Source organism: Columba livia, chromosome 8 (genome assembly GCF_036013475.1).
Source record: "Columba livia isolate bColLiv1 breed racing homer chromosome 8, bColLiv1.pat.W.v2, whole genome shotgun sequence".
Taxonomy (NCBI): domain Eukaryota; kingdom Metazoa; phylum Chordata; class Aves; order Columbiformes; family Columbidae; genus Columba; species Columba livia.
The window spans coordinates 32,768,228-33,344,943 of NC_088609.1; the positions used below are offsets into that span (position 1 = coordinate 32,768,228).

At 38.2% G+C, this 576,716-nt stretch overlaps 1 protein-coding gene and 1 long non-coding RNA gene across 21 annotated transcripts; one reads left to right on the forward strand and one right to left on the reverse strand.

Moving 5' to 3' along the window:
- Window positions 1-89,172: 89,172 nt before the first annotated feature.
- BRINP3 (BMP/retinoic acid inducible neural specific 3) lies at window positions 89,173-320,356 on the reverse strand. Of its 3 annotated transcripts, none has more exons than XM_005508054.3 (8): window positions 320,028-320,356; window positions 301,185-301,470; window positions 188,460-188,650; window positions 177,471-177,661; window positions 151,316-151,421; window positions 148,057-148,293; window positions 126,178-126,400; window positions 89,173-90,650 (listed from the first exon to the last, which is right to left on the reverse strand). In XM_005508054.3, the coding sequence occupies exons 2-8, from the start codon at window positions 301,418-301,420 to the stop codon at window positions 89,534-89,536; spliced, it is 2,301 nt and encodes a 766-aa protein (XP_005508111.1). In that variant the 5' UTR covers window positions 301,421-301,470; window positions 320,028-320,356; the 3' UTR covers window positions 89,173-89,533. The 3 variants fall into 3 exon arrangements, with proteins under 3 accessions (XP_005508111.1, XP_064928882.1, XP_064928883.1); XM_065072810.1 differs by lacking the exon at window positions 320,028-320,356 and adding an exon at window positions 316,657-317,662; XM_065072811.1 differs by lacking the exon at window positions 301,185-301,470.
- A 436-nt stretch (window positions 320,357-320,792) lies between these two features.
- On the forward strand, window positions 320,793-356,051 carry LOC110363014 (uncharacterized). Of its 18 annotated transcripts, none has more exons than XR_010474423.1 (4): window positions 320,793-320,927; window positions 321,545-321,639; window positions 322,084-326,940; window positions 327,751-341,116. It is a non-coding gene; the product is annotated as an uncharacterized LOC110363014 (long non-coding RNA). The 18 variants fall into 18 exon arrangements; XR_010474426.1 differs by lacking the exon at window positions 320,793-320,927 and having other exon boundaries at window positions 320,954-321,639; window positions 322,084-322,145; window positions 322,279-326,940; XR_010474424.1 differs by lacking the exon at window positions 320,793-320,927 and adding an exon at window positions 320,954-321,267.
- The last annotated feature ends 220,665 nt before the right edge of the window (window positions 356,052-576,716 follow it).

Here is a 576,716-nt window from a genome sequence, read left to right on the forward strand (position 1 = left end):
TTTTGATTCACTTAACAGTATAGTTAGGTCAAGTTATTTTGAATTTTCAATAAAATCTATCTACTGTATTAATCTGACTTTAATGGTAAAAGAATAAACATACAGTACATAAATCCTTAAAATACAGAACACTTTTATTCGTATTTAGATATTCCTCCATCTGATCTAGCATTTCAAGGTTTTTCTGGTCTTCAAGAAATCACTTCCAGTTGCATTTGTGTCCAATGGAACAAGAATTCAATAAACTGATACACTATACATCTTCTTGTTATCCATATTTCTTGAGAATCCCTCCTTCTAGTTATATAGGTTCTTTAATTGAAATAAAATCTTTACAAAGATATATATCAAACATGACCCAAATTGTGACTGAATTTCCTTGCTGAAGAAACCATCTATGACAAATTAAGAGTATTTGATTCCAAATTGTAGACCTGTGTTTCTATGAAATGTAATAAGATTTGCAAAGGCATTCCAGTGCCCCCAAAATAGTATTCCATACACCAGTCAGATCTGGTGTGTTTTATTTTTTTCTCCCCTTCTTTTTTTTCCCCAAAATATCTTTTGCTTGAAAAAGTATCTAATTCTATGACTGCAATAACCTCTTTAGAAAACTTTTTTTAGAGAATGCCATTAACTTTCATTTTAACTGTTTATTACTGATTCTTCATCTGATATTGTTGCAGTAATGTATTTAATAACTGTCCCCAAAATAAATCAAACTTGGGAAATGTTTTCTATGACATTCTACAAACATAGAAAAGTAAACAGTGCATTTAATTCTATTTGTAAAATCTCTGTTCAGCAATTAATGATGGTGAATTTGGAAAGAATGTGCTTAATCATAGTCTTCATATTTGCATTCTGGAGTTGTACATATAGAAGACTACAGGCATTCACATGTAAGTTCCAGCCTAAGAGGCAGGTCTTGCAACACAAGGAAATTAGGCTAGAAAATAAAATCTTATAAAAAGGATTATGAAAGAAAGCAGAAATTGCTGATATTTTTCCTTGTGTTTTGTTGTTGTTGTTTTGGTTTTTTGTTTGTTTGTTTGTTTGTTTTTTGAGGAATAGAAATTATTCTGGGGATCACTTCTCTGGGAATCTAATTATTGCTGACAGAGGCCAGAAAAAGAGACTTGACTTTGAAGACCATTCACTGAGAACTCAGGTTAACATCAGAAATGAAATAAAACAAAAACAGAAATGAAAAAAATTATCTGAAAATCACAATATCTTTGTGATGGTATTGTTCACAAAGTTCTATCTTATCAAGAAGTTATTCTGCACAGTACCAATTATTATGTAAAAGTGCAAATTTTGGTATTTCTTGAATCACTCTTAACCTTCTGGAAGAAAATTTAAAACCAGGCAAATTCGGTCCTCTGTATAGTGTATATGTATATGACGTAATTATGTGTTCCCTTTTGAAGTTACTTCAGTTATAGCATGTATAATACTATTGATGATTTTTATATATATATATCCAGCATCTTAAAATTTCTGTTTTGACAACTAAAATTTCATTATTTGGAGTCGTTAAGTCCATTCATTTATTCATTCATAGAATATCTATCCTTGTTCAAATCTGCAATAACGACTTGCAAGAAAAATCACTTGTATGTAAAGTTAGTAAAGACCACGACCTTGCCACCTGGGAAACAAGATATTAACAGTGATGAGTTTATTAAAATGTGTTCATTTTTCTACATATTGACATCAGCAAGAAAGAAAGCTGAAGACTTGGGGGTATTAATGCTCTTCATATCCTGTGAAATGTACTGTATGATCTAGCTCTGTGTTTGTTCATATCTTCTTTGCAGTATTTGTTATGAACATTTATTGTCAGTAGCTGAATTTCAATATTTGTAATCCCATCTGTTACTCACTTTCATTGTTTCTGCAATTATTTCCCAGGAATAAAGGGTCTTAGGGTAAGCACCCACCTTCACAGTTTCAATTTCTACTGGCTGTAGACAGTATTTTTTCTCTCTGTCACTTTTACTTTACAGATACTGCAAAGAAATTGGCATTTGCAGGGGTTAAAAGAGCCTCAGCAACAGAAAATAAGGTCCAGCGCTCATGCAGAAGGCAGACACGGTTCAAGATGTCCTACCAATAAACCAGTCCACAACCATAGCCTTCAGCAGAACAGCTCTTGAAGGGGTGAAAATTAATGTGTCCTTCTATGCTTTATTAAGACTTTGGCTATTTTTTCTACAGATAAGTCATCCAGATGAAATTTTCTCCAGCTACGTGTTAGTTTCCACTTGATGTTGACAAGATATGAAATCAAATGTTAATGTACAGGTAATGACTGAGAAATTATATGTTTACACTAATGGATTGCTGTTCATTAGCACGCGCTAAGCACACATCCTCATCAATCACCGCGTTTGCATCACTTCTGCAAGTGCTCTGCTGATTCTCAAATGTATTTCTTATCAGAGCAAAGCATCATTTTTTACGCCATGGTCATGTTCCTGTGTTTAAAAGTTATCTGGTAGTTTCCTGAACGTTCATGGCTTTAGAGTGGCGGGGGGGGGGAGTTATTCATTTTACTTGTGTTTCTGGTAAGTTGCTTGCAGGGTTGGAACTGATATAAAATTGTGATATCACCTTGATGAACTCTTTCAAGCTGAGTACCAATACAAATTGCTATTTGTTTCCAACAGATTATTCTAAAACTAAGCATTCTAACCAAGATTTCTAAAATAGAATTTTTTAAAAAATCTATTTTAAATGATTTGCTTTAAAGATTTATTTATATTTTTTCTTCATTTATTTCTGCACTAGTAGCGTGTTTGTACCCAGCGCTTCTTTTTCCAAGAATCAGATAGCTGCTGAGCTCTACCATCACATGGTTATTTTAAAATACTGGTTTTTAAATACTAAGTTCTGTGTTGACTCATGATGAAATAACTAAAGATTGGAGGTGGGTGACTGTCTGATAGCCAGGGGAAATTCAACCTCATTATGGTGCAGGCAAATGAATCAGAAATGCTGAAGTGCAGTTTGAACTGGGGCCACAATTTTAGTAAGATACTAACCAAGCAATTAAAGACATTTGTGAGTATTCTTGTTAAGGACTGGCAAATTCTACATGCATCTTGCAGAAATATTATGCTGGAAAAATTACTTCACAATTTACAACTCATATATAAATATTTGTGTGTGTGTTTCTCTGTGTGTTTATACACGCATACTTTTTATTTCTTTGTATTCTAGCATCCATAATGGTTATTTTGCATTGCCGCCTAAGAAGAGAGTAATTAAAGAGTAATTTCAGATCTTAAACTACCATTGTTTTTGTTGCTGTGCGTACTTGAGCTTACAAACCCTGATGAATCTAAAGGATGAATTCGTATCATCTTCATTTTGCTACTAGCAAAAAGAATGTATTGATAAACCAGATAAAACAAAATACTTAAAATATCCATCATCTTTTTCTGTTGAACCCTTCCTGACCAGTGTTTTTACCTAGGAAAAAATATCAATACTAGAAGACAAACATGGCTTTATTTTTTTAGCAATGTGATTAAAGCCAACGAAGATGCAAGATGTGTTCTTAGTCACTTTGAATGCTTGAATTAGTATGACATTCTAAAATTATCTATTCTAATTTAGCTGGGCAACACAAGCTTGATGGTTTAGAGTGCACTACGAGTTTTAATATTTATATGATGCAAGACATCTTACTAGGCAGTGGAACGTTTGGTTGTTGGTTTTTTTTAACCTAGAAACTATAAATTTATTATTTGTTTCACTTAATTTCTTAAGTTGCTTATGCAAACATGGCATCTCTCCTACATTATTCAGCTAATTCTTACTCAGATCAGTATCTGCTGTGCCTACATCTTGCTTTTATGTGTTTGGAACATTTTTATGCCCTTGCAAGAACTTGCAGTAGTTGTTTTACGGATGTTATTAAAGGACCTATGAAAAGGAGGAAGCCCAAGATAGCTTTGAAAAGATGTATCCTTGACAGCAGGATGACCAAATAAATGGAAAAAGCATAAAACCATGGGTGGGTTTTTTGGCTGATTTTTGGTTTTTATTTTGGGATTTTCTGGGTAGGGTTTTGTTTATTTCTTTCTTTCTTTTTCCTCCTCCTGTAGTAAGCAGGAATTGGATGAAATGAAAATGAAGACTTTTCACGTACCAGTTAGTAAACTATTTGACAGGAGATGCAATCTGGTGTTTGAGTTATATTTAGTCTGTGTCATTACTGATGGTATACATCACCAAAGTTTCTGATTTCATGCAAAAGAAGCTTACTCAGGGGACAGGAGGCAGAAGGTGGACATTGTTTGCTGAATCAAGGATATCTGCATTCCTTATGCTTACTTTCTCTCTTTCTTCAATAAGTAAATAGCGTGACTCCTGACAGCAAAACGAATGAGTGAAGAGAGAAGAAGACAGATGGTAAAACATTTTTAGTACTAATGACAAGAGCTTCTAGAAAATGCCACTTGCAACATGAATCAAAAACTTCTTACATATATTAGCTTTATTTTAAGGGAAAATAAAGAAAGCCTGAATTTCATAAAGGAGCTTAAATCTAAATAATTGTTACGTGGAGATTAATTTATAAGACAAGTAGCTATACCCTTTAGTTCTTTACAATCCCACACATTTATAGTATCTACTGTTAGAAACCATGACTGACTTCAGTGGGCCACATCCCTCCCTCTCCTCCAGTTCCAACATCCACATTCCTCCTTCTCTACCAGTTCTTGAACCATAGCCCACCCTCTCCCTCACTGCTCACAGCCACATCTCCCCCACTCCCCAGTTCTACAGCAACCAGCAAACAACATGTCAGAAAGCAGGCCTGGTCCCTCTCAGTGCCCCAGTGTTTTTATTGCAGAGGGGCCCCGGGAGGCACGGCCACCCCGCTCAGACACGCAGCCAGGGGAGACGCTGTGCATGGTCCCCTGAGCCCGGCTCTTCCTCCTGGACCCTGTGCAGCCATGACGGGTCTTCGTCGGTCTCTGGAAGGTAGAGGAGCTGGCCATGTGTGTCTCTGTCCCTCTGCCTGGGTGGGCTCTGGTCACGCTGGTGGGGACCGCGGTGGCAGCGTTCTCCCCTCTCAGCAGAGAGGCTGCCGTGCCTGGAACGGCTGCGGCTCCGCTGCTGCTGCTGCCTCTGCCACCACAGCCCCTGCCTTGCGTAGGGATGGAAGCGGCTGTGGCGACCGTCATCCTCCAGCCGCAGGAGGCGGATGGCCATGATGGGGCCCCGGCAGAGCAGGCAAGTGGCATCCTTGGTGCTGGCAGCCCAGCGCCGGATGCAGGCATGGCAGAACACATGCCAGCACGGGTCGACTCCAGCTGGGGCTGCCAGGGGAGCCAAGCAGATGGGGCATGTGTCCCCCCACCGGCACCTCCTGGCAGCTGGTGGCACCACTGGCTCATTCCTGGACACCTCCATTGCTGCTGGTGGAACTTAGTGTCCTGTAAGGTGCTGGGACTTGGTTTCCTCTCAGCTTCTGGTGGGACTTGCTGTCCTCAGCTGCTAGTGGGACTAGATGTTCTCTTGGCCACCGCTGGGACTCGATGTCCTCTTGGAGCTGGAGGCACCTGGTGTCTCTGCTGCTGGCAGGACTTGATGTCTATCACTGGTGCAACGCGAGGGCTCGGGTTTCGCTGGCAGGACTCGTTGGCCGCTCGGCTGCTGGCAGGTCACAGCGTCTGGTGCCGCTGGCAGGACTCGATGGCTCAGGTGCTGCCCACAGGACTCAACATCTCGTGTGCCGCTGGCAGCACATGACTCTGGCTTTTATTGCTGCCTGCTGCTAGTGACGTCATGGGCTGACTGTGACTCTGGTGACATCACAAGGCTCTCGGGGGTGCACCCAGAAATGCACCCAGGAGCTCCCCAGCCTCCTACATGCCCTGTGATGCAAAGCCCACCTGGCAGGGGACTCCAGGGCTGGCCTCACCAGTGCTGGTCATGGTTTAACCCCAACTAGCAATATAAGCATGATAGCCACTCATTCAGTCTCCCACCCACTCTCCCAGGGGAGAGAATTGAAAGGAAAGGGAGAAACTTGGAATGAGATAAACACAGTTCAATATAATTACAAAATACTAATGCACTACTAGTTTATATATATATATGTATATATACATATATCAAATAGGAATGGAATAAAAAGTAAAAGACACTCAACGCAACTCCTCACCAACTCCATCTGCACAGAGCAGCAGTCCTTTTATTAGGTGGTGGAGACATGGTTGCAATTTTGTTGATCACATCACATCACATCCATTGGGATCTGACGACGTCCATCTTGCCATTTGATTAGTGAAAAGTGGTTCTCTCCTGCAGGTGCCTTGACCTTGCTTCTTTTTTTATGGCAAAATCAGCATTCCAAAGAATCTGAATAACGCTCACACCTTTCTAGAAAACTTATTTTGCTGTTTTGTCCCATACAATGATGTCATCTATAGATTGCATGTGGAGCTGGAGCTTTTCCTTGTTCCAGCATGGTTTGAATCAGTCCATGGCACATGGGAGGGTTGTGTTTGCACCCCTGGGGCAAGTGATTCCACATGTGCTAGATGCCCCTCCAGGTGAAAGCAAACTGCGCTCTGCACTCTGCTGCTAAAGGAATAGAGAAAAACACATTAGCAATGTGGGTTGTGGCTCACCACTGAGCTGCCTTTGACTCCAGTCTAAGTTGCAGCTCTAGAGTGTCTGGCATAGCAGCACTCAAGGATGGTGTAACTTAATGCAGGTCACTAAACTTATGCACTGGCCTAATGAGGCTGTTAAGAGGTAAGTCTTGCCCCGGGTGCAAGCGATTCCATGTGTACTGGATGCCCCTCCAGTTGAAAGCAAACTGTGGTCTGCACTCTGCTGCTAAAGGAATAATAAAAATAATAATAAACCAATAAAAATAATAACCCACTCTTTTATTCTCTGATTCATAAGCACATTCTATGCATATACTTACATAAATTCATCTACTACATACATTACCAAGTTTTGCAATAAATAATTGCAATAATTTCACTAAGAATCTTGATCTAGGTTTCATTACGTATTTCTATCACTCCTACAAACAGAATCACATTTTTACTGTCTGCACAGAGTTGCTAGGAAATCTGAGTTGGGTAAATTGAATATGGGCATACTTTCAAATCTTATGGTTATTAAACTCAATACTTCTATTTTTCCATACATTCAGGTAGCAAAAAAAAAAAAATCCTCGTTCTTAAAGAAATCACCAAAGTTTCGTAACTACATATAAATAAACTATCTCAAAATCTGATCAAGAGTATCCAACTCATTATCATAAAAAGATGTTACAACTAATTTATTAAACTGTCTACTTAGATATTCTCAGACCATTGGAAATACTGGGGCTGTTTAGTAAAGATTAAAGGAGTCAGTTTAATTTTAAACAAGCTTTTTTCCTCAACTGTAATGTAATCCTTAGAGAATTGTGCTTTTCTGTTTGATGGCTGCTTCAACTCAAGCATCCCAATTACAGCATTGATTGACTATACCTATTTTACACAAGAAGAATCAACTTCTGAGCTAATCCCTATGAGCTTGCTAAATCATAAACTGGAGTTTGCTTGATTCTCTGCACTTTGTGCAAATCTAGTTTCGTCTGAAGATAGAGGGTACCGTGAGCTATTTGGTATCAAGTGCTATGTCAAGCTCTTTGACGTCATCTCTACACTGAGTCTGCAGTCACACATGGAGATAGCTAAATTGTCTCCAATACAGGCAGTAGTCTAAAGGGAGTCACATCATGTAAGTTAATTTACATTGGTTCCTAAATACTAGGTAGATTTAGTGGTGGAGGGTATAGACTTCTATTGTTACTTTATTTTCTCTGACAGTTATGATCATTTCTAAGCATGGGCTAAAGCACAAGCCTAGGTCTATGTAATATAGAAGAACCTCCTTTGCCATTCAGTAAATAAAATATGCAATAATTTTTTACTAGGAAAAATGTAATTGGGTGAAAAACATGAGCCTGCTGAAGACAGTAACCAAATTCTCCTTGACAGCAGTGAGGGAAGGATTTTACTCACTGTCTTTTGGTTCTTCTTTATAATCACAGAATCACAGAATCACAGAATCGACTGGGTTGGAAAAGACCTCAGAGATCATCGAGTCCAACCCTTGGTCCAACTCTAGTCCGTTTACTAGATCATGGCACTAAGTGCCATGTCCAATCTCAGTTTAAAAACCTCTAGGGACGGCGAGTCCACTACCTCCCTGGGCAGCCATTCCAATGCCTGACCACTCTCTCTGTAAAGAATTTCTTTCTAATATCCAGCCTAAATTTCCCCTGGTAGAGTTGAAGCCCATGCCCCCTTGTCCTGTTGCTAACTGCCTGGGAGAAGAGACCAATCCCCACCTGGCTATAACTTCCCTTCAGGTAGTTATAGAGAGTGATGAGGTCACCTCTAAGCCTCCTCTTCTCCAGACTAAACAACCCCAGCTCCCTCAGCCTCTCCTCATAGGTCTTATGTTCAAGTCCCTTCCCCAGTCTTGTTGCTCTTCTCTGGACCCGCTCCAGCACTTCCATCTCTTTCCTGAACTGAGGGGCCCAGAACTGAACACAACACTCCAGGTGTGGCCTCACCAATGCAGAGTACAGGGGAAGGATCACTTCCCTTGTCCTGCTGACCACGCTGTTTTTGATACAGGACAGGATACCGTTGGCCTTCTTGGCCACCTGGGCACACTGATGGCTCATGTTGAGCTTCCTGTCAATTAGTACCCCCAGGTCCCTTTCTGCCTGACTGCTCTCCAGCCACTCTGCGCCCAGCCTGGAGCGCTGCAGGGGGTTGTTGTGACCAAAGTGCAGCACCCGGCATTTGGCCTTATTGAACTTCATCCCATTGGAATCAGCCCATTTTTCCAGTCTACCCAGATCCCTCTGCAGAGCCCTCCTGCCTTCCAGCAGGTCGACACTCCCTCCCAACTTGGTGTCATCAGCAAATTTGCTGATGATGGTCTCAATCCCCTCATCTAAATCGTCAGTAAAGATGTTAAACAGGACTGGAGCCAACACTGACCCCTGGGGAACACCACTAGTGACTGGCCACCAGCTGGATGCAGCCCCATTCACCAGCACTCTCTGGGCTCGGCCCTCCAGCCAGTTCTTAACCCAATGTAGAGTACACTTGTCCAAGCCATGGGCTACCAGCTTTTGCAAGAGTATATTATGGGAGACAGTGTCAAAGGCCTTGCTGAAGTCCAGATAGACCACATCCACGGCTCTTTATTACACCTGTTACCAAACATGTTCACAGAAGACAATGCCTGGTGATCTCATAGGTTTTGGAACCGTGTAAATCCTTGCTAGTTTTGAAGTCCAGAATTAAAAGCATTTTCCACTGAATCTCAATGACATGGTAATAGTAGAAAGTGATATTCTGTATAGATAGAACCTTCTGAGGCAAAAAGACCTTTTAGAAAGTTAAGGATATCCACTTTATAGATAGTTCTTTATTTTTTGCAGAAAAATTGGAAAGGACGAAGTTGTACAGGAAAGAAAAAAAGATTCAACAAACCAATTTCTCAGAAATCCCTCACATAAATCACTCCTTAATGAGTTCAAAGGCAACATTCCTCACTTTGATGAAGCTTTAAAATATACCCATACTTGTTCCCATATTCCCTGCACACTCAATACTCCAAGGTTCAGAGCTGTGGCAAACAATGACAACAAAAAAACAGCAGAAGGCCTTTATATATGGTTTTCTGACATGAAGCAAATGCACTTCAACACTGACAAATGCACGGTGTAGGAGCTTGGTTGCCAATAGAATATCAAATAGAAAATGAATTAAGTGTACCAGACTGAGAAGAGTGAAAGTCATCTTAGCATGTATAGACATGCTGGCTTTGCGAACCCTTTGCCCTCTTCTTTCAGTGTCTAGTGTCAATCTTTTTTATTATTATTTGGCTTTCTCCTCTTAAAAATCCTTTGACTTTATTTGTTTGTTTGTTTCTTTCTTCAATGTGCCCTTTCCCTTCCATTGAATAGGTGACCACAGGGTACATAATATATAGTCTGTCTCAGAGGCTGGTATAACCTGCCATAGTATGTTTGATAACCCACACATCACTGAAATTGAATATATTTTTAATGCAGTTTTACTCTAAAGGTTGGATTTAAAGATGGCCTTATAGTACTATGTGCTTCTATTTTTTACAGTGATAAAATGCAGAATGTGGTCCATTTACAAATAACAATACATATGCATTTCTATCAAATTGATCCTGTGTTCTCAAAGTCAAACTGCTTTTCTTCCTTCTCACGTATTAGGGCAAGCATTACATTTCCTCAAGCCACATTACACCCTGTGTGGCACTTCTGCTTTTGCGATCTTTATTCAGACATGATTCAACATCAAACTATGTTATCTACCAAACAAGGTCTATACAAACTTTTATATGTCATTCTGCTAGTAGCTGATTTTAACTAACTCTAAAATGATGAATCATTATAAAAAGTAAGAATAAACTTTAAAAGATGTACACATCTCTACTAACTATACTACTGTCTGGTGAAATCTTGATTTTTATAAAATTGTGTTTCAAATACCGCAATCCTTGTATGAAAAGTTACCTTTAATAGAGATATTGCAACCAAATATATCACCATATTAGGACATTCAGTTTTTGACAGTGTCATGAGAGTGCTTTGGCTTACATGTATTTTTAAGAGGTAAGGTTTGCCTTCCTGATATGTAGCTTATCTACAAATAATTTGCATGCCTGCAGTAATAATTCTTTAATAATTCTGCAGATAATCCTTCCTTCATTAAAGTTATTTGTCAAACTCTGTTTTGTAAAGGTAAATTATAAACTTGTTTAGTACTTCTTAATTTTCTTTCTCCCTCAGTTTATTTATTTTTTTTCTGAGATGATTTTCATCCATCAGACTATGTTTTAAAAATAAGAAAACTGCAGGTAGTTTATTTTTGTGGTATGTCATTGAGTATCTTAATAGTGATGCAGTCGGCATTTTGTATAAAAACATTAAAGTGCAGGTTTTTTTTCTTTAATTCTGTGCCTTAGTCTCCAAGTGTGAAACTGTGACTTTGATAGCAGTTTTGAACCATCATGATAATATGACATTTGATAGTAATGAACTCTGTCAGATTAAATGGCTATAGAATTAATGCTTGATGATACTAATAGTACAGCATGTCTGTAAACAGGGAGAATGTTTTAGAAGGAACAAGCCATTTCAGGAGTAAAATAGTTGGTTTAGTGGAGATGTCCAAGATACTGAAACGTGATAGGTCATTACATGGTTCAACTGGAAGCCTGAAGAATGTATTAATTTATTTTGAAATAACATTAAAGAAGAGAGGTTGTCATGTTTTTGTAATGCTTTCACTTTGTTTTCCTCACAATTTAATTTGTAATTACAAATTTAAGATTTTCTTTGAAAAAAATGTGCCAAAACTATCCAATGCTCCTTTAAGTTCTTGCTTTAGTTCTTTGAAGTAAATCATTATGATCCTCAGTTGATATATATAGGTATAATATGCCACCAAAAACTGCATTGCACTTGTGGAAACTGATCTAGGACTAGGGGTTTTTTTAGCCTTTAAATGCTTAGTTTTCTATGGGAACAGCATAAAAATTTGGGGAAAAAATTGTAGCAAAACTTACTTTTTGCTGAAAAGAAGTCTAACAATAAAGCTGAATCTTGAATATTCTGCCATATGACATCTTGATGGGTAAAAATTAGAGTGGCATGTAGACAAAAAAAAATATTATAGTGTGTTTGTTGTGATATATAAAACCTTTCGGTCATGAGAAAAACAAAATTATAAATTCAATTTTTGCTAAGAAGAATGACATGAGAAATAATAAATCATTCTGAAACTGATCCCAAGATATAATGGGCAGAACATCGTAAATAACACAGACAAATTCAAAGTTATTTTCTAAAAAAACCCCAAACATAATCAAAACTAATCAAGCACATAGATAGGCAAATGGATATCTGAATTTTGGGAAGTTACTATTGCATTTACTAACAATGACTCGACCTTAATTTCTGCATATATGTTTTTATTTTTACATGTAAATATATAGTTTTATATACAAAGAATTTCAGTCTAAAAATCCTAATCATACTCAGTCTCTTTAATATTTGAAAATAATTTAATATTAATCAAATGACATTTCAACCCCTAGTCAGACTTAAATCCAAAATGTTATTACTGATATTCAGAAAAGTCTAAATAATAACTGAAAATGCCACACTGTAAAACACCATACATCTTGAAAAAACAGCTATATTGACAGTTCAGTTTTATAAAAGAGAAACAGTAGTGAAGAGTTTCAGTAACCAAAACCAAAAAAGTTAATTCTTAAAACTAACAGAATTTTTAATTGTTGCTTTTTCATTACTTATAACTAAACTAGCATTTTGATTGCCCCATAAAATACAAGCTTCAATGGTCTTATTTTGAAGGGTTTTGAAGGTTTTTTTCTGATGCTGGATGAAAACCACATCTGTACTTGACATTTCCCATGGAACCAGTATTTCAGATGTTGTCAAGCTTTTAACATTACAGTCATCAAATGTAATGTCATTTGTGACACTCATGTAAAAGTGACACTAAGTAAACACTGCACAGTGACAAATAGCATTCTTTATTAAGAAAGGTGTTCTATTAGTCTGGAGAGATGGAAAACTTTGCCTTCCACAAATAAGTTCCTTGCTTACTTTTTCCTGTAGTTTATCTCCTATAAAGAGACTTGATACATCTCATTTTAACACCCACCTAATTAATATTTGCAAGTCTTTCTTCCCAATTTCAAATAATCCAGTTGTATATTTTATGAATCATATTTATAGAACATGAAATAGCTACTTTATAACCATTTGTAAACTAAACGACATAGCTTGGGTTTCTTAAAACTTATGTCATGTTCTTCAGGAATTTTATGTCCAGTTCTCCAGGCTTTGGAATCGCTCTCACATGAGCCACTATTCATCATAATTTCAGAAGGGTGGGAATCTAAATTAGAGATATTATTCTGATAAGAATCTGACTGGTTTATCAAGGTAATACCACTTCCCTGTGGATATTGAATACCATTTGTACTCATAGTAATCAATATTTGCATTAGCTTTTTTCTTTTTCTTTCTGTGATTGTGTGAAGCTTGTATTCAGGAGCAAGTGATTGGACCAACTGGCCTTGAGAAATCCCCTCCAAGCTGAATTATTCTAAAATTTTACGTTTTTCTTCACCATTAAAAATGTACTGAATATCTTTGGCACAACTCAGACCCATACGTGATCCCACTGCTCAGACAAGAGCTCTATTTTTTTTCACTTGATATGGCACCTGGTACAAAGTGCACTTCTTATACACTGGGCTTGGCACTGCCATTTCCCCAACAATTTCCCCTACTTGTCCATCTACTTGCTGATGTTTCTGCTTAGCAAAAGATAGAAGGACTTGACCAAGGTGACCCTTTAAGAAATGCTATTGGGAGTGGATCCTGCTGTCCCCACTGTAAAGACTACCCTTACCACTAGTAATTCCCAGATGATGATTTGCCATCCTCAGCTAGTTTCTGAAACATACCTCTTGACTTCTTCTTATGCTTTTCTGTGGGCATCAAACTGATCTTGATATTTAAACAAATTAAAGAAACTAATTTATAATCTAAAGCATAAAGCTTAGGTATGCATACACTAACACACATTAAGTATGATTATATGTATATTAGGTAGGAGCTGTGTTAAAACCATATGATTGACATTCATGATAAAACTATTCATTATTTTTTTTTTTTCAGTGAATTCCATATTATTTGACTTTTTTTTTTTTTTTTTTTTTTTTTTTTTTTTTCCCTGTGATTACCACCAAAGTAACTGACTTAAAACTGACAGACACATTGTTTCTCTCCCATCCTTTTGAAATGCTGGGCAACATTAGCTTCCTACCCCTTCAGTTTCCTGAGTTTTCCAAGACTTCATAGTTACAAAGGTGAATGATAGAAATTTCTCCTTGGTTGAGCTTTTAATACCTGTAGTTGCAAATCATTGACAGATTTTAACGTTTTCTTTGGTTTCCTGGAAAGTAGGATCTTGATATATTTGCAATAATAAGGACCAGCATTTTTGTTTTGTTTGGTTTGGTTTTGTTTTGTGGTAAGGTAGGACAGCACTTTTTTTTCCCCAGCTTTCTTATTAAACATATCTACAAGTAGGGTTGAATAAAATCTTTAGAGCTGAACAGCCTTCAGCTTTCTGCAAGCTAATCAATAACAATGCCTGATAGAAATCTGGACTACTTACTACTTCCACAATCATATCAACAGGCATACACTGTTTATTAATTCTAACTGCAAGCTGATTTTAAAATAAAAGGAAAAAAAATCCCACACAACATCTGTTTATCAGTATATTTCTATTTTCCCCATTTTGGTTCCTATTTATTTTCAATCTACTTTGTCTATGTCTGAATCCAGAAAGGCAGAACTGAAAACACTGTTGCAAGCACAGAGTGACGTTTACTGAGATAAGTAGCCCTCCTCAGGTGGCATCACAAAACGTTTTTCAGCTCCCTGGTGGCTTGACAAATGGAGTCCAGGTCTCCATTCCACTCTCTTTCACCTTTCTTTATTCCCTATTTCCCTAAAACTGAACATATGCATTAAATGCACTGCTGAGGCCTGGTCTGAGAAATGACATTAAAACAAAATGTATGGGAAAATTCAATTCTATGTCTTTCTGAGATACAATTAATGTTCTTGGGCCATTCCCATTTTGAACCAAAATATATACAGAAATTGTGTGGAAAGAGGAAAAATTGTCAGCTCAAAGAAGGCAGGAGGAAAAATACCAAGTTTAACTCAAATATTTTAAAGTTTGGAACTCAAACAGATAACTATCTGGCATATCCTTTTATCTTACACTGATCATTAAGGGAACCACTCAGTGTGGTTTTGTCATTTTGAAGAACTCTCTCCTAAGTACATTTGAAGTTGATCTCAATTTACAAATTGGATTTGAAAAAAAGACCCTGATCTTACTTGTAGCACTAGGTAAAGCTTTGAACCACTTCTTATGTTGTTCATTTGTGGACTTACAGAGTTAGGAAGATGAAAAAAAAAAGTAAAGAAAAAGGATAGTATTGTTAAATGTAATTAAAGTACTAAGTAGTATGGGTACTCTGCACTATTCAGGATGAATCTTTGAATCATTGTCTGTCATAGTCAATCCTGACAAAATCTATGCAAAGTTGAAATTAAAGGCTTGAACTAAACTATTATCCATTTTGAATAAATGATGTTAACATGCACATTTTAGAACTTGTTCCTCATGTGCCACTGAGTAACCTTAATTTTAATTACTTACTTAATTACTTAATTTTAATAACTCTTTTGTTATAGTAAGAACTTCAGATGATGCTGTGTTGCTTGTAAATATTACTCAATGAAAATAAATTTGACACATCGACAGAGGACAGTAAGATGCTTGGAACTTCAATTGAATTAGTTCATTCAGAGACCTTTGAAAGTTTAGGTTATATTAGGAGAGTGAAGTTGAATGGCAATGCAGGAATAAAAATGCTGGTTCTGAAAAATAGAAAGCACAGGCTCTCAAATTATTGGTTAGTCTAACTTTATGAGAGGCCATGGACCTATGGAAAATTACACTCATCTACAGCTTGGAGCAATCTTCATGATTCCCTATATTTGAATGAAAAATATGACATTTGGTAGCTGCCAAATTGGAACACTAACTACAAAGTAATTTTTAGGGGTGTATGTTGTGGTGGTGAGTTGCAGTAATTAGACTGATCTTATATCAAAACGCAACAGCATAAAGGGCTTCCTAGAAAAGTACATGTTAATCCAACTGAAAGTTAAAAGAATCTCAGAAAGTTTGAGTTTTTTTTTTTAGTGTTTCAGCATACTTTTGATGTGATATTTAATGTCATACGCATGTGAAGTTTTTAAAATGATGAGTTAATACTGAAAGGTATCTTCTATGTCAGAATCCTACAAGAGCCAAATTTGAAAGACACCTCTGGATCTCAGCTAGACCAACCCCTCCTCTGAACAGAGACTCCACAACCTCTCTGGGCAACCTCTTCCCATGTCCAAACACTTTCATAGATTTAAAAAACCCAACCCAAACTAAACCTTTTTCTTATGTTTAAATTGAATTTCCCGTGCTCCAGCTTGTGCTGGTTGCCTCTTATCCTGACTCTGGGAGCCACCAGGAAGAGCTGCCGCCCTCCATCGGGTTGCCTTCCATCAGGTATTTACACAAGTGGATAAGATCCTTCAGAGCATTCTCTTCTCTGGGCTGAACAGCCCCAGCTTTCTCAGCTTCTTCTATACACAGAGATGCTCCAAATCCTTAAACACCTTCCTGGGCCTTTGCCAGACTGTCTCCAGTATGTCCGTGCCTCTCTCATACTGTGGAGGTCAGATCTGGACACCATTCCAGGTGTGAACTCACCAGTGCTGAGCAGAGAGGAAGGATCACCTCCCTCAACATGCCAGAAAAGCTCTGCCTAATGCAGACCCAGAGATTTTTGGCTATCTTTGCCATGAGAAAACAGGAAACATTGCTGTCTCAGAGTCACCTTAATGTCAATGAGGTGACATCTTTTCTGCCAAGCAGACTTCCAGCTGCTCACCCTTCAGCCTGTACTGATGCCTGGGGTTATTTCTCTCCAGGTTGGGGATTCTGCATCTCCATAGTCAGAACTGTGTAAGTTCATTATTGTCCCATTTATCTAGCCTGTTGTGATCCCTGAGAATGACAGAACACTCATCTGGTCTGTCAGCCACTTGACCAGGTTTTGTGTTATCTTTGAACTTGCTGTGAACTTTTCCATTACCTAGGTCATAAATGAAGACATTGAACAGCATTGGCCCCAGGACTGATCCCTAGTGTACTCCACCAATGACTGGCCTCCAATGGGACTTAATGTAACTGATCAGAACTCTTTGAGACTGACAGTTTGAGCACTTCTCAGTCCGTATCATTTCTAGTTATCTAGTCTCTACTTCATACATTTGTCAGTGAGACCCAAAGACTCACTAAATTTGAAATAACACAGCATCTCCCATTCTGCCCTCATCCACCAAACAAGGCATCTCATGGTAGCAGGTTTCTTCCAGCACTTTGAAACCTTCTCTGAACACCATGACTTTTCAAATATAACTAAGAGTAGCCTTGCAATGATGTCAACCACCTCCTCCAGCACTCCTGGCTGTATCCCATCAGGACTCATGGACTTGCTCATGTCCAGTTTGTTTAAACTGATCTTTCTCCACCAAGGGTAAGTCTTCCTTAGCCCAGACATTCCCTTTTGTTTCAGGGGTCTGGGATTATGACAATCATCCTTCAATACAATATTTAACTTTTTTTAAAAAACAAGCTGAAGTATAATAGACCCCAGTAATACAAACTAAGAATAAATCATAAATCAAATAGCCTTATATGTTATTTTAGTAGCTGTTACAGACCCAGTAAATTTCTGAAAGAAGAAATCTAATCAGAAGCTATAATACATGACTATTTGCTGGTAAAAACAATAATGAAAATGACTGAAATGACTGCAATGAAACAGTGTGTGAAATTGCTTCTGGTATTTCATCATTGAAATATATAATTTGAAATTATGAATGTCCAAACAAAAGGAAGAGTTACATGCTACAGGAGTCAGGGGAGAAGAGAAGAGTTGTGGGAATGAGTAATAGATAAAGTTCTAAATATAGAGTTATCTTAGAAGCTGCAATTAGACTTACCCTGCTGAGAGAACATGTATTACAGCTTCATGCAAGATGTTAATCTAAACTTGGGCATAGATGGTAGATGTGGGTACAGACAATGATTGAGTTTGAATACACTGTGATCTCAGGATCTCACCTTAAACCAAAGCAAATCTGAAGCTTAAACCTTGAAGCTGAAGGTTATGATGTGCTATACGGTCAAATTCAGTAAGGTTATGACTTGACTTTCAAATGTGTTAGCAATGCACAGCTCCCACTAAAGGAAAAGGCATTTGCTTTTCCTGTGGTTAGAATAATTACTCATTTGCAGTGTAATATAATTTCCAAATACTGAGTTTGTCTGGAGAATAATGTGATGTGTGAAACAATACAGACTTTTCTCCCTTTATTTATTTTAACTCTAACTTTGCATGGACAGAAGTATCTTCTAGAACTGGATTGTGCCTTGATCAGATAAAATTTTTTCATTTGTTTAATTTAAACTGCAGCCTTACATTGATCCTGTTAATTCCAGAGACCGTTTTCCACATCAGGCTTTCTTCAACATATACATAATTTTATTTGCACTTCTGAAAACATGTGGTGCTCATAAAAAGCACAAGAGAAAGAAAATAATCATTCTATATAATAGTAGATAGCTAACTACATGGAGTTTGTACTTAGTCATTAGAGGGATAAGTTATCAAAGACTCAGAATTAAGGTAAAAAGAAAAAAAAAAAAAGGATCAGAAAGATTTCATTAAGTAAAACACAAAAGTTAAACACAAAACCCTAGTGGTTATCTGTGATCAGTTCTTTTGCTTTCAGTCTTCTTTACTCAGTCCAGATCTGTGCAAAAACTTCTGGGAGAAAAAGAAAATAAACCATCCAAAATTGATTTATTCTCCATTTTTTTTCAGAATAGGAAAAACAATCTGTAATTTTTATGCTGGACGTCAAACAGTAAATTATGATATTTTACCTGTCTCTTTTTCCTCAGACATATTTAAAAAATTGAAACACAAATTACTTTTCATTATATCATGCAGTTTATCATTTGAACATAAAGGTTTTATCATTAACAGTCCTGAAATTACATACGAAACACTAACGAAGGCAGTTTGTCAATTGTATACAATTTTCCTGTTTCCACTGTGTGTATTGCTTGATTTCTGGGCTTTTAGAACTGCTGTACTAAAAGTTTCAAGCAACCAAACATGTCATTCACATTTACTGTGTAACAAGTTGAAATTATTCTTATAAGCAGATAAAACCTACAGAAAGTAGTCTCCTAAAGTTGATTTTATTTTAGATAAACAAAAACATAAAGAAGGAAACTATAAATAAGTTACTTAAAATTATTTCACCAGATTAATGTTATCTTTGCAATCAAGTTATCACAAACCTTAGTGATGTAGCTACCGAGATGGATTTATAGATGGAAACCATAATATATCTAGAGCCCAGCATTCAGGAGCAGGAAAGAGACAAGATGGAAACAACAATCAGTACTAACGTTTATCATGTTAACCATTTATCATCTGATAATAGTAGCAGTTGTGCCCAGTGCCCAGTGACTGAATTATTGTATTACCAGCCAAATGTCCATGAGTACAATACTAGTAAGTTTAGCAAGACATAAATATGGACTGCTAGAAAATAAAATTAATCATTATGTTTCCCAGATTATCTGTTGAAATTTGTATTATTCAGAGTTATAAATAAACATAATTGCATTCTCATTTTCATTTAAGCAAATCGAAGTCTTTTACTATAAAGGAAAGCTATTGTGAACCAATAATGGAAACATTATGATGTTTATTGAGAGATGGCAATCAGGTGTGCAAAAACAAGCTCCTTTCTTGAATATGCATGAAAGTCATCTGAACATAGCACAAATATCAGAAATTAACATTTGCATGGTAGAGGATTAATCATCAGAATAGCAATTCTGTCAACCACAGAGATGTCGAGACAGTAAGAACTTCTATGAGAGTCTTTTAAGTGAAACAAAATGTTCTGCTCTTGTGTATGTTCACAAAGATACACAGAAATGCAAGACATTGGAAAAGCACCCTACACATCTAAGTACAGTCCCTGTGGGAATTAATGAATCTGGAAACAGTTTTGCCCACCTGCTGTAAATGCAGCTCTCCTTCTGAAAACAACTTGGTGAAGATTCCACTCCTTCATGCAGAAACTTCAGAAAGACAACCTAATTAAATTTAATTAAGGAAAAAGAAGCCTCAGGCTTATCTGATTCTTGGCTAAATGTTGTCTTGAGACCTGATGATGTTTAGGTTACCATGTGTTGATGCTGTTTTCTGATAGGCTATTATTGTATCTCCAACTGTTTTGAGATAATGTACTAACATCAAAGTTGACTTTTCCTTTGGGGGTAGCAATCTTTAAAATTAGCGGCACTTTCAGAGTAATCAGGATCCCAATACAAAATTTCCAGGGCATCCAAAGGCTATGTTCTTCCAATTAGCTGCATGATCCGGTTTGCAAACAAGTAATTCAGGAATACGTCAGAGGCCTTTGCACATGTCTGGCACCATCCATGGAATAGGAAACAACGTGCTTAAAGAGTTCACATGGCACAACTGAGTCAGAGGTTGTAGCAGTTTAGCAGTCCATAGATTATCGCAAAGAGGGATAAAATTTGTAGGTCAATAGGGTTGATTTTTTAAACTAATTTGGGTAGAGAAATTCAGGAAAATAAATTTTTATATACACGTGCACAAATATATATATATATATATATATATATATATGTATGCATATGCCAGAAACACTCCTTTTGAATGCAAAATGTCTATTCAATAGAAAGAACTGTCCTCAGGAATGCATTGCTTTTCCTATGGAGGCAGTATGGGACACTGTAGGATTGCAAACATTGAAAAGCAACTGAATGCTTATGGAAAGATGTAAAGAAAGCATTAATGATCCAGTCTGGAGCAAACACTGAGTTTTACAGACCTGAGTGTAAAAAGTTTTGCTTTGAGAGAGGCATGTGACACTGGGAGAATTCAGAGCACTGCTAAAACAGCATCACTATTAAAAGATTACTGGGTATTTAATTATCTCCAGCCAGAAGTCCATTTCCCTTTTGCAACAGTCAATTTGAACACTTTTGGTCCTTAGACACAGCCTGGTGAAATGCAGCTAGTCTGTCAGAAGAATGCTAGTTTGATTAAAAAATAAAACAAATAAATTGAAATAAAGCCACAGCAGATGAGAAAGAACAAGAAGACACACTGAAATTACAAGGCAGCATTAGAAATGGGAGTCGCAATGAGCTCATGAGTGAGCTCAAAGTGACCTTGACTAACATTTTAGGACTCTGTCATTGTGACAGGTTCTGGATTGGGCACCTTCCCACCTTCAGTTGTACAGTATCTGTACACAGAGCTGCAGTAGCCTTCAAGATTTGCCTTTGCACCTCAAGCTGGACAGTGGAGTCTTGCTAGTTCTCAGCTTAGGGAAAGAGAGACGTACTTAAGCGAGGCTTTTCTTAGAAAGTTCTGACTCACTCCAGAAGAGAAGAGACAGAAGTTCCACTGCAAGAATTAGTCCATGAATAATGCAGGACTCTGATCAAAGCCTCTGCCTAAACCTCCTGACTGTGCTAGTAAATGGATAAAAGGACATCAGAAATAAGAGAAGATACACTTGCTCATTTTGTGATGCTGTGCAATTCTAAATTGTGAGAAGGTAACAGAAGAAGTTCTTTGCAGTAAAGTTCTCTCAAACCTTAGGGATGTAGCTACTGAGATGGATTTACAGATGGAAACCATAATGTATTTAAAGCCCAGCATTCAGGAGCAGGAAAAAGACATGACGGAAATCTAAGTAAGAACATAAGAACAGCCATAAAAACAGTCTGATTCAAGTTTCTAAGCAGTGGCCAAAATCTAGAAGCTTCAGAAACTGCATGAGCCCAGGCAAAGCACATACTGAACATCAAGTACTGTCTGAAACTACAGTACTCCAGTGGTTTCCTGAACAACTGGAAGAGACGTCTTCCAGTTCTCTTCAAAAGATTTCTTTTTCATTTACTTCTTTAGAATTCCCCATATAAATTCTTAGCATCTATAAAAACCGTGGACAAGGAATTATGCAGCTTAATCTTGGTGCTGGACTGAAGAACCTTCTCTTTTTATATATTTATATATCTCCTAGCACCACTTCCTGCTCCTCAATTTTTGTTTTAACAAAGACATTGAATAATTCATTTCTGTTTATCCTTTCTGTGACACTTGTCAACTTGCAGACCTTCAGTATGTCTTCAGTAACGTTTTTTTCCTTGCTGAAGTATCCTGGTCTACTCAGTGGTTCTTCTTAGGGAGGTCATCCTTATCTTAATTTTTCTCACTTCTGTTGCATCCTCTTTGAGATAAGAGAATTAGAACTACAGACAAGATGCAAGACTTGAGTATGTAATTTCACTATTTCCTATATGATGTTGATGATTTTGTTCTCTATGTCAAAAGGATGATAAATAAAAAAATGTTGGTCTAAGAAGGAAATGTATGGATTTTTCTTTGTTTGTTATAGGCCAGCTTGAGTGCTAGCCCATGCTAGACAAATGAGGGAAATTATTCCTAAGGACTCTCAAGGAATACTGCCGGAAAATTTGTTACCAAAGGCACACAAATCTACAGCAGTGTTATGGTTTATCCCAGCAGGCAGCTAAAGATCACACAGCTGTTCACTCATTCCTCCTCAGTGGGGTGGGGGAGAGAATCAGAAAAAAGGTAAAACTCCTAGGTTAAGATAAAGACAGTTTAATAGGACAGAAAAGGAAGATAGAATAATAATGATGATAAAAGAATATACAAAACAAGAGATGTACAATGCAATTGCTCACCGCCCACTGACCGATACCCAGCCAATCTCCAGGCAGTGGGCAACAGACACAGACTGAAGGACAGGAGGGTCCATCTGAACATGAGGAGAAACTTGTTTGCTGGGAGGTGCCAGAGCCTGGCCCAGGCTGCCCAGAGCGGGTGTGGAGTCTCCTTCTCTGAGACATTCAAACCTGCCTGGACCCACCTGTGTGATCTGCTCTGTGACCCTGCGTGAGCAGGGCGGTTGCACTGGGGATCTACAGAGGTCCCAAAACCCAACCAGCCTTGGATTCTGTGATTCTGTGATTCTGTGTTATCAACATTATTCTCATCCTAAATCAAATACACAGCACTCCACCAGCTACTAAGAAGAAAATTAACTCTATCCCAGTCAAAAGCAGGAAAAGTAGGTAACTATTATGGAAATCTATACAAGCTGACCCATAACTAACCTGGATGAGCCAACAGCTGAAGACAACTTCTGAAAACCTCAACAAAGATTTCTTCTTGACTAGCATGTAAATTGCATTAAGGGACTGTTTTGCTTTTGAGAGCAAGGTCTCAAAGTTCTCTGTTTTAACTGATATACTCAAAGAAAAGCAACATAAACCTTCTATTACCTGCAGGGACTGCTTTGAGAGTTGGTAACTGCAAAAGGCTTTGCAGTTTTTCTCTGCCTTCCTGGACATTTAGCTGTCTGTGCTCGTGCTCAGCTGTGTAACCTTGGATCTATGGGTCTATTCAAGTTCTATGGGTCTTGGGTCTACACAAGAATGACCTGGAGAGTCCCCAGTCCCTGACAGTGACACAAGTTCTGGTGAACAGAACTCATCAGATGGGGTGTCAGTACAAAGCAGGAGGGGTGTGGATCAATAAATCTGAGAAGTTTATCAGGAATTTTAAATAACTTTTATAAAATGTGGGTTTTTTACAAATTTGAGCACTTTCTGCCACAGCCCTGAATACATCAGTCTATGTTTTTCTCCAAATGTGTTTGAAGCATAATTTTTCCTGGGTCATCTCCAATTAATCTTAAAAATAATAATAAATAGAGATTACTTTCCTCAATCTAATATATTGTGTTGACTTAAGAAGTATTTTTTTTAAGATTAGATTTTGAAGAAATCCAAGAAAATGAGGATAGTTATGGTACTTAAGGATGAATAACAGGTGACAAAATCTTATTAGAAAAACCCGCTCAACATGTCTTTGTATTCTGCTGATCTTATTCATTCAAACTCAAAAAGTATGGTGATGCATGAGAGATAACAAGAAGGAAATTAATTCATGTGTAAATTTTCAATAACATCTTTCTGTTTACAAGATATTCTTTTTCTAAAAGTGGCGTACCAATTTAAGCCTCTTTAATATTTAAATTGAAGTTATGTTCCAAGGTGATTCTTCCCCTAGTAATATTCTGATGCTCTTGTAGTGGAATAATGGAGATATACAACAGTATGCATATTGAATGGATTTCATCTCTTCTTAAATATACTGACTGAATATATTTCCATCTCAATTTTCTTATAGAACAATCAAATAATTATTTGATAAAGCTTAATGAGTGCTGTTATTTCCTCTCTGAAAGCCACACTTATTGAACTTCCATTGAGTTCACAGGAGATGGAGAAAGGAATGAGCAATCATTCCAAACCTTAGTTTAAAAGATACTTCCAGCCTTGCCCCCAGTGAACATCTAGATTTATCAAGGCAATAGAAAACTTTTATTTTGTGTCAGTATGCAATAACATTGTGTTCTGTTGTCTGGTGACCATTTACAGCACTGGTAATGACATTGCTATAGCTAATTAAGAAAAAATAAAACAAAACATCAATTAATTAAAAAATTCAAGGTTCGCTTGGATTTCCATGATTAATTTCCTTGTTCAATGAGTAAAAAAAAATATTTATGTTTCTTAAATAGGTTAAACAACTAAAATCAGCATCAGAAAGGCTAAGCCTTTCTCATTAAATTAATTGTGTTGTGTGAGGACAGCGTAGGGTCCTTACATATTGATTAGTTTACATGAAGTTTATCCTGCTGACGGTGCTGCTTCAAGAATTGAAAATATGCCAGATCAGTTTTGTGGGGTTGCTATTAATCATACAGCTCATTGCCAATATTGTTATCGAGAATGTGGCACATCCCAGAATCCCAGAATCCCAGAATGTCAGGGATTGGAAGGGACCTGGAAAGCTCATCCAGTGCAATCCCCCCACTGGAGCAGGAACATCCAGATGAGGTTACACAGGAAGGTGTCCAGGCGGGTTGGAATGTCTGCACAGAAGGAGACTCCACAATCTCCCTGTTCAGCCTGGTCCGGTGTTCTGTTACCCTCACCATGAAGAAGTTTCTTCTCATATTTGAGTGGAATCTCCTGTGTTCTAGTTTATACCCATTATCCCTTGTCCTATCACTGGTTGTCACCGAGAAGAGCCCGGCTCCGTTCTCCTGACACTCACCCTTTATATGTCTGTAAACATGAATGAGTCACCCCTCAGTCTCCTCTTCTCCAGCTCCAGAGCCCCAGCTCCCTCAGCCTTTCCTCACATGGGAGATTCTCCACTCCCTTCAGCATCTTGGTGGCTGCGCTGGACTCTCTCCAGCAGTTCCCTGTCCTGCTGGAACTGAGGGGACACAACTGGACACAATATTCCAGGTGTGGTCTTCCCAGGGCAGAGTAGAGGGACAGGAGAACCTCTCTGACCTACTGACCACCCCCTTCTAATCCACCCCAGGTACCATTGGCCTTCCTGGCCACAAGGGCCCAGTGCTGGCTCATGGTCATCCTGCTGTTCCCAGGACCCCCAGGTCCCTTTCCCCTATGCTGCTCTCCAACAGGTCTTTCCCCAATTTATACTGGAACCTGGGGTTGCTCCTGCCCAGATTCAAGACTCTACACTTGCCCTTGTTATATTTCATTAAATTTTTCCCTGCCCAACTCACCATCCTGTCCAGGTCTCTGGACGGCAGCACAACTTCCAGTGTCAGCCACTCCTCTTATCTTGGTGTCATGTTCATTGAAAGATTTAGAAGACATCATGAACATATATAATCATAGAATCATTTAGGTGGGAAAAGACCTTTAAGATCATCTAGTCCTTTGACCATTGACTCAACACTACCAAGCCCACCACTAAATCACGTCCCTAAGAACCTCATCTACGCATCTTTGAATATGACCGTTTCTGCATGACATTGAGACTTTTTTTCTTGGAGAGTGGAAGTCAGAAATATGCAAGCTTCTGCATGTCTTGAGGCTGTTTTGCCTTAAAGAGACATACTGGCTGCCATATTTACCATGTCACTTCTGTTCAGCTTAGCTATAGCTGCTAAAGTGCCAGTTTTCAACTGAGGTTGCATTCGGTGTCAGAAAATTACATAAGAGGCATAAATATTCTTGTTGTATATTTATTACACTTCTTGAAATGTCCATGTCCTGTATTTAAGTCCTATATGTTTGAAAAACATCTTCAGATTGACAGCAGCTTTTCAAAGAATGATGGCGCATTAACAACTTCCTTGCAGTGATTTGTTGACGTGTAGTTATCACACCTAAAGTCTCCTCTCTTTTGAGAAAGCAAAATTTTGGACATTTTATTTCCCATTCCATAAAAGAAGAAACTTAATGCAATAGCAATGTCTGTCCTTTATGATTTTTTGAAATTATTATTTCTACAAGCCACAATATAGAAATATGTAAGCGACATAAATACTAGTTTTGTCTCATTCTTACCTTCATTTACCCTTGTTATAATGTCCATATAGTACTCTCAATACTGAGCTAAATATAAATATGTCATATTCATCCTTATTTTAATAATGTATCTGTTGAGTGCGTCTGATTCTGGGTTCCCAAGGATGTTATACTCAGTACAGAATATAATGCCAATAAAATTAATCTTCTGTGTAATGTTAAGAACAACATGTCTCTACTGTTTAACAGTTCACCCATGGAGTTCCTTCTGGCATTGCTGCCTAGCAAAGTACTAATATTTTCTCTTCAAGTTCTTCTAAAAAAAAAAATATTATATTCATTTATGGACGTCCTAATGCTCTATCTCCTGTGGAATGAAAAAGACGGGAGAAAAATTCTCAAGTTTTTTAGTATGCTAACCGTATTTCTGAAAATACAAAGAGTACAGACTACATTCAAACTTGATGTCCTTGTTAAATACATTGTTAAGTGGAATCATTTTCTTAACAAATATAGCTTGTGTATTGACTCATTGAAACAATGTTCTAGACAAACCTACATATGACATTTAAATCATTTAAAGGTTGATTGTTTTCCATTTCAGTCATACAGAAACTGTTAAAAAAATCATATACATTGATATCGCAGCTCAGGAAAGAAATCAAACACTTTCTTTAATCTATTTATGTGCAAAGTGGATACATAATTCATATGTATTTCAAAAGAATTCAAAAGATGCCAAAGTTAAGCACATGCTTAAATTATGAATAGACATGCTACATCTATTCTACATAAGCACAATTTATTGAATCAAAGACTCAAGTAACGTGCATGTAAATGAAGAAATCTCTTATTCTTTTTAATGACAGTAAAAACCCCCAACTTTTAAAATCAGATAAACATTAATTAATATTGATGTTGTCAGTGTTAGTTGTTTTGTTTTGGTGACTAGTTACACTCAATGAGCAAGGGAACAGGTTTGAATTAGACACATTATTTCCAATAAACCTTAGGAAATAATTTTAGCAGTTGAAAAACATTTTGAGGATGTAATTTAGGTCAAATTTTCTTTAGGCAAATGATGTTTTAAGTTAGTTATTTTTCGTCATTGCTTCAAAGGTTTTTTTCAATATGAATAGCAAAATAGCATTCAGATAAAACATTGCTAGAATAACTCCAATTTATTCCAGTTGATCATATTTCTAGTCTTTAGGTGGGAAGCATGGCCTTTGCTTGTGGTTGTATACCATCAAAAGCAATCCTAAGAAAGAAGTCCAACTGATGTAATGCTTTGTTTCTGCAGAAGGCTGTAGCTATCCTCTTCTTTTCTTGCCCATTGTAGTCCTGTAAATATGACTTTCGTTTTATTTAGCAAAAGGCTGTGGGGCTGTCTTGAGCTGATTTTGCAGGATCTCAAGATTTGCTGGGCTTGCCTTGAACTTCATTGATTTTGTTTATTGTAACAATTGTCTAGTGATTGAATGACTTTATAATTCTGTAAGCATAAGCACAGCAAATGCCATCTTGGGAAACAGTCTGACAAATGCAAGGAGTCAGTCTAACAGACAACAACCCTTGATGTCAACTAAAGCTGAGGGAAGCTAGTGTACAGCTCGTGAATCGCAAGAAGGAAGAGACCCTTAAGATTGTCAAGCCCAACCATAACCTAAATCTGGCACTATCTCATGTCCCTGAGAACCTCATCTCCATGTCTTTTAAAACCCTCCAGGGATGGTGACTCCACCACTGCCCTAGGCAGCCTGTTCCAATGCCCAACAACACTTTCCAGGAAGAAATTTTTCCTAATATCCAATTTGAACCTCCCCTGGTGCAACTTGAGGCCGTTTCCTCTTGTCCTGTCTCTTGCTACTTGGGAGGAGAGACCAACACCCTCCATGCTACAACCTCCTTTGGGATAGTTACAGAACGGTACAGTCTGATGAGGATAAGGAATTTAGGATATATCAAAGTAATCCAAATGGACCCAGGTCTGAAGAAGAAAGCACTCCCACCAGCACAAACATCACATTCCTCTTGGCAAAGATATGAAGCTGCAGACAACTTATTATGCTTCCCTGCTCCTCTCTTCTTCTGGAGGATATCTGAAGTTTCAGCCTCAGGAACCAGGACACTGAAGGAATGAGTACAACATCAGAATAAAGATGTAGATGTTGGCAGATTCACATGTATGATAATTATAGTTGTATAACTAATGAGGACTCTCTGTCTTGAGTTGGGCTAAGGATATTTTTAGTATTATACTGGACAAACAATAACTATTTGTATTTAATTAGACTGTTCAAACATTATCTGAACTAACACTCGTTCCTTAGCTCCTAATGTTCCCTTTTGCCCATCACAAGATTGTGACACTGTGCAGCTAGATTAGCGAAGTCAGCAACATTCGGGCACATACATATAATTTAGTGGGCAGAGTAATTGTGCAGAGAGTGTCTGGGAGAAATGACAGTGGCTCGATTCACACATCATCACAAACACACGCCCCATCCTTTCCCAAAGTCGCTTTCTATCACATACCTAGTGATCAGTCCTGACAGTAGGACCTCTTTTTAGAAAAATTTAATGTCAATAGTCCAAATGTGAGTAACGACAGAAGTCTATCGGTTCAGTTTATTAGAAAATAAATAGAAAATTGAAAAGCATTCTGAGAAGTAAAGTTCGCCTGTTGACGAGTATAACACTGTACAACTTAACATCATTTTGTGATCATTAATGAGACTGAGGGCCACTATCCATCTTTATCTCTCCTGAGTTTCAGGGCTGAATATCAGATGATCATTCTTCAATTCCTTTGCTTTTTTCCTAAATCATGGCATTTTGCAAAAACTAAAGGAAATTCAGATAAAATACTTAGATATAAGTCAGATTGAATAAATGTTTTTCCAAGTAATAGTTCTAGTGCAATAGTTCAAGTTCAAGCAATTCCTATCAATACAAGTGAAATATTTCTGAGGAAATTAAATAAACTAAGCAACTCTTCAAAATAAGTAAATTAATATTCCAGGAAATAATAGGGAATTCTGGAGAATTCATACAGAGAAACACTGGAAATTCACACAAAATTTGCTCATTAAAAAAATTATCCAAGCTTCCATAAAGAATCTGCTTTAGGTACTTAGATGGCATCAGCTACTTTCTAAACAAGCAAATTTCTGAGCAGCATAATTTCTAAACTTGAACAGGCATCTCAGAATTCTTTTGATGGACAGTCAACATACTCCTCAGATATTCTTTTGTAGCTGATTTCTAGCAAATGCTGTAGGTGTTGAATTCTATACAGCTGAAGTGTTTACAACAAGCTACTAGGAAAAGTCTGCAAACAATGAATTATAGCATTGCAACCTTGATGTGGTAGGATATAAATCAAAGCTGTAGATCCTGCTGAAACAGCAACGTCCTTAACCTTGCTAAATTCCTGACGTGTAAATATGAAGACTTAACAATGTGGCTCTCAGAACAAGTTTCAGGGTCAAATATAACACCAAAATTATTCAGTGAGAAGGTAATTTTATATTCCCAACAAATGGTACCATAAATGAGGCACTGCTCTTTAGCAGGCAATGGGCCAAATAAAATCAATTCTGTTTTAAGCACCAAATGTTAGCAGACACTCCACACTTAACATCTAATAAGTATCCTTTCAGACTAGAGACAGATTTATCTAAGCCATCATGAACTGTTTGATATACCTATTATATTTGGATGTCATCAGCATAAAGATAGTAATTAAGATCCTGCTTATAGAATAAATGACCCTACCGAGAGCACATACTGTGCATGTTAAATAGGATAATCGTGCTTTATAAAGACTATAGTGGGATTTCCAGATTTTATCAGTAAAGCACCGCAACACATGTAAAACAGAATTTTAAGAAATAAAGAAGTATTACTGAACAAAATTAACCATAATTTCATTTTGTTGCATCCCACTAAAATAATTAATGTTGAAATATTCAAAATTCCTAATGATGGCATGGAAAGACGAAGGCATTGGAAAGGAATATGCACTATTAGGATTTATAAACTGCTTGTTTTGCAGATCTGCTTAGTTATTACCATGTAATTAATTATCCACTATATGAAAGAGGAGAGTAAGCAGATACATTTCCTCTCAAAAAAAAGAAAAAAGTCTGTTTGGAACTTTAAATTCATCTTTCATTGACACGTTGAAATTTATATTGCTGATTATTTCACATGGACAAACTATTCAGCACTTGTTTATGTATCCCTAAGCTTTAAAATTAGAATGTTTTAAAAATCAGAGGAATACATAGATTCATTTATTCTACTACCTTTGTAGGTTACAGGCATTTTTTGTGGTTTGCAGGAATTTGCATTCTTTTAATTAATTGCACTGGGAGCTGTGTGCAGAGGAGAAGGGATTTGGGGAAAAGCTCATAAACAAGCAAGTAAAGCAGAAGACTCAAAATATAGCATTAAAATACTGGATTCTGTTTTGTTTTGTTTTTTTTTCTGTAGGAAATATAACTGAGTATGTAATACATTCATCACTCATTCTAACCTTTATATACTCACATGAATAAAAAGGCATTAAGGCTTAAAGCTTTTTTAGTGGTTTAAAAAAAATATAAATATTTTAAAACTTTCATTGCAGCAGAGCAGAAATGTTCTTCCTGAGTGTTTCTTCCTTCTTAGTGGTGTCCATATAGGAATCTGATAGAAAAATAGATTGTAGCTAGTTTTGCACAAAATACAAAATTAATCAGATCTTTCACAGGTTTTTTTAAATAATTTTCAATTTTGATGGGGCTGCTTTTATCACAAATATGATAGTTCTTTAAAATTATGCTACAAATACCAAAATATAACACCCACCCCCCTAAAAAAAAAAGAAAAAAAAAGAAAAAAAGAGAACATAAATGGTCTCAGGCCAAAATTAAAAGAACTTCTGAGATGAGGTTCTTAAAGACATGTTTTGGTGCCAGTGTTGGGTTAATGGTTGGACTCAATTATCTTTATGGTCTTTTCCAAGCAAAACAATTCTATGATTCTATGAAAGCAGGATGACACTTTTAACTATCCTAACTTCATAGGAAAATTATTATCTAATACTTTAAAGCCTTGTTTGTTTGTTTGTTTTTTCCAGAGAACAGTCAAGATCTGTTGTTGTTTTTATTTGGATTTCTTCTTTTTTTTTTCCTTTAAGTCTATTGCAATTCAAGACCTCAGCCAGAGTCATTGCCTTCACAGATCTCAGTCTGAAAACCAGACAGATTCAAAGTTTTCATATGACACATCAAGGAAGTCTGTTTGTTACTGTGGTTTTCTGATGTACCAGTAAGAGTGCACTAGCAAAAGTCCATTGTAGAGGGCTTTTGCAAGTTTTTTTCTTTTTTTCTGATGTGTCAAAGAATAATTCTGGTGAGAATTTGTTTTGTTTTTTTTTTAAGGGAAGAATTTAACTGAATTTGTTAATCTTAGTCTATTTCAGTAGTGGAATTCTCAAGCATTAAAAATGAAACCATTACAAGGCAGATAGAGAATGGAGTTTATGTCTCCTTTATACAGGGAAATCCAAGTTAGGAAGTCAACAGTCAAGATAACTATTAAGAAAGTCCAGTTTTGACAATAGTTTTTAATCAAACTGACTTTGTTAAATACTTTTAATTCAGAATGGAAGAGCAGCTCTGATTAGAGAGTACCATTTCCCTACATCCAATATAAATAAGACGTTGTTGTTACATTTTTAACAAATTTTGAATAGTTGTTGAATATTTTCAGGTAAGTTTCAGAAATGGCAACATAAACGATACATGCATAAAATGAGATAATTTAATAACGCATGAATATATGAGAATTATTCATAACCCTTACAGAAAACTGTCTTACGACTCAGCGGACACAGGACAAGTACATTTTTACTTCATCTTTATTCTACAATTCAAAGGACAAATGAGGATTTATTTTAAAAAGTACATAAGGAAATACCTTAAACTAGCCTGATTCAAAAAGTATTTATATAAATATAAATACATACAAGATAATTTACATTGTCTTTGATTATAAAGACTAATTTCTACCAAACCATAATAAATGTTTCCTCAGGCTTCAATATTGACAATGCAATTTGTATATGAACTCTAGTCCAATACTTGCGTTTTAGAGAAAGAATTAGAAGGGTAGGAATCATGATTCTGTAATTCTGTGAAAAATCTGCCTAATAATGGTTATGAACACTTCACAGGTTGTATGAAATAACAAGTTTTAACCATAGTTTCTATGTTGTTGATCTCCCAGCTGAGAAACTAAATACCAAGGCTCATGGATTATTCAATATTCATGTATCACAAAAAAATCACATTATTGCTGATACCAATCATTAGTTACACCGATCTGACAAAAGTGCAAGGTGTTTCTCAGGTATAACTACAGAATTAAACTGCTTCCACTTTTCAGCATATGGCTAAATAATAAAGTCTCAGGAGAATAACATTATGGCTGCTGTGATATATTTTTCAGAACAACAATAAAAAAATTACAATCCAGCCTCCTTCATGAAGTTCTTATGAGATACACTTTGTTCTGAATTACCTATATGATAAGTTATTTTATTCCTTTATGACTTTGCCAAAGAATATTTACAAATCTTGTCATAGTTTGAGAGATGAAAACATTCTCATCTTATTATTTTAATACATTCATTGTTATTTCATCTTGGGGTAAAAATGAGCTGAGTTATGGAAATGTTGTACTAAACTGAGAGTTTTACTGTCCAATAATATTCATACAAGGCTTGATATTTTGTTTTTTAATACATGATCATACAAGAAAAGTGCTATCAGAATTAATGCATCATTCTGTTTTCAACTGATTTTAAATTAAGAGAATATTTAAATGGAAATAAAGTAAGCTAGATTTTTTCCACAAATAAATAATTATGTGGCTAAAATTGCCTCTAGTATGCTAATTCTTTACGGTTCAGGAGTTTCCATGTTTTAAATATTAAAACAGTTTTTTGATTGGCCTATTCAAACATAAAGACTCCTAGTAACAGTTCAAAATGGCCATTACCTCATTAATATTTATACAGTAAAGAGCAATTTTCACCTTGGTATTTATGATTTCATTATTGTCAATGTTTCATCAATTTTATAACACTTTTAAGAGACAATAACAAACTCTGTTCAGTTTTAAGCTATCTTGGCATTGTATCAAGTTGACAGATAAATCAATATAATTGATAATCTGCTTTCTGGTGCAACTAAGTATCAAGTGGACCTTAAGACATCTCAGGAAAACTGATAGCTTTTTTATAATGTGAATTGCTTTAACTGCGTCACTACTGCACAGCAGAACTACGCTCTTCGAAAAGATATGAGTCATAAAAATTATCATTTGCACTCCAGTTATAATAGTGACAGCACCACTAGAGCATCAAGATAGGATAAAATATTTAGGCCCTCCCCTTCAATTTATATATATATATATATATATATAATTTTTTTAAAAAAATTATTTTCTGTAAAGAAAAATCCATAAATTTCATGCAGTCCCCAGCAAATGACAATATGGAGATGAGGGTAAAAAAATTATGTGTTCAGCTTTGCTGAGCAGCATTCCAATTGCAAATCCATTTCCACTAAAACAAGATCTTGTGCAATGGTCTCCCAATATCCTATCCCCCTTGCTGTCATCTCCTATCATTAGTGCCTAAACACAACAAAAAGGCACCTTCTCCTCCTAAATCTCCCTCCCCCAAATAAATACTTAACCCAAGCCTCTCAGAAATACACCAGAGATTACTCTTGCTTGAATAACGTGGTCAGAATAGGTCCACTTACTACACTATTGTATAAGTACTTAGACTTCTTACTCTGGAGCTGGTGGATCTGGGGTAAATTATTCACTGCCCAAAGAGTTTCAGGAACACGACTGCCATAGGAGTTCACCAGCCATTAGGCTGCAGCTGATTTCATTGTGTACATGAGACTTAGACAGAGCTCCTCCTGTTCTGAGGAAGGAATTATATTTTACCTAGAAGTAGATTAACAGACATAAAAATACAAATGGGAAAACAAAACCCAAAAACCTATAACAGAAAAAAAAAACCAAACAAACAAACAAACAAAAAAAAAACCCAAACAAACACACAAACAAAAAAAAACTGACAAAAACAATCAAAGAAAACAAAACCAAAATGACAACAAAAAAAGACACAAAAACCCAACCCAAAGCATAGAACAAAAACCGAAACAAAACAAACATCATAAAAAAAAACACAAAAAAAGAGCAACCAAACCAAAACCAAACACCAACAGGCCAGGAATGACTGAGAAAAAATATATTTTGGAGCACTAAATCCTGAGATTTAGTTTTTGCTTGAAGTGCTTTGTGTATGAGGTTATTCTGACCTAGTTCAATATTATCGCATGTCTAAAGCACAGCAAACACACTTTTATAGACAATTCTAGCTCTATATCTCTATAACTCTACCCGTTCAAGCCAACACGTCGAAGATTTTGAAGATTTGTGTCCTTGGCTGTGTTCAGATTTATGTCACAGGTATATGTACATGTGAAATATACATTTTGGATTTATGGTCTTCCATTCTGCACAACGCTCTCCTCAGGTGCTTAAACTTCTTTTGTAGATATTTTGGAATGTTTTTGAAATTTTCCACTGGCCACCTACTACATCATTATGTACATAAATATCTGCAGTATTCAAGGTTTCAGAAGATTGAGTCATGCCTAATAATAGAACCTTTTTTAAGTGCTTGGGCTTGTGGTGCATTTTTAATAAAGCCAAATTCTCCTGGCTACTGCATGTCCTTATAAAATGTTTTATAAAGTTTATTTAGGAATTTTCTACAGCAGCCACTTTTTCAGCTTTTCTAAGTTTTCTCAAGTTTGCACTTATCAATAAACGATTTCTTTTGTGTCAAGTAAAATTCCCTTCAAATCTTATATTATATGTTCTTTCTAAGAACTTTAACAGTCTGCATAATTATATCATTGTAATATTTTTCTGGTTAAATTACAAAAAATGAATACTCTCCTCCATGTAAACAGTGTTGTTATATGGTGTTTTCCTTCAAACTGATAGGATCAGGTTTATTGAAATAATCTCTAGGGTTCTTGCTAGATTTGCACTGTATTTCACAAGCAGATTCAATATTTTCCAACTCTTACAATGTAAGCCATATTTTGCCTTGTGTTTTCAAACTGATGGAATATGTATATACAGTTTAATGAGAAGAATCACCAGCTTGCACAGAGCAAAAACATTTCCCACAAACAGGCCTGTAAAGATCAATTCATGTTCTTTTCACAAAGAGCACACAAAGAGCTGTTGGTTGGTTGTTTTTTTTTGTTTGTTTGTTTGTTTTAAGGACAGTAAAGCCATCACACAAAATCAAAGTACAGGGTGTTGCAAAAAGATGGACCCAATTTGAAATCACTGTGCTTTGAAATTGTGTCCATCTTTTTGACAACCCTGCGTTTTATGGCTTTGGGTAGAGAAAAAGCAAAGAAGTATTCAAAGAAAGACATATAGGTGAGAAATATCTTACATTACTCATTCTTTTATAGTGAGCACTGGGCAAAATGAGTAAACAATAACCCGCTGAGAATGTTGGGGTTTTGAGCTTGGTAACTTATGAGGTGCTTCAAACGCTTTTGAAAAACGAAAAGGTTGAGGTTTTGAAAAGACCCCAAAAAGACTATGTACTGAACTTCATTTTAAGAGAATATATGTTTCAAACAATATTATTTTTTCGTAAATTAAGTAAAATGTGTTCTAGCAAGACCATACCTAAAATATTTATGAACAATCTTATTTAAGCAAATTATGTCTTTTTGATGTTTTCAGTGTTCTTTGAATCTGCCATGAAAGCTGACGGTCATTTACCTAGCAGGCACATTAAATGCTTGATTTATTGAGATATTCAAAGTTCTTTTGGAAAGTATTGAAATAAATAGCGTAAAACTCTGACATTATATGTAACTATGAGTAGTTAACAGGTCACTGAAGCCCACTTAACAGTTTTCTCAACAAAAGGCTATTATCATGCCTGATTGCCTTCAATGTAGAACAGGTCTTTGCTTATAAGTAAGGTTTTGCCTATAGCAAAACAGTACATTCCATTAGCTGTATGTTATTGCTTTATTTATTCTCTTAACTACCAGATGCAAAACGTAAACATCTTTATTAGGAAGTCAAAGATGAAACCTCTTGTTTTTTAGTGTGATGTTTCTTACCTGTAATCTAGCTCATTCATATCATTCAGATGTTAAGGGTCACAAGAGGAAGAAGTGTATCTCCATGTGACAATAATTACTGCAGTCCTTGAAAACTCCAAGGACAGACTATAAATTTTTAATAGGCAAGATTTTAATGGGTAACATGGCCTTGCCGAAGGATCTAGATAGGTTGGAGCATTAGGCAGTTATCAATGGCAAAAAAATTAAAAACAAATGGGGAAGCAGAGAGGGAGGTGCTGATCTCTTCTCCCTGGTATCCAGTGACAGGATGCATGGGAATGGCTCAGAGCTGTGTCAGGGACCCACAATCCTCTACATCTGAACTACTGCATTTCACAGTATCACAGTATCACAGTGTCACAGTATCACAGTATGTTTGGGATTGGAAGGGACCTCAAAAGATCATCTAGTCCAATCCCCCTGCTGGAGCAGGAACGCCCAGGTGAGGTCGCACAGGAACATGTCCAGGCGGGTTTTGAATGTCTCCAGAGAAGGAGACTCCACAACCTCCCTGGGCAGCCTGTTCCAGTGCTCTATCACCCTCACTGAGAAGTTTCTTCTCAAATTTAAGTGGAACCTCTTGTGTTCCAGCTTGATCCCATTACCCCTTGTCCTATCATTGTTTGCCACCGAGAAGAGCCTGGCTCCATCCTCACGGCACTCACCCTTTATATATTTATAAACATTAATGAGGTCCCCCCTTAATCTCCTCTTCTCCAAACTAAAGAGACCCAGCTCCCTCAGCCTTTCTTCATAAGGGAGGTGCTCCACTCCCTTCATCATCTTCGTTGCCCTACACTGGACCCTCTCCAGTAGTTCACTGTCCTTCTTGAACTGAGGGGCCCAGAACTGGACACAATATTCCAGATGTGGTCTCACCAGGGCGGAGTAGAGGGGAAGGAGGACCTCTCTCGATCTACTAACTAACCCCCTTGTAATACACCCCAGGATGCCATTGGCCTTCCTGGCCACAAGGGCACAGTGCTGGCTCATGGTCATTTCACTCGTGCTGAATCATAAATTCAAAATCATAACTCTAGCAACTCTGAAGCCAGCCCCGAATAGTTACGTCATCTGGACATAATGACAGGGTCATGCATGCAACATCAAAACTGTGAGATGCAGCATGTTTTCTGGTCCTAATCCCTTAACTGTCCAGATTAAATTCCCAGAAATAGTGTGCAGATATTGTTTGGATCGTATGCTTCTTTGGTGAAAGCCAGGATGCTCTTTCAGCCATGAGAACAGAGTTTAGGCGAAGCTTCAACATAAAATATTTTATCTCTGAGCCAACAGTGCTAAGTCCTAAAAAGCTAAATAATTAAAGGAAATCACTCTTGGTTTGTCAATAATGTGGACTACGCAACTGTGCAGATCCTTGCAAGCATTTCTGACTATATGCATTTAATGATGACAGATGCCCTTCTCTAAATAAAGATTTCAGTTTCACACAGTTTAAATATCTAGTCTGCAAAAGCAAATCTTTGCTGACATGAAAGTCAAGTTTCATAGGACTTGGTACCAGTGTTGTTTTGCCTTTCAGTATACTTGTATTCATAGCTTGCTGTATATTCAGATTCTGCAGGATGTATTCCTCGTCTTAACCAGCAAATGTGGAAAGGTAGTTATAAATTTATGACTCTGACACAATACTCTCTGAATATTCCATGATTCAATGGCACTGTGCCTATCATAGAGATAAGACATACTGTCTAACCTCCTAATGAGTATTCTTGAAGTGCGAATCAAAAGCGTCAGAAAACTAGAAGTGAATCATGTCTTGTAATGCTTTTCTCTCCTGAACTCCAAATAGTGCATTAAACTTGGTTCTTCAGCTTTTTGAAGTTTTTTCTTAGTATTATAAGAGTCACATATAACTATATCAAATTAATTTTGGCAGTATCTGTGAATAAAATCATCATGACTGTTTTTTTGTCATGAAAAAATGTACTTATTTCTGCAGCCTGTAACATTTACAGAATCCTAAAGGATGTCTGTTGCTAAATAAACAAATTGGACTCAAATGTCTGATTGGAGTATAAAGAAATCACAGAGAACACCTCATGTCCAAAACATCATGAGTACTACACAATCAGAGCACTGTCAAAGCCAGATATTGGCAATCAATTTATGCAATATTTTCGATTTCTTGTTAGTCAGCATCACAAAGATTCTAATTTTCTCCTCTAAATTTCACATACTCTCATGCTATGATTTTTTTTTTTAAGTTTTATATTAAACTTGAATAAAACTGGTTTAAATTTGACAGTTTCTCTTAATTTATCTAAATTTATCCTTTTTGTCATCTGTTTTGGGACAAAAATGTAAATCCTGTTGATCATTACAGCAGCTGCTTCATTTCACTTGCTGTGCTTAGTATCCTGGCAGCATCTTTCTTGCTACTGTGTTTTTACACTGCACTCAGTTCAAGAATAATGGAGAACAATGTGTCTTTCTCTAAAAAAATATAAAGGAAAAACTCAGTTTGTGTGTCCTTATGAAATCCTCTTCTTACCAATTTAAATAAGTATCATGTATTCACAGGAAAATAATTTCTCTCAAACTCTTCATAAAAAGTATCTTCCACTGCTTGAATTTACATTTTGTTCCAAATTTGTGTTTTATTCCAAAGATTCGAGATCTTTGTTTTAAGGGCTTACAGCATCTCAATAATATTATTTCTACTATGGGATATCATTCTGCAGACAATAATATTGTCACATCAACACATCACTTTTCTCATTAACTCTCGGGAAATTTAAGCGCTCGTAAAATGTTAATCACTTTTACAGTTTATGTAGCCCTCCGATATTCCTCTTCTGCATTTATTTGAAGTCTTCCATTGCTTTCCAGACTCCTGAAATCCCACTTCAGCCAGATGACAAAGCAATCCTAGGAAGCCAGGACCAGAAGTCAAGACTCATTTGTCCTAACTGCAGTAATGACTAAACTATTGTCCTTGTCACACTCGTGGTGGCACAGGGGTTTAGTTTCTCTCTACAGAGATCACTTGATAGTTTGGTGACCATGTTATTTTTCTGAAGGGTAAGGTGTGCACAGGTTCCAAAGCATCCAGATTATCTAGGGCTTCCAGACAGAAGATTTTCAGGAAAGTGTAAACCATTACGGGCCATTTTCAGCAAAAGGGACAGAGACTTTTTGTTGGACATGCCTTGAACGTTGTCCTTAGGGATACAAGGAGATGATGGACGCAAATCTTCCTGATGCTTGATTTGCAAATGAATTTAGATCAGGGCTAACATGTATAGACATCTGAATATAGGTAAACAGATAACACTGTGATACAAAACAAAGGCACCAGATTTATTTAGGCATGAGGTAGATTTTGTTACAGTTGGAGGAGGAAGACTGGATCTCAGTTTCAAATACAGGTGCTAACAATCTACCTAAGCCATCTTAAACCTACAGTAATTCCACCCTATGACCCTATTCCTGCTTCTACTTTATATTGAACGTCCAGTACACATAGTGCCCAAAATGATATGTGAAATTAAGGAGGAAGTGATATCTGGCTTTAGTCTTAATTACTCAAGTTGTTTGCCAAGAGAATACTAGAGCAAAGTCAGCAGAATACTATTCAATGGATATTAAAGCTGTTTATTTTAATTAATATATCCAAATTTTTTCTGAGGTTATCATTTTCCTTGTAGGCATTTGGAATCAGAAAATTATTTCTATTAAATTAATCACTGGGGTTTGTTTTATTTCAGATTTTCTTCCTCCATTTCCATAAGGGATGTTATTTCTGCCTGAATTTCAGAGAGTATATTAAGAAAATATTTAGCAGTCGACATGTTCTTCATGGCAAGCCATTAGGGAACTATTTTTCCCTTTCGAAGATGTAATATTTGGGGGGAAAAAAATCTGTTATCTCTCTTTTGCTTTGGTATTTACTTTCTTCAAAGAGTTGAACAGGTTCTTGATGTCATCCTGGAGGACTGGTGTTTCCTTAAATGAACACCACCTTGGTATACTGAGCCATTTCTACCAGCATTTACCTTAAGAAATCTTTCTATTTAGTATTTCCAATCATCATTCTCTCTCAAAGATTCTGTAGTTGTGTAACTATCTGAAGCTTTTTATGCCACACTGAAATGAACTGTTTTCTTGTTTGAAACATGTAATCTCTGAAATACATGATTATTTGCAACATCACTGTTCTGTGGAGGCAGAGTTGCTGTTGGGTCCAATGAAATACCACCTGATAAACAAATTCCTTGCTGTCTTAGTACACTAAATGTCTTAGGGTCAGATCTTGAATCTGCCTATACAATCTAGCTCTACTAATGTATTCACCAGCTTAATGTTCAATAGGACTACAAAAATCAGTTGTCACCAGTTAACTGCTGTCAGGGAAATACAATTCAATCTTCATCTTCTGGTACATTTAGGAGGTTCAATGTTGACTGTTGTAAAAAAGAAGTATTTATCAACAGGACAATGTGTCAGTGGTTTAATGTCCATTTCTAATAACGCAAATGTAGGATTTTTTTTTTTTTTCAAATGGGTTCCTAATTATGTATTCTGTGCAAAACACATCTCTTTTAATAAGGTACATAGGAAACCCTCTGTCCTTGTACACATTCTCATTTATAGCAATAGGAGAGAAGCTGGCTAGTATAGTTATGAAAACAGAAAAGTTTTTATTGCACCCTTCTGGTTTGAGTTATTTATAACATATGACCCTGCTCTTTATAGCTGCCTTCCTACAGAAAAATTCTATCCCATTTAGGACATGTGCAAAATCTTCAGCAATGAACATTTTCAAGACCTCAGCTGAGAAAAAGCATCATGTTAGAACTGGAAAGATGAACTGGCCAGTTGGTATTAGACAAGGAGGAGGAGATACATTTAATTAATTTCTATATACTAATGCTGCATTTAAGAGCCAGCAAAGCCACTGAATACTCTCAAGCGTTCTTGCAGGTATTAATCATCCCAAGAGCACCTTAAAATTCAACTTTGGCATTAAAATTTATCAAGTAGCTTTTATTTGTGACCTGAATTAACATCTAATGTTTGCTTCATTATACAGGCAGCTATATATCAAGATTTTTATATAGTTTGTTAAAAACTCAGCCAGGTATCTGCCTTCATTGATATTACAATGATTTGCATTGGAAGTTTTTCAGTAACAAGTATTTCTCAGATAAGAAGCCAGTATTAAGGCTCTCAGTTTGCTCTGGTTTGCTAGTAAAATTAACTGTATAGATCACCACATAATATATTTAATTATATTTCATTGTTTGATTCTGCAAAATTACATGAATAATATTATTCTGAAAGTAATTTAAAAACAGTAGAACTCAGAACATACATTTATGAAATTCATTTGTGTATGTCTAACTTTAAATTTAAAATAAAACTTGTATTATGAGCTTTAATTAAAGGAATATATAGACCTGTTAGAGGGGATGCAGAAAGGAACCATTAAAATGAAGAAGGCAAGAGCACCTTTCCTATGCAGAAAGGCTGGGAGAGTGGAGGTTCCATAGCTTGGAGAAGAGAAAACTCCAGGGAGAACCTATTGTGGCCTTTCAATGTATAAAGGGAACTACAAGAAGGATGGAGAAAGACTTTTTACCAGGGCCTGCAGTGACAGGGCAAGGGACAATGATTTTAAACCAAAAAAAGGTAGATTAGATTGGATGTAAGGAAGAAGAGGGTGATCAGACAATGGGGTTTCCCAGAGAAGTTGTGAATGTCCCAACACTGGAAATGTTCAATGTCAGGTTGTTTCGGGCTCTGAGCAACCTGATCTAGTGGAAGATCTCCCTGCTCATGGCAGGGGGTTGGACTAGATGAGCTTTAAAGATCCCTTCCATCCCAAACCATGCTATGAATTATGTTTTCCATGGTAGCATCCACTGATTCCATCCAAAATTGGTTGTTCTGTAAACATTACAGATAAAAGGTGTCCCAAATAATTAGTAACCTAATTAAATACGAAAACCAGAAATATTAGAAAGGAAGATTTCTAATTTAATATTTTACAGGTGATGAACTGAGACAAGCAAGAATTTCCTCCCTGTTGAGATCTGACATTACATTAGCTTCCCTGAAGCAGAATATTGCTTGTTACAATTTCAGTGCACACAGTCCATGAACCTCATTTCTCTTATGTAATGCAGGCAATAAATCTGCCATTTGAGTACTGTTGCATATGTATTATACATCTGTAATTTAGATTCTTAAATGGTCATATTCAATAAAGATGAATTAATAATTCATATGCAGTAACAACAGCCTAGACTACAGAAGCTAATGTCCAGAGAAATACCTTCTAAATAATGTAATGAAAATCAGTTGTTAGTGTCACCTCTTATTTTTCCTGTTGAATATGCTCTGTCCAATTAAAAAAACCAAACCAAACCCAAACCAAAAACTGTTCCTCTCTGTACTCATTACAGATTTTATTTATATATATATATATATATATATATATATATATTTTTTTTTTAGAACTGCATTTCTTGAGTCTTAATATTTGTCACTCTGCAAATCATTATAGCACACTGGGAAGCTCCAAACTATCACTGATGATGTACTGACAGTTATCATCCTAATCTGGGTGTAATAAACCCCAGATTTACTAAACACATACAAGACCAACCAACATATTGCCTTGATTTTTCAGGGATCTAGTAATCTTTCAGTTTCTCCAGCATTGTGGATACAGAAGAAATGCAAGGCCTGCACAGAAATAAAATGCAACTAAGACATTTTCCTCATAGTTTCTTGATAAGCAGTATTATCTTTTGTAGACAGCAAAGTGCTTTACAGAGGAATTAAATGTTATCCCAGTTTACCAGAGGGTGAAAACTAAGGCATGGAAAGCAACTCATCACATATGTTATAAGCAGAGACAGGACTAAACCAAAGCCTTTTAGCCTTACCTGTGTTTCCTGCATAATTGTACCTGGCAAATATGTCTTTCCTACTAAGAATAAAACTTGTATACTTGATGTCCACTGATGCTTCATGGCGTACCTGCTGCACCACGGACTTATCTACAGCCACAAATGCTTCGAGATCAAGGGTTTTCTGCTCCTCACACCACCCCACCAGTGAGTGGGCTGGGGGTGCTCAAGGATTTGGGAGGCGACACGGGTGGGACAGGTGACCCCAACTGACCAATGGGATATTCCACACCATATGATGTCATAATCAACGTATAAAGCTGAGAGAAGAAGAAGGAAGAGGAGGAGAGGCTTGTAGTTATGGCTTTTGTCTTCCCAAATCACCATTATGCATGATGGAACCCAGCTTTCCTGGGGATGGCTGAATATCTGCCTGCTGATAGGAAGAGGTGAACCACAACATCACCTCATGCTTTCTCAGTGGTCTTAGGTGTTGCACTGTAAGAGCCTTTCTCAGAGAGATATTCCCATCTCTCATGGTTGAACACATCCAGTACCAAAGTTTTCCTGTGAGAAGTTATATGCTCTCACTCTTCCAGGTTGCAATTAAGATTAAAGGAAGAGGGGAGCTGTTCAGCATCAAAGTCATAGCTGCCTCAGCTTGCTTTTCATAACCTTTTAAGAATAAAGACTCAGTAGTTTCTTCAAAAATCTTTAAATACCCATACTTAAATCTGCTCTGCAAATAGACTCCAGAGTCTAAGAATGCTTTTTTTCTATACCAGTGAGAAAAGATAGGACAATGGAATTTCAAAAGGCTTTTTCAAATTTTTAACACACCTTTTTTGTTGGAGGTAAATAATAACAGAATAAACATGGAAATCTTTTCTTAATTCTCTTTGAGTAGTCAAATTTATACTTTCATCAATTCCTTTTCAGTTCTTTCCATATTTTGTATACTTGATTTAATTTTTCAGATACTAGTGTTTATTTTTACATATTTACATACAAATCATATGTAAAGTATACAAACATGACAGGTCAGTATAAGCAGCTCTTGTAACTGAGTCAGTTAATCAGAGCAGATGGCTATTGCCATTATCTCATTAAAGCTAATTAAGGAATGTATGAAAGTTTGTCTTGCCCAAAATGGAAAGTAACGAGTATGAACAGGATGGTGGATGTGTAGCTAGCTGTGAGATCAGGAAGATTCACAAATATAGTAATAATATTTTGAAACAGTAAGTCAAAGAAACTCTGAAGCTGCTTTTTTTTTATCTTATACAAGCAGAAAAGTAAAAAAAAAAAAAAGGTTAGTCTCAGTGTTTGAAATATTCTTTACTTGTTTTCAGAGTGAAGTGCTTAATCCACTTTTCTTATACTTTTAAGTTTGTGCTTATGCTCTTCGTCTTGTATAAGAGAAAACTGCATGTACTTTGCTTCTGTGTTTGTATTGATCTTTATTGTAGTAGATAATTGAGCTTTCATATTGTTTTTCCCATTCATTCTATTTGTTTGGGGAATTGATTTTTTAGCAGTTTTAATCTTCTCAATCTAAAGTTTTAGCTGGTATATTAAAGCCAAAAAATTGAAAGTGTTTGGTTTTTCATGACTGCTATAAAACAAACAAACAAAAACAAACAAAAAAAATCTTCTCTTAACTACAATTGTTAATTGCTGCAAACTGATGTTTGGAATCTTTATCTCCTTTAACATGTGATATCATATTAGAGTAAATTTCATTTGCCAATAGATCTTTCTTGTGCGAAACAGAGGTGTACAGCTGCGCTTTAGGCTTTTTTTTTTTGACAAATACACAGGAGATAAAGTTCAGCAAAACGTTTGACTGAGAAAGTTTTTGAAACTATCTTTTGAATTTCAGTGTGTGGAAGAAAAAATAAAAATTCTGAAGAAAAACTTTACAGCTTGGCTTTCTGGTTAAAATGTTTTCTGAGTATACAGATCAAAAGGAGCCAAGGGGCAAAATTGTTGGGTTTACTAGTAATCTTGTTCTAGCAATGTGCTGTTTTCTACCAGTCTACATGTTTCTAAAGTCTCCACCAAATGGGTAATGTATTTTTCTCTCTCATTGTATTTAGTAGCAAATAAATTTTAACTAGTTACAAATGGGCAGTTTTATGCTTACTGACTACCAAAGCTAACTTTTCTAAAAACAGATGAAAAATATCCTCTCAAAGACTGGTAGAAGATTAATTTTGTTTTTGAAAGTACTCTGTGTTTATCCAGTCCTAAAATGACATTCAACCCTTTGAAGGCAACCGTGAGGCTGATGTGGGCCCCGGTGAAAATGAGTTTGACACACATGCCTGAAGGTGAAAACCTTGACTGTATTGAAAAGGCTGCTTTAATATGAATAAAAAAAATAACTTCAAAAAGGATTGATGATTTTAAAACATCTCTATAGACTAAATTTCATTATTAGATTTGTTATTTTTTTTTTACTTAATTTGAAGAAAGCAAGAAAATGCTTGCTCTCCATTTTGTTCTGAGCTCTCATTTCTGTTTTATGTTCTCCTGAAATAGTGCTGTATTGTAGACTGAGTCATCTTGCTTATTCATTGTACTATTCTTCTCCAGACTACCCCTGTTATGGTATTGGTTCCAAATGTAAGGGCATATGCCTGAAAATTCCTACTGCTGTGTGTCGGCTTATCATTGTGCTTGTAAGAAACAAAGTTTCACATGTCACTTAAAAAGAGTTGAGGAAAAAATATGGCAAAGTTTTAGAATATTAGTACACAGGTGTTGCTTTGGAGAAAAAAAGTTCACCTTGTTATATAGATTAAATATAAATTCATGTAACTGAACATAGAAATATGCACCCAAAAATATTCCTGCAGTAAATGAGATTCTATAAAGCAGTTATTCATGTGTTTGCATTAAGATCTACATTTTTACTTTAAAATAATTTCATTTCTAACAAAAAATATTTTTAAATGTCTAATTCCTGTTATAATATTATAGTTCACTTCTACAGTTCAGATAAAACAGACCATCCAAATGACTCATTTTTAAGAACATGGTCATAGTGTACTCTAAAATAATGAGAGTTGGTTTCCAGCCAAGGAAAAGGAAAGTGGAGAACCATTTTAAACACAATTCAACATCACTTTCCTGATTGCAGGACAGGGAAAAAAAGTATCCTCTTTAGTTTGTGTCAGCATCAATTTAAATTGACACTGCAAATCTAAGAATCCATCTGGGAAGATGGAAAAATAAGTGTCAGCAGTCCCTTTTGAACTGGACAAAAGCATGAAGTGCAATTCAGAGAAATAGCTGATCATGACACATCCATTGTAATACCATTTTATGAAAGGATGGAAAGTCCCACTTTCATGATTAACTTTTTGATGTTTTTCTCTGGGTGGAGGGACAGCTATTCTACGATATCCTTGTATTCAGGTAAAAAAGGAAAGTAAAAATACATTTCTCTCAGCAACAAGCAGATCTAGCCATGTCTGGTTTATACTGAAAAGTATTAAATAAGAACAACCTCTACGACAAGAATATTTTGCCGTGTGTATGTTGGTTGTATAAACAAGCTCTATTTATAATCAGCAGTTCACTGATGAATAGAGGTATTTCATTCTGCTTACAATTTATAATTAACATTTTATCATCTTCTATCAGCTTCTTATGCTCAAAGGTACTATCATGGGTATTTAAATGATGAGGTTAGTTTGTCATACCCCTGTAGCCGTCAACCATTTTAATTGTCAAACCATGTGGAGAGATGATTGATGCGAGAAGGAAATCATAGTGGTAAACTATTGCACCTTAAACAGCTCCTTCCCATGTATCACTCTGTACACAAAAGCCCTCCAGATTAGTCTTGTTTAAATATTATTTGCATTTAAATTGCAGGATAGGCTATAGACTGTGTATTTTATGAACAAGGCTAAATGCTAAAATCAGCAGTTACATATTCTTTTAAATAGTGAAATTCACTTGTGCACTTTGAGGGAATGGTTATCAGCAGACAGCAGAGTCAAGGACATAAGAGGAAAATCTCTTTTGAAATTTGTAAGGTTAGGGGCTAAGAGACAGAGCAGAAATGCACTGACTGGCTTCTGAATTGTGAATAAAAGAAAGTATTTCCACGTTCTGTATAGCACCTTTGTAAACACATCTTCATTCCAGTATTGTACAGCCTTAATGGATTTTCTATAGACTGAATTATTTTGTTATTTTGCAGTTAAACTTCAAAATGTTCTGCAGAACTGTTGTATGGTAATAGAGTGTTACAATGTCAGTTCTACTCATAGCTCAAGTAATGAAGACTCTAACTGTATATTGATGCTAAATGCTATTGTTAGGAAGCCCAATTATGTTTTTTTTCATGCTCAGTTTGAGTAAGTGCAGCAGGTCAGTCATTCTGAATAACAAATCAGCTTCTTAGCCTTTGCCAGAGAGAATTCATTATTCAAAAAATCCATTGTTGATTTTAATTTTCCAAAAGACATTTGAAAGTTTTATAGAAGGAAACTTTTCCTCTCCAGGGCCTTTCAAAATTCAGGACTATTCAGGACTATCTATTTAACAGAATGCCAAGAATCTAAGATGTGTATTTCCCTTACAAAAAAAGTCCCCCAAAAAACCAAACCTCATGCAAAAGGTTATAAAATGGAAACTATAATTAAAATTTCTCTATAGAGGTTAAAATCTTTGGTGTTTCACTTCGTTGTGCAACAAGCTAACAAAATTCCTATTGAAATTTGTTAGACAAAGTGTAAGGCAATGTTCTTAGGAGAGTAATAGTGTCAAAGACCTCATTTGGTATCAAAGAAGTCTGCCAATTCTGAGTATTACAGATGAGATCCTGGAAAACATTGGCTGACAGAGAATCTGGTCCTAATCCAGAAAATAATGACAGAATGGAGTATCTGTGGGGGGAGGAAAAAAATCTAGTGGTAAAGGTGATTATTGAAAGACTTCATCAAAAGAATGAAGCTGTGTCACTGGTTTGCTTGCTCTGACTTCCAGGACACTGGTAAATCGTTCATAATGAATGAAGAGCTCATTTGAGACATATGAGATCTCCTGTTCATGAAGTTAGAGAATCACTTATTTGAAATGTTCAGCTACAAAACTGTAATAACTCACAAGCAGCTCAGTGGAAATATTTCTACTCCATCAGACACTTTAAGGGTAGAGATTACATTTTACAATGTGTTTGCATAGGGCATTGGGATGCTGCTCTTGATTACAGCCTCTAAGACAAACTGCTAAACAAAGAAACGAAGAACAGCATAAATCACATCTCTCTATGCAACATACAGAGTAGCTGTGGCACAACTAATAGTGAAATATAATCAGGTTCTCGTATTTTCCCTTGTAGTTTCTGTATCTGTTAGTGTTCAACTTATTTACGACCTGAACCTTTTACTGTTACAAACTATAGCTTCTATTCACTGCCATAATTAAATCTAATTGATTCTGAATACTTTGAAAATGTGGGCATAGCACATCAAAGAACAGGGGAAGAGACCAGAGCTGGACTGCAGACCTGCTGGGATTACTGCACCGTAAAGCTGTTCTCCCCAGCTTCTTCTGGTGATTATTAATCCTGGTGGTAATTCCAAAAAGTGTCTGCTTTCTGTTTGTATCTCAGAACAGCATCCCCAAATTATGGGTTATTTATAAAGTCAAGAGCACTGGGTTCACAGTTGTATCAGCTCCTGTCCCAAGTGGAATTCTTTACAAATGGCCAATATTCTGCTCTGGAGTAAGAAACATACAGCATATTTTTTAAAATAGAAGCACTAGAATTGTATATAAAACATATCTTCTGGTATTTCATTAAGGTTATGGACCTTGCGTCCAGGGGAATAATAAGATGCCAGAAGGCTGCAAGAAATGCAAATAAAAATGATACATTGTTCTGGGACTGTTGTTTGTAACACCACAACGTTTTTAATTCCATAATGCTATAATTGGCTTGAGAATTGTAGGCTAAAGCTGAGAGTTACTGATACATATCCTCAGTCACAGAGAGTGTTTTAATGTACTTTTTTAACCATTTATCTATATGGTCTATATCAAGATGGTATGGATTAGACCTTCATATTGTCAAGTTTTAGACTCCTAGCATAGACACCTCTGCTGAGAGGGTAGCATATTAAAATTCCTAAGTTAACTTCCTGCTCTGGTTTACACTATGGGGAAGCCTGTCTTTTTGCTGTTCCTACAAAAAGAACACACAATTCCTGTATATTTAAAACTGGAAATAATTTAATTCTTCTCTAATTATTTTAGATCTGCAGAACTTTAGACTTCGTCTTTCGTGGTATATATTTAAATGGGAACTTCTGCATACCTGTAGTCGAAAGATATAATGGCTCTTCTAAGTTCATTCCAGCACAGCATGCATTTGGGAGCTGGCCCACTCTACAGCACTGGTAAGGGAAAAACAATTATGTTAATCCATAGTAATCATCAAGAACTTTTGTGGACTGTGCCAGTAGGTAAAGAACTAGCGATATTCCAAAGGTACCTACTGTGGTGCCTTCACTTCCCAGATCATAATCTTCAGAGGAATTTCTCTTCTATGAATCTTCACTCCAGACATCTGCGGGACAGAACGCTGTGTGGTCCCTGTGTCAGACAGCAGAACTCTTCTCCAAATGGGACTTTGTCTTAACACTCAGTATTGTTTAAAAAATACTCTGTACCTGGTTTTGAGCTAGTAAGATGATGAAGCAACAAAAACATTTCAGATATCTTCTAGGGAGACCGTGTAAGCTGCAATCTATGCAAGAAAATCTTTTTCTTCACCTATATCATTTTAAGAGAGATGTCATGCTGTTTAAGTGTTCTTAAGAGCTGTGTTTGTTACAGTAGAGTATATGAAAACTGTGCATGAGATCAATCACTAGGAAGCACACTAATTATTAGAGAAACCCTTCTAAGGATTTTCAGGTGGGGTATTCTTGGCATCAAAACTAGTTTCACTCTCAAACAGCAGTACTATGTTTGACTCGATAAAGGATCTAGATAATCAGCAGAGAGGAAACTTTAAAGAAAACCCCAGAAATCCTCTTCTACATTTTCAAAGCATCCACTGCAAATGATTGCTGCCCTAATGTGAAGCCTTTGGACTTCACCATGGTTGAAATATTAATGACAGTAATAAGGCTTGTAGGAATTGATGTAGGCAATGTAGTGCTAGATCAAAAGGAAACATTAAGTAGGAAAATAGTATTCTGATTAGTATTTTAATGAAAAAGAGAAAGATAATTTCATAAACTACTGAGATGTAGTGCAATTAGCAGAATGAACTGAAATTTCTATTTTATTTGTGTTTGGGAATGGCAAAGACCTTGAAGATGAAAAAGACCATCAGGCTGAGAATGAAGGGTAAACCTGCCAGGGAGGGATGTTTTGTTCTGATGACTGCTCCATTCAGCGTTTTATTTCTCTTTTCTCCGATTAATGGAAGAAATAGATTCCTGCATTGAAAAGCCATTTTCATGGACCAGAGAGGCCTCAATAGCTCTGATCAGCCCCACTTGTGCCCCCTAAAACACCATCCTGGACCAAAGACCCCATGTCAGCCTCTCTGGACTGTTCAGCAATGTTGTTGGTCTCCAGCCACGTCCCTGCCCTGCCCTCCCTGGCCATGGGTCCTGAAAAGCCAGGTCTAAACTGCAGGTTGATGTCCCGCCTTGGCCATGTCCGCCTGTGTCTGACCCTGGGGCTCCTCACTGGGTTGCATCCAGGCCCCGACCCACAGGCTGACATCCCCGCCTGCCCACAGCTCATCCCCTTTCATAAGTACCAATGAGACGCAGACATAAAGACCAGTTTATTTTGAAAGTTGAAGTTGACAGGAATATCCCATATTTGGAAACGGTAACCGAATGCTTAATTTGCAGCTATTCCCATGGCCTAGCTGGACAACAGTCTGTATGTCCATCTGTGCACTCCTCTGAGCAGCTTGTGAGCATGCAACTCAAAACCCCTTTGAAGGTTACAGATTTTAGTCTCAGCACCTAATTAAAGTATGTTCAGTGGGTTTGATATCAAAGGCCACCCCTATTTTATGTAGCCAGCTTTTTCTCTGTGTTGCTCCAATCACTCTCTTTCCAAATGTCTTAGTTCTTGCTTGTATATTTTGTAAATAGAATTACAACCTTGCAAGTTCTTACGCAAATTCTCTCACTAATGGCATGACTATAATACACTTTATTTGGTTATTGCACACTAACAGCATTATGCAGCTCAGCAGCTTACAACTCAGAAATATCTTAGCATATCTCCTGCTATGTGTCAGTGAATGCCATTAAAATGTGTATGCCTGTAATGGTTCACTGGGACAATTGTTTTGCACACATTTACACAGGGACCATCTGTTCAAGAAATGAAAATAGATTCTTTTAGATGTCTGTTTACAGAAACAGTGGGGGAATAAAAGGTCACAAACTGTTATGTAAAACGCTATCTGTGGTATGCATCAGCTAGTTAAAAACAAAGGTTGTGATTGAAGATGCATCAAATATTTATATTAGCTGCAAGCCTTCTAGTTTAAGATAATCCTTTGCATTTCTAATTTGTATTGAATTAAATAAGAAAAACTTATTAGATTAATTTTATGGCAGCCCATGACCAAACAGCCAAAACCTCCCCCACCAGCACACACAGAAGGGAGTGGGATCGAGTGCACCCTTGGTGGTTTTGCTGATGACACCAAGCTGAGTGACGCGGTCCACACGCTGGAGGGAAGGGGTGCCATCCAGAGGGACCTTGACAGGATTGAAACACAGAATCATTTCAAGAAATATCTAGGATATTTTTTAAAGACACTTGTCCTGCTTCCTTATTATACCCTTCACTGACTACTCTGATGAGTTCTTCTTTAGACACAGGAAAACATAGTAAAATAGCATCATTTATTATCATTATGAGCCATTATTTTTGAGATCGGGGAAAAAAAAATAAAGACAATTATCTGAATAGCACTCAGAAATTTTAATTTGTAATGAAAGAAAAAAAAAAAACATCCTGTATGCCAGGAAAGAATTAAAATATCAAAAGCTTACAATGCTTCACTTTCCTTCATAAACTAAAAAGAACAAGAGAATAATTGCTACAGCGATATAGGCACCTCTTTTTTCTGTCTACATTGTTATCTCCAAGACAAGAGCAAAGACACTGATAATGGCAACATTCATGTAAGAAGTGAACATACGGCAGGGGCAGTATGTGCCATGCATCAGTTTTTCTTTGCCTCCTTTTGTATTTAAAACAAGAGAGTCAGGTAACTGGTTTCTCTCAGTTGTATTACATCAACATATCGCTATCTTCCCACTCCCCAAAATTATCAGCAGTCTGACAGTTTTTCAGCTGCTGCTGTACACGAGTGTACTGCAAAAAGGAGAGGATAAAATTATCAAACCTCCTAAGATATTCCAATTTTTGTAGCGTTTTGCATAGTTTCTGAGACCAGCACTTCATGAGAAAAGGAAATGTACTGATGATGGGAAGAAAGGCAGCAGCAAGGAAGCAAATGCTTAATATTCCCTGTTAATATTTTCTACTTTTTGTGTGTGTTTGATGACTTTGCAGGACTCCTCATCTCCTCTATGGGCTTGACAAACTCGCATGACACTACTTCCTTGACGCAGAATTTACTTGCCTGTGATTTCTTTGGTCAGCATAACTAAGTGTTGGGTTACCCTTAAGTGCTTATATGACTAAAAGCTATAGACAGTTCCATTCTTTTGCCCAGAATACCTAATTTTGCAAAGTCTGAAAACAGGCACTGCTATCAGTGGTGCTAGTAGTGGTGCTTAAACTTAGGCCATGGAATGTTTCAACAAACTAAGGGTTTTTGGTTTTTTTTGAAAAGTTGATGTAAGTGAATCCAAGACCTACAGCCAGACGATGGTCTGTGCGAGACTGAGCATTTTCTTCCACTTGATTATGGTGATGACAGCATGCCGCTGTACTGCAGACCTGCTGATGAGGAGATGCACATGCTCTGCTTTGGAGTATCTTGCAAATTCTACCCAGCTCCCCTTGTCTCATGTGTAATATTAGAGGAGCTTGGAGGGAATGAGCACATTTCCTGGATCCCTGCAGAGGAACTGAAGTGGTGGGTTAGTAAAAAAGACCAAAATCCTTAGAGTTTCCTTCCTCCATACAGTAAATAAACAGTTGGGACAGAGGTAAACCCGCTATTCCTCTTTCATACATAGGGAACTGAAGCGTGAAGGGGTAAAGTGACTTGATTCAGGTAAGTTATGAGTATGATTGTGGGAGGGATGGGAAGTGAAATATGAGTATTCTTGGGTTTTGTTTATTTTTGTTTGTTTGTTTTTGTTTTTGTTTCGTGTGTGTGTTTGTTTTGTTTGTATTTGTGTGTGTTTGCTTGTTTGTTTGTTTGTTTTTCCTGTAAAGGGAAAATCCTATCCTCTTTTCACATATATTCCCTTCCTGCTTCTTATTTTTATCTTTATAGTGTAAAGATCCTAGGATATGGACAGTTTAAAACTTCTGCATTGTTTTACACAGCATGGCTCTAGTCTAGCAGCATCTTCTAGAAGGATGTTTCTAGATGGTATAGAATAAATAATGAATAACTAAAATACAATAGAAATGCAATAGAGAGCCTAAACAAAGTAATAAATTGCTGTCCAACCAGATTCTGTAATGCTGCAAACCTTCCCACCGAGACAAATCTTTAAGATCTAAAATAAAGCATTATTGTTTACAGAGTTGTGGAATCCTTCTGTGTTCAGCATTCTTTTAAAAAGTAAGCCAAACTACATCATAAATTTTTCAAGGAGACAATGGAAACATGGAATTTGTGACCATTGACTCTTGCTGAAGGCTGATCCTGTAGATCTGTATTTGTCATTTCAGCAGCACAAAGTCATTTTTCAGGTTTTCATGGCTGGCTGAGGTTTAGAGTGGCAATGGAAACATCACATTGAAATGTCACAAATATTGCACAAGGAACTGGGAGCTGCTTTAACAGACCTTGTAAAATATTGCTCCTTCTTATAACAAACATTGGAGTGAGAGTATTTCTTATTTGTCTTTTAAGTCAATTGGCACTTTGTCTGAACTGGAACCATAGGGTTAAGCTCTGCGGGAATTCCAGTTTCTGTCAGCGCATGTAAAGATTTTCACAGAATCCCAGAACGTCAGGGGTTGGAAGGGACTTGGAAAGCTCATTCATTGCAATCCCCCCATGGAGCAGGAACACCCAGATGAGGTTACACAGGAAGGTGTCCAGGCGGGTTGGAATGTCTGCAGAGGAGACTCCACAACCTCCCTGGGCAGCCTGGGCCAGGCTCTGACACCCTCACCGGGAACAAGTTTCTTCTCAAATTTAAGTGGATGCAAGACTCTAGACTTGCTCTTGTTATATTTCATTAAATTTCTTGCTGCCCAGCTCTCCAGCCTGTCCAGGTCTCTGGATGACAGCACAGCTTCCAGTGTCAGCCACTCCTCCCAGTTTGATGTCAGCAGCAAACTTGCTGACAGTCACTCTGTTCCCTCATCCAAGTAATTGATGAATGTACTGAACAATACTGGCCCCAGTACTGACCCCTGAGGCACTGCACTACATACAGGCCTCCAACTGGACTCTGCCCCATTGACCACAACTCTCTGGCTTCTTCCCTTCAGCCAGTTCACAGTTCACCTCACTACCTGATCATCCAGACGGCACTCCCTCAGTTTAGCAGTGAGGATGCTGTGGGAGACTGTGTGAAATGCTTTGCTGAAATCAAAATAGACCACAACCACTGCTTTGCCATTGTCTATCCACCATTTTCTTAAAAGACAGGGAGCTACTTGCATTGGCTTTTACTAAACAATAAATATATTGGCTATTTTAAATATCCTTGAATAGTATCAAAGTGTTGAATCACTTGTTTAGCTGTTCCACTGAAAAATGTTTAATTCTTGCCCTCTGTTGAATTTGTCTAAAGAAAGGTTATTAATTTTCTTTTTGGTTAAGCTTTGCTCAGGGAATACTCTCCAGTGTTTTTCTGGCTTGAGCTACGCTTGAAGGTTTTGCCAGTGCAAGTATGTCAAACAAGAGTGTGAAAAATCATTTCCCTGTCAAGTGCAGTTTTGCTAGAAAATAACAGTGTAAGTTAAGAATGTGACTGGAAAAGGAGTAAATATTTAGTAGTTAAAAAAATTATGCAAATGTTTGAGTAGTTCCCTGACACAGGGAACTGGTATGAGATATGTTAACAAATACCTCCCTTTGATGATCAGGTTTGCCGGTATGGCAGTTAACAATCACTCTCTAATTAGAGTAATGTATCATTTCTATGTTTCTTAGGTCTCCTAACCAGTTGCTTGCATGTTATTTTGGCATTTTTTTGTGGAAATAAATTCAACTTGGGTTTTGTTATTCATTTCAATGTGAAGCGAGAGGATTGTGTTTACCAGAGAAGGTATGCAGTTGTGAATAATGCTCTTGATTTTCACAGAATCCCAGAATGTCAGGGGTTGGAAGGGCCCTGGAAAGCTCATCCAGTGCAATCCCCCCATGGAGCAGGAACACCCAGATGAGGTTACACAGGAAGGTGTCCAGGCGGGTTGGAATGTCTGCACAGAAGGAGACTCCACAATCTCCCTGGGCAGCCTGGTCCAGGCTCTGCCACCCTCACCATGAAGAAGTTTCTTCTCATATTTAAGTAGAACCTCTTGTGTTCCAGTTTGAACCCATTACCTCTGGTTGTCACTGAGAAGAGCCTGGCTCCATCCTCCTGACACTCCCTCTTTCCATATTGATCACCATGAATGAGTCCCCCCTCAGTCTCCTCTTGTCCAGCTCCAGAGCCCCAGCTCCCTCAGCCTTTCCTCACATGGGAGATGCTCCACTCCCTTCAGCATCTGGGTGGCTGCGCTGGACTCTCTCCAGCAGTTCCCTGGCCTTCTGGAACTGAGGGACCCAGGGACCCAGAACTGGACACAATATTCCAGGTGTGGTCTCACCAGGGCAGAGTAGAGGGGCAGGAGAACCTCTCTGACCACCCCCTTCTAACCCACCCCAGGTACCATTGGCCTTCCTGGTCACAAGGGCACAGTGCTGGTTCATGGTCATCCTGCTGTCCCCAGGACCCCCAGGTCCCTTTCCCCTACACTGCTCTCCAACAGGTTGTTCCCAACTTATACTGGAACCTGGGGTTGTTCCTGCCCAGATACAAGACTCTACACTTGCTCTTGTTATATTTCATTAAATTTCTTGCCACCCAACTCTCCAGCCTGTCCATCTCCTAGCCAGTTCTCCACACCTTTTCTGATATTGGCTTTAGATTTGGTTTGTTACACTACAGGTGCCTGGAAAAATGAGGTATGGATTTCTGATTCGCCCCTGGGCCTGAAGCACATTGCCAAATACCTGTCGAATCAGTTGTGATCCAGATGATACTCAGACTAAAGTGAGCAATATGACACAGGAGGCAATATTCAAGTTCAAATACAAGCACTGGAGCTAATAGGAAGTGTGTGCATAGTCCATGAGAGCAGGATGAGTTTCTGACTCAAGGGCTGATTTACCTGAAGTAGAAAAAAAAAAAAAAAAGGTCCTTCACAGAAGTGGTATGTGTTGGCGTTGAGATGTGGTCAGATGTTGAGGTACTGTGGTAGAGTCCACACATATTTTCAAAGTCCTGAATGAAGGAGAGACTAAATTAAGGCATCAGGATGAGGCATCAGTCGTGTTGGTGATGGTGATGAAAGCACACGTATGCAGTCTCTGAAAGGAGAAAAGTTCTCTATCGATGGAACCTGGAAATGGCTCCTATTGCAGCCATCATGGATTATTGGAAGTCCATTTTCTTAAAAATAGTCTAATGAAGTCAGAGACTTACTACGGTGCTACTGTGTTATTTTATGTATGTTCTGCTCAATGAAAATTTAATTGGATTTTATTTACAGTGAGAGATCCATGTTTGCCTGGTACTGCATTAGAAAATGCAGTTGTCCATACATATTAAGAAAAGTGCTGTCACTGTTGAACAGTGCTTCAGGCAAGCAAATGTTCCATATTTTTACCTGTAAGAGGAATTTCATCTAGAGTTTGTTCGGTATGGATTTTCTAAATATCCTGATTTTGAGAAACAGCAGACTGGTACTACAATGAGAAAAACTGAGAAACAGAAATTAAAATGCTTTATAGACAGGTAACTTCTTTATAGACAGGTAACTTCAAGTTCCTCTTCTGCAGAAGAAGTACAAAATCGAGAATGTAACTCAAATGGTTAGGTTCAAAAACTTCTTGGCACTTTAAACATCCTTATTTATGGACCATTTTTAATAAAATCTATGTAGTTTTTTTATTCAAAGGTTAAATATTGTAACAGCAAGCAAAAGCATTATTCCTATAAGAAATAAGAATTCCTCAGCTAAAAAGGGCAGTAGATAGAAGGTCTGTGTTAAATTGAAAATAAGCAGGAGAGTCTAAATCAAGCAAAAAGCTTATTCTCTATCAGAAAGAGAACACTGCAAAACCTGTGTCTGGACTCTCAAGGGGAATCTAGAACCTCTTATAAATTTTATAATATTTGGACACTGTTAGGACAAGCATTCACTAATTTTTAATACATCCAGCAAGAGTCAAGTGATAACCTTGATCATAGGAATGGGTAATTTCTGGATTCTAATTAGTCTTAACATCAACTGTTTCTTCCTTGCCAGCAAGCAGGAAAGTTTAGTCTCTGGGTCTCCCCACTTTCCTTGCTGTGAGCTGGTCACACAGCGACTCCAGTCAAAATTGTAAACCACCTGTTCAGTGCACAAGGCAATCAATACCAATGAGTGTCCTGGTAATTCTACACTCTGATCATACAAACATTTACCAGGAGGCACAGATGAATGAGAAAAACAGAAGCATTTGCACAGTTATAATTTATTAACTACTGCATCTATTGTTCCTCTCATTACCTAAGATTGACTAATGAACATATGAAATTAAAAGGCGATCAATATTTGACATCTGAGTGCTAGGAAGCCTCAGTGTGTTCAGACTTACTTTTGCAAAGACTTCGTAGATTCTTAGGTGTCACCGTAATGCTGTGGCATAACCATTAGTGTAGGAATTTATTTTTTGTTTTGCTTTTTCATTTAGAATTTCATTTAAACACATTAATAGTGTCAAAAATTTCTGTAGAATAAAACTAAAGAAAACAAAACAAAAAGAAATTTTAAAAGCCCTGCTTCTACCGATTAGAAGGGAAAATGATAGGTTGTGTTTTGTTTTGTTTCAATATTTTTACAACTTATGTTCTATATTGTCTGCATTGATTGCTTAAAGAAATAGTGCACTAAGAAATATATATAATTACTGAAAAATACCTCCACCAAGATGAGCGTGAGCAAACCTAAGAACAGAGACTAGAGCTGTTTCAAAGATGTTTCCACACTAGTTGAAATTAATATTAAACATTTCAGTAGCTACAACTTTGTGTTTTGATCCTGAGTTGTGCTCCTGAAATCCTATACACACATCAAATTCCAGAAATAATTGCTTTTCACTGTTTATTCAAGTTGCTTTTTTCTCATGTCTCTGGTTTTATAGGAATTTATATACCATACTAAAATATCATTAAACGGATCTGATATATTAAAAAAAAAAAAAAAAATTAATGAACTTAACCTGTATTTACATTAAGTGTAATTCACCCTGCAAATCTGACACTCAAGGAAAAACCCGAGTATATGGTATGTATCAGATCATTTGCATGTTTAAATTTTGAGCCTTTACAGTGAATCGTGGCTAATACACGTACATTTTGTATTACTCTGAAAAATCATTACCCCAAGTGCAACATTTATAACAGTGAATGGAATTCTAATTTCTTTTTTTTCCTGAAGAGATTATTTTTGTTTCTTTAAAGAGAGAAGAATGAGACAAAATATTTGAAGCATGAATTAAGTGAGGCAGAGGAGTCAACTGGGAGGCAGAAGACTGTCTCAGGTGAAAGCAGAGTATTTTGAATTATTTTTTACATGTTTGTGAGGAGAAATTTTTAAGCTACAAGGAGGAGAAGATATTACATATTTTATTTGCTGTTAATTTTACTATTTCTAAAGGTAACAAGAGTCTCTGCATATGTTGTTGGAGGATTTTTATTGTACCCCTGGAGGTGAATTAAATACACATTTGTGTTTTAAAAATAAATTTTAAAAAAGTAGAACCCCCTCATATTTCTTACTGAAGAAACTTAACATTTTTTTCTGCAATTAAAAATTTTTTTCATTTGTCTCCTTTAACAACAAAATAACTTTACATTGTGTCAGTTAATAAATAACTATATATTACAGATAGTCTAATTTAATGGTATTTGTTTTGTAATCATGCACACATGATTTTCAATTCACAGCATATTTCTGTTGCCTATTATGGACCATCCATAATTCTCTCTATATCCTTATCAGTGTTCTAAACCACAAAATACAGAGTGCGAAATTTCCATAAAATGCTGTTTTCTTTATTTAAATACTTTCCCTTGAGTTTTTCAAAAATCATAGGACATTAATTACAACAAGAAAGAAAACTTTTTAAAACTATTCACAGCTTTTCAATTATAAATTGCTATGACTGAAAACAAAACAATAAAAAAGGCAAGTCATGCGTCAGTACATGAAACCTTGAAGAATGGAAGCCAAACAAAAGAGTTAATATACACTCAGAGAACACAGGGAAATGACTAAGTCAATACTCTGTCTTTTCAGCACACATAACCTGATGCATAGTAAGTGAAAATTATCTAAAGATAAACATAAAAAAAATGACCATACTGAATTTAAGGCCCATTGATTTTGCCCAGTGTGTGATCCAATCCCACTTAAAGTCGATGAAATTACTCCTATTGGCTTCAAAATATTTTCAATCAAGCTTAAAGCATATTGCCTTTTTAATATAGAAGTGCATGATTTAATAAAGTTGAAAGGTTCTCTCTTTATCAAGAAACCTAAAAATTATGAGTGCATTCTTATATACTTCAGGATATGTCTAAACCAAAACATATAGCAGCAGCTCTGCAAGGCCATGCCCTGAGGTATATTGAACCATACCATCCAAAACTCAACAGCTACTGGACATCTCTTGTGCATAGGAATGAGAGATGCTTCTCAGAATGGCATTTCCCTCAGTTTCTGGCTGGAAATTTAACTGTTTGGGACCAGATGAAAGATCTTGCTAAAGTAGCTTTTTGGAAAATGAAATTACCATGGTTAGGTAGATATGAAGAAAGTGCGGTTAAAAATAGGGTATTTTTTTAGTATTCTGTAATTTAATGCTTCTCCAATTATGTGGTAAAATAGTAATGGTGCATACCATGACTTAATAGCCTGGTACTATATGAATCAAAATATATATTTTTAAAATAGCAAACAGCTTCCCTTGCACTAGCAAGAATATATTTTTGTATAAAGTTTTATCTGAAATACATTATATATTAAGTATTAAAAAGTCTAATTTATTATGTTATTCTGATATGTCATTTTTAGTATATTCTCAATTGCTGAACAATCACGAAAGAATATAAAGTGTGTATGCAAGATCACAATACTTTTCTAAACATTTTTTCTGAAGCCATTTCTTAAACCAGTTGAAAATGAAATATCAATGGTTAAAACAACATTTTCCTTCAGTTACAACTTTTGAAAATTTGGTTGCACATAAAAAACTACACCTTTCTTTCAGTTCTCTTGAAAAGTCTTTTAATAGTTCTCATATAATTTTTTATCATTTTCTCCTTAGAGGAGGAGAGAGATTTTTAGATAATATACATTCTCTTTCATGGGTATTTTTTTAAATATTATTTTCTTTTTGCAACTGAGGCATATTTAAATAGAAATATTGTGGTCAGCAAAGAGCCTCTCCTTCCAAAATACAATAATTCCTTATTTCTATAGTAAACAAGGAATTTCTGTTCACTCATAACCAGGCAAGCTTTTGAATAGAGCTGGTAACCAACAACTCTTGAGGAAGTCACAACCTATTTTAATTTGGCAGTTAGTTCAACCAAATCTGACAGCATGTCTTAAATGGAAATAATTCAGGAAGAATTTGAACCATCAAACACAGGTTTACATAACTGTGTAGTTACTACTTGTAGTTCTTTTACTAACACTACTCCAATAGCTGAATTGTTTTTAGTAGTGTAACATTGGAGACTGGGACCTTATGCTCTGTTTTCATCTAAGCTATTAATAAACACATTTAAGATACATACAAAGAATTTACAGAAAAAAAAAAAAAAGATTCCTCATGCTGTTGTTAAATGTTGATACTCTTGGATCAAATAATTTGTGTGAAGAAAACAAACATTTTTTGCAGAGGGAAGAATCAGCTAAATGGAATAACAGGAAGAACTTACCTTTGTGCTAATAATGCTCTTGCAATCCTGTGTTCAGTCACCAAGGTTTTCTCTAGTTGATACAGGTAGTAAGCCTAAATTTTGATTTATTCAGTCAGGACAATGCTCATGAGTATCTAAATAGTAACTGTACCTCATTGCTTCAGGACATTTGGCAAACAGGTTCACAAGCTTCTCCCCAAAGGAGACTAGAGGGTTTATAATATAAAAGATGGGATTTCTGATGTGAACGGTTTCAATCTTTTTCTCTTGAAGATATGGATAATAAACCAAAAGAATGATTTATACAGTGCATTGAAGCCATTGCTGCCTGAGGTTTCCATTCATCGTATACACAGAGAGACTGGAGCACCACTAAGAAAGAATTGATGCTAAGACAGCACTAGCTGTGCTGCTTAGGAATAAAATCACTGCTGAATTTTAGAGCCCTGCTTCAGGAGAAATTACATTTTAAGGTTCTGTACAAGAAATTCAGCTTAGAAAGTAGGCATGAATATTCTGGTACTTGCTATTTTTTTTTCCATTAATTTTTGGCTGCTTTTCAGCATTCTTACATCCACTGATATATATCCCATCACTAGTATTAACCTGAAAGATGTCAGTCTTAGACATCCAGAAAAATTGTAGTAGTCCTAAAATTGAAGAAGAAATGCAATTATTTAACCATTTGACTCTTTTGCTCTCCTATTAGGCACCTTTTGCAGTGTGTTAGAGAAGTAATTGCATAGCTGAAGCAATAAAATGTCAATTAGTTGTCAGTTACACAGCACTTATAATCCAAGTAGCCAAACCAACTCTAAACAGTGGATAACTGAAAGTGTTCTTCATGTAAATTATTCCTACATAATTTTTTTCACATGTTAAGGGTAGGGACATCTTATTTTTAAGAAGAGACTGTGTGCCCTTTCAATTTGAATAAACGTGTCTGTTGTGGCTGCTGGAAGGAAACTACCAACCTCCATTCAGGTTATCTGTATCTTTAATCTTTTCTTGCTATAAGTACGAAGTTAAAATAGTGAAACATACACAGTAGTCCTCCCTAAATAAGAATTGTCAACCACCTCGCTACTCTTTTTATATACAGGTAGTGGTGTTCTTTACAACACTTCAAAGCACTGACTTGCAACTTATACCCAATCACCATTGTTCAGCAGAAGCCTTCTCTTGATTTCCCAGTGCATCAATGTACTATAGCATTAGTCAAATTACTCTTGAGGACAGGAACTCTACGTTATGTTATTGTCTATGTTGCTTAATAGCTAAATTAGTTCTCAATAATTTACAACTCAACATTTTCTTTCTTCTCTGAGTCTGTGCAACCAGTTTGGTTCTGGTTGTAGTTGTACCAGTAATGACAAAAAATAAAATTTTACTGCTCTCACTATGGTAGTGCCTAAGGAAAGTGTTGGTTCCATTTCCAGAGCTGGATTACTCTAGCCTTGTTTAAGGTTGGACAATAATTTTGAGAGTGGATTCTTATTTCTGTTGGGAGCTGAGCCTTCGTGCTGCCCATAGCAGTGGGGAAAGACATGTTTTTAACCACTACGTGGGGAAATCCATCTTGAAATCACTGCAATCGATAAATAGCACTGTATTGTATCTGCAGAGAAACTTTGTTTTTGGCTTTTGTGAGGCCTTTAAAATATTCATCTAACTTTACTTTGTTAAACAAACACTGAATGTGCAAGCGCAGTTTTTCACCAGGCATGTCAAGCTTCCCTTGTGTAGTTAGGAAGCATTTCTTATGAACAATTTTTAATTAGAGAAAGTTCAATAATTAATTTAGTGAGAGCTACCTAAGTTATTTCGAAGTCCTTAGAGGGACTATGAGATCATTAATTCTCTGTAACTTTCTTCTGCATATTCACTCTGAAAAGAAAACAATGGTCTTTATAACAAACTTCCAAGGGAAAGGAAATTATCCACTTTTCCTGTCCATTATGAAGAAAGTTGAAACATATGGCTTCAACCATAATATTTTATTGCTACAATTTGATATTAAAAACACGTTCTGTTAGATAACGCAAGAGTTGTGAAGCACTGGAATAAATTGTATGGCAGGGCTGAGGAGCTTCAGTTGCTGAAGTTCTGTGAGAACAAAGCAGGCCACCATCTGCCAGGAACTGCATTTGGACGGTTAGTGCTGCCATACTGTAAGAAAATGGACTAAATGGTGTTCCAGCCAGCCCCATTTTCTGTGATTCTGTATGTGCTAGTCATTTTTTATGATATTGTACAGTGCACAAAATTGTGCAAGCAAGGAGACAAGAGACGAGGAGCCAAAAAAATAATTGTTTATCCCTTGATGCATTTCATTAGGACAGCGATATGCCCTGTTTGCAATGTCAGACTCAATGGAAGAGTTAATACATGTTCTCTTGCTGATTTTGGATAATCCTTAACCCTCACAAGAGATAAGTCTCAATATTTTTTTCAGGGGGCTGAAGGGAGGGTAGGGCATGTTACACTGGTCTTGGTTTAACATAGCATGAGGAGCTGTGTATACTTAGAGCTTTTGAATAATCAAACGATATTTAAAACTTTCAAACTACCAAATCTTTCTTTCTCACCATATGATTTTGTGTCTTTCATACTTAGCTGTCAATATTTTTCCTCTATCAAGCGTTTTCATGTGTATGATGAGATCTGATGGGAGTTTCTGTTCCCACAAAGGGGAGATAGCTTGTTGGTTCTTGGACGATTGCAGTAACCCAGATTTTAAAATACTGCGCCGTACTGGTTTTATGCTTCTTAATGTTTCATGGTTTTCATTCCAGCTCTGTTGAAACAGTTCACTCACTTGGGTTTTAGGGCATTCTTTGGTTATTGTTAAAATTTATTAGCCTTCCCTCATCAAACAGTGATAACATTGTTACTTGTGAGAGTTAGAATTTATAAACAGTTCTGGAAGAGGCATTTATTGCCCTACGGGCTGCAAACTAGGGTGGCGCTATATCCTATCTGAGTATTCTATGAGTTCTCATGGCCAGATTGTAGTATCAGTAGCAACATCATAAATGTAAGGAAATGCTACTGGCCTTTTGCTAATTCTGAGTGTGAAGCTCTTTTAGGACTGAGCTGAATTCCAGTTTAGGTCGTATGTACAGTTGCTATTGAGTGAGGAACACACAGACCATTTTCTCCTTCCTCATTGGATGCTGAAACTTAATGAGTGTCAAATGCTGATTTATTGATTTAATTTCCAAGTCTTCCATGTGATAGAGGTGCTTTTCAACAAATTATTCATTAGATCCTTTTATCTGTTGTATATACGAAAAGAGAAAAAAATCTGTGTCCTGTGAGGACTCAGAGGAAAAGTTCTTGAATGACTATTTAACATACTAGTAAGTTCTAAATATATTTTGAGCCAATGTCTGTCTTCTATTGTATTTTTTTTCTACTGATCATTTGTAGGCTTAGTATTTCATTCCACCCTGATTAATGGAAATAGCAAGGGAAACTGTAATCTAGATGTAGTAGCATTGCCACTCCTAAAATTATTTTTCTGTTTATATATAATTTGTCAAATTTTGTTAAGATATATTAAGAAAAATACATCAGACAATCTTACAGTTACATATAACGCTCAATGTGGGCCATAAGTAATGAGTGAATTGTTCTGTGGTTTAAATACTGTTCTTTATCAATGAGCAAATATCTGAGCCTACTCCTAATCCTGCTCAGATTCCTGTTAAAATGAATCTGAGACAGAATACTTTATTTACAGAGTGTTCACAAATGTCAATGTCTTGAACCGAGGTTGTTAGTATAATAATTGCACAGAGCCTTAGAAAAAACATACACTAAAGTTCCACAGATTAAAAAAAAAAAAAAAGCCTAAACCAACCAAACAAAAGCAACCTAACCAACCAAAACTTTAAAAAAAAAGTTTTCATGAGTTATTTCCAAAAGGCTTTCTATTCTATAAGAATGTCAGCACCTAAAATACAGTTACTTCTGACAGACACCCTGAGATTATCAGGTAGAAAATATAAGGCCCAAAGTTGTTCCTCTAGAAGTACATGGTCTTGAAAGGAAACCCTGATGTAGATTTGGTCCTTAGTAAAGGTTTCAGTGCCCATTAAAATGTTCCACACAAAATAATCCTCTTAATCCTCCTGTGTGCATTCTGCAAGCTCCCCATCAGTCATCAGCATGCTGGACTTTGGCTTCTTTTCCATACAGCTTTGTAGGAGAAATTATTTTAAGAATATAGTGCCTCTGTACATATTCTAACAGCATCAAGTGGTAAGACCCTAGTAGTCTCTGAATGCACTTTTCACATTACATCAAATAATTTCACTGCCTTTTTATTTCAATATAAAAAGCTGAGAAAGGAATAATTTTGCACTGTTTGTACTGTTTATAGGCCTCAAGCAATGAGATGCTGAGAGACTTTAATTCTTTGTGACTTCTCTAGAAATACACAGGACCTCAAAGAATAAAGCTCTAAATAGTTTAAGAAATACACACTTTTCTAATCTTGATAGGTAGTTTTCATTATGGATCAATAAGAAATTGCAGAGAAGTTCTTACATTTCTGATTCGTTTGGCTCTCGCCTTTGTGGCAACTTTACAATGAGTTGTGTTGAATTACTGAGATCTGACAGCTGATGGAACTAAATTACACAGTGATAGTCTTAGCATGCTGCTCACAGGCAACATATACATATATTTTGCTATGACAAGGTGCAAAAGGTGCTGTGCTGGAACAACATGGCAGTGTTTCTGCCACTCAGCCATTCATTTGAACTCCTATAGCTGCTTTGTTACTAAACAATGAATGAATCAATGAGGAGCCCTCCTGCTAGCTGGCTTTGCAGGAGAGCAGAGAGACTCAAATATGTTTAACAGTTCAGAAAAAAAGAGTTAATCAGATACTTTCTTGGTTGTTGGCAAGTGAGAGCTCAGTATTGACAAAATCACAATCAAGCATCAGGCAAACAATCATTGCATTCCCGTGTTCACAATGGAAGAAATTACCAAGTAATAACAGCATTATCGGCATCAGTGTTAGAAAGCTTCATCACTGTTATATACAGCCAGATTATAGTGGCTTGACGAGTATAAAAGAGCCTGAGGAGGGAAAGGCAGCAGGCGCCTGTGCACTGTGTTTGGAGAACAGAGCACAAGTCCATCATTCTCCCTGAGGCGAATATAAAGCTCATGGGGTCCAGGCTCTTGCAATCACCGTCATGAACTTGCCCATGTCCAGCAGTTTTGAGTAACTTTCAGTCTCTCCAATAGATTTTGATGCTAGATGGAGGCTTCAAATATTCCAGGACCTCAAGAGGAGCTCAGGTGGAGAGGTCTTTCCACAATGACACAAATGCACCAGTCACCAGGGCCAGTAATTTCTTTTAGGCTGAATTGGCAGCAAATTTGTGTTCTCCTGCTGGTAGTACAGTACAGGAGCAATATTCCTCTTTTCTACCTGGTTGCAAAAGAGAATAAAAAGGGACTTTTTTTGTTTGGCTTTTGTTTTTCCCCAGAATCAAAGTTGTTACCCTCCTGCCCAATTCCTCCTGCTGGTCTGTAATCCAAATTAGAGAAGCAACATTTTTCTCATAGTATTTTAATAGTGCAAAATGGGTCGATTACGTATGCCTCCGGACTTCCTGGAAATGAAGCAGACATTAATTCAGAGAGATTAATTGTAACATTACCTCTGGCACCATTGCAGGTACTCCAGCTCTTTATTGATTTGAGTTTGGCATTGACACCTACATTTCCTTGCAGGTGATGATGTAGAGCCTGGTGAGAGAATAAGAAAGATCTTGTTACTACAAGAACAAGAAGTTACTGAGGTGAATGTACATATGACACAGACACTCTCTTAAATCTTCCCATGTAAGCGAGATCTGTCAGAGCTGGTATCACTCACCAAGGCTGGTCATAAGGTTTTTCAGCAGAAAATTCAATTTCATTGAAAGCTAAATGTCTCATGGAGTTGTGTATATTTTCACAGCCTTTCTCACTGAAGGTTTTATGAGGTCCAGGTAAATCCACTGGTTGAAGGGAAATTAAAATGAAAGCCAAACCTCCCTGAGCTAAAAGTAAATATTTACAAAATTATGGTTTTTTGAAAGCCTTTTAAGGTTTGACATTTTCAACAAAGTAGAATGAAACAAAAACAAAAACAAAACAAAAACAAAAACAAACAAACAAAAATCACAAAACTGCATTTCTGGTCTCTGTTAACCATCCCTGTTATTCACATATCTGTTGTATAGCATCTTCCTGCTACTTTTGAGAGGTGAAAGTAAAGAGTAATACAGATGATTTTATGTCAAACATTCAAGGAAGAAAAAAGTACCAGGAAGAAGAGAGGAGGAGAAATTGGACATTTACCTAAAGGAAGAGCAGTAGAACAGCTGCGTAAGGCTGGGATGGATACTGCACCTCAGCTGAAGGCTAATGCGGTCTAATTCATAGAATGACAGAATGTTTGGGTTGGAAGGGACCTGAAAGCTCATCTTGTTCCAGCCCCCCTGCAATGGGCAGGGACACCTGCCACCAGAAGGCCCCATCCAACCTGGCCTTGAACACTCCCAGGAATGGGTCATCCACAGCCTGTTCCAGGGCCTCACCACCCTCAAGGGGAAGAATTTCTTCATTATATCTACATCTATCCTCTTTCAGCTTAAAACCATTGTTCTGTCACGACATGCCCTTGTAAAAAGTCCCTCTCCAACTTTCTTGCAGGCCCCCTTTAGGTACTGGAAAGCTACTCTAAGGTTTCCCTGGAGCCTTTTCTTTCCTAGGCTGGACAACCCCAACTCTCTTGGCCTTTCCTCATAGAAATGCTCCATCCCTCTGATCACCTCCATGGCCTCCTCTGGACTCGCTCCAACAGGTCCATGTCCTTCTAATGTTGGGGGTCTCAAAGCTGAACACTGTTCCCTAGATGGGCCCTCATGAGAGTGGAATGGAGGGCAGAATCACCTCCGTCGACTTTCTGGTCACACTGTTTTTGAGGCACCTCAACATATGATTGGCAAGATTTAACAATTAATCCAGGGAAATGGAAAAGCTCTAGAGGTGCCTGAAAGTTAATGGTGCAGCATTGTAGTAAAGCCCCAATTAAATTCTCAGTTCTCATTTCAAGAACACATTAAAACTAAAACACTGCATGTTAAGGCTGTCTCATGCTGCTCGGTGCATCACTCCTCCTGAGTTTGCTTTTTTTGTTTTTTCTGCCAAGGAATGACAAGATGTTGGGTTTTTTTTCCTGCTCATACTGCTAACTGGAATTTTTCTTAGGAGAAAGACAAAGAATAGAGTTCTGAGTGATGGAAAATAGGAAGTAGGTGTAGGAACTTCAATGCAAATAATGAGGAAACTTGTATACAGAAGAATATGTCCAATTATATTCTATAAGTCCCTGAAATCATAGAGAGAAAAAAATAAAATAAATTTTTTAAAAAATCCACACCACTGAAAAACCAAACAACCCACAGTTTCTCAAGCTCCTGTTTTTTGCAAGATTCTCTTTGGTTTTCAAGATCAACTTTTATTGCTGGACTTCTCTGTAGAAATGTTTTCTTTCCTTTGACCCATCCTAGGGTGATGAGGGAGCTAGCAGAAGAGCTTGCCAAGCCGCTCTCCATCATCTTCCAACAGTCCTGGCTCACTGAGGAGGTCCCATATGATTGGAAACTGGCCAATGTTACCCCAGTCCACAAAAAGGGCTGCAGAGCTGACCGTGGCAACTACAGGCCTGTCAGCCTGACCTCGGTGCCTGGCAGGGTTATGGAGCAGATCATCCTGAATGGAATCACACAGCACCTTCAGGATGGACAAGGGATCAGACCCAGCCAGCATGGGTTTAGGAGGGGCAGGTCCTGTCTGACCAACCTGATCTCCTTTTATGATCAGGTGACTCACCTGGTGGATGAGGGGAAAGCCGTGGATGTGGTCTATCTGGACTTCAGCAAGGCCTTTGACACTGTCCCCCGTAATATACTCCTGCAAAAGCTGGTAGCCCATGGCTTGGACAAGTGTACTCTACACTGGGTTAAGAACTGGCTGGAGGGCTGGGCCCAGAGAGTGCTGGTCAATGGGGCTTCATCTAGCTGGTGGCCAGTCACTAGTGGTGTTCCCCAGGGGTCAGTGTTGGGTCCAGTCCTGTTTAACATCTTTATTGACGATTTAGATGAGGGGATTGAGACCATCACCAGCACATTTGCTGATGACACCAAGTTGGGAGGGAGTGTCAACCTGCTGGAAGGCAGGAGGGCTCTGCAGAGGGATCTGGATAGACTGGAAAAATGGGCTGATTCCAATGGGATGAAGTTCAATAAGGCCAAATACCGGGTGCTGCACTTTGGTCACAACAACCCCCTGCAGCGCTACAGGCTGGGCGCAGAGTGGCTGGAGAGCAGTCAGACAGAAAGGGACCTGGGGGTACTAATTGACAGGAAGCTCAACATGAGCCATCAGTGTGCCCAGGTGGCCAAGAAGGCCAGTGGTGTCCTGTCCTGTATCAAAAATAGAGTGGTCAGCAGCACAAGGGAAGTGATCCTTCCCCTTTACTCTGCATTGGTGAGGCCACACTTGGAGCATTGTGTTCAGTTCTGGGCCCCTCAGTTCAGGAAAGAGATGGAAGTGCTGGAGCGGGTCCAGAGAAGAGCAACAAGACTGGGGAAGGGACTTGGACACAAGCCCTATGGGGAGAGGCTGAGGGAGCTGGGCTTGTTTAATCTGGAGAAGAGGAGGCTTAGGGGTGAGCTCAGCACTCTCTATAACTACCTGAAGGGAAGTTCTAGCCAGGTGAGGATTGGTCTCTTCTCCCAGGCAGTCAGCAATAGGACAAGGGGCCATGGGCTTCAACTCTGCCAGGGGAAATTTAGGCTGGATATTAGAAAGAAATTCTTTACAGAGAGAGTGGTCAGGCATTGGAATGGCTGCCCAGGGGGGTGGTGGACTCACTGTCCCTAGAGGTTTTTAAACTGAGATTGGACATGGCACTTAGTGCCATGATCTAGTAAACGGACTAGAGTTGGACCAAGGGTTGGACTCGATGGTCTCTGAGGTCTTTTCCAACCCAGTCGATTCTGTGATTCTGTGATCTAATTTAGAGTTCCACTTAGGGTAGTTAGAAAACCCAAAAATTTGTGATTATTCATTTCTGAAATCAGCTAATGTAAAAGTTTTCCCCACACAATCCAGATCCTTGAGGACAGGATTTGTGATCTTCTTTTGCGAAGAGATGCTTGCAGCCAACAACATTAATATTTTTCCATTGAATGTTGCAAAAGTTAAATATTTGAAGTTCTTTCTTCCTTCGTGCAAGGAGTACACATAGAAAACTGGAAACTTCCAACAAATTAAAATAAAACCTTATTACAACTCAACTGATTTGAGTAACAACAACATTTTTATAACATCAATCTCTCAAGACATCAAAAAATGCATGTAGTTTACTGTTCTATCTCAGATATTTAATCATACGTTCTTTAGTAGTGTCTCAAGACAGTAGTATTAACTCAAACAAATCAGAAGACAGAGCAATAAACCTGTCTTGAACTTTCTAGGGAATGAAAAAAAGAAAGTGAAGAGTAGAAATAAATGTGCTAAGTACAAAATATACTTGAGAAAACTCAAGAAAAAGTATCTTACAAGGATTAATAAGTTTCTTGGCATAAATATAGTATGTAATTCTTTATATCAAACCACTCATTAAAATGTATCACATAATTGCCTTTGATATAAAAGCTCTTACTCATTCTATAGATATAATATCTCATACTTTATTTTTGTGTAGCATAAAGTAAGGACAAACGTATCATAGGCAAGGATGATACAATTTTTTTAGTGCCATGCTCATTGCTGCTGTGAAAAACACCTGAAACAGTTGTGCTTATACAGTCATTGAGTTTGTACTGTTCATTAACATTGATATAAGAATCTTTTAAGTCATTTAAGTGAGTGTGCTGCAGCCACACAGATGTATAAACTTGGTATTTCTCTCTTCCTCCCAACTTGCAATAAAAACTTTAATCCAGCTAACTTACTAGCAGCAAAGATTTCATAAATCATTTTTTCAGAGGAATCCAGATCTCCCTGTGTGCTGAGACGAGTCTGTGCTCAGGCTGCTCCTGTTCACTGCAACAGCTTAATAGAATTTGCTGTTTACAGCCTCACCCGAAACTTCTTGCCACTGAAAGAAAAGCCTTTTAAAGACTTATAACATCCATAATACCACATAGAACATATTCTTTTCATATCCATTGCGATAAAAAATACTAGTTGCCAACCACCAGCTACTTAGTATTTTCAGGACTGGAAAGTCCTATTGACTAGTACACTGTATTGAGTTTTAAAAAATTCCAGCAACGATTACCTTATATTTTTCATCTTGATTATTTATGTTATAAAGTCTTTTTTAAAATACATAATACAAGTTTTATTTTCAGCTTAACAACTATTAACCTTCAACAGGCTCATTCAATCTCATGTTCTTGAGAGTCCTTTCCCTTAGAGTTGAAATATGTTTTAACTGCTGGGTTTCTTTTCTTTTTAGACACAATCTATATTATAAATCTGATGTCCCGATATGAGAAGGTAATTGGTCTTATATAAAGTCTTATATAAGGGACTGGATTTTTTTCCTTAGACAATAATTACCCTAGGTTATATTTAGGATTAAGCCTTTTTGTGGATCTCAGACCAGGAGAAAGAGCTACACTAGGAACAACAGGTGTCCCAATGAACTGAGTTTACTCTTCCTGGACAAACGTTGACCAGTTGAAAGTGTCCTGAACTGCTGTCATCCACAACCATATTTTAAGTGCTAGGAGTGGTTTTGTTCAAAAAGTAATGCTAAGAAAGTTCTAATACAAAAACTTTTATATTTAGAAGTTCTTCTTAGAAGAACTTCTAGAAGAGTTCTTCCTTAAGTAATATTTGTAATGTTATTTACAGTTCTTCGGTTAATATTGGTAGTTTTTTTATGTGAATATTTGAAAATTGGAGGAGGTTGGAGTTTTTTTCCTTTTCTTTTTTTTTTTTTTATTTATTTTTAAATTAAGACTATGAAGAAAAGGATGTTAATGTTCTGTTTTATAGACTTTCAGGCACTATTTTTCCAGACTCAGTTTACTGAAGAACTATTAAGCAAATACTGAATAGCAACTCCATCAGAAAGAATTTTTGCATTGAGCAAGTTCATTGAGAGTGTTCCAAACAAATCTTTACAACACAAAATATTTCTGTAGAGAGTGAAACCACAGACAGTAAAAGAAAACTGGAACATTTTGACTATTGGATCACAATATTATCAAGAGCTTACAGAGGATTTAGGCAGCAACATACGATATGTCATGGCTTAACACTGACATGAAACACAAGTGTAGTTTTCCCTGCAGGAGATGAGCTAGTGAAATGTTTCAAGAACTTCCCTTGCAGCAGGGCAGGTGGTCTGTAGACTGCTGTAAGCTCTCCTGTGCCTGTGGTTGGTAGTAACCTGTTGTAAATCTGATGGTATTACATGAGTAACTTGAGATTTGAATGTTAGGCAGAAATTGAGGCCATTCCCTGAACTTCTGTTTAGATTTCTGTTTACTTATTAAAATCAAATTAATACCAGTTTCTCCTGTGGGGATGCTCTTTTACTGTGACATATACCTACAAACTGTTTTTAGCCAAGCCTTGTTTAGCTTTGCTAAAAAAATATAGTGCTTAATTGCCAGTGTTGTTGCCTGCCAACTTCCTGGACAGCCTGTAGGAGAAGGCAGATACTAGATTGCAGGCAGAGAGATACCTACAGATGAGACAGAATAGAACCATAGAATGGTTCAGGTTGGAAGGGACTTTAAAGATAATCTAGTTCCAACTCCTGTGCCACAGGAGAGACACCTTCCACTTAGACCAGTTACTCCAAGCCCCGACCAGCCTGGCCTTGCACACTTCCAGGAATGGGGCATCCACAGCTTCTCTGGGCATCCTGTGTCAGGGCCTCACCACCCTCTTACACTGAGAGAAAGTAAATTGATCCAGAGAAGACATAATTGCAGGAGGTGAGAGCACTGGACAATCAAGCTCTTTTCATTAAGCAAGGCTTAAAACATACAGGTATCTTAAAAAGAGAGCTGAAGTGTGTATGTTCTTGTGAGCACTGAATATATCTAACAGGAATAATTGTAAATAAAGCACACTGTTGTTCTGGAAGACCTAGCTGAGTTTAGCTTCTGTCTTACGTACCATCAAGGAGTTTTGATTTCAGGAGAATTTCTCTTGGTCTTATATCAGCTGATAAGTAGTATATAGCTCCTCTCCTTTGAGGAGCCTAAAACTGTATGTACAACTTCAGACTGGCCCTTATCTGTAATGGTAAAATTTCATTGGCAAGGATATGAGGATGGCAAATCCTGAACTGTAAAGGAGAGGGATGGGAGATTTGTTCTCACCATCTGGTCACAGAGGAAGGTTGTTTTCTTGGGAACAAGAACAAAATCTCCATTTTACAGCAGAGCTGAAAAGGTGGCCACAAAATAAACAGTGCTACTAACGGGAGTTGTCACCATATTTAAGGCTGATGAGTAGTAATTAATGTGGATTCTTTCAAGCAAGACTTTCAGGCTCAAGTGGTGCTTAGTGATTGATAGAGGAAGAGGAAAGAGAGAGAGACACTCTCACTCTGAATTTGAATTTACTCTCTGTGAAAGTCTGAAAGTGATGGTGAACGGGTCTCACAGCTTTCAGCAGCAATGAAGGGGTGACTCTTTTGTGTATTTTCTCAAATTGCAGGATGCTTTAAACACAAGAGCATTTGCAATTAGAAGTGAACGTGACATATTCTTTTTTTCTTACACACCTTCAGGTCTGAGAGTAATTTAGAACCTGATGGAAACTTCCAGTTCTTTGGCTCATTTCTCAGTATTCATCGTCCTCATAAGTTCCCTGCAGGGCTTTATGAGTCAAAAATATGCTCATCTGAGAATGAATGACTGAGAAAAAGTTGACATGGGTGACAATGATTGAAAAGTACTAATTTAATACCTTCCATCTACCTCAAGTGCCAACTACCTGGAGAAATATATCTTAATAAAATGTAAGGTGTAAGATGTAAGACACAGGATATGGTAGATATATTTTATGTATGAGAACTATGTATCTTCTATCTTTTGTAATTTGCAAATTATGTAATTCTCAAATTTTAGATGAAGGAACCCTATGTAAGGCTGCGGCTCATTGTTTTCAAACAATCTGTCATGTTGCAGAAATGTTTGCAAGCACAATGCAAAAGAACACAAATGCCTTTATTTCTGGTTGTAGTGTTGATCCTTTCAACATATGGATACTGTAATTATAACAATCTAAAAATGAAAAAACATATATATACACATGTATTATATTACAGGTGGACTTTACAGTCTTGATACATGAATGTATGTATCACATAGGTGGTTAAAACGTAGTCTCACTGATGTCATGGGAGGTAACACCTGAGCTCTGCCCAGATTCTTATTTAGCTCTTGTCAAGCTACAGCTATTCTGAGTGTAACTTCTTACCCATTCTCATAATACTTAAAAGCAATCCCAATGTACTGCTTCACCACACAGTTCAGCTGGATGAAAAGTGCACAGGTGTGTCCTGCCTCAGATTCTTTGAACTTTTATCAATCTGGAAGATGAAAACCATGTCTCATGAGGAAGTTCTGAATGGGCTACAGAGTTATTTTGTGTGATTCACCCTTCGCTTTGCTCAGACACATTTTTCCTGTCACAAAATACTTTCACGCTGAACTGTCATACGTTGCAGTAAATAGTAGCCATGTCTGTGCCATCTATAGGCTATGTGTGATTAGACACTAAGATTTAAGAAAAAATTACTGGGATTAAGTTTTCTCACAAAGTGACCTCCTGGTGAATTATCCCTTGATTTAGTGAACACAGATAATCCCAGTTCTCTGTTATCTGTGTTGAAGTTAGATAGCATATTTCCTCATTTTAAAACTCTTTGAGTACCATTATTTATCACCAATTAAAAAGAGGGATGGGTAGCACAAAAAAAGGATAAATTAAAACAGCACTTTCCAGCCTGCTTCACCTCCCCTTTGTTCCCAGGTTTGACGTCACTCCTTCATTCCTGGCTCCTACATCTCCTCCCTACTGGAGTGCTGAAAGGGGAAAGAGGAATGGGAGGCTGCAGTCAATGCATGACATCTCCCCTCTGCAGCGCTTTCTTCCTACCATTTTTCCTCTGCTTCAATGTGGGTCCTGTCCATGGGCTACAGACCTTCAGGGTAAACCTGTGCTGGTGTGGGGTCCTCTGGGGTACACATCTGCCACACTGTGATCCTTCCATGCCTGGAGCACCTCCTCCTCCTCTTTCTAGTCTCACCTGGGTGTAGGCAAGTGTAGGGTCCTGCACCTGGGTAGGAACAACCCCAGACACCAGTACAGGTTGGGGTGACCTGCTGGAAAGCAGCTCTGCAGAGAAGGACTTAGGAGTTCTGGTGGACAACAGGGTGACCATGAGTCACCAACGTGTCCTTGTGGCCAAGAGGCCAAAGGTACCTGGGGTGCATGAGGAACAGTGTGAGCAGCAGGTCAGGGAGGTTGTTCCTCCCCCTCTGCTCTGCCCTGGGGAGGCCCCATCTGCAGTTCTGGGTCCAGTTCTGGGCTCCCCAGTTGAAGAAGGACAAGGAATTACTGGAGAGAGTCCAGCACAGGGACACAAAGATGCCGAGGGGTCTGGAGCATCTTTGTGCTGAGGAGAGACTAGGAGAGCTGGGGCTGTTGAGATGGAGAAGAGAAGCTGAGAGGGATCTGATCAATGGGATCAATAGCTCAGGGTGGGTGTCAGAGGATGGACCAGACTCTGTTCAGTGGTGCCCAATGCCAGGGTGAGGGGCAACGGGCACAGACTGAAACACAGGAGGCTGCATCTGAACATGAGCAGAAACTTGTTTGCTGGGAGGTGCCAGAGCCTGGCCCAGGCTGCCCAGAGCGGGTGTGGAGTCTCCTTTTCTGAGACATTCAAACCACCTGGACCGACCTGTGTGATCTGCTCTGTGACCCTGTGTGAGCAGCGGGGTTGCACTGGGGATCTACAGAGGCTACTTCAACCACAAACAGCCTGGGATTCTTGGATTCTTCCTCACACTTTCTTCCTCACTTCCAGTTTATTTTCAAAACAGTAGTATGGTAGAGTTACAGCAAACAAATGAAATTTTTTTGCTGTGTGGTGTAGATTAGATGCTCCATTGATATAATTAATTCTATTTAAAGTTCTGTCTTAGTTAGCACAAAGTATACACTAACTGAGACAAAAAGCATTGGATATGTTGAATGAAGACTTTACTCTTCTCCAAAACCAGTATCTTCTTCTCAAGGACTCAAGAACATTATAGCATGTAAAAACTTTGGAATATAAAAACTAAAGTTCAACCAAGGATAGAAATAGTTTTTTGATTAGTTGTGAGCTTTCAAGTAAAACAAAAACAAACGTAAAACCTCCAGTAATCAGAGAGATATATTAGCATAAATTACATATACTTAACATAATTATAAAAACAAGCAGCATTTGAACATCAGAATCAGGCTTAAAAACATGTGACTATGTTGTAAAATTGAAGACTTGGACTTTTTTAGTGTTTTGGTTTTGTTTTTTCACATCATGGGGTTTCAGCCACAGATGTCAGTTGCACTCAAAGCAAGAAGGACAGCAAGAACATTTTCATCTGCCACAGAAATGGGAGATGTTACATATCAGAAACTTTAACGGCTTTGGCAGTTTGTAAAACTTCAGATTTTTCTTTTAGCTTGAGCCTAGTACGGAACATGCCACCTGGAAGCCTATTCCTCAATATATTCCCGTTATATTGCTGATTGTTTCTAGACAAGCTTAAGGACTAGAATTTTTTTGTGTTAGCACAATGAAGATTCAGTTAATGACAACTTTCCAAGACCTGGACTTTAAAACATAAATCAGGTACCACCAGACTTACAGTAAAGTCCATGATTTGGCAAAAGATCAGTATTTCCTAAATGAGTCAGTTCAGCCTGCTTGCTAACACGAAGAATATACATTTGCTCCAGATAAATTAAAAAAAAAACAAACAAAAAAAACCCAGAAAACAGTTAATCAAAACAGTGATTTATTTTGGGGGATTTATTTTATTTGTATTAACTGTTTGGCAAAATGTTAATTCATTCCCTTAAATAAACAGCAAGTAAAAATCACTCTCCCTCAAACCACAAATTAGCCAAAGCGTTCATAGATCACTCTTGATCACTCTTGATAATAGGCTTTTTCTGTGGAGTCCATTTCACCCAGTGTGCAAAGTGCAGCTCCTCACTCTCAGCTTAATGCATTTAATAAAACTTAATGAAACATTTGTAAACTTAATGAAGCACTCTGGAAATGAAAACAAAGGCAAGCCAATATCATTCTAAATGGAAACTAGGCCATCACACTAGTACCGCTGGAGTGCCTGAAATTGTGCTAAGCTTTTAGTGTGTCCTCGGGGGTTAATAGGGTAGACCAGAATATCATAGAAAATCCTGTTACAATAAATAATTTTTATTTTTATTAGCATGTCCAAAAGCTTCAGTCAGATACAGGTTTTTACATTGCACTGTGCATTCTTACTGATTCCCTGTACAAGCAGGAAAGGCAACTCTGTAATAAAGTATTGCCATTGGTTGTATGGTTGAGTTTGTAAAGCCTTAGCACCGAGCCTCATTAGGCTTTCTCTGTCTGAACTTTTCTTGACTTGCTGGTAGCAGCTTTGATTTTACTCAGTTTAGCTGTAACAATTTTTTCTTTTTTTTTTTTTTTTTTCTGGAAACTAGATAGCTATGGATAATTTGTTTTTCTTTTCTTATGCTTATGGTACAACCAGAGTTTTTATATAGATAGAATTAAGAAAGAGTTGTTTTGTGTAGCAAAACACAACTTGAACATAACGCTGTAGCATGGAAAACTACGGACTCAGTGTGGCGGCGGAGCCCTAGAGACACAGGGACACAGGCTGCACGGTATAGGAACACAGCACAGGATAATAAGAGACAGGGCACAGGCTTGGCACTGAACAAGTAACCTATAGTCAATTAAAAAAATGAAGACCTCAGGTTGGACAAAATTGTTTTAGAGGTAACAAAGAGAGCAAACCCCAAATATCTAACCTATGCAAAATGCACCATGTGCAGTGAACTCACATATAGTGTGAACTTTCACACCAGTGAAGGAAGAGCAAGGTCTAGAAGCTTGTTAGAAAACATTTGAAAATACCAAGCATATTCATGAGATGGGGGTGGTGGAAAATCACACCCTATTCTTCCCAGTAAAGGAACTGAGATGCTGATAGCTTTCTCTACGTGTATTTGCCTGAAGCCAAATAATATGTTTAGCTATTATTATTATGGTTGTTATTATTACTTTCTAGTGTGTAGGAGTATTTTACTCTTGCCTTTTTTGTTTTTATTCTAATAATGTGACCTGAACCAATATTAATTCTTTGATTATTCTGTTAAGGTTTTACATATGCTGATAAAAATAATTTGTTTTACATTAAATATTTGTCTGGAGAAGCCGTATTTTTAGCACAATTTTTTTTCTGATGTTAGGAGAAATAATATAAAGATCTGTCTTTGTATACATGTTTGTGCATGTGTCTTTACAACACCAAGGCCTTCGAGACACATGTGTAAAGACGGAGTGCTGATTCTTTGGAAGACAGATTCATAATGATGTTGACTGAATCCTTGAAGAGTTGGAAGTCAGTTTTCCTAAAAGTCAGGGTCCTGACTTAAGTTTTCATCCATCCCACATCCCTCAGGACTGTGAACTCCATGAGCGTGTGATCACTACATCCCAGGCTGCTTCCAATCTTGATGTCACCAACCAACTCGCTTGGGTGACCAACACATCCAGTATTGTATTCCCCCATTATATGCTCCACCAGACACTTGCTACAACCCATCACCTGAATGACCATCTAGCACTGGAACAGGCTCCCCAGGGAGCTGTCAAGGCCCCAAGATGACAGTGTTCAAGAAGAGACTGGACAATGTCCTCAGACACATGGGGTGACCTGTGGGGTGTCCTGTGCAGGGATAGGAGTTGGACGTGGTGAACCTTGTGGGTTCCTTCCAACTCAGGACATTCTGTGATTCTATGATCTCCCCTGAGCAGCAATGTCAGGGTCAGTGTCTCTGGGATACTCAGAACAGCACAAGGGGTTGCTCCAGGAGCAGCATCCTGTGCTGTATCATCTGAAATGATCACCAGTTTTCCTGCCAGAACACCAGCATAGACCTCACTATCTCAAAGCAGCTCAAGCAGCACATCTCTGTTGGCAGCCCTTATTTGAAGCACTCCAGGTCACTGTGCTCCCTAATTGCCATTTAAATACTGATTAGGAGCCAGGCACAGGTGCTTTCCCCACCAGCAGATCCTTTCTTGCAGGACTATGAACCCCACCAAAGACCTTCCCAGTGAGGTTCAGTCACCTGATGAGTGTCATTGCTGCTTTCCTGGTAAATGGAAGCTGGCCACAGATGCTTTCCACTGTGTCTAATTCACTGTAAATGCAGTATTGCATAGTCATATAGGGAAATGTGAATTTCTGATACTTTGATACTTTTTTGAGGAGAAATAAGACCTCATTCTTACCCTAGTGTCAGTCTTCTTAAGATGAAGAGGCTTCATTCGTAGCATTTTGCCTGTTCTCTAGTTGCCTCCTGCCTGTTGGCACAGACATTGGAGAAGCAGATATCCAGGACCTGATACTTATTTGTGCATTTTCAGATTCAAGTTTTGGAGTAACCTGTAAAATTGTTTGAGCAGAAAGGTTTTTCATTGCTGTGAATATGCAATAAGCTCTTGAATAAGAAGAAGTGGAACTGTAGCAGCGTAGCTTGCATGTATGGACGCTTGATCCCATATTTTACAAAAACAGGCCTCATTTGCACTGGGTAAGATATAAAAACTGCCTATTCACAGGTTTATCCAGGTCTAACAGGCTCATTTCATGTCATCAAATTTATCCTCATACTTCCTGATTTGGATGTGCATCACCTGAAGCATGCCTGGTTGAGACTTGTGATTTATGAGGCAGGTTTTGCTCCCTGAGTTTAATTTGATTAAGGGATGTTTCCCAGAACTTACTAGGAGAAACCAGGTTATAAATTCAAACATCATATTTCATAAGGAGATTTTACATTTTCTCCTAATGTTTTAAAAATATTTCCTTAAGGCCTGATTCTGCAGTAGTCTTTGCATTAAGCTACATCAAACCTTGCTGAGTTTCAGTGCATTGACTAAGGAAGCTTCCTGCATGATTATGCATAGCTAAATGTGGCCCTCAACGACCTTTTTTTTTATAACTGCTTTTAAAATTAGTCTTCTCTTCTTTCTCCTCTCCTCTCCTCTCCTCTCCTCTCCTCTCCTCTCCTCTCCTCTCCTCTCCTCTCCTCTCCTCTCCTCTCCTCTCCTCTCCTCTCCTCTCCTCTCCTCTCCTCTCCTCTCCTCTCCTCTCCTCTCCTCTCCTCTCCTCTCCTCTCCTCTCCTCTCCTCTCCTCTCCTCTCCTCTCCTCTCCTCTCCTCTCCTCTCCCCCTAATCTCTCACATTTCAGAATTTCCTAGGGAATATCCTTAAACTTAACAAAGTTAGTATAAATAACAGTCTTAGGACTTCTCCTTATTTTTGTGTGTGCCTTGATTATTCATGCTGTACAACATTATACATCTAATCCAGGTTAGGAACCTGGGATCTTTGGATAGTTGATGGACAGCTGATGGACAGGCTATTGAGATGTTTGAATTTCCCTTCAGAGCTTTATAGCAAATAGAAGAAGCCTATGCTTCTATCCTAAAACATGGATTTCAAATGTCTTAAGTTTTACCAGACAGATGCCTTCATGCAAGCATGGATGGCTTCAGCTATCTGAAATGTGTTACCTTACATCAGTGTGATCAGAGCTTGATACAAACCAGCTTCAGCTTCTTGTGAATTGCTCATTCCTAGAGTGCTTAGGTGGAAATGACATCTATTAACCTTAAAGTCAAATAGCTGGACTTTCAGGGGGATTACTGTTCAGTGAATTGCTCTTTATATAACAGCTTTTCCCCACTTTGTTAAAGACACTAGAACTTAACTCAAAGAAAAAAGCAACTAGGCAAGTTCAATGAGTAACTCTGTATGTGTGTGTATAAATTATTCTAATAAATAATCACATTAAAAAAATCAAATATATCTGGGATGAACTGAAGTGATACAATTACTCCCATGTATTCTAATAAAATAATATGTCTGGGATCACATTGCTTTTCCTGAAGAAGGGAAATATTTGTCGTCAATATATTCAATTTAACCTAAGATATATTGGAAATAACACTGGTATGTTCAATCTAAATCAGTTGCATATGGTCATTTGAAAATAAACACTTGGTAGTTTTCTATGTTTATAAATAAATTCTGGTTGGCTACAGACCTTCATGTTTTCATTGGTCCAGATAAAATTTTTAACTATGAATTTCCATTTTCTGTTTTGTGTTGACAAGTCAGTATATTTAAACACTTAGCAACTCAGTCCTCTTCTTAAATTTATAGATCCAAATAGAAAAAGCTGTGATACTATCTGGTAACCTTCTGTGAAACAAGAACTTAGATATTTAATGTTGTTAAGCTGTTTCCCTGAAGAAATGCTGATTTTGGTAGTAAAATCTTGGGTATTGGACAGCAATAGATTAATTAAATTCATAGAATGTCAGTGGAACAAAACCAGTTGGTTTTTTGTTTTTTGTTTTTTTTAAATAATTTTCAGATCACTGATACACTGACTACTGTCTAACCTATGGCATCTCTTTTTAAAACATACTTATATGCACCAAGGCCATTATGTTAACAACATAATGATGGGATAAATTTGTTACACTGTAAGAATATGAAATGCTTTCAGCTTCTCCAGATAAAACTGGCTGACACAATTGTATTCATTGAGCAAGATGAACATCATATATCACCCTTCATTTCTTTCTGGAAATTGTCTTAACTACATTTTTTTAGTGTGGGTGTTTTGTAGTTGTTTGTTTGGTTTTGTGTATGTGTTTTTTGGGGGCTTTTTTTGTTTGTTTGTTTGTATAGTGGTGAGGAATTACTTACTTGGAAAAATTTCTAATTATATGCAAGACATATAGTTATTTTAAATTATTTGGAAATCTAACTCATATGACAATAATTTTTTCTCATGTTATGATGACTTAATTTTACAGGCAAAGGAGTTTTGTCCTGATACCCAACTGATACGCTGAATAACTAAAGTGGAAGTGAGAACTCAATAAAAAAAGACACATAAAAGATCTACACATTGGTAATATTAGTTATCTTTTGTAGTTCTCTTATTAACTTTTAATACTTCAAGTTTCTTCCTTGCTGAGAGAGAGTGAGAGATGTAAGATAAAATTTTGTGTGTTCAAAACTAATTATGGTCAATTTTATTGTGTCTTATTCATGCTAGGAGATTGTACCTAATCCTAGTATTTCTGGTTTTCTATTGTATCTATCCTTATTGTGTCTAAATGCTCTGAGAGTGAGTTATGACCTCTGATGAGTTCCCAAAGGGACTGCAAAGATTCTTTGTTCTTCCCCCGTTTCCTACAGAAGAACAGTGTTGATTTGCACACACCTACCTTTGTTTTAATCCTCTTCTTCTCTCCCGCCTTTCACGTCAGCTAAGAAATGACAAAAAGCCTTTTTTTTAAAAAACGTGGAAACTCTCGTGTTCTGCAAGATAGGTGGTCATGCTCTGGATCAGGCCCTCTCAGGGGGGTGTTGTTTTCAGAGCAAAACCATCTCTGTCTCCCGGGCGGTTTTACACTCTTTTGTGTTTGCTGTACATTGAAGAGGAGATCATAGGCAAACATACAATAACTGGTGTAGCTGTGGTGCAGCTGTGTCCAGAAAGCAGACATTCCGCATCAGCTATTGTTACTAGTGTTGTCATTTAGATGTATTTCTCTTTCATATATGCATATGCTGGGCTAAAATGTAACATAAAATAAAGAGCAATATATAGGTGTGATGACAAGAGACATTGATAGTTTCAGATGTATGTTACCATCCAATAAATAATCTATAGGGAAGGAAAAATTTGCACCATATCTGGGAGGTAAAACTGTTTTATTTTCATAATTCACACCTTAATGTTGTTGCTTTGACAAGGAGAGAAAGAAATTATGACTCCTGCTCCTCCACACTCACTCACGCACTCCTAAACCAGTGTAGTCTGTGGTGTTGTGAACTTTAGCTCCTCTGTCATGTGGGTAAGTTGATGTTATATACACTGTGTCCCAGTGTTGTAGGTTGCTTCATAAGTGATATCTGTACGCAGAGCATTCAACTACTATACTACGTCTAAAATAGATTTCTTACTTACCATATGAACACAATCACAGGCAGTGCTACAGGATCAGGGAAGAGTGGCTGGAAAGTGGAAAAGGACCTGGAGGTGTTGGTGACAGCAGCTGAACACAAGACAGAGTGTGCCCAGGTGGCCAAGAGGCCACCAGCATCCTGTTGTTCATCAAGAATAGTATGGTCAGCAAGACTAGGTAAGTGATTGGCCCATTGTACTCTGCACTGGGGAGGCCAAACCTCGAATCTTGGGGTCAGTTCTGGGCCCCTCATGGCAAGAAAGGCCTTGAGGTGCTGGAGCGAGTTGAGAGAAGGGAACGGAGTTGGTAAGGGGCTGGAGCACAAGTGTGATGGGAGCGGCTGAGGGACCTGGGGGGTTCAGCTGCAGAACAGGAGCTGAGGGGAGACCTTCTGATCTCTGAACTGCCTGAAAGGAGCTTGGAGCCAGTGGGGGTCGGGCTCTGCTCCCCAGGAACAACACCAGGACCAGAGGAAAGGGCCTCAAGTTGCGCCAGGGGAGGTTGAGGTTGGATGTGGAGAACAATTTCTTCTCCAAAGGGCTGCTGTGCATTGGAACAGGCTGCCCAGGGCAGTGGTGGAGTCACCATCCTTGGAGGGGTTGAACAGACTGAGGTTCTCAGGGACATCAGGTAGTGCCAGGGCTGGGTTATGGTTGGATTCAATGATCTTGAGGGTCACTTCCAATCGAAATGATTCTGTGAAGCTGAGTGAATAGACCTAAACTCAGTCACACAGCCCTATAAACTGCCTGTGGTATTTTGATCAACTGTATATGCCAGTAAGGACACTACTAATTGCGGTGTCAAGATGTCTCACGTCATTGATCCTGATGAAAAAAGAATCGTGGCATTTCTTGTTGCTGAGCTCCTACCACATCCAAAGTGATCTTGATCTCTTGTTTTACCTAGAATGGGACATAAGGCCTCTCTTCTGTTTATTTAAAAGCCTAAACAAATAAGACCCTAGTTCCTTCCCTCTTTCCACTTTTTCCTGATGATCTTGCCAGGAGCCCCAGTTGCACCATCCAGAGGAGCTAGAGGTAACTGCAATCACAAGCTGTATTTTAGGTTCTGTCATCTACGTGTCAAAGAAACAATAGCTGCTGGATCTGATCCTTCACCATATCACATTTGCCTATTTGCTGTCACAGCTCTATTGCCAGGCAAGTCTCAAAGTTCAGATGTAGCTCAGTACAGCAGTCATGTGGGTGTTGATCCCTTTTCTTCCTTGGTTATCTGCTATGTTCTGCTTTGTATGCAGAATATGTCCAAGCATATGACCTCTGGACAGCTGTAGCACCTCCCATCATGTCTCCGTCCTCTCTCCAGCTCAATCTGCTTGCTTAGCCTGGGAAAAACTGGCTGCTCTTCACTTTTGCCTCTTTATTGACTTTAAGTATCTGTTGAATAAGCACTTTCACAGAATCAAAGAATCCCAGCCTCAAGGGACCTCTGTAGATCCCCAGTCCGACCCCTGCTTACGCAGGGTCACAGAGCAGATCACACAGGTGGGTCCAGGTGGTTTGAATGTCTCAGAGAAGGAGACTCCACACCCGCTCTGGGCAGCCTGGGCCAGGCTCTGGCACCTCCCAGCAAACAAGTTTCTGCTCAGGTTCAGATGCAGCCTCCTGTATTTCAGTCTGTGCCCGTTGCCCCTCACCCTGGCGTTGGGCACCACTGAACAGAGTCTGGTCCATCCTCTGACACCCACCCTGAGATACTGATCCATTGATCAGATCCCTCTCAGCTTCTGTTCTCCAGCACAACAGCCCCAGCTCTCTCAGTGTCTCCTAAGCACAAAGATGCTCCAGACCCCTCGGCATCTTTGTGTCCCTGTGCTGGACTCTCTCCAGCAAATCCTTGTCCTTCTTAAATCTGCTCTTCTTAAACTTCTTAAACTTTCACAGCAAATGCAGTCTCCATATGCATACTTTTGGAAACAAAGGCTTTTCCTCCAAATATTTGTCCAGGCATAACCGTTGTGTGGCAACGGAAGAAACACTCTGAAATGCAACTACACCTCTCCCCACCTTCAGCCACTAGAATTTGAACACATTTTCTTTCTTCCTGTGTCTTTTCAGTAAGAAATGAGAGAAATGAAAGTTTATTCATCTTCACAATATTTTTAAAATAATTCAATTCAGACTCTGTATTCTGAATTGTGTCACCCAGGGGTTTATATTGCTCTGGCAAACTGAATTCTCATTTCTAGGCAGTGATAAGCTATTCTTATTACAGTTCTTTTTTTTCCTGCAACAGAAGTTCTAGATGTTAGTTTGACTCCCAGCTTTTAGGCATGATCTGAACTGTATTTGCTTGGAAAACAGTATTATAAGATTTTTGTATCAGATAATTATTGCCTTCACATAAAGAGGAAAGTTACTATAATGCTTATTCTGATTGCTGGTTTAGATTGTCATGGTATCACTGGTGATTGCAAAGGGAAACGGACAGAAAACAAAACAAAAAACACCAGAACAGGTGTACATCAGGATCTGATATTATCTGCCATGTCCAGCTGCATCCATAGATGCAGCCACAGTTGTTTCTTCCCCAGAATTGCATTAATATCTTATTACAAAATTTTCTTATGGATCAGGTGATTGCCTCTTTCAACTTACTCGTCTTTTTCTTACACATGCTGGAGTTCTTTTGGAGAACATAGAAAGATTTCAACTGGAAAAGTATCAAAAGGGAAATATTGTTGGCTCCTGTTTGTAACCTGAGAACCAGATAAATCCTGTGACTTTTTTTCACTGCTCACTTTTTTTTTGTTTGTTTGTTTGTTTTTCTTTTTCTCCCCATTTATATTTAACTTTATGGAATCCAGTTTGGGTAAACCAGAGATCTTCACTATTCCAATATCCCACAGTTTTCAAAATCTGAATCTAGTTCACGACTAGTAGGCTAAGAAAATTGTATCATACTTTTAATTTGGCACAAAGATACAGCAATGAGAGGCTATTTCCAGTAGCCCAATCATATACACTTAATGTGTTGTATAATTAATAGTTGGCTCATGGAAATCTCTTTTGGCTTCTTCTTATTTGTACATTCTATTGTGTACGGATTTGGGCATAAAGAAGAACTTTCTATCTTGGCAAAGAAACATATTAAAATAAAATCAACTCAATAAAAATAATCATTGAGGAACTGTTTAAGGAAGAAGCATGAAAGAAGGGGGAAAAATCCCTTAGATTATTTACCATGATTTTTTTTTTTTTTTTTGCCTTTTGTTCATTTTATGACACCATAGTATTTTGTTTATTTAGAAAGACTACACAAGGTACTGAGTAGTAAAATCAAACTATCTAATTCTACAGTTTATTATATCTGCTAAAGACATACCAAAGGAAAGGCTTGGAAATGAAAACAAGAATAGAAAGAATCTAAACTGAGAAGGTCTTACCAATGCAAGAGCAAGCCAAAATTTTGACACATAGAAGAAGGGCTGAGTTACATAATTAACCAACAAAAGAAAACTCTAAGTAGAAAATGACCAGGAATTCATCTAGAGGTTGATTACCAGAAAAAATATGTTAATTTTAGTTCTGAGGGTCTTCCCAGTATAGGAGGTCTGAGGAATTATCTGAATGTCTGGTGGTGAAATAGTAATCTTTATAAATGTTTGGTGACATCAGGAGAGAGAGTTATCACCAAAGAAAAGATTTTTCTTGGCAGTAGGCTTCCCGTTTCTTGCCTTGTGTTTTGTTTTGATTACATGTGTTTACGAAGCACTGCATTTCTTGTGCTGCTGTTGTCTAGCTAGAAACAAAGTGAGGAGTGTAACTTTATTTCAGATTAGGATACCAGAATTAAATTGCAATATAACTAAATTGAAATTAATAAAATTGAATTTAATTGAAATTAATTGAAGTCTGGTTGTATCAAAATTATATCTTAATTAAATATGGTACTTTTTCTTTCTTTGCTTGGTCATAAAATGGTGGTTTTATACTTAAGTCTTTCCCATTTGAAAAAACAAATTGGCTTTTACATCGACACAGATTCAGACCTAACTTAAGGAGGTACTACTAAAAGATGTGTATCAATTTCTTTAACTTTACCCTATATTTAATAACAATGATTTCTGATAGCCCAGCCATTTATACTATTATCTTGCAAGGTGTACCAAAACTTCCTGAGAGTCCCAGCTTCTGCCGTCTTAGATGTATTTGTTTCTGCTTGAATGTGTAAAATAACGAAGAACCTAATTTTAATCCACATGAATTAATTTCATTAATTGATAATGACATATTTATTTGCACTTTCAGCATTATGAACGAGATTTCAATAACTGTCATCATCTGTAAAAGGACACCAAAAGGTTATTATCTTTACTAAGGAAAAAAATATCCACATACTAAACAGTTGATTTTTAGGGAAAATTTTTTAGTGACTTTGAATCTAATCAGTGTGTTTGGTATTTAAGTAACTAGTTCAAAACAGATAATTCTAGATAAATATTATAATGTGTGTATTTGGGAGGAGTTAATGTATACATGTGCTGAATTCTTTCTATAAATATGCAAAGCAAAGGATTATGGAGACTTTCAAAAAGCACTTTGGCTGGAAAAGGTCGTTCCTTTTGTAACATGAGTAACATCAGTTGCAAAGACAGCCTCTGACCAAACTCCTATTGAGCCAATGCGACCTCTCATTACTGCGCATCTCACAATACTAACCTCCTGTCCGTCCTAAAACACTCAATATTACCACTCTAGGAGTCTGCATGTCATAGTAAGCACCCTGAAAAGGGCATGCCTTCGGAAAGTCTCAGGTGTAGCAAGTAAAGCATCACTACAGTTGTCAGTTCAGCTCAGCATGAACATTTACATCCATGTCCTAAGAATATGGCTTTGGTTTTTCTACAGTTTCTGTTAAAATCTTGAATCACTATCTTCTCTTTAACTACACCTCCTGTATTCAACACACACAAAAGTGTATCAAGGTTACTACTTTTGTGTAAGAAAAAAGAATCCCACAGCATTTCTTTTTAATAACTGTTCTGCTACAAAATTTTATTGGTATCCTTCTATGTTCCCTCTAGAGGATGTAATGCACAAAAGCATTGCCACGGAACATATAAAATTACAAATGAAATTTATTGTAAAAAGTACAATGTCTTCTAGACTGGTGTCAGTATTTATTTCATTCATAAACCAAAACTGCAGGTATAATATATTCATTGTCAGCAAGTTCATGTGTGTAAATTGCCATCCAACAGTATTGACTGATATAAGACAGATATTGAAAAGACAATTTAAATTTACTCTTCCAAACATAAACTGTTCCACAAAAGCACTGTAAAAACTCCTTCAAGGTTTTGTGTTGTGCTTCACATTTATGGTTAACTACATAATTTGGTTGTGTCATAATCCACTGTGTTTGGCAATTTGGCATTAAAGGCCTGCAAAGCAGATTGGATCCTCACCACTTCACTGGTAGACAGTTTGAGTCTATGACGGAGCAAGCAAGAGAAGAGGTCTAGACGACGTTGACCAGGTGGAGAGAGTTTATTTACACGATCCCGTATCTCTAACAACTGCAAAAGTGCTGAATCCTGTGATCCCTGAGTATAGGGGTAGTCCAGCTGCAAAATCAAGTCCCGAATTGCTTCTGGGTCAAAGTGCATGCTGTAGCCAAACACTTGAATGTTGTTGATTTTCATGTAGCCCAGATTTCTTGAGGGATCAATAAATTCCAGGGGTTCGTAGTAGATGCTCTCATTGCCATTTGGACCATTTGACTTTATTCGACTCCTCAAATAAATGTGTACAGTTTCAAAAAATGTCTTCCACTTGTTGCCCAGAGTCAGCGTCCAGTTATAACACTGAAGGGGCAAGTCCAGTTTAGTCCGCTCCCAGTCTGGGAAATTATTTTCATTCACAGGCATAAACCAGCTCTCAGAGTGGCTGCCCCCAAAAGGGTTAACATAAACAGCAAGAACGGGCTCTAAGGTGCTGTTTTTAGTTAGGCAAATTTGAAGAGAGAGGCCCAGTATCATATGGACCAGGCTGGACTTGTACTTGTTACTCTTAAGAGTAAGGAGCATTCGCTTGCGCCAAGAAGGATCAAACCAGCTGTTGAGGCGCATGTCATTGCTGATGAAAATGGCATGGACCTCAATCCTCCGGTCTGTCTTCTGCAATAAATACTTCATTTCCATATCCTGAAGGTCAGTCTCGAACCCAATGTAGTGCTCTGTCGATTCGGCCACCTCGGGCTTGCAAAGCCCTTGGCTCAGCATGTAGCCGACGTTGCAGCTCCCGCAGCGGGTGCGATTGTCAGGAGCGCAGCTCAGGCACGCGGAGCCGTCCCCAACCGTGCAGGGGAGGAACCCGTGGCAGGCGACCTGGTCGTTAGGGCAGGTGCACGTGTGAGTCTCTTCGGAAAAGCTTCCCAGGAGGCCGTTTTCGTTGCAGTAGAGAAAGGACTGGATGCGGTTGAGCCAATAGTTGGAAGATCTGCAACGTGAAAATAATGTATTTTAACACAAAGAGAGACCTGCACACAATAAATACAACCTTGTTATTTTATATGGGAAAGAGGAAAATAAAGCTGGTTTTAGTAGCAGATTAAGGCACTAAAGTCAGATGACAGCATCTGCTGTCACATAAATACATGTATAAATTGCCTTTTAACAATGCAAAATCACAAAAGTAAAGATTCCTTATAAACTCATAGGCACAACGGGAACATTTGGTTCATGTATTTGTTCTCATTGCACCTCTGTCAAGGAAGACTGACAAAGAACCGTTTTTCCCTAATTGTCTTCAAATTAACATCTTGAAATTCCATGCAGTTGAGATTATTTTTCCTCGTACTATTTGATCAGGGAGGTGCTTTGTATGTATCTAAGCCTGTGTAACTCTGTACCACCTACTTCATCATGAAGACTTTTGTAAGCTTGTAAGCTTTCTTGTTACTGGCTGAAACTGCTTTGATTTATAGACTGTGAGCCAAAATGCTTTCCTGGAATAGCAAACAGGACCCCGCACACCAGTAAGACAGGTTCAGTCTTAATTCTTTAAAGGACTTCCAGTAGGACAATATCCCTACAGGAAGCCATGCATGAGAATGTTGTGTTTGCTTTTCATCTTTGGAGGTGAAATTAAAAGTTCACTTTAATGTTCTTGCCATCTCATTTTGGTTTCACTAGAAACATCAGTTTATGTCCTGCATCACACTGGGAAAACTGGTGCTGAAACCGGCAGTTCAGGCTGATGAAGCACAGTCACTAGAAGGACAATGGGAACAACCAGGTTGTATGGAAATAGTCAAGAGAAAAATTATCTTATTTCTTTGTCTGTATTTTTCAGTTCTTAATAATCCTAGCAATGCGCAGTTTCAAGAACTTGTTTTGGCTGCTGCAGACTCAGATGTATTATTGCCACATGAATGACTGTTTATACGGTTTCTTCCCTTTTCATTAATTGTTTAAAAGACAAAAATGCGAGAGTCTCTTTTACTGCTAAATTATTTTTTTGACATATTTGAATTTCTCTTAAGCATTGAATAATTCAGAAATCTTTTTTTTTTTTTTTCTGAACTATATATATGTTAAGTAAAATGTTAAAACTAAAAATCTATGGCATCTCGAAGTCTGATTCTTCAGAAACATGAAAATAAAGACTAGTAAAATTACACAATTAATTCAGTGTATACTCTGGTTACTTTGTTTATTTTTTTTTTCTCTCTTTTTTTGGTTAGGGGAGGGAATAATGTTTGTTTGTTTGTTTTTAATACACATATTGTCTATTAATATTTTCTAGAAGTATAAGCAAACATGATAACATTCATTACAAGAATACCTAAACAACTTTCTTCTCTATGCTTATTTGAAAGTCAGCATTAAGCAAAAATTTTGGAGAAAGTTTATTCCTTCATTTCCTGATTAAAAATCATAATGTCCATTCTACAAGCAAGGTCAATGTCACCATATAAAAGTCACTCCAAAACTGAGTAGAACATTAAAGCTGTTGCTCTCCCAGGTGGAATGGGAAGTTCCTGTGTACTTTCTCTTTTTTAGGAGTAGTTACATTTATACAGTCCTAAAATTACATTTGGTTCTTCGAAGGCAACCGCAAGGCTGATGTGACCTCCAGTGAAATGAGTTTGATGTCCCTGCTTTAGATCTTTGTATTATGTGATTTGCTTCACAATAACCTTCATGAAGTTTTCACTTTATTTTGATTTGTCACCTTGGACAGATAATGAGGAAGATTTCAATAACATGTCATTTGCTTTTTAATCTCCAAGTTTTCTGCTTGCACTGTTACTACCAGTTGGTACCACACAACTGCTGTGTCAACATTAAGTGTGTTCAACAGCTGATATTAATCAGGTTTGTAAATGTGAATTTTAGCATCCACTTCTCTTGTGAACAGAAGTCCTTGCTTTTGAGAAGTTTTGTCATCTATTAGGAGCACATTTCCAGAAAACCTCATTTTGAGTAGACCAACTCTGATCTTACAGTTGTGGTTTTGAATTCATCTTAGTAGAGGATAAATATTTGAAGACTTTCTGTAAAGATTTTTCATGTATCACAAAATGTCATCCATAAAGATTAAATCTGCTTGGCTCACTCAGACAAAACATCAACTGTGTTCATAGCATAAAGGATGCATGATGTATTCCAGTCAGAAGAAAGCTAATGGTACCTGAGCTCCAAAGTGGAAGAGATTCACATGACTACATTAGTATTTCAGCAGAGATTACTAGCCTGGATTTGATATTGTGCTAGTATGGACAAGAAGTTTCTGTACAGTTTGAAGGTTAAGCTCCGGGCTATGAATTTTTGGAGGTATTTTTAGATATTTTCTGATAGATTTTAGAAGTGAATATTTGAATATTTCTTTACTGATGTGTATTGGGTGACACTGGAAAGATTTTGGCAGTGGGGGACAGGCACAGGAATACCTTCTGTGAGAAGAGGCCAGGGGTCACCCCATACCAAACACAGCTGTTTCCAGATAGATCCAGCTGTTTCCAGACAGATGTTCTTACCTTGACACACAGAATTTTTTATTTTATTTTCTTCTCCTTTCCTATTAAAGAGGGTGGATGAGTGAGCAGCTGGGTGGGTGGGCATCTGTCAGCCAGCCTGGCTTAACCCACCACATAAGGTAAGGGAGATAGTTTACAGTTTCAATTTGATCTCTGTTACATTTCATCTGCCCTTTCTTCCTCTTAGGTACAGGGGGTAGGATATATAATATTACTGCTTATTATTCCGCCTTGTTTGGCATTGAAATAAGTGAAAGAGTGTTCTGCACATCCGTTTTTTCATATAGAAGAGGTTTTGGGAAAAGCATGGTTAGATGGGACAAGTATCTGGAATGGAGAGGATGCCAAGCAAAAGAAAAAAGGGACATCATGGCTTTACTGTAGACTGATGAAGAGAAGGGAGTTTGGAAAACAGGGCAGGAATTCTCTCGGTCCATGGAAGTGACTGAAAGGCAGATACCTGATAAGAAAGATGGCACTGCTGGAAGAGGAGAATTTTCTATTGTTAGAATAAGCCTACCTAAACCAGCAAAATTAATTTACTGACAAGGGTTGATTAGGTTTGGGTTACTCACTTCTCCAGCCACAAGTTCTTTAAAACATTTTTCTTCCTTATTAATGATCTATTCTACTGTTTCTATTACTATAAGAAGCAAAATCTTTAATGTCACATTTTGTTCTTTTTGTTTTAATGAGTCTACCTTCTTTTTTTTTTTTTTTTTTTTGTTAAGAGACAGAAGCGGCAGTCTGAAAGCCTGCATGAAATGACATAGCTGCACAATTATGTACGTTTCCATTCTAAAACTTAGCTATCAGTTTATTCAGCTTATTAAAAGAACTATATCTCTGTCCATGGGTGGTTGCAAGGAGACCAAGAACTTTAGAGGGAAGGAGGTGGAAGGAGGTTTTCTCCTTATTCCAAATAAAGTTCAAAACAATAACCTTCTAATATTTTTAACTTATTTTGATTTTTTTTAACTTGATTTTACCCAGAGAGATATGAAGAAGTTCTACTTGTCTTTGATCAGTTTGCAAACATAAATTCTTTTTTTAAAAATAAAATCAACTGCCTTAGCTGTTTTTTTTAAAAATAAAGTTGTCAATAACAAATACTGTTATTCTTTGTAAATTTATTGCTTTTGCTCGGGTAAATTAACTAAATTAAGTGAAAGTACATAAAACATCAGCAATATCTACTTTATTTAAGCCGCTCATCCGTAATTAGACAAATTCACCCTGGAGTATCATTCTGAAAGCTTTCTTATTCTCTTAGAAATATAAGATAATTTAAAATTGTGGATCCTGCAGTGAAGGGAAAGGCGTGGTCAGAAGCAGATGCCTCCCATGGGTCAAAGCCTGGCTGAACAGTGGTTGAAAGCTTCCTTAACCAAGTGGAGGAAGCAACATGACCACAGGTTCGGACCTTCATGGGGGACTTCAACCATTCCAGCAGTGATGTGACAGGTGGGGTTAACATTGAAGGACATGAAGAATCTAGGAGAGCAAAGAAATGCATTGTGGATAGATTTTTTCTGCAGGTATTGAACAAGCTGAGTAGGGGAGATGGTCTTTTGGAGCTACTACTCATAAATAGGGAAGAACTGTTTGAGGGTGTGAAAGCTGATGGCAGCCTTGGCTGCACTGGATGCAAGACAGTCAAGTCAAAAGCTGCCCAGAGGAAAAGGCCCTGGGGGTGTTGGTGCCAGCGGCTGAACATGAGCCAGCGTGTGCCCAGGTGGCCAAGAGGCCACCAGCATCCTGGCTGGTCCCAGCACTGGTGTGGCCAGCAGGCCCAGGGCAGTGACCGTCCCTGTGCTGGGACCTGGGGAGGACAAACCACCAATCCTGGGGGCAGTTCTGGGCCCCTCACACCAAGAAAGGCCTTGAGATGCTGGAGCGAGTTGAGAGAAGGGAACGGAGCTGGTGAGGGGCTGGAGCACAAGTGTGATGGGAGTGGCTGAGGGACCTGGGGGGTTCAGCTGGAGAACAGGAGCTGAGGGGAGACCTTCTGATCTCTGAACTGCCTGAAAGGAGCTTGGAGCCAGGGGGGGCGGGCTGTGCTCCCCAGGAACAAGCGCCAGGAGCAGAGGAAACAGCCTTGAGTTGCGTCAGGGGAGGTTGAGGTTGGATCTGGGGAACAATTTCTTCCCCAAAGGGCTGTGGGGCGTTGGAACAGGTTGCCCAGGGTAGTGGTGGATTCACCATCCCTGGAGATATTTAGAAGTTGTGTAGACAAGGCTCTCAGGGACATGGTTTAAAGCTGAACTTGGCAGTGTTAGGTTAAAGGTTGGACTTGATTATTTTAAAGGTCTTTTCCATTCTAAATGATTCTATAATTCTATGATTAGGTTTCATTTTTCTACTATTTTAGGTCCAATTATTCTTTATTTGTCTAAGTTATTTGTCTCAACTAGTGTTTGTTTGTCTAAGTACTCTATGCAAACTTGAGTATACCACTCCAAATTCCTCTTTTTCATTATTCACCATTTGAGATATTCAAGATCTACTCCTTGCTGTGATACCAGAAAGAACAATGCTCATCACTCTGTTATGGGACTTCATTGTATCCTCCCATTGTTTCATTGTTTTTCAAAGTTGGGTTGATATGTGGGGGTCTATTGAAGTCACTAAGAAAAACTCCTGTTTACTTTGATAGGGACCGAATCTGAATCTCTGACTTTAAGATCCTCAAGTCCACGTTTAAATTAATAAGAGGCTTTTTTCAAAATTTTGTACACTTTTATTGTTTTCTTCAGGCATAATTAATTCTTCTTACTTTATTTCCCACCACATTGTTCTGTATATATTCCCACTGTTATTCTACCTTTAATCAGTTTTATTTAATCATTTATATTCTCATTGTGTTAATGGGGGACTAGTGACAAAGGCTGCTTATCTTGAGCAGCTGCTTCTTGTTTATAGAAGTTAATAAATAAATTAAGACAATTAACTTCTACGGGAGAGTTGAAAAAGCTATCCAATTATTCTTTTAATGATACTGCAAACACTATTATTTGATTTAGAAAATTATATTTACTGGCCTGATATGTCAGTTTTCCAAACACTGAGATACAGAACTTCTGCCTTCCAAACCTAGTGAAACCAGCAAAGATCTTCCTAGTTACTTCAATGAACATCAAATCGAGATAAGCTGTAATCAAAAGCTATTTTGTGAATCATACACTTGAAATCACAACTTTACTTTAGAAATAAAATAATATTTCATTTAATGAAATAAAATGTCTGATAAGTAGAGGATACTTCTTATCAAATTATATAATGAATTACAGCTCCATGGAAATTCTCTAGATTTTTAAAAAAAAACTTTTTACTAATATTAAGCCATTGAAATCAACCTTTCAAAAGCAGCACAAAATTACAAGGTAAGTGCTAAGTCCAGGATGGCAGTTCCATTAAAATTTAAATATTATTGATTTTCTTGTTCCACAAATTTTATCAATTCTTAAAATTTACTGGGAACCAGATTGTTAACTAATTATGGTTTAATAACAGCTCCACATTCCTACATTCAGTCCTTTTCTTAATATACTACAAGACAACCAGGCTGCTGTTGCTGGATGATGAGACTCTTTCATGGCTGAACATTATGTTGCATAGGATGCACTAATTAGTTGGCTACCATGCTTTCAGCTGGAATACTTACAGGGTAAAGAAAGCCTGGCATATAATCTCACATTTACATAAACATGATTAAAAATAGGATAATCCTGTGAAAGTTAATGTATCAGTTAACATCAGCCAGGTTTCTGATGAGAACTGCCTCAATGAGAAATATAAATCTGAAGTGTTTTGTTAGTTGAAATAATTCTATATGAAGTTGTACTGCATTACCTCTTGACGAAAGGCTCTTCACTTCTTAATTCTAAAGAGTATTTCAAGTATTTCACCCCCTTTGGGGCGAAGGGGGAGGGGGACTATGAAATGTTTACTTAAAAAAAAAAAGTATTTGAACAATAGCAGTTGCAAGTTTAATCCAAAACATGCGCTTATGTTTGTTCAATACACTGTAACATCAAATATAAGATCAAAGCAGTATGGTCACCTTATGTAATAGCTGCAGCAGGTATTTAATCATGATACGACACTTTTACCTCTTTCTCTGCATCACTAAGTGCTTAACATCTGTTGTACATCAGATGGTTCAGTAGCAGATGATGAGTACTCAGTGAGGCAGACGCTAAGTAAAAAAATGAAGACAATTTAACAAGAAGTGTATAGGCAATAAAATACCCATTACCTATTTTTCCCTCCTTTGGAGGCTGAGTCCAGTATAAATCTGTAAGGTGGCAACACCAAAGCCAAATGCACTTAAAGGCACCTCTGAAATGTCCTACTCTCGTTCTTGTGGGATCACCTCTTGGGAAGGGCAAGTAAGACTCCAAGCACTTTGTTTCTGTGCTGTGATTCATAACAAGAATATTAGTTGCTACTAAATTTGATAATGGTCTTCATGTGAATGCGCTTTTCTTCTGGAAATCAGGGTAAAACTACCAGCCACACAGTCACCAGAAGGGCAGTGAGGGATTAAAAGAGTGATCGGTTTTAGTTTATTTAGCCTCACAAAATTAAAGCAGTACTGCAAGCACCGCTGAAATAAACATGCCTGAAATAATTTCACTGCGGCTCATGTTACAGGTACCTCAGTGAGACTCTCAATGACAGCTGCAAATCCTGCTCACAAAGATGGTATACAGGAGTGGTGCAGCTGTTCTGAGTTCACAACTTAAAATTTCACAGCTGACTCCACCTGAGCCAGATACTTTAAACCGATCTAAACATCTGGGCTGGCTTGGTGGCCTATGGTGAAAACCAGGCAAGTGACTGTGAGGTAAAGAAGGAGTATGATACCTTTATAAATGCATATAAAGGAAAGCCTCTGCTTAGAGGGATGCCTTTCCTAGAAATACCACATCAGCATGCAGAGGAAGGACATTAATTAGCTATGAAATCATTACGGAAGTGTTAGTTGTTTATCCTCTGGCGCTCATGACAACGTTCCCTACCCTTCTTAAGGTTTGTACTGTATATTTTGAAGCCAATACTGCATATCACTTTTAAATTACAGATAGACTTTGTATTATGAGAAGTAGAGGAGTTAAGCCCCTATATTAAATCATATAAACCTGTGGCACCACATAGAACAAAACCGCCATGAGTTAGCTGATATTCCTGACAAATAATATTTTTACATTACAATATTTAATGTTTCAGAAGATAATTCTGCTTAGCCTGTTATGAATTTATTTACAAACATTTGTAGCTTTAACTATGCTAAAGTTGCACCCTTTTCATTCTTATAGCAAAGTTTTTCTACTATGAGACATTTCTGCCTCATACACCTAAGAATTTTTATGGAAAAAAACATTTTAAGATAACATACCCACATTTTTTTTGGACACAGCTATAATCATAATGACCATTGTGCTATATTGAAAAAGGAATAAAATTGCTTTGTAGTACCAGCTATTTGTTTAAAGAGGTTCAAATCAAATACAGGTTTTGAGAGCTTTACTAGATAATAACCCACAGTGCAGCAGTGATAAAGGAAATACCACTCAAATTAATGAATGGTGTCAAAAGCAGAATGAAAGAAATCAGAGGCATCAGGAAAAATAAGAGTATTCATGTATAGGAGGAAGAAAGATGCCACACACACAAAATTAAAAAAAAAATAAATAACCAAGTAAAAAAACCCCAAACAAACTAACCCATACATTCATATGTTATGTATCTATGTATGTGTGTAGTTGTGTTACTGGTGCTAGATGAATGCAAAACTCAGCTTGAGCCACAAATTATCCATTAATTCAGTGGAATTTTAAGTAGACTTTTCCAGAAGTATACTGAAGGATAATTATAGGAAAAAACTAAACTAAACCAAAATTTATCTAGATGTTTTGGTGACAGTCAGATTAATATGCTCCTTTACAGCGTTAGAAAAATAACAACCTATCTTACTGTAACATAATCAGCTTTTTGTGTGTGAACAAAAACTGAGGAAGTGTTATAAATTTGGGTAAACTGAAAGTAGACCCCCCCTCTACTTTTACAGAGATAGGTAAAATGAGGGCATGATAATGCCACATACACAACTGTACACAGTCACAGAATCACAGAACAGTTTGGGTTGAACGGACCGTCCCAGCTCCCCCAGTGCCCGCCCTGCCATGAGCAGGGACATCTTCACCAGCTCAGATTGCTCAGAGCCCCGTCCAGCCTGGCCTGGGATGTCTCCAGGGATGGGGCCTCCACAACTTTCCTGGGGACCATGTTCCACTGTCTCACCACCATCACCCTAAAAAAAATTATTCTTTATGTCCAGTCTAAATCTACTCTCTTTCCCTGTAAAACTATTGCCCTCTGTTCTATCTACAAGCCTCAGTAAAAAATGTCTCTCCATCTTTCTTATAAGCCCCGTTTACATATTGAAAGGCTGCAATAAGGCCACAATAAGGTCTTCTCGGAGCCTTCTCTTCTCCAGGCTGAACACCCCAACTCTCTCAGCTTGAACAATGGCCACTTGAAGCTCTTTGTGCTCACCTTTGGCCTTGAGTTGCGTCAGGGGAGGTTGAGGTTGGATCTGGGGAACAATTTCTTCCCCAAAGGGCTGTGGGGCATTGGAACAGGCTGCCCAGGGCAGTGCTGGAGTCACCATCCCTGGAGGGTTGGACAGATGAAGATGAGGTTCTCAGGACATGGGGCAGGGACAGGGGTGGGGTATCATTGGACTCGATGATCTTGAGGGTGTGGGAAACTGCAGCGGGTCTGTGGAATCCTTGACAGAAAATATGGGAGTAGAGATCAGCCTTGAGGATATTAAGATTTACCCTTGAGAAGGATGGGAGTAAAGGAGTATCCGGAGATATGGAGTTGTACCCGTGAGAGAGAAGGGGATAGAAGAATAACATGGATGACAGAAAAATTAACCAATGAGATGTTAGTGCCGTAACTTGTAACCAATAGTGAAAAGACACATGAACTGGTAGAATTGTATAAAAATACACTTGTAGCAATAAATGGCACCTATTACTTTCATCTTGAAAGAATTTGGTCCATGTCGTTTGTCCGTCTCAGCCGTGACATGAGGGTCTCTTCCAACCAAAATTATTCTCTAACTGCCCATAAGATATAACAATGAATGGACTGAAGGGAAGGAACACTCTGGCTTTGGAGACTGGAGATAATTTCTGAGCTGGAAGCTTTCAAATATTTTGTAGGATAATAAAAAATCATGTGAAAGTGTAATTCTTAGGGTAGCTCTAAACCTTACTAAAAATGCAAAAAACCCTGTGCTGATGAAAGCATCCCAAGTTTTAATTGTGATGAGGGGCAAATTTGGATATGGAAATAGATTAAGTGCCAGAAAAAAAAGCTATAAATTGTATGTTTTTCTGAAAGTAAACCTTACTACTACAGGTAAAATCACAGCCTCATTAACAGCCAGTAGCCTAAAGGCAAGTCCATTATCATATGTCAAACCAGCACAAGACCATTATAGTTTCCTATTTTCTTACTGGTTTTGAGATAAGACCTCTGTTCCTATTTTAGGCATCCTTATTCCCAGATACAAATAACTGAAATTAAAAATAAATAAATAAATAAATAAATAAATAAATAAATAAATAAATAAATAAATAAATAAAATAAATCTGATTCTGTTACTGCAAAATTTGTTACAGCTCTAATTATGGAGGTAGAGAAAAACTGCATTCTGTTCCTGGCTTCTTCATGATCTTTATGTATGATCATGACTACAGACACATCACTTACTCTTTTCCTTTTATAGTGATATAATTTTTTTCCTACTCTTTGCCTATTTGGGTTATAAATTAAGTTGCCTTTAGACACTACTGTACTATAAACAGCAACACTCTGTCATTTTCTTCCATTATGTAGAATCAAAAGAATTGCACCAAAACAAGAATCTCCCAGTAAAGAGTAATGGTTTTAATTAAAGAATACAAAGCTCAGTTCTTTATTCATACCTCGCTTATCATGATATTAAATAAAATAAGACTCTGAGCTCAGTGGGCTATTTTTGTACTTTTTTGTGCTTTTTTTTCTCATGTTAGAACAACTGAAAAAAAATTAAAATAACTATAACTTTGAGCAGTTTTACTATAGGCACAAAATATGTTACAGAAGAGAAGTTTGTTTTTTTTTTCTGCCATGATATGTAAGGACGTTCTTAAATTTCTGAAGGAAAATTATAGGCTGTCTAGAAAAGTTGTATCATGCTGTATTTTCAAAAACAGCATGTATTTCACTTAATAATGTTTGTCTTGTAATAAGATGCCACTTGTGTGATGGTCATAAATAGGAAAAGATTAATATAAATGACCAGATGTTGCATGTAAATAATATTAATTAAGAGACAGTATAGTAACAATGCTTATAAGCAAGGTACTAAGCAAATATAATTGTTCTTCTGATATTTTTGCCTTCCTAAAACAAACAATCCAACAGCCTGAACTACAATGTGTAATATTTCTGTACACTGATCTCCAAAAAAAGGAAAATTAGTAGAGACAGCTGAGGGTGAAGAACCAAAGTCCCACCTTAGGAAGGTGTACAAATTTATTTTGGAATATATACAATGCTACAAAGATAAATTGATTTACCTTATAAAACTATTTTCAGTGCCCCACCAGGTGTTGAATGATTGCTGAGAGAAAAAGATCTACATATGGAATTCAGAATAGTCTTTCTTGCAGATTGCTGAAACCTTTTTACTTCCCACTTGTCAGTAAAACTCACTTACTTTGGTTAGAAAAAACCACAGGAGCCACAAGTGCTTGTGGTGTTGGTGGCAGAAGCCAGGACACATAACACCTCTTGGTAACCTCTCCAAATTTCTTCTGACAGAACCACATGAAAAGGTGGAATTGTGATATGTACCACCACTGAAATGGTTTCAGAGGCCATTAACTCCTGTATAATACTTTGTAACTCTGTCAAAAAATCAAAGTTGTTAGGATATCTCACTAATATATAATTGAACTTTACTTTTTATTTTTATTCTATTTTTTTCTGGACATTTTGTTTTGAAAACATAGTTGGGGCAACCCATTTTGTCCATAGTTCTATTTTCTGCATCAGCATGGTAGCTGTTAAAGTAAATCACAGATGCTGGAGTGTAACAGTGGGACTGCGTGCAAATCCCCTCCCCTTGAGAAAAGTATATAAGAATAAACAACTACAAATCATATCCTGAAGAAATGGCAAGTCTTGTTGCAAAGAAAGAACATAGTACTTTTGATACACTATTTATCGAGGTATCTAATCTCATTCTGTTGAGTTGATCTCCTCCTCATTATTGCATGCTTTTATGTACCATAATACTAAAAGGGAGAAAGAAAATCTCCCCATGCTGAACAGCTTCCTTAATACCATGCAATTATTATTTAAGGGAGTATAGTTGAAAAACAAAACAAAAGAAAATAAAATCAAACCCACAAATATTTTAATCTCTTAAGTTCCTCCTTAGGGAAACTACCATGCTGCTATTGGAAAATATTTCTGAAAATTAACGTTAATAACCAAAAGTGGATTGGAACAGACGCGATTTCCTTGTAGGAAAAAAAAAAAAAATCTGTTAAAGAATATATTCTCAAGTGACAAGTGCATAGTGACATATAACATTTCAGAGCCGACAATAACATATGTTTCAAGAGAAATTCAGCATCCTTAACACATAGCTTTGTTTAGAAGCACTGTGGGATTCTGAAGAATCTGGAGGAAATCTATCGTTAACAAGGTGTCTAGTCTGCTTTCTACATATATTTATGTGTATGTATATACATAAATAAGCACAAACTCCTCCTTAATACACTACAGTGTCTCTGAAAGATTTATCTATCCCCCTCAGAAAGCTAGATGATTTCACCTAGGGAAAAAAAAAAAAAACAAAAACAAACATAAAAGAAAAAGCACTACATAAATCCTCTGAAAAAGTCCTCCCAAACCCAGTCTCTAGGGCAGCAACCGAAGCAAGTGAAAAGGGTCACAATGGCATTAGGGGAATGATGATTCTAATTAATGGAGAAGAATGGTAAAGTGAGATAAATTTGAATCTTTTACTGGGGACAGAGAAATTATAAAGGGTGTCCTGCATACAAGAAGCAGAGTGAGAATGACTTAAAAAAAAATAAAAAGGCACTATGCTGAATCATTGTAGTGTAACTTGCTGGTCACAGCCCAAATCTCGAGAGAAAACATGAGTACTGTGTGCTTATGTTACTGTTAAAATGCATTTCCATTAAATGGGGTTTCTGATATGAAATTTGTGTTGAAATGCAAGCAGCGTGCTGATTTCTGGGGAGTTACCTGGAGGGAAATTGCTGCACAAGCTGCAGAAATGTGCAATGCTGTCTTCAGTTATTACAGAATGAAATGCCATGTGCAACAACTTGCTGTGTTTTGCTTGATGTATTTGCATGTCATATATATTCGTCTTGGAACCTCTACGCATATATTGTACATTTACCTTGTACAATGTTGTACAGCTCCTGTAGTTCAATACCTTTGTACTTTTAATGAGTTAAGCTCAGAAAGGACAGTTAAACCTTAAGACTGTGAAGCAAGTCATGAAGCATGAAGAATTCCATAGTGATACTTTTTAACTAGTTAACTACTAGGGTAACAGCACTACCAAGATGTCCCCAAATGAATTCCATCCATTCTTCTCAACACTCTACAAATAATACTCTACTTGCTATGGTATTTACAATAAAAGTGACAACAGAAAAAGCCTGAAGACATCGTCCATATGGAAAATACCAACCTGCCTCAAGAGCCTTTGCCTTGAAGAGTTTCCAATCTAAGTGCAAAACAGACAAAAAAGAATAGAAATAGAATGTAAGATGTGCTCACAGAGTTTTTAGAGATGACGAGGACAGAGGGCCGATAACTGCAGAGCCACGAGATAAAGTACAAGCTTGGATCTTTAATATTCCCCCTGTCCTGCAGAGGATTTCCTACTGTGTACAGTGAATACCACTGAATAACAAGGACTAGCCATAAAAATAGCCCTAATGTCCTCAGGCAAACACATTATCCACTATTTCTCCTGTTTATCTAATGCACAGTCTGTCTGCATGGGTTTTGGAGGTGTCTCTTACATGCATTTTGGTGGGTAAGGTGACTTAGCATTTCTATTAAAGGAGCATTTACAGGGGCAGAGAGATCTGGAGGGGATCTTTTTCAGCCTGCTTGCTATGGCACTTTCCCTCAGTGTATTAATGCTTTTTCCTTCGTCTCTAGCTGCTACCATTCTGTGGCGCTTTTGATTGACAGCAAAGGCAAGCGGGCTTGTCACCAGGAAAGTAAGCAGGGCTCCGACACAAACACTCTCACCTTGGTGAGTAATTGCATTGCCTCTGCAGCACAATCAGTCTCTGCTGGCAAGCGGATTGAGGAGCCCAAATCCACACATAATCCAGTGTTTTTCACAAGGCCGCTTGCAGCTCGAATTGACATTACCGGAATGTTAAAGAAAAATTGACCCTGCTCAAATGCTTCTTGTTGGTTTGATTTTGGAGTTAACTCTTAACAACCAAGCACTCATTCACAGAAAGAGAAACTGTATGTGATATAAGGAGTGCAAACTGCTGTTATTGCACTATACTTCTGTCAAACATTCCTATTACCTGAATGCTTATTACTGTCTTCATCTGTTTAATTTACCTTGTTATGGACAAAAAAATTATAGCATCAGTTGAATGGATCCCTTTAACTTCAGAGCATTCACAATCAGCCACTTACATAGCACTAATACTTGTAATATCAGCCTGTAGCCCTGTTAGAAACCGCATGCTCAACTAAAAGCTGCAGTTCAATGATACAATTTTAAAAATATTTACGAAAAATATTTATTACTATCTAGCAGTTTCCACTGGATATTTTTGGTTTCTATGGAAACCATTTCAATTCTCATTTTTCACGTGGGATTGAATTGCTACTTAGACTACCAGTCCATGTGTGGATATTTGAACTCTTAAATGAACTATCTATACCCTTAGGTCCAGAAATGAAGGATTTGTTGGGTACTAGTAAAACCACATAATTTCCCAGGATTAAATAATTGAGATAGGTGAGAAAATGTGAAACCTGAAGTGCCATGGAATGATCTCTGATCCCACTATATGCTGCAACTTGTGGATCTCAACAGTTTCCCAAATTCTATATGAAGAAGATGTTAGGATAAAAGTAACCATTACAAGAAGGGGAAGAAAGGGTTATTAATCTCGGTTGCTGTGGGAGAAAGCCTTGTTTGCTTGCCAAGGGGGTTATGGCTTTTGGTACCACTGATCTGCAATTTGATTGATTCTTTCTACTGACATTCTTTAAAATTTCCTGCTGAAGTAAAGCATGGTTGTCAAGGAAGTTGTTTTACAGACTTTTTAGATTTTGAACTGTTAAACATAGTTTATATTTTGGTCTTTTACAATGTGCACCAGGAAACAATGTCTATGCTTTTTAGACAGCTGCTATTCAGCTAATGCTATTAAGCATGTAAAGCACAAACCCATTAATGTGAGTTTAAAAGCAACGTCCATAATGCCAAGACATAATCTGCCACCTGAAAATCACGGTACTTATCGTTCAGGTAATCCTAAAGTCAAGTATGGTTCTCAGGCAGCAAGTAGCAGCACTGAATTCTGAGGGGATACCTTGGGTAGGTAATTCCCACGCCCTTTGCTAAAGCACGAATTAAGACTTAGAGTCAGGGAGCTCCACTTGAGGAACAGAACCACCGGACCTCAAACAAAATGGAATCAAAGCTAAGAACAGATGAACAAAAAAGTAAAAGCCCTCTGCGGAAGCCTAGCTTTAGCACTACTGCATCCAGAAGAAAAATAATCTTTTCCCAAATCTCATCCTGTTCTGCCGAAAATTACCATCTTCGTAATGTTGGAAAGCATTTTTTTTTTACTTTCTTCTTGACTACCTTTTAATTTCTAAATGTTTTTCATTTATGTATGACTCCCTTGGAATACAGAGTTACAATATCTTAAATAAACACAGCGCTAATTATGAAGACCTTACACATAACAGTGACCAGATTTTTCTCTAAATATCACTGGGACATTTATTATTCATAAACAAAAGATGCTCTACAAACTTTTTTTCTTGGGAAACTTGGCAAACAGTGGGGAAAATATATCACTTATGTTGTGATACCCAGAACGATTATGAAAGAGCTTACTTATTTTTGGGAAAGGTGGAAGCAGCATGTTGTCCTCACATCAGATAGAAGGGGAGGGATAAAAGGTGATTTTTTTTTTTTTTTTTAATTTTTATTTATTTATTTGCCGATGCCTAGTTCAGATATTGGACATAGCGGCAATTCTTTTTCTCCTTGAGCAGATGTCTTTCTCAGAAATGATTGATGGATAAGACCTTCTGCCCCCAAAACATGCTCTACCCAGAACAAAGAAACCCAAAGCTGATTCTAAGGGTCGTATGCAGTCACATCACAGAGAACTCAGAACTATCACTGCATTACATCTTTCATCCTCTTTCCTCGTCAAACACCAACCTTAAAACAAAACAGCAGCAACAACAACAAACACAAACAAACAAGAAAACAAATCCTCCAAAATTTGGAAATGCAAGCATTTGGGATCCCTAAATCTCAGATTTCCCTGTACTGTATGCATCCACTGGGAGTCATCTTTTATTTATTTGCCTTTTCCTGAAATCAGTTCTTCACTCATTTGCAGTGGAAACAACTCATAAATTTACCATGCCTCACTCCCTTTTAGAGAGAATTTCAGACCATTCTAGTCAGTGTCAAGCCATGTTGAATATATTAGTCATCTGCATAATAAGTTTTCAAAACATTTGATACAACAGTGATTGAGTTCAGCTGTAGAAATATGCAGCTCCTCTACTCAGGATCCACTACAGTGGAAGTGATTTGTGAAGATGTTTCAGACACCACTCATGATTCTCCTGGTTTGCGGCTGGAGTCCTGTAGGCTCTAAACAGTGAATATAATTTAGTGCATGAGCACCACTTGTTTTCAGCATGACAATGACTTGCAAATACTTTTTTTAGATGAGCATGTGTGCTACATTTACAGGCTAAGGAAGCCCTCTCCAATTAAAAACAGATTGTCCTTAATAGAATCTATAAATGTGGACTAGAGTATCTGTCCTATTTTCTTCTGCAAGTTTTTTTTTTTTTTTTTCCTTTGTAACAAGTTTACTCCAACTGTTTTCTGCTTTATTGTCCTGATAAGACAGCAAATTCCATTTCCTGCCATCTGTTGCTACATTTGCAATTTTCCACTAGATCACTATAGTGGTTTTTTTTTTCCTCTTTGTCACTTTAGAGAGTTTAGGCAAACTGATTGTTCCATTTTTGACTTAGCTAACACTACCCTGATGGTTTGATTTTAAAAAAAAAAAAAGGCAAACAAAAAACTAAGATTCTACATTATCTACATTGTGAGGGGATTTGTTGGTTTCCCAATTTCGTGCATCTCTTCGAACTTACAGTCTATTTCTTCTGAGATGTCATCATTTTGAAAGCTTGCTTTTTATTCACCTTTAATGTGGTCTGTTGCATTCCCTATTAACTTCTTGTTTGTCTTAGATGGGTCAATCCTTTACATATCCAAGAACCGGTAGAGGCGAAAGTAATTTTGCTGTAGCAAATCCCGTTATAGTATAGTTATAGTTACTATGTAACTATAGTATAGTTATAGTTACTATGTACCCATGTGGAGTTACGTTTGCTGTTTCTGTTTTCTTTTATTGCTAAATCTCCACATAAATGTTTGTCAAGCTTAAACCTCCTTGATGCTCTTTGGGTGATGAAAAACATCATGTGAAAATCTGTCCAAGAGGATGCTACTGTTAATTACAGGACATCTCACAAGAAAAGGAAGAAGCAATGAATAGAGGTTCTGCTTCATAAATTATTTCAAACTGAGGGAGTTTTAGTGAAAAAGTGTGGTCATATGTAAACACAGAGAATTTCTCAAATATGTAAGCACAAATCAAACTAGGAGATGTGATACTTGCTAAGGATAAATCCCCATAATTTTGTTTCTGGTGCTGGGACTTTCAAAAACCTCGTTGCCATTTAAGCTTTCTCATTTGGGACTCTAAAGAAACCACTCTTCTTGGTTTTGTTTTCGTGTTGCATGTTTTCCCACTTGGAATCTGAAACAAAGCAAACTTATTTAGCAGTATTGTCTACCAGTACTGTCTGCAATTCCTTCATTATTCCTGCCAACAAGTTATAGAAGTGTTCAGCTAATATCTACAAAAGTTGTCAGAGGATTAGAAGTATCAAAAACATTGAGTTCCTCTAAGTTTTATGAAAGCAAGAAGATAGTCCATAGGATGGAGATCCTTTTAAGTTGTGTGAGCCCAAACATTCTGTAAATTCACATGGGAATTCAACAAAGAGAGTCTAATATTTTGGGAAAGAGCACTTACTAGTTTTTGCCCATACAGAACTGTTTTCTTTTAGAATCATGTGTTTTTTAGGCAAGAACTTCTTAAAAGAAAATAAAAACAAAAAAACAAAACAAAACAAAAAACCACAAAGATTTTGGGGAAAACATTCTGATAGATGCCTGAGGTATTTTAAATTGTGTTTTTGTAGAAGTCACATCTTTAACAGATCTTCTATGAACACTGAAGTCGGTCAAAAGCCAAAGCCAGTGTCTCTGAAGTCATTAAGACATGTCACCTTTCTTCTGGGTTAATGTGCTTATGACAAATGAAAAATTACCACAGGACAACACTACTCATTGCTCATGTCAATAGCTTACTTGTTCTTTAATGTAGCGTAACCAGCTTTTGGGATGTCCAGAAACCCACCAGCACTGTGCACATCCATTTATCACAGGTTGCCAAAGAAGAGTTACAGTGGATATGCAAAGCTGAGCCATTTCAAGGGGGATTTTCTTTAAAAATATCCTTGTTTTCACAGTCAAAAATAGTTCTCTAAAGCAGTGTGTAGGGTTTGAACAACTGGACTGAAAACTATTAGTTTGATGTATTTATAAAGCATGAAGAACAAGGGTATTTTTAGCCATAGAACATGGCTTTTGAGTATCTGTTTACATTATTTATCATTAAGATGGCTTTGCTAAGGTTAATGTATTTGTATTATTCCTTCTCATTGTCAGGTAAAGCAATACATCACCTATTATTATTTATTTCATTCCGACCTGTTAAAGTATTTCTTGTCAAACTTAAGTTTCTCCTAGCAGAATCTATCCTTGTAAGAACTCGAGGAACACAGTCGTGACACTGCACTAATATATTGATATTACTAACAGTCTTCAGTGTTTAGCTTTAGTTTAAACACACAGTTGTTGCCTCACAAAGATATACAATACCATATACTAAAAAATAGGCAGCTGAATAAAGTTAATTTTCTATAGAAAATTACAGGTTTTGAAATACGTTCAAAATTTCTTTATATTCACTAAAAGCTTAATGTAGCCATGAAAAATCTGAAATTATTACAAGAAAGTATTATCTGAGGTCATGTCAATATCTTCTTTGATCCTTAACACACGTACTGAAGAACACAGTGTTCAGAAATGTGGATTTAATTAGTACTACCCTTCACTTAAAAAGGAGGAAAAAAAAAGGACTGAAATCCTACTCAGGGAATTTTATTTGTGTAAAGGAAATTCAGAAAACTTTCATTTCTGTATTCTTAATTTTCTTTGTACCTGTATCTTTTTGATACCTGCCAGACCGAGAGCAAGTTGTTCTGTAGATAGATATCATTGCTGCTGCAGAAATCAAACTGAATCCTTTTCACTATAGGTACAGTTAAAATTCATTCAATTGTTCATATTTCACTAGTGATAAACTTATACTGCCTGACAAACAACAGAAAAAAAGAATGGGAGAGCAACTAGACAATAAGAAATTTCTCTTCTTGTGACTCAACTGGTCATAAGTAATAAAATCTTTGAAAAAATTGATATTAATATAGGAAAATTTCATTTGTTATAAGAAGTATATTAATTTGGGTAGTCTCTATAAAGAACTCTTATTCATATGTTGTGAGACCAGTGGGTATCTCCCAGCTGATGCCAACAACCCCTTAAATGAACTTTCTTTGTGAGTGAGGTTCCACGCAACACATAGCAGCAATTCTAATTCCAGGTGAAGTTCAGAAGAATTTAGATGGTTGCAAATTGTTGTCTTCTGATTAGTGGGGAATAAAAACCAGAAGTCGAATGCCTATTGTTGTTGCGATTATTGAGGTGTTAGTGTACAGGTCCCACCACAGGTGCTGTCAGCACCACAGAAGCTCTGGGGCATCTCTTCAGGCTCAGACATGACACTGAAGGAATTTGCGCTTGATCCTTGGAAGAACATAGTCACTGTCTTCACACTATAGTAATGGTTTTGTGACTAATCCCTTCACCATGAAGTACAGTAACAACTATAATGCTGATACTCAGAGGAGGCCACAAAGTTGGTGAAGGTTTGAAGGGGAAGCCGTATGAGGAGTGGCTGAAGTCCCTGGGTTTGTTCAGCTGGAGCAGACCAGACTGAGGGCAGAGCTCATGGGCTGCAAGTTCCTCAGCAGGAGCAGGAGGGGCAGGGCTCAGCTCTTCTCTGTGACAGTGACAGAGCCCAGGGAATGGCAGAAGGTGTGCCGGGGGGGGTCAGTGGGTCATGAGGAAAAGGTTCTTCACCCAGAGGTGCTGGACACTGAACAGGCTCCCCAGGGAGGTGTCACAGCTCCAACCTGACAGTGTTCAAGAAGAGACTGGACAATGTCCTCAGACACACAGGGTGACCTGTGGGGTGTCCTGTGCAGGGACAGGAGTTGGACTCCATGATCCTGTGGGTCCTTCCAGCTCGGGACATTCCAGGAGAGCAGCAGTGCTCAGCCATCAGCTGCCTAGCCCCAGTTGGGTCCTCAACCTCTCCTCAGCCTACCTGGGCCACAGAAGTCAAGCAAATATTCTGTTCATGTACTTTCTCATGCCCAGCCAAATATTCACTTCTCTTCTGATATTTTCATAATGACCGCAATGTCCCCTAAACAGCCTTCCAGTGCTTTATAGTCCTCTTCCTCCTTGAAAGGTGAATTCCACAGAGGAAGACTGAGTTTTTATGCAGTATATTTCCTTTTGTAAGAACATAGGAGCTGTTAGGAGTCCAATCATCATGTAACTATTCAGAAGTGCTATGCTACAATAATCTACTTTTATGGGAGTTTGGAAGATGAATATAAAATAACATAATCCCCAGCTGTGCTGTTATGTGTAAAGCCATCCCATTAATCATACTCAGTTTTACTTTACAGCTTAAAAGTGTGCAAAGTGTTACTGCCATCCAGGTGCCTTAGTACTGGCAGTTGCACACGTTAACTGCACTTTAAAAGCTATCTTCTCCAGAAATTAAGCGCTCAATCTTTTCCTTTCCTCCAGTGGAAATGTTAATTCAGCACCTTCTGATGTCAACAACATATGCAGAACAGCCTAGAAATCTAGGTAAGCAAATGAAACCTCGGAAGTACAGCAGTTTCCATACCTGAATATAAAGTGTTGACCACATTAAAAAAAAAAAAAAAAAAAAAAAAAATCAGTGATTCTGGTTTTTTACAGATTAGCTGAACTGATTTAGCATCTGTATTTTTCCATGAGGATACTGGGCACAAATAACGGTAAGCGGTCAACTTACATCGTTGGGGGGAGAAGGATTAGACTATTTGGGGTTCAAAAGAATGAATCCATACTAGACTGATGTTGCCAATAAATAAATGAAAATTATTGAATGAAATGAAATTAAAATTATTGAAGTCTGGGAGAGCTTGCAGACATAAGAGTGCAAACAAATAAAACTCAGATCCGCTCACTTTTCTCCTGAATAACATTGATGTGATGTTTGGTTTGAACTGTGATCAAGCAACTGAGTTCAGATCTAAAAAGAAACATGTAATAAGGTCAGGAAGAGAAGAAACTACTGTAACTAACTAGTACTTTTTATCTGATAGTCAGAAACTCTGGTTTTCTACTTAATCATGACAGCAATACCTTAGATCAGAACCAAAGAATTGTTGTGAAATAGAGTTTTTTGTTCCAAAGCATGGAAAGTGCTATGACTCAGAGGGATTAATCTGTGATGTACCCTCCTAAAACAAAGCTTCTCAGAGTGCAAAAGCAGAATCCACAAGTCAGCACAGTTATATATGTATATATATATATATAAAATTAAGAATAAAGATTTGTGCCTTTAAACTTGTGTGCACAAGAAATTTCTACTTGACAATTCTGAAGGAAAGTTGTACAGTTTTGGTTGAAGAGAGAGTTCTGAAAATTTTCTCCTTATTTTCATTCATGAAATTTCTGTAAATGTGTGGAAATGATTTTGTGTGTGTAGAGTCATACATTTTAACTATTTTAGCTATAACTAGGGATTATGATCTGCAAATATTGCAAGGTATTTCTACTTATGTTTACTATCAAAGCTAGACATTTAAACTAGGAATTAATAAAAATTGTGTGTGTTTCACACACGCAAAGTATCGGTTCCATTTCACTATCATCTTCACACAAAGGATGTAAGGGATGTAGTGAAAGCTCTTGAAAACTTCAAAGACAAAATAGATTAAAAGAGTTATTTTTTTGTGAAATATATTTGCAAGTTTGGGTGAGATGTGTGATCCCATGGACTGTGAGACTTGCAATGTCATCGACTTCACAACTGTGTGCCACCATTCATCTGAATTTGTCTATAGAGCTCTATAACCAGATGACTGTCTGCTATTCAGCAAAAAGCAGAAACAGGCTCTGGAATCATCATTTGCCAAGATTCACAGGTGCCTCCCGTAGAAAACTTCTTTATGAAGCTTCAGTCCTCTGTGTCAGGACACTAATCTCTATTCAGTACAGAGAAATGTTGCCTTTCATAGACAGAGGGTCTATTTTTATCTTTGAAGTTAATCCAGCCCCAAGTTGCAGCAACACTTAGAAGCACAGATGCAGATATTCTGTGTAGACTTCCTTTTAAATATTCATGGGTAGAAACCTGTTTCTCTACTTCTATCATTCAAAGCTGAGGATTCTGGCTTTTATGAACTTTTGCTCATCTCTTAAACCACAAGTAAAAGGTTTCCTCTCCAATGCAATTGACATTATATCCAAATGTGGATATACAAAAATAAATAGCCTACATATGCAGCAGATGGTCAGCAGAAGAAATAAAAAATCACTTAATGTTGAACAACCTCACACCAGTGGCAAGATTCATTAAACCGTGGACTGGACTCAGCAGTATAGAAAATGCTACTCAGGCGTTTTGCGCTGTATTGAGGGCTAAATTGATTGAACAGAAAGTCTACATGCTGTCTCGGGATTTGCTACATTTGTCTCTACTCAGAGCTTCTTTAACTGAAGTTTTGTAGAGAAACATTAGGGACAACACAGTCAGCAGCTCAGGATCCATTTCACAGCACCCTGCTCACATCTTGGACTTATTTGCCAACTATCTCATTTATATTTATACTGTACCTTAGCCATCACTCCAGGAATTATCTAAACGAGTAGTGCTTTCTGCAGACAATACACTGATGAAGCAATCTACACAGATGGTAAGCTTTCAACTTACATTAAAAAAATCATCAGTTATTGTTTCCATTTTTTTCCAAAATTAAGGCAACTTTGTGCAAAAATGTGTGGAATAATATATGCACAGTTTCAAGGGCATGATGCCCTTGGGTTCTTCTAAGATCAATTAAACAACTTTTTTTAGGATTTCTTCTTAGCTATCAACCAGAAGTTTCTTAAATTTTGAAGGAAAAAAAAAAAAAAAAGAAACAAACCCTAAACGAAAACTAAAATTAATGAATGTTTAAAATAATGATCTTGATTTCAGCTTCTATTGGAAATATTGTTTAAGATAAAGAAGGCGAGTCTTAGGAAATATAATGAACACAGTCCAAGCAACGTTGAGAGAGATTTCTAATTGCTGTTTCTCAGAAGGATATGCACTTTGAAAAGCTAATTTCTTTCAAAATTTCTTTTTTTGAAAAACAAAGACTTACACATTAATTTTAATTGATTAAACAAATCCTGACATTTGGTGCACTTTCATATAATGAGGAGAGGTCTGAATGCATATTGAAGTCATTCCTGTCATATGGGTAGAACAGGAACTATTTTTTTAAGAATCTGATCAAAAAGCCAGATAATCAAAGGAAAATAAAAATAAGAAGCTTCTGGGTTTGTTTTGTTTTGTTTTTTTTAACTAAAACCTGGAGAAAATAAATGTTGTGGTAGATATGACAGAAGCTTCACAATGGGGATAAAAGCTTGATTCTCTGCAGAGATTGCATTTATTTTTAGTGTTTCTTCAGTTTTGAACAAATGCATTCATTTATTATTGAAAAGTAGGCAAAGAAAAGTTGATTCTGGGTAGAATTCAGAGAAGATTTCAGTTTGGTTTGATTTGGGTCACCTTCTTACTTTAATAACTTGACAATTGAGACAAGTCAGTCATTAAAGATAATAAAATAAAACTACATTATAAAATTAACAAGTGTCACCTTCTGTCCGGAGTGCCAACAATTTTTATTACTTCTGCTCCTTGCAATGCATAAGTCTTTTGTTTTATGCTTATCATCTGTGCCTCCATATATGGCTTTTTAGAAAACTGGTAATACTATGATTGAGATAATTTCCTAACAAATTAATTGGAATTAATGCCTTCTGCAGCTGCGCTGTGTTATCTGCTACTTGAGGGATTTTTTTTTTCTAATGATGTGGTCATCAATTTTAAACTACGCTATTAATTGTATCTCTTTAATATGCCTTAGAGTCCACCAGAGCAAGCACTAGATGGGTAAACAGATTATTTGTTCTTAATCAGCACTTGCCCTCCAGCCACTTGGGACAGATCACGTGGGATTCCAGGGTGTGATTTCTGTGTTGTTTCCTCTTATGAATCCTGACACAATCCCGTGGAAAAAATCCTTCCCACCATTTCCTCCACTGGGTGTGGGTTGAAGGCCACAGATGTCTTAGATGTTTGACTTTGTCATTTTTTTTTCTGCAGTTGTAGGATGTGGAGACAACTATTGAACTCCAAAATACTGGTTGAAGTATGAACATGGAAGGAAGGAAACTGGATAGAAAGGCAACCTTGTTCTCATTTCAGATGTTGTTTTAAGGCCCTGACCTCCTTCACTTATTGATGAAATAAAACTCTATTTGCATTCTCTCAGCCTGAAGCTTTTTTATTCCCTGCCTAAAAAGACTTTAAAAATTGATTTCTTTAAAGAATCATACTGATACCACAGTGTTTTGTATTTGTTCTCTGTGGTATATTTATGGTACTTCTGCAAAACAATGCAAGTATCTGGAAATATCTGGGAAGAAATTGCACAAATGCAGCTCTATGCCTTTTGTACATTAATATCTTATGGAAAGTCTCAATGACAAAGAAATATATAAATTTTTTCTTTCCAGAACTATACAAAACATATGACCCAAGTTTGCACATCAATAAAATAAGGGGTTATTCACAGACTATAAACATCCATGGCAGTTAATTATTGTATTGAAAATTAACATTTGTAATGGGCAACTTCTCTCATGTCGTCTGCTCTCATGTTTTCCTCTCTCTTGTTTGGTAAGTTGTCTGAAAGCACATGTTCCTATTCCAGGTACAAATAATTTGGTCAACCTGAATAAGGAAAGCAGAAATCACTCTTGAAATTATTCTAATTCTGATATTACACAGAGTAAGAGATGACAACCTGCTCCTTGTTAATACTTGGAATATTTTTTGAGATACAAAAATATCCAAGTGGTATATAGTCATATCGGAAGCAAGGTAATACCTTGCTAGATATTGTCACATACCAGACAGAAAGTGAACTGAAAACTCTGGGGTTTGTGTTATCTAGGGTCTTCGAATGTAGCCCTTGAGCTTATAAGAAATCTGTCAGGAATGTAAATATTCTGACAAAACAAACTATGAGGTAAATACCTCAGCGATAAAGCTTTTCTTTCAGAAATTGGGGAAGGCAGGAAAGGAGAAACATGAGGGGAGAGGGCAAAGACAGTTTCTAGCTCATGTCATTTCATTGCTGACAGCAGAGACATTCATGTTTTCAAAAATGAACTGCTGTTGTATATAAGTTTTTCCTGCTCTTTCTGTCCATAAACTACTGTGCCCTTGACAATATCCATAGCAATTATGCACGAACTGAATTCTTATCTAGCAGTTCAATTTCAGAAATATCAAATGTCTCCCTACCCTTTACCTTTCAATATGCACCTTATTCTTTCTATTAATTTCTTTTGGTCTTATCAAGAGCACATAAGAAAATACAGACAACATATTACACCAAAATTAATGTATTTTTGGTTTATAAAAGACATAATGAACTGTAAATAAGAAAGAATTACTAACTTTGAATGACCTGGAAGCTGATATATTAGAATTATTTCTTTTTTTGTCTTGCAAATGGAAAAATGACATAGTATGAAACAGCCATTTCAAAATTTGAAAAAGTCTTTTCATGATCATATCTGTATGCACTGGCCAGGTAGGAAACTTGTTGCCAGAACCATGTCATTTAGAAGCACTTAAGACACAATGGGTTTGGTGCATTTTGCATGTTGGAAGCAAAGGACTTATTTTTTAAAAAAATGGAACAAGACAGTAGACATGAGACAATACGAACAACTCGGATGCAGGCTTATAGTGCCTTTCAAAGCATTTTTAAAAATCAGAGGTTTGAAATCCCACTCTCCGCAGGCCTGAAACCATCCAACCTTCAAATGTGTCTAAAGACAAAGCTGTCATATGTCTTTAGCTGAGATGACCTGAGGCACAACCCTGAAGGTTAAAGTCTGGCCTCTGATGTCCCCTTGGCGAATCAGTATCTCACCTTCCGAGTGAGTGAGCAGAGTCAATCGCATGTGGCTTAACAAAGGCGAGAAATATGACACTTGTTTGTATGTGTCTGCTTCTACGTCAATGCATATCTCAGGTTTTTTTAACTTGTTTAATTGAGAAGTTCTTAGAATTCAGAACCTGAAAAACTTGTTTTCAGAGTGCTGACTGGCATGACCTGACAAGCAGAGACCTCTTTGTCAGTGAGGCATCAGAGCGATGAAAAGGTTTTGCCTGAAATATGGATCTGTATAGCAACATCCCCCACCCCCCACAAGTCCAGTCTTCATCTTTCCTTTTATTCTGCACTCATGTCAAATCTTTCTTACGCTTTGCATTAATATCACCTTCCCACAGAGGAGACACATTTTTACTTCAAATAGCACAGATGAGAAAAGCATTTATGTTACAGCAATTCATCCCAGCCTGAGCTGAGGTTGGGGCCCCGCTGTGAGATGTACAAACGCTGAGCATGAGACAGTCTGTGTATCGCTCTAAAGACCCCGAATAGACAAAAGAGAGCAAGGAAGATGTGATATTGTCAGCCCTGTTGTGCTGTGGTGGGTACAGACAGAGGGACTTTGGTGACTCCACAGAGGAAGCCTGATGCTGGAGACTGACCATCAAAGGTCACCCTTTCTTATTTTTCTCATATCTTACTTTAACTTATAGGTGATAAAAGACGTGCCCTTGTGGCAGATTTTATATTCTTCTGGATCAGATGAAGCAACATTGAAATTATACAGTGGAATCTGGAAGACACAGCAACTTTCTGGACTTGGAGATAGCCTGAAGGCCAAGGTGGTCCAAGATCAAGTATCTCACCCTGGTGTCCATGTCTGACCACCAGTTGCATTTGTGGTGTATATTACCATGAAGCTTGATGGTAGGGGGGTGTTATCTAGATAGATTCATTCCATCACGTCACATGTCATGACTCCAAAGACAGGTGGTCATCAGGATGGCAGCAAACAGAAGCTGCCAAGCCCAGAAATGTGTGCCAGGACCTATCTACAAGTCAAATAATTATTTTTAAGTGTAGGTTTGCAAGCCTTGTGAGTCACCACAGTGTTGGTGCCGATGTTGTTTCTACAAGTGATTCATGTGGGTAGGTGATTAAGATATCTTTAAATTTGGCCTGAGGGAAGGTTCTTTACAGCAGTTTGGTCACAGAAAAAAAAAAAAAAAAGGCCAAAAGCAAGGCCCTCAGTATTGTCATCTACACTGGGGTTAATCTGCTGAATACTGTGTCTTTGTAGCAGAAATTCTGCAGCAGCTTTTTCTTGATCTGTGCTTTTCTTTTTTAATACCACATATATGTGAATTAAAATGTTATTTTAAGCTGTTTGTGTTTTATTGTCTTCAAATTTTCAGGCTCCAGTACTGAGAGCACCAATTGCACTACAAAATTAGTCTGCAGAAAAAAAGGGGCGGGGAAGTTTGGACATTTGGGTTAGAAATAACAAAAAGGTAGGTGGAAGGGCCTGAGGCAACTTGTAGTGGAATGCATGTTAACAGATCTGCAAAAAATGAATGCTCTAGATTCTGTTTCGTGAGGAAGCAGGGGAAATTAGGCCCAACTTTCCCTTCTCAGGACTGGATTATATATAGGAAATGAGTCTTATGAAGGAATATGGGTTTTCTGGTCCTTTCACTCTGTTACTCTTAGAAGAAAGCCCACAAGAAAGAGATGTACACCAAAGCAGCCACTCTTCTTGAGTGAAATGTTTTCCTTGAGTCACCTTCTGCTGTTACACTTTTTGAGACTGTCTCCTTTGAGATCTTGTCAGAATGTTCAGCAGTGCTATATAATATATGGGTGATACATGGAATGGAGTCACATCTCTCATGTCAGTGTTTTGTGCTTTTAAAGTATAGACTGCCAGTGCAGCAGCACTCCAATAGTGGTTAGTGATTCAGTAATCATATTTTAGTATTGCAAGTCTTAGAAGAAAGTGTCATACAACATCCTGCAATATTAAATTAATATCATATATCATACTATATCGGTATACTCCTTTCGTGTCAACTGGTTCCTGCTAAGACTATTTTATCTTTTTAACAGTTTGTATCATGTGACAAAATGTGAAATATGATTGCTAGTGCACTTGCACTCGTAGGTAGTCTGTACAAAACATAGAGAGATGTGACTTCATTCTATATATTACACATATGGTATGTCCAGAGCATGGAAGCAGGCGTACTCCTGATCTATGACATTTATATAACCTGTCTACTATTTCCACAGCACTTTATAATACAGTGAAATTACTTCATTCTAATGTTGCTATTCATCAAAAAAATCAAAAATGGAGTTGTGGGGAGATAGAAAAAAATTTTCATGTGTAGCATGTGATCAAGAACAGCTTCTATGAGTATGTAATGAAGTGCTGCAACAGAAAAACAGATCTCCTTGAGAGAAAACATATTACAAGGACAGATGCTAAGAGCAATACACAGTTATTAAAATATGTGTGAAAAAACACATATACACAAGAGTTTATCTTACTTTGTCATTGTCATCAGACCTGTTATTTGCAGTCCTGTATATCATATTTTTAATCTCTTGTCACGTTAGCTTTAAATAACTCTAATCCTCAACCCAATTAAAGGTATCACCTCAAAGCAGATAATTTTATTTCCTCTGAGAAATCATCATTCGTTTTAGTAAAGCAACCACTGCCAAACTGACCTTGATTTTATCTCACACACTTTCATCTTATCACCTTCTTTTTCTCTGACATGCAAGGTTCAGATGTGCACCTGATGTGTTAGATCAAATCAAAGTTTCCACTGGAGAGACATTGCTTTACATTGAAACTTGCAAACCTATTTCTAACTCCTACATGCAATGTCTTAATTGAAGGAGATCAAACAATTTTCTGGTATTTTTTATAGTACAAATTGATGTGCAATCTAAGTACATTTTTCTCTGTTTGTTCTTAGAATTATTTTTGTTTAAGAAAGTCTCTATCACACATTGTACCTCTTAAAAGGAGATTTTCTAAAACCAGAGTATTGCTTGTTTAGCACCTCTTGTTCAGAAACATCATATACATTAGACTCAGTCCATTCAGCTGACGTTTTGTTGTCTTTACACGATCTTTCTGTAACACAATTTTATCCAGACTCATGGCTCACCCTCATTCTAGCAGTCTGCTAAGTGATGTATAATTAGATTTTTTCCTTCACATCCAATGACACAAATGTGCTTTGAAAAGATAAATCTCTTTGTGATGTACTGTGAAACTTCCATATATTGAATTTTGTGACTTCCTTGGTGGAAGAATTTATTCCTCAGTAATTTTGTGCCCATGAATCAATTATACTTGTAGCAAAACAATTTAAAGTAGCTGATAACCAGTTTTGGGTTGTAAGGAACTAATCCTATGTAACATCCTGAGAGCACTGGATCAATCTACAATATATTTTTTTTGCCTGTATTGCATTTCTGAAAAATTCTGAAGAAAACAGGTTTCAAGGCCTCAGTATTTTGATGTAGTCTATTATGGATGCTATAAAAAAGTCAAATATCTCAATTTTTTTTTCTGCATATGGACTGAAAAGAAGTCTAAGATACAAGTCCCTTCTCTGAAGTGTTGCCATAGTGTTCATGCCCTGTTGTGAGTCTAGGGCATGTGAATTTTCTGCTCTGTGAAATTCAGAAAAAAGAGAAAAAAAGAAAAAAAAAAGTGGGAAATTCCAAAATAAATTGCCGTTTTGAAAACCAGAATCCTTTCTTCAGTTCTTCTGTTTGATGCAGCCATTCACTGCCCCTGTTGATTGACTCCTTCTAAGTCTACACTGGCTTCAGAGTACATTTGCTAAAATGAAGTCCTTTATGAAGATGAAGATGTGCTTCAAACATAAAGCCTCCGAGAATGGCTTTCCTTTCAGAAATAAGGGTTTTTTAATGTTAATTAAAATATTTGTTAAAGTTATTAAGTACTTTTGTCTGTATTTACTTTCAGTTTACATTACCAGAATGAGATCCTTGAAAAAAATGGCTAGGCTGTTGGGATAACAGACACCTTCCCTGTAAATTAAATGGTAATATTAAGCATCCAGTCATTTCAAAAATTCAAATACTGACACTTTGTTCAAGATTACGTGCTTTTGTGTGAAAGCGTTCTACCTTCATCTTTTAAAATTAAAATTCTTATTTACTTGAGTTGCTCATAATCTTCAGTTGCAGTTTGTTGCAGCAGATTTCCATTTTGTTATTATGCCAAGGAAGATTTAATATTTTCCACTGCTTTATTGTTACATTTACACTGTTTCTCCTTTTGTTATTTTTGTTTATGTCTTTATTAAATCATATATTGTGTGGTTGAATTTGTCCTCAAGTGAACCTTTTTCATTATGAAGTTATTTAAACTACATAAAACCAAGGTTCGTACATACAGCAATAGACTGTATGGAGCACGTTCACTCAAATGGGTAATATTAGCCAAGGAACCAATTTGAATGACACAGAAAAGAATGAAATCAAGTACTAAACTGTCACTTCTGAAGGAAGAAATGAAAGGTTTTCCCTGTCTTCAGTGTCTTTCACTGGTGTTTGAATATTAAATCCAATTACAGGGAATCATCGCTGTTCTTATATAAAAATATTTGGGAAAGTGAAGATTCTCCTTCTCTTCCAACAGAGTTTACATTTCTTTTATGCTCTTAGGCATAGATATTCCTGTTTTGTCATTTTAGTTCCACGATTTGGGTGGATGTAAGTTCCTTCTTACCCCTGGCTCTGCTTCACGGCAGGGGTTTCACTAGCAGCAACACGGGTAGGATCAGATCTCTGTTCCTGTGATTTCAGCTTCTCAGCATAGAATCATTACGTTTGAAAATAAATCTTGCTGCCATGTTAACCAAATCAGAAACAAAACCAGCTTTCCCTGCCCATAACACAGTGATGAATATATAACCACATCTTTACTTGCTGCTTTACCTCTTCCCATTGCCATATGTGAGCTACCGTGTCCTACGTGGACATCCCCATTGAGTAAATATGATACTTGTTTTTTCCCTCCACTTATTTTGCCTTTGAAAAACAAGAAGACTCAATCCAAAGGTGATGCTAACATGAGATTATATGTGCAGTGACAACGCTCAGCCTGCCTTTTGCTGCCTGTGACAGGGCATCACCTTTCTCACCTCATCCAAGAAAGATGAAATCAAGAGCCTGAACTAACTTCATGACTATGTCAGTCCTCTTCTCAGAGTACATATACTGGACTACAGATACCATATGCAAACTGTTCCCAAAGATTAACAACTGTTCCTTACACCTCATGGTCCTAATGCAGAAATAAGCATGAGGAGCTGAGGGCAGACAGATGGTTTTACCCCTCATCTTGATGCCTACGAAGCAAAACATCTTGTGCTTCCAGCACTGTTTCGACAACTCTGCTGTATACATTGTACAACACCTACTGGTTCCTGCAAAGCAAAATGTATTGTGCCACTGGCTACGTTTCAACAACCTTACCCTGGAAAAACCGCAGCAAGAGCTGGCCATCTAGTGGAATAACAATTGCTGCACGCGGTGGGCTCTGGCCAAGCAAACCTGACGAGCGAGCATATGATGTGTTGACACGATGAGAACGCACCAGTAATAATCACTTGAGCCTTTTGAATCAGCAGAGCCTCAAATTCATGGAGGCAGTAGCTCACCTGGTAGCACTGTTCCACAGAACATCAAGTTGCTTTTTCAGAGTGCATTCTTTTTAATCTTGTTTTTCTCTTTATTTCTTGAAATGGAATGTTTTATCGTTCTACCCCTATATACAACATAGGAACAGATTATCTACACACCAATTTCTGTGCTCCTTGTTGGTTTTGAATTTCTAGTTGGTATTTTTCTTTGAATTCAGACAACCAGTAAATACCTCACTGATTACAGAAAGTGTATTAATTAATTCAGGTGAATTTTGAAAGTTACACTTAGTAGCACCATAACAGTTTATAATGGAAATCTACAGACTTTTGATGTGTCTTGGCATGATTTAACTTTCATAAAAAGGAACAATGGTCTGTTTCATGTTAATGAAAGAAAGCTTAAAATCTGGGAAGAACATCTGGAACTTGAAAAGATTTGCAATGAACAGAATAGAATAAAAATAGTAATCCTGTTCCCATCCTCAGCATACACCAAAATGCAGTAAATAAGACATTGTTCTGATTGCTAGTGCAGACTGAAAGAAAACTATTTATATATTATTCTAGCTGAAGAATATAAACTGTGTTTAAAAAGGAGACATGGGAATGTATTTTCTTCAACTTTGAGGTTAATTGACTCTTTTCTGCTACGAACAATGATGTTAGGAGAGGATTCAATGGTATTTTGGTTCAAGGATTAGAAAGTTAAAATACAAATCTCATTTGGTCTTATGAAGAGGCTTGGTTCTTCAGGAAATATGGAAAAAGTTGCAGGCATTTCCGTCTAATTAAAAAAAAAAAAAATAAAATCAAGCAACAATTTCTTTCATTTTCAGTAACAAAATATTGAGGCCAGAGAAAAGAGGTACTTTCAGTAAAGAATTATAACCTTGACCGTATGTAGGAGCTCCTTCAAGTGTGATAAAATGATTTCTGGCAGACTACATAGATAAATCTCTATAAAACTCAGTCTCATAGAAAGTCTTCATGAATTATATTAAACTTTTAGGACATACCTCCCAGTTTCATGAAAGAGAAAACCAAGTCTCAATATATCTTCTATTGACTTGTGAAATACAGTGTAAAATTAAACCTTAGCACAGTTATTTTGTTTTTACTCACTGCAAGCATCATGACCTTTATTAAAAACTGATGCATTGTCTCTTTAATCTGTATCTGAAAAGGCAAGTGCCCATAAAATGCAATTTAAAATACTATTTATATCTCCATTAACTCTATCTAATTTCTCTGTCCATAATAAAATTCACCCTTATCTATCAATAGCAGAACCCAAACACTAATCTAAAGGAGTTATTCAGAAAGTCTTTGGAATGGATTACATTTTGTTCCAATTCCCTCTTCTTGTTTCTTTGGAGCCTAGAATATCAATTGGCCCATGAAGCTGCATTGTTTTATTTTGTTTAGTTATTATTTTATTTCTGTCTTCCCTTACACAAAAGAAATTATAGCACTTGGTTTTGTTTCTGTTAGTCCACTCATTTTGTGCTGAAATGTCTGTTTTTGCAGCCTGAGCAATAATTCATTTTGTCCATTGCATTATTCAGGTATTCATTGTCCACTGCCTTACCCATGATCACCTGTTAGCAGTTCTGTATCAAAAATTCAGCATCTTCTTTGTCTTAGGCATACTCTCATCATGAGAAGTACCTGAATACTACTCTATCAATACCTGTATTTTCTTTCTTCTCACTTTCTTCTCTGCTTTTTTTTTTTTTTTCTTCTCTGCTCACAGATATTCCTTTATCCTTTCCTTTATCTTAGTCCATCAGATTTTTTCTAACAAGGTGTGGAAATTAAACCAGTTTCTTTTGACCTTTTTCCATTACTTCTCCATTTAAAGCTCTGATTATCAGCCATAAAAGCCTCGATGTCAGAAGGCAATTTTCCCAGATAGTCAGATGGAATCCAGCCTTGGAAAATGCTCTCTTTTAGCAAATGCATCCCACTGGCTAAGTATTCCCCTTGCCAGTCAAATTCATTATTAACAAATAAACCATGAACTCACAAGTTTTGCATTTGAAAAAAAAAAATCCTTCATATAACAAGAAAGGTGTTTTGATTAATAATTTCAACTGATTTTTGCTTTTTTCTGTCTCAGTTTATCTGTGCTCTATCATTGTCATTACCCATGTCGACTCAAAATTGTCCCAGAACCCTGCAGTGGCTATTTTGGAAGACCTGGTTATTTTAAATTTTGATAGAGAAAGAGAAAGGGAGGTTGGATTCTATTTCTTGTGTTTTAAAAAGGTCTGGGTTCCTGCTGAAGTCTTTCATGTCGAATGATCTCTATTTCAGAATGCTCATTCAGGTCATGCCCAAGAAACACAGGAGACGATGTTGAAGTGCTGCAGTGACTATACAACCTTTCTTAGAGGAATGTTTTCTAATTACGAAATGACCCCACAAGTGAAAAATACATTTTTTTAGTTTCAACTAACAGATCACAAAGCAAAGCACAAGATGTAGAAAAAGGGGGACACGAGAGCCTTAACAGCTGTCACCTTCGGAAAGCAAAAGCAGGTTAGCTAAGTGTCACCGAAACGTGAAGTGAAGTTGATGAAACCTTAGCTTGGAACGCTAGAGCTGAAAGAGGGGATGAGTAGAGCACCCCTGGCAGTTCTGCAACACTGAACCTAAACTAGATTTCTTTAAAACGGACAGAGATACATGCTGTATGCAGGAGTCTCTGAATTAGGCCCACGATGCTTGCACTCAGAAGAGTAGTGTCCTTAAAAGCTCATTCATTTCAGATTTACTATAGTGTCATTCCACTAATTTCAATGAACCAATTTTTGATCAGCAATAAACTATAGCCACTTTATGTTAATACAGATTTGACTAACTGGCTTTCAGGATCTCTCTGTTTCTACGAAGGACTAAAACACTTCTATTTTCTTTCCTTAGGCATCCTTTCAAATCTAATTCACATCTGACAAATGAGATGAGAAATCAATAGTATGTAGTATCTACTGTATAACGACCTGGGAAGTTCTTAAAATAGCTGTGCTTGCTTCAGAATAGGTATTCAGTGTTCAGTATACAATTATTTGGCACTGTTACACCTGGCCAAGTTCCACTGAAAATATGGTTCTCTAAAACAGCAGACCAAATGGAAAGAATCTGTACTCTCATGTTACTTTTGAGTTGCCTCACGTAATACGCAGTCAGCCACGAATCAGGTTTTATTTTGACTTTTCCCATCATATTTAGGAAAACACAAATGGAGCGATATTGAAAGCTGGAGTTATTCAAGTCCTCCAAATACAAGGATTATATACTGTGCATGTACTGTATGCTGCGCTCTTTTCCCACATCGATGCCCTTAAGGGGATTTTAGTGTCAAGACAGCAGTTTGTGTTTCTCAGGTTTTCATGGGCTTTCTTACCTTTGCCTTGGCATGCGGATCAGTGGCTGTTTATGGCATCTCTTACTGAGACCAAAGAGCTTGTGAACAGTTTTCTGTGCCTTGAGGAAGAGTTGCTTCATGCTGTTTTCTAGTTGCTCATAGCGACGCTGAAAATTAGAATCCATTGTCCACAAATGCATTACAGTAGATGTGTTCAGGAAATAATTCATGGGCAGCCTTTTCATAAATAATTTGAATTCATCTGAAAAAAAAAATAGGCTTTAATTATGTAATTATGGCTATTGTTACAGGAAAAATTAACTTTTAATTTGTTTTTTCTTGATCTTCTGATTTTTTAAAACTTGAACTTTTGTCGTTTTTGAATTGAAGATTTTAACTCTTTCAAAGTAGAAAAGCAACTAGTGGTAATATTAGAATAAAACCAGTAAAAGTCAGTATTTATATATTTATTAAACTGATGTTAAAAAGAAATACAAGTGCTCTTATTATTTCTCAACCTGGAGAATCTACAGATTAAATAAGAACCAGAGTTCCTTACCTGCAAATATCTGTAAACAGATATTTAAAGATCAATGTATGTTGATTCATTTGGAGAAGATAGGAATCTGTCATTGAAGGAGTATATTCCAATACTTAGCAAATGCAAGTAAATGTTATTTTACAAGCCAGCTCTCTTTAAGACATGCTATTTCACCTGAGACAAGCCACTAAGGATCAGACTTTCCAAATTAATTAGAATTGAAATGGAGCCTTTCAAAGCATTTTACAGTACTTTGATACTTCAAAAATATCTCATAACTTCTTTTTGTCTCCTGTCCCCACCTCTAAAGTGGTAAAAAGGACTTTTTAAAATCACAGGATCACTGTTGTTGTGAATATCCTATGCTTGGTGGTTTGTTCTGGTAGTTCAGTCCACATAATATATGTAGACTGAATCTTATTAATGGAATTTTATTAGCAAGTGAGTCTATTTTGGTAAGTAGGATTATTTGCAAGTTGATTTGTAAGTTTTGAACCTAAAAACATTTCCCTTTATAAGGGCTGTAATTACTGCGGGGAAAAAAAAAAAAAAAAGAGAGAAAAAGAGAAAATGAGTAGCACACTTGAATGCACATTTATCCTTTTCCTTTCTTGTTTCCATGTCTCAGTATGTTTTCCTGCCTGCTGCTGTCCTCCCACCCTTCACAACTCATTTTTTCTTTCAGCTTGTTCCTGCAGTAAAGTCACTTCTCCCACTGTTTGGCTTTCACCCTGCCAGATGCTCCTTTTGGGTTGTCTGCAAATTTAAGAGGCTATGGGCATGCAATGTTCCAACTAACTCAAGTAGCTTCCTGCTTAAAACTAGAGCTAACCATAATATTTAACACTGATATAATTTTAGATTGGTCATGGGAGAGGATTGTTTGGGGAAAATGTCTTATGATTTTAGCTTTAGCTTCAGTTTAGCTTTCTTAACAACGTTTTAATAAATAAATTAAAAAAAAAAAAAAAAAGGAAAAACGGATGGATAGAAATTTCTAAATGAGCTACAGTGACTCCCGTCCACATCCTGAGGGACACTGGGCCACGATACAATTGAACAGCTAGATCTTGGCATAGCATTTCTGTGATGGATTAAGATTCACCGGAAGACAAAAGGCATTGAAAGGTCTTCTGGAAGGTAAAAAAATGAAAGGCAAGGGGCAAAGATGATGATTTTATATTTCACAAAGTGGTTTTAATAATGCATCTGGGAGCTATTTGCAATGTGTTATTCATTTTCTCCTCACGCCTTCCTCTTTGAGTATTAGTTGCCCTCAGTCCTCCTCTTGAGGACAGCAGTGACGCCCCTCTCCTGTCCCTGGGTACAAACCAAGAGACTGAGGAAAGGAACTGTTTCTTTATTTTATCAAATATTCAGAGCCTCTTATCCTTTGCTTTCCCCTAATTTTGTCTAAGAAGTTGGTTCTTATCCTCAGTCCAAAAGGGTACGTTCCTGGTCTTGTAGCTTAGTAACTGGACTTAATCAAAGTGTTTGACAAATTCTGCACCACCAGGACAGCATATCTGTGACTCTTATTATAGTTTTGGGAAAACCATTTCTCTGTTTTCCCCTGCCCAAGTGACAATTACACCTGAATCTCCTCATGCTACACTTCTCAGTCCTCGCTTCCCTTCAAGGCCTGCTCAGATGCCATGGGAGAGAGTTATGTCTGACTTGTCTTTGCAAATTTAACAAAGTGGTAGTAAAACAATAGAGCAAACAAGCAAAAAGAATAGAAAACAAGGTTAACGGAACTGTTACAAATGTCCTTTGGCAAAATGCAGATCTTCAGTTTGGAGAAATTGGCCAAGGTCTACTGAATTCAGAGGAAGGATCAGATCCAAAAGCCACATTCCTGGCTACCTGTTTTAATCGCTAACTTCTCATTTCTCTTCTGCTCTTCTGAAACCCTGGTTTATTTACCTAAATTCAGTTTCATTAAGCCAAAAATAAATCCAAATCCCTGAGGAAAGAGATATTCTGAATATGCCTTTTCAGTTTTCATATTGCTTTAATAACTTATTTAAGAAACATTGTCAATTAGCTATCCTTTGTACAATGGCAATAAGCTCTGCAGCTAACAACTAATCGGATGCCGTGTTCGGAGGTGATAAGGAGGGTTTACACTCCTTAACTTGCAATGCAAAAACATTTCCAATAAGAAAATGCTGCTTTTATTTCCCTGTAATAAACATAATTTTTGACTATCCCTGTGCCCTATATGATCATGTTAATGAGCACCACAATGCAGATAAAAGAGAGACGGATACAATGAGCGTGGGTACATAGTGCTTTCTAAAAAAAAAAAAAAAGATAATGCGCTCATATCTTAAACAGACACATTTCATGATCTGTGAAACTACAACATGAACTCCTATCACTGAGAGATGATTAAACTATTACACTCTAATCAACACATTGTACCAGCCATTCCTGAGGATGAACAGCCAGTATTTCTGTGCTAGGGGCCATAGAAATTGATACTTTAAAAACATGATACTTGATACCACGAATTATAAGATTTATTTTCACACAGGTAGCACATGCAATACCATTTTTTTCATATTGTTAACTAATTGCAAATAATGAGGAAAAATGTAGAACATTACATGCAGCAGTTGATCAACTAAGTTTATTTAACTTTCATTTTATAGCTGGCCATGCCTGTTTTTCTCTTGTCCTTTTCTGCAAGGTACATCTTCCTTGTACTAACGGTGTCCGGAGATTGAAATTACAAATTTCAGTGGCAAAAAATAAATGAAAAATATCATAATGCTAGCAAACAGTATTGCTGAAAAATGAAATGAATACCAGATACACTTAAGCTGTGAGAAAAGCCTAGAGCTCGTTAGCTTGTAACTGGGATTCTCAGTGTTATTCAGTGTCAGAGAGGGGCTCAGTGCTGAACACAATGATTTGCATTCTGCATACAGACCAGAAAAATGCAGTAACCCTCACTGAAGGATTTTACGATGTTCTGCTACAAGGAAAAAAGGGTGTCTATGCTGTGCTGGGAAAGAACACGATTTCTCTGCTATGAATATTTCGCATGTGCCTAATATTTTGAATCATAAGATCTGTACAAGACCATCACACCAAGAAGAAGACAGCATGCTTCTGTGTTCATTTTAAAAGTTCACTTTATAAATTATTTTATTATTTCAGCTGAGCTGAGCGGTTTTTGGAATCTTCCCAGGCTATCAAAATATCTTCTGTTAGCTTGTTTCCTAAGATCCCTTTTGGAGGCTCTTTGGAAACATCTGGGAAGTCAACAGATTTATGCCAGCTTGGCAATTTGGAAAACCAGGTTAGTAGCGGTACCACAGGCTGACATCTGACTGTATAACGTAATGCCGGTAAGAGTAACATGCAACATAATATCAACATGCAAATGCAACATGCATTTTCTTCTCCTATTTTCTTTTGATAAACAGAGCAAGTCCATGACTAAGCTTTCAAACTGTTCTTCCTGAATTTTTCTTTTAAATTAGGTAGTCACAGATATTATTTCTAGTTTGTGGGGGTTTGAATCAGAGTGATTTCCTCTCACACCCCAAGACACACTCTGTGTAAAGGCAGAGAACAATCTCAGCACCTGCAGTCAGGATAACATGAGCAGGAGGATAAAACAATAGCTCCTTTAAGCCACAGCTTGTGTTTAGGCACATCTCAGTAATGTACTTTATGGAAGGTCAAAATCCTTGAGTCCCCTGGTAAACAGGAAAAAAAAATATTTGACATGGATTTTTAACAAAGAAAAAAATACAGTTTGTTTGTTTTAATCTTGGCTCTGTATAATGCCTGAAATGAATGACAGCATACAGGTACATGTGAAGAAGTTAAGCTGGGGGCACAATCTACATGTAGTTTGGGAGAAGGCAAAGCAAAACAGTTTGACAAAAACCTCCATTTGGGGATATGTTAGGAAAGAAATCATTTCACAACAAAGTAAACTAGAAGAAATTTCAGCCATCTTCTCTCAGCCTCTAGAAATTACTGTTTCTGGGGAGCTGACCTTCCATCATGTTTTATTCTGTCATTTAATTTAATGTCATATTCTGATGAGATAAATTAAATGAAATAATTTAATCTTATGGCATCAAAACTTTTAATACTGGAAATTACAATGTAATGTTTCAGTAAATATATAACTTTGTCTAACTGTGGATTATACAGTTAACCTAAACATTTCTTTTTTACCAACATCCAAATATGGAAAAAGTAATAATATTTTCTGAGCAAAAGCAACCTGACAATAAATGAAAAAGTATTTTGCCTGGCCAATTTAAGAGTTCTTTATTGACTGAAACACATTATTGAAAATAGGCCTATACATGGTCTATGTATTTTCTAAAATCAGTAAGATTTTGGACTGAAGCAGTTTTTCCATTTAATGAAGCTTAGTAAAACTATGTCTGTCAGAAAAAACCACTTTTTACATCATATTATCATGTCAAAATCTACCATTTGACAGCAACTGAAATGGACTATTTTGTCTTTTCTCTAAATGATGCTTTAATGAAACATTTTTCTTCCCTATTTATCTAAGAATAATAACAAAAAATCTTTGGCAAACTTTGTAGTGGATAAAATGATGTCTATTCATTAGTTTGATTGACAGCATTTGTGACACTTCAGCATTGTCTGCAAAATCTATGCATCTGTCATTTGTACATATGTCCTTTTTTCTATCAAGCTCGTTAACTCACCCTAAAGGTTTTAAAATTCTTCCATCACAGCCTAGAAGTGTATAATATCTCATGTAAAAACTGTTCTGCTTTGACTAGAACAAAATGTTACAGTGGGTTCAAGGCAAATCTACAAAAATTGACCAGTATTTAACAAGAATGTGGTACTATATGTCTGAAAAATAAATTATATAGTCTGACATGCTAGTCCAAATGAGAGCAATTCATAGTTTCAAAATTAGCTGAAGTGAATTCATGTTCTACGTTGTATTTCATCTTTTCTCATTCTTATAGTGAAAGTTACTTGCACATGACCACTATTCTTTGTAGACCACTGCTACTTTGGTAAGCTATCTCCCTTCTTAAACCATAATGATAGGATCAGAAGTTAATTCAAGCTTGATGTGACCTTGGGCTCCAAGCAGATAATCTCTGTCATCAGCCCAGGTTTCTCAGGGTTTGGTCTGGATAGGTCTTCGAAACTGCAGTGTATGGAGGCAGCACAACCTCTCTGGGTAACCAAGACTCAACTGCCATCAAGGAGAAAAAGTTTCTCCTTTCATCCAGTCTGAACCTCTCTTGTTTCAGTTTATGCATGTTGCCTCTAACCACATAGATGCTGAGGGGTCTGGAGCATCTTTCTTATGAGGAGAGACTGAGAGAGCTGGGTCTGCTCAGCTGGAGATAGAAGCTGAGAGGGGATCTAATAATTGTTTATAAATGTATCTCAGGGTGGGTGTCAGAGGATGGACCAGACTCTGTTCAGTGGTGCCCAATGCCAGGGTGAGGGGCAACGGGCACAGACTGAAACACATGAGGCTGCATCTGAACATGAGGAGAAACTTGTTTGCTGGAAGGTGCCAGAGCCTGGCCCAGGGTGCCCAGAGAGGGTATGAAGTGTCCTTCTCTGGAGACATTCAAACTGCCTGGACACATTCCTGTGAAATTTACTCCAGGTGACCCTGCTTTAGCAGGTGTGTTGGACTAGATGATCTCCAGAGGTTCCTTCCAACCCTGTGATATAGAGCCTAGCTCCATGTTTTCGATCCCCTCCCTGCAGACAGGGCGCCTGCTTCGAGTCCTGCTGAAGCCTCCTTGCCCAAGGCTAACCAAGCCCTTCGTCCATGGCCTTTTCTCCCATGGTGCATGCTCCAGGCCCAACCACCCTGGGGACATCACTGACCATGCTCCATTTTGCCTCAGTACTTGTTAAACCACATTCAGATACTTCATCCAGCTTTGGGCTCCACAGCACAGGAAAGACATTGGCAACCTGGAGCACAGCCTCCTTATCTCCTCCTGGTCATGCCCCTGTTCTTAACCAACCAAGATGCAGTGGCCTTGGTGGTCTCAGGCCACTACTTGCTTCCCTCCATGCTCTGCCATCAGGCCTCAGGAACTTTCCTGCTTCTGGCCAGGCAGGGCTGGCCTGGATGGCTGCTGTGTCTCTGCCTGCCCAGGGCAGGGCTTTGCATTTGCCATTGTTGAACTCCATTGTGTCCCTCTTGTCCCATTCCTCCAGCCTGTCCACGTTCCTCTGAATGGCAGCCCTGTTCTTAAGCATATCACTTGGTTCCCCTCTCCCTCCCCCAATTTGGTATCATCTGCAAACTTGATGAGTGTATTTTACTGCCTCCTCCAGGCCGTTTATGAAGAAGATAAGCAGAGCAAGCCCTGGAATAGACCTTTGCTGTATTCCACTTGTTACTGGTCTTCCGGCAGGATATGTGGCCCACTAACCTTACACTCTGTCTCCCACAGTATTCCGCTATCCGAGTTAAGATACAGTGGTCCGGATGCAATGACAAATAGATGGGTAAAAATCCAGTTGCGTGGCCAGATTCCATGCCTTGAGTCTTGCTAAAACTGAGGTAAATGGCATTCACTGCTCTCCCCTAATCCATAAATCAACATTTTAATCATAGAGTTTACCTATAGAAAAGATGACACACAATAGCAAAACAAGGCATCTAACCCTGCTCTGCCAGTTTACTTAACCTCAATGCCCATTTCAGTGCTGACCTTAGTTGCTGATGCTGTAAATAAGCCTACTATTTAATACAGATAGTAGCTTATTTTTGTTATAGATTAGAAGTGGGAAAGAAGACTACCAATTAATTTCACACAAAAGCTAAGGAAAGCTGCTAAAGCCATTAATTTCACAACAAAGAAGGCTCAAGTAGAACTGTGCAGAGCATAGAAAAATCTATTTTGTCAAAGGATTTTCAGCATATCAAAATTAGAATACAACTGAAAACTTTTGAAATTCTCTAAAATTCTCTGAATGCTCCTTATTTTTCTGAAATACATGGCAAGGTTTTCTTGCTTTACTTTGCCTCGAATAAAACAAAATATTTCACCTTGGCAGAAGAGAAATATTACATTCTTATGTCAACCTTTAATTATGTATTGTAACATGAAAGTTATAAACTAAGAAATTACAAAATGAATAATCTTTTAAGAATGAAGGTCAAAGCACTTTACTACATTCTGTCAAAACCCCACCATTTTGCAATTGTTGAAAGATTATTCCTGTTTATTTCAAAACAGCTGCCTCAATATTTTGTCTATAAATCTTTATCTCTGCTACCCTTCAAATGTCTTTTCTGCTTAGACTGCAAGTTCTTCAGCTTGTCTCCTATTGTATCTTTGTAGGGCGGTTATGACAACAGACCCCAAATGTAATTGTTGCCGTATATTAGAAATAATAATAATAAATTTGCTTATGGCTCCATGCAACTACATCCTCCTTGGAGTCCTCTGTGGTAGCTACAATTATTGTGAGGAGCAAGAGTTCTAGTAGGAAAGATGTCATAATCCGCAACAGTTTATCACACTTTTAACATAATAGTACTGTATGTGAAAAACCTTGTACTCTAATAATGTGACCAAGGTATGATCATTCCTTTCCCGTAACAATGCTTTTAATTGTAACCAGGGCAATAAATATGACAGCAAGTCAAATATCAATGTCCACTGTAAATTGCAACCTCAAACCACAAAGCTGGTAATCTGTGAGAACAAAAAGCAATAGGACCTACATTTCAAATGGCTGGTTATGTTTGCTATTCAATAAAGTGCTGCCTTAATATTGTGTAGATATTATTAAAGAGATTTATAAAAGAAATATGTTTTTTAAAAATATCACACCATGATTCTAAAGCTTGGAGAAAACAAAATACTAAAATGAACATATATTTGTTTTTATGTTGCAATGAATTTTAGTTGTTCATGATGCATTACTTAATTTGTCAAAGAAGTGGCAGCTGTGTTTCAAGAAATATGTTTGAAAATAATCCAATTGAAGGAAGTACAAGACTGCAGCTTGAAACAACCTTATTTCTTCACGGAAAAGATCATAAAGCTGAATTTTCCTCCCCACACCGAGGCTAGATCATTCCGTTCTCTCTATAATTAAAATATTTGCTTCTCCAAAGCAAACAAACTCCCCTTTAAACTTTCTGAAGGACAAATAGAGGGAAAGAAAGGTATGTGCTCTGGAAGATATGGACTGCATGTGGAAGAAGAGAGAAGCTCAACAGCTAATATTGGACAGGTTAGTGAAACTGGTTAATCTATTTGCTTTCTCAGCCTCAGGGGAAGTAAATGTTTATGATTCTAGTAGTGAGGCAGGTTTAGGCTTTTATTTTCTGATGATTTTTTTTTTTTTTTTAAAGTGGGGAATGCTGCAGGCATAGCTCCTCTAAACCCTTGGCTTTGCCAGGAGGAACGAACCGGGCCGAGTATCAGCACAGGTCACGGTGGAATTGATCAGGAGCAGAGATTCTCTGATCTTTTGTTAATATGCAGTTTCTGAGAAACCTTATGCAAACGTTACAGTACAACTGATTTCACATATATGTCATGTATATTTAGGTAGATAGACATGTATATTTATGTATGTGTTATATATATAGTTAACACAAGTAATGTGAACCTATTATAGGAACAGGAAAGCACAAATACTCCCCTCACAAGCCTTGAGACTCTCTTGGTGCCCAGATAAAGAGGAAGAATATTGCAGAGTCAACATTAGTAGCAAAGATAGAACATCACCCTGGAAATCATAGATTCATTCTGAAATTTTAGTAGGCAGAAGATAGTATCTTTCCCTAGACCATGGTGCAAGCTGAAAGGACTCATATTTTCTATAATCAAGAAATGGCTTGTTTCTTATTCTCAATCTAAATATGACCTTGACAGCAAGTTCCTTTTTCAGAAACCAAAAAGCGAGACTCCAACATCTGTCTCTGTAAATCCTGACATTTGAAGGACATTCCCTTCCTCCTGTCAGTTTTTCTTTTGGGTTTGATTTTGGTTCATTACTCTTTTAAAAACATTTGTATCACTACCCTTCAAATAGATGTCCCTTAGAATTCATTGTAAACTTTCAAGAAAAATTTCTCAAAAATGTATCTGTGGGTTATTTTGGAATTTTTTTTGTACACATTTCATGTCAACATGGTTTACAAGTACTCCTGCAGCATTGATGTTCAAATTTCTATCTAGTGCTAGTTATTACCTTTCTATAGCAGTATGCATAGATTTAGACATAAGCTCTGTCACCCCAGAAGTTACCTTGTTCTTGGTCATGCTGGTATCTCCTGTGTTTTGAAAACTGGATCAGGGAAATAAACACATAATGCGTCACAGAACCATAGTTCAGGGAACACAATGAGTGAAACGGAAAAGTGTTCTTGGAAAACACACCGAAGTAAATAACCGCTGTTAAGCTGTTGCAAGAGAAGATTTAAGAAGCCATGAATCAGAACAGACAACGCTGCCCTAGAAGAAAAGAGAGGCCACAGAGTGACATCCCTCTTAATAAAGAAAGTCCAAAGCTGCCAAGGCAGCTTGGAACTCCACCAAGAATGAGGTTTTTTGTCACCAGCTTTGAAGGGAATTACATTATGTCCTGTACATGGTGGACATAAGTAGAATAATATTAGATCAAGCCTTCTGCTCCTCCTCTTATTACAATGTCATCAGAATGTTTAAAGTGTCTGAGAAGGCAATGTGGTGTAAAACTTTAATAAGTTGATTTGCCAGGTGCTGCTTTACCAGGAGTCATTTAATGCTTTTAGTTAAGAAAAAGAGGCAATTATATTGACAGGACCTGATTGGCCATACCTTCATTTTTGGAGTAGGAGATGAACAATTTCAACATTGACTCTCTGAAGAAATTATGCACATACCACCTGTTCACTTTATTAAAACAGTGACACCTCCGCAGGGGTGGGAGAGGTAGGGAGGGGAGCATTGGTCACAGAAGGGATGACAGCTTGGTGTGTCTGTTCATGCTATTGATTAAATTTCCTGACATCCACAAAGGGAAGTTAATTACTGGGAGGCAAATTAACACCCTTGCAAGATAATAGAGAAAACAATAATTATATTAAGAACTCAGGAGGCTAAGTTTCCTTGGCCTTGAGCCTGAAGCTGTAAGCACTGTTTTAAAGAAAACCACCGCTCTACTGCTCAGGGGCAAATAGTTTGAACCATATTGACTGAAGTCTTTATTCTCAGTGATTAAAAAGCACCTTCAGCTGCCAGCGAGTCTGTTCAGACTTTGCACAAGGAGTCATTCAATTAAGATTTCAAATGAGACTCACTTTGCATCGCAATCGGTCTATTTTGGTCAAGAGAGGGACAGCCTGTGCTACCTGCACGACCTGAGCGATCGTGCCATGTCCCCAGCACAGCAAGATTGGCAGGACCCTCTGACAGGTGTGTTCTCTCATCCCGCTGAAGCAAAGAAAACAAAGTTCATTAGGGCAAAGTTAAATGTGTGGATTTTGTAAATGGAAGAAACCCTCCAGTGTTCAGTTTTAATTCCAGGTTTCCTTTTTAAGCTTATGCTACGTGCATTTGCACTGAAGCACAGTAACTGTAAGAGCAGCAACATGTCACTGGACCACTAAGAGAGAACTTCTAGTGGAAACTGCCTTCATGGCAAATGGCAATGTGGGACTCTACATTTTATTCTGCTTGTGATGCCAAATCAAATGTAGTCATCTCACAATGTTATTTAAGACTTGGAATCCCAACATAGAGACTGAAAGTTAATCTGGACACTTTTCTTCCCTTATAATTGCAAGAAGTTTCTTCCAATCAGAATGCACATACAGGAACAACTATGTTTAAACTGACATTTCCAAATTAAACCTGAAGTTACTTTCTGCCCTTTTAGTCACTTTTAGTAATTTGGAACAAGTGTAAATGAGAAATTTGGTACATTAACTATGTTTTAACATATCTACCTTAGAATGCAGAATGTATTTTTAAAAATTTGTTTGGTTTTATCTTATACCAGAAGGATCACAGGGAACCCTACAAAAAACAAGATAATTTTTACCTAGTCGTTAAAAGGTAGTCTGAAACTTTTAAAAATAACATCGCTGTAGTTTACAGAAGAGTTATTGAGGGCATTGCTCAGACCTTAGGGTTGTCATCACTGCTGGTAACAAGGGCCAGAACCCAGGTTGATGTCCACATTATGCAGTCAATCTGCGGGCTTGGCAGTTAGAAAAAATCACCTTTTTACTTGTCAGCTAGGTGACTTTGATATGAAGATAGGGAGAGGCAATAAAAAGGAATCCCATGGTGCCCACTTTTGCTAAACTAGTTTTTAGAAGGCAATTACACCAGAGGAATAGCAAAAATTTCTGACTTATTGGAATGATACCCAAAGTTATATTAGATTCCTTTGACTGGAGGAATAGTAAAGGTTAAACATCACAGACTAAATTCAGACATGCTGTTGTTTGCTGGAGTCATCCATCAGGAAGAACCTGACACAATACAATCACAGCAATATTTTGAAATGCTTGTCTGATGGAGAGGAGGAGAAAGAATGAACCACATGAGGGGTACTAGTTGCATTCTTTAATGCACTGCTGGGAGATATTAATATAATTCATAATTAAGATGATTCTAGAGCTTCAGCAGACAACAGTGTATGAAATTATGAAAAAGCTAGTACTTATATGATGATGCAGACTTCTTCCCCCCAGGTTTCCTGTGTGTTTATCTCATGATCTTGAATATTTGGATTTGTCATTGACTCTCATAAAAATGCATTCTGTCAACCAAATGTCTAAGATTTCTGTCTTCAGCACTGGACAATCTATTTAAATTTATTTACATTATTTAGTTTATTTTTATTTATACTTTAAATTTAGTCTATTTAAATCTAACTTAAAGGTTTCACTTTACATTTTGTTTAACTGACTTGTTTTATGTCCACTTTAAGCTTTTATTTTTTTCCTTTTAGCAAATTAATGAAGTCTGATTTCTTTGTCTATGTCCGGTATTTTTTAGTGGTTACTCAAATTAACTGAAGGAACAAACCTCAACAGACATATTACTGTGTGTTTGGCATCTAAGAGACTACATGGAAGAATATTGACTGTAAAATTCTCTTCCCTGTGAAACAGTGAGAGATTTGTGTAGATTTTGAGATAAAATAGGATCACTTGCTTTGGATGTACATATTGACTGTGTGACTGTCATACCCAGTCTCTGACTTTGGAACAATCTTAGACTCCTCCTTTACAGCTTCTTTACAGCCTCAATAATCATAAAGGCAACACTGCCCATCTGTAACAGATTCACAGAATCACAGAATCTCAGGGGTTGGAAGGGACCTGGAAAGCTCATCCAGTGCAATCCCCCCCGGAGCAGGAACACCCAGATGAGGTTACACAGGAAGGTGTCCAGGCGGGTTGGAATGTCTGCAGAGAAGGAGACTCCACAACCTCCCTGGGCAGCCTGGGCCAGGCTCTGCCACCCTCACCGGGAAGAAGTTTCCTCTTAAATTTAAGTGGAACCTCTTGTGTTCCAGTTTATACCCTTTACCCCTTGTCTTACTGAGAAGAGCCTGGCTCCATCCTCGTGACACTTACCTTTTATATAGCTGTAAACATTAATGAGGTCACCCCTGTCTCCTCCATACTAAAGAAACCCAGCTCCCTCAGCCTTTAGGGTTAACAGAAGGTATAAAGAATTTCTCCCTGAGCATCTGCACTTCCTCATTAGTGCCAATTGTGATTTTCAGTTTTTTATTTTAATGGATTTTACCACAGTTTGCAGCCCGGGTGTTGGAAATCACCTTCGCTGTGAGAATAGGGATCTTCAGGAGAACAGTTCTGAGCCTGGATTCAGCACAGAGTGCTGTTCTATAAAGGCACGTAGTGACACCACAAATGTTTGGTTAATACTTTGAGAAGTCATGACTCAAACAACTCAGGTGTCTACACAGCAAGACCACCACCGATCTCAAAATGCAAAGTGTGAATTGAACTGTTTTCTGTCTTTTAGTAGTTGTCAATAGCCAAAATATTGCATATGAGTTTCAGCTGATTAAGGTCTCGATTAAACTCTAGAGTGAGGGAACACTAATTCTTCACTTTTTCCAAGACCAGCTTTGAGCTTCTGTTGTGCTTAGTTTTAATACAGCAGATCTGCAGATCTGAGAAGTAGAAGTGTTTAGTGGAAAGAACTTTTCCTATTTCAAAGCTGGCATTTTACTGTATGCTTATATTTCATATGGGAAAATATGAACTGAAGGAAAAGGGAGACAGTTCTGAAAGTGCACCACCAAAACATGGTGGTTTTCCACCACTATGACATTTAGAAGATGGAGATATATAAATTCATGACACTATTAAATGGATAATTCTCTAAATCTCACTGAACATTGTGGAATGGTGGAGATGATCAGTCCTATTACTTTCTGTAGATTTTACATAAAAGTGATTACATAAGATGCAAATGCTGCCCCTCCAAAAAGAATGGGATGCCTGAACTTCCACATATTGAGTATTACCGATATTTAATTCAGTAATAAGCTTATCATCTCCTCTATTAGAACCTGCTTTCTTCAATACTTTAAATCCAATTCTTTTATACAAGGGATTTGGGGACCATAATTAATTCAATCATTATAAAGAAATGGAAAAATATAATTGAACTGAGGAAACAGGACTCTGAAGTCTCAAAAGGAATCTGAGGCAAACAAGAAAACTTGGGTAACTTTCTCTGTAGGACTATATATTAACTGAGGATTCAGATCTCATTTTTAGGCAAACCTTTCAAAACTGGGGATTTTTTTCAGATTATTTTAAGTCAGTACATGTAAATGGTAACCAATGCTCAACAGCAAGGCATAATGGACTTATTAGGGAATTGTGAAATGCATTAGACGTGAAGTCCAAATCCAGTGAATCCAGGGATTTAAGAACAAATAGCTTGCAACAGCAGTTGACTTCAGCTTATACTTTGCAATCAAAGTGATGATGGAGGATGGATGCACAATGAAAAGCAGTTTCAGCAAATATCAATGTGAAAGTTTCTATCAATTTACTTCGGCTGTACATATACCACTTTAACTTGCTGTGATACTGAAAGTTACCTTTTGAAGTATCTCTGTAAGGCAGATGCAGAAGTTACTGAAAAATCAAACTCCGGATTTTGAGGACAGAACTTTGTCTTTTCAAACTGTAGAAGGATACATTTCAAAATATTTACAGGATGACTTTTGATGTGTCATTACGTCATGTCTGGTAGCACAAAGAGTTTTTGTGTTCAGTGGGCCAAGTTCTTCAAGCTCTTTGGTGGCCCTGGCTCTGATCTATTTGAGCTGATGCTGAACATCTAACACACAAGTCAAATCTATGAAGTTAATGGCTACAAGTGACTGCAATAAGCACATATTTCAGCATGTCACTGAATCACCTCTAAGACCAGCTGTGACAGAAAAAATTCTGTCCAATTAGCTGTAGGTGTGCTATTTCCTTTCATAGTATTTTGTATTTAAATCAAATGTTTGAAAGAATTAAGTTTCAATCTCAAATAGATTTTCAAAATATACCTCAAAATATTTGTTGAACATAGAATCATCCTATACCCTTCGCCATCTTCTGTTGTCTAAATAATCCTATCATCCTTCTCCCTATTTATTTTAGTAGTCTTTTTAATTTAGAAAAATTAAGTTGCAGCACGCTACAAATTTATTTTAGATGCTGCCGAGCAGACAATCTTAAAAGAAAATCGCTGTCATTTGAATTGTTTAAATGAAGTGACCAGATTTCTGAAGGTGCTCAGCAGCTACCCACACCAGGATTAAGGTACAGACAATGCACGATCATATTCTTATCCTTGCTGTCAGAAACCAGAGCCTGTCAATGTTTTTATGCACCTTCATGCCTTTCATGTGTTTTAGAACAGCGGATCATAATCTCTGTAAAATGCTAAATTGCCAGTCAGTAGCTGACAGAGTTGGATGTTAGAATTTGCTTTTGTATATTAAGTGTTGCCAAAAGAGTCACAAAAACTTCCAAAATCAGTGATGTGTAACAAGACAACATATTCACAAACACCATCTTCGACATTGCGGTAGCCATAAGCTGTCAAAGTCCTACATGCTGCAAAAATTAGGGAATTTTTTAGAGAAATCTTTCTACACTCTTTACTGTATGAAACTAGTGTAGCACTTGACTGCTTAGGTCAAAGCTTTATCCTGACAGGGAAGTATGAATTTTACTGAGAGGATGATGTAGGCAGAGGAGCAGGATACGTGTCTGCTCCTGTTATTAGGGGCAAAAGGGGTACAGGAAAATTGGCAATATTCAAAGAGCAACACATTGAAAAGGTAAGGCAGAACATAGGCATACTAGTGAAGATTACAATGCTTCAATCTAATTTAAATGGAGTCTATATTCTGGAATCTCAGTGAAATTTAGTGGCTTGTGACAACAGCAGGTCAGCTAGACTACCTAGTTGTCCTTTTAGGCTATTAATTCCTGTGAAAGACTGGTTTCATGCACATAAAGAAAGGATAAATTGAATATTGCTTGATTCCATTCAAGGTGATATTTTTAGCCTGTGTGTTAGATGATAGGAACACGGCTTCTAGGAATGATGTTCTCAGAGAGAACTTTGCTTAGACATTAATTCTGCCCAAGGCCTCAAGAAACTAATGAAATTTGTTAATAAAGGTTGAACTGCTTTAGCATGTTTTTTTTTTCATAAGGAAACAGCTGCTTGTTTGCAAGGGTAGTAGCTGAGTCTGGAGGCCGCAAGATATGATAAAGAATAAGCAGATGGTTCAGAGTAAACAATTTAAAGTAGCTCTTGTAATTTCTTTGAGAACTTAGTACATAACCTGATATTAAGAGGTTATATGAAGCCCATTGAGCTAATAGTGATCAAGTGTGTACTGCTGGAGAGCAGCTAGAGAGATGAAAAATGTAGCCAAATTTACTGTGAGATAAATAACATACTGCTGTGTGTCCTCCGAAATGAGATTTGAGTATTTCAAAGGTGCCAGAAGAGCCCAAGTGAAATGAAACCTACACAAAACAATGAATGACACGTTCTAAACTGAAATATGTTTGGTCATCTAATCTATAATAATCACAGTTGCTCAAGAGAATTGCCACTACCAGCAAACCCAAATTGCAGACCAGAGTCCTTTTATGTGAAAACTAGGAAAATTCTTTGATGACAAAGTAACAGAATGGTTGAGGTAGGAAAAGACCTTTGGTGCAAACCCCTGCTGAAGCAGGACCACCCGGACCTAGTTGCCCAGGACTGTGGCCAGTCAGCTTTTGAGTATCTCCAAGGAGGGAGATGCCACAAACAATCTGGGTAACCTGTTCCAGTGCTCCATCATCCTCACAATGAAAAAGTGTTTCCTGGTGTTCAGAGGAATCTCCTGGATTTCAGTTTGTACCCATTGCCTCTGGTCCTGCCACTGAGCACCACTGAAACAAGCCTGGCTCCATCTTTTTTGCACCCTGCCTTCGGGTGTTTGCATACATTGGTGAGATCCCCCTGAGCCTTTTCTTCTCCAGGATGAACAGTCCCAGCTCTCTTGGCATTTTCTCATAAGACATATGATCCAGACTCTTCATCATCTTCATGGCCTCTCATTGCACTCTCTCTAATATGTTCATGTTGCTCTTGTACCAAGGAGCCCAGACCTGGACCCAGAACTCCAAGTGTGACCTCACCAGCACTGAGTAGAGCAGAATCATAGAATCACAGACAAATCATAGCATGTCCTGAATTGGAAGGGACCCACAAGGCTCATGGAGTCCAACTCCTGTCCCTGCACAGGACACCCCACAGGTCACACCGTGTGTCTGAGGATGTTGTCCAGTCTCTTCTTGAACACTGTCGGGTTGGAGCTGTGACACCTCCCTGGGGAGCCTGTTCAGTGTCCAGCACCTCTGGGTGAAGAACCTTTTCCTCATGTCCAACTGACCCTCCCCTGGCACATCTTCTGCCATTCCCTGGGCTCTGTCACTGTCACAGAGAAGAGCTCAGCCCTGCCCCTCCTGCTCCTGCTGAGGAACCTGCAGCCCATGAGCTCTGCCCTCAGTCTGCTCTGCTCCAGCTGAACAAACCCAGGGACTTCAGCCGCTCCTCATATGGCTTTCTTTTGTGTCTCATGATTTAAAAGGTAATACAGTAATGCAAACTGTATAATTTGGAAAAGAGCAGTAGGCTGTAGAGAAAGCAGTACTCTTGCTTTTTTTAACTTTTTTTTTTTTTTTTTATTTCTGGAAATCCAGATGAATTTCAAAAACACAAACTAAATTTAGCTATCCATTGATTTCAAATGGGGTTTAGGCAGTGGAGATCTTCTATTTATTTATTTCAGAAAATCTGTTCCTTACTTGTTTTATCTTGAACAGACAGAAGGAGAGATAACACTGACAGAAAAAAAAAGCATCTTAAATAGAATATTACTTCTTCCTCTTTAGGCTAAATTCTGTCCACAGATAATGTGCACCACCTCAAGTGAACCAAGTAAGTTTTACAAGTCTGTATCTGAGGTCAAAATTTGCTTCTTGATTCAGAGGACTATTATGTTATATGTAGGGTAAGGAAGGGTTTGGAAGACAGGAAAGTTAGAACATGAGTACACATGTATTTACCTCTACTTGAATCTGGGATTCATAGTGTCAAAGAACAGAATTCATCAATTTATTCCTCTGCAGTTAATAGTAGACTACATGGGCCATTAGTTAGTTCTTTGGATTATCCTGACTCAAAATTATAAAATACTTTGACATTTGTTCAAGCTGCCACTGTCTAGTAAATTTATTTATTTAATTATTTTTATTTATTATCATAGAATCATAGAATCATTTCAGTTGGAAGAGAGCCTCAGGATCATGGAGTCCAACCACAACCCACCCCTGGCACTGCCCCATGTCCCTGAGAACCTCATGTCCATCTGTCCCACCCTCCAGGGATGGTGACTCCAGCACTGCCCTGGGCAGCCTGTTCCAATGCCCCACAGCCCTTTGCGTAAGAAATTGTTCCCCACATCCAACCTCAGCCTCCCCTGGTGCAACTTGAGGCTGTTTCTTCTGGTCCTGGCACTTGTTCCTGGGGAGCAGAGCCCGACCCCCCCAGCTCCAAGCTCCTTTCAGGCAATTCAGAGATCAGAAGTTCTCTCAGCTCCTGTTCTCCAGCTGAACCCCCAAGGTCCCTCAGCCGCTCCCATCACACTTGTGCTCCAGCCCCTCACCAGCTCTGTTCCCTTCTCTCCACTCGCTACAGCACCTCAAGGCCTTTCTTGGTATGAGTGGCCTAGAACTGCCCCCAGGATTCACGGTGTGGCCTCCCCAGGTCCCAGCACAGGGACGGTCACTGCCTTGGGCCCGCTGGCCACACCAGTGCTGGTACCAGCCAGGATGCTGGTAACCTCTTGGCCACCTGGGCACACGCTGGCTCATGTTCAGCCGCTGGCACCAACACCCCCAGGGCCTTTTCCACCAGGCACTTTCCAGCCGCTCTTCCCCAACCTACAGCATTCATGGGGTTGTTGTGACCCAAGTGCAGGACCCAGCACTTGGCCTTGGTGAACCTCAAACAATTGGCCTCAGCCCATCGATCCATCCGGGCCAGACCCCTCTGTATGGCCTTCCCAGCCTCCAGCACATCAACACTCCAACCAACCTGGTGTCATCTGCAAACTGACTGAGGGTGCCCTCGATCCCCTCATCCAGACCATTGATAAAGAGACTAAACAGAACCTCAGTACTGAGCCCTGGGGACACCACTCGTGACTGGCCAACAACTGCATTTGGCTGCGTTCACCACAACTCTTTGGGCCTGGCCCTCCAGCCAGTTCTTTATCCGGTGAAGAGCATGCCTGTTCAAGCCATGAGCTGCAGCTTCTCCAGGAGAATGCTGTGGGATACGGTGTCAAAGGCTTTACTGAAAACCAGGTAGAAAACATCCACAGCCTTTCACTCATCCACTAGTTGGGTCACCTTGTCATAGAAGGAGACCGGGTATTCTCTTATCTCAGATATTGACTTCCACTGATTTAGACAAAGCCTGAAGGAAATATATCCCTCGTCAGAGTTATGCAGTATTGACTGAAAACATCAGTTTTGTTTAATAAAGGGCACTTTTGTTCTCAGAACATGCTATTAACATGAATCAGATTATACTGATATTTGTTAACAGTAGTTTTCATAATATCAATATTTCAAGAGCTCTAAATTTTTCAGAACATGTCTCTAATCACTGTGGCTGGAAATTCTTATGGACCATGTGTGGCAGCACCAGAAGAGATTTTCAGATTGTAATGTATAATTTATATAGGGAGGCTGAATGGACAACAACTATCTATCTATCAAAAGTTCACATACCAACTTTTTTTCAACAAAGTACAGGCCCATACGCATACAAGGCTACCTATCTCATCTTTCCATAAACACTTCTATGCAAAACAGTTTATAAGGAAAAAGCAGAAATTATCTAAGCTACCTATGAGATGTAGAAATCCTGCTTTGTATATTTATTAGATTAAAAACAATTGAAATAATTCAAGGACTAAAGAGTGGCCGTGGCATATGGCTTAATGATAGTAATAATTCTATTTCACCCTTTTTAGTAACCACACCTAATAGCAATTAACTAATAGACAGATGTATGTAAAGTTGCCATGTTAGTGATTCACACAGCACAGATTGAGAGCCTTTTTTAAAAGCACAGGATTTAACTCTTACCCATTTTTCCTATCATTCATGTCACAATCCTGAACATAGGACTATAGTGTAGCTGACAATTAACTTTTCAAACTTGTGAGTAATTTTATGCCCCTCTACAGCTCAGTATAAGAATCCTTCCCAGATTCACATGTGTGTACTCCTTCAGCTTAACTACAGTTGCTATTAAGGTGTCATCAATTGACATTCTTCAGTCACTGAACAGTATCACAGGCTGTTCAAATAGGACAAAATACGGTAAAAAAAACCTGTGCCTTTTCGTAGAGTCAATACGCTTGTTCTACTTTGCAAAGTAGTAAATGGTAGCATGACTCCAGAAATGCTTAAAGGCATCAAAACAGTCACTGAGAATATGCATTTTTACACACAAACAAAATACCCATACATTCATGCTTGTAAATGAGAGAAGTCTGTGATCCTCCAAGGAGAAATATCATAAGTTCTGGTCTCCTCAGGCTAGATTGAGACTGGGGATGGGAAAAGGGCCTGAGATCTTCCAAACAGACTCAGATTTAGGCATCAGGTCTTATTAAAAGTAACAACAACTGAAATTTTTACTGATAGCAGGTCTTTTGAAATTCTCAATGTTGAATTGAGAAATCACTCTTTAACAATAGAACAACAAATATATAAAAAAATGTACACAATGTACTGTTCACAGCTAAGTACTGTACTGATATTTCTTCTCTCCCATACTCCTCTCTTCCCATGACCACTGAGTCTTCTTCCTCCTCTCTTCTACTGACTCACTCTCTTTCTCCAACATAACCGATTAAAAACTGATTTTTGCCTTTTTCTATTTCTTTCTTTTGTCCCTCTTTTTTTTTTTTTAGTGATTTTTACCAGGTCTGCTGGACTCTCCTTACTTTTCCTACCATTTGGCTGGACAGCTGTTACTGATATCACTGAGTGAGTGAGTTGTGGAAACAGTTGTTTGGAAGCTGATTTTACTTGCGGTTCCCATTCTTTATAGGACTGGAAGTTCTGATTATTAGGATACATGAAATGATGCATGAAACACACCTCAGTGCTTTAGAGAAAACCGATGTGGCACAAATGTGTTGTAGAGACAACTTGGATAGGTCCAGTTGAAGCAGAAATTATATGAAGAAAGAAGTTGCCTGCCATCATGGGATGAGCTATTAAACTACTTGTGCTCATCATGTCAGCTGCATGGTACCTTCTGATGGACAGAAAAAAATGGAAGTTCAGGAGAAACTCGGTTCCAACACTGAAAAATGGATTTGAAATCAAGCAGCTTTTTCAGCTGTATTATAGAACATAAACGTTTATAAACTGTATAACATGACTTTTTTCCTCATTTGTTCTACTTTCTACCTTCTGAATTACACTTCTTGCTCCAACAGAGGCCATGACCTCGCAGCCCTGGACTCCACAAAGTATAACTGATAAATACTCAAATACAGCCTGCCTAAATCCCAATGAAATTACACAGACTGCTGATCATCATGAGGTGAGGACAACATGCCTATCCGAATGTTATAATAATTAAGACTCACATCCAGGATGCATTTAAGTATGTTTAGTTTTAGACGTACAAACTATTCGGAAGATTTCAGATGGAGTCTGTTGTATAAATATTTTTTGTGGAACAGAGCCAAACAGACAAAAATTTTATAAAATATCTCACCTGATTCTTCAAATTCACTGTTGTATGCATTCCAGGTCTCACTTATGCGGATCAGATTCTCTTCCATGGCTTGAATGTCCATGTAGGGACAGTTGCACTCTGGGAACTTGGGACCACACTGACACCAGCAGTCATTGTCCTTACAGATGAACTCCCCTTCTGAATTACAGGCAATATAGCTCAGAGCTGCCTGGACAAAATGTTCTTGCAGATACTCAGGCAGTATGACCTGAAGACCTAAAAGAAAGAGAGTATTACGTTATAAATGCAAAGGGATGTTCTAGACAAGCATCTTTCCCAACCTATGTAACAAAAAAACTATGAAAAAGAAAACTATATGGCTTTTTGGGACAATTTACACATCTGTCTGGCATTTGTACTGTGTCATCTATTTTCATGCTTCAGAATTAATTTCAGATGTATTCCTTGCATTTCCTTCTCAGTATGGAACATCCATTCCACTAACTAGTGTGTTTCTCAGATAGAGCATTTGCTGCTGTGATTTCTTTCCAGAAGAATTTTTAAAAAGAGAAAGGAAGGATTACATCGACTTCTCCTTGTAAAGAATGGCTGAATGAACAGCCTCAGCAGTAAGAGCTTTGCAGTAGGGAAGCACAGAGCTGAATTACAATCTTGGTACTAGCAGCTCATGCAAATTTTGAGAGCACTGATGAAGGGAAAGCAGAGCAAAGAGGCAGCGTAATCAGAAAAAGAGGTGTGAAGGCAAAAATTTCCATTCCATATTGGACTTGTTTTCCATGTCGCCTTTGACACAAGAAGATACAGTTTCTCTAAATAACTTCAGTTATCTCTCCACGATTGTGTAGAGACAAACTAAGAAGAAAGGGGAAATTTTAGAAAAGTAAAATTTCTCTGATATTGCGTTTTTTACAATGTTGGTATTTATTTGCTAAGGGACAGTCAGTAGGACTACAAAACCTTGAAAAATAAAATTCTTGCTTAAATCTAGTAAAGGTTTAACATGGAGAAAGGGTACAAAGTGTAGCTCCCGTGGTATTTCAAAAAGCCCCTGCTATGTCACAAATCCCTTTGCAAAGTGTTTTCACACTTTACCCTGCCATGACGTGCAGAGGCCTTGCGAAATCATGTCACACCAGCATATCAGAACCATGGAGCAGGTGAATCTAAAATCCAGAATTTTTGTGACCAGAAATTTAGACTTATCTGAAAATTTTTGACCATTGTTTACATTATCCCACTGATGGGAACAAATATTTTATATACAAGCATTTTAACTAACTAGCTATCAGTCACTCTAGCTACAATAGTGATCAACCACTCAAAAAGCCACTGCAAGATATATTATAATTGTTTATTTATTATTAATTGTTATTTTCTGTGGCAAAAATAATATCTCTGGAACCAGTGCAGCTTATTTCTGAGCCAAATAATTTCTCAGCATATGGATTGTTTATTTATGGTGTAGGTTTCTTCCACATAGGCACTTGGAAAATTTCATGGAGGTATATCCCTTATTTTTAGGTACATAAAAACAATAGATGTAACAGTAATTTCATAACTTTTCCAAGTCAAAAGTTATATCACAATTGCTAAAATCAGGTCTGTCTGTGCTTTCTTCTACCTCATGTCAAAATTTGTAAAACTCTCTTGTTACCTGACTAAACTTTTCAATGTACTTACATACGTGTGAAAAGCCCTGAAATTGTGAAAGGAAAAGAACGCCCAGATAAGCAAACCTGACTCTTTTTCAGTTCTTCCATGATAAGTATGAAATAGCTCTGATAATTTATTTCTCATAATGACAATCCAATGACATGCATCAAACCACTGCATGAGGAATGCAAAGATTATTTTCCATGTTTTAACTGACAAACATTGTACATATGACGGAGATTATTAAAAATTGCAAATTGTTTCTGGAAACTTTTCATTACATCCCAGTGGAAATGACAAGTTTGTAGTTTGTTTTTTTTTTTTTTTTTTCATATATATATACAATCTCTGAAATAATTGTATGTTTTCATGGCTTTTTACCGATTCTGGAGAGACAGAAATTAAAGGGGGAAGAAAAGCACATGCATGTTTTGAACAAGAAAAGAATCTTTCCCTGACAGCCATTCAGCAACAGCTTCCCACTGAATGTCCAATTGATTTATGAACCAATACAGAACATTTTTAAACCTGGAAATAATTGTATAGCTACTTGTAACTGCAAATGAAGAACAGTATTCTTCTCTCATTGTATATACACAGAGGTATACACAAGTACATAAATAAAAGACCATTTAGTCTGTTTTTGTAATAATAATAAGTTGGTCATGCTACCTTTGTGTAACTGAAAAAAAAAACAAATTATTAATGGACTGATACCCTAGAGGGGTTTACGTACCTAATATTTAGGTTGGGAAATGAATCTACTGGAATAAATAAAAAAATAAAAGAAATTATGTATCTTCTTTTTTATTTTATTTTTTCCCCTTTTCTTTTTTCCTTTTCCTTTTCCTTTTCCTTTTCCTTTTCCTTTTCCTTTTCCTTTTCCTTTTCCTTTTCCTTTTCCTTTTCCTTTTCCTTTTCTTTTTCCTTTCCCTTTTCCTTTCCCTTTCCCTTCCCCTTTCCCTTTTCCTTTCCCTTTTTTCCTTCTTTTCCTCTTCCTTTCCATTTACCTCTTTTTGTTTTCACTTTCATTTCCTCTTTCTTTCTCTCTCTCTTTTCCTTTTTTCTTTTTAATTTTCTTTTTTTTTTTTTTAATAATTACTATTATTTTTCTAATGAGGGAGATGCCTAACCTTTTAAATTTCCTTAATTATCTCAAGACGAGCCTTTGGACTCTAAATTATTTAGAGTCTTTGAAAATCTATATCCTGCTTCTCTGATGACTCCATTCATTTCAGTGGGAAAACTGCACGAGGTATAAACCACTACTCAGTCTGTTCAAAGCAGGCTCAGCACATTAAATGTCACTCCCTGCTTGGTGGAATCTATGGGAAATCAGGCTGTTTAAAAAATCTGCAAATGGTTGCTAAATAGGGCTGTAAAATGTTAACAGCGTTATTCAAATTATTTTCTGATATGTTCAGAAATTGTTTCCATTTCAAAGGCAAAATGAGTTACTGACATTTCCTCCTCTTTGTTTAGAATGTACTTATTGCAGACATACACACACACACACAAAAAAAATTAGGAAAATCACCTTTTATGCGGTGAGAGAAAGAAAAACAAATACTCTGATAAATGTCATCCAGTTCCAAAACAAATTCATGAAATTGCACCTACATACCTTGCAACTGAATCTTATTTTCAGGACTTTGAACCAGAACAGAGCTGACAGAATCTAGGTTGTCATAGTTACTGCAGCCAAGAGGACCAGTCCGCGTTTCTGTTACCTGATGGTAAGGGAATGGAAAAGCATTCGCTGTATTATTCAAAACAGACTGAGGAGTTCAGAAGCTCATTTCATAAAGTTGCCCCTTGTTTTGGCTGGCTGTACATTTCAGACTTAATTAGAGTGAAATGTCTCAATTTAATTATGAAATGTATGACTGCAAATGTTTTACCAGTACCACAATCTTCAGGAAGTGCTATTTCTATTGCACAGAATCCTTACAAACACTTCAGCTGTCCTACAGCCTAAAGACCATTTATTTCTTCATAGCTATGGGAACAAGAATGAGGAATAAACGGGGTTCATAAAAATGAGGACTGTGATTTTCATTGATGAATCTTGTGCAACTCCTTATTGAAATAATAGAAATAACCTTGGCCTTTCTTGTGTAGCACAACAGGATTCAGAAGTCAGAACTTGTTCTGAGCTGTATTAATAATGGTGGTAGCGGTGGGTTATTTTTCATCAGGGTATGGCCAAAGGTAAGTTTAGACATCAAACTCTAGACATCCTGTCTATTGTATTCATTGAATCCATGATCACAGAATCAAAATATAGCTAAATTTATCAAAACAGAATAGTTGCAAGTCGAGCTCTGGCTTAGTAGTAGAAGAATGTGCTTGGTAACTAGCAATTGTTTAAATGAGTAAATACATTAAAAACCAAAAAAAGACAACAAGTGATTGATATGCTTCCGGGAATATTATAGATAATTCTCAAGTGTCAACCAAATAAGTATAGAGGCTCTCGCTTTCATCATCTTGGAGGTTGTGGTCAGATTTACCCCTGCTTGGTGATCTGCCTCAGTTTTAAATACAACCCCTTCTGTTTTCTGTTACTCAAAGTGTTGTATTCAGCTCTGGACCTCCTGGACCATAAGCCTAAATTATAGGGTCAAGGAGCTCATTTCCAAAATACACATCTCCACTGAGCAGCTGACTGACATGCAGACAACTAACATTAATTTTTATGAACAGAAAGAAGCTTGTTACTTTAACAATCTGTTTTGAAAATAATACGAAGTTTGCTTAAATTCTCGATGAATTTTCATGTTGTTTAGGATTGCCTGGCTCTCTTATAGTCTGTGCTACCACCAGCATCTGTGGGCGGCTGCAGCAGGATCACGATATTCTTGAAACCATCAAGATTTCACATTTTCCAAGATCTCTTGCACTTTTGCGAAGTTTATGCAAAATTTTAGACTAGTGCAAGCTCTTGGCAATGCCAGCAGCCCATGGAGAGGACACACAGAAGCAGCTTCAGCCAAACCTGTTAGCAGTGTGCCAGCTGCACAAGGAGATGAGACCGAGTCAGGCTCTCTTCTCCCTGCATATATTATATTTGTCAGTCTTTACAGCTTATGCCAGGGCCAGATTTAACATGTTTTTTGCTTAATCATCCTGATTCAGCACAAAGATTCTTGCATGGGCATCAGATTTGGTTTGGACATGGCTGGAATGACAATTTTGATTTATCTGTGATCCTTCAGTTTGCTCCCTCTCCCAACATGTGGTCTAAAATTCTGTTCTGAAGTTTAATTTTTGTGTAGTACCCCCAGGCAATATACAGAATCCTAATCTGTTTATATAATAACGAAGACAGTCAACCTATATTAATGAAGGTAAATAGCCAGAAGACAATAAAAGAGGTGAATGCTGTTTTGAGTTTTGTCTGAAAGATTATGCTAAGCATTTATCTATGCAAATCTTGATTTAAAGATCCGTTTATTTTGGTGTTGTTTTGTTCTGTATATTATCATTATTATTTTCAATCATTTGTCTATATGGCAATGTAGCTTGATAAAGTTATACAGAATGTATAAACTGTAAAGCAAATTTTACATTTCCTATCCATTTTTAAAATTCTTATACTTCCTGAAATCACAAAATAAGGAAGGTTGGTATGTAGCTTTTATTGTGTCTTTTTTTGTGCATGCATCTTCATTCTTCATTTGGATCATGCAAGACCTAGGTAGACACTACAACTGTTTTGATTATGGGATGTGTTTAGGTGTGCCAAGAAGCAGAATGGGGAAAAATCATCACTAAGTAGCTTTTTTTGACTGATTTTAAAGACCGGTTGTATAAATCTACCATTTCAAAAAATCCCTGTACATATGAAAAAAAATGTACACAGGTTTTGAGATTACTTACAGATATTCATCATTGTTAGAGGTAAGCAATAACATATTGTTCTGATAATAGCAATAATAAATAATATTCTATAAATAGAGCAATAAATAAGGATCTTTTCCAAACATTATGTTTTCACTCAAATTTATATATTTATATTATTCTTTCTTTTACTTTTCCAAGTACTCTCAGCTTCCTCTGTCATTTTCTTTGCCCTGGTACTCTTAGCTTCTCCACACAAAATACATTGCAAGAAGAAAATAAAAATGTATAGTCCCGATATACAATAAAGAAAGATAAAAATCATCCAAACTCCAACTTAAGATAGATGACACTTCTAGTCAGAGGTTAAAGCAATGTAGTTATGTATGTTTTTTATACTCTGTACAAATCCCACTCAGCAAAGACTGTAAATCAGAAGAAAAAATTGAGTAGTTGATATACAAAAGTCTCAGATTTCTGTCAATTTTTCTGATCAAATGTAAGGTTTTGAGTTGTGATTAACTCATTTTATTAACAAAGCAGACTTTAAAGGGGGAAACAAAGGGTCCAAATGTATTATTCTGGTTTGATCCAAGTGTTGCTGCAATCACGGATGATTTTACATTTCAGGAATGATAGGAACAAAATTGGAAGGGCGATGGCACTCTTTTAATTATCTTCCAAGCATAGAAGTGTGACTACGCTCAGTCCCAAGATCACAGCTCAAAAAGTTTTGTTGGATAGTGTACATAAAAGATAAACCAAAAAGGGGAGAGGGAAAGGTAAAATGTGAGTGCAAAGAATATGCTAAGATGCTGGTATAGTCCAGAAGTGGTCATATATGAACAAAAAGCGTCATCACCACATGCTTGTTTTGTCAGAGCTAGACCTGCAATTCGTGAAGAACACTAACTCACAAAGCAACATACCACAGAACAAAGTTATTTAATAACCAAAACCCCCTAAGCACCAGTAAGAAAATATGTGTGAAACCATCTGACATGAACCAGGCAAGCTATTCTCAAGTGCCTTGTTTTCAAATATTATCGCAGAACAGGTTTCCCTGGGCAGCAAGGTTTTCAGTTCCCAGAAATAAACTATAACATTTGGCATTAACGAGACAAATGCCTACAGTTTTCAGTCATAACCATGGTGATAATGACCTGATTATAAGTGCATTGAGAACGTACCTCCTAGCACTTAAGCAAGGCTGAATTCTTGTGATATCGGTGGGTAGCATTTCCCTGGGAAACAGTGTGCTTTTTTTGTCCAGGATAATTAAGCCCATAGAAGGCTTTCCTAATAAAAAGAAAGTCTGTTTCTGCAGAGATTTTGTTCCTGATGTGTCTTTTCAAATGCACATAGCTAATAGTCCTAACTGCATGCCCATGCAGAGGTGGTGTGTTGTCTCTCATAAAGGACTATCCTCTTCAGCGAAACTCTTAAAAAATGTATTTGGCTTCTAAGGAAAATAACTAAGCCAACACAAAGGAGAACGAGGCAATTCTAGTCACTTCAAAATAAGCAGCTGCATTCATATTCATTTAAATCTCTTTAATATTTTAAACATTAAAATAATGATTTAGAGCAGACTCATCGTGTATACATGAATACTCAGGGAACAAGGTATCTTCTGAATAATTGGTGCAGACAGAAGAAAGGGCAAAAGTATGGAGCAGGGAGAAACATGAAGTCTGACAGAGCTGGTGGCGATGCTCACCAAGCCACTTTCAATTATTCATCAGCAGTCCTGGTTAACTGAAGAGCTCCCTGTTGAGGGGAGTTTGGCAACGTGGCACCCATACGCAAGATGGGCCAGAAGGAGGATCGAGGAAACTACAGGCCTGTCGGTCTGACCTCGGTTCCAGGGAAGGTCATGGCACATGCAGGACAACCAGGTGATCAGGCCCAGTTACCATGGATTTTAAAAAGGCAGGTCCTGCTTGACCAACCTGATCTCCTTCCATGACAAGGTGACCCAACTAGTAGATGAGGGAAAAGGCTGTGGATGTTTTCTACCTGGCCTTCAGTAAAGCCTTTGACACCATTTCCTACAGAAATCTGGAAGGGGTGCAGCTCATGGCCTGAACAGGAATACTCCTCACCAGATAAAGAACTGGCTGGAGGGCCGTGCCCAAAGAGTTGTGGTGAACGCAGCCAAATGCAGTTGTTGGCCGGTCACGAGTGGTGTCCCCAGGGCTCAGTACTGAGGTTCTGTTTAGTCTCTTTATCAATGGTCTGGATGAGGGGATCGAGGGCACCCTCAGTCAGTTTGCAGATGACACCAGGTTGGGTGGAGTGTTGATGTGCTGGAGGGTGGGAAGGCCATACAGAGAGGTCTGGCCCGGCTGGATCAATGGGCTGAGGCCAATTGTCTGAGGTTCACCAAGGTCCTGCACTTGGGTCACAACAACCCCATGAATGCTGTAGGTTGGGGAAGAGCGGCTGGAAAGTGCCTGGTGGAAAAGGCCCTGGGGGTGTTGGTGCCAGCGGCTGAACATGAGCCAGCGTGTGCCCAGGTGGCCAAGAGGTTACCAGCATCCTGGCTGGTACCAGCACTGGTGTGGCCAGCAGGCCCAGGGCAGTGACCATCTCTGTGCTGGGACCTGGGGAGGCCAAACCATGAATCCTGAGGGCAGTTTTGGGCCCCTCATGACAAGAAACACCTTGAGGTGCTGGAGCGAGTTGAGAGAAGGGAACGGAGCTGGGGAAGGGGCTGGAGCACAAGTGTGATGGGAGTGCCTGAGCAACCTGAGGTATTCATCCTGGAGAACAGGAGCTGAGGGGAGACCTTCTCACTCTCTGCAACTGCCTGAAAGGAGGTTGGAGCATGGAGGGGGTTTGTCTCTTTTCCCAAGGAACAAGTGATAGGGTGAGGGGAAATGACCTCGGGTTGTGCCAGGGGAGCTTTAGACTAGATACTAGGAGAAACTTATTCACCGAAAGGGTTATCAAATGTTGAAACAGGCTGCCCAGGGCAGTGGTGGAGTCACCATCCCTGGAGGTGTTTAGAACACATGTAGATGAGGTTCTTATGGACGTGGTTTATTGGTAAACTTGGCAGTTAACAGTTGGACTTGATGATCTTAAACATCTTTTCAAGCCAAAATGATTCCAGCATTCTTTAGGATTCCTCTGGATGACCCTACTATCAACCTCACTGTTGGGACTTGTCTTCCAGCTCATGTTTCAGCACATTGCTATCACCACAGTCAGTGTAGTCAGTGCTTATTTCACCTAAAAGAAAGTTGATCAAATGAATAGGAACTAAATGTACTTTCTATTTAGAAGTGGATCTCCTGCCAACTTGCCTTTTTTTTCACCCAGGCTTGGCAGTTTTTGACAAAAGCACCTTTCTTTCAGCACTTTCCTTTACCGCACAGTAGTTGCTGCCCTGCTGTCCTACTTGTGTCATTGAGCGTATTAAAAGGCTCCCACTAATTAGTGTGCAATTAAAATAAATCATATCTTCTGAATGTTCCAAGCACTGACATGCTACCAGCTAGATGAACAGTTCTGAAGGAGGTACAGACAAACCAAAAGCATGCAAAATGTTAGAGGATTAATATTTTCATTCCTTTTTTTTTTTTTTTTAATTACAAAATAATTGTCATTATTCTAAAACAATACTTCATAGGCATGTAACATTTTCAACACATTTTTTAGCAGAAGTATTGATAGCATAGGTCTGACTTTTTAATTTGGGGAGCCCACTAACTCAGGAAACCTGGAGTCACTCTCATCATATTTTTCTATCATCTGCTGTTGTAAGGAACAGTAAACTTAATCTTTCTGCAAATGAAATAAATTGCAGAATTTCCATTAACCTCATTTGAAATGGAATAATGACTTCCTTCAAGCTTCTGGGCAAGGAGGCAACTTTCAACTTCTCCAAACTCAGCAATAAAACTTCCCAAGAGATCTGTGTAATCCTTCCATTCCCTCTCCTTTGTTTGTACACTCTGAGGAATTTACAGTGAGCGAAACTACTGCACTACAACAAAAATGAAACAGAAATGTATTATCCCCACATAAAGCATTAAATACCTCAGGAATCAGAATATTCTAGGTATTGGAAATTAATTCAGATTATTCGAATCCTTCTGTGTTTTAACATTCCTTAAAAATATTACTATTTTAAGGCTATTTATGTTCATTTGATAGGAAGCTATCAACTGTGTATTCCTCACTATCTCACAGGGCAATTTATTATCTGTAAATTCCAGGAGAATCCACAAGTATATTTCTGAATCATGTGTGCCACAGGAAAATTAGACAAGAAACCAAGACTCTCAGGAATGCCTCAGCTCTGAACTAGCAGGTAACATATATAAGTTGAGCGAACTTCTAAAGATACTTGAGGCAGAGGTCATTTAGGAAGGAGATGAGTGGTGGATATTGTCTACCTTGACTTCAACAAGACTTTTGACACTGTCTCTCACAACCTCCTTATAGGCAAGTTAAGGAAGTGCGGGCTGGATGAGTGCACAGTGAGATGGATCGTGAACTGGCTGGATGGCAGAGCTCAGAGGATTGTGATCAACAGTGCAGAGTCTGGCTGGAGGCCTGTGATTCATGGGATTCCCCAGGGGTCAGCACTGGGTCCAGTTCTGTCCAGCCTGTTTATCAATGACCTGGATGAACACACTGAGTGCATCCTCAGCCAGTTTGCTGATGACACCAAACTGGGAGGAAAGGCTGACACAGCAGAGGCTGTGCTGCCATCCAGAGACCTGGACAGGCTGGACTGAGCAGAGAAGAACCTGATGAAGTTCAACAAGGGCAAGTGGAGGGTCCTGCACCTGGGGAGGAACAACCCCAGGCACCAGCACAGGTTTGGGTTGACCTGCTGGAGGTTCCATCTGAACATGAGGAGAAACTTGTTTGCTGGGAGGTGCCAGAGCCTGGCCCAGGCTGCCCAGAGCGGGTGTGGAGTCTCCTTCTCTGAGACATTCAAACCCGCCTGGACCCTCCTGTGTGATCTGCTCTGTGACCCTGCGTGAGCAGAGGGGTTGCACTGGGGATCTACAGAGGTCCTGAAACCCAACCAGCCTGGGACCCTGTGACTCTGTGATTACTCCTTACATGTTCTGTAATGCCGACTCTGCAGACTGTGCAACATGCCTGAGTCCATAGAACTTGAAAATTAGGATATACCCCAGCTGAAATCACTGGCAGCATTGACAGTTCTGGCACTGGAGCCACAGTTTTCCCTTTTCAAGGGCATCTGAGGTCCACTACATGTCAGATGCAATGTTCCCATGTATCCTCCTGTAAAGCAATAGGTAAGTTTGCAGGAAATTAGGCTGTTGGCAAACCCCTCAGGGCAGTGGTATCAGAGCCTTTATTTCCTGGACTTTCAGGAATCAAGAGTGCATGAGGCTTATACAGAGAATGACAACAGGCATTCTCTCAGAATGTCAAATTATCTCTCTTAATTAATCTTGAAGAATAGATGAGAGTGAAGTTCTCTTATGGAGAAGCAATAGACTTAGCAAAAATGTAATAAAAGCTAAATATTTTTTTTTCCAGTTTACATTTAGATACTTCAGCTTGCCCACAATTTACTTAAATTAATACTATTGTTTTTCACACCTTTTATTGCCTAAAGAGACAGCTGAGTAATAAACAATAAATGAAATCTATATTTTTTAAAGATAAAATTAGAAACAAAGAGGACAACACAGATGGAAATTAAAATAATATTTCATGTTCATAAAAATCTCAAGGTATGTGCAGAAAGCAAAAGCAAAGAGGCCTACTGAAGCAAACCCCAATTCCTAACCCTCCATTCTTTTTCCAACCATAATTCCATTACTATACAAAAGACAAAAAGCTCCAAAGAAATCTTGGGGTATCTATTGTAAAGAGAGACCATCTACCTACATTTAGCACAACTGCAACATCCCGTGCAAGGACTTCCCAAGAGTATTAGGAATAGGAGTTATATCTTCCTGGCTCAGTTCTGATCTGCAATGCTGAGGCTACTGGGATTTTTTCATTGTTTTTCCATTAGTTTCAAGAAGATGGCATGATTTTGCTATTTATAAGACTCACAGATATTATTAGTCATAATAATACTGTAGTTGAATTGAAAATTATTTTCTTAGATTGGGAAAGTGAGAATAAAAAAAGTAGTCCTTCCTGAATGAGAATCAAAAATTAAAATGTTCTTTTATTTGTGAAGACACAGTCTTCACTGAAAGTTTAGGTCAATATAAAAATTATCTATGATAATTTGGAAACATTTCACTGTTAATGTGGTCAGTTTTAAAAATTATATATATATAATGTTAAAAAATGTGTTAAAGGTTACCATGAGGACCTAAAAACAATATGAAAAGGATTTAATATCTTTTAGGTCAAAAATCAAAGTGATAAGGGCAGGTTAATTAAGAACCAGAGTTTCAATGGAGATCCTACCTGTGATTATATATTTCTGTGCAGTTCGAAAACTTAGTTCCAACATTCTCTTCAGTAATAATCTAAGTAATTTTCAGATCTCATGTTTCCTCCCCTGGAATGCATGTAAACTCCTGATTCATTTCTGCTGTCCACAGCACTACAATGCCTAATGCATTGTGCCTTACTTGCTGTGACATCTGCAGCAGGACATTTTGCATGTCCACTTTATTTTACCATACTCCAGTCAAACTACCCCTTATGGGGTTGTCATTCTAACCTCTCAAAAGAAATCACATTGCTGTCCATAACGTTCATGTCTGCTGGCTTGCTCTCCACCTGGGTCACATATACGTTTTCAGACATTTATTTTTAGGTTGTATCCTCATTACTTCCCACCCGTTTATTCCCCCTGGTAAATGATTGTAGCACATTTGCCCTTTCTGTCTCATTGGTACTGCCAACTCTCAACTTACAGTTCTGCAGAACTTTTTATGCTACTAGTTTTACACATTTTCTTGCGTATTTAAAGGGCTACCCACAGGGTTAACAATAACAATTGATCTATAATTTAATCCTTAAATCCCTATCAGATATTCAAACTAAAGGGAAACACTTGGCTAAATTTGTTTTAAGAAAGAAACTTTATACTGAAGCTCTAAACTTGATTTCATACGGATGCCTCCTCAACATTAGACTACTAGTTTAGGTACACTGCTATATATCTTTGATTGATTATTTTGTTCCGTTACTACTGTGTAGTTTCATCTGTGGTGAAAGCAAATCGTCAACTTTCAAATCCCACTAACTTATGAAAAGACACCAAAAGAACATCTGAGACCTAAATCCAATTCCAAATTTTGTTGCAGCAAATACATATATCACGCACAGTGCACGGCTACAGATCATACGGTTCTTACTCAAAGTGGTCCAACAGGATTGGCAAACTTGTTCACTGTATAAGTTACAAGAGATGTAGGATTCATAAATCAAATCTCTGGAACTTACCTTTTAAATTCAACATATGTTTTGGTTGTTAAATATTATGTGGTAAGAAAAGGCATCTTCAAATACTATCTGAAATTGCACTTGAAATTCCAATAAAAGACAAACATCAAATTAGCTAAAGAACAGTAAACCACAAAGGACTTAGTGCTGAATCTATTCTGAAACACACACATTTGTTGGTGTTTTCTAAATCATCTAAGTGAGTTAAAGGAGCAATGCTCATAGTCAAAGCTAATGTGAGCATTCAGGACATCATTGCAAGGCTCAAAAGTCTGCAAGCATGTTTAAGGACTTGACTTGTGAGATTTTCACAAGATGTAGAAGGTCTCTAGCAGCCTTTTGGTTCACTGTCATCCAGGGTATTTCTGATTTCACTCCAGTGCTGAATGTTAAAGAAACATTTCAGGGCTTCTCTACAATACACAGTGGTCAGAAAAGAATAAAACTGGTCTTCATTTTTCATACATTATCTTCATATGAAAATTACTCATAGCAAAAAAGTCTTCCAGAATCTCCCTGTTGCTACCCCAGTCTGGTTTCAGACAGAAATAGTTGAGGAAACCCCAAAGAAGGATGACTGGGAAAAGAGGCAGTTTATTTGCTATATTAACTTTCTGTGTCAGGTCAGCTTGCTGCAAGTCCGAGGTAAAGGGCAAATACACCAAACTTGAGGGCATATTTGATTAAGATCCAAATATTCACACAGTTCTACCGAGAACTCTCTACTATGAACCAAACTATTATTTAATAATTAACTATAAGTATACAATAAAAGCTGACATTTCAGGTAGCAATTTCTACAAAAAACTTGCCACTGTGATAATGAGCAGTATTCTAGATTAAAAAAAAGAAAATGTTTGTAAAGACAAGGCAAGAGGAAAGAAACAAATTTGAAAGTGAGGAGCCATATAAAAGAAAAATGTTTGGTTTTAAATAAACCATAAACTCCTAACACTTTAACCAAAACAGAATTTATTCTCCTTTTTATTCCCTCTAAGACCAGTTGTATTCCAGATAATTCTGTTGCCTTTTTGCTATAGATGAGAAAGGAAGACTGAATCCAGGTTTCTCATTTCAGTCAAAATTTATTGGAAATGAGAGTTGGTAGCTGTGTTAGATATAGTCTGATTTTTTTATTTGGTCTGTCAAAATAAATGGAAAAAATACTATTTCTTTTCCACTTAAGTCCTGTCAAATATGCAGAAGTCAAGTGAAGAACCCTCTAGCATAAGGACTGAGATGGTTTTGGTTATACTCGCTCTTAAATAAAGAAATTTTTAACGTCAAACACTCACAAGTCTGAAGATTGTAGAAACTGCCTTTAGCAAATGAGAACTGGGAAGGTTTAGGTACAAAAATATAATTTCACTATATCTCTTAAAGTTTTAATAAAGACACAAAAAGTGACAGAGAAGAAAAGAGAGAATATTTCTCTGTCCAAAAATTGTACATCACATCTGGAGGTAGGAAATTCAGATGAGACCTCAATGTTTTACCTAAGAAAACAAAAGTAAAACTGGATTTATAAATTTGCTGAGTTTAATTAAATAATAAAGATGCTCAGAACTGCAAACATATCACATGGTACTCAGATATATCTGTAAATTTATGGTAATAAAGACCAGTACAAAGCTGAAACAAAAAGAATTCATACAAAAAAAGCTGTTTTGAGAGGTGGGAATTACAGCTGGATGGAAAATTCCTGTAGACATACCAGGATCCTGTATTTTCATCAAGAAAGACCAGATCCTCCCCAGTGTAAATCAACACTGAGTTTAGTGGAACACAATTTGGACCATGGGGCTTTCCATGTTTTCGACAGGTGAAAACACCTCTGGCACATGGCATTGAGCATATTTAATCAAAATCTGCATTTATGAAGATTCCTGAATTAACAAACTGACTGCTCTTTGGAAAGTTTTGGTTGATAGCTGATTCTTGATATTCTTATTTCATGAACTAGAGAAAAAGATAATTTTTAACATACAGAAGACTGCTCTTGGTATCAGGCTCCAGGGGCAATGTTACCCAGACAGACCACTGTGCCTATCTGGAAAATCATCATTCAGATCATCCTGATTCGTTGGACTTGAAAGATTTATCAAATATTGAGGCTTGTTCATTAGACCATACATTAATGTGTCCTATTATGGATCTTGCATTGATATAATTTTTGAAAAAAGTATTTAGAATATGAGAATATGAAATCTTGTCCAAGGGTTTGTTTTATTCATTTATTTCTGGACCTGACACAGATGAGACAGCACCTAGGGCAAAGAGTTATGTATCATAAAGGCAAGTGCATTTCTTCAGCCAAAAAAATAGAAGAGAGACCCAGAGTTCCTATGAAAGTAAAAATCTAGGGAAAGACAGAAGTTCAGAGGGAAAAGGAGGAAACAAATGAAAAGAGAGTAGCACTTATTATCAGTACTGAGGAATCCTCTACAAGTTGAAAGACTTTGTTCTGCTCAGAATTGAAAGGAACACTACTACCTGCAGGTTTTGATTTCTTTCTATGTAGACTCCATGTAATTTAGAAGATTTCTAGAGATATCTTAGTATCCATCTCCTTTCATGATGTGGTAGGTGCAAAGCCTTTGACACAAGCTGCTTTTTGAGTTACAGATCTTCCACATGTTTGCATGAAGTTTATATATGCCACTTTATGGTTTTTCATACCTTTTAGCTTATTAGAACATTTACCTTGTATGTAGTGCACAATTCTCTCTAAGCTATTATGCCGTGAAAGTATAATACTGTATAACTCTGTATGTCATACACTGTAGACTTGCCAGCTTTCGGTATTTTCATAAAGGAAGGACAAATTCTACACAGAGTAAACTAACACCAACATTAGTGATAAACTTGATTTAATTATAATCTTAGGTAACTTTCTTTATTATCTTTTTGCACTGTAACCTCTTGATGTTGTGGAGATTAAAGTGCTTCTGTCTTTTACCTGAAGAAAAAAGCAATAAGATACCATACTCTTCAGTTTGAACAATATAACAGCTCCATTCTACAGGATTATTTTTAACAGGTTGGTCTTTAGGATCAAATAAGAATTTTCAAACGTAGATTAAAATCAAAATGCTTTAGTCCTCTTGCATATCCTAAAAAAAAACCAGAAAAGTAGACCCACACATTTTATTATTATATTTTTAAAAAGTATATAAATAGCCATGCTTGAAGGAACATAGGGTATTTATTTCTTACAATTATGTGCATGGTTTAGTATTGCTGTGAATGTCGTATTTGTAATAGGGAACCAGAGTGAGAATAAGAGTCTACTTAAATAGACTAAAACATGACAGAAAAAATATTGTAATGGTCCTCTTCAAACCATTTTCTCTATTATCTGTAACATTTTTATCATCACTTATTTTTATACTTTGAGGATTTCATGAAAATTTGAAGGACAAACATGGAATATTTTTTCATTTTAAAGTCTCTAGGCACTACTGGAGAAGACGGAACTATATTTCTTTATAAATCTACATATTGGGTAGGAGGATGCATACCAGTATCCCCTATTTAGTGGAATTATTATAGTTATTGGAACATTATGAACTAGTATAACTGTGACATTATAGTTATTTTATGATTTTTTTTAAAAATGTATTATTTTTAACAAAAATCAAAGGAAGAATACTGCAGTAACCCCAAGGACCATAAAAGGCATCAACTATTCCCTGGGAATGAAAGAATTAATTTGGATAAGCTAGAGAGAGCTAGTAGTTAGTAGTTTGATAGATTAGGAAGATGATAGTTGAGGTTGAATGGAGAAAACTCTGATCTCGATGATATCAATACCTGTGCTAAGAAACTCCTTTGACTTCATTGCAGTTTATTCAAGGTATAGGTCAGAATCTTGTGTTCATTCATGTTGTTCATACATGGTATCTCATATTTCTTAGGGTTCAGAGGTAGGAAACTGTTCTGTGAATTTTATAGTCCTTGTTTGACATTTTCTGACCTGCTGACAGCTGGTAGCTGTCAATTAGAGAGTGGAAGACATGGCGAGTGCTGCAGTAAATGTCTGAACAAAACACTGCACTGCCAGAATAAAGACTAAATTAAACCCCATACAAATCTGAGTGCCTCTAACTTAGTTCTGGAATCACAGAATCCCAGCCTGGCTGGCTTGAAGGGACCTCTGTAAATCCCCCAGTCCAACCCCTGCTCACGCAGGGTCACCAGAGCAGATCACACAGGTGGGTCCAGGTGGGTTTGAATGTCTCAGAGGAGACTCCACACCCGCTCTGGGCAGCCTGGGCCAGGCTCTGGCACCTCCCAGCAAACAAGTTTCTCCTCACGTTCAGATGCAGCCTCCTGTGTTTCAGTCTGTGCCCGTTGCCCCTCACCCTGGCGTTGGGCACCACTGAACAGAGTCTAGTCTATCCTCTGACACCCACCATGTGATATTGGTCCCATTGATCAGATCCCTCTCAGCTTCTCTTCTCCATCTCAACAGTCCCAGCTCTCTCAGTGTCTCCTCAGCACAAAGATGCTCCAGACCCCTCAGCATCTTTGTGTCCCTGCACTGGACTCTCTCCAGTAATTCCTTGTCCTTCTAAACTGGGGAGCCCAGAACTGGACCCAGAACTGCAGATGGGGCCTCCCCAGGGCAGAGCAGAGGGGGAGGAACAACCTCCCTGACCTGCTGCTCACACTGTTCCTCATGCACCCCAGGTACCTTTGGCCTCTTGGCCGCAAGGGCACATCAGTGACTCATGGTCACCTTGTTGTCCCCCAGAACTCCCAGGTCCTTCTCTGCAGAGCTGCTTTCCAGCAGGTCACCCCAACCTGTGCTGGTGCCTGGGGTTGTTCCTCCCCATGTGCAGGACCTTGCACTTGCCCTGGTTGAACTTCATCAGATTCTTCTCTGCCCAGTCTGGTCTGTCCAGGTCTCTGGATGGCAGCACAGCCTCTGCTGTGTCAGCCCTTCCTCCCAGTTTGGTGTCATCAGCAAACTGCTCTATCTGGATTGTTCAATGTGTTCACTGTGGGCCGCTCAATATTAAAATCCTTCTCCATTTTCTGGGTTTATTTGCTTTCGTTTTACTTTTTAAGGAAAAAAAAAAAAAAAGAAGAAACATTTAAGGACCTGTAGTATGAACTTACAGGTTTTGACAATTGTGATGGCAAGTGTTGTGTAAGTGTTGCTAAGGTCTCTTGTTTACTTATGTATATTTGTAATCTCCTTAGGGTTTGCTAGTCTTAATTTTCTTGTGTTTTTACCCTTCTCTCTTGACTAAACCGCATAACTGAAATAACGAAGTCCTTCAATTTGTTATAGTCTATCACGTCATATGGTCTATCCTTTTTTATTGTTTTTTTTTTGTGTTGTGGGTTGGTTTTGTTGTTTTTATCTTTGTCTTGCTTTTATCTTTTTTTGGTTTCTTGGTTGTTCAGTTGTTCTTGTTTGTTTTTTGTTTTTCTTTCATTTTCTTTTTAAGCTAAGAACAGTTATCTTAAGTTTTTACAACATGCATATCCCAGCATCTCTATTATGTGCTATTTTGTTGCTTTGGAAGCATTTCATGCTGTGTTACCAACTAGCTGGTGATGTTATAACTTCTTGCACTCATTACTCCTCTATGCACATTGCTGAAAATATAATGAGACAGAGCAGTCTGTATTAGATGCTGCTAAAACACATCTTTTTATGAGTGTCATGCTGCAGCTGCTGTGATGTATTGTGTCAATTATGTTGCTGAGTATGCATTCTGAGAGTGTTTAGTAAAACATGTTATTGCATTAACTTGCTGTTCCTTTCCCCCCTCCCTTTTCTCTCTCTCTGAAACAGCGGGGGCCAGATTCTCAAAGGAATTTTGCTGTTTTACACCAGCTGAATGGACGACCTCTACATTACCTTCTAGGGAAAGTAGCCTGGAGTTTCAATTTAATTAAAACTTGACTGTCCAAATGAATTAAGGCTGTTTTTAACATTATCACCTTAAATTCCTGAATAAGATATGGAAATAAATCCCTAACCTTTACACTTGGTGTATTCTTAGAATTAGTTAACGTTCCACATGTAGCAGGCACAAGATTTCATTATACCTATGGAGAATTTGATACAAAGATCTCCAACATCTCCCAGACATAAATGTATAAAACCTCATATATTGCAATTTGATAATGAGACGAACACAAGTCCTGTGCTGTGCAGTAAAACATGGTACAGAGACATCTTAGCTACCTGAGACTGGTGTAGCTTCAGAAAAAGAAGGGATAGAGCTGTGGAAGTCCAGGAATGCTCCTGAGCAAATAAACCCTGTTGAGAAACATGCTGCATTTGTTTTTATTGTTAGCACCATGTACTAGCACCTGGTGGTCCGAGACCAGAATGTCAGTATTTGGATCCCAGATGTCTAAACTTGCCTATCCAAATCAACACTTAAATTCAGGCTACTGAAAAATCCTTAGGAACTAGGTGATACCCAAAATGCACTGGAAGCTAAATGCCCAACTGCAGGTCCCAGTTCCTCTGGTAAGATTAGATGATAACCCAAATTTAAATTTAAAGATCAATACCTAGCTACATAAATAGCTGAGCTGACTTTTTGAGCTTTTAATAATGAGTGATATTTTTCAAATTAATCTGCAAAATATTAAATTCTCACAAAAATTTCATGAGAGTTTACTACGTCAAGACAAAGATTTGGGAGTTTCTAGGTCTACCCTGAAAATCTTAATTTTTAACTCCCTCTTTGAAAAAATTCAAGTTTTGCCCTTGTATGAAGTTCTGTCTGATCTCTGAAGGTAGTGGAGAACTTGGAGTTTTGTCGTAGACCTGAATACTTGTCCTTGAAAATCTGTACTGTGGCTTCTTCTTGACATGAATAAGTAATGTCACCATACCTGCACAAATTTTTGAAAAGGGCTTTCAGTTCCTGAGCTTTCTTTAATTAAACATATATTTACTATTCAATTTCTTCAACTGAGTCAACGAATATCTGATATTACAGATCTTTCCAATGCAATGTTTCTAACTGTGATTTTACAACTTAAAGCTCTTGCTGGGCAAAATCTTTTTAGAATCCTAAGTTGAGTCCTTTACAAGGTTTCTCAGCTACACAATCTTAAATCCCTGTCCCACAAACTGAATAGGGTAAATGAGGGTGAGAAGTGTTCAAGATCTGCATTTCAAAAGGTTCAAAAATTTGGCTGTTTATACAAAACTGGGAAAATAGTGAAAAATGTCTACATTTAGAATTTGCCAGAAATCTGACAAAAGCACAAGTCTTTATAGTGTCGCAGCATTTCTACTTTTGATTACAGCAATTACTTGAATCCACAGAAAAAACACATTCAAGTATGAGGTATGAAAGGAAAAAAATTAAGCAAGGAAGCTTTTTCAGACAAAAGAAAGAAACAAACAAAAAATGGTCTGGATTTCATTCTGAGTTTTGAGTGAGAAACTAATTCCATTTTAAGTTTCCCCTCTAACAGCCCACCATGAGTCATTCACGGGTTAATTATAGATAATCGGATGTATTTACCATTACAATAGAGCCCTGTTCTTATAAACTATTTGTAATTTAAAGTTTTCAGAGACCACAAAAGTGCTTATATCTCTCATAGCAAGAAAAGTGTTCTAGGGGAAGAAAAAAAAAACAAATTGCACAATAAAATTTAATTGAAATTAGAGGGCACGTTCTCAAGGATGTTTATTCTTTCTCACTCAGATGGAATAAATGGGCTGTAATCTGGCTGTAAATAGCTGTTGGAAAATTCAATTTATGCATCTGTTCTTCTGTTGCCTCCTGTTCTTTTGTTGCACTGTGACTGTCCCACAGCTATTTGGACCCTGAGATAACACCTGCACTGTATTCACCCGCCCCAACTCCCTGCAAAGAAAATGTGTTCTAAGATGGAAGGATATCCTCCAAAAGGCAACTACTGTAACAGCCTCACATTATTAAACGACAATATTCTACTTGCTTAACATAACTGTGCTTATTCTTTTGCAGAACAGAATGAGAGTATTCAATAATAGTTAATTTACCATGCAACCAATGTGTTTCTTATGTGTTCTGCACAATTGTTTGGGCTTAGTGCAGAAGTTTGTCAGTGACAGTGGTGGAAGTACAGCTTCTAGCAAACAGGAATTGGGGTCATTTCAGCAGAAGCAACCATTGTTTCCCAGCTGTATTAGACTCAGAAAGCAGAATAAAATCTAGCTGTACAATGCACAGCCCTCTCCATCTACCTGCTGTTGAAAAGGTGTCCTAATTAGTTGTTAGGTGAACAGATGCGTGATCTCAGGGTTGTTCACCAAGGCCATGCTGCCAGTGGGCAAGGACAGGACTTGTCACCAGTATCACAGGAGATGCTACAGTAACTTGTGACATTCATGTCTTGTAGACACCATCCATCAATCAGCAAAGGAAAAAGGTCAGCCATGTGGTCACTGCGTAGTCCTAGGTCTGATTTCACCTTCCCCTGATCCTCAAGCTATGGGTAGATCTGCAATAGGTCCACGTTAGCACAGCTGCACAGAAGCGAGAACCATGCTGAGTTGGAAGAGCTGAGAATTTTGCTTGTTAAAGGTTTCACACAGGGAAAGAAAAACATTTGCTGACTTTATTTGTACCCTGCTTCCACGACAGTACCGGATTTTATTAGACAAGAGGAGAGCATACCCATCATCCTAATAGGGATGTTAATAGGGAGAGCTAACAGCGATCAGTGCATCCGAAGAGAAATTTTCATAGGAAAAAGCTTCTAAAATGAGCATACAAAAGAAGTAATGTTGGATCTGTAATATTTCAAACACAACAGGATGTACATTCATGTAAATGTATATGCAAATTAGAAGCAGCCGTCAGGCACTTGGTGAGTTTCCAATGAGGCCCTTGGGGCTGCAAACTGTTGATTTAGCATATGAGCTGAGCCACTTACACTAAAATTCATGCATTAAATTATATTGAAAGACTGTATGTATCAGGGACTTTTAAATAAGCTAAATATTGATACAGGCTCTGGGTGGCTCCCATGAACATCTGATTTTCAGTTGGAAAATGTGATGTGGTGATTTTACCTTTTTTTCTAATGTGGAATAAACAATGTATTGTCTCTGTGATTAATGTGAAGCTTCAATCAGTTATGCTCATGTTATTTGTAAGGATAATTATGTCACAGCTAACAAACTTGATTACGAACAAATTTGATTAACAAACTTGATTCATCAAATGTATCTCTTCCACTCCTTTCCTCATTCTGCACATTGACAGATTTTACTCTAAACAGTATTGTTTTTCATTAAGTAAGTAAGAATTAAACATGAAGACTAATATGAATTCTTACTTCCCCCTTCTTCATGCTTTCCTTTCTCTGTGACATAACTTAGGTTTTTGGATAGAAAAGCTTAATTATGAAACTTATCAAAATATTATCTTCCTGCAGCAGTCCCACAAAATAATGTATCAAGACCTTCAAGCAAAAAAAAAAAATCGGCTATCAAATATCTCAATGAATCTGCATGAAGAATATAAGAATTGCTCAGTTATAATTGTTTTCAAGGCATCTTAAAGACCCTCTCTCCTATTGAATGCTTAGGTTTTTTTCTTACAGTTTCATGCTTCTATATATGAGATTTTTCTTCCTATAATGCTATCATTACATTTTTGTCACTAAATGATTATTAAACCATACTGATGTGTTGCCAATTTACAATGTATCCACAAAGAAAATTTCTTCCTGACTAAAGCAGATAGGTAAAAGGCAGATCAGTAACGAGAAAAGAAAAATCACAAGAAAGGGAACAGACTTAATATAGTAACTTATTCAGGAGATACATCAGGTTGTTTATAAGTGTTATTTTTTTTTGCTTTTTCAGAGAAAGCATTTTTTGCAGGTCCAAATGTATAATAAAAAGAGGTGTGAGAATTGATCTAGCCTAACCTGAAAAAAGGAAACTTATACTGATTTTGGAACTAAAAGGAATCAAAAATGTTTGGTTTTTTTCTTTTGTTTGTGTTTTTGAAGGAAGGAAAGTGCATTTTTAATTTCTCTTCTCAGATAATATTTTTAGGGATGTAACAGCCACAGAGATGGCCATCTCAGAACGCTACAAACAGCAAATCCATAGTTGTGCAAACAGTTGTGCAAAGCTGTTTCTAACTACTGATGTTTCAGATTGTGCATAGAAACAGGAAATTCGAAAAACAAATGAAGAAGCCAACAAACAGTTATTATCAAATGGTGAGTGGTGTTCCTCGGGAGTCACTATTGGGACCATCTTTGTTGGTGACATGGACACGGGACTGAGTGCACCTTCAGCAAGTTTTCCAATGTCATCAAGCTGTGTGGTGTGGTTGACACACTGGAGGGAAGAGATGCCACCCAGAAGGACTTTATTAGGCTGGAGAGCTGGGCCCCTGTGAACCTCATGAAGCCCAACAAGGACAAGTGCAAGCTCCTGCATGTGAGTCAGAGGAATCCCAAGCACGAACACAGGCTGGGGGATGAAGGGATTGAGACAAGGCCTGAGGAGAAGGACTTGGGGGTGTTGGTTGACGAGAAGCTCGACATGAGTCAGCAATGTGCACCTGCAGCCCAGAAGGTCAATTGTATCTTGGGTTGCATCAAAAGAAACATTACCAACAGGTCAAGAGAGGGGATTATCCCCCTCTACTCTGCTCTTCTGTGTCCGCACCCACAGTGCTGCATTTGACTCTGGGGCTCCCAACATGAGAAGGATGTAGACCTGTTGGAGCAGATCCAGAGGAGAACATGAAGATAATCTGAGGGCTGGAACACCTCTCCTATGAAGACAGGCTGAGAGAGTTGGGGTTGTTCAGCCTAGAGAAGAAGAAGACCTGGAGAGACCTTATTGTGGCTTTTCCATACAAGAAAGCTGGAGAGGAACTTTTTAAAGTAGTACGTAGTGATAGGATACGCGGTAATGGATTTAAACTGAAAGAAAGTAGATTTAGATTAGATATAAGAAAGAAATTCTTCACTGTGAGGGTACTGAGGCACTGGAACCGGCTGCCCAGAGAAGCTGTGGATGCCCCATCCCTGGAAGTGTTCAAGGCCAGGGTGGACAGGGCTCTGAGCAACGTGGTGTAGTAGAAGGTGTCCCTGCCCATGGCAGGGGGTTGGAACTAGATGATCTTTAAGGTCCCTTCCAACCCAACCCATTATGTGATTCTATGATCCCTGTCAGTTTCAAAGTAAAAAATTCCAGGAACGCCTTTGTATCAGAGCTCATTTGTGCACTGATGTGTTATGATTTATCTGCAAATATAATGTCTTTCTATTTGTGCTTTAAGTCTTGCCTGTTCCAAATAATAATTTCTTTTGTTTTATTCAGATATGTATTACCAAAAGGGTAGTTAAGTTCTTCCTAGTAAGAGGATGAGTTAAATGAAGCATTATTAATAGTCATAGTCTCTTCTTAAAATATAAAGAACTCTGCTAGTATGATAGAGTCAAGTATACTGCATATTAAAAAGCCATTCAAAATGTAAATAAAGTTTATTGACATTAAAGGAAGGGAAAACAAACTATCCAAAAGATAACTCTGTTTTTTTTTCTTTTCAATGAAACTAAGCTCTATGTACACACATACAAATTGTGTTTTAAGAGACAGAATTGCTGTCTAAGAATGAATCAAAACTGATCATATCAAATAATAAACAGATTCTGAATATGATTTTTTTTTTTATTGTTAACTAGTCAGCAATCAAAAAATTATTGTGAATCACTTGGAAAACTTCTAATATAAATTCAGAATTTCGGAGATTTCTAAACCTCTTCCAATGCCTTTTGTCAGAGACTGGAAAGAATTCTGTCTCAGACACTGTGGCAAAACCAGTTCCTCTATGTGGAGGGGTTTTGATAGATAAAGATTTGTTGCTGAATTAGTCAGGCTCAAAGGAATCTCAAGGCCGCTTTGAGAAGCTGAGAACAGAATCTGCTGTGAGAGAGAGGGGCGTTCCTCAATCACCGGCGTCCTGGCGTGGTGTGAATCATCGGACGTATCATCAGTGAGACTCCAGCGCATGGACAGCCCATGATACTCATTTAGTGAATCCATGCTTGGAGCGTGGGTGTGTGATTAGAATATAGTTACATATATAAGGAGGCTGGTTTCTGTAATAAATGGCTTTAGCGTGATTCACATTAAATCGACTTGTTTTGCTGAGTCCTTATTTCGTTCCAACACCTCCAGCTGCAGGAGATGGAACATTGTCAGACTGAAAAGAATCTGCCTCAGACATTGTGGCCCAGTGGCAGGAGATGGGACACTCAGGAGAAGGTGAATTGCGATTTACACCCAACACAAGTTGAGGAGCCGCAGACAAAGGCCGCTGGTGACACAGGAGGCAGACATGCCAGAGAGCACGGAGCTCCATCTTCTGATCGGCCCAGCCTGACACGGAGGGAAAAGCCGAGACTCTTCAAGGTGGCCGAGACTTGTCCGTCCTTCACAATCACCCCCTAGACTTTTCTCTATTTTGCAATAACACCTCTACAAAACACCAAAGGTTCCCCAGGCAGGCGACCCAGAGGGCTGTAAAATGCTTGTTGTACAGTGCTGGAGGTCCCATCATCCTGAGGACGTTCCAGTCCCATCACAGGAACTAAACCAGCACCTGCGGCCACTGTGCTCCCGAACTACAAACACCAGCAGCCCCGGTGGGGACAGCGGGGGCCGCACGTCCCTGGCCTGGACTGCAACTCCTGCCATCTCCACTGGGATCCTTCAGTTGCTTTCTGCCTTTCTTTTCTGTTCTCTTCTTTCTTCACTTCTATTTTCCTTCCCTACATCCCTTTTTTTGTGCCTCTCCTCCTGTGAGCAGCATAATCACACAAGGCTCACAGCCCCACATGTGCCACAAACCAGTTTAGGCAAATCCTTTTGCTGTTAAACTGTCCACCAGTTAGGCTTAAGTAACGTAAATCTTTCTGCCACTGAATCATCCACTAATTGGGCCGAGCTGCAAAATACAAGGTGTTGCCTTTCTTGTTTACAGAGCTTAAGTGTTGTGTGTGCTGTTCTCCAGCCAAGGGGACCCACGGACATGAGTCACCTCTGCCCCCACTGACACCTCTGGGCGGGGTGTGACACCTTTATATTGGATTTCTTTGATGCTGGTCAGAAGGGAGTTATGGTAAGCTGAGAGAGATTTCTTGGAGTTCCTTTGCAAATCCCTGTTTGATCTCTCATGCAGAGAAGGCTTTGGGCAGAGCTGCAGTGCACAAAGCAGACACCGAATTGCTGTGACTTGAAGAGCTGCCCAGTAGTTTACAATGCAAACCCCTGCTCAGTTCCCTCTCTGTGACAACCTTGAAGCACTCCCCCAATTCCAATTAAAACAAAGAATGATGTTTTGCCTTAAACATCTAGTTTTTGATACTTTGGGTGGAAAAGATAGATGGCTGTGGGGGCAGACACCCAAGGTTTTGTGAAAGATAAAGGCAACTAGCAGTGTTGCTGTGAAGGTCTCATGGCCTAGTTGAGATGATAGAGATGAACCATCTGTGGGACAACCAATTACCAGAAGAAACCATAAACCAACAGCTACTCCTGATGGGCAAAACAACTCATTTTTGGTCAGTATCATGAACTTTCCCCTACTTGGAAGACCCCAGACCCATTTCCTGAAGAGTTTTCCTAATTTAGCATGAACAGCAAACAGAGGGAGGAGACGAACTGCCCTCTCCTATCTCGCATGTAAATGAACTGGGTTATAAAACAACTTCATATGTGATATGACCTGATAGTGTGTACGAAAATCTTCATTGCATTCCCCCCTCTCCAGAGGACGTCACGGGACCGATTGACCTGTGAAGCAGTGATATCTTACACTCTCTCTCTCTGATATCTTAATTTTCCTTCTTTCTTGTTCCTTCTTACCTTTATATAAAGGTAATATCATTGTGAGTTTCACTGCTAAAGTCTTGTTAAGTTTTGTGATATAATAATATATTTTTGTCAAGTTACTAATTGCTGTAATTTGCATTCCACTAAGTGCTTTTAGTAAGTTCATAATTAAATTGGACTTCTTGAGTGACTGTCATTCACTTCCCATTACCACGCAGAAATACCCAGAGTTAACTTGTACCTGATCTCACCTGGTGAGTCAGGGCACACATCTCATTCAGAGTTAAATCATCCCTCATCCCACCTGGTGGGAAAGGGCAACTTCCTTCCCAGAGCAGCCCAGGGCCAAAGGCACCAAGTTGGCTGGTGGCCACCCTGGTCCTCAGGACCCCAGGGTGGCACTTCTATCAGATCAGCTGTAAAGCTGATCTGCTGGAACACAGAGATCTGGCTCTGCAGCCCTGCAGAAAGACTGTATTCTAACTCAGAAGTCACTACAAAAGTTTTAATAAATAATCTTGAAATATCCTATTTACACCATGGATCTGAAACTTTATTTGATGGTTTTCCAATTCAAAAAGAGCAGTGTTTCAAAAATCTGTGTGGGGAGAGAACAACAACAACAAAAAATGCCTTCCCTGGCTGCTTTTCTGTTCCTAGTTTTCAACAGGAACAGTTTTTCTGTTCAGTTAAGTGTTCTGGCAACAGAAATCTGTAATGCAAATGCTCCCGGTCTCTCAATGACAACAAGCAAAAAGGCAAGGGTTTCATGTATCAGCACTGTTGCATCCGATACGAGAACCATTTTCTAGAGACCTGCTGCAGTCAATTAACCAAATCAGATTTGCTGACGGACTGCAGCTTGCATTTGTATCCTTCTTGTGAACAGTGAGGGAGTGGAGAGGAAACTTAGTCATTTTGCAGTGTTTGTAAAAACCTTTGGACATGCAGAAGGTTCATTACATAAATTGCTAGCAAGAATTGAATTTTGCATTATTATACAAATTTGCTTTAAAATAAGTTAGATAATAGAAAGGACGTATTTCTTTCAGGCACTGTCTTGTCTTTACATTTCTATGTTCTATCAGTTCAGTTACCACTGGTTTCAGCCATAAATTAGCATAGAAGGAAAGTTTTGCATGTGCAAAAAACCAGAAGGAACCTAGTTTTAAAGGTTGCTGTACATCTACATATTAAACAATGAGATCATGAAGAAAAGTCAGGTCAGAGAGGTGCACAGTACCATGGTTTGCAGCAAGACAGAGTGATCCACTGGGCAGCCCTGCAATGCAGTCAGACTCTGTGTTGGTTCTACTGCATTTTCAGCTGTTGCACCTGAACAGCCAAACTCCATCCTGCACCTGGGGCTGACCAGCTCTGATGTGGGGTCAGCTGCCATGCCGCAAGCCTGCGATGGATGCTACAGGAGGAGTATCTTCTATATACCAGCAGCCAAACTGAACAGGTGCTGCCAAGCCATAAATTCCAGTTGTCTCTTTCTTACTGTAAAGGTTCTCACACTCCCAAGGAGGTAAATTTATATTTACTTGAGTAACAGCTAAGCTAGTTGGAAACTGCAGATTGACTTCAGACAGTATTTAATGAAGACCTTAGTTACCAATGGAAAGACCCAATGAACAAAATGGATTCTAAATCACATCTTACATTAAAAGCTTCATAATTAATGCATACTCAACTGCACATTAAAATTTTATTTGCTGTTCAATGCTGGAATTGGACTGAAAGAGGTTATTTCAAATAAGCAGCATTAGGCTACAGAGCTGCTCAAAAGAACAGTTGCTGTAAGGGAACGGAGCATCTGCTTTACAAGGAAAGGCTGAGGGAGCTGGGGCTCTGGAGCTTGGAGAAGAGGAGACTGAGGGGTAACTCATTCATGGGGATCAGTATGGAAAGGGGAAGTGTCAGGAGGATGGAGCCAGGGTGGCAGAGCCTGGAACAGGCTGCCCAGGGAGGTTGTGGAGTCTCCTTCTCTGCAGACATTCCAACCCGCCTGGACACCTTCCTGTGTAACCTCATCTGGGTGTTCCTGCTCCATGGGGGGATTGCACTGGATGAGCTTTCCAGGTCCCTTCCAATTCCTGACATTCTGGGATTCCGTGATTCTGTGATTCTGTGCTGTTTTATATAATACCTGCCAGGGCACTGATCTTAGCCAAGCATCCTCCAGTGATATGAGTGACCTACAGTTGTCAGTAGTCAGGATGCTTTGACTGACAAATTGTACTAAAATAAGTTTCTAACAGAAATTAGGGTGTGCCTCCACAGAACTGCAGAACCAAGAGCTCCAAATTGTTCCAAAGGTCAGTAAGGGAAAAAAAAAAAAAAAAAAAAAAAGAAGAAAATAAGTTTGACAGAACCATATGCACCTTTACAGATATAGGTTTGTCATAAATGTAAAGGGAATTGTCTCAATGACCAAACACTTCTATAAGGGCCAGCTGTATCATTCAAATTATGTACCACTTATCAAGAATAATGCCTTCACTGTGTTAGACCCTCTTCTAAACTAGAATCTTCATTATCAACTGAGTTATTTTATTTGGGTAAAAAAGTTCAGAACAAAAAATACTGTTTTGCTAACAAATCTTTTTCTACTAATCAAGACACATCTTTCCTGAGAAGCAGCTAGTGGGTCTGGAAGCACATCCGAGGCTCTCCCTACCTTGATGGCAGTGGAGGCGATCTGGATGTGGTGGAGCCGGCGCAGGGTGCTGTCCCTGTCGATGAAGTACGAGGCTGCCAGCTGGTGCAGGGTCTCCAGTGTGACGGTGGAGCTGTTTGTGCTGGGATCGCTTCCGTCTGATCTCTTGCTCAGCTTCCGTTTGTCCACAAAAATCGTGAGCGACTCCTCTCCTGAGCAGGGAAACAGGAACAACAATGTTCATCAGGGACAGTTCTGCAAGTCGCACATTGCCAGAAATAAGGTGGCAAACCAAAGTTTTCTCCAGCTGCTGTCTAACGTTCAGATATCCCTCCCTGGTAGCAGATGCAGATATTTCAGTGCCTAAGCACACGGACAACAGATACTATTCTAGGTATCTATTATTTTTTTTTGGAGTGCCTTGTGTAATTCACAAATATACTACAGGACACACTTGTGCCTAAAATGAAATGACACTGGGGATACATCTGCTATATTAACTCCTATTTACCAACAATATTGTGTAGATATTCAATTTAAACATAACCTGTTTATTTCCAAGGTTGCTTAGTACCTTCATTTTTTAGTACTTAATGTCAGCATAAAAGAAAGTGAAAACAGTGTAATGCTTGAGACTTTTTTTATTTTAAAACATATATCTGATTTCATAAAAAAGTTACAACTTGTTATAAGCAACCTTGTTGCAAGCGATCCCATGCTTTCTAATAAATTCAGCAATGCCAGGATGTTGACACGTGAGGTAACAGACATTTAAACCCAAATTTAAATAACCAAAAAGTATAAAAATATGTAATAAGAATGTTAATAAGTTTCTTCTAAAAAAAAGGAAACATAAATAACACTTTCCTAACTCCAAGAGGTGTCTTTCCGAAAGCAAAGATAAGTTCCAGCGTCTTATGTTGTGGATATTGCATTTCCTTTCACTTTAAAGAGACATAGAGAAATACTATTGAATATAGAAATTTTGATTCCTGCAGGATTATTGAAAACAAAACCAAAGAAAAATCTCACTTGTTTAACTGAGTGAGTTCTTAAGAACCATTCCAGACCTACCAATACTGTTAAACTTATAAGGAATTTTCCACTTTTATTGTTTATTTAACGGATCTTTTTTCTGCATTTCAGGCTAAGCAAGAATTCATTCATTTAGCAATGTGATTAGGCAGAACTATTTACTTCAGAATAATAAGTAGAAAAGTAATTTGCTTAGTATTTTCTTCTGTGCAACTTATGTCCAAAGTAACTACAAAGCTTTCTGAGTCTGTATTTGGTAACTTGCATTCTTCAACATAAACTCAAGAATCAGCTAATAATATCATTATACCTGCATTTTAGGTGCTGGATATCTACACCGAATGCCATTTCATTGTTCCTGGAAAGGAAACCGCCCTGATACATTCTGACTTGCCACTGTGCTGGTTTCGCTACTCACCCATCTGCTGCAGTGGCATTTTGCCCATGCAGAGGACAGGGTGCCAGCTTTGGATGGGTATACTTGCCAAAAAATATAGCAGTAGAGGCATAATATGTAGGATGAAAACACGACATCATCTTCAAAGGGAGATAATGGTGGTGGTGGGCAATGCTAAATGAAGAATACATGCATCTGTGCAAGAGACCACATCTGTTGACAAATTTGAAACACAGCTACCTCAACTTGCAAAATTCATTTGTTTTTGGAGAAAGAGGAGTACACTCATGCTAAGCAATGTACCTTACAGTGGTTCCCAGTGTCTCACAAATTCAGAGGACAGTCAGGCACTTCAGACATTACACAGGCAAAATTGCCAGTATCCGGGAGCCTCTTGTCTAATTAGACCTGCCGGGCTTGTCCAGTATGTTAATTTTGTCCTGGAAGGGACAGCTGATACCCAGGACAGCTGGCTATTCCAGCTGGAGCCTACCTCAGTTTTCACCACTATATTTGCACTTCTCCTCCTACAGTTTTGTAATGGGTAATTTTTTTTGTGCATGCAGTCATCAAAGCAGAGAATAATTGCCTGAACTCCAAAGAGCCAGGAATTAAAGCAGCCTCTGTAACAGGATTTCCCCATTCAGTTACCTAACCTTTCTGCTGTAATGAATAAACATAAGTTTGCATTTTATTTAACTGCGGTCAAAACCTCCTGCAAAGCAGACTGGGGTTGCTTGGCATTGCAGGCGTGAGCACGTTGCATGAGCACAGGCTTGTGCACCACATTTTGCTAAACTCCCTGGGTGAGAGGTGGTGCTGGTCCTGGGGCCAGTAGGACATTGTTCACCACACGAGTAGAACGCTCAAAACACAGCAATGTCTTATGACTTGTACTTTGGGAGAAATTTGCCATCAGAATCTCATCTAGGTTCCAGTATTGTTGGCATTCAACTATGCCTATGCATTAAAATCTGCCTTTTCAACACCTGCCTTGTGACTCTAGACAATATCACAGAATCACAGAATCACAGAATGTCAGTGATTGGAAGGGACCTGGAAAGCTCATCCAGTGCAATCCCCCCATGGAGCAGGAACACCCAGATGAGGTTACACAGGAAGGTGTCCAGGCAGGTTTCTATGTCTGCAGAGAAGGAGACTCCACAACCTCCCTGGGCAGCCTGGTCCAGGCTCTGCCACCCTCACCAGGAAGAAGTTTCTTCTCATATTTAAGTGGAACTTCCTGTTGTTCCAGTTTGTACCCATTGCCCCTTGTCCTATCATTGGTTGTCACTGAGAAGAGCTTGGTTCCATCCTCCAATATGAAAGTTGTTTCTGAAATAAAAGCCATGGAGTGGCCTGTGATTTGAGCCAGGGGCCATTGACTTCGTGTAGCTCTTTGTGGAGCTATAAAGTCACAGTCATGTCAGAGCAGGTAACATCAAGACTCACAGGGATAAATAAGGCATCGATGACCTGTTCAGGCTGTGAAAATAAGGTGCAAAATTTTGCTAGGAGATTTCTCTCAATTTTTTCCACTTTTCCAGAGACCTTAGCTAGTGTATTTAGATTCAAGTGACTTTTACAAGCTCAACTGGCTTTCGACTGAAAATATATTATTGCAGAAAATCACTGGAAAGTTGAGAAAAAAAGATTTAAAGTTCATTTCATTAACTAGTATGCCACTCCATGGTGTGGTGTGAGCTTTTTGATTAACCTGTATTAGTTACAAGTAGAGGTGGTGAGACTGCTTCTATTTCAACAGAATTGTGATAAGTTTTATTATTAAACTGGAGTTTGTTTATTTTTCTGTCGTTAAAAACATTTGTTTTTCAGGGGACAGAAAGCAGAACTGCAATAAAAATGCCCATTAAAAAACAAAACAAACACCAAAACCAAAAAAACAACAAAAAACCTTGGAAAAGGACAGTGTTGTGTGTCACATTATTTTGTTTTGTTCAGAAAATGTCAGGAAAAGAACCTTTGAAGCCCCTCATGGTTATTACATCATCCTATTTTCCTAGTCCTGCTTGATTCCATGCTTGCTGTGGCAGTTGCTGGTGGGGACATTTTGGCAGAAGGATCTTCTCACATCCCCAGCCCTTTTTGTCTGCATCCCTTCTCCTTGACAGATACGTTGTGTTTTTATGCTCTCTAACCAGGTTGAAATGATTTTGATCATTTACTTTGACTCAGATCACATCAGATTACATCTCCCAAGGGTGAGGGAAGGTACGCAGTGGAGTGATGTGGCCTTTTGTGTAAATGTGAAGGAAGCTCTTTCTCCTCAAAAATCTCTGCATTGTGTTTTTATTGCATCTCAAACAAGTGTGTCCTAATTCATCACTGGTATGCTCAAGCACTATGCTAATACCAGGTGCAATCAGGTTTCAAAAGTACTTGCCGTTCAAAAGGCATCTTACAGAGTCTGAAAGTTTTTCATCTGTCAGAGCTGATTTAGCACTTGCTAGAAAAAGTAGATTAAAAACCTGAGAACTCCAGCATATGCTGGTACTCAGGCATCCATGTCACTGAGAAGTTGTCACAGGGCTCCCTTTGCACCCAGAATTCTGGGGTTTGTAAAGTAACATCACAGACTCATAGTTAATTTGTGGAAGACAATTCGGGTTTTAAGTTAATTTAGAGAAAATTAAACCCATGACAAAAGAGATTATTCTGTCACATTTGAAACATGGATGAATCTTGTTTTTTAATGGTTACAGTCTGCCATCATGACATGAGCTAAGAAGACATTGAAGCATTAGCTAAAAACCAAATGTGATTTAGAAAACTATTCAAGGTTATGAATTTCAACAACCGAAAATTTTTAATGACAGTTTATCATAACAAAACAATATACAAATACATTGGATCTACACAGCTGTGCTTTCTGTGAGCATTGAAAAAAATATTCTCTCTTTTACCAAATTCAAGAGTAAGTTAATTTCACTTTCTCAGTTTTAAAAGAAATAGCACAAAAAACATTTGGTCATGCTCACAAAACAGTACCACATAATCCAATTATTTGTTCAAGAAATTGTTGGAGTCACTACCCCAATGCTTTATTATCATGCAGCTGTTGTCACTGACAGATATACATTGGGGGGCAGGAGAACGACATTCACACTATAGACTGACCTTGGCACAGTATATGCTAATGTCCCTGGAATTTGCAAGCTTATAAATTAGTCTATATATTTAATTCTTTCTAGGTTTATATGAGCATATTTTCCAGGATATTTATTTATAAGTTGAACTCCCAAGTTAAGAAAAGCATTCAACATGCTGTTTTCAAAAAATAAAACTATGAAATAAAAAATGCATATAGAAATTTATGTAGATACATAACCCACCCATGGCCATTTAGATATAAGACTCCTAAACAGCCACTTATTATTAGCATTCAGAAATTATAAATTAATTTTGTGTGCATCTTAAGAATATCTTCACAAATTATTTAAATTAAAAACGCAAATCACCATCATTGACATGGTAGAATTGGAATAATATTGTAACTAAATGTAACTGTCTGTTGAAGGAGTAAATTTGTTACACATACTATACATAATAATACATATTCATATGATTCAGATACTTAGTGTTATTTTCTGTCTCAGTTATTGAGAGGTTGTTTTCTTGTACCCACATTGTAACGATGAAAAGATCATATGCCTTGACATTTCATATTTTCATCTGTAGACTGGGTAGTGGTGAGAGAAAGCAGTGATATAAGCAGTTCCTATCACTTAATGTCAGAAAGTGAGGAAACAGTAATAAAAGAATAACACTCAAAGGCATGTATATCTGAGCATCATCCACAGCTGCTGACTTAGAGCTCTGTCTCCATATAATTAATTGTATCTGTGTTGGGTGCACTGGACCCCCAGTCAAATCAGAGCAGCGTGTTCAGGCTCCACAGGAGGGAAAGGCCGGAGCTGTAGCTGGGCCCAGAACTTTACTTTTGGGAAACCCCCAAGGAAGCAGAACAGACACTGAACCCCAATGAGTTTTGGGTGCAGGGGGTGTCACGCAGACCTGTCCCGCTGTCTGTGATTTGACTACAAACAACCACTTTATTCCATAAATCTGACAGCCTGGGGGAGCTGCTGTGAGCTCTCTGCCAAGTAAGCTGGCTGTATGGCAATGGTTTTATTTCTCACAGGTTTCATATTGATCATTTAGCTGAAGGAAATGCATACTGAATATAATGAATCATCTAGAAGTATAAAGTTGTGTGATTTTTAATATGATCTTTGCTTCATGTTACTCGGTAAGCTGGATTTGCTGAAATCTTAAGCTGTAAAGTTCTGTGCATATTTACCAAGAGCAACTACAAACTACACTGAACACTTGCAAGATAAGCGCTGTTTTGCACTTCACTGAGAAGAAAATGATTTATTCAGACAAAACATGACCTGCAAGGCCATGGGCCATAAACAGTGTCTAGAGCTGAACAAAACAGCAAGGCCATGGGCCATAAACAGTGTCTAGAGCTGAACAAAACAAAGGCCCATGTGAGAGCAGTGAAAAGGATCCAGAGAGGAGCAAGAAGCCCCCGCAGTGCAGTGTTGCTGTTGGGCTGAATCACGGCGTGAACGGTCTGTAGATACCAAAGTCTGTGTTTCTGTGCTCAGGTTGGGCCTCTGCGCAGGTCCCAGCTTAAGCCAGCCCTGCTGCTGCTCTGCTCCATTACATATACTTTTTTCTGAGAATTTTGTTACCTGACAGTCTGCCCTGCACACTGTTATCAACCCTTGCCTGAAAGTTTGCTGCTGGAGCTTTAAATCCAGACTCCAGAGCGAACAGTTATCATGAAGGGAATGCCTGAAAGTTTGCTTTTGCAAAAGGGTACAGTCATCCCCTGAGAGTTTCCCTTCAGAGCTCTAAATACAGACTCTGGAGCAAAGGGTTATCAGGCAGAGAAGAATCCTGAAAGTTTGCACCTCGACGGGTACCGGGCTCGCCTGTCTGTCTCCAGAGCTCCAAGGCACAAACTCTGGAGTGAACAGTTGTCAGGGAGGGAAGAAGCCTGAAAGTTTTCTTTGTGAACAGATACAGGCTCCTGGAGAGCAGGTCAGCAGCATTCAGCTTGGCGTATTTCCCCCATGCAGTAAACAATAGAGTGAAACGGCCACCGAACTCAAAATTTTAAGTCGCACTTCTCTTTGAGAAATCTAAACGTTGTTCTGCAGTGAGCAGAACAGAACCCTAAATTACTCCCTTGTGACAGTGTCTTACAAAGGTATAAAGGTCTTTGGTCTACAAAATCATCAACAGTTTCTGATTAAATAGAATATCTCAGTTACAATAGCTGTAATGCATTACAGTTAAAAAAAAAAAAAAAAGAAAAAGAAGCCTTTGCTATAAAAAATAGCTTAGTTGTACTGGAAAATCTGTTCATGTATGGATCACAGGATGTACCATTAGGGTTTTATCAGGTCATTGTCCCAGGCTTAAGCAGTTGCTGATGAACATGCACAGGTTCAAATAGTATATGAATTTGTACCAGGCCAGATGTGGTATCATTTCTGTGGTTCAAGTGAATAGCAGAGCATATTAGTTCCATATATACCACATGGTTTAAGGTTTTAAATTGTTCTTCATTGAGTAGATGAGGAAAGAAAAGAAAGAGAATATATTTTTGCTTTTTTTTCTTCCTTTTAGTATCCATAATCTTAAATGCTGGAAAAATATACATATGGGAGGGAGCAGTCTGATGCTAAATTTTGAAGTTTCAGTCATTTGTGACTGGAATCTCCCTCCCTTATTCGTTAATAGTTTGTGTCTTACCTTGAAAGAAATGTGAAAGAAAACAAAGGTCATATCAGCAGTTACTGTAAATGATCATAAATCCTTCAGAATTCATTGAGATTCACTCTTTTACAACATCTGACAATTTCTCCCATCTCTGTACGCAGACTAATGTACTGCTCAAGAGGAATATTAATCAGGGACAGAAAATCTGACCCTCTTTATTCAGTGCATAGAATAGTAAAAGTGTAACTACCAAACTGTAATCAGTGGAGAGGAGAATGACAAGAGATTGGGGTCAAGCTGATCTGCTGATGCCTGTTAAGGTTGTCTGGTATAAAGAGAATCTACTTTTTTTTTTTTTTTTCTTTTGATTCTCAAAGCCTTCAATATTATCAAGAGATATTTACTGACCCAGAGAACTGAATGTATTGATGGTCTGGTAATGAACACTTTGAGCAATTACGACTGACAATAACAGCAAAATTAAAACAATCTATTGCAAATGTTTGAGATTACCGTTTAGCCAACTGCTTAAAAATGTGGTAGTTTCATGAGAAACCCTGGCAACCTACTGCAAATTTGTGTTCTTTTTCTGAACAATTACCATGTCTCCAGATGCAAGGATGATTCATTTGCAAAGTCCACTACCTTCATCTTGCAAAGCTCCTAAATCCCACTCACATCACCCAGATTCCTGGAACAAGAGCCTATCATTTCATCGTAGTATGTTAAGTTACCTGCAATTTCCTCATCACCAAGTCTATTCGTTTGCTGAGCAGCCTTTATATCTATAGGTAAGAATAGCATTAAACATGAGATCCACTGATATTTTCATCCTCCTACACTTATTTTGCAGCAGTGCCCTAGGCTTCACAATAACTTCCAGTTCTGAAGATCCCTGTTGCACACTATTATTTGTAAACCATTAAAGTGTACAGCAGCTAATGCTCTTACATATTATTCAGCAGGCCGGACCTTCATTGCATCATGCTGTATGCAAGAAAAAGAGGAAAGTATAAATGCAGAACAAAAAGAGAAATAGTAATACTCTGTATTGTCTCTCATTCAAAGGAGAATCTTTGCTTTTTGGAACTGTAGTTGAAAGCTGATAAAGAATTTAGAAATACATCTCGTGGAGTCAGAAAATAATCTATGCTAGAAGGGACTTCTGGCAGTCATCCAGTCCAATCCTCTGCTCAAAACAAGTCTAATTAAGTGAGATGCTCAGGGACTCATCCAGTAGAGTCTCTCTCACCTTCAAGGATGGAATTCCCTTGTATGAGTCTTTTTCTGCCTTTCCCCTAAAGTTGTTCTGGTCAGTGTTGGCTGGGCTGCGTAAATATGCAATTTTGCTGATACAAACAGGGTATGTGTTGTCCTAAAGGAGTCGTCCAGTGGCCACTCTGCATCCCCATGTGTACAGAAAATAAACAAAAATCAGCATCCATGGCTGTCCTTTCTCTGAAGATTTGACACTGCAGAAGCAGAAGCTATTCCTGGGCACAGTCACACGAGCTCACCCATGAACCCACTGCTCAATTCGGTGTTTGCTCTGCAAACACTGCTTTACGTAGGGTCCTTCTATCATGCAGCTTGAAGCTGCTCATTATGGACATTTGGCATATGTCACAAAAAGATAAAATTTCCATAAGAAATAGGAGCAGCAAGAAATGTCATTTTTCACATTATCTTGCAGCAGCAAGAAAAATAGAACTTCCCTAAGTCCTCATTTCAGAATGCCCTTGAGGAATATATTTCTGTGTTTGTGAATAAAGACTTAGGAACGTATCACAAACAACCATGTGTGAGCATTCCCTTTATGGCCAAAAAGGGATATTCATGAAAGCCAAATGGTCACAGAGGCACACAAATCTTACCACGAGACCGTTCCTTTGCCAGGCTTTCCTTTATGTCCATGAATACAGATGATTTGGGATTCATTAAATAAAAGTACTACACACACTCAGTTTGGTCTTCTGCTTTTAAGAAGCTATATAACTGACAAAGCTTTCAGAATAAAACAACTTGTAATTAAAGAGAAAGTATGAATACATTATGGAAATTAAAAAATCTAATTACATGTTAATAAAGTGTGGACAAGCATCTTGGGGAATCCCTATTCAATCTAGCCCAAAAATGACAAATAACACATACAGGAAAGTATAGGGTTATTAACTACCTCATGAAAGCATTCTTAGAAATTACTAATTCCCTGTAATTATTTTAATTGAACCAGTTTTTCAAAGTATTCGGCACCCATCCAACAACAATAGAAAGCAGCAGGTGTGCCTAAAATCATGCCTAAAAATTGAGGCTCAGGACCTAAATCAAAACCCATCAAAGTTAACACAAACCCCCTCTTTGACTTCATTTAGCTTTGACAGAGCCCAGAAGTCAAAACGGTCTCCCTATGAGCGGAAAACTTTTGCAAGCATGTGGTTGCTACTGCATTTTAGGGGCTTCGTGATGTGTTCTGAAGAGGGATGAAAAAAGGGTACCCCACCCCAGTATACATGTGTTGTATACACAGGGAAATACACGGTCATTCATAAAATACATACTTATTGTATGGAAGAAATATACTGGGTAATCAAAAGAAATTCTGGGAAATTTATTTCAAATTCCTGGTCTACACATGTAAATTTTTCTTAAAATTCTAATGGTGATGGATTTGCTGTAGAAGCACTAGTTCCCAAAATAATGATAGGAATTAGTTCTTTATTTTTTAAATAACTACAGTAAGACAGAAATTCACCTTGTTTCTGGAATGATCTTTTCCAAAATGGAGCTACTGTGAGCCATTTCCGTTGTTATAGATCTCACATATCAGCCAAAAGAGAATAGGAAGGCTGTCATTTCCTTAATATATGGTTAGAATTCAGTTATGAAATGTATTAAAGAGAACCATTCCTCAGGTGAATAAAGGATTTTGACAAGACTGTCCTGTTGGAAGGATACTCAATCACCAGAATTATCTTTAGTATAATGACCCACCCAGGGATAAAACCACATTTCTAAAATGTCAGTTCATTTTATAATGCCTAGATGGGTAATTGCAAACACTAATTATCTTTCATTCAGAACAATTTATGCTCTCTCTTGAACATTAGGCCTCTTCACTGGATTTCTTCAATCCATTTGGTGACTGGATCCCAGTTACACATCAGGCTACCCTTTTTCAAATTAATCTGCGGGGATTTAGAGACGCAGATTCCATTAAGTTAGTAGGAATCACATGACAAAACCTCATCATCCCATTTTGAAACTTTTAGTCCCACTAAAAGAGTAGAGTGACAATATGGGGACTTCCCAGCAGTCAAAGTAGCTCAGAAATTTCCTAGTTGAAAAGTTCTGTTGGAAATAATAATTACTGGTTTTCTTGCTTTATCTCTGCAGTGTTGTAATGGACCTAGATACTTGTGTAATCTGTTCTTCTGTAAATTGTTGTAACGGACTCTTACAGAAAAAAATGTCACCCTCCTTAATGACCTCTAAGTGCAGAGAAACATGCCCAAAATCCCAGGAGCAGGCACACCAGGAACTTGGGACAAGTACCCCAGCCTTAGCAATGGGATTTTTTATCATTTTATCCCTAAAATTGTTTACATGGAATCAGTGAAGCAGAGTTTAACATCAGCGGAAGGATCAATGAGGCTTGTAGACAAAACCTGCTCCCATGCTTTGAAGTCCAGCCCATGGAGAGCTGCTCAGCCCAGCTCTTCTGAGAAGGGAGCCCCACTGTTTTACACAGAAATCAGTTGTGACCAATTCTATCAGTTCAGTCACTCCAAACTCTTGCACAATATTTTCAAGTTTTAACCTACCTCCCAAGGTAGCTGATAGTAGGAAATGTGTCCCATATTTCTTGATAAGGTTTTCTGTGATCTGTTGAAGGCTCGGGCGGCGTCCGAGTAGCCTTATGTTACGGAAGAATTCAGGGGCAAGTGGCAGTGGGGAGCCAAGGAAATTTCTTCTTTCAACAGCAAGATTGTTTACTTTCCAGCGGCCGAACTCTCTGCAAAACAAAGCAATTCTCATTCAGAAATATGTCATTCAGACAAATGTTCTTCATTTGCAAACACTCTGCTCTGTTGACTAGCTGGGGGCGACTAGTTGGGTATTACAACAGGCCTTGACAGTGATACTCTGTCATGTGTTACAGGCACAGGACAAGAAATGAGTGTTATTTATTAGAAGTGGAGACACAACTCCATAACAAAATCATTGTTCAGAAAAAAATAAATAAAAAATAAGCCACTTAGGATGCTGCTGTTCCTATTGTTTCTCTTTGGTCCCTATGTGAATACAGACCCAGGACAAACAGATTTGCTAGAAACTGAAACTAACGTCATAATTTCAAAAAATTTGGACTAAATAAAACAAGTATTTTCATTAGTACAAGACAAATTAAAAAAAAAAAAAAAAAACAAAAAAAAAATTAATGAAACAGGCCGTGATTTTTGCTGTTTGATGACAAGCCACTTAGGCACATAGCAGACTAATTTGAACAATTTAGAGAAACACGATCACACCACTTTTGACCTTACTATGATATTTCTGTTTTTCTGTACTTTTGGCCCCCACTTTGAGGAAATATTCATATAGTAGTCCTGATTCCTAAAAGCAGATAAATAGAACTGAAAAGCTGTAGGAGACGTGTCCCCTTCCCCTCTCCAAAATAAATCAATTATATCAGGGAAAACAAACAAGTCAGTTACACAGAAATAAACACCTCTTTTATTCATTTAGTTACTAATTAAGACGCCAGATAATTAGTGGAACCACTCAGTGTCCTCAAAATCTAGCCAAGATACACAGCATTTGCTTTTGCAAAGTTCAGGAATAACTGTTTGGGTTACAGACTAGAGTACTGTGAGAATTAAGTCCAAGGCAACCTAGAAGCTGCAGTTTAGCTGCCACTTCATTGAGTTGTTTGTATAGCTATGTCAATTAAGATTTCCCTTAGATAAGATTGTAGAAAAGCAAACAAATTAGAGAAAGAAAGATCCTGCTGAAAGATCCTTGAAAGATCCTGCTGGAGGTCCCAGTTAAATATAGCACAATATTAATTTACAGAAGGCAAAAATCAAGAATGCATCAAGAAACTAATATTTGAGGGGTATCACAGCAGCTGCCCTGGCTGAATGACTGGGATAAGCTACATAACAAACAGAATCACGGAATCAGAGAATACCAGATTGGAAGAGACCACAAAGATCATCTGGTCCAACCTTTCTTAACACAATCAACACTAATATTTTTTAGTACTTTTAAGTCCACAACTATTAGTAGAGCCAAGACAAATACATTCTTACATTGTCCTAACACATTCCAGCATCCTCCTGTTTCTCTTGCAGATCCAGTCAGCCTTAACCCCGGTCTAGCTCAGATTTACACATGTAATAGGTGACAATTTGGTGCAGCTCCTGTGAACTGCCTTTCCTCTCAGATTTACACATGTAATAGGTGACAATTTGGTGCAGCTCCTGTGAACTGCCTTTCCTCTCAGACACACTCTTGCGGATCCTATTTTTTATCAAAAAGTAATCGGAAGAATTATAGTAGAAACAGCTTTATGCAACTTACCAGAAATGTAATGCAATTTACCAGTCTTAAGACTCTAGACATTATTGGTATGCTAAATTAGCATTAAGTTTTAAAGTTTTCTCTCACAAATTTACTTTCCTTTTAACAAGCTATGAAGCCAATAACCTCTTTTCTTGCTTTTACTTTTTTTTTTTTTTTTTTTTCCAGCTTTTATGGAACTACTGTATATTAGTAGAAAGAGATGAGAAAAATTACAAACATTTTTTATCTCTAAAATGAAAAAATATTCGTTGGGCATATTGACCACATCAATGTAAACACTAAAAACTGCTCTGTAAATGTACTTCTCAAGTGAAAGACACAAACAAGAAAACCAGTTTTTTATTTAAATTTTCTGCTTTCTGTGCATATTTGAGTGGTTTGTCTGTCTGTTTGTTTGTTTTTTAATTTGAATACATCAGAAAATATAGGTCAGTTGTAGTGCCTGAACAGGCCATCAAGACATAATTGCTTTGACAGCAAGAAAAGAATACAAGCTTTAGAATGTAAAATATTAATTTTATACCTTGGTGAAGTATTTTCTTCTAAACTTACTATCAGACTAATTGTCTGTATCAAAACTGAGGATCAAAGACAAGAATGCCAGAAAAGTTGCAATTCTTATAAAAGCTGGTTTGCTGCTACTCTTTACGTGATTTTCATTGTCAGAGTTTTTAAGGACAGAGACCACCATAATCCTCTTGTCTGCTCCCTTTTTGATACAAAGGAATATCACCAAATGACTCTTGCTGCTTATGTTTCCCAGAAAAACATCTAATCCTGACTTAAAAGCTGATGCTGAAGATTTCTCAGAATTTCTCAACAATCTGTTATAGTATTTAACTACAGAGAATGCATTTTCTTTTCAATTTGAACATTGCCAATTTCAGTTTCCAATTTTTGGAGCTTTTAATGCACAGATGCAGATTAAAATTCTTTGTAAATACTAGGTACATTCTGTGTAACTAATTACAGCTCTTGTCTGAACCTCCTCTTACTCTTCAGCTAAGTTGATTGCCTTCTTTTTTGTTTCTTTCTGAACGGTGATTTCAGATTATACATTTTACAGCTCTTCTCCAAAAGCGGCAAATGATTTCTTGGAAGAGTAAGCCTCGAAATGATGGTCTCATCCCTACCAAATTCAGAAGTATTTGCAAGTCAAGGTCCTCCTGTTCTACCACAAGTCCTTTATTTACTGAATCCAGCAACTGAGTTCTTCTAGCACTACGAGCAATTTATTTGACTTAGTTAAGGAAACTTGAGTTCCTTCCACGGTTTTTGCTATGGAAAGATTATTTTGCCTTATCACTGTTACAAAGTGAGGAAGCAGACTAATGATTTTGTAAAAGTTTTAGCTTCTTTTTTGATTCAGAGCATATCAGTGGAAACAAATCTTGATGCAGCAAGTAATCATTCCTTGACATTCACTGCTGAGGAAGCTGAGGATTAGAATATGGAAGCTGGATTTTTTTTGTTTTCAAATATGACAGTTTTATAACTCTGCCACAGGATGAGCTGAAGCTTTTAGAGAGCATACAAACCAGCTTTCATATTTTTCTGAAGTCTTTCTTAAATGAAGTGATCTAGAATACGGAGAGACGAAGACCTAAACCCTCTGGGAGAGATAAGAGGAAGCTTCATCTCTGGAGATACAAGAGTGACCCAGGACACCAAAGCTGAGCTACCTGGCTGCAGGAGCAGTGACACCTAGATGAGGACAAGCAAGAAATGACTAGCAGCTTCTCCAGCAGGAAACCTGAGGAAAGATTTCAGACTTTCAGAAATTTCACTATAAGTAAAATAATATCCTTATGTTTTTTTCAATATATATAAATACATATAAATTACATATAAATATGTATTTTATATCGATGTATATATATGTTCCATTTCTTCACTTGATCTCACCATTCTCTCCTATTTCCTTCTCTCCTCTCTTATCACACAGTAAAGCTCAGCCTTTATTTATTTGTTTTTCTTGCAGTCATTCTCTCTAACACAAACTCTTCAGCCCTCAAACGATTTTTGTACCAAATGTGCATTATTCTCCTTTAGAAATCACGTTCCTGTCCACCGCCAAAGGCAGACTAGCAGGCCTGACAGAGTTAATGATCTTCTTCTTAGTAGAGAAAATACTGTCTTCCGAAGTCACTGGAGTACCATTCATCAGAAGAACACCTCCCACAGAACGGCATAGTATCAGTGCTGGCTGCTGGACAAGAAAACCAATTATGCTCTGAATACAAACACTAGAGGTATTAGAAGCTTATTCTTTCCTCCTCTACCTCTTCTTCTACCATGCAAGAGCCAAGACGAGCAGCTGTCATGGTGCTATCAAGAACCTAAGATTTAATAGCAGGCGGTACCCCCTGAGCTGCCCATCTATTTCCAGCCCGGACAACATGTTAACCATTGGACAGAGTGCTTTAATGTTCAGTGCAAAGCCTGCTGTTGAGAAGGATGATGGCTTTGAGTTCCTGGGCTTGTACAAGAGAGAGGAAATAAGTCAGTCTGGCTCCTAGGGTGAAGCCTATAACGAACCGGGTTATTATCGTAAGTAGTGCCAGCGGCCATGGGCAGCATTCTCACCATCTTCTTAGATATCAGAACTGTGGATTTGTATGTCCTACCAAAAATCTGTTTCCTGGCTGGTTGGCTAACACATGCAAGAGCCCTGAAGCCCAGCAGTGCCAATTCTGATCAGCTGCACCTCGTGCATGCCACCGCTTCTGTCTGCTGAATGAACGTTCTACTTGGACAAAGTTAAAATACATTTTTTATTTCCACACTATTTCTTCTATTATTTGTTACTATTTCTTGTTTGTGTTGCTCTGCTATGACATTCAGAGTGATGAATAATTAAACACCCCTTAGTAGAGGATTGTACAAGTCATGGACATGTTTTCATCTTGAAAGAAGCTTAAGTTGCAAGTGGGTCTGAAAGTCATTCTAGGGCAGCAGGCCAACAAGGGCTGTCAATGTCTCTTTTGAATTTCATGCCATAGATTTTTTTTTTTTTCAAATATGTGTATAAATTATACATTTTCTTTTATCACTGTATTCATTTCAATACATTTAAAACTTTATGGTATGGGGAGATATAGTGAAAGCTCTATATAAAACAACTAGTTGAAGGAAATTTTTTAAAAAAGCAATTGTACACTAAAACTGTAGCGTGCAAAAGATTTGAATGGGAATATAGTCTCTGCTATTGCAGATAATTAAGTCAGAATCTACAAAGAGATTTACACTGAGTCTGATGGATTCTTCTTAACTACAACAGTCTCTCCTAAGGTCAACTATACACAAAATTGAGCCCAGGCAAAATTAGCAATGTTGGGTCTCATTGTAAGCAACTTACATGTTTTATAAAATAATATTAGTACTGGCAAGCATGAATATTAATGAATACTATTGTGACATATTTTAGAAAGCATGCTCAGAAAACAAATTTCACACCATTTTTAGTAATAAAGAGCTCATCTATGTTCCTTTCTCTTAATGTCTTCTAAATGAGACAGCTTATCTCTTGGATGGTGAGATGACTGCTTCAAATGGGCTGGAATGGCGGTGGGAAGCTGAAGCCAACGTTTCCCATGCAGCTGCAAGTGAATCTGTTGGCAGAACAGCTCCATGGGAGAATATACAGTGTTTTTCTCCACCTATCTTCTTAAAAAGCCTCGGGATTTCTTAATGCCTGAGGCCATAGCTTGAATAAGGCCAAGATTATATAAAATGGCACTACTACTGTCTTGAACTTCAGAAGAAAAAGGTCAAGGAAACATTATCATGCTCGTGATTCACATCACACACTGATCTGTGACTGAGGCTCGTGTCAGCTGCACAGGCACAAACCAGCTCAACTACCTGGCTCTGATCAGGGTTGTAACACTGTCAATCACATTTCCTCTGTCCTGTTCACTGAAAAAGCTGTGGCCAGCTATGGCTGTTGGGTGAAATTATACACAGGCTAATTCCTCTATAGGAGATGGGCTCAGAGTGGATTGTACATACACCACTTGGTGTCAAACTACACCATGTTCCTACAGATTCTATAAAAGAGGATACAGAATCACAGAATCGACTGGGTTGGAAAAGACCTCAGAGATCATCGAGTCCAACCCTTGGTCCAACTCTAGTCCGTTTACTAGATCATGGCACTAAGTGCCATGTCCAATCTCAGTTTAAAAACCTCTAGGGACGGCGAGTCCACTACCTCCCTGGGCAGGCCATTCCAATGTCTGACCACTCTCTCTGTAAAGAATTTCTTTCTAATATCCAGCCTAAATTTCCCCTGGCAGAGTTGAAGCCCATGCCCCCTTGTCCTATTGCTAACTGCCTGGGAGAAGAGACCAATCCCCACCTGGCTAGAACTTCCCTTCAGGTAGTTATAGAGAGTGATGAGGTCACCTCTAAGCCTCCTCTTCTCTAGACTAAACAAGCCCAGCTCCCTCAGCCTCTCCTCATAGGTCTTATGTTCAAGTCCCTTCACCAGTCGTGTTGCTCTTCTCTGAACCCGCTCCAGCACTTCAATGTCTTTCCTGAACTGAGGGGCCCAGAACTGAACACAATACTCCAGGTGTGGCCTCACCAATGCAGAGTACAGGGGAAGGATCACTTCCCTTGTCCTGCTGACCACGCTATTCTTGATACAGGACAGGATACCATTGGCCTTCTTGGCCACCTGGGCACACTGCTGGCTCATGTTGAGCTTCCTGTCAATTAGTACCCCCAGGTCCCTTTCTGCCTGACTGCTCTCCAGCCACTCTGCGCCCAGCCTGTAGCGCTTCAGGGGGTTGTTGTGACCAAAGTGCAGCACCCGGCACTTGGCCTTATTGAACTTCATCCCATTGGAATCAGCCCATTTTTCCAGTCTATCCAGATCCCTCTGCAGAGCCCTCCTGCCTTCCAGCAGGTCAACACTCCCTCCCAACTTGGTGTCATCAGCAAATTTGCTGATGATGGTCTCAATCCCCTCATCTAAATCGTCAATAAAGATGTTAAACAGAACTGGACCCAACCCTGACCCCTGGGGAACACCACTAGTGACTGGCCGCCAGCTGGATGCAGCCCCATTGACCAGCACTCTCTGGGCCCGGCCCTCCAGCCGGTTCTTAACCCAGCATAGAGTACACTTGTCCAAGCCATGGGCTACCAGCTTTTGCAAGAGTATATTATGGGAGACAGTGTCAAAGGCCATAGCAGCAATGTCCTGTTACTTTGCAGCTACCTATTAGCGGTTCTATGACAGTAACAGAGAAGTAAGGAAAATATTTTCTAGAAGAAAATTGGCTTTTAAAGAGAAGATTCACTCACGTGTGGACAGAAGCAGAATCAGGTAACAGCGAAGGTTAATAATCTATGTAGTTTGTCAGGTGAAAAAATTCTCATTACCAGCACAGGTCATAGAACTTTTGATGTTTATTAAAATCAGCTCAGTGATGGAGAATCTGACACAACCTTTCCTAAACATTTGATACAGTTGATTTTTACTATTCAAGGTGAAGACAAAGGGAATTAGTCATATCTTGACTGAGCAGCCTTCTGAAAATATCTACAGTTGTATAGAAACAAGATAATAGGGACAAACACTGCAACATGGGCAAGGTAAACATAACAGCTTCACTTGATGGGAAGAAGCAGAAGGGCCTGATTGTATACAACACATCTTATAGAATCATATAATAGTTTGGGTTGGAAGAGACCTTCAAAGCTCTTCACCAGCTCAGGTTGCTCAGAGCCCTGTCCAGCCTGGCTTGGGATGTCTCCAGGGATGGTTCATCCACCACCTCTTTGGGCAACCTGGGCCAGGATCTCACCACCCTGTGTCAAAAATTTCTTCTTCATGTTCAGCCTGAGCCCCTCTCTTTTAGTTTAAAACCATCACCCCTTGCTCTATCACAACAGGCCCTGATAAAAAGTCTGTCCCCCTCTTTCTTATTGACCAATTTTAAGTATGGAAAGGCCACACTAAGGTCTCCCCAGTCTCTCTCTTTTCCAGTTGAACACCCCAACTCTCTCAGCCTGTCCTCCCAGCAGAGCTGTTCCAGCCTCAGATCAACTCTGTGGCTCCTCTGGCCCCTCTCCAGCAGCTCCATGTGTGTCCTGTGCTGAGGACCCAGGGCTGGACCAGCACTGCAGGGGCATCTCACAGGAGCAGAGCAGAGGGAGACAATTATTTATGTCTCTTAAAATTGTCAATTATCCAGGCATGCTGATAGAAAAGAAAAAAATTCAAGCTATAATAAGCTCCTTTTAAAGGTATTTCCCATTAGCTGAAATGGAAAGTATTTCTTCATTAACTATATCCTCATAAATGGCTGGCGTTTTTCCAAAGCCTAAACGGAAATGTTTGTTGAACATGTATGTATTTTCCTTATTAATGTATATATTTATACTGGTTTTCACCTTACAAAAAATGAGCACTATCATTAGCATTTCTTTTCCTCTTAGTATATTATACTTTTGAAAGATCCTAGTAACATTTTTGCCTTTCTATGCCTTTTTCATCGTATCAGTTTCCCAGCACTTGAAAATCTGCTTTCAGAACTTTAATTCATTACTATCAGCTTCACTTTCTTCTTGCATTTTGAATATGAAATATGTAGAAATCTAGAAACAAATTTTAATTGAAAATATATACACTATATATTTAAAATGTACTTAGATGCATTTATTATGACCAATCACAGATTATTTTCCCAGATACCGTGACATAAATGTTTTGAGACATCTCACCTGTCATGAATATCAGAAGGTTTACTACACAAGAGCAAGAAAAGTGGCTTTCCTTTTGTCCATGTCTGATAGACATTCATCCTCTGCAATATGTGTACCAAAAAAATCCTAATGAAATCTGAGAGTGAATTATTGCTGTGTCTTTTCTTGTGGCTTTGATTTTTTAGTGTGTGATATCCTTCCAAACACACTTGTGAGCATTCATTCAGAGCCTCACTGTTCATGTATTTAGCTGTACCTTAGCTGAAGCTCAATCAGCCGAGCAGTATATAGGAACAGCATGAATAAATGCACTTATTAGGAACATGTGGCAAACTACACAAAAGATAAACAGCAAGACCACATGGAGTGGTTCATCTAATGATGAGAAACTGGTGAATTAGTTTGTAAAATTGCACCAGTTTGCACAGAATTTTAAGATTAATTAAATTCCAAACAAATAATTAAGTATGGGTACATATGATAACAATGAGTCACAGAGAGCAGCTGGAAATGGAGAATTCCTAGGAAAACCTACTCTTATCTCTACTGCATCTCAAATGGAGAATGACTGGGATATTTGGGGGGTGAATCTTACTGTCTGAGTAAACAGAACATAGATTTTGCAGCTTTTCTATATTTCTGTTTTTTGATTATTCAGATGTTCTCAGGCCAGCACATGTTCTTTCCTATATTAATGGCAATAACGATATCGATTTACAGCCTGCTGGGTAAGACAATGGCATTTTTGGAGTCACAAGTAGTTGTCCGTGAAATTAACTGTGAAAAGTCCAGGTCACCATTCATTTTCTTTGGTTTATATATTTGTTCTTCCCTGTAAGAAGTACTGATATTATGGTTTGTCACATGTCCTAGAGGGGTAAGGAGACCATTCACCAACTTGACAGTATCTAACACCTTGTAACTGCATTGCTCAGATGGATCCAGCCCTTACACAGTCCTAGAAAGCTCAAAACATCTTTTTTTCCCTGTTCATATCTGCCCATAGGAGTCATTTGTTATGTAGGCAAAAGGTTTTGTAAAATGGTGCATTCACTTAGACTTACAGAAGACTAATGGAATAAAAAAATTCCTCTGACTTGAAGATTCTTGCATTTCTTTCAATTTATTTTCAACTGTTATGAAAGCCGATATTATCTAGATTTCAATGTGATGAAAAGGTATGGATTTAAGTTTTTAAATATAATATAAAAACTGTTTCCTATGTTTTCCACAATGCATAGATTACCTTCACTCTCCCAAAAGATTTTTGGAGAAGCACCTATCTTACCAATAGATAAAACAGTGGTTAAGCTTTAAAATCGAGAAGTCTGTCTCAGAGAAGAGTTTTCTCATACAATCAGGAGAAGAGTTATGAGGAAGAGAAGCAGAAAGGTATATTTGCAGTCTTTTTCTAACCTTAAGAGCCAATAGTTATCATGGTCTTGTTCCTGTAGTTGATTGTACCTGAACAAAACCTAATAACTCTGGAATTTTATAAGAAAATGAAACTCAGAATTCTTGGGAGCTCTCACTGAGGACGATTTCACTGATTATGGATTTCACTGTACCTGATACTGCTTCAAAATCAACAAGAAAATCACATTCTTCTTGTTCTGACTAAAATTACAAAAAGAAAAAAAAAAATAAAAAAAAGGAAACTTTATTTCCAGAGAGAAGAGAGAAAGTTGAATCTGTGGAAGTGTTTTAGTGCATGAATCAACACATGAAAATACAGTTTGTGAAGACTGAATCAGCATAAAACTCTGTTGGAGAAAATAAAACATAATAGAAGATTCGTTGGTTCACTGTTGGTGGATACTCCCAGATGAATCACAAGGGAAACACAAATGGCTAAAATTTTTCATCATTATTTGCCACAGTTAATAGTCTCAAAGTGTTTGAAACATCTGTTATTCCCTTTTTTTTTTTTTTAGTTGCTGTTTCAGAACTACAAATCGTTCTGCTGTACAGGGCAATAGAGAGGCATAGATGCAAAACCAAACTGTCATAAATAACTTAAAATTTAAAGCTAGGGCTTCTTGTTCACCCTATTTCTCATTTGGAAAACTGAGGCATAGTAAGGCTGAGGATAAAGAGTTTCTGGGCTGTTTCTGGTGTGTTACTAGTGGTCAGTATTGGCTGAGGCAAACCAAAGGCTGATATTGCTCCTGCCTGCCTGGAACTGGGAAAATGTACCTCAAATGATTGGCATCAAACAAAATATATATTCTCAATATATTCTCAAATATATACTCAAATACTGATCCAAAGCCTTGTCTACAAAGCTATACACAGTGCCTAGAATTGTTCCTTTTCCAATGAGAATGTTGCATAAACTTAATCGGTCTTCTACAGTGTAGATTATCTGGCTCATTTACTATACAATTTATACATTTATCCTTCCAAATAAAAGACTTTTTGTCTTCCATTTACTTCTACCACGCTCTTGTGGAGTGCATGCCAGAAATACTGTTAATACACACAGCACTGATAGGGGACAATTACTTAACCTGCATTTGAATTTATAAAGGTAGTTGTTTCCACCAACACTGTGGGATGACTCTGACTTGACACAAGTGTAAATCTCACAGACATATACCCAAATGTTGTTTTGATATTGTGAAATAGAACTACTACACTGTTTCTATTTGTAACAATTCACATTGTTGAAAGCAGTAGAATGTAAACCAAAATATTTTCCCCAAATTCTTTGGTGTGATATTTGTTTGTTTATTGCTTCGCTCTTGGGGGAATGTGCTGCTGATCTTCTTTGCATCTAAATGTTATCCTCCTATCTAAATGTTGTTTTTCACTGGCAGCAGGTAATGCTCAGATCTCTATCTGCACGCAACAATAAAGTCAGAGATTCTTATTCAGCATATAAAAAGGTTTAATTTTTATTCTTTACCACAACAAAGGATGCTTCTGTTTTAGCACAACTATTTGCATCAATTCCAAAGTGAATTTGAAGCTTTGGTTCATTAAAAATTGTTCTGGTGTTATTATTTTTTTTCCTAGTGGTGTAAATTACAAATATCTCTAAAGAACCAGTGAAATTACAACAGCGAGCTCAACAGAGAATCAGGGCAATAAACTTGTCAATATAGTTCCAGACTACCGAGAACTTCCTAATGCTCTTAGCTAAATAAAAATGTTGAATGGGAGTTGAGTTACTAATTTCTGCAACACAAACAATTAAACATTCAATTTATTGTCTGAAATAATAATCTATATACCTGTTACATTGTTTTCACTCTCAGTTCTTGAATGACATGGATGTAAAAGTTATGCAAGGTAGGGAAATAAACTTAGAAATGAAGTTTTCAGAACTCTAGGACTTGTATAAAACTGGGTAGGTCAGCCTGTAATACACTTCATATTATAATAAATATGTTGGAGACTTGTATGCAACTGGATCTATTCTGAAGATCAGACTACATTAAAAATACTAAGATACTTAATCCTTCTGCAGAGTCCAAATATGAGTTTTCTAAAGAAGCCTCAGGTAGAATTAAGTTCTGTTTTGAATTCTACTGTTGTAAAATATATGTATTGAGGTTGTATCATCATAAAACTTCTGTGTGTCTGCATTCATTTCATTATCCCTCATAACACCTTTATAGAATAGGGCTGAGAGGGAAAAATAAAAGTGATTGTGGAAAATTTCAAATGGGATATAAGCACCAGTGGGAGATAAAATATTATTTATAATATCATATAATTATGGTGTGCACCATAAATTTTATTTGTAATGCTATGGTAGGGATACAGATGGGGAAAGAGACACCCGACAGAGGCTGCAACAAGAACTGCAGAAGAGGGACGTATTTCACAAACAATCATCATCAGAAATGGTGGCTTGTTAGTGTGAGTGAGGTATCGTGTGAGTGCAGCTGTAACACTGGTTCATGTCTGGTCAGCTCAACAGGTCAGAACCCTCCTCTGCCTCTCCCTCTCCCTTCTCCATTTTGTTCATGAAATGGGAGTCTGAGCATACACAGGATGCTGTGTAAGATATGCAGGCCAGTTGCAATAAAGAAGATAATTAAAATTAGCAAAATATTATTTTAATATTTCATATTTCACAATTATTATTTTCATATTTCAACTTGAGGCTGATTAGCCAAAAATTTTGCATTATTAACCACAGTATAGCAACTGTGCTTAGGACCTCATTGTTCTGGCTGCTATTCTGCACCAGGTTTAAGATCATTAGGGCCTACATGAACATTACAGTATTTGCCTAGAAATGTTGCTTAGGAAGAAACAGAATGCAACATGGCTGTACAGATCTAGAAAGAGAGCCAAGATCAACTGGCTTTCCAAGCCATATGCGCAGCAGATGTGATGGTGCTTTTGTCCAGCTTCTTTGTGTAAGCAGCAATGCTGGGCAATTACTGGGGATTCTGTTATGTCCACAGTAAACTTCACTTTAGCTATCAATGTCTTGGCCAGAACTAATTCCAACCTATTGTAAAACATGCCAGCTTTGCAACACTGCCATGAACAATATCAGTGCACCTACACAGTGTGTGCTGTTTCTCAAAAAAAAAAAAAATCAAGATTACGAGTTAAATATAGTCCAGTATTTTATATATAACAAGAATATGTTACAGAAAATGAATTGTAGTTATGAAGAACGGCAATGAATCACTACAAGTCTGTCGAAGTAGGGGCCTGTGATGAGTTATAAAATCTCGTCCCTCTGGATTGCCATCTTGAGCACAGCTCAGTGTGGCAGCAAAGCAAACATCTTTACCATCTAATGGTTGCCTAGCGGCTGGTGCAAAGGGAACTCCAACTCCAGTCCTACAGTAAAGTGTGTATCTCACACATGCATTACAGGACAAAGCTCAATACTATCACTGCAACAAATAGATAATGTTAACTAGGGTTTGGTCTTCCTGTCTTAGAAAATCTAAGCAGTAGAAGAAAAAGACAGGATGGTTGAAAATGTTCTTTCACTACACTAAACACTACCTTTAAGTTGCTAGTGCATTGAGTTGGCTTGGTATAAGGCTGTTTTGTGACACGCACTGCTGCATTAGCACAAAATTCCCACAACCACCAACACCTGTAGGTATGTTTATCTTCTCTGAATAGGGCCTACTGTGGTGCAGACAGCAGTGATTCTGGATGTGTCTTTGTCAAGGTCAGAGGTGGTTACTGTACTGTACACGTGGAACAATTTTCTTCACCCTTGAACCTGGGACCAGCTGAAAGCACATCAAAGATGACAATAAATTGAGAGTAGGAAATTAGTAAAGAGCTGAACAGCACAGAAACCTCCCTTCCCTTTGACTCCTTGCCTTATTTTTCTTGTAAAAGCTGTTCACACACAAACAAATCTACAAAAACACAATCTCCCTCTCTCCCTTACACGTCAGTTACTTCTCTACCAGAAAGGAAGTGATAGAGGTGGACATTCCGCTTTTGATTTTCTGGCAAGAGTTCAAACACGGTATCATGAGACTAAAGCAAATGCTCCAACAGATAGAACAGAATTATCCTCTTGATTACTCCTGCTTTTTGCTCATCTTAAACCTGACAGTTTTGTGTGGTGGAGATTTAATTCCCCTTGCCCCAGGGTCACTGTAGATGGGTGAATAACTCTGTCTCTCCTGCAGAGGTCAGAGGCACCCACAACCAGAAAAGGTCTTTATCAAAAGGGGTTTCACCCCACTGAAACCATGGTAGAAAAAGTAGAAAAACAGGTTTCAAAAAGAAATGTGTAGCTCCCACAAGAACCCTGTGTTTCCTCACATGTATTCCTGGAAGATAGAAGAAATGTGTTATATTGAACACGTATACTGTTGTCTCTTGGGGAAAAATCTTGTCTTCACAAAGATGTCACTTCCCTTGGTACGACTGAGCTGCAGGGAAGTTCACACTGACACAGAGATCTGATGAGAATTCCAGCCTGCATCCATGGGTCTTTTCTTCCAAGGAAATTAAGGCACAGGAAGAACACATGGATATCCTAGCCTGAATGCGGATGAGACCAAAAAATACCATTGAAAGGAAGAATTAGAAAGTTGTTGTATCCAACAAGTCTGACATACTCACGGATCCTTGCATCCTTTCAGGAGAAACTTAACCCAGCAGCAGCTGCACAGGGGAGAAAAAACACTTTCTTCACCTCTTCAACCTAAATAAGATCACAAAATCCACTGCCAAATGGAGACTATTTAAATGCTAATTGGGACAGCAGGTGATTTCATTTCCTCTCTGATTTTTCCTTGAAACAGAAATAAAAAGAATTGTAGCAAACCAAACCCTTTGTTTTTGTTTTAATAAAATGCTTGATATTGTCATGACTGTTGTTGCTATGTAGTATTGCTGCATCATGTGAAAATTAACACAATTAATGAAACAGAAAGAAACTACAGGAAAAATATCCTCCACAGCTTTACATCCATGTCATACTAAAGCTAATTACCAACAAAAAGTTAAAAGTATTAAAAGGTCATAGTACTTAAAGTGGTTATAAATCAAACATTTTTCACATACATAGTAATTTTTAATCTATTTGTTCTCTCTGGTTAATAGTTTAGTGTACTTTGGCTTACGTGAGAAAAATGCATATCACAAAACTTAGGAAACATGCAAATTTTGATTCTTTACTGGAATTTTTGTAACATTTTATATATATAAATGGCACTTTTACAACATACATGAAGAGAAAATATTTTTACATAGAATAATTTACAACCTAACTGCAGGTTTTCAAAATCTTCTCCTTTGACACAGAAATTCCATCATCCCAATAACCATCATGAGGTGCAAAAAACTCTGTGCTACGCTGCCATTTGATCTATTAGTATCCATCTACAGCCCAAATAAGTTACAAAATTTTTGTGTATCTTTCCACAGGAAGAGTGATTACAGCCATTTGTCTGAATGAGGGAGTAGGAATTTAGCTCCCTTTCAAAGGCTGAGTTGTTAGTGGTGCAGTGAATCATCAAGTTAGAAGGTTTTTATATGATCCTACAGAAATTATCCTGAACCTAGTCCTCTTTAAAATTTTTATTATGGAGTAGAATGATAGAAAATATATTAATGAAATATGCAGAAGATGCTAAGCTGAGGGCTATGGCAAGTGCTTTTGGAGATTTATAGAAACCAGAGAAATGATTGAAAATCAAAGAGGTGGAATGTGATAAAAAGCAAGTTGTTATGCTCTAACAAAATACAAACAACAACAAAAAAAACCCTAAGCAAGCAGAAATATGGTAAAATATAATACATTAAAAAACACCAACACCTAAATCTGCTTGGAATTTCACTGCAAATGTGGCAGACTCCTGCAGAAAACAAGGGCATGCTGCATATGAGGACAAAATTGCTATGTCATTTTCCAGAGTTCAGCTAATATCTTGATGAGAATAGTGCCCCCAAAAGCAAGCAAGCAAAAATCTGTTTAAATCCCTTTGGAAACAACAAGGACATTAAAAAGTAAAAGAAATTCCTTATTAGGAAAGGTTGGACCTTTTGTTTTCTCAAGAGAACACAAACTTCTGCAGGACGTGACGTGAGTCTTGGTCAGTTGGCAATTCCCAGTACACAAATTAATAATAGTAGCAGGTTTTGTGCTATCCCTACAAAACAGTTCCTGAAACGTTTAGAAACATTGTCGCTGAAGGAAAATAAGAAGCTGTCAGTGAAAGAATTGGGTTTAATTATGTTTGATGCTGGGTAAGGCTCTGCCACAAGTTGACATAAGAATTTGGAATGAAAGAAATTTTGAAGTCCTAATTCTAATTGTGAAATTTCATTGATCATGTAATGAATGTTGCAGTATGCAGAGGACTTTATTCTGGTGTAGCAGAGTGGAGCTTAGTCTAGAGCTATGCTGTTGAAAATGTTGTTTTCACTGAAAATGGCAAATATGAAAGATTTACTTGCTGTTTCAGCATTTCAGTAGTTTTATTATACTTAGATAAAATGGTTTGTTTCAGTGATATTAAAATATTTCAAGGTGATTTTCTAACCAATTAGCTTTTTTGATTAATATTTTTCCAAACTAGGTATATTTTGACTTAGAGACATCAATAATATGTCCTTTTAGTTACAAAGAAGTTGTGTAATTCAAAGTTAATGTAATTTTTATCCTCATGGGGTTAAAAATAAGAAAAATAATATATATGCATTTTTTTAATTGTTATTATTATTAAGATTCTAGGCTTACTTTTAGATAACCAAGTTATCATTTAATCTCACATCGAGGAAGGGGAGAGGAAAAAATGACAGCAGATATACACATTGTCCTTCCCACATGGCCTTGCCCTCATCATCAGTTATCCCTGTGTGATCTGATGGAAACCTCAGAACAAAAAACTTAATTTTCATGAAGTGTTTTTCTTCTTCTACACTTACTCGGGTTGTGTTGTTGCATTCTACTAGTACATTTTTTCAGTAATTTCTTGAAGTGTGGCTATGTAAAGCACTGACTTTGCTTACATCATTGCTACATACTACAGTGCTGTCTTCAATGAATAATGATTATGCAAGTAATAAAAATTATTGCAAAAAGTTATGTTATTATGAAAACCTATAAGGATTATTTCAGGTGATTGTTCTGATAACAGGTAATTTTTTAGAAGTTGAATCTTTAGAAGAAACGTACACCTCTTTCAAACTGGAGGAGAATTATTTATTAGGAAACTGTATTTCCATATTTTCTGCAAAACAGCTGCGGGTCTTTAATAAACTGCAGTTGCAGTGATATCCCGCCCTTTCAGTCCTGCAGTCAGTAACTCAAATGTGCCTGTAACTCAGAGATGATCGCCGCCCTGACAGCTGGAGATAGGGTGACAAACAGCTCTTCCCGTTGAGACGCTGACATAATTGAAATGTGCTGCCAGGGGAGAACAAAAGAGAGAGCCTGGATAAGCAGCAGCAAAACCTACATGAAGGGTACAGTCCTTCCACCGCTCGGCTTTTATTAGCACAGCAGTTTAAAACTGCCCAGGTCGGCTGCGATAACTGTGATCCCCAACAGCAATTGCCGTCACGGTGGAAACAGCTTGGATTGATCTGTCATTAAACATTTACAAAGCTTACAAGCTAGCGGTAGGAGATGAAATGTGAAAACATTGTAGATGTGCTGAAGTTTACAGGAACATCCTCTTCATATCTTTTATGACAACATATTGAGAAAGTACAACTGAAATGCTATGTTAAGATTCTATTTATCTTAAATCATCTTAAGATTTTTTATCATAATATTTTTCTACTGTATTTGTTCAGCCAACAACTGGGATGAAAATGGTTTTATACGGTGGCATTGAAACCAGATCTGTATGAGAACTTATTTTCATGGGTGACTAAGCATAGTCTTCATAGATTCTTTACATCCTTAGACCTTTTGCTGTAGCACACTAAACAGCTTAATTTCTCTACCAAGTACTCTGGGATACAAAATATGTGAGTAATCACTGACTAATCACTGACCTTATGATGTTTGGGAAGGGGCTTTAGGGATTCTAGGAGCAAAATGTGTTTTAACTGAGTCATATAGCCAATGCAAATTGCACTTCTTTAAACAAAGACAATAACTTCTGGGAGCCTCAGTTTTCCCATCTGGAAAATTATAGGTATAGAGACATTTATTCCTTACACGTGGAACTCATAAGAGTTCTATTTGTAAAACATTATTCAAAGCACAATTCTGTGACACTCTGTAATCAGAAATGTCTACACTGGGAATATAATTGGTGCCTTTCTTCAACACAAGAAGAGCAGGATTTTGCAAGAAACTGCTCAGGAAGAGCATAACCTACTAAATGAAAACCAGGAATATTTGCATAGGAATCTATTCACCCACTCTTTTGTTCCTCTCATTCTCTAGAGTTCAAGACAGTGAGATTTCACATCTTACTACCTTGAGGGAACACTCGGGGTTGCCAATGTTTTTCTTCTCTTTTTGACCAGCCGCAGTCCTTCTTTATTAGCTTGACAAAGAGTGCACAGGTAGAAATCCCATTCCCTTCCCCCATTGTACTCACATGTTATGGTGCGGACAAAGTACAGAGTGACCCAAAGGCGCTGTCTAGGGACCAGCAAGAACAGATCTAATAACTTTTGTTCTGATTAGAAAACAACTAAAACTGCTTAGAGCACTTCTTTGGCTGGAACCTGGTAGGACGAATTAGGAATTTTGCCAAGGCACTTAAAGAGGGTTATGCTTGGGGGAATGGCTGGTTTAAAATGACCATGTGTTTTGGGGTGAGAGGAATGACATACAGTGTGAAGAATGAAAAGGATTGCTTAGGAAGGGATTTTAAATTCCTCTTCCAACATCATATTCTTTCTGCAAAAGTAATTTGAAATGAGGACGGGGATACTCTTTGAACTTTCTACAATAGTGGGAAGGTTCTGTGTTTGCCCGTGTATTATAAGGAGCCTCATTGCACTTCCATGTAACAGAGGAGCTTCACTAGCTCTGGGCAATCACTGCTGTCCCTGGCAGCGGGAGTTTGTTTGTTCTCCTTGAGATGCTCAAGTTGCAATTATCTGCATTTCTGTTCAGATGTACACAGACCCGTGAGCTGCACTCAGTCAGATAATGAGACAGGAATACAGACCTGCTAGCAGAATTTTTTCTAGCAAGATAATAACCATGGCATCATAGGATGATCCAAGTCATATATTTATAATGAATCAAAAATGCGCCAATAGTCAAAATGGACAAGATTCAAGTATATTTAGTTTCATAGGCAAATAGGCTATATCACTTATACAAGCCCTGAATGTTATTGGGAAGGTGAAAATGAGTATGGGTGGATAGATCAGTTGGATTTAACATCTTTGTATCAAGCTGTCAGTCAAATTGTTGACAGCAGCAAAGTTATAATATTCACAGCATCAGAGCTGAGATTAGAGGACATGTTTGATTTTGTTGTATTTTGCAATTGTATACACCATCATTTTAAATTGCAGCTGTATCTGTCACAGCTAAATTGTTCCTCCCCCCAAACCCCCACCAAAAATCCTTCAGATAGATGATGGAAGACAGACAGAATAAGGAGACAGTAGTGTAACATTTTGCTGCTGAAACCCTTTTCATTTGTGCCTACCCTTTACTGTGGCAGATCTTTTACCTCAAAACATGTCAAAGTAAACATGACTGCTTGACACTTTGTGCTTGTTGGCCAACCACTCATACCTAAACCTGGAACACTTCTGTGACAAGTTTATTGGCAAGATGAGAAAAAAAAAATGTATATTTTATGAGCTTCTTAATAACTTTAGCTTATCTTTCTGTACAACACGTGCAAACACAAGTGACAGTAAAAAGCAGAGATACAACGAAGAGCGGCACGAAAGATCATAAAACAACAAACTCACTTTTACCTGAGGGGGGGTAATCTGCCCATATCTCACCTTAATCAAGATAAATGAAAGAATAGAGATATTCTAGAAATAACTCCCTCTAGAAATAATAAGCATTTAAAATGTGCTAAAAAATACAAAAATAAAGGATGGAAACAGCGGATTTTGCAAAAATCTAGAATAAATTTGCTAGGGTGAAAGGAGATAAATTGAATTATTAAATTTAAAGTTTGAATAGTTTTCATTTGAGGTAGAAACTAGTCTTCTAAATTCAACACCTGCTTCAGTAAGGAGTAGGTATGCTCAGTGTCTGCAGTTCTTTTCCTCCATCTCCCACCTGGCCTTTGACTTAATTGATTAAAGACGATCAAAAATAGGTATAAAAAAATGCAAATGCTCATCTTCCTTTTTATCTATACCTAGACATTTGAATATCTAACTACTCCCTGAGGCATCTTTACAAGGGTGAGCTCTCAAAATACTTTCAATAGCTCAAATAAACCAGTAATCTTCTAAATAAAAGTTTGGAAGCACAACTAATGAAGTAAATAAAGATCAGTGTGAAGCAGTTCAGAAATGGCTGGGGAGTAAAAACGAATTTTGTTTGTTCTGCACCTGCTGTAGGTATGCAAATCTGCCACGAGCCACCTGAGGACTCCTCGCGCTGGGAGGTGTCCTCAATAATGAGACAGAAGTTGTTGTTTATACCAACATCAAAGAAAGATAACTTTCTCAGCTTATCCACTGTCTAATAAACATATTTCAGGACACTGATGTTGTGGAAAGTTATCTTGAACCTTACGGTTCAAGAGCCTGTGATACTGTTAAGATGTGGCTGTGACACTACATAAGGATGTGCAAAGGCAACGTTGATGAAATGTTGGCAGCTGAAATGTTCTGGTACTGAATGGACATCAGTCACTAAAGAGTAGTGAATCTATAAGTGCCTATTTGTTACTTTGTAGTAGGTATAAAAAAGTGTATATGTATATTTAGGATTTGTATAGAATATGTAAGAGATGAACGCTAACCATAAACTAAAATACCTATATTGAGCACAAATTATGCCATTAGTGAGCTCTGTGGATAATCCTACTGTTTCTATAAGTAAATTTAAAATTAAGATCTCTCAGAAAAGCTGCCAATGCCATGAGGTTAGAGCATATTATTTACTTTATTTAGAAATCTTAACAGAGGAAAGAAGCTATTATGTGCAAATTATTTTTCCTATTGTCACGGTTTAACCCCAGCCAGCAATCACAACCATGACAGGTGCTCATTCACTCCCCACCCTACCCCCAATTACAGGAAAGAATCAAAAGAGAAGAAAGTAATGGATTGAGAAAAAAAGGAGTATAATAGAGTAACAAAATAATACTAATATACTACTAATAATAATTATATGTAGAAAGTGGGAATCAAATATAAAATAAGTGGTACTCAATACAATTCCTCACAAACTCTGTCTGTGCTGAGCAGACAGTTCTGGGAAGAGAGAACAGCCTGGTCTTGAACAGCCTATCCCAGGGAGAGAAGAGAGAAAGGACCAAAGAGGCAGAAAGGCCCAGAGGCCTCTGCAAAATGGCAGGACGGCAAAAGGACAAACTAAAGAAACTCCCAAATGGAGCTCTACCAAAATGGACCAGAACCAGAACAGGTCTCCACAGCCAGGAAACCCGAGTCTCAATAAAAACAAAGCATGACACTAATAACATGGAATATTGTTACTGATCAGTTTGTGTGTCAGTCAAGGTCTGTACCTCTATGTCCCCTTCCCGGCTGCCTCACATCTGCGGACAGAGTCCAGAAAGACCTTGGCTCCCAGACAACAGCTAAGAGAACAGTAAGTTCTTAGATTCTCTTCTTTCCAACTGAAAACCACTGGAAAGTTACTTGAAGAAAAACATTAATACTGTCCCAGGGTGCTATCTTATTATTCCCAAAATAAATCCAAACAATGCTTGTGCTAGCTGTGAAAAAGAAACATTTCTAACCACATGAAGAAAATGAACTTAATTTCAGTCAAACCAGAACATATATCAAGTCCTAAAATTACAGAAGCAAATGGTAAAATGGACCCTGAGTTTAATGATGTCTATTGTAAGTCTGCCCTATAAGACTTAAATACAAAGTCTACCCAAGTAAATTAAGAAAGAGACAGAAAGTAAATCAACAAGCCACAAGGATTTTCAAATGGCATTTCTATTCTTCTGATCTTAAAAATGGTATTTGAACTTAAAACTGAGTAAATCATACACAATCAATGTCTGACCAAATTGAATTATTTTTGTTCACAACATGTACATTAGCAGAGTAATTTTTGTAGCTTATTTAATATTTGAATGTAGTGAGAATTTTTCCTTGTATATCATACTGGAGTAATAAATTGTATCTACTTGACACCATACCCAGGGTGCCGGTTGACAGTGATTGCTACATGAATCTTCTTTGATTGGGTCTAACATAGTTGATAAGCAAGCATATGTATAGCTGAACTGAATCACACAAGAACATGCTGATCTGTCTGTTTCAAATTGGTTCTGTTGCTTTGGGGAGAGAACAACTTAAATGAAAATATTTCTTTTTTGAAAGTGTGAAAAGAAATGGATACTAATGTTTACCTGATATACATGCAAAAATAGGGTTTTTCACTCCAGTCAAAAAAAAAAGAAAATTAGAGCATCTGAAACACTCAAAGGAGAGAATATCTAAACAGGCCATCTCATTACAAATCATCAATCTGAAAAACTAGCTTACATATTTGGTATCAAATTGTTCTAAAAGAACTGGATCAATATAAAGTTGCCAAGGCCAGAAATCCAGATGGTGTTGATTTGAGCCAACTAAAATTAGCTTCATTGGTTTTGGCTCACTTATCTATTCCTGTTGATCTATGCAAATTTATGGAGAACTGGACAACAGCCAAAGTCATACTCCCTTCATTACAGATGTGACTCCATTTTTTCCAGTTAAAAGATATTATAGTAGAAGATCTTTTTTAAGCAAAGTGTATAAGAAATTTTATTTTAGCCAGTAGTCCGATTTCCTGTGATGGAAAGAGTATCTGTTTCTTAATCAATTTTCAGAATAGAAATATTCACTTTTTACTTTCTCAATGAAAATCTGAAATGACTTTAGCAGAATAACTAATGACCTTTTAATTCCCCTCTGGATATATCAGCCTTGAAGGTTTCAGATAAGATTAACTGTCCTCAGTTATTCGTATTTTAGCAATGTCCCAGTACTCTAAGCTACATTGTCAACAAGGTTAGTTATATAAATTACATACCACAACAAGTTGCAATTATATTCATGCAGTCTTCTATTAATAGACTAATAAACAAAAGTAAAATATTTTGCTGTCTTATTTTACAAACAGTGTGCCACTGAAATGATGATACAGTATGCATCTGCAATATATGTGAATGATGGGAAATTTTCACACACACACACACACACACACAAAAAGCTTTCTAGTCTTGTCATAAATAAAATACATTCCTAAATGAAACTGTTCATATCTTAAATTAATCTGATATATGACTGTTAATATTGCCCACTGATTACTAGTGAAAAAGGCACTTTTTAAAGCCTCTCACATGCAAGTCAAAAGATACATTGGAAGTATAGTCATTGTGGGTTTTAACTTACAGATCTGTACTTATTCCCAGCTGTACTAAGTCAGAATCAAAGGCAAAAAGGCAGGACTAAAAATACTGGAAGTTCCAAGTGTGGGTATGTTGACTCAGAAAGGTCACTGTCAGTTAATCTATATGTTTCTCCATTGTAATCTGAACTGTGGTTTGTTAGAACTATTTCTGAATACTGCTCACACCTTTCCTTATGCAGAATCATAAGGAGATAAAAGTGAGAGAAGTTTTGTCATAATGTCCTCTACAAGCTCCCTGGCAATGACCAAGCCTGCTAGCAAGAAAAAGCAAGAATGTGTGTAGGTGGAAGGGACCTGGGGGTCCTGGGGACAGCAAGATGACCATGAGCCAGCACTGGGCCCTTGTGGCCAGGAAGGCCAATGGTACCTGGGGTGGATTAGAAGGGGGGTGGTCAGTAGGTCAGAGAGGTTCTCCTGCCCCTCTGCTCTGCCCTGGGGAGACCACACCTGGAATATTGTGTCCAGTTGTGGCCCCTCAGTTCCAGAAGGACAGGGAACTGCTGGAGAGAGTCCAGCGCAGCCACCAAGATGCTGAAGGGAGTGGAGCATCTCCCATGTGAGGAAAGGCTGAGGGAGCTGGGGCTCTGGAGCTGGACAAGAGGAGACTGAGGGGTGACTCATTCATGGGGATCAATATGGAAAGGGTGAGTGTCAGGAGGATGGAGCCCGGCCCTTCTCGGTGACAACCAATGGTAAGACAAGGGGCAATGGGTGCAAACTGGAACACAGGAGGTTCCACTTAGAGATGAGAAGAAACTTCTTCATGGTGAGGGTAACAGAACACTGGACCAGGCTGCCCAGGGAGGTTGTGGAGTCTCCTTCTCTGCAGACATTCCAACCTGCCTGGACACCTTCCTGTGTAACCTCATCTGGGTGTTCCTGCTCCATGGGGGGGTTGCACTGGATGTGCTTTCCAGGTCTCTTCCAACCCCTGACATTCTGCGATTCTGTGACGCTTTGCCTAATTATATTTTATATGAAACAATGAATTTTTATGTACTGCAACACCAAGCATTCACAACAGCTTTGTTTTGAGGGAAGGGCTTAGATAGTTGCTGACTTGTAATTTCTGAGTTAAAGTTGTCCAACAGCTTCTGAATGGTAACGCAGAGGTATTTCACAGCTGGATGTGAAACAGGGCTGTCAAACTCATTTTCACCTGGGAACACACCGGCCTCGCAGTTGCCTTCAAAGGGCCAAATGTAATTTCAGTACTGGATAAATGTAACTACTCCCTAACAGTCCGTAACATTTTGAGATTCAAATTGTTCCGGCAAAGGCGGTATGGTGCGCCGCCTAAGGAAAAGACCAAGATGTCCTTTAGGACCAGGGTAATAATAGTCAGGCCATCTCACACGGGCTCAGCTTTCCTTCAGCTCCCCCTGCCCCACACCGCAGAGCTGGCTGGGTCCTTGGAAAACAATGTAGCATTCATGAGTGTCTGCTGGTTACAAAACATCTTTTTACAGGTACTTTTTAAGAATTACATGTAATCATTAAAGTTCATGTATCTGCCTAATTTATTAAAAAATTAAATGAAATTTTTGCCCGGTTGAGAGTACCCCCTTAAGCACACCCCCAATCCCGTGTAACGCGTCTGCCACGTCTTCCAGTGCCCCAAGGGAGTTACTGGTGCCCCCCTCAGTCTCACCAGTTACTCTTCTCACACACACTCACTGCTCTCCTGGAGCTACAGCCACAGCACAAACCGCTCTGATCCGCGACACACGTCACACAGACCATACATGTCACACGTGCTGCACATGTCATGCACGCTGCACGTGTCACACACGCTGCACATGTCACACATGCTACACGTCATACACGCTACACATGTCATACACGGTGCACATGTCATACATGCTGCACATGTCACACACACTACACGTGCCACACACATTACACATGTCACACATGCTACACACGTCACACATGCCGCACATGTCACACACGCTATACGTGTCACACATGCTACACGTGCCACACACATTACACATGTCACACATGCTACACACATCACACATGCTACACATCACACACACTGCACATGTCACACACTCTGCACATGTCATACATGCTGCACAAGACACACACGCTACTCACATCACACGTGCTGCACATCATACATGCTGCACACGTCATATGTGCTACACACGTCACACGTGCTACGCATATCATGCGCGCTACACATGTCACACATGCTACATGTCACGCACGCTGCACACATTGCACACGTCCACACATGCTACACACATCATACATGCTGCATATGTCACACATACTGCACACATAGCATGTGTTACACACGTCATACAAGCTGCACGTGTCACACACGCTGCACGTGTCACACACGCTGCACATGTCACACACGCTGCACATGTCACACATGTTGCACATGTCACACATGCTGCACGTCACACATGCTACACACATCACACACACTGCACATGTCACACACACTGCACACGTCACACAGGTGCACATGTCACATGTGCTGCACACGTGACCAGTGCTGGCCGCGGTCTGGGGACACACAAAGCACTGGGCCAGATCCAACAAGGGGACTGACTAGATCTGGCCTGCGGGCCGGGGTTTGACACCTGCGATGTAAACAGATGGAATGCTGCCGCGTCTATTTTGACATTAAAAGAGGGGGGAAAAGAAAATCCTTCAAATTGTCATGAAAAGTATAGACTGAATAAATGTGTTAGTCACAGATATTTACATTAGGCTTAACTTGTGAAGCTGATACAACTTCTGAGCAATAGTGAAGTCTACTCAGTTGCATCCACCTCATACCACATCCTTATTACCTGCATGTATGTCTGTATTATTATTTTGTAAATTCAACTTTGAGAGTGAATCCAAAATTCAGGATGAGCTTAATGTAGCAAAACTCCATTTGTGAAGGTAATTCTTTCAACAGGTATCACAATCTGATATGACCAATTACCTTTGTGCCTATTCTTTAAGTCAGAAATTCAAACCATACGCTACATATATCATAGAAGATTAGACTGTAATATAAACACTGATGCTGAAGTGATACCCAGGTCAGAACTGTAAGAGAGATGTGGTATGTCAGTGGGTCTGTCCATAAAAAACATTTTAAATTAACACAATATTTCAGACCCAGTACAGAAACAACACAGAGGAGTGAAGAAGCAAAACATGCACATAACTAGGGTTGTTTGAACCTGAAATGAGAAGGGCATCATTCTCTACTTTCATCACCATTTTCTCTTTCTGAGATTTTCCTCTGCATTAGAAAGTGATTACAGATTATTTTCTAAACCCAGTTCATTCCTCTGCATTCCCTGCGAGCACAGTTGACACATGGTGGCAAATGTTACCCTCTGTTACACTTCAGTGGAACTTCTGTCTCTTTTCCCCAGTGCCCAATTTACAGCGGAGAAGCCGCTAATAGCAATCGCCTTCCTCCAAGTGCTCTGTTCATCATTTCCCTGTTTCTATGCTTGATAGCTTCCCTGCAAGGAGGTGCAAGATATTTCCATCTTCTTTCATGTATATTTTCCTGCTATTTCATTATCATCTGCTAAATAGGATTGCAGCAAATACTCAAATGCATTGTCTGGGATAACAACAACTACATGACTGAGAATGTGCTGATATTGCTGTATATTCAACATCTGTGTCACTGCCTCAATGTTAGCATGTCCTCCCTCTAGGGGGTTTTGCTCCTTTTGTGTATCTTGTCACCACAGCTGGCAAAGATCTCTTCTTTTAGCTATTGCATTTCTGAAATATTTGTACCTTGAGGAAGGCGTTGAAGATTCTTGCTGTCTCTCACCATTAGCACTTGTGTGTTATTTCATCAGTCCCTAATTGCCATCTGCATTGAGCCAATTACACACACACCTCTGGCAAAATTAACTGTTCTCCTCAGGTAAAAGGCTTGGAAGCGAGGAAATTCACTCTAAATCCTCTTAACTTTTATCACCACACAAGCACAGGCACAAAGAGTTCTCACAATAGCCAGTTCTCAGTCCTTCCCAGGAGCTGCTCTTAGGGGGCAGGATGAAGGTCTCATCTCCAAAGAAATTCAACCTTTTTCATGCAGGGTGATAATCTTACTCAGTTTTTCTTTAGCTGAAAGTCTTACTTTTCTCCATTTGCTCTCAGTCAGCTTTCATGGTGAGGAATTACTTTTCTCATTATAATCACTAGCTTTTCTTCATAAGATATTGCATGTTCAGAAATGACTTTGAGTGTGCCCTTCCCCTGTTTTACCAATCACTTGACATGATGACACAACAGCTGCTACAAATCACAGGGAAGATGCTTAATGGGTACATTTTAGAGACAAGTTCATGCTGAAGAAACCACTAAATTTGCAATCATAGCACTTGTTCTTTGGGTGGCTGTGCTCTTACGAATGTAGCTAGGAAAGAAATATTTTGGAAGTATTCTAACTAATGAATGAACAAGCTTGTGTTGAGAAACAAGCTATGATGTGATCTGAAGCTTTAACATTCTGAGCACAAGGCAATTCTTGGCTTCATGATCAGAGACGGAGGCCACACAGGTCGGCATCACACGGATCCGGTGATACCAAGGTGCAGCTGAAGATGCTGCCTCAGCTTTGAACTCCTTTGGCCTTCCATACCCTCATGACATCTCTGACACTCAAATCTGTTAAAGTTTATAGTTCAGTCCACCATGTAAAATTGTAATATTCACTCTTTCTAGGGTGGTTGTAGCTCTGGAAATCACTAGATGACAGTACAATGAATTAAGCTGTAATGCCTATGACAATCCTGTATGCCAGAATCAGAGCTAGGCCCCCTCTCCTCCTTCCATCCTGCTCAGAAGTAGATGGAGATGGGCCAAAATACACTGCCAATGCTTTCTACTACTGCCTTTTTTGGATTGCTTTGGATTTAAGGATGATATTTTTATCAGACCTTGTAACTCGCCTTATCAGACCTTACTTAATTTGTAACAGTCCTATGCGCATTTCCTTTGAAGATCACTTTTCATACACCCTCATTCATACACCCATTTGAAAATACACAGTGGTGTCTTAGGATTGGATCCAATTGTATTCATTCTTTTTATTACATTTTTTTTTCTTTTTTTTACTGTCAGTATCCCACTTTTTCAGACTGTTACTTATTTCCTGATTTGTGTTAACAATGTCAAACAGGTCTAATAGATCTTTTCCCCAGGCCCCTTCCTTCCCCTGGCATTTCTCTAAAAAGTTGTTTTGCAGCCAAGACTTAACAGATCTTCAAATATTAAATTCTTGACACTTGTGTTTTCAAAAAGAGGCAAGTGGTTCTTTTTAAAATTGCTAATACTCCTTTAACTGGTGGTGTGCTTGAGTTTGATCCTGGATATTCAATTTTTCTGCTTAGAACACACTTTTTTCAGATGAACAGCACTCCCATTAAAATGAGTTTTTCAATAGAAATGCTGACATAGTGCAGCAGAAAACCTACTGCAGTTGAAATTATGCAGGTTTTAATAACCAGGAAAGTAAGCAAGAACTAAATAACCCCAAGATATTCAGGTGGAATATATTTTTTCATACAAATTATGTTCTTCTTATGACACTCTCCTTTCGCAGCGATGAGATGCTGATGGTTTTAGCTTATGTTTTTTGGGAATGTTATGCCGGATACCAGGAAGTGTGTTCTCAAGTTCAGTTACTTAGCAAATTGGTGAGTATTAAATTAGACAACCACACTATTCTTCAGCATAGCTGGGAGTTTCCATCCTGACCTTCCTCTCAAGCCCTCGATTTTTTTTTTTTTTAATTAGTCGATCCGTTTAGTAATTGTAACAGCAATATTTCATGCTTTTGAGAGTAGACTGAAATGCATTTCAAGAAAGGATTGCCTTTATAAAAGGGGAGATACAAATAAGCAAAGTGACCAAGGCTATTCATGAGACAATTAGCAGACAGAAATGGTACCACAACCCCCATACCTGTTTGTAATGCTCTCCTAACTGGGACTTATTTTTTCTTTTAACTCATAAAAGCTAGGATGGTGAAAGTGCTAATATCGGTAGATTTTAATTTGACTTTCACTGCTGGTATACGTATATGTCTGTGTATATGCACGTATTCTTGGCATGTTATATATATTCATTCCTACTCTTGGAGGACAAAATCAACTAAATAATGCTTTCTGAAAAAATATTTTTCTCTTCATGTCCTTTTTTTCCTTTTTCTTAAAAGCACTATATTGGGAAGAGTATCTAATAATAAGAGTATCTAATAATAATAACAGTATCTAATAATTCCATCATGCTGATTCAACTGAAAATGAAAACAGAACATATGCAAAATGTGTTGCAACATTAGAGAACACAAATATGTGCTTCATGTTTGGAGAGCTGTTCTGGGGTTATTTTGCTTTTAACTGTGAGGTTTCTGTAATGTCTACTGAGGAAAAGCTGGGCTGGTGTTTTCATGACATTAAACGTAAGCAGCATGGCTTCACTGTGGAAACCCTCATCAAACTAGACAGCCAAATCCATCAGATCCCAGTCCCACATACATCCATGAGAGATAAGAGGTGATTTCTAGCCTCATAAAATTCAATAGTAGTTCTAACAAGATCTGCAGTTAGTTTAAAAATACTCAATAAAAGTGTCTAAAACAACACATTAAGGAAATCATATTCAGAAGTGTATCTGAATCTAAAGTGTATCTACCTCCTGACTCTCCCTCGTCAGTTCATCTTAGAGCAGCCTACAAAGGAGCTGGGAAGCATTATCCCCATTTTAAAGGTGCCACCCACAGTTAAAATGTTCAGAATCATCCAGCTGGCTGGCAAGACCCATCTTTCCCTGACTGGCCTGACAATCACTTAATTCAAAGAAGGGATAATGCAAGCTAGCCCAGTTGCTGATCTACCTATGCTGAATGTCAGGGAAATAAAACACACACACACAAAAGATGCAACAGTTGATTTTGGCTTTAATTTTCATTGTTCAAATACCCATGCTATTTCTGACAAAATGTAGGTAAATAGTAATGTGACTGCTATTTAATTAAATGTGAAATTCTGCCTCCACAGACTGTATCAGTGGTGCCACTGGGCTTGGGAGCCTCTGTAACATTAATGGTCATGTTTGGCTGTAACAATTGCATAGCTATGAGAAAGGGAGAAGATCAACCACAGAATTTTTATTTTATAGAAGAACGACTACTTTCAGAGTCCTTTAAAATTCTGACATGTTCAGAATTAGAGCTGGGGTCTAACTCTCCAGAGAAACTGAAAGCTTTGAGAGATCTCATATGATTCTTAAAATTAGTGGGTTTAGTTTCATTATTATGTGAAGTGTATGTTTCAGAGATATTCTAGGTTGTGACCTATTTTTCTGTTTGTTGTTGATCAGTTAGAGCTTGACTAGCTCCTGCTACTCTGAAAAAATAGCTTAAACTGAACTTGTGGGAGGGAGAAGGGAGAAGATGCAAAAGGAGAAGGGAAGCTGCATTAACAGAGACTAAACAATGACAGAAACTCAATGCTTGGATTGCAATGCATGTTTTCCCCCATCTAATTAGTCTTTCTCTTTTCTGTGCTGGCAGTTTGTACTTCCAGGTAAGGTCATGGGAGAAATAGAAATAATCTTAAATAAAAATACTCACTGATAGAGAAGCAAATACTTTCTGTAATAGTTATAATGATATTAATTAATAACTAAACAGATATTTTTCTTTTGAAAATCTGAATGCTGCATACTAATCCTCATGGAGTTTCAATGACTTAATTTAGAAAGCAGAACAGAATTGGAACTTCTCAGATGTTCTGTGCATTTCCTCGCTGTCCTCACTTACTGCCTCATGTACCAAAGAAATAGAAAGTTCACCAAAAGTAGAGTTACTTTATGGAGTAAATCATCCCACAGCACTCTGAAGACTATGGCAGGAACCTCTTGTAAGATCAATTGGAGTGATAGCGTCCATTTGCTGGGTGAAGCATCAGTAGAGACTGTTTAGTCCCACTTTGCTGTCCTAAGCATCAACCAGATAAGAAAAATTGAAATGAGTGCTTACTTTGTACTTTCAAGCATATTTTGAAACTGATTTCCTTGAAGGAAAGGAGAATGCTCTGTGTACATAAGTAAAAATAGCCTGACTAGCAAGGGCATCAATGATTGTGAAATGATCTTCCAAAACATTGTTACAATAATGAGATTAATGCTGCATGAATGGTCAAGAACATCTACAAGATTTAGTCAAAGGGCCAAATCCATCAGTCTTCTTGAGGCCCCACCTTGAATCCTGTGTTCAGTTTTGGGCCCCTCACCATAGGAAGGACATTGAAGCAGTAGAGAGAGTGCAGAGGAGGCGACGAAACTGGTGAGGGGCTGGCGCACAAGTGTGATGGGAGCGGCTGAGGGACCTGGGAGGTTCAGCTGGAGGAGCTGAGGGTAGACCTTCTGATCTCTGAACTGCCTGAAACGAGCTTGGAGCTGAGGGGGGTTAGTCTCTTCTCCCAAGCAGCAAGTGATAGGACAAGAGCAAATGGCCTCAAGTTGTTCCAGGGGAGGTTTAGATCGAATATTAGGAAAAAATTCTTCATGGAAAGGTTTGTCGGGCATTGGAACAGGCTGCCCAGGGCAGTGGTGGAATCACCATCCCTGGAGGGGTTGGACAGATGGACATGAGGTTCTCTGGGACATGGGTTAGTGCTGGAGTTGGTTACGGTTGAACTCGATGATCCTGAGGCTCTCTTCCAACTGAAATGATTTTGTGATTCTACGATTCCATCTCTATTCCTTTAAGCTTTGACACAGGTTTTGCTGCCTTTTTCAGACTTTCACGCTACAGGGCACACTGGCAGAGAGATCTCTTTACAGAGTGTCTCAACTTCAAACTGGTGTGCCTGCTTAGTAACAACTAAATGTTTCCGTTATGGCTTCACAGCAAAAACCAAGGGGGAGGAAGTGGGTAATTTCTGCTGCGTGGCAATAATAAACCATTTTCATTGTAATCACCCAAATCAGTTATTTTGCTTAGCTTCTTCAGCACTCTTTTCCCAGCTGTGCTGTGGCTGAATGACAGTGTGACACTTTGGAGAATGTGTTTGCTCAGTTATGAATTTTGTTCAGTTTTGTGAACACTATTGGTAATTGCAATAACCACAGTGGATTAAATCACCCTTGCAATGTGTTGTTGGAATGCATTCTGAAAGATGGTGAGAAAGAAATACCATTTTATCAACAGGTAATAACTCTTCCCAGTTTGAATAATAATGCTACTGTCAGCAAGGCTTTTAATTGAAATGGATTTTAGACAGAAAACTAAACCAAGCCTGACCTGACCTGAGATACCCAGCCCTCCAAGTTCCACCTTGCCCAGTGAACTGGACAACTGAGTTATACCAGTTCTTGGCCTAGAAAGCATGGGAGCTTTGTCTGACAGCCTGCAACATAATACGAAAATACTTTGAACAAGCAAATGTTGCACGTTAGCATTAAAAATAAAACACTTTAGTAGATTTCAACATGATAATAAGGAAAATGCCATAAATAACTGTTATTAGCTTTTATCAGTGAAAACAAAGATTTTGCACTAGTGGGCACCTTTTTAAAAAAACTATCCTGGTGATGGGAAGCAGTATAGCTGCACAACATGAATTACTCCACGTTGAGTAAGCCAAAGTACTACCTGACTGCATGTCAGCTGAGGCTCTGGAGTACTAAAAGACTAGAAATGTGGTTGTCTACCACTTATGAAGGTGTTTATTTATACATTATATACCAGGCTATCCTGCCAGAGTACCTTTCACCTCACATTCAATCATGTTTAGTCACAGCAAACCAAGACAATAAATTGAAAAAAATCATGCACCTGATAATGTGGTTCTGTGCATGTCTTTCAGCACTATAGTGCATTGATTAGAGAGTATTATGTCAGTTGTAGGATAGTTTCAGGCACTAATTACTAGTTCCAAGATACAGTCAGGCTGTGATTTTTTTTTTTTCTCTGTTGAATTCAGTGAACTTTGGATTTCATCCTGCATCAACAACTGGGGTCTCTTAGTATGAAAATTAAATGCATTCCAAACCCAGTGTTAAAACTAAGAGGATTTAATAGCTGTTGAAGCTATGTACAAAGACACAAACTAGCCAAAGCACAGGTGAGAAGAGGGTGACCATCTTGGCAGCTTCCATGTGTTAACTGTGAGTTTCTCAGGTTAGGGATTTGGCAGTTCATTCTTTCTGAGTTTACAGCCAGGCACAAGGCACCTGAGCACAACTCACATTTGGAGTTTTGCAAAGGCCCTGACCTCTTTTATGTGGCCTCAAGTTCAACATCTTTTACTTGTTGAAATATTGCCAAAACCAGCCTTTGTGAGACTTGGCTTACTATTTCTGCATTAAGGTACAGGCTCCACAGGGGGATCAACACTCCTTTAATGCTTTAGCCAAAGCTAAAGTCTTGTCAGGACAGGTACTCAGGAGTTAGTGCTTGTTGATCTGATAGCCTAAGGATGCCAGGAGACCAGTATTCCAGTTTCATTATCTTGCTGGGCAAATTACAAGGCAAAAACTGCTGTGGTACTTGAATATATGTGATGTTCACATATGTTGGTATGAGGCATTTGTGAAGTTACTGATTATAAGCTCCAGCTCACTGCAAGACCTTCTGTGATCGGTATCTGTGGCATGTCTGGTGTATTTTAACAGCAAGGGAGACCAGTTTGTATCCCTGGCAATTTGCACAAATGTCATGGTGAAGGTATCTGGGATGTACCCAGCTCAGGTTCTCTGCATACTGGATTGAGGTGACAGCACAGGACTGCATTAAACTCCTGACTCAGCACCTGTTCTTGATTGGCCGGTAAGTATACACAGGTTTCTATGAGGTCAAAGGGACCACATCTATAGATTGCTGGGATGACAGGGAACTTTTTGAAAGCTGATAGCTCAACAGCTGCAGCTGAAAGGTAACAAACCACAAGCCCTAGTGAGCTCTTTAATCCAAGATTGTCCTTGTGGGAATTCAGTGCTAAGAAGCTCAAAGCCTTTGCCTTTCTGGGCTGATCTTGAGTGCTAGATTCCTGTTTTTCAACTTGTTGATTGTACAGTCTGTGTGAGGTTACTAATTTGCACATCTGAGTCTCTTTGAGAAGATGTTTGGGCATTTTGAGATCATTAACTCTACAACATTGATACGACAGAACAAGGTTTGGGGACCTAGCGATTCCAGCTTTTTCTGATGTTACCAACATGTGTGTCTTTTGAAGAATCACTGGCATATCACATTCAGCTGCATAATTCTATGATTCTGAGAGTCAATTTAGAAGTGGCTTACAGAAAAAAAAAAAAAAAAGGCAAATATGTAAAAGTAGAGAGACTTTGGAAACATTTTTGAACAGAAAAAGATTTCCATTTAGACTCTGAATGAAAAGCTGCCCTTTGTTTTCAGTATATTGTTCCTGTCAAATCACTCATGATGTCTTCTTGCTAATGGATAAAAAGTGGCATTAAAATTTTTGGTGTGCAGTCAGGAAAAATTAAACATACTGTTAAAAGATGAAAATGAAAATAAAATTAGACTTATCAAAATATTTTCTGATAAGTGTAGCAGTATGCAATGGAAAAAGAAAAGATATTAAAATTCAGTAACTGTTTTAATTCTGTATTTTTCTTCTAGTTTTATGGGTCTTTTAACTTGAGATATTCAAAGTCTAGAGAATTAGGCATGTAGCGTTGAAGTACACAGGTAGATGACTAAGCTCTGACCTAGATTTGGGTAGGTGAACAGACCCTGGGAAACTACCAGGCATGGCATGAGAAATTGCTGGATGTAACAAATAACACAGTGAGGACAAAAGTTACTGATAGTGCTGTTAGGAACGGTCATATTTCACAGGGGTTTAATGGGGTTCATGTGAGAGAAAGACACGTTTTATAAATATTTGGAGAAGAGTACTGAGGACCATTTGAGGAGACAGTCTGAAAGGCCAGCAGTGCCTGGGGAACAGTTTCAGTAACACCAAGATTGCCTAGAGAATGCTACTAGAAATAACAAATTTGGGTACTGACATAGAAAAAATAACTTATATGGGGAAAAAGTAAGTAGGGACAAGTCATAATTAGAAGTAACTCAGGGCAGAGAAGGAGAGTTGGGGGAAGAACCAACATGGGGAACGGTGGGAAGAAGCAAAAAGAGGAGCCTGTGTGGGGCCTGGGGCCTGTGGGCCCAGCTGTGGCTGTGCTGTACAATGGGTGTTCAGCCTGCAGGTGGGTCAGTAAGGAGGAAGGGACCTCCCCTCTACCCTGCAGCTCATCAGTTTGGGCTACTCAGAATTCCTACAGAATTTCAGGAGACTGATATTTCATTGAAAAATTTTCAAAATTTTCCTAAAGGAACCACTTGCAAAGCTTACAATGTTCATAACAATGTTAGGAAAATTGTACATTCTGATGTACTTCTGGTGATTTTTCATAAAGAAACTGAACTTAAAACATATTTTTATCATATTTGGAAAAGATCAGAATTTAAGGTCTCCCTTCTTTTTAAAGTAAAACACTGAAGTGTCTTTATAACCTGAACAGATTGTGTATAAGGTCAATTTCTCTCATTACTACTCTTTTCCCTAGGTGCGTGAATAATTATTCTTCAATCCTTTTCAAAGCTGTGTAGGAACTTATTGAACAAATAATTACTCAGTCACCTGTGTGAAAGGTACTACAGGTTTTACAAACTGAAAAATATCTAGGGAGATTTAAAGAAAGTATCAAACAGAAATAGATAGAAAGAGCTTCTTATTTTGAGCTTTTTTTGCAGTTTGAGTAGTAGAGGCATTTTTTTTCTTCTACATGTATAAAGAACAGGATACATAAACCTTAATTAGTCTGTGTTTACTGGAGCAACAAGACCAAATTTTGCTACAAATGCATTACTTTAACTTTGTTTTTAAAGAGAAACCACCCCTCACACCTGATTATTAAATGGTATTAAATTATGAATTAAATAGTGTTATTTCTGTGACCCTTCTTACATACCATCACACAGAGTTCCCCCTCTCATTTGCTCAATTTTTCCCAAATCTGCTGAGGTATTATCTCTGTTTTCTGGTTTGCTCTCTTAATTATGGGGTTTTTTTGTTCATTTGGTTGGTTGGTTGGCTTGGTTTGGTTTGGTTTGGTTTGGATTTTTTATGCATGGGCTTATTCTCCAGACCTAGCAACAGCAATGTTACTATTTATTACTTTGGCTGCACTTTCCTCCCAAACAGTGATTCTTTTCTGTGTATAATCTTTCACATTTTTCTCTCTTTCTTCTTCCTGTCTGTCTCTCCACTGGCATGAATTTTCTGACAGAAGGATAAAACTATGCCAGACAAAATGTATAGAGAGAAATATATGTGCAAAAAGTGTAAATGGACCATCTGAGAGAACATTTGCCCCCAAACTGATGAAGTTGAAGAGGAAGACATCTGTCAGTTGAGACAAGCAGAAACCAGATGTTGCCCTACCAGGATCACAACCACCACCTTGGCTGGTGCTCTGCCAGCACCCAGCTGTGGGGTGACAATGCAGGGATAGCACCCAGGGACACCCCGGGGAAGCCTGGGGGACAGGGGCAGGCTGGATTAGAGCTCTTGGGATCAGCTGTAGATGTACACCTGAAAATTAAATGTCTCTATTTACATCTTGTAGGAGTACAGCACTGTGGTTTATCCATTGTATCACCAATATTGATCCTCAGTGTATCCTGACAGTTAATTGTTTAGCATCAATAAACGGTTGCAATTCTGAATTGATTTAAATCTTGTGAAACCACTTTTTCTTTGCAACAGGTATCTATGCCACTGATGGACAGAAGCAGGTGTTCTGGAGCTTGTGGGATTGGTTACATGGAGTAAAGCTGGATGTATGACAGAGATCTTTGATAATAAAGGATTTATTTGAAAACAAACAAACAAACGAACAGTATTAAAGCTAGTGGATAATCTTTTTCCCATGCTCTATTTCCCTTTCCTCATCCAAGTGATATTTTCAATTATTAAGACTGTAGATTTTTTTTTTTTTTCCTAATGGAAAGCCAGCCTTCTTGTGATGGAATATACATGGATTTTTATCAAAGGTTTTTCTTTAGATCTTCTGCTGCAGAGTTGAAGCCAGTCCTCCCAACTTCTGCCTTTCTTTGTGTCCTTTACAATATCTTGTAAAGGACACATACAATATTTTGTATGTGCTTCAGCATTTTCTTAACACCAGAGTAAGTGTTCCGTACTATCAAATTTAGCTTAGAAGATAAGACCTCTTCCTTAAATATTTCAAACCAATCACATTTCAGGAGCTGATTTATAATTTGTATGTTATCCAGTGTTTTTTCCACTCCCACAAACCCTTTCTGTGCTGTACTTCATAACATGATACCATACAAAAGGGTTTCATTAGCTTCTTTGTTCAAGCAGTACATAAAACACTTCACTTATGGCATTCATTTTTACTACTGTCATTTGAAAATGTCAGGAGCCAGAGATCCAAACAGTTTGAAGACTAAATGAACAATTTGTTTGTGATACAAATAAATGTTTCCAGATTGCCAAACAACTTCCAGCACCTGCATTACATCCTTTCCAGTGTGTGACCTTGACAGATCAGACACCAGCTTCTTCTCAAGGAGGAAGGAGAGGAGGAGGAAGGGGAGGAGGAAGCGGGTAGAGTGTGATATTGCATCTTTATTTATCTGAAAGTACATCTGAAAGAATGGAAGGTGGTAGAATGAAGTGTCCATGACAGCAAGAACATGAAAAGCAATCTGTAGGTCATACTGGGTGCCTTTTAAGATGACTTCCCAGGGATGCATTTGGCATATTACAAAGGCAGTGCAAATAACTTTCTCAACTTGTTAGGTATTTTTATAGGTGGCAGTTGAAAATACCGTCTCTAGTCACATGGATGCTCAAAATGCAGCATGCAACATGTCTTTTTATGCACCAGGTATATAGCTACAGACACCCTGCACACCAAGCAGACAGAACTGTACATGGTTGGGAAGGTGCTCAGACTGCAGAGCATGCGAATTGTGGCTGAAGGTTTCAAAACAGAAGACTTTGTGGGCTGCATGAAGACTGATGATTTAAGAAGCTTCAGCATCATAATTCCTGTCGCTGAGATTACACTAGGAAGGCAAATAAGCACAAGAAGAAAGACAGGAGCGTTAAGCAGCTGCATAATTGCACACGTATGGAAATTGCTTTAGCTACAATTTTTGAGTACACGAAAATGAGGAGAGACTCTTACAGCAGGATCAAGTGGGTGTCTGCATGAATAAAAATGCAGAGGAAGAAAATTTATCCTACAAGCAAGAAATAAGATTGGAAATTTACAACTCCACATATAAATAAACAGAAAGAAGAACCACATAAGTCTTTGAGGAGCAGGAGAACCTACTGCAAGCTACAAGATTATCTTCAAGCCTGGCACCTGGACCAGAATTTCTTCAAAACACCTTTATGTGAGCTCAAACCTCAGTCCTGTCTCTATTATCTCTTTGTATAAATGATCTGTCTTGTGTGTCCCAAATGTTGACTCAAGGCTGGAGTTGGCCTTCTGGGGCACCTACTGTTGGGATGACAAGGCTGAATCCAAGAGCAGCTACCAAGAGCAGGACAAATTTTTTTTCTAGACTTTCAGATTAGTCTTTCCTGAAGCTGAAAAATGGCGTCTGCTGTATTCCATTCCTGTTTCCCCAAAGGGAAAGGCCAGCTGAATCCCTGTACTGTTCTCAGCTCAAGAATTTTTCAGGACTGGAAGGAAAGGGACTGTTTGTTGGGTTTCTTTTGAGGGGTAGGAGGCATTAAACAGTGAGAGAGCGGAGGAAAAAAAGGCATGAAACAGACTCCACACAGGGATGAATTACAGTTTTTTGAACAAAAAAAATTAAAATATTCTCAGATACCTGTCTCAGAGTATTAGTCTTCATTTTCACTTTCCTACTCTATTTTAATTGGCAATAAATTAAATTAATTATCCCTATTTTGACCATGATGATAGTTGGTAGGTAGACTCCCCATCTTCATCTGAACCCATGAGTTTTTAATCTTATTCTTGTCCCCTCTTCTGTTGAGAAGGGGGAGTACAAGAGCGGCTGGGTGGACAAATGGAAGCTGGATAAGGTCAACCTATCACAACACAAAAAGCCCCCAAAATTTTACAGTAAAAGTTTAACACTAAGTGTTTAAGAGCATCAAAAGTCCCCTGGGTTTACTAATCCTTCCTGATATTTTTTATGTACTTTTTTGTCTGGAACAGTTTCTAGTGTCCCTAATTCATGGGGTTTTCTGCATTTCAGTAACCTTTATTGAGTTGTCTAGTTTTCAGACATTGTAACCACACAACATCCCTGCTTCACTTGTCCAACCTTTTATTGGCACTTTCCATTGCCATTTATCCTTTCTGTCCTTATTCTTGTACAGATTGCTATAGACATGGGGGCAGGGGGGGGAGGGGGGTGCAGGGAAAGGCAAAAAAAAGGCCAGTCTCACGAAATTCTGAGTATTGTCAATCTCCATCAGTGCAAGGCAGAGTGGAGAAAGGTCAGCTTCAAAGCAAAGGTGCCACGTTAACATGACAAATAATGTTTTTCCTATCAAAATCCACAACAGACAATTAAAACAATTTAAGATAGGATAATTTTTTTTTTCATCTTTGACTTGCCAAAGATTTTATTTTCAATGCCTTTTAATTTCCTTCCAGCACTCATTGCAATGCAAACATTCACATAGATTTGTCTTCTCCTGCCTGCAGTGCCAAACGAAAATGGCTCTCGAAGTCAAGCCAAAGAGGCACAAGAAGGACATAATATTTTTTTTCTAATTCATGACCTCAGTTGTACTGGCCTGAGTGATGGAAGCTCAGAGATTACATGCTTTCTTTAGTTCTAGCAATAAGAAAAAAAAATTTTAACATCAGAAATCTCTGATGAGATTCTCATAATTTCTAAGAAAACATCGAACATGTAATTTTCTAAATTCATAGTTTGCTCATCTTTGGTACTTACCATAACATTCTGGATTAAAGTAAGCAATAATAGCAATTCCTAATAATTCATATTAAAAATTGATTTGTTGCATAGAAAATGTTATTTAAATAAAACTTTATAACGAATGTATTACTTAAGTGCAATGTCATTTCTAAATGTGTGATTTCTTGATTGTGAAATGACATAATACAGCAGGCCTTCTAAAATTTTATTATAGCACACACCATTCACAGAAGAAACCCACGGAAGCTTCTAAAAAGACTTACTATTTCAAACAATAAGAAGCTTACATTATACTACTTCACTGCTTCTAAGTGACTGCTCTGTTCCCATGAATTGTAACTTGAAATAATAGTCTTTTACTTACAACTTTACAAGCTGTTTTTGTGGGAAGGTTTGTAAAAAAGGCAATACCTACAGGTCGTTCAATAAACATGAGGAACTCTTAGGAAATAAGGGTAATATTTTCAGCTGAAAGTTATTTAAAAGGTGCATTAGAGGGTAAGAAAACAAACCAACCAAAAAAAAAAACACAAACCACCAACAAAAAGTATTATAGCTGTGGAAGTGTTTCTAAATAACAATTTTTATTGTGTTCTGTGAGATATTAGCCTTCAGAAAGTTCAGCACAATGTCTACAGAGAATACAGTAAAGAAAATACAGCAGTAAATAGATCCTTTTGTATATACACCACCTATAGAAATACCAGCCAAGAAGCCACAAGGTCTAAAGACAAGCTTTGTAATTTCTCCCTGCTTAAGCTGTAAATAATTAGCTTTCCGTAGGCTGAAATGTTTACTACTAGCATTAAATGTCAGCATCTCCATTAACCTTGTACCTTCACTCTCAGGGTTGCATGTAGTTTTGCTGCAGGGCAAATATGGTAACTAACAGGAAATCCGGTATATATCATTTTCTTAATGCTATTTGTTTTCTATAAGGTCAAAATTATAATTTTTTAGTCAATCACATAGGTGGACATGTAATTAAAGTATAAAGCTACAGTTTAGTGACCCTGATGCTGTACATGAGCACAGCACACCAAAAAAAAAAAAAAAAAAAAGAGTGAAGCATTTTAGCTACAGCAAGATGAACATCTTGTTAAATTAATAGCTCCTATCATTTCCAAGGCATGTGCTGCACAAAATTTGTTTCAGTCACTAAAGAGGCTAGAAAGCATCAAACCTGCCTGCCTCAAGAAAATGCAAATTCCTGCTCAGCCTTCTTTTTAAGATGCTTCCTGTTCAGAAGTCCACAGCTTATGTTAGAAGTAGATGTGCTATAGGGGATTTCAGGAATAGGAGATTCCTGGAATGGGAAATTCTTAGAAATCAGAAACTCCTGAAAACATTCAAACTAAGGTGTATGAATGCCTTTCCATCCATCTCTATGGTTGCATGTAAATTAAAAGGAAGCAATTAGATATAAATTAAGTAAATGCAGCCATTCTGAATGGTTGCCACTTAACATTTTTGCTTGAGAGCTGGAACAAATCTAGTATCTAAGTTTATTCTTGTTTCTTTCTGCACTAGTAATGAAAATGAATGATTTAATTTCTGATATGATTTCCTGGTTTGTGACAATCCCTTTGAACAGTGGGTGATGGGTTCTGGAAGTGCTGCTGGTTTCCAGCCGTCACCCGAACGTCACAGCACATGTCAGCAGCCAGGCATCCTCCAAGGCTGCTCTTACTGTGTGACATACAATAATATTTCCCAGATGAGCTCCCTGAATCAAATGACCTGTCACTCTTCTTCCACATCACCTGAGGAGATGACAAAAACTTCTTTCACAGAACTGGTTATAACAAATTTTCTCCTCCCCTCTACAGTTCCATGACATTTGTTTTTCACCTGAGCACTTCACTGATGCCCATCACTAGAGTATCTGATTGTCTTTCTCTGAAATGATAATGAAGGAATAAAGTCTCCTAAAAAGGTGTGGGTGGCATTTGCTTTTCACTAGTGGCACAGTGGCAGCTTTAATTTTATTCTGGCTTTAAGTGAGTATTGCCAGTTGTTGGCAGAGTATTGTTAATGGTTTATAAAATACTCTTTTAATTAATAAAATGCACCTAGAGGCCTCCTAGGGAATATAAGCAAGCTTGTATTTATATGCAAGTAAGCCTAAAACTGTTACTATTAAAAACCTGAATGTCAGCCAAAATATCATAGTCACTTAGAGCAAAGCACTTTTCAAACACTTTACTGACTCTAAACTTATGTGCTTCATCCCTTGAGTAGGATAAGGGACTACATAAGTGACATTAATTTCATTTTCATTCTGAGGTCTGGCGTTCACATGATTGCTCCCTAGATCAACTACATCCTCATAGACATTTAGATTTAAACATTTTTAAGTATAAATGCGTCCAAAGGGTCATAGCCAAGCCAAGACAGATTATTTTCATGAATAATTCTTGTGAGCTATGATATCAAATGCTTTACTAAGTTCAGATATTAATCTAATGCATTCTACTGCTATCCTCAGAATATGGAAATTAGAGTCAGTGGTTCAGAAAATTCCTCAGTGAGGCTGGAGGTCCTTGTGGCTGAAGCTATGAAATGTAATATGTCTTTTGCTTCAAGGATGGATGGATCAATGAATAAAAATGGGATAAGCAGCCTACATTTCGTCAAAGCTCCTGGAGGGGTAGGAAGCCTCATTGCAGTGTGTGTGTGAATTTTCTTGTGCACACTGAACAGAAAAATCTGCATCAAAGCATACGACATCATGGGAGTGAGACGTGTTGGATTCAAACATATTACAAATCATTTGGGATGGTTGCTGAGACTGTTTCCTTTGCATAGTATGTTCTAGAATTTAACTGTAAGGACGAACTCGAGTGGAAAGTCCCTGGATTTAAAGGAAACTCAACAGGGACTCATTCTCTATTTTTTTTTTTCCAACAAGGACTATATAGAACTGTATCAAACCTATCTCTGTGTGTTAAAAAACTGGGATTCCAGTTTGTTTTCCTAATGAAGATCAGAAACCTCATCAGCTTCTGCCCCATACCCCCAGGAAATATGAATATGAATATAACCCCAAATCTTCTGTTATTAGAAACAAAAGCAAAGTTCAAAGAAAATCACAATCTGTGAAGAGTCACTAGACTGGAAAGCTCTGGTTATAAGACCCAAAGAAGACAAAAATACAAAAGAAGGGCAGTTAGAAGTACAGGTTGACAACTTTGGGGCTGAGAAATAAAATAAGCTTAGATGTGGGCAGTAAGGAAATAAGAAAGAACAAGACTAGTAGAGGCAAAAAACCTAAAATCCATAGTAGAAATTTGACATCACAGAAATCTGCCTTTCCACTCATGTCATATTAAATTAACATAAATCTTGTTGGAGATTTTTTGTGGTACCCTTTGAGGTAAATTAAATGCATTTGTACTTCAATATTAAAAAACAAAAACAAAAACAAACAAACAAACAAAAACAAAAACAAAAAACAAAAAACAAAAACAAAAACAAAAACAAAAACAAAAACAAAGACAAAACAAAAACAAAAACAAAAAAACAAACCAACCCCAGAGCAACACATTGAGCAGAGTCCTACCACCACAAGCAGTTCTTCAAGAAGTTTGCAAAGATGCATCAGTCACCAATTCCTTATGCACACTGGCAGCAGCACCCATCCCATGAGCAGTGCCATGGGTGCCTCAGCCCAACCTTGGGTCCATCCTCCACCCAACTCTGCTGCCCAAAGGTGCTCCTGAGCATTCCAGGGTGGCTACAAGACAATGCTGAGGCTCTTCCTTACTTCCTCACCGAAGGAAACTTCTCTCTCTTGCAAGGCATCCTTCTGTCTGTGGCATCCTGGCTTCCAGCCTAAACGAGCTGGAAGAGGTTAAACTACCCCTTCTGCAGTTGAGTCTTTTTGTCCTCCATGTTAGATCATTCCTTAGTCACAAATTACCTCTGCTGAGCAGTCACAATTTGAATTTCCCGTTCACTGTAAAATAGTGATGACATATATTTTGCAATATACTTTAACCCTGTCTTATTTGTATGCATCTGGGAATTTTCTAGGAAGTAAGCAGAACTCAAATACTGATGTGAGTTGCTTCAGCAGCTTAAAATTAAAGTGCTAACACTCTCATGCATGTATAATTTTGGATGGTATTTCCACAGTGTTTGCATTCCATAAGCACTTTTAGCACTGATCTAATACCTTCTGTTTCACAGATGAACAAAACCAGCTCTGGTCAGTTATTCAAGACCAAGCTGAAAGTAAATTATCTCTGACAATAAGGGAATACTGTGAAAGTTCTGTGCAAGTGTGACTTGAATAAAACATTGAACACAGTGGTGAGGAAAATAAAGCTACTCTCAGTTAAACCAGCTGGACAAGTCTTTGAACTTAAGAAATTCTTACTTTAGAGATATACTTTCTGCTTGTATCCTGAACTATGGATTTGTATCTCTGCAGTCATATACACAAACTGACCAATTTTAAATCATCTAAAACACTTTTATCCTCTCAAAAGCATCAGCTCAGTCTGCATTCATGACATTCAAATTTTGAAAGTTCGTACTCAGTAATGCTACATTGTGCAGCAGAGAAGAAATGCTTCCTGGCAACAGCAAAAATCTGCTTTTAGTTTTTGTTTCTAAGAAATCAATGCTTCATTACCGTATTTAATTTCAATGCAGGTTTTAGTCCTGTATCAAGAAGTGACCACACAGATTTACAACAGCTCACTCAAAAGGGTTAAGGGCCTTTATTATCTTTTGGAATCCCACAGTTTTGATTTGTGAGTTACTTGTAGCAAAACGTTTACAGTGGTAACATTTCTATATACCAGATTGTTCTGTAAACATTACAGGTTAGTTCTACTCTTGTCTATGTAAGTGAAAACAGCTTTTCAACTCAGCTAGATCAACTCTGTAACAAATAAATTGATAGTTACAACGTGCATTCTTTCACACTTCTAAATAATAAAAAAAATGTTTTGGAACTTGGTGTGTATGTGTGTATACCTTGACAGAAATGCGTGATAGGGAGGGTCAGACTAAACTGAAGTTTTGTATCTCTTTCAGTGAACCTTAATATTAAAATAAAGCAGAATACTTGTGGTCAGCTTCTCTTACATACTGTTTCAATTCCTTTACACCATTGCAGCAAGACGTAGAAGTCAGTCAGCTACAGAAAGTGTTTCGTTAAAGAGCACAACCTGGCAAGAATCCATGGCTTGTAGCTTCTCAGTTGGCTACAGACCCTGGGACTAGGGATATGGGAAAAGGAGCTATGGAAGATACTGTGATCAGCTCCAAATCCACTGTGCAGGAACAACTGCAGCTTGGGCTCTCAGGCCATATTTCTGTGGTATGCACAAAGGTGTGAACAGACTTTGCTCTACTACAGTGTTATAGATTTTTCTTTGGACTGCAAGGTAATACTCTGTGATACAATTTTGCAGGAATGTGGATCATACTACTGCCAACTTGAGTATTAAAATTGGATTCTTCTTTTTCTTGTGACCAGCCTTTGCCATGGAATCAAAATCTCAATATATAAATTGATTTTTTTACAAAAGTAACCTTCAGCTTCAAGAGCTGAGTAGTGTGCTTTTGGAGACAGACCAAATACTGGAATGGAGGTGCCCAGGTCAGGAAGAAGATATGTCAAGTGTTGATGGCTCACTGTAGGAATTCAAGGATGACAAAATATGGGGAAAGGAGGCTGTTGTGGCTGTGTGTGTTTTCCCCTGTGCATATCACAGCACAGGAAAACCATAATCCTTCCTTTCCAGTTCAAAGTTCTACAAATATTTGTCTTAGCTGCAGCAGTAAATATTGTGATCAGTTTGCTAGACATCTGTTTGAAAGAAGTCCAACATTGAAAGGCATCTATTCACTAAGAGACATGATAGCACTTCTGAGACCTTTTAATAGTCTTTTAATACTATGCTGCTAAATATTCAATCACAGTGTAGCATCAGCAGCAAACTTGTGCACTGAAATGCCCTTTTAAAAAGACCTTATTCTAAACTTGTGCCTTCACTACCCTTGAGCATGTCTTCTGTGAATTATAGTACTTATATTAAGTCATTAATTGTATGCCCCTTTTTTATGTAGGCAGATTTTTTTTAGCTGACAATTTCTACAGATATATTGCATATTTTTTCTCTATTTTGCTGGCTGTGCATCAACTTTCAAAATCTATCATGTTTCAGAAGGAGATATGAAGCAAATATTAAAGGAAATGGCAGAATTTAAAAATTGTTTGCATATGTATAGCCTTCCACACACATGATTCCTGAGGTGAATCTTGCTTCTTCTGCCAGAGCACCTCTCCTATTTTTCCTCTCCTCTGAGTAAGCATACTATAATACATAGCTTCATTTTAGATACAGACTAATAACAGCTTTAGAATAACATTTGTTCGGCCCAGTTTTCTGGATTTGGTGACCCAAAATGACAATCATATTTAGCTGGAAATGTCAAGATGAAAAATGCTTTGAATTTGCTTATTTTTTGTTTCCCAGACAACTGTTATTTCATTCTTGAACCATATAATCTCACAAAATAGTCATTCACCATTTTGGGCAACTTCAGACATCTTTCATGGCATGGTTTGATGGCACATAAGACGCAATACATGTATTCATAAAGAACACATGGCGTACAAACGTCAAGGCACTGTTCATGTCCTTACAAACACTGGCAACACTAAAAAATATAAAGGTTAATTCATGCAATCTCTTACCTCTGTCTGAGAAGTAAAAATCCACAAAGAAGTAAAGGATGGAACTACTATCAATGAGCTACTAAACCAGCGTGGACGTATCTCAGGGGCATGTCATCGGTGCTAGTTGGTGCTAGCTGGTGCTCCCAAATACTAACATAATGCTAAAGTTTCATACACTAATTGTACAGTGAAATAGCCTCTTGATTTCTTAAGAATGCGCATCATGACAATCCATTATTGCAGAAGGCATTAAGATTAATACCATTAATAGCATTACTAGCAGAAGATTAATAGCATATGCCATGTTACTGAAAAATTACACCAGCATGGGCAGCAACTTTGACGTTTACGGCGTACTATGATGGCAAATTTACATGGTAAATGCTATGAAGAATGTTTTGGTTTAACAAAGCTTAGCTAATGTTACCTTAAGTCCTTCTGAATTTGCTGTTGCATGATTCTTTCTTTCTGCACAAAACCTTTGTGTTTTAGTAGTGTCCTCTCACTATCGGGCTATGAGATAAGGAGGAAAATAAAGAAATATTCCCAGGACTGTGTAATTAGCAAAGCCGTTGGTGAGTTATACTGGCACTCTATTTAATAAAGAGTGAAAACAGTTGTCTGCTCAGGGGGAGCTCTGTACAGGAATATCCAACAGTGTGCTGAAGTCGAAGCCCAAGGTGACACTGCTACAGCCTGGGGCTGGGCCACCAGCCAGGACTCAGGCACGTCAAGCGGTGGAAGTTAGTGTCCCCTTGGGTCCCAGGTGACCCTTTGAACTGAGCTGGAGGATCTGCGGCCTTAACAGGTGTGAGTGCGAAATGTATGAGCATCTGAGGACAGAAAGCTGGGAGCTGAAGTCACTATCTGCATGCTATTCCAATAAACAATTTCATTTATGTCAAGTATAGTATTACAAGTCAGCCGTTGTCTATCCCTTTATAAGGGGATACCTCTTTGCCAAAGTGATATGAGGATGACTGCATTAAAGACTGAAGAAATACTGCAGTAATTGAGACATTTTGAATTTCTATCACAAATAGAACATTTAGTTTTAAATTATTAAGAGATTTAGATAGTCATGCCTTAAGTCAGTTGGTGTAGTAGTAAGTAACTTCAGAGGGAATGCTGGAGGGCACAAACAGAACTTCGGGAACTAATTCTTCATTTTTATACCCTGTCACAAGGCAAAGATGTGAAAACAAGACTAATAGCTCTTAAGCTAACTCAAAGTATTACTGAACGCTAACTCAGTCTTAATCACAACACTTCTGCTAAGGAAAGGACAACATGTTTCCCATGGAAGCTGAGCACTTGGTTTCTGCAATGTAACAGTAGGGTTCCCAAGTATACTGAAGTGTGGTATTTTTACAATGTACTTTTCCTTTTCTTTAGAAGAAAAGAAGGAAGACAACTTTATTTAGACAAGTAATTGTCAGAAGACATATGTCTTTAAAGTTTTACGCTCAAGGTCTTAACAACTGTTTGATTTTGAGATCATACTGTGTATAGAAGGTTAATTCAGTGACACTAGAACAAGAATGGAAAGTGGCAAACTCAGAAATGTACTTGAGATAAGACTTGACATGGTTTAATGGAGAAAGATATGCTACCCTTGAAAACACTGTTGCTTTTTTTCTTTTTTGAAACAATTTAAAGTCTCACCTTCAGAGTCTGAATAGTTATAAACCGCCTATATACAGACATGAACTAATATTTCCCCCTCTTAATAGGGTAATTGTATTTGAGATGTTGAATAACAAAAGCTAAACACAAAATAATTTGTTAAATATCACTCTAAGGTCATCAAAATGGTAAAGCAATAAGAAAAAACAAGCTATAAAATGAACAAGTTGATAAGTGGGGAAAATCCTGTTGGATATTCTTCAGAAGTATGGCAATACAAAATATTTTGGATTTCAAGGAACATCTATTTACAAAACAGTGAGTTTGCTAAGAATGGGCTTGATATCATGGATGTTCAGCTGCTGATACAGGAGCATCAGCTGGAGACATAAAAAGGGTCAACTCAAAACGTTCCATAGTTCTTACAATCAAAAATAACAATTTAAACTGCGTAGGTGCAAAATGTGAAGTACAAGAACCAGGCTGAATTTAACTGTAATAACACAAAAGTATGTAATCATACAGTTGTCTTTGGAACTTACTGTAACTCAAGGGACCAGCCTCACCAATAATTGAGCATAAAATGATTACAAGAATTGAGTTCTGAGGATGCAGCAGTGCAAATTCTTACAGGATTGTCAGCAGATAACTGTATGTTTGAATGGAGTTCCAAAATCTACAAAAAGACATTCAATAATTGAGCACAATAAAAAACTGAGGAGAATCTTTTACTTAATCTGCTTCCCAAGCTTTCAGACAAGTTCTCCCTAGCAAAGGTGACAAGAAAGAATTATTGTATGAAAATAATCCTTATCCATCCCATCAGCTATGATTTTGTCTTCTTGGAGTGAATGAAATCTGCTGCCTCCAATTCATTATCATTTGGACATTTTTCAATCTGTAAAGATCCATCTGGCACAAACTACATAACTGCTGTTGTACCAAACATACTGATGTACCCAACCTTATGACATCCTCAGCAGCTTTGAAGATATGTCAAATTTTATCCATAAAATGAGCTTTGCCTAAGCTACAGTTTTGTCAGCCACTAATCAGTAAGTCCTTGCCAATGATTTTCCAAAGCAGGACTAAGTACTTCACATGTATCAGCAATATCTATTAGTCTCTGAGGCAACAGGACATACTAGATTGTACCAAAAAGTCACCTAAATGTATAACATAGCTAAGTTTTACTGCTCTCAGTCATGAGTTTGAGCACAGTTCTGCTGGAATCAGCTGCACAGCTACAAAGCAAAGCTGGAGAATGGGACAAACCTATCTAGGAGCCCATTTACAAGCATTCAGTCAAAGGGATGACAATGGCAATCAAAACTCACAATATTACTTCATCAGTAGAACCCACTAGTTTATGGAATGTAACCTCACAACTACAGCTGGCCAGCCTCAGGAGCCCAAGTAATTACTAATGTAATCACAGGCTAAATTAACACCATGAGGGGGTAGTGGTCTACTAGGATGCCAGGGCTCTTAAGAGCCAATCCTGAACTACTAAGGAATGGAGCCTAAAGCAAAGGTATCATATCCACAGAGAAAACTATTCCAGTTGAATGTAACTAGAAGTAGCCTGGAATCCACATAGATTCTAGTAAGCTTGCTGTTGGAAAAAAAAAATGAGGTGTCCAGCCTATAACCTCTTCACTTTTTATGTGTTGTTAATAACTCCAGCTTGCTTTTAATCCAAACCAGGAGGATTTTCCCTTAAAAATATATGTATTGATCTTCCTCACTTCTACTGAAGCTTTATACAATCATGAGCCCACTCAATGTTTACTGCAGAAATAGATGCTATTATATAGATTTGAAACCCAAGACTGAATTAGATGCATCCAGCTGGGGAATGTGCATTTCAAAGAGAAGGGGCAAGCTTTCCATAGCTCTTTCACCAATGTAAAATATATATGTCTCTTTGTATTGGTTTTGGCTGGGATAGAGTCAATTTTTCTTCTTGGTATCTGGTATGGGGCTGTGTTTTAGATATATGATAAAAACAGTGTTGATGACACAGGAATGTTTCAGTTATTGCTGAGCAGAGCTTACACAGCATCAAGGCCTTTTCTGCTCCTCACACCACCCACCAGAGAGGAAGCTGGGGCTGCAGAAGAAGTTGGGAGCAGACACAGCTGGGACATCTTACCCCAGCTGACCAAAGGGATATTCCACATCACATGGCATCATGCTCATCATATAAAGCTGAGGGAAGAAGAAGGAAGGGAAGGACATTTGGAGTGATGGCATTTATCTACTCAAGTATCCATTAAGCCTGATGGAACCTGGCTTTCCTGGAGATGGCTGAACACCTGCCTGCTGATGTCAAGTAGTGAATTAACTCCTTACTTTGCTTTGCTTCCATGTGTGGCTTTTGCTTTACTTCTTAAACTCTCTTCTCAATCTCAATCTACAAGTCTTCTCACTTTTACCTTTCTGATTGCCTCCCTCGTCCTATTGGGGGGTGGGGGGAGTGAATGAGCAGCTGTGTGGGGCTCAGCTACTTGAAAGAGCTAACCCGCAACACTCTTGTAATAATACTTCCTCTTAATATGAGAGTATGCCACACTTCAGATTACATAGAACTTCAATAACTCCTCACAGGCCTCCTTGGATCAGTTCTCCTACACAAGAGATGGTGGACAGTCTTCAGTAAGGAGTAGGAGGGCAGATTTCAGAGGTGTAAGGTATAGTATTAATTTAATAAACTCATTATTCAGCTTTCTCTGGTTAGTTTTATACAAAGGAAAATGTTTTTCTTTCCATTCTGTTGCCTTCAAGTGTGTACACATGGAGCCATAGAAATGTATTTACTGTTTGCACCAGGTCTTCTATGTTGAGGATTTGGGTGTTATTCTGATTCTGCTGCTTAGTCTGTCCTGTCATGTAGAAAAATGGTAGGCACTTCCTGGTGCTTTTTTCCACTGTCGTTCAAATACATAACACCTATACTACATGTCTCAGTAGAGTATTGATTTAAATACCACAGGTATTTGTAGGTGGAAGAGATATCTATGAAATATATAATTATTTATGAATTAGGGTATTGAAATCTAGGTCTAAACTGAAATTATATTCTGAATTTCTGGATTGGTACACAGATAAAAAAAGGGATTGTGTATGTGTATCATTTGGTAAAAATTTATCATAAAAATTGGGAACACAATAAAATCCATCTAGGATTTTGAATCTAAATCATAGAACGGTAGAATATTATGTTGGAAGGGACCACAGGGATTATCTGGTCCAACCTTTCTTTGGCAAAAACATAGTATAGACAATTGGCCCAGCGCTCTGCACAGCTGAAACTTTAATGTGTCCAATATTAGGAAACCCACCACTTCCCTGGGGAGATTATTCCAATGGCTGATTGTTCTCATTGGGAAAATTTTCCCTCTTGAGTCCAATTAGAATCTCCCCAGGAGTAACTTGTACCCATTGCCGCTCATCTTTTCCTTGTGACTCCTTGTAAATAGGGATTCTCTACCTGCTTGGTCACCACCCTGTAAATATTGGAACTTGGTGATGAGGTCTCCTCCAAGCCTTCGTTTCTCAAGGCTGAACAAGCCCAGTTCTTTCAGCTATTCCTCATATGGCAGCTGTCCAGTCCTTGGATCATCTTTTTGGCCCCTCTCTGAACCCTTTCCAGCCTGTCCACAGCTTTTTCGCAGAGCAGGAACCAAAACTGAACACATTATTCCAGGTGTGGCCTGACCAGCACTGAGTAGAGCAGGACGATGACTCTATCTCTGCTGGTGATGCCCTTGTTGATGCAGCTCAGCATCCCTCTGGCTTTCTGTATCACAGCAGCAGCACCCTGGTTACACATATTGAGCTTGTTGTCCACTAGGATGCCCAGGTCCCTTCCCACAGATTTGTTCCCAGCCGGACAGATCCCAGCCCATGCTGCACCCCTGGATTACGGTTTCCCAGGTGCAAGATCTTGCACTTGTCCTTGTTGAGGTTTGTAAGGTTCTTGTTAGCCCACACTTTCAGCCTCTCCATGTCATCCTGCAGGGTGCCTCTCCCTTCCAAAGTGTCCACTTCCCCACTCAGTTTGGTATCATCAGCAAACTTTATCAGGGCACACTTGATCCCATCAGCCAGATCGCTTATGATGATGTTGAACAGTTTTGGGCCCAATTTTGATCCATGGGGGACCCGGCTTGTGACAAGTTGCCAGTTTGAAAAGAAGCCATTTACCAGCACCCTCTGGGTGTGCCCCGTCAGCCAGTGCCACGCTCACCACAGAGTCCACTTGTCCAGATCATAACATGTCTGCGTCCCAAGGAAAAGGCTGTAGGAAATTGCTTTGAAAGCCTTGGAGAAACCTGGGAATACAACGTCCACTGCTCACCCCTCATCAATCAAATATGTTCCTATGGTGTAGAAGGCAATCAAGTTTGTGAAGCACAATTTGCCTCTGCTGAACCTATGCTGGCTTTTCCCAACCACAAGCTTCAACTTACATGTGATAACCCCTAGGAAGATTCCTTCCATAACTTTCCCAGGGACTGAAGTCAGACTGATGGGCCTATAACTTCCTGGATCTTCCTTTAAGCCCTTCTGGTAGATGGGGGTGACATTAACCTTCTTCTAGTCTTCTGTGGTGTCTCCCCATCTCCATGTCTTCTCAAAGATTATGGAGAGCAGCCTCACAGCAATGTCAGCCAGCTCTCTTCACACTCTTGGGTGGATATTGTCAGGGCCTATCAATTTGTAGGGGTGAAACTCCTGTAATAGTTCACATACCAACTCTTCTTTTACTGATGGAGGGTCTACGTTAGCATGAACATGGATTGTTTTTTCCGAGGCCTGGGGTTCAACAGTGCTGGTAAAGACAGAGGTAAAAAAAGTGCTGACCACCTTTTCAGCATTGTGGGTCACTACTTCACCTCTGCTTTTAACAGCAGGCCAATATTTTCCTTCTGTTTCTGCTTGTTGATTATGTACCTGAAGAGCACTTTCTCGTAGTTTTTGATATCTCTGGCCAATTTCAATTTGAGCTGAGCTTTTGATTTTTTCTAGCTGCATCTCTGCATTCCCTGACGATGACCTTGTAGTTATCAATGGGTATTCATCTGCTTTTCAACCTCTAGTATGCTTCTCTTTTGCTTTGGAGCAGACTCAGATGCTCGCAGCTAAGCCAAAGGGGTCTCTTGCTCCCCCTATTTCCCTTACCTTTGAACTGGTTTTGTGCTTCCAGGAGAGTATTCTTGAAAAATAACCAGCAGTCACTAGCTCCTTTATTCTCCATGGAAGTTTCCCACAGAATCCCTCCCGATTGAGCTCTGAGCGAGCTGAAGTTTACTCTTCTAAAAATCTAAAAACTTTGTCTTAGTCTCAGTACTAACCTTCCACGTGCTCAGCAAGATCCCAAAGTCTACTATATTGTGATCACTGCAGCCGAGGCTGTCACTGACTGAGATACTACAAAAAAGGTATTCTTTATTTGTTTGTAGTAAGTCTAGCAGTGCCTCCTTCTTGTCTTTATGAAACAGCCTGTAGCCATCCATCACAATCCTCTAGTCATGTGAGTTGTCCCACCATGTTTTAGTTATTCCTTTGATATCATAAGTTTCAGACCAAGCATGAAGCTTCAGGTCTTCCTGTTGGTCCCCAGGTTTCATGTATTGGCGTACACACCTCTGAGGTGGTCGTTCTTCTGGTTCTCCTCTTCGGAGGCAGATAAGGAACACCTGTCACTGCTCTGCTTGGCCTGGTTTATTCTCCAGTTGGCTGCAGTGGTCTGAGAGGTGTCATTTTGGCCCCATCCTCTCCCAAGTACTTCAGTTTAAAGCCCACCTCACAAAGTTATCCAGCCTGCTACCAAAGATTCCAAAATATTTTAATTTATAGTGGATGAATATATATTTCTGTTATAGCATGGGTAACTTCCAAATTGACATACCCTCCATAAACTCAGAATTTACTCCAGAATGACTTTGTCCATGATCATAATCTGTAATGGAAAGCTAAACTGAAGCCTGGCTTTTTAAAAACTGTTTTATTTTGTAAAATTTTATGGTCCAATATTAAGATAAAAGAGATGCTGAAATGAGAATAATTATATCTATTCATTTTAGGAAGCTTTCTGTGAAAATTACAGCTTTTCCATGTCGATTTTGAGGGTATCATTAGTGTTTTGGAAATTCGATTGCATCAATGATTTTGTTTTAAAGATAAGTTGTGTCCTGAAGGGTTGTTTATAAACATTTTTCCCAGATTATTTTATGACCTTGTGGATTCATGGTTTAAGCTCCAGCTATCTGACAAAGCTTTGTGATTCATTTTCTGTTCGCCTTTTCATCTAGGATGTCTATCCCTCATTATCCTTGCAAGCTGACAAATCTGATGAAACAGAAATGACACCAGAAAGATTGATTTCTCTCTTTTATCTTTACTTTAATTGCAGATTTGTGTGAAGTCATGCTACTTTCCTCTAAGGCTCGAATTGCTGATTTTGTTGTTATTTTCACTCAGATTTTTTGAATTCTTATTGTGGCAAAAAAAGTATTTTCTTCATATGTGTGTTGCTAGTGAACCAGTTGTGCGCAGCTTGCAGTATCTATATTTTATGTAGCTGTTTTACTGAGCTAAAGCTTGGCCAGTATTCCTACACATACAAATTTACATCCGTTTGCTGTTATGCTGTTGTTCCAAATTAACCATTTCCCCCAAACATCTGATGACCAAAAGAGTGTCCAAATATTAAAGAAAGAATTGTTCCTAGCAAGCAATGATACAAAACTGTCCTTCAAATAAAACCGCTTTTATGGCTTGCAAAACTAGAGAGCATTTAATAAATTTAAAAAGGCTGTTTACATACTTTTCAAATGAATGTATTTAAAAGGGATGATTGTGTGCAAGCCATACTGCACTGTTTCTAACAGAAATACACATCATGCTTGGAGATATTAATATAGTTCCCTGTCCAGCGTACACTCACGTCACTAGTTTAAAGGTTATATTTTTCTTTATTGAACTGAGGAAAAGATATCATTTTGGTAAAGCACTAAATTCAACATATGGCATATGGGAGCTGAGTTTTTCAGTCCCCCAGGGAGCCTTTATATGACTTTTGATAAGTCTCTCCTTCATTGCAGCCATCTAAGAAACAGGGTTGATAAGTGTGTCTTTGTCCAGCTCCCTTTTTGCTCCTTAGTACCATCCAGGTGCTAAGCACCCTCACACTGTTCTGTTGTTGGAAGAACTGGGCATGCACACAGAGGGGATTGTAGTTCTACAGTGATGCAAATGCCGGTAGCTGTGTCATGCAAAAACTACAATAATAAAACATATGACTCATGTAATCCAGCACAGCTGCAAACCATGGATATGAGTCCGGTTTTGTTATTAATGCCTTGCTTCAGGACAAAAAAAAAATATTATTCTCATTAAGGTGCAGGAACGTTGTCTTAAAAAGGAAGAATTGCACAATTTAGAAACTGCAACAGGTATGACTAGTGAAAATCTGTGATCTGTTTTCCTGCACTGAAAACTAGAGTAGCATGCTGCCTAACCTGTTTGACTGGCACAGTCCAGAAGATCTCTTTTTTTTCTTTTTTTTTTTTTTTTTTAGAGCAAGTGATTGTTATTCTCACTGCTAGTGTATGAAATAAAAGATGATGTCCAATGAAATGCACACAATACAAAATTGAAACACGGAGAAAATGCCAGATTCAAGCTCAGCTGAAGACTCTAGTTGAGGAAAGCATCTTTCAATAATCTGTATTTGCACTTTAAGAATCCTTTGCAACAAAGCAATCTTGATATGTTTACTGCTTATTGGTGGCCACAGTACTCAAAATACTTTCTAAGTTCCACAGATTTTCATGTCTGAGTGTGTCCTAAAATGATTAGAAAGCCTTCAGATTGGCCTTGAATATGGACTTACACTAAGCTCTCATATAACTGTGTTACAGAAGACAGTGGTGTTTTCATAAAAGCATGGGCAGCCTTTAGTATCTATCTTTTGGGCATACTAGCACACTGCAGTACTTACTGAAATATATAGATTTTAATATGTATAATTAAATAAATAAACAACTATTCATATTTTTATACTTCTGGGTGAATATTCCTTCTCAAACTATGTGAAGTATTTATGCAGCTCTGAGTTGTGTCTTCTGTGTTCTGCTCAAAAACTTAACATAATTGGATAAGAAATGCTATGGAGGAATCAAGCTGCTTTCACTGTTTCTGCATTTATTCTACTGCTGTCAACCCACATGAGTTTCTTCCCTTTTTCTTCTTGCTTGTCTATATAAAGTATTTCTCCTTGCCTCTCTGAATATTTTTAACTCTGAACATAGAAGATGCCTTAATAGTCTTATCACCAGCACTTTTTTGGTGTAGAACAAAGGCTTTTTAGAAGGTTAAACTGTAAGAAATGTCTAACAGCAGATAAGAAGAAAACAAACAAACAAAAAAGATTCAAGGGAAAATACCTGCTGGATTCAAATTCTCATCTTCTGCTATGCTAAAATAGCTTCTTTAAGGAAACCACTGTGAACTCCCATGAGCTGTAAAGGGACACACACCATGGGAACAACCATTTCCAGGAAATATAGCAAATTGTTAAAGTAAATTCCTTTAGGTATGAGCTAACACACCTTTTTGATCACTTTCTTCATTTTACTTCATCTGTTAAGCTCACCTATTTTACCTGGATTTATCAAACTTTTTTATTATTTTTCTTCCATGCAGGCTGTCAATCAGAGTTGCATTTCCTCAAGTAACTCTGCCAATGCAGTTTGGCTAACTATCTGCTTGTACTAAAAGCTAATAAATCTTTTTGGGACAGGCATCCTGAGAGTGCTCAGAATTTAGAGTCTGATTTATGTCCTTGGCTCACCAGAAAGATCCCCTCTGTAAGAACAAAAGCTCCAACACCTAAGTAGAGCTGAAAATTCTTGAAGTTGGAAAATATTACCTAAGTCTGCGCTCAAGTTTAATTCTGGACAATAAATCACAGCTGGGCAGTGTCTGAGAACCTAAACCATAACTGGCCTTTTACTTCACGCTTTCAAAGCTGATATAAGTGCCAATTAAATTTCTCTTCCATGAGTAAAATAAAATTTCGGAGTGAGATCTCATATTGGTCCATCGCAAAAATCATTCAAATTACTGGAAAGCTAGAAATCAATAAAATAAATTGTCAGCAAATAAAAACCCATTAAGGAAGGAGAAACCCATTTCTAAACCTTCTTTCTTTTTTTTTTTTTTTTTTTTTAATCTTTCTGGATAGTCTGATAGAAAAGTGATTGTAGTAAGTTTAGAAATATGTTGTTGCATGTGTCTTTCCTTCTCCAGGTCTGGATCATATTTGAGCATCAAAGAAAGCATCTTTATGATATCATGGGTGTTTGTGCTGGTATTACTTCATAGACTCACAGACTAATTTCGATCGAGAGGAACCTCTGGGGTTCTTTAGTCCAACCCCCTGCTGAAAGCAGGTCCCATCAGCTCAGGTTGCTCAGTACTGTTTCAATTGAGTTTTGAAAACTTTGTCCAGTCAAATTTCAAATGTCTCCAAGAAGGGAGATATTAATATTTTCCTTTATGGACAATTTTGTTGCTGCTTAATCCCTCTCACTACGAATTTTCTTCTACGCCCAACTGAAATTTCTCTCGATGCAACTTCTGAGCATTTCATTCTGGTATTGTGATGTCTCTGCCTGGTTCTGTCTTTATAACTAAGGCGATTTGTTCAGCTATCTGTGTAAGACCTGGCAATCTCAGATGGCTCTCTCCCCATCCTATGGCTTTTCCACTTCCATTTGAAAGTGTGTTACATATTAATATACCATAGCTCCTGCACTTGCATACATACCTTGTGAAAGCCAATCACAGAAGGGTGAGTCAGGACTCAGCTCTACCCAGGAAAAGAGGCGACAGTCCCCCAGGAATTTCTAACCACCCAGGAGGGAATAACCCAAATCTTATCAATTTTTAATGATATTTGCTCTTTTGGCTTCTGGCTAGCAAACAATGTTCTTCCATAACTAGAAAAAGCTGTCAATTGCAGGACAATAAGAAAAAAATATTGCATTTTTTGGGGGGTGTTTGGGGTATTGTTTGTTTTTACGTTTTGTTTGGTTTTGGTTTAGTTTGGTTTGGGGTTTTTTTGATGCTTTGTTTCCTCTCATGTATGGTTACTTATGGGACTGCAACCAGTAGGAAACACTGCTGCTTTTCTTGCTTTTTGGGTAGGGTAAAGACAGGGCTTCTCAAATTTATCGCAAGGCGTCTCCTCCAATGTACTGAAGAGGCATGACTCAAACAGGAAATAAAACAATTATACCAATATTATATGTATCGTTTTAACATATAGATGGATTTAGTCTCTCTTATCTGTATGACAATTTCAGATATTCATGAAAAATGATTTATTTCTGTGGTAGATTTTCTAAGGCTCAGACTTCTTGCGCTCTCTAAGCATAGTATCCTTTCTGTTGATAAAAAATTAGATTTAAAATAAGCTCTATGCCTAGCATTGTTATTTACACTTTGATAAATGTTACACTTATCCTAAATTTATGAGAAAATAAAAAACTTTTGTAGTTACAGAATATAAAACAGAAAATAGTTCCCTCATTTTAATAACTTGAATTAAATTTTTCTATCTACTATAATTTAAAAAAAAAAAAATCACAAGCAGGAATAGTTCCACTAGCAAGTAATAAGTCAGCCTTGCCATTCTTCTGTTATTACTAACCATGAGAGAATGCCATAGATTTATGTTCTGGTAATTCATCACTTTCCATCCATTATCCTGTGGATAATTCATTGTGTTCATAATAACAGATTCTTAAACTCATTATATTAAATCCTCAGATACTAGAGAGTATATAAAATTGAAAGTAAAAAAAAAAAATTGAATATGCAATCTGCTGCTTTGGTAAATTATGGATCAAAAGTTACAATTTTTTAATTTAAGAGGTAATAAAAGAGTATTTACCTGTTGCATCAGAGTGAAAGATGATGGTTAAAGCATCTGTCATGACAGCTAGAAGCGTATTAAGTAGCAGAGATCAGGTAAGCCCTACAAGCCCAGTCACATAATGGTTCATGCTTGAACTTTAGTTAACTTAAAGGTATTAATTTATTTGGCATCTTTTTGTTATGTGAAAACCTAGTCATTTTTCCTATCTAACAACAATTTATGTATGTTAGACATAATCATAGAATCATAGAATAGTTCGGGTTGAAGGGACCTTCCCAGCTTCCCCAGTGCCCCCCCTGCCATGAGCAGGGACATCTTCACCAGCTCAGGTTGCTCAGAGCCCCATCCAGCCTGGCCTGGGATGTCTCCAGGGTTGGTTCATCCACCACCTCTCTGGCCAACCTCGGCCAGGCTCTCACCACCCTTACTGTAAAAAATTTCTTCTCATGTCTAGTCTGAATCTCCCCTCTTTTAGTTTAAAACCATTACCCCTTGTCCCATCTTGCTGTCTACAACTGTCTGAAAGGAGGGTGGAGCATGGAGGGTGTTGGTCTCTTCTCCCAAGTACCCAGTGATAGGACACCAAGCCAATGTCAATGTCAGTGATGAAGACATTAAACAGTACTGGTCCTGTACAGACCCCTGAGGGACAGCACTTGTCACTGGTGTCCATCCAGACATTGAGGTAACGTACCTTCCAACCCTAACCATTCTGTGATTCTGCAATTCTTTTGTCCACTGGTATAGTCACTCCATCGTAGAAGAGCACTTGTTTGGTCATGCAGGGCTCACCCTTGGTAAAGCCATGCTGGTTGTCCTGAATCACCTCCCTGTCCTTCATGTGCCTTAGCACAGCTTCTAGGAGGATCTGTTACATGATCTTCCCAGGCACAGGATAAGGCTGCCAGGTTTGTAGTTCCCAGGGTCCTCCTTTCTACCCTTTTTAAAAACAGGTGCAATGTTTCCTTTTTTCCAGTTACCAGGGACTTCATATGAATGCCATGACTTTTCAAATATCATGGAGAGTGGCTTGGCAACTACATCAGCCAGTTCCCTCAGGATGCATCTGGGATGCATCTCATCAGGTCCCACAGATTCATGTATGTTCAGGTTCCTCAAGTGGTCACAAACCAGGTTGTTACTTACAGTGGGAACAACTTTGCTCCCCCAGTCCCTGTCTTGCGGTTCATCCACTCAAGAGGTGTGCAAGTGAGCTTGCCCATGAAGACTGAGGCAAAGAAGTTATTGAGTACCTCAGCCTTCTCCTCATGCATCATGTTCTTCAGGGGTACACTTTCTTTGACCTTCCTTCTCTGGTTGACATACCTGTAGAAGCCCTTCTTGTTATTCTTGGCATCCCTTGTCAAGTTCAGCTCCAGCTGCACCTTGGTCTTCCTGACCCCATCACTACACAAACAGGCATCGTTCCTATATTCTTCACAGGATCCCTGTCCCTGCTTCCACAGCCTGTGCGTTTTCTTCTTGCCCTCTAGTTTGACTAGCAGGTCTCAATTCGGTCATGTCAACCTCTTGCCCTCCTTATCCAATTTCTTACACCTGGGGATCGAGACCTCTTGTGCTCAATAAAAAGCATCCTTAAAGATCTGCCAGCTCTGTTCTGCTCCTTTGTCACTGAGGGCAGTTTCCCAGGGGATCTTGTTGATGAAATTCTTTAAGATTTGGAATTTGGCTTTCCTAAAATTCAGGGTCCTGACTTTACTATTCAGCTGACCCATATCCCTCAGGACTGTGAACTCCAGCGCATGATCCCTGCAGCCCAAGCTGCCTCTAATCTTGACATCACTAATCAGTTCACTTCCATTGGTGATCATTAGGCCCAGTATCACATCCCACTGGGGCTGTAGGGCTGTGTGTTCCCTAGCTGAGGAAGATATCCTTCTCAGAGGAACACTCCTTAATTCTTTTGAAGCATTTATCTGGTGTTTCCCTGTTGGCTTTTGTCACCTCAGGACCTCCTGGCTCATCTCCATAAGACTTCAAGTGTGCTCCTGTGTGTTATGTTTCTTGTTCTGCAAAGGTTGTTCTTGCAAGTCTAGCTGCCAAGTGTCTAGCTAGCCTTGATTACTTAAATGATTCAGTCACTTTTATGACCAATATCACCAAAGTAGGTGATATACAAGACTGATCTTGTCTATCATCACCACCGAAAGCAGAGAGTAATAATAATTGTATGGACATTCAATTAAAAAGGACTCTTAACTGACAGAACCTGTATCCACTTTGGCACATAGGAAGCAGGGACAATAGAGTTTCTCACTAACAGCCTCATCAGCTGTTTCATAAAAGTGGATGGACTATTTCTTGGTCTTTCATGGTGGCATGAACTTCTTCCGACAGCTACACTGAAGGCAGTGATCTGAACGCTGCTGCATCTTTGCCTTGGATTTATCTATCATTTATTTGTCTTTTACTGTCTTTTAGTTAATCTACACCATTGCTTGACTTACATGATAAATTACATTAGAAAGTTTGTATCTTTTGTAAGCTTATTATTATAATATTGGTTACATAATCCCACTAGTGTTTTGTTTTTTTGTTTTTTTTTTTTTTTAATGTATTTGTTAGTTTTGTTTAAATAATAGAAATATAACTAATAAACTCTGGAACCTTTCAAATGGAAAATGTATACTAGAATAAACACCTTAATGAAAGACTTAAAATCCGTGCACAAGAGTCTTTAAACAATTTTAAGAGATTACTGTGCAGATAGAGTCTTTCTAGTTCTTTCTAGATGCTTGATTTTGCAGAAAGTGTTGGATGACGTATTTATCCCTTTGTAATTGAAGCAGCAAGAAATGTTTGAAATGTGTAAAACTACACTCTATAACATAGTGGATTTTTAAGATATTTAGGGCATGATCTTTGCAGGTTCATCCATTAGCAAGCGATCTTTGGTACTTTTTGTACTGTTTCACCTAGTTACAAGTGGTTTAAATATTGTCTTATCTATGAAAATGTAATCAAAATATTATCTTATCCATTAAAATGTAATCAGAATATGCATTTGAATCATAGAAGCATTCTGGAAAAGACCTTTTAAGATCAGTGAGTCCAATCACTAACCTAGCACTGCCAAATCCACCACTAAACCACATCCCTAAGTGCCTTTGAAACACCTTCGGTTATGGTGACTCAACCACTTCCTTGGACAGCCCATTCCAACGCTTCTTTATAATTTCAATGAAGACATTTTCCATAATATCCCAACTAAACCTCCCCTGGTGCAACTTAAGGCTGTTTCCTCTTGTCCTATCACTTGTTCCTTGTGAAAAGATGCCAACACCCTCCATTCTCCTATCTTCTTTCAGACAGTTCAGAAATCAGCTCCTGTTCTCCAGCTGAACTCCCCAGGTCCCTCAGCCGCTCCCATCACACTTGTGCTCCAGCCCCTCACCAGCTCCATTCCCTTCTCTCCACTCGCTGCAGCACCTCAAGGCCTTTCTTGGCCTTGAGGGGCCCAGAACTGCCCCCAGGATTCACGGTTTGTCCTCCCCAGGTCCCAGCACAGGGACGGTCACTGCCCTGGGCCTGCTGGCCACACCAGTGCTGGGACCAGCCAGGATGCTGGTGGCCTCTTGGCCACCTGGGCACACGCTGGGTCATGTTCAGCCGCTGGCACCAATATCCCCAGGGCCTTTTCCTGGGGCACTTTCCAGCTGCTCTTCCCCAGCGTGCAGCGTTCATGGGGTTGTTGTGACCCAAGTGCAGGACCTGGCACTTGGCCTTGGTGAACCTTGGCCTCTGCAATTTGACAATTGGCCTCAGCCCATTGATCCAGCTGGGCCAGATCCCTCTGTATGGCCTTCCTACCCCTGCGCCCTCCACCCGCCCCATATAGCCTCAGTGATATTTTAAGTCTTGTCTATTTGCTGAAGTCTTTCTTCCATAACAAAAGTCAAACAGCAGAAGCTTGAGAATGTAAGTGTAATTCTGTTTGAACCACATCCCCGAGGAACTCTGTATGTGGCTTTTGTCAAGATCAGGCCTTTCGAACCTTAAACCTGAGTTCCACTTCTCGTAGCTAGGTGTAAGTAAATACGGTTTTCTTCCACATTCCAGTTGTGAAAAATAGACATCTTCAAACACAAACTCAAAGCAGACTAACTAAACTAGGTGCTGGGAAGCAAATAATCATCTGGCAGAACTTGTTTTGTGACTCTAAATTACACACTGGCCACGTTTTGAGCATCAAAGATGGTAGAGGCAGTTGAGAAAAAGCAATTTTTCCCAGAGACTTGTTTCCTTCTGATGAAAATTTTGAAATTGCAGTGTCACAGTTGCAAATGGGTATGAGAATATGTTCCTCAAAAGGTAGATTTCTTTGAAATTTCATGCAGATAAATGGCATGTATGATTAATGATACTGAAAGACAAACATTTCATACATGATACAAAACCAGTTCTAACAGCAGGGCACCCCATGGCTGCCAAATTCTCAGACCCTTAGCACCCGCTCATGAGATGGAAATTGAGAGATCCTGAAAAAACAGTCATTCAGAACCCCAGATGGAAAAAGTATTAAACATAAAATATGAGAAGTGAATTTTAAACAGCAACTCTATTAATGAAACAAACACAAAAAGTACTTAATACCTTATTTCTGAATCCTACCTCCAAATGATCAGTTGCAGGAGGACAGGCTATGAAAGAAGAAATCCTGACTAGCTTACCTAAGCTTCAGGGACTAACTGAGACTGCTCTGCCCAGGAGGCTGGGGTGCTTCAAGTCATCATCTGATGACAAAAACCTCTAAACAAATACAAGTTCAGTATGTGGCAGCACTGCCTTTATGATGATATTTGCAATCATTTTTTTTATTCCTGCAATCAAGTCAGTTTTCATTTATCTGTGTAATGTAAATTTTCCTGTAGGAGGATTTTGCAAGACCTGGGCACTATTTTGAGTATGAAGACCTAAAGAGAGATCAGCAACAAACTATGCACTCTCTAGCATATTTGTCACAAAAGCTTACTGCAAAATTAATTACAGATAGGTGAATCAGAGAGGCTTCTTCTGTACAGGCATGACTAGCGCTCGGTAACCTACAATGAAAGACTGAAGAAAAGACCTGAGAAAAATTAAGCCCCTGATGTGCAGTCTACTAAAACTGGAAAAGATAAGTATATTCTTACCAAAAAAATAAAAGAGTAATAGCAAATAGATGTAAAAACATTCAGAGACTTCACTGCTGAAAACCAACATAAAGTGGTAAACTCTAGCTAAGCATCTTTATTTATTTATTTATTTTCTGATAAGATAGTTCTTAAAAAAAATAAAACAAAAATACATTTTTTATGAACAGATACTGAGAAGCTAGAAGAGATCTCAGGACATCTCCAGTCCAAACTTCTGCCCAAAGCAGGGGCAACTCTGTGGTCAGACCAGGCTACTCAGAGCTTTATCTGAGTGGTGAAAACCTTCAAGGACGGATATAACAGTTTTACCTGCTTTTATCTCCTGAATTATCGAGAGGCTATGAAGAAAAGCATGTTTTCAAGACAAATTTCTAGTCACAGGATGAATCAAAAGAATTCAGTGGGTCATACCTGAAGCATGTGTTTCAGAGTATCAAATCTGGCTCTCAAGGAGAGCCAGAGACATTGTCTTGATAATTTGAATTATATCCAGTGAAAAAATTCATACAAACTGAGAATTTCTTCCCAAAATTAGCCCATGAAAAAGAATAATTATTTGCAACAAAGAGTGGCCAGCAAAATTCTTGGAAGTGTTTGTGAAAGTAGATACCTATGAACTGAAGTTATAAAAATGAAAACTATGTTGTAAAAGCAGACCAGATGATGTTAAAAAAAAAAAAAACAAAACAACAAAAAAAACCCCAAACAAACAAACAAACAAAAAAAAAACAACCAAAAAACAAAAACACAAAAAAACCAATGCCTTGGGATAACAAGGGATCTAGAGAGCTTCAGTTCTGCTAAGGATATTTACAATTCATGTTGGCAGAAAATGAAAGGATAGTAGTGTCCTCTAAAAGTTATTTAACAGTAATAAATGTCCACAGATCTTGCATGTCTAGAAATAAAAATTTTTCATGATAGGCACTGGAAAATACCACTGTGCAATTACAGACACAGAAAAAGGGGAAGACTTTGTGAACGTACCTTCTGAGCTGCAGTTATCTGCAATACCTCCGTCAAACAGATGAAAATTAGCTACTAGTAGGCTAGTGTTTGTTAATTTATCAAAACAGAAATGAGCTTAAAAAGTGACAAGGAGCTACTGCAGGGCCCAATACAGAAGTAAAGCTTGCTGACATCAATACCTCTCACAAAAAACTAGTTTGTTGTCTGGACCCCAGAAGAAGTATATCAGAAAAAGATAATGGGTTAAAATAACATGAGACCAATGTCAGCTCATCAAAAATCCTCTTTTGTAGATTGGGTATTATTTTTAAACCTTGGAAGTAGTTAAATTGTGCTTATCTGTCTTCTGATTGCATTTCCTACAGGGCAACTTGGCATTGCTTATTAATTTAATATTATGAATACCATGTCAGTCCAGCCTATGCAAGTACACTCTGTGATCTTTTTCAAATTCAAAAATATGTTAGCTACACTTGCCAACAGAACAGAATCCCTGCAATGTTTGAATTCATCCTGGAACATAATGATATCTTTCAGCAGGGGACTATATGGTTGCTTGAGCCCAAACCTGCTTTCAGAGGCAAGTGGTGTTATCTGAGTGTTGTGAGACCCCAAAATGAACACAGCTTTGAGGTTGATCTGTGCTGACCTCTCCTTCATATAAACCACCCCAAAAGACCAGAGGTACTACTCCTAGTAGTCAAATAAAGATTTAAGAAATGAAGAAATAGAAAGGAGCCCCTCCAACTTCAAAAACATGCAAAACTGAAAGCAATTGGAAAAGGTAAGGCAGAAATTAAAAATCCATTTATGCATTGCTTTCTATCTGTCCCTTCAGAAACTTCCCAGGACCTCCAAAGGATTTATTTCCCTCTCATCTGCAGTCTGACTGTCTCCTTCATGCTTCCATAACAGTTTCCCACTATAACTCACTTGTTGGCTCTCTCTGAAAGCAGCTCTGTCCTAGCTTTCTCAATCTCTTCTTCACCTTCAAGAGTTCAGTTCATCCTTTTCTTTTATAAAAGCAAAACACAAAGGTGGCAGGGGGGCCAGGAGGGACAAAGAAAAAGAAAGGAGAGGAGAGGAGAGGAGAGGAGAGGAGAGGAGAGGAGAGGAGAGGAGAGGAGAGGAGAGGAGAGGAGAGGAGAGGAGAGGAGAGGAGAGGAGAGGAGAGGAGAGGAGAGGAGAGGAGAGGAGAGGAGAGGAGAGGAGAGGAGAGGAGAGGAGAGGAGAGGAGAGGAGAGGAGAGGAGAGGAGAGGAGAGGAGAGGAGAGGAGAGGAGAGGAGAGGAGAGGAGAGGAGAGGAGAGGAGAGGAGAGGAGGAGAGTTCATCATCATTACCAGGATCCATTACACAGAGCTTGGCCTCTGCCGTACTTTATAAACAGACTAAATGTGATTGTACTTGCAGGTGCTATAGGATGAAACACAGTATTCATATACAGAAATGAGTTTCCTAATTAAAAAAAAAAAAAAAAAAAAAAAGGAGACAGGAAACTTAATAATATTGTTTCTAGACACAATGGCAGTTCAAGTTTTTCTTCACCAGACTCACTGATATGACTTGAAGGACTCTGGAGTTTAAAAATAAAACATGGTAGATTCTAGTAAAAGCAGACATTGACATTTATCTCAAAAATAGTAATAAAAAAACTTTAGAATTAGTCTTCATCCAAAATGTGTTCAACATATCATTGGAAATCCAAAGACAGACCAAACAAATTTGTAATCAACCATTAAAGCAGAGAAGTATATAAAGAAGTCCTCTGTTTCTGAATATTAAAATATCGATCAAGAAACATAGGAGCTTAATAGGTCTAACCATAATGTATAGAAATAAAGTCTTGTCAATTTAGATAGAATGTTAAGTACTGTGTTTGACTCAAGGAACATCCGATATGTATTCAAGAAGGATTCCCATATTAATGAGAACCCCGCTAAAGTTCCTGTTGCCACCTGACTGAACAAAAATGGAACTGATGGTGATGAGCTACACAGGAAAAAATCTCAGTTCCAGCACTGGTCCCTGATTATGGTGCTAGGGGGCTGAGACAGCAGTCCAAAAGCAGAAGGAAAGAAAACCCTTCAAAAATTAATCAATTATTTCTCCCTAACGAAAGCCTAGTATTTCAGAAGAGAATATTTGTTACCAAAGCATGATGAAAGCATTTCTGACTTTATTCCCCGCAAAATCCTGTATCATCCACTCAAGCAAAATGCTCATCCTCTGAGGCATTCAGCTGCTCCTACACTAGAGGTTCTAGAAGTGGAATTCAGTCCTGATGAGTTTATCAAATATAACTTTAATGCATAGTGCTACAACACTACTTAATAGCATGTGACAGGAGAGGTGTGCTGCAGAGAACTACCAAGTGTTTCTCATACCTTTCTACCACAGAGAACCAAACATGTTTCAGCCATTTATTAGCAATGACAAAGGAGGATTCTGACTTCTGAGAGCAGAGGTCTTGATGTGTCAACCCTTCCAGTCCTTCTGTCCTTGAAGCTTCAACAAATCTCCAATTTCCATTTTTACTGTATTCAGCTATACCTTAACTCCCATGAATAGAAATGTGTTGCTGTAATTAGTCAAAAAATGCTGGCACAGGCTTTTCACTTCCAAAGGTATAATCCAGCTAATTTTCAAATGTCTTCAGTGCCAACACAAGGGGTTCTCTTTCTTCCTGTGCAAATGACACTCTGCACTATGGGGTGTATAGAAAGGTGTCCACTATGATTTTAGAATTTCTTTAAGCTCCATGAATTTATTATTAAGGTCATACAAACTGTGGAAAGACATTTGTATCCAGAGATGTAGCCCCAAAGACTATCACAACATGTCAAAAACCTTTTTGGCACTATTAGTAATACTGGATATTAAACACTATTCTTCAAAGACCATAATTTATTTTCTGAAAGGAAAAATTACTTCATTAAGGAGAGTACAATTGAAATATAATTATTTTCAATAACATTAACTATGGCTGATATTTTTTCCATAGTTTTTTTATCTACTAATTCTCTTTCCAAGTGAGAATATCCGTATACCCATAAACACCAAAACCAGAAGCCTTTGAATTTGTATTGTCACATAGTAAATTGTTTTCTCTTATCAGCACATTTTAAATAATAAACCCAAGGGCTTTTTTGTTAAATACTCTAGATCTATAATATCACCCATTAGATACTATAGGGAGAGAGATTAAACCATAAAAATAACTGAAGTGTAGCAGAGAGTGGAGAAATTAAAAATATAATGCAATTAAATGAAAAAAGGTGAAACAGTCCTTCCAGTTTTTGTATTTTACATCGCTATTGTCCACTGTTCGGTAATTTCTACATTTTTATAGTATATTATAGCTGTATATTATACCTTTTCTTTAACCTCCTTTTATCTAAAAAAAAAATTTCCATTCCTATAAAGAGTTATCTATGCAATCATATGGTTTTGTCACAGCTATAACTTGTCCTACAGTAGAATACAATATCATATACAATGTATAGTGATTTGACTGGAACTGTCAATAGGAAAATAGATGGGTTTTCTCCTTTTTTTTTAATGTATCTAAATCAAAACCAGGAAGGAAAATACATCTGCTGGTCAATAATGCTAGGTTTAATACTTTGCCATAGAAATTAATCTTTCTCTGAATTGAACAAAGAGGGAAAGTTTTTATAATTTTGTGTGTGGTATGTATTAGTTTGACATAGCAACAGAGATTGAATGACTCTATTGCACAAACATACACAACAATGTTGGGGTTTTTTTTAATAAAATAATTTACAGTTTTTATAAGTTCAGTCTTCCAATGTTGTTTTATTTCAAGTAAAAAATGCACATTTCTCCTACCTATAGTTACACTCTGCTGATAGTGGTTGTTATAGAAAGATAATATCAGGACAAACAAACCTATCAATATAAGTTCTGAAAATATTGCTGTTTTGATGCTAACATGACATGTGCTAATAAAGAATTTTCTAAGTGACAGATCAGGCTTCCTTGTCAAAAAAGCAAAATAATCAACAGTTTGAAAGTATAGCAAATAAGCCAAAGTTATTCATTTGCCTAAATATAAATCTGGAGTTATGTGAAATACCATAGGAACACACAGAATACTCCCGAGATTATCCTCGGGTAGATAATTGAAAACCAAACATTCCAAAATATTCTTGTAAATTCCCTGATCTCTGACACTGAAGCTGGTATCCACAGCTGGCTGAACATGTGCTGTCATGTGGCACCACTGCAAATACCTGAAGTAGCTAAAAGCTCTGCTCAGAAACTACGGAACAATTGTATGACCCAGGAAGCCAGGCCAAATATTCATAGACACTCTTTCCTACTCAATAAATGTAAACATTTTGTTTGCTTTCATTGCAGGAAAAGCTGGAAATCTTCACTAAGACTAAGGGAAGCGTTGCAGTGGCTTAGGCTGGTTAAGCTTGGATTGCCTAGGGAGAAAAGGATGCCTAGTCAGGCTGTCTGTGACATTGTGGAAGTGATCATACCGGGCGAACAGCAGAAATACAACTGTAGAGCAGATAGGTGGAGTGAAAACATTCCTTTCAGCAGGTTAAGCAGCATCCTTCATCAATAGTTTTGACACATCCAGGATGGAGCCCAGTGCCTCACTTTTGCATCTCAGCTTGTCATTTACCAGGGCACCAGGATACAGAGCACCCACCTATTTCCCTTCTTTTTCACTGTTCTTCCTCTGAGACTAATTTTCTTTCATTACCTTGGCAAAATGATAAATTTTATATCTTTTCTGATGGGAACAACATATGTTTGAATAATAATAATAATAATAATAATAATAATAATAATTTAGTCTTTGATGTTAATGAATGCTTTGATCTCTAAGGTGGGCTTAGCATGGAGTGATGCTGAGATACTAAAATTAAGTCAGACAGCTCGTGTCCTCCATTTTCTGTCACCGTCATTTGACATGAACTGATACGGCTCCTGTTTCAGACTAGTTTACTGGTTGTCATGCATTCATTTCTTTCTTTTGTGGTCTTTTTTGACCTGAATAACAAGACATTTTACACATGCTACAAGATGTACTGCAAATACTATAATAACTCCCAAGATGCTATACTTTGTCCTGTGTCAACATTAAAAGCAAAAAGGAAAGGAAATGAGGAAAAAATCCCCACTCAAGTGCCTCAAAAAAAAAAAAAATCACATATTTCTCTGCTTTGTTAATTTAAAAATCATAGAAACAGAATCATAGAACACCAGGTTGGAAGGGACCACAAGGATCATCTGGTCCAACCTTTCTTGGCAAAAGCACAGTCTAGACAAGCTGGCCCAGCACCCTGCCCAGCTGAAACTTAAATGTGTCCAACTTTGGGGAATCCACCACTTCCATGGGGAGATTATTCCAATAGCTGATTATTCTCATCAGGAAAAATTTCCTTCTTGTGCCCAGTTAGAATCCCCCCAGGAATAACTTGTACACATTGACCTTCTTTTTTTCCATGTGACTCCTTGTACAGAGGGAATCTCCATCTTCTTTGTAGCGACCCTTTAAATACTGAAACATGGTGATAAGGTCTCTGCTTGAAAGATCAAGAGATTCTTTTTCCCCTTCTATACTAAGGATAATTTAATCTTATAAGCCTCTTACATGTTACTATTTTAGTTAATCTATACTAGAAACTAAAATGAATTTAATTTTTATTTTTTATCACAAGTAGTGATTTTTTTTCTTTTTTTTTTTTTTTAATCTAAAGTTCTAGTTACTAGAAGGTGTGTGTGGGGGGAACTATCCTTTACTCATTGCCTAGTTTTGACTCAAGCTAATTTAATGATACAGGCTGTGATGATGCTATTACAGGATGGTACACTGAAATGTGAAAAAAAAACAAAAAGAGAGACAAAAAAATAAAAAAAGAGAACACCTTGACACAGCTACCATTTTAATTTTTTTTTTTGTGGGGGCTCAGAAAGGACACTATTAAAAGGTTTCACTGTTTGGCTTTGTTTTCCTCCACTGAGAATAAAGCAACTAAAGTAAGTAAACATTTTGACTTTGATTAATATGGAATAACAATTTTCATTTCTGTAGTACCTTCTTAATTCCAAAATAGCATTAAGCTCTCAGACAAAGTTTAATGTATGTATAGGCTCCAGCGATGAATCACTGCAGCTAACTACTGGAGTGGAACTACTGCTGATGTGAAATATGAGAGGTGTGTAGTAGTGGTTCATGGCAGCATGGTCAGGCATGAGCAAGGAACTGAGGAGTAGCTTCTCCATCTAAAGCTGAACAGAAAATGAACTTCATGAATGGAAAGTGATACAGGCTTTGGTGCTCACATCCCTTTCCTTTAACACTTCTTGGCCTTTTGGCCAATGCATTCAGATTATGGGTCGTATGTCTCCCAGTCATGTGTGATCATTTCTATAGATGGATTTTTTGCAACTATATATCACTTTTTCTCTCTATCTATAATAAGAATTTCTATCTATAATAAAAACTACCTCAAGTGTTCACAAGTATTAGACCAATAGTTCTATACTATGGATTTGTACCAAATATGCTGCTCTAGTTTGGTTTACTGGTAACTTTATCTGCCAGTCCACACTGAGTGAGCTGTTGAATTGAAGAGAAGGGAAGGCTGAGAGGGGAGACCTTATTTATGCTTATAAATATCCAAAGGGTGGGTGTCAAGAGGATGGGAACAGATTCCTTTCAATGGTGTCTAGTGATAGAATGAGGGGCAATGGGCACAGACTGAAGCAGAGGAGGTTCTATCTGAATATAAGGAAAAATTTCTTTACTTTGAAGGTTACAGAGCCCTGGAACAGGCTGCCCAGAGAGGTTGTGGAGTCTCCTTCTCTGGAGACATTCAAGACCTACCTAGACACCTTCCCGTGTGATCTGCTCTGGTGAACCTGCTTTAGCAGGTGGGTTGGACTGGATGATCTCCAGAGGTCCCTTTCAACCCCAACCAGTCTGTGATTCTGTAAAATTTCTGATGTCTGAGATACCAGTTCTTTTCAGAGCACCTACCCCACTAGAGAACTATATTTTCTCACCAAGAAAAACAGTAACTCTTTCCTCTGCCTTTCAGAGAACTGGTTCTCCCCGCTGGCGCATGGAAGACGTGGCTGTGCCTGCTGTGCATTGTCCCAGGCATGGCAGCTGTGACTGCCTTTGACCCAGGCTGTCAGATGCTTCCTTCATCTCTTCCATTTCAGATGCTTCCACCTCAGTAGACACAGAGGGGCCTTTTGCGCTTGAGTCCAACATGCTAGCTTATAATCTTTGGTCTGAACACAGAGGGAAGTTATTAAAATGCGTTTTGTTTAACTTCTTTAGTGTGCTTGAGTGGCAGTAGTTTAAAGAAATGGCAGCTGCATGGCCCCAGGACTTTTTTCACATGTCCTGCCACTGCGATGCAAATAGCATAAGCGCCTAAAAAGACATGACCCAGCTGGGCATGTTAAGAGGCATGGCACTCGGTGGTTTAATAAAGATCCGGTTCTATTACTGGCACCAAATGTGAGGTCAATTCAGGAAACACTCTGTCTCTGATTCGCAACCTACTTCTTGCTCCCTGTTTTAGTGAGAAAACACGGTATAGCTTAAACTGGAAGAGAGACCTTGCACTGCATCTCACATTTGATTTTCCAACAGTAAATATATTTACATGGTTCCTGGCTATACTTGCAGAAAACAGGCTTTGATTTCCTATTATGTCCACTGTTCATTATCAGTTTCATAAACAAAACCCTACTTTTACATCTGGAAGCTAGAGAAATGGTTACAAAAGTCTAATATTACATATTTATATACTGTAGTCTGCCCCAGCTACCCTTTCTAGCATCACAAAGGCATAGAGAAATGCATAAACATTTCTGAAAGACCCAGAATCCAAGTGGCTTAGAAGATACTTCCAAAGCAGAGTGTATTTAATGAAGAATGTCCTGCTTTGAACTGTCAGAATGTCCTGAGGTATATGAGGTATTACATAGAAAAACAGCAACCAGAGTTATACCTGCCTAGAAAGAGTAAGGTGACATTATATAGTTGTTGAGACTTTCGAGCAGTTCATCTAGAAAAAGGCTGGTTGAAACCCTTTTGCAAGGAATGGGAGGGCAAGAAGAATTGGTTAGATGAATTGTACATCTCATACAAAAAAAAAAGCTGTTGCTGACATTATACATCCATCTAGTTATATATGAGCTGTATTTCACTTCCTTGCTTTACCTCTTGGTGATAAACACACCTTCAAGCCCATGTCACTAAGGTCATCTGAGATTGTTAGTAACAAAGAAGATACAGCCAACTGTCACATGACTGATTTACAGCATGCCACTCTCAAGTGTGAGAGAGGACTGAGAAGGAGTTTAAATGACCCAGCAGCGTCCCTGGAGCCAAGAGGGACCCGTGTCCTGGTGCACCCAACACAGCACAGCCAGCCAGGCAGGGAGGGGATTGTCCCGCTCTGCTCGGCCTCACCTGGAGCATTCACTGTGTGCAGGGCTGGGGACACAGGAGAAAAGGAGATAACACTGCTGGAGAGTGTCCAGAAGAGTCTACAAAGATGGTGAAGGTTTGGAGAGGAAGCCATATGAGGAGCGGCTGAAGTCCCTGGGTTTGTTCAGCTGGAGCAGAGCAGACTGAGGGCAGAGCTCATGGGGCTGCAGGTTCCTCAGCAGGAGCAGGAGGGGCAGGGCTGAGCTCTTCTCTGTGACAGTGACAGAGCCCAGGGAATGGCAGAAGATGTGCCAGGGAGGGTCAGTTGGACATGAGGAAAAGGTTCTTCACCCAGAGGTGCTGGACACTGAACAGGCTCCCCAGGGAGGTGTCAATGGCCCCAACCTGACAGTGTTCAAGAAGAGACTGGACAACGTCCTCAGACACACAGTGTGACCTGTGGGGTGTCCTGTGCAGGGACAGGAGCTGGACTCCCTGATCCTGTGGGTCCTTCCAACTCAGGACATTCTGTGATTCTATGACAAGGAAGGTCACAAATACAGCCTTTGCATAAGATACTTGAAATCTGTAAGTATTCCAGCTGAAGCAATTAGAGTAACAAAGAGAAAAAATAATGAATTTTATTTATAGCGTGATAACTTTGGATGAACGGAAGGGGTGTGCTTCGATGGGCAAAGTTCTTGAATGGTGTAGACTGTGATCATCTCCCAGAGGACTGCAAAGTGAGTGACTAGGCATGAGCCTGTAGGGCTCTTTATGTTGGGTGTGTCTAGTTGGTCTCAGAGGTATTCACAGTATTATGGAAAAGACAGTGTGGTGCAGAAGATTCACCGAATCAGAGATTCAGAGAACTGCTGATGCTTGCAAGTGAAGGAAAAACTTCTACCACGATACCAAGCTTCATTATTCCTTGCACAATAGAGGGGACTTGAAAATAAGAAACAAGCTAATGAAAACTTACTGTAGTAAGAGTCATTAACTGCTTAAATAAATGTAGTTTCTAAGATTATTACATTAGAGTAAGTGCCATTTTTACTGACTTGAAAATGCATGGAGCTGCTGCAAACTACTGCTGCATCCCCATAAAAGATAAAGGCAGAGGGATTTTATAGGCTCACAATTATGTTTACCAGAGGCTAGAAAGAGCAAAATGTGTTGGTCAGATACAAAATGATGTACGCGTCTGGAATAAAGAAAAGGAATAATCAGATATGAAGATAAGAAATAGAAAGCCTGTTCAAATTCCCCTGCTGCAAATGTCCTTATTCATCACTTTATTTATTTACATTTTTTATGGGAGGATACTGATAATTACCCAAAGACTCTCCAGCCTGAAATGCTTCTTTTCATATATGAGACCAATTTCTGTGGAATGAGATGATAAATGACTTTCGTTCCTTTCACACTATGGGGTCAGTTCTGCAAGACGAGAGATCTTTGCTCTAGTCCAAAAATACTTATAAATATCCTGGATAAATGAGACTGTTTAGTTATGGCTGTGCTCAGAGTGTCTTGTCAGAGTCCTAAGAGTCCTTTTCTTGCTGTTCTCTACCGTGTCCCATCTGTAAAGCTTCTGGGTATCTTTTCCTCCTACTATCTTCCAAAAGGCCTGGATCAGACCTCTCAGATAGAAAAGGCAAAGCAACAGCTTTACCTGATAACTGATAACATTCAACAGACTTTTAGAGGGACACATTTATTTATTGCATATTTCTCAGAAGGTGCAATAAATGGAATGGAAAAATAATGGAAAAAACACAGTTATTTAGGTGGTGATGAGCTGCAAGTCTTAGAGAGATTAAAGAACATAACCTATTACACCCTTTCTCAATTTCTACTGAAAAAGAAAAAAGGAAACATCATATGAATTTCTTTGCCTGACTGGGAGAAATATTACTGAGCTGTGACAGTACTCTGTAAAAGCCAATTTGAATATGCTTTTAATCATGACCTCATTGCCAGGTGCAAAACTACCTTAAATTGAAGTGAGATGTCCAAGGCAGATGGTATTTTACATTTTCAGTAGACTTCATGGCTTTACACAGCACAACCTGGAAATGAAAGGAAGTCTAAAGCCTGTAAACAGCTTTTCTTCTAATTTAAAATCTGTATATATTTCCTCCTAGCACCCAAATAAAATATTAAACTGAGCTAGAGTAGGACAGATATCAAATTCTAAAGCATCAGAGGAAAAGAAAAGGTGAGAGACTACTGCATGGTAAAAAAGAAAGGAAAGAAAGGGAAGAGGGAAGGGAAGAGGGAAGGGAAGAGGGAAGGGAAGAGGGAAGGGAAGGGGGAAGGGAAGGGGGAAGGGAAGGGGGAAGGGAAGGGAAGGGAAGGGAAGGGAAGGGAAGGGAAGGGAAGGGAAGGGAAGGGAAGGGAAGGGAAGGGAAGGGAAGGGAAGGGAAGGGAAGGGAAGGGAAGGGAAGGGAAGGGAAGGGAAGGGAAGGGAAGGGAAGGAAGGAAAGGAAAGGAAAGGAAAGGAAAGGAAAGGAAAGGAAAGGAAAGGAAAGGAAAGGAAAGGAAAGGAAAGGAAAGGAAAGGAAAGGAAAGGAAAGGAAAGGAAAGGAAAGGAAAGGAAAGGAAAGGAAAGGAAAGGAAAGGAGAGAAGAGAAGAGAAGAGAAGAGAAGAGAAGAGAAGAGAAGAGAAGAGAAGAGAAGAGAAGAGAAGAGAAGAGAAGAGAAGAGAAGAGAAGAGAAGAGAAGAGAAGAGAAGAGGAAAGAAAAAGAGAGAGAGAAAGTGAGAGAAGGCAGGAAGGAAGGAAGGAAGGAAGGAAGGAAGGAAGGAAGGGAGGGAGGAAGGAAGGAAGGGAGGGAGGGAGGGAGGGAGGGAGGGAGGAAGGAAGGAAGAAAGGAAGGAAGGAAGGAAGGAAGGAAGGAAGGAAGGAAGGAAGGAAGGAAGGAAGGAAGGAAGGAAGGAAGGAAGGAAGGAAGGAAGGAAGGAAGGAAGGAAGGAAGGAAAGAAGGAAGGAAAGAAGGAAGAAAAAAATCTGTCTTCTGCAGAAAGTATAAAAAAATAACCAGTCAAACAGTGGAAGTCACATCCTTATTCATATATTATTTTCTTCAAGGTCAAGTGGCTCTTTTAACATACCTGTAGTGAGTGCATCATAAGGCAGTCTGAGATTCAATACTCTTAACAGATTGGCAGCAGATGATGATGCAAAATCAAAATATTTTATCTGTGAAGTATTCTCCTGAACACTGGTGGCTGATAGTGACTTTATTAACTTTATTTTCCGGTGGAACTAAAACTGTAAGGCGAACCTCACCTCATATCGACTGTGATTTTAAAACCAACGTCCAACACTAGTTGATTAAAAAATAAAAACATTTCTGTTTTCTGATTCTTCAGTTCCAGTTTTTCAGCAAAAGCCCTGAATTATCTCTGGCTGGGATTCTTACAGGGACAGAAAGTCTTCTCCGAATTGAAGAAAACTTTATATTCTTCCCTTGTACTCTTTTCTTGTCCCGCAAAGTGCCTCTTTCATCAGTGTCACTGAAGCACAGCAACAGGACCCAAAGGAGGGATTTTGTAAGTAGAGTCTGTCACTTTCAAAAGTTCCAAATGAGATAAATAAAATAAATGAATAGGCAGTAAATTTATCAAATTAACATTAGGAGAAAAAAAAGTACTATAAATAAATCACAGGTGATAGAAATCCCTTAAATACCTATCCCTGTCCAGAAGTTTCCCGTGGAGAAATGGGCTCATCATGTAGCTATGTATGATTTTGAGGCTGCCCCTATAATGATTTACAATTCTCCTCCCACTTTATTTACACTTCTCTCCTCACATCGCCTTTGTCACCCACAAGTGACTGTGGTTTATTCGGCCATTGTTTTCTGTATTTCACCTCCAGTTGTGGTAGAGTGGATGGTTCACAGATGGGTGGATTAACATCCACAAAGCATCTGGGAGGATACATGCCCATGGTATTCAGCTTTGCTGGGAGCTGAAAGCATTCAGCACACTACCCAGAATGCAATATTTTACCATGGAAGAAAATTTCTTCATTGTTCTGTTGGTTACCAGTTCAAAAACCAAAATATGGACACTAGCAGCCTTGACAACTTCATGTTAGAAAGTCTAGAGCTGTTAATGCTGTTCATTGAAATATCCACACTTTTTGCACTCTAGATAATATATTTCTCCTTCTACTATCCTGTGACAGTATATTCCACAGATTTAGTTGTATGCTATCACTTGTATTTTTAAAATATCCTGCCTTCTTTGTTTCATTGAAGGACTTAACACTTCCACTGTATAAACACATGGAGGGGCCCAGTGGATTTAGCAACATACCCCCATTGGAACAAGAGGTGCAGAACGGCTGTTTGACTGACGGAGCTGCTGTGTGTGCATGGGGAGTACACGCAGCATTTTCTACGCTCAGCAAACCAGCCAGTACTGTTGCTGCCTCCCTTCTGATTTTTGTCTTCTATCCTATGCCTCAGAGCGATGCAGACATGTTATTGTACAGAATGGTTTCATCAGTTTTGGCAAACAGAGAAGAGGAAGAACAGGGAATATCACAACGCCACTCCCCCATGGAGATTTTATATTCTTTGATTTGGGGGAACACTGCTGTTTTTCAGATGAAGTATTAACTTTCCAAGAAATTGCTGGATCATATTTTCTTTACCTTTTGCTTGTATTGTCTCTATGATTCATAGAAGCATAGAATCATTTTGGTTGGAAGAGAACTTCAAGATCATTGAGTCTAACCATAACCTAACTCTGACACTAAACCATGACCTTAAGAACCTTGTTCCTATACCTTTTAAACAACTTCAGGGATGGTGACTCTACCATTTCCCCGGGCAGCCTGTTCCACTGCTTCACAACCCTCTCTGTGAAGAAGTTTTTCCTAATATCCAAACTGAACATTCTTACACACTTGCTTTACTTGATGCTATGAGTATCCCCTTGCAGACAGGAAACAGCACAGGGTCTCAGCTTGTGCAAAACTACAGCTTTCATTTATAAATCCAGACACGAGATATGTTTATAGTCAGTGAGATCATTGTGTATCATATGAATAATAATCTGACTGATGACAACATGCAAAATAGTAACCAACTGACATTTTGATAACAACACAAGAAAGTGCTTTGCTTAGGATAAAACACATGATTTTCCAAAGATAAGTTTGGCATCAAAACTGAGGTTTAGTTGACTCATTTGTAAAAGAGGTTATCAAAATCTATGGCATAGAAATATGGGAAAAACTCAGTCTTTATAAACAGTTTGTATCATAGAATCACAGATGGTTTGGGCTGGAAGGGTCCTTCCCAGCTCCCCCAGTGCCCCCCCTGCCACGAGCAGGGACATCTTCACCAGCTCAGGTTGCTCAGAGCCCCATCCAGCCTGGCCTGGGATGTCTCCAGGGATGGTTCATCTACCACCACTCTGGCCAACCTGTGCCAGGCTCTCACCACCCTCAGGGGCAACAATTTATTCCTCTTGTCCAGCTTGAATCTCCTCTCATTTAGTTTAAAACCATCACACCTTGCCCTGTCATAACATGCACTTCTAAAAGTATAAACTGTCACAATACAATTTTTTCATGTTGTGTAAATCCCATATACTTGTTTTTAACCAGAATCAAAGCGCGCATGAAAATATACTAGTGTTTTAAAATATGCCTTCTTGTAGTTGTTCAATGTGTTCGCTTCCTATTATATACGACTAACTGCATGGAGAAGGAAGACGAAAGTTTTTATTGGTATCACTGTTGTCTCATGGCATTGCAAGGGTCAAGTGGAGTTCCATGCACCATAAATGAGACTGGAAGGAACTGAGACCTGTTTTACTATACAATCTGCTACTAAGCCTACAGGCAGTCTGGCTTACCTACTGAATAAAACTAGAAATTCAATTTTCAGTCTTCATTTACAACTTAAGTGTTATATAGCCACAGATTACATGAGAAGGATGTGATGACAAGGGGTAGCAAAGACGTGTACTTAGCACTGGCTCCTCAGTTTGGTTCGGGATCTAAACCCAGGAATTTCAATTGTTCAAGTTGGGTTGACAAAGGTTTATTACTGCTTAGGATGTGAACCATAACGAAAGGTGCTGGGAAAACAGTAACAGGGTCTGACCGACAGCAGCAGGGAATATTTTGTGGATACAAGGTAGAAAGTCTCCATGGAGGCATAAATGTTTGCTCTGCCTGTGGCAGGATTTGTCCCAGGATACCACTGCAGTATGGAAAGAAAAATGGGTAGACTTTGATGATTTTGCAGTAGTAATGACACGAGCTGTGCTTGGTCCCATTACAGCTCTTCTGGAGAAGGTTACCTGGGGGAGAGTGCTCTTTTCCCTGTCCAAACAGAAACAGCTTCACTTTAATCTTAGAACATTCGCTTTTCAAAGGCATTAGAGAAGTTTTCTAGCCAAAATCTCACAAAGAAGCCATGGTGCAATGGGATAAAAGAGAAGGTCCTCTACTGGATTAATAACTTGCTAAAATACAGGAAACAAAAATAGGAGAAAAAAATGACATGTTGTGCACAAGACAGAAGATTATCCTTGTGTCCCACATGGATCTCTCTTGTTCAGCATATTCCTAAACCATCTGGAGAATGGGGTGAGTAATGAAGCAAAAAAGTCAAAATTCAACATTTTTAAAGGGCAATAAAGATCTTCAGCTGAAATGAATAATTTCTCTTTGGATTGTTGGTTCACAAATACTTTTTTATACTGAAGCTGTTCCGTCAGTATTTGAAGCCTATTTTTAACATGGGAGACTGTTTTCTTACCCAGCTCTCTTTCTTCACATCTACTAGGTTTGCTGAAGAAATAGTCAAATTGTGATGGCAATTACAAAATTCACTTGCTAGTCCTTCCCACCTTCCCAAGGTACTACCTTACTACCTTATATCTCAATTACATTCTAAGTCAGAGACATAGTAATTCTTCATGCTTACAACTCTTTCAGAAAAGCATGACCTTTTCTCAAATCTACATTGCAAGTAACTTGATATGTGTAAATGCAAGGAAACAGATAAACAAATTATTTATTCCTTTTCATTGCCTGTCCCTAAAGTCGTTAAATCCCTGTGCTGCAAAATCTTGATCCCTGTTGTCCAGGTAACTCAATGAGAGAAACTTTGATATTAGCCCAAATCTATGCCTGCTGCACCTCTGTCCAGTGAATAATGAATGAAATCAATAAAGCTTTTACCCTTGTTCTTCTGTAATATACAAGAACACTTCTTAACCTCCGAACATGCTACAAAGTTCAGTTTGCAACTCTAGCACTTGCAAAGAAAAGTATCTGGATCCTAGATTGGTGTTATTATTGTCATCACCTTGACTCAGTATAACAGACACTCAGAAGCTGAACACAGTGAAATTACTGGATGTGAATTGTTAAAATTTGTCTTAGCTGTATTGTTTTATACATATTGGTTTATTCCCATATTTTAACACATCACAATAAAAAGACTTGAGGGCAGCTCCCAGTTGTCTCAAACTGTCTCCAATGATTCAGAGGAATAAAACGGGCATCAACTAATCCCTATATCGTTCTCAAGTACTTCTACTGATTAATGCAGTGTAAGTACTGGAGGGAAAGTAAGTACAATGTACTGTATAAAAAGATAGAGAAGGTGCAGCAGATGCTTTCATTGTGTGCACTGTCCCCTCATTTCTAGTGACACAGTGATGAGCTACAGGCAAGATGCATCCTTGTTTCAGAGAATCATAGATTCATGTGTTTTAAGGCCAGAAGGGACAGCTGAGTTCATCTGATCTGACCTGCTACTGCGCAGGGCAGTGAATTCTGCCTCATAATTTGTCCATTAGAGAGAAAGATTCCTCCTTCCTGCACGAGTGAATGATATTACCCCAGGAACTGTGGCTGAACGGCAGTATCTCTCTTAAGTACATCCAATCACGTATTGAGCCCTCTGGATCTAATTATTACTTGCAGTGCTAACAGCTATGGAAGACAGCGACAAAGTCCTATGAATGTCTACAAATTCTTAAATGTGGTGAGGTTACATTGGAAACTAATACTTAGTGGGTAATCCACAATAATTTTTTGTTCCTTTCAGCTTCCAACTTCTGGGATAAACCTTCCTCCTTCCCCACGTTAGTCCAGGGAAAACTCTGATCAGACTTTTCTGATATTCGTATTTCCTCTGTGACCCTGCACTTTGTCATCTCCAGCTGCAAGAAATTCATTAACAGATCTGTGTGAAGCTGTGTTTGAACTACAAGTCATCTGCAGTTCACATCTCACCATCACTCCTTCACAAAGTCATCACATGGAAGCCAGATCCCACTTCTTCCTGGGTGAAAGGATTAGAAAATTTGTCCTGAAATCTTCCATCTGTGACTTTTTTGTTCATTCTTCAAAGAGCAAACACCACCTTGAAGTAGAAATCAAACCTACAATACCCATTATAACATATTTACAGTACACTGTAAAATGGAACAGTGCTGTAATAATCAATAACTAAACTACGCAACATGTTATGACTGAAAAAGTTAAATTCCACCCTCTGTGCTAGCAGAAGTGACACTTGTTAATTGCAAACTCAATTTATAATCACTATCAGTGCTTCCTGCTATGTTTTTCATTTCTAGAGGATTCAGCTGAGGAGACACACATACATACAGGAAACAATGTAGCTGCCATCATATACCACTCTACTGAACTGATCATCAAAGGTGTCTCTGAAACATGGTGGTACAGCTGATAATCTTGATTCCAAGAGGAAAAAGAGACCATAGATATTGTCATCCCAAAGCATTGTTTTGTCTCCTTGTTGCTTTTGTTTTAATTCTTACTAAAAAGTCAACATTTGACAAAAATAATGTTCTCTGAACACTTCTAACAGCATGACAGTCCATTGTCAATAGCTCACAAACATCACAAGGGTCATAGAATCACAAGTTCAAGGGCTGCAGGCACCTCAGCAGGTCTCTAGTCAAACCGCCTGTTCAAAGCAGGGTCAACCCTGAAGTCGAGAAAGGATGGAGACTGCAAATTCTCTCTGAGTAGCCTCTTCAATTTTTAACTGTCCTCATGGAGAAAGTTTCTCCTTACATCCAATCTGTACCACTCTTGTTTCAATTTATATCTGTCTCTTGCACTCTTATTGTGCATTTGTTTCTGTTGAACTTAATTGAGTTCCTCTAAGTCTGCTCCTTCAGCGTCTCCAGGTCCCACTGGATTGCAACCCTGTCTTCAAAACGTTAAATGGTTCCAGTTCCTGCCAGTTTGGTGTCATCTGCAAATCTAACAAGACTGCACTCCAACTCATCCTCCGTGTAATTGACAAAGATGTTAGGGAAGGTCCTATGGTAGACTCCGTGAAATTCTGCTTGTTAATGGGCTCCAGGTGGAGTAAGACCAATTAACCATGACATTCTGCGACCAAACATTCAACCTGTGTTACCCATCTGATTGTCCTCCCATCTAGATTGTAATATCAAATGTTGTATTCAAGCATATTGCGGGACACTATGGCAAAACCTTAGTAAAGCTGACGTGAATGACATCCAATGCTCTCCCCATTCACTAATCCAGTCCCTTCCCTACAATGTAATCACATAGGTTAGATGTTATTTATCTTGGGTCAATCCATACTGTTCCCAGTCACTTTCTTCTCCTTCATGTCTGAGCCCATCAACCAAGAGGGTGAAAATGCATGTAAGAAAGGTAAAAAAAGGCTGAAGAGTTGGGGAGTATGGGGGTAAAAAAGAAAAGATAAACACGCCTATAAACACCAAGGTCAACAAGGAGGGGAAGGAGGTGTCCCAGGCGCCAGAGCAGAGATTCCCCTGCAGTCCATGGTGAAGATCAAGCTGAAACACTTTGTGGAGCAGGAGGACCACAGTGGAGTAGATATTGACCTTCAGCCCATAGAGGACCCCACACCAGAGCAAGTGGATGCACCCTGAAGGAAACTGTGGTCCAGGAAGAGCCCACACTGAAGCAGGGAAAAATTGTGACAAGGAAGGAGTAGCAGAAGGGAACTGTTCTATAGTGACCATAACTCCTTCTTCCCCTTCCCCCTGCACTGCAGGGGAAGTTGGGAATGAAGGAATGAATGAGTGACTTTGAGCCTGGGAAAAGAGGGGGCAGCACAGGGGGGTCACCAGGGGCAAAGTGTTATTTTAATTTTCTGGGTTTTGCTTCTCAATATCCAAGTCTATTCTAATTGGTAATTAATTATTTTTCCCCAAGTTGTGTCTCTTTTACCCATGGCAGTAACTGGTAAGTGATCTCAACCACAGGCTTTTTTCATCCTATTTTCTCCCCCTGTCCTGTTGAGGTAGTGGAGTGAGAGAACAGCTGGCTGGGCATCTGGTCCTTAGGCAAGGTTAGCCTAACACAGATTGAGTCTATTCATTACAGCATTGCAGTTGTATGAGCTGTCCCTCCATTATTCCAATAACGATGTAGCCCTGTGATTGCTCTTAGAGCTCCAGTTCTTCCCATTCATTTCCCAGGACACGTGTTTTTGTGTACACATCCTTGAGACAAGTGCCTCTTTGCTCTTCTGCCTATCATATTGCACTCTTCTTTCTTCAACCCAGGCCTGCACTTCTACGTTTAATTTTGATCCATTATATTCCTCCACTGGTGTTCACAATTTCAAGCTTTTCTCACTGCTTTGTCCAGTCTGCTGGAACAGATGCTCTCATCTCGCTTTGCCAAGTGGATCCCGTCTCTCTCTAGCACTCCTCGATCCACAAAGAAGGTCCCATGGTCAACAATACACCCGTGTTTTCAGTACAGGTGTTGACCTGCAGGATCCCACAATCATTCCCCAGCCTTTCCCCTTGACTGGGAGGACTGAGGAAAACAATATCTGAGGCTCCATTCCCTTGAGCTCCCAGAGACCATCAGTCAGTGTAGATACACATAAAGTCTCCTGTAGTGGCAACATTGGTGCCCCCATGGATGCGCTGCAAGACTCAGTGGTGTGAAGGCCAGACAAGCCTCAGAAGTGTCTTCACCATAGCTGCATCTGAGACCCCATCAAGCAGCAAAACTCCCCAGCTAGCAAGTCAAATCAGCAGATAGGGACTGCAGTTCCCAAGGAGGGAGGCGCTAGGAATGTTGGCATCATGGTAAGATATACTATATACATAAGGACTGAACACAAACCGGTTATGGAAGTCATAGTAGCAGGTTATAGAATAGTAATACCTAACAAATGCTTGGTTCTCGAGAGCAGTAGTTATCGCCTAGGGGAAGCCACATATGCAAGAATTTTGCACCCTCATGAACAATGGGAATATAAGCAAAGATGCCCTGGCCAGAGGTATTCCTTAGTCATAATTCAGAACCGTTGTAGTATCTTTGCACACTTGATTTCTTATAAAGAGAAAAAAATCCTGAAGATCTCCCTAATACAGAGATTAACATATTTCTTTGTCAGATTGTTCAGTATACTACTTGCGTTTCAGCAGGAGATAAAATAATCAGAAATATGTACGTTTCTGCTAAGCCTTTGATTACATGTGTTAGCCAGAGTGATAGCAGGGAATCTCGTTTTAGAGAGTGCCCCAGTTTCTTTAGCATTCATTTGACTGCAGACACATCTAAACTGTAGTTCTATAACAAAGTAAAAATGTATATTATAGGAGCTATTGTGCAGGAAAACTTAACGGTAGTGCATACAAGACTGCTGCCCTAAGAACGTGCACACAAAAAAGGAGGATCATTTGGCAATGCTATTTACCCAAGCTGAAGAAACCTTTCTATGACCTTTAGGAACTGCGCTAGCTAAGTATCATTTCACAGACAGTGACTTCTGGGCACAAACTTTGTTAACATGTGGCTTGATTTATCGTGAATTTATTACCTTTACTGAAAGGTAAATGATTGAAAATAAAATGGCTATAATAAAACTTCCATCTGTACTGGCATCCGTTTTAGTGGGTGGGCTCTAGATGTTAGATTCTTGAAGGGACAGGAAACCCTAAAACCAGTAATTTTATATTTCCAATCTGTAAATACTTTGGGTTTGGTTTTAAATACATACGTATAATGCTTCATGTGTTTGTTTTTGTTTGTTTGTTTCATTTTTTGATTGGGAGGTTTTGTGGATTTTGCAGGGTTTTTTATGATGTTTATTTGCTTGACTTTTAACAATAATGTGACAAAAGACCTTTATTCTACAGTTAACTACTACTGCTGTTTTTTGTTTGTTTGTTTGTTTGTTTTCCCCCACCTCTCCACCTGCTTTCTTTGCTTCTGACCAGACTGGAAGGAAAAGAGAAGGACGTGATGAAATAACAGTTTTGCAAAGAGGTATCAGGGGTTCAATCAACACATAAAAAGCTCAACCTAGTTCTGGAATATAAAAATGTTTGTAATTTTTGTACAAGAAAGAAGAAAGCTTATTTTAGATTTATAGAATCATAAAATTGTTTGAGTTGGAAGGGTTCTTTAAAGATAATCTAGTCTACCCCCTGCCATGGGCAAGAACATTCTACTTTGAAACAGACACAACACAGTGAAACTGAAATGCAGTTTTTCCTTATGAAAGAGCTGCAGAATTTTTTCCACCTTTTGGTGTATGAAATAATTTGCTGGATGGAATTGTAATTTGAATACAGTCTACTTCCTCAAAATAACATTTGAAATATATATTTGGAGGGAGGGAGGAAGGAAGGAAGGAAGGAAGGAAGGAAGGAAGGAAGGAAGGAAGGCAGGCAGGCAAGTCTAGCTCCATCTAGCAACTCGGGTAGACTAAACTAGAGCAGTTCAGTTAGAAGGGACCTACAATTATCTAGTCCAACTACCTGACCATTTCAGGGCTGAGCAAAAGTTAAAACATCTTATTAAGGACATTGTCGAAATGCCTCTTAAACACTGACAGGCTTGGGGAATTGACCACATCTCTTGGAAGCCTGTTCCAGTATTTGGCCAACCTCATGGTAAAGAAATGTTTCCTTATGTCAGGTCTGCACCTCCCCGGCATAGTTTTAACCCATTACCACACATCATATCACTGGATCCCAGGGAGAAGAGCTCAGCCCCTCCCTGCCCACTTCCCCTCCACAGGAAGCTGCCCACAGCTAAACCATTATTCTGGTTTCTGGATATATTTAAAGGATTATTTACTTTATTTAGGCATAACTATACCAATGTGAAAATGAGATATTCAGCAGCACGGAAGTTACAATTTTTGCCAGAACTGAGGGCTTGCATGAGTGACCGCCTGCAGGGAACATCTCTACCTCAAGAACTGTCTCAAACTAAAGACTTGATCAGAGAATCAGATGTGAAGCAGTCAATAGACACTAACTCCAACATGTCCTGCTGGTTTCATACTGATGATGAAGAAACAGTGGAGAAATGAGTGGCAGCTCATATCAAATCAACATTTTCAAGTAGTCATGTTTTTTTCTTCTCAAATATCACCATAATTACCTCATCCCCAGTAACAGCAGGGAAGATTATAGCATTAAGTAGTGCTAATACTGACTTGAGCGATAGCAGTCAAAGCGTGTTCATATTTAAACATTAAAAAGAAGTAATTGCAAAATGCTTTCTTAAAATGAAGGGAACTTTTTTCACTTAAGACTTCAGATCATTCTCATATTGCATTCATATAGAACTTAAGAAATAAAAGGGAAGAGCTTGAACATTATTTTTTTTTCCTTTTCTATCTAGATATAAAAATAAAGGGTTATTTGTTTTTATTCCTACATAAATCAAAGTGTAGGAGTTTTACAAAATGAAAAGAAAACTTAAACAAACAGGTGGGTGATGGTTACCTCCAGAGGGTAGCTGAAATTAGGATTTTAATTACTTTTTCGTCAGAATTTTGACTACTTAACACAATCTTAATCTCTACAGAATCACAAAATATCTTTTATATAACTGTTAACTTTTGCAAGTAATTACACCATATTATCTTCACACATCCTGATCTTTTTATAATGAAGTAAACAATTCCAGAAACTACCATGAAGAGATATGGAAAAAATATTAAGGAGAGATTTATGTTTAGATCATGCAGAAGTATTTAGTCCTCAACAACTCACTGATTTAAATAGGTGCCTAAATGAAATGTGAATGCCAAAAATAATTTAGAGATAATTTTTAAGTGCTTTCAAAATTTAAGCTTGTGAACATTAAATGATACTGAGTTTCTGCGCTTCAGATGATGAGCTGTTATTTAGCTGCACAATCTAGATTATTAATAAGAGTGCTTAAAAATTACAGTATATCATCTTTGTGGCTACCGCTGAGTCAGAACAACTGCTTTTTGGCACAGCATAAAACCAACATCACTTGCATTGCCATTGCCAGAGCTATAACTGGTTTTGAGAACGCACCAAAAAACAGCATTTCTATAGGTTATTTTCTGACATCTTCTACAAGCACTAATCTAACTTTCAGGAGAGGTAAACATAGTGAAATTAAAAACATGAGTAAATACTACATAACTGTGGATAGGACAAGTTGTGGTGTCAGGCAGTGGCATGTTTGTCCCATCAGGCCCTGAGAGACACATTGTAGATGTTTAGATTTCATCTATCAGTGCAGCTTTACCCACTCAAAGCACGTTTAAGGCTGCAAGAGGCTTTCAGTGAACTTTATCATGATGACAGGAAGGTGAGTGACTGCATTTGAATGTGTTTCTTTTTTACCCAGGAAAACAGATGCTGAGAAATGCAATGACTTAGTCATGCTAGGCCAGGTTCTCACAAGAGCAGCCTGTGTTTTGAAAAACTGTTGGATAATCTGCCTCTGCTAAAAGCCAGTTTTTGTAAGGAAAACAAAGTGATAAGAAGCAGACTGTTCTAGAAGATAGATAGAAAAACAAAGGCTGTCTAGGGTCTCACCTGGCCTCTCACCTGTTGTTGCTAAGAGGTTTGTGAGATCTGTGGCATATGTGACCGTGAAAGACCAGATGGGCAGCCAACCTACAAACCATGCTCAAAGGTGTCCCTCTGCTCAATGCATTCTATTTTCATCCAAGGTTTGCAGTCGGAAGGAAACACTCATTAATTGGAGTAATAGCCTGAACAACTTTTTAATTACATATACCAACACACCAGAATTTTTGAAGAATCTTTTTTTCCCCTCCAAGGAAGCCTTGTGACTGCTCCAAAACTGTCAAATATAGATATATACACCAGAATACTAGCAGGTGAGAAAGGAGCCCCAAAGCACTGAAGAAAACCTGCGCAGTTTATCATACAGACATGCTAATAAGTTCTTGACAACTTGGCTTCAACTTCGATTTTCTTTCTCCCAGCACCAAGTACCATATGCTAAGCGTTACAGTGAAATGACACTTATACCGTAAGTCTGCAATGGAGATGCTATATTTAAATTCAACTGTTAGGTGAAAGTGTGTTTTATAAAAACTCTGTGAAGCTGTATCCAGATGGTTACAGAGAAGAATCTTTAGGGATTCTGGAGAGGATAATAGGTTACAGCATTATCACTTATGAATTTGGGGTTATTTAGTTGCTATTTCCTTGCCTTTTAGGTAGAACTAAAAACATTGCATAATGCAGTTTTTGGCATATATCATCTTGACTATTTTGGTAGAAAATAATTTTTAATAAACTTAGTTTATTTGGGGTTTTCTGTAAGTATTTCTGCCTGCATATTATCAGTCTCAACATCTTACTTGAAATTAACCTAATGAACTAAAGAGAAATGTTAATCCATTTATCTCAGCTTTTTGGCAGTATGACTTCACTTTTAAATGGCAGAAAGACACTGGGGGAAAGATCTTTAACGGCTGGAATTATCAGCATTGAATATTTGACATTCTGAATTAGAACGTTTCCATCATCAGAGTCGGTTCCATAAAGGGAGGCATGACAGTCAGGGAGCTGATTATGTTTTTCAGATTGCCAAAGGAAATGTCAGTCCTGACAATACCTGAAGCACTTCAGCAAAGCTGCAACATTGGTGCAGAGTAGATGTCTTCAGTTTTTGGAGGAAATACTTTAGAGTAGCTGAGTATATTTGTGAATTAATGTTGAAGAGTTTCTTAGTCTGGCTAATGATTGATTGTACCTTGCAAAACAGTTTTGGAGCTTGAGAAGAGCCCATCACAAGAAAATCTGTAATTTCACAGTTCACTTTTTAGGTAAGGGAGAGAGCTGAACTCCAGCCTTATGCTACCGATAGGACATCATGTGGTGTCCTTCTACAAATCTGTTTTAAAACAAACAGATGAAACAGATCAACACTGTTTTCGGAAATACTTCCAAAGCAGACTCTCCCCAAAGTGTGCTCACATTTCTGCTCATTGTGTCTAGCAATGCTGTTGATGTTACCATGAAGCTGTTAGTCTAAGTTCAAGCAAAGTACCCTGAAAAATTACATCTCTTCATACACATCCACACACACTAATATGTGATGTGGACATATGCATATATGCTTACTATAAGATTATTTCATGAATATGAGCTCATTTCAGAAAAGTCCAGAACTTTTTTACCATTCTCCACTGCAATAAATAATATGAGGGCAGGATGTTCTCAAAGGCCACATAAGGCATCCTGCAAAGCAAGGATGATGAAAAAATGGATTATGCAGGTACATACACATGTATACACTCAAATTTAAAGGAACAAACATATTTCAGAACAAGTGCATTGTAAAATATTCTGATTGGGATGATGTCAGTATGCTTCTCGCAGAGAAAATAATGAAATGCTGTGAATACACAATGAAGTAACAATATCTCAAAAAAATAAAGTTAAACATCTAAAGTTTGATTGAATCAACCAACGTTTCTATTTGATCTGTTTACTCCATAGCGTAGCACCAACACCACACCCAATCAAACAACAAAACTACTTGTTTTCTTCACTTTTTTTTTTAGAGAAATTCTGGCAGGTCTCAATTCTTCTTTCCCCAAAGGGATCTGATCTGCAAAATTCATTTTAAAAAAGCTCAAGATAAAGCTTTTAAGATTTGATGAGTAGATGTACTCATTCAGGCTCATGGGTTTGGTGTTTCAAGAGAGATGAAGGTGAATATTGAGACTTGCAGTGGTGCCTGGGTTCCTGCCTTGCTCCAGGGTTGAGGTTACCTGCGCCCACCCATCTCTTGCCACAGGCTGTTTTCCTGGTCTACACCAGTTCAGAGTTCCCTCTTTTACGTTTATCCACAGAGCACAATAAGAGCAGGTTGAGGTGTACAAACAGCACAGGGTCAGTTTCACTCACTCCCTGCCAACAAAGGCTTCTCCACTGATTTATCTCAGTTAATGAGGCATAACAGGTTGGCAAAGCACTTTTTTTTATTACCCACACTAGACTTACGAGACACATCCTGTGCAGAGTAGCACAAGTTTCCTTGTACCTGCTTACGTTCCAGCCTCAGACAACCCACAAAATTGCCATTAATGTATCCAGTTATTTAGCTATGTTATGGATTCAGCTCTAATCTCATTTACACACAAGGAATAGACCAATCCGCTTTTACTCAGTATAGGAACAGAGATCTACTTTTTAATGACAATTACAGCCAATCAGTGGTTTCAGTAGAAGGAAAATGTACCACACGGGGAAATTTTACTGCAGGACCTCCAATCAGGCTACAGGAAGGCAGAAATTAACATCCACAGTCCTATCTATTACCAACTCAGCTGAAGCAAACTCTAGATACCATTTGCCCAAAACTAAATGTTTAAACAATCCCCATCTGACATATATTCACCAACATACAAATAAAAAAAATTGTCAACACAGTCTTTTTGCTGTCATTATTCTTGTTTCACTAATCCCTCTTTCCCTTGTGGTGATTTCTTCTGGAGAATGGAACAAGATATGCATGAGCTTCTCTTGCCTCTGTGCCCCTGCACTGTTAATGCAGAATTCTCCCTATTGCCTTGACACAGGGTGCATTGTGAGACCACTGGCCCGGTGTACATAACAGGGACATACAGGACACACAGATTTGGTAAGTAGATAGAAGTAAAATTTCAGCTAAAATGTTTCTCCCCTCTTAGAAATATTTCTTGATGTGTTCAGAACATTTGACAAGTAAAGCAGTCCCTAAAAGAAAGCAAGCAACCCATTACATAGCTTGTTAAGAGTTTTCATTGTTTTTTTATAGAATCATTTCAGTCAGAAGAGACCCTCAGGATCATCAAGTCCAGCCATAACTTAACCCTAGCACTAAACCATGTCCCTAAGGACTTTGTCTATGCAATTTTTAAACCCCTCCAGGGATGGTGACTCCACCACTTCCCTTGGCAGCCTGTTTCCCTGCTTCAGAACCCTTTTTGTGAATAATTTTTTCCTGATATCCAAACTGAACCTTCTCTGGCACAACTTGAGACCGTTTCCTCTTGTCCTATCACTTGCTACTTGGGAGAAGAGACCAACATCCTCCATGCTACAACCTCCTTTCAGACAGTTCAGAAATCAGAAGGTCTCCCCTCAGCTCCTGCTCCCCAGGCTGAACCCCCCAGGTCCTTCAGCTGCTCCCATCACACTTGTGCTCCAGGCCCCTGGAGAGCAAATCATAATAACCAAAGCAGATAAGTTGACTGAACTCTTCACAACATCCAGTAATTTTTCCTTTATCCTGGAGAAAAGGATTCAACAGATCACCTTGTGTTCTACTGACAGAGACCTGCTCACCCATGGATTTGCAATAACATCAACTTCTTCACAAATGGTCAAGCATACCATAAGTGATAAGCATACCATCCACACAGCTAGATAATGTTTTCTTGACTAATGCAGTGCTATCAGGAGCCGTATAGACACTTTACAGTGCCAATACTACTTTCTTTTGATTTTTTTTTTCGTGTTATGTTACCAAAATTTGTTTTATAGTTAGGTAGACCACCATTATCTATGAGTTCACAACTTTTGAGAGAAATTAATTTATAATTATAGCTGTTCAAATGTGGGGTATGCCATGAGAAACCAGAATGAATAGGAGTCCTCCTACTTTCTTCCACATCTGACATTGGGTCAAGATAACTCTTTGCAAGTAATGCAAGTATGCTGCTGTCAATACAATTGTCAGAAGTCAACACTAACAGTTGAGAGGGCCAGGAAAGGTGGAGGACAATGCTGTCTCCTCATTCCATAACAAAAGGTGGCTAGCAGCAATACTGAAAATAGCATGTTAGAAACTTATAAAAGAAAATTTCTTGTTTTAGATGAGTCATAATGTCATTCATTGACACAACACGTAGCAAAAATCACTTAATGCAGGGTGACATAAGCTATATAAAATGCTGATGCACCAATACATTTCGTATTATGTAAAAATACACAGTAAAAATAATTTTCATCTCAGTTATAGTTTTCTTATCTGAGTTTGTCACCCGTAAGTTTTTCCCCAGTTCTGTTGAGGACCACTTAATTTCATTATTTGATATAAATGCTGTTGTTCTGCAAACCCTTTCATCCTTCCTAATCTTCAGATCCATAGTACTAGGTCACCTCCTGTAAGTAATTTGTATCCATATATAAAACTCCATTACCTCACAAAACCATCAAGGCTCCCTCCCAATAGACTGAACCTTTTTCTTTTATTTTTGTAGCCTCACATTATTATTTATTTTGCTCCTCTATCATTTCCTGTCCCAAAGTTTTTGTAAACAGAATCTGAACCTGCTAATCCAAACTACAAGGTATAATCTTGTTAAATACATCAACAGTTTACACGAATTTAATGTAAGTGTTAGAATACCAATGACAGCAGAACCATCTGAGTTATTAATTTTAAAACTGGTCAGCCATTTTCTTCAGCACAGCTCTTACCCTTCTTAGGCACCTAAATAAATAAATGTCACACCAAGGGCTAAAGTCTTTTGAAAATACAAGGCTCTTTTGAGAATCTAGTTCTGAATGCAAATGCTAAGCTGTATAAAAAATTTCAACTAAGATGGACTACTGAGAAAAAAATAGTACTTAAACAGCATATTTAATTGATATGGTATTAGCTTCAATGATATTTAGAGAACATCAAAGACAGAACATGTGAGGAATGAAGTAAAATTGGAACTTCAGCAGAATGATCAAATTTAATTCAATGAGCAGCAATGGTTAGGATAACAAAATATTCTGTGCAGCAAGTTTACTCATCCTCTTAACTTTATTTGTGTAGCCTGAAATTGGATTCCATAGAAATGCAAAGTTTTTCAGATTGCTGAGATCTGAACCTTTATCTTTCCCTGCAGGCTATTTGTATTAATCTACTTTTCTTTGAAGCGCAGAGCAGTTAAACTGTTAAAGCTCATTTAAAATATGGCTATATTTCTATCAATGGACCCAGACAGTTGAATTATAGATTTTAATTATGCTTCTTATACTTTGGAGATGCTTACTTAGAATTATGTGCAACAAAAATATGCAATTAAAGAGCCTTTATTATTGCTGATTGGCGAATTGTGTCTATATTGACAGCAAGAGATGGCTTACTATTTAGAAGAATTTACATGGGCCACTTTTTATCAGTGATTAATACGAAGCTCAAAGTCAGTTTTGTTCCCCTTCCTTTTTTAGTTTTTCATCATGAAATCAAAACAGAGAAAAAGATGTGAAAAGAGAGAGAATAATATTTCGTATTTGAGTAACAGCCACCCCACAAAATTAATTAAATACGTAACTGAAAAATCAGAGTTATGCTTATGATTTTATCTACTATACATCTGACATGTCCAGCTAACCTTTCTAGTTTAGGAAAACCAAAGCAAGACAATTACCATCTTGCACCATTCAATCCCTTTTCTCAATGAATCAATGCATGAATAAAATTCCCCTCACTGACTGAAAGTTAAAATGGGGTCGAGACTGTAAATGTTTAAATAGAAAAGATAATCCAAATCATAGCTGGTGGAGGGAACCTACTTCTGCAGTCCATTGCATGCTGTAGCTATGGGGAAGAAAAAGTTATCAAAAATAAAATTAAAAAAAAATATAGGAACAAGCATTGCAGCAAACTGTGAAGGTGAACTCCATTTGCTTTTCAGGGTATTATTGGACAACAAGGAGGAGTGTGTTACTCTATGCTTTGCCAGATTTGGAATAAAAAAAAATCTTGTACCATCAAATACCCCTGGCAATAGAGCAGAAAGAGATACAGAATAAAGCTAATCCTTTCACAAATACCACTAACCTGACAGGATTTACACAGCAGAAATTACATATGAACATTAGAGAGGGCCAGGAAATAGGAGGTGTTTATAACAGACAGTTGTGTTCTTTCCTGAAATTGCCAATTTTAGCTTATTGGTATATAAAAAAAAAAAGGTTGAAAACAGAAATTACTACAAACTACATCAGAGGAAAAACAGTCTGTATATCTAACACACTATCTACCTCAAAATAAGTTCCAAAATCTATACTCTCATACACATATTCGCAAAGTTTTATTTCTTTTGAATAAAAAGTGAATTATACCATTGGCTTCCGTGAAACTGGTGGTTTAGGCTATTATTTGGTATGAAAAAGGTGTTTAAACAACCTGGAGAGGCTTCCGAGAAATGTAACAAAGCAGAAGCATTAAACAGTTTAGTGGCATTATTAAAGAGTGGTGCATTCTGCAGCATTTGTACCTGCTCCATGCTATGTCATTATCACTTCACACTATGTTTGAACCAACATAATTGGGACTAAACTTCCTCTTCCAATATTTCATTGTCCTATGTAGAGTATTTTGTTTTCCAGCACACCATGGATTGTCCATAGAGCAACAGGATGAAAACAGTAGCCATAATTAAAAAGCATTGGGCAGGTTTTTTCCTTTGTATTCAGGTTTAACTTGGGGCTGGCATTAGGAGTCCCATTGATGATCAGAATTGTTCATAGGAAAAAAAAAAAGGATAAAGAAAAATCAGATGTCAGGGCACTTGGTGTGGTGGTTGGGGTTGAGAAGAAAATTCTTAACAGTCTCTGATAGCTTTGCTGTAGAAATAAACTATTGTTTGCTTTCAAATCTTAGTTTAAGTTTCCAAAGATTCCTTAAAAATATGAAATTTTCATTTAATTGGCCATTGTCTTGCCATTAAGTATGGAAAATTATTGATGGCTCAGCAATTAGTGGGGTAGCAGTTTATGTGTTGCGTTCATTCATAGATGAAGGTCTCATAAAAAGTAACTAATGTGTAATCCTTGAACACATTAGTTGTGAAAGCCACCTTCTGCTTCTGCCTGTGAGGACTGTGACCATTCCTCATTTCACAGCATGAGAATTAAATCTCCATACAACTGTTCCAAATTCCGCCATTTGTTATCAGTGGTAAAAACATCTTTATTTATGTCAGGATGGAGTTGAATAAATCCAAAATCCTGATGCTTTTGCTGGATTAGTCTCATCATCAAATCCATGTTTATACTTTTGTAATATTTTCCTCTGTGTATGCTGTCTATTTACAGTGAAGATCAACATACCATTTAATGTCAGTCTAAATCCAGAAGTTTATGTAATCAGTCAGTTCAGACGATTTGCTTTAACTACAAATGGATCACTTACTATTCCAGAAGACTAATTTACATGTGACTCCTTGCCATTTTTGCATAACATTGTTATTAGACATAGTGTGGTCCCTGATTTTCAGGACCCGGTAACAGCCAAAGGGTAAACAACTTGAGGGGCTATGCTGAGGGAATCTGTAATGCAAAGTCTTTCATTTTGCTCCATTATTGCATTTCAACATCGATTAGAAGGTACTAGCTATCCCTGTGACAGAAGAATAATTTAATGATTTATTTTTCAATGAACCAAAAAAAATAGCAACTGTATTTGATTCTGGGTTATATGCTGTGAGCCACCTTCCACTGAATATTTTGCTAGGACTCAAAAGTTAGGTGAGACATATCTCATTAAATATCTCAGTGACATATCTCATGAAATCATAAACTGATGATAACTATATTGATTAACAGTGTTAAGGTGCAGAGGAAAACTGTTCCTGTTGTCTGATTATCTGAATGGTGAAAGCCACACAACTTCTCACATTCATTCTTCAAATCATAGAATAGCTTGTTTTGGAAGGGACATTCAAAGCTCGTCTAGTCCAACCCCCTGCCATAAGCAGGGACATCTTTCAATAGATCAGGTTGCTCAAAGCCCAAAACAACCTGACATTGAACACTTCCAGTGATGAGGTCTATGTCTTTCTTGTCCTGAAGGCTCATGAGAGCAGAGTAGACAAAAGAATCACCTTATTGCTTTGATCTGGTAAGAACAAATAATTCAATGAATGTAATATGTCTCAGCAGCAACACCAGGTGTAATGGTGACATCATTATGTAAGAAAATAGTAACATATATTATGGATTTTGGATGCAATATCCAACACCCAAAGCTTAAAAAACTCCACTTTTACCAAACATAAAGCTGTTCTTGTTGTACTGTCTCATTCATCTATACCCTGTGTGTTTTGTGGTCTACTTCAATGAACTGTTTATAGTGCTGTTAGAAATCTCCATGCACCATAGATCATTAGACAATCCCTAGAGCAAAAGTGATGAGCAAGCATTAAATCCATGTTCCATTTCTCTAATGCGAAAGAAATGTATCGGGGGGGGTGGGGGGGGTGGGGGGGTCGGGAGATGCCAACTGTGTATTTAAAAAAAATTAACTTCACGCTACATTGCCAAGACATGACTTGTCAAGAATACAAATGTCCCAGCTCCTGAAAAACAAACACTTACCACCTGCTGTGGAGTTAATCCTTCCCCACTACTAAACAAGTCTATTTATAATCTATAGAGCAAATATACTTTGCAATGTGTCTTTGGTTGTCTACGTGTCCTTCACAAGAGCAGGGACTATGGGGATGGAACGTGGTCCTGACTTTCCTGTTACAAATCTGGCTATGAAGAGACAGTCTGCATCACCTTCTAGGTATTAGTTCAGGCTTAATCTCCTGTCATACTAGCTCAAAATCTCACTTCAGTGAGATGATACATATTCAAGTCAGTGACTTTAGTGATTCTTACAACTCAAGAATGCAACCTTTCTCACTTAGGCTGCTTTTAGATTTGATTTAGACTGATTTCTTAAAAACTGGAGGCCATGTCATTGCATTGTGGTAGTAGATATAGGTGGGTGTTACTGACATAAGGCTATATCTCTTCCAAATAGTTTGTGAACACACTGTCCAACTTGAAACAAATTTCACCGATTTCTAGATGTGTTGAACCACAAATCACTTTAAAACCATTCTGACATTTTCTGACCATAAGTGAGCAAAATAATGTGATCACAGCCACTCCTAAAAATGACCCCACAGAGCTGAATGAGAGTGCAAGAGCAACGTTCTTACAAATGCCTTGACTGCAAGATAAGCTCCAGTCAGGCCCAGCCATCAATCAGAAGACCCAAAGCTGTAGGAAAGCAGTCTGGATTCATTACAGCACTCAAGGAACAGCTGGTTCCCTGTAATTACCCTGTGGGTATTAAGCTCAAGCTACTTTCCTCTTGCCCTGCGTTCAGCAAATAGCGTCAGCAGGCCATTGCTGCAGTGGTTTTTCCACACCTGGTGTTGTTACCATCATTTTCATTTGTTTTCTAGCTTTAAGGAATGTTACTTGCCAGACTAGTAACTTCTGAAATTACTGTTTTGTTACTGCATTTCAGAATGATCTCACATCCAAGCAGAGAAGAAAAGCACAAGTCTTTTTTCACCACAGGTGCAGATTTTGTGACAATAAAACCACCTCATATTTAGTATATACTGTTTTCAGACACGGGTATTAGCCACAAACCTACTCAATAATGTGTAACTGGATGGATGTCTGTTCCCCTCCACCATCTCTCAAAAATTCTGTTATCTGACTGAATTAGGAGAGACAGCCACCGAGTTTACGTAATTAAAATTTATGTTTTCCTACTGTTTTGTTCCAATCACAGTGATAGAACCAGTGCTTCTCAGGGCGAAGTGGATATTGATTCATTCGTATCAGCCGTACATTGGAATTTCCAAAAATTCGAAATGAGTTATAAACTGGAGTCACGTGACCTCAGTTTTCTGTTGTGTAGAAACTTGCCAAATCTCATTTTGTATTAGCATAAATACCAAATGAAGACTGTCTTATTGCTGCCAACAATGATAAAAAGTCTTGCAACCCCACTTGTGGTTTGTAAGTCTCATATTTTAACTGTGAAGACAAGAAAAATAGGGAGAAATGTGTGACTAATATATATAAAATTTTGTATCTTAATAAATATAGCATAGGTACATGGAGATATTTTTTAAAAGTAGAATCATATTATTTTCATGTCATCATAATATCCTAGTTCACAAACCCTTTAAGTTTAGATGTTAATTGTCTTTAAATTCCAATAAATTACTATGGTTAAAATTCCTTAATTCATTCATATTCTATCAATCTTGGTTAATGGGAAAGCAACCATCAACTTAAAAAAGTTTTTTCAACTCTTTCTTTGTTTATTTTGTTTGTTTGTTTTGTCTCTCATAATAGAAAGTGTGTCAGGGGACTCAATATATTGTATCGATATCAAACACTCCTTGGTGGTTTTGGTACCAAGGACACACAGAATCACAGAATCACAGAATCACAGAATCACAGAATCACAGAATCACAGAATCATGTCAGGGGTTGGAAGGGACCTGGAAAGCTCATCCAGTGCAATCCCCCCATGGAGCAGGAACACCCAGATGAGGTTACACAGGAAGGTGTCCAGGGAGGTTGGAATGTCTACAGAGAAGGAGACTCCACAACCTCCCTGGGCAGCCTGTTTCAGTGTTCTGTTACTCTTACTGAGAAGAAATTTCTTCTCATATTTAAGTGGAACCTCTTGTGTTCCAGTTTACACCGATTGTCCCTTGTCCTATCATTGGTTGTCACAAGTCACGCAGATCTTCACTGTCAGAACCAGGAGGCAAGCATACATTTGCTTGTGCTCATCCAGGCCAACAAGACAGTAGTAAAAATAGACATAGCCATTACTTCCTCAGGCAAAATTCTAAATAAACAGATGGACCTTCGGAATCAACCAGATGAGAACCAGATGAGAAATAGTTTTACCAAAGGAAAAACAAATTTCAGAGGTAACTTAAAAATATCTTTCAGATACTGTCCAATCCCTGACACCAAAAAAAGTGAAAAGACAAAGGTGTCTAAGCAGGAAAGCAGTCCTTGGAGAAAGTGGCATTTAAACAGAGGTTAGTGGGCCTTTTAAGAGGTATATGAAAGAACTGATCAGGATCCAGTTATTGCATTGTACTCACATGCTATTAGCCATAACTTGGGCACACAGCTTGGCCACTGAACTCAGCATGAACATCTTCCAGATTCCTTGAAAGTCAGGCGTTATGAACAACTTGTGATGTTTTTCAAACGGGTATATTGACAGTTGTTATCAGAGAATTCACTATCCAAGCACAAGCACATATTGGATACACAAGTGAAGATACAGGTGGAAAATCTATGACAGATGGATTTCACATGACATTATGTGCTGTTTTTTGCTGGGGTAGAGTTAATTTTCTTCACAATAGCTGGTATGGGGCTGTGGTTTGGATTTGTGCTGAAAACAATGTTGATATCAGTTATCACCGAGCAGGGCTTGCACAGAGTCAAGGCCTTTTCTGCTCCTCACACCACCCACCAGTGAGCGGGCTCAGGGTGCACGAGGATTTGGGAGCAGACACAGCTGGGACAGCTGACCCCAACTGACCAAAGGGATATTCCACACCACGTGACATCATGCTCCATATGTAAAGCTGGGGGAAGAAGGAAGGCAGGGACATACACAATGATGGTGTTTGTCTTCCAAAGTAACTGTGATGGAGCCCAGCTTTCATGGAGATGGTTGAACACCTGGCTGCTGATAACAAGGAAGGAATTAATTCATTATTTTGCTTTGCTCCTATGTGTGGCTTTTGCTTTACCTCTTAAATTGTCTTTATCTCAACCCACAAGTTCTCTCACTTTTACTCTTCCAATACTTTACTCCATCCTCTCAGAGAGGAGTGAGAGAGTGGCTGTGTGGGGTTTAGTTGCCAGCTAGGGATAAACCATGACACACAATTACACAAGGAAGCTGTGGAAAACTGGGGGTTAAATACAGAGCTTTCATAGTCATATACATGCATATATATTTTTTCTGTACATACAGAGAAAAATTATATCTTGTCAAGGCTATTTCACTAACTGTATCCAGAATCATACAAAAAGACAGAGAAAAAACAATGGAGTAAAGTCATAGAAGTCCCTATACAAAACCAAAGGTTCATGTTAATGTGTTTCAGTTACAGATCCTCAGATGTCTTGTATTGTAAAAACAGCTAAAGACTAATGTAAGTGACATAATCTAGAGTTGACCAAAAGCTTGGCTTAATATATTGGTCAAATGTTCTGATTCAGACACCTGACTGTAGAAGACGTAAGTTTTTCCTTAAAATAAACAGTAGTATTCTCACTGCAAAAATAAACTCATTTCATTCATCTGTATCTATCTATCTATCTATCTATCTATCTATCTATCTATCTATCTATCTGGACACACACATATATACACACACACACATGCAAATGCATATACATGTGTACATATATATACACACAAGAATATATATAAACAAACATTCATTTGTACTCACACCATTTTAAAATGACAGTAATCATAAATATTTGGGGTCTGGAAACTAGTAAATGAACAAGCTATACGAACCACATGTCCTCCTAATTTCTTGTGTCTCATGGTTTGCTATCAAAACACCACCAGATATTTTTAAAAAAGAAAAATAGTAATCAACATTTCTTTGTAACAAGAGACCACACTACAGGTCCCTCATTTTTAATCAGTTGAAATTATTATTTTTAATTTATTTTGAATAGTTAAATATGTGAAAAGTACACAAAAGACTTTATTCTGTTTGTTAATGTGGGTTAGTAGATTGGTTATGCTATGTAATGTTTAGAATTTAGTTTTGCTATTATAGCCTATAGCCAGTATTTTATGTAAATGGATAAAGACGAGGTTTAAATAAAATGTAGTTAGATACAACTCAATAAAAACATGTTGCCTCTGCTTACTTTCTACTAATAGAATATATTTATCAGTAGGCAAAGCTGCAATTATATTTGAGTTCCTAGTGAAATATCCAATTCTACTGCTAGCAGTCAGGGTATAAGTTAAGAATCCCTATTTGTTAAATTTCAAGAATTGTGAGAATGTAGTTCAGAATTAGTTAAGATACAAATATTTATTTTAAATTAATCAATTATATTTCCTCAAGTCTCAGATTCTGCTGATCTTTCAGAATATTAGACAGAATATGCCTTCTGCTTTTGATTTCACATTATGCTACTCATATAAGTCAAAACCTGTATTTGTCTTTTTTCCCTTGAGAAATTAATATTCATTACTTAAAGCCAGATGCTCAGTCTTCTGTGCATGTGAGACCTGCGTACACCACTTCTAAATTGCTAGTGGGCTTTGTGTGTGCAGTTTTCAGAGTTCTATACATATATCACATTGTCTGGTCAGTAAAAATATCTTCTCTTCTCAAGCTACATAAATAAAGCAGAAATTGAGAATATCAAAAGATGAATTGAGATATGGAGCCATTAATGACCTTAAGAACACTATTATCCATAACAATCATATTGGGATTCTAGGGAGAATCGAGCAACAAGACATTATTTTGAAGTATTGCTTTTCTTTGCAAGGGTCTCTGTTGGAATGAGTCTGGAGCTACACAATGAAAATTCACAACCAGCATAATGACTAGTAAAACCTGTCAAATCAATCTATCAGAGCTAGAAGACAACTAAAATTTGAATTCTGAGACACTGATCACGACCTTAAGTCAATGGTTGCAGAAGAAAATGGTGAAATTTCTTAAGTGAGCACATTTGATGTCAGTTGTTCTTTTTCTGTACCAAAAAGGCACAAATACCCGTCTACACAAAGAAACATATATTCCAGTCAATACTACTGTATTTCTATACAGAAAAGCTTTTGTGCCTTTCAGTTCTTTTCTCTATGTAAGATATAACATGCCACCCATATAGACATAACATATGGACAAAAAGAAAAACATGGCAGCCATTCAGTTTGGTGGTGACTACTGACCTAAGAGCAGTAAGGAAAGATGACAATAGAGGGCTTAAATTGAAAGCACAGAGAACTTGATTCAAGTAATTTTTTATTTTCAACAATCAAAATAAAGCTTTGTAATTGGTTTCCCCTTTATGAAAGCCACCAGCATTAGAAATCCTCTGCATCTTGAATATCAGCGATAGTGCTAGCAGTGATATTTAAACAAAAATTATAAGGAAGGGCAAATTAAGCAACAAAAGCCCAACTTACCAAAATCTTCAAAGAATTAACGAAAATGACCTGATTTCATGCCCAAGATCCTGGCAGACTATCCTGGTGACTGAAGAATGAATCTATTATTAGTATTAAACAGCTTTTATACTACTTCAGTGATTGCATGAAACCATTAAGTTGCAGCCTCTGTTATCCTAATTTTTTGGGGCAACTTAAATGATTTATGGACTTACTAACTGAAATGATGACACACCATATTCTCTAAATAACTGCTCTTTGTTCTAGGGTAACATATCAGTAGGAGGTTGGATCTAACAATTATCCTTAAAATATTAGGTTTTGAAAGTAGGTATATTCTGGAAATAGATTATGGTTTACAAAAAATAAGGGTCATTCTCCTCCTTGTCATTTCAGCTTTCATAGGATCTTTGATTAAATACAGCAAAGAAGAAAGAAGAAATACAAAGAGAGATTGTCAAAACACAGACTCCTGCGGTGTATTATTTAAAAAAAAAAAAAAAAAAGAAATACAGAAGGCAATCTTGGCGTCAATATTCTCCTTTGTTGCCAAGCTGAAACATGCTTGTGTTCTTGTCAAACAAACTGACTCCTGAGAACACTCCTCATCCTGCTGGCCCAGCCAGCAGCGTTCCCAAGTGTCCTCCCCAGTGCCAGCGCTTGTTTATCTCACCAGGAGAAACTCTGCCCTTGGTTTGAAATCCAGGAGTTTAATACCGAGCCAAGAAAATGCAGCCAGGGGATATGGGGTAGGTCTGACCCTGGTCAGTGGCAAAACAACTTTGAGGCTTTTGAACGCTGTGGGATTAGGCTCACTGGTAAATTTCTTGTTCGCTGAGATTTCTGCAAGATTCTGTAGGAAGTCAGCATCTCTTAACAATGTGCTGCTTCCTCAGGTCCTGGTTATGCTTCTCCCAAGACCTTCAAAGATGTTCTGAAGGTGTTGTGGATCAGTGGCAGAAGTGACCTTGATCTTTCCTGTGTTCTTGAGCAATACGTGCTCGCCCTTTACCTAGAGCAGATGATTTCTCTGCTGTGCTGCCTCATGTGTAACAGAGCTGGAAAGAGAGAAACATTTTGGGAATCAGAATTCCCTACCTCCCTTTGGTCCTTACTGCCCACCTCTGAGCCCCTCATTTCTGTCCACCCTGGACCACAAGCGTCCATGAGATCTCAGACTCTTTTATTGTTGCCCCTGGAGAGATCGTTTATCATTGTCTGTGGAGATATGTCTACAAGGGACAGACCTCCTGTGTAACTGGGTGGAGACAGACCTAAAAAGGTGTCTAGTCCTCATTTTCTACACCTCTGGTGTCTCTGGTATCCATCTGAGAGGCTTCTTAGGCTCCTATGTGGTTTCCTATGTGGTAGCCATAGGAAACATCAGTGAGAGGCTCCTTCACCCTTGTGAATATCCATTCTATGTACTCATCAACTCCTTGAGATTACTGGTAAACTAAGCCAGGCTGTGGCTATAATTCATCTGAAAACAGTTCTTAACGTTTTCTGTTATGTACACATAGCTTCTCAGTTTAAATTATCTGTTCCTTTTTTTTCCACTTTTTCACAAATATGTACCTTCCAGACAATCCTCTGGATAAATGGGTTGAGAAACTAATATGATTTTTATAAAAGGAATTGCTAATTGTAAAGCGTCACTACCTGATATGTGTTTAGGCCCTAAAGATAAAACAAAAAGCTTTCCTATGGAGGAGATTTGCATTTGAAATAAAGGGCTGGAAATTAGAGGATTTTGGAGAACATCATCCAGGTATTGTTAGACCTGGAAATACAGCCATTTAAAGCTTTTGTTTTGCTCAAGCATGTAATTGTTCAAGCAGTTTCACCAAAGTCATTTGTTTAACTTGTATCATGTCTTTGCTATGCCCAGGTAACTAGGCTAAGAGAAGCTGTTAATGTGTATCACAATCAGTAATAGGACTCATTGATCACTGATATTTTTCAGATCCAGACATTCTTAGAAAAGTCCTATTTGTTTTATGTTTGCTTGTTTAATTTTAGTTAAAATAATCAGTCCACTGTAGGAAACTATTGCTATTTGATTCCACAGGACCAAAATCAGCATCTTTTTGTTCTGTGAACCTACACCAGTTCCAATAATGAGGACACAGTACTGGACTACAAATGCTGGTTTTTTTCAGTGGAAGTCTATCAAGTCACAATCTCAGAGTCTCTCTCTGAGCTGCTCTTCTCTGTTTCCAACCTATGAGCCACTGGATTTAAAAAGATGACTTTGTGCATTCAGTAGTCTAGCCTTTTGTAAACATTCTGAGAATGATGATACATCCGATTACTGTTCTTTTTATCCACCAGGTTGAATGGAAAATTCCCTAAAGCAAGCTAAACAATTACGATGCAGGCCAGAAGCAATTTACTGATACAGTGAATTTCTGCAAGAGGCACACAGAACTGTTGCTGTTATTTATTCCCTATTGATACAGAAATTGTGGAAGATAAACTTGTTTGCTCTTTGGTGCAGTTATAATCCCAGTTCTCAGGTGCCCAGCAGTGACACTATCCATGCAATTCAACGCCCAAGGAAGCAAAGGCTTTGGAAAGTTGAAGGCAATGATTGACCAGTTTGCTAAGCTACCTCACCCTCACCTGTTAGAGCTACAGTTTGCTGACTACAGCCCATTTCTTTCCTCAACTTCTAGAGTACTAATTTGCTCTATTTCTTTCTTTGATATATCCTGTTCCACTCTCACTAACTCCCTTGCCTTTTCTGAGTTTTTAATGTATTAAGGAAACTCAGATCCATGGCTGAGAAATGAGCTCCTGCCTTAGTTTTGAAAGAAACAGTCTTATTTTAAAGAGACAACGTCTCCGATGCTTCCAGTAGCAAATGTGCCCTTCCAAAGAGTTGTCAGTGATGATGGATTCTAGAGTGTCATCAAATGTATAGGAAATAACAGCACCAAGAAATGCTATATCATAATTTTGTTAGACTTTTGAAGGTATGATAGCAGACATCTCTTTTCAGTTCTCGATTTTCCTAAATATTTGTATTAGACAAAATTGTTGAAGACATTTTATTAATTCTCAATGCCTTAAAATTCCTAAATTATCACTTTGAAGCAACCTTGGGAAGAGCACAAAGAAATGTCATTCCATACTGTACACTGGGCTAGAAAATTACAAGTCCATCCACAACAGAAAACCCCAGTTTTTTATTAGCGCTGTCTGTCAGGAGTAAACATGTGAAGAAGTCCAGTGGTAGTTGTGGGCTAAAATATGTCTATAGGGAATAAAAAATACAACTGAATTTAATGTTGTCTCTACTTGACTTCACACACAGGTGATAAAACATATTAGCGAGTGTTCCACCACAGTCTTCAGTCTTGCTCACTTTACCCTGTAGGTTCAGTTATCAGAGGATTCGGAACACGTGAGAGGAACCCAGTACATCCTGACACAAAATAATCTTTAATTTTATAACATTATTTTATATTATTTTTATTTTTTGTTTTTTTCGTGGACAAACACAATCCCTTTAAAAACAACCTTCAAAGGAACATTTCTTAAGCCACACAAATACTGTGCTGCACAGACTCGCTCAGTTCTGAGATTTTTTTTTTTTTTTTTTTTTCCTTTTGCAGACTATTATTCTACATTTGTCTGGGACACTTACCTCAAAGGGATATCAATAATTACTAAAACCTAGTCCGTCATCACAAGCACCACATCTTATAATCCCTTCCCCTATTCATAGGATTGATAAGGTTTTGTAACTTAATATGTCCCAGAACTATTTTACTCTAATAATTAGAAGTAGCCAGCTTAAATTTATTCATAGCCAGTTTATACCAATTTGGTTCTATGACAACGACGACTTTTGGTTTAAATGGTTCATCTCACTTTATGATATGAGGTCTTTTCCAACCCAGTTGATTCTGTGATTCTGTGAATTGTATCGTCTTTCAGCTCTCTCTTTTTTTTTTTTTTCTTCCCTTAATGTGAAAAACATTCCCACCTTAAAAAAAAAAGCTTGGCTCTTCTTCCTCTGATTTTTCGCATCTGTTTCATATTTTAAATCATTTTGCTTGAACAAAACTACACAGTGTCCCTGAGGATATTTCCTCAGGACCTTATTTGATAGCATGAATACTTCCGTATCTCTGTAGAAATTACCTCTTCTGATACAATGTAGATTCTTCACATAATTTCACAATCACTCTTTCCATCCCAGTAACCTCTCATCTTATTCTGCTTGGGTTTAAATTTCTTTGTCTGGGTAGCTGATTTACATAAGAGGCACAGTACTCCCAGTGTGTATCAAATAACCAATTATAAACTCAGTTTTCCCTGCCAAAATATTTGCCGATATTAACTACAGGATCCACCTTCTATAAAATATTTATACAGCATTCCCACTAATTCAGAGGTTTTCAGCAGCCTTCCAGGTGCTTTCCTGGCACTTCTTCTCATAGATCAGTGGCAATGAAGGCCACCAAAAACTGTGGAAGTTACTAAATTTCCTGCAGGAGGACATTTCCTTTGAAGAATTATAGGGAATATCATACTGCCACTTATTCAACACAACCAGCCCACTATTCCCAACTTACAACAATGTTGGTAACATCACCAGTTGCAATTGTTTAGTGTTCTGGAATACCTAGTACAAACATTATTACATATATATTTGTTTCTTCCAGCTCTGTCCTGTAATGCTGGAAGCTCCTCTTCTTTGTGAGCTAAGCACACTACAGAATAAGCTTGATTGCCCATGGACATAACCCTTAATGTAACAGATTAAAATATGGGTGACAGTAGATTGTAGTGTTACCTTCCCATCACTTATGCATTGGTTGCATTTATCACACGGTTGTTTTATGCCCTGAAGGCTAGATAGGGAGATAAGGCAAAGTGTAACTTCAATCTTTAAAAAACTTACTACAGTTAAAACCTCTCACAAGAAATTTGGCTTGGTTAATAAGCGTGCTCCTCAGTACCAATCTTCGGCTTAATCTCTCCAATTTGTAACAGATTCATGGTCAGTTAAACACTTGTTTATGGTGACCAGGGGGTGTGGATACAAAGCAGCTGCTTTTTGTCTCACTGGCATACAAGTATTCAGGAGGAAAACAGAAATGTTAGCACAGAGTCCATATAGCAATATTTCTTTCTCGTTTTAGTCTAAAAGTTGGACTCCACCTATTTTAAATGCAAACAGGTTATATAATTTAAGAACTGAAAAAAATAAGCCTACTGGACATTATGGAAAGTGATTGCCATATATATTTCCATGAAACTAAACTTTAAAATCAGTTTGACTGCTGCCATGCAAATGCCAGTAATAAAACAAGTAGCACAACATTGTTTTACTCAATAGCTGAGAAACAATGACCTTTCCATCAAGTTCCAAGTAATCTCATTTTAATATTCTTTGTTTGTTCTCTTTAATATGTGTTTTTCGACTTCTCTGTCTTGATTTTAATCATTCTATATCTTCCATGGGCCTGCAGTAAGTGACCTTGATCCTGTTTAAATCAGTGTCAAACAATGGTGCAGGATAAAGGACTTCATCTCTGGCACTTCAGTATTTACAGAAATATGCATTACTTGATTTAACCAAAACCAGAATAACATGTATCCTCTGTTTTTTAATATGATTTTGATTATGATAGGGAATGCTATTTTGAAATTAAAAAAAAAAAAAAAAAAAGAAAAAAGGGAAGATAGTGATTTAATTATTTTTATTTCCTACATAATTACTGCCCCTCCTGAGACTGTCAAAGGAGGGAGAAAAATAGTGGAAATCAAAATAACATTCTAGTCGCTGCATAATCACTACATTGTAGGAAAACGAAAGTCATAAAACAGTCTTCTGTTGAAATCTCCCCCTACACATTTTAAAATACTACGTGCAGTATGTGCAACTCATTGCTGGTTTTATGTTATTTTTACAGAGACCCTTTAATTGCTATTAATTGTAAACATCTAGTCCCAGTGTTAGGTTGGTCATCCTGAGTTAGCTCCCATGGACAGCAGTGTTAGGTTTTAGCAGAGACATACCATGGGTCATCTTCTGTCTATGGCTTGGAGGCCATTGGGCTGGAGATACAGAATCCCAGGTTGGTTGGGTTTCAGAACCCCTGTAGAGCCCCCCAGTGCAACCCACCTGCTCACACAGGGTCACAGAGCAGATCACACAGGTGGGTACAGGCGGGTTTGAATGTCTCAGAGAAGGAGACTCCACACCCGCTCTGGGCAGCCTGGGCCAGGCTCTGGCACCTCCCAGCAAACAAGTTTCTCCTCCTGTTCAGATGGAGCCTCCTGTGTTTCAGTCTGTGTCCATCGCACCCCCATGGCAACAGGGCTGCTGCTTGTTACCATCCCACCAGTTCTTTTGGAGCCAACTCCTTGACCAAAGAGAGGCACACCTCTATGTACTCTGCATCTACTTGCCACATTTGTACCATTAAAAAAAAAAAAATAAGATGTCTTCAGGCTTTTTCTGTCTTACCCCACTGCGCTACCCTGTTTCCCAGAAAATAAGACCTACTCCAAAAATAAGGCCTAGCATGATTTTTTCAGGATTTTTGAGGATGTTCAAAATATAAGCCCTACTCCAGAAATAAGCCCCAGCTAAAGGTCATTAAAAAAGTCAATTTAAATAACATCCGGGGAGCTACATATGTAAAAAAGTAAGCATCTTTTGGAGCAAAAATTAGTACTGCCCCTATGTTATTTTTGGGGAGACAGGGTACCAGCATCCTACCAGAAAGGATTTGAAACAGGACACAATCTTCCGGAGTCTCACCCTATACACTTCACTCTTCTTCGGCACCGTGGTTTTTGACCTGGCGTGGATGTTAAAATGAAGGGGCACCACTCTCCTTCCCCTTTACTCTTAAAATGTCAGGTCTCAGCTGCAGGTTTTAAGGGCTGAAATGAAGAGCAAAGGGAAAGGAGCCCCTCCTGTCAGCACTCTTTGGAGTTATTTTCTTTCTTGTCCATATGATTCAGCTGAGTCAATGCAGACCTGTGTTTTCCCCTTCCTTACCTCTCCACTTGAATCAGGACTGTGTCCCTGAGGGATCGTTTTCATTAGGGAAAGGATAGGTGAGGGAATGAACAGACCTAGTTCAGATCCTTCAGCCTGGGAAACCTCGTAGAAAAGCAACAGGGATTAAATTTACAGTGTGTGGCTCATAGCAAGGTCACCATGTTCTGCACCACTTGCTAATCGGAACATATTTTACAAGGAAACTTTGCAGTAAGGTTTGTATTTGGAGGGCTAAATCCAAAAATGCAGCTTTTCTTTTGATTCAGGTAGCTCTTTTGGCTTCACAGTTCATTTCTTGAAGGGAATAAGCAGAGAATAGACATAAACACAAGAAACGCTTTCTCTGGGCTTCTGTAAATTAAAGTAAATTGAAAGCTATGCACAACCCCCCAAAAATATTAATAATATGATTACAGATCTATAAAACTATAACAATGTTTCTGTAATGATGGCTGAGAGGAGAAAAATTCTCAAAGACCTGATTGAAAGAGCTGAAATGAAATACAGTTCCATCTTTCATGTTTTTAGCAAGATAATTTTGGTTCAGTGTTGACTAATACAGAATAATAGGAATAAAATATGCTGCCTCAGTCTCTGCATTATTGGCTTTACATTATTGGTCCTGACAGCTGGCTTTTAAAGTGCCGTAAATATTGGGCAATGCCGTTATGTTAAGACAAGCCACTTCATCAAGCATATTTCCAAATCACACTTTATTTTCAAAATGTGTTTAATTTATCTATATATGGCAAAGGAATCCACTGCAAAATTGACCTGCAACAGAGTGCCCTCTACTGCATGTATTTAGGAAAGGAAAATAAAGCAAGTTCTTGAAAAATAAAATCTTGACAGACTGAGAGCAGCAGATTTGACACAAGCCACTGGACATTGAACTAAATACAATATACATATAGTCATATGTCACTCTTACCTTCTTCTAAAGAGCTGGATACCACTGGGGAATAATAGTTTAAAATAGGTATGAAATCGGTACAAACTGTTTCATGGCTCTAAATGAAACCACCATATGTCTTTTCCATACTAATATGGTCTATGTTTATAGGTTGGAGAGTTATTAGGGAAGTTAAAAATCTGTCCTTTATTGCCCTGCTGCCACTCTTTTATCTTTGCTGCTGGGAGGCATCTATAACAATATGAAGTGCAAAAGTCTCTCTACTTACAGATTTGTTTTCTCAGTCCTTAATCTCTCATGCTCCCTCACTTCTGCCTATCTTTCTATTTGCTGCGAGGTCACTACTATTAAACTCAGCTCTCCTTTTCATTCCTGTGTCCTTGATAAACTTATTTGATGTAACTGAGTTATACCTCTTGTAAATGATTAAGAAGACATTTCACCAGTGCTGTTCCAAAAGAGTAAAAACTGACAGGTGACAAATGCATCATGAAAGCAATTTTACAGCAAGGCACAAATGCTCAAGCAGACCTATACTCTTGAAGCTTTCCCTTTTTTTCTTTTCTCAAACTAAACTGGGCCAGCCCAAAGCTGAGTTTTTTGACCGAACAAACACCTGCAGCTTCTGTGAAAATTCAGTGGTTCTTGTTGGTCAGTCCCTCAAGGATAAGAAAACTGTTTCTAAAAACAGTGGTACAAACTAGCATTAAACATCTTGAATCACATTTGAAATGCCCTGATTTGTACAATGAAGTCCATGCTTTGTCAGCAGTATCTGTGTAACCATAATTTTATCCTTAAAGTCTCAGCTTATGCCTTGATGAGCCACACTGAAAGCAATTGATCTGGATCTTGCTGCACAGTCAAAGGTGTTCCATGTTAGCCCTCTGCAATCAAAAATGGTGATTGAATACCTTGCAACATCTTTGAGTGTGTCACTAGGGCAGAGGAGGTAGTAAACAATTTTTTCCAAAGTAACATAATCAGTTACCAAAAATTCTTTAAACAAAATAGAAACAACACAAGCAGGCATTTCCATAGTACACAGTGCATATACGACCTTGCATATATTTCAGCAATTAATTTTTTGACTATGGATTTTTTCCCACATCTGATTCTTTCCTTTAAGGAAACCCTTGTTGATAATTTACAGCTTCTAAGGATGATATATCTGTAATTGCTTTCCCTTTGCTTCATACCTGTAAATCTTGTATCTTGTGCTAAATCCCTGTCGACTTCTGTCCACAAAATCTGTGTATTCCTGTGAGCGATGAAAGGGTCCCTTATCAGAGAGGAGCCAGTCGAAGGGGCTTGTGGCATGCTGATCCGAAACAGCAGCAACTGCTAAAACCCAGCAATGAAGACTCAGTGCTATCCACTCCCATAGAGCCATCAGAGAGAACAATTCAGCACCAGCACTGCATCGCCATATCATGCTTCCACTGGGGACTTAGAGCCTTCATTCTCTTAGCTTTCCCTCAACACCTAGACAAAATACACAGTCAATTAGATAAGCACACACTAGGCATCCCTTGGAAGTAGAAACAAGTTTCCTTTCTTTCAGCTTAAAGAGATAGTGGCCTCTACTTTATTACATTTTACATTAGCATAAACCCCACTAGGCTAGTTAACAGTGGAGTGTTTCAGTACTTCAAATGCTGTGAAACTAATGTCTTCATTAACATCATCAGTGATAATATTTACTGTTGAAGGGAAACCTTCACAAATTATCAGGGGAGGGATTGTTAGGGGTTTTTCCAACAATGTTAGTCATTAATGAAAAATATGCAACACGAGAATTATTGCCTGTTAGCATCAGTACAAAATCATTCAGCAGTGTCTATGCATAAGGCCGCAGTTCAGATATTGGACAGATGAGATTCAGAAGACCCAGATTGCTTTCTTTTTTATGTCCTTGAAAAAGTCACTGAATGGCTTGTCTTCACCACAAACATAGTTAACAGACATGCTATTCTGTTCAAACTACCCGAGCTGGACAAAGTGACTACATTGATCGATGGCACTGGAGCTACCCACCGTGATGAGTTCAATGGGTTATTCAAGCTCCAGACGCTGCAGTTTTCAGTATCCCTAACAGCAGCACTTGACTTTCAGTCCAATTCACTCCAATCCGATGGATCAGCCCAGAAACAGTATTTTAATAGAGCCTAAACAGTTGTTTGGGTGCCAAATAAAAAATCAGCTATTAGACATAGCTTCATGTAGGAACGTAGTGAAGACAAGCCACAGTTTCTCTCTATACCTCAGTTCCATGGCTGTGAAAGGGGATAATGATTCTATATCCTGCTCAGATTTTGTAAAAACATCTATGCAAGAGCATGAAGTTCTCAGAAATACTGAAATGACAAAGGTCCTAAATATATAGAAACCATCAGTTCTAGTTTTCAATGTCAAGTAAAACAACACAGAATTAGTTAAAATATATTAATGCGAGAGCTTTCATTTTGCTAGCTGATGAGTTTACAAGGAAAAACATTTTTTAATTCACATTCACTCAAAACAGCACTCATTATTTCATTTTTACAGTGCCCCTCGCTATGACTTTTCACTTGGTGGGAATTTTTTTTTTAACCATCAATAATTTAATTTGTAAGTGTACCCTAAATGAAGGATGTTTCCAATACAACAGTTCTGCAACTGCATACTCCGTGCCACTCGTCCGTTATAATGGAAATGGTGTAGGTGAGTAACTATGCTTCATGCGGATATTCAAGACATTAATATTCGGAAGAGTCTTTTCTATAGTTTATAAATATATCAGTTGCAGGAAGTTAACTGCCTCCAGAAGAACATGGAAGTTCATATGAACCAACAGAAATTTACAGTCTGAGAATATAATAATCTGTCTATACAACCAGAGAAATAGTCAAGGTCTACCGTCTTCTTCGGCACAAATGTAATTGTTTCTAACATGATCTGGAGCTGATCCTGCAATCAATAAATATGTAAGTACACTCACTAAAAAAAAAAAATCATATTCATGTATTTCATGCTGAGTATATGCCAAAGCACCGAGTTGTAACCACAAATGGTTACAATGACACAGTAGTTTATGATCATAAAACACAGATTGCATTAATTTTATAAATCCCTCTGAAATGGGATTTCAGGAGTTCTCTAAAAGAGCTCTCTAAATTTTATTTATACTCTCAAGCAATCATTTAAATGCAAAAAGCCTACAGACCTGGATATACTGTCTGAACTTTGAGTATTGTCTCCCTAGATTGGTACTTTCTGTCACGGGTTGAAGGTCATGCATGTGAGGTTACGTTATTGTGTAAGCATCATCACATAATATGAGAAAGCATGCACGGATCTGAAGCAAAACTGAAAAAGTGATAGATTGCTCTCCTGACCCACAAAAGTCATTATGACCATTTGGTTGTCATTTGCTGTCAAAAATTAGCTCAGCGTAAATGAAGAAGACGTGTCAGTCATTTCCCGACAAGCCAGACCAGCTTTTGCATCATGGCAGCATGAAAACCCACAAATACTTCTGTCTCTCTTCTTCTTACCAATCAGGCAAAAACCAACCAAACCAAACCAAACCAAACCACTAAACCACAAACAATGAACAACTATTGCACAACATACTCATTCACTTCTATCGTTGTTTTCATGGACTAGGAAGGCCCTCGGTGTAATTTCTTGACACTACCTGAAGCCACAAAGACCATAATGAGAATCTAAATTTTCATACTTACTTCAGTTATAAAATTGCTAGCTAAGAAATAAGCTTCTATTTTTCCTAAATTATCTTTTCTATTGAAAATATAATGTAATTGTTTAAATTACAAGAGGTAGTTTACTTTTTTGGGTACTTATTAACACTAAGGTGTTTCAGGTAATTAAACTGCAATGATGACTAATTGAGTCCCTTTTGAATACAAAATTATATTAGGATTGGAAAATTAATTACTTTGAGCATGTAACATCTTCCTAAAACTAGACCAAACAAGCACTGGAAAAGCAACAGTGAAGAGCCCTGCTCTGCACTTGCCTTAGTGCTACACCATGGCATGTCAGACATTAACCACCGGCAAAACACTTTCAGAGAACCTGCACAATTACAGAAGAAAATAATCACCTTGTTTTAAAGATATATGAAGGTATTTTCCAAAAGAGTATAAATATATGGCTAGACCTTAAGGAGAGTATAGCAATGTGTGCATTTCTAACTGATGCTTGTCCACTTGTCTGTGTTGTCCAGTCATTGTAGAATCAGTCTGCACAGCATTAATTCTCATAACACCCTTGAGAACTGAACTTTCACCATGATTTAACAAACAAGGAACCGAAGCATGAAAAGACCAAGGCTAAGATATTTTTAAGCTGTTAGAGGGATTTAAATGTGTATTTCATATTAAAAATAATTTAGAGAATTCCAGCCTAAGGAATTTTCCTAAGCTTGCAATGTGAAAAATATTACAAAATTTTAAATACTCAAGCTCTCTAATGAATGCTCATGCCCTAACAACATTTTTCAAATACTGGTATAGTCATGCAGAGCATAGGTTGTAGTTACAACAGCCATCACAGAATGCCAGGGAGGAACAATCTGAATTAAATTTAAATTTAAAGCACCTGCTGTTTTCAGGGTGGGATGTGAGAACTGAAAAGTAAATGAACACCTGTTAAGTAACAGAGCTGGTGGATTTCTCAGTGGAGAATACTCTCTATAGAGAAGACATCTTCAAACAAAACTGTTGTGTCAGAACTCTGCCTCTTTGAAGTGCTACCTTAGAGGGCAATTATCAGGTACAGATGAGCAACACAATTACTTTGTTATCCCCAGGGTTTCACCCAGCTACCACTTGCAAATGTTAATACATTTTTGGTCCTTCCTCTTCTAAACTCAGAGGTGATAGTGAGTTCAGAATCATAGTGGGCTAGAATCTTCTTTGTTAGAACTCTATTGTCTCCTCGCTGGTGCTGACAAAGAATGAATTCCACTCAGCATCTTCTGAAAGTACCATAGCTAAGTCCTAGCTTCCATGAACATGCAAAGGGTTTTGAAGACTGGTAAACCCATGCATTTACATCATCTGAGAATACAGTACTGGCAAGAGTGAAACAAACATTGCAGCCACTGGGACAAATTCCATCAAGCTTCAGCTGTGAACAAGAAGGCAGAGGTCTGTAGTATTTCCATTGTAATCCTATCACTGGGCAAATCCCACCAAACTCAGTCCTTCTCTTTTTGGGTAAATAAATTTTTCCAACATTAGGAATGGTATATAATTATGTATGGGTAGTTTATGAACTCACTAGGTTACTGTACCTAAAATAGTACAATAGTGCAAACTAAAGTGTCTGCTTGATCAGTGGGTTGAGCTGTCTTGCTTACAGAATCTTAATTGATAAATCATGGATAGTAAGATATACAGAGCAATATAAGGCCAGCCCAGACATGTGGACAGCAATGTTCAAGAAAAAGCAAATCAATAAGTTTAAATCCTTCCTAAAATGGTAACAGTATAAAATTTTCTCTAAAAGAAAAAATAAATTAAAAAAATCTGTGGTAATCTCACAGTATGCAACTTTTTTTTTTTTTTTTTATCCTAAAAGTTGAGAGTCATGTATAAATCAGATGTGCTAATATACAGAAGAGATTTAGCTACTAAATGGATCATTACTGGTCCACTAGTGGAGTAATATTTTATAGAAGAGTCAATAAAGCTAATGCTAGGCATCATCTATAGCTTTTGGGGGCCACACCTGCTGTTCTCAACAATCAAAATAAAATAACTGTACAACAAATGTACAGACACTTTTAATAAGGTAAGGTTGTTTGGGTTTTTTTCCAATATTTTTTTTCTACTATGCATGTTGGGGAGATGCTGTGGCCTTGCTCTGAGATGCTGTCTCCTGTTCCACACGAGCAATGTCCTTGCAATCCTTGTTGGCATCCAGCAACAAGCACAGCCTTGCCTCTGTCAATCCCTTTCTCTTTGCGTCTCACAGAGATCTCCTTCTGACAGCACCAGGATCTCTCTGAAGCTCTTTGGGATTTATGCTCACCAGAATTCCACAAAAATGCTGAAACACCCCCAGAAAGCCTCCCACTGAAAGTCAAGAATCCTCTATGCTGCAGTGGCATCCTCCTGGCTGCAACTTCCCATAACAATGAAATAAAAATTTGAGATTGTTATTCTCATATACATCCTTTCAAAGGAAAGTAATAAGCAGCTTATCAGGAAACATTATGTTCATGTCCCCACAGGAGTCAGAAACCTTAATATCTCTAAGATGGTGGGTTTTTGTGCAAAACACAAAGCCTAGTTTTCTCTGAACTAATGAATAACTAATAAGTATATATTCCTTTAAAAACAAACAAAGGAAAAAAACCCTAAGAACAGACTGAGGAAGACACAACCAATTCTGTTTGTAGGCAGTTAGATTTCAGTAACATCGTAATTTTATAGTCTATGAGGTTTTTGGCACTCCATCCCTCCATTCATTTATCAGCTGTAGGGATCTCAAAGTTACTGCTTTTGATGAAGTGTGATACTAGGTGTAACAGGGTACACTTGGTATTTCTTTTAGATTGCACACCACGGAAAACAGGAATGAAGTAAATTCTTTATTTTCTAACGATTACACAAAATTCCCATGCAAACTCCCAGTGACCTCAACTTTGAATCAATAACAAGAAGCAACATTTTGTTCACTGCAGCTGGATTGAAAGCAGTTTGAGCTCATAGAAGGCAAGATAAGTCAGAACTATTTTTTCAGAGATATTTTGTCACTGAAAAATGGAAGGACATTTTGCATAAAGAATAAAGCAACCGTCTGAGTCTCAGAAATAACTTTTATCTGCTATAAGACCTTGGGTTTATCACTTTATGTCTCTTTGCTTCCACTTCCTCATCTGAAGTGTGATGATCACCTTGCCCCTTTTGTCAAGCATGACAGGACCTACACCTAAGAACCCTCTGTTTTAATCAGTGATTTTTTTTTTATTTTTCTTTTTTCCAAAAAGCAATTTTTCTCACGTTAACAACTTTAAATGAATGAGACCTGGGGAGGTGCCTGTCCTTGAAATTCTCACACAGTCCAGTGTAAATGAAACAGCCATGGAGCTGGTCACATACTGGGGAAGAAAAGAGCAGAAAGTGCTGCCATCAAGATCAGTTAAAGGAGAGAAGGGTATAGCAGAGAGCACAAGGGCATCTCACTTTTGCTCTGCACTACTCTCAGCCACCACATGGATTCTGTCCTGCAAAGGAAGATACTCAAATCCACAAAATAAGCTCTACCAAGCTGAACTTAATGAAGGGCAGCAAAAGGACTGTGGTACTGAGGGGGACTGTTCTGTCCTGTCCTCAGAGGTAGCTGTTTGACAGTGATCAGCTTTCACAGATTTTGAGAACCACAAGAAGCCTGGTGCAGTAACAAAAGAGCCAACATGTATGTTTGTTAGAACAAAGAAACAGAACAGGGGTTTTGGGAGTTAAAGGATGGAGAGCTCTCCCTGCACCAAATACAATACTCATGAGCTGCAGGCTACAGCTTGTGCCATTATGCAAGAAGGAGAAGGCATCTGGATAGACAGAATATATTTGTCAACAGTTGATTTTCAGTGAGAGGGATTAAATCAACTTGTTCTCTGTTATTCATTGTGAGCTACAATAAGTCCTGACCTAGGAACTGTCTTCAGCAGAGACTCAAAATCTGATATGTTGGCAAGTCTGAAAGGAGAAAATAATTCTATGTCTAACATCCTTAGCTGAGTTTTACATTCCCGGCTTAAAAATAAGTGAGGTCCTGGTATCTGCTTTGACTATGTGCATGCTAAAGCAACATCTTTTCTTTATTTAAATAGAGCTTCTTCCACTGCTGGATGTCAGCTTTCTTCTCTCCCCTCTATGTTACACATGAGCAAGACCCCTGTAACTACATCCTTGGAAGCTGAAACAAAGAACAAACAGGATGTCTGGGGGCTTGGGGGTTTTTTGTTTGTTTGTTTGGTTTTTTGGTTGGTTGGTTGGTTTTGGTTTAGTTTGGTTTGGGTTTGTTTGTTTGGGTTTTTTTGTGGTTTTTTGTTTGTTGTTGTTTTGTTTGTTGGTTGGTGGGGTTTTGGTTTTTTTTGTGTGTTTTTTTTTGTTGTTGTTGTTTTTTGTTTTGTTCTGGTTGTTTTTTGTAAAAGCTATCCTGCTACTTTTTCTTCATCACAACCTTCAGAGAAGAGGAGCAAAAATAAAATGCACCTGCAGACAAAGTGAACATATGTCAGCCTGACCTCTGCAGCCATTATCAGGTCTGCCTGCAACAGGAGAGATGATTGCCACAAGTTACAACTTTTGCCCATGAAATGTGCCTTGTCCCTCCAGAATTTCACTCCTGCAAGTGCCTGTGAGTCTTTAATTAGATGTACACATGTGCTTTTGATTGCATCCCAGTACAGCCAGTGCCAGTCCCCTCAGCCCTTGAAGTCCACACCGGCTTTCAGATGTGCCAAGGTAATTGTTTTAGTGCCTGATGTTTGTAAAAGACCTATCTTTTTCCTTTGCTGCCAAGATCATAATGTATAAATTCCCTCAGATGCTTATTCAATCTGTTAATCTAAGTTCATCCTCCTGTGCAAACGGATCCTTATGTGTCTTAGCTGATGACCGAGGTCAGAGTCCCTAAATTGCAATTTTAGTCTTTCTACCTTAATGAGTGAATCTGTTCCAGCAAGGAACACACTGAGGGGAGAAAATTGGCTGTCAGTGTGCACAAGTGGGCCTTAGTGGTCCTGAGTGGCCTCATCTGGGGCTTTTACCCATCCCTGGGGCTGACTGGGGCTCCTGAACCTTCAGTCCCTGCCTGGGTGGTGCTGGTGTGGCTGTCCCAGGCCTTCCCCTGCACTTGGGCCGGCTGCTTCAGCCTTTTTTCTGTGCTGGTGAGCCAGGAGGAGCTGTGCTCCTTGGCCATGTAAAGACAGAGCACACAGTTTGTCAAAGCACTTGAGGCATCTGGAGGCCTCAAACGTGAATCGTGTAGGTACATAAGAGAGAGAAATCACAGAATCATTTTGGTTGGAAAAGAAACCTCAAGATCATTGAGGCCAATCATTAACCCAACTCTGGCACTAACCCATGTCCCTAAGAACTTCATCTCCGCATCTGTTCAACATTTCCAGATATGGTGACTCTACCACTGTCCTGGGCAGCCTGTTTCACTGCTTCACAACCCTTTATGTGAAGAAATTTTTCCTGATATCAAATCTGAACCTCCCCTGGCGCAACTTAAAGGCTGTTTCCTCTTGTCCTAACACTTGCTATGTGGGAAAAGAGACCAACACCCTCCATGCTCCAACCTCCTTTCAGGCAGTTGCAGACAGCGAGAAAATCTCCCCTCAGCTCCTGTTCTCCAACAGCTCCAGTTCCCTCAGTCACTCCTCATAATCCACCCAGTCTTCACGATGTCTCGGTTCCTCATCTTTAAATGGGAGATAGTACCTAAGTCCTTGACAGATGACATCCATCAGTCACACAGGGAGCTAAAATGAAGTTAATTCCTGGAATGCCTAAACATGACCCCGACCAAGCCTGGGTTTTAGCTGACCAGTATCCAGGATGCCACAAAGCCACAGAAAAACCTGCTGCTTCAAGAGCTTTAAACCTGCTCCAGGCTGGATGACTCTACAACCATAAAAGTTCACAGGGGATCAAATCTTTATCTTTCGAAGTCCACGTCTGTGCATGGACTGTCCCATGTGGAAAATATCTTTGCATGTAGAACTGTGTGTGACATTTCAGTTTTAAGTCACTCTTCCATTGCACAAGTTGCACTAAGCATTCTCCTAATTGTCCAAAAATGTTCAGCTAAATTTCTGATAGTATGAAAAGAATTAGAATGGGAACAGAATATGCTCTATTTGAATAAATTTGGGATCTGCGCTACAGGAAAATAAAAAGAACAACATAGGGAGAGTTTCTGGTCCAGTATTTCCTCAGGCACAAGCTGACATATATCACTGTGACATACAATTTTGCATACTGGAGCATTTGAGTTTGTAGAAAAACGTAACAGGAGACAGATAGTTAAAAGCTTGCATTCTAACTTACTGGAATTTTTTTAAACTCAGCACATCCTAAAAATCTGCTATGATAATCTCGTCAGGTGTGTTTTGATGGCTATTAACTGTTTCCTTAGGATTTGCAAAGAATACACCCTAGAATTAAATATTAAACTATCACTGGAACATCATGAAGTACTAGTTCTAGTAGTATATCTCCTTTCCACCCTTAACTGTTAGTCTGCAGACTAACAGCTAAGTATCACTTGGCTAGGGAAAGAGCGTGCATACTAAGAGACATGTAAGTTAACTGTATCCAGTAAACCACATCAGAGTAACAAACAGCTCTTACCGGTTTAATTTCATCCTTCCGCTAGTCTTAAAACCTAGGGCTGTTTCAGTTGTTGCCTTCTAGAGTGGGAGGACGCAACTATTTACAGGTTGCATTCTAAGGCTTTGGCTCTAGGTTTTCCAGTCAGATGTTCAATCCAAATATAACTGATTATTCTCTAATGCAGAAGGGCCCCGTCTAAAGGGAGATGGGGTGGGAGGAAACTTTGCTCACCAACGGATTGTTGAGCTGAAGAAGATTCAGTTTACACAGGAAGGAGTATACTTGGACCAGAGTTACCTTGAAGTGTAGCTCTGATTTTACTGTGTAACCATTGACAAGAACCTTAACTTTTTTAGTTACAATTTCTGTTCATAAGATTGGGAAAGAAGACTACTGTGAAGCCTGAACAATTAAAGTCTACATAGCACTTTCAAATCATTGAATGACAGAAATATCATTAAATAAAAGGAAGATGTTCATTCTACTAATGGAGTGGCTGACTATTCTTGTTGTTTCTTAAATTTCTGTTTCTGGAGATGCTGCAAGAAATCTTCTGAAAAGGATGGAGTGAAAAGAAATCATCAGTCTCAGACAAAAATAGAAGTCTTTTGAAGCTGTTTAAGTGCTAATATTGTTTGTACAATAATGAAGAGAAAAAATAATGGTGTGTAGCTGTTCTCTGGTCTTAAGAAGAGGGCCAAAGAAGCAATGAACTCTATTGTAATGGGGACATATTTACAGAATCCAGTTTACAGTCTAGATTAATGTACTTGCATCCCCTCAGATATTGCCTAAACTAATCCATAAACTTGTTCATGCCTCAAAATGTCATCACAAAAATAATGGTGGGTTTTCTTTATTTCTAAGAAAGAATTTCTCAGTTTAAGATCTCTGACTCAGGCATGGGATATAGCCCTGTAATTTCAGCTAAGTGATATCTGATCAAGGGTTCACACTCTCCTTGATTTTATTTTCCAAGTGAAAATGAGTGGTTATGGTTTCGACCATAGTTAGAAATAATCTCCATAAAGATCTAATGGCATGACATTTTTCTTCCAGTGCACTTTTCTGGATACGCTGCAGTTAGAATGGATATTTTATACATTTTATATCTTAACGCTGATATCTAATAGAATGGTAATGTTTTTGTTTTGCTCTTCTATTATGACTTTCAGACAAAAGTACTCCAGCATTCATAGCATATTTTACAGTCGATTTCACAGATGGTGCAGCTGGTTTTCAGCTGGTGTAAATGGATGGTTAAAACTCCTTTCAGGTTCCTAAGCTTCAGCCTACTTATGCTAGCAGTAAAAAAATAAAAATAAACTTATACCACTGCTGTCCTCCTGCCAGAAACCACTTGCTACCTGTTGTGGAAGCTCTTTAGACGGGACTCACAGAGGATTCAAGAGACCATGGCTCTACATTTGATCCTACTGTAAACTGTTGCATGACTTTTCATAAGTCCCTTTGTCGCAACATTCTAAGCCTGTAGCTACTAAATGGGCAGCAGCCAGATCCTCTTAAATGTTCATGTTGCAGCTATTATTTTTTTATAGCGAGAGCAGGGACTTTATGGCTGGCTGAACAAAGATTCAAGCCTCAGCAAGCCAGTCTGGACCTAATTGCATCTCAGGATGGATAATACACAAAGTTTGATTGTGCAAGTAATAATTATGTCATGGGTACTGGGCAGCCTGCTATCTCACATAAATATGACACCAAAGCTTCCTTGTAGGTCTTGATATTTTACAAGTTTAGAAGAAATTACAAAGAAAGAAAAAAAGTCTCTCTAAAAGACGTCTTTCTTGTGAGCAGCATGTTACAAGAAGAGAAAATCTGGACTTTAGATCCTCATCACAAATTACAATCTCCCTACTGTTTTAATTCAGCTACGTGATAGTCTAAAACCACATTAGTACAAAATTATCACTACTTCTTGTTCTAGCTCACAGAAAAACACATTCTGACTTAGCAGAAAGGTGCTAAACTAGTGCTGAAAAGTGTTAAACTTACAGCTAATATCTTTTCAGTGCAGAATATGAGACACATCATCTGTTTATTAGAGATTACGTATCACTGCAGTCTAAGTATGAGGGTCATTGGTTTTCTTTATTATAGCCTCTTTTTTTCTTTTCTCCAGAAAGGCTGAGGAAAATAAAATTTTCTAGACTTTGCCTAGCCAAGACAAACCAGCATGAAGAAATTAATCTGATTTATAAACAAGAATACCTTTCAAAATAACCACTACTATCTCTTCAATATATGTGAATAAATCTAATAAACATAGGCTAACAGATAGCTTACAGGATACTTAGTAAGTTACTAAAGCTTTTAGTTTTTAAGCCAATGAGTCAGATTCGTATCCCACAGGAGCAAGGATTAAAAAAGAGAACATCAACAACTAATGGCCATCACCAACTAATGGCTGTATGCAAAATAAATTCATAGTCTCCAGAGACTGGCAGCAGGATGAGTCTCCACTTGCATGAACCTTACTGCTTTACATAAACAAACATCTTTGTTGGAAATGTTGGTACAAAACTAAGGAATAAAGTAATTAATCCAAGCAATTCTGAGCATTTACACATTCTCAAGGAAAAGAGGTAGGCATCAGCTCTGCCCTGTAGATCAGCCAGCAGTGCAGGATGGAAGAGCAGAAGGCTGAATGCTGACACCCTGCTTGCACTGTTTTTAAATCTTTCCTATACGTAAATACAAGTGCTGATATGATACTGAAGTACACATGTACCTATGAACTACACATATGTAAAAGTTCCTGTTAGAAATACAGTAATTCTAACTTTTGGAGCTGCACATTAAGGACAAACAAACAAAATATTATCCAAGGTAAAATTTGTTGTAATAAATATTTGTTCTGCTTGTCCTCCAAACTAGCATTGAACAGGGATCAATAATGGTTTAGGTGAAAAGTAGCTAATTAAAAATATACTCTTGGGCTGCCACCTCAATCCACAATACTATTTTTCAGCATGCAGTAGTATTTTTTATCAGTGATGTTAAGCCTCCTTAGAAACACAGATTTCAAATAGATGAGAAAAAAAAAAAAAAAGAAGAAGAAACTTATTTATAATGGATTTTAATAACCCCAGATGACTTCAGAGTGGTCACCCATGGTCATCCTTCAGTTAAGCAGTTGTTTTTTGTTATTTCTAATAGATTTATAAGTACTGAAAAAGCTAAACTAGCTCTACAGAGTCCTCGGTAGCCCTGAATAATGTGGGATTAAAGGTATAGAGTAGTGCTCTCATTCCCTAGATTTAAGTCCTTTCTTTCACAATGTATAACAAATAGCTTGGAAACCACTTTTCTCATTAATCAAGTGCTGATAGATGTGGCAGTGAAGGTGTTACTGCAAATTAGCAGAATCTTCTAATCACCATTAATGTGACTGCTATAGTAAAGGTATCTGACTGACAAGCCTTAGGATCCCACCTAATTATAAGAGAAACAACTATACTTTAAGAGTCCAAATTTAGCTATCAGTATAAATTGCCCGAATAATCTTCTTTAGTAGGTGGAAGAAAACCCATGGCCTTTGTGAGAGACTCGTTAGTTTAACATGAAAAGCTTTGCCATGGCCGAGTGTCCTTTTTTCTTCCCATCGGCAGGTGGTTTTGTGGCACCCAGAACACATGGGGACATTCAACGGGAGATGGGAAAAAGACTGTGCTAAAGAATCTGTCACATGGGGTGACCCAGGGCAAAAGAGTAATTCCAGAACCACGTGTGTAGAGGGATGAACGGTGTGGTGTGCATCATATGCCATTATATCTATGTATGCATATGTATACACAAACTGTATTTACACATGCACACTCCATGTGGTACCTATCAATGATTAAGTTCAGAGCTCGGAGTCCAAATTATTCACATGACAGTATCCAGCAGCATGATGACTTGAGTCACCAGGTGCTGAACGCCTGCAGCTCAGTGGGGCACTGCAGGAAATGGAGCTCACTTAATGTTCCCCAACTTCATCTAGAAAAACTTTGATTTATCAATGATGATAGAGCACTGAGACCTAAAACAACATAAGATCAGGTTAGAAATCATTCAGTTCTTTAGTATTTTAATGCTGTTTGACTTAAGCTATGCAAAACCTTCCACTGCTCAGTATGCAGCATGTAATTTCATGATGCTCACTACTTTTTTCTTAAACTGAAGTTCATTTTGCTTCCAAATTATTATCTTGGAAATTGATCTTGCTTTCAGTGAAGTTAATAGCAATGCTCTGATCTCCTTTAATTGTACAAGATCAGGCCCTCACTAACAGCAGACATATTGAACAACAGGAAAACAATGTTATGAATAGAATGTGATTGCAATTTTATTTTTTTAAAAATACCCTCTTTTATGAGTGTATAGGATGAGAGCATGAAGAAGAGTAAGATAAGTTCCCCATAAAACGCCTCACTGTAAGTTACTGCCTACAGCAGTCTAACAGGACAGTTTTCTTTAACACATTCTTTCTGAAAGAGTATGTTGGCTTGATTTGTCAAAATGTATTTCTGGTGATTTACTCCCATATAAGATTAGTAGTGTTTCAGGAGGAGAAAAATAAAATATAAAATAAAATAAAATAAAATAAAATAAAATAAAATAAAATAAAAATTAATGTCTACTTCTGTCTTTGAGGAGAGATGAAGATTTGGGAGGAATAAGGAAGGGCTGCACTAGGTGTATATGACAACTAGAAAACAATGTTTCCAGAAAATGCCATGTAATGCTCCCCACCACTCCTTTTTTCTTCTAAACACAAGCTCAAACAAATCAATTGATCTTCCAATTTTCCATTCAGATTTTCAAAAATTGCTGAAGAAGAAAGCTTGCTGGTAAAAAAGAGCTTTTCAATTGGTGGTGCATTTTTCTGTTGAAATCTCAAGCAAAAAATTTCTTAGACTGATCATAGTCAGGTATGATTACTCAATTTCAGATTAATCCAAATGAAGTAAACCAATTTTAGTCCCACAAATCATGGTCTCTACCTGGAGTTGAAAGGAGTGAAAAGTCACTGCATTCTGTGTGACTAAAGAAATAACTTTTCAGACACACATTGGTGTAAGCAATGAGTAGACATCTGTAATTAATTCTTCACAGTAGCATTCAGACAGTAGTAGAAAAAATGGGTAAGGATGAGACAATCCTCAAGTTGTTTTGTTGGCTTGCTATACAAATGCTGCCTTCTTCAGCGAGATCTGTAAAATGTTCAGCTGCTTGTTTTCGTGTTTCCTCGTTAACGTTTTCACTTACAGTGTTTCAGCATTTCATGAACAATCACCCCAAACACAGCAGCTCTGGTGAACTCAGCGTCTGGTGGGGAGGTTCACTCTTGCTGGAGGTGGATTAACTTACTGAAAACACAACATATTTTCTTTTTTTTTTTTGTTTGTTTTTTTGTTTTCTCCTCCACTTAAATTATGTACATGATTTAGAGAGGAAAAGTGGTTGAAAGCAAGAATTTGTAGGCAGTTTTTTTATGTAACTGATAATTAGCCAGCACTGCAATAGCATCTAAGACTCCGGTTCTGTTGCTACGCTTAGAGGGGAAGAGATAAAAGTCAAATGTTTCTATTCTCAAAGCTGGGTGTTACGGTAAAGCTGATATAGCATGTATTTAAAATGAGTAACTCCTTGTACGGTTGGAGTTGAGCATTGGCAGAAGTCTGTAAAGCCTGATATCTAAATGGATTGCTCCTCTGAAGTTATTTCTTATATCCTGTAAATGTAAGTAGGGCCACTCTAGCTTTATCTCTGCATGGTTAATGTGTCAGTCACTCATCTTGGAAAATACAGACTCTCTAAGGTTTTGACTTCACTTCTTTTTATAGCACTCTTTCGTGATGCCATATTTAAATAAAGTTAGACATGGGCTTTTCTAAGAAAGAAGTTATTTTTGTTTCTTCTGTCAGACTTGCTTGTCAGATACGTGTCTCTTAATCACTCTGTATATTTTTTTCCAAATCAGGTCTGTCTCACAATGGCCTTCATTTGATATGGATCCATGACAGATTTTGATGCTTCACTTATCACATGCGTTACATTTTTCTGCCAGTCATGAATTCATTTTACTTCACATGCATCTACTTGCCTAATCTCTAAAAGAAATTGTTACTACCTGAGACTGATGCAGTCTTTCAAAAAAATTCCTAAACAGTAAATCATACTGTATTCTAGCTTCTTCCCACTCTCTGTTCTACAAAATTTGACACTTAATGGAAGGTACACAGAAAATACACTTGGATTCCAAGTGAACCACAATACAGATTGCTGGTAATAAATCCCTTACCTTTTTAAATGCATGATGCTAAGTAGCACAGCAATCGCAGCCCAGAAAAGCACCTCTCCTGTCTTCCAGTACACCGTGACAGTTTACACCCTATTTTCTTTACTTTGCTTTTACACCATGCTACATCTAGTTCATGGTTCTGTTGCCCGGGATTGGCTGCTGCAGCTGTGAGGTGCACACAAGACCCATGCTTGGAGCACCCTGAATCCCTCTGTTAACTCTTCACAGCCAAGTGTCCCTCCCCGCAGCATTGGCAAGCCCATTGGGATGGGGCTGGAGCGGAGCATCACCTGCTCCCTTGAGGGCTGGATTTCTCCTCCCCCTAAGAAGTGGGAGAAGTTGCTGAGGCTGGTGAGGGGCCGGGGGTCCCGGAGTGCCCCCCACTCCTCTACCCTCTGCCTTCCCCTCGGTACCTCACCCAGGGGACACGCACAACTTGAAGGATCAGAGTAGGGTTAAGTCTGGGTGACCAGGCAGGCTGGGCACTGACCTGTATCTTTCAAGGTGTTTTGTCTGCCACAGCCCCCTACCTGGGTGCTACAGCCAATATTTGAAATTAGGAAATCAACTCCTGGCCAAAAGGGAGCCACACAGCTCCAGGGGAGATGAAGGCAGCACAGAAGGTGTAGGGAATCCTTGCTAGTGAAGCCAGACATGGACAAGCAGGGACAGTGGACACCTAAATGAAGGGAAGAGAGGGCTGTTTGGGACCATTCCTTCTAGAACAGGCCACCGGCTTGGGAGTTATTTCCACACTACCAGTCTTTTGTACAAAAAGCAAAAGAACCAACCAAAGCAAAGTCAGAAAACGCCAGGCTGCTGCCTGGCATTCCGATGTTTTTCTGAGTCATCCAGCCCGATGTGAAAAGAGGGTCTGGGAGTGCTGAATGCTGGAAATGAACCATCAAGGCTAATGGGAACCTTCTCTGTTAAGCATACCTCAAGTCTGCTTGTTGCAGCCACCCATTAAGCCTACATTAATTGCATTCATTTATTTGATGTTTATATGCAAAGGGTTTCGGATGTGTGACACCCTCCCTGCCCCCCCGCTCCTGCCTTTTACTGGGTATAGAAACGCCACCCGGTCCAACCTGTGTCAGTTTTACTACCCAGGCACCGTTTTACTGCTATCCATCACAGCGACTGTGATCTAAACAACTCCACTGCCCTCATCCTGTGTCCTACCATCTCCCACCCCCGTCGGCACAGAGGGAATACAGAGTGCTCTTAAACCTGGGAAATATCCTCCTGATGGGCATATAAATCTCTTCTGCAGAGCGCTATCATTTAACCAGCACGGTGAAGTGATGCTCACCGGCTGAGCTATTTCTACATCGAGTTAATCCCTCAGGACCTTCTGGGGTTTTTTGGTTTGTTTTTTTTGGTTGGTTGTTTTGTTTTGTTTTGTTTTGTTTTTTTCCAAGGTTATGTTTGTTTGGGTTTTGTTTGTTTGTTTGGTTTTTTTTTTTTAAGGATTAAAAATCAGGTAGAGCTTTGGGAAAGCGCAGATCTAGGTAATCCTCTGTACCCAGGAAGGCAAGGGCGGAAACTTTCCTGAGCAGCCTGGTGCGGGAGGATCCCAGCAGTAGCAGTGTCAGAGGCGGGTAATTGAGGAGAAAGGGCCTGGATTTGGTTAATTACCCCCGCCCCGGGGCAGGGGGAGGTGTGCGCGGCGGAGGGTGACCGGCCAGGTCGGCAATGGAGGTAACGGAAGACTCTCCTGGACGAGAGACTTCGGGGGGAGAACACTGTAAGGAAAGAAGGAGACATGGGGGGGTTCGAGCTGCTGGGAGAAGAGAGGAACTAGAGAAAGGATGAATTTTGGATCCCACTCTAGAAGGGATTTTTCACTCCCCATTTCCCGACATCAGCCAGCAATTTGGAGGCGAATGGGGGGGGGGGGGGGGCGGGTAAGAGGAGAAGGGCTGGGGAGCACTCCCGGGAGCACGGTATTGAAGGGGGCATTGATCTTTCCTATCCTCTGCCTTCCACCAAGAAATAAATTCGTATCTCGGGTATTTCTGACTGGCATATCTACCTTCTTGCAAGCTTTAGGCACCTTCCTTGTGATCTGTACATGTACTGTTTTGGAGACATGACTGCACACACACACACACACACACACACACACACACACACACACACACACACACACACTTTTCCTGCACACCAAATGGCATTTAAATGGAGCCCGGTCGATACCTCCCCATTTGAAGTAACATGTTCCCTCCCTACCTTCTGCTATTGAACGTGGGTGGATCTCTGTCGCTAATTAGAGACACAGAAATATTGGAAGTATTAGCCACAAATAGCACTCTAAAGGCACTTGTCCTTTTAACAAAAAGTATTTCTTTCCCTTGGTCCTCTATTTTCCTTTCAAAGTAAAGAAGCCCCTACTTGATTCAAAAGATATTCTATGGTTCAAAACGCGGCAGGTGGATATAGAAGTGAGTGTACGTGTTGCGAAGATGAGTCTTACTGCGCTCCTCAAGGCCAGCAAAAATATAGGTATTTCAGGAGGTGCGATGGGATCCAGAAATGCGAGAAGGACATGAAGAGACAGCAGGCAGCGGACGGGCAGGAGCAGGCAGCGGACGGGCAGGAGCAGGCAGGAGCGGGTAGAAGCAGACAGGAGCGGGCAGAAGCAGGCAGGAGCGGGCAGGAGCAGGCAGGAGCGGCCAGAAGCAGGCAGGAGCGGGCAGGAGCAGGCAGGAGCCGCGACCCGCCCGGCTCTCCCCGCCCGCATACCCCGACGCGCTGTCACCTTCCAGCACAAGCGACAGGACAGATTTGATTAGGTGTGAAAATCATTTCCTATCCCTTCTGGAGACTCCTTCCCCATCGTAAATCCAATGCAAGCTTCTTCAGGGGAACAGAAAGAGTAATGAACTTTTCCAGCTTATCTCCCCACGCAGACTTACAGACACTCTTGCTGACACGCTCACGACTCAACCACCAGCGATTTCTGTCCATTCTCCTAACACGGGGAGAAACCCTCAGCCCTTCCAGCACCCATGCGAGCGGTTGTATTGCAAGGGTTAAGCTAGCAAATGTAGCAGGTACAGCGCCTGATGGAAACATTAATAAAATGTGATGAATAAGCAGCGGAATGGTAAAGACTCTGCGAGTGAGACTGCGGCGCGGGTAGCAACTTAGTGCCGAGAGCGGCGGTAACGTGCGGAATGGATGTGGGCAAACGGGGTTGGTGCTTCGTGATTTCTTCGAGTACAGAAAGTGGAGCCAGCCAGGCTACTGAAAGGTTCAGAAGCAAGGCTAGGCGACTGAGAGGCTGCTTTGCTTTTTTTGATTTTTTTTTAAGTGTCCTTTATGTTGAAAACAAGCAATCTGAACGTGAAATAAAACCTACTCACCGGGTGAAACTGCAGAAAGCGAAGCGGCTGTGGGCAAAATGCATCCCGACTCCAAACATATAGTCCATGATCTTCGGCTTCAAGCTAGAAGAGGGCTTTGCACGGTGGTGAGACTTTGGAAACCATCGGCAGTTCTGTGTGGCAACAGTAGCGAGTGTAACAAACCATTCACACCGTGCGTGCCTCTGTGTGTGTGTGTGTGTGTGTGTAGGGGAGAGAGATGCTCAAGACCCAAAGAAAGGGGGGTGGGGGAAAGAGGGGGGAGGAGGAGGAAAGAGGGAAGGAAATCCGAATAGCAAGAGGAGTTGCGGGGAGGGATAGGATTTGCTGGGGTTAGGGTGGGTTTTTTTGGTGGTGATGGTAGTGATCCTCACGGATGGAATAACAAATCGTGGTACCTCAACAGCGGGCAGGAGGAGAGGGGTTTTGCCAAGCCAGGCGGAGCAAAGACAAGACCGCACCGAGCAGTGGGAGGCTGCAGCGAGGCGAGGCGGTGCGGAGAGGGACGAGAGGGGCTCTCATCCCACCAGCTGCTGCAGAGGGGCGGGCTGGGCTCCGGGGAGGGGGCTGCGCAGGGCTCCCCGCGCCCGGCTTGGGCTGTGCGGGACTTCGCCAGGCGCCCCCGGGGAGACCGAAGGCGGGAGAGCGGGAGGCGCTGCCTGCGCGGGGACCCGCGGAGAGGGGGACGGGCGGCTCAAGCTCCGCCGCTGCGCCGCGGGCAGCGACACAGGCGGGGGGTGCGGGGGGACACGGCTCGGCCGGGGGCAGCCTGGGGGAGCGGGGCACGGCCGGGGGGGCCGGTGCGGCGGGATCTGCTCCCGGGCCGCCTGCTGGGCGGCGCGGCAGCCGCTCCTCCTCCTTCACCGCAATCCAGCGAGCCACGGCGGCGGTATCGACCGGGTAAGAGCACCCCTGCTCCCAGCCGCTCCCCCTACGCTCGGCCAAGCCTTTGTTTCGGATCTTCCTTTTTTTTTTTTTTTTTTTTTTTCGTTTTTCCTCTCTCTCTCCCTTCTCTCCCTGCTGGCCCGGCTGTGGCCGCCCCATCCTCCCCGGCTCGGCCGGGCCACTCGGCCCGTCCCCGACAGGGAGAGGAGGCGCCGGGGGCCCTTGTTGAGTGGGGAAGCGGCTGCTCGGAGCGCCGCGGGGAGGCGGACATCGCGGCGAGAAACATCGGCGAGGCGGGGGGAGAGGGATGGGCGGAATGTGCCTGCTAATCATCCGTGCCCCCTCCCTGCCCTCTGTAAGCGAAGCATCCCCCGTTCATTCCCCCTTCACTCCCCCCTTCCCGGCACTTCCAGGCCCTCTGTATGGGAATCACGAGCAGGCTCGGTGGAAAAATCTCCCATAGTGGCTCCAGAGTGTGTGCTGAATTTCAAGGTGTGTGTGGGAGGGGGAGGCAGCACCAGCATTTATGGAGCTTGGTTACCCTCCCTCCCGCCCTCGTCCCTCTTCTATATATGTGCTGTAAGCAGGCAGGCGCCTTTATGGCTAATAAAAACGTGTTTCCCTATGTATAGTTAGACTGAGAGCTTGGCACCGGTAAACTGAAAGCCAGTCAGTGCCAGGGAGCAGCCTGCAGATGAACAAGAAGCTCTGGCATCCCTGCCCATGGGTAAGGTAGCCTGGCCGTGTTCACACCGTGCTTCCCAGGATAAGTCAGCACAGTGACCATGTAGACTATTTGTGATGTGTATGTTGGACAACATGGAGTGAGCACTAATACTATACCAGCTCCTGTCCGTTGTGTTATATGCTGTCTGCAAAACAGATCGTCATTTCTCTTGAGATTTTTGATCAAGAAGGTTTTTGTCTTCTCTCCATTGTCTCCCTAAGCACCAGTGTGGAATGTTGATGTAACATTTGCCAGTCTGGCAGTTTTATGTTTCCAAAATCCTTTGTGGGAGGTTCAGCAACTGCAGAAACCCACGATTCCTCTGGCATCGCATTTGTTTGTTCCCGTAAAAATGTTTAAACATTTCTATGCTAAAGAATTGTGCAGTGATCTGATCTCAGCAGTTATTAAGTCTACTTTGGTTTTTATTGTCTTTTTCTTTAGAAAAAGCAGCACAATTTTGTTTAGAGAGGAGGGAAGAAAAGGAGTGAAGAAAGGATGTTATGGTTAGTAAAGAAAAAAATGTATAGTCCACTTCAAGTGTAGTGGCTGTTAAATACGCATGATTCACTATGCAGTTATAAAAATGAAAGGCATACCATCTCGCTTCTTTGCCTCAGAACATACTTTCTCTTACAGCAACAAGTAGCACAGGCTCCTCTCCCTCTCTTCGCTCCCTCTCCCGCCTTCGGTCCATCCTGATGAAATGCCAGTTACAAAGGTCAGCCTGTTTATGTACAGATCACTGTGCTTCTTAGCAAAGACTGCTGTACATCAAGCCTACAATGTCTATCAAACAGACTTTTGGATTCAAGACACTCAATTAGAGCACTGTCCATTTTTGAACACTGATAAAATCCTAGAGAAAAGAAAAGACAAAGAGACATAGTGGGTGAGTGGGATGGATCAACAGTGCCAAGGTGTGCATGGGCAGCAATATCATATTTGTTGCTGCGAACACTGGCAACATCAAATGAACCTCTGTGTGTGTGTCTGTACAAAAAGGGACTTGCTGATATGCTAATGCTTTTCTGCTCTTCTCTTTAGGTTTCTTGTTAACCCTAATGATGTCTTAGGCTGAACTTGCTTCTGCAGCTGCTTCACACCAAAGGCAGCTTGAATCAGCCATGGAGAATTTTGAGCCTGACCACCCCTCCCTCCCCCCCAGTAAAAGCGAAGAGGTTGACTTCACCAGGCCTTGGCTCAGACCCTTCACAATTAGGTGCAGTTTTCATTTCAAAGCACCCAGCTGTGCAATGGACATGGATCTTTGTTTCACTGTGGTCCCTTCCTCTCCCTGCCAGCTTCTTTAATCTAGAGAGCAGCACAGTTTTGTTTCCTTGACTAGTATCACCTCCCCTGACCCTTTCCCACTTTAAATCTAGCAAGTGTATTGTGATATTATTAAATTGTATATAAATGCCCAATAGCTAAGGGTTAAAAAAAGTTGCCTTCAACTAACAACACGGATCTTCCACTGTGGGCTATCCAAGAGCTATCTGCCACCGTAGTTCCCTCTTAGCCCTTAAAATAGTCCTGAAGCAGAATTGAAGTGCTATAGAGGACTATGATGCCTTTTGTTTAATGGTTTTAATAATCTATGGCCTTATAATGTAACATTACAAAATCTCATAATGAGGCAGAACACTGAAGTAACAAACAATGGAAGAAACTGTACTCAATCAGGGCAGGAAATTACACCACCCACTGAAAATATTAAATCCAAACTTGTGATCAAGGTTAGCCAAGGAGCTGCACAGAACCATTCCTCCAGCCTTGTGGCCTTGAATTACAGGTCTTTAGGTTCCTTTATCCTGTAAATCTGTGTTAAATAGCAGTGTATATCTGTGTTGGTAAATGTACTTTTTAACAGCTTATCCCATAATATTTTATTTTTTTACTTCATTTAATCAGGCTTTTTCTTCCAGAACCTGCTGCATGCTTCTCTTTAGCTACTGAAAAATGCATGTAATTCGTTAAGCCAGTTCAGCAGTTACCCTTAGTTTGCAACAGGAAAACCTATTATGCAAACAATACTGTCACCTTTTTGAAGTACCTTCCCTCTCCTAGCTCTAATGAATTCTCTGCATGCTACTCTGCTGTAAATTCTCCATCTAAAAATTCCATCCACTACATGTTTCGTCAGGGGAAATTGTACTTGACTTTTGAAACAGGTGGGAGGAGCAAAATGATAACCTACTAAAGTGCCTTGCCCTTAACTGAAATCATGGCAAAGTAATTAAAGTTAGAGCAAAAAGTCTTAAACTTTGGACTGCTTATGTTCTTAGAGTTTTTGCTTAGCTGATTTTTTTTAGGAGTCTGATTTGAACGTCAAATTTGCATATTCAGCTAGAAAACATAGGGAATGCTTAATTTCCTATGTCTGGTATTCATATTTTGCTTTGAAAACAATGTGTCACATATTCCTGGGTTTCATTTCTAGTTACTATTTGCATCTATAAATTAAACTGTGCATCTAAACAAGTGCTAGATTTGCTCATTATGGAAACAAATGTGTTGTGTTTAGAATTTTGCTTTATACACATATCTGAGAAATATGGAATCATAGAACAGACCAGATTGGAAGGGACCTCAAAATATCATCTGGCCCAACGTTTTGTGGAAAAGCGACCACAGATAAGATTACCTAACACCCTACCCAATCGCATCTTGAAAACCTCCAGCAATGGGGACTCCACTATGGCCCTGGGGATGTTATTCCAGTCAATTATTGTTCTTACTAAAAAAAAATTCTTTCTGATGTTGACATGAAACTTCTCCCAGCGCAACTACTCTTTGTAGCCACCCTGTAAGTACTGGGACACTATGACAAGGTCTCCCCAAGACTTCTCTTCTCCAGGGAGAAAAGACCTAACTCCTTCAGTATTTCCTCACAAGGCAGTTTCTCCAGCCCTTTGATCTGCATACAGCTCTGGAGCTCTCAGCACAGGACAGATGTGGACCTGTTGGTCCAGAGGAGCTACAGAAATGATCCGAGGCTGGAACAGCTCTGCTGGGAGGACAGGCTGATAGAGCTGGGGTGTCCAGCTGCAGAAGAGAGAGACTGGGGAGACCTTACCGTGGCCTTTCCGTACTTAAAAGAGACAGATAAGAAAGATGGAGACAGACTGTTTGGCAGGGCCTGTTGCGATAGGACAAGGGATGATGGTTTTAAACTCGAAGAGATTCAGGCCAGACATGAGAAAGAAACTTTTTATATTGAGGGTGGTGAGAGCCTGGCCGAGGTTGGCCAGAGACGTGGTGGATGAACCGTCCCTGGAGACATCCCAGGCCGGGCTGGACGGGGGCTCCGAGCAACCTGAGCTGCTGAAGATGTCCCTGCTCATGGCAGGGGGGATGGACTAGATGAGCTTTGAAGGTCCCTTCCAACTCAAACTGTTCTATTATTCTATGATCATCTCCGTGGACCTCCTTCGGACCCTCTCCCATCTGTCTGCTTCTTTCATGAATTGTAGGGACCATAACTGGACACAGTACTCCAGGTGCAGCCTGACAAACGATGAGTAGAATGAGATGATCACATCTCTTGCTCTCTTAGTAACATCTCTGCAGATGCAGCCCAGGATTCAATTTGCCTTTGTTGCTGCAGCAGCACACTGCTGACTCATATGCAGCTTGTTGTCCACCACCAACCTATTTTGAACTATATATTTTTTTTCTTTAATGGAGATATGATTCATTTGAATAAAATTATATCCACTTAATTTTTATTTTCTTGCAGAGGAGATTATTTTTAGCATTTCTCAACATTTCAATGGCGAGGAATGATCTAGTATTGTAGAATCTCTTTAATTTCTCCCCAAAAGCTAGATCAAAGAAATATAGCATTAACAATGATTACATACTTGCCTTATCCTTTCTCAGAAGAGGACAAACTTAACGTGTTTGTTAATTTTTCAGGGTCTTGCTATCACTAAAACACCAATCTTCTAAGATAGGATAGCCTTGTATTTGCTATTTTCAGAAGATATTAATTGCAGGACCTGTGAGCTCACAGGAACTCACTGGACACAGCTAGACATACATATCTAGAAGGGATACAATACTATAGCAGTTGTGATGTTGAGGCATGAATGCCTCTAGTGTGGGCAATCTACTGCCCCCTGTTGGAAGATTAAATCTGTTCTGTAGAACCTTTACAGTTATTGTCTGCGCTAGGTTGGGTACTACTACAAGGTTGTCTTCTCATACTGCAAATACACACAGCAGCCTGGACCACAAACTGTGTCTTTGAATGAACAGAGGGGTTTAATGGCTCTACTGTGATAGACATTGTTTATAACTGTAAATTCTCCTTAAGACGTAGAGCCAATGAGGACTGTTGTCACACAGCTTGATAGGTGAAACCACATGACTTCTTCAAAGCGTTCCCAACCTTGACATTAGAACTTAAGTGGACAACAAAAAACAATGTAATTTCTTCCATATCCATAGGTCAATGGCAATAATAATGTGTTACAATACTGTTACTGACTTTTTTTTTTGCTGTGTTTTTTAAGCTAAGACATATTTTCTCCGTGTTTCCATAGCCAGTGGCTATGCAGGCAAAAATATGGACTTGGCATTTTTAAAGTAAACTCTGATGTACTCAGGCATTCACTTTTTCTTGCTAGCTGGACTTCAGAAAATCAGAAAAGACTTTCTTACATTCAAGAAAATAAAAAGATAATTAGAGAGAAAAAGGTAAAGGAGGAGATGCATTGCATTGTGGTGGAGAGTCTTATGCATTAAATACCTGTTTTTCTCAGGGAAAATGTGGCTGTGGTAGCTCAATACCAGAAGGAATGTCCTGTGGAACGGGTTCAATATGTATCTCCAGAAGCTGATACAATGGAACTGGAACGGAGGCCTCCCACAAGCACGGGGTTCACAAGCAGTGTGAGAAGCACTAGCCTAACGCTTCAGCATATTTGTAGAGAACGGAGGTTACTTTTAGTGTGTTCATGTTTAAATACAGAAGCCATGCATCTTCTATCAAGTGCCTATCCCTATGTGATTTTAGTGTTGTCACATAAGTAAAATCTAGCTGTCAATGTTGTGTTCTGAGTGGTCTGAATTGAGTCCCTTCCAGATTAGGCAAGGTATTAACACACAAAAAATCTGTATTTCAGAGAGCTCAGAATCTGAAATGTGTTTGAACTAATGATGGAGGACAGAAGAAGTGCTGAAATTACTAGAAGGCTCCTCAATGTGTTTTCTGTGGTGCATGTGAAAGAGCAAGACCCACTTTTGGACAAGTTTCTGGAAGGGCGATGGAGTCAAATGAAATTCTGATGCCTGGTACAAAAGACAGACTCGCTATAAGTTAAAGCAATTCTGTATTCAAGGTGTAAAAAATCCTGGTTAGAATCTATGCACTTTCCCTTTATGAATGTTTGCAGAAGTAAAATACATGTTCACAAGAGTGTATAAAAGAAATTAGTCATGGACCGAAAAGGGATCAGACAGGTACCAGTGATATTCTCAGCTGATGCTTTCTAGTGTCAAGGAGTTATACACTAGAAAGGCAGAGTTTTACAGGGTGGTTATGCTGGAAAGAAAGGAGCATGTAGAGAAAGCAATTTGCATTTGGAAAATAGATTATTTTACAGATATTGGTTCAAATTGATAGTCATTCTCTGAATAACATCTGGTGCATTATCTCAATAGATGTGGTTATGTCCCATAGAAATCAGCTGAGTAAAAGATCTGTAGTAAGATTTGAAAATAACCTTTGTTATTATGTGTCATTACCTCCTAAGAATCAAAATACGTGGGCCACTAATGATAATGAACAAGAACAATACAGTTTCTTGAACAGTCTGTTCAATGCATTTCCAGTCTCCAGCATGCTCTTAAAATACAACAATATTACAAGCATTTACCATTTGTCTGGGCCATGGAGCTAATAAGATAGAAAAAACATGAAGAATTTGAATGGATGAACTCTATTTGCCTGATTTTCAACTGAAACAAAATTATATGAAAAATAAGATATATATGTATAAAGTTGTGGGTTTGTTTTTTTTTTGTTTTGTTTTGTTTTTTTTTTTTATATATATATATATATATTTATTTATTTATTTTTATTTTGGTTTTGTTTTTTTTCAGTTCTTGACTTGCAACGGCCTGGGTTGGGTCATTGAGGCACACAACAGGTAGGTGTTCTTGTGCTCTTGTTGGCAGCAGCTGTCACCCTTGTCACAGTTCTACTTCTTCCCGATTTGTGGGGGACTGATACTAGGAAGATGTCAGGTTCTCGTCTCAGTCACAAAGGAAAGGAGGCTGAAAAAAAGATTTCTCTCACATCATTTGTTTGATTATGTTCTCCATTCTTCAAAGCAGTGGAGCACAAAGCCCAAATGTGTTTTATGAAGCACTCTGGAATCTGCTTGGCTTTAGGCATGAGCTTAAAAACTTCAGCAAACAATAATGGCTTTATGTCTTTGATTAGTCTCTAGCATGTGTTGTACTGAATCACATGGCAGCAGTAATTTATATATTTAAGGTGGTGTAAATGTCTTTACCAGAAAGCCATGTTCTCAGTTGCATTTCTTTAAATGACATTGGAGGGAAATAAATAAAATTTTAGTACCTGATTTAAAAAAAATGTGCATTCAGTTTTGAGTTAGTTGTCTTCACTTTGCTCAGCCTTAGAAATAAGATTCCCTTTTTGCCAGAAATCTCTGACAGAGCAAAACACTAAGTCATGCTCCTATTTTGAACATTAGGAGATCAGACATCTGTTTCCTTTTTTTATTCAGGTAAAGACAGGAAAAGCAACACTAACAAAATGTATTAACACAGGATAATCTCAATGTCCCCATTACTTGTGCACTTCACATAGCTAGGTAAAAAAAAAAAAAAAAAAACGAAAAAACAAACCCACAACAAAACAACCCTAAAATACCATTCTCATTGAGCAGTGTTTGGACTGTCTAGAGACAATAGAATGTCTTCTCAACCATCTGCTGGAACTTACTGGACAATTCTTTGTGAGTATATAAAGTAATTGGCAGTTGCTTTTTTGAGACAAATAAGCGCTGTTGGAGTCTGAATAAATCATACACCTGAAAGCTGATGTGTATATGAATCCAAATGTGATTGTTATGGAGATAACCAATCTGTATCTTACAACTGTACATTACAGTTAATATTCCAATCATTGTATAGTGTTAAGAAATAACCATAGCATTATTTTTTTTTCAAATCCAGTAGTCATCACAATTGTCAGTGCAAAAAAGTGCATAAATAAGCAAAAATAAAAATGCAGTTACAAGTAGATGAGGAAAACATTTATAATTTCTCTGATTTCCAAATGAGTAAAACAATTTTCTCCGTATAATTAAAAATGAGAAAGCAAGGACAAGAATATTGAAGTTGTTCTACTAAAAAAATATTCTCTCAGCTTGTGTGGTGCCATATTTCAGATTTGTCACCAAAACAATGTCAATAAGACACCGAAGCTGTAGCTATTGCTAGGGTTGGTAGGCTGGGAGTGAGCAAGATTTTGGGAGGGGACACATCCAGGCCAGCTGACCTGAATTGGCTAAAGGGATATTCTGTAACCTATGATGTCATGCTCTCTACAGCTGCCTGAAAGGAGGTTGTAGCGTGGAGGGTGTTGGTCTCTTCTCCCAAGGAACAAGCACCAGGAACAGAGGAAACGGCCTCAAGTTGCGCCAGGGGAGGTTGAGGTTGGATCTGGGGAACAATTTCTTCCCCAAAGGGCTGTTGGGCATTGGAACAGGCTGCCCAGGGCAGTGCTGGAGTCACCATCCCTGGAGGGTTGGACAGATGGAGATGAGGTTCTCAGGACATGGGGCAGTGCCAGGTCTGGGTTATGGTTGGACTCAACAATCCTGAGGGGCTCTTCCAACCAGAATGTTTCTATGATTCTATTCTCGGCAATAAAACTGGGGAGCTTAGTTTTTCCGAAGTAGCCCTTGCTCATAGACTGGACAGGCATCAGTGGGGGGTGAGATATTTCATTGGCATCATGTCATTTTTTTTGTTTATTTTGTTGATTTGTTTGTGTCTTTTTGTTTGGCGGTGTTTTTTGTTTGTTTGTTTGTTTGTTTGTTTTTTTGAGACTTATTGAGCTGGCTTTGTCTCAACCTGCAGGTTTTTCTCCCATTTGCACTTCCTATTCTCTTCCCCCATCCTGCTGTGGGGGAATGAGTGAGTGAATGAAGGACTGGGAGTGGGTTCAGCTGCCTCCCCAGTCCTTAACCCACCACAGCCTCCAAGGCCAGTTTTGGAAATAGAGAAGTTGGTCTGCCTCAGCAGCTGTGGAGTTTTGAAACAGAGAATGGTCTTGTCTGCCAAATACTACAGCTCCATCCAGTTTTCCTATTTCACTAATATCAAATTCTGTTAAATAAATGGCTATCTATAATCCTAAGAAATGTAAGAAATCACATGAAAATGAGAAAAAAAAACTTAAAAAATGTAGGAGGTCATTCTCATACAGATAATACTAACGGCTTTTGCTGCACTGTTTCATTCTCTAAGTAGCTGTCAATCACTGTCATGTTTCTCTGCTAGGTGAGTTTTCTCTGTTTGTATTTGTCCTTTCATTTGTTCACTTATTTCCTTGAGAACTGAACACAGTTTGTACTTTTCCTGCTACTCCACTTGTGGCTGAGAGTACACAAAAATAAGCTATTGACAGAACCACAGAGACTCTGATGGCCTCATTTTGCTTTGTGATTGTGCTGTAAAGTCTGTGTGGGATCAGTGAACCTAGTCAGGGTCAAGTAGAGCCCTTGCTGTAGGTGGATAATAATATTTACTGGTATTTGACATGTTAAGTGAAGCCGACGTATTACATAACGCAGATGAAGTTTTATTTGGGAACCTAAAAGTTGTAGTACAAGCCTGTGGGACCCCATGAATATACTATGTGGTGTGGATGTGGTTGTGCAACATCCAGCTCGCGTTGGCTGTAGATAGACTGTGACTTTGCCATCCACTTAGGCACACAGCTGGTAAGTATAACTGAAGGATCTTATCACTGCCTTAATCCTCCATCCACATTGATTGCTATCATGTCTCATGCTTACTTGTTACGCTTCCATCATAGCAAGGTAGGAACTTTTTTGGTTATAGGATTCTGGCTGTAAGTTGGCTCACATGATGCCTGCAGGGCTTCAATACTGCCTGGTAGTATCATGGCAGCATGGTAGGAGAGGAGATGCTGTTAATCTGTGGAGCACTATTACATTGTCATGTTTTGACCTGTGCTAGTAACACAACCACGATAGCTGCTCGCAAACCCTGTCCCCAAATAGGGGAAAAAATTGAAAGGGAAGGAAGGAACTTTAATTGAGATAAACACAGTTTAATAAAATAACAAAATACTAATACACTACTAGTAAATATAAACATATAATAGAAATAGTGTATAGAATAAAAGGCACTCAGTGCAGTTCCTCATGAATTCTGTCCATGTTGAGCAACCAGTCCCAGGAAGCAGCACCTGGTCCCGAACAGCTGATCATGGAGAGAGAAAGGAGGAAAAAGGCAGAAAGGCCCAGAGGCCTCTGCGAAATGGCAGGATGGCAAAGACCAAACTAAAGAAAGTCCCGAACAGAACTCCCACAGCTCTGACAAAAACAGCAAAGAAAGCGAAGCGAACATGAAAGCCACTTGAAGATCCCATCTCTCCTTAAATCAGAAGCATGACACTTATGGGCTGGAACACTCTCATGGGTCAGTCTGGGTGTCCGTCCATCTCTGTCCGTCCATCTCCTTCCTTGCTGCCTCACACCCGTGGGCAGATCTCAGAGTGTCCTTGCCTCTCAGACCAGAGCAATTAAAACATTCACTCTGTGCTGGGTGTTACCTCTTGTTCTCAAACTAAGGCCAAATAATGACCTTGTCAGCTATGAAAAAAAAAAAGATTTCTAACTGCATGAAGAAAATGAACTCATTTTCAGTCAAACCAGCACACACATAGAGATCAATTCTACCTGTTTACGACTTGGAAATTATTTTATGTGTTTTGTATTTAAAGAATTATTAAAACACGTGAAAACCAAGCTGGTGTGGCAACACATAATTTTCATAATCTCAGCAAAATAAGACTGTAAAATCATTCCTGATTTGCTTGCAAATTAGAAGTAATCCAAAGCATATAAGTTTTTAAACAGAACAATTTCTGTGGCAAATGTAGCTACTAGATCAGACACTAGATCATTTTGTTTGTCAGTTGATATTTAGGTTATTGAACACTTCTTTTTCTGAACCACATGGGACAGACACTTGTTGCTCAATCAGATCCACTGTACCCTGCCTTGCATATTACTGGCTAACTGAAGTAAGCCTGCTAACTAAAAATTTTACTCTGGACATAAAAAAATTTGCTCTCTTTCATCCTCACTTTCTATAGGCCAGTTTCTGATTGAATTTACCAGGCATTTCATTGACAACTTGCAATCAGCTTCAGTTGTAAATATATTTTAAGGACTGCATTTTAACTGCATATAATATAAAACCACCATAAAATTAAGAAAACACGTATATAAACTCAAATATTCCAGTTCTTCTAAAATGCCTCCTTCTTATAATAACAGGACACTTTTAGAAGCCCATGAAGAAAAGAACTCAGCAACATGCATTGATAGTCACCAGATCTCAGTTTTTTTTCAAATCTTAAATGTTTCCATAGAAATGGAAGATAAATGCCTTTCAAATATTTTTTTTAACATCCCATGTTTTCTGCACTACATTTCATTCTTCTCATCAGTTTGCATGTCAATGATCTTATTCTGCAAGGTACCCTATGCAACAGTTAATAAAAAGGTGTCTAATAAAGTAAAATTTTATGTTTGTCACAGGTAACTGTGGTTCATTTACAGTGGTTAAACAATTTCTCTTCCTGTAGGGTTATAAAGTTGGCACGCAACAAAGAAGAACTCTTCTACAAAGTTTGCCAATGTGTCTGCTGTTTATAAGAGTACTGGGAATATTTTCCATTCTGAAATCAACAATTGAAACAACGAAATAATTTTAAGTTACATTCTTTCTCAACATGCTCATTGCACAGTAATTACTGTATCATCACCTGCAACATCTTGCAGTGCTGAAAACTTAACACCATTATCCTAACAAGTTTTCTACAGGATTTTTCACTCAAGTCAGATAAAGGACATGCAGAGTGATCCTACTAGCTTGTTTCTGAAAATAACTTCAGCTGTAGCACTAGATTCTCATATTGCTCAGACACACTCCAGTATTTAAAGAATTCTCTCCTAAAACATGTCACTACAACGGCTGATGTCTCTGGCCAGTCTTAAATGCAGTCTTTGGTAACAGAAAACCTTTCCAGAAGGTAAGTATATAAACTTTCCCTCTCCTCAACTGTTACAAATATTTAAACTGCAGTTTCTAAGTAGCATGAGAAAAGTTTCTTTAAATGTTCTTTTGATAATGTATCATCATTAAACTAAGATTTCTGAGTACATTCACAATGACCTAACTCTTAAACCTTGAAGCTGGTAGAAATTGTACAGAAACCACGTAGAAAGTGTTCCATGTACTTCCTGTGATAGAAATTATTTGTACTTGTGGTGGGTTGACCTTGGCTGGCTGTCAGATGCCCACCCAAGCCACTCTTGCACTCTCCGCACCTCAACAAGACAGGCAGACAAAATAAGATGAGAAAGCTCACTGGGTGAGGTAAGAACAGGGAAATCACCAGTTACTGTCATGGACAAAGCTTACTCGACCTGGGGAAAACTCATTTCACAGAATCACAGAATGGTTGGGGTTAGAAGGGACCTCTGGAGATCATCTAGTCCAACCCACCTGCTAAAGCAGGTTAACCTAGAGTAGATTGCACAGGAATGTGTCCAGGTGGGTCTTGAATGTCTCCAGAGAAGGAGACTCCACAGCCTCTCTTGGTTTACTGTAAGTTAAAATAGAGTTGGGAAATTGGAAACAAAATATCACCTTCTCCCTCTGCCTTTCTTCAGACTCAGCTTCAGTCCATTACAGCTCCTCTACCTCCTCCCCAACCCTGGAGAGCACAGGAAGACTGGGAATGGTGGTTGTAGTCAGTTCATACAGCTCCTCTCTGCCAACCCTTCCTCCTCACACTTCTCACCTGCTCCAACATGGTCTCTACAGAGTGCAAGGGTACCTGCTCTGGCTCCTGGAACATCTGCTTCTTCACTGACCTTGGTGTCTGCAGGGCTCTTCCTCACAATTTTGTCTCTCACTCTTCTGCCTGTCTGGCATTTTTGCCCCCACTTAAGTACTTTTTCACAGAGGCACCACCAGCGTCACTGACAGGCAGCTTTGTCTATGCCTTTTATTTGAAGGAAAAGGGAGGAAGAAAGCAGAAGGGGAATTAACTTTCCAGAAGAACTTATAGCTGGATGAAGAGAGACCTTTGGTCAGTTTAGATTTTGAGTTTACCTGATGCTTCTCATAACATCTGTTGTCTTGAAGAGAAATGGATCCAGAAATATTCCTGAGTGCTTTCCTGAGCCATGGCCAAAACCTATACATAAATGAAAGAGAGTTTGTTCTAGTTTATTTTAAATATATTATTGGGGAAAAAAAATGGCAATCACATTCCATTAGTTATCAAGGTAGGCATTGAACTAAATACAAAGTCAAAAGAGGAGATGTCCTCTTGTTTGCATGCCAGCTTCTTCAGCTCTCACTAGAGGAGACAATAGAATTTTCACTAGGACTTTATCAGCTTTGTTAACTTACCTCTTTTCTGAAATTCTTATAAAACAAAGATCAGCATAAGAGTGTGAGATAATATCTGTCCTGTACCAAAGTACAGTGAAACTACAAGGAAATAACCAGGTGATTATTATAGAGCTAAATGACCAAATACTCAGAAGGCAGATACAGTAAAACTGTACAAATGTATTGCGGCATGCTATGCTGAAAAAAAAAGATAAAAACAGTCTCAAGTTTCTTTCCCCATCTGCTTTTGAGAGAGGGGCGTGCACCAGAGAGTACATGACATGAAAATCTAGTATTTTCTGTTTGTATGCAAATTGCAGCATTTTGGGTAGTTTGGGGGTCTGGGGGAGGTAGTAGTTAAGATTGTTTTAATTTCAGACTGGAGAGTAAATTCCACTCCCTCCTTAAAAAAACAAACAAAACCAACCAACCAAACAAACAAACCACAAAAAAACACAAACAAACAAACAAAAAACAAAACAAAACAAAACACAAACAAAACACAAACGAGCACACCAAAAACAAACAAACATTACCAACAAATAAAGATTTCAAAAGAGAGGAGAAAAATACAGAGCCTTGTACCCATACAGCAGACTATCTGCTTTGGTATACACTGGCAGTATGAAGTGAAAAATTATCTTTTGACCTCAGCATATTTCCTCCACAGTAAGGGGACTGTCTCTGAGGGGTTCAGAACCAACTTAATAGTGCTATATTAATTCACATTTTTCACATTTCATTTAAACATGTTATTGAATTATATTTAAGACAGCAGTTCTCAAATAATCTTTGTGGCTGGATTTGTAACAGCATTTGCAGTTACACTTCCAGAAACACAATTTCTAGTTTGGGAACTGGTCGTCTAAGGGAAATACCAGGTGATCTGTGTCTTGACACAGAGTTTAGACTCAGAAGAGCACAAGCTTGGTTTTGTAAGCCAGTTCTCAAAACCATGTGGTACTGCTTTGCTCCATTTGAGGGCCTGGGACCATAATTCTCTGTGGCAATCTGGATCTGAACAAAACCACAAAAATGGCAAATATTTCTGAGCTTCAAGTGTAGGCTCAAGATTTAGAGGTATAGTACACATTGCTTTCAGTTATATAGAGCAAAATCGTGTGGTGACTGAGAGATCATAGCCAGCAAAGGCATTAAACTGCTTTCCAACACCCCTTGAACGGTCATGGTTGGACTCATGGTTTGGAGACATCTGAATCCCAAACTAATGCCCTATTTAGGATTGGAAGGCCATATATCTATATCCATATCTATATTACCAAAAGGTGTAGTGCAAACAGAGAAGATTTGTAGAATGACAAAGTTAGTGTTAAGGACCTGAAAGCCTGATCGTGTGTGTTTCAGGAAGAGGTTACTTCAGACAGGCTAGAGCTGTGAACTGACTGTCTACTAACACTTACAGTGAGTCTCCTGGTTTAATTTTATTAACAAGGGTTCCAGTCTGGGAGGTCCAAGATTGCTCCATGATGAAAGCCAAAGTACAGCAAGTGACAATGACGACCAGATTGATTTTAAAAGCACACTCCTGTTTTGAATTCAAATGCTAATCCCTTATTTTATTTAGTTAAAGCATAAAAAGCAGTTAGGTCACTTGCTCACTGAATCTACATGTTGGCAAAATTGATATGACCTGAGAACACTAGACCATCAGAAATTCCAGCCCTGGAAGGTACAGTAAGCACATACTGATCAGAGAAACCTAACCCCTGAAACACTGAAAAGTTCAAAAATGCCACCAACCACCACAAATCTTGCATTATTCTCTCCCTTATTTTTGGTTTTCTAAACTTATGCTATGTTTGGGGTTTTGTTTGTTTGTTTGTTTGTGGTTTTCTTTTGTTTCATTTTGCCTTTTCTTTCTCTAGGGACAATAATGCATGTTTGTCAGAATAGCTTTAAGTGTATATTATTATTTAGAAAATATTTTCTCAATGCACTGTATATGTAAGAGTTGTATATTGACAGACGTATCCCAGAGTTTGCTGTCAGTCTTGTCTGTGCTTGATTTACCTCTGGCTTTTTCACAATCCATTGTAATGTCATTATCACCCTCCCTTATTCTATGGCAGTTGGAATTCAGTCTGTTTTCAGAATACATGTAGCAATTACCTTAGGACTATGAGTTTACCATACAGAAACTTCAATGGAGAAATGCACACCCTTAGGGACTTTGTAGGGGTTTTTTGGCAATGTGCTGAGGTGGTTTCTACAAAAATCCCCAGAACCTTAAAACTAGGCCAGTTTCATTAAGGGGTCGAGTAATACTGACGGGTTTCTAGTGGTTGGAAGCCATCTGATGCTCTGAGAGAACACTGCAGGTCACAGAAATGGTTCCTACATGTTCACCTACATTGTGTTTTCCAGAGTTATACTGAGTGTATATAATACACAATATACATGAAAATCCTTGGAGTGAGAAACCTGTCAGTCAAATTGTCATCATTTTTGTTCTTTATTCTGCTTTTTGTTGGTTTTGCACTAGATTGGAGTAAACATGATGCAGAAAGCAGCCTCCTTCAGGAACAAGCTTTGTTCTGTTCGAATCTCCATTTCAATGATATTCCAGAAAATGATGTCTTGTTTACCTATCTCTGGATTCTCTAAGTGCCTCATTTGCACTGTCAAAAATTGACCTTTCATGAGCGTACAGTCCATGGCTTTGATCTAGAGCTTCCTTGAAGTCCCAGCTTTTATTATAATGTGCTATTATTTTGAGGTTTCCCAATTCGGAGTATCTGATACTACAAGTAGCCAATGTAAACTAGAAAAAGTTCATGACAATGACATTCTATAGCATGACACTCAACTGGTATGTGAGCTAATGGAACGTGTCATGAAGACATGTGCATAGTCATTGTGACAGTGCTTGTGTTGGCTTCCTAGATTGTGGGAAACAAGTTGGTACAGTTTGCACTCCCTTTCTCAGACCTGAGTCAATTATATCCAGGTTCATTCTGACAGGATTTAACAAAATAGTTCCCTCTGCAAAGCAACAGGCAATGAACAGCAGTCAAGCATCATTGACAATCAGAAGTCTGGGGCTCTGGGAAAAAACAAACAAACAATCAAACAAGGAACAAATCAAAATGACAGGACAGAGTTACCATTACATTCATAATTTTTAAATAAATGTGTTATCCAAATATTTTATTTTTTTTTTATTTTTTTTTTTTTTTAACAGCAATGTTGTCTTTCTAGTCACAGAAATATTTCCTGGAAGTTATGGAAATGTTTTAAGCAATTCACTTCTCATCTCCATCCAGAAAGTATTTGATCATTAAGTAAGAGCATATAAGCATGCTGTTCCCCATTTTCTGCACCCTTTTGGTTTTGCTGTAGACAGTTTCATAGCCCAGGGTTTGGAACATGTGATGGAGCCTGTATGTTACATTACACTGAACTTCAATAAGGCTAAAACCACAGTGATGTTTGTAACACAAATATATTTTTCAACCTAGGTGGGTGGGTCAGTTTTGACATTACATTTTTTTTTCTCCTCTCTTTTGGTGTAGCTTGCCAAATAATATCCTCCAGTAATCTTATAGCTTTCCTTGTGCTGCCCTATAGGTGGCATCTGCCCATCCTGAACAAGCTTAGCATAGTTTTTGCCAAGTTTCTTGTCCAAACATTTCTGCCACAAGTAGGTTGCTCATTAAGATTAGTTGCTTTGGGGAAAATGAGACAGGAGAAGAGAAACTGAGGCTTCTTTCAGGGAGCCAGCTGTATAGGAAATACTTACTATAAAAGAAAATAAGTAAAAAGTGTCACAAACAATAATAGTTGCTTTGCAATAGGTGTCTTGTTTCCATCTTCAGCAAAAGTGTAACTACTCAGATTTCCCTTCTGATTTGAGATACTTGTGCTACTTTTCTAAACCAGGTAGACCTGTATATACCTGTACAGACCTGTTAATACCTGTATTAACAGAATGAGAAAACAATAATTTAACTTACGGTGTAGTTTCTCAATGGAAGTACTAGAAACATAAGACAGACAAATTCTTTGTTCCAGGCACTACAGTTAGATATTTGACTCACACAACTCTGTATTTACTTGACTTTTCTTTCATAGTAGTTGCTTTAGAATTAATGGGGCCTCTTCATGGTATCAAGGCTAAACTCTGAGTTTGTGTTGCAACCTTCTACTGGAGAAGAAGACTTGAGCTACTACCAGGAACATGTTTTTGCTGAGTACAATGGGCAAAGTCACCTAAGCTCTTATCTCTGCTCTCAACAGTTCCTCATAAAAAGAAGCTGTTATCTTATTTTAAAAATCCAATTTATTTGTAAACTGATAAAGAGTGCAAATTGTCATTTACAATGAAGAGTTTTGGAAGGAACTCAGGTTAACAGATTCTGTATTAGATGTCAATATTAAGGTCATCCAATAAACATGAATAGGTACGAACATTAATTTACAGGACATACATGTTACAGGAATGGTAGGAAAATAAATTTGAATGGTAAAAGCATCGCAACCACTCACTAAATCTGTAATTTGTCTACTTACATGAATTATTTTATACATTCAGCTGTCTCAAGAAATTAACAGAGGTTGTATTAGAAATTTGTCAGTTAAGCTGGCAGATTCAGTGGCTCATTAAATTCAGCCATGAGGAAGGAAGAAAATCCGAGAGCACCAGTTAAAATAGAAAGCCTTTGAAATGAATGTCTTATCTCCATCCACAGCAAAATTAGTCAAGGCTTTTCTCCTGAAAACAGGTTGATAAAACTGTAGTGGATACCACCCTGCACTGGTATCAGATACATATATCAGATATATATATCAGATACATCGGATATATTGGATTAGTTGACTTTGACAGAAGTACACAGATTAAACAAATAAGCATCTGGGCCACTTGAGGTACTGAAATTAAGATCTTGAGAAATACACCAACTTAAATTCACTAAACCATTTAGATTAGTATGGGATCAGTGTGCTGATCAGTATGACTAAAGCTCAGCTTTTCATAAAAACATTGTGAGTTGATACTAGATAGTTAGACTTATTTACGAGCTAGTAACCCAACAGATATGATTTTTACCATTCCCAATGGAAAAAAAAAATACTATTCCGAGTAAAAGCCTCAAGAAGATTCCAAGACTGAGGAGAATGAAACCTTCACCATATGCATCATAATCTTCCCAGAAAATACCCCAGTGATAATTGCACATGGTAAACCTCTCCTTCTCAAAACCTTGAGGAAGACCAGAAATGTCAGCCTTGGGCTACAGAGGAATGTTGGAAGGTAAACATAGGGCCAAGGCAAAGCAGTGGGTACTAGGAATGTCCGTTTCTGTATAATAATTTTCATTGCATTATTCATGAGGTTTTTCTGTAGCAAGTAGGTAACTTGGGCTATTAGGCGTTTAAAAGATTAATGTGACTAAAACCGGAACTCAGTGTTGCATATGCAGTTTTTCTTCATGCATACAATATTTTGATTGTCAAGATCTGAACATGCTTCCTAGGACTGCAGTTGGGGTGGAATCTTAGAGTGACTGAGGCCTCTGAAAAGGAGTACAGACCACTGCCCAGTCAATATGCATTTTTTATGTCCTGTCAGGTAATCCAACCAAGCCAAGCAACAGGAGCCGCTGCGATCAGGCTCATCATGCAAGACTAACCCCATGCTAGAAGGGACATCTTGATTCAAGGGTTACAGGGTCCAGATTAGACTTGTGTTTTCCAGGACTACATTATTCCAGGGGGCAATCCATAACCACAAAGTCTTCTGGCTGTTAAAGATATTTCTAGAGTGGGCGAGTTGAGCAGGTGGGACTCTTGTTTTGCACTTTGTACAACCATTAAACAGTGGAGTCACAAGGCTAGTGAACTTGGTGCTTTGGAAGGTGGTACCTTTTATTTTTATGAAGTTTTAGGTCAGTGACACGATACTTAATGCCTCAGCACTAGCCTCTTGCTTTTAGGTGAGGTACATTCTAATTACGTTTTTAGCCATTTTCCCAGACTTATGACAGCACTTCATATTCTTAAATGCAACAGCATTTGAGTGTGATCCATGATAACTACATGATTGTATGGCAAAATAAATAAGAGCTAGCTTCTCAGCATTGATATTAAAGCAGTATTTTTAAAGCAGTAGCTCAGAACACTACATCTTACAGTGGTGCTTCTTTAATGCTCTAGGCCACTACTGCAGAACAGTCTTATTTTTATAAGCTTGATGGAAAGATTAGGTGTCAAATTTAATAAACCTTTTGGCTCTTTTCTATTATTCTATGTCATGGGTAACCTCTGCTTTGAAGCAGGTGGCAACAATCCAAATATATAAAGTACCATATATTATTTGATATTATTTGCATTGATTGGCAGGTTTAAGACTAAGCTGTATTAATGAATTTCTGTGTATGTAATGTAAGTGGTTCAGACAGACTAGGGTAAAAATCTTATTAGTGAAGTATAAGGAAATCTGTATTTGGATGAACAAAAATTTCATTTCTTCTGCACTGAATGATTCTAAAAACTGGGTATGACTCCAGGTTTAAGGAAAACAATTCAAATATTTTTGTTAATAATCAAAAGTATTCAGTTGACCGACTAACCAATGCCTGTACATCTGTACATCAGTTACATGAGCCCTTTGTGTGATTACATTAAAACTGAGCTGCATAGGAATCTTTTGTCAGTAAGGTGATGCTAATTTTTGTAAAATATTTATTTATCCAAGACTGAAATGTCTCAGTGGGAATGTACTGCCTTTAACTAAACTTGCACAATGAAAGACCTTGGAGAGGATCCCTGTATGATTTCATGATCAGAGAATAATTAGTAACTTGGTATCCAGATAGTCATCAGGGCTATATGTAATTGTATTTAAGCCTGTAATCTTAATCAGGTATAACAGAGACATGGGTCTCATTTGCACTCTGTGTGATCAGATTACTAGTCTGTTAACTATTTACTTTTCTCTTTATTCCCCAAGATGTCTTTTGTTTTTCAGGGCATAGTGTTTCATGCATAGCTTGGAGAGTTATATAGGATAACTATTCAAAGGGAATTAATTACCTTGACATGGATGTGAAACTGAAATTGGTTCTGATGGTTTAAGTGAAATACAAAAGTATCATGTCATTTCTTGTGAATCTTAAAGAAAACATGATGATGCATTGAACAACTCTCCACAAGAGGCAACACTTGAGTCTTGCAGTACGCAGGCGTTGCTCTGAACCCTCAGACTCCCATGACTGACTTTGTTTTAACGAAAATAGCATGACCTGTTTGTAAACAGGCATGAATGAGTAGGAATAGGACACTGCAATATGCAGTGAAAGGACGAACTTCCTCGGGGTGAGAAATAAGTGGAAAGCTGAAAGACAAGCATATTGTCCAGGTAGTACATTAAAACAGTCCTTTGCATTTGGGCAGTTAGCTGTTTTTTGCTAATTAACTATTTGTTGAAATTAAAAATATCAGTCTTCCATAGTTCAAAATTTCTATGACTTGCTCAAACAAGGAATCATAATTGCCCCCTGGGGTTCCTGTCACTATCCTCAGTGTCCCTATTCACTGTCCTTTGCTTTATTTCAGGAATCAGAGGAATCACTTTCTCATGAAACAGAAATGAGCAAGTATTTTTGTTTCCTGGCAAAAACTTGAATAATACATTCCACTCATAAAGCCTCTATAGCCTGAGAGCTGAGCAAGGTCAGAAGACACTCAGACAGCAAATGTGCCTCTGACCCTGTTACTTATAATGATGTAATATTTATGTACAGCTTTTTCACTCTCAGTACATGTTTCATCCACCAAGATAAACTTTAATTTAAACTTGCCCATCTAACACTGTTGCCTACAGTATCACAGACTTCATTCTAGATAAGGTGACATTTTCTTACACATTAAAAAAAATTTAAAAAGTATAAAAAAACTGTGGTAATGGGGAGCAGATGGGGCTCGTTTGGACTAATGAGTTTCTGAAGAGGTTTTTTGCAAACAGAACAGTTTTTGTGACCTAAAAGCTCAGCCAATTCACATGCTGCTCCTAAATGGTTTGTTTTATTCCTTTGGAAAATTTCTTCTGGTACAGTTGGTGCTTCAGAAAGGGAGGTACAAATTAACACGCTGCCATTTAAACAAGAAGATTCACTTATTCTCCCTTTTTGTGCTGAAACTGCTCTTGCTTCCTGCCTAGCCCCACAGTCAGAGTGACTGAAACCACACTGACAACTAAATGAGTTTGGGAACTGGAATTCTGGAATTATTTTAGGCAGCCAAATAACAAACTGTCTCTTAGTTCCGTCATGGGCACAGTGGCTACAAAGCTGCTCACTGGGCTTTTTAACACAATATTCGGGGAGCTCCAGTTCAGAGCTCAGCTTGTACAGAGTATTACTTAAATCCAGGGTTGATATCCTTCTGTGTTAGAAAATATGTTGTGAGGAGAGGAACTAAGATGTTGTGATGGCTCCTGTGTATGGAAATATAATATATTAAACCATACAGGACACAGGATGCTATACTGGGCACAAACCCAGGCACTCCAGTGGGAATTCTTTGGAATATCCTGTCAAATAGTTTTTGGGCTTGTAAATACATTGGACTTCTGGCCTCTGGCACTACTTGGTCTAATAAGGCCCGTTATTAGCTATAAAATATCTATATTCTATATTACTGGATATAGAATACATTCCCAAACCTCTCTAGCCACTTGATTTCTGAGTCACCAGCTGGAGTGACTCATTGTATTTCACTGAATGAAAAAAAAAAGAGAGTGTAAAATGCAGCATTTGCAATTTTTCTTGCAGCCCTAAGGAAGCAACCATCCTCTGAAGCATCCCTATGCCATGGTCCAAAATTCAAGTCTGATTCAATAGGAGATGATTATCCTTTGTGTAAGGAAAAGTGGAGATGAAGACCAGAACCAAATGATGCAAATTTTACAGTACAAATAAGAATATTCATCTACAAAACAGAGCAGTAGCAAGACCTGAGAGTGATTAAAGATAATGCATTAGCCATCTGCACAATGTCTGGTAACAGCAAGAAGGTAAACAAAGTCTTGGCATGTCTTGGCATGTATTATTTCTCTAAAAGTGAGATGTATAAATCAGAACTTAAATACTCACATCTAGAGCAATAACAAAGCCTCATTTGAAATACTCTGAGCCTTTCTTTTTATGATATTCTATGAAACTGAAAAAGAACAAAAAAAAGCAACAGAAGGTACTTAGACTAACATTGAAAATGAAGGAGATGCCTCACAAGGAATGAGAAACCAGACTCTGTCAGTATGAACAAAAGAAACTGAGACCTTGGAGAAAAAACTAGGATCTAAAATCACTAAAAGGGAAATAAAAATGCCAGTGCAAGCCATTTAAATACAATAACAGTTAAATGAAAAACAATCATGTAAGAGTACAAACAAAGGTAGAGACTAGTAGCCTGAAATAATTTGGACAGAATTAGAACATGCACAAATATCTGTTACATGCTGCAAAATAAAAAGAGATTATGCATCAGCTCAAAGGGGTATTTAGCTAACTAATGATAGCTAGTTTGTGCCCATGAAAGGACTTTAGGAGAGTGTAAAGATTTATCTTCTAATCTTGCAGATAACCTATCCATGCTAAGAGGTTTAAAAAGTTATTGTTCTTCTCTGGAATGGATTTGATTTAATTCTGGAGATGCAAAGCATGCATGCGACATAATCTGAAGTCCAACAGTAAAACCCATCCCTAATAAAAATTTTAGGACTTGTTTTGAAATACACCATTGCTTGAAAACTGAATGAAGGGGACAGTGACGACAAGGGAAGAACAGTTGAATTTTATAAGGTGAGATACAAAAGGAAACTTCTCCTGGAACCTCTATGAAAAGGTTTATGACATAGAGATAATACCAAAGCAAAGCATCTCAATATTATAGAGACTACTTTTCTCTAGCTACTGCTGCACATAACAAGATGATCTTGATGAAGAAATCCACTTTTGCTTTAGGAGAGCTCAGAGTCACTAGAGATTTTGAGAGGGTAACAGGTGTAATCTGCCCTTACTTTTAAGAAGAATTAATTCCTAAATGGACTACTTTCTTAATTTTCTTCTCAGGTCTTAAAATTTCTAATCCAAGATCACCAACTAACAGGACAGAGGTTAAGGAAAGGGATGGAATAAAAGCTTCCCATTCTCAGCAATGAAGAGCACTTTGAGAAAAGGCAATGATAGATTGCTGTTTTCCTCTGGTAGAGTTTATCTGGAAAGAGCTGACTCACATCTTTGCAGCTCTGTTGACAAACTTTGCTGGGACATTAGAAAGGGATCTGGACAGAATGAGAGAAGCAGAAAGGCAGCACTTCCCTTTTTCTTTACGTAACAATTGTCCCTTTGAGTCATAGAATAATAGAATAGTTTGGGCTGAAAGGCCCTTCAAAGCTCCCCCAGTGCCCCCCCTGCCATGAGCAGGGACATCTTCACCAGCTCAGGTTGCTCAGGGCCCCGTCCAGCCTGGCCTGGGATGTCTCCAGGGATGGGGCATCCACCACCTCTCTGGCCAACCTGGGCCAGGGTTTCACTGCCCCCATTATAAAAAAGTTCTTCCTTTTGTCTAGCTTGGATGTCCTTTCTTCTAGTTTAAAACCATCATCCCTTGTTCTATTGCGACAGACCCTGCTCAAAAGTCTGTCCCCATCTTTCTTACCAGCCCCTTTTAAGTCCAGAAAGGCCTCAATAAGGTCTCCCCAGCGCCTTCTCCAGCTGAACACCCCAGCTCTCTCAGCCTGTCCTCCCAGCAGAGCTGTTTCAGCCTTGGATCATTTCTGTGGCTTCTGTGGCCCCTCTCCAGTAGCTCCATGTGTGTCCTGTGGTGAGGACCCAGAGCTGGACCAGCACTGCAGGGGGTCTCACCTGAGCGGAGCAGAAGAGCAGAATCTCCCCCAGACCTGCTGGCCATGTTCCTTTTGATGTAGCTCAAGACAGGGATGTCTTTCTGGGCTGCAAGTGCACATTGCCAGCTCATGTCCCATCTTTCATCCCCCAGCACTCCCAAGTCCTTCCCCACAGGGCTGCTCTCCGTTCCCCAGCCTGTATTAACACTGGGGATTGCCCCAACCCATTTGCAGGACCTTGCACTTGGCCTTCTTGAACCTCAGGAAGTTCACATGGACCCACTTCTTGACCTTGAGTCACTGGGTAGGACTGGCCCTCAAACCTCTATCCGTACAAAACACAACCCCCCATCTAGCAGCAAAGGAAGTGGCAGTTAAGACATGATTAAACTACATCTGCTGATTCTTGGCACCAGGGGGTACCATCACCCATCTTCAGATTTTACAGGTAAATTGATACTCTCTGGCCTTATCTTACCATCTTGCACATAAATTGTTATCTTCTGACTTTTGTCAAGTTCTGATTTATTCCTTTTTCTTGTATGCAAGCTTGAAATTCCTAAATATAGGCATAGACCACAAAAGACAGCTTTTGGTTAAGGCAGTGGGAAGCCTTGGCTTTGCTTGCAAGACTGTCCATGTAAATGGAAAAATAAAAGCTTAATATTTTGTTAGAGTTAAAAAATAAAGAAGTCAGTTAAGGGTGGAGGGGAGATTAGAAAGAAAAGGTGGAACTCCCGTAGACTATCTCTGATGATCTGTGACAGTTTGCCTTTGCAAAGGCGTTGGTGGGGGAAAGAAAAGTTGAGATTTTAAGATGAAAGCCATGATTAAATATTTTGGGCAATGTAACTGTAAAAAAAAAAATTGTATCTAAATTTGCAACTTGACAGACAAATCCAGGTCTTCTGGGATTTTAACATTCCTGTGCAGAACGCAGAACTCATTTTATTTCCACATATTAAATTTGTTGTTATGTCGATAGTGTTACACTTTCTACCAGAAAAAAAAATGTGATCAGCATCAATAACAAGAAGTACCATCTGCTACAAAAATGGAATGTACGCCATAAGATCATAAAGCAGTCTTTTAATAAGTGAGATCTGTTTATGTATCAATAGATGTTAATGTATGCTAACAGGGTGAGGGAGAGACACAGACCATGAAGACCGAAGTCTCAAGGTTCGCACTACTCACTGGTCAAAATTAAGACCCTCAGTTATCTACTATGCATACGAAATTTCTCCTCACTTCAAAGATGAAATTATGTTTCTACCTAAATCAATAGCAAATGTGTCCCTGCCAAAGATGTAGTGGCCACTGCCAAATAAATATTCAGCTGTTGCTGGGGAAGTCTTCCACTAAGTGTGTCATCTGTATTCCCACTCAGCAGTCAGAAGTAGCCTTATGGCTTATGTGTGTCGAACTGGAAGGCTGCAGAGGTTTGGAAAGGTTGTCACTAGAAATGTTCACTGCAGAGGTGTCCTGCCTCTGTCATCCTGAAGACTGCAACATACACAGAGCTAGGAGGCAAAGTAATGCTGCTTTCATTTGCTATATGTCCCACCAAGATGTAAAACTTGGCAGTGGGAAAACTGGAATAAGCAGAAAGAAAACATTTCTACTTTCAGCTGACAAAATCTGTGTTTGGGCAAAACATCGCATGTGTTAGCCTAAGTCGTTCAAATGCTGGTGCTTGGTCTTAATAACAGAAATTAGACTTCTGTAGTTGGCCAACTAAACAATAGATTTCAAGGGTTATGGCACTTCCTATCTTTGTCTTGGGCATGACATTACGAATGAAATAAAAGGGAATCTCTTGCCATTCTGTAGTCTTGGCTTAAATTGTGTAATTCCATTTTTACTTATTTCATTTCTCAAGCGATGAAGAACAGAGAATAAGAAGAGGTAGAGAAGGGAACAAATGTCCAATGCTTTTGTTGAACCCTTAGTATTCCATCATTAACCTACTATTAAAAAAAATAATGGATCATTGTATTATGAGTTTGGACCTTTCTGAGGGAGGGAGAGGATAGGGAGGGAAAAAAAATCTTTACCAACTCTGTAAAGAACAAAAAATTCAGGAAAGGTTTAGTGATGATTCAAAAGTAAATTTAATTCACTCCTTGTTGGTGTGAATTCAGTGAAGCCACAAGAGTTTGGGACTGAATTTTGCATAATATGTCTAAGGTTAATTTTCTTCAATATCGATAATTCTGAGATAAGGCACCTTAACTCTCGAAGGATTTTATGTGTTGCTGGGATTTTTAATGTGCTGGTTTTGTGGAATTTTAATGACAATAAAGTTACTTTTTTACAGAAAATTTAATATAAAGGTCAAGATTTTTATTTGTGTGTCTTCTTTTGCTTAACTTCCTGAGTTGAAAAACACAGTTTACAATTAAAAGGAAATTTTTAAAATTTATACTACTCTAAGCTTTAAGAAAACTATCTAGAAGGTTTTGCTTTTACTGACTCATAAGACTTGAACTTTTAAACATAGAAATGGAAACACAATCCTCCCATCAATGACAGAAAATGAGAGTACAACCAGATAATTAGATTCCCAGATGACCAGACAATATTTAAAGTTCCTTCCCTTCTGATTTTAAAGCAATTGTGACTCTCATCACAAAATGTGCTAAGGAGTATATAATACAAGAATGCCGTGTAGAGGACAACAATGAGGCAATTTTTAAACTTTTTTATTATCCACAAGGTATGCAGAGAAATGCAGTAACAATTATGGACCCGTTCTTATGCTGGGAGAGTTGGGGTTATTCAGCTGGGAGAAGAGGAGGCTCCAGGGAGACCTTATTGTGTCTTTTCAATATCTAAAGAGAGAGACTGAGAAAGACTTTTTACCAGGGCCTGTAGTGACAGGACTAGGGGAAACAGTTTCAAATGGAAAGCAGGTCATTTTAGGTTGGACATAAGTAACACATTTTTCATTATGAGGATGGTGAGATACAGGAACAGGCTCCTCAGAAAAGCTGTGAATACTCCCTCTCTGGAAGTGTTTAAGGTCAGGTTGGACAGGGGTTTGAGCAACTGGATCCAGCAAAAGTTGTCCCTGCCCATGGTACAGTGTTGGACTAGATGATCTTCCACCCAAGACTTTCTCTGATACTGTTTGCATGATTCTGTGATTCTGGGCTTCCCAGACTGATGCTGTATGAACACAAACTCTGTTTCAACTGTTTTACATCAGGGATAATGGTCACATGTGAAGATTCTTCTGAAATGAGAAAGTCATTATTTGCCTTTGCTCTGTCTTGATGTTTAAAAATCAGTTAAAATCTGCAAGGGTAAGAAGAATCTGTTGCTGAGTCATATGCTGTCTCTTTGATATGCTGAAGCCCTCTGTTCATTGCACTCTGGGAAAAGAGAGTGTGTAAAATTAGAACACAAATTTGGTAAGCCAAGACCATCTTCATGCAGGAGGGAAAAGGGAGAATCTTGCCATAAAAAATCCTGTGTTTCAGTCATCAAAAATAAAATAAAATAAAATAAAATAAATAAAAAAATAAATTAAATTAAATTAAATTAAATATTGAAACTATTTTTTGAATCCTAGTCTGAACATCTGTCCTTTGCAGTGTAAAACAATTTGTTTTTTGATATTGCAGAGTCCTCTCATTCTGAATGATATCTGCCCCCACAGTAGTCTGGTTCCCTGAAACAGTTCTTAACACCGAAACAGACACTTTGCTAGTGTATGTGCTTGGAATTGTGACTGGTAAGGTACCAGATATTCACCACACCATCTCCTTCTACCAAGGCATTAGACTAACTTGGGAAGTTAACAGAAAGACATAATCTCCTATTATACACCCTTGAGTCTCCTTATTATACACCCTTGTCTCCTGTTACACACCCTTGAGAAATTTAGCCAGTGGTGAATGATTCCTTGCTCAAGTTTTTCTATAGGAAGCAGGTCACCTAGAAGTAATGTAGTGGCAGAAACTTCTCTTTTGGCACCTTTACTGTCCTTATATCAAGAGGCTTTTTAGTATATTTTGATATCAAGCTTCTCTTTTCTGATAAGTTCCTTCATGGAAGAGAAGGACTGTTGGTAAAATGTTTGCTTGCCCTTTTTAAATTCTTACACAAAAAAATTTCAAGACACCGCAGTCTCTTCAGGATGTGTTTTTTAGGCTGTGCAAAATAAATCTGTAGATTCAGAAATGAGAAAATACTGTTGTAATATTTTAAAATTTACTGTAACAACAAAGCTATGAGGGAAGACAAACATGACTCTTGTTCTGAATGTACATGCTGTAGTTTGGTCAGGCAAAATGTTATGTAAGACATCGTCTTCTGAATTGATTCTTTTCTCTGGATACTGGTATTATGAGCTAAAGAAAGACAAGCATTTATATACGAGACAGCTTAAAATTTTAGTGGAAGATCTGACATCTGCAGAAGACCATGAGATAGCTGGTTTTAATTCAGAAATCTTTAAATTTTCAGTGACTCTCAGTATTTCAGATAGTATCCATCCATAGCACCCAGATAAAAATTCAGATACTACTTTCTTTACTCTTTCAAATTTATTGCTATATGATAATTTTTGTAAAGCAACAGAATATGACAGATTACTGATGTAGAAGATGAAACAGATTTTTAAAAGTAGCTTTTAATTCAATTCTACCCACAGTTATGTGTGAACTAGGGTCCTAACACAAATGCAGTAATCACTGGAAATTCTAGGATTCTTAACTGAGCCTGTAGAATCACAGCTGCGCAACAAGGTTTTTTTGCACACGTGTTGAGAATGAAGAGCTGCTCTTTGGCAATTTACAGTGGAGATAAAAAAGTGCTGATGTTTCTATACACTTGCATATAGCTTGTGCAAAAAAAGGCTAAAGCAATTTCCATCCTCAGGTTATGTTACAAACCTTGTATTTAATGAAAAGAGGTTGCTTTCTAAAAACACAGATACTCAAGGTGACCATTTACATATATTGTAGTAAAACAAAACATAACAAAACAAAAGCAAAACTAAAGTTCTTGTCAGTGATACCAGTAACCTAATTAACCATGAACTGTATTAAAATGCATCAATGTCAAACTATGTTTAGCTACTTATATACTGACAGGCCTAGGAATGCTGGCAATAAATATCAGCTTTAAGACTAGATTCCAGGATCTTCTGTTTGCTTTATAGACTGTTAAACTCTGTTAGTTGTCTTTGATCAAAAAAGGTTATAAAAGGACAGATGTACCAATTTTGTGCTTCGTTTAAACATATCAAAAGAATAAGATACTTTTTTCTTTTACTCCCCCAAGAAGATTTTAACAATTACTGAAACTAGTAAACAAATACAAGAGAGCTATAAGGATGTTCACAGTTTTCTGGTGTAAAAACAGTATGGAAGGAATTAAAAAAAAAAACAAAACAAAACCAGATAATATTGAAATTTGTTTGCCAAATGATGTGGGCTCTGATTTCTTTCAGTTACAGATAAAAGTGGTTGTGACGAAATAGATATTATGTTTTTTAAGCTTTTTATAAAGTTTTACTCCTTCCATTTCTAAGAAGTTTTAGTTGGGTTCCCTATTTCAAGTATTAGGTTATCTATTAGGTTCTCATTTCTCTCAGAGTCTCTGCTGAGGGTTTATATGAATTTTCAGATTTCTGCGTGGAGCAAAGGCCCTTTTTCATGTGAACATTTCAAAAGAAAAACCTTTGGTCTTCATGGCATTCAGTCAATTAATTTCCTGGTTTGCTTTTTCTGAGGAGTTGGAAGTCTCAAGGTAACCACTGCTACTACAAACACACATTACTACTTTTTTAACCACTGTGAAAAAAAAAAAAACCACAAACAAAGCTAGGCATACCAGGCTCACCTCAATGATGATGTGGTCAACAATATGTTAAAATATCACGTGGTTCTTCATGTGCGCTTGGAGCTTTCAAACTGACAGCTGCAGACTGTGTGCATCTACTGTGTCGCATGGTGCTTCTGCTTTTTTGCTTCTGGGGAGCCCACAATACATAGCTTGGCACACAGCTTGAAGGTCCGTGCGCCTGACTATGGCACCAGAGACCCTCAACCCTGCTTTTTACCTTCAGACTATGCATCTGAAAATTCTCATGTGCTTTTTGCCTTCAGTAGACTTGTCAATTAATGGATTTGGCATAGGAGATAAGGCTGAGTAAAGCGTCTCAGAGCTGGGTGGTTTGAGGGATGTGTGAGTGCCTGTGAATTTATTTCTCAGGTTTCTCTGTATAATGGGCTATAAGTCAGCGCAGGTACAGTATAAAGTCTGCTTCTCTTGAAGAAAGTGAAAATAAAATCAAGGAGACTAATGGAACATAAAATGCTTGCTTATATTCCTGAGAGAGCTATTCTGTGTTGCTTTTCCTCTCTCAAGTATGTGCAGACATACGTTACATGATCTGACCTGAGCTTTCCAGGGCACAGCATTTGCTGTCCCATACAAGCAAGCAAGCCAGAAGAAAAGAGCATGCTGTTAGTCATGTATTAACAAGCTGTCAGTTCTTCTTTGCACACCCAATTAAGCAAGACGGGAAGCAAGACCAACTATGTCTTAAAGCCTCAGCGCATTCCCTGGACTAATCTTAGGGCAATGTAGCTTTGTACTTGGACAAAGTACATAATTCATTATCATAATTCATTATGTTTTATTAACACTTATTTTTTTCGGCCTTTTATATGCCTCTTCCCAGCTAAGACCCTTGAACTGTTTTGCATTAACATTTTCATGAACTGTGGACCATCTTCCCAAATTTCTCTCAGTAAGACTTTTTCTGAAACGCTTGTAGTCACAGTTCAGCCTGACACAAAAAGAGATGTTGGATTAATACATTTTGATACAATATTACTGGTGAAAATGTTAAAACCAAACCAAACAAAAAAAAATGGTATGTCAGGGGAGGAGCAAAAGAATAAATTTGAATCTGTGTGCCTTGTTCTGGTCTTCTTGTGTCATGGTTTAACACCAGCCAGCAATTAAGTAACACACAGCTGCTTGCTCACTCCCCTGCAGTGGGATGGGGGAAAGACTCAGAAGAGTAAAAGTGAGTTGAGATGAAGACAGTCTGATAAGTAAAGAAAAAGCCAAGTGCACAGAGCAAAGCAAACCAAGGAATGAATTCACAGCTTTGCATTGCAGGCAGGTGTTCAGCCAACCCCAGGAAAGATGGGGTAACAGTGACTTGGGAAGACAAATGTTGTGACTCAGAACATCCACCCCTTCCTTCCACTTCCCCCAATTTTGTGTGCTGACCATGATGTCATATGGTATGGAATATCTCTTTGGTCAGTTGGGGTCAGCTGTCCCAGCTGTGTCCCCCTCCCAGGTTATTGTGCACTTGGCACAGTGTGAGAAGTTGAAAAGACATTGATTACTGCCTACCAACAACTAAAACTTTGGCATATTATCAACATTATCATTATTATAAATCCAAAACACTGTACTCTACCAGCTACTAGGAAGAACATTTATTTTTTCCCCAGTGAAACCAGGACACCTTGACACAGCACAGCAACTCAAGACATTCCTTAAAGAAATCCAGAGTTGCTTTTATTTCCTTTGTAGCTCTTTTTACAGCATCTGAATTGAGCAAAGGGACCACCTTATAGCTAGAAACAGCCAACAATTGTAATTATTGTTTCTCACATTATGACAAAACCACCTGATGAGACTCTCCAAAGTTACACATCATCAAAAAAAAATAGTGAAACCCACACAGTTTTTCTCAATTGCATCTGTTAATATCACTGCTTTAAAGTAGTCAGAAGTGCCATCTGCTGCTACCTACAAGAATCTCACTGTATTTCTCACCCCTGGGTAAAAGGAACTCATGATGAAGCACTAGCATCTGTGTTTCTAGCAAAACAGTAAACTCAGTCTCCAGCTCATACCAAAGTTAAGTGTAGACCACTGGCTGGATTTGCCTTTGTTAGGAATTCAGTTACACACATGTTGATTTTCCTTTGCCTCTATTAGAATCCAATTTACTGGCAACAGTTTTACAATGTATGGATAAAGAGAAATAGAAACACTTGCCATGTTACCACCAGGCTATCCTTCAGAGAGGCTTTTTTAAATATATATATCAGTAGATGAGGAACACTGAGGAACAGAAATAACTCAACAAAAGTTCCTTGTAGTCTTCTGTGAAGGCATCTGAGAACAAGAGGGAATAATAGGTACAAGAGAAATATAAAATGCCCTGTACAGACACACAGCAATTTTGGGAAAAGTAGATTCTACTACAGTACTTCTGGAGCCTCCAAATGAAGTAGAATATAACTTTATTTTCTTCCCCTGAGCATCTCTTGCTGATATTTGTTAAGCCTGTACTAAGCCATTATCCTAAATTCACAATAATAAGTTCAAACAGCCCTTCTCTAGGAAGGAAAATCACTTATTAGACAAGTCTAGGGGAAGATCCAGCCAGCTAGCTAAAACCATTTAAATGGGATGCCCATGGAATAAATCTTGCAGAGAAAGAGCAGGACCGAATACCTCAGCACAGCTGCTCAACTTCTCTGTTGCTGCTGGTTCTATTTTATTCATGGTAATTCCTCCACCTGCTGCCATCTCATCCATGATCTTGCTGGAACCTCTGCCTTAGCACAGCCAGACAAAATGTTTTCTTATATATTCTGCAATAATAATCCAGTTAGGTGAGTTCCTCTTCTTTTGATGCCTTCTCATTTTCAGAAGATGGACTACTGGGCAACACAGCATAAAAAGGAGATAAAGCTACTGGAGAGTGTCCAGAAGAGGCTACGAAGTTGGTGAAGGTTTGGAGGGAAAGCAGTATGAGGAGCAGCTGAAGTCCCTGGGTTTGTTCAGCTGGAGCAGAGCAGACTGAGGGCAGAGCTCATGGGCTGCAGGTTCCTCAGCAGGAGCAGGAGGGGCAGGGCTGAGCTCTTCTCTGTGACAGTGACAGAGCCCAGGGAATGGCAGAAGATGTGCCAGGGGGGGGTCAGTTGGACATGAGGAAAAGGTTCTTCACCCAGAGGTGCTGGACACTGAACAGGCTCGCCAGGGAGGTGTCACGGCCCAACGTGACAGTGTTCAAGAAGAGACTGGACAACGTCCTCAGACACATGGGGTGACCTGTGCAGGGACAGCAGTTGGACTCCATGATCCCGTGGGTCCCTCCCAACTCAGGAGATGTGATATACTACATAGTATTGTTGGCTGAACTCATGTGTAATAGCTGTATTCCCTTTTCCTCACTACCATAATTAGTGAAAATTTATAGCTACTTTACTCAGCCTCAGTCAGAAGATAGGACTGATTTTAAGGGTTCTCTATGAGTGTCTACCTGTAATATCTTGCTATTTTACTAGCAAATAGATTGATTTTATAACTGAAAAGCAGAACATGCTTTGCTGAACATATGAAAACTCCATCTATGTCAACCGTATGCTCTAAGGAAAAGAATTTGTTGATAGAGGACTAGTTTAATACAACTGAATTAGTTGAGAAATTATTTTGGGAAGGCAGCTTTCAGCTCAGTGAAGATGAAAACATCACCTGCACCTGTTAACTGCTTCATCTCTCCACTAAATGAACACTGTGGTTCTTTGTCACTTCCTTGCAAAATAAAACTAAGGGCAAGGTATAGAAATGCAAAAGGACCCAGCAATATTGGAAGCTAGGAAAACATAACAAAATGAGACTGAACTTTGAAAATGTCAAGTTCATACACCTCAGGAAGATTTTTTTCAAATCTTCAGAGATTCAGTGTTCATGTGGGAGACATGAAAGAAAAGTAGAACTCATAAAGGGCAAAAAATTAAATCTACATCAGTAAGGCAGTATGCCAGATGAAAGGAAAACTGCCTATGTGTTTTTTGTGTGACATATGTTGAAGACATACCATGGTGGAAGGCAGAAATAATGCCAGATTACGCCACTGCTGTACAGCCCACCAGGAACATCAGATTTGACTTTAAGGATGTAGGAAGGTGTCAAAATTACCGCATGGGTAAAGTGAAGTTGATGGAGTTCTTCCAGAGGAAGAACTCCCAACTCTCTTCATTTAGGTGAATAACATTTTCAAAATATGTAATCTGTTTGTGTGAAGTTGAAAAAGTCATTAATAAAATCTCTACTGTTTCCATATGTCTCTACATCTTCTATTTTTGGGCAATCTGCATGGCCTCCTGTGGTTGGCTGTCCTTGGCTGGATGTCAGGTGCTCACCAAATTGCTTTATCATTCCTCCTTCTCAGCTGGACAGGGGAAAGAAAATATGACAGAAGGCTTGTGGGTTGAGATAAGGACAGGGAGATTACTTTCCAATTACCGTCACAGGCAAAACAGACTCAACTTGGGGAAATTAATGTAATTTATTACCAATTAGCAAAGGAGTACGATAATGAGAAATAAGAACAAATCTAAAAACACCTTCCGCCCACCTCTCTTTCCCAGGCTCAACCTCACTCTCGATTTCTCTACCCCCTCCCAGCAAGCAGCACAGGGGGATGGGAAGGGGTGTTGCAGTCTGTTCATAGTACATTGTCTCTGCTGCTCCTTCCGACTCACACCCTTCTTCTGCTCCAGCACAAGGTCCCAGCCATGAAAGACAATCCTCCTCCAATATGAGTCTTTTCCATAGGCTGCAGTTCTTCATTAACTGCTCCAGCATGGGTCCTTTCCACAGGGTACAGTCCTTCAGGAACAGACTGCTCCAGTGTGGGTCTCCCAAGGGGTCACAAGTCCTGGGAGCAAATCTACTCCAGCCTAGGGACTTCTCTACATGGGGTCACAGGTCTTGCCAGGAGCCTGCTCTAGTGTGGGCTTCCTATGGGATCACAGTCTTCTCGAGGTGCATTCACCTAATCAGTTGTGGGTTCCTCCCTGGTCTGCAGGTGAAAATCTGCTCCACTGTGGACCTTCATGGGCTGCAGCAGAAGGACAACCTGCTTCACCATGGTCTACACCATGGTCTGCAGGGGAATCTCTCCTCTGGTACCTGGAGCACCCACTCCCCCTCCTTCTTCAATTACCTTAGTGTCTGCAGAATTTTTTCTCTCACATGTTCTCACACCTCTGTCCCAGCTCCTGTTGTGTAGCAGTTTTTACCCCTTCTTAAATGCTTTACCACAGAGGCATTACCACCATTGCTGATGGGCTCAGCCTTGGCCAGCAGCATATTCATCTTGGACCTGTCTGGAACTGGCTCCATTGGACATGGGGAAAGCTTCTGACATATTCTCACAGAAGCCCCCCCTGCAGTGCCCCCACTACAAAAACCTTGCCATGTAAACCAAATACACATCTTCTTGGTAACATGAACTGGATAACTCAGTAGGAATATGAGTGCCAACAATGTATGTGACCATAATACCCAAAAGTTTCTCCTCTAGGAGGATACTCACCCAAACACTAATAATGATCAAGAGCATATTGACAATAAACCGAAGTTTGCTTAAGATGATGATCAGCCAAAGCAAGCAGTATCCCGAGCACAACCAACAGACTTCAGATGAAAGAAGGAGTTGGCTTGAAAGGCATTGAATTAAGGATGGAAAATATATAGTGCGGGAAGATGAGAAGAGAGTAACAAGAAGAGACTGAGAAGGGAGTAACAGAGCAATAGTAAGCCTGGGGTTTACACCACCAGAAGTCACTCTTCCACCAATGCTTTCAGGCCTATGTTTACACCTCACAAACAACCCTCCCCACCAGACATGGTGAGATACCAGCACCCTGCTTGAGGGGTGACAACACAGCGAAAGCACACAGGGACCCACCTTGCATATGAAGCTGTGACTTTTAGCGGTATGTGTCACCAGTGTGTGGGTCGGTGGGGTGTGAGGAGTGACAGGGGTACCCATGAAGCTGGAGCACCCTCATGTCCCACAAAGGGTGGCAAGAAGGGACACCTGCAGTGCCAGGAGAGCAGATGTGTGCTGGGGGTGGATCTGGATGAGTGTGTGTACTGGATAAATGTGGTGAGTGTGTGTACTTAGAACTTTTTGGAACTATTTATAAAAGGGTCCATAGAAATTTGTAGGTTTTTAACAGCTGTTGAGTCCCCCCGTAATATAATTTATATGTCATATTGCTGATATTGATCCTGAACATATAGTTCTGTAATTGCCATTTAATTATGTGTTGTTTAAAAAAAATCAATAAACAATTTTGATCCTGATTTGAATTAAATTACACAAGAAGAGCAGTTTTTTCCTGTGCCATTCTGTAACTGCTATATCATGTATGCCTACATGGATGGCATGAGCACCAGTTATATTCTGGTAACATTCCGGAAAGCTCAGTGAGGGATCATTTGCTTTATTTCTTGGCATTTCTGCTTTTATAATATGACCATAACTTCTGCCTCCAATTTAATTTCTTCAGTGTGAAGCAGTGATGACAAGCAGATCCTCAAGTTCCCTGCAATTATGTTGCAGAATTTATTACTGTAATACTGCCTATTAGAAAAAAGTATTTAAGAAATCCGCATTTTGTTTAAAGAAGAGGTATTTATAGTTGCAAATACAGTCTTCAAAGAACTAGAAATGAAGAGGAGGATGCAATAATACTTGAGACAGACTGCAGAGATGTTCTCTTTTTAGGCCAACCAGGATGAAACACTTTAAAGAAAGGTTTTGTGACCCCCCACCCCTACCTTGTATAAACAGCTATTTACAACCATTCTCCGTCATTCATTTGCACTCTACTTGGTGCAGATCAGAGTGGCTTTCTAGGTGATGGCAGGAAGGGGAAGGATTTGGGCTGCTCAGGAAGCACTTGTTGCCCTAAAGCCATTTTCCTTTCTCCAGGTTCAGGAAGAGAGTTTGATAGTCCATAGTCCAGAAGTAGCCCCATTCCTTCTGTTAGGATGCATGCTGCTACTTAGTTATTTAAAAACCATGTTTGACTTGTGATGTTTTTATTACTGCAAACTATTGTACCAGCAAAACCAGTCCTGTCATGCCATATCATCAAAACCTCCAGCTTCATCTTGGATCACTTGATGCGGAGTTCCTCAAGCAAGAAGGGAGTTAATGGCTTAGAAATGGACATAGGCACAACCCTCATATACAGTAACACCATGGTTATAAATATCACACAAACCTCCATTTCACCCTATTAACACAGTTATAACATGAATTCCCTCCATATCTCTGGCTGGGTTTCTTCACAGAGGTGACTGAGCTTGTGGCCATGACAGGTTCTATAGTTCAGGAGCAGGAAAAAATCTGTCAGTAAATAGAAGAATAACTTAATTATCTACCAAATCAACATGTGTCTGAAGACACAAACTGCAGTGTTCCCAGACACTTTTGCCTCTGGAAGCTTATTGAGATTTCTGCATAAGGGATGGCTTACAGGGGTGCTCCCTGGATTTTGTTCTATGCATCTCCATCTAGAGGAGAATAAGCCAACTAAACTTAAACCCACGGGTCATTTGATTTATATTGGTTTTGACTAAATAATTTGTTATTTTTGTGTTCATCATTAAGTAACATGATATATTGTAGTAAATATATATATGTATTTCCAGAAGTTTCATTAAAAATATATCTTTTAAGTTTTCTCTTGTCTAGATGCAGCTCCACCTGTCTCATGATAACTCATGCCCCAGTTTTCAGTGCAGAGAACAGTCTGAACAAGTGACAATGATGTGTGACATCTATAAAAAGTTCTGTACAACCTCTGTCTGACCCACCAAGCCCCTGCAGCTGCATCCATCAGGACACTTTTTCTGCTGAAAGACAGAAGGGACACAATGTGCTGTAAATACCACCATAAGAAAACTTAAAATATTTAAGTATCTTATGGCAAACATAAACTTGCATCTGGTTGATAAAAATCGCTACTGTGCTCTGTGTTGACATCAATGTCTCATCTCGATCTGCTGCAGTGCTTTTGTTACTTTGGTTTGATGCTTAAGCGTGAAAAGAAAAAAGCATCCCAAAACCTGTCAGAAAGTCTTATTTTGATTTTCCTTATTTTGGGTCCTTGGATCAACACAAGGAAATGTTAACTATGGGCTCCTTGGAGTTTTGGATAGATCTCTAAAACCAGGACTAGCAGTTTGATGCCAGCTGTCTTTAGCCCTTGTTTTTCACACCAGGGAGCATGGGAGGATGGGTTCAAGGGCAAGAACAGTCATTTCAGGACCATTCAGAAGAAGCCCTCTAGAGTGATGTACTTTTTCTTGGAATGGGTCTGTTTGCTCTAAGCTACTGCAGGGTGGTGATTGCTGTAATTTACCTGCAGAATCAAGGGAACAGTAAAGGAGACACAAAATTAAGCTGAGCTCCCTTTAACACACTGAGCAGTCAGCAGATTTGCCTTTTGTTTCCTTATTTTCTCATGAAATCTGTGATTACCAGGAGCATAAGTGTCTTCTATGTTAATTCAAAAGGAATAAATGAAAGAGGTTATTTATATTTTGTGTTGAGTGTATCTATCTGCTTCAGAAGTGGGTAAACAGAGACAAGTTAATTGCTTCAGTTGTTTTTATGAAAATAGACTGGTTTTCAAATGAAACACTTTAATGAAGCATAAGAAGGGCTGTTAGAAGATTGTTGAGGTTTATTTCTAATTAAGGCCACTGAGAATTATGTTATTTTATTTATCATTTTGTTGAATTAGTTTTTCATATTTAACTTCAGGTGTCCATTTCAATGATTTATTGTGATTTATCCATTAAAAAGTATAAAGTGTAAATCCCTCCTCAGAAACATGCCACAGCATTTTTTCTTTGTCAAAAATCTCTTTCTCAAGGAACAAGAACAAACACACATTGATTTCCATAACTAGCTAAGATGAAATGAAATTCCAAATCTATCCAATTTCTCTTATCTTACATTTTTATTTTTTTTTTTTTAATTCAGACTCACTGAAAGATGCAGACTTTCCCTCCTACCTGGAAATGCAAAGATGAGAAGGATAAACTACGAAGGCAATTTTTAAGGGTAATTTAAAATATAATGGAGCTAATCAATTTCATGAAAGTCAATTTCAAGAGGCTTTATGCTGTAAATAATGTATTTTTTTTTATATTTGGTCTAAAATGATGCTGTCCTTGTAAATAAAAAACAACAGAAATTAAGAAGTGCCTTGGGGTGGAGAAATAGTTGTCTCTAAGTTACTTCTCAGACATCTATCATGGCATGACACAAGAAGAATCTAGGCAGTTTTTCTTTTTCTATACACAATGTTGGTCTCTCTCTCACACTAGCTCCTGGCTCATGTTTCAACCTTTCTCTTACTTCCTCCTGTGTTCTTCCTCTGTAGCCCATAGTATGCGATAGTGATATGCACCGTTGGAAGAGACTCTTGAGATCACCAGGTCTAACAATAAATCTAAATCTGGCAGTAAACAACGTCCCTAAGGACGTCATCTACATGTTCAACCCCTCCAGGGACGATGACTACACCATTGCCCTGGGCAGCCTGTTCCAATGCCCAACAGCCCTTTGGGGAAGAAATTGTTCCCCAGATCCAACCTCAACCTCCCCTGGTGCAACTTGAGGCAGTTTCCTCTGGTCCTGGCGCTTGTTTCTAGGAATCAGAGCCTGACCCCCCCTGGCTCCAAGCTCCTTTCAGGCAGTTCAGAGATCAGTGCTGGGACCAGCCAGGATGCTGGTGGTCTCTTGGCCACCTGGGCACACGCTGGCTCATGTTCAGTGGCTGGCACCAACACCCCCAGGGCCTTTTCCTGGGGCACTTTCCAGCCGCTCTTCCCCAGCCTGCAGCGTTCATGGGGTTGTTGTGACCCAAGTGCAGGACCCAGCACTTGGCCTTGGTGAACCTCAGACAATTGGCCTCAGCCCACCAATTTTATTTAGGATAATGGCAAATATATAGAATCCAGTCCTGTGTGGTGTTTTTACATTTGTGATTGTTTCATTTTTTTTACTTTTTTCTCTACATATTAGAAGAAAACTTAAGAGGCACTCTTTTTTTTTTTTTAAGTTTGTCTCTAAGAGTTGCTGCTCTGAACCCCATATATTGTTATACAACAGCTAGAGCTCTGCTGTGGATGTGCTGCTTTCTGTTTATGAATGATTGGCCATTCTTTTTGCAACATTATAGGGAGGCAGCCTTTGATCCTGATTACCTTTTGGCTAGGCCTCTAGGCTTTGACTTAAACAGATCAGAACTTTTGATCCTAGAATAAAAAAATTGAAACAGTTTTTAGGAACAAATTTACCTTTCCCCATAGAAAGGACACAAAGTCAAATTTTTGATTCTTCTAAGTTTAGCATAAAATTCAATGTGTTTTTGCATTTTGTCCTGACTCTTTACTATAAGCTTTTAAAACAACTGAATTCAGAATAATTGCAAATAAAGCAATTATTTATAAGTCAGAACAATTTGCCCTTGATTTATCAGAATGCTTTGTTCACCTTCCATTAGGAATTGTCTGTTATTCAATATGTTATCTATTTGGTGTGGGATATGAGAATTGATTATTTCCATAAGGGCAGCCTGAAGAAGGACTGTGGTGGTGTGAGTTGCTTGTAAAGAATAATACAGTAGGGCTCTATGTGAACTCTTTCTGACAGCAATGAAAGTATTAACTTTAGGGTGAATATGTGTAATATGAAAATATTATCTCTTTTTTATACTTTGACTATATTGTTTTCCTGTAAATATGGTCAGCTACTAAAGAGGGTACAAATAAATGAAGAAAAGATTAATTGCTGATTCAGTTACGTTTTAAGACGTTTCATGTGTTTGGTTTTTTTTTTTTTTTTTGCATTTCAGAGAAGCTGAAACAAAAATACAGAAGGAATATGAAGTAAAAATAGATTTGTTAAGTCATAAAAAGAAAAGTAACTACACAAATGCACAATATTTTCTTTCTTTGTTTATCAAAATCTACTAGAATTCTAAGAGACAGACTCCCTTTCAAATGAGATTTACCTTATTAAATTACTTCCACAGTTTTTTTGGCTGGTTGGTTGGGTTTTTTGTCTTTGTTGTAGTTGTTGTTTTGTGTGTTTGTTTTGGGGTTTTTTTTGCTTCTTTTTTTTTTTTTTTTCCTTTGTTTGTCTGATTTTTTTTTTTAATGGAACAGAGGTGAGAGACAAAAAAAAAAATTCCATCCAAAGGACATCTAGCCTTTTAAGTCACTCTTTATTTTAAGATCTCTAACCAATTATTTTAAGATAATGAATAATATTTTTTACATTGTCTCATAGTGGAAAAGGACTTTACAGCCAAGCAGGACAGGGTAGAAGGCAACTGACTCTGGTGGATATCTTCAAGAGTTGGCATAATTTTATGAAAACATGTAACACTGGCTTTACTTATTTTTCCCCAACCATGAAATTTATGTTAATATTGGCTTCAGGGAAGCTTTTTAAAATTGAATTCTTGTTGTTTGTTTGTTTGTTAAATGTCTGTGATTATATACTATTTTATATTTGCTTTACTGTAATTTGGCACTATGAGAGTGAAGTCTGGCTTTTGTTATGACCTTTATTTTCTGATTTCTAATTGCACAAATTATAATTTGCTACATAGGTTCTAGTAAGAAGCAAAATGTGCTTTCCATCACATCTCACAATCTGATAATACAAATCAAAACAGTCCTGAGTCAAAACTGTTTTCCTCATTCCAGATGCCAGAAGGCTCTAGTCTAAATCTAGAATCTAATTTTAAATATGAGAAAACAACTTGTTGTCTATCTTCATGCTCTCAAAACAGGCTGAACAGAAATTGAAAACCTAGAAAAGCTACATGCACGTCCATTTTTTTAATCTGGACTTGAGTGCATAGTTTCTTAGACAGGGTTCTCTCCATGTGATCTGTGTTTGTCTTCTTTGTATAGGGTGACATAAGCAATTTGACCTTGTCTTTCATTTATTCCAAGAATCAGACTCACCGAAAATGCGTGTTCAAATGAAAGAACAAGAACATTATATCGCAAAGAGATGTCCTATCCCAATCGATTCTTAAAAACAATAAATCTGAGCTCCATATTTTGTTCTGTGAAGACATCCTGAACATGTCCTGTATTTCCCAGTTCATTGAAAAAAAACGGATTGTTACATTTCACTGTCAAATTACAGAAGTATTGCGCACTTTTTACAAAGTTGCAATTGATAATTTATTTTATAGTCACAGATAATTTTCATTTAAGTCTTTGCATTTGTAGTAATCTAATATTTGTTCTACAATTATTTTTCATTTTGGCATATAGTGGAAAAGAGCTTCCTGTTAGTTAAATTATGCTTGAACCAAGAGTAATAAAGCTGGAATTGCATTGTGAATTTCATCCCTAAGCATTTGCAACTGCTTTAGAATTTTTTAAAAGCAACATACAAACTAGATTGCCTTTTGCTGATGCAGAGGTGGTTTATAAGTAATATGTGCCAACTGTCTCGTGCCACATGAACATTTATATGAGAGCTAACAGGGCAGATTCAACTTTCAGTTAAACTGAATAAACTGTAAAACTGTTGCATTGTTTGGAGGCTAATGTCTCTAAGAATTGAAGCCATATTTCTGCAGCTGGAGTGTAAGTCAAGATAAAGAAATTGACAAATCTGCACATTTTTAAGCAACAAATTATTACATGAATCAAAATTAATATCCTCAGCAGGCACAAATCAAAATTATTTCAGATCAGATCATCTTCAGTTTTATGACTCATCAAAAATGGAGCATTACCTTTTTCTTATAAGAGGGAACTGGTGTTTCGCATTTCCATCTATGACTTCTATTGATTTTTATAAGACCCCAGCAAAGGTATTAATCTTGAGAGCTTAAAATCAAAGTACATGTCCAGCATCACAATAAAAATTCCTAATGAAATTTGAATTATTCTCTCTTAAAGGCTGGAAGCCTCCTGTTTTATTATAAGAATCTTAAGGCAAAAAGAACATGGAATGGTATTCAGTCACCTATGTAAATACAGCCCTTTAATAGACTGTAAAATGCTACATGTTCCACCTTTATTGGTTCAGGCTTCTTTGCCTGTATTGTGCTTCTCTGCACCATAAATCAAGTTGTTGTTTCTATGCTAGATCTATACCAACCTGATATGAAACAATCCCACATGTGCCTGCACAGCTTGCCTCAGTTGAGGTTTGTAGTAGAAATATTAATACTGGTTTGAATGCAGGTTGAATGAGAATTTTGATGTGTGAAAACACTAGAAGGAGTAGCAAGGATCAGATATATATGGATGGTAGATGGCACCTAATTAGCAAGTTATCAAGATCACATCACACTACTTACAGATTCTCGAGACACTTAGACAGTGAAAGCCCTAGAGAACCTAAAAGACGAATCAGACTTACTGACACTGTATTTTTCTGGAAATTTACTGTCTGTCCCAAAGAAGGTGCAGCGAGGCTCAAAAACATCAAAGGATTCTTTTATGCATTAATATTTGATCTTCCTTAGCGCATATTGCACATTTTCTTACGTATAGAGTAGAAATGTACTATTGATTTATGCGTGTTTATAAGACTCCGTAAACCTCAGATCCTCCTTTGCAGACCTTTCAGTCATATGACTTTTAATATTTGCCTTATATGTAAATGTAGCATTTTGCATATGCACTTGTTATATTGCATTTCATTTGTTTTTTTTTTTTTTAAAAAAGCCATTATTTTTACATATCAACATCATTTGGATTCTAATATTGATTTCTAGCCCTTCCAAACAGCAGCATAGTTAAGTCAAAAAGTTTTAAGTATTATTTAGAGAAATCTTAAAATGGATGTTTCCCCTGTATTTGACAAATTTAACCCCTCTGCCCACAGTTAAATATTTATATTGTTGGAGACCTGTCTTCCGTCCCTGTAAGTCTCCAAGAAGACCTGTATGTTCAACTTCATGTTTCTGAGCTACGAGTACCAAAGTTTGAAAACAACTCTTGATGTACAGGAAATCTAAAAACCGTAAAAATATGTAGCATTTGTGATATAACAATGGTAGGGAAAACGTAGTCATGGTTGTTCTGTGTGTGACTGAGTGGCATCGAGAAAACTTTGAATGAACTAGGAAACTTCACTCACAATGCAAGTTCAACGAAACACAATATGAAATTGTAAACTCAAGCTCTTCACAGAATCACAGAATGTCAGGTATTGGAAGGGACCTCGAAGGATCATCCAGTCCAATCCCTCTGTCGGAGCAGGAACACGCAGATGAGGTTACACAGGAAGGTGTCCAGGCGGGTTTGAATGTCTGCAGAGAAGGAGACTCCACAACCTCCCTGGGCAGCCTGGTCCAGGCTCTGCCATCCTCACTGAGAAGAAGTTTCTTCTCAAATTTAAGTGGAACCTCTTGTGTTCCAGTTTGAACCCATTACCCCTTGTCCTATCACTGGTTGTCACCGAGAAGAGCCTGGCTCCATCTTTATGACACTCACCCTTCATATATCTGTAAACATTAATGAGGTCACCCCTCAGTCTCCTCTTGTCCAGCTCCAGAGCCCCAGCTCCCTCAGCCTTTCTTCATAAGGGAGGTGCTCCACTCCCTTAATCATCTTTGTTGCCCTACTACATTTCACTATTTTCCTTTTGTCTGAGCAGAGCACATCCATGTAACATTCTAGCATGACAAAAAAAAGTCAAATAGCAAGATATTTTCTGTGTAAAATTAAAAGTCAAGGAGGTGAGAAGGTAGAGAAAGCAAGTCAAGTTTTCCCTTTTTTCTTTAAACATTTGCCTTGAGTGCCAATATCAGCTACATTTCTTTCATAAATCAAATATCTCCCTCCAAATCTGTTGTCTGAAGAAGACAGCAGGTATTGCCCTGTGTGCACACATTTGTGATGTTATTTTTAAAGAGCCACAGCTAGAGGTGGATCAGGGTTCTCCTACATATGGGCTCCTCTGGGAAACCAAAAATGCTCCTAAACTCAGAAGATCTTCAACTATGCCTCAAGGACTATAACAAGAATAATGAGAAAAAACAAATAATCTTATGCTGTCTATCACAAAATCTTTTTGATAAATTCAACATACTTTCAAGGAAAAAAACAAAACAAAACAAAACAAAACAAAACAAAAAACAACAAATGAACAACTGAAGATATTTAAGGAAACAGAAAACTCTGAAGATATTTGTATCTTGACAAATTACACTCTAAATGCAGAACTGTAAAATCACAGATTAGTTTAATCTGGTCTGGTCCCCAGAGGGTCTACTAGTCTAAACCATTGCAGACTGACCGTGATATTAGATCAGGTTATTCAAGACCTTTTTTTTTTTTGAATAAGAAGTAGATCAAAACATGGGGATTCTGTATCAATTTCTAAAATTTTTTGACATAGTGTATTTCAAAATGAAAAGCTTTGAAATAAATGTTTGCAACTTACCTTCCTATGTTTCTGCAGGAGGATTGATTTTATTATCAGGCTGTATATGTAGTATATTATAAAGACAGGTATCAACATTTAAAAAAATAAGGAGTAAGGGCAAAGGGAATTTCATACATATTTTCTTGAAATGTTTTATTTGATCAGCCTTACCCTTTTTGAAAGGGATAGCTCCCTCGCTCTAAATAAAGGAGTTTCTTTCCAAGCCTGTTATAAGCAGGGTTGTTTGTTCTTGGTAATAAAAGTGACTTACACAGTCCAGCGACATGAGTAATTAGTGCTAGCAGGATGAAGCTTTGTAAGTGTGCAAAGGCAGGTAGAAAGAGACCTGCATGAGATCTCATTTCTTCTCTCAGAATCAGAAACTGTGGAGGGAGGAAGGCTGTGCTGCACCGCGTGTTTGACATTGAACTGTTAAGCCTACGGAGACCTCAAAAGAATAAGGCAAAGACTAGTTCTGCCTGAAATATTTAATAGGATTGTCTGAATTATTTTGTTCAAAATTATTTCATTGTGAAGTGGATTTAACTTTCCTTTTTTGCTGAACTTATGAGACAGAACCTTTTTCATCCCTGTAGAACAAGCAGCCAGAGCGCTTACAATTATTCCACATCATGAAACATCACTATGCGTGTTTCCTTCTCCTCTCGTAATCTTTGCATTCAAAAGGGGAAAATAATTTTTAAGCACTTGAGTAGTGTTGTTGAAAGAGTTACATGTAAGTAAGCATGTGAAGTGTGTGCCTAAAAAACCCATAGGTCTCTTGTGAGGCACCAATTATTTAATTTGAAGGAGTTAACACCTAATTTCTTAAAACTGTTCTGAAAATCTAGTTTCCTATCATCTTCTTCTTTTGAGCGAGGAGAACTCTTAAGACAGTAGACGATTACACTATAATTATGTACTTATAGAAGTGTATAATTATATAACTATGTAATTATATGAGTAATATTATTATACTACAGACCTGGTAAAATTGAGGAAGTGAGTTCACAGTGCCTTTGCAGTGCACATCTGCAATCTGAGAGTCCTTCGCAGTGCCTTGGGATAGAAGATCTTTGAAATAAAAGACTGAAAGAGTCAGAAAGAATGACTTTTAACACACCAAAAGTACACATAGCCACCCTGTACTTTCTGATAGGATGTTGAGGACAGGATTTCTGCATGCACATTTGTCCCTTCTCTGAATTAAATACTTGAATGTTAGGATAAATGTAAGTGACCCCCAGAATTTTCAGATAATTTAAGGCAAATCTCTCCAAAGTTACCTTTTGCTAGTTTTAGAATATTGCAGTTTAGAGGCTAAAAGAGAACTCTCTGATTTTTATAAAAACTTTACTTTATTTTTTATAATTTCTTTTTCTCATTTGGTCACTAAAATAACAATGTTTTTCTATTTTTTTTTTAATTCAAAGGCGATGTGTTTTCCTGAATCTCATCTTGCATTGATCAACATGGAAGACATATAAGAGGGCTATGTTACTAGACAGTATAGTTAATTATTTAGTAATATATTTAATATAGACAGGTCTTTCAACACAGTTTAACTCATCATTTCACAAGAAAATTTTAGCTTTTTCGTATCTCCTTGCATTTATCTGTACATGGAGCTGTATTATGCAATATTTTACATAGATAAAGACTTCATATATTAAAATCAGGCAGAAGTTATTAATTTTGCCACCACTTAGTAGATATCAACACTCTTTCCCAGGCAAAACCAAATTTAAAAACGGAAGAGCCTGATCCTGTTTGATCAAAAGCACTGGGAGATTTTTAAATGCCTTAGATGAGACTTGGACTAAAATTGAAAGGATAATTACAGCATTGGTAGATTTATGTAAAAAAAAAAAAAATCTCAATTAGTGGATAGAGTAAGTATAGTATGTTTATTTTACTTGAATATTAGCAATACACTTACTACCAGGTCTCGAAATCTTAATTGAAAATTTAATTTAAATCAGCTTTCATATGAACTGCCTTGAGGTTTGAAAATGTACTAAGTGACCATCTTCATTTCTAAATTCTGCTATTTTGCTGAAAGCTCTATCAATTGTTAGAGAGCACCAGAGACCTATATGAAGTCCATTGTACAGAAGCAGCTGAGCTGTGCAACGAAAGTCTTATGTAATTTGGGATTTGCTAGTTAATTACATATTATTGTGAAGCAAATTCATTTATTTTAGCCTATCTCCAACTGTGTGAACATGTGTCATTGCTCCATAAACTTCATTAGTTTTTATTACACAGAGGTCTGATATGATCAGATGGTCATTCTTACCTCTGTATTGGTTAGTAGTGCTACATTATTTTGAAATACTGATGATTAAGGCTTTTCGTATGAGAGTGCATGAGCATATTGAAGCAGAATGTTTTCCATTAATTCTTTTTTCAGTAATAACCTTGGTCCATTTGAGACATTGCTTAGTAGTCCATAACTCCTACTTTAATAGGAAACAATAATTAACTTCTACTTGAATACTGTAGGCTATAAATTTTAACACATTTAATACCCTGTTAATGATACACCTTTGGAAATACTAATGGAAGCAGAGTCTGGGCGATCAGTGTTTACATATGTATCCTGTATGCATATAGGGTATTTACTTGAATCATGTAGACTACAATGGAAGTAACAATTTTCTGCAGGAAAAAAAAAAAAAGGGTTTATACTTTTACCTGACTTCTGTCCCCACAAGTTTATGTGTGAGTCTTAGATAAAGATGATCTATAAATCTGATATTCACCTAAACTCTAAATTACTCCACTGTGACACCCAGTGACAGCAAGCTTCTCAAAAGAGAACATGCATCCAGCTATGAAAATGTTAATAATATCTTCCAGTGTATCATTTTAGAAGCTGCGAAATTCTTACTATCAGCCTGCAGCCAACGCAGAGGCCTATTGACACCCATAACATGGAAGCAGATTAAACAAGATACATTCGCTCTTGTTTTAGAACCAGACCTAAGCATAATAAACCAGTATAACCAGTGACAGTACTTTGTAATATCGGAACAACATGGTCATCAACAGGCATTTTGTAAAAAAGCTAACCATAAATGTATAAACAATATGGAACTACAGGAGGTCAAAGACTTGGGATACAATTTCACAAACAGGGGTGAGGGAATCACCCACAAGCAATAAAATCTGCAGGATACAGACAAAGGATGTAGAATGGACCAAAAATATCATCCCCTCTACTTTTGCAGAGGAAGGCAGGGAGCAGGCTCGTTATCACTAATTGTTTAAGTGTGTAGTGCTAAGGATTATTACTGACTAAGAAGCAACCATTGGCAAGTGGTATTTTTAATGAAAATCAATCTAGTAAAATCCTCAAGTTTCAAATTGATCTGATTTATCAATCTTTTAAACCCTTCTATCCCACTGATTCCTAATTCCTTAACTGATGTATGGATATACACACATTTGCAGGACCACAGAAGGGTTGAGGCTGGAAGGGATCTCTTGAGATCATGTTGTCCACCCCCTCTTCTCAAGCAATCCACCCAGAACAGCTTGTCCAGGATGGGTTGCAGTTACAGTTGTATTCAGTTGGAAAAAACCTGTGCTGTGGCAAGTTCCGTAGAATTAGATCGTTCACATTTTGTTTGCTTCTAACTTCTCCATTTTTTTTTCTTGCATACTTCACTGCTCCGTGTAACAAACCAACTTCAGATGGGTGAAATGGGTGGAGAGTTGAGTTCCAAATACAGTGAGTCTGTATCTTTCTACTGATTAAATAATGACAAGCTTAAAAGAACTTCTATTATTCTGTTTGCTTAGGATCTAAGTGATGGTTTTGAATACTATGGATAAGCTTGAGCTCAACTTTCTCTTAATTGTAAAGAGATTTACTACAACTTAATCTTGTTTCTCTGCTCAGTCGGTGACAAGCAAACAGAAGAGTTTAGTGTTGCTTTGCAAAGTTGTCTTTTCCCTAGAAGTTAGTCACTTGAATGCCCTTTCTAATCTAGATAACTGATAAAAGATACAGTTTTCTGACATCGCTATTTGTTGAAAAGTTACATGGTTTTTATTTCATTAAAATGACTCTCTCTGGAGGAAGACTGGAGAGGAAGGGTAGAAGAAGGGAGGAAGAAAACACAAATGAAAAGCAATCTACAATTTGAAAATTGCACATAATTGAACATCCGTAGTCATAAAAAGTACTGATTACATGCAAAATTTTAGGTCAGTACTTGTATTTAAATAAGATTTGAGAAAGCACCCCAGTATCAGGTAAAATGAGAATGAGTAACTGATTCGCCTTCTCTAGCAGTAATTGAAATCAATAGGGTGAGATCAAGGCACAAGAGTCAGTCCAGTGCTCTGGTAAGAAGTGGATGATGGAACACACAAAAGAGACTGTTTATACTGTTTTTCCTCAGCTTTACATCTGTTTCAGATTTGGAGAGCAACCACTTTTAATGTGCATTGACAGTCTGATTGCAATGTAAATAAAATGAATGACATGATATCCCTGCAGCTAACCATTTAAGAGGAATGAAACAGGATACAGTTTAGAAGGCAGAGGTAGCTTATAGATTTATAATAAAAACAGCAACTAGTGTCTATTAAATTCTCCAGTTTTTAACTTCACATCCTAATAATTCGCAGATATCAGAAGCTGACATTTTATTAAAGTTTAGATAAGCCCATGGCTTTAGATCCACAAAATGAAAATAAATAGCCTTAATGAGTGAGGGAAATGATGTCAATGGTCCTGCACAATTTTTGGAAGTGGTCTTCTATCCATTCTTTGATAAGAAAAAAATAAAAATAAAAATCTCTGGGGAATTTTAATATTTTAGTGTTTTTGTCATGTTCACTGTGTTACGATTTTTTTTCCTACTTTGTTTTTGATATATTATAGCACTGAATTATTAAATAGATGAAAAAATGCATTTTACAGTAAAGTGACAGTCTGTATTGATTAGGCCTTTTTACTACTTTAACAATTTTTTTTTTGTATTAAATTGGGACAGATATTTTTTTGTCTGTATTTTGTATACAAATCCTATTTTGGGACAAGTATTCAGCACAGTGATTATTTAAGATCACTCCCTGATCCATTTCTTACGCCTCTAATGTGATTTTCTTTCAGCCAAGTTTAGTTATATCAGTTTTTCTGGAAGTCTACACATCATAATTAACGCTTTATTTTTTAAATTCTATTTTTAGAATTAATTAGGATTGTCCTATATAAATATGTTTGACGTATTTATACTAATAATGGCAGCTTAAATTACCTGCAGCACATCTCCAGTCACAAGATGATTTTGCTGAAATCACCTTGAAACATAGTATAGTTGTCACAATTTTTGAGAATCACTTTTTTGAGTAGTGGATAACTGCGGAAATATATAGCTTTAGCTTTATCACTGAGTATCTGTTGTTTATTTCACAGTTGGTTGGTTGGTTGGTTGGTTGTTTTCCAGAAGTTTACAAGGGAAAGGTGCTGGAGAAGTACGTTATCTTTACACTAGATGTTAATGGCTAATAATAGGCTTTGTGGTCATGTATCATGATTCAAATCTTGAAATCTATACTGAGTTGTTGCTTTGCTTGTGAAAATTACAAAGAACAGACATTCACCATCAAAACACACAAGATGTTGTCCTCTGAAGTATTATTTACTTTTTTTTGAAACGAAACTGAAAAAGTAAAGCCATCCAAACAGCTGATCAGAGCTGATCTGGTTTTATTTCATTTCAAATGAAGATCTATTTCAACTTTGAGTTTATTCCAAGGACATCTTGTCCTTTCCTACAACTGCTTTTCTATAATGGCAGAGTAGACTATAATGGGTCATCATCACTCAGTGACATAATCTGAAATGATGGATCATTATCCAGCAGCTTCATGCACAGCTCCCTGCGTAAAACCTTATGGAAGGCTTTGGATGACAAGGATTCAAATCCATCCTTCCTCATTCTTGGATATACAGGACTAGCTCAGAGAATGTTATTGGTAAACAGGATTCCCAAAGAGCAGAAAGTGAGTAGGAGGAGAGTAAGCAGAGAGGAGGCAGCTACTGAAGAACAAGTAGAACTACTCTATTTGGTATTGGACCTATGTTTTGGTTAGTGATGGACAAATTATTTTTTAATCTTTCCATAAATATTACATAAACTGGAATGTTTTCTGGTTTTAAATACTTTTTTACCCCACAATCTGTTAAAAAGAAACCTTAGTGGTTGTCAAGTAGACTTGCTTTTGTTTGAAAGAATTGTAGTGGTAAAAAAAGTCATTATGGAATCTCTGATTACTAAAACTTAAGCAAGAAATATTCAGAGGAAAAAGCATAACAGCTTCTCTTGTCACAAAGCATATCTAATGAATGCATTGTACGTTATTTTGTGAAAAATCAACTTTATTACACTTAATCTTCCGAAGTTTTTCATTATGATGTTCCAGGATATGTCAGAAATGATGGTAAATGAAAGTGAAGGGGGGATTAGGAAAGGTAGGGAACAATAGCTGTTCCAGTACTTCATTCCATTGTGTTATTATTTTCTTGTGAAATAGCAAGTAAATACTATACATAAGAAAACTGGACTCTGATTAGAACACTGTATCTGGTGACAAAGCCATTATCACCTTTTCTGTGTCACCAAATAACATCTGGAACACTCGATTCACTGGACTCAAGGACCTCTCCTCTATGGACAACACTGATGTGCTTCTGAATTATTGTACCAAATACCTTTGTTTTGGCCCAGAGAAAATGAACATGTTGCTTTAATACAGGGTGGGGAAGATAATTCATCCACATCAGTAGAGCATTTTAATGTTCTTAGCTGGCCTGAAAACTGCACTGGAAACCCTGCAGCTTGTTTGTTGCAGACAGATGTGTTTAAAGTAGCCTTGTGTAAATTTCTCAGTTATATTAACAATATAGCATTTAAAACTTAATCAGTTTTTCAGTTAAAAAAAAACAAAGGCAAAAGAAATTTTAATCTCTAGACAAGTTCCTGACCAAACTTCGGTAGGATGTTTTTCTCCTGCTATTATAGTCAAGTAAAAAAATCCAGAAACAATATATGCTGAAGCATGGGTAAACCTCACTTAGAATGTTTAGCATTTTTCTTCTTTTTTTAAGGGGTGGGGAGGAGTGGAAGGGAAGCACAATTAATATAATTTTGTAGTTTAGATTTGCTTTCATTTTATTTCAGATGAGTCTTTCTTTAAAAAACAAACAAACAAACAGCAGAAATGACAGAGTTCCACCATTTTATTTAACGGGTGCTGAAGGCGACTTGGTTTTCATCTTGCTGTCTGCCCTAGGAACGTATTTGTCCTCTGGAACCACCTTCCACTGTATAGCTTAGACATGAATTAATGGATGTCAATCAGTAACTATAAGATACTAGAAATACATACTGGGAACAAGCAGAAACATGAGACATTTCAACTAAACATAAAGAAACACTATTTTTTTTCTTTTTTTCATTTTTCTTTTTTTTTTTACTGCTGAAGTGGTCAGACATTGGAACAGGTTGCCAAGAGAGAGAGCCTTTGGAGATAGTCAAAACCTGACTGCCCATGGCCCTGGGCAACATGCTTGATCAAGGTGGCTGAAATCAATGATCTCCGAAGGTCCCTTCCAATCTCAACTGTTCTTTGGTTTTGTGTTTCTAAGATAGGAACGAACAAAGGTTTCAAACTGGGTAAGAGGAATAAAGGAAGCGGTTATACCTACAGCTGAAATGTCATTTTAATTAAAGACAACAGTATGGCACTATCGCTACTGCTCCATTCTTTGAAAGTAGCATGCAATTAAAACACAAGGGAACTCAGGCTGAAAATCAAGATTTTTATGTCGATTTAGCTTTTAATCCTCCAGATATTTTTCAGTTTATTAGAACATGTTTGTAAATATCTGACTTTAGTGTTCCGAGCAAAAGTAATGCTTATATAATACTTATCTGTAAGCATTCCTATTTACTTGTAACCCATTATTCTTTCTGTGAATAAGCAGATTTACTACTCTAACTTTGTATAACATGTTGGAGCTGTAAATAATATCCACTATATGGAAACAGGAAATAGCTTTCCTGGAAGCTGTCCATGTTTCATTTGGTCTCTTCTTAGAGCTAACATTAATTCTTAAAGTACGGACTGACTGCAGATTTGTCCAAGTGATGTACTGAGTCAGGCTAGTTTGATATTATCATAATATCAATGGCTTTGTCACTGATATATTATACCCAAAGTCTAAGAAAAGGTAACTGCAGTTGCTTTGTACTAAATTAGTAACTTGATCTATCTGCTAGGAAGTAACTTCAACTTTTCCAACACTTCAGAACCAGGAAAATACAGCATCTGATTCTGAAGGCCTCCCGGTTTTGTTGTGATTTTGTTCTTTAGTATATTAATTAACTAAGCCATTACCTTAAGGACAGGGACTTGGGGAAGAAAGACTTGGGGGTACTGATGGATGTAAAATTTGACATGAGCCAACAATGTACACTTGTAACCAAGAAAGAGAATAGTTTCTTGGAAGTCAGGAAATAAAACTTCTGCAAGAGTTTGTTTTCATGCTGTGTTTTCATACCTAGCATTGACCAAGTATATAGCTTTAACTTTATTCTATTTAAGACTATGGTGGTTATCGAAGTAGACAAGAAAGAGGACTTAGTGAAAGAGAGAGAAGAGATAAAGAAAACTAATACTTGTCTGTTGTGTATGGGATATGGATAAGATTACTCGCTCAAGTGACCAGTCATGCAATGAATAGTCCTTTCTGAATAGAAGTGCATGAACTTCCACTGTTGAATTAATTCAAGGAAGGACAAGTGAAATGAGAATGAAACATGCATTTAATATAGCTGCTTGTTACTTCATTAAAGTGCCTGCATACACTAGATATTAATTCCAAAACCTTTATATGACATGCCCAAATAATTCAGGCACTTTGAAAACTTCGTTAGCTGATGAAGAATTCTGTGAAATGTATTGGCCAGAACTTCCTCAGTCTGAAGTGCATTTAAGTATATTTATGCTTTTAAAATAATTTCCCTGTTTTCTTATGCTCAGATGTGCTACAAAGATTTACATTTTCTACTGAAGTTTCATTTAAGAAACAGTTTTCACTACAAATCATTTCCACAATACAATGATGAAAAGGAATAGTCACTAAATCAGTTCAATATCTTTGTTATCATTTCCTTTGAGGAAAAAGTCCCAAGACAAAAATGTGCAGTGATCATGAGACAGATGCAATACCATAAAATGCATTAATAAGTTACAGCAAAGATGTTAATCATGTTCTAAACACAAATGTAATTCTTAATGCAGCTCAGCAACATATGATCATAAAATAATAGATATTAATATTGAAAAAAAAAACCAAAACAAAACATCCCAAACCAGTAACAAGATTAAACCAGAGTGTTTGTTAGATTGTAAGGCAAATCAGATTAGTTTGCTCAGGATGATCACTGTGTCTGCTAATTATTAAATCGGTGTCACAAGCAATTTTGTGAGCATGTGTGTTATGGATATACACTTTTGAACCTTTTTTTAGCCTTTGTTTATTGTTGCATTTTGGGTGGAATCCACTAAAAATAGGAACTAGATATTGTTGGATCAATGTCAGGTGGCATGGGAGGATTACAGAGATGCTGCTCACCACTGTAGGAAGGAACTTAGTGCAGCCAAAGCTCAGTTAGTGTTGAAGCTGGCTGGTACCGTGAGGGATTATAAAAAGTATGTATCCCAATATGTACATATCCTAATATTTTCCAAACTTAAGGTTACACTTTTAAACTGAAACTAGATATTGATCTACTAAACAACCAACTGTTGCTTAACAACCAGCTTGCCAGTGGCCCAAGATTGTTCATATTTTTCAGCTTAGGTGTGTGTATACGTTTGTATAGATGGGGCCTTTGTAGCTGACTCTGACTTCAGAAATAAAACAAAAATAACACCGTTTTCAACAACTTCAAGCATGAATATCCCTATGTAGATGTTGGTTTTGTAGCTTAGGCCCTTATCCACTTGGAACATATATTTTATTATCTATTCTACTTCTAAATTTTTAGGTAAGTTATTATTTCAGTTGGCTATACTAAGGACTATGGAAAATGACAGAGAAATCAAAATATTGATTTATTTTTCTACATCATCTTCATTGTGGCTTAAAGAACTCCAGATCACAAGACATCCAGTTATTCTATTAAAAACTTTCTCCAAATAAAATTTTTGAGAAAAGTGTAGCTGATTTTTAATAAGAGTATGTCAACCTGTAGTGCAATATGTCAGTTCTTTTAGACCTGTTTGGATTACTTTAGACAGATCAGCTTGAGGGCTTTTTAAAGGAAAATTTAAAATATGAGCATGTTTATCTAATAATTTACCTGAGATAAAAAAATTTAGATCCAGATTTGACTTTTTTAATTGATCTGGTGTTACCTTTCAGGATTATAAACAAAAATATTTATGTTAAAAGTATACAAGGTATTGCTGCCTCATAGTTAACAAGGAAAATCTCTAACTGTACGTATGTATCTGTGCAGGAGGGAATAAATGGTCAAATGACTTCTTATCACTTATTGTTAATTATGTCCTCTCCTTCCCAGTGCAAGAGTTGAATAAGTGCTTTACTCACCCATTAAGTATTAAGTATTTGTAGCTGGAAACAACTAAAATTGAACCAAAGTTCTTTAGGGTGTTACTTGCCTCTCCTTATTGAGCTCCTCTCTCTGACACAGTTTTTTTTCTTTTGGAAAGTGATCACAAAAAAACCTCTTAGCTAGAGTACTAGCACTACCACCCTAATGAATGGGCAGAAGAATGGGCCCAGTTAAAGGGAGATGAGTGTTTGATGTTGACTAGCTGGCTTATTTTCGTCTTGTCATGGACTGAATTTATCATTTATTAGCTCCAACAGAGAACTAATGTCCAAATATTTTTTGTAGATCAATATATGGTGGTGCTACTCATCGTTGGCATCTGTCTATTGTTGCTGGAGAGATGATGTTTGTGATTTTAGTAAATCTTGTCTTTTATTGCTTACAGAATCCATATGGCAGTCATCTCCAGCTTTCATGTCCTGGGTTTCCTAAATGAATGCCATCTTATAAAATACAGTATATAACCACATGAAAATACATCTGCAGGAGATAAATTACCTTTAGCAAAAATAGAAGTGAATTCTGTTCTATAGCAACTGACGTGTTAGAGGCTGAATAGCACATATTTAGATTTATAAAACATTGAGAATTGCTTTCTATTTCCAACTTCCTTTTAAGATACTTTTTTTCTATATCCAAAACAGTGAACAAAAGTAAACCAAACAGTATATTAAATGGCTGGAGAAGAAACTGAATATCATCTAGTAGGCAGTCCTGAAGAATTATGGCCAGAATTTGGCATATGGCTTACCTCGAATTCCCGTATGCATTATTTTGTTAACATATATACTACTGTCAGCATAATCCATTATGAATTAGAAAAATGAAGGAAACTCATCCAAAACTAAATGGGAAGAGTAGCAAGTCAGAAGGGAATCTGGATTGCTGACAAACTGGGACAAGTAATGACTGTGGCATTGTCACTAATGCAGGCTGAAATCAGGAGCTTGTCCTCTCTTTAGGGGAGAGGGGGAATTGATGATAAGATCTGGAGCCAGCACAGTCTGGGCATCTGTTAAGTGGTTCAAATGCAGCAGAAACTGATTAGAGAACTTCTCTATATATATTCTTAAAAGGAGAAAGAACCCTGAGGCACCTCAATGAATCCTCTAAGTACGCCTGACAACACATGACGCTCTGCCTCAAATTTAAGCCAGAGAGTCTACTTCTAGTGGATAATGGGTCTGCTGGATTTCTAAGACTGTTCAACTCTTCATGTCCTCTCTGAAATCCTTTAAAAAAGTATTCAAGTACTAAAACATGAAGAGTTTCTATCTAATAGCCACACCCACACATATTTCGGTGATCATCTATATCTAAGGGCTGCTGTTGATCTCAGATGATTGCTTCTTTTTGCTCCCCAAAATTAAAGCAAAGCCTGATGTGGCAACAACAGAAAGAGAAAAGAGAACATTAACTCCAAAGTTAATCTGGTGATGCGAGTTGAACCACATCTGAGGCCACGACAAAGTGTGGAGATTTGAGTTTTCTAATCCAAAAGCAAACCAGTAGAGATTTAGGTGGACCTAGACATCACACCTGAAGGCATGAACCTTGTTGTAGATGAGGTCAGAATTCAAAGATGATCATACTTCTTGGCATCATCATGCTGTGCCAAAGCTTATATCCATCAAACAATACTGATGACTAGTTAGCTGTGAACTTCGGCTATGTTTGTACCAGTTCTGGCAGAATTTAATAGCATTGTTATTTCTCAGAGAAACCTGTTATTCATTTTGACTTTTGTTTTCTTTACATAGAATGATTTAGTCAGAACTGTTTCTAAAGAAGGTTGTATAGATTGTGAGAGAAATGGCCAGCAGCGTTTTTAAAAGTGTCTAAAGAAAGTACCCAGTTTGTACCGTGTTCTCTTGTGCTTCACCAAAAATCCTTACTCAAATGGAAAGGAAGTACAATTTTTTGTATTCAGAAAACGATAACTGTATTCTGTTTCAAACAGTAGCTTGAACTTAAAGATCAATGGAAATAGACTGCCATTTTTAACAGTTACCTACAGTATGACACTTCATTCCCTTTTTTTTCCTCTTGAAAAACACAGTATTTAATTCTGGTATATATTTTTGGGTGACTCTTACTATTAAAAACAAAGCCATAAATAAATGTGCAGAACTGTTAATATACCATTGTTATCCTAATCACAGAAATGCATTTCAGCTGCTTCTGATTGCTGTTATTATAAATCATGCCGAACTTGAAAACATCAATTAATTGTGAAGAACCAGAAATTGAAAAATGCTTCATTTTAAACGTTGGGGTTTTATAAACTGTCATCCTCTGTATGAACTTTAGAGTTTGGCCTTACAAAAAGAAAACTGAAGAATAATTGGAATATTAGATTTTTTCCAAAAATTAGTCATATCTAGATATGCTGTAAATTCAGGTTCATCGACAGCTGACTGGAATTAGCCAATGCTCTGAATATCTATAGCTAATTTAGATACTTATTATCTTATTTCTTGTGATTTATAAAAAGGTCAGACTAGTCTGTTTGCATTGCATATCTAATGTCTTGAGACTTCTCTAGTACTTTGTTTTGTTTCTGATACTGGATGATCCTTCGCAATTTGGAGGAGGATAACATTTAAAATATCAAAGACCTATTTCTCCATTTTTGTGTTTTGTTTATACTCCACCTTTATGTACTGTAGAGAAGATCTCTACAACTCATTTCAGCTGCAGGTGAGTAGGATTCTGGAGACACTGGTACACACAGAGAGGTAGGTAAAGCATTAACTCCAGCCGAAATGTTGAAAAATTATTAAACACCAAACATAATGAGATTTTTAAAGTGCATTTTAAGACTTATGATCTCTTGCTTTAAACTGTCTTTACTCCTTTTATTGTGCATGTAAGTTAATGATGGCACTCCCAGATCTACTGCTGCAGTGTTTTTGCCTTTATCCTCAACACATATTTGCTCCCTTCTTCTATACTGCTTTTGTAGCCTACAGCCCACATTTATATGTAATGACCTCCTTCTCACCCTTCCACCCAGATCCTGGGCTTACTCTCTTTCTGCTCTTGCATTTGGTGAGAAAATGGAAAACAATACTCTTGCCAAGATAGAGCAAAATCTACACATTGGTTGTGAAAGGCAAGAGCTGCGCCTTTTCTGTGGATAGAACCGGTTTGCTTAGGACTGTTGGAGATGTTGCTGCTTCCATTACAGCCACTATTAAAATATGAAATGGATAAATGGGCAATTGACTGAAGGCAGAGTTTTTCTGTTTCAAAGAGGGCTGAAACTACATACGAATTTGCAAGGTATGTTCTGTCATAGCCAACTCCACGTCATTCACTTGCCAAGAAAATAGCAGATGGGCAAAGCAATCAAAACAGGGAAACATCTTCACTGACATATAAGCATTCTTAACATTTTACGCAATAGCTCTACAACCTGTAGGGGGATTACCTTGTTTTTCCTTTAGATTCAACTGTCACTCTTGAAAGATTTAGAACAAGGTCTATCATATTCCCAGGGAATGAGTTAAGGCTGACTGAAGTCCTCCTTCTTGCCCTTCTTGAAGACAAGGACGACATTTTCTTTTGTCTGGTCCTTCAGCACCTCCCCCAGTTGCCATGATCTCAAGGATCATTGAGAGTGGCCTTGCAATGACATTTGAGAGCTCAGTCATCATTCATGGGTACATCCCCTCAGGGCCTAGGGACCTATACATGTCCAGTTTGCTTAAGTATCCCCTGACTTGATCCTCTTCCATCAAGGGCCCATTTCTTTGCTGCAGACTTTCCCCCCATCTCTGGGACCTGGGATTCCTGAAGGCTGGTCTTATTATTAAGGGCCGAGGCAAAGAAGGAATTCAGAACCTTAGCCTTTTCCACATCCTGTGTAATGAGCTTGTCTGGTTTGTTGAACAATGGAACTACATTTTCTCTAGTTGGCCTTTTGTTGGCTGTGTATTTATGGAAGCCACTCTTGTTGTCTTTGACCTTACTGGCCAGATTAAATTCCATTTGGGATTTGGCTTTGCATTTCTCTTAGGTTGTCCATCCTTGCTTCCACCCTCTATATACTTCCTTTTTGTGTTTGAGTTTGGCCAGGAGCTCCTTCTTCATTCATGGAGACTACTGGCGTTTTTGCTCACTTCCCACTTGGTGGGATGAACTTGAGCTTGAACTAGGTTCAACTGATCCTTGAATATTAACCAGCTTTCTTAGGCTTTTTTTTTCTCTCTAGGACCCTATCACACAGGACTCTTCCAAGTAGATCTCTGAAGATGCTAAAATCTCCCCTCCTGAAGTCCAGAGCTGTGATCTTGCCTTTACCCTTCCTTCTTTCCTCAGTATCACAGAATCACAGAATCCCAGAATGTCAGGGATTGCAAGGGACCTCAAAAGCTCATCCAGTCCAATCCCCTTGCTGGAGCAGGAACACCCAGATGAGGTTACACAGGAAGGTGTCCAGGCAGGTTTTGAATGTCTCCAGAGTAGGAGACTCCACAACCCCCCTGGGCAGCCCGTTCCAGGCTCTGACACCCTCACTGAGAAGAAGTTTCTTCTCAAATTTAAGTGAAACCTCTTGTGTTCCGGTTTGAACCCGTTACCCCTTGGCTTACCATTGGTTGTCACTGAGAAGAGCTCGGCTCCATCCTCCTGACACTCACCCTTTACATATCTGTAAGCATTAATAAGATCACCCCTCAGTCTCCTCTTCTCCAGCTTCAGAGCCCCAGCTCTCTCAGCCTTTCCTCACACGGGAGATGCTCCACTCCCTTCAGCATTTTCATGGGTGCACTGGACTCTCTCCAGCAGTTCCCTGTCCTTCTGGAACTGAGGGGCCACAACTGGACACAATATTCCAGGTGTGGCCTCACCAGGGCAGAGCAGACGGGAAGGAGAACCTCTCTGACCTACTGACCACCCCCTTCTAACCCACCCCAGGTACCATTGGCCTTCCTGGCCACAAGGGCCCAGTGCTGGCTCATGGTCACCCTGCTGTCCTCCAGGACCCTCAGGTCACTTTCCCCTACACTGGGGAGATTCAAGACTGTACACTTGCCCTTGTTATATTGCGTTAAATTTCTCCCTGCCCAACTCTCCAGCCTGTCCAGGTCTCTGGATGTCAGCACAGCTTCCAGTGTCAGCCACTCCTCCCAGCCTGGTGTCATCAGCAAACTTGCTGATAGTACACTCTATTCCCTCATAGTACGCTCTAGTCCCTTATCATCCTGAACTCCACCATCTCATAGGCATTGCAGCCAAGGCTGCCTTTGACTTTCACACCTCCAAGATGGCCCTCATTGTTGGTGACTTTGAGGTCCCATAGAGCATGTCACCTTGTTGACTCCTCTATCACTTGGGTGAGGAAGTTGTCTTCAGTGCACTCCAGGAACGTCCTGAATTGCTTGTGCCCTTTTGTGTTGTCTCTCTTGCAGCTTGTGGGGTGGTTGAAGTCTCTCACAAAGACCAGGGTCTGCAAACATGAGGCTGCTTCTACCTGTCTGTAGAGGGCTTCTCTTCTTCCTTCTGCCTGTAGCAGACACCCACTACAATGTCCTCTTTACCTGTCCTCTCTTTAATCCTAACCCATAAAATCTCAGTTGGTTCCTCACTCCTCCTCAGGCAGAGCTCCATGCACTCCAGGTGCTCTCTCATATAAAGGGCAACTCCCCCTCCTCTTCTCCCCATCCTGTACTTCCTGAAGAGCCTGAATCCCTTCACGGCAAAACTACAGACATTGGAGCCATCTCACCATGTCTCCATGATCCCAACAAGATTGTAGCCCTGCAACTGCACAAGTTGAGAAAACAGGCACAGTAGTGCACTAGAGTTTTTTTTTTTTTTCTGTGCATCAGTTGGGCCTCCAATCAGACACATGAAATCATTCCTGTAATTTCCTGTTTCATCCTGTCATATTTTAGCACAAATCATCTCAGTACAGTCATTAAGATATATAACACACATTTTCATTTCATCTCATTCAGTTTGTCTCCTTTTTTTATTTCTTTTCTGTTAAGATTCATTCCTGTAGCTGTGACATTTTATGGATCTTCATCCACTTATCAACACTTAAATGTACCACTGGGATAAGCCAAATAGACCCTAATTATAACAAAAGATGTAAATATATTCCCATTCCTTTTTATCTGTTAATGGTGCGCTACACTTGTCTTCTAAAAGCATATTTGATGCTTACTGAACTTATCACACCCAAATTGGTGAAAATCTATTGAAATACCCTCAGTTTGTATGTTTGCTATTGATCTCAGATATCATGGCTTCACAATAAACATCTGAAAAAAAAACCCACATTAATCTCCCCTGGGGAAAAATCCCATCAGCCTGCCAAGGCAACTAAGCAATGACAGATTTGGGTTGTTTGGCTCATCTTCTGTGTTTACCATAGAGTTTAAGATATTGAACTGTGTGATTAATGTTTTGCTAAAATATAATCTCCTAAGATTACCTTTTATTGTCAGTGCAGCAGAAAACATGATCATTCCTGTTAAGGAGTTACTAAGAGAATTATCTGTATTCTAAAGAGAGTTAAATTCATTACTTCCTGAAAAGCTTTTTTTTCCCAATTGTCTTTTATCTTTCTGCAGTTTTCCATTAGAAGGTAAAATAACATTATCTATCTCTGTTCAGTACCACAATCCAGGAAAATATTGCTGCACCCTGGATGTCATTAGGATTAAATATCCTTTCTCTTCTTTTCTTATTTTCCTTGTGAAAACAGACGTGCAAGATGGGTGCCACTTGGATTAATTAGATGTCTGCCTCTTTTCTGTCTTAAGAAAAATCTGACTTAACATTTTAAACAAGGTTTACCAAGATTAATCCACTTCACTTTTTTGGAGAGAGAAAACTGAAATAATGACTAGTAACTTCTTAATAATGCAGCAATCAAAACGATATAACAAGTTTTCCCTCACAGTTTTAGTGTAAATTTTAGCCAAAAAAAGATATTTTTTTTTTTCCCAAACAGAAGGAATAAAAGGATTTTGTCCTTTTTTCTCTTCTGATACAAACCAAAAACATCATAGTTACATACACTAGATGGTATAACTAAAAGCACCAAATCTGAGAGAGTCTTACAAAACATTTGGCTCAAAAAAGAGGTTTTAAAGGAATATTTCAGGACATAGAATTCCATGACAGCAAGTTTCTATTAGCTTCAGTAAATTCTGCATGCATGGCAAACTGACATTTTTATGTATATATATGATGTGTGTCTTTGTACAGTACACAGTATATGTACATATATGTGTATACAGAGAACTTGCAGAAAGACTGAAAAGACATGTCTTGCTCACTGTAATGTAACGTTCACTTTGAAGCTCCAAGATGTCAGGAGACGTTGTTATGATCATCAATATATTTTTTTATGTTTTTGCCATAATGCCTTATTATGGGTTAAATTCTCATCTCTATCCAAAAGATAGTTAATGCTAGTAAATTGTGTCTTATCTATCCACAGAGTGTAGTTATTTAATATAAAAGCCAGTGATCCCTTGGGAGCCAGTACAGGAGTCTTCCTTAAATTATATGTACCAGGACTTTGACATGGCTAGTTTCCAACAGCTTTAGTACCAGACCTCTGTTACTTCCCTTGGGAAATAGTTTGGCAGTTAAAATCTCTCTGTTACAAAACATTTTCAGATAGCTTCAGTTTGTTTAGTTTGTTTTTTGTTTTGTTTTGTTTTGTTTTTTAACTGCTCAGCATGAGCCCATTTGTCCTATTATGCCTCAGTCCATAAAACACTTAAAAATTATCAGTCAAAAGATGAGAAAGTAGGAGAGTGTGACACAAGAATGAATTTGCTAGAGGAAGGGAGAGAGAGGTGCAGAACCATGATGGCTCTACTTCAGAAGCTCTTTCCAGCATTTTATAAACTTTCCCTAAAGCAAAGGAACATAGGCACGAGCTTGTGTGTTCTTCTGAATGTAGATGGCCTTTGAAGTACAAGCCTGATTTCCTGTTGACTGGGGAAAGGAAACCTCGGTTCTTTTGAAAACAAACTTTTGTGCCATCAACAAAGTTGTTTTGTCTGGTATATAAAAATACATATGCATACGCATTTTTGCTTATGTTTTCAGTGAAGGTTTATACATCTTTTTGCTTTTGAAAATATTAGAAATGCAGGGGAAGGAGATTGCTTAGAGATGCCCTACACAAGTATCAATTAATTATTCTGTTTCAGATCATGTAGTCCGAACTCTGCGTATGATATTTCTCAATATTTCTAAATGTGATATGCTTTAACATAACTATTGACATTCTGAACAGACAAGTCAAAATAGACCTTGTATCGTATTTTAGGCTCAGTTTTGCACTTTCAAGACTACAATGGTTTATAAAAATATTTATTAGAAAGGAAAATGTATAGTTAATGTGAAATTTACAGCAGTTATTCTTTGCATACCTTGTTTTCAAAAACTGAGCCATTTCTATTGATCTTACAGTGCTAATATAATGTATATTGTACCCTGGGAAAGTACGATACTTACTTGTACTCTACATACAATAAATCTAGTACCTCTTTGTTGATGAGAGCCTATATTACCAAAACTCTGCCATAAACCTGAAGAAGACATGAGAGTGACTTCCCTGTTTCAAATGGATTTCAACCCATCCCTGGATTTTAAATCATTCTTGTCAGGAACAGCTTTTATCACTCATGCTCATAAAAATAACTTAGAAAATATAAAATACCTTTAAGCACAGTGTCTGTCACTGGAAAGGAACCAGATTGATTAAAAATATATATTTAATATATGCCTAAATAATTAAAAATACATGTATATACACAAAGCTTCCTTTTCAAGTTCCTTCCAGCTCATTTTTTCCCACTGAAAAAGCACACAAATTAAAGGACTGTGTACCTTTAAAGCATTAAGGAGACAGCTTTAAAATTCGTGTAGATATTAATACTGAAATTCTTCTAAGACTGATTACCAAGTGACGTTAATTCATAATTTAGTTATTAAATTCTTCCTTTAAAATATTTCAGTTATAACACAAAAAAAGGTTATTGCTTTAATGTTTCTGTATCTGTGATACAAACTACTGTAATGTTTATGTCAAATACTAGTAATACATGGAGCTTATCATGGATAGAAAAGCCACTGAATTAAATATCAGCAGCATATCACTGAAGAATTCATTAACACAGAGATGCTGTGTAATTAAACACCTCCAGTACAGCATGCATGTTTTGTTGCATCTTGCATGAAATTCGTGCAACCACAGGTTGAATAGGTGCTGATTCATCATCCAGTGTATGAAACAGGCACAAGAAGATTGCTCAGCCTTTATCAATTTTTAAAAACCATTTATCCACTTTCCATTAATAATGTTTGTTCTTAAAGTATACTGCATAAACAAGTAATGACAGGTAAAATGCAGACAGTGAAGGTGATAGGAGGCAGTAATTAGAGTTTGTCTTGATCACAGAATTTTTGCAAATTGACAGATAATATATTTTAAAATAGTTGGGATAGATTCCCCAAAAGACTTGACTTGAATTTACCTAGATCACAGGGTGTGTATGTCATTATGTACAGCATATTTCAGGAGCAGATGCTAAGATGAGCATGTGTAGATGTGCAGACATGCACACATTTCTCTAGAGAATGTTGCAGTTCCCATTTGTTGCTCTGTGACCTCATCCCATCTCAGGCCATTTACTGTGGCTTCTCATTCTGCTTGATAATAAGAAATGCTGATTCATCCCTAGAATTTATTCTTTTGTAAAAAGGTAAATCTTTGGGAAAGACGGGAAAGGAAGGTGTTGAAGCAGAGACTATTTCCATCTGTAGGCATCCTCAACAGTTTCCCTGTGTACTTTCATATGTAAATACATTAGATTTGTGTGTGTGTTTACTTTTGCCTTGAAAGTCTTCTGCTTCTGGTTTGTTACCATTTCTGTGCATCCTGCAAACAGCAGCTTGTTGTTGTGGTGTTTGTAGGTTTTTTTTTTTGTTTGTTTTTTGTTTTTTTTTTTTTTTTTTTAGTTTTTTTTTGTGTGTGTGTTTCTTTGTGCTTTGTTTTGTTTGTGGTTTGTTTGTGTTTGTTTGTTGTTGTTTTTTGGGGGTTGTTTTGGGTTTTTTGTGTGTTTTTGTTTGTTTGTTTGTTTGTTTTGCTTGTTTTTTGTTTTTCCCAGGTGTATGTTGGGTGAAAATAGGACGGGCAAACGGTGGAACAGATTGCACAGAGAGGCTGTGCTGTCTCCATCCTTGGAGCTTTTCAAGCCCTAACTGAACAAAAGCCCTGAGCAACCTGGTCTGAACTGCACTAGAGACTTTCTGAGACCCCTTCCAACCTCAGTGGCTGTATGATTTTTCTGAAAATGGGGGAAAGAGGTGAAGGTGTGAAGTGTTCATGTCTCTAGTGAGACAGGATAATCACAGTATCAAGTATGGCTGCTAAGAACAGGGGAGTTATGAGTGTTTTGTGTAATGAAGCATGCCTCTCCACTTACCCATGTGATGCTCCCTGATACATCAGAATGCCTGAAATTAAATCAAAGGAAATGTAAGAAGGCAAATGCAGGTTGCCAAGATAAATTCCCCAATGGAATGAATACCAAAAGGTCGTTAGAAATGTTTCTGACTTGAGACCGGGTAGGCTGGAAACATTTATAATGAATCAAACTAAAGATTCAGGATTTGCTGATCAAAGGGCATAAGAGAGCACTGAAGATACTTAGTCAAGGCTTGGAGGCAGAGGGTGAGTAGCTGATTGAGATGTCAAGAGTGCCACTGACTTTGAGACAAGGAACGTGCTTCAACAGTGCAGGCTGTCCCTCCCAATCCAGACATCAAGGCTAACACCGGCTTAATAAACCTTGTCAGGAAAGATAAAGGTTTAGGATAAATTATTATTTTTTTAAATTTCAAATACTTTTCCTTTGCTTGCCTTGTACCTTTTTGGATGAAATAATAAAAATAATCCAGTTTGCAGAAAATTTCTGTTAATCACTTTAAACAGCTCACTGTATACTGCCTCTGAAAAGACAATTCATTTAGTGTTAAGCTCCACTGAGCCTGTTGTATTGTCATAATTGGAGACAGGGGTAGCTCCTACCCTGGAAAGGCTGGGTCTGTTCTTGAGAAAGGTGAGACCTGCCACCTGAGTAGCTCATTGAGAGAGAGGAGAATTTCATCCAGTAATAACATGAGTTAAGTCATGCATGCCAGCTACATTAGTTTTACTGAAACACAGTTTTAAAGCTGTAGATCTCCTAGTATTATGGCTTGTTGAGAAACAAAGTGTATTCACATAGGCAAGTTGAGATAAGTCTCAGAGGTACCAGTGGAAAGTGATTTAACAGGAAGAGATTGAAATGATCTTCAAACACCTCAGCTATAATGTATTGGCTCCCCTTGGGTGATGGTCCCCTTAAAACTGAAAAAGGTTATTGTATTTATCCTACAGGACAAGAGACAAGCTATCATTTCTAGAAGCACTTCCGCAGTCCAGCTGAGCATTTGCAGGTTGGCTTTTCTTAGGAGATAGGGAAAAAAAACCCAAAAGGAATCAGGTTAAATACAAGAATAACTGCTCTTTCTGCCTTACATTTTAAATGGTTTTATGGCAGTCCTGAAGAGGAGTTCCTATCATTAGGAAATCTTACTGACACTTTCCTTCATAGAATCACAGAATTTCCTGAGTTGAGAGGGACTCACCAGTCCAATTTCTGTCCCCACACAGAACACCCCACAGGTCACCCCATGTGTCTGAGGACGTTGTCCAGTCTCTTCTTGAACACTGTCAGGCTGGGGTCATGACACCTCCCTGGGGAGCCTGTTCAGTGTCCAGCACCTCTGGGTGAAGAACCTTTTCCTCATGTCCCACTGACCCTCCCCTGGCAAAACGCTTCTGCCATTCCCTGGATTCTGTCACTGTCACGGAGAAGAGCTTAGCCCTGCCCCTCCTGCTCCTGCTGAGGAACCTGCAGCCCATGAGCTCTGCCCTCAGTCTGCTCTGCTCCAGCTGAACAAACCCAGGGAACTTCAGCCGCTGCTCATACAGCTTCCCATCCAAACCTTCACCAACTTCGTAGCCTCTTCTGGACACTTTCCAGTAGCTTTATCTCCTTTTCTCCTGTGTCCCCAGCCCTGCACTCAATGAATGCTGCAGGTGAAGCCAAGCAGAATGGGACAATCCCCTCCCTGTCCGGCTGGCCGTGCTGTGCTGGATGCACCAGGACACGGGTCCCTCTTGGCTCCAGGGACACTGGTGGCTCATGTTCAACTTGCTGTTGACCAGAACCCCCAGATCCCTCTCCATGGAGCTGCTCGCCAGCATCTCGTCCCTCAGTCTGTATGTACAGCCAGAGTTACCATGTCCCAGGTGCAAATTCTGGCACTTGCCCTTGTTGAACTTTATGCAGCTGGTGATTACCCAGTTCTCCAATATGTCCAGATCTCTCTGCAGGGCCTCTCTGCCCTCCAGAGTGTTGACAGCTCCCCCCAATTTTGTGCCATCAACCAACTTACTAAGTAATTCTTCAGGTACTGAGTGTAAGCCATTTATGAAGACATTGAAGAGTGCTGGCCCTAAGATGGATCCCTGTGGAACCTGCTGGTGACTGGTCCAAAGCCCAATAAAACCTCATTTACTACATATATATATATATATATATATATATATGTATGTATGCACTATATAGATTATATATATATATATATACACACACTATACTATATGTAACCCCATCTATTCTATTCTATTCTATTCTATTCTATTCTATTCTATTCTATTCTATTCTATTCTATTCTATTCTATTCTATTCTATTCTATCCTGCTCTGGCAGGGGAATTGGACTAGGTGATCTTTCTATTGCACAAGATAGTCTATTTTATAAAATAGTTCACATGAGAAGCAGAAAAACCTCATTATTTTTTCAAATTGGTAAAGCCCAACTATTTTTGCACAACATGAAAACAGCTTTTGAGTAGTTTCTTATAGTTTTCTGCTCATTTTTAGAGTGAAAAAGACAAAGTTTTAATTAAATAAGAAATTTGGCAGGCAATTCCTTAGTCATTAATCTGGCTTGGTGCTTTCTGCTATTTATATAAAAAATGGCTTTGTACAATTATGAAATTCATTCCTAATAAATGACCAATACTTATGTAGGTTTAATAGACTCCAGTCTCCAGTGCACAGAAAGCAGTCAAAGGCTTTTGAATTAATTGTATTCTTCGGCGCATTACAATAAGATCTAGCATGATAATGGATGAGAATCCTAACCCCATGATTTTTATGGTTATCCCAACAGACTTTTTTCATAGCCCACTATAAACCAGGTTACTTCTGTCACAGATAAAATTACTGCAATAATGGGAGGTAAATATAATCTCAAACATTTTATGACCTTACAAAAATTCTTTATGAAATACAGAGATTAAGCCAATAAAGTTTAATAGTTAACCAGCAGGATTCTGAATGAAGAAAACTACCTTCGCAAGAAGATTTTAAGATGCTTAATGCATATAAGGCCAAATCCATACTACTGCCTACTCCCTGGGTTTTGCAATCATTATCTCAGAGCATGGATCTCAGTATGAAATAATTTGCTATATTTTTCTGTTTTTTTTTCTATTTTAATACATAACCGGTGCTTATGGAATTTTAAGAGACCCATGGAGAAGAACATGCATATTTGTCATCTGAACTCCATGCTCGATGCTGAAGCTGCTTCTGTTACCTGAAATAACTATAATAAGCCCAGCTCAGCACTTCTGTACAACACAGCATTCAATACTGTAGTTTTGTCCTAAGTAGTCTGAGCTCTACTGAATACATATCTTGTTCAGTCATCATGGCAGACTCATTCTCTTCTCAAAATTAGCTCAAAGTTCTAGTGTAGTCATAACTAATCTCATGAAAATGCAACAAACAGGAAATGAGGTGTCTCTGTTTCCGACTGATATACTTTTGATTCCGAATTCCTCTTCCTTATGTCAATGTTTACAACAAATTCTGGTTTCCTTCATCTTCTTCCCTTTGTAGAACTATGGAAGCAGTTGTTGCAGAGATGTTCAATTTTTTAAAAAATGGTGCAAGAAAATTACAGTCCTAATGTAGATCATATTATTGTTTGGGGAAAGCAGCATGAATTACCTTATGTTGGTCTGAGAGCTCAACAGTTATGTATCTCATAATTAGTAGAATCAGGGTTTTTCCTCTCTTGCTTACTGGGACACTTTTATTGGCTACATCCTCTCCAAGTAAATACAGTAACTCTAGACTTCTTAGGAAGCTGGAACTCCAGTGGGTCCTTGCCCATTCTTTTGCACAGCAGAGCCATGATCTTCTTCCAGAAGTCCAGAAGGCAGATTTTTCCAACACAGAAAATGCATGGGGATTACACAGAGTGGTATGTTAGATAGGTCTCCTATGTGTCACTCTTTTCAAAATGGCAAAGCCCTTCCATAAAATTGAAGAGACAAAAACTGTCTTCTGTGACTAATATATAGATAGATAGATAGATAGATACAAAGCGGGTGATAGATGAAGGGCATAAATGTGCATAAATGACACTGGAGTTTTCATTCAGAAATTGAGCTCTTACAGATGAGGTAAACAGAAATATTAACACTGTCAGTCATGGCTTTCCTGACTACTTGCAGATGTTTGCATTTTTATTCTTATTAAAGTCTTGCAGGGAAAAAGATACTTTCATCACTTAAGGAGATTTTTCAAATTTATGTAATTTTTTTCTTAGTGTTGGAAAACTGTTTCTGCTATTTAAGTTTATTTTTCCCAAGGACAAAAATATACATTTTAAGAAACACTGAATGGGTAAACTCACTTCATTTAAAAGCTGAAGGTTGTGCATTCATGTTTTGGCTTGATGGAGCACCTCAAAAAAGTAAAAAACCAAAGAACAAACCCCTTCAAACAAACCAGTTAATGTTAGCCTCCAGATCTAATTTCCTTAACCTTTCAGATTGCTTTACAGTAAGATTTTCAACTGGCTGGGAAAGGAGCAACTTCTTCAGGGAAATATATCTCCATTGTGCCATAAACTCCTTTAATAAAGAACCTCTAGTATGTTTCTTCTAGCCTGGGGTCCTCTGGTCCATAGATGTTTCCCTTTTGTCCCAGAGTTGTGTAGCTGGTAAGGGTACATGGAAAGGAATGACAGTATGAAAAAAAAATCTGATTTATTTACATGATTTTGCTTAACTCTAAAAAACATTATAATTTTTGATGGACTGTATATTTAGTTTTTTTGTTCTTAGTTTTATGCTGTGTTCTGTCAAGTAGGATGACTGGGTCAGGTGTAAGAGCAACTGAGCATGAAAAGTTGCAGCAGAGAGAGTATAAAATTACCATCAAGGGTCATCTAGGCCTTAAGCACAAGGAGAATTAGTTCCCAGGGCCTGGCAAAGAATGAGTATCATTCATTAACACTCAGAAGGTTGCTGAGTGATGGAAATTAAATCTGAAAGCAAAAATTCAACTACAGTTCAATCTGGAAGCCAGAATGGCAAGAGGAGAGTTGCTTTTCCTAAGTCTTCACCGACAGTTGACTGCATCTTTGCATTCTCTCTGCTGCAGTGCAGAGCATAAATCTTTATTTTCTGTTATATTGCCCACTGGCAAATATCTTGAGTTCACATAAAGTTCATTAGTCCGTATTATATTCTAGCAAAGAATTTTGACTGAAAAGAAATCAGTTCTGTGAGTTTATGATCAAAGTTTAGACGAATCTGTCATAAAACTCCTATTGACTTGGAGATCTGTCCCAATGCTATTGCCAGATTTTGAATCCTGAAATTACAAATATTTTAGATAATAAAAACTAATGTTGTCCTGTAGCTTGCAGTACATTGGTTTGAGATCTCTCAAAAATATTTCAACAATGTTTGACACACCTAGTACAACAATAATTTGTGCCAAGTGACAGGGTAGAGAAGTACCTTGTGCCTTTCACCTGATATGTTTGGTTTTGTTAGTGCCACTCTTGTACAGGTTTCAATATAGAATAAGGCACCAGTTTGTAAAGGTGAGACACCCATCATGATTTCAATTTTCAATTCTTTATTTAAAGTTTGATTAATTGCTCAAAAAAATAATAGCTATTGCTAGCTGTTGTCAGTATATAGAATTCACTTGGTTTACAAATATGGTGATCTAGGACATGATGTGTTAAAAGCACCTGAAAATGAACCTTTTCTTTCTAGAAAGTGGTTTATCTCTTCCTTCCTCCCCACCCCTCCAAGGACAAGTGTCCTCATTTTCACAAGACTTGATGCCTTTATGTCACGTAAAATCTTCTGCACATCAAAAGGAGGGAATAATTCTGTTAATGACACATGAAACACAGTAATAACAACCTGGTCAGCTGTAGATAGCATTGATGATGCCATAGAATTATTTTTGAAATGTCCATGCATGAAGTGCTGAGTAGACCTAACTGGACACGTACACACAGCTGGTGTGTTGAGGAAGATTTTTTAAATAATATTAGATTTCCCATGTATGTAAGCATTACAGAATTTGCTTCCCCTTTTTCCCATGTGACTAGGCATGCAGGCATGATTGCAGTTGGAACTTCACAGGGTTGCTTAGGGAGACTTGATAGGATTTTGTCTCTTGAGTAAGAGAAGGACACAGAGCTACAAGACCTCTGACAGTGATGATATAGGATGGCCAGCTCCTAATTCCTTGTTTTCTGTTAGTTGCTTCTGAACAAAAAATGCTTTTTTCTGTAAATGGCCTCATCAAATAATTTCTCATGCCAACTATGTCATAATTTCAGTCAATAGTAAAACTTCTATGTTCATGCAGGGAAAAACCAGTCAATTCATGTAGTTTACATGAAATCAGGACTAAAATGGTTTATTGATTTAGTAATTACTTGCCATTAGCCAGCAACTATGAACTATGTAATAATAATCACTACCAGCAATACAACAGATAAATAACAATTCTAGACACTTACAAAATGTTCACAAACAGCTATGGAGTTCCCAATACCTTTCTATAACTAATACCCAAAAGTTCCAGTTGCCCCTCCACATTGACACTGATTCCACTTTCTCTTCCACTTCTGTAGCAGGAACCTCTCAAGACAACTCTGCATTTTCCATCCAGACACTGTTGATAGTCACACTCTTATCTTACCAGTTGTGGTTATCCAGACCTTTTACCAAAAGTGGGTCACGGAAGCCACCATCACACAGGTCTTCCTGCTTAATACTGCATCTTCCTGAAATGGGTTAATTCATCTCCATCCTTTTTTTTTTTTTTTTTTTTTTTTTTTTTTTTTTTTTTTCCCCCAGGCTCTTTTCCTTTAATAACAGGCTGTTAGCTTTTTTTTACAGTTTTTTTGTTACCATTCTCCAAATTTTGTCTTTTCTGACAGTCTGTCCTTTTTATATTTCTAATCAGTTTTTCCAGGCAATTCTCAGAACAAAAGCATCGGTGCAGTCATGATTTTGACCTTTAAAGACATACCTAAAAAAAAAAAAATTGTTTTATTATTTATTATTTTATAGACTTCTCTGGCCACCATATAAATGTGAGGGACAGAAGATTGAAAGGAAGAGAAAGAGACAGGAAAAACCCCTAAGGGGCTGACTTTTCACACAGAGCTGTGGGGAACTATAGTGTTCTCACAGATATATTGACAGATCAGCAGAAACAGTTCAGTGCAGTATTGAGCATTAAAGTCAAATTTTATTGATATATAATTAGTACTAGACTCGCACATGCAGCCTATTAGGTTATTGGACACACCTCTAACATAAAAATAAAACTCATGTCACTGTGCAAAGTTCAAAGTGTTCGCAGATTAGCAGCCTGTTGTGCTGAAAGTTCGGTCAGTATTGTCTGTATAACTCAAAGCTCAGATGTTTTTCAAAGTGCGGCATCTCTTCTGGAATACTTGTGGATGTTTCTGCTACTCCAATTTCTGCTCTAAAAAAAATTCTGTATTTTTTAATGTACTTTTAATTGATTCCTATTGAGGGTTAAGCTAAATTAATAAAAGTCATATATAAGGTCATATTTGCATTTTTTCATTCAGGTTATAAAGTGAAGCCATTGTTATCCATCAATACGGTAGTTCAGGAAGAGAATGGGACAAAATTGCTGATATTGGAAGGCATCTCTGGAGGTTGCCTAGTCCAGTCCTCCTGCTTTATATTTCTTTAGATCCTGGAAATTTCCAAAAGTTGGTCTCTTCTCCAGTGTAAGAAGCTTCCACTCAAATGTGAAATTTTAGCCATCAGAAATTTTAGCCAACAGAAATCACAAGCATAAAAAGAGTCTTGGTCATTTTCCTTTTCCCCATTCCTCCTAAGCAGCCAGCTTATCTGGAAGTGCAAACAAAGCTCTGTTCTCCTTGAAAAGATCTTTATTCCAGCAGGATCACCCAGTAGTCTGATTCATGAAAATCCCACAATTTTCATAGAATCATAGAATGATAGAAGCATAGAATCATTTAGGTTGCAAAAGACTTTAAGATAACCAAGTCCAACTGTAAAAGTAGCACTGCAAGGTCCATCTCTAAACCATGGCCCTAAGAACCTCATCTACACATCTTTTAAACACCCCCAGGGTTGGTGACTCCACCACTGTCCAGAGCAGCCTGTTCCAATGCCCAACAGCCTTTTGGGGAAAAAATTGTTCCCAATATCCAATCTGAACCTCTACTGTTTCAACTTGAGGTCATTTCATCTTCTCCTATCACTTACTATTTAGGAGAAGAGACCAACCCCCTCCATGCTCCAGCCTCCTTTCAGGTAGTTGTAGAGAGCGAGAGGGTCTCCCCTCGGCCTCCTATTCTCCAGGCTGAACAACCCAGGTCCCTCAGCTGCTCCCATCACACTTGTGCTCCAGCCCCTTCCTCAGCTCTGTTCCCTTCTCTCAACTTGCTCCAGCACCTCAAGGTCTTTCTTGTCATGAGGGACCCAAAACTGACCCCAGAATTTGAGGTGCAGCCTCACCAGTGCCCAGTACAGGAGGACAGTCACTGCCCTGCCCCTTCTGGCCATATTAGTGCTGTTGTGACCCAAGTGCAGGACCTAACACTTGGCCCTGCTGAACCTCAAACAACTGACCTCAGCCCAATGATCCAGCCAGTCCAGATCCCTCTGCATGGCCTTTCCACCCTCCAGCACATCAACACTCCACCCAACCTGGTATCATCTGCAAACTGACTGAGGGTGCTCTCGATCCCGTCATCCAGACCATTGATAAAGAGATTAAATTTCTGAGCCCTGGGGACACCACTCGTGACCGGCCAACAACTGGATTTGTCTCCGTTCACCACTACTCTTTAGGCCTGGCTACCCAGCCAGTTCTTTACCCAATGAAGAGTACACCTGCCCAAGTCATGAGCAGCCAGTTTGTCCAGGAGAATGCTGTGGGATTTGATGTCAAAAGCTTCACTGAAGTCTAGGTAGACAACATCCACAGCTTTTCCCTCATCCACTAAGCAATTTTTTTTTTTTTTCTTAATCATCTTGCTTTCACAGAATTCTAAAATGAGAAATATTTTAGATATTTTTTGCTACTCTAAACATTTTGCATTCTGTAAAGCATTATAGGTTATTATGTTTAAAGAACTTTGTGTTATGTTAGTGACACCATCATATGGAGTGACTCTTGATATGTCCTAATATGGGAGTTGAAATAGTTTATTTTCAATCTATTTGTAAAGAGCTTCCACAATATCATTAAAGTCAATAGATTCTCCCTCCTGATTTAAAAGTCTTATTTGTTTTCTTTTCAAACTGTCTTTGCAGATTATGGGCTGCAATGAATAGATTTGAAATTTTGACACTGATGGGTAAAATGTGTCAAATGGTTCACGTGCTTGTACCGCTGACATGACATGCCATAATGGAAAAATACTAAAATGACAAATAATATTTTGAATGAAGTTTTACATTCTCAGATGAGATCCTTTTAACTGTCATCTTTGTACAATTAAAAAAGCCAGTGCAGAGGCAAAACAAATGTAAAAATATTGATTTCTCACAAAACAGAAGGTGAGCTTCAACCTGGTACAACTTATATATCAATCAGTAGGGTGGGACTAAATGGCTATGTGTCAGTGGGTTTAGGGATTTTTATTATTATTTATGAATTTTTTGTTTTCCTTTTTAAAAAAAAGAAGTGCAAGAGATACAAATCTATTTCTCACGAATCAGTTGCCTCACTGCCATAGCTCACAGGCATATATGAAAAGAATACCTTTCTATAACTCACGACTCACAACAAGGTTGTGACCATTAGTGGTGCAGAGGGATCTGCAGAGGGTAAGGAAAGGTACAGGCAGAGCAGGACACAGAGGGTTAATTCCACAGTGTGCAGGGACAGTGAAAGTGTGTGGACACATTCTTCTGTTTGGGGTGGTTGATGAATTCATAGTCCTGGAGAAACTGGGGCTGCATTGTAAGGCAAAGCATGAGTACAATGTGTATTTTATGGGAAGCTGTAAGTGGATGTGTTGCTTCTGCTATGTGATCTTATGCAAGGCAACCTTGATCAGAATGTGGCCTCCCTGAGATGACCTTTTTTTGGGAGGCAATGACGGATGTGGAACAAGAAATGCAGCCAGAGAATAGTTGTTTTCCTCCCCTCACTTCTCTCTACTCCCATTGCAGGCAAATACTGAAGAGTCCCCAAGAAAGCAAGATAATTTTTGTTCTGTAAGGGAGGAGCCGGACCTGCTGTGTTCTGATGAGGACTGTATGTTGGGAGTGCAGAAACCTCCTGGAGTTATGTCTGTGGAGAGAACTGTCATGGTCACCATGAGCCAAGGCAACTCAGCCATGTTCTCCACCAGCTGCACCAGCTGCCTTGACCCTGCATGAGAACACATTTGTTACGCACAGGCAAAGAGAAGCCAGTTGGTCTTCTCCTGCCTTTTTGTATATGGAGCTATAGATGAAAGAAAGAAAGGAAGGTGGTGGTGGTAAGGGCAGACATCTCAGCAGTTTTTAGGAAAACACTCCATATTCTGGAAAGTGGATGTCAAAACTCAGAAATGTACAGAACCTTTGTGTACTGAGGCTGTCCTTGGTGCACATGTCTTATATGAGGTGGTCAGTGAGGCCTTGGAGTATGGCCAGTTCACCCTTCTTGATTGTATGAGGCCTGGAAGTAAATATTAAATAAGAATTGTGTCAAAGTACATTAATAATTTATTGATCTAATTTAATTCTCATGACAGAAAACAAATATAAAGGAAATGTTGGATGTCTAAATAATGAAAGAATTAGATATTTATTACTCTTAGTGTCTATAACACAGTACCACTTTCCGAAGAGAAGAAAAAGTATTTTTATTCTTCTAATGCTTTTCCAAGTTTTGTGTTTCTTAGAAAATATTACCTACACACTGTTTTGGGCTTTTGTAATTTATTTCTCCACAGATTTTGGTATGGGAGCCATTTAAAATACTGTAATACTAATTTTAAAAGTATTGTTACCATCTTGGCAACTCCAGAAAGAAACGTTTTACAATTTTGGATTATTTGAAAATATTTATTACAGTTCTGACAAAGACCAGGTTCATGATTCACAGATACAGAAAAAGAAAATTAAAGCTATTGGGCATCTTTCATTGCTAAAAACCTGGTCTGACTCTCATAACTACAATAAGCTTCTAGAAGTTCCTAAACTGCCCCTGCAGACTTTTGAGCTAAATCTATACAATAAAATGCTGATTCAAGTCTCATGCTGAATGTAAAATTTTACATTCCACAATCAGTGTAAATTTAAACCATGGATAATCTACTTGTTTGTTTGGTGTTTTTGTTTGTTTGTTTGTTTGTGGTTTTTGTTGTTGTTGTTTTTTTGCTTTGTTTGTTTCTTTGTTTGCTTTTGGTTTTTTGTGTTTTTTTCAGGAGGAACCAACTTTAAGATTAAATTCAGATTCAGAAGTTTGATACAGGTATTTGTAGAAAAATAATGTACTTAAAAGCCACTCTTGTGCCTTCTGTGGCACAGAGATTGTGGTTTCTTACTCAGACCTGGGATATCCATATTGGTTTTGATCTAGATTGGATTATAGACTCTTTTTCCTTCATCATGTGAATTTCAGTACCAAACTGAAACTTAGCTAATCCTATGAAGTAAAGAATTAATGTAGTTTTATTAATATAAACCATTAACCATATAAACCATAAACCATTAATGTAAACCCTTGCCTCCTCTTTCAGTTTTACCTAGAATAACACCAATACTTGAAGTGAGGGACAATGCTGCTGTATTTGAATATTTTAAAATTATTTCCCTTGTCTTCCAAATAAGCAGACAAAATGTGTTTGGAACAAACTACTGGAGTATCACTGTGCATAGATTACCATTTAGCCATCTACTGTGACATGTTGAGCTTTTTTTCTATTTGTCTGTTTTTATCACGAAACCTTTCATTGAGTGAATAACTCAAGTTCCATGTAATGTCATTATCTGTAGTGAACAATTATTTGCTTTTTATTAGGTCCTCCTGAAGTAAAATCAGGGAAGGAGAAACTACCTCAGCAGTATGGTGTCAAATTGCTGCTCTGTTACTTATAGGGTAGCTACATACTTAAAAAATATCCTGAACTCATGCAAAATGATTTATTTGATCTCATTGCAGGAGTATCCTTTACATTGAGGACAGTGGCTTCATAACTCTTGTTAAGCTTCAGAAAGATTTTATCTCCCTCTTTCACTAACCACTGGTAGCACACAATGCTATTACCATGCTTGGCATCATGATCCAGCACTGGGCCCTTATGGCCAAGAAGGCCAATTGTACCTGAGAAGGTTTAGAAGGGGGTGGTCAGTAGGTCAGAGTGGTGCTCCTGCCCTTCTACTCTGCCCTGGTGAGACCACACCTGGAATATTGTGTCCAGTTGTGGCCCCTCAGTTCCAGAAGGACAGGGAACTGCTGGAGAGAGTCCAGCGCAGCCACCAAGATGCTGAAGGGAGTGGAACATCTCCCATGTGAGGAAAGGCTGAGGGAGCTGGGGCTCTGGAGCTGGAGAAGAGGAGACTGAGGGGTGACTCATTCATGGGGATCAATATGGAAACGGTGAGTGTCAGGAGGATGGAGCCAGGCTCTTCTCCGTGTCAATCAATGATAGGACAAGGGGCAATGGGTTCAAACTGGAACACAAGAGGTTCCACTTAAATTTGAGAGGAAACTTATTTATGGCGAGGGTGCCAGAACCTGGACCAGGCTGCTCAGGGAGGTTGTGGAGTCTCCTTCTCTGCAGGCATTCAAACCCACCTGGACACCTTCCTGTGTAACCTCATCTGGGTGTTCCTGCTCTGGTGGGGGGATTGGACTGGATGAGCTTTTCAAGTCCCTTCCAATCCCTGACATTCTAGGATTCTGTGATGATGTGCCAGGAAGAGAAGGACACAACAAAACACAGAGTGTGTTGTGCCCTCCTGCTGTGATCTGACCAGCTAAAAAGCTTGATAGCCACTTCTGCTTCACTGAAGTTCTCACCTTTTTATGTAAAGATAAAGCATCTCATTTGGCTTTCTCTTTTACAGGTCACTACACAATATTAAAGTATTTTGTTCTAAGAACGTTGGTTATGTATGGTTTTCTAGCAAACCTTTAGATGTTTGTAGACAAAGGAGAGCACTAGAGGTTTAAGAAACATTGTTCAATGAAATATCTAACCATGTTTTTCCTGCCAGTGTATTTTAAATAGGTAAGTATTTCTGTGAATGAAAGCAATGCAATTGCATGCTTGCTTAAGTAGCTCGTTGAACCAGGTTGTAATGAATAAGCAGAGTGAGGTTGCTCTGTTTTTGTTTCACAGAGAAGGCAGCTGTCATTACTCTACTCATCTGCATTTTTATACCTATTTTTATGATCTGCATTTGTGAATGCATCTATTCTTAAAGCTTCATCAGTAATTCCTGTAATAAACAATTCTGGGCAGAAATTAATCCTTTTGTTACACTTGTAAAAGCCATTATGTATCACTTTTCCTTTCAGAAAGACAGTTTAATCGATGTTCATGTCATTTTGTGACCAGTCAAACTAAAAATAGATCACAGAAACCTACAAAAACGTTTTTTGTAGCATAGTTCATGTAGCAATAATTTAAACAGAATATGTGCCTTCATACAGACCACAATCAGATTTTAAATGTTTCATAACTAACTTCAGGAGATAATTTATCCACTTTGAATAAATTGGACAGCTAGACACATATATGATGTGTCATGAAGAAAATTGTCCAGAAAGATATATTTTTGATCAAATCAGTAGTTAACATTGATTAGTCTATTACAATGATGACCCGAGGATATGTGAGTTGCACTGTAAGGGACGTTCATTAAAGTGATCCATAGTTTCAATATTCATTATAATAAAGCAGTATATTCAGAAAAAAAAAAAATCTGAGTAAAAATACCTTTTGATAATATACATTAATTAAATTATATTAGCAATACTTTTGTATTGTATACCATGGTTTATTTATGCACATTGAATTCTATTCTTATCCACACTACAAAATGTTATACTTGCTTTTATTTTCCATAATTTAGTTTCAACTTTAGTGCACTCACTCTTAGTATTTCTGTGGCATAGTGCCATCTTGGGGATGTTACAAGCATCTGAAAGGACACAAATGCAGACTGAAAGAGAATCAGAAGATTTTTGCTGCACTGTGTTGTTGGTGTAAAACTCTAAAAATAAGTGTGACAGAAATCTGTGATTCTCTAAACTACTGAGAGTATCACAGCTAATGGCATGTCTACAGAAGCTACTACAAACTCCTGAATGAGGCAGGTTAGCTGATATTTTAAATCCACGATTTCTAGAGTCTGAAATAACTAAGATTCTCAGCTATTCCCTTAAAAAGTATATTTTGCACACCCTTAATTGAAAATAAATGTTGGTATGATTCTAAAAGGCTTGAAAGGTTGAAGAGAAATTGTATTACTTTAAAGACAATGTCATAATTTTGGGGAAAAAGAGGAGTGAAGGAGGAACGTAAAGGAGGAGTGAAAGTGCAGCAACGTTGTTTTAGTCGCATTCTTGTCATTTTAACTTGACCTTTATTAGCAGTTGGAGAAAGCTTAGAGCATGATTTGAGTTTTTAAGACTAAGCTTCACTGCCTCCTTCATTCACCAAAGCAAAACCACTTGTATTTGCTGACAGTGTATAGTATGTGCATGGGTTGTTATTTTCCTCAAACCATTTCTGAGTTTTGTGCCCTATGGTACAATCAAACAGAGGGAGCATTGCTCCATCATCACAAGCAAAACCTAGAATTTGCTGTACATTTTTTTTGTATAACTTTAAGAAATATTCTACTCCATGGACATTTCATGTAAGTCATAGAATCACAGAATATTTTTGGTTGGAAAGGACCTTTAAAGGTCATATAGTCCATCCCCTCTGCAATGAGCAGGAACATCTCCAGGTTCCTCAGAGCCCTATCAAACCCGATGTTGAACACCTCCGGGGATGGAGAATCTATGACATCTCTGGGCAAACTGGGCCAGTATTTCACCACCCTCATGGTAAAAATTTTCTTTCTCATGCCTGGCCTGAATCTCCCCTCTTTTACTTTAAACCATCACCCCTTGTCCTGTCACAACAGGACCTGCTAAAAAGTCTGTCCCCATCTTTCTCATCAGCCCCTTTAAAGCACTGAAAGGCCACAACAAGGTCTTCTTGGAGCCTTCTCCAGCTGAACACCCCAACTCTCTCAGCCTGTTCTCCCAGCAGAGCTGTTGCAGCCTCTCTCCAGCAGGTCCATGTCTGTCTTGTGCTGAGGACCCCGGAGCTGGACCAGCACTGAAGAGGGGTCTCACCAGAGAGGGGCAGAATCCCCTCCTTCCACCTGCTCCCACACTCCTTTAGATGCAGTCCAAGATATCATTGGCCTTCTAGGCTGCAAGTGCTCGTTGCTGGTTCATGTGCAGTCTCTCACCCCTCAGTATCCTCAAGCCCTCTCTACAGGGCTGCTCTCCATCCCTTCATCTCCAGCCTGTACAGATACCCCAACCCAACTGCAGAACCTTGCACTTGGCCCTGTTGAACCTCATGAGGTTTGCATGGGCCCACTTTTTGATCTTGTCCAGGTCCCTCTGGATGGTACCCTATCCCTCAGGTGTATCAACTGTGCCACTCAGCTTGGTGTCATCCACAAACTTACTGAGGACACACTTGATCCCAATGTCTATACCATTAAGATATTAAACAGTACTGGCCACAGTATGGACCCCTGAAGGACAGCACTTGTCATCAGTGTCCATCCAGATATTGTGCCACTGACCACTACCCTCTGGGTACAACCAGCCAGCCAGTTCCTCATCCACTAAACAGTCCACTCATCAAATCCTCTCAAAATCAACCTTAAAATCTTGCAACTCTGTTCTGCTTCCTTGTCCCTGAGGGCAATTTCCCAGGGGAGCCTTTGGATGAACTCCTTGAAGAGCTGGAAGTTGGCTTTCCTAAAATTCAGGGTCCTGACTTTTCACTGCACTGTGAACTCCATGAGTGCATGATCACTGCAGCCCAGGCTGCCTCCAATCAGCTCTCTTGCACTGGTGACTGTCAGGTCCAGCATCACATTCTCCCATGGTAGAACTGTCTATTCTCTGGCTGAGGAAGTTCTCCTCAAAGCACTCCAGGAGTCTCCTGGGTTGCCTACAGCTCGCTATGCTGCTTTTCCAGCAGACGTTGGGCTGAAGTCCCCCAGCAGGACAAGAAGCCTGCAAGCATGATGCCTTCTGTAGCTGGAGTAACAAGACTTCTTTAGTAGTCTCTTCCTCATTGGGTGGCCTGTAGGAGACACCAGCTACAAGGTTCCCTTTGTTGCCTTGGTCTCTGATTCTTAACCATAAGCTTTCAGTGTGTTCATGGCTATTATTTAGAGACAACTCTTCACACACTATCCCTCTCTTGATGTAGACGGCAACCTCTCCACCTTTCCTTCCTTGTCTGTCCCTTTTGAACAGCCTGTAGCCTATGGCCTGTAGCCATTGATGGCAAATTTTCTCTATTTTCACTGTTTTGGAGATTATTCTGCAGTATTAACAAATGTTTGATCATATTAAATTAGAGTTTGTTCTCCAAAACAAACAAGAAATTGTTATAACAATTATAACAATTAAACAAGGAATGTCAACCACTGTTACTTAAAAAATACTTAGGAGTCCCTTATCAGGCATTGTTACAGAATTGATACCAGGCATTTACCATACTGTGGTGACAGCATATGTTGATGCATACTCTTCAGCTCAATTGTTCTGGTTGCAACATTTGAGAGTTGAAGCACAATTTAAGTGCATATTGAAGTATGAGTAAAGACACAAATTATTGTAGTATCACAAAAAGTATTGGACTCATAAGGTGGATGTAGCAGTAAGGTCTATAGGTAGCTGTTTCTGTGGAGTTTTCTGAAGATCTTTCCCAAATTTGTTTTATTGTGCTGGGTTTATTTCATCAGTCTCCTGGACTGCCTGTTACATGCATTACTAAAATATCAATTCTGATTATTTCATTCAACCACTACCCTTTAAATTTACTGTTGCCACTTACTTCCTAAAATTGTTTAGGGTGTTAATCCACATTCATTTGTTTAATTTTCATCTAGATTTTGTATCACTGATGTCCAAGCAAAGCACTGTAAGCTTCATTCCACCAATATCCTTTGTTTCTCTTTTCTTACGGCTATAAGGATGACAGCTGTAAAGATTACTATATGCGTATTTGTCTCTTGCAAGGTCATAGTGCCAAGAGAAGGTCATGCAGACTCCTCCACAGGTATTTGAAGGGCAAATGTTAGAAAGATTAATACTAATTAACTTTATTTTATTTTCAAATGCCTGAGGTAATTCTCCATGTGGTGCATTTGTGTTAGTTGCTCTTATAATTAACAAAAACAAGGACACAGAAGATTCTGTAGCCTGGAAACATTAATTTTATCATTCATGCTAATGCATGACTAGAGACATTTTTCTGTTTTTAGGAAGGCACAGTTAAATAATATGTATATATTATCTTCTCAAAGAAAATAATTGATTCAGTTGCTACTTAAGGAAAATTATGTAACAAACATAGAGCCTGAAGTACTGTGCACAGTTTGAAACTTGCTCTCACAGATCACTGGAGCTTTTCAAGCCAAAGTTGCATTTTCCAAGTATGTCTGTCAACAATTAGTCTTCAAGAGTTTCATGCACAGCAAAAATGAAACAGTTGCATACACTGTCAAAGAGCATAGTTGCTCTAATTCTGTCCAGATTAATCTGTACAGCATTTTGGTATGCAGTATAGACATTTTGGTTTGATATATACCATTATTTTTGCCTTCCCATAGTCAAGGTTTGCATCATGTCCTCAATAAGAGTTCTTGCTGTTTTGTAATGGAAAACTGTTATGTTCCTGTATTTGACAGATATTTTAAAAAGTGAAATTTTTTGCCCTCATACAGGGCACTGTATGAGGGCAACTCTACACATTTTATTACACTCTAAACATTTTATTATGTCCCTGAAAAGCAGAGTTACGGAAAAGCTGCAGTTGGAAGAGACCTCTGGAGATTCTCTAGTCCAATCCTCTGCTCAAGCAGAGCCAGCTAGAACAGCTTACACAGGACCACGTCCTGTTGAGTTTTGATTCTCTCCAAGGACAGAGGCTCCACAACCTCTCTGGGCAACCTGGTCCTGTACTCAGTCACACTCACAGAATCAAAAAAAAAAAGAAAAAAAAAGTGTTTTTTTATGTTCAGATAGCTTTTCATGTTTTCTTATGTTCAGATGGATTTTTTTTATCTTTCAGTTTGTTCCAATCGACCTGCTACTGGGCAACATTGACAAGAGTCTGGCTTCATCATCTTTGTTCTCTCACATCAGGTATTTAGACACATGGATAAGATTCCTCCTGAGCCTTCTCTTCTCCAGGATCCTCCCAGCCAATCCTTTGTGGGCCCTTCAGTGGATTCACTCCAATATGCCCATGTCTCTCTTGCACTGGGGAGCTCAGGCCCGGATGCAGAACTCCAACCATGTTCTCACCAGGAAAAGATTCAATTCACTCAACTGTCTGATGATACTCTGCCTAGTGGAGCCCAGGATGTTGTTGGTTGTCTTTGTTTTGTGGGAACTTTGCTGTTTCATGATCAATATGTCCATGCCCAGGTCTTTTTTTTGCAAATCTGCTCTCCAGGCAGCCATCTCCCAGTCTGTGCTGTTGCATGGGGTTATTCTTCCTCACATGCAGGACTTCACAATAGCTTGTTCTTGGGCTACTTGAGAGTTTCACACACTTTTCTTATTGATGCTGTCGATGTTTGAAGAGGTACTGTGGAAGAATGCAAACCCCCCTCCCTCCTTCAGTATGGCACATCTCCCTCTTTGTCTGCTACTTGAGGCTGACAGCTTCTTTTGTTTGGCCCAGAGCACCCTGGCTCCTGGGCCATTAGGAGAAAGGAGTGCTGAGCCGCTGGGCACCAGAGGCCAGTGTAAGGCTTCAGGAGCACCCACAGCCAGTGTGGGGGGTGCAGAGAAGCTTCTAGAGTGCCTACAGTCAGGTCTGATCAGATAAAAACGGGATTCTCGTCGAGACTCGGCCCATTTTGTGTGTGGGTCTCTTGGAGTACGAGCTTAGCCACCGCCGCCAGGAGAGCCCCCCTCCCCAGGATGGAGACTCCGCTTGCCTTGCCGCCACGGATGTGAGTAAAACTTCTCGCAGGATTGCGAGTATATTTATATTTTCGTGCACATATGCATGTATAACTTTCCGCGCTCCATATGAGCGCGTGTAAATTTACCCTTGCCGAATCGCGGGTGTATTTTCCTCCCATGCACATATGCACGTGTAACTTTCCGTGCACATTTGCACACGTACTATAAATTATTTCCTCACACAATCGCGAGTGGCCTCCGAGAGCCCCTCGCACAATCGCGAGTGTATTTTCCTCCCGTGCTTCCACATAAGCACGTGTAGGATTCCGTGCACACTTGCACGTGTAAGTAAATTAACTCTTGCAGGATTGCGGGTGTATTATAAATTTACCCTCGCGGAATCGCGAGTGTACACTTCCCGTACTCACTACAAGTGCGTGTATCTCTTTAAAAATAATTCCGCACCGTGTTCAGGCAAGTGTGTACTTCTCCGGGACTCATGGCCGGCTCCAGCATTTTTTTTGAGTGAAGCCACATGCATGCACACTGTGGACCGACTGTTGGTTGTATTAGTTGCTGCCCCTTAAATAATTTTCCTCAGCTGATATCCGAACCTTTATTTAAGTCACTTTTGGAGTGCTAAAACCCTGTTTCTCACCGGTCTAATAAAAGTTGTTCTGGACTCTGTTGTCCCTTAAATTAACCTACGGGGTGCCTCCGTGACAGGTACTTTATTTACGATACAGCTAGTTTATCTCCATTTTGGGGGGGCAGAATTTCAACACATGGTAAGACAGCAAAACATTTATTATGGTGGATAATTTTTGTTATTTTCGTCTCTTATTTGCTGGATATTTTCTATTGATTGATCCTATGGTCTTTGCAATTTCTGTATTGGAACATGGAAGTTCATATCAGTTTTCACAACTGTTTTGCACACAAAATTATTCAGAGTAGTACTTGCAAGTAAAATTAGTGCAACTGATTTTATTTTTCCCATATCCAGAGAGCACACTATAAAGGCTATTTTGGATTTTGATGCAGTATTATTAGAATTTTTAAAAATAGATTTGTTTGGTTTCTTCCCAGTCAATGTGAGCAGCAAACTCCATGAACAATTCAAGGACATTCCAATAATTTAGAATTTCTGTGTTACAAGTTAATTATTTAGATAGAATATGGATATGACTGACTAATCGTCTCTGCACCAAGACATGATTTTGATTGAATGGGCTACTCTTGGCATTGTTTCAGCATAAATTTCCCCCTTTTTATTTCTTTTGCCAAAAGTGTAGAAGAAAAACAAAGACCTGGAAAAGCTCCAGGTCCTTTGGGACACTGTAATGAATTATACAATAAAATAAAATAAAATAAAATAAAATAAAATAAAATAAAATAAAATAAAATAAAATAAAATAAATAATTACCTAGGTTTCTGTAGGAAAAATTTAAGATGGAGCATAATAGGTAAGAGCAGCAAGGGGAAGAAGCTCAAATAATATCTGTAATGCAGTGACTGAGAACAGTAAAACTGTGCTAATGAACATATAACATATTGCTTGATGTTTTCCAGGAGCTTTTAACACCACCTTGGAAGGTAAAAGCCAGTAATATCCATTTACCAGGAGTTTTATCTATATTAAACTGTGCTTTGAAGATCAATTATGAAGGTAGACTTAACTCATGCTCATATTTAGCTCACATTTGCAATGAAAATTAAAAATAAATAAATAAATAAACAAATAAATAAATAAATAAATAAATCTGCTGAAACTGAAAAAAGTACCAGCCCTGATTTTTTGCAATGTAACTGCTCCTTCACCATGGATAGATACTTGACACTTGATATCAGATAGACACTTGGTAATAAAACAATTATCTGACCTAAAACCTACTGTTCTTAGAAGCTTTTAGGGTTTTTCTGCCTTTGGCAAATAGAGGTTTTTGCACGTATATAACGTCAGAAATTTATTCTTAGGTATTCCAATCATTCGCCAAACATCTGTTTCTTTCTTTTTCTTTTTAACTGTATGTTTGCAGAACACATCATATGCAGAAGTTGTCAGCATGTTCCTGCTCCGGTCTTACTACAGAAGGATACTAGAATATTAATAATTCACTGTCAGAGATTGTTAACTAGAGTATGGAGCACAGATTTCTGGAAATTTTCTGATGCCTTTTATATTAGGAAAGGTAAACTCAGTAAAAAACCAAACAGACAAACAAAAATCAACAAAAACAACCCAAACAAAAACAACCCAAAAGACACAAGTATTAATAATGTTTTGTCATTGCGGCTACTTGTGGGCTTTTTTTTTTTTTTTTTTTTTTTTTTTGGTGAGAGTAGCTTTTTTATTTATTGAGGGAATTCTGCTTGAATTTCTAACAGCTTTTCCATAATAGAAATTTTGGACAACTAGTATGGATGTGGGATACCCTGTCATAGTTCCAAGACTTAATGAGCTCCTGTGCATGTTTTTGCTGGTTAATATTCCCTTCTGAGTTTATGCATTTTGAAGTTTTGAAGTAAAAGAAAAGTATCTATTGTGTGAAAAAAGAGGTATTTTCACAGAATCCCAGCCTGGTTGGGGCTGAAGGGGCCTCTGGATATCATCTATTTCAACCCCCCTGCTCACGCAGGGTCACAGAGCACATCACACAGGTGGGTCCAGGCGGGTTTGAATGTCTCAGAGAAGGAGACTCCATACCCGCTCTGGGCAGCCTGGGCCAGGCTCTGGCACCTCCCAGCAAGGAAGTTTCTCCTCATGTTCAGATGCAGCCTCCTGTGTTTCAGTCTGTGCCTGTTGCCCCTCGCCCTGGCGTTGGCACCACTGAACAGAGTCTGGTCCATCCTCTGACACCCACCCTGAGCTATTGATCCCATGGATCAGATCCCTCTCAGCTTCTCTTCTCCAGCTCAACAGCCCCAGCTCTCTCAGTGTCTCCTCAGCACAAAGATGCTCCAGACCCCTCAGCATCTTTGTGTCCCTGCAATGGACTCGCTCCAGTGATTCCTTGTCCTTCTTCAACTGGGGAGCCCAGAACTGGACCCAGAACTGCAGATGTGGCCCCACCAGGGCAGAGCAAAGGGGGAGGAACAACCTCCCTCAGCCTGATGATCACACTTTTCTTAATGCACCCCGATATACCATTGGTCTTCTTGACCACAAGGGCCCAGTGCTGGTCAACCTGTTGTTGGTCAGGACTCCCAGGTCTTTTTCTGCAAAGCTGCTTTCCATCACCTGTTCTGGTGCCTGGTGTTATTCCTGCCCAGGTGCAGGACCATAAATTTACCCTGGTTGAACTTCATCAGGTTCTTCTCTGCCCAGCCCTCCAGCCTGTCCAGGTCTCTGGATGGCAGCACAGCCTCTGGTGTGTCAGCCCTTCCTCCCGGTTCGGTATCATCAGCAAACTTGCTGAAGATGCACTCAGTCTCTTCAAGGAGTTTATTGATAAACAGGTTGAACAAGACTGGACCCCGTACTAATTCCTGGGGAACACCACTAACCAGATTCTGCACCATTGATCACAACACTCTGAGCTCTGCCATCCAGTCAGTTTATGATCCATCTCACTTCCTGACCTTGCCTGTGGGGATGTCGCAGGACACAGTGTCAGTGTTTTGGTGCTGATTTCAGTGGAAACAGAGTGCATTAGAAGCAGCATACAGAAAATGGTACAAAATCTCAAGAGCACCGTTCTCCCATATTTCTGCTTATGTGTTTGCAATTACAATAGCACATGACATACAGATAAATTAATAACTGAAGCTCTATCAAAGAATGTGGTTCAGTATAGTTTAAGAAAGACCTACAATTTAAAAATTAAAAAATAAATCTGGGCCATTCTTCCATAGGTTTCTTTGTTTGTTTGCTTAAATTACAAATGTTATTATCTCACTGAACCAAATGCTTAGTTTTGAGCTGCCTCTAAACCAGCAGTCAATATGTGTGCCATCTGCTTGTATACATGTGAAAAATAGAACTCGCTATGTGGATAAGTCACATAGCCCATCTACTACAAACCTTTTTACATAAACAAAACCTTATGCTTCTGAGGAAGAAGTGAAAACACTAAAGTGTTTGAAGTTGAGATAACATCACGTTGAGTCTCATGCCTATGCCTAAAGGAATAGCTGAAAACCATGGAGTTTCTGCTTATATGGGAGCTGGTACAAATTCTAGGACTAAAAACAATGACAAACCAGGTGAACAGACAAAAACCACCATAAAAATGTCATGGAAGATAGTGTAACTCTGAGAGAAATCTATAAACTGATCTAAAGTACACAGTAAAGAAAAATAAATCTGAATTCATGGAAAGTAAAACATGAGAATAGAGGCTGAATCCATTAAACCGTAGGAGACAGAACTGAAAAATGTCAACTAGATCAATGATACTCTGTAGGGAAAAACAACAACAACAATTACTTCAGAAATGTTGGAAAGATTATCAGTTTGGGGACAAAATAAAAAGGATCTGACAGGGTACTGATCACATCTAAAATGAACATACTGAATACAACAGTGGATCTGAGCAAAGGCAATAAACATGTTTTTCTTGGATAGCTGCAATAAAACATCAATGATTGAAATATTCCTGCTTCTGTTATAGCAGACTGTAAAGACTATTCTGTAGGATGTTGAGATGGAAAGAGGAATTAATTGTTATTTAGCAAATATGCCATTAAATACAGTGTGGCCCCAACAGCTAGAGATCTGTTTTGTTGTTTGCCATGGTCAGTAAAATTTTATAGCATAACATGATTCAATTTTATTCAAATTATTTTGGGGTTCAACACAGCCTAAGAAGATGGTTGACTTTTATTGATTCTTACATTTTCCTGCTTTTGTGGATCTTTATTCTGTAGGGAATATTACCCTGGAAAGTAGACAGAAAAGACCTCAGATTTGTAAATAAAAATATTATGCATTATTTCCTTCATTTACACACAAAGCCAATATGCTTCTATAATTAACAGAAAAAGGTAGAAATCTAGGGCATTACATGATCCTTGTGATGAGAAATAGACAGTTATGAACATAATGCTTACAAGAAGAGATTTAAGTGATGGTCTGAAGTATACTTGAGTTATTAACATATTTCCAAGTAGATATTACAATGGTTAAACAAAAAGGAATTCCAGCATTTATGTGTAAAACTTAGTGTTTTGATAGAACAATTGGTGTGAGTTAATGACTAAGGAATAATTAAACATCTCTGGAGACATTTTAATAGTCCATGACTTTGCCGTAGGCTGTTAAACTACTGTTCAGTCCTTAGATAACAAATGATTAAGAGGTGCTGATACAATATTATGGATGACTTCAAACTTCCTTTTAAGACACAGATGTTCTTGGGAGATGTTCCTATATAAAACATTCCACAGTAAAATTAACTGTTGTAATTCATAATGTGCCTGACATTCCTGAGGTTTGAGAAAAGTCCAACTTAGCAAACCTAGCTGAAAGTAACTTTTTCTGACTAATGTTATTTAGATCACAAACTCTCTGAAACAGTTCATTCAAAAGATACACTTATTACATCATCATTTCACTCCTCTGATTGGTGATGTGAAATTATGATTTAAATTCTAACACCAGGACTGACAAGAATTCATCTGAGGGTGAGCATGCCCAGACCAATAAAACCCAAACAAACCAAATTCAAAACCACACACCAAAATATTAATTTCTATCTGCCTTAACAGGTAAATGTCCCTTCCATCTGAGCACATATTTTGCTTCTATTCACTAGACTGAGCTTTTTATGATTCAGCCATGTGTTCCTTCTAAAAGTTTTATTTTCTGTTCTCTTGCACTCTGTAACTGTAGCTTGGATTGGGGTCTTTCATATTTAAGTTTTAAATAAAATGTTGATTGTTAAATAGCTGGCTTATATTCCTCTTTTGATCAATTTATTCCTGATTTGTTTGGGGTTACGTTGTTTTGTTTTGTTTTTTTAAGCTAAGTGTTAAAGGAGTACTTAGAAATTTTCTGAAAACTGATTAAAATAGAAGGCTTGGCAACAGTGATCTGTAAATTCTACTTGCTCTCCTTGCATGTACATTGCGGAGTAGTTCTATAACATTGAACGTTCCTGGGAAAATCCTCACTTTGCATACCTTCTACAGTATATTTTTACATTAGAAGCAAGATTGCAGTAAGTTCTTCTGTAGCCTCTTTTTATTAAAGGAAAAGTGCATGGCACAGGGCAAGGAGAGAAGAAAAAAATAAAGGAATGGCTTACTTCTGTATGCTTGAAAAGGCAAGTTCTGACAGGCTACCAAAGGTGTGAAATGGCCAAACTGGAAATCTTAGTTCATTCTTTCTATATTGGTTTCACATCAGTGTAACTGCACTAAAATGAATCATGTAATAATGTTACTATGCACTAAAAGAAAAAGTCCTTGGCGTCAAATATTTACTGAACAGAGGACTGAATAGTCTATAGCAGTTTTCAAGGATGGACAAGTGAAGAAATAAAAGACATACTTAAGAATAAGTTCTAAATTTCTTACAATTTACAAGACAGACCAAACCATTACCCAACTTTTTGTTTAGGACAGTAGGTTTGTGTATAAAATATTCACCTTATATAATCTTTTAATGCAATTTTCTATCAAAATGTGCCAGTCAGCCTAATACTCCAGTTGCATAAATAAGAAGATGAACAAACCAGAAGAGTATTTGCGTTTCAATGTGTACATATCTTAAATGATTACTTGATTTTCTGTGACTACCCTGTCAAAATTAAGGCACAGCTGTTGTTGCATGATGAGGAGAATCACAGACAAAAAGTATTACCTTCAGTGGCAGCTGAAACCAGTCATCATGTAGCAGAAAGAATTCAGTATCTCACTGATTTGTTCCCCTACACTTAATGGCATGCTTCTAACTTAAATCACTTCTAAGTAGTAAATTTATGAATTGAACCCCAGTGAGTACCAACTGAGCTAGTTCTTCTGAACTCAAGGATATTTAAATTCATGTAAACAGAGAATCAGTCTGTGATTCATAAATTCAGTTTATATATACAGGATGTACCTTCATTCATAACTAATAACAAGTGTGAGCCTTTTAAGTATTTTCTAAGTTTCTCAAAGGCTGTTGATCACTGAAATAATTTCTGAATCAGTACTCCATCACAATGAGAAGGAAGACTGCATATTCTCAAATTGGTAATTGGCAGACGCAAAGTGGGAAAAGTTAAAGGACTACAAAATAAAATGAAGTTTCACAGATACTCTGCCTGTGGTGTCTCATACTACTATTTAGAACTATCCATATAGTCAGTGCACATACTCTAATAACAGATAAATGGGGAAGTAGTTGTGCTTGCCCTGAGGAAGAAAACAGAATATAAAAGAGTAACCTGCAATTTTGGTATCATTGGCTCTACAGTCAAACATCTCTGCCTCACACTACATTTTGTGGAAAAAAGCAGTCTAGCTGAAGTAAGAGTAATCACACAGAAAATCACTAGAAGGAGATAATATCCAATCTGAACTTCTGTATGGCTCATGACTGTAAGAAGAAATTGCACAGCTTGTATCAGGTTTCACACTGAACCAATTAAGAAATAAGGAAGTGAAAATCAAACAATCACTGAAAGAAAAAAAAATCTACTTGGCTTTTACTTATTTGAAGGCTTAATGTTATTCTTTAATAAAGACCTGAGATTCAGAATTTCTTATGGTTTCTGAGGTGGGAAACCTAAAACTTATGAGCAGACCTCTGAAGTTATACACCTTTTATCAATTTCTCCAGCTCTCAGCAATATTTAGGAGAAAACATAGAGGGTTAGCCAAAATAATAATCTCTTGTATCTCTGTTCTTAGTTTCCATTGGCACTTGATGTTCTCCTTCAGATACCTTTTAGATAGCTCTAACTTTTTGACTTGGCTCTTACTGAAAAGTACTTTTGGTATTATTCTATAATTTAATTAAAGTTTTTCAATTCAGAAACCATGAACCAGTCCACAAATCTGTGCAAGATCTAAGTGAAATTTGAACCTTCGTTGAGTTATGCTCTCTCTCATCCTCTAACAGTGCTAGAATACCTTTGAAATCCCAGAGAATCCACAGAACAATTAGTAGATAGGATCTTTCTGATCCCACAAAGCCAGACTTTTGTCATCCTGCAGCAAAGACAGTCTTTCAAGACTAATAGCTATGCTGTTAGCATGGGAAAGTCATACACTATTTAACAAGAGTCAAAGTAGCACAACCAACATGGGGGACCCTGGGAAACCAGTGCTGCCAGATCTCTGCATGTATCTCTGAAGAAGTTATGGAGAAGAGAAGCTCTAAAAAAGATGTGCTGCATTCAGCTGATGTACACTGTGTGTGAAGAGCATATGATAAAGTAATGTTAAAAAGCAAAAAAAATTTCTTTACTTGGTAAAACTGTCTACCTCCTGTCATAACCAGTTTTGGGGCTATATTTTTACAATTGTCTTTTCTTGCTGAAGCCAAGCATTTTCTGTCTTGCAGTTCTAAAAAAGCACCATGAACATAACTTGAAATAACAACAAGAGTTTTAGAATTCAGATTTTAATATAATTTATCATGATTATATTTATTACAGTATAATATAATCTATAAAGAATTATAATTTATGGTTTAATATTTTTATTAAAGTAATGAATGTAATAATATTCTTCCTAGATATTGCTTTAGTGATACAATTATATCTTTTCTTAATATGCTCTTCTGTACCTCTAAAATATTAAACAGGATTGAAAACAGGTCACAGAGCAATTTGATCAGGTAATGACTTTAGCAAGGCCAAAAGAGGGAAGTGTAAACATTAATTTTGTTTACATGTATATTAATGAGCAGATGATCAGGACACCAGCAATTCCCATATATGTATACTGATTTGTGTATATTTTAGCCATTCCTGTGTATAGATTGTAAGTTTAGACTGCTAATGTCAGCAGAATCATCACTTCTCTTTCCATTGTCTATTTTGAAGTATAGTCTTTGAATTGCAGACAGTTCCTTCTTTTGGTTTTGTATAGATCCGGTGACAGACACCAGTGGAAACATCTTGCTGATCTGCATTGCACTGGGGCCCATGTGTCTCAAGAGACTTGGCTTCAGTGTGCTTAATACTGTTTATTCATCTGTTAAAGAAGAATGTGTATATCAAAATTCAAGGAAGCTTCCATTAGCAATTAATGAAAAAAATCAATGAGGTTTTAGGTAGATTAAAAGTCTTCTAACGACAAGCAGACTTGGATTAATTCTTAAAAGAGAGCTGCATTTGTGTTATCAGTTTGTAGTAATGTGATCTTAATATGCAGCTGGAAACACATGGAAAAAATGAGTACTATTATTAGAGAATAAATATTTGTTTTACAAATGGCTACTGGAAAAAATATTTAGAAAAAATACTGAATACCATAATTATTTAAAGTACGTGTTTTTCCCCATGTGAAATGTATATGATGACACTGTAATTTGTGTTCTGTTGTGGAATGAAGCTGAAATCTTCTGAACCTTTTTGAAAGCAATGTTGCACAGTTTTTTAAATTTTCTGTTTCAGGAAGAACTAGGCAAATCGGGCTAAGGGCTCATTTTCAGGATTCAAATGCCTGTACCTAATGCAGGAAGGGATTTTTGGTCTGAAAAGTCTGCATCTCAGGCCTATCAAACACATACTATCCTGTTAAGCAGTATTGTCTTGTTGGTAGCATCATGTTCAATGTTCAAAGAAAGGTATCTAGCCTTCTTGACTTAGCCTTGTATAGTAGACAACACCTGCACACCTTCCATGTTGCAAAATTCTTCTAGAAAAATTAACTTCTCTACATTGATTGCCTTCTTTCTAAGACATGTTTCTATTATAACATGTCAAAATTGAAATGCTAAATCCCGTTAGGATTGGGGATGCAGTTTCTCCAAGCAAGATTACCTCAGCTCATGTGTTTGCATTCTAAATGTCTACTTGTAGTAGACTGCACTAGAGTAGACTAGAATAGTTCAGCTGGAAGGGATGAACAATGATCATCTAATTCAACTGCCGTTGACTACCTCTCTAGGAAGCCTGTTCCAGGGTTTTACCATGATTTTGGAAAACAGATCAGCATCTCCATCTCCACACCCCCTCCTCAGGAAGGTACCGAGCCATGAGGTCACACCTCAGCCTCTTTTTCTTCAAACTGGACAAACCCAGAGTCCTCAGCTTCTCCTCACAGAACATGCCTTCCAGCCCTTTCACAAGCTTTGTTGCCTCCTCTGGATGCATTCAAGTACCTTCACATCCTTCTGAAATGGTGGGGCCTAGAACTGTGTACAAGGGTCAAGGTGAGGCTGCACCAGTGGTAAGAATATTGGGACAATCACCTATTTTGACCAGATGGTTATGCTGTGTTTGATGCCCCCAAGAAGGGGTTTGTCCCTTGGTCCCAGGGCACACTGCTGGCTCCTTTTGAGATGCTGCCAACCAGCACCCCAGATCCTTTTCTGCAGGGCTGGTCTCCGGCCACTCCTCTCCCAATCTATCCTTGTGTCTCTCACTGTTTAATGGGAATCGACAATAGAGTGACATCTGCTCTCTATTAACCTCCCACCTTCCCCAACCTGGAAGGGGAAAAACAAGAAAAGGAGGAGACACTTGCAAGTTTGAAAATTTAAACAACTTTATTAATAATACTACTAATAAAAGGAATAATGTAAAATATAGAAAGCCAAGACTGAATCTCCCAGATGATCACGGAAGTGACTGCTGTGGGGCTGGCATCCCACCAGGCACCAGGGCAGACACGAACAAATCCTGGACTGGATCCAGCAATGGATAGAAACCAGACTGAGGAATGCACGGATCAAAACAAAGGCAAGAGAACAAAACGCTGGGTCCCCTTCAGATGATGGCCATGGAAGAAGAGAGTGAGACACTCATGACCTTCCAGCTTTAAACCAAGTATGACGTGTATTGCATGGAATACTTCACTGGTCAATTTGGGTCACCTGTTCTGTCCACCCTTCCCTGCAAGTATGACCCCTCACTTGTGGAACACAGGAGATCTGTCATTGACTTTGACTGCTATAGAAATAAATATGAACATGGGCCTTTTCTGCATACCATTTCTAGTGTTAGGTCTGTTAAAGTATAAGCATCAAGCATTGTCAGCTCTGGAGTGGACACTATCTGAAAAACATGCAGCCAACTTCAGAAAAGTGCAGTTATTTAGAAAAAACTTAACTGAAAGAAAAAATTACTAAAAGGTCATATTTTAACCAAAACCAGGACAGTGTCCAATGTTACTCTATCCCATGTGCAGAATCTGGCATTTGGTCTTCCTAAATTTCATGCCATTGTTGATTGCCCAGTGTGTCAATATATCCAGACCTCTCTGCAAGATCTCGTCTCTCAAGAGAGTCAACAGCACCTCCAAGTTTCATATCATCAACAAGCTTGCTAATGATTCATTCAGCTCCTGCATCCAAGAGATGTAGTACGTCTCCTGACTTCACCTTCACTGTTACAACAGCTTTAGCAATATGGCACCAATGTTGCTATCTCCAGTAACAGGTTTATACTGGGTGAGACATGCTGAGACTGATAAAGAGAGTCCATCAAAGTCAAAAGCTTGACTCCAATTCTTCTTTGGAAGGTGAATATTGTAGACACAATATATAAAAGAAATAAAGCCTGTTCAAGCATGAAGCCTAATCTTACCAAATGTCAGAAACTTAAGCTTCCACTTTTGCACTGCTTTGCAGTTTGACAAGTATATTTAACAATCATTACACATAAATAATTATACAACATGCCACTGTTCCTTGAATCTTCAGAACATAACAAGAACAATGGCTTAATAATTGCCTTTTTCTTGTTTTGTATTAAATAGTAAATGAAGCAAATATAATTTCTTCAAGTACACAGGATTTTCAATTGGCATGTCAACAAAACTGACATAAACCTTCAGTTCCTTTATTTCATTTGAAGTATTTCAGATAGAAATAACTTTTTAAAATATTTAAATTTTATTTGTGAGGAATGACAGTTACACTAAGCTTTAATGTATAATGTATAGCAAGGTATCTTAGACTACATAATGCAATTGCTAAACAGTGCACATCTAATGTATTTACAGTTTGGCATGCAATATTGGTTTCACCTGAAGTAAAATCAAAAAATGTTTTAGGAATGACTGCTTAAAAACGTAACACATCTTATAAGAACAAAGTTATTATGGATATAATAGAGATTGTATGATGAAAAAGCAAAATACTTTCTTATGTTGATTGAATTTGTGAAAAAAATGCAACTGTTAAGGTAAATTACTGGGTCCATATGGGTAACTAAGAAAAGAACTAGATTATTTATAACTAAGGTTATACTAAGTACAAAATACTTTTCCACTTATACTTTTTTTTTTTCTTGTTTTGAATTATATAATGCCACTAATGATTACGGAATTATATCCTAAAGAATTTAAGAAATGTGCTAGAACGAAAGCTACAAGGACAACAAATCATTATCCATTACTTTAGGATATAGGGACATGTGTTTGAGATTAAACTTCTGGCCCACCTTTGGACCACTAAGTTTTGAGTCAAAAACCCAAAACTGAGAATCCTGTAGTGTTCTATGTGGAGTCTGCCTGTTTGATCACAGTGCAGATGTAGCCAGAAGCCCACCTCACCCTTTTTCTCTGTTACCTAGTGGAAGTAGAACTGAAATTTCCTCTTGAAAAAAAAATTGTTGGGCCAAATAACATTGAATCCAGCCTGAAGCTAACCAGTTAGTTTGCCCTAATTCAATGACTATTACTGTAAAATAACCTCACAATAATTTAATTTACTCATCTAAAATCCCTCTGTAAGAGGAGGTTATGGAGGTTATGGAAGAGCCCAACTTTCCATAGGACTTCTTGTAGGACTGATTAAAAGACACATGCAAAACTGCCCCTGTGGAGGACGCAGCAGGACAAAATTCTGCTGAAGCGCTGTTGCCTTGCACTACTGATCCAGCTGCTGTGAGAAGAGGGATGGATTCTTATGGGGAGAAGTTAAGCTAAATAAAGTAACTTAGGAAAAGCTGTCACAAGATTCTGGCGTTTTCTTGAACAATCAGAGCAGAGCTCCTTTTGTCTAGAAACTACTACAAGTTATGATATACTCTTTCCATGGTCCCTTCCAACCAAAACCATGATAGAATCAATGATTCTATGTGAAAGATGCCCCTCCTTGTGGCAAGGATGATGGACTCAATCATCTTTAAAGGTAACTTCCAACTGAAACTATTCTATATGTTTAGATTCCGGTGTATCTTCCTTCAAGAAGCCAGATAATTGCCCAGGTCTCATGGGTCAGCTCATACTTCTGAGAAAATCTTTCTCAATCAAGAGCATCTTAATTCAGGCAGACTGCTTCCCTTTAATCTAGTCACTATCTGTCAAATTCCTCAAAATGGCATTTATGAAGAGTAGCTATGCTGAGTGACAGAAGTAAAAATTATCTTCTTTTTGCATACTAAAAATGCTAGAATTTCTGCCCTTTTGCTATTTAGGTATGTTGAGCAACAGGAAGAGGAGTAGGTCACCTGTTAAGCGTCTACTGAAAATAAGTTTCTGTCCAAAAAAGTCATCCTATAGCTCTTAAAAAAAACCCTATACAATTTATATTGCATCTTTTTGTGTGTTCCCTAACAAGATGGTGCTATTTCCAATCATTCATATTGAAGGCAGATTGTAAGAGAGATGATGAAGATATATGGCATATACCTGTTCTCCAAGGTGATTGAGGAAGATGTATTTATAAATGTACTAATTAACCAAGTTTTTCAGTCCATTGTATTTCACAATGCACATTTTAGAGTGTTTATCCAAGACACCTAGAATCTATATGTAAATACGAAGAAATTATTAACAGAGCAGACACAATTATGTTTGGGTTGCTGATCCTCCTGGTAAAAAGCAGTGGCATCCTCCAACAAGTCAAGGATATTATAATATTACAATCTTTGGTTTCAGGTATTGTTATCTGAATTAATATGGTCTAAAGGTTTATGAATAGAAGACTCTGATATTTTGGGTGGGGTTTTTGTGTGTGTGGTTTTGTTTTTTGTTTGTTTGAGTGTTTTTTTGTTATTCTCAGGCAACCTTAAAGTGTAAAGCATCATTCTTCTATGATTACACTTCACTGACTTCCATGAAGACAGTCTTTGCTCATGCTAAACAACATTTTCCTCTCAAGACAGATCAAATGGTATTAGTATGACTGCTACCTACCAAGGGGCTGGATTCTCATAGCCCTCAATTTTCTATGCTACAGAATTTTTACAAATCCTATTTTGTTTGTTAAACTTTGTATTTCATCTGTGGTAGAAAAGCCAACAACTCACTTAAAGAAGAAATGTTTTTGTGTTTTTGAAAGAAATATTAACATTCACTTTATTTCAAGATAATATCCCTATAAGTTCTATTATAAAAATAAACCTTATTTTCCTTGGAACTGACTTGGATGTATGTAGAAAAGTAGGTTTCTAAAAAAAAAAAAGAATAACACAAATTCTTGTAGGTCCTAAGGACATCTAAATTTAGCTGATGAAAAAAACACAAGATTGAAAGCAAGGTATTAAATGTTCATAGCAATAAGTTATTTATTGTGTTGTTTTTAATAAAGCTAATAATATTAGCATTCAAGGTTATATTTTTGTTGTATCCCTCCCCTCCACCACTCCCCATCTCTTAAAAAATAGGATTTTACATCAGAAATATGTAAACTTTCCTCTCAAAAATGCTTATCAAAGAACATGTGATATTACATTATGGGCTTTATATTAAATGAACAAATACAAAATTTGTGAAAAGTAAAACTAATGTTTCATTACAATTTCTTTCTCATAGTGACTTCCATTTTCAATTAGTCTGTCTTCTACAAAAGTATCTACAAGGCAGTTTCTATACTATGATTCTTCCTGAAGTTCGCAGTAATTACATTCAATCAGTGATTACAAATTCCAGCAAGCTTTAGACATTTCATCAGATCATTTTTGAAGAGAAGCACTTCAGTTAGACTTTCCAAAGCAGTTGTTCCAAATCACTGGTTCATATAAGAGAACGGGACTGACAGACTTCTTTGTGGCGCTGGTTGAATAATAACAAAGCAAAACAAAACAAAACAAAACAAAACAAAAAGAATTACAGATGCCCTGAGAAAAGAAGCAATGGTGACTTGGGTTTGGTGAAGTTCACTGTTCTTGTTACTGGTATTGACTAGTATTCAACCTGTTAGAAGAGCTGCTGTTAAAATGTGGACAGATCCACTCATATTGTGACAGATTAAAACATACTTCTTCATATTAAAATTCAAATTGTTTGATTAGTTGAGATATTTATATATAAGTAAGTATATAGAGAGGGTTGATATCTATGTAGATTTCATATTTATATAGATATATATGTGTGTACGCATACGTATAACAATGCAGTCTAAAATGACTGTTTGCACAGCTCTGAAAAAGAAATGCCATGGTAAGTCTTGTGTCTATTCAATTTAATTCTATATTAAAAATTTTTACCTAAACGGTTTCATTTGACTCCTCAAAACCAGTGCCACTGCAGTCCAGTTCTGCCTTCTCATGCACTTGACTTAGCTTTTAAAAGTCATATATGATAGGTCAGACTACCTAATTGCCTAATTCACACTTATAAACATGCACACAAGAAAAGAAAAATTATACTCTTTCTTCTTGGTAGTATGAAGTCAAAAACTACTTAAAAAGGCTGAAAAATACCCTTTCTTTTTCTTCTCTGTCAAGAATTCCCACATTGCAGGAGTGAATTAATTCAGGTATTTTGTACACATTATATTCAAGGCAGTGTTCACTGAAGCTTATAAGAGAAATTACACAGCCCTAACTGATAATTATAAGACTTTATGCAGTAATGTTGTACCTAACCTAAATCCAAATTCAAAGGAATTTCTTTTAGACTTCCTGTAATAGGCAGACACTTTTATGGTATTTTCACTTGTAGAAGGATAAATACATGGTTCAGAAATTATCCAGTCGTTACTTCTTTCAGTGCAGTTTGCATATAGCACTTCAGGTTTGTTGAAAGTTTATGAGCAGAAGATCTGCCTCCTGCTAAAGGGAGTGACCTTTTGGCCAAACTACCGTATCATGTTGATCTTGCTCTGGCACAATTACTCAGTATTTTCCTTGAGGCTAATCTGGAATATTGACAGTTGAAGGAAGTATGTGAGTTTTGTTTCTTACTCAGATTTTGGCTGGATTCGGAAGAATATATTTGTTGCTCCTCAGCTACTCTGTGGACACATCAAGTGCATGTAAAGCCCCTAGTAACTGACATTTGAGAACTGGCATTTGAGTTCATGATGGACTGTAGTAGGAAAACTTTTATAATCATAGGACAATAAGTTAGTTTTAGGATATTTGGGTCTTGCCTTTTTTTTTTTTTTTTTTTTTTTCCAACTCTTCATCTCTGACAGATAATGATAAAGAGATTAAGAGGAAGTTTCCACAACAGCATTTAGTCTAAACTTGTCAATGCTGACTCAGCTCTAAGCTCATGTAAAGGACTTGGTCAGCACAATTCAGCACTGCATTTTCACCACCAGGCTACAGGTTGTGCTGGGAGCCTGGAGACAGAGAAACAAACAAATATAAATCTTTCAAACCAAACCTATTTCGAAGGGCAATTTTGTTTTGTTGTTAAAATATTCCAGGTTTCGCCATACAAAGGTATGTATTCAGAAAATCACTTTGGTGGTTATACCTTGAAATTCACTGAGGCAGAAACCCAGTTCTGACAAAGATTATGCTGGAAATAATCTCTGACAGATTTAGTTTGAAAGAAGAGGGGTACAAACCAAGAAGAAACTAGAGTTATGTACCAGTATTGTGGATGTTTATTGTCTTTTAAAAAGACACAGGTAGTCTTTTACTTTATTTTTAAATCACTTCTCTGATAAAACTTTAGGGGATCTTTCAATGAATTAAGTTGTCATTGGCTTTTAACTTGTTTTTACCTCCTTTTCTACAACAAGATCAACCTTATGGAAAACACAAGCTTCTACTACTCAGTACTTACAGCCCTTTACAGAGAACTATGACATTATTGGATTTTTCCTCCGTAAATACATATATTTGTCTCAAAACTCATAAGGAGGATTTAGCACCTTAGCAATATTTTCAGGTAAATAGTCCTTTGAGAGCAATGGTGGTGGGAAGGATTTTCAGATTTGAATAATGTGAAATATGAAAAGCAAGCCTGCATTTGATGAATTTCTAGTGGGAAAAAGTGTAGAACTTTTCTACAGCACAGTGAAATGTTGCAGCAATAGAGGTGAAACAGTTACTAATCTAAGAGGGAAATAATGTAATAATCCTAGCGGAGTATGTGTTTGGTTCTGCTGCATGAGAGACTTACAAAATAGTAGGTAGTAAGTTGCTAAGATCCCAGACTGTAAGAATTAATTTGTGGAAAATGACAACCTGAGAGAGTGCTGGAGGTTGTAGATCAAAACCATTTAATTCTTGAACAATATGCTTCATTGAGCCTGCTGTAAGTATGAATTTTTAAGTACGTGAACATGTTAGTTTGACTTTAAAATCAGGAAAATGTTAAAAAGCTTTAATTGCAAGTCATAAACTTAGATTAAATATGACATTAATGATATAAACAGAAAAGCTACTCTGAAGTCTGTTGCTGATTTTTAGCACTATACACACGGCCTAAGGGCCATAAACTAATGAAAATTCAATAATACTCATTTAGACCACTGTATAAATGGATGAATGTATGTCAAGAATATATATTCACTTGAAGTTGTGTCTGTCTTTTTTGCTGACATTCAGTTTTTGTTCCTGCTTCATATGTTAGACAATATTTGACAACACCAAATAAATCCTTCTGCTTCTATCTATATTATGACCATTGTTATGTAAAATTGTCTGTATGAAAGACATCTTATTTTTGCCCTTAGAAAATGTACTGTAATATTATTATTTTTCTTCTGTATTCTACTTTTTAAAAAAAATTCGAATGGAGATAAAGTACTTGAATGATTGCCTTTCCTACAGTGTCTTTGAAGCCTTAATTATGAGTTGAATGTATTTTCCTCTTAAATCTGTCTTCCACTTGCCAAGGGGTCTAACGAATAAAACATCAAAGAACATATCACCTCATTGTTCCCAAGGTGGCTAGTGTTTGTATTGATGCAGGTTTGTATGTGTAAACTTTTGTGCTGTTTTATGCCAGAACGAATATGAGCACAGTCCTTTCTCAGAAATAAGACTTCTTTTCTGAAATGTTCTGGCCTCTGAATTGCTAGATGTTTTGAAAATATGACCCGAGCTTGAAATGATCTTGCTGTACCATACAGAGATGCATCTTCCTCTTGATACGGTGTATCTGCTGTCTGCAGATATATTACTCTTTAATAGACTTCATATTTTTAATAGTCTTAACCTAGACTATCAGGTGCCCTTATTCATCAGGAAAAAGTTTTAAAGATCATCACAATACACTCCATTGCTGCATTTTACTTTCTAATGTGAAATGCTAAACGTTTTGGAGTGATGACTTCCTGTTTGAAGTGTCCATTTGTTTTGGTTTATTATACTTTGAGGTAGAGTTTCCCACACAAGTCAGGAGAAATGGATCATTGCCAGCACATTTCTGGGAACAGGCAATAAGCCAAATGTGTCACTCTTTCTGAGTGCACAAACTTGCTACAGGCAGTGAAGATATTTCGACTTGTCTGTTCATTGCAAGGGTTTGATCATGAAATACACAGGTCATCGTGGCCTTGTGTCATTGACAAAAATAGTCTCAACTCTGAGAATTTTAATTAATTCAATTTACTGCCAATTAATATAAACCTAAAAAGAAGCCTGACATTTCTATCCAGTGTATGTTGATGAAAAGTCATCAAAATGGTGGTTTCTTGTAGAAGCCGCTAGTACTAAATTTTGGTTTGATACTTGTGGTCAGAGAAAGGTATAAACACGTGTCTCCTTAGACTTTAGTTGTGAGCTGTTTTTTTTATCCTGAGGTTTCTTGATGTATCTTGAGCCACAAAGTGTGTAAAACTTTGCCTTTTATCTCTCTTCAGTGTTTTAGAACTAAATTTTTGTGCACAAAAATAAAAACATAATGGAGAGCTGTCATAGAAGACACAAGACTTCTGAAACTCACTCTCAGGTTGCTTCAATTTGCATCTTATGGCTGGGCTAGAATTTAGAATTAAACTAAATGAAGACCACAATTCAAAAAATCTGTTGTATATTCACCTTTATTTAACTTCAGGTTGATACCCTCTTCTGAATTAAAATTTAATTCCTAAACAGTAAGCTTTGCAGACGTGTATAAAAGGGAGCTTATTGTATTCTGTCATGTGATTATTTACCAGTTTCCAAAGCATTTTCAAGTGCTTTTCAAATTGTAGATTTGTACAGGTTGTTATATTTTAAAACTTTGTATTGACGTTAATGAAAGACTCTACCAAAAGTAATTATAATGTAATACAAACAATATATCTGGAAATGTAAGAGATTTTTGTTAATGCCCCTTCCTTCTCTAGCCCATTTTCCTTGACAGCAATATTCAGAAGATACAGATGGAAAAAGTAGAATTGACATTTATAGACAGAAAAAATCCAAAAGTCATAAGTTAAACATCTAGACAGGTATGCTTACAAAAATGCACAGTTCTTTTCTATGGAGGGATGATTTAACCTATTTTCTATGGAGGGATGCTGTAGAGAAGTTTAAGAGACTGCAGAGCTCCTGTTCCATGAATTTCCTTAGAAAAATGTCAGTTATGTCTCCAAATGCCAATATCACTAGGTGTCTTGACAGGTTTAAAAGTTTTGGAGATACCTCATATTAATCAATTACACAATCCAAGTTTAACTATATTCTGTTTTCCAGATCTCCTTTGAGTTCTGGCTCAAAACACCAGCATTAGATTTCTGCCATTTGATATGAAGACATACTAGTGAAGTTGAAATCTGACTGTGTCAATTGAAGAAAATCTCAGCTAAATTTGAACTTTACTATAAATTGATGGTTCAATGTCCTCTCACAGATTACAACCACTTTAATATTTCACTAAATTGTTCACTAAATGAACCGTTTTAATATCAGATGCATTTAACTTACTTCTTCTATTACTTTAATGCATATTTTATACCTAGCCAGGGTTATACTATTACTAATTGCTTGACCCAACACTGCCATCTATATTACTATATACTGGAAGCATTTTGCTTTACTACATTTTTCCAATTTTTATAATGTATGCTATGTGATGAAAATCACTAAAAGACAAACGTCAGTGGAAATGTTAACACATGGACAGAATAGAAAGATAAAAATTCAGGTCCTGAATATGCATTATTATAAGTGTCTAAATCATGTCAGCCTAAGTCTATCTTCAAGTCTCTTGCTGTAAAAGACCATAATACTTCATGATACAACACAATGTCAAAATCATAAGGACGTGGTTTGCAAGAATATAGTCATCATCTCATCCAGTCTTTAGAAATATTCTCACTAAATTCTGGCCTCTGTTTTTATTAAAAATAAAATCTGGAGTGGTAGCATTCAACAAACCATTTCTTGAAGAAACAATAATACTGATTTCAGTATATGGCACAAAAGCTTTTAATTCAATTTGGGATAATACTTTCAATTTGAATGTGATCTAAACCACTAAAAGAAAGTCAGTGAAAAGTTGACAGAAAAATATTATGAAGCCTTTCACTTCTAGACAAACAGTAATTTGTATAATTCTGAAATTAATCTCTGTTGGTGTTTTCTGCCTAAGACATCTCCTAAAAGCCACTTTCAGGTCAATCTGGAGTGAAAAAGAAGTAGAAAAAGAATAAAATGATAGAAGAACCACAAAAAATCACTATTCTTATTGTCAGCATAATAACAGAATCACAGAATAATTGAGATTGGAAGGGGTGTCTGGACATAATTTCTGTCAGCCTTCCTGCCAAAAGTACAGTCAACTCGATTCCATTGTCTGTGACTTTGCCCAGTCAGGGTTTAGGTATGTCCAAGAATGGAGACTTCATAATCTCTCTGGGCAACCTGTTTTAGTTGTTACTTTTTAATCATCCTCACAGCCTTGTCCAGCTGTGTTCTGAATATCTCTGAGGATGGATATTCCCCAACCTGCTTCAGTAATTTGTTCCAGTGCTTAAACACCTTCATGGTAAGATATATTTTTTCCTAATATCTGTTCTGATCTCACCACTACACATCTCTGAACTTATTCCAGCAGCTCAAGGTCTTTCTTGTCACGAGGGGCCCAAAACTCACTCCAGGATTCAAGGTGGGTCCTCCCCAGTGCCCAGCACAGGGATGGTCACTGCCCTGGGCCTGCTGGCCATACTGTTTCTGATACAAGCCAGGATGGTGGTGACCTCTTGGCCACCTGGGCACATCATTGGCCCATATTCAACTGCTCTTGATCAACACCCCCAGGCCTTTTTCCATCAGGCAGCTTTCCAGACACTCTTCTCCGAGCCTGTAGCATTCATGTGGTTGTTGACACTCAAGTACAGGGCCTAGCACTTGGCCTTGTTGAACTTCAAACGACTGGCCTCAGCCCAATGATCCAGCTGTGCCAAATCCCTCTGTAGACCCTTCCTACCATCCAGCAGATCAACGCTCCCACACAACTTGGTGTTGTCTGCAGACTTACTGAGCGTGCAATTGATCTCTTCATCTAGATCACTGACAAAGACGTTAAACAGAACTAGTCCCACTACTGATCCCTGGGAAACACCACCAACTGGATCTAACTCCATTCATAACAACTCTTTGTGACAGTTTTTTATTCAGTAAAGAGTATGCCCATCCAAGCCATGAACAGCCAGTTTCTTCTGGAGAATTCTGTGGGAAACAGTGTGAAAAACTTTATTAGAGTCCAGGTGAACAACATCCAGTCACAAAATCACAGGATGGTTGAATCTGAAAGGGACCTTAAGAAGGCATTTGGTGCAACCACCCTACTCAGCCAGGGCCACCTACACCCAGTTTACCAGGACCACATCCAGAGGGCTTTTGAATATCTCCAAGGATGGAGACTGCACAACCTCCCTGGGCAACCTGTGCCACTGCTTGATGACCCTCACAGAAAAAAAGTGTTTCCCAATGTTCAGATGGGGACTCCTGGGTTTCAGTTTGGACCAATTGCCCTTAGTCCTGTCACTGACCACTTCTGAAAGAGCCCAGCTACATCTTCTTTGCAGCCTCGCTTTAGGAATTTACATACATCAATAATATACCCCCCAGCCTGAGCTTCCTCTTCACCAGGCTACACAGTCCCTGCATCCTCAGCATTTCCTCGTAGGAGAGATGCTCCTGTCCCACTGTCATCTTTGTTGCCCTTTGATGAACTCTGTCCAGAATTTCCATGTCACTCTTGTACTGTGGAGCCCAGGGCTCCAGGTGTGTCTTTATGAGCGCTGAGTGGAGCAGAACCTTCTGGCAACACTCCTCCTAATACAACTGAGGATACTATCAGCCTCCTTTGCTGCAAGGTCTGCCAGGACTCCCAGGTCCTTTTCTACCAAACTGCTTTCCAGCTGTGTGGTTTTCCAGCATCTCCTGGTGACCGGGGTTTCTTCTCAGCTGCAGGACTTTCAGGTTCCCTGTGTTGAACTTCATGAGGTTTCTGCCAGCCCATTTCTCCAGCTCATCGAGTTCCCTCTGGATGGCAGCATGACCCTCTGACATATCAGCCACTTCTCCCACTTTCATGTTAGCAAAAGTTAGGTGGGTTAGTGGTGGTGACGTTATTTTTTTGTTTGCTTGCTTTTTGTTTTGTTGTTGTTGCTGTTGGTTTGGTTTGTTTTTTTCAATGGAAGTTTATTCTCTTCATATTGCTGAAAGATTTTGTACTCCAAATCTGGAGATGTATTGTCAAGTGCAGCTGGAGATAAGGCTGCCAACATCTATTATAAATAGTATTCTGTACTTGATAAAAGGATAAAAATATACCACTTGTAAGTTTCTTGTGGTATTTTGTACTCGAAATCCTTTACCATACCTGTTTTGTTGGTGGTGGTTTAGTTTTGGTTTTGGTTTTGTTTTTTATATTCATATATTCATGTCTGTGAAAAACAAACACAACCTTGATATAAATTTCATTGCTCTCTCGATTTAGTAATAACTTGAATGTGCTGGAAATACTGGATCTTCTTTTTTGTTAGTGGTTTGTTGTTTTTGTTTGTTTTTTTTTCAGATACGTGAAATGCAGTGCATCATAGGAATAAGTAAATATCATCTACATTTTATTTCAAAGCTAAAAAGGAAAGAGTGTGTTAGTGAATGAAAATGTTCATTTTGTTCTGTATCATTCTGTTTGACGAGATAACAGTGCTAATGCTTTAAAACAGTCTACTTAACCAGGATGTGGATAAGTGATTAAAACTTTGGTAATAATTTTCTCCAAATGTTAAATATCTTCCTCTAAACAAACACAAGCTATTTACAGTCAGTTATGAATGATGATGTGACCTGAATGGTTTTATAATATTTCTGTCCTTGAAGAAAGTTTCAGAAAGAGAGCAGTTAGAGGCCAGACTTCCACAAGGGGGCTCTATATTTCAACCTCAGTCTTGCAATTCTCATTTGACAAACTGCCCAGCAGAGACTAATGCCACAGAACTAACAGGAATTTAGTTTTCTCTTAGTAAAATTATTTTTATTAACATTGTGAGTTTTCCACAGGATTGCTTGGATACGTTCATATAACATTTCTGACTCCATGTTTATTTACTGGAAATAATTCCAAAGTATGTGGGTACTCTCTTTCTGGCACCAACTGTTCTGCGTGATCATGTTTGAGCATGAGTTGCTGTCTGGATCTCTGCTCTTCTAAGATCAGCTGTATGAGACCAGTGTTCCTGAGCAACTGCATTGTGCACCATCTGTTTATATATTTCGTCTATCTATCTATCTATCTATCTATCTATCTATCTATCTATCTGTCTATCTACTATTATCATCATTATCATCATCATCATCTCTTCCTTTGCTGTCTTATTAAACTGTTCTTACTTCAGCCCATGAGTTTCTCCCTTCCCTGTCGATTCTCTCCCCCTTCTCACTTGGGAGGCATGGAGAGTGAGTGGCTGTGTGGTTTTAGTTGATGTCTGGCTTTAAATCAAGCATGAAAAAAGTAATTACTGAAGAGGGGTTTAAACCAGCTTCACTTTAGTAAAAAAAAAAAACCTAAAAGTTACTTTTATTTTACTTAATTTCTTCTTGCTTATAAAGTTATTTGAAAAATTTGTACAAGATATGTAGAAGTTCCTTGTTTCTTATCAAAGCAGAGAATTATAGTCTGTGCACTACAGAAGTTCATGCATGAACTTATATTTAATGTAATTTCAAAATGCTGTCTAGCATTTTTGAGACTCTGTTTGCATTTTGTTTAAAATCAAAATATTTTGTGCATTTTGTGTATACCTTCAAGTAATTTTTACAAAATAGTCCATCTTAATAAGAGTTTATTTAAAAAAAAAAATCTGTCTCACAGCACATTTATTTCCCATGTATTACAACCATCTTTAGAAGTCTTACAGTTGAGGTTTTGTAACAGAATATATATTTGTAAAAGTAAATGAAAACTATTAGTTTGATAAGATATTAAAATGTTTATTTAAAGAAATCTGGTTCCTGATAATACCTGCTTGTTTCTGCTCTAAGTAGAGGCTGAAATCATCATCACTGTCAGAAGCACTGGGACACAGACAGGACCATGTATTTTATTGCTTCTTGTTAACAGAACTTGTGTTAGCTTTTCAACAACTACTATTTTCCCTAGGACTTGTGCTGGACTCTCCACATAGGGGCATGCTCTGTCTCCTTCACACAGCAATATGTGTCTTCCTTAACAGATAGAATATTCTTTGGCAGAAGTGATTTACAAAGGCTTTTTAAGATTTTTAAGATTTTAAGATTTATTACTACAGATTACTGTAAATGGAAGATTTTGTACCACAGTACACAGCCTCAGACATCGTGGTAACATGGTACAGAGCAGTTTCCCCAGCAGGTGTTGGAGCAACTCCCCTTGCCAGGGCAGAGGCTTTGACACAGGCTGAGTTTCACGTGGTGGATGCAGCCCTTCAAACCCCAGGCTGCAGGGAGTGCCCATGGCCTCTCTCTGTCACCAAGAGAGATGTCCCCCTGTCCTACGCTGTCTTGGAGAAGTTGTGCTACCAAATGGAGGAGTCATGGGAGCTGCGATCAGGTTGCACAGCATCAGAGAAGATGAAAGAGAGATAAGATCTTCTCTGGGACTCAATGGGCTGAAGATCTCTGCAATAGTGAAGCAAGCAGTGTCCACCTCTAGCATCCGAATTCCACCTCTGTGTGTGGGAAACCCATCCAAATGTGCTAATGGGAAAAGCTCTCCAGAGCACTTGAAAAGTGATGGAAGGTTATGGCATAAGTGGTATAGGACACACTACAGAATGTGGGTAAAGAGTGTTTGGGGCAGGTTTCCTACAGGATGTTTTGAGGAGGAACCAAAGGTGGGGAGAGGGAGGAAACATATCAAGAAATCTGGGGAGGAAAAAGGGGGCAAAAAACTCTGGTCTCATGTAGACATTCACAGAATCACAGAATGGCTGGAATTGGAAGTGACCTCTGGAGATCATCTTGACCAACACAACTGCTGAAGCAGGTTCACCCACAGCAGATCACACAGGAATGTATCCAGGCAGATTTTAATGTCTTCAGAGAAGAAGACTTCATACCCACCCTGGGCAGCCTGGTCCAGGCTCTGGCACCTCAGAGTAAAGTAGTTTATCCTCATGTTTAGATGGAACCTCCTATGCTTCAGTCTGTGCCCATTGCCCCTCATACTATCTGCTGTTCACTATGCTTGCCTGGCCATGCCCTATGCCTTATTGTTGCAGACTGTCCTGCTTTGTCATCAGACCCTATTTCTATTTTCCTGTCTACGGAGAGCTAAGTTACCATAACTAGGGGAGTAACCAAGGGTCACAGGAGCCCATATGTCTGTGAGGCCAACACCCAGAGACACCAGATTAAGTTAAAATTTATGTGCTGGTAACTGAAATGGGGACAATATGTCACATGTCCCACTTGTCTGTGGTGCCAGCAATGGTAGTGAGTGTGGGTGTGTATGGCAGTGATTATGGTCAGACTTGTTGGTGAGCAGACTAGGTGGTTTGGAAGGACACACAACTGGAGGAGATGGTTACCAAAGGAATCTGTAGGCCTAGGCCATCTGCTAGAGAGACTGTGGGGTCAGGGGATTAAAAGGAAGGCCCTCTTATATGTGTGTTTGTGGAGGAGGGTGGGGTGTGTGTCCATGAATAAAAGGGTCTGTACCAGCAGACTGGGACTGTGTTCTCACCTCATGTGAACAGGTGCCAGCAGCTGGGGAAACTGAGGATCCAGGTCCCTTTACTGGATGGACTGTATGTCTAAGCCAAGTTACTAGAGGGTTGTGAATTGCATATATGTATATTTTTCCCATTGGAAGACCCTTATTCTGATCAGCTGGAGGGGAACATTGGTGTTGCTTGTCTTTGCATGAGTGTTTAGTGTTTCTGCCTATGTTGGTCTATGTGGTTGTGTGTACATATGTACTATTTTCGCAACCTAAAGGGCTTCTCAGACAGAGAGACTCCTTTTTGGATAAAAATTTAGTCCGTCTGTATCATAGAGGCATAGGAGAGCCCAAGACATCACCACTTCAAGAAGCAAATAGATGTTGTTAATTTCTAATTTTCACCTGTAACAGCCAATAGATGATAACATTTTCTGTTCTTTCAGACCAGTGTTATTTTCCCAGACTCTTTCCACTCTTTCAGATTATAAGGTGCTGTTAGAGTTTCTTGGTTTTGCACATATCAATGGTATCTTGGAATGTCTTCAGAAGTGTGAATTGGTTACATGGAGTCAGGTTAAGAAGGGAATAATGGTAGCAGATGCATGAGGACCCCAAACCTTCATTTTCTTGCTGGTTAGTTGCATACAACCCTGTAGCCTGAAGACTGAAGCTTTATCTCCTCACATCCAGCAGTCTTCCTTCATGTTCTTGGCATGTTCCATCTTTCTAATCTATTTTGCAATTATTCTTTCATGATGAGGATGTGTTATCTCTGAGAAATACATATTCTGATGAATAAATAGATGAAAGTGTGAGTGCTTAGTAAGAAGCTACATTTTAGATCTAATTTTAGTAGCATCATGTGTGATTGTTCTCTACCGTTTACTAACACTGCATTAAAGTCCTTCGCAGCCTCTTATTTTTAAGGAGTTACACTGTGTTGGCAGGTCTGCTGTGTGTCTACTTTCTGTGTAGGATAAGTTATAAATTGTGTAGAAAAGCTTTATTCCCTGTAATGAAAGTATAATTCTTGTAAATGAGTGAGATTTCAGGAGACAGATTAGTAATCTGATCATGGTGGCTATGTGTAATTCTGCTTTATTATCATTAATGCACAAGTGGGTCTGTTGGGCTCACTTGTTAGTACCATTTTAGTCTGATGAAACACTTCAAATTCCAGTTAGTGAGACCTTGTTCAATCAACACGTAGCACTGAGGTAACAGATCCAGTGTCAAGTTGTTCAGGGCAGTTTTTAAACAACTATTCTGCTGTAGTGTTCAACGTCAGAGAACAAAAATCATATATCAAATTATAAAATCCCTTAGGGGCTCTAAATGCAATAAATTTACCTTTTGGGGAGCCATAATTACAAGTTTGACCTACAGAAGTTTGCTGAAGTCTTACTCTCCTCTTTCAGCAAAAATTAAGTGAGTACGTCTTTCTTGAATACATATTTTTGCTATCTCTCTGGCTTCTCACAGGAAGTCAGCAGCAGGTGTCCAACATTCTGTCAATGTGAGCAAGCTTTTATGTGCCTATAACCACTTTTCCTAAATGACGATGAAACAGACTATCTGATTTGGCCTTACAATTGACCTCATAATTGGCCTCATAATAAATAAATAAATTATTTTAAATAAATGTAAAACAAAAAAATATGTCCACTGAAGTAAAGGGTTTTAACTTCCCAATTGTCAGAAAATAAACTGTCAGCAGAGTGAAAATAGATCCAGATGAAAGATCCAGATAAAAATAGATCCAGGTAAAAACAGATCCAGAAGAAAAATACGTTTCATACCTAGGTAAGCAAGCCTTGACTGGCTCCCTGAATTCCAAGCTCCTGCTAGAAAGTAGTTATTTTAATTTTTTTGATTGAAACTCTCTCGGGGTCATCTTTTCATGGGTTCCTCTTCCACTTTCCCAAAGTTACCAAAACCAAGGCCACTGAAAAATAAACTATTCTCTATCATTTAAAATTCTGTTGACCTCATGTCATGGAGGGACCCCAAAATTAGTTTTAGGTGGACAACAAGGTCCAAAACAGGCTTTTATTCTGTCCGGGAAAGTCCAGGAAAACAACCAATTAGAAACAGAGGTTATACAGTTAGTTAGCACTCTGGTAACGTAAAATACAGGTTCGGATATCAGTTGAGGAAATTATTGGGGAAATAAGAATAATGGAGATCCACAGCATGCACGAGCATAGCTCACAAAAAAACAATGCCAGAGCCATCCCTGACTCCAAGAAAATACACTTGCTTATCTGGTGAGGAAATACGCTTACTTATTCCAGCAAGGAAAATACACTTCCTAGTCCAGCAAGGAATTATTAAGGAAAATACACTCACTAGTCCAGTGAGGAACTATTAAGTTATCACTCACCCACACACAGAGGTGAGGCAGTCCCAGTTTCGGGAGGTTACCTTAGCCAGTGTTCCGGTCTAAGGGGAAGGTCTCTCAGCTGCATTTTGGCCCACTCCTCTGAGAGGACACACACATAGGGAAGCCTCGGCAGGAACCCCGTTTTTATAGTCTTGTCAGATCTGGCTGTGGGCACTCCAGAAGCTTCTTGGCTCCTCTGCACCCCCACTCTGGCTATGGGGGCCCAGAAACTTCCCAACTCCTCAGTGCCTCCTCCCCACTCCTAGCTAATGGACAGAGGGTTAAACAAAAGGAGCTATTAACTGCCCCATTGCAGGAGAGGGAGGGGTGTTTAGAAAGAGGGGGATGTGCATGCACCTTCCACATTGAAGGAAAGCGGGGAAGGAGGCAGGGGTGTGCAACTGCCACACCTCATTTTTTTAATACTTTAACTTCACCAGGCTTCAGAGCACATAGGTACAATTTAATGGTGGAGCAGCACTTGCGATGCCTTTTATCATCCATATAAACCCTGTCCCAATTTGATATGGTTTAAACCTTAAAAAAAAGTATTTCCATGCCATGACCAAATAAATTTAAATTTTAAGAAATGTGTGGTCACTACCCATCCCATCCCATCCCATCCCATCCCATCCCATCCCATCCCATCATCCCATCCCATCCCATCCCATCCCATCCCATCCCATCCTCCCATCCCATCCCATCCATCCCATCCCATCCCATCCCCACAGCTGTATTCAGTCAAGGGTTGAACAGGTTGCACCCAGCAGTTGCAGCTTAAATGCTATGAGCATGGTCTGAGTAACTCAGACAATGAGTAACTCAGACAAAGCCAGAAGGATTACCTCTTTTGCAATGTACCTTACTTCATTTTTAACATGGACAATACGTTTAAAGAAGTTTCCTGCTGTGAATGCAAAGGTAATAACTGAGGAAGAGGGAGGAAAGGAGACAGGCAAAGGAAAGTGCAGAAATGGAAATATGAGATTAGGTCAACAACCCAGCAGAAGGGAGAAGCAGAAGTAGTTGGTTGGCTGGGGACAAGAGAAAATGTTTTATGGTAAGATTCAAAAGGAAAAAGTAGCTAGGACTTGGGATTCTGGTGAGTAGAGTATAAAGGGTAGAAATGTTTTAATTTGGGAGTGTAACTTCTGATTTTGCAGCATTGGTAGTAAATATTTCACTTAGGATTTACTTGTATGCTGAGAATCTATTTTGCAATTCAAGAAAGTGTCATCTTTCTTTTGTTTGTTTAGTACTAAGGAGAAAAAACAAGAATCTAGAGGAAAAAGTATTAATAGAAAAATGGTAAAATTATCAGGCTACTAAAATTAATGGGAGCTTTCCTAGAAAAAATATTTCATTCTCTTCTCAGAAGTAAATTACTGCAAACTCCTCAACTTTCAAAAGATCCTCTCCGTCAAGTATTTGTAAAGAATTACTTAAATTAATTCTTATTACATCCCCTTAAGCTTAGGTTTAACTGAGTTACTAGGGAAAATGTGAAAGTATACGTTCACGTAGATTTATTTGCCCTTGAATATGCTTAATTATGTCTGCAGAATGACAGATTTTTCAATTCCTTGTGGATAAATATTGAGATAATGTCATAGGTTAGGCCCATGCCGTGATTGAGAGACAGGACGCAGTTTGATGCAAACAAAATGTCCTTTTTATTAGTGTGCTTCACATGCATTTATACTTTTCCTCAGCAACGTGCTTCGAGCTGATTGGTCTACACTGCACACTAGACATTTACAGATTGGCTAATGCCAAGACACCTTCTCAAACAGTTACCACCCCAACCCAAGCAATCTTCCCTGTGCAAAAACAAGAGTCCCCTTTTTACAGGACAACCTTATTAACTTGTGAACCTTGTTTAAACATAGAATCAGCATTCTCCACTCCTTCTAATTAAGGTTCTCGCCTCTATCCTTCCCATGGCCTGTGACCAACAAGTTCCAGCACATCTCCTTTTACCAATTGATAAGTGCTGGGAGTTTTCCTGAGGCCAGCCAAATCCTGTCCCACAGGTGCAGCCTCCCCCAGCTGGCAACTAAAACCGCATACCACTCACCCATCACCCTCCTGCCCCTGGTGGTATGGGGAGAGAATCAGGAAACAAACAAAAGGCAAAATGTATGGACTGGGATAAGAAAAGTTTAACAGAGCAGTGAAAAAGAAAACAAAACAAACAAACACAGATCTATAGAACGTGTATTAGTAAGACCATTTAGCGTCTGTGGTATAGTTTTCATACTGGAAACACAGGCTAACTCTTTTCACTCTACAAATCTACAAAGCTCCTTTCATTTGGGAGAGAATGATATTTGCTTTGGCTGTTCAGTAGACTGTGAATAGCTCATGAACACACTGAATTTGGGCAATACATCCATCTTATTTGAAGCAAATTTTCCTGTTTAGACCATGAACCTGAACTCACTTCACAGTTCTGGGAGTTCTTAGAAGTAAATTATTATACACAATAATGTGTTGCTGCACTAAAACCTAAAGCCTTGAAAAAATAAAACAGTGCACGAAAACCAAGAGTTGGTGTTAGGGAACATTTGTTAGATTTTACAGAAATGTTTAAAAAGTATCTTGACTCAGAACTTCCCACCACCACCACCACTTAGGGCATTTGCACTATTGCCTTCATGGTACATAGAAATAGGGAGAAAACTGACCAGTGCTGAGTATCTGTGTCCTCTTTCACTATCATATCTTCTGTCTTCCTCAAAATGCTCTTTTATACCAAAACATAAATGTTAACTAAACTTCCAGCTGTTATGAGAAGTTATTTCTTTGAAAGGTGAGGTGACTCTTTGGTGAAACCTCAAGAACAGATGCAGCTCTGAGAACTTGACAAAGAGGGTTTTATTTACTAGTGTGAGAAACTCTTCCAGGAACAGAAGAATCTCCTGTTGACCTTAAAACTCTTCCGTGGGAAAGCAAGTGTATTGGAGTGAATGTGTTAGTGACAGAGCATTAGTTTTCAAGCCTTAGTACATTGCTATTAACATAAATGTTCCTGTTTGTCTTCCAATTTATACATTTTTTGACTGGTAAAATTTGAAATCACTGTTTTTAACACTAGACTTTAGCAAGACAAGTTTTATTCACATAGAATTAAGTCTTCACTTAATGGAGAGCTGCAGAAGTCAGATTCAGCAAGGTATCCAGGCCAAGGAGCAGTATGGATTGGTTAGAATTTTTCCAAATGTGGAATTTTGTCCCATATAATTTCTGCAGTTTGGAGTTCAAACTGTAAATATTAATGCTGGAAACACTAATATTCACCGAATGTTGCAACCTTTGCCTACCTAGGAAGGAACCACGATGATAAAGAAAATGACAATTAGTCTAAAGTTTTGTTTTCAAGCCACATTGTTTCTTCAGTCATCAAATTCTTCTCCTTTGGACAGCCCATTAGTCAAAGATTGATAGAAATGTGGTTTTAAGATTTCTACACAGGTGTATTAACTAATATAAACATATATAGAGTAGCAACAGAATGTTAAAGACTTGGCCTTATATTTATCATGTGTTTGACATCTTGATAGCAGGAGGTCTAATAGAAGTGTATTATCAGTCACACTTTTTGACTCAGCTCAGTCCTTCGTGAGACAGGAAACCAGTGTTGGTAAATATTACCAAACAGATTGTACAAACATCACAGGACCATATTAATACATTGCATAGGGACTTCCCCATGCATTTGATATGAGTTTACCCGGTATATGATTGTTCTGATGTAGAAACAGAAATGTTGTCGACTCCAGCATCTGAATTTGTGCCAAATCCATTTAACAGCAAAATCACTTTGGTCACTTTTGAATAGTGCTTATGTTGTCAAAATAATTATGCATCACAAACGTCAACAGCCTTAAACAAGTCTAACCTTCTTGTAGTGCTCTGGCAGCACATTTTCAGTCTGCATGGAATTTGCTATAGATTAGAGGTCACAGTACATTTCTGAGTGTTCAAGAGAACAGCATTTTATCCTTTTTGGCCAATTTATCAGCAATGGGGTCAGCAAAGGAAGTCCAGAATGCCTTTCCACTTTTCTTTCGTACATTAGTTTGCCCTGATTCACAAAGATTTTTGTGTCAACAATGTAATCAGTGAAGTCTTCTGCTTGTTAGTACTACGTCTCACATGGACCTACAGTGCACTTCTTTTTTTCTGTTAATTTAAAAACCCTGCAGACTTAAAAGCTGATGTTCGTGGATTTTCTGCAGAGGCATCAAACAGGAGTCTCACTGACAGGGAGTGAATAGTCTCTTGATTATTCCTTCTGAGCGGTGGTAGAGAGGAACACAGGCCTTTTTCTTAAAGCAGAGACCTAGGGTGAGAAAGGAAACCAGGTTCCAGCAAAATTGGGAAAACTTTCTTCCCTGGGTGAAAGACTGGGGATAAGCTAAGGAAAAACTGCATCACACAAGTCAGGCTACTTTGTAGCTATTTGCTAGCTCACTATTTTGTATTTTGATATGAAACTCAACACTGACTTGGAGCCCTATTGCAATGTGTTCACATATAAGAGTCCTTGTTGATAATTTCCATAGCTCCAAACTTTCTCATCCGGAAGTTTGATGGGGTAGGGGGGGCTTTCTTCTGTGTCCGTGCTGTAAGGATGTTGGAGAAGTAGTGTGGTACTTCGTTATGCCAAGGAACCACTTCATAAACTTGTTTTGCAGAGAGAGTAGCTGATTGGACTTTATGCAAAACTCTATATATCGAGTTTTCTTTCTGTGCCAACAGGACTTTGACTTATTCAGAGATCTGATGCAAAACCAGGACACCACTTATTTTCTCAAAATAAGGCTTATATATGTAAAGAAGCATATGTTGGCATTTTGCTGTTATATTTTACTTACCTGATGCAATACTGTGCAATATCTGGTTATTTGTAGGACATCTACTTATTCTTTAAAAAGGTGAAAAATAGCTTTCTAAAGTACAGGCAAACAAGCAAAACAACCCAATTCCATAGTATTTCAATTAACAAAATAAAATTCTGCTGCTTAGAAAATTAAAAATCTGTGAGACTACAACCCCCACTAATTCACTCTGAAAACAGATATAACATCTTTAGTAGCTCAAACTACCAAAATTTAGAAACTGTGAAACTTGAACTGGTACCTATGTCAGCAAATTGATACTATGCCAAACTCCTGACTTACTGTTTCAGAGATTGCTTCAGTAACACAATAAACCAGCACAGAAACATTGACAACACAATTGTAGAAACTTCAATACAGAGAAAGTACTAGAAATTTGGTTACAATAATAAAATTTATTTAATGTAGTTGATATTAGTAACAGCAAATATATGTAATAGCGTGTTTTGGTGTAGTTATCCTGGATGCATAATCTATGTTTTCTACAGGGAGATGTTCCTGCTCATTTTCTGCAAGACGCCATGATTTTTTTGAGAATGATCCATTCCTCAAGCTATAGACATGAATTAAAGTATTTGATATAATCATTGAATTGTTTTGGTTGGAAGAGACCCTCAAGATCATTGAGCCCAACCATTAACCCAACAGTAGCACTAACTCGTGTCCCTAATAACCTATACACGTCTTTTAAACATCTACAGGGCTGGTGACTCCACCACTTCCCTGGGCAGCTTGTTCCAGTGCTTGACAAACCCTTCTGGGACTAAATTTTTCCTAATATCCAATAAAGACCTCCTCTGGTGCAACTTGAGGCCATTTCCTCTTGTGCTACCACTTGCTACTTGGGAGAAGACACCAATCCCTCAACCCCTTGATACAACCTCCTTTCAGGTAGTTGTAGAGAGTGACAATGTTGCCCCTCAGCCTCCTTTCCTCAAATATAAACAGCCCCAGTTCCCTCAGGCACTCCTCATTGGACTTGTTCTCCAGACCCTCCACCAGTTTTTGCCCTTCTCTGAACTGTCTCCAGCACACCAAGGTCTTTCTTGTCATGAGAAATCTGTATTCAGGGTAGGACCTCACCAGCACTGAGTACAATGGGAAAATCACTTATCTAGTCCTGCCAGCCACACTATTGCTGATACAAGCCAGGATGCTGTTTAAATTTTTGGCCACCTGACCACATGCTAGTTCATGTTCAGCCACTGTCAACCAACACCCCCAGGTCCTTTTCTGCTGGGTAATTTCCAGCCACTCTTCCCTGAGCCTGTAATGTTCATTGGGGTTGTTGTGACCCAAGTGCAGGACCCAACACCTGGCCATGGTGAACCTCAGACAACTGACCTCAGCCCAATGATGCAACTGGTCCAGATTCCTCTATATAGCCTTTCCACCTTCCAGCAGATCAACACTCCCACCTGACTTGGTATTGTCTGAACACTTACTGAGGGTGCACTTGATCCCCTTGTCCAGATCATCGATAAAGGTATTAAACACAACTGGCCCCAATACTGAGCCCTGGGGAACACCATGGGTGGCCAGCTGCCAGCTGGATTTGACTTCATTCACCTGGCCATCCAGCCAGTTCTTTGCCCAACAAAGAGTATGCCTCTCCAAATCCTATTTCTTTCAGATCTATGACGATGGAGTCCAAAACAAGATATACCTTGTCTACTGACAGCAGCACCTCAAAAACAGACAAAACCCAAACAAACAAAATGCTTGGGGTTCTTAAAAGAAGGTTCTGATAGAATTAGAAGTGCTAAAAAGTAAAGTCTTTGTCCCTCTTCAGTCCGTGACCCAGAGTCTATACTGTGCTTTGGGTTTGCTCCTGTACAGATATTCACAGAAGCTGGGTGGCTCATTCACTTCATTACAAGCATTTTTAATGCTGTCCTCACTGTCGTCGTCTTCTGCCAGAAGTGCTCATTAACTGGAAGTGATAAAAGAAATTTAAGAGGACTTTCCATCATTACAAAGAAATAATTTTATTTATATTATTTTTATCTTATTGCCAAGGAAAGACACATGCACGAAATGTGGTAAGATGGGGCACTTAAGTGACATTCAATATTATTTAAAGGACGATCTAAAAAATAATGACACAGTTCGTAAAACAGATGAATATAAACAGTACTTTCAATGTTTTATGTTGGCATATAATAACAAAATATGTCAAAACCAGCTGAATTAACAAAGAAATAAAGCAAACAACATCCTAAGTCTGAATTACAGTGCCAGTGGAATCGGTAAATTCTTGCTCTGTGAGCAAAACATCAAAGATGCTTGTGATGGTTTTGGCTGGGATAATGTTCATTTTCTTCACAGTAGCTGATATGGGACTGCGTTTTGGATTTGTGCTGTGTTGATAACAGTGTTGATAAGACAGGGATGTTTCAGTTATTGCAGAGCAGGACTTGCAGAGATTCAAGGCCTTTTCTGCTCTTTCACACCACCCCACCAGCACGTGGGCTGCTGGGGTGAAGAAGAAGCTGGGAGAGGACACATCTGGGACAGATGACCCCAGCTGACCAAAGGTTTATTCGATATCATATGATGTTGTGTTAAACATATAAAGATGGAGGAAGAAAAAAGAAGGAGAGGATGTTCGGAATTATGGCATTTGCCTTCCTAAGTCACCGTTACGTGTGATGGAGGCCAGCTTTCCTGGAAGTGGCTCAGCACTTCTCATCCCACTGTTGGGAATGAGTGAGTGGTGTGTGGTGTTCCATTACCAGTATCACAGTATCACAGTATGTTTGGGATTGGAAGGGACCTCAAAAGATCATCTAGTCCAATCCCCCTTACCAGCTGGGTTTAAACCATGAGAATCCTTTTCTGGTGCCCAATGGACACCAAGGGTTGAGACAAGAAGGGTTGAGATAATGACAGATCTGACCAGAGCATGTTAAAATAAATTTGTTATAAACATACATTATATTAGTTTAATAGTTGCTGGCCACAATGTTGATTTATTTGTTTTCAGAGTTGTGCTTGTTCTCAGGGTTGTGTCATATGACACTGTACTTGCTGGATATGTTCCCTGTTGTGCTGTTTATCATCTCTGGGGACTGGATCAAGGTTTTAATTTTGCTATACTGTTGAACATTGGTTTATGTTATGATTAAATTACTGGTTGTGAGACTAGCCTGGTATTTCTACTCAGCAGTGCCATCATGTCTGTACTTCAGGAGCCATCTCTTGGAAACTATTAATAATTACACTCTTTAACTTTTCTCCTTGGATAACTAACCTCTGGGGAAGATGGGGAGAGACAATTTTCCCCACTCTTTCACCTTCCCCTTCTCCAGGCTGGCTATGACAGCTCTTGAGAATGTTAAATATCCTTGGGATGTTCCTATTATAATGTCTCCTGAAAGTGTTTCAGATCTTGTTTAAGGTTGAACAAATATTCAAGAATGCCCTGAGGCTGGATAGTCATGAGTAGCAGGGTGTGTAGGATAGTATGGGTAAGTACCTAGGACAGTGGGCACCTCCAGTATTTTGGAACTTCACCCTTGAACATGTGCAAAATCCTGAAAAACTAGTAAAATACTCAAAAAAACTATGGTGTCATCCTGGCAATTCCAGAAAGACACAAGTCATTGCAACATGCCAAGGCCTATCCGATGCCCACTGAGTCCTGTTCAACACTATTCAGTGCCCTCAAGGGCAATAGAAGGTCTCTGGACCCGACAACAAAATGACAGGCACTGCAGCTGAACCAAAGAACCAACACATGTTGGCATCAGTTGCCCGTATAAAAAAGAAGAAATATTGGATGTGAAAGTCAACTCATTTAATAAGAGAAGAAACTCCTAGTAAGAAGGGGAAGAGGAAGAATTGGACCAGGCAGGCTACTCTGAATCAGGGCTATCACAAGAACAGGAAGAGGCACAACTCATAAATGAAGTGGTAACCATCCCATCATTATCCCTGAATGAGATGTGAGATATGCAAAAAAAATTCAGCAATTGTCCAGAAAAGCACATTGTCACCTAGCTACTCTGATACTGGGATAAGAGGACCAGTAGCCTGGAATTGGAGACTAGGGAAGCCAAGGAGCTGTGATCCCTTTCTAGGGAAGGAGGTGTCGACAAAATGGTTGGAAAAGGAGTACAAGACCTCAACCTCTCAAGGTGGCTCCTGTCAGGCATGAATGAAAAGGAAGATGTTATATGTTCAAGGAAGATGTTATATGTCACACAGCCAAGTGAACCACTGTGAAGAGAGGTATCCCGTACCTGAGGGTGTTAGCCGTGCTGGAGGTGATTTATGATGAGCTGGAAAATGAGCAGTTATCCAGAGAGTCAGATGAAGTTCAGTGCATGTGACCCACGTGGAAAAAGTTTGTACGGAGCCCACCATCGCCGTATGCCAGCTCACTGGCAGTAATGATCTGGAAAGAAGGAGGAGGACAAACGGCAGATGAATTGGCTGGCCAATTTGGGAAATACAAAGAAAGTCTCTCTTCCTCCCTATAGGACTGCGTCTCAGCTGTGGAGAAACTGTCCTAGGAGTTCCAGCAATTCAAAGAGGATATGCCCTACTCCACACTTGCATGGAGCAGTGTCTCAGCTATGAGGAGTAAGTGCTCCTTTGCTATAGAGAGAGGATATAGTGGGTACACACCACACACGACCCTGTGAATTTACCTGCATAACCATGGAGAGGACGTGAGGAAGTGGGATGGCAAATCTACCTTGACCTAGAGGCATGAGTACGTAAGTTGCAAGGAAAAGCAATCACTAAATAGAGTTCTTCCAGGAAAATTGCTACTCCAGTCTCCAGAGGATAGTTCCCCAGACAGAGTAAGCTGATCTTACTCCTGATCTTAATAGAAGGACTTCTGATTCATATTTACAGGAAGTGAGTAACAAATACTGTGACCAGAATGAGAGGGGCTCTGCCTGCAGCCAAGTGGAGGAAAGGGACAACTGGGTTTATTAAACTGTGCGGATTTGATGGCCTGGCACATCAGACTCACAGGAGTGTAAGGTCCTAGTACAAATCAGTGTACAGTTGTACTCTAATGACATCAAGCTATCAAGGGGTAGAACCTATTGGTATTTCTGGAGTGACAGGGGCACCGCAACAACTAATTGTATTGGAAGCTAAAGTAAACCTAATTTGGAAGGACTGGCAAGAGCACCCTATTGTGACTGACCCAGAGGCTCCATGCATTCTTGGTACACACTACCTTAGAAGAAGGTATTTCAAAGACCCAAAAATGTATCGGTGGCCTTTCAGTATAGCTGCCTTGAAGATGAAGGAAACTAAACAGCTGCCTACCTTGCCCCATTTTGTGGAGGACCCTTCCATTGTGGGGCAAATAAGGGCCAAAGAACAACAGGTGGTGCATTGGCAGCAATAGCACACCAAGACTCTATGATTCCCATCCATAAGCTGATTGGTCAGCTGGAAAGCCAAGGAATGATCAGCACTACTCACTGCCATTTAACACTCATATGGCCAGTGCACAATTCCAATGGAGAGTGGAAACTGACAGTAGACTATTGTGGCCTGAATGAAGTCAGCCCACCACTAAGTGCTGCTGTGCTGGACACACTAGAGCTTCAGTATGAACTGGAGTCAAAAACAACCAGTGGTATGCCACAACTGACATCATTAATGTGTTTTTTCTCAGTCCCTCTGGCAGCAGAGTGCAGGCCACAGTTTGCTTTCACCTGGAGGGGTGCCCAGCACACTTAGAACTGACTGCCCCAGGGGTGGGAACACAGCTACACCATCTGCCATGGACTGATCCAGACTGCACTGGACCAGGGCGAAGCTCTGGAACACCTGCAATACATGGATGACATCATCATGTGAGGCAACACAGCAGAAGAACTTTTTTGGAAAGATGAGAAAATAGTCCAAAATCTTCTAAAAGCCAGTTTTACCATAAAGGATAAAACAACAACAACAACAACAACAAAACAAAAAACAAACAAAAAAACCCAACACGTAAGGTCAAGGGACCTGTATAGGATTTCCACGTTTTAGGAATAAAATGGCAACATAGGCATCATCAGATCCTAGTGGGTATGATCAGCAAAATAGCAGCTATGTCTCCTCCAACTAGCAAAAAGTAAACACAGGCTTTCGTCAGCATTGTGGGTTTTGGGAGAATTCATATTCCAAATTACAGTCACATTATGAGCCTTCTCTATCAAGGGATCCAGAAGGAGAAGGATTTCAAACGGGTCCCTGAACAAGGACAAGCCTTTGAACAAATTAAGCAGGAGACAGTCCATGCAGCAGCTCTTGAGCCAGTCCTAGCAGAACAAGATGTTAAAAATATGCTCTATACCACAGCTGGGGAGAATGGCCTTGCCTGAAGCCTTTGGCAGAAAACAGGTCAACCCCTGGGCTTTTGGCATGAATACAGAGGACCTGGAGCTCACTGTACTCTGACTGAAACAGAGATATTGGCAGCATATGAAAGGGTTTGAGCTGCTTTAGAAGTGGTGGATACTGAAGCACAGCTCCTCTTGACACCCAAACTGCTGGTACTGGGCTGGATGTTCAAAGGGAGAGTCCCCTCTATATCACGCAACTGATGTTACATAGAGTGAGTCACACTGATCCCACAATGGGCTCAAATAGGAAATTCCAGTTGTGCAGGAATCTTGGAAGTGATTATGAACTGGCCAGAAAGTGAAGATTTCAGAATATTGCCAGAAGAGGAGGTGACACATGCTGAAGAGGTCCCACTGTATAATAAACTGCCAGAAAATAAGAAGTAATATACCCTGTTCACTGATGGTTCCTGTCATATTGTAAGAAAGCATCGAAAGTGGAAAGCTGTTGTGTGGAGTCCTACATGAGTCACAGAAGTTTGGTGGTACAGACCAACCTCAGGGCCACCTGGCAATCTCAAGACAAGCTGACATAATGTTCCCACCCTGGTTACAAGTGTTCTTGCCTTAATCACAAGTGCAATGAATCAAAATAAACTGGCACTCCTCACTTGGTTATCACAAAACAGGCCAGCATTGCTCTTGTCTTGATCAAAGAATGAGTTGGGACAATCTGGTAGCCCCTGGTTGTACCTGAAATTACTACTAACTGGATCATTGCCCAGTTTGGGAAGTACCAGGTAAGCCTAAGGTGAGTTGTAGAAAAATACTGACTGAAGTCAATGCTCTCATGACCCTGAATGAGGCAGGTTGAGCACTCTGGGATTGGAGCAGGCTGCCACTTTGTATCTTCCTCTAAGGTGGAATGTCACCTAGGGTCCCCTCATGATGAACTGATGCCACAAAGCTGTGGGTGACGATAGATTTCAAGGAGCACCCATTGACAATGCTGACGCATGAAAAGTGAGAGATTTGCTCATCTTGAGAGGGAAATTTTGGCCACAGGTATATCTCCACATATAGTCAAGTATCCATGATTAATGTGTGTGTTTTGTAGATCTGTATATATGTGTTTTTATTGATACATCTGTGTGCGTGTCTATTTGTGACCTGTTTTATCTCTTTGTAAATATATTATAGTGTCACTCGTGCTGTTCTTGAATCTGTGATTAAGCAGCTCTTTTGATTATAACAATTCATATATATCCCGTTGAATTGATTTAAATCACTGATTGATAAATCAGCTGTTGATTAAGTGTTATTAGAAATCATATATTAAACTTGTGATCTACTTCAATAAACTTCAAATTGCTGTTAAATCTAAACCATGTAAAAAAAACCCATCTGCAACAAGAAGCCACTGAAGGACAACGTGAATTGAGTCAGTTTGAAGAGGTGAAAAAATCCAGTTGCCTTTAGATATTGCTGAACAAGAAAATGGCCAGCACTTTATACTGAGTCATGGGTGGTGGCAAATGCCCTATTTGGCTGGTTACAGCAGTGGAAACGGAGCAAGTGGCAGCATAGATACAAACCCATCTGGGCTGCTGCACTGTGTCAAGGTACTTCTGCTCAGGTAAAGAACCTTGTTGCGGAAGTATGCCATGTAGGTGTTCACATACCCAAGAGTTGTGCCACAGAAGAACATCAAAATAATCGGCAGGTGGATCGGGCTGCTAACATTGAAGTGGCTCAGGTGGATCTGGACTGGCAACATAAAGGTGAAATATTCACAGCTTGGTGGGTCCATGACAACTCAGGACATCAAGGAAGAGCTGCAATGTAGAGATGGGCTTATGATCAAGGGGTGGAATTGACCATGAACACTATTGCACAGGTTATCCACAACTCTGAAACATGCACTCCAATCAAGCAAGCCAAGTGGTTACCTCTCTGGTATTGAGGAAAATGGCTGAAATATAAATACAGGAAGACCTAGCAGATTGACTAAATCACACTCCCACAAACCCCCCGAGGCAAGTGCCACATGCTTACAATGGTAGAAGCAACCAGCTGATGGCTGGAAGCATATCCCATGGCCAATGCCATTGCCCAGAACACTATCCTGGGCCTTTTAGAGCAAGTCCTGTGGCGACTGGCACCCCAGAAAGAACTGAATCAGGCAACATCTGCAAAACAACCTCACAGACATTTGAGACAAAGAGCATGGCACTGAGTGGGTATATCACATCCCTATCATGAACAAGACTCCCAGAAAATGGAACTATACAGTTAAAGACCACACTGAGAGCAATGAGTGGTGGTAACTTCAAACACTGGGATACAAATTTAGCAAAAGCCACCTGATTAATCAACACTAAGGAATCTGCCAGTCGAGCTTGTCCTGCCCAATCAAAGTTTTACATACTGTAAAGAGGGATAAAGTCCCTGTAGTGCACATTCTAAAAGTTCCCCAATGCGTGTGCACCATTCTTGAAGGCACTGCAATATCGAGACAATGTCCAGATGTATGAAAAAAAAATGGTTCCATATTCCTTAGAATGTACCAGTTTCTAGGAACAGCACAGAAGCTGAAACAAACAACAACAATAAAAAAACCACAGTTTGAAATGTATGAGTGTGTGGACTTCTTTAAAATAAAAATACAGTATTTTGGGTGTGTAATGGTCAAACTCTTCTTGCACAAAACTTGACATTTTGTTTCATTCAGCTTTGGGGAGTATTTAGTTTGCAAACATGCTCCTTAAGCTGTAAGGAATCTCTTTATATCATCTAGTTTAATCTCTGCTCAAAGGATTTTCTTCCAGGGTCAATACCTTCAGTGCACCAGCTGACCATAATTGCCACAACCAGCCTGTCCTGAGCCCCTCACTCATACCTGTGTCCCAGCAGCTCCATTTCAGCTCTGAGTCCCAACTCCCACCCTCACCTGAACTCTGCTGATACTCACCTCTTGGCTGGGCTCCTCCTAGGCCTGATCTTGCATTTGTTGGATGAGCTGACTGCCAAGGGAGCATGTTGTTCTCACCAGCCCTGCTCAGTAGGGTACAGCAGGACCGCCTCCTTTGTTGCAGATGGTGCTGCCCCTGACTGGTGGTGTGATTATCCATAGCTCATAGCAGCCCCAGTCTTGTTGCTCCACGATACTCATTAAGATAAATGTTAACTTTTTGCCTGATGAGAATTTCAGAAAATTATCTTTTTGTGCTTTTCATGATTTTCAGTTGTAGAGTTAGTTCTTTAGAATAAATGATAGCTTGAGGAGATGCTGTTCTTTCACTGGACTGAACTCAGGTTTTGCAGTATGGATTTCTGTGCTGTGATAGGTTTTATTTCCGCTTTTTACTTGTGGAATACAGATTCCTTACCATTTTGGCTAAGTTCGGGAATGTGAGTAATTATCCAGCTTTTTTGTTTGGCTTAAATTCTTGGCAGGAAACGCAGATGCACATATGAATTAACAGAAGTAAAATATAAATCTCATGACTGTGTGTATGAGATTCCAAAAGGCTAAGCAATTTTTAGACATATTGTGAAACATATAGGAAAGCTATTTTAAATGTGACTTTCTTACGTTTCTGTAAGCCATTCATGTCTTATAGACTACCACTGCAATTAAAAAAAAAAATCTATATTTTGGTATTCTATAAGAGGATACTTGAACAAAGACCAACAATGCGGAGCATTTCAGTACCATGAGCATACATTTTATCTGTAGGACATGGTCTTCCCTATTGATAGAGCTCATAATAAACTTTATAGAATAATTCATAGAATCATGGAATGTTTTGTGTTGGAAAGAACCTTTAAAGGTCATCTAGTTCAACCCCACTGTAACGAGCAGAGACATCTTCAGCTAGATCATGTTGCTGAAAACTCTGTCCAGACTAATCTTGAATGTTCCTGGTGCCAGTGTTTTACCACCCTCATAATAAAAACATTCTTCCTCATATCTGGCCTGAATCTCTCCTCCTTTAATTTAAAACCATTAGCTCTTGTCCTGTCACTACAGACCCCACTAAAATCTGTCCCCATAACTCTTAAAACCCCTTCAAGACATCTGGAAGTAAACGAATGAACAAAGTGTATAACTTTGAAGCTCAGAAACACCTTCTAAATTCAACAACATAAAGTAGTACCTGTTACGATTTTTTTTTAACCTCATCACCTTTGCATAGGAGTGTCTTCAAGTCAGTGTTACATATGACACTAATGAAAATATATTACTTCTTCCTAATGAATTTGCAACTGCAGAATCAGTTCCAAAGTTTTGATATCAAATGGATGCAACTGAAGCAATAGTCTGAAACTTGCTGAAACTATTTCAGGGTGGTGGTTGAGACAGGCAGTTACGAAAAAAATGTCTCTAAACATAAACTAACAACAAAATAGGTGGTAATTGAGATAAATTTATGTGGAACTATTCAATCAGATTAAAGACCAAATTAAGGGAAAAATATGCTGTAGAAAACTGCATTTCGTAGCCACCATGGTTGTAGCCACTGTCTTCTGTGTTTAGTCTCAAATTATCTTCCTAAAAATTTTTCTTCTCCCCAAACGCTTATTCATGACTTAACTACATCTCATTTAATGAGATGCCAGTGGTAATAAACAGGCGTCCTGGAGTTGTTGGTGAGAAAAGATTTGGTGACAGATAGTAGGTTGAATTTGGGTGTGAGTTGTCTATGCATTCCTCATCTAAGAGGCATCAGTAATGCTGGTGTTATACTGCTGAACTTATTAATGAATATTCATGAGTACATTCATGAAATCCCTTCAGAAAGGCACTTTATTTACCCCTCTTTAAAGAAGTAGTTTCAGAGTCACTGAGACCTTCTAGAAGCAACTTGAGATCTGAGATAAGGAATACAAGAAGCAAGTTAAAATCTTAAGGCAGCAAATCTTACGGCAGTATATTTTTATCTATATGGTACCTAGCTACCGAAGCATGTAGAAATACAGCATGGATATATCTCTACTCCACAAACTTGTTTCAAAATCTCAACATTGTTTTTCAAAGGCCTGAAGACATCTAGCAAGTGCTGCTGAAAAACTTAAACTACTTCAATAGCTTAAAGAGACTGTCAAAAAGAAACATAAAAAGAATGTTTTAAGAATGTTACTTTAAAAACAGTTCTATTGTAGATGATAATTAGATCTTTTCATACCAATATTTTAAGTCTTTTTGGACCTTTTTAAAGATGTTCTGCAAAAATTGTATATGTATTTTTTGGCTATTGCAGCACTACTTGCTTTTAATGAAGAGAAAAATTTTAAAGGTTAAAGTAGACTCATTCATATGACTTGTAGTTTATTTCTGGGATTATTATTTTTTTAAATTGAATCACTCTTTTAATTTCAATATATTTCATAGAATCAGAAAATTATTTGGGTTGGAATGGACCTCTAAAGATCATCTAGTTTCAACCACCCTGTTGTGGTCACGGACATCTTTCACTTGGTCAGGTTGCTCAAAGCCCCATCCAACCTGGTCTTGAACACTTCCAGGCATAGGACATCCACAGCTTGTCCAGGCAAACTGTTCTAGTGTCTCACCAGCAATTATTATTAAAAAAATATTTCTTCTATATAATCTAAATCTACTCTCAATTTAAAACTGTTGCCCTTGGTCCTGTTACTACAGGTGCTAAGAAAAAGTCTCTATCCATTTTTCTTGTAGGCACCTTTGAAGTGTTGAAAGGCTGCAATAAGATTCCCCAGAGCCTTCTGTACAATGCCGACTCCCTCAACCTTTCATCAAAAGAGAGGTGTTCCATCCCTCTGACCATTTTTGTGGTCCTGTTCTGGAACTGTTCCAAGAAGGTCCATGTCTTTCTTGTATTGGGTACCACAGACCTGGATCCAGAACTGCTGGTGGAGTCTCACAAGAGCAGAGTAGAAGGGGAGAGTCACACGTCCTTTTGTTCAGCCCAGAATAAGATGGGATAAGTCGCAAGTCCACGTTGTCACCTCCTGTGCATTTTTTCATCCACCAGTACCCCCAAGTCCTTCTTCACAGGGCTGCTCTCAATTCATTTGCCTCCCAGTTTGCACTGGTATTGGAGGTTGCCCCAACCCAGATGCAGGACCTTGCACTTGGCCTGTTGAACTTCATTAGGTACACAAAAGCCCATTTCTCCAGCCTGTCAAGGTCCCTCTGTATGACATCCCTTCCCTCAATCAAATCAACTGCACCACTCAGCTTGGTGTCATCTGCAAAACTGCTGAGGGTTCACTCAGTCCTACACTGATTCCTTCAATAAATTTATTGAGATATGTAGATCTGAATGAATAGGAACAAAGCAATTTCAATTTTATTTTTTTTTTATTTTTTTTTTTTTTACTATTAATGAATAAATTGTCTGCCTTAATACTACTTTCTTTTTCAGACCAGGAGGAGAAAATGTGAATCTTAATAACTGGTCAAGCTAGTGGTAGTCACTTGTCATATAATGAACTCCTGGACTGCACCAGGAATACAGTTCTCCTTCTCCTTTTCTCAAGCTTACCCTCAAACTTAATTGTACCTTACAATTTCCCATCCCTTGAAACAGCTACGCTGCTCCTGCAGACCCAATTGTATTTCTCTTAATTTTGAGAAAATCCATTCTTGAAAAACTCATAATTCCCGATATTACAATGACAAACTTTCTTTCTTTGTTTTATTTTGTTTCCACTTGGAATTGCTAAATACCTTATTCTCAGTTTAGGGCTGTTTTTTCTTTTTATTTATTGTTTCCTTTTTGAAGAAAATGCTGTATGCCACATTCAAAAGACCTTTCTTGCTGTATGTATTGGTACTTTCAAATAAAGATAGAGTACTGCAATGATAATGCACCTTATGCAAAACTGGTGATTCAGTTGAAGGTTAATGGCAAGCATTGCAGAAACACCAGCATACAAGCTATAATTAGGAGCTTCTAATGGCAGCTCACATTATAATATAAACAGAAAACATCTGCATGCTCATAGCAATTACAATCTCTGTCTCTCTCCATATATTTTTGTGGTTTAGTAGCATGTTTATCACTAAATCTTAAATTCTTATTAAATTCCAAGCTAAAGGGAAAATAAGTATAAATTGCATTTATGTAAATGGAGATTCCACTACCACCTAAAATGCTTCATATGCATTTTGCTCTTAACAATGTTTTGCATTGCTAGGGTGGGGAATGTAAAGAACGTATATTTTTGATAGAGGAATTTGCACTTTTCAGGATAGAAATATGTATAGGTAAAACTCTTAATTCCTTTGGTGACTGAGTAATTTGAGATAACCCTTTTGTATGTGATTTTCCTTTTCTCTTCCCACTAGCAGGCTTTACTTTTGTCCTTGTCCTTGTAAACAATCTTCAGAAGAAGGAATAAGACTCAGGTGTCCTCCTCACAATAAATGTCTTAATCAATACTGTACATCTGTGCTATCTTTCAATGGTCTTTGATATTTCTTTTGTAAATTTGCATAACTTTCTGGCTGAAATGAAGCAAGTGTAACTCCAGAGCAACCTATAATCTGCTGATTATGGCATTCTGAGAAAGCATGACATGATGGAAAACTGAGGGCATTTTGTGATCATCTGCCCATACTGTAGATGCAGATGCTCAAGTCATGAGTTACTGGAGACAAAACTACTTTGGATATATTCTTAAAGTAATAAATAATCTTCTGCCAGGTAAAAAATTAGGATATGATGTCAGAGTCAAAATTCAAGGCAACAAGAGTTCATGAGGATAGATCAGTATGTGGACTTATGTCATTTGTGGTTCTCATCATGAACTGGAAAAAGAGCTTGGGGACTCATTGAAGACTGGATTCCTGAGGACAGGCATGTGGGATTAGCCATTTAACAAGCACTGTGAAGCCTCGGTATCTTCTGTGACTTTGAAGATACAGCTGTCCTTAATATTCGGTCCTTTTCTTTTTCACATCAACCTTTTTGTTTTCCCCTATACCTTCACAGGCGGTGTCATGGTAACACTTCTGACTTCCATCCATCTCTGACCATTACTGTAAATGTGCATTTTAGATATTTTGGTGCATTTAGATTGCAATAAATTTGCTGTCATCTTATTTTCACCCTTCAGCTGTTCAATGTATTTCATTTCACTAAACAGCTTTCCCAGTTTCTCTGGCTTTCTTATTGATTAAATCAGTGTGTCATTTTCTTGGTACCCTGACTCTCAACATTTATCAAATGATTGAATATCATCCTTGCTTTGTGGTTTTAGAGATATGTGATGAATAATTTTCTAACTGTAGCTTTTAGGCCTTACCACTGTTCATGTTTATACAGTTGTTACCAGTTGCATTGTATGTAGCTATCATTGTGGCTGGACTTCATCATGCTTCGTGATGTTAATAACTGCTTTTATTAGATTTCTGTATATGTAAAGACAGGGCTTCAGCTGGTGTAGGTTAGAATATATACCTTTAACATCATGCCAGTTTTCTCCAACTCCAGCAGAAGCAACAAACTTAAAGCTAAAGGAAGACTGAGGGAAATTACCTGAAAATCAATTCCATTGTGTCAGTTTGTGTGTGGAAATTACTTCCTGTACTGTTTTCAAGTCTTTGTTTAGGTTTTTATAATGTAAACAGAAATTTTTGAATTTAAGGATTTGATCTAGGGAGACAAACTAGGGGGTTTATTCTTGATTCAATGGGTATTGGTTGTTACATTCTGTGATTTCGGTTTCAACAAATACCACAGGGACAAAAAAAGTGGGCTGAGGTGAAACGCAGAACTTCTTATAATATCAAAATAATAAGTGTAGACAATTTTTACAAGGCTGTGAAGTGCATTGTTTTAAGCACTATAAACACAGGTCTACAAATGCTTCTTTTGTTGTGCATGCATCCTGCTTCAAACAAACTGTCAATGCAGCTTGGAATGCAACAAAAAAATATGGAACTCTCTGTAATGAAATGTAGATTTTATTTTAAAGAATAATGATCCCATTTGAAAATACCCTTCAAAAACCCTTTTCTTTCTGTATTTCACAGAAAATCACAAAGGCATTTACTTTTCTGTATATAATTTAATCTCAGAATGTGTCGAGGGTTTACATTGTTTGGTGACAATAAAACCTTGGCACATATGTTGTTAACCTTCTCTCCCCCCCACTTCCCCCTTTTTGCCCTTTCCTCTCCCCCCTTCCCACTCAGGACAGGCGATCGGGAGGGAAAGAAGGACAGAGAGAAGAGAGTTGGAAAAAATAAAAATGTTTTACTAATGCTACTAATAAGAATAGAGAAAATAATACAAAATATAGAAAACCAATCTTGAAAGTCTCAGCAACTGCAAAGCCGGCACCCAAAGTCCTGGATTAGACTCTGCAGCCAATCGGAGCTGGATTCAGTCTCTCACTAGGCCTCAGTTCGCAGGGACGACTAGCAAGGTCCTCAGTGTCAGCCATAAGCAGAAGGAAAAAGGGGTGAGATCCTCATGATCTCCCACTTTTATATGAAGTATTCACATGAATGGAATGTTATACACAGTTGGTCAGTTTCTTGGTCACTTGTTTCTCGTCGCCCCTCTCGCGAGATGTCCATCCGTGCTTATCAATAAGTTTGCATTCCATTGCTATGTTTAACAAAACATGTATCCGGTTCTCCAGGAAAATGCAGTTAATATGGAGGCTTCAGCTGACAGGCAAATTCACTAAAATAGAAACTTGTTTTTTAACAAAACCAGGACAGATTGTGACAAGAACTCATTATTTTTATTTTTATTTTTTTTTAATAATAAAGGACTATGCAAGGGAAAACCTTGGAAGAAATGGTGTTATGCATAACTCCTACCCTGACTCAGCCTGAAGTTCAATCCTGCCTACCACATCTCTTTGAAATTTTAGGGTGGCCTTATGTCTTAATCTAACATTTTACTGTCTTAATATGATATCTTAGTCCTCATGACTTAATCTTACATTTTAAGCTTAAAACTCAATCATTGTTTGCTCTTTATTTTGAGGTGTAGTAGACATGCCAGTCCTCATATAGTCATGAAAATAATTAATGCTTTATTCTTTTCCATATGTCTCTACCAGCAGCAAAAGAGGTAGCAGCATATAGTTAATGGCTAAGGGGTGGAATTCTGCTGAATTCCAATTGTGTTCCTTTCTCCAACTGTATCTTTCTCTCTCATGTGACCTAGAGGTTAAGCAAAAGTGGTTAAGTTATTGAATGTCTGTTCTGTTTTGAAAATGAACTCTGTAAGGGTCAGAAATGCAGAATACTTTGTTTTTATGTTTTGCCTGTTTTTTATTATACTGCAGTCCCAGCGAGGCAACAGACACTTACAGGCAGCTTCATATTTGTCTTTCACAGGTCTCAGACACACACCTACAGAACTCCATCTATTTGTCTTAAAAGATAAAGAGATGATCTGATTACAGGCAGTATGTATGCATATGGAGATGGACCTAGTAATAAAAGGTTAATAAAAGAGCAGAAAAAAAAATGCATTTAACTAAATTTGATAGACCAAATATGGAAAAAAAAAATCAGAATTGAAATCAGAAGCAAATTTATGCAGTTTAAAGTAATCATTGTTTAAGAAGCCTTCATCTGTGATGAAGGATACATGGTAAAATATTGCTTCATACTTAATCTGTTACCTCGCTTTATCTGTTAATACTTTTCCTTGCCATTGACATGAGCAATTCCAATGGCAGGCGTTACTATGGATAGGTCAACACTTCTTGCATGGTAAAACTTTCTGTCTGAAAACTTTCTACTAACAAATATTAAAGATGCAATGTTTCAGAAGAAAAAATATTACTTTCTACATTTGCTTATATTGTTTTATAAGTAGCCAGAAAAAAATTCAAACTCTTTCATCACTTTACAAAGCTCATTTTTTCTACTGAATAAACGGTAAAAAAAGCTCTGTAACCTGTTCCTTTGCTGTGACTGATTTGGGGTAGGAAAGAAAAAAGGACAAACATTCATCACAACACATTTGAGACAGTGTTCTTACCTTTTACAAACAGATTACAAAATGCTTTTCTGAAAGAACTGTAACATCTAATTAGTCTCAAATTTTGAAAATAATTAGGATGTCAAAAGTATTTTACAGTAGATTTTATAAAGAACTCCAAACCACAATTACTTATTATATTACTTTATAAAAGGACAAAGTTTACTTAAGTCTTCTCTACAGTAGGTTGAATAATTTATGGGTTACAATAGCTATACTACTGCTTACAGCAGTAGTTTTACCTGATATAGATACAAAAGATCACAGAATCACAGAATGCTAGGGATTGGAAGGAACCTTAAAAGATCATCCTGTTCAATCCCCCCGCCAGAGCAGGAACACCCAAATGAGGTTACACAGGAACATGTCCAGGCGGGTTTTGAATGCCTCCAGAGTAGGAGACTCCACAGCCTCCCTGGGCAGCCTGTTCCAGTGTTCTGTCACCCTTACTGAGAAGTTTCTTCTCAAATTTAAGTGGAACCTCCTGTGTTCCAGTTTGAACCCATTACCCCTTGTACTACTGTTGGTTGTCACCGAGAAGACCCTGGCTTCATCCTCGTGATACTCAGCCTTTATATATTTGTAAACATTAATAAGATCACCCCTCAGTCTCCTCTTCTCCAGCTCAAGAGCCTCAGCTCCCTCAGCCTTTCCTTACATGGAAGATGCTCCACTCCCTTCAGCATCTTCGTTGCCCTGTGCTGGACTCTCTCCAGCAGTTCCCTGTCCTTCTGGAACTGAGGGGCCACAACTGGACACAATATTCCAGGTGTGGTCTCACCAGGGCAGAGAAGAAGGGAAGGAGAACCTCTCTGGATCTACTGACCACCTCCCTTCTAATATACCCCAGGATGCCATTGACCTTCCTGACCACAGGGGCACAGTGCTGGCTCACGGTCATCCTGTTGTCCACCGGGACACCCAGGTCCCTTTCTGCTACGCTGCTCTCTAATAGGTCATTCCCCAACTTATACTGAATATTTTTCTACTTATCTAACTTTGACTAGAGTTTTCCTGACCAATACAAATCACAGTTGATTATTAATGTTTTTGAAGTATAAATCTTATTTTTATTTAATGGGACATAAGAACTGCTGATTTGATACCTTCATGCATGTGCACCATCACCTTAGAGAAAATAATCAGTCTGAAATATTTTGTTCTGGGTTATGTTGAACGATGTTATGGTCTGGCTTAGAAGTTGATATCAGAAGACTTAATGCAAACAGACATCTGTGAACACTATGTATAATATTGTTTATGTGTCAAATACATCCTGTTATATTATGTATCATTAGCTAATAGATGTGACAATATAGCCAGTACACTTAAATCTTAGATAGATGTGACAGTCAATCAACAATAGATCAAAGAATGAACAGAAATCTGCAAAGGCTTGATTACACCAATTTTTGTGAAAAAAATACCAAGCATTTGAGTAATCCTCATGTATTGAGGAACCTTAATTTTGTTTAAAAAAGAGAAAACACTGGGGGATTTATCATACAGTTTACTTCAGTCCAGAACATCTCACTGAGACTGATTTTTTGTCACTTCTTTTTTCATACTTTCATAATTTTTCAGATCTGGTTGGTTTAGTACTTTTCAGCACAAAGGCTCCTGTAGCATACTTATCACTTTCCATCACAATCTTTAAAGTAGAGATGAATTGAAAGCTTTGTTCTTAAATATAGGTGAAATCTAGTAGCTGATTCTTTTAAGCTACCTGTACTGGTTTTCAGTCTGCTCAAAACTGAAATTCAGAAGTAAAACATTAAAAAAGTGATAGAAGGCCATAAAAAGAAAAGTTTTGGAGAAATCTTCTGCACTTAAAATCTGCAGCTCAACAGAGCTTTTACCCTACTATGACTCACTTTTGACAGTAACATCAATATTTTTTTTTGTCTAAATGTCATTCTGTACAATGCAGTGAGATATTTTGGGAGTCTTTTGACTGAAAGCCATTTATGAATCCAAGAAGTCATTGGGTTTTTTTTCATTATACTATATTAATGATAAGAACATCAGTTTTAAAATATAGGGTCCTGCTTGTCTTGGTGAATTAATATTGAACTGCTTGTTGCTAATAAGAAAGGACATCAAACAATTTCAGAACAGCAACAAGTGACACTGTGATGTGATAAAACTGATAACTCTGAACATATTAAAGGTATCAAGGTTATGAGACACTTCTGAGCACTGAGTCTGCAGATAATTCTACTCATTTTCCGGAATGACTTAATGGCCTTTAGAATGTGCTCTATGTTATCACACCAGCCATGATCAAAAGACTTGAGATCAGATATGTTTGACCTCTGTAATTACAGTATGAGATAGCAAGACCACTTAAAAATCATGACCATGTTATTCAGTGAAGCCTTGGGGAAAACAAACAAACAGAAACCACCACCAACAACAACACACAAAAACAAAAGAGTCTCAAAACTCAAAACAAACAAAGACAAACAAAAAACCCACTGGTATTACATTCCATGTATACTTTATTTAGTAGAAAGAAGACCATGAAAGAACTGCAAGAAGCCATTGTGAAGAATATAACTGCATCATCTTTAACTGCGAATTCTAAATACCTTGTCCAGTTCTTTCCTTTTCAAATACATTTGCACAACTTTCCAAGAAGGGTGTGGAAATCCAGATGTCTAAAGGAATTGCTAATGAACAACAATACCAAATATGCCTTTTATATAAAGAATCTATTTCATATGCTTAACCTATGATACATTACATTGTTCAAACAGTTCCTAACCACAATCGCTAGCACAATACATTTATGAAATGTAATGGCTACACATCACTTTCATCTATCATGTTAACAATTTTTATCAGCCAGTTATATTATCATAACACATTTATTTGCTAATCAAAACCAGTGACCACAACCAGTAGAAGCACCTTAATTTTAAAATATTGCCTTTTTTCCTTTTTTAAAGAAGAAACAAGATTATTAGAGTTTTTCTGGCTAACAGAGAAATTTGTGTGTACAAACCTATATTTTATACCATTGAATTACAAATTTTACCTTTATGCTAAATTGAACCTCTTAATAGGGAGACAAAGCAAGGTGTAGAAAAAAACATTAGAGAATAATTTTGACATGATGGAATGGAAGACAAGTATATTTAGGCTAAAACCTTCAAAAGTTTTTGGGACCTTTTCTAATTTTTAATTTCATGGTTGGACTGGACAACTACTGAGCATGTACAGTTTTGAATACCGACATTGGAGTAAGGAAATAGGGGGAAAAAATGCTACAGAATTGTGGTATTCCAGCTAGTAATGAGCCAGCAGTGTGCCCAGGTAGCCAAGAAGGCCAACATCATCCTGGCTGGTACCAGCACTGGTGTGGCCAGCAGGCCCAGGGCAGTGACTGTCCCTGTGCTGGGCACTGGGGAGGCCAAACCTTGAGTCCTGGGAGCAGTTTTGGACCCCTCACGACAAGAAAGACAGTGAGGTGCTGGAGAGAAAGGGTAGGGGGGACAGTTCTGTTTAATATGTTTGTCAGTGATCTGGACAAGGGGATGGAGTGCACTCTCGGTAAGTTTGCAGACAACACCAAGTTGTGTGGGAGTGTTGATCTGCTGGAGGGTGGGAAAGGCATGCAGAGCGGTTTGGACCAGCTGGATCAATGGGCTGAGGCCAGTTGTCTCAGGTTCAACAAGGCCAAGTGCCGGGTCCTGTGCTTGGGTCTGAGCAACCCCATGAATGCTGCAGGCTTGGGGAAGAGTGCCTGGAGGAAAAAAGACCTGGGGGTGTTGATCAAGAGCAGCTGAATATGAGCCAACAATGTGCCCAGGTGGCCAAGAGGCCACCACCATCCTGGCTTGTATCAGCAACAGTGTGGCCAGCAGTCCCAGACCATCCCTGTGCTGGGCACTGGGGAGGCCACACCTTGAATCCTGGGGTCAGTTTTGGGCCCCTCATGACAAAAAAGACCTTGTGGTACTGGAGTGAGTTCAGAGAAGGGTAGTGAAGCTGCTGAAGCTATTTTTGATGCACACCAGGATGCTGTTGGCCTTCTTGGCCACCTGGGCACACTGTTGTCTCATATTCAGCCGGCTGTCAACCAGCATCCCTGGGTCTGTGTACGCCAGGCAGCTTGACATGTAACTCAGACAGTGTGTGAAATACAAGAGCTCTCATCACAGAGTGTGGCTGCCAAGGTTGCACTGTAACATCAGACTTTCAATACTAGGACACCCTGGTTTATTATATTCGCTAGACAAAATGGTAACCATTTTACTTCGGTTTCTGAAGAAAATTAAAAGGAAGCCTAAGGGTACCTAAAGCTTTATATTTGAGATGTGGATATAAGTGTTTCTTAACTGAAACAAATGAACTCCAGAAACCCAAATGATGAAAGATTCTTCTCTGGTTATCTTTAATTTTGAGCAGGAATTGAGAGATTGCACCTGCCAGAATTGCTTCTCCCCCATTTATCTCTAAAACCAGACAGAATCCTATCTATCTAGATATTTTATAAGATCTTTCTCAGAGAGTAAGCTCGAGAAGATGCAACTAACAGTTTTGCCTTACTCTGACATAGCATAGCTTGAATTCTCCAGGCAGCTCTACCCACTTGCTCTTTCTGTGACCTGTAACAGTTCAATGCATTCAGTTTTGAGGGCTTTTTCCCTTTTTTTTTTGTTTGACTCCTCATATGCAAACAAGAAGTATCTTTCAGTCTTTTCACTAGATTAAGGGAACTAAAAAAGAATGAAACTATATATCATGGCATTAGAGAAAACATAATGACTCACTGTGTATATAAAGAATATCAACTTAAGTACAGAATGGTCAAAGCCTCTTATTTCTATTATTTTTTTTTAAGACACATACTGAGCAGAACTTAATCTCTCTTGCTTTACCATTGCCTACAGGGAAGAAGCATGCACAGTAAGAGTAATTCTTGTTTGTTTGATCAAAAAACTGTCCATTTGAAGAGACTTTTTTCAGTCTTTCAGTCTTACCTCTTAGCAACCATATATGTTACATCAAGTCATAAATAGATACCAGCGACATTGTAAAATACATTATGGTTTCATGTCATATGATGCTGTGTAAACTTGCTTAATGAAAGATACTTCCAAATAAAAAAAGGGATTTGGAAGTCAGCAGTCATAGACAAATTCATTAGGGAACTTTAAACATTTAATTGCATGTTCTTTTTCTTTTTGAATCAATCTTTTCCTTAATTTGTAACTTTTTTACTGTTGCCTATATACTTGAAAGCACTCAGTATACCATTTGATCAAGAAGTGCTTTGACACCTGCTTTGGATGCAGGGAGAGTTAAAAGCCTTTTATTACAAAAGCAGATTCTGAAAAAAATCAATCATGCAATACAATTTTTTATTTTGCAAGCTGTGTTATCTCGGTAAAGAGCTTGTATTTTCAATGCAAAAAACACTCTGCATTGTCTAGGAATAAATTTGATATAATTTTTTTTGTAATTCTGTTTTTTTGTTCAAGAATGTTACAGTCTATCTGTACTATATCTTGAGTCATCTATAGAAAAGTTCAAGTGAAGGAGAAATTACTTTTCAAAGGACAAAACATAAGTACTTGTATTTATTAAGCCATAGTGTTGATACTCCACGCATGTGGTACAGAGCTTCCATCCAGACACACAACCAATATACTCTCGCCAGATAATGCAGATTATTGAATTTTGACAGCCTGAATTTCACTGGGAAAAAAATTTTGGGACAGAGAGGAAGAGAGGGAAATTTGTTTATTTAGTTATTTCTGTACCTATATGGATGGATGTTTTAAGCAAAGCTACTGCCTTTATCTAGATAAAAGTAGAAGTACCAAATTTTGATGCAGATGTAACAAAATTCAGAACAAATGGGTGAAAGTAGTTAGGTTCAGGTTGGAGAGAAGACTGGGACAGAGAAAGTGAGGTAGAAGGACAGCAAACCAAAGGGACAAAAAAACAACCAACCCAACCCAACCAAAAACACAACACAACACAACACAACACAGAGAAAAAGGGATAATAAAGCATACAAATGATGCACAGAGCTTTTTTGGGGTACCTACAGGCAGCCTTGCCCTTGATCACTGCAGCCTAAGTCAGGACAATGAACCATAGATGTTGTTCTGACCTTACTACACAGGTCAAACTTACTTTTGTGGTCAGGAGGTTTGGTGAGGTTGGGGTGCTTTCCTTGGCTGGTACCTTGAGAATTAGGTCACACAGCTTGGTAACACCAGGTCAGTGCCCTGAAAGCATCAGCATCTTTCAGCACTTCCTAACACATTGCTTTGGACTCAGTTCTGTAGGCTCTGTGGGGAGTCAGAGTCATGTGCAGTGCCACTCTGGTGATGGGGAAGCTGCAGACACATTTATCCCAGAACACGCTACAATAGGCCGTGCAATACTTTATTAGGCTTGGTAACTACTAGATTAGCATGAGTCTGCTAACCCCTTAAGTCTACAGGAGTGCTAAGCACCAGATGGCATGGTACTACACACCTTTAATACTCCAGCATTATCATACTATCATAAATCTCATTTTATTGTTAATTATATTTGTTTGATATACACTCCTTGTGGTCATCACTTAGAAGAATGAATCCTGTCTGCAATTCCTAACCTAAAGATATCTAAATTCTTTCAGTTTTAGGTTGGTCTGCTTATATAACAAAGCTGAACTTGCGGCTTTGACACTACTGACCTTGCAGCTTTAGACCTTTAGAAGCCTGCACAATCAGTTGAGTTTTACTTTAACATATATCTCAAGACTGTTGGATAAAGTGTCCTTTAGCTGAATGTTGCTCATTATATGTTAAAAGGATTATGTAATGCAATATGCAAATGTGTAACCAATTGGCTCTTCAGGACTGCCATGAGTAGTGATAAAATTTTGTATATAATGCGTTTTATTTTTCTGGCTGGCATGCTAGCTTTCTTCCAGCATCAAGACTTGCACAAGTCTGTAATAAACACAGTATCTTATCTCTGTGTGCTAAATTTTGCTCATTTGTATGCACACAAGGTAAAGAACCCTGGTTTTTGGACATAATCTTAAGAATATATGAACTGTAGCAGAACTTAAGCCTGGTAGCATAAGCAAGTGGACCCAGCATCTAATTATTAACCCAGCATCTAATTTTTCAGCAATCTGAACACCTTAGTAACCAGTGTCTTATGAACAAGTATAAATAGACACTTCATTCTTTATAGCACTCAGACACATGAACCATACCTGAAGCAACCTCTGTCAAACAGAGGCCCTGGAGGAGCTGCTAGTGGACCTCCCCCCATACATGCAGACTACAAGAGTGCCCAGAGACAACTAAACATAGTGATGCAGGGACATGTGTGGATGGTCTACAGTCCTGAATGGTTAGAACTGAGATATTTCAATGCTTGACCTCATTACTTTTGCCTAGAATGCAGGTCTTCCACAGAGAAATCTTCTGCAGGAAAGTCAGATTGCTATAAATACTGCTTTCTATCACTGTATGATAATCCCAATAAACAGCCTGTATGTTTATAACAATAAACAGTTAACCTTGATATCTTAACTCGTCTCTAAAATTGTGTATCTGTCCCTTTGGGCAGCTTTGCCTATGAGAAAATCACTCTGTCCTTCTGTGAAAATATAGCAAAAGCTTGATTCCTCTACAATAAATTATGTATTTTTTGGACAGCCATGTCAATGATACCTCTGCTGATGATGAGGATTTCAGGCTTATTAGGTACACACAGATAAAATAATATGTATTGTAACTATTTCCTTAGCAATGACTTTTTCTGGATCTGTTAGGATTGCATTCACATGAAGGTAGTGGTCAAACAGACCAAAGCCCAAGATCAGATTACTGGCTTACTCAAAAATAAGGGAAAAAGAATGACCAGTGGAGGTTCCTAAAATGGAAGGGAGTGGGGGTTGCCTTGATACTGCAGAGATTTTTCTCTTTAGACAGAGGAATTTTAAGATTTGGTTTATTCTAGAAGGAAATGAGCAATGGCATGTTGTGACATTTTTCTTTGGATTTTTGGATCCAAAAAGTAAGGTTCAAAAATTATATAAGCAACTCTCTCCTTAGATCTCCAAATACTGAAGAGACACATATAGATAAAAATTCTGGAGTTAATATAGAATTCGCATTTTTATAGAGATAGTAGCAATCAAAAACTTATAGGGGTCTCTATTGACCAGAAGACAAGGAGACTATTAGGATTTTTTTTTCCAAAACTTAGTGATTTTTTTTTTCTTTAGTTTCTAAACCTTCTGACAAGTCAGTAATCTTTATAAATACTGGAGACATCTGACGTGTTCTACCAAAAGTTAGTAGTCCTTACAGACAAAGACTCCATATGACTTCATTTTTGAAGAAATCACTGAAATTATACTAAAAATGGTGTGTAGTAGAATTATTTTTCATGTCGGACTGCAGTGTAAATGTTAATAAAACATTTCTTCAAGTGTTCATTTTTCAGATCCATGGACAGTAGGAAGATTCTCTTGAGGCATGAAGAGGGATTATTAGGCTCAGGATTCACGCTGACCTGTGTTTTTTCCATTCATATATTTAACTGAGTTTACAGAAATTGCTCAGGTACAGGCTTGCAAATACAGATCGCCTTTGAAGGGCTTTGTACATGTAAAATGCTGCATGGAGCAAGATGTTGAGTGAATTCAGGGACAGTTGTGGGTCATCCCAGAGATTATAATTACAATCTCAGTACAGTAGGTATTTTACATTTTGCTTTAGTTTAATTACTCGGCATCTGAACCATGAATTATTTACTTTAGTTCTTTCAAGCATTACCCCGAACACAGTAAAATTAATATCTTCCCTGCTTTTCCTAAGACAGTAATATGAATGCATCTTTCACAGAACATCCTTGTGAGATAATAATAGTGTGATTCTTCCTGTTGCACGGGGATGAATGGAGACATTAACATTTGGGGTCTGTTTGTAATGTTTATTACTTCTTCACCATGTGTTATACAGGGCAGCTTCATTTTCAGCACTTCAGAGTACATTTCCAACTGACATCAGCTGCAGTTTTCAGTTACACAGGATTTGTGAATTCAACAGGCTTTTTTTTTTTTTTTTTCGCAAGAACTGATGAACAATGTCCGTTGTTTCTCAAGAATTTATCTCTTCCGTGACCTGGAGACTTCCTATTTGGCAGAAATACGAACTATTTCCAGCCAACCAAAACATTTCCACGTGGTTTCTGCAGTCCTTCCACTCTTTAACTACATATTTTCCAGTAGGTGAGCTATATGAGTGTAGACATTTGTGTACAATGCTGAACCACAAACTAACAGTCAGTCCAACATGACCAAGCAGATGCATACAATTTCTCTATCAGTAAGATGCCCAAACCTATAATTCAATGGCATCATAATGAATATGTCTAGATAGTGTGTCTGATGCTGCTTTGCGTTTCCTAACTTGAAAACATTGCACATTGCAATCCTGCACTTTTAAGGTGTTCTATTTTGCAGTCTTTTTACAGTGTTTTCTTAACGATTACAGTGTTTTCTTAACACTTACTTGGTTTACTTTCAAATTCTCTTGCAGAATTTGGGCTTTACCCATGTTGTTCGTGTTGGTGTAGGTGGTATTGTTTCAGCAGCTGGGGATCTGCAGAGGTGGCCTCCGTGAGAGGAGATCAGGGGCTGCAACATGGCAGCTCCAGCTGGCTCTGCCTTGGCACCACCACAGGCACAGCTGAGAGAAAAAAGGGCACCATCAAGGCCAGAGCAGTAGGATGGGCTCCACCCTGGAGGTGATACCACCCCAAAGGGTGGAAAGTTATTTTCCCTCTGTGTTTGCATGTTTTGCTTGTCAACACCTGAATCAGTAATTGAATGTTTAAGTTAATTGGCAATAAATTAAGTTAAATACCCCAAGTAGAGTCAGCTTTGCCTGCAACAGTGTTACAAATAACTCACAGAAAGTGAAAAAAAAATTAAAAAAAAGTTTAAAAAAGGCTTTATTTTTACTTTAACTTATGGACAAGATGACTATGTTCAACTGGATTCTACTTCCAAGCCATATTTCTGTCAGCTTTCACAAATAAAAGCAGGAGTTGCAGGCTATTAGTTTTACTTTATGTAAAGATAGTATTCATTTTACACAACATACAATGCAAGAAGGACTATAGAAAAGCAATGAAAATTAAAAAAAAAAAAAAAAAGGAGAAACAAAGTGAATATAGGGGCTTTCACAACAACAGAAATAGGTTGTACTGTGTTTGTTGAAGATTAATCTGAAATAAATTACCTTATTTCCAAAATGGAGACTAATTGAGGACTTCAGGAATAAGTGAAACCAGTGTAGAAGAAATACTTAGAGAGATCTCAAATATGTAAGTTGAGTGTAGCAGAAAAATGAGACACTTAACCCTTTAATTCACATTGTCAGTTCTTTTCTAACAATGAACAGAAAAGACTCTTTTGTTTTACCAAAAATTATTTAATCGTATACTGCTATTAATGTGTGGGCACTCAGCATTTCTGGGAAAATAACTATTGATCCTTCTGTTTATCCCACACACTGTCAGCTTTTTTTTTTTCTGCTATTGGAATCTGTGCTGTGACATATTCAATCAGTGGATCATCCCAAACTATTTCTTTTTTCCTAAGTGATGAGTCAAGTACATAGAAAAATATATATTTAATCTTGATAAGAGATTTTTCAGGTTTACACTAAGTTTTTTGAATTTCATTGATGTTTTATACTTTAAAAATGTCTCATGATTCCACAGGCTTTAGAGAGCTGCATGTTTCTTAAAATTGTTATATATAGCCCTGTCAGATTTCTGCTAGAAGAAATTAATAATATCTATATTGTCATAGGCAGTGATAGTTTCCATCTGTTTCTGACATCAGACAATGTTTTGTCTTCCGTATGCATGCTGAGAAGACACTGTAACCAAAACTTTAACTTCCATCTGCTGTCACACCTAAACATAAGCTTGGCTTTACACAAAACCAAGTGTTTTAGGACAACACAGGGTAAGCAATGAGTGAAACAAATACAAATGCTTATCTTGCTTAGGGGATATTTTAAGGTTACTGCTACTATACTTACTTCATGCACATAATTTTATATGATGTTATGAAACCTGTTTGCAGTGATTACTGTGTATTAATCAAACTAAATGACATTACTTGGACAGAAACATTTATAACTACATCACATAAAGGACAATGAAGAGTTAAAGGATTATATTTCACTGGTTTAATAAGAAAGGGTTAGGAACTGTACATGGATTGCACTGAGGAATTTGTGGCTGTTAACAAGACTGTTTAAAGAATGTAATGCTGAAAAGCCTGCTTTTGAATTTTATTAAAATTTTAGCACAGACTGACAAAATCAGAAAACTCAAAGCTAGGGTCATCACCCTGTTGTTAATGAAAGCTACTTCTGAAAAACCAAATTGCAGGAGTGTCATGACCTTCATGTGATGAATTCTGATTTAAGTGCATTTAAGGAAATGTATATAAATCAAAAGACTGTACATGAGCAACCTAATTAAGTTTAAAAATTATTTTAATAACAATACTTAGTCGAACTGGGGGATTTGTATAAAAATGATTGAACCTGATGCACGCATTTCTATTAATTTTACACCATGATGTATTATATTGCACCAGATTGGCACCAGCCATAAGAAAGCACGAAGCAAGAAACTTATATCATTTGCTGCCAATTCTTATATGGGCATCAAATAGTATAAACAGAGAAAGAATAAATAAATATTGTATGCAAGAAATTTTTACAATGCAGTTGTTATCTTTCTGCAAAATAATCTGTAATAGTAGCAATTGACAGTGTAATTAACACCAAATTCCAGTTGGCTACCAGATAACAGAACTACTCATGACTGAAAACGACATTTGGAAGAATATATTTGAGTAAGAAGGCCAATATATACCACATAACTTGAGCATATGATAGTCCTGGTGTAATTTAAAACACTGAGGATTTAAGACGGCAGAAATCCTAAGGTAATGTTGCTCTCAGTCTTTTTTCCCTATCATCTCTTTTTCTGCCTCGTCCTCTTCTCCCTACACCAAGATAAAAATAAAATTACCTTTTACATTTTCATAGTTTTTTATTACTAATTCAATTACTAATTTTGTTATTGTGAAACCTTCCTAGATCTGCAGAAGGCACTGCAAATTTGTGTCCAGGAAATACAACTCCATCTTGGAAACTCAATGCTTTTTGCTCAAGTTCATGAAACCTGCTCAGAATTCTGTATGTAATATTGATGAAGACATGCCAGGCTATTATAAATGCTGGGGACTTAGTGGAGAAAACAGAGCACTAGAAAGTGTTATACTGCCATTTCTCACTGTGTGCTGTCTGCCTAGAAGGGTTGTTTCTGCTCAAGTTCTGTTTCAATGTGAACTTAGATAATGAGAGGACGAAGGTAAAGTTTAAGTCATTAGAAAAATGTATTCAGTCAGCTCTTCAGCTTAAGCTATAATATACAATGTGATTGAGGAGCATCTCCTCCTCTCCAACAGTGTATTTTTTTTTTTTTTTGAAGATACGTTCTCCCCACCATAAATAAAATGAAAATAAAGGACTGATGGTAACATGGAAGTCACATTACTCAAACTTTGTTGCTAAAAGTGTACAAATTTTACCCAGTTTTCTGACTACCAAGAGATTTTTACACACTTGATAGTAGGATATGCTCCAGTGTACACTGGGGAGATCGTGAGATGAAAGGGCTCCTATCTGTGCAACTTTACTTCTATTTCCTTTTAGCTTTCCTAAGCACTTTCAAGCCATTCTCCTGCTGATATATTTCTTTTATTTTCTCTTTCCAAGTAACACAAAGTGCTGAGCTACTAGGGAGATAACTCCAAATGCATTCTTATCCTTTGATTCCAACTTGTGCGAGTAGAATTAGAGCTGGTTTGGTGCCTGCAAAGAAGTGGGTAATATGTTTGATTCTTGTGTGCCTTTGTCACTCTGAAGATTTCATCAGGTTGCTGTGAGCCTGGCTTTCTCTACCTCTTTAGCTTAATAGTTGTCCTTAAGTTAATGTAGGAGTTACTAGAAATGTTAGGGGGGCAATGAAGGCAAAAGCATAATTCATCTATGTAAGTGTGTGAATTGTATTTTAAACTTCCAAGATAAATTTATAGAACAGTATGCATTTGATGCTGCATGTGAAACACTTTACTATACAATGGGACTAATCTTTCACTCCTTCAACATACTGTCTTTTTACTTTAATAAGTATTCCTTTTAATTTTTCTAATTATTGAATTCACAACATGCTGTGTTCTTATAAAAGCTAACTCCAGTGAAAAAGACCAGTTTGAACTTCCAGAAAATTACAATAAAATTGGAATGGAAGAAGAGTTCCTGGCATGTAGAAAGCAAAACCAGACTTGCATTATAGAAGCAACTGAGGAAGAATACGCGATGCCTCTAAATGAAAATTTGGTTCAGAATAGTTATTGTAGGACTGGATTTTCATGGCTTGCAAAGGCATTAAAATTATTAATGTTGGCACCCATCAGAAAGTATCTGACAGATCCTCTATTGAAGTTTGAAGTTTGATAGGGTTTTTTGTTTTATTTTCTTTAGGTTTTCTATTTTTTTCTGTGGAAAAGCTGCATGCAACACATCAAGAAGTGTCATGGTGCTTTTATAGAGTCACTCAGAAATTAAAGTCATTTGCAACATGTAATACTCTGAACATGATAAGTCTTCAGAAGCCAAAAAAACCCAGTTCAATGTACCCTTACATAGAGAATGCTCTCAAAGCAAAAGGAAAATTTGAATGCAGCACATGAAATACGTCTTGGGTAATACAACCTGGTTTAAAGAGTATTCATAGTGCTGAAGATTAGTATTACCAACCAAAAGTGAATTGTTTATACTGTGGAAGTCTTTGTGACTTGTGACAGGTGTAACTGGAGACCAAATATGTGAAAACGTTAAGGAAGTGTTTAGGTAAATTCATATATATGAAGTACTGCTGGGTTTAGATATGAAAAGACTATAACTGGGAAAGCTGTCTCTCTCATGCCACATGCTGTGTTTTCCTAGACATCAACCAGTGGTCACTGTCTGACAGGATGAAATTGTCATGGGTAAACTTTCAGTCTGTTTGAATAGAGGTGTTTGGGTCTGTTAGTGCTATACCTTCATTTTACTCAGATAATGTACCATAGTTTTACTCAGATATCCTCAGACTAGGACCTGATATGTAAAGACAAATAAATTACATTCTCTGACTTGTTTGGTTTTGGTTTTAGTGAGGTTTTTTAAGTTTTATTTTCCAATGGCAAATAGTCATTTGTATCTGCACTAGAAACTCTGACCCAGGGGACTGTGTCAGCTTATTTATGGTTTAAGTATCAGAAATTTCATAATCTTAAAATCTAGAGAGATTTTCACAATCTCTGACATTTTTCGGTGTTCATTGGACTTACTTTTGCAACACTGAGAGAATTCAAACAACACATCAGTCAGAAGGTACTAATCATATGCATCACATGTTGCATATTCTCACATGTTGTCCCTGGTCAGCAGCTCAGCACCATTCAGCCACTTGTTCACTCCCACCACTCTTAGTGGGATGGGAGAGAGAATAGGAAGTGCAGAAGCAAGAAAACTCATGGGTTAGAGTAAATATAGTTTAATAAGCAAAAGAAAGAGGAAAGGAGTAGTGGGGGTTGGGAATGACACACAAACAAAAGCAATGAAAACCACGCAAGGGCAATCACCACATCCTGCAAATAGATTGATGCCCAGCCAGTCTCAGTGCAACAGTTACCTACCATGAACCACTCTCCCCCCAGCAATAAAATTGCTGAATATGACATTATATGGTACAGAATATTGCTTTGGTCAGTCTGGGTCAGCTCTCCAGGCTGTGCACTCACCCAGTTTTTTTCCCACACCAGCCTACTTGCTGGAGGGTCAGAGTGAAAAAATGAGAAAACCTTGATATTGTGCAAGTACTGCTTGGTAATACCCAAAATGCTGGTGTGTTATCAGCGCTGGTTTAGTCACAGAACCAAAACCATATGGACTGCTATGAAGAAAATTAATTCCGTCTCATCCAGACACAGTACATCACATTAAAGAATGCAGGCTTAAATCATAGAATCATCTTGGTTGTAAGAGACCCTCAAGATCACCAAGTCCAACTGATAACCCGACACAGGCACTAAACCATGTCCCTAAGAATCTCAGCAATTTTTCCTAATATCCAATCTGAACCTTCCTTAGTACATTTGAGGGTATTGTCTCTTGACCTATCACTTGCTACTTGGGAGAAGAGACTAAATCCACTTCACTATAATCTACTTTCAGGAAGTTGTAGAGAGTGATAAGCTCTCCCCTCCGCCTCCTTTTTTCCAGGCTAAACAACCCTGTGTTCTCCAGACGCTTCATATTAGACTTGTGCTCCAGACCATTCACCAACTTTGTTGACATTCTCTGAACTCACTCTAGCACCTCAAGGTCTTTCCTGTAGTGAGGGGCCCAAAACTGAACACAGTATTCAAGGTGGGGCCTCACCAGTGCTGAGTATGGGGGACAATCACTTCCCCAGTCCTGCTGGCCACAATATTCTTGATGCACACCAGGATGCTATTGGACATTTTGGCCACATGAACATATGCTAGCTCATACTCATTTGGCTGTCGACCAGCATTGCCAGGTCCTTTTCCGCCGGGCACTTTCCAGACACTCTTCCCTGAGGGTTCGTGGGGTTGTTGTGACCCAAGTGCAGGACCTGGCACTTGGCCTTGTTGAACATCAGACAACTGGCCTCAGCCCAGTGATCCAGCTGGTCCAGACCCCTCTATATGGCCTTCCTACCCTCCAGCAGATGAACACTCCCACCTAACACAGTGTCATCTGCGAACTTACTGGGGGTGCACTTGATCCCCACATCCAGATCATTGATAAAGAGATTAAACAGAACTGGCCCCAGTGCTGAGCCCTGGGGACACCACTCATGACCAGCTGCCAACTGGATTTGATTCCATTTGCCACAACTCTTTGGACACAGCCATCCAGCCAGTTCTTTGCCCAGCGAAGGATACTGTCGCGGTTGAGATGGACAAACGACATGGACCAAGTTCTTTCAAGATGAAAGTAATAGATGCCATTTATTGCTACAAGTGCATTTTTATACAATTCTACCAGTTCATGTGTTTTTTCACTATTGGTTACAAGTTACAGCACTAACATCTCATTGGTTAATTTTTCTGTCATCCATGTTATTCTTCTATCCCCTTCTCTCTCACGGGTACATCTCTCCTCTCTCCGGATACTCCTTTACTCCCATCCTTCTCAAGGGTAAATTTTAATATCTCAAGGCTGATCTCTACTCTCATATTTTCTGTCAAGGATTCCACAGACGCGCTGCAGTTTCCCACAGGGTACACTTGTCCAAGCCATGAGCTGACACTTTCTCCAGGAGAATGCTGTGGGAAATTCTGTCCAAGGCTGCGAGGGCGAAAACTCATGGACGCCACACAATTCAATATGAATTCAAGTGAAGCCATTTATTAGAGAAACAAGCCTCCTTATATATGCAGTTATTTCCTGATCGCACGTCCAAGCTCCAAGCATGCATTAGCTGATTGGATATTGTCCATGTTCACGAGCTGTCCATGCGCCCGAGTCTCACTGCTGTTTTTCAGGGTGCTGTTTTTCAGCCTTCGAGCTGGCCTTGAGATTCCTTTGGCTAGTTCAGAAATAAATCTCCACCTAATAGAAACCCATCCACACAAGAACTTCAAGAAAATCCCTCAAATCTCCCACACAAGACATTACTGAAGTCTAGGTAGACAACATCCACAGCCTTTTCTTCATTCACTAGGTGGGTCACTTTCACATAGAATGAAATCAGATTGGTCAAATGGATCTGCCTTTCACAAACCCATCTTGACTGGGCTTCATCACTTGGTTGTCTTGTATGTGCCACATGATTGCACTCAAGATGATCTGCTCCATGACCTTCCCTGTCACCTAGGTCAGACTGACAGGCCTGTAGTTACTTGGTTCCTTTGTTTTAGATGGGCATCATATTTGCGAACCTCCAGTTCAGTCTAGCCTTTCTGGCCTCCTTTGCCCTTCAGGACTGCCTTGCAAGGGATTCTATCAACCAACCTCCTAAATAGGTCAACGTCTGCCCTTTGGAAGTCCAAGATAGCAGTTCTGCTGACCACCCTCCTTGCTTCTCCAAGAATAGAAAACTCAACCATCTCATGATTGTTATGCCCAAGGCAACCTCTGACTGTCACATGACACGTGAATCCTTTTCTCTTCACAAACAGCAGGTCCAATGGGGTGACTTCCCTATGTTGACTCAAGAAACTGCAGATTTATATAATACTGAATATTTTTTCAATCCACTGGTCCAAGCCCCTCAAATTTGACATTAAGATCAGAGTATGACTAATGATAATGAAATACTGCATAGAAAATAAGGAAAGTGGACTAGTTGTGACACAGATATTTCTATGCACCTGCCTGTCTCAGGGGTGATTAAATACTCCTAGAACTCAGCAATTATTCCAACTTGAAGCACAGTTTGACTCTAAGACTCTGGTCTATGTGAAGATTCAAGACATTTCACATGCTACTATCAGTCTGTATACAAAATAGTTTATCAAAAAACTCATGACAAGCAAACCCAATACATCAGTTATTTAAGATTGCTTATCCTTACATAGAAACACAGTCACTTCTGAGATGCAAGTTTATTAGCACTTGAAGATAGGAAACAAATAAATTAATTTCAGGCTGCAGTAGAAATGTGAAAGGTGGAATATAATTGTCAGAACTGACATTTAACTATGCCACTCATTTGATTGTTTGTTCTGATCTATAACAACAGGTTTCCTATAACAAAAGGATCTGAAGCCCAGACAGAAATGGTCAAGGCTGCAGTGGACAGTTTATTCAAAAAACATCTGAGTGAGCCTACATAGGCAGGCCATAGGAAAAACCACAAACCATGAATGAAACACAAAGAACGACTTTGTTTTCATTACCTTCCTAACTGGGGGATTTCAAAAAGAAGCACCAAAGTGCCCAAGCAGTGGTTCACAAGTGGGAAGGCAGGCACTACAGAGCTCAGTCCTTGCCAGAAGATCCCTGAGCTACCTGGTTTCACCTGTATATCAGGAGTTCGCACAGACACATTTTACCTCACTGCTCTAATCTTTGCCTGCAGCAGAGCAGGAATTTCAAGGATGTTCAATAAGGTGACTTTAAGGCTTTCACAGGTCTATGTTATCTAAACACAGAGGTGCTACTTGTGAAGCACACAAGGCTAAAAAACAATTAGTGTGATATATGTGTTTTACTACTCCAAAGCAGCAGTCACTTGAGTATATTTACAATTCTCCTTGCCAATCTTCTGTTATAACCCCACAACATCACAGAGTAATTTCTTCGTGTGCTGGGATACTGACATCAATTAGTGTGCCAAATCTTGACCACCTCTTCACGAGTGACCCCTGCAGACCACTCATTCAAGAACTGACTCAGTCTATGCACCTTAGACTAAGGGAATGGATGAACACACTAGACGCAGTCATATGACTCCAGGCTAAACTATGTATGGATGCCTACTGCATTAGGTTCTTTCACGAGATGATGACAAGTCACAAGTCCCTATGTGTGAGGTACAGTTTAGCTGAGTGTTGTTATACAGCAAATTGCAAATATTAACTAGTATTAGTAACAACAATATGTACATTTTGTCATATTACAATTAGATTTAAAGTTCTTCAGGATTATAACTCCAATATTCTGGCTACCAATAAACATAAAGCTGAATTTGACACTTCTTCGCAGCCTTTCTTACATGAGTTGGTCATGTTAGTCTCATTACGGTGCATGGTGCACTTGCAACAAAATATTGTTAAAGATACCCAAGGAATTAAATGCTGATTGTGAGACATGCAGAAGGACCATAAAACAAAAAAACTCCATAGGAAAAGAAGACATGAAGAATATTTCTTGCTGTGGTGAGTTGACCTTGACAGGCTGTTAGAGGCCCACCCAGCTGCTCTCCCACTCCTTGTCCTTCATAAGACAGACAGGTGAAATACGACAGAAAAGCTTGTGGGTCAAAATAAAGACAAGGAGATCACTTGCCAGTTACCATCATGTGCAAAACAGACTCAATTTGTGAAAAAATAATTTAATTTATTGCCAATTAAAAGTTGAATGGGATGGTGAGAAACAAAGACAAAAACTGAAACGTTTCCCTCAACTCCCTAGCCCTGTCCCAGGCTCAGTTTTACTCCTGCATTCCTAACTCCTTTACCTCATTCCCTGCACCAAGCAGTGCAGGGAAGAAGGAGAATGGGGGCTATGGTCAGTCCATATTAGCTCCTCTTTGTTGCTCTTTCCTCCTCACATCTTTCCCATGCTACAGCGTGGGTCCTCTCCATGAGCTTCACTCCTTCATGACAAATCTTCTCCAGCATGGGCTCTCCACAGGCTGCAGCTTCCTTCAATACGTATCCACCTCATCTGGTGTAGTGTCCTCCATGGGCTGCAGTTTGCAAACACCTGCTCTGGCATGGCCCTTTCCATGGGCTGCAAGGAGATACCTACTGCACCATGGTGTCTCCAAGGGCTGCAGGGAAATCTCTGCTCTGGCCCATGGAACACCTCCTCCCTTCTTTTTCTCTCACCTTGGTGTTGCAGGGCTGATTCTTACACTTATTTTTTTTCCTTGGTTACTCATCCTTGGATAGAGTTTTGCCCTTTCTAAAATAGGTTTTTCCATAGGTGCCACCAGCTTCACTGATGGGATCAGGTGCAGCTTGTGGCGGGGCCATTGTGGAGCCAGCTGGAAGCAGCTGGAAGTGGGTAGAACTGGTGGTGTGCAGTACAAGGCAGACCATGGCATCTTTACACAAACTCCCCCTCCTGCTGCTGAACCCTTGCCAACTACACACAACATATTTGCTTTCTTGATCCGTGGAAAATATTACAAGGACATGATTAACATTCCCTACAGTTGATAAAAAGAAATCTTCTAATCTATTATCTACATTACATATGCTGATACACATTTTGACATTTTAATGATTTTCTTGAGGGAAAAAAAAAAAAAAAGAAGGAGCTCCTAGACCCTTAAAATGATTCATAAGAAAAGGAGCATATCTTCCAATATGCCTCAAAATAGTCAGATTCCCAGGTGTAGTATAAACTTTTGAAAATGTTTACAGATACTGACAGTTTTCCAGTCTTGGATAAGTGTCTAATCCTTTTGTGGAACAGCTTGTCCTAGTTTTCATTATTTCTGGCATAGGAGGGTAAATTGTATGCAAGATTCATCATTTCCTCCTGCTGTCTAAAATCACTTTCTTTGAAAAATAATGTATGGAAATTACTTCCAACTCACAGCTTCCCTTAAACTTGCTCTGGTTGAAAGCTTCTTTCTTTATGCAGACCAGTAAATCAGTACTTGGGAATGGGATAAAACTTGCTCTTTCATTGATGTTTTTCCCAATGCAGTTTTCTGGACTGTGTAAGTGCCCAAAGGTGACACTCTAGAGGCAATACCTGTAAGGAATAGTACCAGCAGGTGAAAAGTTGAGGGAGCACAGGATAAAGAAATACTCTTTTTGTGATGCTATACCTTCATGAATTAAGTGCAGATTCAACTATATCTGTTTTGCCAGGGGTGGGTGAAGAAGTAATTACTGTAATTTAAGATCAACAGGAGAAAAATACTGTTACATATCAGCAGGTGGAACACTGTTGAGCCCTGTTTGATGTACTGAAGACAAGGCTTTGTTTCATGGACTAGGTTTTTCAAACATTTATATTTGCATTTCTTTCATATTTTTAGGGCCCTCACCTACTAGCAAACACAATTCTTTCCAGGAAATTCAATATTTCCAGTTTGGAAAGGGTGATTTCTATATCCTACTCAGGAATCCTGCAAGCCCTCACTTTCTCTTCTGTTATCTTGCCTTTTGGACTAAAGTGAGGTCTTTATCTGGCTTTATTAATCTGTATTTTACACCGTTTTTGGCTGTTCACCAATGTATACAGACTTTTGCTTTGTCAGTAGGCATGTAGCTTTCTTGTCTTTGTGCACTCTCCATTCATAACCTGCATGGGGGTAGCAGGAGAAGAGAGACATAAAATGCCTTACTCTTCTGAACTGAGTCAGAGTGCCAGCAGGGAAGCAGAGAAAAGCAATGTAGTTGTGCTTGGAGGCTGCATTACAAGGAATAGTAATACCTACTTTAAGGTAATAGTATTAAACATGCTCTAAGGTCCCAATGCTGTCTTTTCCCAGTTCTTCCCAGATATTTAGCTTGTGACTCTATTTAATTAATTTCTAAGTGTTGTTAAGCATTCTTTAAAAAGTAGATTTATCATTTATGGATGCATTTGTACCTCTGCCACTTTTTGAAATGCTGTGCAAATCTCATATCCTGAATTTTTGCTGTTGAATGGCCATCAATGCATCTAATGGCTTGATGTTTTTATCTACTCTTTTACGTACATCAGTTTTTTCCTCTTGTTTACTAGGTGCTACTATATTGTCTGAAATGTGATTTTTTTTAATAGAAATAACATATTTTCTGGTTCAGTATTGCAGATTTTCATCTGAATGCTTTTAGTAAAGTCAGTAAATAAAGCTGACTTTCCCACAATTTATCCTATGAAGAGATGGAGGAATAAAAGCTGCAAAATGGTCAATGTTCTTGCAGAAGAATAAATCTCCTCTCTGTTTACTTATGGAAAACAATCCATCTGGATACTTCTTGCCAACTGCTTCTTGCTGACTGTATTCAGTGGGCATAAAAATAATTTATGTTGATGGCATGTGGTTTTTAACTTGCAGAAATGTACATAATCAGTTGTTTTTAAGGTTGTTGCCTATGTTACTGCAATTAATATTACTTACCAAACACACCTATGTCTGAAACATTTTTGTATCACTGGTACAGGGCTAGTGTTACCTACTGCATTCATTATACTTAGTGTATGAATATGCTATATTATATACTGTCATATGAAATTATAACCTTGTTTTCTAATATCTGGCTTGGTTTCTATAAGTCTGTAGTACAGATGCTTTCAAACACATCAATTACTATGGGATCTCGGTGATGTTGTAATAGCTTTCTAAGATTTCAAAAGGTATTTATTAACTCTGTGAAACTACAAACAATGACACGATACTGCAAAGGGAGGTGATGTCGGGGGGCTGTCATCAGCTTGTCCCATTGCAACCATAACGTTCAGTTGTCAGGGTGATGGGGAAGTAAAAGCTGCTGCATCAGGAACTATCAGTATTTGAGTGTTTTTACATGTCAGCAGTATTTACGTCTTTTTAAACAGGCTGGATGTTGTGCACTTCCCTGAAGCAGGGAAACAGTGATGTCTAAAGACGGGGACATGTGTGATCAGCATTGCTAGCTCAAAAAGGATTTTGAAAGTATTGATTTGCTATTTACAAGTACATTACAAGAAAATAGTATGTGGATGCTGCAATGTTATAGTATTGCAAATAAAATTGTTACATCTTTCCAAGTTGTTTTCAGAGATAAACCAGGTTTTTTTTGGCTCCCAAATGCTCTTTAGCTGGTGATTTCTTGTTTGTCTGGGTTTTGAGATTACATAAACACTTTAATTCCATGCTGTCTACTTTTTTTTAACTGGAAAATTTTTAAAAAATAGTCAGTTGTAATTTGACATCACCTAGCGTTGTGTCTCCAACTACGCAGCTTTGTAGATTAACTATAAGAAGAGAATTACTATGAATTAGGTTTGTTAAGGATTCAAGCACCTGTTAGCTGCTTCAAGCAAGGCACTTTGTTGTCTGCTCTAACATGAATACAAGATCTTCTAACACAGACTGGTATCATTAAAATATCCTACTGCTCTGTGATAAAGTGAAGATTTTATAGGGAATGTGCTAGACAACCTTCAACATAGACAGACACAGATTGAGGAGTTAGGGAGTATTGCAGTGAGTCGTGATTATGGATTTATTGTGGCACTGTCAGTGAATGCTTTCTGAGCTCAGATTTTGCAACATGTGGACTTCTGACTAGTAATGACTGTACTGAGCATGCATACTACCAAAGCCAGGCAGGACCTGCTGTTCAGGAGATGTCAAATACCTATGGCAGCTACTTGCCTGCATAAATACTGAGTTTTTAATAGCAAATTTTGTAATTACACTTTATTAAAATAAATTTATTTTTTGGTTAATCATATATTGTAGCTTTGGTTCTTTCTCCTACTAAAAATACATGTATCCATGTTGATCTTAGCACTTTAAAGCCTTAACACAAAAATAAAGAAGGAAGATAAGTCTGCAAAGATCTTAGATCAGAGAATTTTTCGTGGGAAGATGGAATGAACATAACTTTGTGTATTGTTTTTGTTTGTTTTCTTGGTTTGAGGTTTTTTTGTCTGTTTTTTTTTGTTTGGTCAGTTGGAGTTTTTTGTTGGGTGGTTGGTTTTAAATTGATCTTATTTTCAGTGTACTCCTGTTATTTTGTATAAGATAATCCAATGTTGTATCTCTAGATCAAGACACAGTATCTCTGAATTGGAAAATTGAGTTCCCATGACCAGGTCATTAGATTCTGACTCTACAGATTTTTAGTTTGAGCTCCATCATGGTAATTTACACAGCCTTGGTTGTGACAGCTACACCTGAACATGATATTTGCAATTGTAATGGTCGTCATCTGAAGACCTTTGTACATCGGGGAGTACATCTGCATAACAGTTAATCTGAACAGGCTCTGGCCTGTGCTTTGCTGCACATATTCTTGGCCTCAGCGTGAAGTCAGCCAGATAATCCTCTGCCTGGCACCTGGCAATGATGTCAGCAGCACTACTAGGAAGTAGATCCTTCAAACTTTTTTGAGACATTTTGATTGTATTTTAAAATACAGGAATAGATAATACACAGCTCAAAAACTGAATTTACATTTAATTATATATAATATATTATTAATAACTCCTATTCTATTCTATTCTATTCTATTCTATTCTATTCTATTCTATTCTATTCTATTCTATTCTATTCTATTCTATTCTACTCTTTAACATTTAAATATAATTTTTCATAATGACTTGTTGGACTACTTGCATTAGTGTATAAACACCACAGAACTATATCATGCTATCACTCCACCTGAGGCAGATTGCAAAATTGCACAGCTACTCCAAGGATGTATGCAAGACTTGACCAGGGAAGCCTTGAAGCCCAGGGTGGACCACATCATGCCCCGCTCAATGGAAGCTTCATCTTTCACAGAGGCTGAAGGTGAACTAGAGACTTTGTGCAGGAAGGGGAGCTGCGGTATGGAATCAACACTTTGCTCCACTTCCCAACCATGAAGCCACAACATTTATAATCCAGTCCCATCACCTGAATGAAAGCAGCTTGGTCACCCAGTGGAAATCTGGTTCAATGTTACGAGTGGAGCCCATTTCAAACACCTGCTAAATACAGAATATGGTCATTTTGAGACAATGTCATGTCCTCAATTTTTTTTTGTTGCTTAGCTACCATAGTTCTGCATGCACTAAAAATATCATAGCAAGTGATGGACAAATCTGCAGAATAGCTGTGACAAATTACAAAAATCACCACAAATGATGGCAAAATTACAAAATGTGGCCACAGTAGGCAGAGAATTGAAAATATCTTAAAAGAGTGAAATTGTTTTTCACAGTTATTTCTGAATCCAGGTTTCTATTTCCATACTTGGCAATCTTTTCAAAGGAACAGATTGTGTTTCTCGGACTAATTAATGTGGTAGGATTTCATCTGTTGTTTACCTGCATCTGCAATTAATATTGTAATGAAGTTGCTGTATTCTTTCAGCACTTAATTTCAGCAGTACTTTTCTTCTGATATAGTTGAAAGAAAAGTATTATCTGTGAGAGCAAATGCTATCTTGCATACTGTCTATTTTTGCAATTGATATAATTTACTAGTAACAAATCAAAAATTCTAGAGGCAAACTAGTTGAAAACTGTTTGCAAAAACAACAACGACAACAACACCAACAAAACAACAACAAAAAACAACCAACCAAACAAAACAACAACAACAAAACAAACCTCAGATCATATTTTGGTGTTTCTTTTTCAGCTTATCTTGCTGGTTTTCTTTCAAAATGTCATGCTGTCATTCAGGTTAGGAAGATGGCTCAAACTGTGAATTTGTGGGTATTTTGGCCAATTCCTACTTAATTATTTTTTTACCATAATTCTTAGGTTAGTTCTTCCACGCCTTCATAATCTCTTGCTTTCTTTTCCTTTTTATGTTACATATGCAAGTACTCCTTTTCAGAACATACTTTCCTTCATTCTGAAGTCTTCAGTATTAATGGTACAGCTCTTGAGAATATTTTATACCATTGTTAAGATGTTTCAGCATTGGACTTCCTTTTAGTATGTAAGAGAGAGTGATCCTTAATATATAAACACAGGAACTAACATTTATAGATTAGACAGCATTCTCAAACTGAGAATGTTCAACAGATGAATATTGTTGGACATTGTCAGTGTTTTGCAGCTACTGAAATTTGCCTTACATATAGACTTTTGTTCAAGAGATTCAGTCTTCTGTGTGATGGTTTTTTAACATTTCTTGTCTAATAGAATAACTAACAATACCACCTAATTGGTTAATTGAATATTTCAGGAGTGTTTGACAAAATAATCACATAATTTGCTCCAGAGTGAAAATAAAGCCATTTCGAAATGGTATTTTTCATTAAATTACAATTTTTAAGAAGACTACATTGTCTTGCAAAACACTGCAAAGATCTATAGAAGAGATGCATTTCTGATGCCAGATTTTTCTTTTTCAACCAGTGGTGTATCATTGAATAATGACTGTTATTACATTGAAGATACAATTGTTCCCTAATTAAAACACTTTTGATGTAAATGGAGGCCAGTGTAAACTCCCTGGTCATGTGTAAGGGGTAGAACTGAATGTTGAGACTTTTGTTGAGACATGAAACCAGGAAAATAATTTTAAATACAGGCTGAATGAATTAAAACTTTTTTTGTTTTGTAATTTCCTCTTGGATGGTATCTAACAATTTCCAATGAAGTTTTGTGTGACTGAAGCAGATCTGAAAGCACAGTATCAGAATAATGCTTAATTTTTTTATGCTGCTTTTTTTGATGGAAAGAAATCATAGCGACTATAGTAAATTTTATTATTTCCTGTTTTCTAACTGTGAATTCAAATTGGGTCCATCTTTTTGAAACACCCTGTACTTTTAAGATCTTATTTTTAACGTACAAGTTTACATCTGCTGCCTCTATTGTTGTTATTAATAGTACTATCTATATACTGGTTTAACATAATCTTTCAGTCTTTTTTTTGTAAATGAGCCATAAGGAAAATAACTATGAGTTTTGGTTGATTTTCTGAAGCATTTAGAGGTTCCAGATAGTGGCATTTAGTGACAGGTAAAGACTTCCTTACTCTAAAAATCATTGACATGTAAGTTAGTACTAAGGCTGCTCAAAGCATCAGTTTATAAGAATGAAGAGAACTTTGTGTATGATTTGAAATAATTTATAGTGAAATAATTAGAAATATTAAATTTATACCAGGGTACTTAATACTTGTTTGTTTTTATGATGGGAGAATTTGTCAAGAACTCTTAGTATCAAACCAATAATAAAAAGAAAAAAAAAATAGTGATGGATAAATCTGTGCTGTAATCCTTCCAATACCTCTGTTCAGTGGGCTGAAGTGAAATTGATAAGAGTCAACTCTGAGTTACCAGATTTTAAATTCACATCTTTATGTTAGATTGTAGCATTCTCTAGAATTGAGAAACCCACATTAGTGGAGTTCCCAGGTAAAACAGCATCCCACAGCATCTGGCTTCAGAATCCAAATCCAGGCAAATTTCTGAAATACTGCAGTTCTGGAGCTGCAAGTCCTGGATATCCTGAGGTGCCTCAGACCCAGAAAATTCCATGAGTAAACTGCCAGGAAAAGAGTGGCAGGTGGTTGTGTTTCCATACAGCATTTCAGCTGTGGTAAATGAACATTTTCAGATGGACAGTGTTTCCAAGATAATTTCTGGTGCCATACACTTTATAAAGCTTTTTTATAACACCATGTTGCAAGTTATAACTGATGTGAAATTTCTCCTCTGCATTACTGTCCTCAATTTGCATAGGCTTCTATATTTTTTACAAAGTAACCTCTCTGACTTAATTTGAAGGAAAAGTCAATGAACTAAGATCACACACAGGAAGGTTTTGTAACACCTAAAGATTCGTAGACATGTCAAAGAATACTTAGAAATATTTATCAGTGTGCAAAGTTGAGGCTCTTCTTCTCATAGAAACTTGATTTAACAGTAAAATGTGTGTTTGATGACAGAGCAAACAGTAGCATACATTTTTCTTTTGCTCAGACTACAACATTTCAATTTATTATTTTCTAACAGTGATTGATTTAGCTACAATATTAAATTTTTAAATACAGAAAATCTCATGAGGCTTTTAATGTCTCCTTCCAGCCATTGTTGTCCATATTTATGAAGTAACCTGAATATTTCTTCTTATTTGTGGGCACATCCTTTTTATTTTTATACTAGTGACTGTTCTCAAAAAGCCACATGTGAGATGATAGCACGAAAGCTGCAATTAAATATTTGTGTTCCACTCTGTGATGATAAAGATCTTAATCCATTTCCTTGTCAGAACTGAAATGAGAGGATTTGTCCTCTTGTGACCAAGTTATATTCTTATTGACTCCAGGTTACAAAGTTCAGTGTTATCCTGTTTTTCTAGCAAGTCAGGAGATGTAAAAAATATTAATTCCAGGCAAGATTAAGAATAAAGTTTTCATGTCAGCCCAGTATGCTGAAGCACTGATTTGTGGTAGTGCTGGCTATTTGTAGCATACAGATCCAGCTGGAGCAGCATTTCCTTGGAAACTCCATAGAGAGGAAGGGTGTGCTGAGAACTCATTGAAGAAAGTGGTGCTTTGGGATTTGATTTGGAAGCCACATCATGCCCTTAATGCTATTTTCCCAGCTACCCTTCTGGAAGAAAACAGAGGAGAGCACTCACTGATCTTGAGACTACGCCAATGAACAGTTGGTCTTCCTAGGGACCAGTCTGCATCAACTGGTTAACTGGGAGCATCGCAGGACAAGTTTCTCACAGGGCAGGAGTATTTATTCTGTACCTCTTTGTTGGATTATTAAAGCCTTGCTGAGTCATTAAAACCATTCTAGAATATATTGCACTGTGGGATCTTTCTTTTAATAAGTGGTTGTTCCATTAAAATAAATAAAACAATCATTATGTGTGTATATCCTTTACATATCCAGTATTCATGTTGATTTTAAGCACTATTATTTAAGCGATCAAGTTATTATGGTTTTCAGGTTCATTTATACAGGCTAAGTATATCCCAATAAAAGGTGCTTGGACATGCTGCTATGTTTTTCAACCAAGAGAAGAAAATAAGAAACTACAACTACCTGAAGTCACAGTAAACCTTTAGAAATTACATTTCTTCCTCTAATAATGTAGTAAGAACTACAAAGTAAGTGACAAATTCAGCTTGCAGAATAGTTAAAGGGAAATCTCCTGTATACTTCAGTGGCTGCCAGGTTTCACTCAAAATCTTTGCCATGTTTTTCCGAGTCCAAGTATTATTTATGTCCCATGTAGCCTCCCATTATTTTAGCAAGAAACACAGTTCATTTGTCAGAGGTTTTTTAGGAAGCAACAATGGGTATTTTCTCTTTTTCTTTTTTTCTTTTCCTTTAAAGAAAGAGACAGGACAGTTATTTGTTTTGAAAGGAATTATAATTATACAGCTTATTTTTATAAAAAAATGTTTGATTTGCATTTTGCCTTCTGAGCCATAAATATTCATAAACTATCATAGTGATTTTTAATCATGCTTTTGACTGAAGTTTGTATAAATATTGAATTATATCACTATGGGAGAAAAAAGATCTCCACCAGCAACTCCAGTTCTGTCTTATTTCCTGATGTCTAGCATCCTTTTCATCTTTATAAGAACATTATTCAACCGCAGAAATATTGTGGAGAAAGGAAAATTGTTCTTTCCTTGGATATTCCCCTAATATTATTGTTTTTCCTGAGTGGTATTTATTTTCTTCAGTTGTAAAACATGCTAACTTTTATCAAGCCATCACACACATTGCATTTTCTGATTCTCACATTTTGGGTTGGTTGTTAAGTCAAAGCAAATTATTAGCACTTTGATGACACCACTGATATCATGACAGTTTACATAAGCTGAGGATACAGCATTTGGAAAACAAAGCGCTGAAGTAGCAGTGTATCGCTATAGAAAAATGTGTGCTGAAAAGCTACATGAGATCACAGAATCAGAGAATCACAGAATGTTAGTACTTGGAAGGGACCTGGAAAGCTCATCCAGTGCAATCCCCCCATGGAGCAGGAACACCCAGATGAGGTTACACAGGAAGGTGTTCAGGCGGGTTGGAATGTCTGCAGAGAAGGAGACTCCACAACCTCCCTGGGCAGCCTGGGCCAGGCTCTGCCACCCTCACCATGAAGAAGTTTCTTCTCAAATTTAAATGAGGCAAGTTGCAAGAAGGCAACATACTGAACTGTCTATTCAACATGTTAATTTATTTTTTAAGTTTAGAAGTATTTTCCTTCCTGCAACTTGTGTGATGCCATGCTTACCCCCAAAGCACCATTTAAAAATATTGAAGAGGGTCTGAATGTAATTTTTCTCAAGACATCTTTGATATGTGAAGTGGGAGTAGAAGAAGTGAAGATGTTTGTGTAAGCGATTAGTTAAAGCAACAGTGAATCTGTTTAGGGAAGGAAACACAGAGTATCTAATAAAGTGCTAATTAAGGAAGTGAAGACAAGGCAAAGGAAGCAGAACTAAGCAGGAGGCCTGTAGCTAGGACTAGAGTTCAACATAAATTAGCACAGGTTTAACGCTCTCTTTTCTGCTCCATCCTTTGTTGTGTAGCTGACGTTTTATTCATTCTGGTAAACATAGCATGGTGTCACGACCTGTCTGCTTCCCTGTTCTGAAGCTGTGTGTAAGGTAGAAAATTTGAAAATTTGTATTTTTCAGAAGCCAGCAGTTATTAAAAAAATAAAAATCAGTCTCATTTATTACATACCTATATAAACAATAACTATAGTATAAAATAAGTAATAAATATATATAAACACACCTCCATCTCCTGTGTAAACAATCAGGAGCAGTACTGATGCCCTGTATCAAAGCAGGTGCAGTACTAGTGCTTTGTTTAATAGGATATTGCTGGCCTTTGACTGAATCAACTGGAAAAAAGCCACCATGTCACTTTATTCTTCTGAAGCTGCTATTCTAACTGAAGTCAATTCTGTATAATAAGACCTATGCCATCTTAACCCTTATCTCAAGCACTGCCAAGCATGCTCTTCATAATCTGTGAAAATTCAATGAAAGGTTCTTCTGATACACACAAATTATTTTTTCAGTTCCATGCTTTCATTCATAATTTAGTGGTGAATGGGGAAAAAAAAAAAAAAAAATCATGTAATTACAAGTCTTCTGTTTGCCTGAACTTAGAGCTCCCGTAAGACTTTATTAAGCTAGTTTTCTGGGCCAGAAAAGCCTGTTAGCTATAGTAGAGATTTAATATTTGCAAAAACCTTAAATTTCTTCAAACATTAGATTAGATCCTCTATCTTTGCTGAAATTGATTAAATACATTAAAGGAAATACCCTTAAATGGAGATTAAATAAAATGTTTACCATTAAAACAAAGTTAAGGAAATATACTTACAGGCCACTAACCAAGTTCTCAAAACTCTGCATCATTACAAAGCAATCAGGAAGAAATCACTGACTCTTCCCTAGTGGGCTATGTATTGTTCTAACAAAAACTCCTGAACAAACAAAGACACTCTAAATTGTGCATAAGGGTATGTATTCAATGTAAACATGAAACACTGGAAATTTGACACAATAACTTTGGCATTTACATAGGAGAATCAAAACAAAATACGTGCAATATGTATATCCAAAACGAAGCTGCAAAAGGTATAATATAGCAATCAAAATTAAACTTGTTTTACCAAAATAATTTAGTTAATGGAATCCATATAAGAAAAAATCATTAGCTTTCTTTAGCCATGTTTCAAAAGAGGAGAGGTGAGTAATTTACTTTAGTTCTTTAAAATATCTGTGGAAGTCTCATTATGGAACACCCAAATACATATAAATCTGCGAACTTAGAACATAGTTTGTCAATGTGACAGTCCTAAGTGGAGATTTTGAAAGCTTCCTGGGGTGAAGGTTGCCTGATTCTTATTAATTTCTCTTAAGAGACATTGTCATTCGCATGTGTACCTTATATAGGGACTTCTATTTGAAGAGGCATGCAACTACCAGTTTTTGAAAGGGAATCTTCATTTTTTTCCTGAGTACAACCTAGTCAAGCAGAATTTTCAGAAAACCTTTGTGTCAAGATAAGTCAGAAAAAAATTAAAAACGATAATACAGTGCTATCTGTGGAAATGTTTTCTAATCAAGGACATAGAGAATAATGATCAGGATGTGAGATAGTTTGAGATAAAATGGATTTTTTTTTTACAATCAGAAGGTTCACTGACAATTATTCTTCATATTGTATTCATGTCATCAAGGTCTGTTTCTGCAAATAATTCTCCACCCATTTTGGTAAGTCAGATATAAACAATCCTGACCTTTTGCCACTCAAAATGTGGGTACTGTGCTAGATTGAGAGACTATTTAACATTCTCATTAATTATTTCTGCACAGATTCCCTTGTTCTTTTCTTTTTTTCTTCTCTTATTATCTGAGATTTTTTTTTTTTTATTCTGTTTCATCTTTGGTATATCTTCTTGAAAATACATATAATGGGCAAAAGCATTTTCTAAATTAAATGACTAAGTTGATTATTTCTGTAGTGTGAATATTCCTGAGCTTTAAAATCCAGGCTTGGACTTTCTAATATTCTTTTTTTGGTTTCTTTAGCTTTGTGATTTATAATACAGTTGCTCATTGAAGAGGGATTATATGAACATGTTTTTGAAAAAACTATAGTCACTATCTTCACTATGCTTTTTATATTCAAATATTTAAGATGTAGAAAATTAAAAAGAGAAAATTCAGCAAAACACCACTTCAAGTAGTCAAACAAATGAAAGATCAAATGAATGGAAAAATAAATAAAGATAAGTGAACTAATATCCATAAATATGTGTCCCGCCACACTCACTGGGGTCTCTGCAGTAATTGGGAGCAATGACAATTACTCAAGAGATTCAATTAAATCACAAAATTACTTTAAAACTCAGCAGAATTACAGTGAACAGTAGCTTGGCAAATGTTTGTAACTATATAATAAAACTGAACAAGATTTCAATGACAAAAAACTCACAAAGGTATTACCCTTATGTGTCCAGATTAAATTTAGAAATAGAGAGTGAGAGAAAAAGAGAGATAGATAGCAGAAGAGAGGTACAATTTCACCACTCCAAAGGTTGTTTGGTCCGGTGATGTCTCTGTAGCTCTCAGTGTGGTGGGCACGACACAACACAATGCAATGAATGTGCCAAGTGAAAAGTTTAAAATACTTTATTTCATTTGTATGCAAGATAGGAGAAGACGGCTCACCTCCTTCCTCTGCCCAGTCCTCATGCCAATTAAAAAGATTGTTCCAGAAATGAATTGATGGTCCCAGAAATGAGTCAGCTGGTCTTCTAGGGGTAGCTGATGATTTGTAACTCCTCCAAGCCCTTTGTAATCACTGTATGACCCTGCTTCTGTGCAAGCACAGTTAATGACTTTATCTCAAAGGCTGGTGCCTTTGTTTTGAAAGGAATAGAGTTGGGCCTCAAGGAAGAGACACCATTGTACCTCCACAGCACTTATCTCTGCAAAACCAGTTGTTTAGAGCATAACAAGGTGCATACTATGTCCATCACAATATGACCTCTGATTGTCATACTGCCATGAGGGTTTTTTTTTTATTTTTAAAGAATTGGGCAAATTATATACACAGGAAAAGGATGGCATTGCTGTCAGCTACCATTGCCTTTGGCATGGCAGAATTTTATCCTTTGTCTTTAGTGAAAACATATTCCAGCATGTCTTTGTTGCATATTTCTCATCTCCTCTATGACATTATCTTCAAGAGATCTTATTTACACAGATATTGTGTGTTAGAAAGTCATATTGTGTATAACTAAAGTGTTACAAATTGTGAAGAAAGTATGTCAGAAGGTAGGCTCATATAAGGATGTTGAAGTTCAGGTACCAATATAAACTCATCTAATATAAGTTTTTTGCATAGATGAGTTTTAGTGGGTAAGTAAAATGACATTTAAGATCCTGTTTAGTACCACTGCTGTCTTAAGAACATATTGACATGGATTTAAAACAGATTTATTTGAACCGATGTAAATCCTTTAAGATTTTATGGAGTTGAGGGGGTTTTATTTATTTATTTATTTATTCTTTCTCTTTTGCTTGCTTTCTTCCTCATTTTATAGTGGTGGAGTGGAAAGAAGGTGAATGTACATATTTCAGTAGTTTCAAAATTGTCCACAACAGCAAAAATAAATCTTAAGGATTGTCTTGGTTTTGTTAAAAACAAGTTTCTCTTTTAGTGAATTTTTATGTCAGCTAAAGTTTTCTTACTAACTGTGCTTTCCTGAAAGCCAGATACATGTTTTGGTAGACATAGCAATGGTATGCAAGGTCGCTGGACTGATAAGGATAATTTACATCCTGTGAGAGGGGCAACGAGAAGTAGTGAACTGAAACAGGTGACCAAAAACTGACCAGCTAAGTATTCCATCCCATTCACATGATACTTCATATAAAAGTGGGAGATCACGAGGATCTCATCCCTTTTCCTTATGGCCAACGTTAAGAAAGGACCTTGAGAGCTGTCTCTGTGAACTGAGGCCCAGTGACAGACTGAATCCAGTTCTGGTTGACTGCAGTGTCCAGTCCAGGACTTCGGGTGCCGGCCGTACACCTGTCAGAGCAGTTGCCAGGACTTTCAGGATTGGTTTTGTGTATTTTGTATTATTTTCTCTATTTTTATTAGTAGCATTAGTAAAGCATTTTAATTTTTCCAACTCTCTTCTCTCGATCCTTCTTTCCCTCCCAATCACCTGTCCTTAGTGAGAAGCTGGGAGAGAGAGGGGCTGAAGGGGGAAGGGAGGAAGAGGGGTTTAACAATACATCTGCCACGATTTTATTGTCACCCTGCAATCAAAACCTTGACAAGGATGTTTTTCTTTTTGGTACAAAGTTCAGTCTACTACATCAATAACACCTGTGGATAGCAAGTAAAATTACATTTTCAACCCAAACAGCTGGGGAAGAATAAGCTCTTGTGGTATGAATTTCCATGTTCATTCCTAAGAAGTATTTCTCACTTTCGTGTTTGACTAATACACTGACCACAAGATGTTCCCTCTCCCAAGCCCCTACTTAGTGTGATAGTCCCCCAATAGGGTGAGTAGAAAAGACTAAATTGCTGATAGCAATCCTGTACTTTAAAACCTAACACTCCATAAATCAGGACATATATATATTGGAACAATATTCAGCCTGTGAGATTGACTATGGCCACATCGGTTCAAGACTACATGCCATGGCCAGTCTGAGGTGTATGCAGATACCTTATGGAGACTAACTGCATTACATTAACTCCCTTTTCTAATGTATTTGTTACTCCCTGAAAACTGTATTTTGTATTTTTGCTGAAAATGAAGACAGAGTTCATAATTATACACATTCTGTGTTTTATTTTTAAGGTGACATATTATACTCCATAGGAGTAAAACAATGAAATCATTGAACACTTGCCTCCAACCACTAAGCAGGAAGTGAGCTGATTGAAAAGTAATTTTTTACATAATTAAATCTGTTGAATAACTGAGTTTACATTTGTATGTGGAAATGAAAATCCCTGTGCTTCTAAGGAGATTTTATGAGTGTCTTGAAAAATTAAGAGAAAAACATTATAGGAGAGATGATCTTGATGCTTTTAATATTTCTCAAATAAAAGTGGCTTTTCAGTGCATCTAAAGACCATCTGGAAAGGAATAAAAATTATTTCTTCCTTGTATTTTCAGGGTACAAGAAACACCTCAGGATTCTTTTAATAGATGCTACATGTTGTTTTGACTGTTATTATGACAGGAAAATAGATTGTACAGAACAGAGCATCTCCTTTATATTAGCCCCTTGAAGATACCCTGTGCTGAGGAAAATAATTACTAAAATGCTATCTCACAGATAATATTAAAAAAATATTTTTTAAAATCCTGTGTTCTTTGAATCTTCTACTGAAGGTAATTGATTGCAAAAGAATGTTTCTGTTCTTTGTTAAGAGGTTCTAAGTATTATACAAACATTTTTACTAAGTGCAACTCATGCCTGACAAATTGGGTGGCCTTCTACAACAGAGTTACAGTGTTGGTGGATAAGGGAAGAAAAACTGACATCATCTGCTTGGACTTTTGCAAAACATTTAACACTGTCCCGCACAACTTTCTTGTCTCTTATTTGGAGAAACGTGAATTCAACAGATGGACCACTCGGTGGAAAAGGAGTTGGCTGAATGGTTGCACTCAAAGAGTTGCAGTCAACAGCTCAATGTCCAAGTGGAGACCAGTGATGAGTGGAGTCCCCCAGGGGTCAGTATTGGGACCAGCACTCTTTTATCATCTTGAGCGACCTTGAAAGGCTTGAGAGGTGTGAACCTCATGAAGTTCAACAAGGCCAAATGCAAGGGCCTGCACATGGGTTGGGGCAATCCCAAACACAAATATAGGCTGGGTAGAGAATGATTTGAGCGCAGCCCTGAGGAGAAGGACTTGGGGGTGCTGGTTGTTGAGAACCTCAGTGACCCAGCAATGTACACTTACAACCCAGAAAGCTAACTGTGTCCTGGGCTGCATTAAAAGAGGTGTGTCCAGCAGGTCGAGGGAGGTGATTGTCCCCATCTACTCTACTGTTGTGAGACCCCAATTGGAGTACTACGTTCAGCTCCGGGGTCCCTGTCATGGAGACACCCCAAAATGACTGCAAGTAGATGATATGATTAAACCAACTTTAATTTTGCAACTAAAACTGAAACCAAACCACAGATCAAAACCAAACAAGAGAAAACAATGAGAAATGGGGGCAATCTGAAATCAATCCACACTCCAGAACCATTTAACAAAATGCAGATTTGACCTAGCAGTCAGGGATATTATTACTATATAACAACCCACAAGAATGATGATCCACAGCCCGCACACACTCAATCCAAAGACGCCTCTCTCGCTCAGAGGTACCAAGAAGATACAGTCGCTTGCCCAGGGGTGGGAGGGAAAGGGCTCACTCAATGATATATCCAGAAGAAATAAGCCTCACCAAGGGGGACGCAAGGGCTCTCAGTCCCAGGAAGTCTCCTTAGATGGCATCCCTATCTAAGGTGAGAGGCTCCAATCACAGTTCCACTGCTCCAAGAAGACCACTCAAAGAGGGTCTCTGGTGGGGGCCTGGAAGAAAGCTGGAGAGGGACTTTTTACAAGGACATGTAGTGATAGAACAAGGGGTGATGGTTTTAAACTGGAAAAGGGTAGATTTAGATTAGATATAAGAAAGAACTTCTTCACCATGTGGGTGGTGAGGCAGCTGAACAGGCTACCCAGAGAATTTGTGGATGCTCCATCCCTGGAAGTGTTCGAGAACAGGTTGGATGGGACTTTCAGCAGCCTGGTCCAATGGAAGGTGTCCCTGCCCATGGCAGAGGGGTTGATCTGTAAGATGATGTAGATGATCTGTAAGGTCTCTTCTAAATCAAACCATTCTATGGTTCTATGATTCTATGTCTTTCTACACTCTATACAGTCTTGCAAATGTCATCAACGAAGAACAATCCAACTTCATGGAATTATTTCTGTAACAATACTGATCAGTAAACACTAGAAAAGTTTTTGTAACAATAGCTGTATGGTATTGATTTTGTATCTTTGCTGGAAAAAAAAAAAAATCATCCTGTTATTTTTCAAGAATCAGCCTGGAAGCTGTTGCACAGAAAAATCCTGGCACAAAGACACACAATTTAATCAATAGGGCTTTGTTTTGGCTAAACAAAGGACACTGATTCTTTCCCTGCTGTAGCATAAAACAGCCAAATATGTTTCTGATTATAGTTGAGGTGTTTTGCCAGTTTGTTGTTGTGGTGTTTCTTTTAATTATTATTTTTATTCTAACTGTACGTGGTGTTCACGCACTCTAATGGGTTTGGTTATGAAAATCATGAGGCACATGACAGATGTTTAGAAGAGAAAATGCAGGAATAATGCATCCCATTTTGAAGCTCTCCCTATACGTGTTAATACCAGGCATATGCAAATCTGAAAGTGAGGGGTAGTCCAAATTATATCCAATGCATAACCTTGAAAGAGAAGTTGAAGAAGGAACATCTTGTATGTTAAGACAATTTAAACAAACAAATTTATGCTCTGCAATGAGGTAGTTCTTAAATGAGTGTATTTGGCACTGAGAATGATGAAGTGTTTGTTTTTGTTGTGAGGATGGCTGAACTACAAAACAACACTAAAGGTTCAGGAAGAAGAATGCTGAAGGGACAAATACATGCATACTGTAGCCATTTTCTTAAATGATGTCTCTGACAATCATGAATAAATTTGAAAGTTTAGAAACTCTCAGTACCTCCTATTCAGTACAACACAACTGAAAGTTTACAAAGGTTGTAGAACTCACTGTGTTTTGTATGTAGTAAATGCAGAATAAAGATCATCAATGTGGCAGCACAAGTAGATAATTCTGCTTTATCAAAATTTCTAAGTTTGTCAACCATTTTGAGTTCACATTGGCAGTATTGAGGAGGACCTATTAGAGTTAAAATGACAAGATAAAAATTCTCTAAGAATATATGTCACATATTAAGCTTTTAAGAATATATGCCTTATACCTTGAAAAAGCATAATAATTATGTCTGGTCCTTTCACTAAGGATTCAGACAAGGTATGCTAAAAGTAATTTGCCTGAAACTGATTTTTCTAATAACAAATTAGTGCCCTTTAAAAAGAATACTATTATATATTCAGATTTCATTAGAAAATATGTATTTAATGTGGTTATTTCTGTTTAACTGTATGGAGTTCTTTGAATTGAAATGCCATTGTTTAGTCCTGACAAAGATTAGCCCTTTTAAAGGTTTACCTTGTTATAACACAAATTAAAATCATAACAGTTGAAGAATTAAGTTGTAATGTTTTAATTTATTAATCAATGTATTAATTTATTCTAGCGTGGTTAGTCTGAGAATATTGGAGAGGTATTGTTTTAATCAGTCTTACTTCCAGTAAAGTTCACACTTCTCCACTAAGATTCATCTGATTTTGGCTTAGTGAATGGTTGTTGTGAAATTGCCCTCAGAGCTTTATTTGAAGCCACAACAGTCTTAGTAACAAATTGTTTTATTGTGAAAGTTGTGCCTAGCATGTTGATTCTTTTCCTAATTTACATTGCTGAATCATATAGTACATTTAGTTACCTGCCTGGCAAGTTGTCTATTTAACAGGAAAAAAACACATTCTGACTGTGATTGATAGTGCAGCTGCCCCTTTTCAGTGATGGGGAAAATAAAATGAGCTGAACTAGCTCTGTCTTTGGCATGGCAGTTCTCCCTTTACTGCTGCTTCCTCATTTCTCTTCATTTGGGTATGAAGGCTTTGCTTCTAACACACTTATTCCCGCAGTCTCCTATCTACCAGCCACTGTTTTCACTGCTTTCTTCTTTGTTTACTTTGAAATTAGTTTAGAGACCTTACTCTATAGTAGCCTACATTAATGAAAAGTTTTTTAATAATTGCTATTAAGTCCTCTCTCCGTCAAGGACAACAACTTTGCATAGTAAGAGCTGTTGATAAGGACTAGGTAATGTCATTCAACCTTCAACTTCACTTTGTACTGTGACATTTTGTTTCAGGTTATGTTTTCCCTGTGTTGATTTCTCTGGTATTCTGGCTTGGCACCTGTCTTAACATTACAGAGAGTCCACAGGCACATTGACGGAGCACAAAATTTGTCCTGAGGCTGCTGTACTAGTTTAAATGTATTTTACAACATGGCTTTCATTTGAAAAGGGCACGGTCATACACCTAAGATTTCACCTTCTGCCTAGAAGGCTTGTAGGGTGGACCTGTATAACCATCACTAGCTTTCCATTGGCTGCACAGCTCAACTGTCAAGGAATTCTGCAGATGATCTTCTCCAAATGTCATTCTGGCAGTGAAAAGGATGAGCTTACAAGGAATCCAGTGATGCAATCCATGGAGTCACAAGGGGTATAAATAAAAGCTATTAAGTAGAGCATTTGCTTGTGGAAAAGGGAAAATTGTACTTAAACTGCATAACGTTTCACAACTTGGTCTGCAGTTTATCTGACATTGACATTAAAACACAATATGCAGCAATATAATCACATCTCCAGATCATATATTCCCTCATTTTGGTGGAAGTTTGAGACAAGCCAATACCAGGTTTAGAGATGCAAAGAGTATCAGATCATTCCTACTTATATCTTCATATCATTTCTATACATGCCTCTATATCTGAGAATAGTCAACTTCAGCATGTGTATCCATGCACCATTAAGTGTTTGCATTTGTTGAGAACTGCAGATGCAGAGGTACATTTGAAAAATAGGAAATAATTCTGAAATAATGGACACTGCTTATAAATTAACTTGTTTGTGTTTCCCTATGGAGCAAAGATTAATTGACAGTATCAAGAGGAAGCTTTCAGCGTTAGGGGAAATTTTGCTTTCCGGAAGAAAAGAATCGTGCAAGGGCAAACTCAGTTATGTTCATTTAACTGTTCGCCAGTTCTTTTGGTATTTTAAAAGATGTTCCCACACTTAATTTCTTCTGGTCTACAATAAACCTCAAAATACAAGAGAGACTGAGTGGCTTGATTAAACTTGTTCTGTCTTTTAAAAATTACACTGTTATTTGTCGAACAGGTGAAGAAACTATATTGCTAAGATGTATTTATCTTTGTTACAGTGCAGAAAAAAAATAAGCATATGGTATGTTTCCCCTCTGGTGAGAAGTGGTAGTGTTGTGATGAGATTTGGAAATAGGACAACTCTTTCCTAGTATCATTGTAAACATCCAATTACTTTCTATGCAATGCTGGTCGCTGCAGATGCATAGACTTTGTTCCTCGTAAAATACATGGTCTTTAAGGCTGAAAAATATATTTTGTGTCTAAAGGCGGAGCAAACAGATCTTCAATCACCTTTGCAATTTGATGGAGCAACATGAAAGACAGCATTCTTCAATGTTTCCTTTCCTAAAATCATAGAATAGTTTGGATTGGAAGAGACCATCAAAGGTCATCTAGTCCAATCCCCCTGCCATAAGCAGGGACATCTTCACCAGCTCAGGTTGCTCAGAGTCCTGTCCAGCCTGGCCTGAGATGTCTCCAGGGATGGTTCATCCACCACCTCTCTGACCAGCCTGGGCCAGGCTCTCACCACACTCAGGGGAAACAATTTCTTCAATCATGTCTGGCCTAAATCTCCCCTCTTCTAGTTTGAAACCATTATCCCTTGTCCTATCACAACAGGTCATGCTGTGAAAGGAATTACAAATGAAACAAAAAGAACCAGGATTTCACAAGCAAAATGTGAATTCTAGGAAATGGCACCCAGGTGCTGAAACGTAATCTAGAAATACAGTGAAGCTGACAATGAAACATCAATACTCAGTACGAAAGAGGGTTAAAGGTCCACCTTTCCCTCTTCTTCATTTGGCACAGCATGCACTGGAGGTTTTCATTGTATTCTCTTTGCTGACATATTCTTCAAGATGGATTTCCATAGTATCTTGGAAACAGACTCTAGCTACTATCTGCAAATTTCCTCATACATGAATGGCTTTTAAAAAAGTTGTAGTAAAGATGAGCTACAGATTAAATCTCCTGATTTCCCCATCTTTCCAAACACAACCTGGACTCTTCCCTCTTTTGGTGCAAAACACACAGCAGATCTACATTATGATCCTACTGTTTTGAAAAATCATACAGAAGGTCTAGGAGGAAGTTGAGTTAAATAAAGGAAGATACAGGGAAATGGGCATTTCATGAGGATAAAATGAGACAGAGGATGAAGAAATTGGAAATTGAAAAGGTTTAAGTAAGTGTAAACATCTTTTGAGACTAAATTAAATAAATATAAATTGATTAGAAAAGAAATTTTCAAGTCCATTGGCAGATAGTCCAAATGCAAGTGGTGACCTGGACATCTTTAAACCTCTGACTTTTGACAAGTGTGTGAGGGAAATTTTAAAGCAATCGTATACCCACTATGTAGTAAAGTGGGTTTTGTTAGCTAATGTTGTAAAAAAGGGAATCTTTAGATACATTGTTAGTATAAATCAGCATGGATGTTTTTACACTCTTTAGAGTATAGATTCACGTATACTCAGATATATAGATTAATACAGTGTATGCATGCGAAGACTTGAGTTTGGCATCAAACGTGAAGCATTATGACTTAAAATCTCTCTTAGTGACTTAAAGGAGATCCTAGTCCTTACAAAAGCTGGATTATTTGCCAGAATAAGAATAAATTTAATGTCCACAGAACTAATTAGAATAAAATAGAATAGCTTTTATATACTTTCCTAGTCATAGCATCTAATTCTCCAAAGTGCATGGCAGAGTAATTGGGTAGACATGAGTGCTGTAATAATAGTGTCAGCATATAGTGCTTCCACTATGCGCTCAGCAATGCTCTCATTAAGCCCTTTGTGCCACAGGTACTTGCACTGTGACTCAGAAGACTGGCCAAGATCCCCAAATTGACTCTTCTTTTTTGTCTCTAATCAGGAAATAAAGACTCTTTATGTTCCCCTTGTCATTTACTTATTAAATTTACCTTGATATACTTTCAGTGGTGTGCTCCTGAAGTTCAGCATGAATATTAACTCACGAACGGTACTATGCTGAAAGTGTAGGCTGTATAGGAATTAGTAGGCAAAGACTTGTTTTTGACAAAAGGTATGTGATGTGGCAGGTATAAAAAGAAGGAAATATGATGTAGTCCTGATGCTACTTGCAGCCACTGCTTGGAAAAAGAGATTGTGTACCTATGACAGAAACGGTTTCAAGGAGCTTGGGCAAGTGATACTGAAAACAATGCTACAAACACAGAAGAATCTCACTCAATTAAATTTGAATTCAGGATTCAGAATGATATTCCTGATTCTTCTGTGACCAAAGATATCCTTTTCCAAGTAATTCACTTCCTCTATGTAAATGGCATAGCACTAAATTTAATACATATTGGCTTCAATAATGCCATTGATGAAACCTAGCCACATTTTTTTCCTGAAGGATGAATCTTGCTAAAGCTCAGGTCTCCATTTTTCAGTGTCAGAAATAGATCAATTATCCTTTTGATTAGTATGAGGTAAATTTATTTATTGACACTAATAATTTAAATATAGACAGAAATATTTATATATATTTTAAAACACCATGACTGGAATATATCATTAGACACATAAGAAAGAGTGACACTTTCCATTACAAAATATACACCATGAAGTGACTCATGGCATTGTACAATCATATAATCACAGAATCATAGAACCATTTAGGCTGGAAGAGACTCTCAAGATCATTGAGTCCAAACATAATCTAACTCTGACACTAAACCATATCCCTAAGAACCTCATTTATATGTCTTTTAAACATCTCCAGAGATAGTGACTCCACCATTTCCCTGGGCAGACTGTTCCAGTGCTTCACAACCATGAAGAAATTTTTCCTAATATCCAATCTGAATCTTTCCTGATGCAACTTGAGGCCTTTTGCTCTCATCCTATCACTTACTACTTGGGAGAAGAGACCAACACCCTCCATTCTACAACCCCCTTTCAGAGAGTTGCAGAGACCGATAAGGTCTATCCTCAGCCTCCTTTTATCCAACCACTCTTCTCTGAGCCTGTAGAGTTCATGGGGTTGTTGTGACCCAAGTGCAGGACCTGGCACTTGGCCTTGTTGAACCTCACACAATTGGCCTCAGCCCAATGATCCAGCTGGTCCAGATCCCTCTGTAGAGCCTTCCTACCATCAAGCAGATCAACACCCACTCAACTTGGTGTCATCTGCAAACTCACTGAGGGTGCACTCGATAGACAATAGAGTAGTGAGGTGGGTTGCAAACTGGCTTAAGGAGAGAAGCCAGAGAGTGGTAGTCAATGGTGCGGAGTCTAGTTGGAGGCCAGTATCTAGTGGAGTGCCTCAGGGGTCAGTACTGGGGCCAATATTATTCAATATATTCATTAACGATTTAGACGAGGGAATAGAGTGTACTATCAGCAAGTTTGCTGATGACACTAAGCTGGGAGGGGTGGCTGACACGCCAGAAGGCTGTGCTGCTATCCAGCGGGACCTGGACAGGCTGGAGAGTTGGGCGGGGAATAACCTAATGAAATTTAACAAGGGAAAGTGTAGAGTCCTGCATCTGGGCAGGAACAACCCCAGGTTCCAGTATAGGTTGGGAAATTACATTTTAGAGAGCAGTGTAGGGGAAAGGGACCTGGGGGTCCTGGTGGTCAACAGGATGACCATGAGCCAGCACTGTGCCCTTGTGGCCAGGAAGGCCAATGGCATCCTGGGGTGTATTAGAAGGGGGGTGGCTAGTAGATCGAGAGAGGTCCTCCTTCCCCTCTACTCCGCCCAGGTGAGACCACATCTGGAATATTGTGTCCAGTTCTGGGCCCCTCAGTTCCAGAAGGACAGGGAACTGCTGGAGAGGGTCCAGCGTCGGGCAACAAAGATGATTAAGGGAGTGGGGCACCTCCTTTATGAAGAAAGGCTGAGGGAGCTGGGTCTCTTTAGTTTGGAGAAGAGGAGACTAAGGGGGGACCTTATTAATGTCTATAAATATATAAAGGGTGAGTGCCATGAGGATGGAGCCAGGCTCTTCTCGGTGGAAAACAATGATAGGACAAGGGGTAATGGGATCAAGCTGGAACACAAGAGGTTCCGCTTAAATTTGAGAAGAAACTTCTTCTCAGTGAGGGTGACAGAGCATTGGAACAGGCTGCCCAGGGAGGTTGTGGAGTCTCCTTCTCTGGAGACATTCAAAACCCGCCTGGACATGTTCCTGTGTGACCTCACCTAGGCGTTCCTGCTCCAGCAGGGGGATTGGACTAGATGATCTTTTGAGGTCCCTTCCAATCCCAAACATACTGTGATACTGTGATACTGTGATAATTCCTTGGATCCTTCTTCTGGCCCTTCTTGTAGATAAGCATCACATTTGCAAACTTCCAGTCAACTGGGACCTCCCCGGTTAGCCAGGATTGCTGATCAATAATTGAAAGTGACTTGTTGATCACCTACGTCAGCTCCCTCAGAACCCTTGGGCGGATCCCACTCAGCCCCATAGATTTGTGTGTGTTGAAGTGGTGTAGTAATGAACTAGTGAAAAAACAAGTAATAGGCGTAACTATTAGAATAATAAAATGCAGAAATGTTTTGTGCAGGCAAAGGTTACAATATCCAAGAAAAGAAGCATAAGTATACTTGTGCCTTATCTACTTTTAGAAAAGCCCAAACCTGATGGTAACTTTTTCTCCACAGAATTTTTGTCATTTGCAAAGCTGTTAAGTAAAGACAGAAAGATGGTGAGTGGGGTGGAGAGGAGATATTTTAAGATTTCCATACAAATAGCTTGAATTAATACTGGAGACAGTTTGGAAACACTTGACAGGAATACTTGACATGAATCATAATCCTATATTTCAGTCTGTCAATTACAAGGAACAAATAAACATGCACAACCTGTTCATTCGAAACCAAGAATACTTAGCTGAGTTAAACACCAGTCACCTTTCATCCGACTATTTCTCAAATGGGAAAACCACACTTCCCACTTCCAATAAAGGAAGAAACAGGTTAAAGACTGGTTTTCTATACAGTAAGCACAAACTATGTTTGATACAGAACATAACATGTTAGATCCATAGCATTTCAAAACTGTAAAAAACTTGCATGCTTTTGTGTTGTCTCTTCTCAGTTCCAAAGGAAAAAAGGGGTATTTACAAGGCAATTTTCAAGTTCCTAATTCCAGGTGTGTGATACTGCATTGCTGTGAGCAGTACCTAATTTCATGGCATTGCCAAATGCCAGAGCATAGTAAAAAACCAAACCAAACCAAAACAAAAACATTTTGTTTCTCTTTCTGTTATCCACTTAAGATATTTCTCAAATAAACTTTTTGGTCCTACCTGCATGTTTACATAGCATATCACCAAACCTGACAAGTCTCTATAGTCATAATTATTGGAAGTATGAATATGGATCTTCCCTTATAGCTTGTAAAGTCTGAACTGTCTGAAAAATTACTAAAGAACTAAAATAAGAGCTAGTTATAGTTTAAGTTTTTTTTTCTATAGACATCCTTGTTGAAATTTTCATTTGGCTGTTCATCATATCCTAGAATAAATATCAGATTTAAACTCATCAATCAATGTCTTTCTTGTTTGATTTTGTCACATCAACACCATTTTGGTAATTTATACTCTTTCCGGTAATTTTATTTTTACACAATGTTATTCTGTTTTCCATTAATCTCTGCTCTTGTAGAACATGCAATGGAGCTGTAAACTAATTTACACACAGGAATAAATATGCCTGTAATTATGTTTAAAAAAGAAAATTACTGCCATGTCTGCTTCTGCTTCCATATTAACTGCAAAGAGAGAAAATACAGCAAAGAATATGGAGGTCTACAGTATTGATAACATGTAATTTAGGTAGTTATACCCTGTGGAGGAGTAACTTGGAGTTTGGGCCCAGCAGTCCTGTTAGCACTAGAGAAACCACACTTCCGTGGTCTGTCATTTTTCTCTTTGCTTTTCTGCTACATCTTTGCACTCTAAACTTGCCAGGTAGAGGCTCTAAATTATTTATATAAACCCCTCAAAGTGGAAAACAGTTTGTCCTAGTTAATTTTAAAATATGTGTGTGGGTGTCAAGAGGATGGACCAGACTCCTTTCAGTGGTGCCCAGTGACAGGATGAGGGGCAACGGGCACAGACTGAAACAGGGGAGGTTCCATCTGAATATGAGGAGAAACTTGTTTGCTGGGAGGTGCCAGAGCCTGGCCCAGGCTGCCCAGAGCGGGTGTGGAGTCTCCTTCTCTGAGACATTCAAACCCACCCAGACCCACCTGTGTGATCTGCTCTGGTGACCCTGCACTAGCAGGGCATTGGACTAGAGGTCCCTTCCAATCCCAACTGTTCTGTGATTCTGTGTGATTCTTTTCTAGTAGATACTGAGAATTGTTTGTTTTCCTTTAAGCGCTATAAACTATGAGGGATACAGAGTACCACTGTCCCTCACAAGTGTCAGCTGGGCCTGGGATACTCAGCCTTTCAGCTCAGTAGCTATAATTATCCCAGACAATCAGCCAGTTTCCTAATAAATATTCTTCATACATACTTTCTTGCTCTTTTGTTTGTTCATGTTGTGATTTTCCTCAGTTTCTGTGATTTCTACTGCCATTAAACTGCTTTTTAGAAACTGTTGTATTGTTTTTTGTTAGTATTTCTTGTGCCACATGAAAACATTGGTTAGACTGTGTTATGCCAAACTACAGGTTTTTAATGACAAATACCTGTCAGAAAGTCTACTTTTCCCAAAGACTGAGGGCAAATGAACCTCACATTTTGATGGAAATGGTGACTGCTAGCACTGGACATAATGAAAAAATTCAGAGACTTAAAAGACTTAAGAATATAGGAAGATTCTTCCCAACCTTCTTTCCTCATGTATTTGAACGATTTAATTTTTCACTTTTTTCAAAACTCAAGTCTTGAGTAAGCTTCATCCACTGACAGTGGATGATCAGTGTTTCATTAACAGTTTTGAATTACTCCTTTTGTGCCTTACAGTCATATGGTTTTATAAATTGCTGTGCACTTGGAGTTATATGCAAGAAATGATACATGAAAGAAAGACAGCAGATGATTCTAATAACTCTTTGGTCAACATAAACAGAGGTATCTGGAGTGAATAAGAATAGTTTTGTCTTGCTGTGGTTGGTCAAATCTCAGCCTCATAAATATAATTTCTACTTTACCTTTTCAGAATACTGTACTTCAGCTCTGGAGTCATCTAGAAAGGCAGTGAAACTAGGGAGCAGGGCTGATTGAGGCTGTTACAGTGTGTGTGTGGAGAAACTATTTTTTTTTCTCTAAAAATGCTGTGGTATTGTTTCCTGATACATGTTTAAAGAACAAATGGTTTTCCTGCACAGAAAAACCTATGTAATATGTTTAGCCCTATTGTGTCTTTCATATGCAAGTAGCCACCTTACACTGTTATTCAGAAAGGGTTTTATTTAGTTTGTTTTAAAAAAACCAGTAGCAGACATCTTTAGTTAAGGATAAAAATGCAAAATTAAATCATCTCTTGAGTTCCTAGTAGTAACTTGCTAATAACTTGTTTAATTATCCTCACCAGTGCATATGGAATGTAATATATTTTTAGCTGAATGATGTCATCTACATGTTTTGCAGAACTGCAGTCTCATACACTGCTAACACAAACTTTTCTAAGGTTAAATTATTTTTTTTTTAACTTCAAAGTGTGTGCTTGCCCTTTTATTAACTCTCAAAAATAAAATAACAACTGGTCCTCAAATGCAAATTTTTGAGATGTGATGAACAATTTGTGCTTTCATCTACCACTACAGAAGTTTGACAAAATTAGAAGCCTTTACAAACGACTCCTTGAAATGTAGCTCAGTATCCAAACTTAAATTACAATTGCAATTAAGAAAATGAGGAAAATGTGAAATCTCTAAGTTAAGCACTCAGTTTGCATCTAAAACAGTCTATAATTTAAATTCACTACACAGATAATAACATGCTAAGTATTTTATTTGCATTTTTAAAGATTGATACATACAGTTTTCTGTGTGACTGTGAGCAGGGTCATAGACATCACAGTCATTCGAGTCCTGTATGAAATTTTGAAACTGACCATTTCTACATACTTCACAATTTATATATATTTATATATACAACCAGCTTTCTTGTAGGTCCTCTTTAGGTACTGGAATGAAAGTGGAGCAGAGAAGCAGCAGATTTCAGGCAGCATAAATTTGCACAGAGTGTCTTCCTCCTAAATCTTGTGTAGTGTCAATGAGAGTTCCTCTATCATCAATTAACTGCTAAGTGCTCTGCCAATAGGCAGGAATAGACAACAAGGGCCTTGTTGCTCTCTTGAAAAGGTTTTTTGCTTAGTTTCTTTTCACAAAATGTTTGAGGTTGGAAGGCACATCAAGAGGCCATCTGGTCCAACCCTGCTGCTCAAGCAAGGACATCTAGAGCTGGTTGTGCAGGACCATGTCCAGATGGCTTTTGAATATCTACAAGGACGGAGACTCTACAACCTCTCTTGGCAACCTGTTCCAGCACTTGGTCACCTTTACAGTAAAAAAGTGTTTCCTGATGTTCATACTTCTCTTTTTTTTTTTTTTTTTTTTTTTTTTTTTAATGAAACTGTTGCAGAACCACAAGACATTCAGGACTGTCCATGTTAGTGGAGAGATTTTTAGAGCATTAGCTGCCCTAGTAAGTAGCTGAGGAATTTCATCATTTCAGGGAGAGGAAATTGCAATTTACTAAGTGAAAAGGTCCTTGAAGATCCACTCATTTGTTTTCCAAGAATTTAGAGGAGAATATGCTCATCTGATTATAAACTAATTGTAAGCATTCCAGTGTGTGAACTGCAGGGAGTAAACTTTCAGAATATGAATCCAAAAAACAGAAGTGGCTCTTTTCCAGCCCAAATATATGTGCTTAGAAGTCAGGATCTGACTCCTTGAATCTCTGTTTCAACTAAACATTGACGGAGATATACAGTGGTACTTAGCTTTACAAGCTTCCTGTAGTTTATCTGTGATAAAACTGCAGATGACTAAGCTACAAAAGTAATGTTAAAGCCCCTTGAATAGATAGTTTCCTACTGCAAATCTTTCACTTTTTTCTGACACAGAAATGGTAATCAACTGTGTTGAGATACTGCTAAACGTAAACATTTATATTTGTTGTTCATATTATGTCATATTTTTTTGTCTGTTTAAGGATAATTTTTATATAAGATAAATTTTGTTCAAGAAAAAATAGTATCCAAAATCACCTGAAGAAATAATATGCCTTACTGTAAGACAGTAAGGATTTTTTGAACCTTTATTTGACTTTTCTAGTTCAAATACTTCTGTAACGAAATCTCATTTTGTAGACAATAGGCAAATTAATATGAGCAAAGTCACAAACTGCCCAAAATGAGATTAAATTCCTGGATGTTTAAATGAGACAACTTAAAAGAAAAGTTGTGATTTATTCTGGAAGTATGAGTCTTGAGAAGCATGGGATATTCAGCTCTTTAAATGACATCTGGAAGAAGTGACACATACTTCACAACACCTATGTGAACAAAAAATCCACAATTGCAGACACTTCAGGAAGACAAAAACCTGAAAAAAAGAAATTTGTGCTGAAATTCTTCTCTTTCATGCTATATTTCATATTTTGCTTAACGACCTCATGTGTTAGCATAGCAACCTGTAAGAAACTGAAAGAAATGAAAAACCTTTTAGAAACATTGGGCTATTTATTTAGTGCAATTTTAACTGATGTTCATATTAGAAGAAGAGATGGGAGGCAGTGTTCAAAATGCAGATAATTTCTGGAAATTTCTTACGTAATGTATCATCTAACATGATGCTTTTTCCTCACTTAATTTATTCTCCTTAAAGAAATACAAGCTGAGTGAACCTCTTTTCAAAATATTACAATATAAATTTTCAATATATTGTCATACTGAAGACATGCAGGTCGTAAATTAGATTATCTGCTGGAGACCTAACCATTCATACATAATGGAAATTATTTTGTTTTCTTTGCTATTCGTTCAATTATTTACATGCTGAGAAAGGAGCTTTATCATCAAGCTTGTCCATCTTTATTTTCAACTCACCAAGAAGTGAAATTCAAAAGTTTAGAGAGTAGGATAAGAATGATGACAGTAAAACTTCCTTAAATTTCAATACAATGGTTTAAAATGTCTAATTCTTAGATGAACTGAAGCAATAGCTCTTGTTTTTCTGTTTAAAAACTTAACAGATGGATTCACACACTATAGAGACTGGTAGATCCTGGGGAAAGGTAGAAGAATTTAAAGTAGCTTTAGCTTACAGAGTTTCTTTAACATAAGTTTGGAAGCATGAACACGAGTCTGGAAAAGTCCCGTCTGAAAAGAGGAATTTGGTGAAATTACTAGTTACTCCATGCAGGAAGGACAGGGAATCAGATTAGCTTTGGATCTCTGAAGATTTCCTTGTATAACCTCCCCTGCTCAAGCAGGGCCACCTAGAGCTGGCTGCAAAGGACCACGTCCAGCTGATTTTTCAATATCTCCAAGGAGGGAGACTCCACAACCTCTCTAGGCAAACTGTGCCGGTGCCCAGTCACCCTCATCATAAAAACACGTTTCTTGATGGTCAGACGGAACCTCCCATGTTTTCAGTTTGTGCCCATTGCTTCTTGTGCTTGCACTGGGCACCACTGAAAAGGACCTTTCTCTATTTTCCTCACATCTATCTTTAAAAGCTTATGTACCATGATGGATGATCCCCAGCTTGACCAGTCCTAGCTTGACATTAGGAAGAATTTCTTAACAGCAAGAATGGTCAAACACTGGAACAGGCTTCCTGGAGAGCTGGCATCAGAGACCATATTTTAAGTTAGATGTCTCAGGGTCTGTTTGCTGCTGTCCCTGAACAGTGATGTCCTTGAAGACCTGCCTAACTACAAGTGCCAGGAAGCCTGCCCAGCCACAGGCAATGAGGGACTTGCCTGGCCACAAGCAATCACCTATCATCTGTCAAGGTATGGGCAGTACTACATGGGACCAGTGTGCTGGCACCAAGAGTGTGTACAAATGTGTGGACTGGGCAGTACATGCTGTTGCCAGGGGAAACCTCTTCCAAGAATATCCCCCAAATGCCTTACAAAAAGACCACGCAGCACAAGTGCCCCAGAGACACCCACCATGTGTGTGTCTCTCAGGGACATAAGGGGCAGTTACCTTGTGAGTGACGGATAAATTGCCTTCCTGAGGTGCCCCACTCGACGTACTGAAACCAGCTGGATCCCTGATAGTAAATTTTCTCTTGCAAACCTATCCCAACTGCCTGCTAAGTTTCCTACTTTTGTGCCCTTTTCCCCTGTCCTATCAACAACTTCTTCATAAGTGTTCCATAAAGTTCCCTATTTAAGTGGCATTTGACCTCACTTGTGTCTTAATCTCACTCCAGATAATATAAACAAATCTCTGTGGTTTGGGGCTTCCTGGACTGGACCCCAACAGGTGGTTGATACCCCAAGCCTGTCAGTGTTTAAAAGATGTTTTAACTTTTGGTCACCCCTGAAGTGACCAGCAGTTGAACTAGATCATTGTAGGTCACTTCCAACTGAATTCTCTCTCCTCTCCTCTCCTCTCCTCTCCTCTCCTCTCCTCTCCTCTCCTCTCCTCTCCTCTCCTCTCCTCTCCTCTCCTCTCCTCTCCTCTCCTCTCCTCTCCTCTCCTCTCCTCTCCTCTCCTCTCCTCTCCTCTCCTCTCCTCTCCTCTCCTCTCCTCTCCTCTCCTCTCCTCTCCTCTCCTCTCCTCTCCTCTCCTCTCCTCTCCTCTCCTCTCTCTTTTCTCTTTCCCTTTCATTGGGCTGTCTCCAGTATGTCTATGTCTTTCTTGTACTGAGGAGCCTTAAACTAGACACAGTATTAGAGATGGGGCCTCACAAAATAAAGATCACTTCCATCTACGTGCTGGCAATACTTTGCAGACACCTTTGCAGCAAGGTTACATTACTGGTTCATGGTCAACTTGCTGTCCACAGAGAACCATTTTTTCTGTCAAGCTGCCTTCCAGCTGGGTCATCCCCAGCATGTCCTGGTGCCTGGAGTTGTTCCTTCCCAGGTGCAGGATTTTGGGCTTCCTCTTGTTGAAGTTCATGAGGTTCCTGTCAGCTCATTTCTCCAGGCTTTTGAGGTCCCTCTGGATGGCAGCACGATCCTCTGGCATATCAGTCACTCCTCCCAGTTTTGTATCATCTGCAAACTTGCTGAGGGTACATCATGTGCCCCATCATCCAGTTATTATTGAAGAAGTTCTGTTCCATTGAAGATGGAATAGAAGAATTCAGTCCATAAATGATTGGCTACAAGACTGGTGCTACTGGATTCTTCGATAATGGCTGGTTTTATAAAACACCTGTCCAGACAGTGATATGTGGGAAAGGTTTATCTCACAGTGGCAAAAGGATGCTGGGACAGGAATTAGCAGGGCTCATTTGGAGAGCTTTAAACTAGATTCAAAGGGGAATGGGGTTGTAGCTGGGCTCACACCAGTGGGGCAGCACTCTAGAGTTGATGAAGGCTGAGAGGCCTCCCATACCCCTAGGGTGAAATCGGTGTGCTCGGCTCACTCTCTGAAATGCCTGTACACCAATGTGTGCAGCATGGTGAATAAGCAGGAGGAGTTAGAAACCTTTGTTTGGTCAGGAGATTATGATCTGGTGACAATTACAGGGACACCTCACATGACTGGAATGTGGTCCTGGATGGCTATGTCCTTTTCAGGAAAGACAGGCCAGCCAGGCATGGTGGTGGAGTTGCTCTTTACATGAGAGAACAACTACAATGTACTGAGTACTCTCCAGGGGTGGATGAGAAGCAAGTTGGGAGCCTATGGGTGAGAATTAAGAGGCAGGCTGGCAGGGGTGATACTGGTGTGGGTGTCTATTATAGGCCACCAGATCAGGTTAAAGAAGATGATGAGGCCCCTAGAGGCAGCTGAGAGCATCCTCACAGTCACAGGCCTTGGTTGTGGTGGGGGATTTTAACTACCCTGATAATTGCTGGAAGGCCTACTCAGCCAGCGAGCCACAGTTCAGGAGGTTCCTCCAGTGCATTTATGAGAACTTCCTGATGCAAATGATGGATAAACCAACTAGGAAAGGAGTACTGCTGGATCTCATCCTCACTAACAAGAAGGGTCTGGTTGAAGAAGAAAAGGTTGAGGGCTCCCTTGACTGCAGTGACCATGAAATGGTGGAGTTCAGAATCTCATGTGGCAGGAACAGAATACCAAGCTGAATCACAACCCTGGACTTCAGCAGGGCGAACTTTGGCCTTTTCAAACAATTGCTAGGGAAAATCCCATGGGCAAAGCTGTTTGAGAGTAAGGGGGCCCAAGATAGTTGGTTAGCATTCAGGGACTGCTTCTACCAAGCTTCTACCAAGCTTCTACCAAGCTTCTACCAAGCTTCTACCAAGCTCAAGATCAGAGCATCCCAACAGTAAGAAGTCAAGGAAGGGAGCCAGGAGACCTGCGTGGTTAAACGGGGAACTGCTGGGTATGCTCAAGTGGAAGAAGAGGGTTTACAGATCATGGAAGGAGGGGCTGGCCACTTGGGAAGAATATAAGGCTGTTGTCAGAGGGTGTAGGGAGGCAACTAGGAAAACTAAGGCCTCCTTAGAATTAAACCTGATGAGAGGGGCCAAGTACAACAGAAAGAGCTTCTTCAAATACATGGCAGAAAAAGCAAACACCAGAGGCAATGCAAGCTCGCTGACAAATGAGGTGGGTGCCCTGGTGACAGAAGATACAAAGAAGGCAGAATTACTGAAAGCCTTCTTTGTCTCTGTCTGCTCTGCCAGAGGCTGTTCTGAGGAGCCCCATACTGCTGAGGCCCCAGAGGAGGGCAGGACAACGGAGGAGTTTGCTTCGGTTGATGAGGACTGGGTTAGGGAGCAATTAAGCAATCTGGACATCCGTAAATCCATGGGTCCAGATGGGATGAACCCACGGGTGTTGAGTGAGCTGGCTGAAGTCATTGCTAGGTCACTCTCCATCGTCTTTGCTAAGTTGTGGGAACCTGGAGAGGTGCCTGAGGACTGAAGGAAAGCAAATGTCACTCCAGTCTTTAAAAAGGGCAAGAAAGAGGACCCATGTAACTATAGACTGGTCAGCCTCACCTCCATCCCTGGAAAGGTGATGGAACAACTTAGCCTTGGTGCCATCTCAAGGCATATCAAGGATAAAAGGGTCATTAGGGGCAGGCAACGTGACTTCACCAAGGGGAAGTCATGCTGAACCAACCTCATAGCCTTTTATGAGGACATAACCAGGTGGATAGATGATCACAAAGCAGTGGATGTGGTCTATCTTGACTTCAGTAAAGCATTTGACACAGTCTCCCACAGCATCCTCACAGCTAAACTGAGGGAGTGCAGTCTGGATGATTGAGTAGTAAGGTGGACTGTGAACTGGCTGAAGGGAAGAAGCCAGAGAGTCATGGTCAATGTGGTAGAGTACAGCTGGTGGCCTGTATCTAGTGGAGTGCCTCAAGGGTTGGTACTGGGACAAGTACTATTCAATATATTCATCAACGACTTGGATGAGGGAATGGAGTGCACAGTCAGCAAGTTTGCTGATGACACCAAGCTGGGAGGAGTGGCTGACATGCCAGAAGGCTGTGCTGCCATCCAGCGGGACCTGGACAGGCTGGAGAGTTGGGCAGGGAATAACCTAATGAAATTTAACAAGGGAAAGTGTAGAGTCCTGCATCTGGGTAGGAAAAAACCCAGGTTCCAGTATAAGTTGGGGAATGACCTATTAGAGAGCAGTGTAGGGGAAAGGGACCTGGGGGTCCTGGGGACACCAGGATGACCATGAGCCAGCACTGTGCCATTGTGGCCAGGAAGGCCAATGTACCTGTGGTGTATTAGAAGGGAGGTGGCCAGTAGATCAGAGTGGTTCTCCTTCCCCTCTTCTCTGCCCTGGTGAGACCACATCTGGAATATTTTGTCCAGTTCTGGGTGGGCCCCTCAGTTCCAGAAGGACAGGGAACTGCTGGAGAGAGTCCAGTGCAGGGCAACGAAGATGCTGAAGGGAGTGGAGCATCTTCCATGTGAGGAAAGGCTGAAGGAGCTTGGACTCTTGAGCTTGGAAAAGAGGAGACTGAGGGACGAGGTCATTAATGATTGTCAATATGTAAAGGGTGAGTGTCATGAGGATGGAGCCAGGCTCTTCTCGGTGACAACCAGTGATAGCACAAGGAGGAATGGGTACAAACTGGAACACAGGAGGTTCCACTTAAATTTGAGAAGAAACTTCTTCATGGTGAGGGTGGCAGAGCCTGGACCAGGCTGCGCAGGGAGGTTGTGAAGTTTCCTTCTCTGCAGACATTCAAACCCACCTGGACATATTCCTGTGTAATCTCATCAGGGTGTTCCAGCTTTCACAGGGGGATTGGACTGGATGAGCTTTCGAGGTCCCTTCCAAGTGCTAACATTCTGTGATTCTGTGATGTTAAACAGGACTGGACCCACTATTGACCCCTGGAGTACACTGTTAGTTGCTGGCCTCCTACTAGACTTCGTGCTACTGATCACCACTCTCTGGACTGGGTCTTTCAGCCAGTTTTCAATCTATCTCACTGTCTGCTCATCCAGCCCAGACTTCAATAACTTCAGTAGAAGGATTTTATAGGAGACAGTGTTTCTGCCACACCTTTCTCCTCACATTCTTCCCCTGCTCCATCGTGAGGTCTCACCCACATGAAATAGGTCTTCATGAACTTCTCCAGCATGGTTCCTTTCCATAGACTGCAGTTCATCATTAACACACCCCGAAAGGCTGTGCAGCAGCGAGCATGGCTGCAACCCCCTGTCAGCTGCAGTGCAATACTGTAACATGATTGAACACTTTGCAGGTGCTGTACAGATGAAGATTTGCTGTTTGTATTCATGTTAACTGGGAATTTTCAACTGCATCCTTTGCAAGTGATAGCACTTCTGAGCTACATATTATGTTCAGTGTATGTACAGCATTGTATTAATAAATCCAGTTTGTCACAGGTTCTGTCTGACTCTGTTTCAAGCAGCTATCTAGTACATAAGAAACAGGTGCTCAGCAGGACAAGGAGTTGAATGACATACACACCTATATTACAAAAATACATATTTGTCTTCCTTTCCTGCTTTTTTCAGATTTATAAAGCATTTTTGTTAACTCAGATCCATGTGCTTTTGGCACTTACATGAGTTCTGTGACCCCTTTAATAGCTTTTGAAATTTGCTTTTAGGGCTTTTTATCTTCCTTACAAAATTCAAGTGTTTATTGCATATTTCAATTGGTTAAGTATTTTACTTCAAAGTGAACATACCAAAAGACACATTAGATCCCAAACTTTGGAGCTTTGTTTCATAAAAATGTGAGAAATACAACCAGGGTGCAAGGTACCTCTAGCAACAACAACAAAAATCATCTGACCTGGTGGTTAAAAGAGACAAAGTGAATACTTGGAAGTAATCCCCCATCATTCAGCCTTTCTGAATGGTCCCTTTCTTCAGTGCTTCTTTCTTCTCTGGCAATTTTCAATAGCTCCTGGGGTAAACAAATATCATAAGGATTCCTCTAGATTTATAATAAGGGCTTCTAATTCCAGCTTAGTTTTGGATCTTTCCTCTACCTCAGGCAGGAGTTAGTTCAGCCTGATGCTGTGACCTTGGTGTTTTTTTTTTAAACTCTGCATGTCAAAATATTCTTGAAACCATACTCACTTGTTATAGGGAAAGGAGCAAAGCCTTCCTCCCACTCTTATGTCCATTATGGTCAGCCTCATCCTGAGTGCATCTTTAATGGTGTATAATTAATATGTTTAATACAGTATTTAATGCAATATGTGTTTGCTAATGCCAATTGAAACCATTATGTGCACAATGCAAAGTTGGACTCTTTTCAGTCCTGTATTAAAAAATCATAGTATAGGGTAACGTGAGCTTTGGTGTAATTATTTTTTCTTAATACAAAAAGATCCATCTCTGATTCTTATCTAAAAATATTGATAAAAACAAGTCAGTACAACATACAAAATTTCTCCTTATGTCCTGGTGAGACTTTTGAACTTAAGGTCAGTGTTTTGTTTTCCTTGTGACTACAAAAAAAAATAAAAAATCCCTCTAATATGCTTCCGTATTCCATTTGGGTGAACTTGTCATGTTCTGATCTTCCATTCAAATGAAAACATGTTTTTACAATAGTAAGATTTAAAGTTCAGAATATGGAAGGGGTTTGAAGATCTTTTTCATTGAGACTTTTATACCGTCTTTATAGCGTAACAGTGACGTCTTCATTTGAGAAGCAATGAACTCCTATAATAAAGCCTGCTTCATCTAGAAGTAGCCACGGCTTCATCATCTAAACCTCTAGTGCCCTCTTCTGTGATACATAAAACATAAGAAGGGACAAATGAAGATTAAAATTGTGGAAGAATTCTGCTATTAATGTTCACTGTGGTGGACTGAATCCCCATCTCCAAATCCTGTCATGATTATAATCCTCGATTCTGCAAAGTTTTACCTTTTTTTTTCACTCCATCATCTCTTCAGAATAATTATTTGTTGTTTTATTGAGCCTCACTGAAAGTTCGAAACTAAGGAAGAAGAATACCTGCTGCAAAATTGAATTTTTAGTTGAGTTTAGTGGATGCTCAGCTATACTTAGTGCATCACATCACATATAATTCCTGTTCCAGGATGATAATTTCCCCTTTATTCTTACTAGTTAGGGGAAGAAATACTTAAATGCAGTATGACTTTTAAATATACAATAAAGCCCTAACTGAGGAGCAATTTTTCAACAACAGTGTTCTTCATTGTTTGTTTTTTTTGTTGTTTTGTTTTGTTTTGTTTTTCTGAGGTTGCAAGGTAGTAAGGAAAAATCTATGAAATACCAGGAAAACTCTGCAGATATGACCTTGTTTTTAAACTATATGCTAGCAATGTATTAGATTATATTATTACCTCTTGCATTTAAGGTGAAGGCTCAACACCGTTGCTCAGGAAAAGTTTAACTTTTTCATGTCTTTACAAGACTTCTGTTCCTTGGGCAACTGTGTAGTTCTTTACTTTCCTGGGTCAGTAGAGAAGTTGTTGAGGAAACCATGGGTTGCAGTAACCTCTGTGTGTTAATGATGGAAGCCCCTTAAAAGATAATTTTGTGATCTTCTCTGTGCCAAGTGTCATGAGCGCTATAAAACTAATGGTCTGAATATAAAGTTGTATTTTAAATAAAAATAATCCTGAAATCTCTTACTTTAGAGTTCTTGCTTTTACAGACAAACACATTATAAGAAAGGTAAAACATAGGAAAAAGCAGGTCTGAGTCCATTTCCTTACGACAACACACAGGACATAAAGCATGTTAAACCCACAAGATAGCACAGAGACTGCTTTGCTTTCCTGTTCCACTCTATGCCATAACCTTTTCTCAGCCACTAGTATTAAATGCAAAGCAAAATCTTCAACCACTACAACAAGGAGGCAGAGAGGAAACCAAGATCACTTTCTCAGCCTTGGCAGATTTTGTCTGGTAAAATAGGCACCTGTTGTCCATTAGATTTCTTGCTTATACCAAGGAAGAAAAACTAAAACTGCCTGAAATTCCACGTCTGAGAATGATGACATTTCTCTCCTTGCCCCAAATTTGGTGATTAGTAAAATCCAAGAAAAAATTTAAGAAGCATTCTCTAAAAATAGGAGGATGTGTTTAAACTACAATACTGAGGGGTTTCTAAGCCTTGTCATATGAAAGCAATAAAAGCACAGAGCATAAAGTATTATCACAGCTTGCAATTATCAGGATAAGAAGATTAAACAGCTAAATTCAGTTCTTTTCTTTCCATAGCTGAGTTTATCTTCACTCACACAGTAGCTATAGAACAAGACTGGCAGACTTCAAAGGCAAATGTAAGAGTTTTAGGTTTCATCATTAATGTTATTTTACAGTTTTATCAGTTTCCCTCCTTATCCCTCATTATGTAAACATTTTTTCACATATAATAAATAGGTATTTGTAACATTTTTGGCATGGGATTGAAAGAAATAAAGTGGAGCTTTTTTATTATCTGAGAATTAGAAATCTTGCTTTTTATATTTTGTTAGACTCTAATATTGACTATTTAAACAATGGAAGAACAAGTAGTAACAGATTAGCTGTTTTAGGACAAACGTTTCAGTAATAGTTTCCTCCTTTTTTTATAGCACATTAACAGCTTTTATGCTTGTTGACCTCTGATTTCTGTTGTTGAGACTGAACACTTTGCAAAAAAAAAGCAGTATTTAAAATACGTAGTCATATTCTAATGCCATTTAAATTACTTTAGACTTCATAATTGGTTAGTTGCTTATAGGTATTTTTTTTTTTCTGGCATTCTTTCTTCCTTTGAAATAACTACCATCCAGAACTGTAGTGAATATTTTTACTAAGTTCTCTGTTGCTGAATGGATGTCCTTAAAACATATTTTACTCAGGCAAATTCAGTAGATTTTGAGTTAGCCCTCTAAGGCGGTAGTGTGCATATGGAAACCTATATGCTGAGGAATTAATAAAAGACAAAAACCAAATTATAATAAAACAGGGAAACCTCATAATGGTTTGAATTCTTTGGAGGTTTAGAAAAGAAATATAATGCTACAGAAGTGGTGGTGTTTCCTTTTATTAATAATTAGATTGCAGTTACAACAATTGAAGTTCTCCTTGAGATGTGCCTAGCTTTCACTTATTCTCTGTCAGATGGGAACAATCTTTTTAATGACCTACTGTTAAACTCCATGCATGCTCTGCTCATCTTTCACACCAACGTTAAAATTAATTGAACATCAATCAATATGATAGTGATGTCAATATGATGGTTAGCGTTTGTAACCACTTGTGTCTAAACAATACTATTTAAAAATCCTACAAATCTCTGTTGCAACACATGTTAAATTTCTACCCAATATGACCATATTATGAATGCTTCCTTGCACTTCACTTTTAGTTCTTGCTCAATCAATGAATGTTTTTACATCCACAGGAAAATTTTCCTGACTTTGAGTGCTGTTTTCTACAGTTAGGTTAACTAACAATAGGCTGGCAGCCCAGCACAGTTAGAGACCTGTTATTTTAGATATTATTGCAGCTTACCATTTTAAAAGATATAGCCTGCCCATAGACATATGTCCTGCCTCTTGGCCAAGTGTTGCCACCTATGTGGCAAGGATATTGGCCACATCATCTGAGTTGACTTGTAGGGCACAGTACTGCAATGTAAGGTATTCTTGGATGTGGAGGAATTCTCAAATCCTCACCCTGACAGAGAACAGGACACCTCTGCTGGCCAGCATGGTGCTTCCCCTGATGGCTTCTGCTGAAAATGGGGTTTACCTTCCCCCAGTATATTGCTAAGTTCCTGAACAATGATTTATTGCATCTTTTAAATGGTCATGAGCTTTGTAGCACCTTCAGCTGCTTGGTGTTAATCCCTTTGGCCCCTCTTTCCTCTCTAAGGTACTGCCAGAGAAGTAGAGGGTAGGTATCAGCCACCTCCCAGCTCTGTTTTTGGGCAGATCCTGTTGCTTAACTCATGTTCTTGCCCCAGTTCTAAATGCATGGCATGTGGTCACCTTTTTTATGGATGTCAGCACCCAGATCTTGATGTTGGATCTGTGTCCACCCCTTCAGGCTTGTTCTAGAAGTGATTTTATATTTCAGGAAGTGATGATGTCAATGATGAGCCCAGAGTTTTACACGGTGTTGTAATGCGTTTTCCCAGACATGATTGAGCCACTCCCTAACCTGAGTTGGTGGCCACTGGATAAAAGCAGATACCGACCCTGAATTGTCATTTATTTCACAGCTTCTCTTGTAGTAGTTGGGCAGACACCACAGCATTCACCTGCTGTATACCTGTGAAGCTGATCCTTGATAGAGGCGATTCTATGGTTCTGCTTTGTTGCTTCTATGCATCCTATGTTCTGACTGAGGAGCTGCAAGTCCTGGCAAAAATTAAACTAATTTGAGCAACCACCACGTAGAACTACTGATACATATTGAACCTCCCTATAGGTGTGTCTATCTTGTGATGCAACAGCTTTCAACCTTAGCCTCAAGAAGTTATCAGTGCCTAGTATGGAGAGTGTAGAGTTTGGCTATGTAACCTATACACCATACATATCAGAACACCAACCTCACCTAGCTTATCATATACACAACAAATCATCAAATAATACTCTAGACTATAAGTCCACAGGAAATGATGATTTGCAAGAATCAAAGGGTTACCAGTGTTCCGGTGTTGTCATTTAGGTTTTTTTTATTCAGGTTTGCAATCAGTGATTGGGTGACTCGCTATATGTGTGCATTGTTGCTCATCTTTCCCATTGCCTCAGTAAAATTTCATTTCTAATGTGTTGTCAGACTGTTACTATTTGGACCATGAATGTGGGTTTTTGCCTAAGTTAACTAATGAAGGGCTGGCAGCCTAGTACAGTCAGAGTCCTGCTGTTTAAGATATTATCACAGCTAGATATTTTGAATGCTATAGTCTGTCTATGAATTTGTCAAGATGTTGAACACAATGTATCGTCATCTGTACTAATTTATTTCATTAATATTTTGTCACTCACTTGTGTTTTTTTTCAAAATTCTACTTAAGCACTTTAAATTTCCTAGTAAAAATAAGATGCTTTAAAGGGTAAGGTCTCAGAGATGAGTTGATTTCTCTATTTAGGGAATTCAGTTTCCTCTGAATTCCTATTGTTAGCTTTTTTGTCACTAGAACAGATGATGAATCTAAAATACATCCTGTAAGTGGTTTGGTATTATACAGATTTTTCCATGGATAGATAGATTTGTAGCATCATATATGATTTAAACTGTGGGTAACTAGAACAATAAATAAGTTTAAAGAAATAAAAGAATTAGAGTAGTAAGACTTTTAGCTGATATAAAATTCTGCTGACTTTGCTGAGAATATTCTGATTTTAGTAGCTAAAAGATCTATTTTAAAATATTTAAATGTCATTGTAGTATCACCAGTTTTCTTACTGCATATTTAAAAGGGAGTTTAACTAATAGACTACAACAAATGGATAAAAAATTGGAACTGACTTCTTATACAGAACTAGTTTATGCCTCCATGTAAATGCCTCTGGAAATTTTCCACAGAAGCCAAAGTTTTATTTCTAAATTCTTAACTCTTTCCTTAGCTGGTAAATGGGTTCCTCAGGCATTCCAGCCTAAGACTCAGATCTTTCTATACATTACAATGTATTTGATTTCTAAATTGTAACTTGGAGGTTAATTGCTCACTGATCAAGTGTTCTGTAGTCCGTACAAGTTAAAAGCAATAAAACAGAAAACTAAGTCAGAACGTCTTTCAGCTCATCACCTTGACAACACCTGAAGTTCTATTATATTTCTTCCATTACTAGCTTGGCTAATACCTCTGGTTTAGTTCTTCCAAAAGTAATAACTGTATCTTTAACAAATTCATCTCCAGACTCCTTGGCATCATCCATTTCCCTCACCTTCACTCTCACAATATTTTTAATGTCCTTATGTAGCACCAAGACAGGGTCACAGTCCGAGATGGTTTGTATTCAAGAAGTTACAATGACCTGACTTTCGACATAATTAAAGAGTCACATTTAACAAAACTTTTTTTTTTTTTCCTTCAGTGGGGCTCATTCATTTTTTTCAACATTTTTTCTTATTACTCAGGATGTCCACCATTCCCCAAGAAGGAGTTCTAATAATCTGATATGTGATTTTCTTGGGAACACAAGATCTTTTGTGAAAAGGATGGATTGTGAAAAGGGGGAAAAACTGTGAGAATCACGTTTCGGTTTGGAACCAGAACACAGAAAATTAGTCTTTCTTTGCTTCTGATGGAGGATCCTGTTTGTGCTCAGCTGGAAATTCTGATGACATCATAAAAAAATTAATGCAAAGGGTATCATCAATTGCTTTAAGACTTAAAAATACAAAACCCTTTTCTCCACTAAGTGTATAATTCTAGGTACAGTGAAGTCTTCTGTGGTGTAGAAGAGAAGAATAAGTGTGGAAAGAGAGCAGAGAAGATGTGGTACAGAGTCAATTAAGGGTATAAAAATCCCATTTGAAGCAGAAAAAAGAGTGGTGAGAAATGAGGGAGAAAACAGACCCTGGTGAGACTTTGTTGGAGCACTGATCCAGAGGAACTGATACTACACTTTTCAGATGTCTATGCAATCCGAGCACCTGATGCATACAGAAAAGTGAGGTGGTTTTGAAAGTAAAGAGTCTCTTCTCTGAAATGTCATGTAACATTTCCACAAAAATTGAAGGTTGAGCCATAATTAACATGGTACTCACCTGTGAAAAACAAAAAGCTCAGAAATATCTGTTTTATATGTTAAGCCACCTTGAAGCTAGTTCCTATTTTATGCTGGTAGCTGTTGTAAAAGTCTGCAATGACTTTTTCAAACAATCTTCACAACTAGCTAGAAAAAGGCAACTGAATTGTTAGCTGATATTCACTGAGCAGATTTTACTGCAGTAACATTTACTTTGCATTTTGTGTGCCATTACTGTATGCTTGTTCAATATTAAAAAAAAAAAAATAAAGAAAAAAAAAGAAGAAAAAAAAAGAAAATAAGACATTTGCTATTAAGGAATTGCAAATATAGTGCCATATATTCCAGTATATAATGAGAATTACTCCTGGAACAGTAATAGTAAAACAGCTAGTTGATCTTCCAACAACATAAGACAAAATTTGACCAACTCTAAGAGTGAAAGTTTAATTTTTCTTGGAAACCTTGTCAAAAGAAATTAACAATAGCTACACATGGAAAGAAAAGAAATCTTGATAGTTTTAGATTACATCAGCCTTTATCTGCCTTTGAGAAACCAGCATAGTTTCTTGATAGGATGGCTGCATTGTGTTGAGATTCGTGGAATCCATCCCCTTTTCTTTTGGCTTTAATAGGTCTAATAGTTCTTAGAAAATTCTTATGTCTCTACCAAACACTGCCTTAAGTTGTGCATAAAACAGATGTTTCACTTCAAAGCCAGACTTCTTTTTTTTTTTTTTTTTTTGTTTAACTCTTACAGACATTGTTACTGTCTCAATATTTATTTGGTATGTGTAGTCTATATTTACTAGTCCCTGTATGACCAAGGGACTGACATGCAGAAAAACTGCAGTGTGGTACACATATACCTGAATTAGTACATTCCTGAGAATGACCAATGTGCCTTAATTATTTCAGGAGTCTTGTGTAGAGGGTATTAAGCAATGCAGATTTTTTTCAGGAAAGTGAGCTATGTAGATAAATATGTCCTAAAATTGAGAAGGATATTATTTTTACATTTAAATCAGTAGATTTATTTTTAAGCCTACATTCAAAAGCGTTTTAAAATGGAGGCATTCTAGAATTAGGATGTATTTCTATCAGCTGTAATCTACCTGTACCTTATTAAATATTTTTGTGTTAGCATGTTTTTTCTAATGTTAGAATAAGAGACATCATTATTGATTTCTTATAATCTATTTCATTAGGAAGGAGGCATAAAGATACATCATTCAACTTGTTTGCAGGAGAATAAATAACAGAATGTGGAACATGGATGATCAATTATGTTCCAAGTTAAAATAGCTTAATATGTATCATAAAATACATTATATTGGAACAGCTAACACTGTGTATGCTTGTACAGTGCTGCATGAGATTTAAACTGGTCATGGCACAGAATATAGAAGGGAAAGTACTTCAGTGGCTTCTACTGGAGTTTTAAGAAAATTATGAGAATATTACAGTGTCTTACAGGAAGAGCAAAAAAACATGCATTGGAAGCAGGAAATAATTAAGAGAGTTTACATTTATTTCACTCCTACACAAGCAGTGAATTGAACTATCAGTTTGACCTGGTCTGTTGCTGATTTTTGCTTTGCAGTGCCATTTAAAAATCTCTGCTATCTTTCTTTTTTTTTTTTTTTTCCTTTCTTAATTACTGTTATTCTTTCTTTACATTTAGTTGGTCACTAACTTCAGTTTTAAACCAGTCCTTTTTCCTCTCATTTTAAAAATTATTTCCTCCTCTTCTTTTAAATTCCATTTTTCCCTATGAAGGAAATAGTTTGAGGTGAGTAACCTTTTCTTTGGTCAAAGATTTTACAATGTACTACTCATTTCTATATGTTATTAATTATTTTAACAAAATTAGTTACCTCAAATTATTTATCTTGAAGTTCATGTCTAGTTGTTTAAGGTACATAGACACTGAGGTACAAATAAGAAAGCACTGTCAGAGGAAGGTACTTACTCCAGTATTGCCAGTAGTAGATCAAGATGAGAAATGTTTGCACAGACATTCATTGGAGTCATGCAAGTTGTGAGGCTCCAGAATTTTGTAGCCTTTCATTGAAGTGGGAATTTTAAGTATATACCCAAGGCTCATTTCTTTGGGTATAGATAGAAATTATGTCTACAGTCTATACTGATGAGCATTTTTTATATATCCAGTGAACATCATTTTGCGTATTTCTTCACTAGCTGTCCCATTACAGAGATGTAATAAAGTTATGCAAAAGTGGGAAGAAATTGTATTTTAGTAAGTGTTATGTGTTAGATTTACATTATTTAGACTACTGAAGCATTTTTTTTTTTCCAAGACTAAATCAATAATTGAAGACAATTGTGTGCCAACCATGCATTTAAACTGACTTGGTGCCCAGCGATAGGATGACGGGCAATGAACACAGAGGGAAGAAAAGGAGGTTCCATCTGAATATGAGGAAAAACTTCTTTCCTTTGCCTAGAACAGGCTGCTTAGAGTGGGTGTGGAGTGTCTTTCTGTGGAGATGTTCAAAACCGCCTGGACACCTTCCTGTGCAATCTACTCCAGGTGAACCTGCTTTAGCAAGTGTGTTGGACTAGATGATCTCCAGAGGTCCCTCCAATCCCAACCGTTCAGTGATTCTGTGAAAGGAGAATAATTACTAATTATTCAATACAGTGTCTCTGTGTATATGCAGAGGCATAACACACATGAGAGCTTATTGTTAATGAAATTCAGGGCACAGAATGGATGATGTATCCTGCTACAAGAAACAACACTGAAGAAACGAAGGGATGGGAAAGTTGTTCTGTTGCAATTCTTACAGTTTTTTTTCAGAACAAGGTAATTCAAAGGATTCCTAAAAACTGTTTTAGATAAGTGGTATACCTTTGTGACCATTAGTTTATCTTTCTTATCAGGCAACTCCAAACATCTTAAGGAATATCTGTTGGATATTTTTCAAGGAAAGAGATCCCTAAGACAGTATCCAAGGCTTTTTCGACTTGGTGAAAGCTCCTTAACAAGACATGGATGAAGTAAAATGAGTAATAACAAAATATAACAAAGCACTTAACAGGTATCTTCTGTATACCAGAAGGTGGAGAGTCAAGCATGACAGTGTAGAGTGCTTTTTCTAGAAAAGCTGTGAAAAGGTGAGAGATACAGCACAGTTTTCAGATCTGTGAAAGTTTTTTATCCTTGCAACATTTAACCATTTTTTCTTCTGTAGCTTCCCTTTCTTTTTGATTAATAAGAATGATTCATCTTCTCTTTCCAAGGCTGAATATATCTAGCTCTCTGATTTTAAAATTTAACTCTCCAATGATTTAATATTTTTTCTTTTTTTCCCAAGAACCGGTATGTTGCTGTGTAACCACTTCCCAACTAATGCTGAACAGAATGAAACTACTCTGCTAATTGTTTCAGGCACGTGACACCCATCAGTACGGGTCTGGAACTGTTGAAACATTAGCACTAATTAATCTCTTACTAATGTGAACTGCTCTGTTGAAGGAGCAAATCACATGAGTGAGGCAAAATTCATCCTAGAGTTGGCCTCCATACCACAGCGTGAATATGGGCTGGCATAATTCATAGTCAGTCTGTAAACTGGTAAGAGCAATTAGAACTAAACATCAGTGTAAATTTGTTGGGAAAGATAACAAATAACTCTAATCTAGTGTCAAGCAACTTTAATTTATTTATACATTTTCAGAAAGATCAGCTCTTGAGATTAATTCTGTATGTCTTCAGAAATCTTAGTGTTGTTAATTGGACTGATCACATTTAATGTGTAAAATCAGATTCACATTCTGTGTGATGCAGAGAACAAAAAGGGGTCTCACAGAAAAATCACTGAGGTTTCAAGCAGAACAATGGTGTGTTATTTTTCATCACTACTTGGATTATTGTTTGTGAAATCCCATTCTATTACAATTTGGCTTAAGACAGGACTTTAATACAATATAAAAGGTAGACTTCCAATCTTAAAGAATTTTATGGAGTCAAACGTGGACTCTCAGCATTTAAAAAACCTTATAAAATTTTGATCTATTTAACTTTGTAAAGTAGAAATAAAAAAATCACCACTGTCTCTAAAAAATACACTTTTCTGTGAATGTATCTTCTCTGTACAGTTGATACTTAAATGTTCTAGAATCCTATTTCTTAGAAAATAAATGTCCTTAGAATGGCTTCATGGTAATGAAATGCCATGAGGTCAAATGATCTAATTTAGGTAGTCATAATCAGTTCATCAGCAATTATTTCTTTGAACTTTTCTTCTCCCATCACTTTCAGCCATGTGAAATAACAACACTACATTGCTTCCAGGAAAACAGATTCTACTGCAGTCTGAGACAAAGTGAAGAATTACCTACAGAGATATGTATTTCTTACTATCTCAACAGAAATCCAGTGAAGATAAATATAAGTTTGGAAAAATCATTACATTTTCAGTGAACACAAGGATTCATGGCTTACCTTTCCAGATTCATGTCTCTTTGCAAATCAAATGTTACATTAACTTCCTTTGAGTAGGTAAAGAAATATATTTGAGTAAGCTAAAATAATTGAGTAAGTATCTACTGCTGGCTGTTCTCATTATTTCTATTACATTTCACTGGTTTGTGACAAAAAAGATTTTCTGCCAATTATTAGCTTTATATTGTCATGTATTTTGCTTTAATAATGATTTTGAAGACTCTTGTAAATATTAAGTAGAATCTGGGACCTGAAAGTAGCAGAAGATAAATCCAAAGACCAGCAAGGGCACAGATGTCACAGGTAGTTGAGCTATTGATAGTAGCAGGTGACCTTGCACTGGTATTCCCGTATTTACCAGATTTCTAATGTTGACAAAATTATGAATTTTAGTAAAGTTTAGATACAGTTTTCCTGAGATCTCCTTGCAGCCTTCCATGTCTTTTAAAGATTACAGCTGTATCCTCAAAATCTTTACTGACACATTTCTTTCCAGAGTAGTCTTACAGAAATGCCTTCTAGAATTTTATAGAACTCTCAAATTAGTTATACGATTTTGAGGCCAATAAAAGCATTCATGGTGGGAGAATAGATGTGGCTTCCTCTTGATAAAACTCAATAGCAAATTAACTATGTTGAAAGTGACTTTCAATCAGCTTAAACGATGACCAGAGGAATACCAAAAGACTTCTGAGAAAGAGAGACAGTTTGGAAAGGTTAATAAAAGAACATAAAAGTGTGGGGAAGGAGTCTGGAGTGAGCAGGGGGGAGCACTGCAGCACTCAAACCGGGCTGGACAGTGGCAGGTGTCTCTCCACAGGCATTACTACCCTGCCAAGGCAAGACAGAACATTGTCCCCAGGGACAAAATCAGTTGCCAGCACACAGCTTATGGGGTGAGAGCACAGGGCAGCACACAGGAACTCACTCCAGATGTGGGGCTGTGAATCCTGGAGGAACTTGTTACCAACAGGTGGGTCAGTGGGGAATGGGAAGCCACAGGGGTACACATGAAGCTGAAGCACCCAGGTTGTGCAAATATGGGGGTCCACAGGACTATGGTGGGGGAAGAAGGGAGGAAATTTTGTGGAAGAATTATAGAAGGGTGTTCATTAATATTTTGTGTCTGATTTATCTGTTGTGTTGCTGATTGAGTTCCTAAAGGTACAGTTCAGAGATTGCCAGTTAATTACATGTTGTAAGTAAACCAATGAACTGCTTTAATCCTATGTGACTTAAAACACTTAAGCAGTTTTTCCTTGTCACACTGTAGCAAATATTATTTCATTTAACAATCCTTAAATACTTTCACGGTAATGTTCCCCACAATTCTGTGTAGTTTACAGAGAACTGCTGGCCTTTATTCTACGATTTTTCAAAAATCTAAGAGTATTTGTAGATTTTCCAAACATACTCCACTTATCATACTGATATTTTTCATTCCTCAGAGAATTTATTTTTTCTGAAACCTTAAAAAACACCATAAGGATTCATTCTTGGGTGGTAGATGTTTAAACTGTTCATTTGATCCTCAGTCCTGCAATTAGGACTTCATCCTGCAGTTATCTCTCAAACTCAGTGGGGAGGTATACAACGAATGAGAATCTAGGCATTGGTGTTAAGTGAGAGAAAAATTCAATTCCTACCTAAATCCCTGTCACTAGTCTCCTAACAGAAATGAGTAAAAGAGGGTAGGCTTTCTGAAACCAGAGAATAAATTTTTATTTTATCTCATCAAATCCAAAAATGATATGTACCTTCTTTTACATGTTTTTCCCCCAAAGTAAAAGCAAAATCCAGACATACAATCCAAAGATACCAGACAATTCATATTTAAGGCTTTAATTTAAATCAGAAGAGATTTAGTACTAAGGGTTTTCACACACAAAGCCAATGAGCACTTATGCTTTGAACTATGATTTTCATACTAGAGCTGTTATTTACCTTAACAATACTGTTTTCTGTTCAGAAGAAACAAGAACAAAAAATTGCGGATCCTAAGCAAAAGGAGGTGACTGAAGGTTGAAGACTGATCACATCTAGATGACAAGCAGCCCCGTTCTTCTGTGGTGGAAAGAATTTGTAAATGAGGAACACACAGTTTTGTTTTCCACTCTTTTAGTTCCAGTGGTTTCAGTCCTCTCCCAGCTGTGGATCACCGCATCAGCAACAGTTCCTTTCAGCTGCAGCTTCCATATGTGTTATGGCAAGCCATGTAATGTAAGAAAAACAGCAGGATTAATCTCCCATTTTATCAACTGATTGCATGTAGTATATTTTAAGAGAGATAAGAAATTATTGTAGCTTCATTTTGGTACCCGTGTGCCGTGATTGAGAGACGGGACGCAGTTTGATGCAAACAAATTGTCCACTTTATTTGTGTACTTCACATACATTTATACTTTTCCTCAGCAACGTGCTTTGAGCTGATTGGTGTTTCTGTTACCATGTTACAGACTAAGACATTTTCTTAAACAGTTACCACCCCAACCCAAGCAATCTTCCCTGTGCAAAAACAAGAGTCCCCTTTTTACAGGACTACCTTATTAACTTGTGAACCTTGTCTAAACGTAGAATCAGCACTCTCCACTTCTTTTAATTAAGGTTCTCGCCTCTATCCTTCCCATGGCCTGTGACCAACAAGTTCCAGCACATCTCCTTTTACCAATTGATAAGTGCTGGGAGTTTTGCTGAGGCCAGCCATATCCTGTCCCACACCCGTGTTTTTTTTTTTTTCCCCTCTATTCCCATTTGTTAGTGCCTTTTACCACCCTTGTAAAGACAGTATTTTCTTCTTGTCTTATGCTGATGAGAAGTACCTAGAAGAGTCAGTAGAAAGACCACACTAGGAAATTTTAAGGTGATCTCTCATGATAATAAATTTTTGGTGTTTCCTCCTTGTGCTCATAAATTACACTTTTCATTTAAAAATTATTAAAAATTTGTGAGTTGAACTTCAACATTGTCCTTGTTGCAAGGACTGCATTTTAGTTTTTACAAAGTGTAAACTGCATAAATGCTAGATGATTGAGCACACATTCTTTGTCTTGTTCTGCACTGAAATAGATCATGACTCTTGTTCCCTGCTAAGTCTAGGGTAAGGGTGTGATCACTTGAAATATCTGTGATTGAACTCAGAATGTAAAGTTCCAAAGTACTGAAGAAGCTGATTTTTACCTTAAGATACACACCACAAAAAAGCCATACACCTCTTTCTGTAGCAGACAGCCATCAAATTTCTTTCTCTTGACCCATCACTAAAATGTTGGAGCTGCTTCTGAAATTCTGTCAAACAAGATGTAATATGATACCTTTCCTTAGTTGACTAGCTATGGGGAAGTTTATGACTTATTCTATATTTCATTTGAATGTGAATACATCAAGACCTACATACCCAGTAACACTATGTCATAAGTTCTACAGTGCTGTGAAGCACTGATTTTAAAGTACACCCTCCATAAATTCTAATTGTTTGTTCATGGTTATTCATCTGTTAAAACAGATCTTTGGGGTTTGGTTTATTTTATTTTATTATTTTATTTTACTATTTCCCTTTTGTAATTATGTGTAGAATTCATTTTGTCTGTACATGGATGTTTACAAAATGGTGTAGTGAACATATGCTTTAACATCAAATTTTGCTTAGGTTTTCTCCAAATTTTCTCTTTAAAAAATCAGAAATATTTTGAAACTCTTACAGTATTTATTTATTTATTAATTATTAGATTTATGGAGCAATTCAAAGACAAATCCCACCATATATATCACCCTATACTGGTTGAAGTTAGTCTCTAGTAAAACATTAATAACTCTTAGTAGATGAGTTGTGCACCTTAAAAGTTGGCTATTTTGCATTTTATTGGAACAGCAGTGGCAAATGATTTCTGTAACTGGAATTCCACTGATGACAACTTTACACCCCTTTAAGTTCAATGCAAGGGACTGTTCAACCATACCACTGTAGATTTCAGTTCTTAGGTTCATTCATGGAAACAGAAAGCACTAAATTAAAGTGTTAGAGATGATCATAACCTCTGAAAATACAGATAGAGTTTTGTGGATTTCATGTGCACTGAAGTCTAAAAATGTTGGCCACATTTGCCAGGTAATGCCTTGCTGATAATTGTGCCTCTAGGAGTTTCATCTGGGGTGAAAAATTTGAATGTGTCTTCTGGTAAATGGAACAAACACAGAAAATTTCACTCAGCTCAAATAACTTGTTACGCAAAGTCTTGCTGTTAGCCATTTTGACATTTTACCATTCTTAGAGAATATTTCTCAGTGACATGTAAATATAAAGATAATCTGCCTGGTTCTTCTTAATAAATGTAGTCCTGATCCTGGTAAAATGAGATTAATCTTCAAATTACATATATCTTCAAGTTTGCTCTTTTTACTAATTATCAGATGATGATTTACTTTTTTTTTCATACTATTTTGGTCTGAGACATTACCTGCCATTTGAATTTAGTTTTACAAAGTTTTTCCCCCCTGCATTGATCTCAGATGCTCTTACTTACTTTCATGATATACAGTATCTGTAATGTTGAGTAACTTAACAACAGAATATCTCTCTTTAATGTCCAGGTCATGCTGAATATCTGTTCTCTCTGCTTAGCTGTTTTCAGGTGGGTGTGAAACATCCAACATAACATTACTCCACTGATGTTATTTCAGGGTTAACCCAAATAAAGTTAAACTTGTTTAGATCTTGAGGACTCTAAAGAATCTTTGCTGTTTTCAGCCAAAGCTGAACAGTTAATACAGGTAGTTCAAGAAGTGTTGTGAGTTCAAGTAACTGTCTGTGAGATAAAGTGTGATTTGTTGATGTTTGCTAGAGGTAAAGATACAGATGTAAAGGTCAAAGTTGTTTTCCTGAAGGCTCAGTTTCATAAGCTGCTGATGACTCAGAAACAGTGATAAGGTGCACATTAACTCTTCTGTTTAATTACATTTAGTCTCTTGAACAAGAAAAATTACTGTAAAGCTGTGAGATGTGTTCTCATACTGTATAAAAAATTCTTGTTCATCTTGGCACTTACAATAATGTAACACTAATGTTTTTATGAACAGTGAAAGGAAAATGGGAGATCACTACCCAGTGCATCACAAGAATTAGTGGACCATGTCACTGCTAAAATGTAACGAGTACTGGTGTAAGTATTCCTGCCATGCAGAGGAATCATTTAGAAAACAAGTTGTCAACCCCACATGCTTCGAAGTATGACCTGCTAGAATATTCATTAGGCATTTGCTTGATTATTTCTGGTAGGAACAAACTCCTTATGGAAGATGTGAAAATGCATCATAAATATAAAGAACCCTTCATTCTCACATGTTAAAAGTCACATTCATGGATGCAAGTCTGAAAGCAATTTGAGAATACTTCATTTTTAATGGAAGCATGACCTAAGCCTTTGAGCTGTAGATAATGCAGCCTATCTATTAATCTGAACACAAGTTTCAATGGCTGATCATCATTGAGTATATTTACTGTTTTTTCTTACTGAGCATTTTTTGCACAAACTGTAGTATTACTTTTTAAGACAGTCTTGTACTTTTATTTGAAATATTGTGTATTTTTTTCTTCAGTAGAGCAGTCATCCATGAAATGGTAAACTTGGTAAATACTGTGTCTTTGGGACATCAAGCTTGAAAAGCTTGTCAGCAGAATCAAGTCTTCCAGTTTTCAGACTGTTCCAGTTCAGTGACTGGATCTGTGAGGAAAGAGCAATTTGAGCACAGGTCAGGATCCTGCTGTCATTATTTTTACAGCAAGTTTCACCATTGTGCGTGTTCTATAGTGATACTCTGAGAACAGCAGAACTGGTGTGGCACAGGGCTAGTGTGCATGCAAGGAATAATTTGACTACGTCAGATGTAAAGGGAAACACTTGGACAGGTAACATATATGTTAGGAATTAAAAATTTTCATGTGGTTAACTGTTCAATGCATAAGAAATTCAGATTATTTAATTAAATGTTTCATATGAAATAAATTTATGGAAAACAAAATAATTGTGAGATAATGGAAAATATGTTTGAGCTGTCACATTGAGTCTTATCAACAAGAATGGAAATTACTAACTCTTACTGAAAATGTGGTAAGAAGAGAGAAGAAAATACTGTATCATATTTCATATAATGAATTCTGGGTACTCAGGGAGAAATATTCAGGCTTCTCCTGGTACATCAAAGAAAATGGGAGATTCTTATTATGGTGTATTACCTGCACAAAATATATTCCACATCTGCCTTTTAAAGTAGACACATCAGATTCATGACAATAGTATCAGATTTCTTACATATTAGATTAATTTGAACCTGAACAGATAGACTTTAAAAGAAGAAGATTTAATCTGTTTTGGCTGTACTTGCATTGGCAACAGTATTATCTCCTATTTCACTTGCTTCAAATAAAGTCTTCAAAAATGTGTATATTTCCAGTCTACAGAACTGATAAAATGGATATACTCAAGCAGGTCTTACTGAAGTTAAAGAACACCAAAGCTGTGTCACTGTTCCTTTTTTTTCAGTCGACTGAATCTCAGTAGAAATAGGTGAATGACGTAGGTGCAAGCAAATATTTTCTCTTTCTTGTTAGTCTCTGCTTGTTCTTTATCCCTGAGAACACTTTCAGATTTCTGTAAGAATGGCTTATGTTTATCTCTTTAAATGGCAAGGTGAAATATGTCTCTTTTTGCAAAGCAAATTTGCCTGTCATTAAGACCAGCTGCAGTGTTTGCAGAGTCAAAGACTACCAAACTGGAACTACCAAGACTGATGGTGCAAGGAAGGTTGGCAAAGTCATTGATGATGGCCAAACTACGTGCTATTCACAGGATTGCTTCAAGCTCTGTTTACTGGCAGATGTCCTCCTGCTATTACTTTCCTCATGCCAAATCATGCCACCAGCCAGCTTCCCTCTTCCTTCCCAAACCCTGCTATATAAACAAATTTTATTGTGCTTCTGGTGCTTTGCAAAATTATATGCTGGGTTTTGAGAAGCAGGCCAGAACAGGTGTGGTGGTCTCACTCTTGGATCCACACCTCTTCTCTCTTCCAAAAGCACTTTTTCTTGTGGTTGAGTCCCACATGTAGTATTTATAGGAAGCTCCAGGTCACCTTCACATTTTATTTTGTTTCAGACCAATACCTCTACACCTTGATTGGTGTTCAATTTTACAGTTTACTTTTGAATTATGACGAAATTTGCCAAACAGACCTAGCAATGAGGAGATGGGCACTACCATTATTGCCATGAAGGAAAGATGATTACTGGAATAAACACGGCAACCGTCTGATGAAAAACTATTTATGTGCTAAAGGACATAATATTATTAAGATGTAGTAAGAATAGTGGAAAATGTATGCGAAAAACTCATCTGTTCAAATCAAATAGCAAGTCAATAGTTTAATACCCAATTGCTTGACAATATATAATCTCGCATAGGTTCATCTACTAAGGGTTTTATTCCTGTAAAATCAGGTCTATTGTCGAGGCATATATATGTGTGTATGAATTGAATTGTCAAAGACTAAAAGCACAGTTGAAAATGAAAAAACTTAAAAATTTAACACGAGAACCCATAAATGAAACCCAGAACAATATTTCTACCTGCCTTTTCTTTACAGGAAGCCATGTAGCAATAAAGATAAGCTCCTCCAAGTAAGGAGGCAGGACATGCAATCAAAATGAAAATAACCAAAGACAAACAAACAAACAATTAGGTCAGTCGTAAACAAAGGAACATTAATCCCTTAAATCTTGATCTGGAAAGAGGACCGACATAGTTTATTTGTAGCTTAGACTGAAGAAGAAGGGTAATCAAAAGCTGGTTTTAAATGGTCTTACCAACTTTGTCAGGTTCATATTGTAGAATCATAGAATTCTAGAATCATTTTGGTTTGAAAAGACCTTTAAGATCATCAAATACAACTGTTAACCTAATGCTGCTAAGTCCACCTCTTATGTAGTAGCATAATTAAAACAAAAAAGAAGTATATATAAAAAAAATATTTTTTTACTGTAGCTGTTCACAGCGAGAATGGTAAAGACCTGAAACAGTGCTTAGAGAGGTTGTGGAGTCTCTCTTGTAGATTTTTGAACCTTGACTGGACGAGACCTGGCAAATCTGAACTAACTCAAAACTCAACCCTGGTTTGAGCAGGGCATTGGAAGAGAAGCATCCAGAAGTCCCTTCTAAACCAAATTATTCTAAGATTCTAACTGCTATTTTCTTGCTCCAGTGAAGTGGATGTTCTCCAACTTGATACATTTGTAGGTACATGTATAAGTCTACATATACATGGCAGATATCTTAACCTATATACAATTTTAACTTTCTTGTATCTTCCAGTAACTAATTCGGATATCCACAAGACCACTATAGCAATAATTTAATCAGTTTCAAGATTATCAGTGAGGCAAAATGTAACTTTAGTGACTCTAATAGACTTAGATGACCACCACAGAAATATCTGTAAAATATTTCATAGATATTTTATGTTGTTTGCAAATCGACAATTTGCATAGCATTAAAGTCTGTTCATACTGATCCATCATCCTAAAGCAGTGACTGGAGCTTTGGGAGTCTAGCTAATGGAGTTTCCAAATATTGTCCATCCTTAACTAAGCTGTTAGATTAATTTTTATTTTCTTCATTTGACACATATGAAATTAAGTTTTAATTCACACCTTTTCTATTAAGCCAGAAGCATTACAATCCTGTATTTGTTTTCTACTAGCAGTATAGACTTTGGATTCATGGAGAATCTAGTTTCACTGTTAGTGGCACATAGTAACTTCTGCAGTGTTCCTTTGCCCCTACTTGCTTGTTCCTCAAGTCTCCACTACACCAGCAGAGATTTTTTTTGTTTGATTGTGGGGTTTGTTTGTTGTTTTGGTTTGTGTTTGTTTTTTTGTTGTCGTTGTTGGTTGTTCGGGGGCTTGTTTGTTTGTTTCTCTTAATCCTATACCTGAACCCAATCACTTTAAAAACAGCTGTGTTCATAGATCTGACTGTTCATAGTTGGCTCCTCTGGTTCAGTATGAGCTACACATAGAGTGGTCCTGTTACAATAGAGGATATAGTCATGGGTAAGAAGGAATTGGAGTGAAGACAAGGTATTTTAGGATGGAAGTCTCAAAGGAAATGAAAGTAAGATTGCAGTCAACAGCAAGAGGCAGTTTCAGATACAAAGAGTGAAAGGATAAAAATTTTTTTATTACAATGAGGATGAAATTCTTAATAAAATTGACAGTAAGATTTAATAGGGATTAGTGAAATGAGAATTTTGCCAAATTCTCCAGAGTAAAAACTGGCTATGTTTATTCTTTTTAACTTTTTTTGAGATACTTAGAAATTAAAATTTTACTTGCAAAATCATTTAAGGTAGGTTGGCTTATAGATGTGTTAAATCATTCACTATGCTATATTTGCAGAAGCGGTTCAAAATAGTTCTCCTGATTTAACTTTCAGGTGAAATCCTCTTCTAAACAAAACAAAACAAAAATGCAATAAGGAACAAATATGCATATAAGGAGCTACTGAAAATACATGCTTTGATTTAAACTTCTGCATAGTGCAATTAAAGTCACATGTAGGCATCAGCAAACTCATACCTGAGCATCACATGATTGTATTCTAATATCTCAGTTAGTTCTTGATTTTTTTTGCCAAAGTTTTGACTGCTATACAAAAATTGTTCGGAAGGCACTGACCTAAAGAATGTCACATGAGAAGAGTTGCCATGGACAAAACAGGCTGACTTGGCAAAATTAATTTAATTCCTTGCAAATTAAAATACAATTGGATGGTGAGAAACTAAGACAAAACCTAAAACTCCTCCTACCATAACAGTTCCTCTCTCTCGCTCCTTCCTCTTCACACTTTTCCGCTGCTCCAGCGTAAGTCTTTCCCACAGGCTATAGTCCTTCACAAGCTGTTCCAGTGTGGATCCTTCCACAGGTTGCAGTCCTCCAGGATAAACCTGCTCCAGTGTGGGCTCTCCATGGGTCACAACTCCCATAAGAAATATCACCCTTCTCCTACATGGTCTCCTTCAGCCTCTCAATATTTTAGCTTGGTTTTGACAGAAGATTATGATGTAATATATTTACAATTTTTTATATTCCACAGTAATGAAATATGACCTACACACGCCTCATCATCAGGGTCACAACATAGTGTTTCTTCCAAATAATCTCATGGAAGAGATTCTACTGAAACTGAAACTGGTGAAATTCTGTCTTTACACCAAAAGCACATTTACCCACTTCATTGTAACAGAAATTAAGTGCTTTGGGATGTCACATCTTTCTCTAAATAAAAATGTTAATTCATATACTAGTGAAACCCCATTCTCAACAAGAGTCTGTTGTTTATTTTAATACTGGCAACTGCTCAACTTAAGGTACTTTTCTGATCAAGCTTGTGTTCACTTTATGCTTGCTTCCTTCTTTTACTCATTCCCAAACATTACCTTTTGGCCAACATGTGAAGTGGCTGTTCAAGCTGAATCAGTTTGACCATTCTGAATTTCGTTACAAATATTATTTCCTATGCCTTTTCAAACATAATTATCTTTATAGTTGTACAGAAAATAAAGAAATGATGTGCTAGAAGATGCTAGAAGATCATTGGGAGATGATTTGAAATAGTCAAACCTTCCTAAAGCTTTGGGAAATTGGTGACGGTAAGCATATTTCAAAAAGCTAATTGCACTGTAGTGAAAAAAATTGCCCTTTAAATTCTTGCAATTGTTTCTCCAAGTTCCTCAGAGTTTGTCAAGGGGGCAAACACTATCATACTTTTAGCAATTATTTTATATGAAGGGAAAGTCCTGCTTGACAAACTTAATTTCATTCTATGACAAGGTTACCACCTAGTTGACGAAGGGAAGCCTGTTGATGTGATCTTCTTGGATTTCAGTAAAGCCTTTGATACTGTCTCTCACAGTATCCTCTGGACAAGATGTCCAGCACACAGCTGGGTAAACACACAGTGCAGTGGATGAGCAATTGGCTGACGGGCTGGGCTCAAAGGGTTTGAGTAAATGGAGTCATGTCGGGCTGGCAACAAGTCACTAGTGGGTTCCACAGGGATCCATCTTAGGGCTAGCACTCCTCAATGTCTTCACAAATGAATTAGAGTCAGGACTTGAGGGATTGCTTAGTAAGCTTTCTGATGACACAAAACTGGGGGGAACTGTTGACTTTCTTTGTGGCAAAGAGGCCCTGCAAAAGGACCTGGACAAACTGGAAAACTGGGCAATCACCAACCACATGAAGTTTGACAAGGGCAAGTGCCAGATATTGCACCTGGGACATGACAACCCTGGCTGTACAGACAGACTGGGGGATGAGATGCTGGAGAGCAGCTCTGTGGAGAGAAATCTGGAAGTTCTGGTTAATGGCAAGTTGAACATGAGCCAACAACGTCCCTGGCAGACAAGAGAGACCTGTGTCCTGATGCATCCAGCACAGCATGGCCAACTGGGGAAGGAAGGTGAGTGTCTTGCTCTGCACTGGTGCGGCCTTACCTGGAGCACTGTGTGCAGTTCTGAGCACCACAGTGTAAAAAAGATATTAAGCTACTGGAGAAGATTCAGAAGTGGCTATGAATTTGGTGAAGGGTTTGGAGAAGAAGCCGTATGAGGAGCAGCTGAAGTCATTTGGTTTGTTCAGCCTGGAGGAGACTAAGAGAAGACCTTATTGCACTCTACAGCTTACTCACAAAGGTGCCTAACTCTTCTCTTTGTTGACCAATGACAGAACCTGAGGGGATGGTAGGAAGATGTGTCAGGGGAGGTTCATGAGGAAAAGGTTCTTCATCCAGATGGTGCTGGACACTGGAACAGGTTCCCCAGGGAGGTGTCACAGCCCCCAAGCCTGACAATGTTTAAGAAGAGACTAGATAATGTCCTCAGACACATGGTGTGAACTATGGGGTTGTCCTGTGCAGGGACAGGAGTTGGACTTGATGATCCATGTGGGTCCCTTCCAACTCAGGACATTCTATGATTCTACAATTTTTACAAAGGTTTTTATATGCTGATGCATTTTGTATAATGATTCATGACCAGCTTTTTCTACTATAAAATTAATGAGTGATATCTGTTCATCATCATATGTGAGGACACACTATAGTTTCTCCAACTGCATTGCCTTTGGTGGGAGGCCAGCAGACACAGCAGATTAATGAACACTTTGTTCAGAATAAAAACGCTGTCCTAACCATACCATCTGGATGTCTGTTGGAATCAACTTGAGTCCAGTTGATGAGAGTTGGAGTTTGGTTGATGATTAGTGTCCTCTACCAGAGTCTTTAAAAAGGGCGATTAATCAGCTGGATGGATGATTGGTTAGTATTTATCACATAGTTTCATTAGGTCAGAAGCTTGGGTAGCAAATGCTTTAAAAACTCATCAAAGTGAAAATAGGCTTTTTAGGGTTTTTTATTTCAGCTAATAAACAGTGACCCTGACAATCAACTTCCTTGTTCTGCATAAATTGCAGTCCTATATAATTTCATCAATTTAAATCCACAGGCATAGGCTAATTTGTGCAATCATTTGGTCTTTTGTTTCCTAGGTAACAGACTTGTCAAGAGACAAAATATGGCCACCCACTTTCTTATCCTCTATTACTTGTTCTCATTCTAATCCATATAATTCATTAGTTTCTTTCTCCTCTTCCTCTTTATCCCTTTTGTTTAGTTGAATGTTGAGCAGCACATTAATTTAGACCTTCATTTGTATAGAAAATAGGTAAACTGAGCAAAACTAAGAAAATTGAAAATGCTGTGGTTTTACCTATGTTCCTTTTCAATATAAATTATATAAATTTATATAAATCATATAAATTTAGAACCACCGTTTCTCTACATTAAATTTTAATTAGTATTTGCACTTGAAAATAACAATAAACTAAATTTAGCAATCACATAATATATCGTCTAAATGTTTTTATTCCTTGGAAAAATGATTTATCCTCTATATCCAGATAAAGATATATTTGTTATTCTGCATCAAACAAGTGTAATTGTCAAGTCTACTTTAGTATCTCTGTTGGTGTTGAGACTTTTGAACAAGATGGTGCTCTCCATAGTTTAGAAACATCCCTAAAAGTTTTCATTTGCAACTTTTTATTCCTGATCAACACTCAGAATTTTCCCCAGAGAACACTGATTTTTTGCTCATCATTTAAAAGCTCTTATTCTCACAACATGAAGTCTGTAATTTCTTTTCTGATACGCTGGTTTCACAAGGCCGTGTTAATTGTTCCATGATAAATCTGCAAGAAGCTATAAAGCTATGATAATCACTGAATCACAAAATGTCAGGAGTTGGAAGGGACCTGGAAAGCTCATCCAGTCGAATCCCCTCACCAGAGCAGGAACACCTAGATGAGGTTACACAAGAAGGTGTCCAGGTGGGTTTGAATGTCTCCAGAGTAGGAGACTCCACAGCCTCCCTGGGCAGTCTGTTCCAGTGTTCTGTCACCCTTACTGAGAAGTTTCTTCTCAAATTTAAGTGGAACCTTTTGCGTTCCAGTTTGTACCCATTACCCCTTGTCCTATCATTGGTTGTCACCGAGAAGAGCCTGACTCCATCCTCGTGACACTCACCCTTTATATATCTGTAAACATTAATGATGTCACTCCTCAGTCTCCTCTTCTCCAAGACCCAGAGCCCCAGCTCCCTCAGCCTTTCCTCACACGGGAGATGCTCCACTCCCTTCAGCATCTTTGTTGCCCTGCGCTGGACTCTCTCCAGCAGTTCCCTGTCCTTCTGGAACTGAGGGGCCCACCCAGAACTGGACACAATATTCCAGATGTGGTCTCACCAGGGCAGAGAAGAGGGGCAGGAGAACCTCTCTCAACCTATTAACCACCCCCCTTCTAATACACCACAGGTACCACTGGCCTTCCTGGACACAAGGGCACAGTGCTGGCTTATGGTCAACCTGCTGTCCACCAGGACCCCCAGGTCCCTTTCCCCTACACTACTCTCTAATAGGTCATTTCCCATTTTATACTGGAACCTGGGATTTTTCCTACCCAGATGGAAAACTCTACACTTTCCCATGTTAAATTTCATTAAAATTTTCCCTGCCCAACTCTCCAGCCTGTCCAGGTCTCTGGATGGTGGCACAGCTTCCAGTGTCAGCCACTCCTCCCAGCTTGATGTCATCAGCAAACTTGCTGACAGTCACTCTATTCCCTCATACAAATCATTGATGAATATATTGAATAATACAGGCCCCAGTACTGACCCCTGAGGCACTCCACTGGATACAGGCCTCCAACTGGACTCCGCCTCATTGACCATGACTCTCTGGCTTCTTCCCTTCAGCCAGTTCACAGTCCACCTCACTACCCGGTCATCCAGACTGCACTCCCTCAGTTTAGCTGTGAGGATGCTGTGGGAGAATGTATCAGATGCCTTACTCAAGTCAAGGTAGATCACGTCTACCGCTCTGCCATCATCCATCCATCTTGTTATGTCCTCATAAAAGTCAATGAGGTTGGTCAAGCATGACTTCCCCTTGGTGAAGCCATGTTGACTGCCCCTAATGACCCTCTTATCCCTGATATGCCTCGAGGTGGCACCAAGGATAAGTCGTTCTATCAGTTTCCCAAGGATGGAAGTGAGGCTGACCAGTCTATAGTTACCCAGGTCCTCCTTCTTGCCCTTTTTGAAGACTGGAGTGACATTTGCTTTCCTCCAGTCCTCAGGCACCTCTCTCTCAAGCACCTATCCCGATGATAAACCTTGGATCATGATTGTTGAGAATCCTTTCCTCAGAATATATCATTACAACAGCTGTTATTTATCACCAAATGATCTAGCTAATCAGTGCAAGTTAAGTTCTGTTCAGCATTTCATTTAGTATAGCTTCATACTAGTTTTCTGCTGGTCATGGAAAATCAGATGCAACTAAAAAATCACGAACGTTACACAACACCATGGTGAACTAGATCTTTTAGTTTTCTCTGCTTTCTCAAGCCTTTTCATTTTGGGGTGCAATCCAAATACTTTAAATGTAAGCACATTAATTACAAGAATGAAAAGCCCAAATGGTGTTATTTAAATTTCTTTGAAGAGAGTGTCTCACCCAAACCACATTCAGCTTTAGCACAGAAGAGACACAGAGAACATTAGCTAATTTTAGTATTTTATTAGTATTATTATACTGTGAAGTGAAATAACTTTTAAAAGGTGGAAACCCGGGAATAAACAAATGATAGCCAAAGAAAATATCCTCCCTCAAAGATTTTATTTTTCATATAGACATTCTTTCAGAATGAATAAGGAATAAAATAATAAGTTTCAAAGAGTACAGGACTGCATCAAGACTTCCCCAAAAGAAAAAATGAAGTTTTCATATGAAAATGCTTTCTACTTTATTGTATCATGTTTATATAACATTCTGCCCATGCTTTTGAGCTTTCATTTATCATCCATATTTAAGATCTTTTTTTCCCTTGAAATATAACAAAGCTTTTTTCTCTGTGTTCTCTGAAACACCACCAATTGTCTTTTAAGACATAGGATTCAGAGTTGGGGTAGTAACTGGTTTGAATGACACTAAAATTTCTATGCAAGCTGCTTAGTGCATCTGGTTTGCAGAGTCAGCATTCAGAGCTGCAGATTTTGATCAGTGTGGAATATTTTATCACAGATTATAGAGTATAATTTGTTCTAATGTAGAGTTCATAATGTGATCCACTTCCCAAGGTCACCTGGAAGTTCTTTTTAACACATATTCTGATAGTCCAGGCCCTTCAAATACATAGTCAGTGCCCATGACCTTGGATGCTTGTAGTGTACTAGTATCTTGATATTTTATTAAATTGTGTTTATCTCAATCCAAGTTTCTTCCTTCCCTATTGATTCTCTCCCCTATTTGGGAGGTAGAGAGTTGGGTGAGCAAGCAGCTATCATGATTGTATTGCTAGCACAGGTTGAAACATGACATAAAGTCATCATTTTCAGGTAAAATGTAAACTAGTGAGATGAAAGAATTTGCCTAGTGATTCTTGAATGAGTCACCAGTACAGGACAGCAAGCTACTAGACTCTTGACTTTCTATTTCTGCTACATTCTAGCTTTACCTCATGTTTGCTTTTTTTAATTATCAGAGTTTTAAAACTTCCCCTCACAAGGACAGATAAAATGTTATGACAAATAATAACATGAACATAGATTGTTTTTGTCAGAAAGAGAAATAATACAGAATAGTGAACTATATTCACTCCCTTTCCCTTCAGTAATGTGCTGAGAAAATAATAAAATAAAATAAAATAAAATAAAATAAAATAAAATAAAATAAAATAAAATAAAAACCACGATGGTGTGTGAGGAAAAAACATTCCCTATTTACCCCTGTGTTGCAAACAGATCAACAGATTCACATACTAAAGATGAATATACCCATGTCTGTACTAGTGGGGAGCTGCCAGTATTCTGGCTTGAGAAATAACCTGCATTCAGGCAAAAAGAGTAACAAACATACGCTCTCCTGTGGATTTTGTAGATATTAGTCTTCACACTCCCTTCCAAGAGACACTTTCCAACACATTCTGGATTTATTTTTTCCATTGCAAATTCATAGTTGTGCATGTCATTTCATAGTTTTCGTTTGTCTTTGAAGCTCTAGACCACTTCCTGATATGATATGTTGTTCCTAAAATCCATAAAATCCAAACTAAGTTTATGATTTTCTCCTGTAGCTTATGAATTGAAACTGTTTAATCTATAGAAGGCTATTTTATCTAAAACAGATGTTCTTCTAATTCTTCATCTTTGTAAGGTGTTTGCTTAAAAGCAAAATATGTAAAGTTTATATGGGAGACTGAGATATCAAAATATTTTCCCCCATCTTTTCTGCCTGTTCTTTATCCGAAGTTGAGTTAATTTTCTTCAAATATTTAGAGTCTTTTCTCATTTACAGCTAGCACAGTCTTTTGTTTTGGATTTAGTATAACACTAATGAGATGATGCTGCTTCTTCCATGGAATAGAGGTAATGTTTTCCTTCTAGTGACTTTCTAGTGTTTAGGATTCAGTTCAAAAAGAATGTAAGAACTCACCGGTAATTTGGCTGTTGCTAAGGAAACCAAAGGCTTTCTTTCATCCATCAAAGAGGACAGAGGGATTCTGCCTGTGTGCAAAGTGAAGGTGCCCAGTATGGCAGGGAGAAGCAGCTGCCACCTTGAGAAAGTAATGAAGCTCCTTGGGAGCTTCCCTAAGTTGTGCTCAGCAGTACGAGGGTGGTGCTAATTAAAAATTATTTGGCTCAAAACCTCTTGTCAGTTTTTAGATTATTGGTTTGGTTATGGACTAATTTCCCTGTAGATATTTTGAAGTCACTGTCCTGCAGTAGACTCGAGTATTATCTTCTGTTGCAGTTAAAGTTCATCTGCAGTCAATGGCTTGGATATAAGTCCTCCTTTTTTTGGTTTATAAATTAAATCACAGGGTCTTTTTATTCCTTCTTAACAGAGATTGTTATGTTCAAAGTTCAGGAAACACACCACTGCAACTTTTTTTTTTTTTTTTAACCATGGCGCAGTTTCACAGTGACATTTATTTGTCACATTCAAAGTAATGATCTCACTTCTTTACATTCGTTCTTCCCCTCTGGTGACTTCTGCTTAGCATTGACAGCTACACTGAGTCTTTCATGTAATGATAAACAATAACATCTCTGTTGGGTTCCTTATACAATAATCTAAGGGCACTCCATTATAATCCTGCATAAATGTGACTGAATTATGAAAACTGTCTTTAAATAATTTTAAGTCACTATATAAAAGAAAAGGGTTGAAAGAGAACATAAAATCTGAAGGAGCTCTGTATATTCTTCCTCTAGTGGGAATAAATCTACTAATGATTACCCTTCAAATGAAAATTAAAAAGTCAGTTTTAAATTGAATAAATTAACTCAGACAATTATGATTTTGGGTCATGGTTTGGTTTTTTGTTTTGTTTTCTTTTGCTTGGTGTTTTTGTTATTGTTTCTTGTTTCTTTGTTTTTATATGGAGCCTCAGATGTGTTACTCTTCTTAACATTATCCTTTTCTCATCGAGAAAGATCGTCTGATACCTTATACCATATCCTGCACATTTTCTGCTATTATCCCTCACTAGTTGATGAGTCTAATTTTTAACTATTCAGCCATGGAAATTAATTGTGGACAACTCTTGTGTTGAGAGAGAAGAGGGACCATTAGTGAGGCAGAATTAAAGTTAGCAGTGTGATTGGCTATTTTTTTAAGGACACAGTCTTCCACTTCAATTCTTTTCCTCTCTCTGAACCAAATATAATGCATACAGGAGTTAGTGAAATTATTTCCACTATGTCTCTGCTATTGCTAAGGTTGTTTAAGCAGCTTTTCTGTATTTTAAGTTTATTTTTGGTATGTCTTTTCACATGCCAAACGATTTTTTATGTGCACATGAACTTCCCTTTTTGAATATCCCTCTCTTCTGACTCAGAGAATGTAAATGCCATGTTTTTGTGATTGAAGATGCTGGAACTCAATGCAACAGAGCAAACATATTTCAAGCTCTGTCGTGGTTGAGATGGACAAACGACATAGACCAAGTTCTTCCAGGATGAAAGTAAGATGCCATTTATTGCCACAAATGCATTTTTATATAGTTTAACCAATTCATGTGTCTCTTCACTATTGGTTATAAGTTACAGCAGTAACATCTCATTGGCTATTTTTGCTGTCATCAATGTTACTCTTCTACTCCCTTCTCTCTCACGGGTACATCCTTAACATCTCTGGATACTCCTTTACTCCCATCTTTCTCACAGGTAGGCCTTCATATCTTCAAGGTTAATTTCTGTTCCCATGCCCTCTGTCAGGGAATCCACGGACTCACTGTAGTCCCCCACAAACCTCTTAACTCCTAAACTTTTAAAATGTTATAATTACAAGAATAATTCTACTTAGAATACTGCTGTTAATAAACTGACATGATATTCTTTACCGGACAGTAACTATTAAAAGTATTTTTTTGTATATCAGTTTAATTTTAACAACTGGGTTAATTTTAGGCCGTCACCATGACTGATAATGATCATATCACTTTTTACACTAAATACACTTACTTTCCATGAGCAGATAATACATTCGCCATAGCAGTCTTTTGCTCCAGCAGAACGATGTGCAATTGTATTTGTATCCCTTCTTATACTAGCCTTTTTACTTTAAACAAGAAGAAAAGTGAGCCAGATAAAAATTACACTAGAACTTTAGGGTTTAGAAGGTTTTTGTCCATTTTCTGATTTTCTGCTAGTTGCCTTGTGTGGCAGTTGCACACCCCGCTCTCTCTCTGGCTTCCCCCCGCCTCTTCGGTGTGGAAGGTGCAGGCGCACCTCCACCCTCTTCCCCAACACCTCCCACCTCTCCTGTATAGGCTTTGTTTAACCATCTGTCAGTTAGCCAGGAGAGGAAAAGAGGCGCTAGAGAGTCGGGAAGTTTGTGGATGCCCGCAGCCAAAGTGGGGGGTGCCAAGAAGTTTCTGGGCACTTGCCGATTTCCTCGCATGATTTGCAGGTGTTTTTCCTCACTAGACAGAGTGAGGATATTCCATGCTTAAACACGAGCACATTTATTTGTTTCCTGAAGTCAGGGATGGCTCTGATTATTTTTTGGGGGGGTGAGGTGTATGCACACTGTGGATCTCCATTGTTATTATTTGCTGCACCCCAGTAATTTCCTCAACTGATATTCGAACCGTTATTTATGTTATTGGAGTCCTAAAATCCCGTTCCTTACTGGTTAATATCCTGCACCTTTTTGACCAGAATAAAAGCTTGTTTTGGACCTTGTTGTCTGCCTAAAATTAACTTTGGGGTGCCTCTGTGACACCTTGGCTAGAGGACACTTTTTAATTTTTTTAAATTGTCTGTCTATTTTTTAGTTCGTTTGAAGGTCTTCCTTCGTAATTGACAATTAGGTCACTAATATGCAGTGCGGTATATGTTTATAGTTGCTAGAGTTCAAAAGGAAATTACATCTCATGATATTTTTTGTCTTGCTTCATTTTCCATCCCATGGGGTCATGTCTTCACATGGCAGTGTCTGTTTGCAGATTTGCTTACTCACATCCTTTCTGGACAAATTTAGATAGAAAGTGAAAATAGATTTGACAAGGAGTAAGAAGAATGGCAGGCTGCTTTAGAGTAAAATTTGTTTCAGTCAACATCCAATGCCCAAGAATAGGGGGGAAAACAAACAAACAAACAAAAACAACAACAAAAAAACCACAACAAAAACCCCAAAAAACAACCAACCAACCAACCACCACCACCACCAACAAAACCCAAAATCAAAACTAAAAAAGAAGCAGCCAACAGGGAGGGGATGGTCCTGTTCTATTCTGCACTGGTGCAGCCTCACCTGGGGCACTGTGTGCTGGTCTGGGTGCCACGCTATATAAAAGACATTAAGCTACTGGAGAGTGTCCAGAGGAAGTCTGCGAAGCTGATGAAAGGTGTGGAGATAAGTCCGTATGAGGAGCAGCTAAATCATTTGGTTTGTTCAGTCTGGAGAAGGGGAGACTAAGAGAAGACCTTATCGCAGTCTACAGCTTCCTCACAGGGGGAGGAGAAGGCATGGGCGCTGATCTCTTCTCTTTGGCAACCAACAACAGAACCCAAGAGAATGGCAGGAAGATGTGCCAGGACAGTGTCAGGTTGGACATGAGGAAAAGGTTCTTCACCCAGAGGTGCTGGACACTGAACAGGCTCCCCAGGGAGGTGTCACAGCCCCAACCTGACAGTGTTCAAGAAGAGACTGGACAACGTCCTCAGACACACAGTGTGACCTGTGGGGTGTCCTGTGCAGGGACAGGAGTTGTACTTGATGATACGTGTGGGTCCCTTCCAACTCAGGACATTCTATGATTCTATGATTCTTGAAAATAAGACAACATTTACCATCTTTCCGTTGACTGGGACCTCTCTAGACTCCGAAGACTCTTGAAAAATAACAAAGACAGGTCCTGAGATAACATCAGTCAGTTGTTAAGAAACATTATATAATACAAAATATTATAAAGAAAATGGAATCAAATAATTCCCTAGATACGAGCCAAACATAAATATCAGAAGGAAAAAACAAGTTTTTACTTCAAAAGGCAAGTAGCAGAAGTAAACAAAAAAGATGGGGGAGAACTGTTAGGGTTCCAGTCAGAACACTGAGCCAAACAGTACTGTGGAAAAGATGAATACAATTTTAGCTTTTTTATGCAGTTGAATGACTTGTTGTTGTTTTGTAGACTCTGTTAACTGTAGCCTAGTAAATATTTTTTTTTCACCATTACTAGGAGAAAGCCATTAAAAATGAGCAGAACAACAGAAGATAGGAGTAGGTACTAGGAAATTTCTGTTTAACATTTCTAACTGCATTCCTAGTGAAACTTCTTTGTATTAAGTAAATAATTCAGAAATTTAAACTGTTAAAACATTGGTTGGGTTTGTAGCAGATTTTTAGCTGTGTTATAATTGGTTTGCTCACTTTTTCCCTGTAAGAAACTCTTGAGCATAACATAACATTTAAAAATCGTAACAAAAAAAAAGGAAGACAGAGGTTTTATTTAAAATGTATATGCATAGTAAAAACTGTAATGGCAAGCTATTGATTTTTCTTTATTACAAGGTGACATTTTGTCTATTTAGGCCTTAAGGTGTACCTACAGTGTTTAGTAATAGGTAATTTGTTCAGCAACATCTTTATTCTAAACAGTACGGTTCTACATTCCCCCCAGGGTGTAGGCTGAGTCAAATGCATCACTGAGTTGAATGGTATACATGTAGATCAGAAGTGAATATGATTTTATGTTTCAAATAAAATATTTGATTGCAGCATTTACCAGTAGATTAACAATTGAGAAAAATATTAAGCTTTATTTTCTTCTTAGTTCCCACTGAACAGCTGTTTAGTTACCACAAGAAAGAAAGAAAGAAAAAGAAATATTTTTTTTTCTGAAAGACAGTATTATTGTATGAAGCCTTGTGGACCATGCTGCAAGTATAAGACAAACAATATAGCATTTATTCTTAACTGATATGACTTTCATCATGGTTCACTTCGCAAATGCTTATTCAGTGTAGTCAGATTTTAGGAGAAACAACCTTTGACCTTTCATATTGTCTGTATGTATAGCCAAATATATGTAGTTTTACTTCTGTGAGTGGTTAAATAGTAGTATTCTGAAACTAAGAAACAATGAAACCAGGAGAAAAGTAAATATAATAAGTGCCTGCAAAATTAAGATCTGTACTTGGAATATGAAAGATTTTTCACTCACTTCCTTGCAAAAAAATGTTCTTATCAGATAACAACTTATGGAATTATATGTAAGTGTACTGGTTATTATGAAAGCAATTCCATGTTTTAAGCTATTTGTTTTATCCTACAAAGATAAATTTTAAAGAGATCTTGCAAAACTGTGGTGGGTTTTTTTCTTATTTTTCATGTAAGTATCTGTGGAAATTCAGGTTAATTAGTCAACAATTCTCTTGTCTGGACAATTCAGATGCGCTGATACTTAACAATCATCTGAATACAACAGAACTGAATTGTTGTTATGGAAACACATTTTATTCTATAATTAACACGTGAATTCTATAAATAAAATAAGTTTCTATAGAAACACTGGTGTTGAAGGTACGTCAGCATTTTCCATTGAAAGGTTTTCAATTTTGCAACCCAGATAACCTCCAGCTACAACTTGGATGTTACATTTTGAGCTGTCATGAAGTTTTACTTAAAATGAAGACATTAAAAGACAAATTATATTCTTTAATATATGAAATTCTTAGGGGGTTAATGTCTCTGCAGGGCTGTGCTCACTTGCTTGTGAGTCCTAGAGACACCTGGAGAGGGAAATTACTCTGAAAATTTCTCTTATTGAGAAATGTCTCTACAGAGGTTTTCTTGTAGGAAACTGGTTTGTCATAATAATATTTTGTAGCAAGGACTATGGACTTCTTCCTGATCCACTGCTTAAAATGATGATGGTGAGATGTACATAAAAAGTGTTTTCAAATGTTGATCTAGCATGACACATGTTCAAATAGTAGGAATGTAACTGTAGTAAGTTATGGTAGAGAACACACAGCTGCCTCTGGTGAGCTCAGTACAGTGGTCAATCTCCTTTTCGCTCAATTTAAAGATGGCTTGAAACTCTTTATTCATTTCTGCCACAGAATATTTTTAGATTGACTAGGAAGAGAAGATGAGTATGTGACATAAAGTCACTTCAATGCTATCCAAGGATTCTTTTTGGAAAGGGAAACACAACAAAAATTGTATTCAAATTCAGAGGTTATTCCTACAATGCACTCAAAAGGTTGATTTGTAAATACAATATAATTTTACTATAAACATGCTTTTAAGTCCAAGTTTTGTCAATCTGGTGATACTACAGTAAGGAGAAATTGCACAACAGTAGCAGGGCAATATTTTAGCACTGAAGTAATGTTTCAGCTTCATAATATGGTCTATATTTCTTATAAATTAAAGATAGATCTTTAAATTCACATGACCCAATTTGATAATTTTATAAAGCTGTGGAATTCTAAAAAAGCAGTGTCCAGTCAACTACATGTTTTTAAAAAATCCTGTTCATCCTAGGATTCTTTAATTAAAATGTTAAAAGCAGACATTTCTCTTAAAATTACTTTGGTGACAACATGCTATACCTAAATATTTAATAGTGTAAGGATTTTTTTTTTGTTGTTGTTGTTTGTTTGTTTGTTTGTTTAAGAAAAAATTGGCATCCTTGTACTAATTTCACACAAATAGGGCAAATTCTTAGCTCTAAGCCATACAGTGATTTGGACACAAACTAGAAACTAAAAAAGCAGGTTCAGAAACCCTGCCCTTAGAGGTTCACTTTGTATTTCTTTACTTGATTGTTTGTAAAAGTGTTACAGTCTATTTGGTTAATAATACATGTATGATTTCCTGTAAGGTTTTATAACGTAATCACATGATGATGTATTGTGAACTACTTTGAAGGGAAATATGTACATGAGCTATGACTTTTCAAGGTCAGCTTGAATTACTGGCTTTGACAAGATTATACAGGTTTCCTGAGTACTTCAAATCCATCAGTTTCATCAAAAACACTCTTTGAACTTTATGTTTTGGCTAAATATACAGCCTTCCTTTTATAGATTACAAAACTTCTTGAAGGAAACTTGTGTACATATACATTCTGACAGTAAAAAAGCTCGGGGAATCTTAAAATACCGCACCTGCTATGGATCTTTTCCTGTTCTGTGTGGGCAATACAACATCTCAGATTCAACATTTTCAACTATTAGAAATTGTTCTATTATGCATAATAACACTACAAGACATTTCTAGAACTCTCTCCAGCCACGGAACAACAGAAAATGGAAATGGTATGGAGGTGACAGAATGAGACTACTGTGAGAATATGACATCTATTTTTGCTCTTTTTCACTTCAAGCTGAAGAGTACATCTAATTCTCATCTCAGTCATCAAGTGTCTCAACCACACAGACTTAGTCAATACAAAAGATCTTAAGGGGAGGTAGGGATCCCATCGAAATAGAAAATTCAGTGTCAGATGTTAGATTAGTCTCTTTTTTTTTTTTTTCCTTTAAAGCTATATAAAGCAATAGTTGAAAATCTGGAATTCAGCTTAATTTATTTAAAGTTTTAGTTGTGAAAACGTAGCTATGCTTTTCCACAAGGTCAGGTGATATAAAGTGAGATTCAAAACTACCAGACAAACACCTCCAGAACAAGATGAACAAGACAAACTGAGAATGCACAGCATCCTATCACACAAGTCATTAATAAAATTGTTAACTAATATTGGCTCCAGCTATCAATCCCAGAAGGAAATTATTGGAAACTGACCCCTACTTGGATGCTTGGCTACTGATCACCACCCTTTAAGCTCTTAAATCCAGGCAAATTTCCACATGATTTATATTCTGCTAATCTAGTCCCTATCTCACTAACTAAACCCCAGTTACTATGGGATACCATATGTCAGAGTCCAATATTCTTAGACCAGTTCCTTTTAGACACTCCACACATTAAGTATGTAATGTTTAATATCAAATTACTTATTTGAAGACAGTTGAGGTTACATGATACAGAATGATACAAAATGTACTGAAAAAAACAATACAAATATAAGTTGTGTTTAGAGAAACACAGCAATTGCAATACCCAGTTCAGTCACATTTCCAGTGTGATCCTCATTACCGGTGTCTTTAATATGTTCATCATCGTGACTCTGGGCATCCCAAGTCACGAGGACAGAATACATCAGTTGAAGTCAGCTCTAGCCCAGTGCTCTCTTCAGAATTCTTTTACTAGTTACCTAGTTTTTATACTCCAGGTTGGGCTGAACCATGTATTTATCCTGCCCATGCTTGTCTGGTTGACTCAGGGAGACATTCACACTACTGTTTGATCCACTCAGATGCTGAGAGCTCTTTATCTAAAACAAAGGCCACCCTCTAGTCTCCTTTGTGGTAAGAAAAAGTCAGCTTCTTTGCATAATTATCCGAGCTTCATGTGCACATCACCTTTGCGCTTCTCCTCTGATCTTTCTTCCATTCTCAGGGTTTATTCAGCAAGTCACATTCCACCTCTAGGGGTTTAATCAGGAACACCATGGCTCAGGCCTCGCGAATGTCAAGGTGTACAACATCAGTTGCCCTCTCCTCAACCACAGAGACATTCATATCACTGTAGAAGGCAATGAAGATAATAAGTGATTCACCAGTTTACCCTTGGTAAACCCATGTTTGCGATTTCTAATTCACTTCTTGTCCTTCATGTGACTATACACAGCTTCCAGAAGAATTTGGTCCTTAATTGACTGAAATGAGTGTGAAAAGATTGTAACTCTCAGGACCCTCCTTCTTGTTCTTCTTAAGAAGGGCTGTGATATTTGCCTTTGCCTAGTCACAAATAACTTGTCCTGATAATTGTGAGCTCTCAAAGATAACAAGAATGTGAACAGTCTCACAATGACATCTGAGAGTTCCCACAGCACCCTTAGATATACCCCATCTACTCCCAGGGATTTGTGTGTGGCCAGCTGACCTAAGTATTCCCTAACATCTCCCTCATCTGTGAGTACTGCTTCAGGCCAGAGGGCAATGTTTACCCATATTAATGAAGGCAAAGACAAGACTGAACACTTCAGTATTTTTAATTTTCTTTTGTCTATCATTCCTTGTATTGGGTTTACATTTTCAAGTTTTGATAGTGATGGGGGGAAGGTTGGGGGCTTTTACAGGGATGGCTTTTGTGAGAAGAAACCAGGCACTGCCCCCATGTCCAACAGAGACAGTTTCAGCTGGCTTCTAGCCAGTCCCACTGCTGGCCAAAACTGAGTTAATCAGCAATGGTGGTAGTGCCCCTGTGGCAATACATTTAAGAAAGGGTAAAAAAATGCTGTGCCATAGCTGCAAGAGAGAAGCAAGAAAATGTAGGACAAACAGCTGTGCAGACACTAAGGTCAGTGAGGAAGGAGGGGGAGGACGTGCTCCAGGCACCAGAGCAGAGATTCCCCTGCAGCCTGGGGTGAAGACCATGAGGAAGCAGGTTGTCCCCCTGCAGGCCATGGAGGTCCATGGGGGAGCAGAGATCCACCATGGAGGCCCATGGAGGAACCCGTGCCACAGCAGGTGGGTGTGCCCTGAAGGAGGTGAAGCCCCGAAGGACAGCCTGTACTGGAGCAAGCTCCTGGCAGGACCTGTGACTCCATGTAGAAGAGCCCACACTAGAGCAGCTTTTCTAGCAGAACCTGCAACTCTTGGGGGACCCACACTGGAGCAGTCCATTTGTGAAAGACTGTACCCCATGGAAAGGACCCATGCCGGAACAGTTCTTGAAGGAATTCAGCCAATGGAAGGACCCATTTGGAGAAGTTCATGAAGGACTATATGCCATGGGAGACACCTTACACTGGAGCAGGGGAAGAGTGTGAGTCAGAAGGAGTGGCAGAGACAAAAGTGTAATGAACTGACCACAACCCCACTCCCCATTCCCCTGCACTGCTTAAAGGGGAAGTAGAAGATCTAAGAGTGAAGTTGAGCCTGGGAAGAAGGGAGGTTGTATTTAGTTTTCTTCTTATTTTTCACTATACTACTGTGTTATTAACTGACAGTAAATTAATTTCCCCAAGTTGAGTCCATTTTGCTCATGATGGTAAGTGGCAAATGATCAGCCTGTCTTTATCTCAACCCACAACCTCTTCATTTATTTTCTCCCCCTGTCCTGTTGATGGGAGGAGAGTGATGGAGCAACTTGGTGGGTACCAGGTAGCCAGCCCAGGTCAAATCACCACAGTCCTTTTTTTCCATCAATCAACATGTCTTCATTTTCTTTAGTCTTCCTTTCAGTGCTGATGTTCTCACAGAAGCCCTTCTTGTTGCCTTTCCTATCCCTTATTATTACTACTTGCAATTCCTGCTCAGTGCTAACGTTCTTAACTCCATTCCTGCACATTTAGGCAGTCTCTCTGTTCCTCCTGGGTAGTTCATCCCTGCTTTCACTTGTGTTTTTACCACATGTGTTTGAACTCAGGCAGGGTTTTCCACTTCATCCACACTCATCTTTTTCCACACTTACTTGACTGCTTGAATACTGGACAGCACTTGTATTCTGAGGACGGATCCCCAACCTCTGCTGATCTTTTTCACCATCCAGGGAAGCTTCACATAGGATGCTGCAAACAAGATCACTGAATGAGATCTATTCTCCTGAAATCTCGATGATTCATAATCAATCTTTTTTTCTTGATCATTTATGTCAGAACGTGAGGTTTCACAATATTCTGGTTGCTAAAGCCAAGACTGCACCCATTTTCAAATCTTCAGTCAGTTCTTCCTTTAGTTGAGGAGTAAGTCCAGCAGAATATCTCACCTAACTTCATTGATAATGAAGAACAAGAAGTTATCTTCAATATAAAGTGTAAATCTCCTGCGTGGCTTGTACCCAGCCATATTGCCCTGCAACTGTGCACAAACTACCAGTTCCTCCTATATGCTTTCCATTCAGTGTGAACTTTTATAGGAACTTGAAATAGATTCCAAGTCATTCTGGTTTCACAAGTGTGAGAGCCTTGGACACTGAGTTGTCTCCCAGATAGTTGCTCACTGCCTATGGTGCATTAAGTTCTCCTTAAAGAATGATGCACCTGTGTAAGTACTTCAAAGCCCACCTCACACAATTAGTGAGACTACTGGCAAAAACACCTACTTGGCCAATCCCACCATCTGCTCAGCAGTTCATGTTCCTCAAGGAAAGACCACATTTTTAAAAAGCAAGTTGTGACACCAGCCATCCTGCCAGGTGTTCACCCACTCCAGCTGAGCCTTTCCCATTTACTGACAGAAAAGACACCACCACCTGGCTGCCCATGCCCTTCACCCTCACTCCAGAATTCTTTAGTCCCTCTTGAAACAGCTCAGGTCTCCTCAGCACTGTCATTGGTGTCTAGATAGATGAACAGCAAGGGATAACAATCAGTGATTGGTGTCTAGATAGATGAACAGCAAGGGATAACAATCAGTGCTCCGGACAAACCATTTTCTCCTTAACTGAATCTGAGCATGCAGGAAACAGGGAAGGTCCCAAGACATCAAGTTAGGTCAACAGGTGGTTGGCTCTGTACCTTTCAGGAGAGTCTTTAGTAGCAACCACCCTGCTTTTCTTCATGTGGTAACTTGGTTGAGAATCTCTGTCTCTGATGCTTTCCTTGACAGAAGGTCATCTTCCTTAAGAGTTCCCTGGGAAGGACATTGTCTGTTTGTTAGTTTTCCCTGAGACTGAGATGTAATTAAACATCTGGTTCTTGGAGATTATTTTTTCAAACACAATTAAGAGATTATATGTGCAGTTTTTTAAAAGCTTCTAAATCCTCCAGGACTGAAAGGGTAAGGAGAATTATAATTCACATAACAAAAATATGCAAAATTTTATTAGTTACACCTATGGAATAGCCCTAATCTACAGTACATGCTCCACTGTGAACAAACCAATGGCAAAATACATACAAGGCGTCAAATTTTATAGAACCATTTCACTTCTAATGGAAAGCATGGCTGTAGAAGAAAATCACATAAAAGCCTGTGTTAACAACATAATTGAATTTTCTGGACAGATAGAAGAAACTTATAACAACTTAATTGTAAAAAATCATGACATTCAGTGAATAATTTTTGTCGTTTTAACTGAGCATACATAAACTCTGCACATTCAAACAAGCTAAGCCATAAACAGAACTTGGTTTTATTTCTGTATGTGCCAAATAATATATTTAAAAGCTTAGCTCTGGGCTACCAGCTTAGAAATTCTCTGTCCATGGGATTATAAATAATAAAACTCAGGAACAGAAATCCAGTCCACTTGAGAGATTAAAAGCCCTTCCCAACCACGGAAAAATATTGGTAAATTTTTATGGGGTAGTATTGGTTTGGATGGACATAATCCAAAGCCCATGAAAATTAGGGGAAGTATTCCCAATGATATCTGTTTTAACTACACATAAATTGAATGAAAGCAGTAAAAGATATATTACAGCATAAGTTGCAGAAATGGGAGAAACAGATTATATAGCCATAATATGAGAAAAAAAACACATTGATAAGCAAGTTCAAGTACTGTCCAAAGCAATGCACATTTGTGCAGCTGATGCCATTATCTTTTGCTGAACAAATTATATTAATACCACTGTGTGATAAAAGTAACTGATGTCTAAGTAACAGTGGTTAACAGTTTCTCTTCTTCTAATGGATCACCCCCTTCACCTGCTCTAAATAATGAATCAAGCCACAGAATATGCAAAGCTCAGCAGCAGCTCTTACATAGTACATGTAACTCTGGCATGCACAGCTATGGCGTGCTACAGGGCGAGAGGATAAATTAGCTATAGCCATAGGGGAAAGAGGACATGGAAAAGAGATTTATTCTATTCACTGAAATGAATGGCAATCTATCAAATACATTACAGGCTCAATGATTCATCCAGGGTAACTGTTCTCTATTTCCTTGAACTTTAAGGTTATTAAAAACAAAACAAAACAAAAAACGAAACCAAAGCAAAAAAATGAACAAAATAACTCAACAAACAAGCAAAAAAAAAACAAGGACAAAACAAACAAAAAAGGAAATAACGACTTGGGATTCATATATAAAGAAAACGGGACATTTATGTGCTGTCTCAATCTTGCATAGCTTAGGAGAACATGTTGCATTCACAGAAATAACCAAGTAGACTAGAAAATTCACACAATATTTTGCAAACGTTATAAAAGGTAGAGGGAGCAATTAGGAGGCTATCTTTGGTCTCCACTTCCTGGCCAATTTCCTTAGTTTACTTTCTGTTTCTTGATTTCTCAACCAGGATTGGCAATAACAGCAGTAAGCAGAACATGGCATAAATGTAGCTCACAGAAAAGAACTTATTGTGTTGGTTTGACTGAAAGCAAGTTAATTTTCTTCATGCGGTTAGAAGCTTTTATTTTTCACAGCTGGCATGGTCATTGTTTGGATTTAGTTTGAGAACAAGATTATAACAGGCTGGGACAGAATTAGTGTTTTTCTTCAAGTAAGTTTCCAGTGGTTTTGAGTTGGAAAGAAGAGAATGTAAGAACTTACAGTTATCTTAGTTTTCTGGGAGACCAAAGTCTTTTGGGGCCTTTTATCTGCAGGTGTGAGGCAGCTGGGAAGGCAACATGGATGGGACAGACCTTGACTGACATCCAGATTGATCAATGAGAATATTCCATCCCATTAGTGTCACGCTTCATATTTAATGAGAATTGGGTTTTCTGATAGGGGAGACCCTTTCCAGTTCTACTCCATTTTACTTGAGTTCTTTTCAGGAGTTCCTTTTGTTCGACCTTTTGCCATTCTGCCATTTTGCAGAGGCCTCTGGGCCTTTCTGCCTCTTTGACCTTTTTCTATCTCTCCCCGGGATCACCTGTTCGGGACCAGGCTGCTCTCTCTTCCCAGGACTGACTGCTTGGTGTGAAAAGAATTTGTGAGGAATTGCATTGAGTATCTTTTATTTTACATCCAATTCCTATTTTACATATATTAGCAGTAGTAGTAGTATATTAGTATTATTTTGTTATTTTATTAAATTATTTTCATCCCAGTCCTTGAGTTTCTCCCTCCTGTTTCAATTCTCTCCCGTATTTGCAGGAGAAGGGGTAGGGAGTGAATGAGCAGCTGTTGTGGTTTAGACTACCAGCTGAGGTTAAACCACAATGCTTATTTACCAGAATCACGTTTTTTTTTCTAGGTGATGGTCCCAGTTACCTCTTTGTGAGACCTTATGACAAAGTACAGCTGTTAATTAGCAACTGGACAATCTACTGAAAAATATCTCCAGATTTTTAATAATTTTTTTGAGGGTGGGAGATTAGGTTACAGGAGGTGCAAAGATTCTTAATGAGTTCAATATGAGTTCAGTGGTCCTCGTATAGAGAGATGAGGGAGCATTTATTTCCTAAAGATTGTTCTTTTCTTGTTTTCAATCAGCGCAGCATTACTCCTTATTCCAGAAGTCATATTATTGGATTAAATGGCTCTCATTTTCCAGTAAAATACCATTCTGTATCAGCAAAGCTACTGTGTCCTGGTTTTAGCAGAAAAGTTACATGTATTCTCAGCATGAAACAGGCCATCATACAGCTGCACAGATTTTCATGTGTGGAGAACACAATACTGCCACAGGATCCCTAACCTTTTCGGACCACATAAACACAGTTCTGTCAATTGGACTGATGACAACTAGGAATGAGACTGCTTCAAGCATCAGGGGGCACCTGGTACAGAAGTAGGTACGCAGTATTTTTCTTAGTTGCCAGAGTAACGTTTGGAAACCTTCAGTCTAGTAATATAGTTTAGCAACTCTACTTTAGTCATTTAGTATTACCGTATTAGTTAAGATAGACTACAGGAAGAATGTAAGAGGTACAAAGACAAATGAAAGAAACTACAGGAAACAAGTTACCATTCAGCTTTGAGAAAAAATATTATTTTTCCTTCTGAATAACTAATAAATTTTACTAAAGGTCACCCTGTGTCATCAGTCTGAAATCACATGTAATTACTCTGCAAGTTCTTCTCTGACAAGTTTTATTTTTCCTGCTTTTTATCAGACCATTCAAACTGAGAAGATACAACAGCAATATTTTGGGAAGCTTTCACTTTTCCATGCAGATTCAAAAGGATGTGAAAGTGGGCTTTCGGTAGATGTGCAGTATAGAATAATGGGTGCTGGTAGGTTAATGGGATTTTCACATTCTCTAATAGACAGATGCGCTATATTTTCTCTTGGAGGACCTCCCTGTTTCCATAGCCAGCCACAACTCTTGTTCTTGCCTTAGTGTTGAACAAAACATGGAAAAGTGTGAAAGGGGCTTTTTACCACTGAAACAGCAGAACTCTTGGCATATGTCATGATTCAGAAAAGGAAGCATCACAGCCTAATCTTGCACACTTTTTCTAACTCCTACAGGATCACAGATGTGGCCTGGTGTATCATCGGTGTGAATATTGCAGATTTGCAAAATCCAGTTAGTGCCAAGACATTTTGAAATAACTTGTTTGTCTAATAGAAAAGCCAGTTAAAACTGGTATAACTACACAATGCTTTGTGCAAACTGTGCAGTCTTTCTCCTTGTTTTCCATCGACGGAATAAACAGGAGTCACTGCTTAAACTGTTTGAGTTCTAATTTTTAAGGAGGATTGTGCAGGCAGTAGTAGGGAATTATTGCTTTCATTTCAACCAATTTTACTGGCAGAAGAGTTAAATTTTGAATGTGTTTAAAAATTTCTTCTTGAGTGGTGGAAGGACTGGAAACAATTTTTTTAAAGGATTAAAAAAAATTATTTATTTGTATGACTATGGCAATTGTTCTATCCATTCAATGAAGTGGCCAGATGCTCCTCTATTGAAGACAGAAATGAAGCAAAATGATAAAAATTATTTGGATTAAAATAAGTTAGATAAAAATTATATCCTAAAACATGCACTGGAGAAGTAAGTCCAACTTTTGGGGAGAGGAACAAAGTTTTTAGAATGTTATAAATGTTCTCTCCTTTGTAAACAAGAATCACGATAATTCTGTGAAGGCCACTTGCACAAGGTTTGGTTGCACTACAGTCAATTTTTTTTCATAGCAGCCCGTATGGTGTGTTTTAGATTTGTGATCGAAACACTGTATTTGGACTGCTGTGAAGAAAATTAACTTCATCCTAACCAGACCCAGTACTCTGCTGTTTCTCACTGATAAACTTTGACAAGAGAAGTTTTTTAATTGTGACAGACAGGTATATGAACTCCATAAGATTGTGCTAAATACAAAGTCCTAACAATTTAATAGAATCTCTGCCATTAGCAAATTACATATTCATTGTTTTCAAGGTGTCTTCTTAAAGATACAGTTAAAACCATCTGAATTGGAATCAAAAACAGTATGGACTGAAGGATCTTTTAACAAAGGTACGGCTTTGTTCACTGACAAATAGGGAAAAAATGTGTATAATACCACCTGCAAAGTTTGAAGCATGTTAAATCATTTTGAAATTAACTTAATGTGACATAAATCTCTGGATCAATAAATAATTGCCTTAAGAATACACTCTAATTACTCCATGAGCAAAATTATATTGCAGTTCAATGGACAGTTTACTGTTACTGCTAAGGATCACATGTGTTAAATTACTTAAAGAACATCTCTATTACACATATTTAATCTGTATAATTATAAATGTGTTTGATATAGGGTGAAGCATATAAAGGTTTAAAAATTAAGTACCTGACTGCTGTTTAGAATCACAAGAGTGATGTTAAAAGATTGTATTATACTGAGAAAAACTGAAATGTTATGCTGTGACAAAATAACATATATTTAATTGACAGAAGTTTTATTTTTCAGCAACTAAGACTGATCCTTTTTTTTTTTTTTTCCCATTGGAATCTTACATTATTTTGAGGAAGCTTGACAGACATCTGCATGTACAAAAAAGTTTTTCTGGAAGCAAAACAACAACTATAGAATGTAGATGAAATATATATTAATGTGTTTTTACATTGAAGTATGAACGTTGAAACCAAAATCACATAAATACATTTACAAATACATTTTGGGACTTCAGAGAAACTTCAGTATTTTCTCTTTCATGCCCACTGTATATAAAACTACCCAAGAAAATTGTTTGACAGATAACATTGACAAAATGTGTCTCTTTTGGAAACAATGTAAATGAGGAATTTAGACTTGCAAATTTCACTTTTACTTTAAAGCATTTAAAGAAATTATTTTACATTATGCTACTATCTAATATCTAAAAATAAGGATGTAAAACTAATAAGTGGTATGAACATAATAAACAGATTCCAAAATATAGGAAGTTTGGCTTTTACTGAACTATTTACTGAATATTCTAAATGTGTTCAGTTAATTTATGTTGTAAGAATTAAGACAGGGAGAAAAGAGGGGATAACAAACACTATTTTATAGTCCTTTTTCCTTTAAGACCATCACAAAATAGTTCAGTATCTAATCAGTCCAGACTGGGAGCAAGGATTCTGTGACAGAGTTACAGCTCCAGTGGATAACTGAAGATCGACTGACATCACCTACCTGAACTTGTGCAAAGCATTTGACATTGTCCCGCACAACTTCCTTGCCTCTAAAATGGAGACACATGGATTTGATAGATGGACCAACAAAGTGGCTGCATGGTGACACTCAAGCAGTTGTGGCCAGCAGCTCAGTGTCCAGGTGGAAGTCAATGACAAGTGTTGTCTTTCAGGGGTCTGTACTGGGACCAGGATTATCTAACTTCTTTGTCAGTGGCATGGACAGTTGATTTGAGTTCACTGTCAGTAAGTTTGTAGACGACACCAAACTAGGTGATGTGGTTAATACTCTAGAGGGAAGGGATGGCATCCAAAGGGACCTTGATAGGTCAGAAAGGTGGGCCCATGGAACCACATGAAGTTCAACAAGGCCAAATACAAGGTCCTGCAGCTGAGGGTGCAATCTTCAACACAGATACAGGCTGACTGATGAGCAGATTGAGAGCAGCCCTGAGGAGAAGAACTTGGAGGTACTGGTGGAGGAAAATCTGAATACAAGTCAGCAATGTGTGCTCACAGCACAGAACATCAAACATATCCTGGGCTGCATCACCAGCAGCATGGCCAGCAGGTCAAGGGAGGGGATTGTCCCCCTCTGCTCCACTCTGTTGAGACCCTACCTGCACTGTTGCATCCAGTTCTGGGTCCTCCAACATAAGAAAGATTAAGCGGCTCAAGTGAGCCCAGAGGAGGACCATGACAATGAACAGGGGGCTAGAGTACCTCTCCTGTGAGGACAGGCTGAGAAAGTTGGGGTTGCTTAGCCTGGAGAGGAGAAGGCTCCAACATGACTTTATAGCAGCTTTCCAGTACTTAAAGGGGGCCTACAAGAAAGATGCAGAGGTGATACAGGGAATTAACAAGTAACTAATCAACACTTAAAGAACTAAGAGCTAACATTTAGAAAGCTAACCCTTAACCCACATCACTATTGCTTAGTCTTGCTTAGCTTTGTGTAACTTACTGTGCAAGAAACAGGAGTTTGCTGATGCCTTGCAAAGATAAAAAAAAAAAAATGGGTGAACTAGATAACAGAAACTTGGGCACAGGACAGGAGATATGGCAGTTATAACCAACTCAGAAGTCTGAGACCTAACCAGCTCATCACACTGGACCAAATGTGACCGTGTACAGAGAAAGAGGACCCGGGTTCACAATCACTGTGCAGCTGCAACCAGGGGGAGCCAGAAGTGGAGACTATGGAAATGGTCTCCTGGAACTCATTGTAATAAGAACTGTCTTATTGGGGACAGGTTATGAATATGTATAGGCGTTCCTAAAACTTTCATGAATATCTAACACTTTAGTGCATTTAACCAAGCTCACAGCTAATGAAAATTTGCACACATATTAGGTGAAATTATTCCCTGTGTGTTTAGCACTGTAAATACATACCTTCTTTACAATCTCAAGGGTTTTAAGGTCATTTCTGTGCCTCAGAGAGATTCTTTATCAGGCAGTGTAGTGACAGGACAATAAGTAATGGCTTTGAACTTGAGGAGGGTATACTCAGATGAGACATTAGGAATAAGTTCTTCACCATGAGGATGTTGAGACACTGGGACAGGCTGCACAGAAAAGCAGTCAATGCCCCATTTCTGGAAGTGTTCAAGGCCAGGTTGGATGGGGCTTTGAGCAACCTGCTGTAGTGGAAGATGTCTCTGCCCATGTCAGAGGGGTTGGAACTAGGTTATCTTTAAGGTGCCTTCCACCCCAAACCATTCTATGATTCTCTTATTCTCTGATTCCATAATTCTACAGTTCTACTCTTCTATGATTCTATGACTGAGTCCAGAGGAAATCACAGTTCACTTGCCTTGGGTAAAAAAAAAAAAATCTCCTGCTGCTGAAGAATATTAATCTATAAAATTTGTCTTGAAATGTACTGTTTCTTAAAGAATTTAGTTGAGTATATTTCAAAAAAATGATGATTTGTTGAAAGATTTTTGACCAGTTCCAGCTCAAGGGCAGAGAGGCCCTGCGGAGGGATCTGATTTTTATTACAAGTTGTACTTTCACCTTAGTGAATAGTTTAAAAAAGACGTGGAATGTGTGTGTGTACAAGTGAAAGAAGCCCTGTAATCACTAAGTCTCTTTAATATCTTCCTGACATCCTTGGGTATAGAACCCTCTTTTTTGCTGGTGCTACCTATTGGTAAATGTAGAAGCCAGTCAATAGAAAATGCACAAGGAAATCAAAACTGAGAAGCTGACATATGTATTATGTATTGATTATTCAGATGGGAGAGACATACTGGCAAGTAATTACATGGTGAAAAGCTCACCTTTGAGTCTGATTATAGGAGACATTACTAAATGAATTTAATTTCCCATGTCATTTTTGCAACTGTGCAAATACTACTATCCACACAAAATGAGACCAAAACAATATATATTTAGATAAAATGTATTTGGTGTGCTACCAAAATGATAAGATATATATGAATACAAGGGATAATTTTAAACCATTAGTGATACAGATTAAGAAAAGAAAAGAAAAGAAAAGAAAAGAAAAGAAAAGAAAAGAAAAGAAAAGAAAAGAAAAGAAAAGAAAAGAAAAGAAAAGAAAAGAAAAGAGAAAAAGATATCATTATGGATAATAATAATAATAATAATGTTTCTTGGCCTTCATCTCAGAAAAAGTCTGTAACAAACTTTTTTTTGGTCTCTGATGTTTCAAAAACAATAGCAGTTACATCAGGAACAGTGTGGCCAGCAGGACTAGAGAAGTGATTGTGCCACTATACTCAGTACTGGTGAGGTCTCACCTTGAATCCTTTGTTCAGTTTTGGGCCCCTCACCATAAGAAGGACATCGAGGCACTAGAGAGAGTGCAGAGGAAGAGACAGAGCTGGTGAAGGGGCTGGCGCACAAGTGTGATGGGAGCGGCTGAGGGACCTGGGAGTTTCAGCTGGAGAACAGGAGCTGAGGGGAGACCTTCTGATCTCTGAACTGCCTGAAAGAAGCTTGGAGCCAGGGGGGGTTGGTCTCTTCTCCCAAGTAGCAAGTGATAGGACAAGAGGAAATGGCCTCAAGTTACGCCAGGGGAGGTTTAGATTGGATGTTAGGAAAAAATGCTTTGTGGAAAGGGTTGTCAGGCACTGGAACAGGCTGCCCAGGGCAGTGGTGGAGTCATTATCCCTGGAGAGGTTTAAAAGGCATTTAGATAAGGTTCTTAGGGACATGGGTTAGTGCTGGAATTAGATTGTGGTTGGATTCAATGATCCTGAGGCTCTCTTCCCACCGTAATGATTCTGTGATTTTCCTTTCCATCCAGTTGATAACTTGTTGCAAATGTGGATTTGAAAGCTGCTCTGGGCTCAGCATGTTTTGTGTCATAGTTAAGGTTTCTTTAAATTATTTTCCTGTAATAGTAGCCTCTTACAGCTACATACAGGTAACTTCAACCAGATGCTTATTTTTGACCAGTAATTAACAGAACATTTCTTAAGAAATATTTTTCATGATGATTACAGTAGCTATACTTTCATTCTCTTGAAATGCTAAGTGTTGTAATCATCACCTGCTCACTCTCCTGGTTATTGCTCCACAAACTATTAACACTGATAGCACCATTTAACTAAAGCTTGATTCCTAATGAGTTGCTAGTAACAGATACATTATAAAATGATCAACCAAAGCATCTGCTGAGCTGTCTGAAATGTAATATATTGTTTGTGAACAAGTCATGCAGACAACTTTTTTTTTTCACTTTTCAAATGCCTTCAACTCCTTAAAATAGTTGCAAAAAAACTTACAGAGAAATAATAATTATAAGAAGTATATATAGTTGAGAATTTAACAATTTTCCTGATCTTGTCAGAGATTCAGTTATGATGGAGTTGTGATTAATGAATGAGGATTCTGATCTCAGTTCTGTTGATGCAAGCTTATAATAAATGCAGTGAAGCTATACAGGGATAGTTCTCCAGAACTGTATTGAGACTGTAGAGAGCAGAATCAAGATGATGAGACTTATACCCACTTCTGAATATGACAACCATGTCCCTGCTTGTAAGTAGCTGATACTGTGTGTCTGACCAGTCATCTGCTTGGGTGTGAGAGCATTATAAACAGCATTGTAACGGTGTCCAGCAGGACCTCTTTTAAGACCATTTGAAATCTTGCTTGCTGAGGTAACAAATCTATACTTGTTATTAAATACAACCTCACAGATTCACTACTGTGGGACCCTGGTACATGTTTGTAGTTAGTTCATACAGGTCCCCATGGGCACTTCAGCTTAGATGAAGACATCCTTACAGTTTAGAAATCTGTCCTAGTTTGTTAGTTTAAAGAGTGATTGTTAGCCATTTATTCTGAACTGTGAGTAGCTATTACCAAAAATAATGATGTTGGATTACTCGTACAACTACCTGCATGTCAGTCTAAGTGGTCCAGTACACAGTTCTTCATCAGAGCAAATATTAAAATGTGATTAATTGTGTTCATAAGCTAACAAATTTTACAGAGTCCTATGTAAGCAGACTTGTTAATTTGATGTACCTATAATGAGCTGACCATCTTTCATTTTCTCTGAAGTTGTTTATTACAGTAATATGTCCTTTTAGTAATTTAATCTTGTCAAGATGATTGATGCTTAGTATAGTAGCTAAAAGATTATTAAGAAAAATAGCTATTAAGAACATAATGGAATGAATAAACCCTTCTGCTGAAGGACTTTTTTGAGGAAGAGTCTCATTTCAATACCATTTTAAGATTTGGTTAACAGTTGCTACCTGAACACATGATTCCCAGAAGACTCCATCAAAAGGAAGCTAAGACATTGAAAGAAATTTGAGCAATACAAAAAATAACACTGCAAAGAGTACAAAAACTGTAAGGAGAGTGAAATCATTCAGTGGAAGTGCAAATTTAGAGCACTGAGCAGGTACAGCTTTCAGCAGTTGTTCAGCTACAACTACTGTCAGTATTAGAAGTCAGTTTAAAGCTATCAATATATCAAGGTCTGTTCCATTCAGCAGTCACAGCAGTACCACTGCTTGGAGGCAACAACTGCCCCAGCTCTTCTGAATGCCCCTTTGCTCATATCTTAACTCCACAGTGCCAGAAGACACTTCATAAGTGTAGCATTAAAAAACAATGAATTATTATTTGAATGTTCTTGACTGGAAAAAAATCTGATAAGCAGACTCAAATGAGGGACATGAGCAACACTGGAAAAGTTATCTGAAAACAAATTAGGCCTTTCCATACTTTGCAAAATGCTGTTTTTGCAAATGAGTTTTGGTTTGACTACGTGCTTGACCAAACAATTTTACAGTGTCCATCAGTTTGTAATACCACACTGTCAATGGCAGGTTTTTTTTTTATGTCCATTTTTAATTTGACAATGTACAACCGAATTAATTTAGGTACTTTCCTATTAGTTTTCCTAAGTTTTGACTTCACCTAGGTGATTAATATTCAATGTATCATTATTAGTAATACTGTCATTATTCATGTTATGTAAGGCTTAGATTTCTGAGTGCTCAATATAATGTGATTCCACAAAGGATCACGGTTATTTTAATTGTGATTTATTAGAAATGACAATTCAATGCTCACTACATTTTAATAATTTTTCCAAATTATAATCAATAATTGGGCTAACATATAAAAGGATATTACTTCAGGGTATGATCCAAGAAATGCTATGGATCAGATTTTTATCTGATGTAGTTTTGGTTACAGTCACAGAGTTATGTTGGATTATTTGAACTGAGAAAATGGTGCAGAATTGGAAACTGCTCTGGGTTTATGGATCTGGAAACAAAATGGGACCTAATTTATCTCAGAAGTTTCTGAAGTGTTTCATTTTCTCTGGTTCATTAGCTGCTATTATGATCTTAACAATAGATTTTTCAGTGTGCATACCTTATTTGAGACTTCCTGCTGTTGTCTTATGAACAACATTAAACCTCCCCTGAGACTGTTTAAATCACACTGTGCTGCCTTCAGAGTACAAGTAATATTTGTGATAAAGAAGTTAGTACTCCTGTTACTGACTAATTTGCAGGAGTGCACAACCATCAGAGGATTTGTCTGATATTTCAAGGTAAACAAAATATTGACAGATGCCTTGAATAATTTTTGTGTGATGTCCATACTGCCTCATAGCCTGAAGTATCCCACCCTAGAGCTTCCTGTGGCACCTCTGTAATGTACCCAATCCTAACTTCTTTTTTGTGCAAACAGTCAGTGCAATGCCAGTGCAATGATCAGGAAGGTGAACCACAGAAACTGGGACAATGGGAGAGGAATTTTGGACAGGAGAATTCCCCAAACATACACAGCAAGAACTAATGTTTCTCTTCTTGAGACTCTTGTTCCAGGAGTCTGAGATGAAGCTGGAACCTACAAAAGTCTGTTGTATATATATATATATATATGTATATATATTTATATATATTTATGAGTTTCATAATATTTCTGAGTTCCTCCATATGTATCTCTTTGCCATTCAAACTATTGTTTCACGCCTACGGATCCAGAGCTAGAATAGGGTTTGGAACACTGAGAGCTATTTTTGCCACATGAAAAGTACCAACTACAGAAAGTAATTATGTTTCATCTTGGTAGGGTCTAGAAGCACAAAATACTACATTGTTGCCCCAACCTTCATGTCCTAGTGATCTACATCCAACGCAAAGTTATGCGAATTTGTATGGGAAATTGCAGACTAGATTATTTCCATTTAGACTGTGTTTCAGAAAGGTTTCTCTGAGATAAGTGAACATGATGGCACTGAACCCGGGAGGGAAGAATTCAGGGTTAGTCCTGTGATTTTCACAGCTATGAAGCAGATTGGAATTGAAGTTTATCAGAAAGGAAGGTAGGAAGACACATTAAGTAGGATAGTGAGGAGAGTGTCTGGTGCATTCTTCTCCATGAGAGATACTATTAGCACCTCTCCATGTCTCCTTGTAGCTTGATTTGGGTGCAAATGGATTAAGAACTTCTTGGTCCTTCAAGTACCATACCCCTCATTAAGAAAACAACCTAGATCACAGCTTTGGTATGAAATAATAGAGATAAATATGAGTATTTAGAAAAGTAGGATACTTTACAAAACAGTATGTTTGTATAGATGTAGGTTTTAATATTATTTTAAAGAGTATGTGTGGGAAAAAAGAGTATAAATCACATTAAAACATGACAATTAGCACCAACTTTAAAATACAAGTTAAAATATACTTCAAAATTTTTCATCTAACGTTTTTCTTTCATATACTTCAAATTACATTTTAAAATTTTGTTGTACTTGAAGCAATGCAGACAAGATATTTTGAACACTGACTTAGAATCCTCCAACATACTAAGATACATTAGTAGACAACTTCTTTGTTCATTATCAGTAGTTATTTTACATTTAAGGCTCTTAATGAATTTTTTTTTTCCTTACTAGTTTGATAATGATATTTGAAAATTTTGCACATATGCTGCTGATTTTTATAAAGCCACATTATGGTAATTAGAGTTTGGAAATTCCTTTTGACAGTCTCAGTCTTTCTCTTATTCCTTGCCAGTGTATTTGTGAAATGAGCTCTTGTTAGGGAAATCCTAGTAGTCTGAAACACTCTACTGGCAATTCATTACTGTTCTACAGTTGAACAGGGTCAGATCAGAGTAGCTTATGGGTACAAAAGTAAGAATTATATGAAAGGACTTTGTGAAGTGTTTCAAGTTGTATGAGAAGTATCTAAAAAGTTATATCTAGAAGAAAAATCAGCAAGCAGATCTATTTTAAACTGCAAATGCTGCACAGGTAGTTAGGAGCAAGGAAGAAAATGTGTGAGAAACAGTCCTGTGAGCACCAACATGAGAGAGAAGAAGGAGGGGCAGGAAAAGCGCTGCAAAAAAATGGGAAAAAAATATGGATGTAAACAGATGAAGAAAAAAAAAAAAAAAGAAGACATAAACAATTAAAGAAGCACTTAGGGAAACATATTTGCTTCCCTTCCTCCTGAATTCAGTCAAACAGCTTTCCTGCCCCTTTCTCGCCTCAACTTTCTGTCGTTTTGCTGCATGTCCTGGTTACTTTGGTGAGGCAAAAAGTGGTGCAGGCGGTTGGAATCAGTGTGTAATGATATTTTTTTCTTCCATAACTTGTTTCTTACTCATTTTCCTACACTGATGCATGGTTCTTGCTTGTTTCCTTTGCTTCAACATAGGTCCCATGGCTGCAGCCCTTGAGGCATGATAGGTCACTCACAGCTGCAGTCCCTCAGAGTTGTGCCTGCCTTGATATGCAATAACTCTGTCCAAGAGCACATCTCCAGCTGTGTCCCCAAAAATTCCAGTTCCATGTGTCTCCCCATGCTTCCTTACTTCTCTCTTCTGCGTCTTCTCCCTCCAGTGGCTGTCACTCCTAAAACATCTGAGCAGAGACACCAGGTATTCCTGTGACTGGTTGTGATTTTGGCACACAGTGGGGTGTTTACATCTGCTTCAGAGTCAGCAGCAACAAGCTGTGAACAGCATGGGGGAGTTTATGGTGTCCCACCACTCAGGGCAGTCTGCAGCCCCTGAGACCAAATCCATGCTTACAAGGTACAGGAAGTCCTGTGTGGAAGCTGCATATACCTTCTCCTTAGGTGGCAAGTCAGGGAACAGCAAGCAAGGAGACCATGATCCCGTTCTGTAACTTAATGGAGTCAAAAGCATTGCCACTAACATCATTCAAGAAGGAGCACAATGGTGGGTATACAGAATAGAAAAACTGAAGGTAGAAGAGAACAAGGAGGCGTGAAAGGTAAGAATTCTTGCAAGGGAAGTCACTTTTCTGCACGTTCATTTCTCTTCACTCATTGCACCCTTTGGACTCAGGGGACCTGTATTCTGCTCTTTCTCCAGAAACACCTTCAGTGTGTACTCCCACAAGCTTCCCAGACATTATTCCTCCTTGCCATGGTTGTACCATCTTTTTCTTTGATGGGTTTTGAATTCCCTCTTGAATTCCCTTATTTATTTGTTCCATGCTCAGCATGTTGTGTTTAGACACTTGGCTGACAACTTACTATGAATGGAATTACCCCTGTCTCCAACTCCTGACACATAGCTACATCCCTTACCCAGGGACACCATAAAGATTACTCTCACATTCTGCTTGGCAATTTCAGCTGCTGATGGTTAATACTCTCTGTTCACAGAATTTGCCAACAAGGCTTTCCAAAGTTGGATATAATAAAAACATTCATATATCTTAATCTGTATGTGTTGTATTATGTTTTCACTCGACTGTCCATGTCTATTATACTGGATAACTGAAATATGAATTTGTAAATGAAATAGCTATAAATTAAATTTTTTTAAAGGTTTAGAAAAAATAATTTCTAAAATGTTGATCTAAGTATTTTCTTGTAGTTATATTTGTTATTGTAAAACAATGTTGAAGGCAAGCTTGATCATGTTGAGAACAAAATATGCTGGAGGAACATAAGCAGAGGTCAAAGAGGACCGATCACTCTTGAAAGGTAAAGAAAAATAAAAGATATGGAACCTGAGGCAAACACTAACCTTAAAAAGGCGGAAATGGAAAAACCTTGCATGAAAATGTTCATGCCCTCACAGCTGTCTGTTGACCACCACCCAAAGAACCGTTGTGTCCAATGAAACTGGTGAAAAGTGTATTTCTGAAGTAGAATTCAGAGTAGTGATGAATTTGTGTATGTAGATGTGGAGATTTTAGCCATATGAATTATCAGGATGTATTCCTACCAAGGATGTAAATTACTCTTTCTATCACAGGATTAAAAAAGTTAATTAGAGGTGAACATGTGGAATATCTGAATTCCTGTTACCTCACCAGCTGCTTTTTCAAGCTGCAAGTTTTAATCTGTTCTTCCCGTTAATACTTTACAATGCTATCATTTATTGCACAGGGTGTTTCAAAAGGATGGACCCACTTTGAATGTGTTTCTTTGTTGAAACCGGGTCCATCTTTCAAAACACCCTGTATTTTCATGCCGAATTCTGCCATCTTGAAGCATTTTATAAATGGCGTTGCCTAGGAAAACTGCAACTGAGAAAATAGTTCCTTTGAAATCAGGTTTTGCAATAACATAGAAATAACGCAATTAAATGATCATAACTTCTTTTGTTTGTTTTCCATTTTTTATGTGAGTGAAAGGGAAGCTTCCTGCAAAATACTGAAGTGGTTGTAGCTTTTACTTATTTTTTTTTTTTTTCCTAAGCATTTTGCGATTGTTCAATTCACCCCAATTGCTATCATTTTTAGCTTTCACATCTATGCAGAAAATAATCCCTGGAAAAGCCTCATGAGATAAAATAGACCTTAGTGTCAGGGTAGATTCTTAAGCATGTTACAGAATTTGATGCAGACATATGCCCCTGCTGCAGAATATTTTGAAATAAATGGTGTAGTAAATGGTTTTACTGAAGCTGATGACTCTTGAGAAGTCCTTGAACTAAAGAAATGCTAAAAAACCCAGCATCTGCATTAAAAAAAATTTATAAATGTTGATGACAAGTTATTCCCTATTAAATTTTACCATGTAGATTATCTCTATTTATTTATTTATTTATTTATTTATTTTTCCCTATTTATATTTGCCCTAATGCAATTTTACTTTCATTCTAAAGTGAATTCCAGGAAATCTTCTGAATAGCTTAAAAAAATAATTTTAGTGAGATATCTATCTCTATATATGTAGTCAAAACAGATTTGGTGAATCCAGTATTACCCGTAACCTTTATGCACCATTGATTAAGCATACCACAATCTAATGAAATTTGTGAGCAAACACCAAACACTGCAGGTCTCTCCATCAGTAAAACAAAAGAGTCAACATGTATCAGGAAAATAGCATTGCCTCTTCTTAAGAAAGGTTTGGAGATATTATGATTTGTAATGGTCACCTCAAGTATATGGAATGGCATACTTTGTCCTCTATATAAAAGACTGTAAACCGAAACAAATATGAATTTTTGAATTCAATTTCTTCTGAGATACAGAGAACAGACAATACAGAGATCCAGAAGTCTGACTTCGAACTTTGGATTCCTTTTAGCAGTACCTAGAGAGTATAAATTTCTGTGTTTAAGTTATCACAGTCCAAGAGATTTTAGGCAAGCACTGAAACTCTCAGGTCTGCTGGGGCACTAGCAGATCTGATCACACACATAAGTACTTAAATTTTGTTTTAATTCAGCTTCAGAGCTGAAGTCATATTGTGGATTTGATACTTAGAAGTGAAAAGGTAAACTTCCAATGTAAAAACACTATAAATAAGTTCAGGTCCTTTTTCCATGAACTTGAGAAAGTACAGTGCTGGCTCCATAACTTTGCCAAAGACTAATTAGTTGAAATTAAGAGTTTCTGTTCAGTGTTAAAAGCTCTGTTCAAATCATATGCGTAATATATTTATTACAATGCAAAAAAACTAAGATAAAATAGGTAAAATGAAACATACCTAAAAAAACTTTGACCCCATGAAAAATTCCATTTCATATTTGTTATTTTGTGAGAGATTGTGTTTAAACTTTTACAGTAAAAATAACAGAAAACATCAATATTATTTTAAATTGAAAATTAAAAATCAGTGTTTTTACTTAATTTTTGTGACATCAAAGATTTTTTTGCAGGGTTTTGAACATAAATTTTAGTAAATCAAAATGACTTCATGGAATATCTTGATATTTTCAAATCTTCTGCCCCTGACTGATGACAACAAGATAATACAATAATAAATCATTTATTTCTGTTGTGTTGAGAAGTCATTTATGGGATGACAAGAGTGCTAAGTTTCTAAAGTCTTACTTTCTATGAAAGCAGCTAGGGGCACATAATTCTATACATGTCTTGAATAAAGTGGTTCTAATCAATTATTTCAAAATGTCTAGATAATATCAAACTTTGTTCTAGCTTGCACAATTACATAATAGACAGTCATGCTCTCAATGTGTCCTGCAGAGGTGAAATTATGTTAATAATTTTGGGCATGTTTTTCTAGCTAAATATTTATAATTGTGAAAAATTTAGCACATGGAATATCAGTATAGATGAAATAAGACTTTTACTTTTTAATACAAAACTATATCACAGAGAATTACATTATGTAATTCCCTTTAAATATATTTTGAAGTGACAAACTGGTGACAGGTTTCATCATTCCGAGTGGAATGTATGCTTTATTCATTATTTGATAATTTAAATTGAAGGATAAAAATTATAGTGGTAAGACAAAAAAACACTGACTCTTGGAGTATTAATTAAAATGTACCACCTCAATAGATCTTAGTTCATTTTCACATGGAACCTCATTAAGGCAAAATGTTCTGTACAAATCAGTCTTTCCAAATAGAACTACTGGCAATTCCTAATGAGGTTTCCATGTGAAGTATCATCTGCCAAATTACGAAACTGAACAGATCAAATATATAGATGTATAATGTCTATTTGCTTAATTGGGACATTTGTTTATTTTTTTTAACACAGTCTTGTATGTATACATGTGACTTCAGGATTTGCTGACTTGCTTGCATTGGTGTCAATATTTGGATGTTTAAAGTTTATTTAAGCTGATATATAGAACTATTACTAAAACAAACTTTTGTCTCAATTCTGTTTACATTTCAGGCAACTTAAGTGTTTCTAACAGGTAAGTTAGAATAATTAAAGATTATTATTATTATTATTATTATTATTATTATTATTATTATTATTATTATTATTATTATTATTATTATCAGGCAGTTAAGAATAATTAAAGATTAAAATTTATGGAAGATGTAAAGCCAAGTAAAAAGAAAAAAAAAAAAAAATTAACACATTTAGGTCCAGATCCTGTTGGGGTCTGCTAGATATAATGAGAAAAAAATAGGTCTTTCAATTTATTTTTTTTCTGGTTCTAAAGGGTGGAACTAGGGGTAGAAGGTCTTAATTAAAATGTGGGGTTTTTTTTCAATTTATTGTGCCCATGAGGATTATGGATTTTTTTAAAATGAAATATTATTCATATTCAAGTTTTGAATCACACCCGGGATTATGATAGATCAGGCTTAAAACCCATTTATGCCTTTCCCATCACCATACACTAATAGATTATACAGACAAAGTGTGGAGAAACCCTTGTAGACAAAAATCTCTCAAATTAGGATTCTAGAGAAGCGACCAGAAAATCCAGATAAGGAACCAAATCTCTTTACAAGTAGTTATTATGCATTATTATTCAATTCCATGCCATAACAGAGTACATTCCTAAATTTCCCAACCCAAGATATCTAGGAATTAAGATTAAATACTACCTTTTTTTTTTTTTTTGACATAAGTCCAGCTGGTTCTCTGTTTTGCACTTTGTTTTATTTTAGTACACCAGGATTGTAAATTATTTAATAAAATTTCACAAAAGTTGCAATTTAGTATAAATATTGTACTATAAGACTTTATAAGTTGGATATTGGATGCAAAATATCATTTGCTTAATTTTAATGGAGAGTTTATTACCTTTCAAACATATTCTTTATTCCTAGGAATTGTTCTCCGTGAAGGAAGAATAAGGGTACAATGCAGCTTCACAGTACTTTTCTGCATGAGATTATTTTAAAAATCATTCTAGGAAATACAGATAATTATTAGTATATACTGTCAAATTTGGTCCCGAGGGCCTTTTTTTTTTTTTTTTTTAAGTTCTTCAGATAAATAAGGTTTGTCTTTGAAAAATTCTTACAGAATGAATATTTTCATAGTGTTTGTTTGATCTTCAGCAGTATGCAAGTACTTAATTGAATTGATAGCTGAAGCAGAACAGTCAAGCACACATGTTTTGGTTCAAACTGAAACACTGCTTTTCATTTACATCTTCTGATACAGCTCTGTAATTTGTTATTTTTTGTAGAATACATTTTTTCTGTTGCTTTTCTATTGCAGTAATACTTCTGCCCGACATCTTGCTGTTGCCATCCGTTTGCTTGCATGATGCAGAAGGAGTAAGTTGCAAAAAAATCCTTTTTCACTTATGATTATGAAATGTTGCAATATTAATACTGTTATATTGTTGGAAATTTACATTACTTGGGGTTTGGGACTTCACAGGGTTTTAATCAGATAAGGAAATAATGAATTAGTTTGTGGTTTTCTATAACAGCCATGTATGCTTAATGACATCCTCTCTTGCACCAGTCTATTGGGATCACCTGGCAAGGTTTTGGTAGAGGCTGGGGCTGCAGTGGTAGATTCTATGAAAAGATGTTGGAAACTGTGCCCACGTCTGATGGAGGTTGTTCTAGCTGGCTCCAAGATGAACCCACTGCTTGTGATAGCTGAGCCAATCAGCTATGATGGTAGCACCTCTGTGATAACTTATTTAAGAAAGTATAAAAACTGCTGTGCAACAGCATCTGAGAGGAGTGAGAATATGCGAAACAACTCTGAAGACATGAAGGCCTGTGAAGAAGGAAGGACAATTTTTGTTCAGCATTTTTAGAACTTTGTTGAAGTTACTTGTTTTCTTGCCTTTTTAAAGTTATTTTGCCAAAAAAAAAATCTTTTTTTATTTATTTCTAGAATTAAATAATCTGGTTTCTCTCTTAATATTTATTATATGTACATTGGTTTATCAGCCCCTGTGCACTGTTTTCACAAGGTACGTAAGCACATACATAGGTGCTCACGTACTTAGGTATGCAGTATAAAATCGTCTATCTTTAAATCATCATTGGGTGAGGTTTTACAAATTGCTCTTTTCTATTCAGGGAAACTAATATGACAAAATTAATCTTCATTAAGCTAATTTCTGAAACAGAGTACAATAACTGAGTATAATATTTACACCTTGGCAAGTCTGAAGTACAGCATAGGAAGAAAGACAACTGCAGTACACTAAAGAATCTACAGTTTATGAATGTAATATTTGCCTTGTATTTATTTATTTTGTCCTAGTAATAATGCCTGTCACCCATATTCCTGTCTTCTCCATTTTGTGCATTAGCCTCTCTACCTTCCTTCACATTTCATAAACATCTTTCATTTTTCTCCATTTAATCAATATTCTTACTTTATTTTATACCATACCATACAGGGGTGTAATTTCAGTCTGCCAAACAGCTGTGACACAGTAGTCACCACTCCCCTTGTTCCGATATTAAGGTGGGCAATCTAACAATTTGTAATTCTTGTTTTAATGACTAGCTTGCTTTTCCAAATTTTGCATTCTGTTTTTTAGGGCTTAACAAAGGCATTTATCTTTGTGGTGTAAACTACCTGCAAAAAGCAGTAGGCTTTGGTAATTCTGGGTAATTCACCAGCTAATTTGCATTTTCTTAGTGGTATAAATGTAAAAACACTATATTACTTAATATACTTAAATATTTATACTACTAATGTATTTATTACTTCCATGGCACTTCTTATGTTTTGGGGTTTTTTTGTTTGTTTGTGTTTTGGTTTTTTTGCATGTTTTTCATAGTTTGTTTTATTTGTTTGTTTGTTTGTTTGTTTTTGATATCTTCTCAGCCTAAAGGATCTTTTTCTTATAGGCATTTTAATATTTAGGGAGTCTCAAGGTATTCACAGTTGAAAAAATGATCCTTTTTTTTTTAGTAATCTATTATGTCTTCACCTTAAAAAAAAATTTACCACCCTTCAGTTTCTGTTTTAAAACATTTTAACTTGAAGAGTGATTCTCCTGCTGTCAGATTTCTCCTGAGTGACTGGACTTTCAGGGTAAATGTTGCCAGGTTTCTACTATTGCCTTAAATACAGCATTCCTCACCCCTTTCCTGCTGCAGAAGTTATGCTTACATTGAACATTGTCCTCCATGCCATATTTAAGACACTCTTTTTTTTTTTTTCTGCCTAAATATTAGCTCTTTCTAATCAAATGTATTTTAAAGTCATGAGCATATTCAGATTCCTTCTCTAAATTTTAGATAGAGAGCAAATTTCTCTTCTTTTATATGTCAAATTTTAAGTTTGCTGTGCAAAATACTTCCACAGATTTTACAATGATAAGACACAGTCCTGCAAAACCCAACTCATGCTTACTTTTAAGCATGCCGTTAAGCTAGCTTACATGCTACTAAGCTAGCTATTGTTATTTAAGACAATCTTATACATGTGCTGAGACAGGAATTTACATGGTGGCCTTTCAATCTCTTACAGTTTAAAGTAGGAATATAAGATCAGTTTTAAATTAATCAGAAAACCAATGCAAAACCAATGCAAACCAAAGCAATACCACGAACCACACCTAGAAGTGTGAATGACCCAACTTACTTTCAGTCAAAAAATTATTAGCAGGAATTCTCCTGAATGAAATACACAGTAAACTGCTTCCAATTTACTAATACGTGTCCCAGTAGATTGTTTAACTATAACTCCAATATAGAATAGACAGTTTTTAAATTTCTGATATTTAAATAATATTTCTTTGCAGTTCTCTCCACTCGTTTATCTGAAAGCAATGGAATGATGAAAAAGAAAAAATTA

Bases quoted from the DNA above. Each gene is read 5' to 3' on its own strand.
- BRINP3 (XM_005508054.3), bottom strand. From the start codon at position 301,420: ATGATATGGCGATGCAGTGCTGGTGCTGAATTGTTCTCTCTGATGGCT. The intron at 126,401-148,056 runs GTGAGATATTTT...TTTTTTTTTCAG, and splicing joins CAGTGAATTTGAAGAATCAG to ATGAATTCAAATTATTTATG. The intron at 90,651-126,177 runs GTAAGAAAGCCC...TTCACGTTGCAG, and splicing joins ATCCGCATGCCAAGGCAAAG to ATCTTCCAACTATTGGCTCA.